A 471,549-nucleotide genomic window follows, 5' to 3' on the forward strand; every position below is an offset into this window, starting at 1 on the left:
AGCCTGAACCCTAGTCTTTCCTGGTTTCAAATTTTGCACATGCATGTTTAAGTGACACCTCTGCATGTGCCTCCACATTGCTCTCCTCATAAAGTAGCCCTGACAATTCACACAATGCATGTGATCTTTGGCTTCCATGGTTTTTTTGGATTGCTGATGAGGTATCAACATTCCCTGACCTTCACGAAGAAAGTCATTGTTATGGGCACGATTCCCTTTATTTCTGAGAAGATCCAGTTGGATTCTTCTCCCTTTGGAGCCAGTTGGAAATTGAATCACATTTGCCACTTCATGGGAATCTTTGTGTTGTGTTATCAAATGGTGTGCAATTTTTCTGTAAGGGTTGGAGCAAAACACACAGAAGCGAGATTTGTTTTAGAGCCTGCCACCATCTGTTTTCCTTTTAAAAGTCATGACCTTCATATCAGAACCACTGGATGAAGCTGGTTGCCGGTGTTCTGAGTCAGATGAGTCGGCACAAGTCATGCGTCTTTGTGTCTGCGGATTAGAGGAAATGGCCAGGTGTAAACTTTTTGATTCATGAGGTTTATCCGTGTCCAGGGTAGAAGAAGGTGTCACATGTCTTTTTTATGTGAAGTTACATGTACTTTCCGTGGGTTGGTCGAAGGCACTTTCCGTCTCTTTGTCCTCTTGTTCTTCCGCTGCTCTGTTACTTCTACCGAGCTGTCACTTGTTTGTTCTCCAGGTTTGGGAACATATTCATCATCAGTATTATCAGAACTCGACAGAGAATCATCCATGGTTTGTTCAATCATTTTCATGTTAAACTGAAAGAGGGAGAGACAGAGAGAGATTACTAACCGTCTTATTGTTTTTCTTATATTAAACTGACATTTTGTAATTTAGCGTAAAATCTTGTTAAAGATTGCATATTCTTGGTGGACTTCATAAAACTTTGTGGACAAATGATTTCAAATTTTCTTTTATTTTTAAGTGTTTGCTGTATCATGTATAGTGACAAGTTGTAATTGCTGATCCAGATTTATTGATGTGTAATTGCTCCGGAAAATAGCCTGTGGGGGTGGCCCGGTAGTCGAGTGGTTAGCACACCGGCTTCACAGTGCAGAGGTCGTCGGTTCGCGTCCCGGTCCGGCCTCCCTGTGTGGAGTTTGCATGTTCTCCGCAGACCCGCGTGGGTTTTCTCCATATATATATATATATATATATATATATATATATATATATATATATATATATATATAGATGTGGCATATATCAAGGTGATGCATAGGACTGAACCCCCTCAGCCAGATAATCGCCAAGACAGGCTATGGATACCGCATCAGAAATGGAGCTACGATCAGTCACCTCCTCTACATGGATGACATAAAGCTGTATGCTGAGAGCGAAAGGGACATAGACTCCCTGATCCACATAACCAGGATCTACAGCAGTGACATCGGAATGTCATTTGGGCTGGAGAAATGTAGTCGGATGGTGACTAAGAGGGGCAAGGTAGTCCACACTGAAGGGGTCTCACTCCCTGAAGGAACAATAGCAGACATTGAAAACAGCTACAAGTACCTCGGTATACCACAGGCCAATGGCAACCTCGAACTAGCAACAAGGAAAGCGGCGACGACCAAATACCTCCAGCGAGTGAGGCAAGTCCTCAGAAGCCAGCTCAATGGCAAGAACAAGCAATAAACAGCTATGCCCTGCCAGTGATCAGATACCCTGCAGGAATAATAAGGTGGCCAAAGGAAGAGATCCAGACCACGGATGTTAAGACCCGAAAACTCCTCACCATGCACGGAGGGTTCCATCCCAAGTCCAGCACCCTGAGACTGTACACAAGCCGTAAGGAAGGAGGCCGGGGACTAGTGAGTGTGAGAGCCACTGTCCAGGATGAAACATCCAAGCTCCATGAATACATCAAAGAGAAGGCTCCAACGGATGATGTACTCAGAGAATGTCTCAGACAATGGGGAACAGAGGATGAGGTGCTGGATGAGGGACAAACATGGGAGGAAAAGCCCCTACACTGGATGTACCACCGAACAATAGCAGAAGTGGCTGATCTCAATAAGTCCTATCAGTGGCTAGAGAGGGCTGGCCTAAAGGACAGCACAGAGGCACTCATCCTGGCTGCCCAAGAGCAGGCCCTGAACACCAGAGCCATAGAGGCAGGGATATACCACACCAGACAAGACCCAAGGTGTAGGTTGTGCAAAGAGGCACCTGAGACAATCCAACACATAACTGCAGGGTGTAAGATGCTGGCAGGGAAAGCCTACATGGAGCGCCATAACCAGGTGGCTGTCATAGACTACCGAAACATCTGTGCAGAGTATGGACTGGAAACCCCAAGGTCAAAATGGGTAACACCTCCCAAGGTGGTGGAGAATGACCGAGCAAAGATCCTGTGGGACTTCCAGATACAGACTGACAAGATGGTAATGGCCAACCAACCAGATATCGTGGTCATAGATAAAGGGGAAAGGAAAGCCGTTGTCGTGGATGTAGCGGTTCCGAGTGATGGAAACATCAGAAAGAAGGAACATGAGAAAATCGAGAAATACCAAGGGCTCAGAGAGGAGCTGGAGAGAGCCTGGAAGGTAAAGGTGACAGTCGTGCCTGTGGTGGTCGGAGCACTCAGGGCAGTGACCCCCAAACTCGACGAGTGGTTGCAACAGATCCCGGGAACAACATCGGATATCTCGGTCCAGAAAAGCGCAGTGCTGGGAACAGCACGGATACTGCGCAGAACCCTCAAGCTTCCTGGCCTCTGGTAGAGGACCCGAGCTGAATATAGGGGACAGTTTATATATATATAAAATCCTTGTCTCACCCACCATGGGTGGTGTCTGTCCCCCATCTTCAGCTCGGGTCCTCTACCAGAGGCCAGGAAGCTTGAGGGTTCTGCGCAGTATCCTGCGCAGTATATATATATATATATATATATATATATATATATATATATATATATATATATATATATATATATATATATATATATATATATATACACAGTAAAGTCTCGTTATATCAATATCGGATATATCGATACTATTTCTATGCACGCACGGAGAAAATTACATGCAAACAGGGTCGGATATATCGATAGTCCCGGTTATATCGATATTTTTTCGGACTCCCTTGAATATCGATATAACGAGACTTTACTGTATATATATATATTTTTTTTAAAACCCACAATGGCTGAAGGAGAGGACAACTCGCTGTCGCATGTACCAGCCTATTCTCAAGTACAAATGAAAAAGATTTGTTTACTTTTATTTTCAACAAATAGTTTGTATATTTATACACACATACATATATAAATAGTGGTTTATTTGCTACACACTTTTGCCAATTGCCATAGAACTGTTGAAACATTGAAATAAACAATTTCAAAAGATCTCTCTGGTGCAAATTTTGAACTTCAGCATGCTCATTCTCATATTAGACATTGTAATAGGAAGACAATTGTTTTGAAGAGATGCTAGTTGGACCATAAGCGATGCAGCCTATCGAAGTGTTGCTTTAATTACTCTTGAAAAGCATTTTCCCTCTCTCACTGTATGTATGATACCGTCCAGTGATTTCATGGTATCCTTTATGATTCTCATAATAATATGAGAGTGAATAAGAATCTAATAGCGATTCAAAACATACCAAGAAATGTTAAATCTAGGTTTTCAAAAAATATTTTTTCCCCATATCTATGATTAATAGAATAAGAATCAGAAAGCCTTTAATAGTCCCACAATGGGGGAATTTGCAATAGATTAAGCACGATAGATTCTTATGATGATACTGACCGGCCTCTGGAGCTCAGGGACACTTGGACTATGACCAACATCACTAGAAGTATGGTCATGGCTGTTGTCATCATTGGAGCTCTTTGTGATTTATCTGAAAAACAAACAAAACAAAATCATCAAATCAACTGCCAATGAAAGAATGTTTGGTTACAGCATAAATGGGTTATTCTTTTGTGACATTTGTGGTTGAGTCTTCTCAAATCTCTCCATCTCAGATCTCATCCAACAACTTTGATCCAGCAAAAACAAAAATTACATTTTGAGATGTTAATCATGTTGTTTCTTTTTATTTATTGATTGTCATCTGTGGCACTTTTGGAAATACTGTTACATGTTTTTTTGCCATAACCCCCAATATTGGTTAATGGCTTGATCTATTTAATGCAGAATCATGAAACACTGGACGTGATGTTATTCTGTCCATTTGTGCCAATGGATGGTCCTCACATGAGATTAGCCTTGATGTTGAGAGTGGTGTGGGAGCTGTGCCTCAGGGATGGGAGGTTGTGAATTTGGGACATCGTAGATGACACACATCGTCTGTAGTGTGCCATCGTCAGTAGTGAGAGAGATATAGAGAGAGATGTAAAGATAGATAGAGAGAGAAAGACAGATAGAGAGATAGAGAGAGAGATCTAGAGATAGAGATCTAGAGATAGAGATAGAGAGATAGAGGTAGAGGTAGAGGTAGAGATAGAGAGATCGAGAGGTAGGTAGAGAGGTAGGTAGAGATAGAGAGAGAGAGAGAGAGAGAGAGAGAGAAATAGAGATAGAGATAAATAGAGATAGAGAGAGAGATAGAGATTTAGAGGTAGAGGTAGAGATAGAGAGAGGTAGAGAGATAGAGAGGGTAGAGGTAGAGATAGAGATAGAGAGAGATAGGGAGATAGATTTAGAGATAGAGATAGAGAAAGAGAGATAGAGATAAAAAGAGAGAGATAGAGTGAGAGATAGAAATAGAGATAGAGATTTAGAGGTAGAGGTAGAGAGATAGATTTAGAGATAGAGAAAGAGAGAGATAGAGAGAGAGAGATAGAGATAGAGAGAGCGAGTTAGAGATAGAGAGAGAGAGATAAACAGATAGAAAGTTTTTTGACCGGTTCCTCAGAACTAAATGGTCACTGTCCTTATTTCTGACAAGAATTCCAATAAATAGCCTTGAAACATTTTCAAATTCTGAGATTACAATTGCTGTCACTTTTATTCCTGTCTGTGGCTGTTTGGATCAATCTGTATATTTTGAACACATGCAAGGATGCATCTGGGAAATTAAAAAAGGGTTGTGTCTGAAAAGGGGGGCAAGATGGTTTAGTTTTTTTTTTTTTGTTTTGTTCTTTTGACTTCAAGACGGCGCGCGAGAGTGGCTGCCTTTCCAGCAGCTCATGTATTTCTTTTTTCTACTTTCATTCCTTTCATTACTTTGCTGCTGTGAAATGTAAATTTCTCCACTGTGAGACTAATAAAGGCAAATCCAATCCAATCCAAAATCTAAAATGGATGGGGCCAGATTTAACTACATTGCCCAAGTATAGAAAACTGATTGGAATAAACCAAAATACATTCATTGGAGCATGATATTTCGATATTGCAAATAAAAAAAACATCATTTGTCTAAAATCTATATTTCTAATATACAAACAATTTTAATTCAAGTTAAATAATTTATTCATACATAAAATAAACAAACTATTTCTATTTTCTAAAGTTACTACACAATAAATGCTGTGCTATTTTGATATGCTACGGTACAGAGATCACAAAGAGAACAGACTTAGCACAATATTTCTCATTAGTGTCTACTTAAATTTCTTTGCTTGGAAGATTTCCAATGTGCTGCAACAGCTCTGACATAATGTCCCTTATCCGCTAAATTCGAATCGTTAACAGCAGTTTGCTGAATTTAATTATGTCAATAATTAGCAAACTTAAACTTGAATAAAGTCTTTCTAAATTTTGCAACAATAAATGAAACATTCACATGAAACATTCACATCATTTTTTTTGTCATTTCAGAGACTGATTTCATGAAGATCAGACCGAGACCAAAAATACATAAAGCAAACATGAAAGTAACAGCTTATGCGGGTGCAGTCATACCAATGAAAGGAAAATGCATTGTGAATGTGACACATAAAGGCCAAGTACATAAGCTATCTTTCATCATAGTTCCAAGGGATGTGCAGGGTCTACTAGGATTGTCGGCATGTGAGAGACTACACCTAGTGAAGAGAGTTTTTGTCGTGGATAGACAAAAAGAGACAGTATATGATCAACTGATGGAGCAGTACAAAGACTTGTTTCAAGGGTTAGGCTGCCTACCAGGAGAACACACAATCAGAGTGGACAAGAGTGTGCCACCAGTGATACATCCATGCAAGAAAGTCCCATTTGCTCTTCAAAAGCAGCTAAAATCAGAATTGGACAACATGGAGAGCAGGCATGTGATAAAGAAAATTGATGAGCCGACTGACTGGGTGAGTTCCCTCGTTGTCGTATAGAAAAAGAACGGAAAACTCAGAATATGCCTGGATCCCAGAGATCTAAACAGAGCCATCAAGAGAGAACACTTCAAGCTACCTACTCGTGAATAGATTATGGCACAGTTTTCGAAGTATTTCAGCAAGCTAGATGCTTCTTCAGGATTTTGGCAAATGAAGCTGGATGAGCCAAGTTCCAAACTATGTACTTTCAACACTCCGTTTGGAAGATACAGATTCCTAAGACTACCTTTTGGAATTGCTTCAGCTCCTGAAGTTTATCACAAAACAATCAACATGATATATGAGCACTTGGAAGGAGTTGATACCTCGATGGATGACATTATCATTTGGGGTGCCACCAGAGCTCAACATGACGAGAGACTGAAAGCTGTGCTAGAAGCAACAAGAAAAGCAAACCTGAAGCTGAATAAAGAGAAATGTCAGCTAGGTGCAACAGAATTGACAGTTGTGGGAGATATCTTAAGCAGTGAAGGTATCAGACCAGACCCACGAAAAGTGTCTGCTATAGAAAACATGCCAAGGCCACAATGCAAAAAAGATGTGCAACGGTTTAATGGGATGATCACTTTCATGGGAAAATTCATACCCAACCTGTCAGAAAAGATGGCCCACTGAGACAACTAACTGAGAAGAAGATAGAATGGCAATGGAATCATGAGCATGAAAAGGCATGGAATGAACTGAGGAAGCTGCTCACAGAGGAACCAGTACTGAAATTCTATGATCCAGAAAAACCAATCAAAATATCATCGGATGCATCACAGAGTGGGCTCGGTGCAGTACTTCTACAAAAACATGAAGACTGGCAACCCGTAGCATATGCATCACGTTCGATGACGGATCCGGAAACACGTTATGCACAGATTGAAAAAGAACTGCTCAGCATTACGTATGCCTGTGAGAGATTTCATCAATTTGTGTCAGGACAAGAAATCAGCGTGGAGACTGATCACAAGCCCTTAATAGCATTGTTTCAAAAGCCACTAAATGACTGTCCACTCCGTATACAGCGAATGATGATCAGGCTGCAACGTTACTCACTGAAGGTTGCATACACCCCTGGAAAACTGATGTATACAGCTGACACGCTATCCAGAGCTGTTGACCCGAAAGAGCACTCGGAGGCTAAACTGGATGAAGAAGTCGAAGCTTACGTACACATGATCACAAGTGCATTGCCAGTTGCAGATGCAAAGATGGAGATTATACAGATGGAAACAAACAAAGATGAGACACTGAAACAATTGAAACAAATCATCAAAAATGGATGGCCCGAAATGAAACAAAATTGTTCACCAGACGCAGCAGAATATTGGAACTACAGGATGGAGTTATCTGTAGTGCACAACATCATATACAAAGGCAGTAAGATTGTCATTCCAAAGACTTTGAGAAGTGAAATGCTCAAAAAGATCCATGAAGGACATCTTGGAATTGAAAAGTGCAAGACAAGAGCACGACAACTGATGTTCTGGCCTAGAATGAATCAAGACATCACAGATCAAGTGTCGAGATGTACAATTTGCCTCAAATATCAAGCAAATCAACTGGCAGAACCACTACACCGACACCAAGCACCAGAAAAACCATACCAGAAGGTGGGTGCTGACCTGTTTTCGTGTCAAGGTAAAGATTATCTTTTGGTCACAGACTACTACTCCTTGTATCCAGAGGTTTGCAGACTGCAAGCAACAACAGCAGAAGCAGTGATAACATGAATGAAGGCCATATTTGCTAGAAACGGGATTGCAAACCAAGTGTGTTCTGATAACGGTCCACAATTCGCCAATGAGAAGTTCAGAAAATTTGCGAAGGAGTGGGACTTTAAACACATAACCTCAAGTCCACATTTTCCACAATCCAAGGCCTTGGTGGAAAGTTCTGTCAAGACTGTGAAAAGTTCTACCATGACAGAGGAACACGGAACCTACCTGAACTACACACCGGTGACCAAGTAGGGTACAAAGACAAAACAGACACATGGTCACAGAAAGGAACTGTTCTGCGTCAGGTCCAACCAAGGTCATACAACATTCAAGAAGAAACCGCCGAGATCTTCTCAAAGAACCAACCATAGCAAGTCAACGAACAGAGACTGTAACAGAGACTGTTGTAACACCTCTAAATCCAGGACATGCTATCCGAAAATCCTCAAGGAAAGTGAAACCACCTGAGAGACTGATTGAAACCATTTAACATGTTTTTCTAAGTGATCATGGTGAAAGAAAATGATGTAAATGTTTCATGTGAATGTTTCATTTATTGTTGCAAAATTTAGAAATACTTTATTCAAGTTTAAGTTTGCTAATTACTGACATAATTAAATTAATTACATTTGTTAAAAGTAAAGAAGGGCGGCCCGGTAGTCGAGTGGTTAGCACACCGGCTTCACAGTGCAGAGGTCGCCGGTTCGCATCCCGGTCCGGCCTCCCTGTGTGGAGTTTGCATGTTCTCCCCGGACCCGCGTGGGTTTTCTCCGGGTCCTCCGGTTTCCTCCCACACTCCAAAAACATGCATGGCAGGCAGATTGACCACTCCAAATTGTCCCTAGGTGTGAGTGTGAGAGTGACTGTTGTATGTCTTTGTGTGCCCTGCGATTGGCTGGCAACCAATTCAGGGTGTCCCCCGCCTCGTGCCCGAAGACAGCTGAGATAGGCTGCAGCAACCCCCGCGACCCTAATGAGGAATAAGCGGTATGGAAAATGAGATGAGAGAAAAATAAAGAATTCAATTAAGAAAGGGAGATGTAATGATATGAGCAAATTGTATTTGCAAATTGTAATGCCTTGCAAATTGTGATGCCTGGCTTTAGATCAAAGGAGCATGCGCGCTGCTGCAAGTCAGTCTGATGAGAGCCTACGAGAGCCACACATGTCAATTGCCTTCTCCCTCCAACCAACACAGCCGTCCTAATAAAGAACCTCAACTCTATCCAGAAGTTGTATCATTTACCGAACCCGCTTACACAAAGCAACACATCCGTTGCTTCTTTAAAAAATGAAAATATGTTTGTCGTTGTATTAAGTTCATCCTGTCTACCTGATATCTAATTTAAAACAGATTCTTTACTTACAGACAGTGTATTGTAGGTGTTCAAAAGGCAGAAGTATACTCTGAAACATGTCAGGTATTTGAACACCTACAATACACTGTCTGTAAGTAAAGAATCTGATTTAAATTAAAATATGTTTGTGTTTAATATCTTTTAGGGTTTTACTCCTGTTCTCTCAATCCATAAGGCAACCATTTATGTCGATGTCATTCGATGTAAATAGTGCAATGTATCATGGGTAAATGATTATTCGATTATATTATCTCAGCAGTTTCCAGCGAATCATGCCGAAAGTTAAAACCTCTCAAGCAAAACGAACAGTTTTCAATTGCTGTTTAACTAAATTTGTTCCCATAGCTATTTTAAAAGAAGTACGTATGTCATATGAGGTGCAGATCACGTAGCAATATGGGCCAATCGTAGTAGACGCACGTCGGTGCTTGCGCAGTGGAGTTACAAAGTTGCTCCAGCGGCTGTCAAAATGCGTAAATGGGGCGGCCCAAATGCATCGCTGCACATGTGTTTTTGCGTTTACAATAGAATCGGGGCTGCAGTATTAGCTGTATGTATCAATATGATTCGATTTTATAAAAATCATCGAGTAATGCTGGCTGCACTGGCCCATGAACCATGGTGAAGGTGGTGACACAAAAATACGATTTATGAGACCATTCTATGTCACCGTAGTTTCATAATTATCTGAACGAAATATGCTGGATGCTCTTGATGCTAGTGTGCCACGTTGTTGGCATAAGGCCGTGACATCGAATGCTACATGCAACGCACGAATTGTACGCCTTGTGTTACTTATCCATATTTTTACCTATAAATATGTTGTGGCGGGCATGTTCATTCCTCTACTGCTACAATGTCTTACTTGCTTAAGCTTGTCCATCGTGTCCGATGTTGACAGTGCAGCTCTACTTCTTCTTGTGGGACCATTTCATGTGACTGTATAGCCCAATCCGTGATCCACACTGCTTGCCACAGGCAGAGTAGGTGAAGGCATTGACTGGGGTTGTGGGTATGGCACTGGCATGATGTCTCCTTTGACGTTTTCTGGTCCATCGGTCACCTCGGTCTTCCTCAAGTTTCTGTATGCCTTGTTGGAGGAGCTGCCGCCAGATGGAGCGTTGAGCTGCAATGTCCTCCAGCTCGGTCGGTCGGCTTCAGGACGCATTTTTTCATGGCAGTCTTCACCTGGTCTTTATAGCGTTTTTGGGGCCTCCTGCCAGGCGACGGCCGCGATGGAGCTGGCCATAAAGCACCTTACGTGGCAAGCGCTCTGGCATCCTGATGACACGGCCTAGCCAGCGAAGTTGGTGCTGGGTGACTGTATCTTCCACACTGGTGCAGTTGGTTTTGCAGAGTTTCTCAGTGTGGGGGACTCTGTCTCTCCCGGATAGCCCAAGGATGCATTGGAGGCACTTGATGGAAGGCCTCAAGCATCCTGAGGTGGCGACTGTACAGGGTCCATGCTTCGCAGCTGTAGAGGAGGGTTGGCACAACAACAGCTCGATAAACTGCAGTCTTGGTGTGGAGTTTGAGATCTTTGTTTTGAAAGACTCTCCTCCTAAGTCTGCCAAAAGATGCTGATGCCTGTTTGATCCGGTTTTGTATCTCTCTGTCGATGCTGCAGTCGTCAGAGAGAAAGCTGCCCCGGTATTTGAAAGAGTCCACTATTGCTAGTGGCTTAATGGAGATGGTGAATGTTGGTGGATGAACTGGAGGAATGGATGCCCACTGACAGATTACCTCAGTCTTTCCACATCGACAGAGAGGCCCAGTGTACCATAGGCATCTGCAGCAGCTGAGAGACTAGCTTGTAGTGCTTCTGGTGTGTGGGCCACAACTGCACAGTCATCTGCATATTGCAGTTCGATGACATCAAGCCGGAAATCTATGGTAACCCCACTGTTCTTCTCGATCCTCTCATGGAGCAACAGTGTCACACACAGGAGGAAGATGTTGAACAGGACTGGTGCGAGGACACATCCCTGGCGTACACCAGTCTGCCACATTAGGGTCGCATACACTCACAGTTTTTTGGTCTGGAATGCCCCTGTGGGGACACTTTAGGAAATGTCATGAAACATCTTTAAAACATGGTTTGAAGTCTCCCAGAGCAATTTGCCCGTGGGGACCTCATTTTAGGTCCCCACTAATTTTAGGTCCCCACGGGTACATGAGTCCCCACCGGGCTGCGTGCATTGTGCACTGCTGTTATGTGCGACCTCCTTCTCCAATATGCCTTTCCAGTATCTTTCAGTTTCCAACCTGCTCTGCTGTTAGAACCCTGCCATTGAGTGTACACTTTCGCAGGTTGTTTTGCGAACAGCCTGTTTATTCTTCTGGCCTCATTCTCTTTAGTGTACCTCTTTAGGCGACTAGACAAGGCCTTGAGCCTTTGTTTGGCTTCAGGTATGGTTATCTGCTTGTACCTCTTGGGTATTGGCCTTTTATTCACACCTCTCTGGGTCTCCGTCAATTGACTCACATCTTTCCGAGCCGCCTTGATCTTAGCCTCCATCCGTCTTTTCCATGGTGGGTATCGAATCTCGTGTTTTTTGGTCTGGAATGCCCCCGTGGGGACACTTTAGGAAATGTCATGAAACGTCTTTAAAACATGGTTTGAAGTCTCTCAGAGCAATTTGCCCGTGGGGACATCATTTTGCTTTCCCTCAGAGCACTTTCCATGTGGGGACCTCATTTTAGGTCCCCACGGGTACACGAGTCCCCACCGGGCTGCGTGCAGTCAGGTTGATGTCCCCACCGCTGTAACAAAGGAGAACAAACACACACATGCGCGTGCGCGCACACACACGCACACACACACACACACACACACACGCGCGCGCGCGCGCGCCCACACACACACATTCGCACAGGCGAACACGCGCGCACACGCGAACACACACGCGCGCGCACACTCACAAACACGCACACACATACGACATTTGAGGTTAACACTATCTGAAACGCTAGATGGCAATGTTTACCATTTATGCTCTTTCGCTCTTTCAACGCCAAAATTTACGCCTTTCTTGTTCACTTTACGGCGTTGCCTTTGCGACGGTTCAAAAAGGCGGAACTGTTCTGACTGCTGGTGGCCGTTTCTCAATAAGTATATATTTGAAATGTCAAATGAGACGTAGCGTCATGTAAATTGACAAGTGAAACATTTGGTGAGTGTCAGACTATCTTTTGTGACGAGTATGAAAGCACGCACTGCGACGCAGTTTTCGCAGCTTTCTTTCAAACTTCAAGCTACTTAGACAGTCTAATGTAGCCTCTCGCTAGCGAAGCGACATGGAAACATGTTATTGGTCAGTGATTTGGTAACTCCATAGATTTTGACGCTCACGTATTCGGACTGTTAGTGCATTTAAAGCAAATAATGTGGCTCCAGCAACGACTGAAGGGGCTACCAGGTTTGCTATCAAGCAGCTGGGCAAGAAGACTTCTCATCGGACTGCTCGTCTTCCTCATTTTCTACTGGTATCTTGGAGCCGAGCGCAGGTGGACGATCTTTAGTGGCTCTGGCGTACCGGGAGGGCTGACCGGACAGTGTCTTCAGGCGGAACTCCATAGATGGAAGTTCCATGTGGACCGTGGGGAGGGTTTATACAGTACACCTCAGGAAAAACTTGACACACCCTTTGTATCAGGTAACGGCCATATCCTCATTGACACTGACTCGAACAAACTCTGGGTGGCGTCGTCTTCACAGCCTTGCTCGGCTCCAGTCCATCAGACTGAATATTCTCCCATTGTGGACATTCATCTCGAAGGGAAGCACGCTGAAGCGAGGGCAGCCATGATGTGGTTCCGAAAAGGATCTGTGTTGTCAGTTCGATGCGCCTCACCCGTGGCCGCGCAGTCCCCTCGGGACTGTGTCACCATCAGAGAGGAGTTTCTCGCTCACAGGAGTCGACACAATGTCTATCTTCAGAGAATCCATGTGAACAACCCGTCTGACAAATTAGCCACCTTTGAGATCTCATATAACGGTGTCAACTCGGGTGGCAAATTCTCCACCAGTCTGGACAAAGTGGAGGACAGAGCGATAATGCTCTCATCAGGCAGAGTGCCTTTAGAGAAGAACCGAATGATGGTGGTGGTGGTCGTCACAAAAAAGATCAACAGATTCCAGGTTTTCCCAAAATCTGAATACACTGAAAATATTCTATCTGTTGTGAGAACTTCGGAACCCATCGAGCTGTCTAAGCTGGAGGAGACATTTGCCAGCCTTCGGGATGGAGCCAAGAAAGAGCTGGCAGAGCTGCTGAGGTCCACTGTGGACGATCTGGTCATAGATCACCAGCAGGCCTGGATGGACCTCTTCATTTCAGGTAGGCCTTTTTTAGCACTTTCTATTGATTTAGTCACATCACAAAGTTTGTACTCTATATTGAAAAGGTGGGCAAGTGGTTGGCACGTCCTCACCATAGTGCATCAGTCCAGGGTTTGAATCTGTGTGCAGTTATCTTGTCTGGTGCTTTTGTCGGTTTTCTACGGCTCCTCCGATTTCCTCCCACATTACAAAAACTTGCACTGTCGGTTTGTTGTTGAGTCAAAATTGTCTTTAGGTGTAATTTTCCTGGCTTTACTCCCTATCTCTATCCCCAATCATTCTGACCTGGTCATGTACACAAATGCCACCTACGTTTCCAGGACGTGATCAGTCACAAAATAATTTCTATAAACTGTACAAAGTATTGTGGTTTATTCCAGAATATACCTTTGACAAATGCCACACTTGGCAAAACTCCCTTTTGTGCTTCCTTGCGTAGGCGTCGAGATGAGAAAGATCACTGACTCGCACACGCCATCCAGCCGCACGGTGAACGCCACCCTCTATTACATCCTGTCCTCCTCTACGGCTCCCTTGTTGGAGCGCAGGCTGAGTGGCGAAGAGCGCGCTCGCCTAGAGTCTAGCCTCAACTACGCCGACCACTGCTTCAGCGGCCATGCCACCATGCATGCCGAAAACCTGTGGCCCGAAAGGGTGAGCAGTACAGCGCAGATAATGCAGCTGGTCACGCTTTGGACTCTGACTCTCCAGAAAAGAGGCTGCAAGGTGCTGGTAGCGGCCGGCGCTCACGGAGCCATGCAGGGCATGGCGCTCAGCTTCGGCGGACTCCAGTTTACCGAGAACCACCTCCAGTTCCAGGCCGACCCAGATGTGCTGCACAACAGCTACGCCCTGAGGGGGATCCACTACAACCAGGACGTCATCAACCTGGCGGTGCTGCTTGACGCCGAGGGCAAGCCTTTCCTCCATGTGTCCGTCAAGCCACAGGGGAAGCCCGTCAAGCTGTACGCGTGCGAGGCCGGCTGCCTCAATGAGCCAGTGGAGTTGACCTCAGAGCTCAAAGGTCATACCTTCCCGGTTATGGTGACCCAGCCCATCACCCCACTGCTTTACATTTCCACCGACCTGCGCCACCTGCAGGACCTGCGCCACACGCTGCACCTCAAGGCCATCCTGGACCACGAGGAGCACATGGCCAACAGGTACCCGGGCCTGCCCTTCATCTTCTGGTTCAGCGTGGCCTCGCTCATTACACTCTTTCACCTTTTCCTCTTCAAGCTCATTTACAATGAGTACTGTGGCCCTGGTGCCAAGCCCCTCTTCAGGAGCAAGGTATAATAGCACAGAACTGCCAGATTAATGATTGCAAATTGATCATTTGTGTATGTGTGTGTGCGTCTAAGTCAGCTTTATTGTCAAATATGCTATTATGCATGACATACAGCACATATGAAATTACTGTCCTCTCAGACCCAGTGTGTGTGTGTGTGCACAGATTTCCCGGTGTTGAGTTCTCATGTGGCACAGTTTCATCACTAGTATGACATATGTTGCATCTGCTCTTTCATCGTTTGATGGCATCATTTGAGTTCAGTTTAAAGGCACTTTGCCAAATGGGTCAACTGTCACAAATGCTTACCTGAAAGTTCATTCCATCACAGCAAAACTTAACCATTCTGGTTAGTAGCAGTTGTGATTTGGAAATGAAAGATGATCTTAGCAGGAGAGTCTTAAATGGGAAAATGTCTCTTTTTCTCCATTCGTTAAAATTAGTATTTTATGAGCAAAAGAAAATAAATGTATAAAGTATATTTAATTGGGTCGTCCATTGTGCGTTCTCACAAGGCCAATCAATGTTTTCTGAATATGCATGTGATGCATTGTGGAAATAATGGTTGATGTAATTGAAGCATGCAAAAAGTTTAAGGAAAAGATGAGGACACTAGTGAACCCCAAAGCTAGCTGGAATCAGTAGTCAAAGCAAACCGATCAGTATCTGCATCAAACTAAATAAATAATCATTCGAGAAAAGGAAGTCCTGGGAGTATTATGGGTATAATGGGGTGAATATTGATGTACCGAAGAAAATCCAAATATGACTCTTTTTAGTTCCCGGCAAGATCCTGAGTAGCAAGTTATCCTTCAAGGGGACGCCACAGCGAATCAGTGTCCTCTTCATCTCATCTCATCTTCAGAGGTTTGATTCGCATGTTTGTTTTGGCCAAGCTTTTACATCGGATGCCCTTTCTTGACACAATCCTCTATTTATTCGGGCTTTGGACAAGGTACAATAAGACACTGGCTTGTGTCTCCTTGCTACAGAACAAGCAAATCTATGAACTTAAAGATGAAGATGCTCAGTAAAAGGCTTCCAAACAAAATGGTCATCAGCACAGAAACATTCAAAAAAGCAAAGCAAAACTATACTCACCATTTCCAGTCAAGATGATCAAACTCACTAAACCTTCATTAATAATTACATCAACAATCCATATGAACAAACAATCCATTTCCACTAGTGTTCAAATGAAAGTGGTTTTAATGGTCTTGAAATAAGGTCTGATGGTGTCCTTGTTTGTTGGCAACAAATAAAAGCCAAAAAAGGGGGAGCATTCATTTTGATGTCATATGTGCAGGTTAATGTTTGTCACTGTCAACTTGTTGCAAGTGAAACACATCCTCAGAATTGCTGAGCGCCTGCTGACACTTTGCCACATGTCTGGATTTCTGTCTTTGCTGTGTGTTGATGTTTTACAAGGAATCATTCAATTAAATTAACAAATGATGTGGTGGCTTGGTTTCTTTCATTTTGGCCTAAAACCACATTGGAAAATGTGCATTACAACAACACAAATTGTCACAAAAATATTTTTTAAAATCGTTTTTTCAATAACATTTCCAAATGTGATTTTTGAATCAATTCAACAAAATGTGATGAATTTAAATCTCTGATTGCCATATGAATATTTACAATGTATTTAATTCCCTCATGATAAATTGGAGCTAATTCCCTAACATTAAAAACATATTTCTGAAATTGTACAACAAAAAAAAATAGGTTTACAGGAATTACATCACTTTGCTATGTTGTGTAAAAGACATGGTGGGTTTTGCCAGTGTTGCAACATCACACTGAAAACGATCAACACAAGCTGTTGCTTCTCTAACAAATGTGTTCCATTTTATGATGAAAACTTGAGAGCAAATATGTAAATAAAAGTGACTAATCTTTTGAACTGCTGTGACATAGAGGATTTCTTGAAAGTAACCACGTATGCAATTACGACACGTGGCATGAAACATTTCAGACTCTGTTGGATTGCTTGCACTAAAGGGTAAAATATAAAATGCGCATGACAGATAAGCTACAAGTCTTTGAGCATGCCAATGTGGGCAGCGATCTTTAGGGCGGGCCCCAGTTTGATGTTCATGGCCCCCATGAGGTGGTCCTCCTTTAGCAGGAGAAGTGCCTGTCCGTCGATCTCTTGTGTACGAAAGCCCTCGGCGATTTCCAGACAGCCTGAAGACAAACGGTTGACTGAGAGGGTGCAGGCGCAGCTTTGCAAACTCCTGCTGAAATGTGCAAGTACCACATCGCTATCCAAACAGGCTTAAAAGCCTTACAAAGTGCCAACTTTTCCTTTTTGGAGGCAAATGAGCATGATTTTACTTGTGCAAAACCTTTTGAAGTGCTATGTAATAAAACATTTGAAGAAATCTGTTTTTTTAATTAATTATTGGTTTCCACAGTATCAGAAGGTTGAATTGATAAATATATAGCAACAGAAAGTAGTCATTTTAGTGTCTTTAGATGCTATTCAAGAAAACATATTTGGAAACTTAAGTTAGTGAGTGAGTGCGATGAAGACAAATTATTAATAGACACTTCTGTTTCCCCCCCAAAAGTATTTTGCACAACTAATGGACAATACAGATGTGAAGAATGGAAAAGCACCCAGCAGGAGTGATTGGAACAAGTGACAGGCCCCACCTGGCAAAGAGCAGATGAAAACATAAACGTCATCCACGTTCCACTGCCCAGGGTCCCGCGGGACATCAATGCCTTGCGCCCGGGGTCCCCAACAGTCTTCTTTATTGCTGGACAAGTCAGAACATTGGCTTGATTCCCCCTGAGCGGGGTGAGTCACATGGCCAGATGACTTCCGAATGCAGGAAGATGTCTGAAAGTAAACAAAAAAAAGCTACTTTCAAAAATCACAATTCTGGAAGTTTTTAACATTAATAAAAGCTTAAGCTGACTTGCGTCGCACCTCGTCTTTCGACTCCAAACTGGTGTTTGGGGGGGTTCATTCAGTCCTTTTTGTTTTTTCGTTTCCTCCAGGGTGGATTTGCGATTTGGGAAGAGGCCCATCCTTTTTGTGCATCCTACATTGTATCTTGGAACAAAAATACTCTGCTTAAAGGACAACCGACGTCCCTTTTTTGTTTTTTAACTGACATCAGAAAAACGTTTTATAGCATCTAAAATACCCAAAACACGCAGTATGATATTTTTAGTCAAATGCAAAACACCAATAAAAATTACTTAAAGTGTCAAAAATCTGCAAAAAATTGAGCTGCGAATTGGGCATTTTCAGAAAGTCCCGCCCCCAGTTCGTGACGTCACGCCAAGACGTCTTGCATTGCTTGTGAATCAAAACATTGGCTTCAGATTCGGAGAATATGCTTTGTTACACATCCAGTTATGAATATGATTCAAATAGTTCTGAAGAGGAGAGCATACATGTTTGCAATCGATTAAAGAATTATATGTGCCATTTTGAGGCAACATCACGTACGGACTCGTCACCAACTCAAAAACAAGACTTCCTGAATATTCAGAGCGAGTCTTAAAACGTAAAATATAGCTATATGCGGTGGAATCTTATTAAAATATGCTCAGTAGAAGTCATTTGAAGCCATTTTACAAATTATGGACACAACTTGTCCGGAGACGTCGGTTGTCCTTTAAGTTTTGACCAATAAATCAAACCTGATTGCTTTGTGTCAAGTAAAGACACGTAAAGTCAACATTTTTTTGACAAGATTGTGTTCAGAGCGCCCTCAACAGTGTAAAAAAATGTTTAATCCTGTATTTGTGGAATATGAACTCCAAAGCAAAATCTATGATGCTTTTCTACCACAATGTAGTGCAGCAGCGACATGTGGTGACAACTATGTAAGTACAGTAGTGTTAAATGACACAGCGATGCATTGATATAATGCGGAAACATTTAATCGAAGCCTGTGTATTCATTCCTGGTGATTTCATGATTGCATCTTGAGTGTTTATCCCGTTCAGGGTTATATAGGGCCGCAGTGTATACCAGCTGACTATGTGGCATACACCCGCCGTTTACGGATTTGTTATTTTGACACCCATTACAACCTTCGACAACGGAAATGCAAGGAAAACATATTTTGCGGAACTTAACTCATTCACTGTCAGATGTGCAAAAATGTGTCCACGGCAGTGCCAGGGTTTTTGTCATTGTCACTCGAATTTCAGGACCCACACAATATTGAGGGTAAAGAACTGTGAGTCGGACAGGCTTCTCTGCAGCACCGGAGCGCCACAAGGGACAGTCCTGGCTCCATTCCTGTTCACCCTCTACACCTTGGACATTGTCGTCAAATGAGTGGTTGGTAGCTTTTAGGTGCATATGTACTGCCGATTTTTTTTCCCAAGATGGCGCAAGAGTAGGCAGCCGTCTGCAAGAGCTCTCATGAGCCTTGCTTTTTTTGTTGTTTTTGTCTTGTTATTGTGTTTTCTTTTGTCACTTTATGTTGTTGTGCGTCGTGTGGAACGGATATGGATTGTTTTTCAGCATTTTTGGCCACAACAATCATCAAGGAGAAGACTGTGCTGAGCGGTTGCGCCTTTTCGGCAGCATGAATATGCCAGTACTGTTTTTGAATGGGAGGAATGTCGGACCCATTTGACTGTCATCGCTGGACAGCTCTGGGGCCATTGTGTTTTTTTGCGCCTGTAATGGGCAGCATCTTCACAGCCCCGCTTTGTTCAGCGGAAAGGCCGGTGTGGTTGGTCAGTCTGCGGTTGGATGGATGCATGGCTTGAGGAGCCCGCGATAAGAAGAAAGGAGCGTCAGCGCAGAGCGCCAATGCGTCTGTGGAACTGTCGCGGCTTGTAATTGAAGCGGATTTATGTAGGACAGGAGATGTGAGACAATGTCTTTTCGTCAATGGATGCTACAGCTTCGTTTTTGCTTTCAACATTTAGCTTGTAGTAGACGTGCAAATTCCACCACGACGTCCCTGATCCACTGCTGAAATGGATGCTTTGATCCTCTCCTCTTTCATCTAGAACTGCTTCATGTCATCACAAAGAGGGTACAGCAAGTCCTGAAGAATGAATGACTCTGTCTTCGTGTTGTCATATTTGTTTGGTGGCGCGTGAACACGCAGCGGCTCCCCTCTCCCGGCAAATTGGTGTTTTTATGTTTATTACGTTTGTTAAAGCAGTGTTTTTCAACCTTTTTTGAACCAGGGCACGTTTTTTTTTCTCGCAGGAAAGAGGCAATCTTTGACGTGATGCCACACGGACGAATATTAAATTACCCTCCCAGTCTTTTCAGCGCGGACACAGGACAATGACATAATATTGGCAGAAAATGATTAATAAATGTTTGTAAAATTTTAAATTTGAAAAAGGGGCATTGGGTAGTTTCTCACGGCACACCTGACAATCTCTCACGGCACACTAGTGTGCTGCGGCACAGTGGTTGAAAATCACTGTGTTAAAGTCATTATAAGTGCCTTGCATGCTGGGTCAGAGAGGACAGTAATTTCATCTGTGCTGTATGTCATGCATATTAGCATATTTGACAATAAAGCTGACTTTGACTTTAACTACAACACCCCAACCTGCCACCTTCAGAAGTTCTCTGATGACTCAGCTATTGTCGGCCTCATTACAGAGGGAGACGATTGGGAGTACAGGGGACTGTCAAAGGACTTTGTGGACTGGTGCCAGCAGAATCACCTCCAGATCAACACTGGGAAAACCAAGGAGCTGGTAGTGGATTTCTGCAGGAAACAATCCTCACCGGCACCGTTGAACAACCAGGGTTGAACACCGTTGAACAACCAGGGTTCGGACATTGAGAGGGTGAGCTCCTACAAGTACCTGGGTGTTACTACAAACACTGATGCCCTAATCAAAAAGGGACAGAGTCGCCTCTTCCTACTCAGGAAACTGAGGTCTTTTGGAGTTCAGGGGTCACTCCTAAAGACTTTCTATGACTCTATGGTGGCTTCAGCCATCCACTATGGAATTGTCTGCTGGTCAGGAAGCATCACTACCCGGGACAGGAAAAAACTGGAGCGCCTTGTCAAGAGGGCCAGTTCTGTCCTGGGCTGCTCGCTGGACTCTCTGGAGGAGGTGGGCAACAAACAGCCGGACGCTAGCTAAACTAAAAGCTATGATGGACAGCCCCTCTCACCCCCTCCTGCCCACCCTGACAGCACTGGGTAGCTCCTTCAGCCAGAGACTATTACACTCGCGCTGCAAGAAGGAGCGGTACCACCGCTCGTTCCTACCGACTGCTTTCAGGCTTTGCAATTCTCAATGATCACATGTGAAAAAAAAAACTGGACACTTGTAAATATGGGTTGATGCAATATATCAATATGCCTTTCTTGATACTTGCACTATGTACATTTTTTTTATGAAACGGTTTTGCACATTTACATTTTCACAGTATACAGTTGACATTTTTATCTTGTTATGCGTAGAATATCTTGTTTTCTATCCTTTCACCCCCCCAACCCCATCCCCTTTCAAATTGATCCTGTGGACTGCAAATTTCTCCATTCTGGGACGAATAAAGGTTTTCTGATTCTGATTCTGATATTGAGTTTGAGGACTACATACCTTTTAGCACATAGTGTCGAACAGAATCTCTTGGACCTTTTAAAGATGTATGCAAAGTCTACCTTGCCACAAAGCTCGCAGGTGAGCATGGGCTCCTGTCGAACTTTTGAATCTGAAGGGATGGGGAGAAAAATCAAACGTCTTTAAATATGTTTATTCATTTACAACTTAAAATACCCATCTGATCCAATCAAATTAATGAATTACCCTTTGGCAGAAATCCATTCATTCTTGATTCTGATGTATCTCTCCTGAGACAATCGACTGAAAAGGAAGGGTGTTCCACCTATGGACACAAAGATAATCCTCATTTCAAAATTGGAAAATGACATCTGTCTTGATCATTAGTCATACTTAGTTTACACTTGTATGTTCTCCCTGTGTTTGCGTGGGTTTTCTCTGGGTAAGCTGGCGTCCGCCCATATTCCAAAAACCTGAATGGCAGGTTAATGGAATGTTCAAAATTGTCTTGAGGTGTGATTAAAAACGCGCATGGCATGCCCAAGATTTTGTGATGATAAACGGATTACTAAATGGATACATGGATGTATATTTTCCCATTTTGTGATATACAGCCTGGTTTTCAAATCCATGGCTATATACAGTCTCGCCTAGTACATGCAGAGAAGGCAAGTAGGGCAGTGCCGCCCTCTGTTGGCTGCTCCTTGCACGTGAAGTGCTAAACCATAACAAAACAAAAACAACCTTATGATTATAGTATTACATTTTTAATTTTAGTTCTTTCAATCATAACGTATATTAGATGAGAAGGTTTCTTCAGCCGTCATCTGTACAAAAGTGAAGGTTTCGGACGTTTCGCCTCCTATCCAAGAGGCTTCGTCAGCGAACTAAAGTCTGACTGGTCGTATCGGCCCCCATTTATATATCCCCAGTCAGACTTTAGTTCGCTGACGAAGCCTCTTGGATAGGAGGCGAAACGTCCGAAACCTTCACTTTTGTACAGATGACGGCTGAAGAAACCTTCTCATCGATGGACCACTCCTGTACGACTGAGAGCTTACACAGACGTAACGTATATTAGCTACATCACTATACCACATCGATCACCACATAACCTTTTCTGATAAAAAATGTTTTGAAAGAAAACTAGCAGATAAATGCTGAATAAATGAATACAAGCGATCCCACTAATATTATTTTACATCATTGAGTATATTATGCCGAGCCCATTTGAAAAATACTTCATGAGTCAATGAATGTGGAAATTAAATAAACCATTACATTTTTAAATATTAACATAATATTTACTTACTTTCTAATATTGACTTGTTTGTCACCTCCAGACATCTTTACTGAGCCCTTCTATTGCAACACTTAATGTGTGTGTGTGTGTGTGTGTGTGTGTGTGTGTGTGTGTGTGTGTGTGTGTGTGCGTGTGTGTGTGTGCGCGCGTGCGTGTGCGTGTGGCCCAAACAGAAACACTCACAGGAAAAGGCTCAGCACCCTCCTGGATAACAAAGCCCTCTATTAAATGGGTCAGGATATGGGATTTGACTATGGCCTGGGCTGGCTTGTTCTCTCCTCTGTGTAGACTACTGGTTGTATTGCCATTCCCAGCGGTCATGACTGGAGCACAGGATGCCCCTCACCTTGACAACACAAAACAGCATCACAAATCTTTAGTCAAACTGAGAGAAAAAAAGATATATCCCCCCCAGATGGAATGTTCAAGATATACAATGATAGATTCTTACAGAATGGATTAAAAAAATTATACACTGATGACACATCACCATCATGAATTGTGCGGTAGGCGTCTTTCTCAGTGGTAGTTTCTGGCATGTGCTGTATGCAGTGACGTGCAGTCAGGGGAGGCAGGTGAGGCAATGCCTCACCTGTCATCATGGCGATATCAAATGAAAAATAAATTCAACCGTTTTATTTATTTAGTGATTTGTACATTAAAGTTATTTTCCATTTAACTTCACTATTTTTTTATTTTTTTCAAAATCGATGAATTTTCACCGTTCAAATACTAAGTAAGTAGAGACGAGGGGTGAAGCAGCAGCCGGCTGAGCCTCACCATGGATTGCACAATGACTATGCTAACTGTGCTGGCTTGCGCTGCAGTGACACGGCATTGCTGTCTTTCTGCATATCCCTATTAAAGTGGTCAAACACTTTTAGTATATGAACTAAATTTCTACAGTTTAGCTGGTGTATATAATACACAGTCACTGTACATAAAACACTGTACTACGGTGTTTATTTTATTTTTATCAAAACTGTGCATAGGTGAGGCACACAGTTCTCCCGCCTCATGACAGGGGACGCTGGTGATTACAGAGACTCTTCTTGCAACTCCTCGGCAGCAGAATAATAGAATTAGTGACAGCAAGCCACAGTAAACAGTTAGCAAGTTAAGTGCACCCATCCAGTCTTTTTTTCGTGTTGCATGGCCTTATTTTCAGAATGGAGAATTACATATCTAAATGGAAAGAATTTTCTAGACTGGACTTTCAATCGAAGCAGGAGATAATAAGGAAAGGAAGACCAACACCGGAGCGAGAAGGTTTGCTTCAGACAACGTGACAGAGGACGGACTGGTACACACGAAAAGGCTGGCTGTGTGGATGTCCAGCAAGAAACTACATTTTCTGCTTTTCCTGTCTTGTCTCTCTCCCTCCTGAGACAGAGACCTTTAAAACTGAAGAAAGATAAGGAAGGCTTCGATGAGAAGGTTTCTTCATCTGTACTTTTTGAAGGTGTCGGACGTTTCGCCTCCTATCCAAGAGGCTTCGTCAGCGAACTAAAGTCTGACTGATTCGGCCCTATTTATATATCCCTAATGTCCGGACATGGCGGCGCCGGACACATCTATGATAGGTCCCTACTCTCAGGTTGGGGGGAGCAGAGGACCACTCCCTGTGGCCCCACTGATTGTTCCTACATTCCTGACTAACGACTGGCCTATTTGCCCCACTCCCACCGGTATCACCTCATCAGCATTACGAATGTTGCCTAACCTGTTTTGCTTAAGCAGGCTATTGTATTAACGATCTAAATTGAACCTCACCCCACCAAACCGGTTTAATGAAGGATTTAGTTGTTTTATGAGAATCGCTTCTTTTACCCCCCTTTCACACCATCTATGTTCTTTCGCTAAGATTTTAACCTCATTGTCGTCAAATGAGTGGTTGCTAGCTTTTAGGTGCAAATGTACTGCCGATTGAGGCCCACTAGTATTATCCCTGCGATGTTGATAAAGGCTTTTTTGAGAATTTGTTGAGTCTCCCCAATGTACTGCTCTTTACAATTTTCATTCGTACAATGTATTTAATAAACTACATTACTTTGTTTTTCATTTGGTAGCCTATCTTTTGGATGCACTAATTTTTGCCTTAACGTGTTTATCGGGTTGAAATAAGTAGAAATTTTGTGTTGCCAAAGGACTCTTTGTAATGTTTCTGAAACTCCTGCAATGTAAGGTACTGCTACTGCTCTCCTTTTTGTATCTTGAGAATTTTTGGTTTCATTCCCTATTCTTTCTTTCTGACATTTGTTGAATGACCACTGAGGGTACCCACAGTTAGTGAGTGCTCTCCTGATATGTCTTGACTCCTTTTCTCTACCTTCAATGCTAGTTGATATTAGTTTAGCCCTATGCTGGAGGGTTCTGATAACTCCTAGTTTGTGTTGTAAAGGGTGGTTAGAGTAAAAAAGTAAGTATTGGTCAGTGTGCGTAGCCTTCCTAAAGACTTCTGTTTTTAGCGCTCCGTCCTCTTTTATAATTACAGTAAAGTCTTGTTATATCGATATCGGATATATCGATAGTCCCGGTTATATCGATATTTTTCGGACTCCCTTGAATATCGATATAACGAGACATTACTATACTTTACAATCCAAGAAGGCTAGTTGGTTTTCTTTAATGTCCTCATGAGTAAATTTAATGTTGATGTCTACAGAGTTGAGATGATCTGTGAAGGATTGAATTTCTTGTTTTTTAATTATCACAAAAGTATCGTCCACATATCTAAACCAGTGTCTAGGTTTTGTCCCCGGGAAGGATGTGAGGGCCTGTTTCTCCATCTCTTCCATGTACAGATTAGCCACTATGGGTGAAACTGGTGAGCCCATAGCACAACTATGAATTGGTTTATAAAATTTCTCCCGAAATTGAAAATATGTAGTATTAAGGCAGATTTTCAATAATTGGCAGATGTGATCCGCTTTAAGTTTGGTTCTTTCATGCAGAGAAACGTCCGCCAGCAGTCACGTCCTCACCACTGAGACTGCTGCTGGGGTTGGGAAAGATGTAGAGACGCCAAAGTTTCCTCAGGTTCCAATATGAGGTCTTTGATCCTCTCTACAAACCCTGTGGTGTTCTCTACGTGATATTCTGTGTTACCAACCAACGGAGCTATGATAGTTTTTAAATATTTGGCTACATTGTATGTAGAGGAGTCAATGCTACAAACAATGGGTCTGAGGGGGAACCCTTCTTTATGTATTTTTGGCAGGCCATAGATACATGGCAGTACCTTACATTGAAGGAGTTTCTGAAAATTTAGGGAGTGGTCCTCTGCTCCCCCCCCCCTGAGAGTATTGGATTGGATTTGCCTTTATTAGTCTCACAGTGGAGAAATTTACATTTCACAGCAGCAAAGTAAGTAAGGAGTAGGGACCTATCATAGCTGTGTCCGGCGCCGCCATACATTAGGGATATATAAATAGGGCCGAGACGACTAGTCAGACTTTAGTTCGCTGACAAAGCCTCTTGGATAGGAGGCGAAACGTCCGACACCTTCAAAAAGTACAGATGACGGCTGAAGAAACCTTCTCATCGATGGACCACTCCTGTACGACTGAGAGTTTACACAGACATAAGGAAGGCTTTTACAAAGAAGTTATCGATGCCTTTCTTCAGAAGGAGCGGCGCATGGACTTTCATTTATAAGTAAAGGTAACACGATAATGTTTTTTATTTATTTTTTTCTATGCTACAGTTTGTATATGTAAAGAATGCTGACATGACATTTTAAACAAAACACATTAACTGTTGCCAATCAAATGGTGAATAAGCTACTTTGTAGAGTTCACATGTTTGTAAATCTTACTGTGATGACTTCAGTGTCTCACCAGCCATGAACCTCACCGCACGTCACTGGCTGTATGTGTGAATGCGCAAGGTGCCATTCGTGGGGAAAGTCAAAGCACCCCAAAAACGCCACGTCGTCTATATGAAATGGAGTTCTATTGCTTAATGCATGGCGTGCCAGTGGTAAATTTGAACCCTCGTGTGGAGTACATCGATCTTTCAATCCACTTATCAGAAATGTCGTGGCCGTGCTGGAGCCTAGCCCAGCTGTCATCAGACAGTAGGCGGAGGGCACCCTGAAATCATTGCCAGCACACATCTGCGTTTACAATCAAACCTTGGGATAATTTAGAGTGCTCCCATAAACTGCCATGCATTTGGAAGTTGGGAGGAAACTGGAGTTCCCGGAGAAAATCCATGCATGGAAAGAACATGCAAACTCCTCACAGGAAGGCCGGAGCCAGAATGGAACCCTGCACCTCTGCGAGGCAGACAATCAATCCTTCTTGTGGAGTCACCCTCTGGAATAGAGATTTATTCTTATCTTTTTTAAAGTCAAGTGAATAAAATCTCACTTGAGGTCAACTATGCCCAAAGGAAGATTTAATTTGCCCCAGCATAGGAAGCGTCAATCCGATAGTCTGGGAGCAGAACCCAAACGAGGTCGAGGGTCGTTTTGACAGTGAGGAAGGAGAGACTGCAATCTTCTTCTTCTTTTCCTTTCGGCTTTTCCCCTCAGGGGTCGCCACAGCGAATCAATGTCCTCCATCTATCCCGGTTTTGTGCATCCTCTTCTCTCACACCAGCGACCTTCATGTCCTCTTTGACCACATCCATAAACCTCCTCTTCGGTCTTCCTCTCGGTCTCCTGCCTGGCAGTTCAAGGCTCAGCATCCTTCTCCCTATACAGTCACTCTCTCTCCTCTGGACATGTCCAAACCATCTCAGTCTGGCCTCTCTGACTTTCTCTCCAAAGCCTTTAATATGAGTTGTCCCTCTAATGTACTCATTCCTGATCCTATCCAACCTGGTCACTCCCAAAGAAAACTTCAACATCTTCAGCTCTGCTACCTCCAGCTCTGCTTCCTGTCTTTTGTTCAGTGGCACTGTCTCCAGTCCAAACATCGTGGCTGGTCTCACCACCGTTTTATACACTTTTCCTTTCATTCTAGCTGAAACCCGTCTATCACACATCACACCTGTCATTTTTCTCCAGCCGCTCCAGCCTGCCTGGACACGCTTCTTCACCTCTTTTCCACACTCTCCATTGCTCTGGACAGTTGACCCCAAGTACTTAAAATCCTCCACTTTCTTTATCGCTTCTCCCTGTAGCATCACTCTTGCACTTGGATCCCTCTCATTCACACACATATATTCCGTCTTGCTGCGACTGATCTTCATTCCTCTCCTTTCCAGGGCATATCTCCACATCTCTAGTTTCTCCGCCACCTGTTCCCTGTTCTCGCTACAGATCACAATGTCATCTGCAAACATCATGGTCCAAGGAGATTCTTGTCTAACATCGTCTGTCAGCCTGTCCATCACCAGAGCAAAAAAGAAGGGGCTCAGAGCTGACCCCTGGTGGAGTCCCACCTCCACCTTGAATTCCTCAGTCACACCGACAGCACACCTCACAACTGTCTTACAGTCGTGATACATGTCTTGTACCGCTCTGACATACTTTTCCGTCACTCCAGACTTCCTCATGCAATGCCACAGCTCTTCTCTGGGCACCCTGTCATCCGCTTTCTCCAGATCTACAAAGACACAATGCAATTCCTTCTGACCTTCTCTATACTTCTCTATCAGCATTCTTAAAGCAAACACTGCATCTGTCGTACTCTTTTTTGGCATGAAGCCATACTGCTGCTCACAAATGTTCACTTCTGCTCTTAGTCTAGCTTCAACTACTCTTTCCCAGAGTTTCATTGTATGGCTCATCAACTTTATTCCTCTGTAATTAGTACAACTCTGCACATCTGCTTTGTTCTTAAAAATGGGCACGAGTACACTTCGTCTCCATTCTTCAGGCATCTGTTCACCATCTAAGATCTTGTTGAATAACCCAGTCAGGAACACCACCGCCACCTCTCCAAGACACTTCCATACCTCGATTGGTAAATCATCAGGCCCGAGTGCCTTTCCCCCCTTCATCCTCTTCAGCGCCCTCCTCACTTCATCCTTGCTAATGCTTGCTACGTCTTGGTCCACAACAGTCACTCTTTGTTCCTTCTCATTTTCCTCATTCATCAATTCTTCAAAGTACTCTTTCCATCTTGCCATCACACTACTGGCACCTGTTAATACATTGCCATCTCTATCCTTAATTACCCGAACCTGCTGCAGGTCCTTACCATCTTTGTCTCTCTGTCTCGCCAGCCTGTCAAGATCAGTCTCACCTTCCTTGCTGTCCAGCCGAGCATACAAGTCATCATAGGCCTCTTGTTTGGCCTTTGCCACCTTTACTTTAACCGTGCGCTGCATCTCCTTATACTGCTGTCTACTCTCGTCCGTCCTCTCAGTGTCCCACTTCTTCTTTGCTAACCTCTTTCTCTGTATACACTCCTGCACCTCCCCATTCCACCACCAAGTCTCCTTATCTACCTTTCTTCCACTCGATACACCAAGTACTTTCCGACCTGTGTCTCTGATTATGTTCGCTGTAGTTTGCCAGTCATCTGGATGGACCTCTTGCCCACCCAGTGCTTGTCTTACCTCCTTCCTAAATGTCATGCAACACTCTTCCTTTTTCAACTTCCACCATTTTGTCCTCACTTCAGCCTTTGGTTTTCTTCATATTCCTCACTGCCAGCGTCATCCGACACACCACCAACCTATGCTGTCTGGCTACACTCTCACCAACCACTACTTTGCAGTCACTGATTTCCTTTAAATGGCGCCGTAGACACAAAATGTAGTCTACCTGTGTACTTCTGCCTCCACTCTTATAGGTCACCCTATGTTCCTGTCTCTTCTGAAAGAAAGTATTCACAATAGCTATTTGCATTCTCTTAGCAAAGTCAACCACCATCTGTCCTTCAGCGTTCCTCATCTGGAGTCCAAACCTGCCCATCACCTCCTCATCATCTTTGTTTCCTGCGCCAACATGTCCATTGAAGTCTCCACCAATTACAACCCTCTCACTTCTCAGGATGTTCTGTATGACGTCATCAAAGTCCAACCAAAATGTCTCCTTCTCCGTCAGCTGACATCCGACCTGTGGGGCATACCCACAAACAACATTGAACATCACGCCTTCAATTTCTAGCTTCAGACTCATCATTCTATCTGATACTCTTTTTACTTCTAAGACATTCCTAACAAACTCCTCTTTTAAGATAACCCCAACTCTATTTCTCTTTCTGTCTTCACCATGATAGAACAACTTAAACCCTGACCCTAAGCTTCTAGCCTTGCTCCCTTTCCACCTGGTCTCCTGGATACACAGTATGTCTACCTTCCTTCTCTGCATCATGTCAACCAGCTCTCTACCTTTACCTGTCATTGTTGCTACATTCAAAGTTCCTACTCTTAGTTCTATACTCTTGGCGTTCCATTTCTCTCTTTTCCCCCGGGCACACCTCCCTCCTCTCCTTCTTCGGCCAACAGTAGTCCATTTTCCACTGGCACCCTGAAGGTCAACAGTACCAATGGCGGCCGTTGTTAACCCGGGCCTCGACCGATCCGGTATGGGATTCATAGGTTTGATTCGCATATTTGTTTTGGCAAAGTTTTTTTTTTACGTCGGATGCCCTTCCTGACACAACCCTCTGTATTTATCCGGGCTTGGGACCGGCACAATAAGACACTGGCTTGTGCCCCCTTGTGGCTCCATTGACGGAGAGACTGCAATATTGTGATATAAATTAATAATCCATCCATTTAAAGAAAGTAAACATAATGGGAAACAAAGGCAAAATGACTGCAATCAGGTACAAACAAAGCTTATTTTTGGAGGGGGGGGTCCTCTTTTTCACTAATTGGCATTTACTGTTGCTCCTTGAGGTGCAGTGTCAATATCCTGCGTGTTGGTGGTGGGCTGGGGTTTTTTGCCCCCCAAATAGGGTTTCGCGCAGGGTTCCATTCAACAGGATCGACATAGTGCATTGAGATTAATATACCAGGTGGTGAACATTGACGAGGTGTGGCCTTAAAGCAGGTGTCTCAAACTCGCAGCCCGCGGGCCAACTGCGGCCCCCGAAAGAATATTTTGCGGCCCACCTTGATATGAATGATTACTATTAGTGCGGCCCGCATGATTGATATGAATGAAACTTGTGTGTGCAGCTGAACGAACCACGGTGGGGTAAAACGCTCTGAAGGGTGGCACATCGGTCAGGCTGTCCAGTGCTTCGCTCACTCATTCATTCATTCCGCCGGGTGCAGGAGAAGCCGCTGTGAAGCCGCCGTGAAGCCGCCGACTCCACTCAGCTCCTATAGTCCTCCACTGCTCTTAGCTCAGAAATGAAGAAAGCGATGTGATTTGATCACAGATTTGCAGACTTCAAGATGCACAAAGCCACATTTAAAATTTTTGCGGACCCATTCTCTTTTGATGTGCAAGATGCCCCTCCTGTGTTCCAAATGGAGGTCTGTGACCTAAAGTGCAACTCTGCACTCAAAGCCAAGTTCAGGGATGTGAATGGAGAAGAAGACAAGCTTGGGCAATTTTTGAGTGAGTTAACCCCCGTCTTCCCTGAACTTTCCCGAATGTTCAAGCGGACCATGTGTCTTTTTGGGACCACATACTTATGTGAGAAGCTCTTCTCCACCTTGAACTTCAAGAAGTCCAAGTACAGGTCCAGACTTACTGATGAGCATCTTCAAGCCCTACTCAGAGTCTCCACTGTCTCCTCACTCAAGCCAAATGTGGCTCGGCTTTGTGAGAAGAACCGCTGCCAGGTCTCTAGCAGCAAGAAGTAGGCAAGAGAAGCCATGTTTAGGACAGTTCATGTTCAATATTTTATTTATGTGAGGAAAGTTAAAGGACAACCGACGTCTCCGGACAAGTTGTGTCCATAATTTGTAAAATCGCTTCAAATGACTTCTAATGAGCGTATTTTACAAAGATTCCACCGCATATGCCACCGCTGAATATTCCGGAAGTCTTGTTTTTGAGTTGATGATGAGTCCTCACATTATGTCACTGAAGGAACGCCCCTGACTGAAAAAAGGACACATTGTAGCAGTCCTTCCATCACGTCAATGCATTTTGCTGTACTTTGTTTGGTCTGAAAACTTCGCGTAGCACCAAAAAGAGGCAGAAGAGGGCGACAAAGCTCCGTGTAAGGAATTAATCAGCCTGTGAAAACAGGCTGATTAATTCCTTACACGGGGCTTTGTCACCATTTTCTGCCTCTTTTGGTGCTACATTTCCTGCCCCCAGATACCTCAAAATGGTACGGACTAAATTATTTAATCGATTGCAAACATGTATGCTTTCCTCTTCAGAACTATTTGAATCATATTCATAACTGGATGAGTAACAAGAATGCATATTCTCTGAATCTGAAGCCATTGTTTTGATTCTCCAGCAACGCAAGATGTCTTGGGGCGACACCACGAACAAGGGGGTGTTTTGCATATGACAAAACATATCATACTGCGTGTTTTAGGTATTTTAGATGCTATAAACCATTTTTCTGGTGTCAGTTAGGAAACAAAAAAGTGATGTTGGTTGTCCTTTAAAGGTTAAAGAACTGTGAATACAGACATTTGAAACTTTATTAAAATAATTAGTTTTCCTGTGGTTTTTTTCAGTCTGTGTCTGCCTTATGATCATTATAATTATTTTATTTATTTATTACTGGTTGATTTATTTTTAAATCATTTTTCCATGTATTCATTTAATTCATTTTTTGTGTGTTAAAAATAACGATTTTGAGAACATTGGAATGTTTTATCTGTGCTTTTCTTGTGGAAATCCTGATGCGGCCCAGCCTCACCCAGACGCTGCCTCCAGCGGCCCCCGGGTAAATTGAGTTGGAGACCCCTGCCTTAAAGCATTACCGGCAAAGCTGGTTGTTGAGGGTGGAAAAAATTAACACCACAATCGCAGTTCAGAGTTTTACAAACCAAAAATATGCTCATGAATAAATTAGTCGTTTCTGTTAGTGCAGCATAAGAATATGTCGTCAGGTGTCTGGAGTCACATGAAGCCACGTTCACACCGTAAAAACTTTTAATCCCGTTTATATTTAGGAGCGAGGAGTGTTTTAGGCATTTTTATGATTTTACCTCAATGTTTCAGAAAGTTAGTAAATAGACAACGATTGGTTCCGATTTACGACACGGGACAGAATTTCGTCGTAAGCAGGGGACACCTCTTGCTCACGCAGTCGTTTATTTTGAATGGAGATTGCCACGAGTTCTGTGAACATCAGAGCACAATAGACCTAGAATCTTGTGATTATCATGTTCTTATGAATGAAGAAAGATGAGCAAGCACTTGACCAAATCTGTGCTTACCAGGGCTTGCAAATTCACGTGCGAGCTCCACAGAGTTAATTGTTACATTTGCACGGCCGTGTCTACCGAGAGGACGCGATAACTGAGGAATAGAAATAACTATTTGTGTCCAAACCCACCTTTGGGCCACTTGAGTAAAGAGGCGCCCTCCGGGTTAAACAATGGTGAGTTTCAGGGAAGAGGACCCCTTTGTTCTGCGTGCGACGTTTCATTCACTCACCGTTCGTCCTCCGCCAACACTTATTCGACTCCAGCTTTTTACACTGCGGCAAAAAAAATAGTTGATCAGTTCTTCGTGTTCATTACCTCGAACTACAACAAAAGTACAACGCAACTCTTCGAACGGCACGCGACAACACTTTTCAATGACTTGTACGTGCGCGTGACTAATACTTGTACAACAGCAAACAACGAAACACTATTTCCGGTTCTATCCTCCATAATAAAGAGTTTTACCAATTTGATCCAACAACCCGAATGCATTTTTTTGCATTAACTGCATATTGATAAAATAATTGTACGATTAATTTGCATATAAACAATATAATACAGTGTTTTAGGAAAACAAGATCATTCTTACAGTCAATGTCAATCAAAACCGTGACTATCACAAAGCAAGCAAATAATTTTCTGTGAGTCTGTTTGTATTTTAGAGGACAAAAAACGGAAGTTAACTATAGGCGCTTACTGTAATTGTACTTCATCGTAGAGTACTATCACTTTACTATTGCTGCTCATGGCAAGTGGTCCATCGTTTGAGAAGACGGTCCTGTGAGCAGCCTGTGCTCGAGAGGAAACTTTGCAGCACAAGTCTCATGTCAACGCTGGAATTAATGAAAAGGGATTGTTTTGCATCAAGGACACTGTCCTCAGCTTCTCTAAAAAGACGATTCATTAAAAAGGGAAGAGTTGCTCCAAGGGGCAACTGCAAAGACGTGAGCACAGACTGTCATTTGTGCAGGTGAGAGCAGATGATCCAGTATACTGTGTATACATATACGTATATACTGTGTTCTATTTGCATAGCTCATTCCAGGAAACCTTTATACCAAATTTAAGTAAACCAACCACTTTTTTTATTTCTGTTGTGAATATAATTCATTTTTTGTCGGAAAATATGTTATTGCTTGATGAAACCACGGCTGAACTTTTTGGCAATAATTCCAAAAGTGGTATTCGATAGAAAAATAATAGTTTGGTGGCAGCAAGATCATGTAAATTAGCCCCATTGTTAGCTCACAGACACATTTTCAGAAATTGGCAGAGAACTAAAGATTTGTTAAATTGTGCAATTTTGTAATTGATGCCATGGGGAGACGCATCTGCCACTGAACTATTGGTATAAAAATGAACACAAAATGTTAGTTTTAAATTATAGGTTCTCTATAGGCCCAAGAATGGCACCGAGAATGACATGTTGTTTACTGTCCGTGATAATTGCAGGTGTGTCCTATTTTCCAACTCCGGCAGTGGTCGGACCGTTCGTCGGATTCTGACAGCTTGCCTTCTGTCTTTCCTGGCACTGCTCGGCTCTGTATCCATTGACCTCAGTTCCAATTTTGCATTGCTCCACTCTACGGAAGCAGCTTACGAAGAGTTGGCTTCGTGCCGGACTGCAACTATCTTGGCGCTAGTCAGTAAGCTTCAACTGATGCGCCATTTGTTAAGCAAAGACGGAGGAAATGAGACATTCAATGCAAGTGTTTCTATGGTTGTCTTGCCCATCTTGGACCTGTGTGGTGAGATCGTGGGCCATAGAGATGGCAATGGGATGCATTGCCACGTTAGGGTGGCTGAATTTTGCCAGGAGATTGAAAGGCCTGTTGATGAATTAATGCACCCGTCACTGGATACAAATACAACAAATGAAAACGATCCCTGGGCTCTGAATGCGTTCATTCGAGGGCTTCTTGATATGTGGGTTACAGAAGAAGAAAGTCTCAGCAAAACCAAACATGACTCCAACTGGGGAGATGTTTTTTCTGCAAGGCTTCTGCTCACCTTCAAAGAACTCAACCACCAGTTACAGGACTTTCCCAATATGGCAGCGTTACCTGCCTTCCAGGACGAGTGGACTTTGGTGTTAAAGTACTTGAACTTGGCTGCACTCATGACAGAACAACTACATGACTGCTGGTTAGAGAACATTGATGGAAGGTTCAACTCAAGCCACTATTTCAAACAAATCTTCAACACAAATCTTTGGGAAATCACAGACTCAAACAAAAAGCTGTCCGGGTCCCACACCGGACTTCAAATGCTGAATGACACCCAGCGGTGCTTGTATGAGCGTGCGGTGCCTGCACTCCGAACGGCATCTCGCTCGGTGTCTTCGGGCCTCAGTATGAAGATCAGCCTTCTGGCAATTGCCTGCCTCATCTACCCGGTGGTCATGTTCTCTTTCAAGCAAATGACTGAGTGGATTCAAAATTATGCACGTAATTTAACAGAGAAGACGGAAGACCTGAGACGTCAAAGGCAGCTGGCCGAAGATCTGCTGCATCAAATGCTGCCCAAATCGGTTGCAAAACAGCTCCGCCGGCATAAACACGTTGAGGCGGAGAGCTATGAGAAGGTTGGTGTGTGAGAAATTCACAAACAAAGACCCAATGAATCCAACTGAACTGTTGATTTTCTCAAGCGTTCTAGCGGGTGGAAACACAATAGGCGTGTTTTTGATCAGGCCTCTTGCTCATGAGTCACTGCAGGGCTCTGAAGCAATCTTATCCGGCCCAATATTCAGGTTTCTGTTTTGATATTTGCTCTTTTGAGCCATCGTATATTTTTTAACCCCTCACGGGACTCAAAAGCAAAACATGAAATATCCAAGCTTGGCCAAAACAAACATGCGGATCAAACCTCTAAAGATGGAGGACACTGATTTGCTGTGGCGACCCCTTGAAGGGAAAAGCCGAAAGGAAAAGAAGAAGAGTCTTGAGAAACTTGTTATTTAGAGCCAAGCAACTTTCAATTAAATTTTCTTTTAAAATCTGGCATATCAGTCAGAAATGCTTGAAGATTTCTAGGTATCCTTTTATTTTGTAATGTAGTCTTTTGTAATACGTTCCAGTCCATACATTCTCTGATTCCTTGGAAACACATTCTGAGCTTTTAATATCGAGGCTGCTGTAAGGACGCTACCATTACATCATCTGCAGACATGCTGAATGAACGTGTCTTTGCTCCCCTTTGTAGCTATTGTTGGCGTAATTACCTATAATTGCTCTGTTCCATATTCATCACAAGATAAAACAAGTTTGATAGGTGAAAATTGCATTTGGCTTATTGAAGAGGTTTGAACAGCTGTACTAAAAGCACTCGGTGCAGCATAGTGTGTGGGGGGGCAGCTCTAATGGTGTGAAATGGATGAAACTTTGGATGCGCATAATTGAAAAGTAGTTATTTAGAAAATGTGCATCAATATATTTTTAAGAGCAAGCCCTGTTGCAAAAACAAACTGAAATTAGGTCATTATTTGAAGCTTCAACAATTAACCAGTGGATTTGAAATGGGAACTCAAAATCTCCACACAAAGCATTTATGTGAAGCAGACATACTGTATGTGGAGAAAAAAAGTAAACTTTGAATTTAATGTTTATTCCTTCTATTCTAGGTGACCATTTTTTTCTCGGACATTGTGGGTTTCACTTCCATCTCAGCTTCCTGCACTCCTTTACAAGTCGTGGAAATGCTCAACAACCTCTACATTTGCTTTGACACACGAATAGACTCCTATGATGTATACAAGGTGATTCAAAATGAGAAAACACACAAACACAAACTTAAGATGGCACACACAAGGAACGGACAAAGTTCGATTTTCTTGAGCCGTCATCTGTACTTCTTTGAAGGTGTCAGCGAACTGAAGTTGTACTGGTAGCTCCAAGCTGATGATGCTTTTCAGATGAGGAGTGAACTGTCCCACACCTTCAAAGAAGTACAGACGACGGCTGAAGAAACGTTTTCATCGATGGACCACTTCTGTACGACTGAGAGCTTACACAGACGATTTGATTCTCTTAGATCACATTGTTTCATTTGAAGTTGTTATTGTTGTAACTATGACTAATGGTGACTGCTGGAAGGGTTGCCCCTGATAGTTATGCAAATACTGCACCTTTTGTCATAATGTACAACCATAGCGTCAGGACACAGAATTAGAACTCCTGTCATATTTAGCACCCTTATAACCTCTTGAAATCTACAAAAAAATGAGTTCTGCCATCTGCGAGAATGCCACCGAAATTGTCTGGTTTGTCTGCTACTGAATTGTTCACATGTACAACTAATTGTTTTGAGACACAACTACAACAGTGAAACATTCTGTGGCGTGTAAAAAAACATGACTAATTTCAACTCAATGTGCCTCATGGGTAATTTTGACCCGAATATCATCTTTGTACCGTTTTGTACAGCTTCATTGGAAATTGGAATGAAAGGAAATTTCAATGTTTCCATAGTTGGGGATAATCTAGCAAAAGTTATAGAATTTAAATTAAAAAATATCATTCATGATGTTTTTTTAAGCATTTTAAGCGCAGTATCGGGTCATTTTGACACGAAGACTACAGGAGGGTTAAATATCTTGATTAAACTAACACGTTTACATTTCATGTACCATATATAGCCTATTTCATTATATATGCACCTCAATTATGCAGTTTTTTTTTTTGGGGGGGGGGCTCGATTTGGTCGAGGATCTTCATCTTTATTGAGTTCATAGAGTTGCTTGTTCTGTAGCCACAAGGGGACAAAAGCCAGTGTCTTATTGTGCCGATCCAAAGCCCGGATAAATACAGAGTTGTGTCAGGAAGGGCATCCGACGTAAAAGATTGGCCAAAACAAACATGCAAATCAAATCTCTGAAGATGGAGGACACTGATTCGCTGTGGCGACCCCGGAAGGGAAAAGCCCAAAGGAAAAGAAGTTATCATTAAAAACATCCTAATTTTTGTTGCTACGTATTGATTTGTGCGCCATTTCACCTAGGTTGAGACAATTGGGGACGCATACATGGTGGTGAGTGGACTACCCGAGAGGAATGGGGACAAACATTCTGACGAGATTGCCAAGATGGCTCTTGATCTGGTTGCAGCAGTCCGACAAGTGTTCATCCCTCACATGCCCAACCAGAGGTTGCAACTCCGAGCTGGAATTCACACAGGTCAAGGCATTTTTGGGGCACAAATTAGCTTGGGGTCATTTTTTTTGGTGTGACTTGTTGTTTTTTTACCCCCAATGTCTTTCTGCTATTGTTTTGTGTCCCGATCAGGTCCATGTGTGGCTGGAATCGTGGGCTACAAGATGCCTCGATATTGCCTGTTTGGGGATACGGTGAATACGGCATCTAGAATGGAGTCCACTAGTTTGCGTATGTTGAGCGATGAACACATGCACCAGTCATTGATGTCTAATGTCAATATTGGAGTGCTGTTACAAATTTGGAAACGCAACACCTTACAATTATACCCGTCGGTGAAGGCCTCAAGAAAAGTATGCCTTTTTCCAAATTGAAAATTACCTCCATGAACACCCTGAAACACAGTTCAGGATAGTGCCAAGTAAAATACAGACCTCCAGCGATGCTGTCAGAGTTTGACAAGAAAAGACTGGACGCACAGGGACGATTGTCTTTATAATCGACAGGAGCAAATTTACATAACACTGAATGACAGCAGTTGTCCCGCTAATCACACTCCCCGTTTATTTGCCCCTCATACAACTTTTATTGTTTACATATGCAAAATACAAGAATCACACTGCCCCTGATATGTTCATACCACTACGCCAGTCCGGCCACACGGTAGTGAGCTGATTAACTTGGCTTTTTCTTTGAACTACCGAAAAATACACTGACATCTCCATTACTGGTGTCCCCAAAACATGATTTGAAATTCCTGACATCCAATGTCGTAACTGATACGATTCCAATCCACTCCTGCAGTTTGTGGTGTTTTCAATTCTTACATTTTTTTCCAGCTCTCTCTTAGTTTCAAGGCTCATTCTTATCCACACAAAGCAGAAATAAATGATGACATATAGCTGCGTGTTACATCCTCAATCATTTTCACGTGACAAAAACTGCAAGTCAAAACTGTTCTGATTATAAGTGATTTTTTGTGCATCATGAATATTTCTATTCATGTGTGTTTTAACAAGTACAGTAAAGTCTCGTTATATCGATATTCACGGGAGTCGGATAAAATATCGATATAACCGGACTATCGATATATCCGATCCTGCGGCATGTAAATTTTCTCCTTGCGTTCATAGAAATAGTATCGTAATAAGCAGTACTATCGATATGACTGATATCGATATAACGAGACTTTACTGGATATCATTTTATACATTGCTACAGCTCAAAAAATCCACACAAGTTCTGCAACCTACTTGGCCCTTACCAAAGACTTTGCTTATGATTTGCAGCTTCGAGGAGAGATTGAAGTCAAGGTGAGCGCAAGGGTCACCAGTCCTTTTTATTTACCTTTACCACAGACTTAATAATAACATACGTAGCATCCAAGTCAATTTCCCTACAGTGAAGTTTACTTTGATTTCCCAATCGTTCAAATTATCATTGCATCTAAAAATCCCTCTGCCTCCTCCTGCCAGGGTAAAGGCAAAATGAACACCTATTGGTTGATTGGCCATAAGAACTACAGTGTCCAAAATGACAGTCTGGTTTGTCACTGGAATCCCAAAATGGCAAGAAAAAAGAAGACTGAGGCAAGCAGTGATGCCTCTGTGGGAAATGTGAGTGGAACTGGTTTCAATATTGAACATTTTACAATACTGCTCATTTACCACCTTTATTTTTTGATGTTACTTTTGCTGATGATGTTTCAAAACACTTCTCACTGTCTTATTTTCAGCAAAAATGCAGCATTTGCCATAATTCAGTACATTCAATGACAATTTCTGAAATATAATTTGGTTTTGTTTATGCCTGCCAGTCATCAGTGACAGTGGAGAGCTTGAGTGAAAATGCCCCCACGCCGGTGCCCAATCCCACGCCACCGCAGCCTCGATCCCATAAGGCCAGCGTGAGTGGTGCGGCAAAGATGGGGCCTTCAGGTAGCAACGGTGCCAACCGCACCTCCATGATTGGTGGACTGCAGGCAGAGGAAGAAGTTTACCTTTTTTAAAACTAAACATAATGCTGGTGTTGTTTTTTTTAATAATAGGGTAGAGGTAATATGATATTTTGTCTCTAATTTCTCATGTCGAATGCTGATGAAAATTTTGTTGAATTTCAATTTATTTCGCTTGTAACTGATTTTTATACACCCATTAATTACCAAATGAGTCCTTCCATATACATATACATATACATATACATATACATATGCACACACGCACGCGCACACACACACACATACATAAATGACAATCTAAGTGGCTAGAACAAACATACTTTATCTTGCATATTTATTGGATTGAATTGGATTTGCCTTTATTAGTCTCGCAATGGAGAAATTTACATTTCACAGCAGCAAAATTATGAAAGAAATGAAAGTAGAAAAGCAAAATGCAGAAGCTGCTGGAAAGGCAGCTACTCTCGCGGCGTCAAAAGAACTTCTTTTCCTTTCGGCTTTTCCCTTCATGGGGTCGCCACAGCAAATCAGTGTCCTCTATCTTTAGAGGTTTGATCCGCATGTTTGTTTTGGCCAAGCTTTTACGTCGGATGCCCTTCCTGACACAACCCTCTGTATTCGGGCTTGGTATGGTAATCGGCACAACAACATTCCAAAAAGCAAAAACTATACTCACCATTTGATGACAATGCTCTGATCTTACTGTGAAATGGCCATCTAAAAACTAAATAACAAATAACATGACAACACAGAGAGACATTCATTCTTAAGCACTTTCTGTACCTTCTTTGTTACATAAAGCAGATCCAGATGAAAGAGGAGAGGATCAAAGCGTCTCTTCACCAGTGGATCGGGGACATCATGGTGGAATGTGCACGTCGACTACAAGCAAAACGTGAAATCAAACACGCAGCTGTAGCATCCATTGACGAAAAGAGATTGTCTCACATCTCCTGTCCCTCATAAATCCGCTTCAATTCCAACCCGTGACAGTTCCATATACGCATCGGAGCTCTGCGCTGACGCTCCTTCCTTCTTACCGAGGAGCCCGCGGTAAGAAGGATCTTTTTATTAATTGAAATACATCAACCTGAAATTTCAAACATTCAAGACATTGTGGTAAGAAAATAAATACAAATTGCTTTCATATGAACAACTGCGTGTAAAACATTCAAGATTGAAATAAAAGTGCTGGACAAAATTGGTGTGTCCAGAAGTTAAGTCGACAAATATTCAAGAAAAAAAAACTCAATATGTTGAAATAAAAGCTATTGTCTCTGTGTTGTATATAAATGTGCCAGAAACAAGTGCACATGACACATATACATAAAAACAATGCATTGTTCCAGCTGCCAAACCTAACCTTTCCTTAGTTTCGGACCTAACCTTACCTGCGTTTTGCGGACATTCTCATTAATTTATCAATGCGGTTTTTCACGAAATATTTAACTCCCTTCCAAGTTCTCCCTTTCAATTCTTCTGGTGAAGCCTTAATGCAGTTCATGCATTCGTCTTTGCCTGGAACCTTGAGAGACCTGATGGAGTCCATCAAGGTTTTCTCCACAGCATGGATTTCTTCTTCTGTCCACTTTTTTACATTCATTTTTACTTCTTCCTTCCCTATATAAAATGAGACAGTAAATTAATATTCCTCCAAAAGTTAAGACACAGGCCATTACTGTCTAAAGTCATCATTGGTCTGTTTTGTAACAGTATTGTAGTTTTTATACATCAAATGATGATTCACAAGCCACTAGATAACAGTTTACCTTCAGAGAACTTCATCAGCTCCGCCCTACCATCCAATGTACCTATTAGTAGTAAACACAGAATAAATATATTGAGTTCTACAAAATCAGGAATATGTACTTTAGTGCTATGTTCACAGTGCAGGTCTGAATGCAATTCAGATTTTTTTTGGGTGGGATCCATTTATTTTGTAAGGGGTTTACATTACATGAAGAAATGCTTATCTATTTACTACTGAGAAAACATGATTTTAAAGATTCCATTCCAATTTCTATACACCCTCGACGTTAACTTGAAGTTGCTCAATACTAAATATCCCATAGAATGTAATGAGGAGGAAGAGAGAGCATTTTTTTGGAGGATAACAATACATTATGGTAATCAAAAACAAAAATAATGTATCATATTTCCCCTACCCATACAGTATATAGACCCTCACCACTGTTGCTTGTCAGATGATAACTCAGTCACAAACCAAGAGAAAACAGTTTACCTTTTGTTTGCTGTGGTGGAACAGGCACCTTCTTGACATGCATCATCTTCCCATCTGACCTACCTGCACAAAAAAACAGGTCTCGTGTTTCTATTTAATTGTATTTTATTTATTGCATTCTATTTGTGATTGTATTTTATTTATTTTTGTACCTATGCTTGTCTTTGACTGTAAAGTGTCCTCGAGAGCTTTGAAAGGCGCTTAAAATGTAATGTATTATTATTATTATTATTATTATTATTATTGTAAATACAAATAAAACACAACATATGTGTACCGTCTGTAATATACCCAACAGCAAACATAACTGGATTTCGGGTGGCTATGTTGCTGTCTCAGCATCAGTGACTGCTTCTCCCTCCTCCCACTCTCCTTGTGCAAGATTAGATTAGATCACATTACATTACATTGCCCTTTATTAGACTCACAGTGGAGAAATTCACAAATATTGTTCTGAATTTAAAATTATTTTCTGTGTCAACATGAATATATACTGATATGTATGACACCAATGGTCTACATTTTTGGGAAGGCATTGAATTAAACATATGTTGACCTAAAAAAATTTAAAGTCATAAACATACTCGATGATTGTGGTGATGATGTTGATGTAGGAGTACATTTTGTCATATCTTTATCGTCCTCATCATCAGTGCCTGACATATCAGTGTCAACAGTTTTTCTGAGGAACAGAGGAAACACAGATAAAACTTCAGCTGGCAGAGAAAAAAATGGGTGCAATTATTTCCAAAAATATGCAGATGTGTTCTTACCATGGGGATCAATGTTGATTTCATCCAAATTCTTGCCCTTAAACTGGGACAGACTTCCCGTTTCCAGAGCGATGAGTACCTTGCTTATTTTTGCAAGCTGCAATGTCCCCTCCGGCAGCCGATAATGATTGATGATGCACTCTGATATCATGGCCTAGGAAGTCTGACAGCTCGCCCATTTCATTGTCTTTTAAATTGAGAACTTTGGACATTGTGGCCATGTGCTTTCTCAATTTTGTGGAAGACAATGCTTCCAGATGTTTTGCCCCACAATTTAGGGCTATCTGACGAATTACATCAGATCCTCTGAAGTGACTGGGAGCTTGTGGTCTTGCAAAAAAGAATGTGTTTTCATCCAGTATCCCACATTCATGACGACTATTGGCAAGCAATGTCATGGATGTCTGCACTTCAGATGTAAGGAGAATGGGAACATTTCGCCCTCGTTTACCTTGTATTTCAATTCTTTGGAAGTGCCGACACAGTTTCCGCTCAAGGTCAGACAAAGCCAGCTCCACATCCGGATGTATCGACGATGTATCTCTCAAAGTAAACGCAGTAAGTGGCATCTTAGAAACTTCCCCTTCTCTTCTCCGGTTGAAAAGGATAATTTCTCAAAGTGTAACTTTTGCAAGTTCTCCCCAATGTTTCCAACTTGTGTCTTCTTTGAGTTTTGTTTGGTACACCTGTCTTTGGACCTCAAGATACTCATGCATCTTTTTCACATCTTCGGTAAAAGGCAGAAGTTGTGGAACATTACATTTTGCCTCACGCAGGTTTCTGAGGGACTTTGAGGACACGCATTCACTCCATCTGGTGTCACAGATTCGTTTGAACACCCGTGCATTATTAATGGCATCGTCATCACCTGAGATTAATCTTTCACATTCAATAATATTTGCAATTTTCCTGAGGTTGTGGCCTAATTTAAGTGCTAAGGATGGTATTTCGAATGCATTTAATTGCTCATTTAAGCCAGCCACCTTCCTCACTGCTTCGATCAAATGAGGGAAATTTACTGGGATGAAGAAATCCACCATGTCATTTAAGCTTTCCATTTTTCTTCCCCTGTCCCACGCATCTTCTGTCTGATGTAGTCGTGTTTTGAGACATCATGCCCATGCTTATTGAAAAGGTGTTCCCCAAATTTCAGAATCAGATTTTCGTTGCGTACAGCATTTGTGATTGCATCTTGATGTTCTTGCATCTTGCATCTTGATGTTGAGTTCGCTGACGAAGCCTCTTGGATAGGAGGCGAAACGTCCGAAACCTTCACTTTTGTACAGATGACGGCTGAAGAAACCTTCTCATCGATGGACCACTCCTGTACGACTGAGAGCTTACACAGACATCTTGATGCATAGCAAGCACCATTTTCCAAAACTGTTCATTTACACAATCTGGAACTGGCTGAGCATATTCACACAAGGCCTGGACCCTAGTCTTTCCTGGTTTCAAATTTTGCACATGCATGTTTAAGTGACACCTCTGCATGTGCCTCCACATTGCTCTCCTCATAAAGTAGCCCTGACAATTCACACAATGCATGTAATCTTTGGCTTCCACGTTTTTTTTTTTATTTTTTTTGGATTGCTGACAAGGTATCAACATTCCTTGACCTTCACGAAGAACGTCATGGGCACGTTATGGGCACGATTCCCTTTATTTCTGAGAAGATCCAGTTGTATTCTTCTCTCTTTGGAGCCAGTTGGAAATTGAAGCACATTTGCCACTTCAGGGGTATCTTTGTGTTGTGTTATCAAATGGCGTGCAATTTTTCTGTAAGGCTTGGAGCAAAACACACAAAGTGAGATTTGTTGTAGAGCCTGCCACCATCTGTTTTCCTTTTAAAAGTCATGACCTTCATATCAGAACCACTGGATGAAGCTGTTTGCTGGTGTTCTGAGTCAGATGAGTCGGCACAGGTCACACGTCTTTGTGTCTGTGGCTTAGAGGAATTGGCCAGTTGTAACCTTTTTGATTCATGAGGTTTATCCGTGTCCAGGGTAGAAGAAGGTGTCACATGTCTTTTTTTTATGTGAAGTTACATTACTTTCCGTGGGTTGGTCGAAGGCACTTTCCGTCTCTTTGTCCTCTTGTTCTTCTGCTGCTCTGTTTCTTCTACCGAGCTGTCACTTGTTTGTTCTCCAGTTTTGGGAACATATTCATCATCAGTGTTGTCAGAACTCGACAGAGAATCGTCCATGGTTTCTTCAATCATTTTCAGGTGAGAGATTACTAACTAAAATCCTGTACATAATTTGCGCCCCCCACTCTTGTGTATATATATATATATATATATATATATATATATATATATATATATATATATATATATATATATATATATATATATATATATATATATATATATATATATATATATATATATATATATATATATATATATATATATATATATTATGTGATATCATGAGAGGCTAGCTCTCAGCGGGACAGGACAAGGAGCGCAATGGGCGACAGGTTTGAATACAAACAAAGGTTTTAATAAAGGGTTTCACGGGGAATTCACAAGCAACAAAGGCAAGAATAGTGTCTCTTTCAATACTGTGATATCATGAGAGGCTGGCTCTCAGCGGGACAGGACAAGAAGTGCAATGGACGACAGGTTTGGATACAAACAAAGGTTTTAATCAAAGGTTTCAGTGGGGATTCACAAGCAACAAAGGTTTGAATAATGTCTCTTCCAATACTTAAATCAAAATAAAGTCTCTTCTGAGGTAAAACTGAAGACGGAGTTCTTTTCCAAGAGTCTCTAGGCCTCACCCCTCTTGACGTCCTCCTCATGTAGCCTAGCCACCTTAGCAAGGTCCAAATCCAGTGTCCTGTCGTGTGGTCCCAACTGGCAATGAGTTCCACGCAGCAATCAACTTCTTCACAGAGCACAGCAATCGAGCTTGTCTTTCCCCAAGCTCCACACTCAGAGGCTCTATGCCTTAAGAGCCTTGCCTGCCAATCCCGCCCTGATCAGCTGCAGGTGTGTGGTTTTAATTGCTGCCTTCCACCAGATGGGGCCAAGACTCTCTCTGGGTGGAGCCATCTTAGGGGGATGTATTTGCCCTCCAGGACACAGCCTCTCGTGACATCACAATACTTAAATCATAATAAAGTCTCTTCTGAGGTGAAACTGAAGACAGAGTTCTTTTCCATGTGGTTCTAGACCTCACCCCTCTTGATGTCCTTCTCAGGTAGCCTAGCCACCTTTAGCAAGGGTCCAAATCCAGTGTTCTGCCGTATGGTCCCAACTGGCAATGAGTTCCACACAGCAATCAGTTTCTCCACAGAGCACAGCAACAGTGCTTGTCTTCCCCGCCCTGCACACTCAGAGGCTTTCAGCATTAAAAGCCTTGCTTGCCAATCAAGCCGTGATCAGCCACAGGTGTGGGGTTTTAATTGCTGCCTTCCACCAGATGGGGCCAAAACTCTCACTGGGTGGAGCCATCTTAGGGGAAAGTACTTGCCCTCCAGGACACAGCCTCTCGTGACATCAAAATATACAGTAAAGTCTCGTTATATCGATATCGGATATATCGATAGTCCCGGTTATATCGATACTATTTCTATGCACGCACGGAGAAAATTACATACAAACAGGGTCGGATATATCGATAGTCCCGTTTATATCGATATTTTTTCGGACTTCACTGAAGGCCTAGGTGTGAAATGCACGGACCGCCACTGATATACAGTAAAGTCTCGTTATATCGATATTCAAGGGAGTCCGAAAAAATATCGATATAACCGGGACTATCGATATATCCGACCCTGTTTGCATGTAATTTTCTCCGTACGTGCATAGAAATAGTATCGATATAACCGGGACTATCGATATATCCGATATCGATATAACGAGACTTTACTGTATATAGTGGTGGGCCGTCAGAGCCCGCAAGGCCTTCTCTGCTGGCCTAACATAATCAGACATCATTGTCATAATTATAATAAAAGTCAATTTCATTAAAAAAGTAAAATATATATATATATAATTATTCTACATACTGTTTTCTTGATGTTATATTATATCCATTTGGTTATGCTCCTTTCAGTGTTGTAGTTTTAGGTCAGAGTTTTTAATTCAATCAGAATTCAGCTAGCTTGTGTCGCCAGGCTGTATGAAATCTGACCGGCGCCTTCAGAATCAACAGTGAGGGCGTCTGTGCGTTATACATGAACACATGTAGTTGATATATAGTTGCGATAGCCAATCAGATCACGAGTTGGCACAGTAAGGCCAGCTAGAGGGCCTCGCGTTGAACATGACATGTACGCGTCCTGTGATTGGATACTCACTTTACCTCAGCCCTCAGCGGAGGCAGCGCTAAGCAAATCAACCAAGCTACAACAGATCAGACCCGGAAACTTTAGCTGAAAAACCAAGTATATCTACTCGCTTTTTTAACCCACAATGGCTGAAGGAGAGGACAACTCGCTGTCGCGTGTAGGCCTATTCTCAAGAACAAATGAAAAATATTTGTTTACTTTTATTTTCAACAAATAGTTCGTTTTGTGAACGTCTTGTTGTTTTTCTTATATTAAACTGACATTTTGTAATTTAGCGTAAAATCTTGTTAAAGATTGCATTTTCTTGGTGGACTTCATAAAACTTTGTGGACAAATGATTTTAAATTTCCTTTTATTTTTAAGTGTTTGCAGTATCACTTATAGTGACAAGTTCTAATTGCTGATGCAGATTTATTGATGTGTAATTGCTCCGGAAAATAGCCTGTGTTGTAGACGATTAAGGTGATGCCACGCCCAGTACTGCGTGCGTGTGCTTTTGTAAATGATATCTCCAGCCGTTGTGTCATAAATTATGGTATTACGAGGGATATTTGTTCAAGTCGGACTAAGTAGGACTTCACTGAAGGCCTAGGTGTGAAATGCACGGACCGCCACTGCATATATATATATACAATATAAATAGCAGTTTATTTGCTACACACTTTTGCGAATTGCTATAGAACTGTTGAAACATTGCAATAAACAATTTCAAAAGATCTCTCTGGTGCAAATTTTGAACTTCAGCATGCCCATTCTCGTATTAGACATTGTAATAGGAAGACAATTGCTTTATAGAGATGCTAGTTGGACCATAAGCGATGCAGCCTATCGAAGTGTTGCTTTAATTACTCTTGAAAAGCATTTTCCCCCTCTCACTGTATGTATGTATGCATGATACCGTCCAGTGATTTCATGGTATCCTTTATTATTCTCATACTAATATGAGAGTGAATAATAATCTAATAGCTATTCAAAACATACCAATAAATATTAAATCCAGGTTTTCAAAAAATATGTTTTCCCCATATCTATGATTAATAGAATCAGAATCAGAAACCCTCTCCCACAATGGGGGAATTTGCAATAGATTAAGCACGATAGATTCTTATGATGAGACTGACCGGCCTCTGGAGCTCAGGGACACTTGCACTATGACCAAAATCACTAGAAGTGTGGTCATGGCTGTTGTCATCATTGGAGCTCTCTTTGTGATTTATCTGAAAAGCAAACAAAAAAAAAACATCAAAGAATGTTTGGTTTCAGCATAAAGTCTCTTCAGATATTATGTGTCACAAAATGCAGGTGGCTGAAGTCTAAGGATTTGACACTGTAACTGAAGTCGCAAGTTTTTTAAAACAGTGTCGATAAAGTTAAGTTTAACTTCATTTCATTTGTGGCAGACTATAGTTCAGCGAATGTTGCATTCAGTCAAATGCGGTCCTTAACCTTGGTTGACATTTGTGGTTGAGTCTTCTCAGATCTCTCCATCTCATAGCTCATCCAACGACTTTGATCCTGCAAAAACAAAAAATACATTTTGAGATGCCAATCATGTTTCTTTTTATTTATTGATTGTCATTTGTGGCACTTTTGGAAATACTGTTGCATGTTTTTTTGCCATTCTTGATCTGCTCTATTCAATGCAAAGTAGACACCACGAACAAGAGGGCGGGACCTTCTGAAACTGGCCACTTCAGGTTTCATTTTCTTGCAGTTTCAGCACACTTTGAGTCATTTTTATTGGTGTTTTGCATTTGACAAAAAATATCATACTGCATGTTTTAGATATTTTAGATGCTATAAAACGTTTTTCTGATGTCAGTTAGGAAACAAAAAAGTGATGTCGGTTGTCCTTTAAAGGGTAAAGTACTGTGAATACAGACATTTGAAACTTTATTAAAATAATTATTTTTCCTGTGGTTTTTTCAGCCTTATGATCATTATAATTATTTTATTTATTTATTTCTTACTGGTTAATTAATTTTTTAATAATTTTCCCATGTATTCATTCAATTGTTAAAAATAAAGATTTTGAGAACATTGGAATGTTTTATCTGTGCTTTTCTTTTGGAAATCCTGATGCGGCCCAGCCTCACCCAGACTCTGCCTCCAGCGGCCCCCGGGTAAATTGAGTTTGAGACCCCTGCCGTAGGGTGTCTGGGCTCTCCCTTAGAGATAAGGTGATTAGCTCGGTGATCCAGGAGGGGCTCAGTGTCGAGCCGCTTCTCCTCCACATCGAGAGGAGCCAGATGAGGTGGCTCGGGCATCTGATTAGGATGCCCCCAGGACGCCTCCCTGGTGAGGTGTTCCGAGCATGCCCCACTGACAGGAGACCCCGGGGACGACTCAGAACATGCTGGAGAGACTTTGTCTCCCATCTGGCATGGGAATGCCTCGGGATCCTCCAGGACGAGCTAGAAGTAGTGGCTGGGGAGAGGAATGTCTGGACTTCCCGACTGAAGCTGCTGCCCCCGCGACCCGACCCCGGATAAGCGGCAGAAGATGGATGGATGGATGGATGGATGGATAAAATAAACTATTTCTATTTTCTTAAGTTACTACACAATATATGCTGTGTTATTTTGATATGCTACGGTACAGAGATGACAAAGAGAACAGACTTAGCACAATATTTCTCATTAGTGTCTACTTAAATTTATTTGCTTGGAAGATTTCCAATGTGCTGCAACAGCTCTGAAATAATGTCTCTTATCCGCTGTCAGAGATATGACAGACAGACACCGTGGACAGAGACTCAGAACCAGAAAGATTGTCCCCACTGCCGGCAGGAGACGCAGTCATCAGATGACATACGTCTGAATTGTGCGCCCCTCTGCCAAGCTATTTATTGAGAGTATATGCAAATTACAGTGATATATTAGTAAAACACAGTTTTCTTGATTATAATGCCACACCTCTGGGCGTTCTGAGCACCAACAGCTGCAAGCAGTAAAACACAAGACATTTTAATTGGTTGTCTTTTCCAAAAACTGATAAGTTTGTAATCTGGCGCTTGTGCAGGATGTTTAAGCCGTAAATAACTTTGGTGGAAAAGGAGTATCTCAAGCCCTAAATTCTGTGCAAGGCCGGACCTTCTAAAATCTTGATGGAGACGACGGTTCACCTTGCCGTGTCTGTTTCACTCAGATTTACTGTGGCCATCTGCGCTTTGACTGTGGGCCCATTGTTTAGTTGGTTAGCAAAGCACGGCACTTTTTAAACATGATAAATTCTTATTCTCCATCATCCGCTAAATTCGAATTGTTAACAGCAGTTTGCTGAAACGAATTGTCACTCCGATGCTTCTTAAAAAAATGAAAATATGTTTGTGTTTAATATCTTTTAGGGTTTTACTCCTGTTCTCTTGCTCCATAATGCAACCTTTTATGTCGATGTCGTTCGATGTAAATACTGCAATGTATCATGGGTAAATGATTATTCGATTATATTATCTCACCAGTTTCCAGCGAATCACAACAAAAGTTAAAACATCTCAAGCAACACGAACAGTTTTCAATTGCTGTTTAACGAAATTTGTTTCTTTAGCTATTTTAAAAGAAGTATGTCATATGAGACGCAGATCACGTAGCAATATGGGCCAATCGTGACAGACGCGCGCCGGTGCTGGCACAGTGGAGTTACAAAGTTGCTCCAGCGGCTGTCAAAATGCGTAAATGAGGCGACCCAAATGCATCGCTGCACATGTGTTTTTGTGTTTACAATAGAATTGGGGCTGCAATATTAGCTGTATGTATCAATTTAATTCAATTTTATAAAAATCATTGAGTAATGCTGGCTGCAATGAGTCATGAATCATGGTGAAGGTGGTGACAACAGTCTCGAAAATATTTATGAGACCAACACTCACATCACTTTGCTGCTGTGAAATGTAAATTTCTCCACTGTGAGACGACTAAAGGCATATCCAATCCAATCCAATATCCAATCCAATCTATGTCACCGTAGTTTCATCATTATATGAATGAATATGCTGGATGCTCTCGATGCTAGTGTGCCACGTTGTTGGCATAAGGCTGTGACATCGAATGCTACATGCAACACACCAATTGTAGGCCTCATGTTACTTATACATATTTTCACATATAAATATGTTGTGGCGGGCATGCTCATTCCTCTAATGCTACAATGTCTTACTTGCATAAGGTTGTCCATCGTGTCCGATGATGACAGTCCAGCTCTACTTCTTGTGGGACCATTTCATGTGACTGTATAGCCCAATCCGTGATCCACACTGCTTGCCACAGGCAGAGCAGGTGAAGGCATTGACTGGGGTTGTGGGTATGGCACTGGCATGATGTCTCCTTTGACATTTCCTGGTCCGTCGGTCACCTCGGTCTTTCTCAAGTTTCTGTATGCCTTGTTGGAGGAGCTGCCGCCAGATGGAGCGTTGAGCTGCAATGTCCTCCAGCTGGGTGGGTCGGGTTCAGGCCGCATTCTTTCATGGCAGTCTTCACCTGGTCTTTATAGCGTTTTTTGGGGCCTCATGCCAGGCGACGGCCGAGATGGAGCTGGCCATAAAGCACCTTACGTGGCAAGCGCTCTTCTGGCATCCTGATCACATGGCCTAGCCAGCGAAGTTGGTGCTGGGTGACGAGCTTCCACACTGGTGCAGTTGGTTTTGTATTTCAGTGTGGGGGACTCTGTCTCTCCAACATAGCCCAAGGATGCATTGTAGGCACTTGATGTGGAAGGCCTCAAGCATCCTGAGGTGGTGACTGTACAGGGTCCATGCTTCGCAGCTGTAGAGGAGGGTTGACACAACAACAGCCCGATAAACTGCAGTCTTGGTGTGGAGTTTGAGATCTTTGTTTTGAAAGACGCTCCTCCTAAGTCTGCCAAAAGATGCTGATGCCTGTTTGATCCGGTTTTGTATCTCTCTGTCGAGGCTGCAGTCGTGAGAGAGAAAGCTTCCCAGGTATTTGAAAGAGTCCACTATTGCTAGTGGCTTATTGGAGATGGTGAATGTTGGTGGATGAACTGGAGGAATGGATGCCCACTGACAGATTACCTCAGTCTTTCCACATTGACAGAGAGGCCCAGTCTACCATAGGCATCCACAGCAGCTGAGCGACGAGGTGTGTGGGCCACATGCACAGTCATCTGCATATTGGAGTTCGATGCCTTGCTCTGATCTTACTTTCGTGACAGTCTGGAGCCTCCTGATGTTGAATAGATTTCCATCAAGCCGGAAATCTATGGTAACCCCACTGTTCTTCTCGATCCTCTCATGGAGCAACAGTGTCACACACAGGAGGAAGATGTTGAACAGGACTGGTGCAAGGACACATCCCTGGCGTACACCAGTCTGCCACATTAGGGTCGCATACACTCACAGTTTTTTGGCCTGGAATGCCCCCGTGGGGACACTTTAGGAAATGTCATGAAACGTCTTTAAAACATGGTTTGAAGTCTCTCAGAGCAATTTGCCCGTGGGGACCTCATTTTAGGTCCCCACTAATTTTAGGTCCCCACGGGTACATGAGTCCCCACCGGGCTGCGTGCAGTTAGGTTGATGTCCCCCGGATTGATGACGAAGATTTCGAAATCTGGAGCATCTGGTGCAAAAAAAATCCTTAATACTACAATGGGTTTTTTTGCGATTAGTCGTCTTATTGTGTTTCAAGTTGTGAAAAATGGAGCAGGGAACTTTTCAGAGTTGTCTGCCCTGGTGTCCGGTAACTTTTTGTCATGAGTTTCAGACACTATATATATATATATATATATATATATATATATATATATATATATACAGTAAAGTCTCGTTATATCGATATTCAAGGGAGTCCGAAAAAATATCGATATAACCGGGATATCGATATATCCGATCCTGCGCCGAACTGCATTAAACAAAAGCCGCCAAAAGAGGGCAGCCAAGCGCCATATAAGAAACGGAGCTGGCCATTAGCTCCCATTTTTGTTCCCCCAATGTTGCCTCAAAATGGCACATATAATTCTTTAATGATTGTAAACATGTATGCTTTAATCTTCAGAACTACAGTGTATTTGAAACATATTCATAACTGGATGTGTAACAAGAAAGCATATTATCCGAATCTGAAGCCGTTGTTTGGATTCACAAGCAATGCAAGACGTCTTGGCGTGAAGTCATTTTTATTTGCATTTGAATAAAAAGTGACATCGGCTGTCCTTTAATACACAGTATGGAATGTTAATAATTTTCAAAATCATCGCCCTTCAGCAGACAAAACAAGAAACATTGTTGCAAAAAACGATTGCATTCATATACAGTACAGTGGGCATGTACATAACACAACAGGGAAACTGCAACGCTTACATCTTACTTTATTATGTATACAATTTAAAAAAGTCATCAATCTTCTGCTTCCCATTTTTACCTTTTAACACAAACACTTCAATCTCGTCTGCTACACACGAGCTAGCGTCTGAAAATGAAAATGGCTCAGCTACACGGGTGCTGGGCACGTAACCAAGTCACCTGACCAAGTCGACCAATGGCGCGACTGATGGCGTGACACGTAACCAAGACCCGTGACCAAGTTGACCAATGGCGCGACCGATGGCGTGTCACGTGACAAAGTCACACGGCCAAGTCGACCAATAGCGCGACCGATGGCGGCTCATGTGACCAAGTCGACCAATAGCGCGACCGATGGCGGCTCATGTGACTAAGTCGACCAATGGCGCGACCGATGGCGGCTCACGTAACAAGACACGTGACCAAGTTGACCAATGGCGCGACGGATATATCGATGTAAACAACAAAAATGGCCGGCGGGGGATGAAAAGGAGCACCGTAATAACCGGATTATCGTAACAACCGGTATCGTACGACCCCGCCATCCACGAGTCTCCATGGGAGCGGAACCTCCCAAGGCGGTTTGGCGGTGAACTCCACCCCCCTTCCGGCAGTTCCTATGGGAGTAAACCCGAACTCAATCCGGACCGGAACCCCTAAGGCGGTCTGGTGGCGAGATCCGCCACCTTTCTGGCAGCTCCTGCGACCATGCTGACCCCAAAATTGTATCAGCCCAGCTGTTCCTTTGGACCAGTCACCATGGTGGAGAGGGGGAGCAAGCTGCATAGGCGACAACCTGCTCTCCATAATATACACCGCCCAGGCACACTGTCCACGGACAGTCATCCATGGTCAGCCATGACCGATGGAGGCCGACGACGACGGATATGTATATATATATATATATATATATATATATAAATCCTCGTATCACCCCCCCCCCATGTGTGGTGTCTGTCCCCCATTTTAGCTCGGGTCCTCTACCAGAGGTCAGGAAGCTCGAGGGTTCTTTGCAATATTCGTGCTCGGCGAGTTTGGGGGTCACTGCCTCGAGTGCTCCGACCGCCACAGGCACGACTGTCACCTTTTACTTCCAGGCTCTCTCATATCGGAGACTCTTTCTTGTATGTCTGCCGGTGTTATGATAACTGGGTTCTGTTTAGGGAGGTTGCTGTGCTCCTGTTTCAGAGTCACCAGCCATTGTGCACTGCTGTTATGTGCGACCTCCTTCTTCAATATGCCTTTCCAGTATCTTTCAGTTTCCAACCTTAGAGGGTCTGCTCTGCTGTTAGAACCCTGCCACTGAGCGTACACTTTCGAGGTTGGGTTGCGAACAGCCTGTTTATTCTTCTGGCCTCATTATCATTCATCATGTTGATGATTCTCATAGCTACAGTCTTTTCTGGATGCAACTGTTCAATAAAAGCCTGCACTTAAAGCTGCATCCATCTCCTCCTCCTCGCCCTCAGATGACAACTCCTGAATGGCTTGCTACTCCGTCTTGCTTCGAGTTCCATGTTCTGTTCAATGGAAACAATTTCGTCCAAAACAACAGAGTCAGGAGGATCAAATCCTTCAAAGTCCCACCCAAGGATGCATACGGGCCACAAATTCTTCCATGCTGCTTTCAAGGATCGAAGAGTAACATCATGCCCAGCCTTTAGTCACGTGAAAGCATCGAATAAATAAAGCATTTGTGTAAAGCTTTTAGGCAAAAGATGGTAGCAATGGTGGACTTACCATATCCGCTTAACCGCTAAATCAGACAAACGCACACCTCGTTCGTGTTTCTCAATGATCTCCTTCTTCTCCTCGACTGTAATTTTGCTTTGTGTCTTCTTTGCTTGAACACGAGCCTGTGGTGGGGTCTTTTTCGGTCCCATAACAGCAAAAGTATCTTTAAAAAACTCCTTGGAGGGGATTGATGTCTCTCTCTCTCTCTCTCTCTCTCTCTCTCTCTCTCTCTCTCTCTCTCTCTCTCTCTCTCTCTCTCTCTCTCTCTCTCTCTCTCTCTCTCTCTCTCTCTCTCTCTCTCTCTCTCTCTCTCTCTCTCTCTCTCTCTCTCTCTCTCTCTCTCTCTCCCCCGATCTCAATCGTCGTGTGCATTCAGAGAAAGGAGGTGTGCAAAGGCAGGCCGGCTGGGGCGCTGTTCGGTCATGTGCTTTGGTGTTCTTTCACCGAAAATTACTCCGCCAGCCATGGTGGGGGGTGTGTAGAGCTTAATCCAATGTTTAATTTTCATAAATTTAACGTTCGTAAACCGAAGATTTCGTAAGGCAAGGTGTACGAACATCAAATTTATGAAAATTAAACCTTGAAATACGCACTACTTTTCGCGATACACACCCACCACAGCTGGCGGAGTGATCTTCGGATCTGGCAGAGTGATCTTCGGATCTTCGGCGGAAACACACGACCGAACAGCGCTCCAGCCGGCGCACCTTTCCACACCCCCTCTCTTTGAATGCACACGTTGATCGCCTCCGAGGAGCTTTTTGCAGATAGTTTTACGATTATGGGACTGAAAAAAAACCCACCACAGGTTCGTGTTCAGCCGAAGACACAAAACAAAATCACCGTCGAAGAGAAGGAGGAGATAATTGAAAAACACGAACGAGGTGTGCGTTTGTGTGATTTAGTGGCCCAGTACGGCTATGCTAAATCAACCATTGCCACCATTCTCCGCAACAGAGAAACCATCAAAGGTGCATCTGTTGCAAAAGCTGTTTCCGTGCTGTCAAAGCAACGGTCTCGGACAATCGAAGAAATTGAAAACCTTCCGTTAATTTGGATTAACGAAAAGCAACGAAACGATATCGCCATGCGGCAACCTGGAAGTTCGGCGCTTATTGAGGATTTTAAAGCCTGCAACGGATGGTTCGAGAACTTCTGAGGGCAAGGAGGAGGAGATGGCTGCAGCATCAAGTGAGCTCATCAAGGCAGTGTTGGCAAAGTGGAATGATGTGCAAGCTTTTATCGAACAGTTTCATCCAGAAAAGACTGTGGCTATGACAATCATCAACATGATGAATGTGATGCCTCAGCTTACAAGACTTTACAAGTCAGAAAGCAACAGCAACCTGTACGACTGAGAGCTTACACAGACGTATTGCTGCCAACTTTGGGAGAGACATCCTTCTGCTGGTACGTAACTTAGAAAAGGCCACCTTTAAATTAGCTGACGCCAGCAGACAAGGGCAGATGCACAGTGCTTCTCAACACATTGGATTATGAAGACAAAATAAATAGGTTAATCAGTGATTCTAACACATATGAGCAACTAAAAAGGGACCCTTCCAATAGATACAAGAAAGAAATGATTGACTGTCTCCAAAAGTTAGAGAAAGGAAAACATATAGACAAACAGATGTATTTTAGATTATACCCGGGAGAGGCCACGCCATGTATCTATGGCCTGCCAAAAATACATAAAGAAGGGTTCCCCCTCAGACCCATTGTTTGTAGCATTGAATCCTCTACATACAATGTAGCCAAATATTTAAAAACTATTTTAGCTCCGTTGGTTGGTAACACAGAATATCACGTAGAGAACACCACAGGGTTTGTAGAGAGGATCAAAGACCTCATATTGGAACCTGAGGAAACTTTGGCATCATACGATGTGACTTCTCTCTTTAGATCTGTCCCAACCCCAGCAGCAGTCTCAGTGGTGAGGACGAGGGTGCTGGCGGATGTTTCTCTGCATGAAAGAACCAAACTTAAACCGGATCACATCTGCCAATTATTAGAAATCTGCCTTAATACTACGTATTTTCAATTTCGGGAAAAAATTTATAAACAAATTCATGGTTGTGCTATGGGCTCACCAGTTTCACCCATAGTGGCTAATCTTTACATGGAAGAGATGGAGAAACAGGCCCTCACATCCTTCCCAGGGACAAAACCTAGACACTGGTTTAGATATGTGGACGATACTTTTGTCATAATTAAGAAACAAGAAATTCAATCCTTCACAGATCACCTCAACTCTGTAGACTTCAACATTAAATTTACTCGTGAGGACATTCAAGAGAACCAACTAGCCTTCTTGGATTGTAAAGTAATTATAAAAGAGGACAGAGCGCTAAAAACAGAAGTCTTTAGGAAGGCTACGCACACTGACCAATACTTACTTTTTGACTCTAACCACCCTTTACAACACAAACTAGGAGTTATCAGAACCCTCCAGCATAGGGCTAAACTAATACCAACTAGCACTGAAGGTAGAGAAAAGGAGTCAAAACATATCAGGAGAGCACTCACTAACTGTGGGTACCCTCAGTGGTCATTCAACAAATGTCAGAAAGAAAGAATAGGGAATGAAACCAAAAATTCTCAAGATACAAAAAGGAGAGGAGTAGCAGTACCGTACATTGCAGGAGTTTCTGAAAAATTACAGAGTCCTTTGGCAACATAAAATTCCTACTTATTTCAAACCGATAAAACAAAACAAAGTAATGTAGTTTATTCCATACATTGTAAGAATGAAAAATGTAAAGAGCAGTACATTGGGGAGACTCAACAAATTCTCAAAAAAAGACTTTATCAACATCGCAGGGATAATACAAGTGGACCTCAATCGGCAGTACATTTGCACCTAAAAGCTAGCAACCACTCATTTGACGACAATGAGGTTAAAATCTTAGCGAAAGAACATAGATGGTTTGAAAGGGGGGTAAAAGAAGCGATTCTTCTAAAACAACAAAATCCTTCATTAAACCGGTCTGGTGGGGTGAGGTTCAATTTGGATCGTTCATACAATAGCCTGCTTAGGCAAAACAGGTTAGGCAACTTTCGTAATGCTGATGAGGGTCGTTATGCTGATGAGGTGATACCGGCGGGAGTGGGGGTAATAGGCCAGTCGTTAGTCAGGAATGTAGGAACAATCAGTGGGGCCACAGGGAGGGGTCCTCTGCCCCCCCCCAACCTGAGAGTAGGGACCTATCATAGCTGTGTCCGGCGCCACCATGTCTGGACATTAGGGATATATAAATAGGGGCGATACGACTAGTCAGACTTTAGTTCGCTGACGAAGCCTCTTGGATAGGAGGCGAAACGTCCGAAACCTTCACATTTGTACAGATGACGGCTGAAGAAACCTTCTCATCGATGGACCACTCCTGTACGACTGAGAGCTTACACAGACGAATGTCTGCTATTGTTCCTTCAGGGAGTGGGACCCCTACAGTGTGGACTACCTTGTCCCTCTTCGTCACCATCCGACTACATTTCTCCAGCCCGAATGATCCCGATGTCACTGCTGTAGATCCCGGTTGTGTGGATCAGGGAGTCTATGTCCCTTTCGCTCTTAGCCTACAGCTTTATGTGCTGCAGAGTCTTACGGCAGGACACGGTGCAGGCGCCGTACCACACGGTGATACAGCTGGTCAGCATGCTCTCGATGGTACCACGGTAGATCACCATCTCGAATGCCATGAAGATTTGACTGTTGTAGCGAATGCCATGACTTTAATTAGTTAATTAGATATTATTTTTATTGTGATTGTTTTATTGATGTGTGATTTTCTTTTATTTTTTCTTTCTTCTTTCTATTCACCTCCACCGATGTTAGATATGTTCGTCAGGGGGCATATGTTGGGATAATTCACTATACGAACATCTTTAAACATCTTTTTGCATCGTTTGTTTATGTTTTGGATTGGATTGGATTTGCCTTTATTAGTCTCGCAGTGGAAAAATGTACATTTCACAGCAGCAAAGTTGGATTTCCTGATACGTCATATCCGGCCTGCCGGATGTTATATGTTACATGATGTCACATCCCATTACGTCACATCCTATTGCGTCGCACCCTGTCCGTCTTATAAATGCTCTCCCAGTTCGTCTTTCTTTCTCTTATCTTTCTGTCACTCCTCGGCCGACCTCACACGATGCCCCTGCTGTCTACAAGATTAAAATAACTTCTTCTGTTCAACACCTGGCTTCCTGCTGATTTCAACATCCCACTTCTAACAACCTGAGAAGTGATGAACCAGGAACGAACAATCACTTTTAACCCATCACCGCCCCAGCTGTCATCTCGCACGTGACAATTTCGGTGGCTTTAGTCACGTGAAAGCATCGACTAAATAACGCCTTTGCGTCAAGCTTTTTGCGAAGGATGGTAGCAATGGTGGACGGGCTCCTTATTTGTAGAATGGTAGTAGAAAGTTACTACTCTCAGGGAAATGACACACAGCGTGGGAGATGTGTCAGGCTGAGATTCACAAGACAGCCGCGGTGCGCACATGTGTCGCCACAAACGCACACCTCGTTCGTGTTTCTCAATGATCTCCTTCTTCTCCTCGACTGTAATTTTGTTTTGTGTCTTCTTTGGCTGGCGGAGGTCGGAAGCGGTGGCCCCGCCCTAGCTGTCAACTCGCACTTGACAATTTCGGTGTCATTAGTCATGTGAAAGCATCGACTAATTAACGCCTTTGTGTAAAGCTTTTAGGCGAAGGATGGTAGCAATGGCAGACTTAGCATACCAGGCTCTTTATTTGTAGAATGGTCGTAGAAAGTTACACTTAGGGAAGTGACACACAGCGTGAGAGATGTGTCAGGCTGAGATTCACATGACAGCCGCGGTGCGCACATGTGATGCCACAAACGCACACCTCGTTTGTGTTTCTCAATGATCTCCTTCTTCTCCTCGACTGTAATTTTGTTTTGTGTCTTCTTCGGCTGGCGGAGGTCGGGAGCGGCGGCCCCGCCCTAGCTGTCAACTCGCACGTGACAATTTCGGTGTCATTAGGCACGTGAAAGCATCGACTAAATAACGCCTTTGTGTAAAGCTTTTAGGCGAAGGATGGTAGCAATGGTGGACTTAGCATACCAGGCTCTTTATTTGTAGAATGGTAGTAGAAAGTTACTCTTACGGAAGTGACACACAGCGTGAGAGATGTGTCAGGCTGAGATTCACATGACAGCCGCGGTGTGCACATGACGCCACAAACGCACACCTCGTTCGTGTTTCTCAATGATCTCCTTCTTCTCCTCGACTGGTATTTTGTTTTGTGTCTTCTTCGGATGAACACGAGCCTGTGGTGGGATCTTTTTCGGTCCCATAACGGCAAAAGTATCGTTGAGGACGATCGACGTGTGCACTCATAGGAAGGGGGTGTGGAAAGGTAGGCCGGCTGGGACGCTCTTAGGTCGTGTGCTTTTGTGTATATATATATATACAGTGAGACCTCAACTTACGAACTTAATTGGTTCCCAGACAGAGTGTGTAAGGCGAAAAGTGTGTATCTCCAAAAAAATTCCCATAGGAAACCATTAAAATGGGAATAATCCGTTCCCGGGTTTTCATAAAATATACTTTGCAACTAAATAAGCCTTAAAACTACACACAACATACCTTATTCTATGTATAATAAACGTGCTATTGTATTAATGAAAGAAATACACTGCATTGTATCATAGTCACTTTATTTACATTTGTGATGGTCATTGATGGCTTGATGGAATGGCGTTGGAGGTCCGAGGTCAAAGGGAATTGCTGTTTGGAAAGACTCACATTCCATAAGGACTGTAATTAAAGAAATAAACTGTGCTATGAAATAAAATATTTTTATTTACCTTTATGATGGTCATTGATGGCTTGATGGAATGGTGTTGGAGGTCGAAGGTCAAAGGGAATTGCTGGTTGGAAAGAGATGCACATTACATGAGGACTATAATTAAAGAAATAAACTGTGCTGTAAAATAACATTTTATTTACCTTTTTGATGGTCGTTGATGGCTTATGGAAGGAGAGTCACCTTCCATAAGGACTGTTGGTAACCTTACCTCTGGTGTGGCTTCTCTTCTTTTTTCTTTGGAGACTCCTCATCATTTTTGCTGATTAAAAACCTCTTAATTGACACCTGTTGATTTCTGACTTGTAAGGTCTTACGAAGCTGAGGCATCACATTATTGTTCATCATGTTGATGATTGTCATAGCCACGGTCTTTTCTGAATGGAACTGTTCGGTAAAAGCCTGCACATCATTCCACTTTGCCAACATTGCCTTTATGAGCTCACTTGATGCTGCAGCCATCTCCTCCTCAAATGTTCTGTTACTGGCTTTAAAATCCTCAATAAGCACCGAACTTCCAGGTTGGCGCATGGCGATATCGGCGTGAATTAGCCGTGCTTCCTCGCATAAAATAGCTTTACACACGCTGTCGCCGGATAGCTGCTTTTCGTTAATTCATATTAACAGAAGTTTTTCAACTTCTTCGATTGCCCGGACCGTCGCTTTGAGAGCACGGAAACACCTTTTGCAACAGATGCACCTTTGATGGCTTTTCTGTTCCGGAGAATGGTAGCAATGGTTGACTTAGCATACCCGTGCTCGGGCACTAAATAACACAAACGCACACCTCGTTCGTGTTTTTCAATTATCTCCTCCTTCTCTTCGACGGTGATTTTGTTTTGTGTCTTCTTCGGCTGAACACAAACCTGTGGTGGGGTTTTTTTCAGTCCCATAATCGTAAAACAATCTGCAAAAAGCTCCTCGGAGGCGATCGACGTGTGCATTCAAAGAGAGGGGGTGAACACGAGCCTGTGGTGTATGAAGAGGAATATATATATACTACTTTCCATATATATATACACTATGTATATATACATATATACACTATGTATATATATATATACACTATGTATATATATATATATATATATATATATATATATATATATATATATATATATATATATATATATATATATATATATATACAGTAAAGTCTCGTTATATCGATATCGAATATATCGATAGTCTCGGCTATATCGATACTATTTCTATGCACGCACGGAGAAAATTACATGCAAACAGGGTCGGATATATCGATAGTCCCGGTTATATCGATATTTTTCGGACTCCCTTGAATATCGATATAACGAGACTTTACTGTATATATATATATATATATATATATATATAGGTGACTCTCCTTCCATAAGCCATCAACGACCATCAAAAAGGTAAATAAAACTTTATTCTACAGCACAGTTTATTTCTTTAATTACAGTCCTCATGTAATGCGCCTCTCTTTCCAAACAGCAATTCCCTTTGACCTTCGACCTCCAACGCCATTCCATCAAGCCATTATTGACCATCACAAATGTAAATGAAGTGCCTTTATGATACAATTCAGTGTATTTCTTTCATTACAATACAATACCACATTTATTATACATAGAATAAGGTATGTTGTGTATAGTTTTAAGGCTTATTTAGTTGAAAAGTATATTTTCATGGAAACCCGGGAACAGATTATTCCCATTTTAGTGGTTTCCAATTTGATTTTTTTTTTTTAGATACACACTATTCGCCTTACAAACTCTGACTTTGTAAGTTCGTAAGTTGAGGTCTCAGTGTATATATATATATACACACACACTATACACTATATATATATATATATATATATATATATAGTGCATAGTGTCATGAGCCAGTTGACAGCGGGGCGGGGCCTCCGTTCCCGCCGCTCGCCAGCTGCTGTCAATTTCCTCCTCATTAACTGTGGACATTTAAACCCGACGCTGGCACTCACCCAGCGTCGGAAGATACTTCGCCTTGTGCCAAGCCAGTACGTGGAACTTGTTACCAGTACATTATTTGCTTCGCCCGAGGAATGATTTTAGCCACGAACGCGTTTGTTGTTTGCACCGCGTCGTAGGTTATTTTGCACCCCCGTGTGCCACTTTATTTTTCTTGGTTAGTGCGGTTGGGTGGATTGCCGCCACTCACCCACTAACATTGTCAGTTGTCATTTGGAGTTTGTTTCACGAGTTTTTACCGGGTCCGCGTATTTTCGGACCCGCGCTTTATGTTCATAAATCCATTGCCGGTACCCACGCCTCTGTCCTGCTTAACGATCCACCGCCAATACCACACGTTCCTGCTCGCCAGCTGCCACTGTCGCCGCCGGAACGTGACATATAGTGTATATATATATATATATATATATATATATATATATAAAATCTCATTTTCCGTACCGCTTATTCCTCATTAGGGTCGCGGGGGTTGCTGGAGCCTATCTCAGCTGTCTTCGGGCACGAGGCGGGGGACACCCTGAATTGGTTGCCAGCCAATCGCAGGGCACGCAAAGACATACAACAGTCACTCTCACACTCACACTCACACCTAGGGACAATTTGGAGTGGTCAATCTGCCTGCCATGCATGTTTTTGGAGTGTGGGAGGAAACCGGAGGACCCGGAGAAAACCCACGCGGGTCCGGGGAGAACATGCAAACCCACACAGGGAGGCCGGACCGGGACACGAACCCGCTACCTCTGCACTGTGAAGCCGGTGTGCTAACCACTCGACTACCGGGGCCCTATATATATATATATATATATATATATATATATATATATATATATATATATATATATATATATATATATATATATATGCTGAGATTATTTTATTTATTATTGATTTTCACATTGTTGAGGCTAAAATGAGGTGAATATCCATCCAAATGAAATACAGACCTCCCCTCGAATAAATGTTTGATTCCCATACCATTCTGATTTTTTTCCTGTTCAGATCATACAATTTAATATTTGATGTGTGTGTGATTCAAAGTTAATTTTTTTCCTGAAATTTAGAAAATGCGTAACAGAGGTTTTTATTTGTAATTTTTAATTGAGAGCACCTCATACAGTTATGGTGTGCTATTTTCATACTGCATACGGTATCATGGATTTGTCTCATTATACATCATTTTATCGACACAGACATTGAAAACAAGACATGGAGGGATACACACAGACACAAATGCACACACACTCACACACACAGTTTTTCAATGTAATATCATATATTAATTTGACTAAACTTCAGTTAATAAAGGGCAAAAGGTTCAAATGCACATCCCACAGAAGATTCAGCCTATCCTGAAAAAAAAAAAACAGAAGAACAGAAATACTTTGTTATGAAGAGCACTACTAAATCATAAAGCACGCAGTCACTCCTTTCTCTGATAGCCTATTTCCGATAACTTGTTTGGTATATTTGTGGGTTACATTTTGCAGGCATGTGGTCGTTAGTTGTGACATCAACTTTACTTACACATTGATTGTCATGTGATTTTTTTTCTTTCTTGAAACTAAGCTCATGTGGTGTTAAGCTTTGTTCTCGATGACCTTTTCAATCTCTGATTTTGCTGCGCTGATTCTACCCAAATCAAAGAAAAAGGTTGGAGAAAAAAGGCTTGTCAGGTTTGACAATTTCATCAGTGATTCGTTTAGAGGAAGTGTTTGGAGTAATACAATTCTCTTCATACAGTAGACACAGGGTGTAGAGTTAATGCAATGTAAATAATGTGTAGAGTAGATGGTGCATTTGTAATAAACTTTAGACATTTATACAATAAACCTTTTTAAATTTTGAATACTGTGTAATGCCAAAGCAATTTTACGGGATAACTTTAATCCCTCAATTTAATTCAAGATAAAACTATAAACAAATGTTGCATGTAATTGTTCCTCGTGCACTAACCTCTTCCAGTGTTGCAGCCCAGACCGCTTGCGTTCCCTATCCGATCCATCCTGGCACCAAAGCAACCCGATGTGCGTTTTCTGGCCGTCACCAGCAGGTCCAGTAGGCGGTTCCTCGCACTCAAAGCCCGGCTCTGGCTTTCAGCCACTGCTTGGGATCGTTCCACTGGGTCAGGTTCCTGGTCCCTGCTCTGCTGCGTGTTCCATCCTCGGTCGGACTGGCCACGTTCTGGTTCTTGGTTCATCGTTGCATAGTCCATTTCAGAGGTGTCCTCTTGAGCTGCTTCGGCCAGAGTCTCCACAAATTGCTCAAGCAAAGACTTTTGCAGGAGGTAGGATGCACACAAGAGAAGACAGTATTTCATGAATGCTTTGAAATAGGTTATTTACTTTAAAGGGTATATGTCAAAACTAAGGCCTGGGGGCCAGATCTGGTCCATGAAAGCAAATCAAGCATGTGAAGTTCCATGACACTTGCTAAAGTCTGAACCAAAATTTCACATTGTCCCACATAAACCACAATCACAGTCATTGTTATTTTATTCTTGACTTCTGATTTTAGAACTACAGGTAGTTATTCACCAATTTGCGAAACAATTTCTTTTGCTTTGCCATTGCCATTTTTTATCTTTAAAAAATGCACAAACTTCCACATAACTCGTCTTCCTCTTTCCAAGTTCTTATGTTTTTTTTTTTTTCTGACAGTCAACATTGCAGCCTACACATACCCATTGAAAGTGTTTCTCAGTCTGACCATCTTCTCTTACCTTGAGCTCGGACAAATTATCATCAGAAGAGGACCTTCCCAAACTGTGACTGCTGACCAGTGTGTACTGACACAGCAGGGGCAGCAGGCCCCACAGGACCACAAGCCTCATGTTATCCTTCAAATACAAGCCACTGCTGGAAACTACTTATATATATACACACACACACACATACACAATTAGTCGGCGGCGTCAATGGCTCCTCCTCTTGCACATCGCCTCAAGTGCATTCTAACACTTCAGCATGATAAGACCAATGTACCTTGAAGTGGTGCTCGGAAGTGACTGCTGTGTGTGAGTCTCTGCGTGAGTCTATGGTATAACGTGTCTGTGTACCATCAGCTTTCCCAGCCAGCTGTAGCATGACCTCAGGAGCCACCTCCAAGCTGTGAGCTCAGACATGGTGTTTAGTCACAGGAATTCCTCACTGGATGCAGACAAAGACCATAGTAGGTTAAAATGGTGACCCTACAAGGCAGTGATTGTACTTGGGAGCAATTACGGTCAGTGTGGTTCATACTCTCACCGCAATCATCTTTGTGTCTTTTCTTTTTTTGGTTGTGTACATTCACGGCGGACATGCAATAAGCAAAGTGAAGACAACAAGTCATAATCTGTTGCCTATGGAAAACGCTATGAGAAATTCTGCAGAATTGACAGTCCACGCTCATTCAACAGTAGCCAAAATGGAACTGTATAGTGCCACTTAGCAGTTTTTTTGACGACGATACTATTGCAGCGTGTTCTACCGGAAACAAATTCCTTGTGTGTTCTACATACTTGGCAATAAAGATGATTCTGATTCATTTTATTCATGATGAATCAGAATCAGAATCCGAATCAGAATACCTTTATTCGTCCCGCAATGGGGAAATTTGCAGTCCACAGCAGCAATTGAAGAGGGATGGGGTTGGGGTGGGAGTGAAAGGATAGAAAACAAGATATTCTAAGCATAACAAAATAAAAATGTCAACTGTATACTGTGCAAATGTAGATGTGCAAAAACCGTTCTATAAACAAGACTGTACATAGTGCAATAAAATGGAATAAGGTGTGAAATGGCCTCACAACAGTGAACACCCCCAACCTTGATCATTTAGAAAACTCGAATGGTCATTGTAAGAAATTATAGTGAGAAATGAGTTTGACTGAAAAAAATGAGGGTTGATTACATCATTATTTCAAAGGAGAATGCCATCATGACCATTTAGAATTATTTTTCTCTGAATTATTTTCTCTGAGACAAAATAATTTGTTCTGCTTTATTTTTTTTCTCAAGCAATAATCACCCATGCTTGATATACAGACATAACATCTGATTGTAATGACACCGTTTAACACATTTGACTTATGTTAAAATTTGAGATGTAAATAACGTTGTTTACATTATATTTTTTGCACTGGTTATGAATTTCCCGACCTCTCAAATCTTTCATAATAGTTCTAATACAACAACAATAATAATAATAATAATAATAATAATAATAATAATAATAATAATAATAATAATAATAATAATAATAATAATAATAATAATAATAATAATAATAATATAATGAATGTCTCTCTGTGTCTTTGTGTTGTCATGTTATTTGTTATTTATTTATTTTTGTTCTTTTGACTTCAAGATGGCGCCGCGAGAGTGGCTGTCTTTCCAGCAGCTCCTGTGTTTTGCTTTTCTACTTTCATTTCTTTCATAACTTTGCTGCTGTGAAATGTAAATTTCTCCACTGCGAGACTAATAAAGGCGAATCCAATCCAATCCAATTCAATCCAATCCAATATGTTATATATTACCAGTAGTTATATTTATGAACTATGTTTCCCCCCTCTGAAATGTCATGACTATACATGACCTTTTTTAAAATTGTAAATTACTTTTGTCGGTCAAATTAAAAAAAACATACAAAAAAGGAATTATCTGAAAAGACAGGTTGACTAGATTAAAAAGAGTTTTTGTTTTTAACCAGAGTGAAAAATACACTTGCTGATAGCGAAAGACCTCTCGAATTCAAATTCACTGTTGACCAGTGGAAGTGGATAATAACCACGCTGACATGAGTCCACAGGTATTCCCCGTTTGAAATGATCACCATATGTTAGCCAACACAATCCAATTTTTGGATTGCAGGAGTGATTCTATTTTAACAAGGTCCTTTGTGAGTTCTCTGAACAATTTTTGGCAGAGAAGAAATGTTTAGGAATCAAAGAATTATACCAATTTCTCTGTTGTCATAAGTCTGATTTGAATCTTGAATCCAGATGGAGCTCTGTGTGTGCTCTCCATGGTTCTGAAAATAACCCCTTTATGGTTTGATTAAAGAAATTAATGGCCACATTCCCAATTATTGCCCAGATTGCACTTTGTGCTTTTTAGTACATCATGGTAATTAAACATGACAAATAGCTTCAAGTGGCAGGGAACTAACAGTTTGTCTAAATGACAATATAATGATATGATCATCTTGTATAGCTGAAATGACCAGAGCATATTTGTTATTTTCTTGTCTTTTGTTTGTTTTTTGTCATAGAGGAAGTTGGTTGAAAATTTTGTTCTGGTTGGTGACAATGTACTTGTTTAAATCATGTGTGATCATACTCGATTCAGCTTCGGTTGTAAACATTTATTGAAACATTCAGAACATGAACTTATTTGACATATATTAAAATAAATAAACATGTAAGGGACAGACAGCTGAATTTAAATATTGGGTATAATAAATATCAAGTGATACTAAATAACATCTGGTAGTGAAATAGCAATTCCACAATGTAACTGATGGTAAGACTTGATCATCATTTGGGATCTGCAAGAGAACACATAGAACACATCTTTACTTTTACCAATGTTTTAGAATCGCATCACAAGATATGATTGGATACATTGTGAACGTACTGTGTTTGCCAACACTGTTGCATCCAAGGTAGCTCATGGACCCTATTCGGTCCATACGGCGACCAAAGCAACCAGAAGATCTTCGGTTGGAGTCACTGCGTATGCTCTTCAGGTTTTTGGCTGAGAGAAACTCCCGGACTGAAGGTTCATCCAAAGCGTCCTGTGGCTGCTGTGCATCGGGCTCTATGGTCAAGTCATCAAAAGTGTTGTCCTTCTCAGTAGAGAACCTCTGTTGCATCTCAGTCTGCTCCGGAAGCGACGCCTTGAATGTGTCAAGGAGCACCTATGACATGCCAAGGAGGTATGTGAGCATTCAATTGATATGGGTTAAAATGTGTTTGAGTTTATGAACATAACAGGAATGACAAGAAATCCTGAACTATGTTAAAATTACAGTATATCACTTCCACATACCTTTAAGATGTTCATGTCACTGGAGGCCAAACTGGTGCTAAGAGGATATGTGCTGAAGAGCTGAAATTTCAAGAGGAGTAAAAGGCCACAGGCAACACGCGAATAAAGTGCCATATTTTTTATTTAACTTCTGGAGAGATGGAATCGTTTGGGGATTCTTTACTGAATAGCTTGTGGATGCTGGAGCCAACAGGACCAAGCTCTGCTCTTTTATACAGTAGCAGTCCATTAGGGCACGCTAGGAATTAGACTTGAATTCCTGACACCTGGTCCTGATAACGCAAGCTGTCGGAAATGGCTCCCTTTAAGGGGTTCTCTCTCAAAAGTGGGCCACCCAGACATTCATATGACATAGTGGCATCCAAACACCGCCAGAAACAGTCTGCCACCTCCCAACAATCCCTAACACGGGACGTTGTGGTCGCAGAGTTACGGGAGGTAGTAAATGACCACACTTGTGTGCGAGAAGGAGAGAGAGAGAGAGAGAGAGAGAGAGAGAGAGAGAGAGAGAGAGAGAGAGAGAGAGAGAGAGAGAGAGAGTAGATGTTGCTAATTTAAGGAGTGTGTATGAGACTGTTGACGGTTGCTTGAACAAGGACAAACTGAGTCCAGACTGACAGTTTGTTAAAAAAAAAAACACACACACACAACCCACTGGTTCCTAGTTTGAATTGCAAAATGTCTTTAGATTCTATCTACGTGGCAAGTTGTGGGAAGGAATTTATATTTGTATTATGAACATTTTTGTAAAGTAACCAAATGGTTGTTGACGTTTGAATCACTCTCTCTCTCTCTCTCTCTATATATATATATATATATATACACACAGTGGAACCTCGGTTTTCGAACGACTCACAGTTCGAACAAATCGGAGTCCGAACAAAAAATTCTAGAAATTCTTGCTTCGTAGTTCGAACAAAAATCGGAGGTCGGACGCCGGTACGCGAGGGTGGGATGCTGAGCGGCGTACGGGTGTAGATCGCTGTCTTCGTGACCAACTGTTGTCGCGTGCGGACGTGCTGCGTTTTGCTCTCACGTTTAATATAGGTGTACGAAGTGTTTTAACCCTTAATCATGGCTCCAAAGATAGTCCGTGCAAGTAGCAAAGCTGCTACAAGTGAAAAAAGAAAAGTAATGCGTACAACTATTGCATTTAAGAAAGAAATAATAGCAAAATATGAAGGAGGTGTGAGAGTGTCTGATCTGGCTAGGGAATACAGCATGGCGAAATCTACGATCCACCGTCCACCTGTGCCTTCTGCTGACCACCAGAAAGGTAAAAAATCCTATTCAGAATTCTTTTCTTTATCATTTTTTATTTTTACACGTTCATGTTAGTGTAATCTTTCGTACGGAAGATGACGATAATGCAAACGTACGATTAGCCTGGGTTACATTTATGTTTATTTGTGTCTTTGCCATTTTGCTTAACATTTTCTGAGATATACATTGCTTTTTATGTGTTGGTCATTTTAATGTGCAATTTCATGCATAAAATAATATCTAAAATTCTAAAAAGATAAACATCCAGAGTGTTGGAACGGATTACAACAATTTACATTGTTTGTAATGGGAAAAATGATTTCGGTGTTCAAACAAATCGCTTTTTGAACAGGGTTCTGGAACGGATTATGGTCAAGAACCGAGGTTCCACTGTATATAAGATGTATGGAGGACGTTCTTGATGGCCTGAGGGACGAATGCTGCTCTCCTTATCTGGATGACGTGCTCTGCTTCTCAAAATCATTTCATGAACATGTAGAGGACCTGAGGAAAGTGCTTAACCGGCTGCGGGAGCATGGCATAAAGCTACGTCCGAATAAATGTGAACTGTTCAGACGACAAGTGAGGTACTTGGGTCGTCTCGTGTCAAGTGATGGTGTCCGTATAGACCCTAAAGACCTGGAAGCCGTTTTGCAGTTAAAAGAGAATGAACCACGCAATGTAGGGGAAGTCAGAGCTCTATTGGGGTTCTTGGGCTACTATAGATCCTTCGTACAGGACTTTGCCAGGATTGCACGGCCGCTGTTTAAACTGGTAGAGGGGGCCACTCAGCCTGACCAGAGGCAAGTTCACAACACCGCTGCACGCCAAAGGAAAGCCACCAAGTTAGGCCAGCTTCCCTCTGGTAACCCTGTTCAGTAGGGCCCCGAACACAGTACTGTGGTCTCCCGCCTGGTAGATGTATTGACTGGTCCACCTATTTTAGCCTACCCAGACTTTAATCTTCCCTTTGTGTTAAATACGGACGCATCCAATGAAGGTCTGGGGGCTGTGCTTTATCAGCAGCAGGGAGATAAACTTCGCGTTGTTGCTTATGGATCCAGAACACTCTCACCTTCAGAGAAAAATTATCATCTCCATTCTGGAAAGCTTGAGTTTCTGGCGTTGAAGTGGGCAATCTGCGACAAATTTCGAGATTATCTCTACTATGCACCCACATTCACTGTGTACACGGACAATAACCCTCTCGCGTACGTTCTAAGCACGGCCAAAGTCAATGCTGCCGGACATCGCTGGGTGGGTGAATTGGCGGATTTCCACTTCACAATAAAGTACAGACCAGGCAAGGCGAATGCTGACGCCGACACACTGTCGCGTTATCCAGTTAAGCTGGAGGGACACACAGAGGAGTACACTGAAACTTTGCCCCCAGACGTGGTTTCCACCATATGGCAGGGGGACAAGGCTGTGGCTGAGGAGGATGTGCCATGGATGGCGGCGTTGCAGCTCACCTCTGATGGTGAGGATTTTTTTCCGGTGACAGTCCCCGTTATCACTCCAGATGATATCAGAGCTGCTCAGGAAGAGGATGCGTCAATCTCTGAGGTAATGACACTGAAGAGGAGGGGATGGAACCCCAATGACAAAGATAAAAGACAAATGGGACCAGAGGCAAGGAGACTAGTACACGAATGGAATAGACTGAAACTGGACAAGGGGATTTTATACAGACAGGCGGGGAAATGGAAATAGCTCGTTCTCCCTAGTAAGCTGAAGTCGACGGTGCTTAAACACTTGCATGATGACATGGGTCATGTTGGAGCTGACAAGGTGATCAACCTTGCAAGGCAGAGGTTCTATTGGCCATTCATGCAGCACGAAATAGAAAACTACGTCATTCGCCAGTGTTCCTGCATTAAACAGAAACGCCCCACCATTCCGGAAAAAGCACCCATGGGCAACATCACGACTAGTGCCCCATTTGAGCTCATTTCGATTGATTATCTCCATCTGGAGCCAAGTAAAGGAGGCTATGAGTATATTCTAGTCCTGGTAGACCACTTTACTCGTTTTGCACAAGCCTACCCGACTAAGAGTAAGTCAGGCAAGGTTGCTGCTGAGAAAATCTTTAGTGATTTTATTCCACGGTTCGCTTATCCAGAGAGACTACATCATGATCAAGGTCGGGAGTTTGAAAACAGTCTCTTCCAGCGGCTTCAACAGTTGTCTGGCATTGCGCATTCCCGAACCACCCCATACCATCCGCAGAGCAACCCTGTAGAACGTCTGAATAGAACATTGTTACAGATGCTACACACTCTCCAAGAAGAAAGGAAAGCTGAGTGGAAAGACTATTTGCCTCATGTAGTTCATGCGTACAACTGTACAAGACATGAGTCCACTGGCTATTCACCGTTCTTTCTCCTCTATGGAAGGTCTCCCCGGTTGCCCATCGACTTAGTTTTTGGTCTGACAGCGGACGAAGAAGTAAAAAGCCGACAGGAATATGCACGTAAGTGGGCCTGTCGAATGCAAGATGCTTACAGAATTACCTCCGAGAACAGTCAAAAGAGCTCTGAAAAAAGGAAGAAATACTATGACTGTGGTGTTAAAGGCATTGCACTCCAGCCAGGGGATCGTGTACTTGTCAGGAACCTATCTGAGAGGGGAGGACCTGGCAAGCTCCGGGCTTACTGGGAGGAAAAAGTCCACAGGGTCACTGAAAGAATGGGAGATGGACCAGTGTACAAGGTTCAGGCAGAAAACGGAGACAAAGCTACCCGTGTGTTGCACCGTAATCTCCTAATGTCTGTCAATGATTTGCCAGTTGAACAGCCAAATAAACAGAAAAAACAGCTAGACAGACAGGCAAAGAAGCAGAAAAAACAGCTAGACAGACAGGCTTATAGCAGGGAAGCAGTTGGCCAGGAGTCTGGATATTCAGATGAAGAGGAGGGATGTTCATACAATCTCCGACGGTTACCTGTGTATACAAGGAAGACAGGCAGTCATCAGGTGTCTCAACCTAAACCGCACAATTTAAGAGCTGTGGCATCAGAATTCCACCCCCAGGCACAAACTACGGAACCAGAGGATGGGCAGCAGCTAGAGGAAGCGTTTCCATTGGCCGTACCAGCATCATTACATGGAGTTGGTGGAATCGGACACCGCGTCACAAAGTGGAATGGAATCGCTGCCACGAAGGTCTACTCGTACTCTAAGACCCAGAGAGATATTTAAGCAATTAAACCCACCCACCTGCAGCTGATCAGGGCTTGATTGGAAAGCAGTGGAGAAGTTGATTGCTGCGTGGAACTCATTGCCAGTTGGGACCACACGACTGGACACTGGATTTGAACCTAGCTAAGGTGGCTAGGCTACATGACGAGGACACCAAGAGGGGTGAGGCCTAGAGACTCTTGTAAAGAACTCCGTCTTCAGTTTTACCTCAGAAGAGACTTTATTTGGATTTAAGTAGCAGAAGAGACTTTATTTGGATTTAAGTATCAGAAGAGACTTTATTTTGATAAGTATTGGAAGAGACACTATTCAAACCTTTGTTGCTTGTGAAATCCCCCTGGAACCCTTGATTAAAACCTTTTGTTTGTATCTAAACCTGTCGTCCATTGCACTTCTTGTCCCGTCCCACTGAGAGCTAGCCTCTCATGATATCACTATATATATATATATATATATATATATATATATTAGCGCTTATTACCAGAATGAATCAGAATCAGAAAGCCTTTAATCGTCCCAACAATGGGGAAATTAATTTACAATTATATGTATGTATGTATGTATGTATGTATGTATGTATGTATGTATGTATGTATGTATGTATGTGTATTTATTTATTCATTTGTTTATTTATTTATTAAAAATGTGTTTATATGTGTATATATTATATTTGTCACGGGTAGTATCATTAGTTTTTGATGTTGTCATAAATCTGTTGGGCCACAATTGAAAACAATGCAAAATTTCCACTGATTAAAAAACATTTTGTATTTTTGTAATTTCATTAACTATTTTGGCATTTATCTATCTATCTATCTATCTATCTATCTATCTATCTATCTATCTATCTATCTATCTATCTATCTATCTATCTATCTATCTATCTATCTATCTATCTATCTATCTATCTATCTATCTATCTATCTCTTTGTATTTTTCTGTTATTTATTTATTTATTTATTTATTCATTTATTTAATTAGTCATTAATTTATTTGCGTATTCATATAGTCATTTATTTGTGCATGCTTTTATTTTTTTACTGAGAATAATTTGGCAAGTGTTTACATGTGCATATTTGGTAATCTGGCGTTAAAAAAATCAAATGTTCCATGCTGCCAAAAATATTTGAACCTGAGACAGACACGGACGGGATCAGGCAGACAGGCACACAAGCCCACTTGTATGCTAAATATTTTTACTGCAATACAATATAATTGAAATTAGGTTAGAACTAAAAATAATAAATAAGAACAGCCTGTTTCCACAACAATTTCATGAAAATATTCAGTGTTGTTTGAAGTACAGTGTCAGTCCCGATGAAATACTTTTCAGAAGGATCATCACATACTCCTGTTGACAGAAGATTGACAGAAGACATCTGAAAAACAGGTTAGTATCAGAAATCCACTTTACATAAAGCCACTTATGTTTCACATTATATACAGTTTGTTTTGGAACCACAGAAGTAATGAAGTTCCTCAACAGGTCAAGTCAAATTTATTTTGGAAGTTTTCGACAACAAAGGTGTCAAAATAATTAATAAGCAAGCTCTGTAGGAGCCTGATACAGTTCGTGATCATTTCGATCAGGTGTGTCAAATGGGTGAAACATCCTCTTTGAGGACCATCGTTTGTGTTCTACAACAAAAGTCACATTGTCAAAAACAAAGTATTGTCTGTCTTCTCACCCTCAACATCCCAATCCACTGAAAGACCCAATGCGGTCCAAGCGGACTCCGAAGCAGCTCCTCATCCCCCCTTTCCGGTACCGACCCCAATTACGCTTGGAGGTCCGGAACAGGTCTTTGAAGAGAAGGGCTAGGACATTTGTTTTAGCCTCCAGTGCTGAGTTGCTGGGGTCGGGGTATTCCCATGGGTGCCCATCTGGAGCTCCGAGCTTTGACTTTTCTGCATTGACCCCTCTCTCTTGCATCCCCTCTGCAGAGTGACGGCCTTGTCATCGATCTCTTCCAAAATCTGTTCCAAACTCTGATGATGAGGGAGATAAATGCAAATATGAAACAAATTTATCCATCCATCATCCATCCATCCATCCATCCATCCATCCATCCATCCATCCATCCATCCATCCATCCATCCATCCATCCATCCATCACGTCAAAGAAGAAGAGGACATACCTGTAAATCAGACATAGGTTTGCCTCGAACATAATAAAGCACTAAAAGGAGATTAAAGCAGCAAAGTGACACAAAGAGGTTCATGTTCTTTTTTTCTCTGCCTGCTGGAGCTCACAACTCAGGCTGCCCTGGTTTTGGTATCGTTCTGAGTCTCGGCATGCGCAGGTGAAGCCTTTATAGCAGACCTGACGACGTCAGCAAGCTTGGAAAATTAATGACGTGCGACTAATGTTCTAAAGAGTGGGAGTACAGGCCAAGTTCAGTTTGAAAAGGAGTGGGCTGGGACAATTCAGTGACATGCAGGCACAAGTCAATGAAAATCAGGATGTCTTTCGATATTTGGAATGCAGCCTTGCATCCACCCCATCATCAGGAGACAGTCATGACCACCACCTGACATGAAATTATATATATATATATATATATATATATATATATATATATATATATATATATATATATATATATATAGTAAAGTCTCGTTACATCGATATTCTCGGGAGTCCGAAAAATATCGATATAACCGGGAATATCGATATATCCGATATCGATATAACGAGACTTTACTGTATATATATATATATATATATATATATATATATATATATATATATGTCTGTGGAAGCTCTCAGTCGTACAGGAGTGGTCCATCGATAAGAAGGTTTCTTCAGCCGTCATCTGTACAATTTTGAAGGTTTCGGACGTTTTGCCTCCTATCCAAGAGGCTTCGTCAGCGAACTAAAGTCTGACTGGTCGTATCGGCCCTATTTATATATCCCTAATGTCCAGGCATGGCGGCGCGGGACACAGCTATGATAGGTAACTACTCTCAGGTTGGGGGTAGCAGAGGACCCCTCCCTGTGGCCCCACTGATTGTTCCTACATTCCTGACTAACGACTGGCCTATTTCCCCCACTCCCACCGGTATCACCTCATCAGCATAACCAATGTTGCCTAACCTGTTTTGCCTAAGCAGGCTATTATATGAACGATCCAAATTGAACCTCACCCCACCGGACCTGTTTAAAGAGGATTTTGTTGTTTTATCAGAATCGTTTCTTTTACCCCCCTTTCAAACCATCTATGTTCTTTCGCTAACATTTTAACCTCATTGTCGTCAAATGAGTGGTTGCTAGCTTTTAGGTGGAAATGTACTGCCGATTGAGGCCCACTTGTATTATCCCTGCGATGTTGATAAAGTCTTTTTTTTGAGAATTTGTTGAGTCTCCCCAATGTACTGCTCTTTACAATTTTCATTCTTACAATGTATGGAATAAACTACATTATTTTGTTTTTCCATTTGGTACCCTATCTTTTGGATGCACTAATTTTTGCCTTAATGTGTTTATCGGTTTGAAATAAGTTGGAATTTTATGTTGCCAAAGGACTCTTTGTAATTTTTCAGAAACTCCTGCAATGTCAGGTACTGCTACTCCTCTCCTTTTTGTATCTTGAGAATTATTGGTTTCATTCCCTTTTCTTTCTTTCTGACATTTGTTAAATGACCACTGAGGGTACCCACAGTTAGTGAGTGCGCTCCTGATATGTTTAGACTCCTTTTCTCTACCTTCAATGCTAGTTGGTATTAATTTTCCCTCGATGCTGGAGGGTTCTGATAACTCCTAGTTTGTGTTGTAAAGGGTGGTTAGAGTCAAAAAGTAAGTATTGGTCAGTGTGTGTAGCCTTCCTAAAGACTTCTGTTTTTCGCGCTATGTCCTCTTTTATAATTACTTTACAATGCAAGAAGGCGAGTTGGTTCTCTTTAATGTCCTCACGATTAAATTTAATGTTGATGTCTACAGAGTTGAGGTGATCTGTGAAGGATTGAATTTCTTGTTTTTTAATTATGACAAAAGTATCGTCCACATATCTAAACCAGTATCTTGGTTTTGTCCCCGGGAAGGATGTGAGGGCCTGTTTCGCCATCTCTTCCATGTAAAGATTAGCCACTATGGGTGAAACTGGTGAGCCCATAGCACAACCATGAATTTGTTTATAAAGTTTCTCCCGAAATTGAAAATACGTAGTATTAAGGCAGATTTCCAATAATTGGCAGATGTGATTCGGTTTAAGTTTGGTTCTTTCATGCAGAGAAACATCCGCCAGCAGTCTCGTCCTCACCACTGAGACTGCTGCTGGGGTTGGGACAGATGTAAAGAGCGAAGTCATGTCGTATGATGCCAAAGTTTCCTCATATATATATATATATATATATATATATATATATATATATATATATATATATATATATATATATATATATATATACACACACACATACATGTTTTATTTTAAGCGCCTGTATACAATTACAAATAGAATACAATAAATAAAATACAATTATAAATAGAAACGAGATAGAGCTACACAGAAAATTAAATTTTAAATAGGTGGGTTTTGAGATGGGATTTGAAGGTGGGAAGAGAATCGATGTTACGAGTGTTCGGAAGTAGTGAGTTCCAGAGTTTGGGGGCAGAGGAGCTGAAAGCTGGATATATATACAGTAAAGTCTCGTTATATCGATATTAAAGGGAGTCCGAAAAAATATCGATATAACCGATCCTGCGCCGAACTGCATTAAACAAAAGCCGCCAAAAGAGGGCAGCCAAGCGCCATATAAGAAACGGAGCTGGCCATTAGCTCCCTTTTTTTTTGGGGTGAGAGATGTTGCCTCAAAATGGCACATATAATTCTTTAATGATTGTAAACATGTATGCTTTAATCTTCAGAACTACAGTGTATTTGAAACATATTCATAACTGGATGTGTAACAAGAAAGCATATTATTCGAATCTGAAGCCATTGTTTGGATTCACAAGCAATGCAAGACGTGTTTGCAATTGATTCAAGGAGTCCTCCCATATCAATTCGAGCCGTCAATGACAGCAATGTAGCACCCAGAAAATGCAGAAGATTGCGCCCAAGCTCCGTTGGAAATGGGCTGATTTGTCAGCTGGGAATTTGTGTCAGCGAATATCAAATAGTTGTCTTGGTGCAACACACAACGATTCACCATGGCGTTATTTATGTGTTTTCCTTCTAATTTCACCATCAACACGGATCAACACGAAGTTTTCAGACCAAACAAAGTACCCAAAATGCATTGTATGTCACTTTCTCGGTCAGGGGGCGGTCCAAGGGGCGGTCCAAACGTGACGTCACATGGGGATCGTCACTCGAAAACAAGACTTCATGAATATTCAGCGCAAGTCTTAAAACGTAAACTATAGCTACATGCTGTGGAATCTTTGTAAAATATGCTCAGTCGAAGTCATTTGAAGTGATTTTATAAATTATGGACATAACTTGTTCAGTATTTCCGGCCCAAACACTCCCTCCAAATGCTCCTGGCCCGGCCCCTCTGTCAAATTTTAGAACACAATGCGGCCCGCGAGTCAAAAAGTTTGCCCACCCCTGCTATAGTAACTAGAGGTGCCAAACATCAGCTGCTGGTTGACAGAACAGTCGCACAAGACTGCAGGTCCCGACATACCAACCTGTGCACAGCTTGGATTGATTACAAGAAAGTATATGACTCGATGCCACACACATGGATCACTGAATGCTTGGAGTTGTATAAGGTCAACAGGACCCTGAGAGCCTTCGTTGCAAACTCGATGAGGATGTGGAAAACCACACTTGAAGCCAATGGCAAGCCACTAACGCAAGTGTCCATCAAATGTGGCATATATCAAGGTGATGCACTCTCCCCACTGCTGTTCTGCATAGGACTGAACCCCCTCAGTCAGATAATCGCCAAGACAGGCTATCTATACCGCCTCAGAAATGGAGTTACGATCAGTCACCTCCTCTACATGGATGACATAAAGCTGTATGCTAAGAGCGAAAGGGACATAGACTCCCTGATCCACACAACCAGGATCTACAGCAGTGACATCGGAATGTCATTCGGGCTGGAGAAATGTAGTCGGATGGTGACTAAGAGGGGCAAGGTAGTCCACACTGAAGGGGTCTCACTCCCTGAAGGAACAATAGCAGACATTGAAAACAGCTACAAGTACCTTGGTATACCACAGGCCAATGGCAACCTCGAACGAGCAACAAAGAATGTTATTTGTTATTTAGTTTTTTGTTTTTTTTTGTTCTTTTGACTTCAAGACGGCGCCGCGAGAGTGGCTGCCTTTCCAGCTGCTCCTGTGTTTTGCTTTTCTACTTTCATTTCTTTCATAACTTTGCTGCTGTGAAATGTAAATTTCTCCACTGTGAGACTATTAAAGGCAAATCCAATCCAAAGAAAGCGGCTACGACCACATACCTCCAGCGGGTGAGGCAAGTCCTCAGAAGCCAGCTCAATGGGAAGAACAAGACCCGGGCAATAAACAGCTATGCCCTGCCAGTGATCAGATGCCCTGCAGGAATAATAAGGTGGCCAAAGGAACAGATTCAGACCACGGATGTTAAGACCCGAAAACTCCTCACCATGCATGGAGGGTTCCATCCCAAGTCCAGCACCCTGAGACTGTACACAAGCCGTAAGGAAGGAGGCTGGGGACTAGTGAGTGTGAGAGCCACTGTCCAGGATGAAACATCCAAGCTCCATGAATACATCAAAGAGAAGGCTCCAACGGATGATGTACTGAGAGAATGTCTCAGACAATGGGGAACAGAGGATGAGGTGCTGGAAGAGGAACAATCATGGGAGGAAAAGCCCCTACCTGTACCACCGAACAATAGCAGAAGTGGCTGATCTCAAGAAGTCCTATCAGTGGCTAGAAAGGGCTTGCCTAAAGGACAGCACAGAGACACTCATCCTGGCTGCTCAAGAGCAGGCCCTGAACACCAGAGCCACCGAGGCATATACCACACCAGACAAGACCCAAGGTGTAGGTTGTGCAAAGAGGTACCTGAGACAATCCAACACATAACTGCAGGGTGTAAGATGCTGGCAGGGAAAGCCTACGCCATAACTAGGTGGCTGGCATAGTCTACCAAAACATCTGTGCGGAGTATGGACTGGAAACCCCAAGGTCAAAATTGGAAACACCTCCCAAGGTGGTAGAGAATGACCGAGCAAAGATCCTATGGGACTTCCAGATACAGACTGACAAGATGGTAATTGCCAACCAACCAGATATCGTGGTCATAGATAAAGGGGAAAGGAAAGCCGTTGTCGTGGATGTAGCGGTCCCGCGTGATGGAAACATCAGAAAGAAGGAACATGAGAAAATCGAGAAATACCAAGGGCTCAGAGAGGAGCTGGAGAGAGCCTGGAATGTAAAGGTGACAGTCGTGCCTGTGGTGGTCGGAGCACTCAGGGCAGTGACCCCCAAACTCGACGAGTGGTTGCAACAGATCCCGGGAACAACATCGGATATCTCGGTCCAGAAAAGCGCAGTGCTGGGAACAGCACGGATACTGCGCAGAACCCTCAAGCTTCCTGGCCTCTGGTAGAGGACCCGGGCTAAAATGGGTGACAGACACCACCCATGAGGGGTGAGACGAGGATTTTTTTTTATAAAACCCACTTCACCCGGAACAACTCAAATAGATCAAAAGTTAGCTAATTGGATAGTCAGCTAGATGGCCCGCTAGATAGCCAGCTAGATATCAAAATAGCTAATAGATAGCAAATACAGTAGATAGCTTGCTAGATAGCAGTTAGATAGCCAGCTAGATACTAGATAGCTATATTTTTTATTACTTTTTCACATTTGCTTTAATAGATTTCTCTGATCATAAATGGCAAACAAAATGTGGCTTGTTGCTTCTTTGAACAACATACCAAATGTTTTGGAACATCTGTGCAAATGATTGTCATATGGGTCTTTGCGTGAAAAAGTATCGATAAGAAGCTAATAGTGTAGTGGTACACTTGCCAATTGTGTGTGGGCAGAGTGGGATCAGTTCCCACTCAGCAACATAAACGAGTCAAGAAAAATGGCAGTATTTAATTTTTCAAGACGGCGGTGCTGATGTAATGATCATGACTGTTGCAGGTATCACGCCTGCTAAGTTTTCATTAATTGTTGTTTTGCAGTTGTTTTGTTGTTTTAAGCACAAATAGAAAATGGCCCGTTTTGTTTCATCAGTGTTCCAAACACTGAAACCACATTATAAATGGGGTAACATAGCCACAAGTTGGCCTAAGAGGTTAATTGGAATATGGCGCATGTGTGACTCTGCACTGATACGCAGTTTTTGCATCCACTCAGGGTAAATGATGAGCGATTAGCTCAGGACCCAGTGAAGCGGAGTTCCCTTGTGGAGGATTACGACTACTAATTAACATTTCCCCAGTTGCTCCCTTGGAGGGCTATTATTCTAAATTGATTCCGACTTTGGGGCAGCGGATAATGGTTCACACGTTCTTTTTATGAAGACAATCAGACTGAGAGTGCCGTAAAATCCATATCAACGAATATAGCCCACCCTACCACAGACATTATTGAAATACCTATTATGCAAAATCTTTCCTCGCTACGACAATAAGAAGTATTGCGAGATTGCATGACGCCAATTTTAAAATCACAGCATCGGCTCTCAGTGTACATTTTAGGAACCTTCATGATTGGAAGCCTTTACTGAACTTTATTGACCAATGTGTATAGTCAACTACAGTATTACATTTCATCAAAAAAAATGCGGATGAGATATGTAAAAAAAAACAAAAAGACATTGGAGAGAAAAAGCATTCCGACCGAGACATTGTTTTACCTATTCACACTGGTGGCTTTCCCTCCCCAGACTGACTGACATTTAAACTTCTTAACAGTCACTAAGTTGACGTTGGCCTCCCATTTTGGTTCCCCTCCGTTAATTAGAGTTTCGGGACCTCTTCATTTAAACACTTGCTGAACTGAGGCGGGGTAGCCTGAAATGAGTGGGACACTATGGGTAAATGTCGGTTATGTCATTACAATGGCTCCTGCCCCCCCCCCCCCAAAATTAATTGCTATTCATTTGTATCAATGGACCACTGCAGTTGATGACAGTTATCCTGTCGACTATGGTGCCCAAACGTTTGGGAGCAGACAGGAAATGGAGATTCTAAACAGGTATTAAAATCAATACCTATTTTTGTCGCAGCCAATTTGGAGCTAACGTCGTCCCACTTAGGACCATTATGACAGTAAAATAGAATACATGTTAAATCATCACATCGTATGTATTATTACTTGTACACACAATGGAATCATGTCATGTTATTTGTTATTGAGTTTTTTTTGTTCTTTTGACTTCAAGACGGCACCGCGAGAGTGGCTGCCTTTCCAGCAGCTTCTGTGTTTTGCTTTTCTACTTTCATTTCTTTCATAACTTTGCTGCTGTGAAATGTAAATTTCTCCACTGCGAGACTAATAAAGGCAAATCCAATCCAATCCAATTCTGGATCAGTAGTTTTGAATTGAAATTTGAATTTGAATTGAATTGGGAATTGTTTATTCATTTTTCGTTTGTTCAATTATTGTTCAAGCTCACAGAAGTTGACACGCGTGATTCGCTTTTGCGGGCCATATAAAATCATGTGGTGGGTCAGATGTGGCCTCCGGGCCTTGAGTTTGACACCTGTGCGCTAGATTAAGCAGGTTCTACCATTCAGAAGCTACTATAGTAAAATATATGGTAGCTTTTGTTGGGCAGACCATGACACAGTACAGTACTGTATTTGGATGCAAATGACAAGCATATCATACCGAAATTACTTCCAATCCTCTTGTTGACAAGACATCACCATTCACTGTTGGTCATATTGGCTGACCCCATTTTGCTGGCGTGTTAAGGATGGCTCGTGCATGTGGAAAATGTCACACATGATAAATGGTGACAAAGGCAGTCACGAAAGCTCATCCACTGTCATCACTGACTCCGAGTTATTCCACAATCTTGAGATTGGGGTGGTCTTCATTTAAAAGTTCCATTATTTTTTTCACAATGCTCAAAAAAAGTTTAAAACTGTTGTTGTTTTACCTTTCTAAATCCAATCCATCAATGCGCAGTAAGAACATGGAATAGGAAGTTACAAAAGAAAGAAGGGGAGGAGCCACTTAAAACACCTTAGGTCAAGTCAACTGCATTTACAGAGCACTTTAAAACAACCCCGTAATGACAAAACATACAACAAACATTAAAACCATCAATTAATGACAATTAAAATCTGAGGCAACATTTTTGTCATTATCGTTGATTATGAGTTTGAGCATACAAATTTAAGAAATTACATCTGCATGAAAGGAATGTAGTTATCTCTTCTTAACCATTGTGGCCTAAACATTTCGTATCATAAATAACATTTTGAAAATAGTATGTCAAGGATGTGATAAAATTAGAAATATATTTTTTTATTGTGATCAATGGACTAGTTTCCAGCGTAAGCACCTGCCTCCATAAATGTGTGTCCATGTGCCTGGTATGAGATACTGTAGTGAATCATGAAATACATCTTGGCCTAATAGGCCAACAACATAAAACAGAGTGGAATACTTTAAACATTAAGAATAAAATTACAATAATAACTATAATGATCACACATAGGTAATATAAGAGCTTCTTCTTCTTTTCCTTTCGGCTTTTCCCTTCAAGGGGTCGCCACAGCAAATCAGTGTCCTCTATCATGAGGTTTGATCCGCATGTTTGTTTTGGCCAAGCTTTTACGTCGAATGCCCTTCCTGACACAACCCTCTGTATTTATCTGGGCACAAGAAGACATATGTCCCTTTGTGGCTACAGCATGTTTAATTTTTTGCTATCATAAATTATTTTGCTCAAAATCAAACATTGCGTTATCAAATGAAATCAGTCAGAAATGTGAAACTGCTTAGAGTTTTACATCTTGCAGTTGGCTGACGTAAATTCTGTGGCATTCATCAGCCCTCTTATCTATTCTTGTCATGAACTGAGCCCATGCTTGTGCCTTACATCATGTTTTACCTCGTGCACTGGAAAGACCAGCATACACGTGACCCTTCCAGTGGCACCTTTACAGAGATAAGGTTATTTTCACACAGCAGGGATGCTTGTTGCATATATTTAGAATTAGCGCATGTTATTTTAAGCGTGCATCACCTAAATAAAAACAAAAAGTGTTGTCATTCTTTATACAGTAAAGTCTCGTTATATCGATATCGGATATATCGATAGTCCCGGTTATATCGATACTATTTCTATGCACGCACGGAGAAAATTACATGCAAACAGGGTCGGATATATCGATAGTCCCGGTTATATCGATATTTTTTCGGACTCCCTTGAATATCGATATAACGAGACTTTACTGTATTTACATTTACAGACATCAAACATTTCTCCTGAGCCACCCAGTTACCTGCAGCATTTTCTTAAACATGTTATATTGAATTTACTTGAACGTCAGTGCACAAATTAAGATGGTGGAGTTGTTCAGGTCTTTAGTTTTCCCAAATACAACCTTCACCCTAATTTGCTGTGTCAAAATAATGAAACTAACCTCGGGTAAAAGTAACACGATTGTTCAAAATCCACAGCTGCACAGCGAGTGAGTTTTGACAACACGTTTTCACATAGGGACAGGTATTTGGGATTTTGGTATCTTTGGCATTTTGAAAGTGTTTACTTTTTCCTTGGATTGTGTTGTAATAAAATTTGTTTGAGGAACTGATGCCTTTGTTTGTGATAAATATGTAAATAACACGGAAATCAGGAACAAAGAGAAAATACTATTTTACAGCACTGTAAAATTGTACTTGCGAATGAATAAAGCAGAGGCTGACAATTCATCTGTTAGACAAACATGACCAGCAGCCCAAACTGTCATTGATGAATCACACTGATATTTTAAATCTAGCTTTTCATAATTAGTTTAATGGATCGCACAATCAATTGGACTCGGTTTCGTTAAATTGTACTTTTATTAGTGTCAATCATCTTCACTAAAACATTGCGTTCATTATCCAAGGTTGTCAGCACTAAGTCTATTAAAAACAAAGTAATGGCTCTTGTCACGGTGTTGGTCTTCAACACGCAGATGTGTGCTATGAAGCATAGCTGAGTTCCACTCGCTGCCATGATGCATTTCTCACTCCTGTAATTCTCCGCTCTCCTCAATTGTCTTTCACTTGTACATAAGATGCAAAAACCTCTTCGTGCGTACAACATACCCAACAATGTTATTTTCTTGTGAAAATGATGCAAGTTTATAGTACATTAAAAATGTTTGCTTTTAAACGTTAATCATATATTTGCATTGATGGTTTTTGAAAACAGTGTAAGAGTGCAATTCTGCTTACGAACAATATAAACACAACGTTTAAAGGACAACCGACATCATTTTTTGTTTCCTAACTGACACCAGAAAAACGTTTTATGGCATCTAAAATACCCAAAACACGGAGGCTGATATTTTAGTCAAATGCAAAACACGAATAAAAATGACTTCGTGTCCAAAATCTGCAAAAAATTGAGCTGCGAATTGGACATTTTCAGAAAGTCCCGTCCCCGGTTCGTGACGTCACGCCAAGACGTCTTGCCTTGCTCAAGAATCAAAACAATGGCTTCAGATTCGGAGAATATGCTTTCTTGTTACGCATCCAGTTATGAATATGATTCAAATAGTTCTGAAGAGGAACGTAAAAATGTTTGCAATCGATTAAAGAAGGTCTTCCGGGTCATTTTGAGGGATCAAGACTGATGTGTATCGTCACAGAAAATGCAGAGGATGGCGCCAGAACTCCAGTGGAAATGGGTTCATTTTTCAGCTTGGAATTTTTGTCAGGAAATATCAAAGAGTTGTCTCGGTGGAACATACAACGATTCACCATTGCGTTATTTATGTGTTTTCCTTCTAATTTCGCCATCAACACGAAGTTTTCAGACTAAACAAAGTACCGCAAAATGCATTGAGGTGATGCAAGGTATGTCCTTTCTCGGTCAGGGGCGTTCCTTCAGTGACGTGAGGACTCGTCACCAACTCAAAAAAAAAAACAATATTCAGAGCGAGTCTTAAAACGTAAAATATAGCTATATACGGTGGAATCTTTGTAAAATACGCTCAGTAGAAGTCATTTGAAGCGATTTTACAAATTATGGACACAACTTGTCCGGAGACGTAGGTTGTCCTTTAAACAACAAAACAGCCCTGTTTTTAAAGCAACGGAGCCATGACTCACTGTGTGTCATTAAAAGCTCTTTAGCAACATCTTCCCTGCAATGTCCCCCTCCAACCCTGCCAACTATATTCAGAAAATTATAGATGTCTTGACCTGGGGCTGCGAAGGTCCCCAACACCCTGTCTGATAATAGAATGGACTTTTTTTAATTGTTCGGTCAGACATTCACACTGGTGGTCGGCTGGATTGAAAGAGTATCAAAAGGTTGCTCACCCAGCAAAGAGGTGTTTGTATAATACACGTTGTGATGTCATGAGAGGCTGGGTCCTGGAGGGCAAATACATTCCCCTAAGATGGCTTCACCCAGAGAGAGTTTTGGCCCCATTTGGTGGAAGGCAGTAATTCATACCCCACACCTGTGGCTGATCACGGCTTGAGTGGCAAGCAAGGCTTTTAAGGCAGAGAGCCTCTGAGTGTGGAGGCAAGCTCCATTGCTGTGCGCTGTGGAGAAACTGATTGCTGCATGGAACTCATCGCCAGTTGGGACCATACGGCAGAACACTGGATTTGGACCCTTGCTAAAGGTGGCTAGGCTACCTGAGAAGGACATCAAGAGGGGTGAGGCCTAGAAACGCATGGAAAAGAACTATGTCTTCAGTTTCACCTCAGAAGAGACTTTATTATGATTTAAGTATTGGAAGAGACACTATTCTTGCCTTTGTTGCTTGTGAATTCCCCCTGAAACCCTTTATTAAAACCTTTATTTGCATTCAAACCTGTCACCCATTGCGCTCCTTGTCCTGTCCCGCTGAGACCTAGCCTCTCATGACATTACAACGTGCACTTACAGTATAAAAAAAATACAATAAAATAAAGCATTCAATCTGATTGTGTTAGTTTGCATGTTTAAATGTTTTTTTTTTCATGATGTGTGTGTAGAGGCCAAGTCACCCTTGTGAAAGACATGTTGAATTTTTATCTAATTAAATAAAAGTTATGCATGTGGGCAAAAAAAGGATAGTGCGGTCATAATTGGTTCATTTTAACACTTTTAATGATGCAATGCTATAAGACAAAGTAAAAGTCGTTTACAAACAGGTAGTTAAGACACAGTAAGAATAAAAAATATTGAACATAATTTACAAGTATGGAATGTGGATGGGAAAAAAATTATATATATGTATATATGTATATATACTATATACACGTATATATACACACATATACACACACACATATATACACACACACACACACACACACACACACACACACACACACACACACATACATATATATATATATATATATATATATAGAGAGAGAGAGAGAGAGAGAGAGAGAGAGAGAGAGAGAGAGAGAGAGAGAGAGAGAGAGAGAGAGAGAGAGAGAGAGAGAGAGAGAGAGAGAGAGAGAGAGAGAGAGAGAGAGATACACACATATACAGATATATATATATATACACACACACATATATATGCACGTACACATATATATGCACATACACATATATATATGCACATACACATATATATGCACAGACATATATACGCATAGACATAGACATATATACATATACATACACACATGAAGGGATGGGTGAAGTCGCATGGGTATGTATATATATATATATATATATATATATATATATGTAACGGAGTTGTGCACTTAGATTATTAAATTATGAAGGAAGTGACCCAACGACGCACAGTGTGGCACCATGTCCCGCCCATAGTTTCCAGAACAATCTGGAGGAGATTTATGGTGAGTCGCAATTTTCTGTTGGTCTCAATTAATATTTTCATGACAATATCTTATTTTGTTTCCCCTTTTATACTGTCTAGTGTTATCTAATTAGTTCCCTTATTCATTTCAAGTCCAGATTACTTTTTGTGTCGTTATTTACTCCACGTTTTGTCGAGTGGAACTTTGAAGCACATTTGCTTCATAGTGCTTTTCAATTGCGCAGTTAATCACAAGACGAAACCCATGCGACTTCACCCATCCCTTCTGCCATACTGTGTTGCAGGTAATAATTGCTTCATTTCATTTTTATTGTACAATATTTAGTTTCTTGTGTCGTGTTTCATTTGCCCGTGAATGTTCGTGGCGGGTTGAACTGTGCGCCCTTGCAAGCGCACCGCGTGTTCTGCCGAGTCTCCGCGTATGATGCGTTCGGGGACATCATGTAAATAACATTGAACTTGTGTTGTATTCTCTTTTTCTAAAGAGAATAACGTAAAGTAAATAACCATTATACGATCACACGTTGTTAATTCTGTTTTGTTATCTACAATGTTTTGCATTTGAGAACAATCTGGAGGAGATTTATGTTAATCACAAGACAAAACCCATGCGACTTCACCCATCCCTTCTGCCATACTGTTTTGCAGAAATAAAATAAATAAAAAGACACATCCACGCGTCTGGTCTCATTAATACGGCAGCATCGTGGAGATGAAGACAGTCACTGTTGTGACACCCGTCACATATATATACATACATACACACACATATATCTATATATATATATATATATATATACCGGCGACCTCTGCACTGTGAAGCCGGTGTGCTAACCACTCGACTACCGGGCCGCCTCTCTCTCTATATATATATATATATATATATATATATATATATACACACACACACACACACACACACACACACACACACACACACACACACACACACACACACTCAGTGGCACCTCGGTTCTTGAACGCCTCACTGTTCGAACACCAATCGGTGTTCGAACGCCAATACGACGCGTGAGTGCGTACGTGAGGGTGGGGTTGTGAGTGGCACACGGGCGTATCGCTCTCTCCGTGACCAACTCTTGTCGCTAGCGGACGTGCTGCGTTTTGCTCTCGCATTTAAACAGGTGTACAAAGAGTTTTACAAAGAGCCCCTAATCATGCCTCCAAAGACAGTAAGTGCTCCTCCAAGTGAAAAAAGAAAACTCTTGCGAACAACTATTGCATTTAAGAAAGAAATACAGTAAAGTCTCGTTATATCGATATCGGATATATCGATAGTCCCGGTTATATCGATACTATTTCTATGCACGCAAAAATTACATGCAAACAGGGTCGGATATATCGATAGTCCCGGTTATATCGATATTTTTTCTGACTCCCTTGAATATCGATATAACGAGACTTTACTGTAATAGCGAAATATGAAGGAGGTGCGTAAGTTTCTGATCTGGTGTCAGAGATATGACAGACAGACACCGTGGACAGAGACTCAGAACCAGAAAGATTGTCCCCACTGCCGGCAGGAGACGCAGTCATCAGATGACATACGTCTGAATTGTGCGCCCCTCTGCCAAGCTATTTATTGAGAGTATATGCAAATTACAATGATATATTAGTAAACATAGTTTTCTTGATTATAATGCCACGCCTCTGGGCGTTCTGAGCACCAACAGCTGCAAGCAGTAAAACATAAAACATTTTAATTGGTTGTCTTTTCCAAAAACTGATAAGTTTGTAATCTGGCGCTTGTGCAGGATGTTTAAGCCGTAAATAACTTTGGTGAAAAAGGAGTATCTAAAGCCCTAAATTCTGTGCAAGGCCGGACCTTCTAGAATCTAGATGGAGACAACAGTTCACCTTGCCGTGTCTGTTTCACTCAGATTTACTGTGGCCATCTGCGCTTTGACTGTAGGCCCATTGTTTAGTTGGTCAGCAAAGCACGCACTTTTAAACATGATAAATTATTATTCTCCATCATCTGGCTAGGGAATATAGCATGGCGAAAAAATAAGGAGGCTGTGAAATCTAGCGATGTGGCCATGGGAGTGAGTGCTATATGCAAGCAAAGGCCACAAGTTTTGGAAGAGGTTGAAAAACTTTTGATGATTTTCATGAATGAAAAACAGTTAGCGGGAGATAGTGTTCGTGAGGAGATGATTTATGCGAAAGCACGAGAAATGTACAGTGATTTGTTAAAGAAAGACTTGTCGCTTATTGTAGAAGGATTTGATTTCAAGGCTAGCAGAGGATGGTTCGAAAAGTTTAAGAGGAGAAGTGGCATCCACAACGTTGTTCGCCATGGGGAGGCATCGAGTTCGGACAAGACTGCATCGGAAAAATTCAAGATGGACTTTGCCAGTTTTGTTGAACAAGAAAATTATCTTCCCCAGCAGATTTTTAACGTTGATGAAACCGGTCTTTTCTGGAAAAAAATGCCACGGAGGACATACATTACACGCGAGGAGAAGTCCATGCCAGGCAACAAGCCAATGAAAGACCGCTTCACGCTTTTACTGTGTGGCAACGCAAGCGGGGATTGTAAAATCAAGCCTCTACTCGTGTATCATTCGGAGAATCCGAGGGCATTTAAGGCCAACAACATCATGAAAAGCAAATTGCCTGTTATGTGGAGGACAAACTCCAAGGCTTGGCTAACGAGGCAATTTTGCACCGAGTGGGTGCATGAAGTTTTTGGCCCGGAAGTAAAAAAATATTTGGAGGAGAAGAATTTGCCACTACGCTGCCTTTTGTTGATGGATAATGCCCCTGCACATCCTCCAGGTTTGGAGGACGAATTGATGGAGGAATTTTATTTTATCAAAATTAAGTTTCTGCCTCCAAATACCACCCCGTTACTTCAACCCATGAACCAGCAAGTTATTGCCAACTTCAAGAAGCTCTACACGAAATATCTCTTCCAAAGGTGCTTTGAAGTCACGAATGACACTGAACTGACCCTGCGCGATTTTTGGAAGCACCATTTCAACATCGTGCACTGCATCAACCTCATCCGTAAAGCATGGGACGGTGTGACCTATCGGACGATGAATTCTGCTTGGAGGAAGTTATGGCCCGAGTGTGTCACCGAGCTTGAGATTGACAACGATGATATGGAGGAACTCCTGGACGAACATCAGGCCGAGCTCACCACAGAAGAACTCCTACACCTTCAGAATGAGCAGAAGAAAAAGGTGGAGGAAGAGATGTCCTCTTTGAAGGAGGAAGGAAGAAAGGATGCCCCAACATCCGAGATTAAAGAAATGTGCAGCAAATGGGCCGAATTACAGAATTTCGTCGAACTCCACCACCCCGATAAAGCTGCAGCCACCAGAATCATCAATGACTTTAACAACACTGTCATGAACCACTTCCGAAAAGTGGTACAAGGAAGGCAGAAGCAAGTGTCGTTCGATCGATATTTTAAGAGAAAAGAACATCCGAGTCATCCGTTGGAAAGAGATTTGAACGTGTGAGCACCCCTGAGACAGAAGAGCTCCCCGAAGTTTTTGTGGAAGGGGACTCTTCTACCAAACAATAAATTTCCTTCCTCCGTCCGCCTGCGCCTTCTGCTGACCACCACAAAGGTAAAAAAATCCTATTCATAATTCTTTTCTTTACAAACGTACGATTAGCCTGGGTTACATTTATGTTTATGTTATTTATGTCTTTGCCATTTTGCTTAACATTTTCTGAGATATACATTGATTTTTATGTGTTGGTCAGCATTTTAATGTGCAATTTCATGCATAAAATAATGTATAAAAGACTGTACTAAAAAGGTAAACATTCAGGGTGTTGGAACGGATTAAAACGATTTACATTATTTGTAATGGGAAAAATTGTTTCGGAGTTTGAACAAATCGGTTCTTGATCAGGGTCCTGGAACAGGGTCCTGGAACGAATTATGGTCGAGAACCGAGGTACCACTGTGTGTGTGTGTGTGTGTGTGTGTGTGTGTGTGTATATATATATATATCAGTGACGTGCAGTCAGTGGAGGCAGTGCCTCACCTGTTATCATGGAAAGCTGTCATGGAAATATCAAATGAAAAAATAAATTACAGTTAGATGTATTTAGTGATTTGTACTTTAAAGTTCTTGTCCATTTAACTTCACCGTTTTAGGATTTTTTTTCAAAATCGCTGAATTTTCACATTTACCGTTCAAATACGAAGTAGAGACGAGCGGTGACGTCATTGATGACGTCAGTGCCTCACCAGCCATGAACCTCACCGCACGTCACTGATATATATATATATATATATATATATATATATATATATATATATATATATATATATTTATATATATAGTATGCACACGCACACACTGTGAAATGAAATTTATCAGATTAAATAGTGATGTAGTGCTGTCGCAGTTTGGCCACAAGAAATTCATGGGTTAAATTGTGTCTTGTGATTATCCCAACAATCTGAAGGGGAAGGAAGATCACAAAAACACCAAGTCAGTGCAAACCAGGCAAAGAGCTAAAACAAAAATAATAACAAACAAGAGGTAATAATGACTTACCTCTCCTAAAGCGTTGACCACCGGTAAATGGCGTAAACCCATTGTTCTGAACAAGTTGAATACCTGCGAGATGCGGGTGTTTGGTGACACTGAATAAGGACACGGGTTCATGTAAGGAGTGACATCCTGTGAAGACAGAGAATATGTCCTGCTTGATTAAATCAAAACCACTAACGTATTTTCCGGTGTATAAGGCGCACCCAAAAGCCTTGATTTTCTTCAAGAAATGACCCTGCACCTTATATGTGAAGTCATATTGAGCGACACAGGTCTCGCAACTACTGACAGCAGCGACCCACTCTAATGGGTTGAAAGTGATCGTTCGTCCCTCTGTCCATGGCTTCTCAGGGTGTTGATGGCAGAGGATGGTGAAATCAGAGAGGTGTTGACCAGAATAAATTAGTTTAATCTTGTAGACAGCATGGCATCGTGGGGTGTCGCCCGAGGAGGGGCAGAAAGGAAAGAAAGTGGAAGGAGGAAGAAGCGTGAAAGACCGCTGGGAGAGATTTTATAAGACAGACATAATAGGATGTGACGTAAACGATGCAAAACAGATGTTTAAAGATGTTCGTATAGCGAATTACCGTAACAGACTCCATTTCCCCTCTGTAGAAGTAGTGTGTAGCCCAGTGACGTGCAGTGAGGTTCCTGGCTGGTGAGGCACTGACGTCATCACAGTCAGATTTACAAACATATGAACTCTACAGAGTAGTTTATTCACCATTTGATTTGCAGCAGTTAACGTGTTTTGTTTAAAATGTAATGTCAGCATTCTTTATGTAAACTATAGCATAGAAAAAATAAAATAAAAAAAACGTTATTATGAATGACGAACATTTGGAAATGTGCTTGAGGTTGGCTGTCAGCAGCTACTGTCCGGACTATGCATCTCTGGCTGATTCAATTCAGTGCTAGTCATCAAAGTAAACTCAGGTAATTACAAAAAAATGTTAATAGTTATTTATTATGTTATGCATATGTAGTTATTATGTGTGTTGTGCAATATTGGCTTATTCAGTTATGCAAGGTACATCAACATACATTGTACATACAAAGAATCCTTAAAACATTTGAAAATAATTATGTTTTGCATTTTTGTCGTGGGTAGATCATTTTGACTTGGTAGTTTGTATAAGTAGCTCGTATGCTGAAAAAGTGTGAGAACCCCTGGTATAGGCACTGTATTTGAACGGTAAATGTGAAAATTCAGCGATTTTGAAAAAAAATCAAAAAATGGTCAAGTTAAATGGAAAAGAACTTTAAAGTAGAAATCACTAAATAAATATAACTGTTTATTTTTTCATTTGATATTTCCATGACAGGTGAGGCCTCACCTGCCTCCCCTGACTGCACGTCATGGTGTAGCCCCAGTAGCCCCTACTGTAGCGCCTTATATTTGGAAACCATATAGATTTCAATATTATATTTGAAAAACTTTTATTATTCATTGAAGGTGTGCATTATAGTCCGGTGCGCCTTATACACCAGGAAATACGGTATTTCAAATTTCAACTTGTGAAGATGGTGTTTGGCTGAATTGGCGATACCACAATCATGCGGGGACTGAGCTGGGTCAGATCCAAGTCGTGAATATCAGGGAAACGCGGATAATCTTCAGTCATTTCTGCATATGTCAACCTGGGCTGTGTGGCGCTCTGAAAGGACACAAGATTTCATTGAAAGAAAGACCACATCATGGTTTAGACAGCTATTTGCGGGACTTTACAGTCTGGTTCAATTTTCACTTGGAGAATCAAACGGATGCATAGAGCCCACAGAAGAAAATGTTTGGTCACCGTTAATCACATACATCATCAATACAGTATAATGGATACATTGCATTTCAAGTCATTTATGAACAATGTTCCCTCTAAACTGCGCACAGGGCGCAATCGCGCAGGGCTTGCACATACTCAGTGATAGGACTATTTTATATAAGCACATTCTAAAACATTCAATGTTTATTATAAACCACTCATTTATGTGTCTAAGTTGTTTTATATATATATATATATATATATATATATATATATATATATATATATATATATATATATATATATATATATATATATATATATATATATCAACCAGAGATTGGGAGGCAAGCCCCAATGAATAATGAGATTGGGAAGCCAGCCCCAATAAATGAAATGCTGAGCGAGGCAGCAAATGACCTGAGAGATACGATCATGGCAAGAATGAAAACTGGGCAACTAAGAAACCGATTACAACGGCTATGTGAAGTACCACCTGAAAGTCTCATGGAAACTGTGAATGCAGCACTGAGAACGATCCCGACCGGAACGATCACGGAAACCAATGAGCTGATATACACCTCAGCATCAGTGATCCTAGACATGCTTGGCTACAAGAGCAACCATGAGAGCCACGAGATTCATTACCCACCATGGAAAAGACGGTTGGAGGCCAAGATCAAGGCGGCTCGGAAAGATGTGAGTCAATTGACGGAGACCCAGAGAGGTGTGAATAAAAGGCCAATACCCAAGAGGTACATGCAGATAACCATACCTGAAGCACTCGAAACTGCCAAACAAAGGCTCCAGGCCTTGGCCAGTCGCCTAAAGAGGTACACGAAAGAGAATGAGGCCAGAAGAATAAACAGGCTGTTCGCAACACAACCTGCGAAAGTGTACGCTCAGTGGCAGGGTTCTAACAGCAGAGCAGACCCTCCAAGGCTGGAAACTGAAAGATACTGGAAAGGCATATGGGAGAAGAAGGTCGCACATAACAGCAGTGCACAATGGCTGGTGACTCTGAAAGAGGAGCACAGCAACCTCCCTGAACAGAACCCAGTTACCATCACAGCGGCAGATATACAAGGAAGAGTCTCAGGTATGAAAAACTGGACGGCACCAGGCCCGGATATGGTCCACACCTACTGGCTAAAGAAACTCACAGCTCTCCACGAGCGCCTAGCAGCACAAATGAACCAGCTGCTGATGGATGGGACTCACCCAGGATGGCTAACCGAAGGGCGAACAATCCTGATCATGAAGGATTCCTCAAAGGGTGCAGTTCCTTCCAACTATTGGCCAATAACCTGTCTCTCCACAACATGGAAGCTCATGTCAGGCATCATTGCGGCTAAGATAAGTGGACACATGGATCAATACATGAGCAAAGCACAGAAAGGCATTAGTAGAGATACTAGAGGTGCCAAACATCAGCTGCTGGTTGACAGAACAGTCGCTCAAGACTGCAGGTCCCGACATACCAACCTGTGCACAGCCTGGATTGATTACAAGAAAGCATATGACTCGATGCCACACACATGGATCAATGAATGCTTGGAGTTGTATAAGGTCAACAGGACCCTGAGAGCCTTCGTTGCAAACTCGATGAGGATGTGGAAAACCACACTTGAAGCCAATGGCAAGCCACTAACGCAAGTGTCCATCAAATGTGGCATATACCAAGGTGATGCACTCTCCCCACTGCTGTTCTGCATAGGACTGAACCCCCTCAGCCAGATAATCGCCAAGACAGGCTATGGATACCGCCTCAGAAATGGAGCTACGATCAGTCACCTCCTCTACATGGATGACATCAAGCTGTATGCTAAGAGCGAAAGGGACATAGACTCCCTGATCCACACAACCAGGATCTACAGCAGTGATATCGGAATGTCATTCGGGCTGGAGAAATGTAGTCGGATGGTGACTAAGAGGGGCAAGGTAGTTCACACTGAAGGGGTCTCACTCCCTGAAGGAACAATAGCAGACATTGAAAACAGCTACAAGTACCTCGGTATACCACAGGCCAATGGCAACCTCGAATTAGCAACAAGGAAAGCGGCTACGACCAAATACCTCCAGCGGGTGAGGCAAGTCCTCAGAAGCCAGCTCAATGGCAAGAACAAGACCCGGGCAATAAACAGCTATGCCCTGCCAGTGATCAGATACCCTGCAGGAATAATAAGGTGGCCAAAGGAAGAGATTCAGACCACGGATGTTAAGACCCGAAAACTCCTCACCATGCACGGAGGGTTCCATCCCAAGTCCAGCACCCTGAGACTGTACACAAGCCGTAAGGAAGGAGGCCGGGGACTAGTGAGTGTGAGAGCCACTGTCCAGGATGAAACATCCAAGCTCCATGAATACATCAAAGAGAAGGCTCCAACGGATGATGTACTCAGAGAATGTCTCAGTCAATGGGGAACAGAGGATGAGGTGCTGGAAGAGGGACAATCATGTGAGGAAAAGCCCCTACACGGGATGTACCACCGAACCATAGCAGAAGTGGCTGATCTCAAGAAGTCCTATCAGTGGCTAGAGAGGGCTGGCCTAAAGGACAGCACAGAGGCACTCATCCTGGCTGCCCAAGAGCAGGCCCTGAACACCAGAGCCATAGAGGCAGGCATATACCACACCAGACAAGACCCAAGGTGTAGGTTGTGCAAAGAGGCACCTGAGACAATCCAACACGTAACTGCAGGGTGTAAGATGCTGGCAGGGAAAGCCTACATGGAGCGCCATAACCAGGTGGCTGGCATAGTCTACCGAAACATCTGTGCGGAGTATGGACTGGAAACCCCAAGGTCAAAATGGGAAACACCTCCCAAGGTGGTGGAGAATGACCGAGCAAAAATCCTGTGGGACTTCCAGATACAGACTGACAAGATGGTAATGGCCAACCAACCAGATATCGTGGTCATAGATAAAGGGGAAAGGAAAGCCGTTGTCGTGGATGTAGCGGTCCCGAGTGATGGAAACATCAGAAAGAAGGAACATGAGAAAATCGAGAAATACCAAGGGCTCAGAGAGGAGCTGGAGAGAGCCTGGAAGGTAAAGGTGACAGTCGCCTGTGGTGGTTGGAGCACTCGGGGCAGTGACCCCCAAACTCGACGAGTGGTTGCAACAGATCCCGGGAACAACATCGGATATCTCGGTCCAGAAAAGCGCAGTGCTGGGAACAGCACGGATACTGCGCAGAACCCTCAAGCTTCCTGGCCTCTGGTAGAGGACCCGAGCTGAAATGGGGACACACACCACCCATGGTGGGTGAGACGAGGATTTTTTTTAATATATATATATATATATATATATATATATATATATATACAGTAGTCTCGTTATATCGATATTCAAGGGAGTTCGAAAAAATATCGATATAACCGGGACTATCGATATATTCGACCCTGTTTGCATGTAATTTTCTCCGTGCGTGCATAGAAATAGTATCGATATAACCGGGACTATCGATATATCCGATATCGATATAACGAGACTTTACTGTATATATATCAGTGGTGGGCCTTCTCTGCTGGCCTAACATAATCAGACATCATTATCATAATTATAATAAAAGTCAATTTCATTAAAAAAGTATTTTTTCTAAATATATAGATAATTATTCTACATACTGTTTTCTTGATGTTATATTATATCCATTTGGTTATGCTCCTTTCAGTGTTGTAGTTTTAGGTCAGAGTTTTTAATCCAATCAGAATTCAGCTAGTTTGTGTCGCCAGGCTGTATGAAATCTGACCGACTCCTTCAGAATCAAAAGTGAGGGTGTCTGTGCGCTGTACAAGAACGGGCACATGTAGTTGATATACAGTTGCGATAGCCAATCAGATCACGAGTTGGCACAGTAAGGCCAGCTAGAGGGCCTCGTGTTGAACATGACGTACGCGTCCTGTGATTGGATACTGACGTTACCTCAGCCCTCAGCGGAGGCAGAGCTATGCAAATCAACCAAGCTGAGAACAGATCAGACCCGGAAAATTTAGCCGAAAAAAACAAGTATATCTACTCGCTTTTTTAACCCACAATGGCTGAAGGAGAGGACAACTCAGATTTGGTAGCAGATATACTCGCAAGGCTATTCTCAAGACGGACCTTTCAGGAGAAGCTAGACCTTGTGAGAGGAGGCCGGCCGACCCCCGAGCGAGCTCACCTGTCCCAGGCGGGGAATGGTTTCAGCACTGGCCTCCATGTCGATAGAAAAGGATTTATTGTTGGAACTGAAACGCACAGACAAACTGCACAACGAAGTCATTGAAGTCTTCTTGAGGAAAGAAAGGAGAATGGATTTTGTATTTAAATAAGTGTTTTGGAGGACAACCGTTTTGGTGAGTGCAAACATTTTTATTTTCTTATTTTTCCACTTTTAACATGTTTTTGAAATGTTATTTCATTCATATTAAATTTATTAAATTTATTTATTTATTTACCATAAATTTTCATTTATGGTAAATAAATGAAATGACAAATCTACAAAAAAAAATGAAAAAAAATCTTGCTCTTCTGCAGTGTGTAAATAATGTGCATTGGCGCAGCTGTGTGATTGTAGTGGAAGTACTCAGAGACTTATGTGATTGTGTCACTGTCGCATGTAGGCCTATTCTCAAGAACAAAAGAAAAAGATTTGTTTACTTTTATTTTCAACAAATAGTTCGTTTTGCGAACGTCTTGTTGTTTTTCTTATATTAAACTGACATTTTGTAATTTAGCGTAAAATCTTGTTAAAGATTGCATATTCTTGGTGGACTTCATAAAACTTTGTGGACAAATGATTTTAAATTTCCTTTTATTTTTAAGTGTTTTCAGTATCACGTATAGTGACAAATTCTAATTGCTGATGCAGATTTATTGATGTGTAATTGCTCCGGAAAATAGCCTGTGTTGTAGACGATTAAGTTGATGCCACGCCCAGTCCTGCGTGCGTGTGCTTTTGTAAATGATATCTCCAGCCGTTGTGTCATAAATTATGGTATTACGAGGGATATTTGTTCAAGTCGGACTAAGAAGGACTTCACTGAAGGCCTAGGTGTGAAATGCACGGACCGCCACTGATATACAGTAAAGTCTCGTTATATCGATATTCAAGGGAGTCCGAAAAAATATCGATATAACCGGGACTATCGATATATCCGACCCTGTTTGCATGTAATTTTCTCCGTGCGTGCATAGAAATAGTATCGATATAACCGGGACTATCGATATATCCGATATCGATATAACGAGACTTTACTGTACTTCACATAGCCGTTGTAATCGGTTTCTTAGTTGCCCAGTTTTCATTCTTGCCATGATCTTATCTCTCAGGTCAGTTGCTGCTTCGCTCAGCATTTCATTCATTGGGGCTGGCTTCCCAATCTCATCATTTATTGGGGCTTGCCTCCCAATCTCTGGTTGAACCTCTTCCTCTGATGTGGCAGGGGCCCTTCACCTCGGAATTTGTGTTGTACCTCATCAATCTCAAGTTGTGATAGCAATTGCCGTTTGTGGATATTGGAACACTGAGCTACTAGTTGTTTCGTGGTCAACCGTGACTGTGGGTTTCGAAGTAATCATTCAGCCCCCATTCTTCGCATGTAACCCCTCTAACTAGGGTTGCTTGAGTAGTAGCATTCCAACAGAGCCATGTTATCGCATCTCGTCCATCTCCGCTTTGTTCCAGTAGCCCATTTTTCATCAAGGTGCTCTGGTTCCCCAGCACCCGAGGCAGACCTTGTTTGGCCGGGCGACGTCGGAGCCGGCATGTCATTCGATTTATTTTCTCTCATCATTGTATGAGGTACGTGGGGGGTGTGTGTGTGTGTGTGTGTGTGTGTGTGTGTGTGTGTATATATATATATATATATATATATATATATATATATATATATATATATATATATATATATATATATATATATATATATATATATATATATATATATATGTGTGTTACAGGCCACAGCGTACGCATCTGATGTTGCTCACAGTGGTCCTCAGTGTGCTCAAGGAGCTTGTGTCTGCTCAAACAAATGAAAAATTAGAGGGAACATTGGTCATGAAGTGTGTTACTGACCGGCTGGTTCTCAGCATAACAGACGCCTCTCATGAGCAGATTGACCAGCTGAGAGCGAAGAATGAGCCCATGGAAGGTGAGCGGTCTAAAACGCTCCTCCATTGTCCACTCCTCACTCGGGGACTGATCTGGGCACAGGTTGGGGTAGGGCATATGCCTGGAAATGAAACATAGTTAAAGCATTAGCATGAAAAGAAAACAAATAAAAACTCAACAAAAACTTTGTGATCATTGAAGATAGGGGTACAATGACTGCTACAGGTTAATTTTAATTCATTCGCTACCAAACGTGCAAAAATGTGTCCACTCCAGTGCCAGGGTTTTTGTCATTTTCAATAGAATTCCAGGATACCATATAATATATATATTGTTGAGTTTTAGGACTACATAAACATTCAATACAGTGTTAGAAATCTTAGACTCTCTCCTGTCAATCGAAAAAAGAATTCCTAAATTATATGGGTCTGGTGTTATTTGAGCTTGAAATAATGGAGGCTGTCCAAAATACAATGCAATACATACATATTGGTTCATATAGCACTTTAACAACAGCTGAAGCTGGAACAAAGCACTCATAAGGAAAAAAGGAAAATGCTGCCCCCTTGTGAAAAAGAAAAAAACATTGCCAGAGGCTTTATCAGCACCCAAGCATGAAAAAACAAAACCAACAAATTCAGGAATGGCGCTCTGACATATTTTTAATTCTCGAATACATTCTTGAATGGCAGTGAATTGACCTTCAAATACAAAATTTGAATTGAGTTCCAACATTTCTGCACGACTTTCTGTTCTCTTAAAAATGTGCTTGAATGGGAGGCGTTTGATTGATGAGTTGACTGAGAGATTTTCAGTTTTAATTAGGATTACTATTTAAACACCTACCATGCTCTTGTTCATATGAGACGAAAACAACACTTAACAACTGAGCAACTTAATTCAAACAGGCTGTACTTGGATGCATGTGCCAATGGAGCTAAGACTGTATCAGTAGGTTAGGAGAGAAATAATAGCTATAAGAGTCACAGAAACCTATAACTTCTGTTTGCTTTAAGCGCCATCTAGAATTTGAATTTCTCTCGGCAGGACGATAAGAGCCTGAAGAAGAAAGTGTCCCATTTGTTTATTGAGATATAAATCTGACCGCCGTTCGCATAGCAGTGTAAGGAACTATTATATTTTCTTTAAAACAGGGGTCTCAAACTCAATTTACCCAGGGGCTGCTGGAGGCCGAGTCTGGGTGAGGCTGGGCCGCATCAGGATTTCCACAAGAAAAGCACAGATAAAACATTCCAATGTTCTCAAAATCTTTATTTTTAACACACAAAAAAATGGATTAAATGAATACATGGAAAAATGATTAAAAAATAAATTAACCAGTAATAAATAAATAAAATAATTATAATGATCATAAGGCTGATACAGACGACAAAAAAAAACACAGGAAAACAAATTATTTTAATAAAGTTTCAAATGTCTGTATTCACAGTTCTTTAACCTTAAAGGACAACCGACATCACTTCTTTGTTTCCTAACTGACATCAGAAAAGTATTTTATAGCATCTACTGCAAAAAAATGAAACTGGAAGTGGCCAGTTTCAGAAGGTCCAGCCCCCTTGTTCTCCGAATCCGAAGCCATTGTTTTGATTCTCCAGCAAGGACGAATCAAAACAATGGCTTCAGATTCGGAGAACAAGGGGGCTGGACCTTCTGAAACTGGCCACTTCCAGTTTCATTTTTTTGCAGTTTCAGCACACTTTGAGTCATTTTTAGTGGTGTTTTGCATTTGACAAAAAATATCATACTGCGTGTTTTAGGTATTTTAGATGCTATAAAATACTTTTCTCCAGCAAGGACGTCTTGCCTTGCTGGAGAATCAAAACAATGGCTTCAGATTCTGAGAATATGCTTTCTTGTTACACATCCAGTTATGAATATGATTCAAATAGTTCTGAAGACGAAAGCATACATATTTGCAATCGATTAAATAATTTATTCCGTGCCATTTTGAGGTATCTGGGGGCGGGAAATATAGCACCAAAAGAGGCAGAAAATGGCGACAAAGCTACGTGTAAGGAATTAATCAGCCCGTTTCCACAGGCTGATTAATTCCTTACAGGGAGCTTTGTCGCCCTCTTCTGCCTCTTTTTGGTGCTACACGAAGTTTTCAGACCAAACAAAGTACAGCAAAATGCATTGACGTTGATGGAAGGACTGCTACAAAGTGTCCTTTTTTCAGTCAGGGGCGTTCCTTCAGTGACGTAACGTGAGGACTCGTCACCATCTAAAAGCAAGACTTCCGGAATATTCAGCGCAAGTCTTAAAACGTAAAATATAGCTATATGCCGTGGAATCTTTGTAAAATACGCTCAGTAGAAGTCATTTGGAAGTGTCTTGGAGAGGTGGCGGTGGTGTTCCTGACCCGGTTATTCAACAAGATCTTAGATGGTGATCAGGTGCCTGAAGAATGGAGACGAAGTGTACTCGTGCCCATTTTTAAGAACAAGGGAGATGTGCAGAGTTGTACTAACTACAGAGGAATAAAGTTGATGAGCCATACAATGAAACACTAGGAAAGAGTAGTTGAAGCTAGACTAAGGGCAGAAGTGAACATTTGTGAGCAGCAGTATGGCTTCATGCCAAAAAAAAAGAGTACGACAGATGCAGTGTTTGCTTTAAGAATTCTGATAGAGAAATACAGAGAAGCTCAGAAGGAATTGCATTGTGTCTTTGTAGATCTGGAGAAAGCGTACGACAGGGTGCCCAGAGAAGAGCTGTGGCATTGCATGAGGAAGTCTGGAGTGACGGAAAAGTATGTCAGAGCGGTGCAAGACATGTATCATGACTGTAAGACAGTTGTGAGGTGTGCTGTCGGTGTGACTGAGGAATTCAAGGTGGAGGTGGGACTCCACCAGGGTTCAGCTCTGAGCCCCTTCTTGTTTGCTATGGTGATGGACAGGCTGACAGACGATGTTAGACAAGTATCTCCTTGGACCATGATATTTGCAGATGACATTGTGATCTGTAGCGAGAACAGGGAACAGGGAACTAGAGATGTGGAGATATGCCCTGGAAAGGAGAGGAATGAAGATCAGTCGCAGCAAGACGGAATATATGTGTGTGAATGAGAGGGATCCAAGTGCAAGAGTGATGCTACAGGGAGAAGAGATAAAGAAGGTGGAGGATTTTAAATACTTGGGGTCAACTGTCCAGAGCAATGGAAAGTGTGGAAAAGAGGTGAAGAAGCGTGTCCAGGCAGGCTAGAGCGGCTGGAGAAAAATGTCAGGTGTGATGTGTGATTGAAGAGTTTCAGCTCGGATGAAAGCAAAAGTGTATAAAACAGTGGTGAGACCAGCCATGATGTTTGGACTGTGTTTGGAGACAGTGGCACTGAAGAAAAGACGGGAAGCAGAGCTGGAGGTAGCAGAGCTGAAGATGTTGAGGTTTTCTTTGGGAGTGACCAGGTTGGATAGGATCTGGAATGAGTACATTAGAGGGACAACTCATATTATAGGCTTTGCAGAGAAAGTTGAAAGCTGGTGTGAGAGAAGAGACAGGACATTGATTCGCTGTGGCGACCCCTGTGGGGAAAAGCCGAAAGGAAAAGAAGAGAAGTCATTTGAAGCGATTTTACAAATTATGGACACAACTTGTCCGGAGACGTCGGTTGTCCTTTAACTTTTTTAACATAAATACAATATTGAACATGAACTGTCCTAAACATGGCTTCTCTTGCCTACTTCTTGCTGATAGACCTGGTAGCGCTTCTTTTCACAAAGCCGAGCCACATTTGGCTTGAGGGAGGAGGCAGTGGAGACTGAGTAGGGCTTGAAGATGCTCATCAGTAAGTCTGAACATGTACTTGGACTTCTTGAAGTTCAAGGTGGAGAAGAGCTTCTCACATAAGTATGTGGTCCCAAAAAGACACATGGTCCGCTTGAACATTCGGGAAAGTTCAGGGAAGCTGGGGGTTAACTCACTCAAAAATTGCCCAAGCTTGTCTGCTTCTCCATTACAACCCTGAACTTGGCTTTGAGTGGAGAGTTGCACTGTAGGTCACAGAGCTTCATTTGGAACACAGGAGGGGCATCTTGCACATCAAAAGAAAATGGGTACGCAAAAATTTTAAATGTGGCTTTGTGCATCTTGATTTTTGCATATCTGTGATCAAATAGTAGCACTTTCTTCATTTCTGAGCTGAGAGCAATGGAGGACTACAGGAGCTGAGTGGAGTCGGCGGCTTCACGGCTTCTCCTTCGCCCAGCTGATGGGAGGAATGAATGAATGAGTGAGCGATCGACCGAAGCACTGGACAGCCTGACCGATGTGCCACCCTTCAGAGCCTTTTACCCCACCGTGGTTCGTTCAGCTCCACACACACAAGTTTCATTCATATCAATCAATGTTAGTGCGGGCCGCACTGTACATTAATCTTTCATATCAAGGCGGGCCGCACAATATTCTTTCGGAGGCCGCGGTTGGCCCGCGGGCCGAGTGTTTGAGACCCCTGCTTTAGATGGAACTCAGGCAGTAAATACAATGAAAATAGCAGGGGCTCTAAAATGGAACCTTGCAGAACATCAAATGACAGGTACTGTGGTAACCTCCTCTCCAACATCTGCTGCAGGAGGTCTTCTCCCTCCTCCGCTGGCTTCACGGCGGCACGCTGCTCGTCACAAATGTTCCTTAACTCGCTGGAGGGGTATGACTTCATGGATTGGCAGCGTCGTCTCTGCTCGCTGGCGCGTGATACCACGCTTGATTTCTACATAGCAAAGAGATGAAGGTCGTTCTTCATTACTGACTGTCTATGATTGTGAAAATGTTGTAAACCACAACTATTATGAAAAGTGCTTGACACACATTCCCCCCCCCTCTCCAATTTCTTGTTGACTTGCCATCACTGTTTAAGAGTTCAACCTGATAAAAAGCTTTGGATGGCATCGTAGGAGTGATTTTTTTTGGGGGGTACACCAGGTACGCAACCTCTGAACAATGGTCGGCCCTCTAACTTAACTCATTCACTGCCAGACGTGCAAAAATCTGTCCACTCCAGTGCCAGGGTTGTCACTCTAATTCCAGGACCCACAGAACATTGAGTTTTAGGGCTACATACACATTCAATGCAGCGTAAGAAACATTAGACTCGCTGCTTCCATCAGAAAAAAGAGGCAATTCCTATACGTATTGTATGGCTCCGGAGTTATATGAGGTGCAAGTGGGGACGGCTCTACAAAAGACAAATATTGCCCTGTCATGGAAGGCCAAAAACATTGCTAGAGGTCTGACCAACGCCAAGCAAGAAAAACCAAAATTCAGGAATGGCGCTCCACGTCACATTTTTCAATTACTGAATAAATTTGGGAATGGAAGTGAATGAGTAAAAAAATATATATATTTTTCATAATGTGTATCCAATAAATTTTAAGGCACCTTAAATCAAAATCGCACCCAGCATTCGGTACTTTTGAAAATATTATAAATCAACCCTATATATTTTAAATCAATCCTGATGTAAAAACGCAACTGTTTTTTTTCACGCCTGTGTAATTAATGCCAACCACACTGTGGAGTATGACAGTTGTTGTGTAATGTGCGAGTGTACGTGCGGTCTTGTGTCTTTTATTTGTCCAGCAATTTTCTACCACCTGTCGTGGCCAAAATTGTCATTTCCCAAGTGCCAAGTCTGTCTGACATGCTTCAAATCTCCGTTCCCTCAGATCTTCATCCTCCCTTCACCTCTATGTGCCCGCTGCCTGTCTCACCACGATGGGATGCAGAGCTTTCAGCCGCTCTGCTCCCAAACTCTGGAATTCACTTCCACCCAACATACGCAATATTGACCCCCCCCCCCCCCCCCCCCCTATTTTCAAATCCCACCTCAAAACCCATCTGTTTAAAATTGCATTTATGGTCTGGTTCAGGGGTGCTCACACTTTTTTCAGCAAGGGAGCTCCTTTTGAAATGACCAAGTCAAAACGATCTACTCATTATATTTATTGAGAAATATAGTGAAGATTATTGCAATTTATGTTGATGTATATCCGCATATGTTGCACAACACAACATAATTATGTCAATTGTTTGCCATTACCTGAGTTCATAACTGGCAGACGAGACAACCACTTGAAAATGTCATCGTGAAAAAAAGTCATCCTCTCATTTCGTATGAAAGTGATACGTTTTTTCCTCTTACTTGGTCCAGCTCTTCCACTTTTTTATACTCTCTTACGTTTAAGGGGAAAACCGAGCGAAAAATTAGGATGTAACTAACGATATCCTTGTTCACTTTGCAACGAAGGGGCGTTGTTTGAGCTCGCAGTGAATCTCTCATGAGATGTCATTTGATTGGTTCTCCGGTGTATCAATCAAATAAAGGGATGGCTGATTGGCTGACGTCGAGTTTTTTTCAAAAGAACTCCACTTGATTTGTTAAGCGTCACTTGCTGACAATGTCACATCACCTTGCGATCTACCAATAGTACCATGGAGATCGAGTCTGTCGATCACGATCGACGTATTGAGCACCCCTGGTCTAGTTTAATCAGCTATTTTATTATGTATCATTTTACTTATGGTTTTATTGTTGTGTGCTTTGTTTTTATTGTAAAGTGTCCTTGGGTGTTCTGAAAGGCGCTTTAAATTAAATGTATTATTATTATGACAGTAAAGTATAGTAGTTGCCCCGTTTTTTTCTCTTTTTCACTTAATCCTTTGGGAGATGTATCTCAGAACTCGTAAATGAAATATTGCCTCACAAAACGGCAAAAGCAAGATCTCACAAATAATAGCCTTAAATAAGACTAGGGTAATTGCTGAAATGGAACAGAAAGTACCTTGAAGTGGATGTTGTTACTGACGAGGATGTTGCCTTTCATGAAGTCCTGCTCGTTTGGGCGATTTTCGGTGACCACGGGGAAGGCATGATAAATTGTGGTGCGCAGGATGCTGACAAGAGACTGGACCCGGGTGTGGGGATACACATAAGTGAGGTTGGGCTCCATTATGTCACGAGCAGTCAACCTGAGATGGAAGACATAACAAACAAACACTTGGGATTCATATTTATGATTTATGACTAATTCTTCTTTGAATGCAAAATTTTAGCATTTATACATCATTCACTTTTACTATGTTGTATTTCATGGTATTGAAATAATATGTGTCCCCTGCGATTGGCCGACAACCGGTTCAGGTTGTCCCCATCTACTACCCTAAGATAATTGTGATAGGCTGCAGCAAACTTCGTTATCTCAATGAGAATAAAGGAGTTTGGAAAATGAATGAATGAATAGTTTGTCTGTGTGATATTAAACTTGGTTTGGTGAGCTGATGTGCAAAGGACAAAGAACACAAAAATCAGGAAAGGTCAAATACGTTTTCACAGCACTGTTATTGATAAAACAGAATACAGTATTGGTAGACACAAAAATATTTCACAGCAGAACCAGAGTAAAGCATTTTATATGATTTTGAACACAATGTACAGTAAAGTCTCGTTATATCGATATCGGATATATCGATAGTCCCGGTTATATCGATACTATTTCTATGCACGCACGGAGAAAATTACATGCAAACAGGGTCGGATATATTGATAGTCCCGGTTATATCGATATTTTTTCGGACTCCCTTGAATATCGATATAACGAGACTTTACTGTACTTGTATGTGTCGTTTTTCAGTTGTGTACTTTTTGATTCTATTGGATTTGATTTAGAAATGACAAAGCAGACTTCCTAATCAAGACATCACAAAAGAGTGGACTGAAGCATAATTGATGCATTTGTTGAGTGTATTTCTAACACCTAGTGAGAAAGTTGCCGATTGAACTTTTAAACAAACAACCGGCCCACCAAATAATGGACGTGTTAGTGAAAACAGAGTTTTACCCAAGTCAACCACACAAATCTCTGAGTTGCACACATCTTACTTGTCCAGCTCAACTTCAGTCTCCCACTCTAGAAGTGGTACGCCTCTCAGCTGGATATGAACGTCATAGATTCCCTTGTTGAACAAATCCCCCGTCCATTTTGCCACCTGGTCATCAGCATGTACAAACGAGGAGAGGAATGAATGTAAATAGAAGATTTATATCAAGAAAAATATGCCGTACCATTAGGGTGATCATAATTGGGAGTCCATATGTAATTTCATTCGTGGATTCAATGAGGATGACAGTAAGGCTGATGGTCATCCTAACAACACCTCCAAGGAATGCAGCAGCTCCAATCAGAGCAAAGGTCCCGGCGTAGATGTCCATTCCCAGTTTCCTGCCATAAATAGAAACAGTGAAAATCAGCGCCAGTGCACTCATTGAAATGAGAATCTGAAAAGGATAATTTGCTCACGGTGGTGTAAATAATGTAGTCTAAAAGGAATAGAATACCAAACAAACAACAAGGCAACAAGGACTTATTTGGTAGTTTCTCAGGATGTGTACATGTTTTGTAAATACAAAGGTAAATAAACACCACACATACACTTTAAGGATGTTGGCAACCAAACGCCCAAATGCTGCCCCGCAGAGCAGTGAAGGGACAAAGAGACCGCTGGGTACTGACACACCATAGGTCCAACAGGCCAACAGGAAGTAAAGCAGGAAGAACACCAACAGAGTCACGGGGCTGAAGGTGCCTGAGTGTCCACAGAGGAAGCAAACAATAATAATAATACATTTCATATCACCTTTCACATGATATCAGATGATTAGACGGCAAAAAAGAAAAAAAATCGCCTGCTCAAAAAATACAATTTTGGTGAGATGACACCAAATATAACTCTCTTTCATTGTTAAATTTCATGCGGTCAAAATGTGACATGCCACAAATATGACGGTAAATTGTGAAGTTGCAGAACACTTCATGTTTAAGCTTTAAACGCTGTAATTCCCTTTGAGTATGTGTTTTATAACATACAGTTGTTTGCTGTTTTATTATTTGTTAATTATTAGTTTTGCTCAGTGGCGGTCCGTGCATTTCACACCTAGGCCTTCAGTGAAGTCCTCCTTAGTCCGACTTGAACAAATATCCCTCGTAATACCATAATTTATGACACAACGGCTGGAGATATCATTTACGAAAGCACACGCATGCAGTACTGGGCGTGGCATCACCTTAATCGTCTACAACACAGGCTATTTTCCGGAGCAATTACACATCAATAAATCTGCATCAGCAATTAGAACTTGTCACTATACGTGATACTGCAAACACTTAAAAATAAAAGGAAATTTAAAATCATTTGTCCACAAAGTTTTATGAAGTCCACCAAGAATATGCAATCTTTAACAAGATTTTACACTAAATTACAAAATGTCAGTTTAATATAAGAAAAACAACAAGACGTTCACAAAACGAACTATTTGTTGAAAATAAAAGTAAACAAATCTTTTTCATTTGTTCTTGGGAATAGGCTTACCTACATGCGACAGCGAGTTGTCCTCTCCTTCAGCCATTGTGGGTTAAAAATGTGAGTAGATATACTTGGTTTTTCTTGTAAAGTTTCCGGGTCTGATCTGTTGTTAGCTTGGTTGATTTGCATAGCGCTGCCTCCGCTGAGGTAAAGTGAGTATCCAATCACAGGACGCGTACGTCATGTTCAACGCGAGGCCCTCTAGCTGGCCTTACTGTGCCAACTCGTGATCTGATTGGCTATCGCAACTGTATATCAACTACATGTGCCCGTTCATGTACAGCGCACAGACGCCCTCACTGTTGATTCTGAAGGCGTCGGTCAGATTTCATACACCCTGGCGACACAAACTAGCTGAATTCTGATTGGATTAAAAACTCTGACCTAAAACTACAACACTGAAAGGAGCATAACCAAATTGATATAATATAACGTCAAGAAAACAGTATGTAGAATAATTATATATATATATTTAGAAAAAAATAATTTTTTAATGAAATTGACTTTTATTATAATTATGATAATGATGTCTGATTATGTTAGGTCAGCAGAGAAGGCCTTGCTGGCCCTGATGGCCCACCACTGGTTTTGCTCCATATAAGTACAGTGAGACCTCAACTTACAAACACCTTATCTTACAAACTTTTCGTCTTACAAACGTCAAATTTATGAAAATTAAACCTTATAATAAGCACTATTTTCATAATACACACCCACCACGGCTGGCGGAGTGATCTTTGGCGGAAGCACACGACCGAACAGCACCAGAGGTTAAGTTACCAACAGTCCTTATGGAAGGTGACTCTCCTTCCATAAGCCATCAACGACCATCAAAAAGGTAAATAAAACTTTATTTTACAGCAGTTTATTTCTTTAATTACAGTCCTCATGTAATGCGCCTCTCTTTCCAAACAGCAATTCCCTTTGATCTTCGACCTCCAACGCCATTCCATCAAGCCATAAATGACCATCACAAATGTAAATAAAGTGACTTTATGATACAATGCAGTGTATTTCTTTCGTTACAATATAATAGCACATTTATACATTTATTATACATAGAATAAGGTATGTTGTGTGTTAAGGCTTATTTAGTTGAAAAGTATATTTTATGGAAACCGGGAACGGATTATTCCCATTTTAATGGTTTCCTATGGGAATTTTTTTTTAGATACACACTTTTGGCCTTACACACTCTGTCTGGAAACCAATTAAGTTCGTAAGTTGAGGTCTCACTGTATGTGAAGGAAAACCGTGATTGAAAAATATGCAATTCCTATTCACTGTTGATAAATGCCACTCTCTGCTGCACCAAAGTGGCAGGTGACGACATTACATCCAGATAGTGAATGAATAACAGACTGTCAACATCCTGTGAACTGCTTGTAATTATTTTAAAATGCTATGCAGCAATGAAATTTACAAAGTCATTATCGTCACATTACTTCACTGATAAAAGTGATATGTCAGACTAATGGTTACTGTAAAAAATAGATATATTAGAGTAACATGACATACAATACAATACATATTGATTTATATAACGCTTTACCAACAGCTCAAGCTGTAAAAAAAAAGCGCTTAGCATGGACAATTATCATATCAGTATCAGGAAATACTGTCTACTGCGTGACTGGCATGACTGAATAAAAGTATGAGTTCATCAGAATTAAAATGATTGTTTTCAACCCTGAGTTTTTTTCAGTCTACATGCGCCCATCTCACCATCCTGGTGGAAAAGTTGGTGGATGGCAGCCTCCTGCGGGTTGAAGAACAATGTGGCCATATCATTATATGTCTTGTTGGAGCAGAAGTACTGGCGGATGGTTGAGTTGATATCCTCGCCTCCAGTAAACTGAAAGAAAATCCCAAATAAGCTCATTTGGTGCCATGAAAACTTTTTTGTGTATTTTCAAACAAAGATCATCATGCACTGACTGCACCCTTCAAATACTGTATATTAATTTTAGAGGTTACGCTACTACTTGCCAGCAAAAAAATTGCAGATTCTTACGGTGTTGTTAGAAGCTGGAGGAGAGTACAAGTCTCGGCATTCACCCAACAATATTGACGCAGCAAAAATTACCACTGTTGTCACCATAGCAACAAGTAAGCTCTCTAAAACCCTGTTAGGACAAAGATGACCACTGTAACACTGTGGTTGAATAGGTAAAGAAATAAAAAGACAGCCTGTAAAAATACGGTGTCCAATGTCGACATGTATTACCTGATAAACTTGGCCTTTGGGTGGATATGTCTCATGCGATACTTGGCTAGGTTCTTGTTCATGCAGTTGAAGAGGGCCCCCAGGAGCCCACCCACGATCCCCATGAAGACAAAGAAGGCCAGATCCACTGCAGTCCATAAGTGGCAGTTTTTATCCCCATCTGAACACTTAAAACAGTGAAAATATTTTACATCACGGTATGACAGTGATAAACACCATGATCATGCTTAATTTATTCCATTTGAAATTTCTGACATATTTCCTGTGTAATGTAAGACACTTTTACGTCACATTGAGACGTTAAATTTGAGATATTTTCGTGGTTGACATTTCTACCTTAAACTCGCCAAAGTTGAGCAGGCCAGGCAGCTGAAAGGAGCCCCATTTATTGAAGTTAATCCCCGAACGGAAAAAATTGAGGGTGAATGTAGCAGACATTGAGCAAAACAGCTGGAACACAAGATTTTAAAAACATATATATTACTACTAATTACCATGTTTTTTTCTGTCAGTATTCAACAACGGCACTATTAATTAGTAGAGTTGTACAAGTTCCTACATTTTACACAGATGGCACTGGTTCAATTTCAAGTCTGAACTCTACAGTGTAATACCCAGCCAGCACCGGCCTTAACCCCAAATGAAACACCTTTTTGGGTTCCATCAGGAATGATGTCTGCTTCAAAAACTGTGCCAGATAAATCATGGGAGTGATTCATTGTTTTGACCCTTGACGGGAAAAGCTGGATATCATAGGAACGGTATATTTTGCTGAGGGGCAGTTGAATGGTCACGCGATTACTAAACCCCACACCAATGAATTTCTTCTTTGGGGGTTTCTCACATTAATAGTCTTTATCCCACCAGGAGGTGCAGATAAAAACGGTATATTTTGCTGAGGGGCAGTTGAATGGTCACGCGATTACTAAACCCCACACCAATGAATTTCTTCTTTTGGGGGTTTCTCACATTAATAGTCTTTATCCCACCAGGAGGTGCAGATAAAACACCACATAGTTTCGATGAGGCGTACATTGATGTGAGAAGCATGCAGAGAAATGTATACAAATAAAGTTTTCTCGATGAGAAGGTTTCTTCAGCCGTCATAATTACAAATTTGAAGGTTTCGGACGTTTCGCCTCCTCGCCAAGAGGCTTCGTCAGCAAACTAAAGTCTGACTGGTCGTATCGGCCCTATTTATATATCCCTAATGTCCAGCCATGGCGGCGCCGGACACAGCTATGATAGGTCCCTACTCTCAGGTTGAAGGGAGCAGAGGACCCCTCCCTGTGGCCCCACAGATTGTTCCTACATTCCTGACTAACGACTGGCCCATTTCCCCCACTCCCACCGGTATCACCTCATCAGCATTACGAATGTTGCCTAACCTGTTTTGCCTAAGCAGGCTATTGTATGAACGATCCAAATTGAACCTCACCCCATTTAATTAAGGATTTTGTTGTTTTATAAGAATCGCTTCTTTTACCCCCCTTTCAAACCATCTATGTTCTTTCGCTAAGATTTTAACCTCATTGTCGTCAAATGAGTGGTTGCTAGCTTTTAGGTGCAAATGTACTGCCGATTGAGGTCCACTTGTATTATCCCTGCGATGTTGATAAAGTCTTTTTTTGAGAATTTGTTGAGTCTCCCCAATGTACTGCTCTTTACAATTTATTTATAAAATAACAAACTTTCGTATGCAGAGGCAGATGATCTACATATTAAAATATCAGCCCTTCTCAGTAGTGCCAAACTACCTCCGTCCAACATAACATTAGAAGAGAGAAAGGCGTTAACTACTCTACAAAAAGACAAAAATATTACTATTTTGCCAGCAGACAAGGGCAGATGCACAGTGCTTCTCAACACATTGCATTATGAAGACAAAATAAATAGGTTAATCAGTGATTCTAACACTTATGAGCAACTAAAAAGGGACCCTTCCAATAGATACAAGAAAGAAATGATAGACTGTCTCCAAAAGTTAGAGAAAGGAAAACATATAGACAAACAGATGTATTTTAGATTATACCCGGGGAGGCCACGCCATGTATCTATGGCTTGCCAAAAATACATAAAGAAGGGTTCCCCCTCAGACCCATTGTTTGTAGCATTGACTCCTCTACATACAATGTAGCCAAATATTTAAAAACTATCTTAGCTCCGTTGGTTGGTAACACAGAATATCACGTAGAGAACACCACAGGGTTTGTAGAGAGGATCAAAGACCTCATATTGGAACCTGAGGAAACTTTGGCATCATACGACGTGACTTCTCTCTTTACATCTGTCCAAACCCCAGCAGCAGTCTCAGTGGTGAAGACGAGACTGCTGCCGGACGTTTCTCTGCATGAAAGAACCAAACTTAAAGCGGATCACATCTGCAAATTATTGGAAATCTGCCTTAATACTACGTATTTTCAATTTCGGGAGAAATTTTATAAACAAATTCATGGTTGTGCTATGGGCTCAGGCAAAACAGTTTAGGCAACATTCGTAATGCTGATGAGGTGATACCGGTGGGAGTGGGGGAAATGGGCCAGTTGTTAGTCAGGAATGTAGGAACAATCAGTGGGGCCACAGGGAGAGGTCCTCTGCTCCCCCCAACCTGAGAGTAGGGACCTATCATAGCTGTGTCCGGCGCCGCCATGGCTGGACATTAGGGATATATAAATAGGGCCGATACGACCAGTCAGACTTTAGTTCGCTGACGAAGCCTCTTGGATAGGAGGCGAAACGTCCGAAACCTTCAAATTTGTACAGATGACGGCTGAAGAAACCTTCTCATCGATGGACCACTCCTGTACGACTGAGAGCTTACACTGAAATAAAGTTTTCTTAAGTGTAGGAACTGGGTGACAGGAATGTGTGAAAGGCAGCAATTTAATATTGTATTTCATAGTTTACAATGGTGACTTCATGAAACTGTTGTTTTTAGTATACCTACTTTCACATGCTTATCTGTGTGTTACATATTACAATTGCAATTCCATCTGAGCTACTTTCTTCTTATCATAGATGCTTTTTGTTACGGGGTCAGTATTGCTGAAACACCGCCCAAAATCTCGTCAGGCTCAGTAGTGGTCGGTAACATACCACTTTCCAAGTGAGGGCCTGGTTCCAAAAAGAGGAGCCCTCCTCCAGGCTGAAGAGGGTCCCTCCAATGGGAGCACCAAAAGCAGCAGCTACTCCAGCAGCTGCACCAGCTGACACAAAGTCTCGCTTATCCCTTAAGGACAAAACGACAGGTCAGTGACAACTACTATGTATTATGATTTCTATGATTTCAAGAATTAAAACATGGTCAGTGAGTGTGATTTTACCTGTCAGACCGGAAGAAGGGAAAATTAAATTTGATTCTCTTAAAAGTGATGCTCTGAAACTGAGAAGCACAACACATCCGATAAGCGCACTCAAATCATAATAGCAGTCATGGGGAGGAAGCAACTACTTACTACATCTGATATGAGAAAATTACTACCATATAGCCAGGAATATAAAATTAATTTAACATGTGCAATGCATTTAGCTTGTAGTAGACGTACAAATTCCACCATGACGTCCCTGATCCACTACTGACACGGATGCTTTGATCCTCTTCTCTTTCAACTAGAACTGCTTCATGTCATCACAAAGAGGGTACAGCAAGTCCTGAAGAATGACTGACTCTGTGTCTTTGTGTTGTCATATTTGTTATTTTTTTCAAAAAATTTTCCCAAGATGGCGGCGCGTGAACCGACAAATTGGCGTTTTCATGTTTATGTTTGTTAAAGTAATTATAAGTGCCTTGCATGCTGGGTCCGAGAGGACAGTAATTTCATCTGTGCTGTATGTCATGCATATTAGCATATTTGACAATAAAGCGGACTTTGACTTTGTTGTAGTTATGTTTTCTGTAGATGTATGTCGCTGAAAGATTTACTTTGTTTCTTACTGATGTCAATATTATCTACACCTATCTATATTATCTACATGTAACGACACCTCTCCTATTACTAGGAACACCAAATATTTAATTTCTAACCATTAAATCGTGGGTGAATTCTTACAAAATAGTTTTTTTACAATAATATTGCTCAGCTCAATCTTACTTAATAAATACAGTGAGACATCAACTTACGAATTTAATTGGTTTCCAGACAGAGTGTGTAAGGCGAAAAGTGTGTATCTAAAAAAAAATTCCCATAGGGAACCATTAAAATGGGAATAATCCGTTCCCGGGTTTCCATAAAATATACTTTTCAACTAAATACGCCTTAAAACTATACACAACCTACCTTATTCTATGTATAATAAATGTGGTATTGTATTGTAATGAAATGCCGCTCGTTCCTACCGACTGCTGTCAGGCTTCACAATTCTCAATGATCACATGTGAAGAAAAAAAAAAAAAGAAACTGGACACTTGTAAATATGGGTTGTTGCAATATATCAAATGCATTTCTTGATTCTGCACTTTGTACAGTTTTTCTTATGGAACGGTTTTGCACATTTACATTTGCACAGTATACAGTTGACACTTTATTTTGTTATGCTTAGAATATCTTGTTTTCTATACTTTCACCCCCACCCCTACCCCATCCCTTTTTCAATTGCTGCTGTGGACTGCAAATTTCCCCATTGTGGGACGAATAAAGGTATTCTGATTCTGATTTATTTACATTTGTGATGGTCATTGATGGGTCTTAATTGACACCTGTTGCTTTCTGACTTGTAAGGTCTTACGAAACCGAGGCATCACATTATCATTCATCATGTTGATGATTCTTATAGCCTTTTCTGAATGGAACTGTTCAATAAAAGCCTGCACATCAACTGTTGAATGGCCTACTTCTGCTTGTCCTCTTGAATGCAAATTAAATTCTCTGTGTTGATGACCTCATTATGGTCAGCAACAAGCTCCTCGATGTCATCTGCATCCACTTCGAGTCCCGTAGGTGCTGGCAGAGATTTTATGACAACAACGCGAGTCCGATGATTCCACGGACGCGGAATAAAACGCGACAAAAGAAGGCGGGCGAATAAAATGGCACACTCGCGTCTAACAATCACCCCGTGCAAAGCAAACCTTTGGAGCACAAGCAAACTTTTGGAGCACAAAACATAGCGATGCACTTCCGTCGTAATCATGTCACTGGTGAGGTGACAGTGACTCGTTGAAATGAAATGAAATTGAAGTGTCGCGAGCGGCAGCCAAGCCCGAGCTGTCAACTCGCACCTGACAATTTAGCGTGACTATTGACACGCTGTTCCGGTGTGTGTGAAAACACTAGCTCTGATTGGCTTACCATGACACATGACTCTACCCTTTAGCCAATCACAATCACTTCTATCGCATCTTGACAGGGGGGTGCGTTCAAGTGTAGCAACACAAAAACGTTGGCAAGTGTTTGTCACCGCTCATTCAGTTAGACAATGCTATCCAAACAGCCTAGAGTCATCAGAAGTTGTGCGCTATTCTCGAACGTGAACGCACCCCAAGTCTTGGATGACAAATAAACAGAGCAGAGTAGACGTGTACGGCTGGTAGTTTCTTCAATTTATTCATAGTAACGCACCATATTTGAACTGAGGCTGAACACGAGCCTGTGGTGTTTATTTTCCGGTCCCATAATAGTAAAATTATCAGCAAAAAGCTCCAAGTAGGCGATCGACGTGTGCATTCAATGAGAAGGGGTATGGAAAGTAGCGCCGGCTGGAGCGCGGTTCGGTCGTGTGCTCCCGCCGAAGATCACTTTCGCCAGATCCGAAGGCCGTGTGCTTGATGGACCAGCCGTGGTGGGTGTGTATTATGAAAATAGTGCTTATTATAAGGCTTAATTTTCATAAATTTGATGTTCGTTTGATGAAAAGTTCGTATTATAAGGCGTTCGTAAGTTGAGGTCTCACTGGACATGATTTTTTTCATATGCATACTGTGGGCGAAACAATCAATTCCATGAGCACCAGTCTATTTCCAGCTGCAAGTAAGATGTGTGGCTACTGTGCAGTATGTACCTGAGGAAGGCCTGCACCCACAATGGCTCCACTGTGTATCATTGGACCTTCTTTGCCCACAAAAAGACCTGAATGGACACAAACATATTCAAATAGAAACTTTGAATCAAACTTGGGGTGACAATCTCAACGAAATAATGTGATAAATTAGGTGTGTGAAATAATAACTGTGCATGTCTACCACGAAAATACACATCAAAAGCCTGGCAACTGAAATACAATGTCTGAAACTAAAAGTGGTTCAATTTTGCGATATCGTCTCTCAAAAGCACTTGGGAAAATGTTACTAATTTTCATCTGTTTCATCACACAAAAATTGGTTTTACTCTAGAGCAGGGGTGGGCAAACTTTTTGACTCGCGGGCCGCATTGGGTTCTAAAATTTGACAGAGGGGCCGGGCCAGGAGCATTTGGAGGGAGTGTTTGGGCCGGAAATACTCCGAACAAGTTATGTCCATAATTTATAAAATCACTTCAAATGACTTCGACTGAGCGTATTTTACAAAGATTCCACAGCATATAGCTATAGTTTACGTTTTAAGACTTGCGCTGAATATTCATGAAGTCTTGTTTTCGAGTTGATGACGATCCCCATATGACGTCACTTTTGGACCGCCCCTGACCGAGAAAGCGACATACAATGCATTTTGGGTACTTTGTTTGGTCTGAAAACTTCGTGTTGATCCGTGTTGATGGCGAAATTAGAAGGAAAACACATAAATAACGCCATGGTGAATCGACAAATCAGCCCATTACCAACGGAGCTTGCGCGCAATCTTCTGTTTTTTTCTGGGTGCTACATTGCTGTCATTGACGGCTTGAATTGATATGGGAGGACTCCTTGAATCAATTGCAAACATTTATGCTTTCCTCTTCAGAACTATTTGAATCATATTCATAACTGGATGAGTAACAAGAAAACATCTTCTCTGAATCTGAAGCCATTGTTTTGATTCTCGAGCAAGGCAAGACGTCTTGGCGTGACGTCACGAACAGAGGGGTGGGACCTTCTGAAACTGACCATTTCCGGATTCATTTTGAAGTCATTTTTATTGGTGTTTTTCATTTAACTAAAAATATCAGCCTGCCTGATTTGGGTATTTTAGATGCTATAAAACGTTTTTCTGATGTCAGTGGGAAACAAAAACAAAAAATGGTGCCGGTTGTCCTTTAAATGTAGTATGTACAAATCTCATAGCACAGTAAGAACACTACAACCCAATTTACTAACTGTCTTTCAAATGTGAAAAATATCCCTGATCAGTTAATAAATTTGTCTCAAGGAATATGGCATTTATATACTATTTCGCAGATACTTGGAGGAGGAAATGGAAATAGAATAAAATAACATATGCACTGTGATTTATTTTAATAAGTTTCCATCGAAGGGGCGAAGTTAAAGAAATCAACATTTATTGAAAGATGGAATCACTTTCAACATTCAAAACATATTATTACACAATGAAATATTCAAGCTCAATAATACCTACTTGTGTTAAATTCCGCCAAATCATAGATGGTTTGTCCTGACCGCGCGCTCAACAAACTACTCACTGACGCTCTCGCCTTCACGCGCAAACAATACACGTGTACCGTCGCCGAGCACACGAACATAGACTACCTGCAGTTGAAATTTGCATACTCGGCACGGCAGCCAATCAGAAGCCTGCTTCTTTCTTCCGAACTTTCGCAAGCGTTATAAAGTCGTGCAATTGCATGTCATTTTCCAAAATAGATGCACAGAACCTCAGCCTAGAAGAAAGATTCAAATCAGCTAACAACATATGTGACGCTACAAAACGTAAATTTACACTAAACCGTGACTGTAAAGTGTACGTGAGACTTATGAAAGGGGCTTAGTGGCTCGTAGGAAGCAATGCAGACGTTGCATTGTGCACCACAATGACAATCGACTACTGCAGCAAACTCTACAGCCATTCGCATTTGCCGTAAATTAAGCAAGGTAGCATTTGTAGTAGGTATATTCTTGATTTAAAAAAAAACTTTATACTTTGTGACAATGTTTTTTAATGTGATTAGTTGTCTCATTGTGCTTCAAGTTGTGAAAAGTAGGGCAGGCAACTTTTCAGTTATCTGCCCTGTTGTTCGCTAGCTTTTTGTCATGAGTTTTAGACACTGTTTGTACTATAATTTGGGCAAATTCGGCGGGCCGGATTAAAAAGCCTAACGGGCCGTATGTGGCCCGCGGGCCGTAGTTTGCCCATGTATGCTCTAGAGTCTAGACCAGGGGTGGGCAAACTTTTTGACTCGCGGACCACATTGGGTTATAAAATTTGACAGAGGGGCCGGGCCAGGAGCATTTGGAGGGAGTGTTTGGGCCGGAAATACTCTGAACAAGTTATGTCCATAATTTATAAAATCACTTCAAATGACTTCGACTGAGCGTATTTTACAAAGATTCCACAGCATATAGCTATAGTTTACGTTTTAAGACTTGCGCTGAATATTCATGAAGTCTTGTTTTCGAGTTGATGACGATCCCCATGTGACGTCACGTTTGGACCGCCCCTGACTGAGAAAGCGACATACAATGCATTTTGGGTACTTTGTTTGGTCTGAAAACTTCGTGTTGATCCGTGTTGATGGTGAAATTACAAAGAAAACACATAAATAACGCGATGGTGAATCGTTGTGTGTTGCACCAAGACAACTATTTGATATTTGCTGACATAAATTCCCAGCTGACAAATCAGCCCATTTCCAACGGAGCTTGGGCGCAATCTTCTGCATTTTCTGGGTGCTACATTGCTGTCATTGACGGCTCGAATTGATATGGGAGGACTCCTTGAATCAATTGCAAACATTTATGCTTTCCTCTTTAGAACTATTTGAATCATATTCATAACTGGATGAGTAACAAGAAAACATCTTCTCCAAATCTGAAGCCATTGTTTTGATTCTCGATCAAAGGCAAGACGTCTTGGCGTGATGTCACGAACAGGGGGGGTGGGACCTTCTGAAACTGACCATTTCCGGATTCATTTGAAGTCATTTTTATTTGTGTTTTTCATTTAACTAAAAATATCAGCCTGCCTGATTTGGGTATTTTAGATGCTATAAAACGTTTTTCTGATGTCAGTGGGAAACAAAAACAAAAAATGGTGCCGGTGCCTTTAAATGTAGTATGTACAAACCTCATAGCACAGTAAGAACACTACAACCCAATTTATTAACTGTCTTTCAAATGTGAAAAATATCCCTGATCAGTTAATAAATTTGTCTCAAGGAATATGGCGTTTACATACTATTTCGCAGATACTTGGAGGAGGAAATGGAAATAGATTAAAATAACATGCACTGTGATTTATCAAGATTGCGTCTGTTTTTAATAAGTTTCCATCGAAGGGGCAAAGTTAAAGAAATCAACATTTATTGAAAAATGGAATCACTTTCAAAATTCAAAACATATTATTACACAACGAAATATTCAAGCTCAATAATACCTACTTGTGTTAAATTCCGCCAAATCATAGATGGTTTGTCCTGACCGCGCGCTCAACAAACTCCTCACTGACGCCCTCGCCTACACGCGCAAACAAAACACGTGTACCGTCGCCGAGCACACACATAGACTACCTGCAGTTGAAATTTGCATTCTCGGCACGGCAGCCAATCAGAAGCCTGCTTCTTTCTTCCGGACTTTCGCAAGCGTTATAAAGTCGTGCAATTGCATGTCATTTTCCAAAATAGATGCACAGAACCTCAGACCAGAAGAAAGATTCAAAAGAAGCTAACAACATATGTGACGCTAAAAAACGTAAATTTACATTAAACCGTGACTGTAAAGTGTACGTGAGACTTATGAAAGGGGCTTAGTGGCTCGCAGGAAGCAATGCAAACGTTGCATTGTGCACCGCAATGACAATCGACTACTGCAGCAAAATGTACAGCCATGCACATTTACCGTAAATTAAGCAAGGTAGCATTTGTAGTAGGTGCATTCTTGATTTAAAAAAAAAACTTTATACTTTGTTACAATGTTTTTTTAATGTGATTAGTTGTCTCTTTGTGCTTCAAGTTGTGAAAAATGGGACAGGCAACGTTTCAGTTATCTGCCCTGTTGTTCGCTAACTTTTTGTCATGAGTTTTAGACACTGTACTATAATTTGGGCAAGTTCGGCGGGCCGGATTAAAAAGCCTAACGGGCCGTATGTGGCCCGCGGGCCGTAGTTTGCCCATGACTGGTCTAGACAGAATGACCCAACACAAAGTATACAGTACATAATTTCTTAAAAAGTTGCATTTTACTTCAGTTTACCAAAGCTAACATGTTTTACACATGTAAAACCAATAAAAAGCAGCAAACTTTTGAACTCTCTTACTTTACCTCCAGCGACACTAAACAGAACCCCAAGAGCTTTGCAGAGAAATGTTTGTAGCCGGACGATCCCAGGGATCTTCACACCGTTCAAATAACTTTTGATTTCAGGAATACCCGAGCCTGCAGCTAAGGGCTGGAAAACAACAGAAATATTCAATTACTATTTAAATTGTCATTTTAGATATTAGGTTGTGGAGGTAAAATTTGACCTATATTTTTTTTTCCTTTGAGTGGCTGTAAATCAGTGTCTATTTTTACATCCAGTTAAAAAATGTACAATGTTTGCCAATAAAACCGCAGTTCAAAACGTTAACATTCAGCAAAAGTATCTCTGTTGCTCGAGTATGCATTCTCACCTCAATGAGCACGAGGACACTGGCAATGAAGATGAAGGTCATGTTGAAAGCCAGGAGCTCCAGCAGAGACAGCGGGAGGCAGCCTTTCTCACTGCACTCCTCTACAGCTGAATGCTTCAAACTCAGGTAGAAGTACGTCTCAAAAGCAAGTTGCAGGATGTGTATTATGCACTACTTTTAACGCCAGTCCTGGCTGAGAGAATGAACATTAGTGATGCAATTTGTGATGATGACTTGAGCATGGGAAAACCATAAAATTTAGGCAAATTACACATAAAAAAAAATTGATACACAAATCACAAATGTAACAAATAGGTATCACATGATACATTCCAATAATGTGATCAAAACGCTTCTGAAAATCTTCAGAAGCTCAGTGAGTGTTGCAATGCCATGGAGGGCTTTCTCAAGGATACAATAACCAACCATAGAAAACTTGAGTTTGGTGAAGAAGCGTACAAAGTAATCCACATACAGACCCAGCTAAAAGAAAAAAGGGAAAACATGTGAGAAATCAGGTGTATTTGGAAAGGCAAACAAGAGATGGAAACACCAGAAGTATTGTACATACCAATCCAACAGATGCTCCAATCGCAAACACCATCACCCATCGCAGTGCTTCATATTTTTTAGCTTTCTGTTGAAATGGAAAGAAAGTACTGTAATTGAAAGAGAAAAGGCAAGGCGGCTTTATTTATATTGAGCATTTCAGACAGAAGGTACCTCAACATAGTGTGATGTCGTGAGAGGCTACCTCTCAGCGGGACAGGACAAGGAGTGCAATGGGCGACAGGTTTGAATGCAAACAAAGGTTTTAATAAAGGCTTTCAGGGGGAATTCACAAGCAACAAAGGCAAGAGCGTCTCTTCCAATACTTAAATCATAATAAAGTCTCTTCTGAGGTGAAACTGAGGACAGAGTTCTTTTCCATGAGTTTCTAGGCCTCACGCCTCTTGATGGCCTCCTCATGTAGCCTAGCCACCTTTAGCAAGGGTCAGAATCCAGTGTCCTGTCGTATGGTCCCAACTGTCAATGAGTTCCACGCAGCAATCGGTTTCTCCAGAGCACAGCAACAGAGCTTGTCTCTCCCGGCCTCCACACTCAGAGGCTCTCTGCCTTAAGAGCCTTGCTTGCCAATCAAGCCGTAATCAGCCACAGGTGTGGGGTTTGGATTGCTGCCTTCTACCACATGGGGCCAAAATTCTCTCTGGGTGAAGCCATCTTTGGGGAATGTATTTGCCCTCCAGGACCTTGCCTCTCGTGACATCACAATAGTTACAAAACATTGTTGAAATGCAAAATATAACATTTAAAGGAAAAAGAAATGAAGACATTCAAAAGGGAGAAGAATTTAAGGTGATTAAAGCAAAGTAGAAAACGAACAAGTAGTTTGCAAAAGCAAACCAGAAATTAACTCATTCACTGCCATTCACAAATTTATTCAGGAATTGAAAATATGAGAGCGTCATTCCTAAATTTGTTTGGGTTTTGGTTTTTCTTACAGCGCTGGCAAGACCTATGGCAATGTTTTTCCCTTCCACAATTGGGCAGCATTTCCTTTTTTTCCACGTTAGCAGTTTGTTCCAGCTTCAGCTGTTGTTAAAGCGCTATTCAAATCTCTGTTCCCTCTCGGTCCCTCAGATCCTCATCGTCCCTTCACCTCTATGTGCCCTCTGCCCCTCTCACCACGATGGGATGCAGAGCTTTCAGCCGCTCTGCTCCCAAACTCTGGAATTCTCTTCCACCCAACGTCCGTAATATTGACTCCCTCCCTATTTTCAAGGCTCACCTCAAAACCCACTTGTTTAAAATTGCTTTCAATGTCTAGCTCTATCTGCTATTTTGTATCATTACATGTATCATTTTACTTATGGTTTTATTGTTATGTGCTTTGTTTTGTTTTTATTGTAAAGTGTCCTTGGGTGTTTTGAAAGGCGCTTGAAATAAAATGTATTATTATTATTATTATTATTATTATTATTATTATTATTATTATTATTATTATTATATAAACCATTATGTATGTATTGCATTGTATTTTGGACAGCCGCCTGCCCTCATTTCAAACTTATATAACTCCAGACCCATATAATTTAGGAATTAACTCTTTTTTTCTGGCGAAAAAAAGAGATTCTAGAGTTTCTTACGCTGCATTGAATGTTTATGTAGTCCTAAAACTCAATATTCTGTGGGTCCTGGAATTCGAGTGACAATGACAAAAACCCTAGCACTGGGGTGGACACAACTTTACACGTCTGGCAATAACTGAGTTAAGTAAAATAGTTTCATTAGAGGAATGGGGGGAAAAATAACAGATTTTAGCTTATTCGATGCTCGACCCGAGTCGACAAACCTCAGAACCTTCCTGGCTTTACTTCAATCAAAATTTCTTCAACATCCCCAAAATGCAGCGATTTATAGACCAGTAGCAGTATTTTAAAATCAATTTTAAAAGTGATTGGAAGCCAGTTTAAGGCCTTCCGGACTGAAGCAATATGTTTTTATCTCATTGTTCGGTTAAGAACCTGAACTAAACATTCAGCATGATGCTCTTGAGGGAGACCAGTTGGAACAATATCACAATAATGAAGTCTACTTGAGATAAAAACAATTGTAAGCTACTCTGTCATCTGGTGGGAGACTGCAACCCTTCAATCTGGATAAGTTTTTACTCAGACAGCATGTTATTATTTCTCCAGTGGAAATGAAAAGAGCATTCGAAAACTGAACATATGAACTCCAACACACATTACTACGCTGTTTTCACCAATAAACAAAACCTCGCTTACCCTGTTGTCCATCCCCTCCAAAATCTCCAAATAGGGTTCACTGACACATCGGTCATAATCCAGGCTCTATTCAATAAAAAGGGTATGCGCTCAAACAGATGATGACATATAAACACAAACAGTACCTTGAACTCGCTGCTTTCATTGTTATTTACCTCATAGTCCTTCCTCGGCAGAATCTCATTTTCTTCATCTCGAATTTCTCCAAGAATAGTCTGAATGAACATCAGAAATAAACGTTCGACAAGTTGAGTGAGTAAAGCAACTATTCGTTTAAGATAAGCATGAACACAAAATCATCAATGTGGCTGCCTGCATTTTCGGCATCCTTCCAATAATGCTGCAGAGTGGGCATGTTCTTTGAACCGTGATAAGTCTAAAGGTGAACAGAAATTATGAAAAAGGATTGGACTTGGCGTGCAACCAAATTACTACATTCACTGAGTCTTATTATAATAACTATTATAATAACTGGAAGGTAACAAGACACTGGCGAAGCACAAAGCTGCAGCAAACAAGGAATTCCACGGCAGTTTTGGGCTCATTTCAAAGGGTACAAGTCGAACATAAAAATTCTAACATACAGCTCCACCGATTTAGCAATTGCAACATCCTACCAATTCTTCTGGCGTACGAGTCTCTTCTTCACCACATAGCCTGAAGCCAATACAGTTACCAAAGCACGCCATCTTCGCTGTTGAGTCATGGCGCATTCAATGCCTGGACGAAAATACTGAAAATATTAACAAGAATGTGTGTTTCAAAGGCCTCGCTGAAAATATTAGCAAGAACGTGTGTTTCAAAGGCCTCGCTGGGTGTATGACCATATAAACAAAGAATTAAACTTATGCATGAACAAATATACATTTTTATGTCAGTAAGAACCTTTATTCAACATGCTGTATCAAGCAAAACAGTAAAAGAATTCGTATCTACTTTTCCAAGGGTCCTAAACAGTCATGAGGTATCACGTGACTTACATCTTCGAAACCGCCCCGGCTTTCAGGACATGTTGGCAATCGGCATGTGCTATTGTGGTGGAACTTCAATTATTTGGAGGACGAAACGTGCCCAAATAAGTTAAATACATAAATGCGACATGAAACAATTGTGATAACATAATATTAATAAAATGAATATCGATGAGAAGGTTTCTTCAGCCGTCATCTGTACAATTTTGAGGGTTTCGGACGTTTCGCCTCCTATCCAAGAGGCTTCGTCAGCGAACTAAAGTCTGACTGGTCGTATCGGCCCTATTTATATATCCCTAATGTCCAGGCATGGCGGCGCCAGACACAGCTATGATAGGTAACTACTCTCAGGTTGGGGGTAGCAGAGGACCCCTCCCTGTGGCCCCACTGATTGTTCCTACATTCCTGACTAATGACTGGCCTATTTCCCCCACTCCCACCGGTATCACCTCATCAGCATAACGAATGTTGCCTAACCTGTTTTGCCTAAGCAGGCTATTATATGAACGATCCAAATTGAACCTCACCCCACCGGACCGGTTTAAAGAGGATTTTGTTGTTTTATCAGAATCGTTTCTTTTACCCCCCTTTCAAACCATCTATGTTCTTTCGCTAACATTTTAACCTCATTGTCGTCAAATGAGTGGTTGCTAGCTTTTAGGTGCAAATGTACTGCCGATTGAGGCCCAGTTGTATTATCCCTGCGATGTTGATAAAGTCTTTTTTTTTGAGAATTTGTTGAGTCTCCCCAATGTACTGCTCTTTACAATTTTCATTCTTACAATGTATGGAATAAACTACATTATTTTGTTTTTCATTTGGTACCCTATCTTTTAGATGCACTAATTTTTGCCTTAACGTGTTTATCGGTTTGAAATAAGTTGGAATTTTATGTTGCCAAAGGACTCTTTGTAATTTTTCAGAAACTCCTGCAATGTAAGGTACTGCTACTGCTTTCCTTTTTGTATCTTGAGAATTATTGGTTTCATTCCCTTTTCTTTCTTTCTGACATTTGTTAAATGACCACTGAGGGTACCCACAGTTAGCGCTCCTGATATGTTTAGACTCCTTTTCTCTACCTTCAATGCTAGTTGGTATTAATTTAACTCTATGCTGGAGGGTTCTGATAACTCCTAGTTTGTGTTGTAAAGGGTGGTTAGAGTCAAAAAGTAAGTATTGGTCAGTGTGTGTAGCCTTCTTAAAGACTTCTGTTTTTCGCGCTCTGTCCTCTTTTATAATTACTTTACAATCCAAGAAGGCGAGTTGGTTCTCTTTAATGTCCTCACGAGTAAATTTAATGTTGATGTCTACAGAGTTGAGGTGATCTGTGAAAGATTGAATTTCTTGTTTTTTAATTATGACAAAAGTATCATCCACATATCTAAACCAGTATCTAGGTTTTGTCCCCGGGAAGATTGTGAGGGCCTGTTTCTCCATCTCTTCCATGTAAAGATTAGCCACTATGGGTGAAACTGGTGAGCCCATAGCACAACCATGAATTTGTTTATAAAATTTCTCCCGAAATTGAAAATACGTAGTATTAAGGCTGATTTCCAATAATTGGCAGATGTGATCCGGTTTAAGTTTGGTTCTTTCATGCAGAGAAACATCCGCCAGCAGTCTCGTCCTCACCACTGAGACTGCTGCTGGGGTTGGGACAGATGTAAAGAGAGAAGTCACATCGTATGATGCCAAAGTTTCCTCAGGTTCTAATATGAGGTCTTTGATCCTCTCTACAAACCCTGTGGTGTTCTCTACGTGATATTCTGTGTTACCAACCAACGGAGCTAAAATAGTTTTTAAATATTTGGCTACATTGTATGTAGAGGAGTCAATGCTACAAACAATGGGTCTGAGGGGGAACCCTTCTTTATGTATTTTTGGCAGGCCATAGATACATGGTGTGGCCTCTCCCGGGTATAATCTAAAATACACCTGTTTGTCTATATGTTTTCCTTTCTCTTACTTTTGGAGACAGGCTATCATTTCTTTCTTGTATCTATTGGAAGGGTCCCTTTTTAGTTGCTCATAAGTGTTAGAATCACTGATTAACCTATTTATTTTGTCTTCATAATCCAATGTGTTGAGAAGCACTGTGCATCTGCCCTTGTCTGCTGGTAAAATAGTAATATTTTTGTCTTTTTGTAGAGTCGTTAACGCCTTTCTCTCTTCTAATGTTATGTTGGACGGAGGAAGTTTGGCATTACTGAGAAGGGCTGATATTTTAATGCGCAGATCATCTGCCTCTGCATATGAAAGTTTGTTATTTTTAATAGCCGATTCAGTAGCTGTGATATAATCTATTGTAGGTATAGTTTTAGGAGTCACTGAGAAATTCTCCCTTGAAATGTGTTCATTCCTAATTTTTCGCATGTTTACCAGTAGTTGAGATTGTTTCAGTAAAAGTAATTTTTGAAATTTATCCTTTTGTCTTTCTTTGGTTTTGCTGTGGTGCCTCATATTTAGTAGTCGGATTTAGTAAATTCACACACTTCCTGATAGATTTTGTGGGTGAGTTTAGTTTGTAATCTCTGATAATAAGTTTCTATTTCTGACTGTTTGTTTTGTCACACTAGCATTTCCTATAGTTAGCGCTTGAATCTACAGTGTTTAATTTAGGGCTATAGCCTTGTTGCGCTAGTCATTCTGGTAGCAGTCTTAGCGTTTTAACAGTAACCAAAATGGTAACTTTATGTAGCGATTGAAAGTACTCATGAGAGAAATGATGCACAGCAGTGTCAATCATTGGTCTGGGAACTCGACAAATGTTTTATTCTGCGCATGCGCTTAAAGAGGCTTCACAATTTCCGGGTATCACATGATCAGCTCGTTTCGCAGGTGATATCAATCATGAAATTTCCTCAATCGTGTCTTTGCCTCACACACACATTGACACACGCACACTCAACAAGCCTTGTAGTCATCAAGTCTAAAAAAACAATAATTGTATTGAAATTATGTTTCCTTCTAGCCACAGTGCTTCTATAAAAAGAGGACTAATACTTTTTAATTTTTAGACCTTCCATGCAAGTTAACACCAGAGACGGAGTACCTATGTATAGTGAGACGAAAAAGGCGTTTGATTCTATTCTAGTCACGAAATGTTAATAATATAACATTGGTGCAGATTAATTTATGGTAACTTGACCTCATCGACACGTTTGACTGTACAGTATGTACTCTCCGACCTTACAAGGAGAACTTGAATGTGGCAGGTTGTCCTCAAGCCTACAGCGTCACCTAACGGACATTGTCTGTCATTGATTGGAATTCGTCAGAGTTTCCCCGCCGTCGCCTATTTTGCCCTCCCACTATTATCGTGGGAATTCTGGAACACCGGCAACACAAAGCAGGGTGACTGGAAAAACAATGTGAGAACCAACTACCTCAATCTAACTTTTGGTTTTATAAAATGCCTGACTTAGTCTGTAGCTGTTGTAGCCTATGTTTTGGGGCGTTATTACGAACGAAGCCACAGCCAGTCAGTATCACGTTGCTAGGTCTGCTCCATCGGGAGCTGCTAACACATTCAAGGAAACTTTAATTGTGTGTCTTTTTGACTACGTTAATGGTGCACTCTTTAATGTGCCCAGCCATGTGACTAAAACGAATGTCCATTGGGTATTTAAGGAGTTTGAAGTTGCTCTTTATTTGTGGAATGGTAGTTGTTAGATCTCCCAGGGAAGTGACACGCAGATGTATCCCAGAGCTTGATCGTGGCGTGGAGTCGAGCAAGTCGTACTGTGAAACTCTGTCCGATGCTGAGCGGGTCTCTGCGAGTCTGCGTGTCTGTCTTGGTCCGAGTCCGAGATGAATCTGATCTTCTGTCCCGCGACGGCTGCGCTTTTATGCTATATTCAAGCGTGGGAGATGTCAGGCTGAGACGCACATCAAAGAGATCAAAGGGTTTGAAAGACATCAAAGCCGGTGCGCACCTGTTACGCTACATGTACATTTAAGAGTAATGGATGGGCGCCCTTTGGTGTTGGAACGCTTGCTTGTGATTCAAAGTGTTGAGTGTGCGTGTGTAAATGCGTGTGTGTGTGGCAAAGACACGATTGGGGAAATTTCATGATTGAGCAGAGTGTTGCAAATATGTAGAATGTTTTAATATTTACAACAATGTATTTCTTGTTTCAATGTTTTTCGTGTTTTTCTTTGTTTGCTGCATGAAATTGTGAACATGTCTGAGTGGGAGTGTTGAGTGTGCGTGTGTCAATGTGTGTGTGAGGCAAAGACACGATTGAGGAAATTTCATGATTGATATTAAAGAGTTTGATGGTTCTCTTTATTTGTAAGTAGGTTCGTTGTCAGATCTCACAGATCACACAGATCTCACAGATCACAGGTGACGCGCAGAGCTTGATCGTGGCGTGGAGTCGAGCAAGTCGTGCCTGTGCGGGTCTTTGCAAGTCTCTTTGAGTCTGTGAGTCCGAGATGAGTTTGATACTCTCTGTCCCACGACAGCTGCTTTTATACCATTTTCAAGCGTGTGATATGCGTCAGGGTGAGATGCACATCAAGGAGATCAAGGAATTGAAAGACATTAAAGCTGCGGCGCGCACCGGTGACGCCACAGGGCTCCCCTCCTGGATCCGAAGTCGGTGAAAACGATGAAGGAAAAACAAATAACAGCGACACGGAGAGGCCAGGCACGATGACGAGGCCAGGCACGATGACGCTCGATCACCGGGCATGGCAGGCGTCGGTGGGGAGGTTGCCGAGGAAGTTTCGGTGGTGCCTGAAGTCGTTGTACGGGAGCACGCGCAACGTGTGCTCTACGACTGCCAGTTGGAGTCGATCAATGGAAACTTTCCTCGCGGCCGTCGAGTCGATTCCGGAAGGTCTTCTCACCGCGGAGTCTTCACCTGGGGTCTGTCCAGTCGGGGAATCGATGAGGGAGTGTGAGGACGAAGGAGCGTGGGGTTGGTCATGCTGCCGGGCACGGACAGGCCGGTCATCGGCGATGGTGGCGTTGATCGCGCTGCCATGGCGCTCTGCAGGACGCTGAGGAAGCACGCTGACGTCGGCGGCCGTGTCGGCCATGAAGCGTCTTCCCGAAGTCCGATCGTGGGCATAAGCGATGTCCGACGATGTCTGATCGTGGACATATACGATGTCCGATTGTGGACATAAACGATGCAGCTAGTTGCAGAGTCGCCAGGCGAATTGGACGGTGTTGGCCATCAGGGTGCGGCAGGTTTCACGGTGGGGTCGGGGCGCCCACGGGTGGTGGCGGCCCATCGGGAGCTCGACTCGAGGGGTCTTGCTGTGAAGATGCCGGCTTCACGGGCGACTGGGAAATCTGGTTCTTTCCATTTGGAGAGTTGATTGGGCTGAGGAGGAGGAAAAAAATCCTCCTGGCTGGCTCGCCAATAAAGAGTTTGATGGTTCTCTTTATTTGTAAGTAGGTTAGTTGTCAGATCTCCCAGGCAGGTGACGCGCAGAGCTTGATCGTGGCGTGGAGTCGAGCAAGTCGTGCCGTGACGTCCGGGCGTGCCTGTGCGGGTCTTTGCTAGTCTCTTTGAGTCTGTGAGTCCGAGATGAGTCTGATACTCTCTGTCCCACGACAGCTGCTTTTATACCATTTTCAAGCGTGTGATATGCATCAGGGTGAGACGCACATCAAGGAGATCAAGGAATTGAAAGACATTAAAGCTGCGGTGTGCACCGGTGACGCTACAATATCACCTGCGAATTGAGCTGATCATGTGATACCCGGAAATTGTGAAGCCTATTTAAGCGCATGCGCAGAATAAAATGTCGAGTTCCCAAACCAATGATTGACACGGTTGTGCATCATTTGTCTCTCGTGAGTTCTTTCAATCGCTACGAAAAGTTACTATTTTGGTTACTGTTAATAAGCTAAGACTGCTGCCAGAATGACTAGCGCAACAAAAACAATGTGTCCCCGTTCGTTAAGCTGCAAAGCAAGGTGCGCTTTTTATTTCCTTTGTTATTGCTTGAGATTCGCAAGACGCTAGCAGGTAATATGTTAAATACTGGAGAGGTATCCGCGTTACGACGAAGTTACGTTCCTACTAGAGTTTCGTGCGTAAATCGCAACAGTGCGCGGAACTCCATACAGTCGATATGTACGAAAAACGATTCTGGACTTTATGTAAAAAATCAGAAATGGGAAAAGCACTTGCACCCTTTACTCGTTGAAATACACATTCTTGTGTAAAACAACATCATTAAAAAGCAAACAAGAGTAGAAAAAACAGTTCAACCAATTTCCTTAAATAAAGGCAAATATCATCCTTGCCAAGTTATGATTGAAACTTGAAATGAAAAAAAACAACATTTACATCGATCCAAATGTCTTCCCTCTTACAAACTTGCAGTGCTCATTTGAGGGCTGTAGCTATTGGTAACGCATGAAAAAATACACTTCTATTGTATTTTGTCAGATTTAATTGAAAATGTTTGAACGTAAGCTGATAGTTTTCAAATAGACATCAAAATAATTTTCCTGAATAAGGCGGTGCTTGGGGAATATCATTTTCTCCTGAATTGTTTTCTCATCTGCATTCCTGGTGTTTGTTTCTCCATGTCGATGCTTTTTCCTATTTTTTTTTTCATATTAAAAGAGTAAGATTTCAATCATTCGCAATCCCAACCACGGTTTACATTTTATGCCATATTATTGGTAACTTCTTTTCTGCTTAGGTGTATAAAAGTAACCAGCTGATTTTGACAGAAAATGAAGGAGAATGTCCAAATATTTTCTCGAGTGGAGTGAGTGAAAGTGAAAAGAAAAGAAAAAAAAAAAGAAAAAGTAGAAAATAAATACTCAAGGAGAATGGAGATGTAGTACCTGCCTACTGTAGTACCTACTTGTGTACAGTTGTAAATATGTAGACCTCTTTACTTACCACCACTGAAAACAGTCACATGACAAACTGTAAGTACAGCAAATTCATTGTGCACCATTCACAACTTGGACTGGTCTGTGTCTATACCACAGGAACTCTGTGCTGTACGTTTTTATTTCCTTAGAGCAATAGGTTGTCATGGTGAACCAAGTTCAGCGAAGCGATGGTTGCTGCCAGTCATGCAAGAGTGACTCCAGTGGAATGGGCACCAGTGGCGGAGAGAGCTCCAAGGAGAGCTCCCGATGTTCCACGCCAGTGCTGGATACAGATCGTTCGGATAGACTACGGGACAAGATGAGGAGGAGGATAGAGTCTGGGGACCACTGGTTCTCTCTGGAATTCTTTCCCCCTCGGACGGCCCCAGGTGCAGTGAATCTCATATCGAGGTATGCGTCAGTTCCTTGTTTTTTATTCATACTGTCTGTGTCGCATTTCCCCTACTGCTACCCAACATCACAACTATGTTACAAAGCAGTGGTGACAACACGTCAGTTGATTGGGTTGGATTAGCCTTTATTAGTATCGCAGTGGCGAAATTTACATTTGACAGCAGCAAAGTGATGAAAGGAAAGGGAGAAGTAGAAAAAACTAAATACAGGACTTGCTGTAAAGGCAGCTACTCTCGCAATATCATCTTTAAGTCAAAACAACAACAAAAAACTAAATAAAAAATAATGACACACACCACAAAAGACACAGAAGTCATTCAATCTTAAAGGACAACCGACGCCTCCCGACAAGTTGTGTCCAAATTTGTAAAATCGCTTCAAATGACTTCGACTGAGCGCATTTTGCAAAGATTCCACCGCACATAGCTATATTTTACGTTTTAAGACTCACGCTGAATATTCCGGAAGTCTTGTTTTTGAGTTGGTGACGAGTCCTCACATCACGTCACTGAAGAAACGCACTAACCGAGAAAGGACACACTGTAGCAGTCCTCATATCACGTCAATGCATTTTGCGGTACTTTGTTTGGTCTGAAAACTTCGTGTTTATGCCGAAATTAGAAGGAAAACACATAAATATGGTGAATTTAAATAAATATGGTGCCTTTCCAGCAGCTCATGTATTTTGTTTTTCTACTTTCATTCCTTTCATCACTTTGCTGCTGTGAAATGTAAATTTCTCCACTGTGAGACTAATAAAGGCATATCCAATCCAATCCAATCCAATCCAATTCTTGTGTGTTGTGACAAAAATGTTGAGCCAATTTCCACACGGAGCTTTGTCGCCATCTTCTGCCTGTTTTGGGTGCGGCATCTCCCCCCCCCCCCATTTGCCTCAAAATGACATGGAATAAATTCTTTAATCGATTGCAAACATGTATGCTTTCCTCTTCAGAACTATTTGAATCATATTCATAATTGGATGAGTAACAAGAAAGCATCTTCTCCGAATCTGAATCCATTGTTTTGATTCTCGAGCAAGGCAAGATGTCTTGAGTGACACCACGAACAAGGGGGCGGGACCTTCTGAAACTGGCCACTTCCGGTTTCAATATTTTGCAGTTCCAGCACACTTTAAGTCATTTTTATTGGTGTTTTGCATTTGACTAAATAATATACTGCGTGTTTTGGGTATTTTAGATGCTATAAAACGTTTTTCTGATGTCAGTTAGGAAACAAAAAAGTGATGTTGGTTGTCCTTTAAGCACTTTTTGCACCCTCTTTGTTGCATGACGCAGTTCTAGATGAAAGAGGAGAGAATCAAAGTTGATCAGGGAAGTCATGGTGAAATGTGTACATCTGCTACAAGCTAAATGTTGAAAGCTGCAGCATCCATTGATGAAAAAATGATCAAAGATGACAGGCTTCTTAGGCAGCGGAATAAAAACGGTGGACAAAGCAAGTCATCTCTTCTCGTTCCTCTGGCCATAAGTCTGATATCAGCATAGCTCTTTTCATATGGAGAAAATGCACTGGTCAATTGAAATACACACCAGTTGAAAAGTTTTTTGTTTACTTTGGAGAATTATGCTATGATTTCAATGATTCTTTGCATCTTTTCAGCTGACAGTTCGATTGACTACATAATTTTAACCCTTCAGATTGCAGTTTGTCTGTACAACGTGCATGTCATTTTAAATATTAACATCAATGAAACATTTTTCCTCGTGTTGCTTATATTCAAGTGCAGTCTTCACCAGCCAAAATTTCTTAAATCAGAACTTAATTACAGCCCATGTGCCATTTTCGGCTCACCCACTATCTCTGACATACCCTTGACAAAGTTTAAATAACATATAAAATCGATCTTATTTTGAAGTATTGACTTGAAAAATGTCATTACGTCTTCAGATTTGACCGTATGGGATCCGGAGGGCCACTCTTCATAGACATAACATGGCATCCCGCTGGCGATCCGGGTTCTGACAAGGAAACATCGTCCATGATGATTGCCAGCACGGCAGTCAACTATTGTGGCCTGGAGAGCATCCTCCACCTAACTTGCTGCAACCAAACCAAAGACAAGATCACTGCCTATCTGGCCAAAGCGAAGCACCTGGGCCTGAAAAACATCATGGCTCTAAGAGGAGGTAACTGACTCATTTCTTTTGTGATTGGACTGGATTTGCCTTTATTAGTCTCACAGTGGAGAAATGTACATTTCACATCAGCAAAGTTATGAAAGGAATCAAAGTAGAAAAACAAAATACAGGAGCTGCTGGAAAGGCAGCCACTCTCGCGGCGCCGTCTTGAAGTCAAAAGAACAAGAAAAACTACATAACAAATAACATGACAACACAAAGTCATTCATTCTTAAGCACTTTCTGTACCCTCTTTGTTACACGAAGCAGTTCCAGATGAAAGAGGAGAGGATCAAAGCATCTCTTCACCAGTGGATCAGGGACATCATGGTGGAATGTGCGCGTCGACTACAAGCTAAATGTGAAATCAAACACGCAGCTGTAGCATCCATTGACGAAAAGAGATTGTCTCATATCTCCTGTCCCACATAAATCCGCTTCAATTCCAAGTCGCGACAGTTCTACATACGCATCGGCGCTCTGCGCTGACGCTCCTTTCTTCTTATCGCGGGCTCCTCAAGCCATGCATTCATCCAGCCGCAGCATGTCCGACAGCACCAACCTTTCCACTGAACAAAGCGGGGCTGTGAAGATGTTGCCCATTACAGGCACAAAAAAGCACAATCGCCCCTTTGGTGTACAGCGATGACAGTCGAATGGCACTGACATTCCTTCCAAAAAACAGCACTGGCATATTATTACTGCCGAAAAGGCGCAACCGCTCAGCACAGTCTCCTCCTTGATGAATGTCGTGGCCAAAAATGCTGAAAAACAATCCGTATCCATTCCGCACGATGCACAACAACACAAGGTGACAAAATAAAACACAAAAACAACAAAAAAAGCAAGGCTCATAGGAGCACTTGCTGACAGCTGCCTACTCGGGCGCCATCTTGGACTCGTGATGTGATTGTGACTCTCAAACGATACATTTTTACCCCTTTGACGGTCCACATACGTGTATATCGACAGACCCAGTGGGGGCAGACTGGGAGGAAGAGGAAGGTTGCTTCAACTATGCCATCGATCTTGTTAAACACGTCCGATCAGAGTTCGATGACTACTTTGACATATGTGTTGCAGGTATGGCCTCATCCAATAAAAGAGTTATAAACAATAGAACTTGTTTCATTCTCACTGATTATTGATGACAATATATTTGTGCCGCAGGTTATCCCACTGGCCACCCCGAGGCAGAAAGCTATGAGGAAGATCTGCGACATCTGAAAGAGAAAGTGGATGCCGGAGCCAACTTTGTAATCACGCAGCTGTTCTTCAGAGCAGAAACGTACCTTAAATTTCTTGATGACTGTCGGGCAGTTGGGGTCATGTGTCCCATCCTTCCTGGGATTTTCCCCATTCAGGTAACAATTGAAATACTGACGGTGATCATTTAAGATGGAACATTTTGGTTATGAAGTGCAATATGATGCAACAGACCTTCTTTGGGGGAGGTGCAACCGTCTCACTAAATTGTCAGTTTTGTCAGTAAAGGGGCTATAATTGGAGTAGGGTGGCACGAAACTGGTCCTACTGGGGCTGTTCAGTTTGCATCATGCTGCGGTGAGTGAGAAAAGTGAGCAAAAACACCCGTATTTTATCAAAAGTTTGTTCCCGCTTTAACCTGCAAGTCATTTTATATTGAATGTTCAGTCACGTGACCGTGGAGTTGAATTGTTTTTGTCTTCAGGGCTATCAGTCTCTGCGTCAGCTTGTCAAGCTGTCAAAACTGGAGGTGCCGGAGGAGATCATGGAAGTCATTGAACCCATCAAAGACAACGATGCAGCCATTCGGAACTACGGAATCCAACTAGCGGTGGAGATGTGCAAAGTGTTACTGCAAAGTGGCAAAGTACCCGGTTTGCATTTCTACACTCTAAATCGAGAAGTCGCCACGATGGAAGTTCTGCGGCAGCTCGGCCTGTGGGTGGAGGACCCAAGGTGGGACAACCCTGTGACTGTCAAGTGTTCTGAACAAAAATAGCAATGTGGCACATTTTGTTTTTATTTTTTATTTAGTTGAACTCAAAGATAAAAACTCAAAGATTCTGAGCACACCAAAGGATTAAAGCTGTGATGGTGCTGTAGGCCACCCACAATTAAAGGCCACTCCAAAACCAATTACATTTTATTTATTCAATCCCAGTACACTTGTTCACTCTTTGAGGACTTATCCATAGAGTACTTTTGACGTATAGCATTTGTTTTTCCACCATAGAAACATTGTGAACAAAATATTTCATTCTAACGCAAGCAGGTGAGGATTTGCAAACTGCCTCACTATGGCGCCAACTAATTCTGAGGTGGACTGTTTTCTCTGTCAGACGGCCTCTTCCTTGGGCGGTGAGTGCGCATCCCAAGCGAAAGGTCGAGGACGTGCGACCCATCTTCTGGGCTTCCAGGCCCAAGAGCTACATCTACAGAACCCAGGAGTGGGATGAGTTCCCAAATGGCCGATGGTAACATATTTCCCCTTTTTTTTTTTATTATTTTTTTATATACAGTATATCCAAGCATAGGGCGGCCCGGTAGTCGAGTGGTTAGCACCCGGGCTTCATAGTGCAGAGGTCGTGAGTTCAAGACCCGGTTCGGCCTCCCTGTGTGGAGTTGGCATGTTCTCCACGGGCCTGCGTGGGTTTTCTCTGGGTCCTCCACTTTTCTCCCACATTCCAAAAACGCAGGCTGATTGAACACTCTAGTTTGTCCTTAGGTGTTGGTGTGAGAGTGACTGGTTGTTTGTCTCTGTCTCAATTGGCTGGCAAACAATTCAGGGTGTCTCCCGCCTAGTGCCCAAATCCCGCTGGGATAGGCTCCAGCACCCCCAACAACCCTAATGAAGATAAAGCGGTCTAGAAAATGGATGGATATTCAAGTATAAGAATAAAATGAATTTGATCTACAGGTATTATTGATTGCTATATAAATTATATGTGTCAGAAAAAAACTATCTTAAAAAAGAAGAAAGATCATGCTCTTGTTTTTCTAGGGGTAACTCCTCATCTCCAGCTTTTGGTGAGTTGAACGATTACTACCTGTTCTATTTGAAGAGCAAGTCATCCAAAGAAGATTTGCTAAAGATGTGGGGAGAGGAGCTGAAGAATGAGGCGAGCGTCTACGAGGTGTTTACGTGCTACATCACAGCTCAGGCCAATCAAAATGGACACAAGGTAGATGGATCCCTTTCGACGCTCTTTTCGTACCTTTATTGTACGTCAATGAGTGTTTAGCTCAAGTAAAGGGGGGGGCAGAAAGAGTAATGCCCTCTACATTTGTCTGTTAAATGAGTGGAACAAACATTTAAACACACTTATGCAACACATATTCCAGAAATCTATATAGTCGAAGAAAACATGCTTCAAGAATGTTGTGGGCCACTCTTAAAGGACAACCGACGTCTCCGGACGAGTTGTTCATTATTTGTAAAATGGCTTCAAATGACTTCTACTGAGCGTATTTTAATAAGATTCCACCGCATATCTATATTTTACGTTTTAAGACTCGCACTGAATATTCAGGAAGTCTTGTTTTTGAGTTGGTGACGAGTCCGTACGTGACGTCACTAAAGGAAAGCCCCTGACCGAAAAAAAGACACATTGTAGCAGTCCTTGCATCATGTCAATGTATTTTGCTGTACTTGTTTGGTCTGAAAACCTCATGTTGCACCCAAAAGCCGCCAGAAGAGGGCGCCAAAGCTCCATGGAAGGAATTTATTAGCCTGTGGAAACGGGCTGATTCATTCCTTACACGGAGCTGTGACACCACACATCAGTCTTGAGCCATTAAAACGACCCAGAAAACGTTCTTTAATCAATTGCAAACATGTATGCTTTCCTCTTCAGAAGTATTTGAATCATATTCATAACTGGATGTGTAACAAGAAAGCATATTCTCCGAATCTGAAGCCATTGTTTTGATTCTCCAGCAATGCAAGACGTCTTGGCGTGATGTCACAAACTGGGGGCGGGACTTTCTAAAAATGCCCAATTCGCAGCTCAATTTTTTGCAGATTTTGGATACTTTTAAGTCATTTTTATTGGTGTTTTGCATTTGAATAAAAATATCATACTGCATGTTTTGGGTATTTTAGATGCTTTAAAATGTTTTTCTGATGTCAGTTAAGACATCAAGTTAACAAAAAAGTGACGTCGGTTGTCCTTTAAGCCACCCCTCCCCTCCTCGAGAGGCCCAATGCCTGCCTTGAGAACTCAAGTGCTAAGCATTCCTCTTTGTCAGGTGATGTGCTTGCCGTGGAATGATGAGCCTCTGGCCCAGGAAACCAACCTACTGAGGGATGAACTGGAGAAAGTAAACAGACGAGGCGTGCTAACTATTAACTCTCAGCCCAACATCAACGGAAAACCCTCCACGGACCCAATAGTGGGCTGGGGCCCTCCCGGAGGCTACGTCTTTCAGAAAGTATTACCACGCTGTTGCTTTGATATGGCATATTAGCACGTTTGCCTCAGTCATTTCTATCCAACAGGCCTATCTGGAGTTCTTCACCTCCAGCGAAAATGTGTCGGCTCTCCTTGAAGTGCTGAAAAAGTATGAACCCCGTGTCAACTACCACATTGTTAACGTGCACGTAAGTTTCAAGTGGAAGCCAAGTATTTCCCGGTTTCTCTGCCAATGCGTAAACATACAGTATATTTTGCACCAAGGGCCATAATCTGACCAACGCTCCCGACATGCAACCTAATGCTGTCACATGGGGGATATTCCCCGGCAGGGAGATTGTTCAGCCCACCATTGTGGACCCGGTCAGCTTTATGTTCTGGAAGGTAAGAAACAGGCTCATGTGTTTGTGAATTCCACCGATGCGTCCCTGTCGCTGAGAACAAACATATCTGGTTATTCCTGCCAGGATGAGGCCTTTGCCTTGTGGATGGAGCAATGGGCCAAACTGTACGAAGACGAGTCACCTTCTCGGATGATCATCAAATACATTCATGATAACTACTTTTTGGTGAATCTTGTGGACAATGACTTCCCGCTGGATAACTGCTTGTGGCTTGTGATCGATGACATGTTTGAACAGCTGGATGCATCTCCACAGTCACCGCTCCATGAACTGTCATCATAGTTTGATGATGTTTGTTTTATTTAATTTTCAATGAAATGATTTTTGAAAACCACTCCTAAACCATTTTGGAACGCTGCTAATAAGAACAAAAAGTTTACTTAACATTTTTTTGTAGTACAGTGTTTCATTTCTTTTGTATTTTTGGGATTTTAGCCAGAAATATGGGAACGAAAAACTTTTTTATTTTCAATGACTGTTACTCCGGCTGTTTGTTTTTAGTTGTTAGTTGTAAAGACTAAACTGTGCCATTGTAGGTCAACACGCATTACATAAGAAGGGTGGGTTTCCTCTTTTCTCCAAATAAATATTTGTGTGTTTATGTTTTAATCTCTATGGACTTTGTAACAGCAGAATAAACACATGAGAGTGGGTGGGGTTTAACTTTAACTGTGGTCCCTACAAGATCAAACCAATTGTACTAGTTTCGCCTTCTGTTGTCAATGCAGTTTGTTTGGAACCCATGCAAATTCATTACTACTGTGGCGGGCACTAGGATCACGTCAGGGTCACCAGTGTAGCCGTTGAGGAATGAGCACACACGACTAAATGTGGAGACGTGTTTATTCCAACGGCTAACAAGTGGATCTAACTCTAAACAGCAAATGCAGTGTAATATATGTAACATGAACCGCCCCCTCCTCTGCACCTGCTGGGTGAGATGCCTGGTCCTAGTGCCCGCCACACTACTAAGATAAACACTCAACCTGGGTGGCCTGACACAGCCATGGAATGGCCTAATTGAATGGTTTTTTTTTCAGTTATTAAGAGGAAAGTGGTGTCGTAACTGGCAAGGATTTATTTTCTGGCATTCAAAACAAAGAACCAAAACAATGAGAGAAAATCACCATTTAATTGCCAAACCGTGCCTAAGTACAGACGCTCCTCACCTTACGAACGAGATACGTCCCAAGTAGTCGTTCGTAAGGTGAATTTGGTTGTAATTTGCTTCAGTGCTATATTTTGTATGGAATGTACATGTTTAAGTGAAACACTGAATGGTGAAATACTTATGCATCGCGTCCTCCTGGAGCTTCAACTGGGAAGAGGAATTTCCTCCCCGCTCACATACTCTACACAGCCAATGATAAACAAGCTCGGCGGATCGGGACTTGAACTCGTTGGCAACACTTAGGCATAGCCGGGCGCTGATTGGTTAGCTTTGGTGTCCGTCGCGTGAACATGCAAGCCTTGAAACGTCTAATGTGTCTGTGTGCGTGAAGCACATACGCAGGCAATCGCAAACGAGCTCGGCCGGGAAAGGGCGCGCAATACAAAATGTAATTTACAGCATCTCCGTCCAAACATTTTTAATATACAGTATCCACAAAAATGTTCGTATGTACTGTTTTGTCGTAACTCGAGTTCGTAAGATGGGGAGCGTCTAATTCCCACGAACTAAGACCAAAGAAGAACTACTTTTCAAGGCTGCTATTTTTATCGAATGGGACTGTCATACGACACGTTTTGTGTGATTAGTGCAACACAGATTATTCTACCTTTTAGCACCAAAACTGGAGAGGACATGTGACCTACCCTGTTTGACACTTTGCGGATGGACTAAAATCGGCTGCTGACAACAAAAGTGAATTGGGATTCAAATATGTGTGAAATGAAGGAATTCCAACACAGCTTTCAAAGGTCAGGATCACCCCCCCTGAGTGTGCTGAACTCTTCTGAGGCAGAGTATTTATCAGCACCGTGACCAGTTGATTGTCGAAAGCCCGCAGAAATCTCATCAAAGGTACGTCCTTTGGTTTCTGGCACCTTAAAGTAGGTGAAGATGAAGAAGCCCACCAGCAGAACAGTGAAGATGATGAAGACATAGGGACCACAGAGTTGCTGAAGGGACAGAAACATACCGTTTATTTTTGAAAAAATACCCAAGGTGCCCGAGTGATCAAGGCTTTTCATGTAGGATGCTGGATAAAAGTTACTTGACAGAAGGTACTGTACAACCTCACCTTAACATATGGAAAGCTCATGCCGATTATAAAATTGGCAGACCAGTTAGAAAAGCCAGCGACGGCGATAGCAGCAGGTCGGGGCCCCTAACTGAAGAGTTCTGCCACAATGAACCACGGGATGGGGCCCAGGCCAATTTCAAAAAAGGCAACAAAGCTTAGGATAGCCACAATGCTCACATAGGACATCCAGCTGTATTGATCCTGTGGGACACAGTCACTTTTAGCGGGAATAGCACGGTTGCTACAATTATTTATAAAAGCACCTGCTTTTGCAAAGATTCCCATGGAGTAGTAAAACACCCAAAAAGGGACATACAGTAAAGTCTCGTTATATCGATATCGGTTATATCGATAGTACCGCTTATTACGATACTATTTCTATGAACGCAAGGAGAAAATTACATGCGCGCAGGGTCGGATATATCGATAGTCCCGGTTATATCGATATTTTTTCGGACTCCCGAGAATATCGATATAACGAGACTTTACTGTATGTTTACATTTAACAGTAAAGGCTTTAGGAATTGACAAAGAAATAAGAGGATGTATAGTAACTTTTTTTGTTCTTTTGACTTCAACATGGCGCCGCGAGAGTGGCTGCTTTTCCAGCAGGTCCTGTTTTAGTTTTTCTACTTATTTCTTTTCCTTCATATTCCTTTCATAACTTTGCTCTCTAAAACTCTCAAGTACACTTTTCAGTCATGGTATAGTCCGAAGCAGGACACAGGTTTCTGATTGGCTGCCGGTGCAAATTGCTAATTTGCATACTCTGCATGATATATATATATATATATATATATATATATATGTGCGGCTCAGTTGATAAGGCATCGGTTTGGCATATGGGAGACGAGGGTTCGAATCCCACCTGGGTCAGAGAAAAAATGAGCACAAAAAAAACATCATCCAGTGTGGGTCCTTGGGCAAGACCCTTCACGCTAATGCCTACCTCATACAATAATGAGAGACAATAAATGGAATGACATACCGGCTCAGACGTCGCCCGGCGTCAGGTGCTGGGGAACCAGAGCACCTTGATGAAAAATGGACTACTGGAACAAAGCGGAGATGGACGAGATGCGATAACATGGCTCTGTTGGAATGCTACTACTCAAGCAACCCTAGTCAGAGGGGTAACATGCGGAGAATGGGGGCTGAATGGTTACTTCGAAACCCACAGTCACGGTTGACTACGAAACAACCAGTAGCTCAGTGTTCCAATATTCACAAACGGCAATTGCTATCACAATTTGAGATTGATGTGGTACAACACAAATTCCGAGGTGAAGGGCCCCAGGCTGCCACATCAGAGGAAGAGGTTCAACCAGAGATTGGGAGGCAAGCCCCAATGAATGATGAGATTGGGAGGTCAGCCCCAATGAATGAAATGCTGAGCGAAGCAGCAACTGACCCGAGAGATAAGATCATGGCAAGAATGAAAACTGGGCAACTAAGAAACCGATTACAACGGCTATGTGAAGTACCACCTGAAAGTCTCATGGAAACTGTGAATGCAGCACTGAGAACGATCCCGACCGGAACGATCACGGAAACCAATGAGCTGATATACACCTCAGCATCAGTGATCCTAGAGATGCTCGGCTACAAGAGCAACCATGAGAGTCACGAGATTCATTACCCACCATGGAAAAGACGGTTGGAGGCTAAGATCAAGGCGGCTCGGAAAGATGTGAGTCAATTGACGGAGATCCAGAGAGGTGTGAATAAAAGGCCAATACTCAAGAGGTACATGCAGAAAACCATACCTGAAGCACTCGAAACTGCCAAACAAAGGCTGCAGGTCTTGTCCAGTCGCCTAAAGAGGTACACGAAAGAGAATGAGGCCAGAAGAATAAACAGGCTGTTCGCAACACAACCTGCGAAAGTGTACGCTCAGTGGCAGGGTTCTAACAGCAGAGCCGATCCTCCAAGGCTGGAAACTGAAAGATACTGGAAAGGCATATGGGAGAAGGAGGTCGCACATAACAGCAGTGCACAATGGCTGGTGACTCTGAAAGAGGAGCACAGCAACCTCCCTGAACAGAACCCAGTTACCATCACAGCGGCAGATATACAAGGAAGAGTCTCAGGTATGAAAAACTGGACGACACCAGGCCCGGATATGGTCCACACCTACTGGCTAAAGAAACTCACAGCTCTCCACGAGCGCCTAGCAGCACAAATGAACTAGTTGCTGATGGATGGGACTCACCCAGGATGGCTAACCGAAGGGCGAACAATCCTGATCATGAAGGATTCCTCAAAGGGTGCAGTTCCTTCTAACTATCGGCCAATAACCTGTCTCTCCACAACATGGAAGCTCATGTCAGGCATCATTGCGGCTAAGATAAGTGGACACATGGATCAATACATGAGCAAAGCACAGAAAGGCATTAGTAGAGATACTAGAGGTGCCAAACATCAGCTGCTGGTTGACAGAACAGTCGCTCAAGACTGCAGGTCCCGACATACCAACCTGTGCACAGCCTGGATTGATTACAAGAAAGCATATGACTCGATGCCACACACATATGGATCACTGAATGCTTGGAGTTGTATAAGGTCAACAGGACCCTGAGAGCCTTCGTTGCAAACTCGATGAGGATGTGGAAAACCACACTTGAAGCCAATGGCAAGCCACTAACGCAAGTGTCCATCAAATGTGGCATATATCAAGGTGATGCACTCTCCCCACTGCTGTTCTGCATAGGATTGAACCCCCTCAGCCAGATAATCGCCAAGACAGGCTATGGATACCGCCTCAGAAATGGAGCTATGATCAGTCACCTCCTCTACATGGATGACATAAAGCTGTATGCTAAGAGCGAAAGGGACATAGACTCCCTGATCCACACAACCAGGATCTACAGCAGTGACATCGGAATGTCATTCGGGCTGGAGAAATGTAGTCGGATGGTGACTAAGAGAGGCAAGGTAGTCCACACTGAACGGGTCTCACTCCCTGAAGGAACAATAGCAGACATTGAAAACAGCTACAAGTACCTCGGTGTACCACAGGCCAATGGCAACCTCGAACTAGCAACAAGGAAAGTGGCGACGACCAAATACCTCCAGCGAGTGAGGCAAGTCCTCAGAAGCCAGCTCAATGGCAAGAACAAGACCCGGGCAATAAACAGCTATGCCCTGCCAGTGATCAGATACCCTGCAGGAATAATAAGGTGGCCAAAGGAAGAGATTCAGACCACGGATGTTAAGACCCGAAAACTCCTCACCCTGCACGGAGGGTTCCATCCCAAGTCCAGCACCCTGAGACTGTACACAAGCCGTAAGGAAGGAGGCCGGGGACTAGTGAGTGTGAGAGCCACTGTCCAGGATGAAACATCCAAGCTCCATGAATACATCAAAGAGAAGGCTCCAACGGATGATGTACTCAGAGAATGTCTCAGACAATGGGGAACAGAGGATGAGGTGATGGAAGAGGGACAATCATGGGAGGAAAAGCCCCTACACGGGATGTACCACAGAACCATAGCAGAAGTGGCTGATCTCAATAAGTCCTATCAGTGGCTAGAGAGGGCTGGCCTAAAGGACAGCACTGAGGCACTCATCCTGGCTGCCCGAGAGCAGGCCCTGAACACCAGAGCCATAGAGGCAGGGATATACCACACCAGACAAGACCCATGGTGTCGGTTGTGCAAAGAGGCACCTGAGACAATCCAACACATAACTGCAGGGTGTAAGATGCTGGCAGGGAAGGCCTACATGGAGGGCCATAACCAGGTGGCTGGCATAGTCTACCGAAACATCTGTGCAGAGTATGGACTGGAAACCCCAATGTCAAAATGGGAAACACCTCCCAAGGTGGTGAATGACCGAGCAAAGATCCTGTGGGACTTCCAGATACAGACCGACAAGATGGTAATGGCCAACCAACCAGATATCGTGGTCATAGATAAAGGGGAAAAGAAAGCCGTTGTCGTGGATGCAGCGGTCCCGAGTGATGGAAACATCAGAAAGAAGGAACATGATAAAATGGAGAAATACCAAGGGCTCAGAGAGGAGCTGGAGAGAGCCTGGAAGGTAAAGGTGACAGTCGTGCCTGTGGTGGTCGGAGCACTCGGGGCAGTGACCCCCAAACTCGACCAGTGGTTGCAACAGATCCCAGGAACAACATCGAATATCTCGGTCCAGAAAAGCGCAGTGCTGGGAACAGCACGGATACTGCGCAGAACCCTCAAGCTTCCTGGCCTCTGGTAGAGGACCCGAGCTAAAATGAGGGACTGACACCACCCATGGTGGGTGAGACGCAGATATATATATATATATATATATATATATATATATATATATATATATATATATATATATATATGTATGTATGTATGTATGTATGTATGTATGTATGTATGTATGTATGTATGTATGTATGTATGTATGTATGTATGTATGTGTGTGTGTGTGTGTGTGTGTGTGTGTGTGTGTGTGTGTGTGTGTGTGTGTTTGTGTTTGTGTAACGGATCTTATTTTGTTTCCCCTTTTGTACTGTCTAGTGCAGGGGTGGGCAAACTTTTTGACTCGCGGGCCGCATTGGGTTCTAAAATTTGACAGAGGGTCCGGGCCAGGACATTTGGAGGGAGTGTTTGGGCCGGAAATACTCTGAACAAGTTATGTCCATAATTTATAAAATCACTTCAAATGACTTCGACTGAGCGTATTTTACAAAGATTCCACAGCATATAGCTATAGTTTACGTTTTAAGACTTGCGCTGAATATTCATGAAGTCTTGTTTTCGAGTTGATGACGATCCCCATTTGACGTCACGTTTGGACCGCCCCTGACAATGCATACAATGCATTTTGGGTACTTTGTTTGATCTGAAAACTTCGTGTTGATCCGTGTTGATGGTGAAATTAGAAGGAAAACACATAAATAACGCCATGGTGAATCGTTGTGTGTTGCACCAAGACAACTATTTGATATTCGCTGACACAAATTCCCAGCTGACAAATCAGCCCATTTCCAACGGAGCTTGGGCGCAATCTTCTGCATTTTCTGGGTGCTACATTGCTGTCATTGACGGCTCGAATTGATATGGGAGGACTCCTTGAATCAATTGCAAACATTTATGCGTTCCTCTTCAGAACTATTTGAATCAAATTCATAACTGGATGAGTAACAAGAAAACATCTTCTCCGAATCTGAAGCCATTGTTTTGATTCTCGATCAAAGACAAGACGTCTTGGCGTGACGTCACGAACAGGGGGGTGGGACCTTCTGAAACTGACCATTTCCGGATTCATTTTGAAGTCATTTTTATTTGTGTTTTTCATTTAACTAAAAATATCAGCATGCCTGATTTGGGTATTTTAGATGCTATAAACGTTTTTCTGATGTCAGTGGGAAACAAAAACAAAAAATGGTGCCGGTTGTCCTTTAAATGTAGTATGTACAAACCTCATAGCACAGTAAGAACACTACAACCCAATTTACTAACTGTCTTTCAAATGTGAAAAATATCCCTGATCAGTTAATAAATTTGTCTCAAGGAATATGGCATTTATATACTATTTCGCAGATACTTGGAGGAGGAAATGGAAATAGATTAAAATAACATATGCACTGTGATTTATTTTCCTGTGATTATAAGTTTCCATCGAAGGGGCGAAGTTAAAGAAATCAACATTTATTGAAAAATGGAATCACTTTCAACATTCAAAACATATTATTACACAACGAAATATTCAAGCTCAATAATACCTACTTATGTTAAATTCCGCCAAATCATAGATGGTTTGTCCTGACCGCGTGCTCAACAAACTCCTCACAGACGCCCTCGCCTTCACGCGCAAACAATACACGTGTACCGTCGCCGAGCACACAAACATCGACTACTTGCAGTTGAAATTTGCATACTCGGCACGGCAGCCAATCAGAAGCCTGCTTCTTTCTTCCGGACTTTTGCAAGCGTTATAAAGTCGTGCAATTGCATGTCATTTTCCAAAATAGATGCACAGAACCAAAGCCCAGAAGAAAGATTCAAAAGAAGCTAACAAGATATGTGACGCTCCAAAACGTAAATTTACATTAAACCGTGACTGTAAAGTGTACGTGAGACTTATGAAAGGGGCTTAGTGGCTCGTAAGGAAGCAATGCAAACGTTGCATTGTGCACTGCAATGACAATAGAGTACTGTAGCAAAATCTACAGCCATGCACATTTACCGTAAATTAAGCAAGGTAGCATTTATAGTAGGTGCGTTCTTGATTTAAAAAAAAACCTTATACTTTGTGACGATGCTTTTTAATGTGATTAGTTGTCTCATTGTGCTTCAAGGGGCAGGCAACTTTTCAGTTATCTGCCCTGTTGTTCGCTAACTTTTTGTCATGAGTTTTAGACACTGTACTATAATTTGGGCAAGTTCGGCGGGCCGGATTAAAAAGCCTAACGGGCCGTAGTTTGCCCATGTCTGGTCTAGTGTTATCTAATTAGTTCCCTTATTCATTTCGAGTTCAGATTTCTTTTTGTGTCATTATTTAATTCACGTTTTGTCGAGTGGAACTTTGAAGCACATTGGCTTCATTAACCGACAAAAGCGTTGCAAGGTGCTGCGGACATGCGATCTTTCTTTGAATCCGTAGAAAATGCATCCGTTTTTTTAGAAACGTTCAACAAGATGGAAGTGTTTATATTAAAATGGGAAGCAGAAGATTGATGACTTCTTTTAAATAGCATACATAATTGCAGTGTTATGTACATGTTGTGATATCATGAGAGGCTAGCTCTCAGCGGGACGGGACAAGAAGTGCAATGGACGACAGGTTTGGATACAAACAAAAGGTTTTAATCAAGGGTTCCAGGGGGAATTCACAAGCAACAAAGGTTTGAATAGTGTCTCTTCCAATACTTATCAAAATAAAGTCTCTTCTGATACTTAAATCCAAATAAAGTCTCTTCTGCTACTTAAATCCAAATAAAGTCTCTTCTGAGGTAAAACTGAAGACGGAGTTCTTTACAAGAGTCTCTAGGCCTCACCCCTCTTGACGTCCTCGTCATGTAGCCTAGCCGCCTTAGCTAGGTTCAAATCCAGTGTCCAGTCGTGTGGTCCCAACTGGCAATGAGTTCCACGCAGCAATCAACTTCTCCACAGAGCACAGCAATCGAGCTTGTCTTTCCCCCAAGCTGCACACTCAGAGGCTCTCTGCCTTAAGAGCCCTGCTTTCCAATCAAGTCCTGATCAGCCGCAGGTGTGTGGGTTTAATTGCTGCCTTCCACCAGGTGGGGCCAAGACTCTCTCTGGGTGGAGCCATCTTAGGGGGATGTATTTGCCCTCCAGGACACAGCCTCTCGTGACATCACACATCCCACCCCTAGAGACCGACGTCCTCGGCGGGGTGAAGGATGCGAAACAGGCCAGGAAGGCCTCCCTTCGGGAGAGGGCATCCGCATTGCCTTGGCGCTTGCCAGCCCTGTGGACAACAGAGAAGTTAAAGGCCTGCAGGCTCAAGAACCATCGGGTTACTCTGCTGTTGGTCTCCTTGTTCCTGGCCATCCACTGGAGAGGAGCATGATCAGAGACCACCGTGAAGCTTCTTCCCAGGAGATAGAAGCGTAATGACTCCAGCGCCCATGTAATGGCAAGGCACTCCTTCTCCACAGTGGAATAATTCTTTTCCCTGGGCAACAGCTTCCTGCTAAGGTACAGGATGGGATGTTCCTCTCCTCCATGTACTTGCGAGAGTACCGCCCCCAGACCAACTTCCGATGCATCCGCTTGCACCATGAAGTCCTTGCTGAAGTCTGGTGCTACCAGGATCGGACTGGAACATAGCGCCTGTTTTAGATTGGCGAAGGCCATTTCGGCCTCTGGGCTCCATTTCACCAATCGGGAGTGTTTTTTGGTCGTCAATTCTGTCATGGGGGCTGCTATAGTAGCAACGTCAGCGATAAAGCGCCTATAGTAGCCAGCCATGCCTAAGAACGACCTCACCTGCTTCTTGGTAAGAGGTTGGGGCCAATCTTGTATGGTCCGTAGTTTTGCTTCTTGAGGCTTCACCAGCCCCCGTCCTATAGTGTAGCCCAGGTCGTTGGTTTCGCCAAATGCCAACCTGCACTTTTTCGGGTTTGCTGTGAGACCTGCTTTTCTGATGGAGTCAATCACAGCTTGCACTCGGGGTAAGTGACTCTCCCAGTCGGGACTCTGTATGATGATATCATCTAAGTATGCTGCTGCGTACCTCTTGTGGGGGGTGAGAATCCGGTCCATTAGGCGCTGAAACGTGGCGGGTGCTCCATGGAGACCAAACGGGAGCCTGGTGTATTGGTAGAGCCCCTCAGGTGTGGCGAAGGCTGTCTTCTCCTTTGATGCCGGGGTCAGGGGCACCTGCCAATAACCCTTTGGAGGTCGAGAGTGGTGATGAAGCGTGCCTGTCCCAGGGAGTCAATAAGGTCATCAACACGAGGCAGCGGGTACGCATCAAATTCAGACACCTCATTCAACTTCCGATAGTCATTGCAGAATCGTATTGACCCGTCTGGCTTGGGAACCAACACGATCGGACTTGCCCAGGCACTTTGGGACTCCTCAATTATTCCAAGTTCCAGCATCTTGTACAAGTCAAGATGGCGCCCCCCTGTGTGGCTGCCTCCACAGCAGGTCTTTCCCTTTCTTGTCTACTTTTTCACTTTTTTACTTTTCCGTTTTTGCTTTGCCTAATTTCGTTCCATAAACCTACGGAGAGGAGATGGGCATCTTTTCTTTTGCTCATCGCCGTTATTTTTTTACTTTTTCATCGCTCCTGTGAACGGGGAATCCACGCGTACGCGGAATCCCATTGTTTACAGTCGAGACCAGCTACTAGCGTGGCGGGCTAATAGCGGACTAGCGGCCGCCGCACCAGACATCCCCGATGAACTGAAGCGGAGGAAACGAGGATGTCGGGCCGGGAAAGATCGCTGCAAAAGAACGAGGAAATACCGACACGTTCTCCCGTCCGTCATCATGGGGAATGTGAGATCGCTCCCGAATAAAATGGACGAGCTGGCGGCGCTAACGCGGCACCAGAGGGAGTACCGGGAAGCCAGCTTGCTACTCGTCACGGAGACATGGCTTTTGGCAATCACTCCGGACGCCCACGCAGAGTTGGAGGGCTTCCAACTCGTACGAGCGGACAGAAATGAAGGCAGCGGTAAGCAGAAAGGAGGGGGGATTGCTGTATTTGTGAATGACAAATGGTGCAACCCTGGGCACATCACGGTGAAGGAAAAACTTTGCACTCGGGACATCGAGCTGCTAGCCGTTAGCCTCCGGCCGCATTACCTGCCACGGGAATTCTCACACGTCATAGCCGTGACGACGTACATTCCCCCTACGGCAAATGGCGGCGCTGCCTCCGATGCCCTCATATCTGTTGTAAACAAGCTGCAAACCCAGTCCCCCAACGCCTTGTTTATCATCTCAGGGGACTTCAATCACATTTCCCTGAAATTCTCCCTCCCAACATTCACACAGTATGTAACTTGTGCCACCAGAGACAATAACATATTGGACCTATTTTATTCAAACGCCAAGGATGCATACAAACCCTCTCCCCTCCGCCCTCTCGGAAGAGCAGACCACAATATGGTTTATCTCCAGCCTGTGTACAAACCCCTTGTCCAGAGGCAACCAGCTGTGACCCGCACGATCAAAAGATGGTCCACAGAAGCTGAAGAAGCTCTGCAGGACTGTTTTGATTCAACCAGGTGGGAGCTCTTTACTGAGATTCATGGGGAAGACATTGACTCACTCACCAACACCATCACAGACTACATTAACTTTTGTGAACAAAACACCGTCCCCACCAGGACTGTGCGGTGTTTTGCCAACAACAAACCATGGATTAATCCCGACATAAAAGTCCTCCTGAAGGAGAAGAAAAGGGCTTTTGTGTCGGGCAACAGAGAGGAACTGAAGGCCGTGCAGATCCAACTGAGGAGGAAGATCAGAGAGGGGAAGAAGGCCTACAGGATGAAAATGGAGGAGCAGCTGCAAGCCAGCAATGTCGCTGGTGTCTGGAAGGGCCTGAAAAACATATCAGGCCACAAAAGCCCAGTGACATTGAACGAAAAAGACAAGGACTGGGCAGTTGAACTCAACCGCTTTTTCAATCGGTTTGACAAGACGCCAGCCGCCCGCGGCCCACCGTCAACTTCACCTGTAGCTGCACCTGCACCAACTCTCACTGTGGCCTTACCCTCCCTGCCCCCTCTCACGACCAGCTTTCCACAACCAACATCTGCCCTCCCAACCGTTGCCACACCCTCAGCCGCCACTCAGCCTCCTGGTTCCTGCCTGTCTGTCACAACTGCGCAGGTGAGGAACCAACTGAGGAGGATGCAGGTGAGGAAGGCAGCAGGTCCGGATGATATCAGTTCCCGACTCCTCAAGACCTGCTCCGACCAGCTGTGTGTCATTGTCCAGCACTTGTTCAACCTGAGCCTGAAGCTGGGCAGAGTTCCACAGCTGTGGAAAACGTCATGCCTGGTCCCAGTGCCCAAGATTGCCAACCCCAAAGAGCTCAACAGCTACAGACCGGTGGCGCTGACGTCTCACCTGATGAAGACGCTGGAGAGACTCGTCCTCGCCCACCTGCGACCGCTGGCAAGCTCATCGCTGGACCGGCTACAGTTTGCCTACCATCCCAGCATCGGTGTGGAGGATGCCATCATCTACCTCCTCCATACGGCGTTGCTGCACCTGGAGAATGCTGGGAGCACGGTGAGGATCACATTCTTCGATTTCTCCAGTGCCTTCAACACCATCCAGCCAAGTCTACTGGGGGACAAGCTGCAGCATGCCGGAGTCGACCATCACCTCACATCCTGGATTACAGATTACCTCACAAACAGGCCACAGTACGTGAGAGTAAAGAACTGTGAGTCGGGCAGGCTTCTCTGCAGCACCGGAGCGCCGCAGGGAACAGTCCTGGCTCCATTCCTCTTCACCCTCTACACCTCGGACTTCAATTACAACACCCCAACCTGCCACCTTCAGAAGTTCTCTGACGACTCAGCTATTGTCGGCCTCATTACAGAGGGAGACGATAGGGAGTACAGGGGACTGACAAAGGACTTTGTGGACTGGTGCCAGCAGAATCACCTCCAGATCAACACCGGGAAAACCAAGGAGCTGGTGGTGGACTTCTGCAGGAAACAATCCTCACCTGCACCATTGAACATCCAGGGTTCGGACATTGAGAGGGTGACCTCCTACAAGTACCTGGGTGTTACTCTCAACAATAAACTGGACTGGACAACAAACACGGATGCCCTCATCAAAAAGGGACAGAGTCGCCTCTTCCTCCTCAGGAAACTGAGGTCTTTTGGAGTTCAGGGGTCACTCCTAAAGACTTTCTATGACTCTGTGGTGGCATCAGCCATCCACTATGGTATTGTCTGCTGGTCAGGCAGCATCACCACCCGGGACAGAAAAAGACTGGAGCGCTTTGTCAAGCGGGCCAGTTCTGTCGTGGGCTGCTCGCTGGACTCTCTAGAGGAGGTGGGCAACAGACGGACGCTAGCTAAACTAAAAGCTATGACGGACAGCCCCTCCCACCCCCTCCTGCCCATCCTGACAGCTCTGGGTAGCTCCTTTAGCCAGAGACTATTACACCCGCGCTGCAAGAAGGAGAGGTACCGCCGCTCGTTCCTACCGACTGCTGTCAGGCTTCACAATTCCCAATGATCACATGTGAAAAAAAAAAACAAAAAAAAAACTGGACACTTGTAAATATGGGTTGTTGCAATATATCTAAATGCATTTCTTGATTCTGCACTATGTACAGTCTTGTTTATAGAACGGTTTTTGCACATCTACATTTGCACAGAAGACAGTTGACAGTTTTATTTTGTTATGCTTAGAATATCTTGTTTTCTATCCTTTCACTCCCACCCCAACCCCATCCATCTTCAATTGCTGCCGTGGACTGCAAATTTCCCCATTGCGGGACGAATAAAGGTATTCTGATTCTGATTCTGATTCATCTTCCATATCTCCTCTTGAATAGCTGCCTTACGGGCCTCCGGCACCCGGTATGGACGTTGGTGGACCGTTTTTCCAGGTGTGGTGCGTATGTCGTGTTGCACCACGTCCGTGTGTCCAGGTATGGAGGAGAAGACGTCTTGGTTACGCTCAACCAATTCGAGGGTCATTTGGCGTTGGTGTGGGGACAAATTTGGACCCGTCTGGACGTCTTCTCTGGCCGGTTCCTTCGCCTCGCTCGGGGGTAGGCAACTAAACAGCGCCTCTCTGGCATGCCATTTCTTTAGGAGGTTAACGTGATAAATCTGCTCAGGTTTCCTCTTACCAGGTTGCCTCACCTTGTAGTTCACCTCCCCCACGCGTTCGATGACCACAAAGGGCCCCTGCCAGGATGCCAGGAACTTGCACTCCACGGTTGGTACCAAGACCAGCACTCGGTCCCCTGGCTTGAACTCTCGAGGCTTGGCAGGTCTATTGTAGGAGGCTTGCTGCTGTCGTTGGGCCACTTCTATGTGTTCTCACACTATGGGGTAAATGGCCTTCATCCTTTCCCGCATGTCCCCCACATGCTCGATGAGGGTACGTTGTCGGCACGGCTGCTCTTCCCAAGCCTCTTTGGCGATATCCAGCAGTCCCCGGGGCCTGTAAGAGTACAACAACTCAAAGGGTGAGAAACCGGTATGTGGTACCTCCCTCACGGCAAACAGCAAGTATGGGAGCAGTTGATCCCAGTTTCGGCCATTTTCTTTGATAACTTTCCTCATCATGGCCTTGAGTGTTTTGTTGAATTGCTCTACCAATCCATCTGTCTGTGGGTGGTAGATGGAGGTTCTCAGCTGCTTGACCTTGAGCAGGGCACACAGGTCCTTCATGACCTTGGACATAAAGGGGGTTCCCTGGTCGGTCAGTATTTCCTTTGGGATCCCTACCCGGCTGGCGAGAGCAAACAGTTCCTTTGCGATCTGCTTTGTGGTAGCCTTTCTGAGGGGGACAGCTTCTGGGAACCGGGTGGCATAATCCATCATTACTAAAATATACTGGTGTCCCCTAACACTTTTTGGTAGGGGTCCGACTATGTCCAGCCCAAGCCTCTGAAAAGGGGTCTCAATGATAGGTAAGGGAATTAGCGGGTTTCTGTATGTGGGCTTGGGCGCCACCTGTTGGCACTCGGGACAAGAACGACAATAGTTCTTGACATCCTTGTGTACCCCTGGCCAGAAGAACCGTTGCAAGATTCTCTCTTTTGTCTTTTCCACCCCTCGGTGTCCCCCTAGCAGGTGGGTGTGTGCCAAGTCCAGTACAGTAGCTCGGTGTGGTTGTGGTACAAGAAGTAGCTCACGTACTTCATCATTTTGCTTCGGAACCTGGTATAATAGCCCCCGATCAACCGCAAAATGGGGGTATGTGGGGCTTGTCCTTTCCCCCAGTACTACCCCCTCTAAAACCTGCACATTCTTCATGGCGTTGGCAAAGGTAGGATCCTGTAATTGGGCTGTACCATACCGGCCTGTTAGAGGAAGCAGCTTCTGGGTCCCTGGGTTCTCATCACCACTGGACGCCGGGAGATTTTCTGGCGCTGGAGTTTCCTCGGCGGTCTCTGGGCCAGACTCCGTCTCCGGTGGTGCATTTGCTGTCCCTAGGAGAGCACAGGCTGGAGAGAGTGAATCAGGGGGGTAGGCTTGAGCATTCACGACAAGCATCTTACCCCTCCCCTTCCGAGGTAGTCGGGCCAGTCTTTCCTGGGTTTCTCTCCACAGTGGGTGAAAGGCCGGGCAGTCGCGTCCAATCAGGAGGGGGACAGGGAGAGAGTCAACCACACCAGCTACCGTGCGGATGATTCCCTTGGTTGTGGTCATGGTGAGTTCCGTAGTGTGGTACTCTCTGGTGTCTCCGTGGACGCAGGATACTGGAAGGGGTTTCTCCGGAGATAACCTGCTTGAATCGACCAGCGTTTGGCGCACCAAAGTGACCAGGCTTCCGGAGTCCAGCAGGGCTTCAACATCCTGTTGATTCACCGTCACTGGACAGGTGGGGGGGTCTTGTTCGTGCGCTTTCACTACCCCCCAGGAGGGAGGCATAGTGAGCAGGGTGGGCACTAGAAGAGTCAGCGGTCGGCATGGACTCTTCCGCTGGTTTTCCACACTGCCATGAGATGTGTCCCGTCTCTCCGCATCTGTGGCATCGTCTGGTTTTGGTGCCACTGGGCGTCCGCCCCTGCCTGGGTGGACTTCTGACCCTACCCGGAGCAATCTTGGCGGGCTTGGGCAACTTTGGGCGGGCCATTTCAGTCCGGGATGGGGGTGTGTTGCCGGTTTCCCTCTTGGTCGTTCGCAGCATCTCCGCTGTGGCCTGGTACTGCTCCACCGCTGCCACTGTTTGACCCGCAGTAGTCAGCGATTGCTGACTGATTATCCTTTTTGCCTCATAGGGCAGGGCTCGTAAGTAGCGATCCACGACAATGGCCTCGACCACCTCATCTGCCGTGCTCCTTTCTGGTTCCAGCCACTTCCGGGCGTTGCGGGCCAATTCGTGCATCTGTGCCCGTGGAGGTTGGTCTGGCTGGAAAGTCCAGGTGTGTAAGTGCTGTGCCATCCCGAACTTGGTGAGCCCATGTCTGCTGAGAATTTCAGCTTTTAAATGGTCGTAGTCTTCTGCTCTGTCTGCGGTCAAGTCCAGGACAGCATTTAGCGATTTAGCAATCCCACCCACTGCTGCTTGGGGCACTTTTCTCGAGTGGCGGTTGCTTCAAACGTATGCAAATACGCCTCAACATCATCCGTCGCCCCCATCTTGGCTAAAAAAATACCCCGCCTTCACCCGGGGTATGTTCTTGGCGGCCATTTGTTTTTGCAAGAGCAATTCCTCTGCCTTCAGTTCATTGGCTCTCCTTTGCTCCTCCAGGAGAGCCAAATTGGCCTGATATTGGGCTTCCTGACTTGCGAGCAGGGTTTTCAAAATGTCTTCCATTTTTGTAATTGAGGGTATTTTCAATTTGGAAAAAACATAACACAAACCATCAATGTCCATGCACTTGCTACCGCTTGTCCAGTGCCCGCATCCTCCACCATATGTGATATCATGAGAGGCTAGCTCTCAGCGGGACGGGACAAGAAGTGCAATGGACGACAGGTTTGGATACAAACAAAAGGTATTAATCAAGGGTTCCAGGGGGAATTCACAACAACAAAGGTTCGAATAGTGTCTCTTCCAATACTTGTCAAAATAAAGTCTCTTCTGATACTTAAATCCAAATAAAGTCTCTTCTGAGGTAAAACTGAAGACGGAGTTCTTTACAAGAGTCTCTAGGCCTCACCCCTCTTGACGTCCTCGTCATGTAGCCTAGCCGCCTTAGCTAGGTTCAAATCCAGTGTCCAGGCGTGTGGTCCCAACTGGCAATGAGTTCCACGCAGCAATCAACTTCTCCACAGAGCACAGCAATCGAGCTTGTCTTTCCCCCAAGCTGCACACTCAGAGGCTCTCTGCCTTAAGAGCCCTGCTTTCCAATCAAGTCCTGATCAGCCGCAGGTGTGTGGGTTTAATTGCTGCCTTCCACCAGGTGGGGCCAAGACTCTCTCTGGGTGGAGCCATCTTAGGGGGATGTATTTGCCCTCCAGGACACAGCCTCTCGTGACATCACAGTGTACTGTATATGAATGCAAGCGTTTTTGCAACAATGTTTGTTGTTATGTCTGCTGAAGCGTGATGATTTTGAAAATGACTGTACATTCTATACTGTGTATTAAAGGACAACCAACATCACTTTTTTTGTATCTTGACTGACATCAGAAAAAGGTTTTATAGCATCTACAATACCCGAAACACGCAGTATGATAAATGCAAAACACCAATAAAAATGACTTCACGTCACGCCAAAACATCTTGCATTGCTGGAGAATCCAAACAATGGCTTCAGATTCGGAGAATATGCTTTGTTGTTACACATCCATTCATGGATATGATTCAAATACAGAAGAGGAAGAGTAAAGCATACATGTTTGCACTCAATTAAAGATTTACTGTACTGTATTCTGTATCCTATGGAGCCTGGGTGCCCTCTATTGGCGGCTTTCGGATGCAACACGGTTCTCAGACAAAACATGCATACATAATGTACAGTAAAATGTAAGCGTTGCAGTTTCCCTGTTGCAGTGTTACCAGTGGTGGGCCGTCAGGGCCAGCAAGGCCTTCTCTGCTGGCCTAACATAATCAGACATCATTGTCATAATTATAATAAAAGTCAATTTCATTAAAAAAGTATTTTTTTCTAAATATATATATAATTATTCTACATACTGTTTTCTTGATGTTATATTATATCCATTTGGTTATTCTCCTTTCAGTGTTGTAGTTTTAGGTCAGAGTTTTTAATCCAATCAGAATTCAGATAGTTTGTGTCGCCAGGGTGTATGAAATCTTACCGACGCCTCGGATATATCGATAGTCCGGTTATATCGACATTTCTTCCGACTCCCGAGAATGTCGATATAACGAGACTTTACTATATATATATATATATATATATATATATATATATATATATATATATATATAGCGGCTGGATAGCTCAGTGGATAAGGCATCGGTTTGGCATATGGGAGACGAGGGTTCGAATCCCACTTGTCGCAGAGAAAATGAGCACAATGACATCATCCAGTGTGGGTCCTTGGGCAAGACCCTTCACCCTTCATGGGTTCCCAACGAATGCTGTCGAGGTGCGGCGCGCAACGTGCGACGGAGGAGGACATGCACTCTTGAGTGCTTCCTTTCATTAGGACTGCTGAACAGCAAATGAGCCCTGAATACATGTGAGCAACTGCAAGATAACATTTAATCGTCTCTGCTTGATCTGTGAACAGATAAAATCTACAATGACTAAGAGAAAAGGCAGGGCTACCGATGCTAACACCAAAGCTAACGTCAGCCCTGTACCCCTTAATGCTGCTACTACAGGATGTGAAAGTGAAAATACTGTTTCTTTGCCTCCTGTATGTCGTCCAAAAGAAAGTCACGCCATGATTGTTGGTAATATGCACGATTACCTGGGGGGGGAACCTACTGCGGCTTCCAATGGGAGTGTGGTGGGAGATTCGTTCCCTCCGCTTCCACTCTCTCCTGCGACTACCTCTACGACAGTTTCCTCCCCGACTTCACCAGCAGCTAAAATAGCTCGCAATATCCGAGGTCCAGTTCCCCAAGACCTCATGGCAATTCTGCTCGCTGAATTTGAGTCTCTGCGGCAACTAATGAACACAAGAGCTGATGCCCTAGAGGCTATGATTAAGATGAACTCAGTGACTATTGCAAAAGTACAAACAGAGAGTAAAGAAAATACGAAACAAATAAATGGCTTGAAAGTTTCTCTGGACCAGATGCACGCAGAGACGGTTGCAATAAAGGATAGATTGGGAAAACTGGAGTCTCACCCACGCAGTTTAAACAAAGACATGATAAACCGCATTTCCAAGTGGGAGACCTATCATCGACGTTGGAATCTTATCCTCCATGGACTGGAAGAAAGCAACCAGCAAAATATTCGCCAGGAGACCATACAAGTGCTTCAGGGTGTGCTGCCTGAGGCCAAGGACAAGATCCCTGGTGTGGTGGACACCATCCATCGCCTCGGCCCGAGACGCCCAGACAGCTCCAGGAGTCGCCCTATAATGATCCAGTTTGCCTTCAGGATCCACAAAGAAGCCATCTGGGCAGCAGCGAAAGCGGGTAACTCCTTCCTCCAGGCTAAAGGTCTTCGGCTATCCCTTGACTTCCCACCAGAGGTACGTGAGAGGAGGCGTCTGTTGTGGCCCCAAGTGGACAAGGCCAGAAAGGAACATAAGCAGGCCCACTTTGTGGGAGGCCGTGCCTTTGTGGATGGGGTTGAGATCTTCCCTCCCTGATATTTAGGAGGTTCTGACTGACTTAACCTCTAAGTATTCTCCAATACCTGTAAATAATTTTTGATTTACCAGGCTGTTAAGCTAATAGTATTAAAATAATAATAAATAAATAATGAATAAAGCAGTTGCTCTCGAAATAGAAATTTAATATTCTACACGTTATGTTACACATCATACATTATGGGCTTATTATGTTTAAATGTACTACTTTTGGTTATTCAGCAGTCCTTAGTCTCTATTTCTTTTTCAATAGAGACTGTGCTTCACCAAATCTTTGGTGTGAACACTTTGTTTTTGAAGTGATCCCGTGGATTGCTGTTTGAGTTTTCTATATTTAGTTCTTATTAAAAAATATTGTAATTTCTTTTATATTTTACTTTTCCTAGCTTAATCTTTCACTTCTTCTATTTTCCTTGTCTATTTTCTACTGTTCTCATCCCTATGTCCCTTTCCCTTCTCTCCTTAAATGCCAGGGGTTTGAGGAACTCCTTGAAACGCAAAGCTGTATTTTTGTTTCTCAGAAAATTTAAGTGTGATTTCTTGTTTTTACAAGAAACTCATAGTACAACAAATGACGTCAGTCTCTGGAAAAGTCAATGGGGAAGAGATTTATGGGGAGCACACAGGTCGGAAAAAGCAGCCGGTGTCACAGTTCTAAAAGAAAATTTCTCTGGGGAAATTATTGGTCATGACAGTGACCCAGAAGGTCACTATATCATACTTATGTTGTCAATCTCTGATAAAAATGTTATCATGATTAATATATATGGGTACAATTCACGCCCTAAAAATATATTATTGTTAGAAGAAATTGATAAAAAAGTCGAGTACTGGTTAAACAAATATCCAACTGCCTATTTAATTTTGGGTGGTGATTTTAATGTAGTTATGAATAACAAACTAGATCGACTTCCACCACCAAGCCAAGCAGTCTCCAATCTATACCTCATCACCTTCATGGAGAAATACAACCTATATGATGTTTTCAGAGAAAAGTTTCCCTCTCTAAAAACATATACTTGGCACTCTAAGGACCTTTCAAAACAGTCTAGACTGGATTACTGGTTGATATCTAAAACAATCGCTGCGGACCTCGTTGAAGTAGACTACCACCCAGCACCACTGTCTGATCATAAAATAATTACGCTTAAGGTAACCTTGACACCAGTTATGAATATTCCTAAGGCTTTATGTTGGAAGCTGAACAATAGTCTGTTAGCCCATGATGAAGTAAAGGAAAATATAAACAGGTTAATAAAATCTCATTGGGACACAGCTCTTCTTCAAAAATCTTTCAGCCTCCAATGGGAACTTCTAAAATACGAAATTGGTAAATATATGAGGAAATATAGCAGCAATTTAGCGAAACACAGAGGAGCGGAAGAGGATGATTTATGTGCTCAAATAATGTCTCTTTCCAGTCAATCAGCAACCCTATCTGAGGATGATCACGCCAAGTTAGCAGACTACCAAAATAAACTTGATGATATATATAGACGAAAAGCAGAGGGCGCATTCATCAGATCCAGGAGGCGTTGGCTGGAAGAAGGGGAAAAATGCTCATCGTACTTTTTTAACTTGGAAAAATCTAAATCTAAAAAGCAAACCATTGACACATTAAAAATTGATAACAAAATTGTTTCAGACTACCACAAAATCTCCTCTTTCTGCTCAAAATTCTATGGTAACCTATATACTTCCAACCATATGCAAGCAGAGCCAGTGTCAATTTTAGAGTCCATTACGTCCAATAAAACTATTAGCATTAATGAGAAAAAACGATGTGATCAACCAATTAATCTAATTGAAGTGCAGGATGCAATTAAGCAGCTCAAGATGAATAAATCTCCTGGAAACGACGGGCTTACTTCAGAATTGTATAAAACCTTCTCTGAACCTTTGGCTCCTTTTCTGCTCAATGTTTTTTCTGAAAGCATCTCAAAAGGCTCCCTCCCCTGTTCACTCTCTCAAGGTCTTATATCTCTCATTCCAAAACCAAAAAAAGACACATCATCTCTTGAAAACTGGCGCCCTATCTGCCTATTAAATACAGACTATAAAATTTTGGCCTCCATTCTTGCAAACCGAATTAGAAAATCCTTACCGCATATAATTAGTGAAACACAGTCAGGCTTCTTGAGTAAAAGACACATTGCCAATAATGTTCGTCTTGTATTGGATATTCTTGATTATCAGGAACTTATTAACCACAATAGTTTTATTTTATTTCTCGATTTTTACAAAGCCTTTGACACCTTGGAACACCGTTTTATTTTTCAATCACTTAATAAGTTTGGTTTTGGAAACTACTTTACTCAGGCTGTTAAGACACTGTACACCAACTGCAACTCCTCAATACTGCTTAAATATGGTACGTCCCCTCGCTTCAACGTCTCCCGTGGCATCCGTCAAGGTTGTCCCATTTCTCCCTATTTATTCTTACTTTCAGCACAAATTTTATCACTGTTGGTCACTGAAAGCGAGGTCCAAGGGATTGAAGTAGCGGGAAGGCAGGTTGTGATTAGCCAGGTGGCAGATGACACCACACTCTTCCTGAAAAATCCTGAGCAAATTCCAAGGGCCATAGCTCTGGTTAAAGAGTTTTCCAAAGCGTCAGGTCTTTCGCTTAATATAAATAAATGTGAGTTGTTAGCTGTGAAATCATGTAAAGAATCTATGCTATACAACATACCTGTTAAAAATCAAGTGACGTACCTAGGTGTTGTCATAGCCAAAGACGACGAAGAGCGTTGTCATTTGAACCTCGATCCAATAATTGATAAAACCAAGAAGCGCTTTAATCACTGGTTACAAAGGGATCTATCACTAAACGGAAGAATACTGCTAGCAAAAAGTGAGGGAATCTCTCGGTTTGTATATCCTACAATGGCTTTAAATGTGGATCCAAGCACATGTAAGACAATGGACAAAATAATGTATAACTTTGTATGGAAAAATAAAACTCATTATATAAGAAACTCAGTCATATCCAGGACGGTAAAGGAGGGAGGCCTAGATTTTTTGGACTTTACTTCTCTAAACTATACGTTTAAGATTAACTGGCTGCGTAATTATCTGTGTAGCCCTGATGCAATCTGGAATTTCATTCCAAAATCCATGTTTTCCCGACTTGGTGGTCTGTCTTTCTTGCTGAAATGTAATTATAAGGTTGAAAAATTGCCTGTTAACCTATCAAAATTTCATAAACAAGTTTTATTAGCCTGGTGCCTAATGTATAACCATTCTTTCTCTCCGCATTCATGTATGATCTGGAATAACTGTCATATTTTGTACAAAAACAAATCACTGTTTTTGTCGAGATGGATTGACTGGGGTATCATTTATGTAAAGCAACTTTTTAACACAAACAATATTTTAATGAACTATGCTGAGTTTCTCAATACGCATCAAATCCCTGTGACCCCTAAGGACTTTGCCATCGTTATGGATGCCATCCCAAGTGGTATCATAAGCCTGTTCAAGGGTCACTCCGCTACTCCCGACAGACCACCGCCAATTCCAGTGACAGAAACTGCCCTGGGGAAACTCTGTTTCTCATCAATTGCTCGAAATCGGAACCGTGCAATTCGACATTTGTTTCAAAAATCCTTTGTGACGGTTCCCTACGTTGTTCATCACTGGAGAACGTATGTCCCAAATATTCCATGGGAAAAGGTTTGGACCCTCCCATATAAATTTTTCATCACCAACAAACAAAGAGAAATAACATACAAACTTTTGCACCGTTGCTATCCTGTTAAACATAAGATACGGTCCTTACAGGATATATCATGTACATTTTGTGAAGCTGAGCCTGAAACTGCAACTCACCTCTTCTGGGCTTGTCCCGAAACTACTCGCTTCTGGAAACACTTTGTCAAATACGTTCAATGTAAAGTCACTTCTCTGTTCATATTTCATTACAAAGACATGCTGTTTGGATATTACAACAAGACCAACGATAAATATTTTATTATTAATTTATTAGTTTTTCTTGCCAAACATCATATTCATAAATCTAAATTTTGTGGGAGGAAACCACTATTTGTAATATTTCAAAATGAAATGAAACTATATCAGAAAACAATTCAACCATCTGCCGACCCAAATGCTATCAAAACACATGATTTGTTGATGAAATATGGCATAGGATGATGTGCTTGCCGAAATCATCTGGTGTCCCCCCCCCTCTCTTTCTTTTGTCAATTTCACTATGTTGTGCAGACTCGATGGAATGTTAAAACCCCTGGCACCCCCCTTCCCCCGCTCTCTCTCTCTTCTATTTTGTTCTTCTCTCCTCTTCTTTCTTCTTGTAAAATGATTATCTGTCAGGAACTTCTATTTCCTGTGCGATCAGGTACTGTCTCATACGCGATTATGTCACCTAATGTATGTTGCCAACTATTTGGAAAATATCAAGTATGCAGAAAGATTTGCTGAGACGCACCTCAGATGTACTTTTAGAAGCTCCACAAGCTATTCAAAGCCAATGGTTTTGTTTACTTTTGTTGTGTTTTGTTTGCAGTGTTGTTTGTTTGTTTCTATTACTTTGTATGTTTGCATGCCATTTGAATTAATAAAAAAAAAAAAAAAAAAAAAAAAAAAAAAAAAAAAAAAAAAAAAAAAAACCCCTTCACGCTAATGCCTACCTCATACAATGATGAGAGACAATAAATGGAATGACATGCCGGCTCAGAAGTCGCCCGGCCAAACAAGGTCTGTGTCAGGTGCTGGGGAACCAGAGCACCCTGATGAAAAATGGGCTACTGGAACAAAGCGGAGATGGACGAGATGCGATAACATGGCTCTGTTGGAATGCTACTACTCAAGCAACCCTAGTCAGAGGGATCACATGCGGAGAATGGGGGCTGAATGGTTACTTCGAAACCCACAGTCACGGTTGACCACGAAACAACTAGTAGCTCAGTGTTCCAATATCCACAAACGGCAATTGCTATCACAACTTTTTTTTTTTTTTTTTTTTTGTTCTTTTGACTTCAAGACGGCGCCGCGAGAGTGGCTGCCTTTCCAGCAGCTCATGTATTTTTGTTTTTCTACTTTCATTCATCACTTTGCTGCTGTGAAATGTAAATTTCTCCACTGTGAGACTAATAAAGGCATATCCAATATCCAATATCCAATATCCAACTTGAGATTGATGAGGTACAACACAAATTCCGAGGTGACGGGCCCCAGGCTGCCACATCAGAGGAAGAGGTTCAACCAGAGATTGGGAGGCAAGCCCCAATGAATGATGAGATTGGGAAGCCAGCCCCAATGAATGAAATGCTGAGCGAGGCAGCAACTGACCTGAGAGATAAGATCATGGCAAGAATGAAAACTGGGCAACGAAGACACCGATTACAACGGCTATGTGAAGTACCACCTGAAAGTCTCATGGAAACTGTGAATGCAGCACTGAGAACGATCCCGACCAGAACGATCACGGAAACCAATGAGCTGATATACACCTCAGCATCAGTGATCCTAGAGATGCTTGGCTACAAGAGCAACCATGAGAGCCACGAGATTCATTACCCACCATGGAAAAGACGGTTGGAGGCCAAGATCAAGGCGGCTCGGAAAGATGTGAGTCAATTGACGGAGATCCAGAGAGGTGTGAATAAAAGGCCAATACCCAAGAGGTACATGCAGATAACCATACCTGAAGCACTCGAAACTGCCAAACAAAGGCTCCAGGCCTTGTCCAGTCGCCTAAAGAGGTACACGAAAGAGAATGAGGCCAGAAGAATAAACAGGCTGTTCGCAACACAACCTGCGAAAGTGTACGCTCAGTGGCAGGGTTCTAACAGCAGAGCAGACCCTCCAAGGCTGGAAACTGAAAGATACTGGAAAGGCATATGGGAGAAGGAGGTCTCACATAACAGCAGTGCACAATGGCTGGTGACTCTGAAAGAGTCACCAGTCACATCACAGCGGCAGATATACAAGGAAGAGTCTCAGGTATGAAAAACTGGACGGCACCAGGCCGGATATGGTCCACACCTACTGGCTAAAGAAACTCACAGCTCTCCACGAGCGCCTAGCAGCACAAATGAACCAGTTGCTGATGGATGGGACTCACCCAGGATGGCTAACCGAAGGGCGAACAATCCTGATCATAAAGGATTCCTCAAAGGGTGCAGTTCCTTCCAACTATCGGCCAATAACCTGTCTCTCCACAACATGGAAGCTCATGTCAGGCATCATTGCGGCTAAGATAAGTGGACACATGGATCAATACATGAGCAAAGCACAGAAAGGCATTAGTAGAGATACTAGAGGTGCCAAACATCAGCTGCTGGTTGACAGAACAGTCGCTCAAGACTGCAGGTCCCGACATACCAACCTGTGCACAGCCTGGATTGATTACAAGAAAGCATATGACTCGATGCCACACACATGGATCACTGAATGCTTGGAGTTGTATAAGGTCAACAGGACCCTGAGAGCCTTCGTTGCAAACTCGATGAGGACGTGGAAAACCACACTTGAAGCAAATGGCAAACCACTAACGCAAGTGTCCATCAAATGTGGCATATACAAAGGTGATGCACTCTCCCCACTGCTGTTCTGCATAGGACTGAACCCCCTCAGCCAGATAATCGCCAAGACAGGCTATGGATACCGCCTCAGAAATGGAGCTACGATCAGTCACCTCCCACTGAAGGGGTCTCACTCCCTGAAGGAACAATAGCAGACATTGAAAACAGCTACAAGTACCTCGGTATACCACAGGCCAATGGCAACCTCGAACTAGCAACAAGGAAAGCGGCTACGACCAAATACCTGCAGCGGGTGAGGCAAGTCCTCAGAAGCCAGCTCAATGGCAAGAACAAGACCCGGGCAATAAACAGCTATGCCCTGCCAGTGATCAGATACCCTGCAGGAATAATAAGGTGGCCAAAGGAAGAGATTCAGACCACGGATGTTAAGACCCGAAAAATCCTCACCATGCACGGAGGTTTCCATCCCAAGTCCAGCACCCTGAGACTGTACACAAGCCGTAAGGAAGGAGGCCGGGGACTAGTGAGTGTGAGAGCCACTGTCCAGGATGAAACATCCAAGCTCCATGAATACATCAAAGAGAAGGCTCCAACGGATGATGTACTCAGAGAATGTCTCAGACAATGGGGAACAGAGGATGAGGTGCTGGAAGACAGACAATCATGGGAGGAAAAGCCCCTACACGGGATGTACCACCGAACCATAACAGAAGTGGCTGATCTCAAGAAGTCCTATCAGTGGCTAGAGAGGGCTGGCCTAAAGGACAGCACAGAGGCACTCATCCTGGCTGCCCAAGAGCAGGCCCTGAACACCAGAGCCATAGAGGCAGGGATATACCACACCAGACAAGACCCAAGGTGTAGATTGTGCAAAGAGGCACCTGAGACAATCCAACACATAACTGCAGGGTGTAAGATGCTGGCAGGGAAAGCCTACATGGAGCGCCATAACCAGGTGGCTGGCATAGTCTACCGAAACATCTGTGCGGACTATGGACTGGAAACCCCAAGGTCAAAATGGGAAACACCTCCCAAGGTGGTGGAGAATGACCGAGCAAAGATCCTGTGGGACTTCCAGATACAGACCGACAAGATGGTAATGGCCAACCAACCAGATATCGTGGTCATAGATAAAGGGGAAAGGAAAGCCGTTGTCGTGGATGTAGCGGTCCTGAGTGATGGAAACATCAGAAAGAAGGAACATGAGAAAATCGAGAAATACCAAGGGCTCAGAGAGGAGCTGGAGAGAGCCTGGAAGGTAAAGGTGACAGTCGTGCCTGTGGTGGTCGGAGCACTCGGGGCAGTGACCCCCAAACTCGACGAGTGGTTGCAACAGATCCCGGGAACAACATCGGATATCTCGGTCCAGAAAAGCGCAGTGCTGGGAACAGCACGGATACTGCGCAGAACCCTCAAGCTTCCTGGCCTCTGGTAGAGGACCCGAGCTGAAATGGTGGACAGACACCACCCATGGTGCGTGAGACGAGGATTTTTTTATATATATATATATATATATATATATATATATATATATATATATATATATATATATATATATATATATATATATATATATATAGAGAGAGAGAGAGAGAGAGAGAGAGAGAGAGAGAGAGAGAGAGAGAGAGAGAGACAGAGAGAGATTAGAGAAGAAGTTATCATATTTAAAAGTTTCATTCTGCTGTATCCTTCGTCAACACTTCTGACACATTGCGATTTGATGTAAGTTACAATGAAAAGGGAAAAAAGGTAGCGCGATGCGTGTTCCGGCCCGCAGATCTCAGGCAGTATTTAGGGGCGCCCCGAATGTATAAAAAGTTGACAACACACTTGTTTCTGCTTTGGACGGACGAAGTGTTGGAATGTGGTCAGTCCTACTCGGACATTCGAAATCAAATTGCCTTCGATTTGAGGTGCCGAAATAAGGTTGATGAATTAATGCTCGTCGATGGCAAACACCAAATCGATATGCGATATAATTTTTCTTATAAAAAGAGAATAAATTTACTCTGAAAGAGATGCTGGCTGAACTAAAACGTTATTAAAATATAAAGATTGGGCAAAGGGCAAATTTAGCATATTATTACCATATGGTTTTAAACAAGACGCGTGCCTGAAGGCAAGAAACTGCCAAAATTATTTTGAAACGGACACGGACCGCATTTTCGCACTAAGAGAAATGCGAGTTGGGTCCAAAAAATATGATGAATAATTAGAAAATATTTTCAGGTATGCGTGAAGGCATGTTATTTGTGTTTTGCTCGTTTAATCTGGAATGTTTTTGTGTACTGATGATTTTTGACTGCCTCGCTTGTGCAACTAATATAGCAAAAAAGAAAAGGTCTATAATTCATCATTGCCTCGGTGGGAAGAAATGTGAGGACGGGATGCTTTGATAAAGCGAAAGTGTAAAAATGATGTTTTGAGGTTTGAATTAACTTGTTGCAGTTGTTTCTCCTCAATCACAGGGCGATAGAGAAGCGGTGTTGACATCTTTTCCGCATATGTTTTGTTTTGAGGCAGTTGTTTCTTCTCGAGTGGTGAGTGCTCAGTGAGTAAATAAAAGGTGAGCTGTGTCAACGATATAATACGTGCATACATCGAGACTGAACGGAATTAGATTAGAAATAAGGAGCTGATGGGTTAAACCTGTAGGCAAGAATACCTGAGCTCACCAAAAATGTGATATAAGGTTTAGCACAATTGTAAACACTGTCGTGAGGGTTGAGGATATTGATTGAATTAAGAAAAGAAGAATTTACACAGCGTTTGTTAACAAAAGACTAAAATCATAATCATCTAATCATAATGGCTGCTACAGCTTCGTGTTTGCTTTCAACATTTAGCTTGTAGTAGACATGCAAATTCCACCATGACGCCCCTGATCCACTGCTGAAATGGATGCTTTGATCCTCTCCTCTTTCATCTAGAACTGCTTCATGTCATCACGAAGAGGGTACAGCAAGTCCTGAAGAATGAATGACTGTGTCTTTGTGTTGTCATATTTGTTATATTTGTTTTTCCCAAGATGGCGGTGTTAGGGTAATTCGCCATACAAACATCTCTAAACATCGCTCTGTAATCTTTGTTTACATTTTGAACTTCCTCGTATGTCATATCCTGCCTTCCTTTACACGATGTCGCATTTTATTACGTCACATCCTGTCGCGTCATTACTATGTGCCACATAAATACTCCTGCAGCCCGTTCGTCTCTCTCTCTCTCCATGCGCTCCCTCCTCCGTCCGCACCACAATGCCCGTGCTCTCCAAATTAAATCAACTTTCTGTTCAAGTCCTGGCTCCCTGATGATTTAACCATCGATCTCCATCAACACCCGTCGAAGCAATGAACCAAGGGCGAACGATAAAAAATAACCCAACATTCTGGTGCCAAGAAACCCGCGCCGGTTGGGTCCGAAGCGCTTGAGGGGTGCGTGATGGAAGCGCCTCTTCATTCTGACCTGACCACACGGTTGAGTTTTCACGGGTGAGTGCCGCTAGCATGCTGCTATGTTGGGTGAACGAATGTGGAATCCTTTGTGGCCAGAAGGATTTCTTTCCGCGTAATCCACGTATCGAGGCTACTAACGCGACTTTATTGGAATATATCGTACGATTATAGCCCATGTTCAAACTATGGGTTCTATTTCTGATGATCGGGCCAAGGCGGGTCCCCAATTGAGTCGGGCCTGGAGGTGTATTAAATATATACGCGACAAATCGATCCTAATATTTATCGAGATGTCTGGTTTACCGCGCCCTGGCTGCCGTACTGTAACACCAGAATAATCCTAATTATAATATTCACAAGGGGTGAATTTTTGGAATTCACTGTGCGCGAGGGCCGTGAGTGAAATTGGGGAATTGAGAGATTTCACTCCGGACGTTTTTTGTTTTAAATAGCTGCAGCTATAATTGTTGTCGACAAGAGACAGAAGCTCTTAGCTTTTGGTGGTCATCTGCTTGTATCCACAAGAGCGACGAGGGACCGTTCCCTCGGCGAGGCCTGCTTGTTGACGCGATATTGTGGATTACCGTAATTTCATTTCATTCAATTAATTCACCAACACTAGCACATGGTCAACAATGCTAGCCATTGCTACGGGGTTTCCTAGGGAGTTTCATTGTCCAGGGGGCAGAGGGTGGTCGGCTGGAGGAGGGGGGCGTTAGGGGGAGCAGTCCTTGTGTGTGTGTTCTTGTCTTCCCTTTTCGTGTTTTGTCTTTCGTCTTTTTGTGCATGCATTGTGTGTTTTTATGTATTGTTGTGTATGTACGCGCGTTGTGTACACTTCGCTGAGGAAAAAAAAGAGGTAATGGGTGGTTTGCCAGCAACTGATGCAGACAGACCCCCCCCCCCCATCCTTCTTTCTCTACCCGTGAGAGAGGGGTAAGGCGTGAATTCACAACCACATTCTGAGATCGGCAAATTGATTCATTCACGAATAAGTTAATAAAGGAAAATAAAATTAATAAAGGGCTGCGTTAACATTCACAAACATGTGTATAAAAGACATTCTTCCTGCCGAATTTGATTCTGCCGCGAGGCCTCTCTTCTCCACAGAACCGAGGCGCCCTTGTCATCACAAGAGGACTCGACCGGGTGCCATGGAGTGGGCTGTCCTGTCTCATTGGGAGACCTGTCCAACCATGCAGCGAGGAGACTTTCGTCTCCGCTCGACGTCCTCATGAATGACATAACACTGTTTCTTTTTCCATAGCTTATTGACGAATGCCGTCGACTTGAAACAAAAAACTGAATTAAATAATTAATTAGACTGAGTGACAGCGGACAAACAAATAGACATAAGCCGAACTACAGTGAATTTGTAAAATTATCAGCGTTGAAATTGTGCCACATTGTTCTCAAGAGCGATTTGAACATTGGTCATTTGCGTTTTGGAGTTATTTATGACTGCTGGGATCTGGCCTGCTGTGTCTCAAAAACTGGGGGATGGTGTTTAAGCAGTGAGACCATTGCATTCCTTAGGATAACAATCATGTATGTTTTTGCTCAAGTTTTTCCTCTATCTATCATGGTTCAATTGAGGAAATAAGGATGTTTATCTCAAATTGAACTGAAATCAGCAAGATAGATGTTGCTAGATTCAATGATAAATGATTATGATTAATTCACTCTTTTGAAGCTACATGCCCTTTTCCATGAAAGACAAATCATTTTGAAATCCTGATTTGGGCAAATGCGAAATGAAATGGAAATGGTATAAAATGACAATCAAAGAGTGACTTTATAAAATTACGAGTTTAGTTTTTTAGTGAGTTATTTACGATGCCTCTTATCAAGGGTTTTTGTCAGCACAGAGCTTCATAGAGGGGTTTAAAAGACCCAGAGAAAATTCTGAGGCCCCACTGTGCTGGCTCGTAAACGACGGTTCAATTGGAAAAAGTAAATAAAATGGTCAGTAAATTGGGCTGAATAACAGGAACATTTATCTTGAATTGGATGGAATTGGCAAGGTAAATGTAACTAAATTTGCTGGTGATTAAGTCCTTACAGAGATTCACCAGTTGATATTGTTGGACATTTCATAGAAGGAAAGTTATAGATTTATTAAGATAATGATTGTGACCTGATCATTACACTGGTTTTGACCTGACAATTGTCATCCCCTGAAATCAAAGAGCAGATGATTTGATTCATAAAAACGATAAATTGAATTTGATCGGATGCACATTTATTAGTTTCTGAGCAGAGAAATTAATTTCAAAAGGAAAAGATGGAGTTGCAAAATTTGATGACTGAACTTTTTTCATTATGCTTTTTGTGCAGATGATGTGTAAAGCAACAATTCGCAAACAGAGCTGGGATGATGGTTGAGAAATTGTTCCATTTGCAGGATGAATTGATGAACTGTGGGGTGCACAAGCCATTTGCATCCACCCATCCTGCGATTTTCATCCGGAGTATCATCCGAACCGAATTTGCATTCTTGGTGATTTTGGAAACAAAGTTTAATCTCTGCTCCAATTGTCATAGGAGACCCAACAAAGGAGAGGCCGCAATGGCTGGTGGGATGCACCTGCAGAACTAGAGTTGGCACACCCACCTGATGATTTGGGATCGATGACAAAGCCCATATTGAGAATAGTTTTGATTTCCAAAAGCATAATGTGTGGCATTTATTGTAATGCATGACAATTTTTATTGCACATATTTCTCATCCAACCATCTAGCGAGCAACGAATTGTTACAATTAGGCTTGATTGAATTGAAAGTATTCAATGTTGGAGATGCAATGGAGGAAATCCAACGTTTATTAAGACAGCATGCAGATGCTAATTTATCTTCTGGCTGCCTTTGCGTACAGTGATGACATTTGTCAGTTCAAAAGTAGTTTATAGTTACGACTAAAAGTGCAGGATAACCTCAAGATTGATTTGATTGTGAATTATTATCATTATTATTATGAATTGGATGCAGTGCACATTGGAGTAATTGACTGCAGTGCACATTAAAGGAATTTCTCGCCGGTAAGAATGAAATTGGCAAATGAGTTGAGTGGGCACCGATGTCAGCCAGAGATTCAGGCGAAATCAGATATATTGTGTAGGGCTTCCACGCTAACCAGCTTCTTTCAGAATTGAGAGAAAGATCCTTCAGAAGGGGGGGGACTCCTGCGGAATCCATGCCAGGGTGGCCGCAGATGAAGCTGGGTTGCGCGAATGGATGTCCTACGCAGAAGCGAAACTGACTGTCAACTGGTGGCCTCCAACTGAATGACAAAAGGCGAGTACGAGATGACCATTTACACAGATCGCCATAATGTTGACGACCATGTCAACTTGTGCAAATTGTAGAAGGCTGTCCTCCACACATACAATTTGGTGACATTTAAATGTCCACCAAAAACACATTTTTGCAGAGATGATTTGCTTGGGTGCCAGCAGAGGAGTAACAGCAGAAGAAGCTGTGCTCAATGTACAAAAATTCCGTGGTACACGCTACATGAATTAGTTCTCATGCAGGTGTTGAGAGACATGCCAAAATTTGGACTCCAAATTTTTGACCAATGATTGACAAGCAGTTTTATGCAAATTCATGTCTGTGTAAGCTCTCAGTCGTACAGGAGTGGTCCATCGATGAGAAGGTTTCTTCAGTCGTCATCTGTACAAATTTGATGGTTTCGGACGTTTCGCCTCCTATCCAAAAGGCTTCGTCAGCGAACTAGGGTCTGACTGGTCGGATTAATGATCTGTGCAATGTCCAAGAGGGATCGTGTTCCGCGCAAACACGTTCCCAATTGGCAAATTGAGACTTTTCATGTCTCAAAAGGGGGGAATGGCAATAGACTAGATCATCATTGCCAAAATTTTCACTTTTGGTGTTGAGTGATGTTAGCTGCAATATCATTCCCACAAGAAAGTGGTGCCCTCCAGAAATGCAGACTCACTAACAACTAACATACACTAACCAACTAAAATCTAACAATAACAATGTCTGCCATTTCTGTGAGAGAATGCATTACAGAGCCTAAACGATGAGACAGATTTTGATAGGGAAAGAAACACCAAGAAAGGGTGCTGTGCAGAATGAAACCATCCCTTCGACATGTGACCTGGCACAAGTCTTCTTTTAGTCTCCACAGGACAGAGATGCGGTATGAAGAAGATGACGTGGGCCACGCCAAAGTGGGATGGACCGGTTGCGGAGCTGCTAGCCGTCTTAGCAGCTACAAGCTTCGTCTGGACTCGCGAGGACACCACACCGTTCGTCAAGAAGATTCCCGATGCACAACTGGAGCCGAAGATCACACACCTTTTCCCATTCACCAGCTCGTCTGTACCACACCCTGGGGCCTGCTTGCGACAAATGCTACAAACAATTTTGTTCCTACTCGTCATCTTGGTGATCACCATCCAGGATCCCATGAAGATTTGACTATTGTAGCTAGAGAATGACATGACTTTGATTTGAGAATGTTTCCATTATGATTTTCTTTTCTGTTCACCTCGACCGATGTTAAAAATGTTCGTCAGGGGGGAGATGTTAGGGTAATTCGCCATACCAACATCTCTAAACATCGCTCTGTAATCTTTGTTTACATTTTGAACTTCCTCGTATGTCATATCCTGCCTTCCTTTACACGATGTCGCATTTTATTACGTCACATCCTGTCGCGTCATTACTATGTGCCGCATAAATACTCCTGCAGCCCGTTCGTCTCTCTCTCTCTCCATGCGCTCCCTCCTCCGTCCGCACCACAATGCCCGTGCTCTCCAAATTAAATCAACTTTCTGTTCAAGTCCTGGCTCCCTGATGATTTAACCATCGATCTCCATCAACACCCGTCGAAGCAATGAACCAAGGGCGAACGATAAAAAATAACCCAACAGGCGGCGCGTGAACACGCAATGGCTCCCCTCTCCCGGCCAATTGGCGTTTTCATGTTTATTATGTTTGTTAAATAAGTGCCTTGCATGCTGGGTCCGAGAGGACAGTAATTTCATCTGTGCTGTATGTCATGCATATTAGCATATTTGACAATAAAGCTGACTTTGACTTTGACTAATCAATGTGTGAGGCACTCCTCATGCAGGCATAAATCACAAGAAGGGGAGGATGACAAACATTCAAGCGCGACAAGCTGTTCACCAAAAAATTGACAACATTGAAAAGGCACAAATTGAAAAGAAGATAAAAATGTTTTAAGAGGTGACAAGATATGTTCTATCAGATATTAAACACACAAGCCGTAGTTATTTCCTTCACATTAAATCAGGAGGTTGTCTTTTATGGCAAAAGAGCAAGATTTGGTTTTCTCTGTGAGTGGTTCCTTATCAGGGCGGCCTGTCACTCTGTTCAAAATTGACGATGCAGCTGTCGAGAGAAGACCACTTCATTGTGGGGTGAAAGTGAAACAAACAGTGTGCATTCCCATGCAGTATGCTAGTTTGAAACTATTTGACTTTGAGATAGGACACTGATGAATGGAACAATTAAAGCTTGACTAATTTGAGTAAATTAATACAATATAAACGTGATTAAAAACATGATCCTTCGTACTGAAACAGATAGAACTGGCTCGGCGATTGATAAAAAGAAAGAAAAAAGTAAGGAAGAATTAATAATGATACCAATTATATTTTCCAACTGGTAACTGCTATGCGACTGTGGGATCAGATTGAGACTTTATAAACTTGATTCAATTATTTAAATTATTGAAATTATGGCAATAGTTAATGTATGGCCACCATACTCGATCTGTAAAGTGCAAAGTGATGTTTGAAAAATGGCAACTCAATTCTATCTCTCCTCCACCTCAAATGGTGCTACCTGACAATTCATTTTTGTGTTTTACTTTATATGCAGCGATCCCGTATCAAGGCCAAGAAGGTGACTGGGAATGTCCAGGCTACAAATCGACTTGTCACATTCTTGAGAAGACAAGATAGGAACGTCATTGTTGCGCCGCACACATTCGGGGAATTTGCGGGAAGCTATGCTCCTCTAATTAAGAAAAACTAACAAACAAAAAAAATCTGACTGTATGTAACTTAATGTGCCCAGGTTCCGGCACGGCTGTCCCATCCCTCTAGCTCAGGGATGCTTCCTACGGGCCACTAAGCCCCTTTCATAAGTCTCACGTACACTTTACAGTCACGGTTTAATGTAAATTTACGTTTTGTAGCGTCACATATGTTGTTAGCTTCTTTTGAATCTTTCTTCTGGGCTGAGGTTCTGTGCATCTATTTTGGAAAATGATATGCAATTGCACGACTTTATAACGCTTGCAAAAGTCCGGAAGAAAGCAGCAGGCTTCTGATTGGCTTCCGTGCCGAGTATGCAAATTTCACTGCAGGTAGCCTATGGCTGTGTGCTCGGCGACGGTACACGTGTATTGTTTGCGTGTGAAGGCGAAGGCGTCAATGAGGAGTTTGTTGAGCGCGGTCAGGACAAACCATCTATGATTTCGTTATGGAATAATATGTTTTGAATGTTGAAAGTGATTCCATTTGTCAATAAATGTTGATTTCTTTAACTTTGCCCCTTCAATGAAAACCTATTAAAAACAGACGCAATCTCTATGAATCACAGTGCATATGTTATTTTAATCTATTTCCATTTTCCTCCTCCAAGTATCTGCGAAATAGTATGTCTGTGTAAGCTCTCAGTCGTACAGGAGTGGTCCATCGATGAGAAGGTTTCTTCAGCCGTCATCTGTACAAAAGTGAAGGTTTCGGACGTTTCGCCTCCTATCCAAGAGGCTTCGTCAGCGAACTAAAGTCTGACTGGTCGTATCGGCCCCATTTATATATCCCTAATGTCCAGACCTGGTGGCACCGGACACAGCTATGATAGGTCCCTACTCTCAGGTTGGGGGGGCAGAGGACCCCTCCCTGTGGCCCCACTGATTGTCCCTACATTCCTGACTAATGACTGGCCTATTACCCCCACTCCCACCGGTATCACCTCATCAGCATAACGACCCTCATCAGCATTACGAAAGTTGCGAAATAGTATGTAAACGCCATATTCCTTGAGACAAATTTATTAACTGATCAAGGATATTTTTCACATTTGAAAGACAGTTAATAAATTGGGTTCTTACTGTGCTATGCTACATTTAAAGGACAACCGGCACCATTTTTTTGTGTTTCCCACTGACATCAGAAAAACGTTTTATAGCATCTAAAATACCCAAAACAGGCAGGCTGATATTTTTAGTTAAATGAAAAACACAAATAAAAATGACTTCAAAATGAATCTGGAAATGGCCAGTTTCAGAAGGTCCCACCCCCTTGTTCGTGACATCACGCCTTGCTCAAGAATCAAAACAATGGCTTCAGATTCGGAGAAGATGTTTTCTTGTTACTCATCCAGTTATGAATATGATTCAAATAGTTCTGAAGAGGAAAGCATAAATGTTTGCAATTGATTCAAGGAGTCCTCCCATATCAATTCGAGCCGTCAATGACAGCAATGTAGCACCCAGAAAATGCAGAAGATTGCGCCCAAGCTCCGTTGGAAATGGGCTGATTTGTCAGCTAGGAATTTGTGTCAGCGAATATCAAATAGTTGTCTTGGTGCAACACACAACGATTCACCATGGCGTTATTTATGCGTTTTCCTTCTAATTTCGCCATCAACACGGATCAACACGAAGTTTTCAGACCAAACAAAGTACCCAAAATGCATTGTGTGTCGCTTTCTCGGTCAGGGGCGGTCCAAACGTGACGTCACATGGGGATCGTCATCAACTCGAAAACAAGACTTCGTGAATATTTAGCGCAAGTCTTAGAACGTAAACTATAGCTGTATGCTGTGGAATCTTTGTAAAATACGCTCAGTCAAAGTCATTTGAAGTGATTTTATAAATTATGGACATAACTTGTCCGGAGGCGTCGGTTGTCTTTTAATGCTTTAGGTTTAGTATTTCCGGCCCAAAGACTCCCTCCAAATGCTCCTGGCCCGGCCCCTCTGTCAAATTTCAGAACCCAATGCGGCCCGCGAGTCAAAAAGTTTGCCCACCCCTGCTCTAGCTCCATTTCGAAATTATGGCCGGCTGGCCGCAAAGGCTGAACTAAGGCGGCATGGCTGTGGGGCGGTAGTATGAGTGCTTGAGGGCGTGTGCGAGGAAATCTCTGAAATCAAGCTGGCTGTTCAAATTGTGGTGACGTGAAAGAAATGGACTATGAATGCACAGCCACTTGCATCCACCCGTTCAGACAAGCTCCACGATGTCCACAGCACTGTCAAGCCGCAAAGCCAAGACATCCCACCTGCTCCCTGGGATAGAAACTCAACTGAAAATGCTTGCTGCTGGCCTCATAGAAATGAACTTGAGAAAGCTGAAACAGATTTGCTGCCACCCGTTCAGCGATCAAGCCACAAAGCCAAGAGACATCCCACCTGCTCCCTGGGATGGAAACTCAACTGAAAATGCTTGCTGCTGGCATCACAGAACTGAACCTGAGAAATCTGAAGCATGATTTGCTGCAGAAATGGACTCTGAATGAACAATCTCTCACAATGCCACTCCACTGTAACCACTGAACACCTGCAACAGTACTGGCTTCGATCTTGATTTCCTCCACATGATCAGACCAACCTTATGATAATCACCCCACTTCACAATGCCTTTAACACATTCAAAAACGAGATTGATTCCTATTCTAATTTGCATAGACCTGCCAGGAAGCTCATTGATTGCGATTGTGGAACCGGACCACACACATTTTTCTCGTACTGAAATTGGTAGTGGACGATATGTTAATTGTTAGAAATGCCTCGTGAGCTGTGTCTCAATAGTATGAAAAGTTGTTTTTCGGAAACATTTTGGAAAAATTGTTAGTTTAAATCCATTTTTCCTGAAGTGAAATTTTGCCTGACAATTTCAGACCTTATACGTTTATATGTGTATGGACATTTCCCATTCACTTATCTTGGTGTGAAGATGGGATTTTTCTCGCTGCATCATAGGAGATTTTATGCTTGGAAGCCACTCTGTGGCCAATTTGACCTTTCTTTATTTTACGATCCCAAATGGAAAGAAAAATTCCAATTCGTGACGGATGGGGCCACCAGATGACCAGAGGGACCAGTCACGCAGCCGATCTAGGGATGTGGAGTCAAGCGATGTGGAACTCGTATCTCAAGGCTTTTGGAGGAGCGATCTGGACTTTCCCTGCGTGCTGGAATCGGATTGCATGCTGATGTACATTTTACCCCAATATTATTGTTCCTTTCCCAAGAAGAAAAAAAAAAGAAAAAAAGGGGGGGGGGGTGAAATGAGAGATGTTTTATGTTGTACTTGTTAGTGAGCTGAGGTTAAGAATGTTATGTCCGATCATTATTACTGTCTAAATACTATAGTTGTTCCAGTCCCATGATGAGAAGTCCACGCTCAACGTCACCAGAATAATAGCAGAATTCCCATTTTTTTAAATGAAAAAAATATGTTTTTTAAAGTATATTGGTTATTATCTAGTGTCTTCAAATGAGTTGAACTGTTTCCAAGTGCCCACCGTGATTTTGGAACTGTCATGACTGAGCGATTTGTTGATCGATAATTTCAGGCGACACTCAGGTCATATAATCAGACTAATGTGGATGGAACTTTGAAATATATGATAAAGAGGTGGGAATTGATAGAGATTAGAGAAGAAGAAGTTATCATATTTAAGTTTAAGTTTCATGCTGTTGTATCCTTCGTCAACACTTCTGACCCAATACACAAGCGTGGCACGGGCAACCTGGGGTCAATCAGATCAACGGACACAGCAATGTAAACGGCCAGCCTCACAGGGGTCATTTACGATCTGGGGAAGTCATTTATCACAGGGGTAATTTAGGACTTCAAACTCCTTTTCATACAGAGATGTTTTTAGCCAGGATACAAACTTATCAGTTCATGCGAAATACAATGTTTTATTGCTTACATCTGTTGTTGCTCAGAACGCCAGAGGCGTGGTATGCTAATCAAGAAAACCGAGTCTATATATATATATATATATATATATATATATATATATATATATATATATATATATGACAGTCAGACACCGTGGACAGAGACTCGGAACCAGAAAGATTGTCCCCACTGCCGGCAGGAGACGCAGTCATCAAATGACATACGTCTGAATTCTGCGCCCCTCTGCCAAGCTATTTATTAAGAATACATGCGAATTTAAGTGATACATTAGTAAAACATAGTTTTCTTGATTAGCATACCACGCCTCTGGGCGTTCGGAGGTGCAGACAGTGTAGGTGTTCAAATACTAGGTATTTGAACACCTTCACTGTTTGTAAGTAAAGAAGCTGCTTAAAATTATATATAGTGATGTCACGAGAGGCTGGGTTCTGGAGGGCAAATACATCCCCCTTTGATGGCTTCACCCAGAGAGAGTTTTGGCCCCATCTGGTGGAAGGCAGCAATTCAAACCCCACACCTGTGGCTGATCATGGCTTGATTGGCAGGCAAGGCTTTTAAGGCGGAGAGCCTCTGAGTGTGCGGGCGGGGAAGACAAGCTCCATTGCTGTGCACTGTGGAGAAACTGATTGCTGTATGGAACTCATCGCCAGTTGGGACCAGATGACAGAACACTGGATTTGGACCCTTGCTAAAGGTGGCTAGGCTACCTGAGAAGGACATCAACAGGGGTGAGGCCTAGAAACCCATGGAAAAGAACTCTGTCTTCAGTTTCACCTCGGAAGAGACTTTATTATGATTTAAGTATTGGAAGAGACACTATTCTTGCCTTTGTTACTTGTGAATTCCCCCTGAAACCCTTTATTAAAACCTTTGTATTCAAACCTGTCGCCCATTGCGCTCCTTGTCCGGTCCCGCTGAGAGCTAGCCTCTCATGACATCACTATATATATATATATATATATATATATATCATGCAGTGACTGCTGTGAAAGGACAGCTGACAACATGGGAAAGTCTGTGTGACAGCTTGGAGAGACAGCTGACAGGAGGGTAATAGACCCCACTGGGGCTGTCATGGGCTAGCTACCCATGGTGGCAGTTACCAACGCTGGTTCAGTTTGTTGGAGATATCCGCTAAATGCTACAGAAAGGATACAGAGAAAGATACCCCTAGAGCACAGGTGTCAAAGTCAAGGCCCGCGGGCCAAATTCGGCCCGCCACATCATTTTTTTCTGCCCGCGAAAGCAAATCAAACTTGTTAAATTCCATGATGATTGCTAAAATCTGAGCCAAAATTTCATATTTTTGGATGTCCACCACAATAAAAGTCATTATTCTTGACTTCAGATTTGAAAACGAGTTATTCATTAATTTGCTGTGTGCTCTATATTGTATATAGTAATAATAAAAAATAATTGTATATATATCTGTATTTGAAGGGATTTAAACATTGATCTACGCATTAAAATATCAGCTCTTCTCAGTAGTGCCAAACTTCCTCCGTCCAACATAACATTAGAAGAGAGAAAGGCGTTAACTACTCTACAAAAAGACAAAAATATTACTATTTTGCCAGCAGACAAGGGCAGATGCACAGTGCTGCTCAACACATTGGATTATGAAGACAAAATAAATAGGTTAATCAGTGATTCTAACACGTATGAGCAACTAAAAAGGGACCCTTCCAATAGATACAAGAAAGAAATGATTGACTGTCTCCAAAAGCTAGAGAAAGGAAAACATATAGATAAACAGATGTATTTTAGATTATACCCGGGAGAGGCCACGCCATGTATCTATGGCCTGCCAAAAATACATAAAGAAGGGTTCCCCCTCCGACCCATTGTTTGTAGCATTGACTCCTCTACATACAATGTAGCCAAATATTTAAAAACTATTTTAGCTCCGTTGGTTGGTAACACAGAATACCACGTAGAGAACACCACAGGGTTTGTAGAGAGGATCAAAGACCTCATATTGGAACCTGAGGAAACTTTGGCATCATACGATGTGACTTCTCTCTTTACATCTGTCCCAACCCCAGCAGCAGTCTCAGTGGTGAGGACGAGGCTGCTGGCGGATGTTTCTCTGCATGAAAGAACCAAACTGAAACCGGATCACATCTGCCAATTATTAGAAATCTGCCTTAATACTACGTATTTTCAATTTCGGGAAAAATTTTATAAACAAATCCATGGTTGTGCTATGGGCTCACCAGTTTCACCCATAGTGGCTAATCTTTACATGGAAGAGATGGAGAAACAGGCCCTCACATCCTTCCCAGGGACAAAACCTAGACACTGGTTTAGATATGTGGACGATACTTTTGTCATAATTAAGAAACAAGAAATTCAATCCTTCACAGATCATCTCAACTCTGTAGACTTCAACATTAAATTTACTCGTGAGGACATTCAAGAGAACCAACTAGCCTTCTTGGATTGTAAAGTAATTATAAAAGAGGACAGAGCGCTAAAAACAGAAGTCTTTAGGAAGGCTACGCACACTGACCAATACTTACTTTTTGACTCCAACCACCCTTTACAACATAAACTAGGAGTTATCAGAACCCTCCAGCATAGGGCTAAACTAATACCAACTAGCACTGAAGGTAGAGAAAAGGAGTCAAAACATATCAGGAGAGCACTCACTAACTGTGGGTACCCTCAGTGGTCATTCAACAAATGTCAGAAAGAAAGAATAGCGAACGAAACCAATAATTCTCAAGATTCTAAAAGGAGAGGAGTAGCAGTACCGTACATTGCAGGAGTTTCTGAAAAATTACAAAGAGTCCTTTGGCAACATAAAATTCCTACTTATTTCAAACCGATAAACACGTTAAGGCAAAAATTAGTGCATCCAAAAGATAGGCTACCAAATGAAAAACAAAGTAATGTAGTTTATTCCATACATTGTAAGAATGAAAATTGTAAAGAGCAGTACATTGGGGAGACTCAACAAATTCTCAAAAAAAGACTTTATCAACATCGCAGGGATAATACTAGTGGGCCTCAATCGGCAGTACATTTGCACCTAAAAGCTACTAACCACTCATTTGACGACAATGAGGTTAAAATCTTAGCGAAAGAACATAGATGGTTTGAAAGGGGGGTAAAAGAGGCGATTCTTATAAAACAACAAAATCCTTCATTAAACCGGTCTGGTGGTGTGAGGTTCAATTTGGATCGTTCATACAATAGCCTGCTCAGGCAAAACAGGTTAGGCAACTTTCGCAATGCTGATGAGGGTCGTTATGCTGATGAGGTGATACCGGGGGGAGTGGGTGTAATAGGCCAATCGTTAGTCAGGAATGTAGGAACAATCAGTGGGGCCACAGGGGGGGGTCCCGCGCCTCCCCCAACCTGAGAGTAGGGACCTATCATAGCTGTGTCCGGCGCCACCAGGTCTGGACATTAGGGATATATAAATGGGGCCGATACGACCAGTCAGACTTTAGTTCGCTGACGAAGCCTCTTGGATAGGAGGCGAAACGTCCGAAACCTTCACTTTTGTACAGATGACGGCTGAAGAAACCTTCTCATCTATTAGTGCCTTGCATGCTGGGTCCGAGAGGACATTAATTTCATCTGTGCTGTATGTCATGCATATTAGCATATTTGACAATAAAGCTGACTATGACTTATATTGCTTTGTTTTGATTCCAGAAAAAAGTCTGTTCAAGGAGCTGTTGTATTTTTTTACTCTTAAAGGACAACCAACACCATTTTTTTGTGTTCTGACATGAGAAAAAACGTTTTAGAGCATCTAAACTACCCAAAACAAAACTACATTTCATCACTTTGCTGCTGTGAAATGTAACTTTCTCCATTGTGAGACTAATAAAGGCAAATCCAATCCAAATCCAAAACATGCAGGCTGATATTTTAGTCAAATGCAAAACACCAATAAAAATGACTTGGCGTGTCCCAAAACTGCTTCAAAATGACCTGGGAAATGGCGAGTTTCATCAGGTGCCGCCCCTTTGTTCGCGACGTCACGCCAGGATACTCCAGACACAAAACAATGGCTTCAGAGAGTTCAGATTGGGAGAAGATGCTTTCTTGTTACTCATCCAATTATGAATATGATTGAAATAGTTCTGAGGAGGAAAGCATAAATGTTTGCAATCGATGAAAGAATTCCTTCTGTGTCAAATCGAGCCGTCTGGACTCCAATGTAGCGTCCCAAAAAATGCACAAGATGGTGCACGAGCTGCATTGGAAATGAGCTGATTTGTCTGCTGAGAATATGTGTCCACTTTTGTGGTGTTACCGCAATTGGGAGTGTCGGTGCGACCTTCGCGTTATTGATTTGTCTTCAAATTTCGCCATCAACACGGATCAACAAACAAAGTACCCAAAATGCATTGTGTGTCGCTTTCTCGGTCAGGGGCGTTCCTGACGTGACGTCACGTCAGGCATCGTCATCAACTTCCTGAATATTCAGCGCAAGTCTTAAAAGGTAAAAGATAGCGATATGCAGTGAAATCTTTGTCAAATGCGCTCAGTAGAAGTGATTTTACAAATGATGGACACGACTTGTCCGGAGGCGTCGCTTGTCCTTTCACTTGACTCCATACTTTTTCCTTTGCTACACGTGTTTTCACGGCATGCCTGGCTTATTTTCCTGTCCCAATAGACTCACAGTAGGTCTGTGTGTTCATTGTTTTGTTTTCTTCCCTTGTCTTAAAACAGGTATCCCAACATATCGTGTGAGCTGCTCACTTCAGATGTGAGCCAAATTAATGACAGATTAGTGGAAGATGAAAAACTGTTGGTGAAATTGTACGGCTTTCTCCAGAACGAGCCGCCTCTTAATCCCCTTCTGGCCAGCTTCTTCTCAAAGGTCTTGTCTATTCTTATAGGACGCAAACCTGAACAGGTGAGCCTTTGGGGAACATTGTGAGATTTGTGTCGTCACAGAGCTTCTGGGCCCAAGCAAATGAGATATTTTTTGTGTTTAGACAGTGGAGTTTCTCCAGAAGAGGGAGGACTTTGTAGACTTGATGATCAAACACATAGGGACCTCAGCCATCATGGACCTGCTTCTCAGATTGCTTACCTGCATTGAACCGCAGCTTTTACGACAGGATGTCCTTAATGTGGGTATTAGGATTACGCTTTGATTGTTCACGTAACTAAAACCAGACTCGTCGTGGTCCGATTCTTGATCATGTTGAATTGATAAGTAAACTCGCTGGTTGAATGGAAAAAATCACTGGGTGATAATTAAGTACCAATATCTATTTAAAACAAGAATGCGTTCAATTCAATGGTTTGATCGAAAGAAAAAAAAAGATAGGAGGCAAACCCGACTTTGACATTGTCATTGTACGTGTTGTATACAGAGGCTCGACTCTGTACACAACTCTCTAGCTTAGGGGTCGGGAACCTTTTTGACGAAGAGAGCCATCAAAGTCAAATATTTAGAAATGTTTTTCAGTGAGAGCCACACACACACACACACACACGCATACACTCACGCACGCGCGGCCACTTTTCAACAAAATGTCATCATGTATTATTTAAAACAACTTTGTGATAGTACTCACCGTGAACATGAATGGTATTCCGTTCCTCGCGATTGGTAAAAATCCAGCCAAACGATCAGAATGAAAGTCAACTTGCCGGGTCCATAGGCGAAGTTACTGCTAGCAAGCCTGCACACGGCTCATTAGCTTCCACACTTGCTATCTGCAATCTACTTCTCGCAGAAGTATATTGATGCTAACGTTAACATGGGGCTTGTTAAAATATCACTGGCATTCGACTGTTTCATCCATGTTAATTGTTTCATTGCAAATTGGAATCCCGAATCCTCTGGTGCGTTCAAGCTGGAGCGTACTCGTCATTTTTTTTGCTCGTCGGGCTCATTTAAAGGGCCGTTTACCTGTTTCAACATGACGGCCAGTATCAGGCAATCAAAATTGTGCTTTCCGCCAACCTAAGCCAAAAAATCTAATGGGTTCCCCAAATTCATAACGGCCCTCGAGAGGAAACCATAACTACAATGTGGCCCGCGGCAAAAAATGACTTTGACACCCCTGCCCTAGAGCCTGCGAGAGCGGGGGCGCAAGATGGCTCAATGACTGACAACACGGCTACCGACCCAGGAACGAACGTGACTATGAGCAAGAACAAGGCACATGAGACAACGGCAGCAGGACACTCACTCAAGGTGTGCGTCTGTGGCTCAAAAGTAACATCAGCTATCGGGTTAAAGATCCACCAAGGGAAAAGACAGTTCTTGGGAAAGCAGAGAGAAGGGCCTCGCATTGACCAATATTTCTTACGAAGTCAGACGTCAAGTAAGTCGAGTGAAGCACAGCGACGGGACGAAAACCAAAGTTCGCCGAGTGTCAACAGCCGTCAATGAGGATCGTAATACACTTACAGAATGAAAGGTGGAAGAGCCCATCCAACCACAGAGACCTCCCTTGGAGAAAAAAATCAAAGGGCACATTCCAAGTGTGAAGTGGCCAAAAGCTATTGAAAAAAGAGAGAGAATTTTAATGATCCTGCATAATACCTGATAAAATATCATTCATAATACTTCAATGATACGTCCAACACACTAGCACATGTGACACGTGGTGCAGCATTCAATCAGATCCAGCAGAGGAAGCTGCACTTTCAGGATTGGCCTTGCAGTGGGGGCTGACTGAACTCTACTTAATCCACCTCCTCATGCCACTATCATATCCATCCATCCATTTTCTATTGCACTCATCTTCACAAAGGTCAAAGGTGAACAGAAGCATATCCCAGCTGACTTTGAGTGACACGTGGTATAATAATAATAATAATAATAATAATAATAATAATAATAATAATAATAATAATAATACACACATTCATTTATAAGCGCCCTTCAAAACTCTAAAGCAGAGGTCCCCAACCCCCGGGTCGCGGACCGGTATCGGTCCGTGGGTCATTTGGTACCGGGCCGCGCAGAAAGAATAAACAATTTCTGTTTTATTTATCTGAGTGCGAACTATGTTTTATTTTGAAAAATGAAAAGTCACAGCTTGCAGCGCAGTTCCGTGACGAGGAATGGGTCACAAAACTCGCTTACTTGTGTGACATATTCAACCTGCTCAATGAACTCAAGCTGTCACTTCAAGGGAAAATGACAACTGTCTTCAAGTTGGCTGATAAAGTAGATGCATTTAAAGCCAAACTGGATTTGTGGGGACGACGCACATTTACAGATATGCGGCAGTGCATCCAAGAGAAATTCTTTGAAATAAAGAAAACAGTGTTGGGGAAAAAATAAACAGTATTGTATCAGCCAAGTATTAAAAGTTAAGTAATATGTGTGCATCAGAGCTTCTGAGAGTGTTTAGGCCAGACTGGATGTAACTGGTGTTCAGTTATTTGGCCTCCATATAGGTCTATGTGTTCACTGACTAATCATTTTTCAATTACAGTAAAGTCTCGTTATATCGATATCGGATATATCGATAGTCCCGGTTATATCGATACTATTTCTATGCACGCACTGAGAAAATTACATGGAAACAGGGTCGGATATATCGATAGTCCCGGTTATATCGATATTTTTTCGGACTCCCTTGAATATCGATATAACGAGACTTTACTGTATTGACACTGTTACTCCATCTCAGGTTTCCTTCAGGATCAAAAATGCACCCTAAAACTGAAATTGTCTTAATTTAGCAGAATGGCACGTACAATGTAAAATGTTTATCCCTCCACTTTGAATTATATTTATCCTGGCTGCTGTTACAGGGAACCTCATATAAATCCCATTAGATGCTTGATGTTCCGTACAGTGATCACATGTGAATATAACGTAAGAGTTGCTGGCCAACTTACAGTGTTGATCCCAGACAGCTGCTGTGAGAGCTGCAGCATCACGGCAACAAGGACAGGTTGGCGATAGACGGACGCGTGCAAGAGCTCAAATATTGTTACTTTTTTCTCCGCCAACATGTGTCGGCTCTCTTCTTCTTTCAAAATGACCCCAGAAATTGTGAGTTTCAGAAGGTCCCACCTCCTTGTTCGTGACGTCACGGCAAGATGCTCTAGAATCAAAACAATGGCTTCAGATTCGGAGAAGATGCTTTCTTGTTACTCATCCAGTTATGAATATGATTCAAATAGTTCTGAAGAGGAAAGCATAAATGTTTGCAATCGATTAAAGAAGTACTTGTGTGTCAATTCGAGGCGTCAGGACTCCAATGTAGCGTCCCAGAAAATGCACAAGATGGTGCCCAAGCTCCGTTGGAAATGGGCTGATTTGTCTGGTGGGAATTTGTGTCAACTAGAATCAAATAGTAGTCCTGGTGCAACACACAACGATTCACCATCACGTTATTTACGTGTGTTTCCTTCTAATTTCGCCATCAACACGGCTCAACACGAAGTTTTCAGACCAACAAAATACCCCAAATGCATTGTGTGTCGATTTCTCGGTCAGGGGCGTTCCAGACATGACGTTAAAGAGTTTGCTGGTTCTCTTTATTTGTAAGTAGGTTCGTTGTCAGATCTCCCAGGCAGGTGACGCGCAGAGCTTGATCGTGGCGTGGAGTCGAGCAAGTCGTGCTGTGAAACTCCGTGCGATGCTGAGCAGGCCTCTGTGAGTGGTGTGTCAGTCCGAGATGAGTCTGATTTTCTCTGTCCCAGCTGGACTGGGAAGTGCACACGTCTGCCGCTCCGGGTTGTTCGGCCACACGAAGACGGTCGATCACCGGACATGGGGGGGCGTTGTTGGTGGGGTGGCCGACGTCGGTGTTCGGGAGCACGGCAACATGGGTTCTACGACTGCCGGTTTGAGTCGGTCGATGGAGACTGATTCTCTCTGTCCCACGACAGCTGCTTTTATACCATTTTCAAGCATGTGATATGCGTCAGGGTGAGACGCACATCAACGAGATCAAGGAATTGAAAGACATTAAAGCGGCGGTGCGCACCGGTGACGCCACAACGTCACCAACTCAAAAACAAGACTTCCTGAATATTCAGCGCGAGTCTTAAAACGTAAAATATAGCTATATGTGATGGAATCTTTGTAAAATACGCTCAGTAGAAGTCATTTGAAGTGATTTTCCAAATTATGGACACAACTTGTCCGGAGGCGTCGGTTGTCCTTTAACTTGCCGTAGTTTTCAGTTTTGGTTTCCAACTCTATCACATTTAAATTCATGATATCCACGTATACCAAACTGCAAATAAATATATAATGTATGATATAATTTTGTGGCGGAGTACTTTGGCAATGGGTCTTACCGTTGTTGGCTTTGCTCTCCTCGTTGCAATTGATGAGGAGGTATCTTGGGCTCTCTGGGCAGAGAGGCAGCAGGGCAGACTGTGAAATGGCTGGCAGCAGAGTGAAGCCCAAAAATATTGGCCAGAGGGAATCGTTCCCCATAATGGATTCGAGCCCTAAAATCTGTATATGATATGAGGGACATTGTTATATCTATGATTATTGTGCTGCCCCCAGTAATTATGTTACGGTGGCGGGCACTAGGACCAGACATCTCACCCAGCAGGTGTACGGGAGGGGGCGGGTTTATATCACATATATTTCACTGCAGTTTCCGTTTTGTCTTTCTTTCTACTTGTTAGCAGTTGGAATAAAGACGTACTCCAATCGACCGTGTGTTCTCATTCCTCAACTGCTACACTGGTGACCCTGACGTTCGAAATGTTCATGGCAGCAGACGAAGAGATATCTTCCACGGCCATGCCGCCACGACCGGCGCCTCAGCTCGCAGCTGCCGCCTACGCCGCGAAGCTGCCCGAGTTTTGGAATAGCGACCCGGCTTCGTGGTTCGAACATGAAGCGCTTTTCCACCTACGAGGCGTCACGACAGATGAGCCGAAATATTATCTGGTCGTGGCGTCTCTCAACGAACAGACGACTCGTCGTGTGCTGCCTCTCTTGCGTGCACCTCCACCGAGCGAAAAATACGCAGCGCTCAAACACCTGCTGCTCCGACGGTTCACGTTATCGGCCTCTGAGAGAGCAGACAGGCTTCTTTCTCTTCCCGGACTCGGCGACGGAACAGCAGTGGACCTGATGGACAACATGTTGTCGCTACTAGGTTCGGATGGCGGCGGATTCCTGTTCCCCCACGTGTTCCTTCGCCAGCTACCGGCCTCTGTGCGCGCCGTGCTAGCCAACTCGACGTGCCTAGCCACCAGCGACCACCGAGGTTTGGCTGAAGAAGCGGATCGGGTCCTTCTGGCGACACGGAGGTTCGCCGTGCAAGGCGTGACGGCCGAACCCCTCGGCGGAGCGGCAGCGAACATCGACCCGACCCTAGTAGCCGGAGTGGTCACGCGGAAGCGACACGAGAAAGCTCTCAGTTTTTTCCACCAGCGGTTTGGCGCCAAGGCCCGACGGTGCACACCACCCTGCACCTACGAGACTCCGAGAAACGCCAGCGCCGGCACCCAATAGCGGCCGTGGGTGCCGGCAACGAAAGCGAGCTGCTTTTTATCACAGACTCCTCGTCAGGTAGACGTTTTCTGGTGGACAGCGGGGCACAAGTAAGCCTGCTGACGCCCACGGCCTCGGACAAGACGGCAGGTGGATGTGGGCCTCCCCTGCGCGCAGCTAACGGCTCACCCACCGCCAGCTTTGGCACCAGGTCGCTAACTGTGTGTTTCCACGAACGAAAATTCGAGTGGGACTTTATTGTGGCCTCGATTACAGTTCCGATAATCGGCGCGGATTTTTTATGCGCTCATGGACTGCTTGTGGACATTGCTAACCGTTGTTTGATCGACGCCATCTCTTTCGCCACTTTCCCATGTGAGGTTGGAGGGCTTGGAGCGTTGACGCACGCAAATTATTTAACGTCAGGTAACGTTTATGAACGCCTGCTGACCGATTATCCGTCGTTAATCACACCCGCCTTTTCCAATGCCGATACAAAACACGGGGTACAACATTTCATTCCCACGGTTGGCCCGCCAGTTTTTGCCCGCGCTCGCCGCAGCCAACAAACCGGGACCACCACGAGCAAACAGACCAACAGCATTACACATATGTGACTCCTGCGGCAGGAACTGCCACTCTCGTATCGGGCTCTTCAGCCATAGGAGGCACCCTACAAGCAAAACAACATAGGACAGTCATCCATGGTCAGCCATGACCGATGGAGGCCGACAGACGGCGTCGCCTCGACGCGGCAAAATTGGCAATGGCGAAAGGGGAGTTCGCGACGATGGAGCGTTTGGGCATCGTGAGGCGTTCCAACAGCCCGTGGGCCTCACCATTACACATGGTGCCCAAAAGTGACGGTTCTTGGCGGCCGTGCGGTGATTTTCGTTGGCTTAATAATGTAACCACACACGACCGTTACCCAATTCCGCACATGCAGGACTTTTCCGCACGTTTGGCCGGAGCCGTGATCTTTTCCAAAGTTGATCTCGTTCGCGGTTATCACCAGGTTCCGGTACGGGCAGACGATGTGCCAAAAACTGCAGTAATAACCCCTTTTGGCCTCTTTGAATTCCTCCGTATGCCTTTTGGCCTGAAGGGGGCGGCACAGACCTTTCAGAGACTGATGGACTCAGTCTTGCGAGGCCTAGATTTTGTGTTCGTCTACCTCGACGACATTCTTGTGGCCAGCCCTTCACCAGAAGAACACCTGTCGCACTTAAGGATGGTTTTCAAGCGTCTTGATGCGCATGGCCTTATCGTCAACCCTGTGAAGTGCCAATTTGGTTTGCCCAAGATCGATTTCTTGGGGCACCGCATTTCTCCACAGGGTGCCATCCCCTTACCCGCCAAAGTGCAGGCTGTGGTGAATTTCCCCCGCCCAGCCACAGTTAAAGCTTTGCAGGAGTTTTTGGGCATGATAAATTTTTACAACCGTTTTCTTCCTCACGCAGCCGACCTCCTACAACCCCTCTACGGCGCCTTGAGAAAAAAGAAGGCTAATGAACCCGTCGAGTGGGCCCCGCAACGAGTGCAGTCCTTTGAACGAGCCAAGGAAGCTCTTGCGGATGCAACTCTTCTGGTCCACCCGATCTCAACCGCACAGGTGGCCTTGACTACCGACGCGTCTGATGTTGCCGTAGGGGCGGTGGTTGAGCAGCTTGTGGAGAACGAATGGCAGCCCCTTGCATTTTTCAGTCGGAAGCTGCAAGATAACGAACGCAAGTATAGTGTTTTCGACAGAGAGTTGTTAGCACTCTATCTTGCAACGCGCCATTTTCGTTTCCTCCTCGAGGGGCGCCGGTTCACCGCCTACGTAGATCATAAACCCCTTACATTCGCCATGTCCAAGGTGACCGAACCGTGGTCGGCCCGACAGCAACGGCATCTAGAGGCTATTTCCGAATTCACAACAGACATTCGGCATGTGGCCGGCAAATGTAACCCTGTGGCCGATTGCCTGTCACGCACGATCGTTTGTCCAGTCCAGCTCGGGGTGGATTTTTCAGAGATGGCCACGGCCCAATCTGAGGATCCGGACATCCACAAACTCAAGGCAGCAGGCACGGCCCTGAAACTGGAGGAGGTGGCAGTGTGTGAAGGGGGTCCCGCTCTCCTCTGCGATGTGTCTACGGGTCGCACTCGTCCCGTGGTTCCGCAGGAGTGGCGTCGGCGAATTTTTGATTCAATTCATTCCCTTTCACACCCTGGCGTCCGGGCGTCAGTCAAACTACTTGGGGCCAAGTTTGTCTGGCCTGGGTTAAGAAAGGATGTCAGGAAGTGGACAGCTGCATGCGTGGCATGTCAGCGCGCCAAAGTCCACAGGCACACCCGGGCGAACCGAGAAACTTTTCCGATTCCGGCCAGGAGATTTGACCACGTCCATGTGGACCTGGTCGGGCCCCTCCCTCCTTCGCAGGGTTGCACACATCTCCTCACTATGGTCGATCGGACCACTAGGTGGCCGGAAGCTGTCCCCCTGTCCTCCACAACCTCGACAGACATTGCCCGCGCATTTCTGTCATCCTAGGTCGCACGTTTCGGCACGCCGTCCGATATCACTTCGGACAGAGGCCCCCAGTTTGTGTCCGAGCTCTGGTCGGCCATGGCGCAGTCCTTGGGTGTGCAGGTACACCGCACTATGGCCTACCACCCACAGGCTAACGGGATGTGGAACGTTTCCACCGGTCACTTAAAGCCGCGCTACGGGCCGCACTATCGGACGGTAACTGGGTTGACCGGCTTCCGTGGGTCATGCTCGGGTTACGTTCAGCTCCTAAAGAAGACCTTAACGCCGCTCCGGCAGAGTCAGAGTCAGCCCGTTTCGTCTTCGTGCGTCATGATGCCCACCGCTCTCCCCTCCGGCCGCCGTATGATGGCCCGTTTAGAGTGCTCGAACACGGGGAAAAGAGTTTTGTGCTCGAGATGGGTGGGAGAAGGGAGGGCATTTCAATAGACAGACTCAAGCCGGCTCACATAATTGCAGGCGAGGACGTTTCGCCGGCCCAGGTCCCACGTCGCGGACGCCCTCCAAAACCTCCAGCCTCTCCGCGGCATGCCAGGGTTGAGTGTCGTTCCCCCACTCAGTTCTCACCCGGATCACCTGCCCGAGCAATTTCACCTTCACCATCGAACGACGGACTGCATAGTCGTTGTGGCAGGCTGGTCAAGCCCCCTGCAAGATTTTCGCCTTGACTGTCCTTCTGGGTGTTCTGGGGGGGGGGGGGGCTGTGTGGCGGGCACTAGGACCAGACATCTCACCCAGCAGGTGTACGGGAGGGGGCGGGTTTATATCACATATATTTCACTGCAGTTTCCGTTTTGTCTTTCTTTCTACTAGTTAGCAGTTCGAATAAAGACGTACTCCAATCGACCGTGTGTTCTCATTCCTCAACTGCTACATTACAATGCATTACATTGCCCCCTAGTGGTGGAATAGTTAAACCCCTCAAAAACGTTGTGGAGTAGCCATTCTGAAATCGAACTGTGGAGAGTTGTGATTACATCCATGTCCATCCTCTTTCTATCGACTTGTTCAGGCACAATCTGTATGTACATTTACACTATTATACATTTTATTGTTTGTTGTGCAAGTTATCTATAATCCTATATCGATATTTCGCCAGTCAAGCATTTCACATGCTTTCCATAGGAGCGTTGAATGTGCTAGAGAATAGGCCTGTTTCGCTCATGCTATTTTATATGTATAATTGGATGCTGTACAACATTTGTATTATTTTTCTGTTTGTATGCAGATTTACAATAAATAATTCCATAAAAATACTAAACGGCGGATTCTCTACGGAAAAAAATATGGTTGGCAAAATTCTGACTTTAATCTCAGAATTCTGACTTTAAAGTCAGAATTATTTTCGTTGCGACTTTAAAGTCAGACTTTGTGACGTTCGTGGAGCTATTCAATTTTGGCCCTGTCAGCGTGTACAGTACGTTAAGTGTAGCTCGGAAGACAGGACATACAGTAATGTCGTCTCCTATCGACGTTTTGCGTGGCCGAGAAGTGTCGGAAGACATCCTTTCTCTTTTGGAGGAGCAGAGGGTGAGTAAACAGTGCGTTCTGTTTGTTTCGTTTAATGGCCGTTGTGTCCATAACCGTGTTAACGTGCTCCGCGGAGCTGATAGCTCCGTTGCTAGTCTGAATACTGTATAATGAATGGATGCACCCGGTTTACATTCGCGAATAAATAGAAAGTACCCATTTAAATTGGTACTATGTCACATAACGTTCTTTTTTAACAACACCACTCCTGATTTCGCACCCCATTGTGTGGAAGACAGTGGCCGGCTGGAGAGTCACTGCAGTTAAAATCATTGTGAACTGAACACACTTGATGAAACCAGTGCGTTGAAGAAAGTACAGTACAGTATGTGCACACGCCCTCTACATTAATATGAATGTATATGAAGTTACTTACGTTTGAACTAACACTATCATAAGCGAAAACATTATTAACCCTTTACTGCCTGAATTATGTTCTAATTAGAAAAAAAAATATGTTCAGTTTTTATGGTCACTGATGGATATAATAACATACTAGTAGCTTCCTTTTTTATTATTTTTCAATAATGTAGAAAATTTGAGCCTAAGAAAATTTGTGCCTAATTTGGCACAATCGCCATGAAAGGCCTATGTTGAAAGGGTGCCTTGTTTTGGAACATATGTCAAGTGCAACTTCAAAGACTAGACTTTTACCCATATGACATCTTTTTATTAAAATAATACAATACATAAAATATTTACATAAAATACATACATAATTTACATAAAATGTTTACATAAAAATACATAGTTCCTTTACAGATAAAGAAAACTAGCTAATAACCATGGAATAATGCAAAGCAGTTCTTGTGATGATTCAAACAAAGATTTACATTGCATTTTTTGCTGTAAATATTAGTTTTCACCGAGCATGTGCCATGCTTGCACCTGTTGCAGTTCTTTGCAACATATGGAACATGAGCTATGTTGTCAAACCGAATACTGTATCATCGGCGGGAAAAGTACCTCAATGTCTTTTAGCTGTGGTTCAGCTGAACAATCGATTGAGCCTCACTGTGCCACAACACCAGATTTTTCTTGTTGCCAAATGTTGGAGTAAGGGGATAGATGTAAACCAATTATCAGAATGCAATCGATGATTGTTTCCTGGTTGGATGTTTTGAGCCAAATGGAGCACAACATTTGAGGTCACTTTCAGATCGGGAACCTTGGAGTCACTGACTGGATCTATCGTTCCTGTATATGGAATGCATACATGTAGCCATCATAACCTGCCAGCACAAACAACTTGAACCCCCAGTTCATTGGTTTATTTGGTAGATACTGCTTGAGTGTAAATCTACCTTGATAGAGTACAATTTGTTCATCAATTGACAAACGCTGTGACTTGGGTAATTCTTCAAACTTTTATCATTGGCCTTACTTTGTGCAAGGGATCATAATTTGGGCTTCCCCGAGTTCCTTGTTTTGTGTTATATGCAAGTTCCTTTTTATAATTTCTAAGCGATCCCTTGACATACAGTACATTCTGCAGCATAATCAGTTAGCACTAACTGATTATGCTGTAGAATGTACTGTATGTCAAGGGATCGCTTAGCTTTCAAGCCCAAAGCATCCGAGTGTTTGGTCATTTTGAGATTGAGAAACAATATATCAATCCCAGCCACTTCTCAAGCTCTTCTTTGGCGAGACACAGGGGCTTATTGAGGTTATTTTGCATTGCATAGAATTTCAACTGTTCAACAATAATATCCATCATTTTTTCATCGAAAATCCTTTGAAAATATTTGACTAGTGATAGAAGTTCATCAATGCAACAGTCACGGCTGTGTCCGATGCCAAAATGTCTTCATCAACATGGTCATCTATTTCATTCTCATCAGGATCTGGAAAGATATACAGTACATGGGTATTTTAGAAAAAACATATGAGCACAGCAACATTCAAAAAAGCAAAAACTATACCAAACTGACCATTTGATCTCAATGCTCTGATCTTACCGTGAAATGGGCATCTCTTTCCTTATCTTACATCACAAACAGAATTTCAGTCCTTTCAGATGCTTTATCTTCAAGTCAAAGTACTGTATTTGAGAATGTGAAATGCACATACGGTAGTGGGGACTATTTTGTCCACTAGGTGGCAACAAAACCTTACATAACACAAGTGGAAATGCAACCTATTACGTTCTTCAAAACAATCATTTCTACATTTTCTGATTACAAATTCTTTCTCTCAGATGATTTTACTTGACATGCCAATCTAATGTCCTCAAGTAGAGTAGAAGTAATTTTGCTGTCTTTGATTTGCCCCAAATAAAATATAGACTTTTAGCTTTTCCTGTATTTTTTTTCACAGAAACTTGTAAGTGTTGTACCTGCTCCTACCGTGTTTCACGGTCTTTTGGAAATAGGAAGTGTTAAATTTGTACCAGACATTATGATGAAAATGTTTTAAGTTTTCTAATTTCTGTTTAGGATATCTCATCTCATCTCATTTTCCGTACCGCTTATTCATCATTAGGGTCGCGGGGGTTGCTGGAGCCTATCTCAGCTGTCTTCGGGCACGAGGCGGGGGACACCCTGAATTGGTTGCCAGCCAATCGCAGGGCACACAAAGACATACAACAGTCACTCCCACACTCACACCTAGGGACAATTTGGAGTAGTCAATCTGCCTGCCATGCATGTTTTTTGGAGTGTGGGAGGAAACCGGAGGACCCGGAGAAAACCCACGCGGGTCCGGGGAGAGCATGCAAACTCCACACAGGGAGGCCGTACCGGGACGCGAACCGGCGAACTCTGCACTGTGAAGCCGGTGTGCTAACCACTCGGCTACCGGGCCGTTTAGGATATAACAAAAAAAAACATATGGACCTCCGTTTCAATAATTGAGAATGCAAAGCTATGAGGTACAGCTATTAGTGTAAAACGCACCATTCACTTACAATTATTCGCATCGGGTACCCAGTCAGGATCAACAATATCATCATGAAAATAGCGTTAGCACGCCGAATGTTCTACATTCGGGACACTATTATATATATAATATTTTTAATATTTCTTGGTTAATAAACAAGTTAGCATTAGTTTATGCATTTCAGTATCAAGGTAAACCTCTTCTGAATAGCTCATAAAATCGTAACAACATATACTTACGTGATATTTGATTCGTGACGAGAAGTAGAAGGAGCTTTGAAGATCCAGGAGCGAACGTTGTGTTGCGCAAGAAGGAGATGATGTCACTGACGCTCTTAAAGGCAAAGCTGCACATAACCTGTGTTAAAGGGACATGTAACTTGTGCTGCATCAGTTCCAATCGAAACTTGAACTGCTACCTTTAATTTTTTCGATCTATAAGCACTTATCTTTAGCGTACCAAATATGACCCAATCGTCTGTAAAGGGTTAAAAAAAACCATATACAACAACCATACTGTCATACAGTCATGTTTTCAAAATGCCCACTGGTGTTTTTGTCAGATTGTAATTATCGTCTTTCTTTTCTTGTGCAGATAAAGTGACTGATGGAGGGTGCAACCCAAACAGTGGCTGAAAATCCAGATTTGGATGACTTGATCAAGCTATGCTTTAGACTTGGATTCAGCAAGAAAGAAATACTTGCAATTATATCGCATAATGCTCAAATTATTTTAAGTGTTCGGACTCTGAAAAGGATATGTAAAAGACTAGGTCTTTTTCGAAGAAAGAACCAGTGAGACCTGCGAGATGTGTTGCCTTTTGTCCAGCACGAGATCCTGACTAGTGGACAGATGCAAGGTTATCGCTGGCGACATCTACATGCCATTCGAAAGGATTTGTTGTGTCACAAGATACAATAAGACAAATTATAAAATTGGCTGACCCTGTAGGCATGGGATTAAGAAGAGCACGGCGCCTAAAACGGCGGCAGTACAATTGTAGAGGGCCAAATGCTCTTTGGCACCTGGATGGCTATGACAAATTGAAACCCGATGGGATTGGCATTGATGGCTGTATTGATGGGTTTAGCCGGTATGTGCTATGGGCGCAAGCCTATACCACTAGTAGTGACACTAAGGTGGTTGCAAAAGAAACAGTTTCACGCGTCAGTGGATGTCCAGAGAGGATCCGTGCTGACAGGGGCACAGAAAACGGTTGTGTCGAACAGATGCAAATGTTTTTGCATCGGAACCTCTCAGACAATTTTGCTCCGGAGAAAAGTTTCCTTTATGGAAGAAGTACAGCCAATCAGCGCATTGAAGGGTGGTGGTCCACCCTTCGCAAACAGTGTACAATTGTGGATTAATTTATTTCAAACTCTTCAGGATGATAGCCACTTTACAGGAGATTTTCTGGATAAAAGTCTGATCCGGTTTTGGTTTCTTAATCTTGTGCAGGTCAGGTCGAATAATGTTCCCTGGATGGCATAGGAGGCCGTGACTTCAGAGGGTGATGGCGGAGAGCAGGCTGAGGAGAACTCCACTGTAAGTACATCCAGCTGCACTGAAGTTTGTGGAGAGGGCTTGCATGGAAAGTCATGTTCCAAAATATGCCTGGTCAATGTGTATCCCAAAGGATACCCTGAACAGAAGAAGAAAATGTATGTGATGCTGGATGACCAGAGTAATTTGTCGCTCGCCAAGTCCGCCTTCTTCGACATGTTTAACGTTCAGGGAATGGTCTCTCCTTATACATTGAAAACATGTTCTGGCATGACAAAAACCAGTGGAAGAAGAGCCACAAACTTCGTCATAGAGGCTATTGATGGTAGAGTATCCATGGTACTGCCAACACTCATTGAGTGCAATCTGATACCTAAAAATAGAGAGAAGATACCAACTCCAGAGGCTGCTACACATCATCGCCATCTCAAAACCATTGCTAACAGGATACCACCGCTTCATGCCTCAGCCGAAATCTTTCTGTTGCTTGGAAGAGATATCATCCGAGTTCACAAGGTTTGCAGTCAGTGTAATGGGCCACACAATGCGCCATATGCTCAACGCCTTGATTTGGGATGGGTAATCATAGGAGACGTCAGCCCCAGGGGAGCCCAGAAACCCACTGTGAACACTTTCAGGACAATGGTTGAGTTAACTACTTTCAGACCCTGTGAGAGCAGCATCTACATTAAGGAGGGGTTCACAGGAGAGCGCCCCAAACAACCTCCTCAAAAGCCAGTCCAACGTGGTCTTCTGTCTCTTCAGCATACTTTGAAGAAGAAACCGGAGATGAAAGATCACTATGTAAAGTTTAAACGGAAAGCAGAGAGCAAGCCTTCCAATCTCTCCTCATCTGAGTCTTCATCAGAGTCCAACCACGCTCGGCCTCAGCAGCGGCCCCGAGGCCAAGCACCAGGCCGGGGCAACAGAGACAGACTGGGATCCGGTCCCCCTCCACGACCTCCTCACCGAGACAGACAACATCGCGACCAGAACCAGGATCAGCCGATCCGCTGTGATCCCATGCCGAACACAGGCCAAAGTCCAGCTATCAGGTGCGGGATGGCAGCCCGCAGTCCCCCCGGGAAAAGAGAACCCTCTCAGGGCCCAACATCCGCACCCCTAACCTGGCGGCAACCAATGGCGTGATGAAGACCACACAGCAGACAACGCGGCCGTTCAACACGTATCCCAGGGCAGAAAGCGACCGAGGGCGCAGCCCCGTCGGGCTGCCAGTTTGTCCCCACAAGTCATCCTCTCAATACGGCCCCTGCGTGCCCCTCCAAGGATCTTCCGGCCACAAGCCCCCCGACGGGCAGCTGCATCCTCACCACACCTCGTCCCATCCTAGCCTGACGCCAGAAGCGGGTCAACACCCACACACGCCTCACCCCAGCGTGTCAGCCCCACGTCTACTGGCCCCTCCGCCCTTCCCCGGCGCCGCCCGATACCCGCTCCCCGCAGAGAGAGCCGCAGAGGGTGTCCCACGAGCAGTTCCGGGCAGCTCTACAGATGGTGGATCCTGGCGACCCACGCACCTATTGGGACGGGACGGGGCCCATGGGCATCGTGTGTATCGCCACCATCAAGACAACGGGAACATTGGTCGCTGTGAAGAAAATAGCATATTGATACTTAGCTTTTGATGATGTTTCTTGTTATTTCTGTTGGTTTGCCATCTCATAGATGCCAGGCGGGGAAAGTGCTGCCCCCAGTAATTACGTTACAATGCATTACAGTGCCCCTTAGTGGTGGAATAGTTAAAACCACTCAAAAAAGTTGTGGAGTAGCCATTCTGAAATCGAACTGTGGAGAGTTGTGATTACATCCATGTCCATCCTCTTTCTATCGACTTGTTCAGGCACAATCTGTAAGTACATTTACACTATTATACATGTTATTGTTTGTTGTGCAAGTTATCTATAATCCTACATCGATATTTCACCAGTTAAGCATTTCACATTCTTTCCATAGGATCGTTGAATGTGCTAGAGAATAGGCCTGTTTCGTTCATGTTATTTTATATGCATAATTGGATGCTGTACAACATTTGTATTCTTTTTCTGTTTGTATGCAGTTTTACAAGAAAGAATTTCATAAAAATACTAAATAGTGGATTCTCATCTTGGTGTTTTTATTGGAAAATTGTTAAACTCACTGTCTACACACCAACCATTTGGTCAGGGCAGAAGAATTATTGTCAATATTATAAAACAGTATTTCCAAATGAAAGGAAAGAAACTGATAGAGTGCTTATGCACATTAGTAAACATATTACATTATTTCATGCTTAGATTAGTAAACATGTTATTTCATGTTTAGCTTAGTACATATTATGTTATTGCATGTTTTTTAGTCTACATGTATTTATGAAGCTTATTAGTTGAATAGTTGTGAAAGCAGAATGTAACAAGTATCAATTTTCAGTCTGATGTCCTCCCAACAAACTTCTCCGTAGCTGATTGGACAACAGGTCGCTGCTGTGTGACTTCCAATACTTGTCCGTAGCTGATTGGACAACAGATCGCTGCTGTGTGACTTCCAATACTTGTCCGTAGCTGTTTGGACAGCAGATCGCTGCTGTGTCTTTTTAAAACTAGGTTGAGCGGGCAGGCTTGTTCTCTTTGTGCTTTTTGTTCTTCTTGTGTTCGTGTGCTCTTGGCTCCTCGCTCCAACGAGAGATGTTCTCCTTTTTGTTTCACTAGAATAAAGTAGCTTTTTGTTCGCCATCTATCATGCTCACTGATATTTCATCACAGAACTTCGTTGAACACCGAACCAGATGAGAAACAAGAATTAGAGCCGATTATAAATTGGTGCACGAAACCCATGCCAGAGAGCCTGTCCGGAGCGTTTGAGGAGTGCTCGCCTGCGTGCCTCAGTTGACTAGAGACGGGGGCTTAGAAAGCTCCCGGCGGCCTCTGCTTGCTAATTTCCCGCAAGAGACGGAGGGACAATCAGTCCTTCTCGGCGATGCCTGCTTTTTGACTGGTGGCTGGGACGAGAGACGAAGAGTTTTTTTTTATCTTCGGTGGAGCTTGCCCGTGTGTTCTCAAGGGAGACAAGAAGATCATCATCTTTTTGGTAGCACCTGCTCGTACTGGCGTGTTGGAGCTCTCCAGCATTCTGGCTGACTACACGGCTGTGTTCGACGAAGTTCGCTAGGTGAGTGACGCGCTAGCAAGTAGCCATTGTTTGAATGTATTGTGGGATCCTTGTATGGCCAGAGGGTATCCTATTCTTGTTAATCCACGTATCTACGGGTTTGTAACACGACTTTTTGGATTATCATCGGTTTCTGACCTGTTTCCGGATCCGTTCCTGGTGATCTGACCATGTTGGGTCTCCATAAAGCCGGACCGAACTGTGCATTGACGTACTAATGCACGCGACCGATCGATGCTAATATCTGGATCGAAAGGTCTGGTTGTCCGCACGCCGACGTAGATTTGCAGTTTTCCAGTGAAAAATTCTTCACAAGGTGGTGATTTCCTGGAATTCAGTTGTGTGGGCTGGTTGATAAATTGGAAAATTGAAAGATTTTTGAATTTTGATCCAGACGTTATGTTATTTTCAAACGCAGCTGCTATTGATACTGGATTCTCTGTGAAACTAATACATTCATTTTGGTTGATTTGTGCTAGAATAGTGAAACACAAGTTTCTTTGTCTCACTAAGATCTTGAACAAAGAAAAGAGTGGGGGCAAGGGATTCATTTGAGCCGTTAGTGTGCGTGTGAGTGCGTTCATTGTGTGCGTATGCATTCATTGTGTATGTGAGCACGTCTCGTGGCTGGAGACTAGACACAGCGGGTGTCTTCTTTGTGTTTGAATTACCACTGTGTGCCTTACTAGAAAATAGTTAACAGGAGCATATTGTTGATGAATTGCGGGATTTGAGAAAATGGGTGCAATTTTTTCAAAGAAAGCTCCAATTCATTGGGATATTGAATTCATGTCTAAAAAGTTCCCAGGATGTGAACTTTACTGAAAGAAGTGGATGTAGCGTGGTGAATTTTCTGGTGCTTTGCAAGTTCAGCCATTGAAAGAGATTATGTTTCGTTTGAAGCTCCAGGAGGCATCTGCGGTTGGCAGACCTCTCCAAAAGATCCGTGATGATATTTTAGCTTGTGATAGATGGCTTGCACAAGCACGGATTAGAGAGCATGAGCGAGAGGTAAAACTGATTAAAAAAGAGGAGAAAGCAATGGTCGCGATGACTTCCAAAGTGAGCTCTGACTATTGCTTCATCTATTGCACGTCCCAATGAAAAGATGGCGCTCGTGGCAGATAGAAAGCAGCCATTGTTTCAAACTGCAGAGCACCCCCATGGGAAGCCTGGGGGAGGGGCTGTGGGCTACCCTGAGCGAACGCCTCAGACCCCCTCCTCCTCCCCCTTTTCCCCCTCTTTCGCTGCTCTCAAGAAGAGAGAGGAAGTCAATTGCTCCACCCCGAGGGGGCGAGTAGCCCCCCCGGTGGTGACTCCAACTCTGACTTGGGCAGACCAGCAGCATGGAGCGCGCATGACCCCCTCTGGGGGGTTATGGCCATTACAACCTGACTTTGCAGCTCAGATTGCTGGTGATGGTGATTGTGTTTCTTCGCGTACAAGGAGCAAAGCAAATTGTTCTGAACAATTGCATTCGCTTGAAGAATTGAATAAAACTAAGATGAATGATGAAAGCGATTGTGAAGCTTTTCCGCTTGTCCGAGTGGCTAACCCTAGTCCTTGAGGCCTGCAAGACCAAACTATTTTGGTTTATCGGCCTTGGTGTGACAGTGACGTAGCTGAAGCGTGCAAAGGATTAGGTGATTTTGTTGAGAATGCGGAAAGTTGGACTGAGAATTTTGAGGAATTGTGTGCTTATCAGTTGAATGGACAAGAAACATTGAAGGTTCTCAGGAGATGTCTGGGGCATCATTGGAATCAGGTGAAAGGGTGCTATACTGGTAAAACTTTGAAGGACAACAGGATCAAACATGACGTATGAGGAGGTGACAGCCCAACGGAAATTGGTGTGTGAGAACATCCGGACATTATGGAAAAAAATCACAAAACTTTGGCATGATTCAACATTGTAGACAGTTTCGTGGAGAAGATGTTAATACCTTCAGGGGATGCCTTGAATGTGTTTTTCGGAACCACTGCCGTATTCCCGAATCTGCTGATGAGGATTCCGTATATGTCAACCAATTTAAGCAAACATTTCTCCAGAATTTGATGCCAGAAATTGGGGATTTCATTCACAAACATCACGTCCAACACCGGACTGGAAGGTTGGTTGATCTCATGGAGTGGGCTATACATGCCCAAGAAGTGGTGAGAAAAAAGTGGGGAAATGGTGTAAGGTCGCCGATGGAACATGTGATGGCATCTACCATGGGTGACCTAATGGAGAACGTGTTGTATCAAGACTGGGTGAAGAGACGGTTGCCGCCCAGTGATCGATGCTACAATTGTGGCAGTGTAGGGCATATTGCTCGTCACTGCAAAAGAAAAAATACACCGCAAAGGAAACATGGGAAACCTTACAGACCTCCATCATATAATACACGATATGGTGAAGGACAAAAAACAAAACATTCAGATTGACGCGCGGAACCCCATTTCAACACTGATGACAACAGTCACAACAGTGGGAAATGGGGGTCAATGAAACCGGTTGAAATCTTGGATTTGACAAATGTATTTGCCTTGACTTTGCCGGAAAACGAAAAACCTTATTATTGGCTAAAAATTGGGAAAAAGGATGTAAAATTTCTTTGCGATAGTGGTGCATGCAGAGCAGTGTTAAGAGATACCATTCCAGGTGTCACTCCGAGTCGACAACAAATTTCTGTGGTATCTGCAGATGGGAAAGTGACATTGTTACCTATTTCTAAACCAATAAAAAATTTAGATGAGGGACTAACTCCATACAAGGTCACTATGGTCTTGAGTGGTGATTGTCCTATAAATTTGTTGGGGAGAGACCTGTTACAACTACAAATAGCCTTAATGCCAACAGAAGAAGGGTACAAACCCAGAAAAGTTAATCTTATGGAGTCCTTCGTAGTTGACGCTATGGGGGACCCAGTAAAGGTTGATTCATTAGAATTATGACTAATGGCCACTCTAGTGGCTGAAGACTTTCCAGACGTCCCTGCCACCCTTTGGTCATTGGGAAAAACAGATGTGGGCTTACTTAAAACAGCAAAACCAGTTGAAGTATTGCCTAAAACGACTTATCGACCCAGACTTAAACAATATCCATTAAAACAGGATGCTATTATTGGCATCACTCCTGAAATATGGGATATGGTGAAGGCTGGTATTTTGATTGAAGACCCAACTTGTGAATGTAATACACCGATATTTCCTATTAAAAAAGGTTAATCTGGAGTTTGGAGAATGGTGGATGATTTGCAACAGATAAATAAATCCATACAATCGCGTGCTCCGTGTGTGCCAGACCCACACACATTATTGAACAGTTTAAAACCTGACAAGCGGCCTGGTAGTCGAGTGGTTAGCACACCGGCTTCACAGTGCAGAGGTCGCCGGTTCGCGTCCCGGTCCAGCCTCCCTGTGTGGAGTTTTCATGTTCTCCCCGGACCCGCGTGGGTTTTCTCCGGGTCCTCCGGTTTCCTCCCACACTCCAAAAACATGCATGGCAGGCAGATTGACCACTCCAAATTGTCCCTAGGTGTGAGTGTGAGAGTGACTGTTGTATGTCTTTGTGTGCCCTGTGATTGGCTGGCAACCAATTCAGGGTGTCTCCCGCCTCGTGCCCGAAGACAGCTGAGATAGGCTCCAGCAACCCCCGCGACCCTAATGAGGAATAAGCGGTATGGAAAATGAGATGAGAGATGAGAGAAAACCTGACAAAAAATGTTTTACAGTAAGTGATTTGAGCAATGCTTTTTTCTCAATTCCGTTGCACAAAAAATCACGTCATTGGTTTGGATTTACGTTTAATGGGAAAAAATATACATATACAAGATTGCCACAAGGGTTTACAGATAGCTCTACAATTTTTTCACAGGGAATGTCTTCGTGTATTGGTGATTTTAAACATCCTGAGACTTCTCAGATTCTTTTGTACGTTGACGACATCTTAATTGCTTCACCGACTGAAGACGAGAACAAGACTGTATCAATAGCTTTGTTCCATTATTTAGTGAATACAGGTAACAAAGCTTCTTTGGATAAGTTACAGTTTTGCCAAAAAGAAGTTGTTTTTCTCGGACATCTTTTGTCAAGAAAGGGAAGAGAATTGACAACTAAAAGAAAACAAGCAAGTTTGCAGGTTCCCCGACCTAAGACGAAAAAACAGATGATGATGTTTTTGGGACTGTGTAATTATTGCAGAACTTGGATTCCGCATTATGCACAAGTCACTCAACCATTATTGACACTTATATACCAAGATGAAATGTCACTGAAAGACTATTCAGTGGACTGAACAGGGCATTACAGCTTTTACAGAATTAAAAAAATTGATAGCCAATACGAGTGTTTTGGCCTTGCCTGACTATGACAAACCTTTTGTTCAAACAGTTGACTGCAAAGACAAATACATGACTTCAGTCTTGTTACAAAAGCATGGACAAAAGCTGAGACCAGTTGCATTTTATTCTAAAAGACTGGATCCAGTGGCTGCAGCTCTTCCAGCGTGTGTTAAAGCAGTGTGTGCCGCAGTGTTGGCAGTTCAGTCGTCAGCTGAACTTGTACTTTTCCATCCCACAACGCTGATGGTACCACACTCGGTTGACTTATTGATTACAGGCACGAAAATGACTTTCTTGTCACCAGCACGACATTTGTCTATCATGACAACTTTGCTGGAACAACCACACATAACCGTTGAGAGGTGCAATAGCATTAACCCAGCGACGCTTGTACCTCTACCTGTTGACGGAGAACCACATTCATGCGTTGACAGAATAAATGAGAACTGCAAACCACGACCAGACTTGAAAGACACACCTTTACCTGACAGCATCCACCTGTACGTTGACGGCTCTGCGTCTAGGTCAGATGCAGGGGCTAACAGGGTAGGCTATGCTATTGTGACCGATGTTGAAATTATTGCTGATGGCTCATTCCCAAACACGTATTCAGCACAAGCAGCAGAAATTGTTGCATTGACTGAAGCGTGTAAATGGGCAGAAGGAAAAACAGTGACGATTTTTACAGACAGCCAATATGCGTTTTCCACACTTCACTGCTTTGCAGCCCAGTGGAACCGCAGAGGAATGACTACATCGAACGGAAAAGCTGTTGAACATGCAGACTTATTGAGAGGCTTATTGAAAGCTATCCTCCTTCCAAAAAGTGTGACTGTATGCAAATGTGCAGCACACACAAGGGCTAAAGACATGATTGGCGTGGGTAACGCTAGAGCAGATGCAGCCGCCAAGAAGGCTGCTCAGACTACTTTTAATCTAGTAAATGAAGAGACACGTGAATTAGTGCCCACACAAGTTTTGAAGGATATGCAAGCGTTAGCTACAAAATCCGAAAAAGATCTGTGGCTGGCCGATGGTGCTAAGCTAGTTGATGAGCTGTATAAAATAGACAATAAACCATGTTTACCAAGAACCATGTTCCCTATGGTGGCTCGATTGAGCCATGGTAGGTCACATGTATCAACAGGAGGGATGGTGTTTATAGCAGGAAAAGTATTCCATTTAAGCAGAGGTTTCAACTCCTATGCAAAAAACTTTTGTCAGAGTTGTTTGATATGCTGTAAACATAATCCACAGGGTAATATGCGACCAAAAAGAGTAAAATTTCCACAGGGGTCACACCCCTTTGAAGTGCTCCACATGGATTTCATTGAACTAAGCACAAGTAGTTCTTATAAATACTGTTTGGTGCTAATTGATTCATTCACCAAATGGGTGGAAATTGTGCCTTCAAAGAAATCCGATGCATTATCTGTTGCAAAAGCATTATGCAAACATATTATTCCGGAACATGGAATACCAAGAATAATTTGGAGTGATAATGGGCCACATTTTGTTAATGACCAAAATTTCCGAACATTTAGGTATTAAATTAAAGAACCACTGTGCATATCATCCACGGAGTGCAGGATTAGTTGAAAGAACGAATGGTACGATAAAAAATCGACTCAGAAAAACGATGGAGACAACAGGCAAGCCATGGCCTGAATGTCTGTTTTTGGTTAAATTATATATATGAGAATAACGCCCACTAATAACGGCTTAACGCCTTTTGAGATCTTGCATGGCAGACCTTTCATCCTCCCATTATGGGACGGTTTGCCCTGGCAAGAGAATGAATCAGATCCAGGCGCTTTGTTGGCAAAATGGTTGTGTGAAATGTTTACAAGACAGGTCCAGTCACCATGTGTACTGCCGCAGTCCTCTTTGTTCCCTCCACAGGAACAGAGGGTGCTGCGCCCCGGAGACGAGGTGCTGATCAAGGCAATCAAGAGAAAGTCCTGGCCTGCACCAAAGTGGGAGGGGCCATTCACCGTGCTGATCACAATGCCAACTGCCATCAAGATCGCCGAAAGAGCCACCTGGGTGCATCAAAGCCATTGCAAGATCGTTCACCAACCAGATCCTGAGCAGGTGGAAGAGAGACGGAGCCAAACTACTCAATAGCTATGGGTTTGGTCCACATCATCTTGCTGTACGGATTCGTGGGGGCAATCCAGATGACACACGATCCCATCACCCTGCGAAATTCCATTTTTACATCCAACGACGGCAGAAAAATGTCCAAACATGGCACATCCTGTAGCCTGCTTTCCACTAGTAGCTGCAGGAATAGTGTCATTTCCTCTTAGCATCCTCGTGAACGAAGCACGACAAAATGGAAGCAATTATCCTCAAGAGTCTTGGTACGCTCGTATCAAGTTAGGGAAGGCTTGGACCACTAGTTGGGATTCCGTTGTGGTCCATTCCAAGCCCAACACAGAATGGGTTCAAAATAGCTGTGCCCAAGAAGCAAAACGAATTGTCGTCAAGATAGCTCGAGGGAACTGGTTAGGAACTGGCACAATGACTGATATCCAACTTGCTATCATAACTCATGATGTTGCAGGATGCATGGACTTGAGACTCTGTCCTGATTTTCGTGAACATCACACTGGTTTTCCCGTAACTATATGCATAATGTAATCTGTGACATCACCAGTCGCAACATCGCCTTTCCAGCATAAACCACATATCAAACTGACAGCCTGGATGGAAACACCTGGCAAAAAAGCCCAAAATTCAGGTGTCATGGACGCATTATATCAACTGTTTGCAGGAGAAAAACATGACTGGAATCCGTTGTTATCAAACAAGTGGTATCATTATGCTACACTAATTGCTAAACAAAATAGGAAAAGTAATTGTTTTTTGTGCTCATATATGCCTCATTCTGTGACACAACAACGCGTGCATTTAAAGATATTTGGAGATAAGATGGCTCGAGCTGCGTATATGTTAATATCTTTGCATAAACCTGATCAACATTTTCCGGTTCTTCGCAATGCTTCAAGAGGAGAGATTGTTCCAAGTTTAGATACCATTTTGGAAACTGAAAATCAGGTTATGACCGAGAGCGGGTTGTGATTACCAGTATGCGGTGCAATGTACGGTACGGGTCAAAACTTAGGTTTTATAGATGAGGATAGATGTTTATATGTGCTACCGTTAAACACTAATGTCACCATTTTACCCGTATCTTCACATCTTTGGTGTTTATGCGGTTGGAAAGTATATTCTTTTATTCCTCAGCGAGCCTACGGTTTGTGCGCACTTGTTACTGTAACTGACAATACTTTCATTGTTACCAGTCGTCCAGCGCACCATCATGTGAAAAGAAGAGTGTCGTTTAAGCCCCATGATTCGATCTGGGGAACTGCTGTTCCAGAACAATTCAAACACCATAGCACGGGTAGTAAGGTAATGTTAGCTCTTTTTCCACAAATTGGAGTGGCTAAAAACATGCTACGAATTGAAACAATTGACTACAGATTTCAAGTGTTTGTAAATGTCAGCTTGGAAGTAGATGAAATGCAAAACACAGAAATTGCAGCAATTAGACAAATGGTGCTGCAAAATAGAATGGTTTTGGACCTTTTGACAGCCCCACAAGGGGGCGTCTGTGCAATGGTGGGTGACACTTGTACGTACATACCCGAAGAGGCGAATTCCATAAACATGACTGAACTACGCAAAGGTTTTGTATCAACAAATGCGTGAAGGGGACCCTGTGTTGTAGCTAGGAATTGTACACCATGGCCAGAGTGTGTTTGCTCCAACCAAAAAAAGAAACGGAGAGCCGAGAAGGAGTTTTCCTCGCAAATGTTTACATTTAAGTACGCACACCAGAAGGTGAAGAACAAAATGTGGAATGGATTGGCGTGTGCTTTGATCAACAAGAATTCCAACTTGTGTGTTGTTCATGTGGGTTAAAATTCTTACAAAGAGCTGAAAAACACTTCACAGTGACTGGGTCAATCGTTGTTTGAGGAATAAGTTATTACCATATTTTCACGACCATAGGGCGCATATAAACGTCTCAGATTTTTTTTGAAAATCTGTGGTGCGCCCTGTAGTGCGTACGTATTAGAGGCCACCATGAGGCGGACGTGGTAGAGAACATGAGGGGGGATGTGTGGGCGTGTTTCCTGTATACAAGAACAGGTATGTGCTTTATGCTGTTTTAACAACTCAGTGTTTATGCTGTTTTAACAACTCAGAAAATGGCAAAGAGACATGGTTTTGAATCTCAGTTTAAATTGAAGGCTTTCCAAGGAGGTCCGTCTTGGTGCTGGCATTTTATGAAACTGCCATTTTTCCATCCGGGCCAGGACTACCGCAGCGCAGCAACGGCCGGCGAATTATTCTGAAAAGCTGGCGAAAAGGCTTCGTTTCCTGTTGTGCTTGGCTGCCATGCTAACGGAGAGAAACTCCGCCGATGGTGATTTTTAAAAGAAAGACTTTGCCTAAAGAGACATTTCCAGCAGGCGTCATTATTAAGGCAAACGAAAAGGGCTGGATGTTACGCCACAGTTTGCCAATGGATTGTGGATGCTTGGGCTAACGTGTCTGCTGGGTGGTTTGAGCTTTTGGAAAAGCACAGACAGTAACTGGCCGTGAGGAAAGCGAACCTGCCACGTTGGTTTAGCGCAACTGTTCTATTCTGAGACAGAGGATGAGGACTTTGATGGGTTTGATTACCGACTGTTACCGGTAATGTGCTTGTTTTTACCCTGCCGACGCCGATTGAGTGATGATTACAAAATGTTCTTACTTTATAATTAATAAATAAAGCACTGCCAAATTCAGTTTTGCTCCCGATCTGTTTTTATAAATACAAACACTTGTATGCCTGTGTGTTGTTCTGAGGCGGACGTACGTATGGCAGTAGAGGATATGTACCGGTATTCAAAACTTGCGTCCTTTCATCCGGTGCGCCCAATGTGTATGTTAAATACAGAAATGGCACACATAAATGAGACTGCGCCTTTTCACACGGTGCGCCCTTTGGTTGTGAAAATACAATATTTACTTGTGCCAAGAGGATGCCGATGACGACGCCCAGCTGATGAAAAGTGCCCATTGCTCCTCGTAGAGACGTGAGGGAGATTTCTTCCACGTATATCGGCACAAAGCCTGTGGACAGGCCGGAATACAGGCCCACTGTGAAGTGTCCAATGATGAGTAATTCCCATGAGGCATCCAGCTTGGAGAAGCCCATGAGCAAAGCAGCAATAAGCGCAAACACGTTGGCCATGAGCATGGAGTTCCGCCTTCAAAAAAAGCAAAAAACAATACCAGTCCAATTGATGGAAATCGGTTCAATATTAACGGGCAGAGGATTCCTACCTGCCGAAGCGGTTGACAAAGAGACCAACTGAGAAGGAACCAAACATTCCCCCTACTGAGAAGATGGCCACTGAGAGAGACCACACAGCTGTTAACATGCTCTGAGAGATGGGCTCGGAAAACCTGCTCCTCCGTCTCATTGTAGAAACTTTCAATGATCTGAACCACATCAAAGAAAGTATAAAACACTTATTTCAGCTTCATTTGTGTGACCTTAACTTGTTATATTTTATGTTATAATTTTAAAATGCTACCGAAGTGCACATATACACGATGGATGATGAAGCCTCCTCGAACTTCCACTAACAACGCAGACGAAAGTTAGCTCATCCCCATCATACAAAGTGAAAGTGAAAGTCAGCTTTATTGTCAAATATGCTAATATGCATGACATACTGCACAGTTGTCCTCTCGGATCCAGCGTGAAAGGCACTTATAATGACTTAACAAACAATAAAACACGAAAACGCCAATTTGCCAGAAGAGAGAGGGGAGCCGCTGCATGTTCACGTGCCGCCATCTTGGGATGCCTTTCAATCAATTACTTGTATCAATTTAACGCAATTGAAGCCAATTTTTATTCATACATGAATTGTGGTATCTTGAAACATTATAAGACATGGGTGTCAAACTCATTTTATGCCATGGGCCACATTTTCACCAGCTCATCCGTACCACACCCTGGGGCCTGCTTGCGACAAATGCTACAAACAATTTTGTTCCTACTCGTCATCCTGGTGATCACCATCCAGGATCCCATGAAGACTATTGTAGCTAGCGAATGACATGACTTTGATTTGAGAATGTTTCCATTGTGATTTTCTTTTTTTTCTTTTTTCCGTTCACCTCGACCGATGTTAAAAATGTTCGTCAGGGGGGAGATGTTGGGGTAATTCCCATACAAACATCTCTAAACATCGCTCCGTAGTCTTTGCTTACATTTTGAACTTCCTCATACGTCATATCCTGCCTTCCTTTACACAATGTCTCATTTTCATTACGTCACATCCTGTCGCGTCATTACTATGCGCCGCATAAATACTCCTGCAGACCGTTCGTCTCTCTCTCTCTCTCTCTCGCCATGCTCGCTCCTCCGTCCACACCGCAATGTCTCCGAGCTCTCCCAATTAAATCAACTTGCTGTTCAAGACCTGGCTCTCTGATGATTTAACCATCGAATTCCATCAACACCCGTCGAAGCAATGAACCAAGGGCGAACGATAAAAATAATCCAACAAGTACAGTGTTTATAATGTACAGTGACTGTACATTATATACACCAGCTAGACTGTAGAAATTTAGTTCATATACTAAACGTGTTTGAACGCTTTAATAGCGATATGCAGAAGGACAGCAATGCGGTCTCACTGCTGAGCAAGCCAGCACAGTTAGCATAGTGATTGCGCAATCCATGTTGAGGCTCAGCCGGCTGCTGCCTCACCGCTCGTCTCTACTTAGTATTTGAACGGTAAATGTGAAAATTCAGCGATTTTGAAAAAAACCCAAAAACGGTGAAGTTAAATGGACAAGAACTTTAAAGTACAAATCACTAAATACATATAACTGTTTCATTTATTTTTTAATTTGATATTTCCATGACATGTTTCCATGATGACAGGTGAGGCACTGCCTCACCTGCCTCCCCTAACTGCACGTCACTGAAAATAAAACATCCTTTTACAAGTCAAAGGTCGGTTTTCGATCATTATCAGTTCCTATTTTAATCAATGTATGTTGTTTATAATTGTGATTGAACAATACAAACATGCCTGCTCACAATAGAACACTAAAGGATTCAGTCACAATGCGTCCGGTGGTACATTCAGGTGCGCTCAGTTTGGCGCTCTATTTGGTTCCAGACCTGTTTTCTCTTGTAAACCTTCCTGTCAAAGAGAGAACGGAATAATGGCAAAAATGTTAGGTAAGAGAAAAATTGATTCAGAATGCAGGGTATTTAACCTGCAGTGGACAAACGATTATTTTTATGTTCAACGCAAAGAAAAGGCTGTTTGTCTCATCTGTCAAAAGGCGGTGGCGGTATTCAAAGAATACAATCTTCGCCGACACTACGAATCCCGTCAGAAAGACAAGTACGATAGCTTGCAAGGCCTAATACGAGCAGACAAACTCTCAAAGCGAAAAGTGGACTACTATCTCAGCAGAATACATTTATACGCCAAGCTCAGCTGAAGAAGGCATCCGTTCGGGCCAGCTTTCGGGTTGCTAAGCTGATAAGCCTTTCACGGACGGAGAGTTTGTTAAGAAATGTATGGATGCTGTCGCGGAGGAGTTGTGTCCCGAGAAGAAAGAGGCATATAATGCCGTAAGTCTGTCGGCGAGTACAATCACCAGACGCGGTGAAGAAATCGGGATGAATGTATATGCCCAGCTGGAGCAGAAGACGAAAGAATTTGACTTTTTTCATTAGCACTGGATGAGAGCACGGACGTGCAAGATACAGCGCAACTGCTCATTTTATTCGTGGAGTTAGCGCAAAGTTTGAGATATGCGAGTAGCTGGCAGCCCTCCAAAGTCTCAAAGGGACTACAACGGGAGAGAATATTTTTGACCAAGTGTACCAAACCATGGAGAAATTGGACCTGAGTTACAGAACTGTGATGGTCTGAAAGACGCATTCAAGACCAACAGTCTCATTGACTTCTATGCCGCCCTCCCAAACGACACATATCCAAACATCAAAAAACACGCAATGAAAATGTCCACAGTTTTTGGCAGCACGTAAGTCTGCGAGAAAAGCTTTTCTCGCATAAAACTGCTGAAATCTCCGATGAGATCAAGATTGAAGAAGAACATTTGCATCAGTGCTTGAGACTGGCTGTAACTAGAATGGAACCTGATATTCAACTCAACTAGGTAAGCTCACTTTTCTGACTTGAATGAGTCATTCTGAGCATAAATAAATATAATCATAATAAAATCTACTGGGATAAAATCCATCTTTACAGCCATACTGGTAGTGAAATGTATTGTGCTGTGTAGGTGCTCTATCACTTAGTTCACTTTCTCAACCTGCTTCCTTTGTGGTTTTCACAGGGAAGTTGATGAGAGAGCTGCAAACAGCGGTGTCTACAAGCCTACTGGAACCTACAAAAGGATTATCAGGAAGTAACACAACAGCTTTAAGAGACTGCTCATATGTGTCAGAGAGATTCTGCTCTGACAACTGAGCTGAACTTTTATCTGTTAAGATTGTACATGGCACAACAGAAAGTTAATGTTCCATGGATTTTTTTCTATGAAGAACTCAGAGTTATTTATTTCATAAATAGTGTTATTTATTTCCTGTTTTTCTATGAAGAACCCAGAGAGGGTTATTTAGTTATTTATTTCATAAATAGTTATTTATTTCCTGATTTTTTTCTGTGAAGAACTCAGAAAAACTTATTTGGTTATTATTTATTTCATTAATAGTGTTATTATTTGTCTCCTGACTTTTTTCTGTAAAGAACCTGGAAAGGGTTATTTGGTTATGTGTGGCTTTCTGGAAAATATTTTTTTTAAGCTCCCCTATGATCGTCACACTTTTTCTGTGACAAACTGACACAGAACAGCCCCCCATCACAGAAGGGAAAAGTTATGTAGCCCTCACAGGAAACGGTTTGGGGACCCCTGATTTAACCAATCAAATTTCAGCCATAATTTGTCACAAGGGTCAGAAATATACCTGGACGCTTTCACAATCAGTTCTGGGGACCCAGTCGCATCAACTGTGTCGATCAAACTGTTGCTCGAACCAATCAAATTTCACGTCGGCAACCCTAGGCCTGCTCAAAGGCGCTGGCAACGTCAGAGTTTGCGCAAATTATGATTGGCTAGTCACTAGCCAATCATAGTTGTACTAATGGCTAGTGAAAAGCGCATACTGGCCAGAGCTAGAACACTGTATCTGTAGGGAGCATTTCTGTGATTTAATAGTGGTTTTGTCAACCCACACTGGCTGATGGAGAAGAAATGAATTTGGTTGCAAATATGTACTGTTAAAGTTTTCAAGACGGACATCATTAAGAAAGGTTGGACCATTTGTTTTTTCTCCGAAGCTGGCAAAAATAGCAAATATTACTGCAATTTTATGGGGTTATCATGAGTCCACATGTACATAATAAAAATTCAAACAATTTAATGACAGTATTTCTTAAGTTTCTTTAAGTCACGAGTTCTTTCCTGGCCAACGACATCCTCTAGTGGACGTGTAGTATATCACACCAGACTCGCAGCTGTACAGTGATTCAGGTGTAGCGCTACTGAAGGCCTAGGAGTCACATGCACGCCCCCTGCCACTGGATTTGATGGTTGCTTTCAAAAAGCCACATAGCTCATGCTTACCTGCTGGATCTTTTACACCCTGAGGGCTCTATTTTTTGTTGACACTAAACGTGTGCTCAGATGTAAAAACTAGTAGGTTGTTTCTAGCACAACAGCCAGTTTGGTGGCTGAAAGTAGACACAATTTTAAGCGTGCTAAAAGCAAGTCGAAGTTGGACCACAGAGGCGCACATCAGAGCAGGGATCAGTGAGTGCCCTGGCGAACTGTACATCATTTGCAAGTGGAAATCTTCTTGCAGTTCCTTATAAATGTACTTTGCACGCAATGGTTTCCTGCATGGAAATTAGCCACGTAGGCCTGTGCATTTTGTTTGCTGAATTAAAAAAAGTGACAAAAGCTGCATCCATTGGCTGGGAAGCAAGTCAGCTGTGTGCTCACCCACAATGGTGCAAAGGCATGTTTCTCACCACATGCATCTGTGAAGATTTAAAAAAAAAAAAAAAAACACTCAGACTCACTTGTGCTCTGCTCAAAAATTAGGACATAGGTCAAGATTGCCCCATATGCACACGACTGGAACACTCTCGCCTAAGATAGTTGCTGGCTGTTAGGCACAGAGCGAGGTGAACAACTATCCAAGAGCCGTCGTAACGAACAGCCCATTTTGTGAAAATATGGAAGCCATTTTTATACAAACAGAAATGACTTGTGTTCTCACTGAAATCGTCTCATGCATGACATAGAAAACATCTCTTATTCAACTGGCCGTGTGTAATAAATTCAGTCGTGTGTGTGCGATTCAGTTGTCTTCTTTGGCTCAAGTGGAATTTACTGCACAACCACTGAGACTCCAACTTTGTCTGTCTGTTTGTTTGTTTTTTTTTTAGTTATCTGTATTTCCATTGGAAACAGCTCCCTGCTGCATGGGCACGGAGTATGACATGTGGTGGCATAAATTGGGAATTGCACACCTGCTTCAATTGCACAGTGTAGCCAAATGGAGATAAAAATCAGGTGGAGTCCTCTTATAAAAACATCTGACATGGTTGAACCGATGGATGGGCCCCTCTTCGTGTCTATATAAATATTGCGATAGAGTGAAGAAGTATTACGAGCATGTGAAAAAAAGTAGAATGTTATCACAGGGTTGTCTCAAATCGTAACATGTCAACGTGTCCCGACATGTATACGCTGATTGAATATGTGTTCATTTTTTTATCGAGCACATCAATTTTTGGAAAAAAAAACCTTTTTTCTTTTTTTACAGTTCATGTACACAACAGGAAAAATTCCACCTTAACCTTTAGTAATAACTTATAGTGACAGATAGGTCTTACTGTTTTGACTTAGAGTCATAATGTCTATTATGTGCTTTTTCCCGTAAAACTCGATGTTGACACTGCTCCGCTTCCTCTTTTGGGATATGCTGCACAGAACTCTAGCACACCGTTATGCATGACATAGGCTAGATTTTAACGGTGTCTGTCTATTTTTCAAGAACCCCCCCCCCTCCCCTCCTCCCAAATAAATCCCAGGGAGAGTCAACTTCAGATGTACACGTGTCCATTGCATTCAATGCAATGAGCACACAAAGTTTACATGAGTGATTTAGGACAAATGTATCATATAAAACAATACAGTATTTATTGAGTTTTGCTACATTAATGTATTTGGGTGTGTGTGTGTTTTAAGATGTTTATTTAAGTGGCATACTAAATCACCATAGTGCCCTTTTCCAAATGCACATGTAAACACACAGACCCACGATGCGTCGAAGGCATACATACATACTGGGAGTGGTCTTAACCTTTACCATCTGTTGTTTCAAAGGACATCGACTCAGGTTGCCTCTCACACTGGTGTGGAAACCCCCGGTTCATATATTTACATGTGTGCATCGATGCAACGCACAGCGAGCGGTTTTCCATCCTGGCTCTCATATGCAGTATGGCTGCTCATCAAGTCCATGCTCTGATGTAATCCTATGAAAGCACATTTTTGTGTATGATGAGGACCATATTAATAATATCTTGACAATTCTCCACTGATAAATCCTTGAACAAAGTCACAGTCAATGTGTTGTCTGTTTTAGGGAAAGGAAGAGGAGTGCCGACACGTGTGACCTCACAAGAAACTTGATCCCATCATTTTCAGCCCCCTTTCTCGCTCCCTGTTACCATATTTGTTCCTCTCTTCCCAACTCTTCGCCAGAGCCACAGTGCGCTTCCATTCAGGGTTCCAAAACACACAGCGTATTACGCCTATTCCCAAAGGGCTGTTGTGTTGGCAAGACTTTGCGACGAAGCGACAGTTTGTGAGGGTCAGACGGACTCGCTTCAGGTGGTAAGTCCATCTTTTTTTTTCCTGAGCTGGACTGACTGCTGCCACGTGGTTTAACTTCTGGAGTAGCTCTTACTCAAATTAAAAAAGACAAAGAGAAAGAGAGGATAGTGCTTTGTTGAAGTCCCTTTAACTTGGACATTTGGAAGCATGTTTTGGTTAGCTGTCTATTTTGTGTGTGGGTGTGTTTGTGTTTTTGTGTGATTTGTCCCTCGAGAGAAATGTACAAATAATCTGTGCAAAGCCTTTCTCTGAGTAGAACACCTTTTCATGTCTGGTAGTGTAGTTGCTTCCATTGCCATATCATCCTTAAATTATGGGATGCTTTTTTTGGAGTTTATTTTTTCTTCTACATTTTTTCCATTTTGCAAGGCTATCTGTTCTTTCTCTATCTTTACTCTTATTTGCATATAAACTGAATTGGATTTTTCACCGGCTTAAATGTCACCGCTCTCGCCTAAGTTTCATGAATACCTGACTGTGTGTGTGTGCGCGTGTATGTGTGTGTGTGTGTGTGCGCGTGTTTGTGTGTATGTTTTTGTCATCTTTAAAACTGACAAACAAACCAAAAAAATGCCAATTCAAACATGACTTTGTTTGACCTTGTGCATGGCATAATTTCGGCAAAAAAAAAAAAAAAATGAATGGCTATTTAACTCATTCACTGCCATTCATGAATTTATTCGGGAATTGAAAGTATGACGAAGAGCACCATTCCCGAATTTATTTGGGTTTTGTTTTCTCGTGCTTGGGTGCTGATAAAGCGCTGACCACGGCCTCTGGCAATTTTTTTTCTTTTCCACAAGGAGGCAGAATTTTCCTTGTTTCCACATCAGCACTTTGTTCCAGCTTCAGCTGTTGTTAAAGCGCGATATAAATCAATATGTATGTATTGCATTGTATTTTGGACAGACGCCCTCATTTCAAGGTCATAATTCCAGACCCATATAAATTAGGAATGGACTCTTTTTTTCTGATGAAAGAACAGTCTAAGGTTTCTAACGCTGTATTGAATGTTTATGTAGTCCGAAAACTCAATATTCTGTGGGTCCGAGAATAATAGGGACAATGACAAAAGCCCTGGTACAGGAGTGGACATATTTTTTCACGTCTGGCAGTGAATGAGTTAATATAGGTTGTGAGTACATTTGGCTTATTAGAAAGGAAAACAAAGCTCTATTTGGTGATGAGTCGCGACAAATAATAGTGTAGTCCAGCACCGACACATGAATGTAGAGAGTGTGCCTGCATAAATCATGGGAGGAAAAAAATAGAAGCAATGAGTCGTTTATGCTGTTATATCATAACAGGAACATTTTGAGCACTTCGAAAACCAAGGATGAGTTAACGTAGGTTAACTACACAGTGGAAAAAAGTACAACTTGTATTTTTGAGTAACTAAAAAGTTAATTAAGTTGGAACTAATTTAAAATTTAAATTTTGGACATTTGTTGCAATCATGTTTGCACAATAAAGGAAGCTATTTGCGGAGTGGTTTTGACTTTTTCATTTAGGTTGAGGGACAACTTGTTCTGTAGACTCATTTCTTTATTGGAAATGCGAGAATGCCTATATTCACATTTGCAATGGTGAAAATATTCGGTTCAATCGCTCAACTTTAAATGTTATTGGAGTTTGCTGCCTTGAAATTTTTAATTTCTCAATTGTTGTTTTTAAACTTGATGTTTTCAAAGGAGGCAGCACATTGGTTCAGCGGTGTGAATTGTCGCAGCACAGTAGGCAGGCATCCGTTTTTATCCTTGGTTGGGGAAAGACGGCAGGGAGGGGAAAGGAAGCTGCTTGACTTTTCTGTTGTGAAAGATACTTCAGAATCCTGGAAATTTGTATACTGCAGGTAAATGTGAGTAATTGTGATGGAGTTCAATATATTTCCTGAAGGTATGTTGCGGGGGAAACTATAAAATAAAAACAGTTCCGAACAAAATATGACTTTTCCAACGGATGTGGTGAGTTTGTCAGATAAGATAATTAATTCTCATTCTTATGGCCTCGTTGAAGGTTAAACACGGAGTATTAATATATATCATCACATCACATTTAAAACATACTGTACAGATCAGTGTGAATCTGTCTTGGCATCATATGATAATGCCAAGAACGTGACCAAAGAGACACCAGAATCTAAATCAATGTAATTTTGGCAATATGATATCCCAGAGGCTTGTTATGTACGATATGTGACTTATAAGATCTCGATATAGCAGAATGGAAATGTATTACATGCTCGACAAGTTTTATTTAGATTTAGATTAGATTTTCCCTGGATGTGCAGGGAGAGCTATATTAAGCACTGTTAATAAGAAAATAATGTCTTTTTCATTTGGCATGTTTGTTTTTCGATGATGGTACATAAGGTACATACCTCAGTAAATGGCACCGTAGACATTTCTGATGTCTATTTGTGTAGGGAAAGAGCCACGTGGCTACTTGTGGGAAAAGTGACGCAGTGATGTTTGAACAGGGAGGTCATTCTCAGCTTTTTGTTTGTCGTTGCAGAAGGCCTCAAAGTGAAAATATCAATTTTTGTGGACAAGAAAGCACGCTGCCAATTTGCCCCTAAAACTAAGAAGAAAGGGTAAATCATGAAAAGGTTTCTTCAGCCGTCATCTGTATTTCTTTGAAGGTGTCGGAGGTTTCGCTTCTCATCCAAGAGGCTTTGTCAGCGAACTAAAATTTTGCTGGTAGCTCTGGCCCCTATATATATATATATATATATATATATATATATATATATATATATATATATATATATATATATATATATATATATATATATATACAGTAAAGTCTCGTTATATCGATATCGGATATATCGATAGTCCTGGTTATATCGATACTATTTCTATGCACGCATGGAGAAAATTGCATGCAAACAGGGTCGGATATATCGATAGTCCCGGTTATATCAATATTTTTTCGGACTCCCTTGAATATCGATATAACGAGACTTTACTATATATATATATATATATATATATATATATATATATATATATATATATATATATATATATATATATATACACCTCTGGACAGTAGGGAAGCAAAACATCCAACACCTTCAAAGAAGTACAGATGACGGCTGAAAAAACCTTTTCATCGATGGACCACTCCTGTACTCCTTGATTTAATTTTCTTAACATATAGTCTACAGTGATCATGTTGAAGGGATGCTCGTTCACTGGATATGTGGGATTCTATTTATCGACGGTAATAGAATAAAATATGTGCCGTAATGTCTAACTATAAGTTAATATAAACAACAAGGCTAGCATTACTGGTGACTCTAGAAAGGGCTGACTCATTTCAAGTCCTTAAGGCAAATGTAGCCGTTACTTTTGTGAATGACGTGATGACCTGAAATGCTCGCTTTGGGATCGAATTGTACACAGTGTACTTTTAGTTTGGCCACACGTTTATTTACACTGGAGCCATTTATGTCTCCACTGGCAAGTGTAGCATGTGCTAGCACATGGTGGAATGTCAGGTTGGGAGTAAATATTGTCAGGGAATGTACAGTTTAGCCCAAAGATGGGCAAACATTTGATTTCTAAAAAAAAAAATCCGGAGTGGGGGTGGGGGAAGGAGGTCTTAAAAAAAACTAAACTAAAAGGTTATGTCATTTAAAAAAAACAACAACATCATTGTCCTTTTAAAATGTCAAATTACATACATTATTCTCAACAACAAAACATTGTTGATGATGATAAAATGAAAACATAGACATTTATCTTGTTATGTGGGGGAGAAAAAAAATGTCAACATCAATGCAAGAAAAATCTTGATGACACAAATGCTGAGTGGACCGGATCCAAGAGGCTCGTGTGTAGCCCGCCCACCGCTGGTCAAGCCCCCCTCTCAAAGGCCAATGAGTGACTGTTGTGATCAATTTGACTTGACCTGATGATGATTTTTACCCTTGCTCCCATGGTGAAACCAAATAGCGATAAGGTACGGGAAGAAACATTTGTTTTGGCTGGATGAGTTCACTCGTGTACTTTGACAATGATGACAGGCCGTACCACCGTTGATAATTTTGCTGCTGCTTTATTTTTCTGATAACGCGCATGTTAGGGCAATTTGCTATACGAACATCATTCAAATCCCTAACAGCGCACAAAGTGTATTTTTTTCATTGCTGATAAATGAAGTTCAAATAGAAGCTATTCATTTTTTCCCGAAATTTATTCCGTGCTCATTTAAAAGTGTGCTAAGCTAATTATGTTTGGATTGGATTTGCCTTCATTAGTCTTGCAGTGGAGAAATTTACATTTCACAGCAGCAAAGTTTGAAGAATAATACAGTGAGACCTCAACTTACAAACACCTCAACTTACAAACTTTTTGTCTTACAAACGTCAAATTTATGAAAATTAAACCTTATAATAAGCACTATTTTCATAATACACACCCACCACGGCTGGCGGAGTGATCTTCGGCGGAAGCACACGACCGAACAGCACCAGAGGTTAAGTTACCAACAGTCCTTATGGAAGGTGACTCTCCTTCCATAAGCCATCAATGACCATCAAAAAGGTAAATAACACTTTATTTTACGGCACAGTTTATTTCTTTAATTACAGTCGTCATGTAATGCGCCTCTTTCCAAACAGCAATTCCCTTTGACCTTCGACCTCCAACGCCAAGTGACTATGATAGAATGCAGTGTATTTCTTTCATTACAATACAATAGCACATTTATTATACATAGAATAAGGTATGTTGTGTGTAGTTTTAAGGCTTATTTAGTTGAAAAGTATATTTTATGGAAACCCGGGAATGGATTATTCCCATTTTAATGGTTTCCTATGGGAATTATTTTTTTTCGCCTTACACACTCTGTCTGGGAACCAATTAAGTTCGTAAGTTGAGGTCTCACTGTAATTGTTAGAAATTCCAAAAATAAAGTCAAACTATCTATTCTATACCAATACAAAATGTTCAGAAGAGAATTTTGAAAAAAAAAAAATCAGACTGAAATATAAAACTCGCTCACTATATATTTGTGATGATGATGATGGTGATTTCAGTCTGTGCATTTTTCAGTCCAGCTACACGAAATTGGAAAAACAGCTGCGATGTGTGATGAATACTGTGACATTATTGCAACATTTAATCTGTGCCTCAAGAAATTATTAAGTACGTAATTTAAATAAATGTTTTTGAAGGATCTTTATTGGATGGCGATGCACATTTAATTGGTGCGCCTGATTGATGAAGGTCAGATAAAGTCCAAAAATTCCTGGTGACTTTATCACACTACTCATCGGAAGAGCTTTGAAATGATCACTCATTGTACCCTGATCGGGGATGTTTTTGAAAGGCTATTCTGAATAAAAGGCACTGCGGTGTAATTGATCCTTTGCGTTGTGCTTTTCAGATTTCACTTGTCATTTCATTTACTTTCCAGATCATCTCATCTAAATATGGAAATGGAGAAACTGTCAAATGGTCATGCTGGAGCTGCTGTGCCGATGGATGAAGAGTAGACTACATTTTTCTTCCTTTTCGTTGACTTGTCGCAAATTACCACCACTCTAATGCATTTATATTGTTCACACTGAAAGACCTATCTTTCACTTCCAGGGTCCCACAAGAGGATCAGCTGTTTCTAGGGCACAAGAGTGGGCCCACAAAGACGCCCCAGTTTACCGATGTGAGTATGAAGAAAAAACAAAATCTTTGAAATCATACATCACTCATACTAGTTCAATCAACAAACTTTTCTGAATAGATATAATTCTGAACGTTTTTTATGGGCATTGGCATGCGAGCAAAAAAATTGAGATATGAGCAACAAGTAGGAAATGGTGAACTCTATTCACTTGACTACAAGCAAGTTGAAACACTATCGGTGGAGCAACACTTGCAGACATAATACAATTGTACTAACAGGAATGTATTTGTCATGTGTTGTGAAGAATAATTATTGCATCGTAAAGATAACATTTTTGGAGGGTTTTGGAGATTCTAAAATGGATTACAGGTATTTTAATAGTCTACAATGGGGAATTTTGCAACCTGGATTTCAATTCATTTGAATGGGCAAAGAGTTGTATCAGATGTATATGACTAAATGCAGTTATGTGCATTAATAAAAGTAGTGTTATTGTAGTGAATTAGTTTTTGTTTGTTTATATTTTTTGTCTTATTAACATTTCAACTTAATTCTCTTTCAGTTTGAGGGTAAAACCTCATTGGGAATGTCTATCTTTAACCTGAGTAACGCCATCATGGGCAGCGGGATTCTGGGTCTTTCGTACGCCATGTCCAACACAGGCATTGTCCTTTTCCTGTGAGTCCGTGTCTCATCATACTCAAAGAACTGTTTATGGAGGGATCTCCTGAGTGTTTTTCTGTCTGGCTTCCTCTTCCCGTTGAACCATCTTTTATGCCAAAGACGTAAAAAGTAGCTTTTGGGAATTACTCAATGAGTGAAATTTATTTGCCAAATGCTTAAAAAAGCCTCAGCAAAGTCTATCGTTATGAACCTGGATTCAAAGGCATTTGTATTTTGAGGCCTGATTGTTCTTTTGTGAGCAACGTATACAATTTGCCTGCAGCATAAACAGCTCAATGGCGCAGCACAATGTTGGCTGTGAAAAGGTTTACTTTTTAAAAGCACTGAACTAATTACTCACAGCAGTAAAAGGGCAACCAATGTCACTTTTTTGTTTTTTAACTGACATCTGAAAAACGTTTTATAGCATCTAAAATACCCAAAACACGCAGTATGATATTTTGATTCAAATGCAAAACACCAATAAAAATGACTTAGTGTCCAAAATCTGCAAAAAATTGAGCGGCGAACTGGGCATTTTCAGAAAGGCCCGCCCTCAGTTCGTGACGTCACGCCAAGACGTCTTGCATTGCTGGAGAATCAAAACAATGGCATCAGATTCGGAGAATATGCTTTCCTGTTACTCATCCATTATGAATATGATTCAAATAGTTCTGAAGAAGAAAGCATACGTTTGCAATCGATTAAAGAATTTATTCCGTGTCATTTTGAGGCATCTGGACTGCAACGTAACGTCCCACAAAAGAGGCAGAAAAATGGCGACCAACTCCTGTGAGGAATGAATCAGCCCGTTTCCACAGGCTGATAAATTCCTTCCATGGAGCTTGGACTCCACTCCCACTGCTGACGGCTTCTGTCGGCAACATAAGGTCTTTTTTATGGTCAGGAGGAGGTCCTTTTCTGACGTCACGTACGGACTCGTCACCAACTCAAAAATAAGACTTCCTGAATGTTCAGCGCGAGTCTTAAAACGTAAAATATAGCTATATGCGGTGGAATCTTATTAAAATACGCCCAGTAGAAGTCATTTGAAGCCATTTTACAAATTATGGACACAACTTGACGTCGGTTGTCCTTTAAATGTGTATTTTAAATGATTTTTTTTATGTTACTCTGCACGTATGACAGGGTCTTGTTGATATGTATCGCGTGTCTGTCCTCCTATTCCGTCCATTTGTTGCTACGGAGTGCTGGAGTCGTGGGTAAGACTTCACAAAATATTTTGAAAACAAATTAAAGTACAAAAGTCTGTTGCTTTTGCTTTCTACCTCTTTTTGAGCTCCTGAGTTTTCGTTTTTTTCCCAAGGTATCCGTGCCTACGAGCACCTGGGCCTGAGAGCATTTGGTCATCCGGGAAAGATCATTGCAGCTCTTGTCATAACGCTACATAACATTGGAGGTCATTTTTCAATCTGAATCAAATGTGAATGTAAATGGTGAAAATGACATGACACCGACGCTATATCGGCCAAGAAATGTTTGTCCTTTTCTGCAGCGATGTCAAGTTACCTGTTCATTGTGAAGTCTGAGTTACCTCTCGTCATCCAAGCTTTTCTTGGCCAAACGACTGGGTCAGAGTAAGTAGTTATGTGCATCGTTAGACTGAAAATGAGTTATACCATGGCCAATTTTTGAGTTCTCAAGTCCATGATCAAACTGGAGAGCATTGAAATCATGATGCATGAAGTACATTGGATATTTATGTAGACGGCCAAAATGCAAATTCTTCCTATTTGCAGAAAGTAAACCCTGCCACAGTTTGTCTTTTGACACCTGTGTTTTTTTTCGGGGGGATTGGACCAAATCCATGAAATATCATCTGCCACAATATATGTGTCCAATAATACAAGTGGCAATACACAACTGTGGTAACATTGTGATAAAGGAGTCTCTCTTTATCTTCCTCACCTAGTGATTGGTTCATGAATGGAAATTACCTGATCATCATAGTCACCGTCTCTATCATCCTTCCTTTGGCCCTCATGAAGCACCTTGGTAAATCCCAATTTTTGTGTTTACTTAAATGATCAATTAAAAAAATACAACCTCTACACAGCCATGTTGAAAATGAATGATGTCACAAACATGTGGATTTACCATCATTACTAGGAGTCCTGATTCAATGCTATTGTTTTGTGCCCATCAGGGTATTTGGGTTACACAAGCGGCTTTTCTCTCTCCTGCATGGTGTTCTTCCTCTTTGCAGTAAGTGATTGCGAAATGAAACATTCCAAATAATGTGACTCAACTGAAAGATACAGTAACTAAATACAATGACACGTCATTTCAGGCACCTGTTCTTAACCTGTAGCCATTTTTTTCCACCATTCGAATAGAAAAGTCATCATTTTGAATTGGAGTTTATATGTATCTTGTGGACAAAAAGCATGCTGATATTCCCTTATTCTGTTACAAAAGGTCATCTATAAGAGATTTCATATTATGTGTCCACTGGAGGTGTTTGGCAACCATTCGGTCAGCACTAAACCCTCAGAGGAGATGTGCACCACCACATTCTTTACCATCAACCAAGAGGTAAGCACGGATTAAATAAGACTATATTTTATATTGACGCGTTGAGATCATCTTGCCATCGGAGCATCCATTACTGCTTAATGTAATATATGAGTCGATTGTATACGTGAGAAATATGGCCGGACGGCTGTTGGTTTCAAATTCTTGTTTCTCTACTGGTTCGGTGTTCAACGAAGTTCTGTGATCAAAATATCAGTGACGACGAGAGATGGTGAACAAAAACTACTTTATTCTAGTGAGACAGAAAAAGCACTTCTCTCGTCTAGGCAGGAGCGAAGTCAGGAGCGCACGAACAAAGATCACAAAGAGAGGTGAAGAGCTCCCGCTCTGACTACTTTTTTGAATGTCCACAGCAGCGATCTGTTGTCCAATCAGCTACGGACAACTCAGTGTTGGAAGAACATAGGCTGAAACTTGATACTCGTTACATCCTGCTTTTCACAATGGTTCGACTGATACTTTATTCCATGTAGTCTAAATTGAGCATGCAATAACATAATATGTACTAAACTAACATGAAATAACGTAATATGTTTACTAATGTGCATAAGCACTCTATCAACGGCTATTTCCCCCATTTTGTTTGCAGACAGCGTATGCTATTCCAATTCTGGCTTTTGCCTTTGTGTGTCACCCTGAAGTTCTTCCCATCTACACGGAACTGAGAAAGTAAGGAACAGCCACAAAAAATATGTATATCTAAAATATTTTAGAACTCATTAGTATTTTCTTACATTTACTCCATCTAGTCCAACCAAGAGAAGAATGCAGAATGTTGGCAATATTTCCATCCTTGGCATGTTTATCATGTACTTCCTCACTGCCACTTTCGGCTATCTAACATTTTACGGTGAGTATAGCACTTCAGTGACCTTCACCAAAAATGTCATCATTTCCACTTTAATATTTGTCTGTTAATTTTTTTGGCACAGAAAACACGGAAGCGGAGCTACTCCATACCTATAGCGAGGTGGATCCTCTTGACACGCTGATTCTCTGCGTGCGATTGGCCGTTCTGGTCGCTGTCACTCTCACTGTCCCTGTGGTTCTCTTTCCTGTAAGAGCACCCGCATCGTTAATTCACAATTTACACCATGCCAGATAACAATTTGTAAAGTCTTGCCGATGAATTCTGAATAATCATCGTAAGAAATGCAGGCTGATATAACAAATAAAACTAGCTGAATGGAGATGTCGGTTGTGTGTGTGCATACCCATCAGATCCGTCGTGCCCTGCAACAGCTTCTGTTTCCTGGGAAGGCTTTCCACTGGGTGCGCCACATCGTCATTGCCCTGTGCCTGCTCTTTGTTGTCAACCTGCTGGTCATCCTCGTGCCCAACATTCGAGACATCTTCGGCATTACGGGTATCGCATTTGACTAACCCGATTGGAATTGCTGTGATATTCATCAAGAAATCATAAATGTCATATACAGTAATCCCTCATTTAAGGCGGGGAGTGACGTTCTGAAAAGAACCATAACAAATAATGTTCTTTACCAAAGATTTATTTTTCAAGCCTTATCAGTCCCTGCAAACAACTCATAGTTTTTAGAAATATTATACAAAAGGTTTCCTCGACATTGTGGAGAAAAAATAGACAAGGTGCACAGCTATAAGGCACGGAGACTGTTGACTTTAGTCTACAGTACCTTAGTCAATCACGATACAGAACACAATGCAAAGTAAAAAAAAAAAAAAACAGAAATGCACGAAAAAACATCAAGGGTGCAACAGCAAGGCTATTGCACAGTGTTACAGTGAGGGATTACCGTACTCCAATTTTATTGTGTCAGAAACGTGATACGATCAGAAAACAAACAGGAATCACCCAATCAATGCAAAAATTGCAACATGAGTATCTGACCTGGATGGATAAAATTAACTTCTGATTGGGAAGTAATTTGTGTTTTGGATTAAAAAAACAAGGCACTTGACAGACAGCAGGTAAAATGGTAGATGCCAAAAAACACTCTGGATTTTCATTTTCACTATCATTTTTCAGGACATATTCAACAGAACAACAAAATCATAAGTAAAGCACATCAACTTACAGAATGATACTTTTTTTGGAGGGGCCTAAACTGTTTTTTGTGTGTGTAATTATGTGTCCAGGGGCAACGACTGCTCCCAGTCTGATTTTCATCCTTCCCGGACTGTTTTACATCCGCATCGTTCCCATTGAGCAAGAACCCATGAACTCCAGACCAAAGATCCAAGTAGGTTTTCGCTTAGGGCTTTTTTCGAAGGACTTTTCCATACTGATGGTTCCTCCGTTTGTTTGTTTTTTCCAGGCCGCATGTTTCGCTGCGCTCGGCTTCATATTTATGATCATGAGTCTTACATTCATTGGAATCGATTGGACAAGCGGGGAAAAACAAAATCTGGGTGGACATTAGAGTGCTTCAAAAGCTCTCTGGAAACAACAGCCTCACTCATTCGACAGTCCTCGACTTTCTGTTGGATGGTTTTAACCATGAGCTCGGAGCACTCCATAATGACACGAGGACACATTGTTCCTCCGTCGTGTCAACAACAGCAAGGTGTCCCCGTAAAGCCACTCAGGACATCAGCTGGTAGTGTCGGCCCGCTTCATGTTGACCAAGGAAGCTACCATATTTGCAACTGCCCAACTGAACAAAATGGCACAAAAATTGTGGAGGATAACGCTAAGGAGAAAAATGATTGTATGCATGCTAAACATTTCTAGAATTGTTGCTTAAAAAATGGAGCAGAAAGAGTAGAACATGAAACAAAACCAAACACTCTGGGATGATGGGTGAGGTCGGGGGAGGGATGGGGGTTTTTGAGGTCATTTGATGTGTTGTACTTTGTTATACTGCAGAGCGGTACTTCACAAACTGCAAAAGAAAGGTTAACCTCAGTCAAAAGACAGTGTTGTATTGCATGGCTATGCTGTGAACCAGTGAATTTGGTAAAATGTAACCACTTATTTTGGTTTTGTAAATTTATTGTGGACATATATAATTCAATAAATATTGTCAAAATGTATGTGATTGTTTCAGAGCGCCCCCCCCCCCTGACATCTTGTACACTTTAAAATAACCCCCTTGCTCATATCACGTAATGATTACGTGATATGACCAAGGGGGTTATTTGATGGTTGAATGATTACGTCGTAATCATTCTACCATCTCTTTCTGGGGGGCCGGATTAAGTGCACTAAATTACGCTAATAGTTGACATTTTCACATTTTTTTTGGTGCAGTAGAGTCAGCCACCGATGAACACATCTGCCTCACAGTTCAAAGATTTGCTATTCCAATGCTTTGACTCTGACATTCCTGTGTGGATTTTGCATGTTCTCTCTGTGCCTCGGTGGGTTTTCCTTAGTGACTCTGGTTTCTGCCCACATTCCAAAAGCCTTCACGTTAAGTTCTTTGTTTGACTATAGAGTGGATATAATGTCCACCCAAGTCTGTTCAAATGCCAACATTTTTGAGGAATGTCAAAAGCAGCAAAAATTGAGACCAAGATAATTAATTTGATAGCTTTTTTCCACGGTTAATGTTTTAGATCACCTGAACAACTCATTTTGAAGATTTTTTTTTGGATGGATTGGACTGGATCACCACACAACTGCCACCATTCAAAAGGCATTCATGTAACCTCAAAAAAAGTTGAGTAGCGCTTCTTGTGTATGCTCCAAAATTATTTTTGGTGATTGGCCATTGTTTTCATTGGACCATGACACATGCATGACTTGTCATGTGTCTTTCTGCTACACAAAGACAATCGGACATGATTGTTATATGTACTTAAAAAAGACTGTCACTGGCGGAAATGTTGCTTTAAGTTAGTGTTGTTGTTTTTTTTTTACACTGACCAATTTCCTTCCCCTACTTTAATCGACTCCAAGTCTTGATAATGTCACTGATGTACAGTACCTGCCATAAGAGGCCCGGTGAAATAGTCTGGTTGAATAATTCCTTTAAAACAATGAGATCACTGTGATGCTGTGGAAGCTCTCTGTAGATTGTGGCTTAAAAGGAACAATGCTTGTCCAAAAATGTCAAGAGAATTTTATTTTGGGTTAGTCAGAGGCACAGGTGTACTATATCCCATCAATGAGTTAGAATGTGGTAAGTTACCTCTAAATATGGTGACGTCCAGTTTTTCAACGTTTTAAAGTTTATACAAGTTTGGAAATATATTCCATCGCTGCATTTGCAGTCGTCTGCTCGCCTCCTATACTATTTTGGGTTTTACTTTTCTACCCCTCCTCCGCTGTCAGAATAGCCATAAAACTGCGCCTGTGGTTTAAGCAGACGTCAAACCAAATCTAAAACTGGCTTCATTTTGAACTACAGAGGAAAACACTTGAACTTTTGTTGACCTGCCACATCAGCAACACCAGACACTCCTTTTTGAGAACAAAATAGCAAATCCCAAAATCTGCCAGTCCTCTTCTAACCTGTTCATCTTTAGTCAGCTAGTTCGCATGGCTCCAGTCCCAGCAGTGAAGCAACCTTAGATTCTGGCTCCAGCACCCTCTCCTGGCCCAACAACCTGTTCTCGGTTTCCACTGTTGGGGCTGAGCGTGAGGTTGGTTGCAAACGAGACTCCAGGCCTATGCTGCAGTCGCCCGAGTAGCTAATTCTGTGCTGCTAAGCTGCAGCTGTCTGAAAGTGAAGTGGCTCAAGCGCCGCCATATGAGTGGAACAAATTGAAGCTTATATCCCACTTGCCTGACCACTTGAACCTGCCCAACAAATATTCTGCCAATGTAACCCTGACAATCTCCTGCAGAAGTTTCTTGTTGGATTAATCTACTTTATGAGGACATGACTGCCTTTTCAAATTGCAAGAGAACTAAAAAAAGTTTCAAGGATGTGTACACATCGACTTTTTTCCCAAATTATGTTGTGCATCATTTAGATCCATCACTGATAATTTTAGATGACCGTACTTCAATTTTAAATTATGCATGTTGAAAGGTGACTTAATGCATTTAAAAACACAAATACAGTTTAGGAAATGTACACTACTGCAGAATCACGTCAACATTTAAAGGTTAGATGAACAACAAGACTATGAGAACTTCTCATGACAAGCAGAGTGTGTTTAGTTTCACCAGCACCTGACATGTTGTGAGTCAATACGGTACTCAGTAAATGGGTCTAAACTACTTAACACTATCGGTAATCTCAATTAGTCGCATGTCACTATTTCGACATATGTGACTGTGATATCCTGCAAGCCCTATTAGTGATGACTCAACCATTTATGATGTTTGAAGCAGAATCATGAGTGATGACTACTGAATGTGTGCGTGTGTGAAAACTGGTAATAAACGTCGAAAACACTATTTTACAGTAGCTACATGTTTTTAATAACAGATGACACATTCAAATACCATTCATTCAAAATTCAGTTCAAATAGAGCTCATTCATGAAATTACAAGGGTGTTGCTGTATTAAAAAATGCAATCAAGTATGTTTTACCCAATTTTTTTAAACAATCATGACAATGTCCCTTAAACCTTTCATTAGCTCATTTAATGTTGTCATTTATCATTATTTTCATCTGAAGTTGTTTCAATGACCAGTGTGTGTTTTGGAAACTGGGGCATGTTATGTCTCAAATGTGAACAACACGAGAAATCAGGCATCAGCATCAATATGACATTAAAAATGCTTGTTTCGGTACTGTGGTACATATACAATCTACGCTTTTGAAGAAAAGCACCTCACAGATACCACAGCAGGCGGGAAGTGTTGATGAACACCAATTCTTTCGGCCTAAGACCGATTTAAGTCACGTTTAGAGTAACAATTGTTCTTTCGATTGGTGATCAGTAGGTAGATCAGAATCAGCCCTCTCTAACCTTGGCAGTAAGTGCAGAATTCTCTTGTCGGATAGCCTTGTAGTCTTCTAGAATCTTCTCCAGATTTGACGCAGTTTTGTTACTATTTTCTGTGTCAATCTGTGGACAAATGAAAAAAATATTAATTGTTAATCACTGATCGAGAGAGAGAGAGAGAGAGAGAGAGAGAGAGAGAGAGAGAGAGAGAGAGAGAGAGAGAGAGAGAGAGAGAGAGAGAGAGAGAGAATGTTTTAAAGTGCTCTATCAATACTGTTGAAATATAGAAAGATGAGTTGAAAATATTTTTTTTACCTGCTCTTCTAGATCTCGTATCTCTCTCAAAATTGTACCAGTATCCTCGATGGTTTGTATCAATTGATTGCAGTTCTACACCAAGAGAGAGGGAAACAGAAAAAATATGATATTGCAAGGGAGAGTGGAAAATGAATTGCGGCCGAAAAAATTGAATATTTGATTGTACTTCATGTAGGGCAGCCAGATACTTGTAGGATTTGCGGACCGACTTGTCTTTTTTGGCATCCTGGAAGTGATGAAAAATAAATATTTTTGCCATTCATGCAAGTTAGCAAAAGAAAATAAAACGTGACTTTACAAAGATAAAATCTTGAAATGTCTCAAACTACATCTAAAATTCCATTCTACACCTGCTAGAAACTTGAGTTTGGCATTTTGCTCCAAGTGATCACAGCAATCAAGAGACGATTACAAACAAAAGCACAGAAAAAGGAACGTGTTTTAAGGACCTTAAAGACAAGCTCATCTGTCACAGCAAAGGTTCTGTCCAGTTTTCCTGTGAGGCTGTTGATCTCTTTTTGTAGTTCTTTCGTGTCAGACAAAATCTGTGATTAGGAAAAAGGATAAAGAGTTGATGAAACGGGTCAAGCATCATTACGTCCTTAAAATTGCCACACAAAAGAGAAAAATCAAAACTTAACCATGAAATACGTCTGTGGAAGCTCTCAGTCGTACAGGAGTGGTCCATCGATGAAAAGGTTTCTTCTTTGAAAGAACGAAGTACAGATGACGGCTGAAGAAACCTTTTCATCGCTTAACCATGAAAGTAACCAAAATGCTCATATTAGGAGCATTGAGTGTCTGGTCAGCATGAAAAGCTACGAGCATCATATCTTTTTAAGTCCACAAACAACTCAAGCGCATGCTAAAAGGACAAACGACGTCTCCGGACAAGTTGTGTTTATAATTTCTAAAATGTCTTCAAATGACTTCTACTGAGCGTATTTTACAAAGATTCCACCGCATATAGCTATATTTTACGTTTTAAGACTCGCGCTGAATATTCCGGAAGTCTTGTTTTTGAGCTGGTGACGAGTCCTCATCTTACGTCACTGAAGGAACGCCCCTGACCGAAAAAAAGGACACATTGTAGCAGTCCTTCCATCACGTCAATGTATTTTGCTGTACTTTGGTCTGAAAACTTTGTGTACGACAAAAAAGAGGCAGAAGAGGGTGACAAAGCTCCATGCAAGGAATTAATCCGCCTGTGGAAACGGGCTGATTAATTCCTTACACGGCTTTGTCGCCATTTTCTGCCTTTTTTGGGTGCGACATTTCCCACCCCTGATGCCTCAAAATGACACGGAATAAATTCTTTAATCGATTGCAAACGTATGCTTTCTTCTTCAGAACTATTTGAATCATATTCATAATGGATGAGTAACAGGAAAGCATATTCTCCGAATCTGATGCCATTGTTTTGATTCTCCAGCAAGGCAAGATGCCTTGGGGTGACATCACGAACAAGGGGGCGGGACCTTCTGAAACGGGCCACTTCCGGGTTCATTTTTTTTTGGGACACTAAGTCATTTTTATTGGTGTTTTGCATTTGACTAAAAATATCAATATGCGTGCTTTGGGTATTTTAGATGTTATAAAACGTTTTTCTGATGTCAGTTAAGAAACAAAAAAGTGAGGTTGTTGTCCTTTAAAGGCACTTGAGAAATTTGCAGATAGCCGATGAGAGCTCTGAATTTAATTTTCCTTTGCTTTTCTTTCAAGGGAAGATGCTGGTCGGCAAGTCTTACCTTGGTGATTTCCTCCTTCTGTTTCTTGATGTTGCTCACAATCTCGAGAATCCTTTGTGTGTAAGATGCTCGAGACACATCCTTGGGAAGACTTTCTAACTCTGTGACCTATAGTGTGAAACGGCAATGCAAATAGAAAACTTGCATTTTCATCACATAATCATAAAATGTGTTGCTTTACTGTATATACTGTAACTCATGCATTTGCAGAAAAAACTGCAGATATTACAAAAAAGCAAAAGTATCTACTCGATAGCAAACCACATATGCCACCTATGCACTCAGAGGGTGTGGAAAAGTTGTCCGGCAGCCATGGTGGCACTGTTCGGCCATGTGGTTTGGTGTTCTTCCGCCGAAAACTAGTCCGCCAGGCATTGTGGCGCTCCGTGTGTTTCCCAAAAACTAGTTTGTATGCCAAGATTATATTCTTGCGAATTTAATGCTCGTAAGGCGAAAAGTTTGTTAGCTAAAGCGTTCATAAACCGAGGTATCACTATATATGGATATTTTTAATACTCAGATTACCAGCTGTTTGTGTATTTCCTCTTTTTTCTTGGCCTCCTCTGTTGATATTCGAATTTTGTCATGTAGACCCTTGATGTCAGACAGCTTTTTCGATGATTCCATCTGTGAAAAATGCTGAAAAATTAACTCTTGCGCATACAATCTTTTTGAATTTAATTATCACCATTATTTTCCTATGCGTACTCACATCTTGATTACTGCAGATTTCTTTAAGTCTACGGTGTTCATCAATGAGTGGCGCCCGATGTTTCTCCCACTTAGAGGCCAGGTTTAACACCCGCTGAGCGCTGGCCTCCACCAGATCCTGCAGTAGAAGGCCATGATTAATTTGAAGCCACTGGAGATTTTGAAGAAAAGAAATTTCACCTAACCTGAAGCTTGACGATGTTGTTCTCACCGTCTGGTAATAGATCAATGGTTTTCTTTTTCAGATGAATCTTTTCTTCCAGCTCATTGTTCTGCCGCTCTCGCTGCTTGAACTCATCCAGTACCTACACAGATAAATACAGATGAGATCTTTTGTCTGAAGGCCTCTTAATGGATTTCACCCTCTGGAACACAGCATCAGAATCTTAAATCCAATAATATCACATTAGAACCAGACTCAAATGACTCAATTATGTGATTTTGATCATGTTCCTCATGCAGTGGCCACGACGCAGAGTAAGCCAGTTAACCATGTTTATTTTTTTTTCTATATGGGAAACCCTGAAAGTGGATGTGACTTACACAGAACGGGTAAAAATCTTCTGAGTTATGTGTCGAAAAGAAACCAGTACAAGGGGCAAATATTATCTTTTGAAAAACGATCAAAATCCTTTAGCAAAATGTTTTGAAGATACAAACACTCATCTTTTTTGTGCCTGTAATGGGCAGCATTTTCAAAGCCCTGCTTGGTTCAGCGGAAAGGTCGGTGCTGTTGGACAATCTGCAGCTGGATGGCTTGAGGAGACCGCGTTGAGAAGAAAGGAGTGTCGATGCGTATGTGGAACTGTCGCGGTTTGGAATTGAAGCGGATTTATGTGGGACAGGAGATGTGAGACAATCTCTTTTCATCAATAAAGGCTACAGCTTCGTGTTTTCTTTCGACATTTAGCTTGTAGCAGACATGCACACTCCACCATGATGTCCCTGATCCACTGAAAAGGACACGTTGATCCTCTCCTCTTTCATGAAGAACTGCTTCAACAACAAAGACGGTAAACAAAGTGCTTAAGATTGAATGACAGCATGTTGTGTCACAATATTTGTTATTTAGATTCTTTGTTGTTGTTTTGACTTCAAGATGGCGCCTCGAGAGTGGCTGCCTTTACAGCAGCTCCTGTATTTTGTTTTTCTACTTCTTCCTTTCCTTTCATCTTACTTTCATCACTTTGCTGCTGAGAAATGTAAATTTGTCCCCTGTGCGAAGGCTAAAAAAACATGAGGCGTGCATTTTCTGTCAATGTCGGTTGGTTGACATCATTACATGATGAACCAATAAATGAAAATTCATTTCAGGGCAGAGAGTCAAGGGGTCGCTGCTACCTGAGCATTAGTGACACTCAGGTGCTTCAGTTCAGTAGTCAGTTGGTCCACATCGCTGCATAGTTGCTGAAACTGTTGCTGCAAAGACACAAGCTCCTCCAGTTGACTGCGGTGGTTAGCATCTGTCCGCCGCACAGGGGATGGCGGTGCTTCCGTCTCCTGACCAAACACGCACAAATAAAGACAGGCGGTGTTGATTAAATCCACACCATTGTTTTCATTCTGCACCGCCAGGCGTACGCACTTGTGTAAAAGTAAACTTCTGGGAGTGAGTGAAGTGAGAGTCCTTCGTCAGGGTGTGAGCAGAAGCAGCAGACCCTCTGAAGGATTGCAGTAGGTCAGACAAATCAGAGGTGGCACCAAGACCGCCAAAGGCACTTTCCGTGGGGGGAAGGGCATCAGAGCGAAACTGCTCCCCGATACGTTTACGCAAGCGAGTCAGTTTTCGGGCTCTGTAGTCCTGTGTGAAAGAAGACAATTGTTGCAGCAAATATGAGCGTGTACAGGAAATATTTATATCAGAACATTTTCATGATGTCCAACAGACTTCTGGAGGAAAAAAAAACATTTTTAGATGGAAATACTTATGCATACACAAATCCATACATGTAATATGACGACATGAGGATAAAAAACACAGCGACTTGAATTTTGAGTCTCTTGCCATTCTTCATGTCAGGCCAGAAGGTGACATCTGATATTCTTTTTGAGAAAGAAATAATAATAATAATAATATATTATTACTATTATTATAGTAATTAATAGTAATAATAATAATAAATAAATAAATAAATAAATAATAATAATAATAATTTTTATTTATAAGTGCCAAAATACTGGCTCTAATTTATATTTGATTTTAAAATGGACATAATGTAAACTAAAACTAGTCTAAACTCAGACTTATGCATTATGCATACTTTATGACAGTGGAATGAATAACGTGTAATGGTTATATGTTATTGGTTAATAATAATAATACATTTCATTTCAAGCGCCTTTCAAAACACCCAAGGACACTTTACAATAATAACAATAAAACAAAGCACATAACAATAAAACCATAAGTAAAATGATACATAATAAAATAGCAGATTGAATTAGACTTTGAAACCAATTTTAAACAAATGGATTTTGAGGTGGGACTTGAAAATAGGGAGGGAGTCAATATTACGGATGTTGGGTGGAAGTGAATTCCAGAGTTTGGGAGCAGAGCGGCTGAAAGCTCTGCATCCCATCGTGGTGAGACGGGCAGAGGGCACATAGAGGTGAAGGGAGGATGAGGATCTGAGGGACCGAGAGGGAACAGAGATTTGAAGCAGGTCAGAAAGATAGGGAGGGGCAAGGTGGATGGCTTTGAATGTAAACAGAAGTATTTTGAATTCGATTAGATGTTTAACAGGTAGCCAGTGAAGTTGCTGGAGGACAGGGGTGATGTGGGGTTTTGGACGAGTTGGAGTTTATGGAGAAATTTCTGATTGATACCGAAGAGAAGTGAGTTACAATAATCGATGCGGGAGGTGACGAGACTGTGGATAAGGATAGCAGCGGAGTGAGGGGTGAGCGAGGGACGGAGACGGTTAATATTACGGAGGTGGAAATAAGCAGACCGAGTTATGTTACGTATATGGGAGTGAAAAGATAGTGAGCTATCGAGGATGACACCCAGGCTCTTGACCTGAGGGGAGGGGGACACGGTTGAACTGTCAATGGTGAGAGAGAAACTGCTAGTTTTGTGGCGGGTGGATTTGGTACCGACAAGGAGAAGTTCAGTTTTTTCACTGTTAAGCTTGAGAAAGTTATGGGAAAGCCAGGATTTAATTTATGAGAGGCAAAGTGAGAGGGATGAAGGTGGAAGAGAGGCATCGGGTTTGCTGGAGAGGTAGAGTTGGGTGTCATCCGCGAAGCAGTGAAAGTGAATGCCAAACTTACGGAAAATATTGCCAAGAGGAAGTAGGTAGATAATAAAGAAAAGTGGCCCCAGGACAGACCCTTGAGGCACACCAGAGGACACAGGAGAGGACCGTGAGGTGAACGAGTTGATAAATGAATGGATAAATTGTCAGCGATCAGAGAGATAGGAATGAAACCAGCGAAGTGGGGTGTGGGTGATGCCGAGGGTGGAAAGTCTGTCGAGCAGGATAGGGTGGGAAATGGTGTCAAAAGCTGAAGTCAGGTCAAGAAGGATGAGGATGGAGAGTGAACCGGCATCGGCTGCCATAAAAAGATCATTTGTGATTTTTATGAGAGCCGATTCAGTACTGTGGCGGGGGTGGAAACCAGACTGGAATTGTTCGTAAAGGTTATTGTGAGTGAGGTGAGAGTGAAGCTGGGACACAACTGTCTTTTAAAGGATGTTGGCGATGAATGGAAGGTGGGAAATAGGACGCAAGTTATTGAAATCGTTTGGATCTGAGCCAGGTTTTTTCAGGATTGTAGTAACAGCTGCGGTTTTGAGTGGGATAGGAACAATTCCAGTTGATAATGAGTGAATAATGGTTGAAATAAATGGGAGAAGAGAGGGTAGGCAGGACTTGATAAGGATAGTAGAGAGGGGGTCGAGTTGACAGGAGGAGTTCTTGGATTTGGTGATAATGTCTGAGATTATAGAGGGATGGGGGAGTTCAAAAGTGGAAAGTAGTTGGGAAGGAGTAGAAAGGCTGGGAGAGGGGGGGGGGCAGAGGACCCGAGGTGCTGATGGATTTTGTTGATCTTTTCACTAAAAAACATAGGCAGAGTGTTGCATGTATCAGAGGAATAAAAGTGTGAGGGGAGAGAGATAGGTGGTTGTATGATTTTGTGATAGAGGGAAAAGAGGACCCGTGAGTTTCCAGGATTAGTGTCAATGAGTCCAGAGTAATATTGCGATTTTGCGCGTGAGATTGAGTCCTTGTAATGGGTGAGGTGAGTTTTGTACATGTCCTGTAAAGTCTTTAGTTATTGTCTTGATGGAGTGGAGATAGGCGGTGAACCAGGGGGCAGACTGGGTAAATTGGACAGACCGGGACTTTACAGGAGCAAGGGCGTTGAGGGTGTTTGTGAGGTCCGCGTTGTACCGGGAGACAAGTTCATCAGGGGATGAGTTGCAGTCCGGAGTCAGGGTCGCAATCATCTCAGCGAGGGTGGCAACGTTGATGTCCTTGATGTTGCGATACGTGTTGACACGGGGTGGTTTGGGGAGAGAGAGGGTGATGGAAACGTTGAATGAATCCAGGAAATGGTCTGTTATAGGAAGTTCATTAGCCGTGCAATTCTTTGGGATAAGGCCAGACATGCAAATGAGTTCCAGGGTGTGGCCTTTTATGTGGGTGGGAAAGTCCGAGAATTGATGCAGACCAAAGCTGTCAAGTGAGGAGGTGAAGTCTTTAGTGAGGGGAAGAGTGGAATTGTCCATGTGGATGTTGAAGTCCCAGAGAATAATTTCATTTGGTGACATGGTGGAGAGGTGTGTGAGGACATCAGAGAATTCTTTTAGAAAGTCACAATGTGGTTTTGGTGCAGAGTATACAGTGGCTATGATAGTGGGCGAGGGTCCAGAAATTTTACATGCAAGGCATTTGAATGATAGGGTTTCCTGGAGTGAAACTTGATGGATTTTCCAGTTCTTGCTGTAAACTATTAACCACCTCTGCGGCCTGAGAGGCGGGGCTTAAAAATGTAAACAAAGCCTGGAGTCGCGTCGTTGAGCTCGGAGAAGTCTCCCGCCATTTGCCAGGTCTCATTTATACAAAAACAGTCAAGCTTACGGTCAATCAGGATGTCTTGGATAAGACACCCCTTTCCCATAAGCAAGCGGACGTTGAGGAGGCCGAAGTTGACGCTGGTGGCGTCCCCACTGCGAGGCGCATTAGCCGACCTAGCCGGTTAGCAGGCTAACAGTTCTGTTTTGCAAAATAACTCAAAGAAAGCCCAACCAAATATTTTGTTCATGATGGATGCTTGGTTTAGGGTCTGTCCTTTTAGAAGTGGCGACAGGATCTTGCACAACTATTTTGCTATATTGGCTTCAGTTATCCTCCTCACCCACACTTTCCGCTGGATTGAAAACATTTTAATTCAAGTAAGCAGTACTCAATCAATTTCTGCCAACTGTAAGTACCCTAGCACCTATTCTTAAAAATATATATATAAAAAAAGGGTTTAAGTCATTCACGAATTCATTCGGGAATTGAAAATATGACGTAGAACACCATTCCCGAATTTCTTCGGGTTTTGCTTTTTCTTGCTTGGGTGCAGATAAAGCGCTGGCCATGGCATCTGGCTGTGTTTTTTTTCTTTTCCACAAGGGGGCAGCATTTCCCTTTTTACATGTTAACGCTTTGTTCCAGCTTCAGCTGTTGTTAAAGCGCTATATAAACCAATATGTATGCATTGTATTTTGTACAGCTGCCCCCTTCCAAGATGAGATAACTCAAGACCCATATAATTTATGAATTAATTATTTTTTCTAACGAAAGAAGAGAGTCTAAGGTTTCTTACACTACATTGAAAATTAATGTTGTCCTAAAACTGAATATTCTGTAGGTCCTGGAATTTGAGTGACAATGATAAAACCCCTGGCACTGGAGTGGACACATTTTGGCACGTCTGGCAGTGAATAAGTTAAATAGAGCATGGGATTTGGAATCATATGTTTCGACATGTTTTGACATACTTCAGTAGCAAGAAAAACTAATGATTTACCTGTGGAGTAAGGCGAGACAGGAGTCCCTGGCTATTCCACTCATTGTACCATTCCTGCGCCGCACTGAGTTCAGCTGTGTGCTGGTCCAGTAAGGACGCTGCCACGGTGGCATTATGGGCAAGCTGAGCAGTCACAGGAGGAAGAAAATCTCGCTGGTAGTCTTTCACCTCTGAAATCATGGAACCCACTTCAATTCAGTTGCAATACTTTCAATAAAACAAAACAAACAACAAAAAATTCCAACAGGAGCACAGGTGAGATATTCAAAATCTATTTCCACGTATGGAGATAGATTCACAATACTCTGACAGTGCATGCAATAAAATTATGAGTAAACACAGGTGTACATTGCATTTTTGGTCCACTACGGTTAGCTCATTGAAATTCCACTTTCAAGAACATGAGAGGCACTCAAATAGATATTGACTATCTTATTTAAAAGTAATCTTCAACCAAACGTCATTTTTAGAGGGAAAACTAAAATTGATGTGTGAAACAAAGTTCGTCAGAAAAAAAAAAAGATTAAACATCAACCAGTCATTATGAACTTCTGCTTACCTTTCAGTGATTTCTTCCCTGGATCTTCAATACAATAAGGTAAACTGAGGGGTTGCTTGTGGAAGCTGTGCATTACACCTAAACTCTACGGGTAGAAAAGCACACGGAGGACAATACAATATATATGATTTCTTTAACATGTGCATAAAAGGCCTTTAAATTGATGACACATTGTCTGAAACCCATCATCGTGGTTAAATAAAGTAGCAAGAATAAGAAAGTGCCCACTGCACTCATTCGCCCTCCTGCCCATATCATAACTGCAAACCTGACAGACAGTAAAGTGCAATTTTACTTAAGTTTAAGAGTTTACTTGTGTTTCACCATGGAGTGATAGCCTGCAGTTTGGAGGGAGCCAAGGCTGTGCCAGCTGGGCTTTAACAGCAGCAGCAATAGCTCTCTGAAGCATGGCAGATTTGCCTGTTGAAAAAAAAAGTCTGAGCCCTTAAAATATCAACAAAGCATTAAAATTACAAGCCATACCAAGAATGTGGACAAGTAGCAAGAATGTGGACACGTAGTCTAATGGCTGTTGTGGTAATACTGTAGCCGTTGAGGAAAGAGCACACACGACTAAATGTGGAGACGTGTTTATTCCAACGGCTAACAAGTGAATCTAACTCAAACAGAAAATGCAGTAAAATATATGTAACATAAACCAACCCCCCTCCCGTGCACCTGCTGGGTGAGATGCCTGGTCCTAGTGCCCGCCACACAGCCCCTCCCCCAGAACACCCAGAAGGAAGGTCAAGATGAAAATTTTGCAGGGGACTTGACCAGCCTGCCACAACGACTACGTACGTACGGTGGTGAAGGTGAACTCATTCGGGCAGGTGATCCGGGTGAGACCTGAGCAGGGGAACAACACTCAACCCTGGCAAGCCCCGGTGAGGCCGGAGGTTTCAGAGGGCGTCCACGACGTGGGACCCGGGCCGGTGAAACATCCTCGCCTGCAACTAAATGAGCCGGTTTGAGTCTGTCTATTGAAATGCCCTCCCTTCGTCCACCCATATCGAGCACAAAACTCTTTTCAACGTGTTCAAGCACCCGAAACGGGCCATCGTACTGCGGCCGGAGGGGAGAGCGGTGGGCATCGTGACGCACAAAGACAAACCGGCTGACCTAAGAGCAGACGGAACGAATATTTTGGGGACGCAGTGGTGAAATGGTGCTGGAGTCAGGGGCTCTCCTGGCAAAAGGGGGAAAGAAGGTGTACCCGAAGCTTCAGGCAGAAATTCACCGGGAACGCGGAGTGGCTGACCGAACACTAACTCTGCCGGAGAGGCGTTAAGGTCTTTTTTTGGGGCCGAACGTAACCCGAGCAGGACCCACGGAAGCCGGTCGACCCAGTTACCGTCCGATAGTGTGGCCCAAAGCGCGGCTTTACGTGACCGGTGGAAACGTTCGCACATCCCGTTAGCCTGCGGGTGGTAGGCCATAGTGCGGTGTACCTGCACACCCAAGGACTGCGCCATGGCTGACCAGAGCTCGGACACAAACTGGGGGCCTCTGTCCGAAGTGATATCGGATGGCGTGCCGAAACGTGTGACCCAGGACGACAGAAAAGCACGGGCAATATCTGCCGAGGTCGTGGAGGACAGGGGGACTGCTTCCGGCCACCTAGTGGTCCGATCGACCTTAGTGAGATGTGTGCAACCCTGGGAAGGTCGAGGTGAAATCTCCTGGCCGGAATCAGAAAAGATTTGCCTGTGTGTGCCTGTGGACTTTGGCGCGCTGACATGCCACGCATGCAGCTGGCCACTTCCTGGCGTCTTTTCGTAACTTGGCCCCAAGTATTTTGACTGTAGCCCGGAAGCCAGGGTGTGAGAGGGAATGAATAGAAACAAAAAAAAAAAAAATCGCCGATGGCACTCCTGCGGAACCACGGGACGTGTGACACCCGTAGACACATCGCAGAGGAGAGCGGAACCCCCTTCACACAGTGCCACCTCCTCAAGCTTCAGGGCCGTGCCTGCTGCCTTGAGTTCGTGGATGTCCGGATTCTAAGATTGGGCGGTGGCCATCTCTGAAAAATCCACCCCGAGCTGGACTGGACACACGATCGTGCGTGACAAGCAATCGGCCAACGGGTTACACTTGACGGCCACGTGCCGAATGGCGTAAATTCTGAAATGGCTGCTAAATGTCGTTGCTGTCGGGCCGACCACGATTCAGTAACTTTCGACATCTCTCTGTGCCTTTGTGTTGTCATATTACAGTAAAGTCTCGTTATATCGATATCGGATATATCGATAGTCCCGGTTATATCGATACTATTTCTATGCACGCACGGAGAAAATTACATGCAAACAGGGTCGGATATATCGATAGTCCCGGTTATATCGATATTTTTTCGGACTCCCTTGAATATCGACATAACGAGACTTTACTGTATTTGTTATTTTTGTTTTTCCCAAGATGGCGGCGCGTGAACACGCAGCGGCTCCCCTCTCCCGGCAGAATGGCGTTTTCATGTTTATTATGTTTGTTAATGTCATAAGTGCCTTGTATGCTGGGTCCGAGGTAATTTCATCTGTGCTGTATGTCATGCATATTAGGCAATTTGACAATAAAGCTGACTTTGACTTGGCGAATGTGAGTGGTTTGTGATCCACATATGTGGTGAACCGGTGCCCCTCGAGAAGGAAAACGAAAATGGCATGTTGCAAGATAGAGTGCTAACAACTCTCTGTCGAAAACACTATACTTGCGTTCGTTATCTTGCAGCTTCCGACTGAAAAATGCAGGGGCTTCCATTCATTTTCCACAAGCTGCCCGACCACAGCCCCTACGGCAACATCAGACGCTTCGGAAATGAATGCCTTTCCAGCGGCTCCTGTGTTTTGCTTTTCTACTTTCATTTCTATCATAACTTTGCTGCTGTGAAATGTAAATTTCTCCACTGCGAGACTAATAAAGGCAAATCCAATCCAATCCAATCCGGTGAAGGGCTGGCAACAAGGATGTCATCGAGATAGACGAATACACAATCGAGGCCTCGCAAGACTGAGTCCATCTGTCTTTGAAAGGTCTGTGCTGCCCCCTTCAAGCCAAAAGACATGCGGAGAAAATCAAAAAAGCCAAATGGGGTTATTACCGCAGTTTTAGGCACACCCTCTGCCCGTACCGGCATGGCACCTGGTGATAACCGCGAACTAAATCAACTTTAGAAAAAAAATCAAGGCGCTGGCCAAACGTACGGAAAAGTCTTGGATGTGCGGAATGGGGTAACGGTCATCTGTGGTTATATTGTTTAGCCGCCGAAAATCACTGCACGGCCGCCAAGAACCGTCACTTTTGGGCACCATGTGTGATGGTGAGGCCCACGGGCTGTTGGAACGCCTCACGTTGCCCAAGCGCTCCATCGTCGCGAACTCCCCTTTCGCCATTGCCAATTTTGCCGCGTCGAGGCGACGAGCGCGGGCTAAATCTGGCGTGCCGTCCGTGGGGATGAAATGCTCTACCCCGTGTTTCGTCTTGGAATTGGAAAAGGTGGGAGTAGTTAACGACAGGAAATCGGTCAGCAGACGTTCGTAAACGTTAGCTGACGTTAAATAATTTGCGTGTGTTAACGCTCCGAGCCCTTGAGCCTCACACAGGAAAGTCGTGAAAGAGATGGCGTCAATCAAACGACGGGTAGCAATGTCCACAAGTAGCCCGTGAGCACATAAAAAAAACTGCGCCGATTATCGGAACTGTGATCGAGGCTACAATAAAGTTCCACTTGAATTCCCGTCCGTGGAAGCGCACAGTCACCGACCTGGAGCCAAACTTGGCGATGGGCGAGCCATTAGCTGCGCACAAGGCATGCCTGCATTCACCTGCCGTCTTGTCCGCGGCGGTCGGCGTCAGCAGGCTTACTTGTGCCCCGCTGTCCACAAGAAAACGTCTTCCTGACGAGGAGTCAATGATGTAAAGCAGCACGCTTTCGTTGCCGGTGCCCACGGCTGCTACTGGGTGCCGGGCGTTGGAGATTCCCGGAGCCTCGTAGGAGCAGAGGGGTACACAGCGTCGAGCCTTGGCGCTGAACAGCTGATGGAAAAAGCAGATGGCTTTCCCGTGCCGCTTCTGCGATCCTACTCCGGCCACGGCGGTCGGATCGATGCTCGACGGCACTTCATCGAGGGGTTCGGCCGTCATGCTTTGCACGGCGAACCGCCGTGTCGCTAGAAGCACTCAATCTGTTTATTCCGTCAAACCACGATAGTAGCCGGTGGCTAGGCACGTCGAGTTAGCTAGCGCGGCGCGCACTGCGGCCGGTAGCTGGTGAAGAAATATGTGGGGGAAAAGGAATCCGCCATCATCCGAATTTAACAGCGACAGCATTTTGTCCATGAGATCCACTGCTGTTCCGTCGCTGAGTCCGGGAAGGGAAAGAAGTCTGTCTGCTCTCTCAGAGGCTGATAGCGTGAACCGCCTGAGCAGCAGTTGTTTGAGCGCGTCGTACTTCCCGCATCGTGGAGGCGTGTGCAGAAGCTGCATCATGCGATGTGTTGTCGGTGGGTCGAGGGATGCCACAACCATGTAATATTTTGGCTCATCTGTCGTGATGCCTCGAAGGTAGAAAAGTGCTTCCACATGCTGGAACCACGAAGCCGGGTCGCTGTGCCAGAACTCGGGCAACTTCACGGCGTAGGCGACAGCTGCGAGTTGGGGCGCCGGTCGTGGCGACATGGCCGTAGAAGACACATCTTTGTCTGTTGCCATGAACATTTCCAACGTCAGGGTCACCAGTGTATCCGTTGAGGAAAGAGCACACACGACTGAATGTGGAGACGTGTTTATTCCAACGGCTAACAAGTGGATCTAACTCAAACAGAAAATACAGTGAAATACAGTGAGACATTGGCTTACAAACTTAATTGGTTCCCAGACAGAGTGTGTAAGGCGAAAAGTGTGTATCCCCAAAAAAAATTCCCATAGGAAACCATTAAAATGAGAATAATCCGCTCCCAGGTATCCATAAAATATAATTTTCAATTAAATAAGCCTTAAAACTACACACAACATACCTTATTCTATGTATAATAAATGTTCTATTGTATTGTAATGAAAGAAATACAATGCACTGTATAATAAAGTCACTTTATTTACATTTGTGATGGTCGTTGATGGCTCTGAGTTGACACCTGTTGCTTTCTGACTGGTAAGATCCTATGAAACTGAGGCATCACATGATCATTCATCATGTTGATGATTCTCATAGCCTTTTCTGGATGGAACTGTTCAATAAAAGCATGCACATCAACTCCTGAATGGCCATCTTCTGCTTGTCCTCTTGAAGGCAAATCAAATCCTCTGTGTTGAGGACCTCATTATGGTCAGCAACAAGCTCCTCGATGTCATCTGCATCCACTTCGAGTCCCGTAGGTGCTGGCAGAGATTTTATTACAATAAGCCTGTCAAGGTAGGCAAAATGAAATGGCACACTCGCGATCCCGGAAAGCAACAAACTTACGCGATCTCGGCTAACAATCACCTCGGGCAAAGCAAATTCTTGGACTTGCCAGCACAAGACACAGCGAGGCGTCGTAATAATGTCACTGGTGAGGTGACAGCGACTCGTTGAAATGTCCCAGTATCGGCGATTGGGGATCAACACGCACACCTCGTTCGTGTTTCTCAATGATCTCCTTCTTCTTCTCGACTGTAATTTTGTTTTGTGTCTTCTTCGGCTGGCGGAGGTCGGCAGCGGCGGCCCCGGCCCAGCTGTCAACTCGCACGTGACAATTTCGGTGTCATTAGTCACGTGAAAGCATCGACTAAATAACACCTTTGTGTCAAGCTTATTGCGAAGGATGGTAGCTATGGTGGACAGTACCGGGCTCTTTATTTGTCGAATGGTCGTCGAAAGTTACTCTCAGGGAAGTGACACACAGCGTGGGAGATGTGTCAGGCTGAGATTCACATGACAGGCGCGGTGCGCACATGTGACGCCACAAGCGCACACCTCGTTCGTGTTTCTCAATGATCTCCTTCTTCTCCTCGACTCTAACTTTGTTTTGTGTCTTCTTCAGCTGTCGGAGGTCGGGAGCGGCGGCCCCGCCCCAGCTGTCAACTCGCACGTGACAATTTCGGTGTCATTAGTCACGTGAAAGCATCGACTAAATAACGCCTTTGTGTAAAGCTTTTAGGCGAAGGATGGTAGCAATGGTGGACGGTACCGGGCTCTTTATTCGTCGAATGGTAGTAGACAGTTACTAGACTGTTATTTTGTTTTGTGTCTTCTTCGGCTGAACACGAGTCTGTGGTGGCATCATTTTCGGTCCCATAACGGCAAAAGTATCGTTGAAGACGATCGACGTGTGCACTCATAGAAAGGGGGTGTGGAAAGGTAGGCCGGCTGGAACGCTGTTCGGTCGTGTCCTTTTGTGTTCTTCCGCCGAAGATTACTACGCCAGCCGTGGTAGGATGTGTATCGCAAAAATAGTGCGTATGCCAAGGTTTAATTTTCATAAACGTAACGTTCGTAAACCGAAAAGTTCGTAAGGCAAGGTGTTCGTAAACAGAGGCCCCATTGTATATGTAACATAAACCCAGCACCCTCCCGTCACCTGCTGGGTGAGATGCCTGGTCCTTGTGCCCGCCACAATACATTCCTAAAATGGAACATACAGTAAAGTCTCGTTATATCGATATCGGATATATCGATAGTCCCGGTTATATCGATACTATTTCTATGCACGCACGGAGAAAATTACATGCAAACAGGGTCGGATATATCGATAGTCCCGGTTATATCGATATTTTTTCGGACTCCCTTGAATATCGATATAACGAGATTTTACTGTATTCTGATTTTTGTTTGTACTGGTATATAGTCAATAGTTAGATCTGCATAGTGTTTGCCCACCCATTACGTGTGGAATTAAACAACCAAGTAAATCTTTAGTGATCTATCTAGTTCTGAAAATTTGCCTGTGAGCGAGCTGTTCCGAACTTCTACCCCACTGTTACATAACAATGGGTGAAATAAACACAATGTTTCTCCACCAATGACTTGGCAGGTAAGCGGCTCTAGCATTTGGCAACATAAGATGGCCGCTGCCGACGTCGCTCTTCCCGACAGGGAGTAAGTGGCATTGTTCGTCCATTCGAATATATTTTGGTGTTCTGTACCTGCTGGCTGATCTGAAGCTTCCGCATTTTCTCTGGGCAGTTTCTCCATAAGAAACATGAGTAGAGAGCGAATCTCTGTCTCACTGCTGTACAAGAAGGTTTGATAACCTATTTCGCCTTTATAACCAATGTCCTGCAAACAAGTTTGATATGTTATTATTCCGTCAGGTGTTCAGCGACAACAGCTTTTTGCCCCCAAAACACACAGCCATACAGCCCCCCCCACACACAAACACACACCAAAAAAACTCTGTCTCTGTTCATTTAAAAAAAAAGAGTTAGTACACAAGTCAATAAGTCATGAGTGCTGGTACCTGACATGCCTGTGCCAGGCTCATCCCCACCCTGAAGCGGGCAGACATGCCAGGCGGGAGGGAGGTTGGCAACGGGCTCCCCAACCCAGGATCGATCACCCGGATGCATCTCACCACCGCCTCCACTATCAGCTCACTGGTGAAGTCTTTGACACTTGCAACCTCCTCACTCAGCTCTCTACAAGCAGAACAAATGTACTGTTTTGGAATGTGTGATTGCGTGATTAATTGCAAGCTAACAGGCATATACCCACATGTTTGATCATGTGATGGCAATTACCCCAGACACAGTCTGACTGATTGAGTGACAAAGTAAAATAAATGTTGTTAATGCTAACAATTGACGAAAACAAATATAAAACCTTATTTTCATGCCATCAATCACCTTTGTATTCTACAACATATTGATGAGAAGGTTTCTTCAGCCGTCATCTGTACAAAAGTGAAGGTTTCGGACGTTTCGCCTCCTATCCAAGAGGCTTCGTCAGCGAACTAAAGTCTGACTGGTCGTATCGGCCCCATTTATATATCCCTAATGTCCAGACATGGTGGCGCCGGACACAGCTATGATAGGTCCCTACTCTCAGGTTGGGGGGCAGAGAGTGCATCCAAAAGATAGGCTACCAAATGAAAAACAAAGTAATGTAGTTTATTCCATACATTGTAAGAATGAAAATTGTAAAGAGCAGTACATTGGGGAGACTCAACAAATTCTCAAAAAAAGACTATCAACATGGCAGGGATAATATAAGTGGACCTCAATCGGCAGTACATTTGCACCTAAAAGCTAGCAACCACTCATTTGACGACAATGAGGTTAAAATCTTAGCGAAAGAACATAGATAGTTTGAAAGGGGGGTAAAAGAAGCGATTCTTATAAAACAACAAAATCCTTCATTAAACCGGTCTGGTGGGGTGAGGTTCAATTTGGATCGTTCATACAATAGCCTGCTTAGGCAAAACAGGTTAGTCAACTTTCGCAATGCTGATGAGGGTCGTTATGCTGATGAGGTGATACCGGGGGGAGTGGGGGTAATAGGCCAGTCGTTAGTCAGGAATGTAGGAACAATCAGTGGGGCCACAGGGAGGGGTCCTCTGCCCCCCCCAACCTGAGAGTAGGGACCTATCATAGCTGTGTCCGGCGCCACCATGTCTGGACATTAGGGATATATAAATGGGGCCGATACGACCAGTCAGACTTTAGTTCGCTGACGAAGCCTCTTGGATAGGAGGCGAAACGTCCGAAACCTTCACTTTTGTACAGATGACGGCTGAAGAAACCTTCTCATCGATGGACCACTCCTGTACGACTGAGAGCTTACACAGACGTTCTACAACATATTATATCTTTGATTAAAAAGCGACGTGTATAAATGCCACGTTTTTTTCCTTTGCATCCTTTGCGATGTCTTGTTTTAACTGTGGAGATGAGATGAATGTTCACCGAGAGGGAATATTTACTGTTCGTAAATCAATATCTGCAATCAACACATAAACGACAGCAAGTACTTACGTGCCGACTTGTTTTAGGGCAACTATCAGGATTTTGTCAACTTCCTCCATGTCGGGTGTTTTAATTTAAGGCGCGGGATTTAAGTACTGCATCAAAAGCGTGCAGCTTGTAGACCAAGCAGTCAATGAGTGAAGTGTGACTTCTCCATGGTGGCCATATAGCAGAAGAGCAAGCCTCAATCGGCTAGCATTTACTACTCGTTCGCAAGCAGAACCTCGCCTCTCGCGTCCATTCTGTTCTCCAAGTGAAAGAAGGCGTATATGTCATACGAAACAAATTTGCTTCTGTCCCAATCTTAAATTAACAGTTTCGTCCGATGTCAAGTTCGATAATTTTGACAAGTGAATGCATTTCTCCGTGGAAAACGATTGAAAATTGTGTTATAATTGAAAAAAAAGAAAATGTCTTTCTGGGAGATGGAGTCTTTCTGACAAAAGGATTATGCAAGCGAGGAGGGGGAAATAACTATATTTCCCAGCATGCATCAACATCTCGGTCTCATGACTCAAGGTTGCATGAAATTATTGAAACACTTTTGAGGGACTATAACAAAAGAAATAACAGAGAATGTAGTTTTGATGAAGGAATTAGCTAAATAGGTTCCTACCCTTTCAACTTTTCAAATTTTGAAGCCGTCCGATGAGAGTTTGGATAAGTACAGCGATATAGAATGTAACCACTAGATGGGAGTAGTACAATGTGAAATTCTTTTATGAACGGAAATCCGAAGAAGACCACCAGAGGAGCCATTCGGCTAACCTGATCATGTTATTGATCATGATGTTGCTGTAGATGTGAGAAGGACATTTTTATCCACGAGCCACGTTGATCCAAAACCGAATTGTAAAGATGGCAGGCGACGAGGAGAGGGGCGTAGTTCGGGTTAAAGTGAAGGTATGTCGGCTAGTTAGTGACAATCCAGAATACTGCTGTTGCTCTATGTAATGTGTGTTTTTGGGCAGTTTACATTTTAATTCTCCATGTACATATTGTGAGACTTCGTCACGTTTAAATGCCCGGAAATCGTTTCAGTTACATGTCAGACACAGAGGTCGTATCTTGTTCAGAATTTTATAACGATCATCATTGTTGAAATCGCCGGCGTGCTTCGATATCATATTATTTTGAGACCTTATTGTATACCCTATTGTGCTTGACAATGTCTGTCCAATGTAACAAAATATAAGGCAGAAATATCTACCCTGCGTCAGGACGAACGTCAAAGCAGTCCGGAATGACGTCACTCGGCACGCACAACAACACGCGCGTTCATCTGCGCTGTGCATCTCTTCTAAACTCAAACGAAGAAGCTGCATCAGTACAGTATACTGTTTTTTTTTTAAAGCATTTAAAAGCATTTTTTTAAGTTCTGGACGTCCATTAAAACACCTTATACTGTCTCTTCCGTTATTATTACGACAAAAATGTCCCAACCCGTATTTTCCCCTCACTGTCATCTCGGCAGCTTTTTTGAAACTTGTTTTTCCACTAGCGATTTATCCTGAGTTTCTTAAACAAAGACACCAATTTGAATTACAAATTAATATTGTCTATCCACGCCAATGTCGTTACAGAATATAATCAACATGAATCGTATCAAAAACCCATTGCTTGCTTTTGTTTATCCTGTAGCCGTTGAGGAAGGAGCACATACGACTTTATGTGGAGACGTGTTTATTCCAACGGCTAACAAGTGGATCTCACTCAAACAGAAAATGCAGTGAAATATATGTAACATAAACCTGTCCCCTCCCGTGCACCTGCTGGGTGAGATGCCTGGTCCTGGTGCCCGTCTATTGAAATGCCCTCCCTTCGCCCACCCATATCAAGCACAAAACTCTTTTCACTGTGTTCGAGCACTCTAAACGGGCCATCGTACGGCGGCCAGAGGGGAGAGCGGTGGGCACAAAGGCAAAACGGGCTGACCGAAGAGCAGACGGAACGAATATTTTGTGGACGCAATGGTGAAATGGTGCTGGAGTAAGGGGCTCTCCTGGCAAAAGGGGGAAAGAAGGTGCACCCGAAGCTTCAGGCAGAAATTAACCAGGAACGCGAAGTGGCTGACCGAGCACTAACTCTGCCGGAGCGGCGTTAAGGTCTTCTTTTGGGGCTGAACGTAACCCAAGCAAGACCCACTAAAGCTGGTCGACCCAGTTAGCGTCCGATAGTGCGGCCCGGTGACCGGTGGAAACGTTCACACATCATCCCGTTAGCCTAAGGGTGGTAGGCCATAGTGCGGTGTACCTGCACACCCAAGGACTGCGCCATGGCTGATCAGAGCTCGGACACAAACTGCGGGCCTCTGTCCGAAGTGATATCGGATGGCGTGCCGAAATGTGCGACCCAGGACGACAGAAATGCGTGGGCGATATCTGCCGAGGTCGTGGAGGACAAGGGGACTGCTTCCGGCCATCTCGTGGTCCGATCGACCATCGTGAGGAGATGTATGCAACCCTGCGAAGGAGGGAGGGGCCCTGTTCGGTTTAAATTCTTGCTTCTTTCCTGGTTCGGTGTTCAAAGAAGTTCAGTGATAAAAATATCAGGAACGACGATAGATGGTGAACAAAAAAACTACTTTATTCTAGTGAGACAGAAAAAGCACACTCTCGTCTAGGTAGGAGCGAAGACATGAGCACACGAACAAAGATAGGAACAAAGAGAGCGAACTCCCGCTCTGACAAGTTTTTGAATGTCCACAGCAGTGATCTGTTGTCCAATCAGCTACGGACAACTCAGTGTTGGGAGGGTCTTAGACTGAAGTTGAAGCCGTTGTCTCTTTGCAACGACTACTGATCTAATAAGCTTGATAATGCTATGTAACTAAATTAAACGTGCAATAATCATAGTGTGTACTAAACTAAACATGAAATAACATAATATGTTTACTGATGTGCATAAAACACTCTATCAGGCCCGACCAGATGCATGTGGTCAAATCTCCTGGCCGGAATTGGAAACGTTTCCAGGTTTTCCCGGGAGTGCCTGTGGACTTTGGCACGCTGACATGCCACGCAAGCAGCTGCCCACTTCCTGACGTCTTTTCGTAACCCGGGCCAGACAAACTTGGCCCCAAGTAGTTTGACTGATGCCCAGAAGACAGGGTGTGAGAGGGAATGAATAGAATAAAAAAATCGCCGACGCCACTCCTGCGGAACCACGGGACGTGTGCGACCCGTAGACACATTGCAGAGGAGAGCGGGACCCCCTTCACACAGTGCCGCCTCCTCAAGTTTCAAGGCCGTGCCTGCTGCCTTGAGTTCGTGGATGTCCGGATCCTCAGATTGGGCGGTGGCCATCTCTGAAAAATCCACCCCGAGCTGGACTGGACACACGATCCCGCGTGACAAGCAATCGGCCACGGGGTTACATTTGCCGGCCACGTGCTGAATGTCTGTTGTGAATTCCGAAATGGTTGCTAAATGCCGTTGCTGTCGGGCCGACCACGGTTCACTCACATTCGACATGGCGAATGTGAGTGGTTTGTGATCCATATATGCGGTGAACCGGCGCCCCTCGAGGAGGAAACGAAAATGGTGTGTTGCAAGATAGAGTGCTAACAACTCTATGTCGAAAACACTATACTTGCGTTCGTTATCTTGCAGCCATTCGTTCTCCACAAGCTGCTCCACCACCGCCCCTACGGCAACATCAGACGCATTGGTAGTCAAGGCTGCTTGTGCGGTTGAGATCGGGTGGACCAGAAGAGATGCACTCGCGAGAGCGTCCCTTGCTCGTTGAAAGGACTGTGCTCGTTGCGGGGCCCACTCGACTGGGTCATTAGCCTTCTTTTTTCTCAAGGCGCCGTAGAGGGGTTGTAGGAGGTCGGCTGCGTCAGGAAGAAACGGTTGTAAAAATTGATTATGCCCACAAACTCCTGCAGAGCCTTAACTGTGGCCGGGCGGGGGTTGGCGATGGGCGAGACGTTAGCTGCGCACAGGGGAGGCCTGCACCCACCTGCCGTCTTGTCCGCAGCGGTGGGCATCAGCAGGCTTACTTGTGCTCCGCTGTCCACAAGAAAACGTCTACCTGACGACGAGTCCGTGATGAAAAGCAGCTCGCTTTCATTGCCGGCGCCCACGGCTGCTACTGGGTGCCGGTGTTGGTAGTTTCCTGGAGCCTCGTGGCGGCAGGGGGGTACGCAGCGTCGCGCCTTGGCGCGAAACCGCTGATGGAAAAAAACAGGTGGTCTGTATTTGTCTGCAATTGGAGCTGATGAAAGCCATTCGAAGATGAAAGCATCCATGTTTTTGCACGTTGTGGGAGAGGAAGCTCTAGAGTTCTACAATAACTTCACATTTGATGCTGAGGATGACAAGATGAAGCTTTCAAAAATAATGGAAAACATTGAAGCTTACTGCATTCCAAAAGGCAATGCGACATTTGAAAGGCACAGATTCTTCACATCTGTACAGACAGTTGGAGAAACTATTGACCAATATGCTAATGAGCTGAGAAACAGTGGATTAACAGAATCACTGATCAAAGACAGAATAGTGTGTGGCATTACAGACAAACTGAGAGAACGGCTACTCAGTGAATCAGATCTGGACCTGGAAAAAGCCTTGGCGCTGTGTAGAGCCGCTAAGACTGTTAAATCACAGGCTAAAGAGCTGCTAAATGAGGCTAGCTGCAATGTGGATGCTGTGGCCAGAAATGCACACAGATTCAACAAATACAAGACTGCTGATATGAAAGCAAGAGTGAGACAACCCAATAAAAATAGGATATTCATACAAAAATGTTGTACTTGTACGGCAAAAATACATAGAGCAAACATGAAAGTAACAGCTTATGCGTGTGCAGTCATACCATTGAAAGGAAAATGCATTGTGAGTGTGACACATAAAGGCCAATTACATAAGCTATCTTTCATCATAGTTCCACGGGATGTGCAGGGTCTACTAGGATTGTCGGCATGTGAGAGACTACACCTAGTGAAGAGAGTTTTTGTCGTGGACAGACAAAAAGAGACAGTATATGATCAACTGATGAAGCAGCACAAAAACTTGTTTCAAGGGTTAGGCTGCCTACCAGGAGAACACACAATCAGAGTGGACAAATGTGTGCCACCAGATAAAACAAAAGCAGCTAAAATCAGAATGGAGAGCAGGCATGTAATAAAGGAAATTGATGAGCCGACTGACTGGGTCAGTTCCCTTGTTGTCAGAGACAAAAAGAATGGAAAACTCAGAATATGCCTGGATTCAAGAGATCTAAACAGAGCCATCAAGAGAGAACACTTCAAGCTACCTACTCGTGAAGAGATTATGGCACAGTTTTCAAACGCAAAGTATTTCAGCAAGCTAGATTCTTCTTCAGGATTTTGGCAAATGAAGCTGGATGAGCCAAGTTCCAAACTATGTACTTTCAACACTCCGTTTGGAAGATACAGATTACTCAGACTACCTTTTGGCGTTGCTTTAGCTCCTGAAGTTTATCACAAAACAATCAACATGATATATGAGCATTTGGAAGGAGTTGATACCTCAATGCATGACATCATCATTTGGGGTGCCACCAGAGCTCAACATGACGAAAGACTGAAAGCTGTGCTAGAAGCAACAAGAAAAGCAAACCTGTAGCTGAATAAAGAGAAATGTCAGCTAGGTGCAACAGAATTGACATTTGTGGGAGATATCCGAAGCAGTGAAGGTATCAGACCAGACCCATGAAAAGTGTCCGCTATAGAAAACATGCCAAGGCCACAATGCAAAAAAGATGTGCAACGGTTTAATGGGATGATCACTTTCATGGGAAAATTCATACCCAACCTGTCAGAAAAGATGAGACAACTAACTGAGAAGAAGATAGAATGGCAATGGAATCATGAGCATGAAAAGGCTGGGAATGAACTGATGAAGCTGCTCACAGAGGAACCAGTACTGAAATTCTATGATCCAGAAAAAACAATCAAAGTATAATCGGATGCATCACAGAGTGGGCTTGGTGCAGTACTTCTACAAAAACATGAGGACTGGCAACCCGTAGCATATGCATCACGTTCGATGAAGGATCCGGAAACACGTTATGCACAGATTGAAAAAGAACTGCTCAGCATCACGTATGCCTGTCAGAGATTTCATCAATTTGTGTCAGGACAAGAAATCAGCGTGGAGACTGATCACAAGCCCTTGATGATGATGATGATGATCAGGCTGCAACGCTACTCATTGGTTGCATACACCCCTGGAAAACTGATATATACAGCTGACACGCTATCCAGAGCTGTTGACCCAAAAGAGCACCTTCCTCTGAACACAAAAGAGCACTCGAAGGCAAGACTGGCTGAAGAAGTTGAAGCTTATGTACACATGATCACAAGTGCATTGCCAGTTGCAGATGCAAAGATGGAGATTATACGGGTGGAAACAAACAACAATGAGACACTGAAACAATTGAAACAAATCGTCAAAAATGGATGGCCCGAAGTGAAACAAAATTGTTCACCAGACGCAGCAGAATATTGGAATTACAGGATGGAGTTATCTGTAGTGCACAACATCATATACAAAGGCAGTAAGATTGTCATTCCAAAGACGTTCAGAAATGAAATGCTCAAAAAGATTCATGAAGGAAAAGAGCATGACAACTGATGTTCTGGCCTAGAATGAATCAAGACATCACAGATCAAGTGTCGAGATGTACAATTTTCCTCAAATATCAAGCAAATCAACCGGCAGAACCACTACACCCACACCAAGCACCAGAAAGACCATACCAGAAGGTGGGTGCTGACCTGTTTTCATGTCAAGGTAAAGATTATCTTTTGGTTACTACTCCCTGTATCCAGAGGTTTGCAGACTGCAAGCTACAACAGCAGAAACAGTGATACCATGCATGAAGGCCACATTTGCTCGAAACGGGATTGCAAACCAAGTGTTTTCTGATAACGGTCCACAATTCGTCAATGAGAAGTTCAGAAAATTTGCGAAGGAGTGGGACTTTAAACACATAACCTCAAGTCCACATTATCCACAAACCAATGGATTGGTGGAAAGTTCTGTCAAGACTGTGAAACGGCTGATGTACAAGGCAAGAGACAGCGGAACGGATGTCTACCAGAGCTTGCTGGTGTATCGCACAACACCGCTCGAGTGTGGTATGTCTCCGGCCCAGCTACTCATGGGACACGTGCTGAGATCCAACTTACCCATCCCGGAAAACCTGATAACGAGAAAGGAAGGGGAGCAAGTGAGGAAGATCAAAGAACAACAGAAACAAACACAGAAGTTCTACCTTGAAAGTGGAACATGGAACCTACCTGAACTACACACCGGTGACCAAGTATGGTACAAAGACAAAACAGACACATCGTCACAGAAAGGAACTGTTCTGCATCAGGTCCAACCAAGGTTATACAACATTCAGACAGAGGAAGGTGCTGTTTTAAGAAGAAGCCGCTCAGATCTTCTCAAAGAACCAACCATAGCAAGTCAACAAACAGAGACTGTAACAGAGACTGTTATAACCCCTCTAAATCCAGGACATGCTATCCGAAAATCCTCAAGGAAAGTGAAACCACCTGAGAGGCCGATTGAAACAATTTAACTTCTAAGTGATTTCTAAATGATCATGTGGTGAAAAAATGATGTGAATGTTTCATGTAAATGTTTCATTTATTGTTGCAAAATTTGACTTTATTCAAGTTTAAATTTGCTAATGACTGACATAATTAAATTCATTACATTTGTGCACCTGCTGGGTGAGATGCCCTGTCCTAGTGCCTGCCACAATCCGTAAAATAAATGAAATGCCTCTTGTGCAACGCAGAATACTTTATTCATCCTTTTATCAACACATTATTTAAACCTACACAGTTCTTGATGTTGTGGTGGGCACTAGGACCAGTCATCTCACCCAGCAGGTGCACGGGAGGGGGCGGGTATATGTTACATATATTTCACTGCATTTTCTGTTTGAGTTAGATCCACTTGTTAGCCGTTGGAATAAACACGTCTCCACATTCATTCGTGTGTGCTCTTTCCTCAACTGCTACACTGGTGACCCCGACTTTGGAAATATTCATGGCAACAGACGAAGATGTGTCTTCTACGGCCATGTCGCCACGACCGGCGCCCCAACTCGCAGCTGTCGCCTACGCTGCGAAGTTGCCTGAGTTCTGGCACAGCGACCCGGCTTCGTGGTTCCAGCATATGGAAGCGCTTTTCCACCTACGAGGCATCACGACAGATGAGGTCGTGGCGTCCCTCGACCATCCGACAACACATCGCATGATGCAGCTTCTGCGCCCGCCTCCACGATGCGGGAAGTACGACGCGCTCAGACAACTGCTGCTCAGGCGGTTCACGCTATCGGCCTCTGAGAGAGCAGACAGACTTCTTTCCCTTCCCGGACTCAGCGACTGAACAGCAGTGGATCTCATGGACAAAATGCTGTCACTGTTAAATTCGGATGATGGCGGTTTCCTTTTCCCCCACATATTCCTTCGCCAGCTACCACCTGCAGTGCGCGCCGTGCTAGCTAACTCTACGTGCCTAGCCACCGGCGACTATCGTGGTTTGGCGGAAGAAGCAGACAGAGTGCTTGTGGCGACACGGCGGTTCGCCGTGCAAAGCGTGACGGCCGAACCCCTCGGTGAAGTGGCATCAAGCATCGATCCGACCGTCGTGGCCGAAGTGGGATCGCAGAAGCGGCGCAGGAAGGCCATCTGCTTTTTCCATCGACGATTTGGCGCCAAGGCTCAATGCTGCGTTACCCCCCTGCTCCGACGAGGCTCCGGGAATCTCCAACACCCAGTAGCAGCCGTGGGCGCCGGCAACGAAAGCGAGCTGCTTTTCATCACGGACTCCTCGTCAGGTAGACGTTTTCTTATGGACAGCGGGGCACAAGTAAGCCTGCTGACGCCCACTGCGGCGGACAAGACGGCAGGTGGATGCGGGCCTGCCTTGTGCGCAGCTAACGGCTCGCCAACTTTGGCTCCAGGTCGGTGACTGTGCGCTTCCACTAACGGGAATTCAAGTGGAATTTTATTGTTGCCTCGATCACAGTTCCGATAATCGTCGCAGATTTTTTATGTGCCCACGGACTACTTGTGGACATTTCTAACCGTCGTTTGACGTAATTTACGAACGTCTGCTGACCGATTTCCCGCCTTTTCCAATTCCGATACATCCCCACGGTCGACCCGCCAGTTTTTGCCCGCGCTCGTCGCCTCGACGCGGCAAAATTGCCAATGGCGAAAGGGGAGTTCGCGCTTGGGCATCGTGAGGCGTTCCAACAGCCCGTGGGCCTCACCATGACACATGGTGCCCAAAAGTGACGGTTCTTGGCGGCCGTGCGCTGATTTTCGTCGGCTAAACAATATGACCACAATATGACCACACATGACAGATCGTGGTTATCACCAGGTGCCGGTACGGGCAGAGGATGTCCCGAAAACTGCGGTAAATAACCTTATTTGGCCTTTTTGAATTTCTCAGCATGCCTTTTGGCCTGAAGGGGGCAACACAGACCTTTCAAAGACTGATGCACTCAGTCTTGCAAGGCCTCGATTTTGTATTCGTCTTTCTAGATGACGTCCTTGTGGCCAGCCCTTCACCGGAGGAACACCTGTCGCACTTAACTAAGGTTTTCAAGTGTCTTGATTCGCACGGCCTTATCGTTAATCCTGTGAAGTGCCAATTCGGTCTGTCCGAGATCGATTTCTTGGGGTACCGCATTTCTCCACAGGGTGCCATGCCCTTCACTGCCAAAGTGCAGGCAGTGGTGGACTTCCCCCGCCCGGCCAGAGTTAAGGCTCTGCAGGAGTTTTTGGGCATGGTTACTTTTTATAACCAGTTCCTACCTCACGCAGCCGACCTCCTTCAACCCCTCTATGGCGCATTGAGAAAAAAGAAGGCTAATGACCCCGTCGAGTGGCCCCCGCAACAAGCACAGTCCTTTCAACGAGCCAAGGAAGCTCTTGCGGGTGCAACTCTTCTGGTCCACCCGATCTAAACCGCACAGGTGGCCTTGACTACCTATGCATCTGATGTTGCCGTAGGGGCTGTGGTCGAGCAGCTTGTGGAAAACGAATGGCATCCCCTTGCATTTTTCAGTCGGAAGCTGCAAGATAACGAACGCAAGTATAGTGTTTTCGACATAGAGTTGTTAGCACTCTATCTTGCGACGCACCATTTTTGTTTCCTCCTCGAGGGGCGCCGGTTCACTGCATATGTGGATCACAAATCACTCACATTCGCCATGTGACTGAACCGTAGTCGGCCCGACAGCAACAGCATTTAGCGGCTGTTTCAGAATTATAACAGACATTCGGCACGTGGCCGATTATTTGTCATGCGTGATCGTGTGTCCCGGGTTACGAAAGGACGTCAGGAAGTGGGCAGCTGCATGCGTGGCATGTCAGCGCGCCAAAGTCCACAGGCACACCCAGGCAAATCTGGAAACCTTTCCGATTCCGGCCAGGAGATTTGACCACGTCCATGTGGATCTGGTCGGGCCCCTCCTTCCTTCGCAGGGTTGCACACATCTCCTCACTATGGTCGATCAGGCCACTAGGTGGCCGGAAGCAGTCCCCCTGTCATCCACGACCTCGGCAGACATTGCCCGCGCATTTCTGTCATCCTGGGTCGCACGTTTTGGCACGCCATCCGACATCACTTCGGACAGAGGCTCCCAGTTTGTGTCCGAGCTCTGGTCAGCCATGGCGCAGTCCTTGTGTGTGCAGGTACACCGCACTATGGCCTACCACCCGCAGGCTAACGGGATGTGCTAACGTTTCCACCCATAACTTAAAGCCGTGCTACGGGCCGCACTATCGGACGGTAACTGGGTCGACCGGCTTCCGTGGGTCCTGCTCGGGTTACGTTCGGCCCCAAAAGAAGACCTTAACGCCGCTCCGGCAGAGTTGGTATTCGGTTAGCCACTCTGCGTTCCTGGTAAATTTCTGCCTGAAGCTTCGGGTACACCTTCTTTCCCCCTTTTGCCAGGAGAGCCCCTGACTCCAGCACCATTTCACCACTGCGTCCCCAAAGTATTCGTTCCGTCTGCTCTTAGGTCAGCCCGGTTTGTTTTTGTGCGTCACGATGCCCACCGCTCTCCCCTCCGGCCGCCGTACGATAGCCCTTTTAGAGTGTTCGAGCCTGGGAGAAGAGGTTTGCGCTCGATATGGGTGGGCGAAGGAGGGCATTTCAATAGACAGACTCAAACCGGCTCATTTAGTTGCAGGCGAGGACGTTTCGCCGGCCCAGGTCCCACGTCGCGGACGCCCTCCGAAACCTCCAGCCTCACCGCGGCATGCCAGGGTTGAGTGTCGTTCCCCCACTCAGGTCTCACCCGGATCACCTGCCCAAATTAGTTCACCTTCACCACCGAACGACGGACTGCGTAGTCGTTGTGGCAGGCTGGTCAAGCCCCATGCAAAATTTTCACCTTGACCTTCCTTCTGGGTGTTCTGGAAGGGCTGTGTGGCGGGCACTAGGACCAGTCATCTCACCCAGAAGGTGCACGGCAGGGGGCGCGTTAATGTTACATATATTTCACTGCATTTTCTGTTTGAGTTAGATCCACTTGTTACCCGTTGGAATAAACACGTCTCCACATTTAGTCGTGTGTGCTCTTTCCTCAACGGCTACAATGTTATGTTTTGTCAAAAAGTACATTTCTGATATGTATGACCGACCTTGCTTTTGTAGTTATGTAGCCCATGATATCCATCCGTACATATACATCCCTGTGATGTTTTGGTTATAAATTTGTAATGCACCCTAATGTATTTCAGAAATATGATGGTGCACTTCCTGTGGAGCTTCGATCCTTTGCCGTTGATCCTCAAATTACATCCTTGGAGGTGCTGCAGCATATTCTAATTAAAGCTTTTGATTTGACTGGGTAACTAAAATGTTTTTGACTTTAAAAGTATCAAGTCAATTTGATTGCAATATGCCAAAATGTTGCTTGTTTTCGAAAACCAGGAGGCGGAATTTTGAGATCAGTTACATGTCTCGAGGTGTTGGCGTTGCAGAGATGTACCTGACTTTAACATCTGATCGGGATTTGGATGTTGCATTTGCCAGTGCAGCCGAACCATATTTACAACTCAAGATGGACATGAAACCATCAGAAGACAGTAAGAACACAAATAACAGTCCTCCACATCATTCCACTCATGCATTTAAAAAAAAATAGATTTACACAAATTACTTCAGTTTGAAATGCTTTCTGAAACTAAGGTCAGAAATGTTTGCTGTTTAAATGTAATACAATCGGGAAAGACTCTCTTGAATCTTTCATGTTTAAAAATGTTGGTAAATGCGAATGCATTAACAATGTGTCACTGTTTGTTTAATTTGAGGTCCTGTGATGGAAGACTGGGATATCATCAGTGCCAAAGATGTGATTGGCTCTGAGCAGCTTCTTTCAGAGAGGACCAGATCCTTGGCAACTGCAGCACTTCCTTTCACCCAGTCTTTAATGTCTCAGGTCCATTTTTAACCAAGACTATCCAAACCTTTAACTTCCACACAGTGCATCTCCGTTGTCATTCGGCTCTCATGAATTTGTGTTTAGGTCGGCCGGACACTGACACGAGTCCAGCAAGCCTTCAGCTGGTCTTATGGGGAAGAGCTCAAACCTTTCAAGCCCCCGTTGAGTGACAGTGAGTTTCACAGTTATCTCAATGGTCTAGGACAGTTGACACGACCAGAGGACCTAAGGCTGCGGATCTACCATGGTGGTGTTGAACCGTCACTGCGCAAGGTGGGGGTTCGTACATCTGCTAAAATATTTAAGTAAAGACTTCCCACTGATCCTTCTTGCAAATAATTAAACATCGCCCCCTGCAAAAAAACAAACAAACAAACAAACAAATACACTAATTGTAGTTAACATTCTGGACTCTGGGGACATTTTTGATTACAGTGAGACCTCAGCCTTCGAACTTAATTGGTTCCCAGACAGAGTGTGTAAGCCAGAAAGTGTGTATCACAAAAAAAAATTCCCAAAGGAAACCATTAAAATGGGAATAATCCGTTCCCAGGTTTCCATAAAATATACTTTTAAACTAAATAAGCCTTAAAACTACACACACCATACCTTATTCTATGTATAATAAATGTGCTATTGTATTGTAATGAAAAAAAAATACACTGCACTGTATAATAATAATAACAATAATAATACATTTAATTTACAAGCGCCTTTCTGAACACTCAAGGACACTTTACAACAAAGACAACACACAAAACAGTAAAATCATGCATAAAGCAATAAATAATAAAACAGCATAATAAATTAGACCATGTAAGCAAGTTTAAAGAGGTGGGTTTTCAGGTGAGATTTGAAAGTAGGAAGGGAGTCAATGTTGCGGATGTTGGGTGGAAGTGAGTTCCAGAGTTTAGGAGCGGAGCGGCTGAAAGCTCTGCACCCCATCGTTGTGAGACGGGCAGAGGGCGTGTAGAGGTGGAGGGAGGAAGAGGATCTGAGGGCCCGAGTAGGAACGGAGATTTGAATTAGGTCAGACAGATAGGGGGGGCAAGGTTATGGATGGCTTTAAATGTAAACAGAAGTATCTTGAATTCAATACGGAGTTTAACAGGGAGCCAGTGGAGCTGTTGGAGGACAGGAGTGATGTGGTGAAATGAGGGGGTTTTTGTGATGATCCGGGCTGAGGAATTTTGGACTAGTTGGAGTTTATGGAGACATTTTTGATTGACCCCGAAAAGAAGTGAATTACAATAATCGATACGGGAGGTGACGAGACTGTGGACGAGGATAGCAGTGGTGTGAGGGGTGAGAGAGGGACGGAGACGATTGATATTGCGGAGGAGAAAATATGCAGACCGGGTTATGTTATTTATGTGGGAGTGAAAAGATAGTGTGCTATCAAGGATGACACCCAGGCTCTTAACCTGAAGGGCGGGGGACACGGTAGAATTGTCAATGGTGAGAGAGAAACTGTTTGCTTTGTGAAGGGTGGATTTTGTACCGACAAGGAGAAGTTCAGTTTTTTCGCTGTTTAGTTTGAGAAAGTTATGAGAAAACCAGGATTTGATTTCTGAGAGGCAAAGTGTAAGGGATGCAGGTGGAAGAGAGGCGTCGGGTTTACTGGAGAGGTAGAGCTGGGTGTCATCCGCGAAGCAGTGAAAATGAATTCCAAATTTGCGGAAGATATCACCAAGGGGAAGAAGGTATATAATAAAGAGAAGGGGCCCCAGGACAGAACCTTGGGGCACACCAGAAGACACAGGGGAGGACCGTGAAGTGAATGAGGTAATTTGGATAAACTGTGAGCGGCCAGTGAGGTAGGAGTGAAATAAATAATAAAGTCACTTTAGTTACATTTGTGATGGTCGTTGATGGCTCTTAATTGACACCTGTTGCTTTCTGACTTGTAATGTCTTAGGAAACTGAGGCGTCACATTATCATTCATCATGTTGATGATTCTCATAGCCTTTTCTGGATGGAACTGTTCAATAAAAGCCTGAACAAATGATATCCTCTGTGTTGAGGACCTCATTATGGTCAGCAACAAGCTCCTCGATGTCATCTGCATCCACTTCGAGTCCAGTAGGTGCTGGCAGAGAATTTATTACAACAAAAGGCGCGAGTCCAATGATTCCACGGACGCGAAATAAAACGCGTCATTAGTCACGTGAAAGCATCGACTAAATAACGCCTTTGTGTAAACTTTACACAAAGGCGTTATTTAGTCGATGTGAGAAACACGAACAAGGTGTTCGTTTGTGGCGTCACATGTGCACACCGCGGCTGTCATGTGAATCTCAGCCTGACACATCTCTCACGCTGTGTGTCACTTCCCTGAGAGTAACATTCTTCATTTCCACCATTGCAACCATCCTTCGCCTAAAAGCTTTACAGTGTTGTGTAAACTTTAGACAAAGGCGTTATTTAGTCGATGCTTTCACGTGACTAATGACGCCGAAATTGTCACGTGCGAGTTGACAGCTGGTGCGGCGCCGCTGCTCGCGACACTTCAGTTTCATTTCATTTCAACGAGTCGCTGAAGACTGTAAAGCTTTTAGGCGAAGGATGGTGGCTGAGATTCACATGACAGCCGCGGTGTGCACATGTGACGCCACAAACGCACACCTCGTTCGTGTTTCTCAATGATCGCGTTCTCCTCGACGGTGATTTTATTTTTTGTGTCTTCTCCGGCTGAACACGAGCCTGTGGTGGGTTTTTTTTTCGGGCCCATAATAGTAAAATTATCTGCAAAAAGCTCCTCGGAGGCGATTGACGTGTGAATTCAGAGAGAGGGGCGTCGAAAGTAGCGCCGGCTGGAGCGCTGTTCGGTCCTGTGCTTCCGTCGAAGATCCGAAGATCACTCCGCCAGTTCCGAAGAACACTCCGCCAGCCGTGGTGGGTGTATATCGCGAAAAGTAGTGCGTATTTCAAGGTTTGATTTTCATAAATTTGACGTTCGTAAGACGAAAAGTTCGTAAGATAAGGTGTTCGTAAGCTGAGGTCTCACTGTAGTTTACATTCACTGCCATTCCCGAATTAATTTGGGAATTGAAAATGTGACGTGGAGCGCCATTCCCAAATTTGTTCGGATTTTGGTTTTTATTGTGGGGCTGGGGAGGGATGCCAATAAAGCACTGGTCAGACCTCTGGCAAGGTTTTTTTCCTCCCACGAGGGGACAGCATTTGCCTTTTTAACAGCCGCCCCATTTCTAGCTCAGATACAGTAACTTCAGAACCATATAACTTAGGAATTAACTCCTTTTTTTCTGATGAATGAAGAGAGTCTAAGATTTCTAACGCTGCATTGAATGTTTATGTAGTCCTAAAATTCAATATTCTGTGGGTCCTGGAATGAAAATGACAAAAACCCTGGCACTGGAGTGGAAACATTTTTGCCATCGTCTTGCAGTGAATTAGTTAATTTTAGTATAAGTCTCCACGGCATTCATGACATGAAAGTGTCAATTTTGGGGGGAAAATTGGATGTTGTGTTGCATTGCAATGCCATTTTTCTTCTGTTGTTTTTAGGTTGTTTGGCGCTACCTCCTTAACGCCTACCCGGATGGACTAAGTGGACAGGAACGAATGGACTATATGAAACGAAAGACGAGAGAGTACGACCAGTTGAAGAAAGAATGGACGGCCCACGTCAGTCAGGAGGATCTTGAGTTCATCCGGGGAAATGTACTCAAAGACGTTTTAAGGACAGACCGTGCCCATCCGTACTACGCAGGCTCAGAAGACAGTCCACATCTGACCGCTCTCACAGACCTGCTTACTACCTTTGCCATCACTCACCCACAGGTGTTTGTTTACATCTTTTTTTGGCTTTTATTGAATGTGTCCATCTCAAACTCTCAAAATAACAATGATACAGTTGCTGTTGGTTTCATGATTTCTCAGTTTTTTTTTTCATTTGAACTAAATACCAAATACTATATATATATATATGTGTGTGTATGTGTATATGTGTATGTGTACGTATATGTATATATCAGAATCAGAATCATCTTTATTGCCAAGTATGTAGAACACACAAGGAATTTGTTTCCGGTAGAACACGCTGCACTAGTATCGTCGTCAAAAAAAAACTGCTAAGTGGCACTATACAGTTCCATTTTGGCTACTGTTGAAAGAGTTCAAAGAGTTCAAAGAGTTAATGGCTTGGGGGAAGAAGCTGTTTAAATATCTGCTGGATTTGGTGCGCATGGATCGGTAGCGCCTGCCTGAGGGGAGTAGCTGGAAAAGGTGGTGTGCAGGGTGTGGAGGGTCCAGTAGGATTTTCCGTGCCCTAGTTTGGATTCTTGCAGTGTGCAAGTCTTCGAGAGTGGGTAGGGCGGTGCCAATGATTTTTTTTCTGCCGTCTTAACTGTCCGTTGAAGTCGGATTTTGTCCATTTTTGTGGCGGCCCCGAACCAAACGGTTATGGAAGAACACAGGATGGATTCGATGACAGCCGTTTAGAAATGTTGCAGCACCTCCTGTGGCAGGCCATGTTTCTTTAGCAGCCTCAGGAAGTACAGTATATATATATATATATATATATATATATATATATATATATATATATATATATATATATATATATATATATATATATATATATATATATATATATATACAGTAAAGTCTCGTTATATCGATATTCAAGGGAGTCCGAAAAAATATCGATATAACCGGGACTATCGATATATCCGACCCTGTTTGCATGTAATTTTCTCCGTGCGTGCATAGAAATAGTATCGATATAACCGGGACTATCGATATATCCGATATCGATATAACGAGACTTTACTGTATATATATATATATATATATATATATATATATATATATATATATATATATATATATATATATATATATATGTGTCCTCGTCTCACCCCTCATGGGTGGTGTCTGTCCCCCATTTTTCTGGACCGAGATGTCCGATGTTGTTCCCGGGATCTGTTGCAACCACTCGTCGAGTTTGGGGGTCACTGCCCCGAGTGCTCCGACCACCACAGGCACGACTGTCACCTTTACCTTCCAGGCTCTCTCCAGCTCCTCTCTGAGCCCTTGGTATTTCTCAATTTTCTCATGTTCCTTCTTTCTGATGTTTCCATCACTCGGGACCGCTACATCCACAACGGCTTTCCTTTCCCCTTTATCTATGAGCACGATATCTGGTTGGTTGGCCATTACCATCTTGTCAGTCTGTATCTGGAAGTCCCACAGGATCTTTGCTCGGTCATTCGCCACCACTTTGGGAGGTGTTTCCCATTTTGACCTTGGGGTTTCCAGTCCATACTCCGCACAGATATTTCGGTAGACTATGCCAGCCACCTGGTTATGGCGCTCCATGTAGGCTTTCCCTGCCAGCATCTTACACCCTGCAGTTATGTGTTGGATTGTCTCAGGTGCCTCTTTGCACAACCTACACCTTGGGTCTTGTCTGCTGTGGTATATCCCTGCCTCAATGGGTCTGGTGTTCAGGGCCTGCTCTTGGGCAGCCAGGATGAGTGCCTCTGTGCTGCCCTTTAGGCCAGCCCTCTCTAGCCACTGATAGGACTTCTTGAGATCAGCCACTTCTGCTATGGTTCGGTGGTACATCCCGTGTAGGGGCTTTTCCTCCCATGATTGTCCCTCATCCAGCACCTCATCCTCTGTTCCCCATTGTCTGAGACATTCTCTGAGTACATCATCCGTTGGAGTCTTCTCTTTGATGTATTCATGGAGCTTGGATGTTTCATCCTGGACAGTGGCTCTCACACTCACTCGTCCCCAGCCTCCTTCCTTACGGCTTGTGTACAGTCTCTGGACTTGGGATGGAACCCTCCGTGCATGGTGAGGCGTTTTCGGGTCTTAACATCCGTGGTCTGAATCTCTTCCTTTGGCCACCTTATTATTCCTGCAGGGTATCTGATCACTGGCAGAGAATAGCTGTTTATTGCCGGGTCTTGTACTTGCCATTGAGCTGGCTTCTGAGGACTTGCCTCACCCGCTGGAGGTATTTGGTCGTAGCCGATTTCCTTGTTGCTAATTCGAGGTTGCCATTGGACCGAGGTACTTGTAGCTGTTTTCAATATCTGCTATTGTTCCTTCAGGGAGTGAGACCCCTTCAGTGTGGACTACCTTGCCCCTCTTAGTCACCATCCGACTACATTTCTCCAGCCCGAATGACATTCCAATATCACTGCTGTAGATGTGTGTGGATCAGGGAGTCTATGTCCCTTTCGCTCTAGCATACAGCTTTATGTCATCCATGTAGAGGAGGTGACTGATCGTAGCTCCATTTCTGAGGCGGTATCCATAGCCTGTCTTGGCGATTATCTGGCTGAGGGGGTTCAGTCCTATGCAGAACAGCAACGGGGAGAGTGCATCACCTTGGTATATGCCACATTTGAATGACACTTGCGTTAGTGGCTTGCCATTGGCTTCAAGTGTGGTTTTCCACATCGTCATCGAGTTTGCAACGAAGGCTCTCATGGTCCTGTTGACCTTATACAACTCCAAGCATTCAGTGATCCATGTGTGTGGCATCGGTCATATGCTTTCTTGTAATCAATCCAGGCTGTGCACAGGTTGGTATGTCGGGACCTGCAGTCTTGTGCGACTGTTCTGTCAACCAGCAGCTGATGTTTGGCACCTCTAGTATCTCTACTAATGCCTTTCTATGCTTTGCTCATGTATTGATCCATGATGTCAGAATCAGAATCATCTTTATTGCCAAGTATGTAGAACACACAAGGAATTTGTTTCCGGTAGAACACGCTGCACTAGTATCGTCGTAAAAAAAAACTGCTAAGTGGCACTATACAGTTCCATTTTGGCTACTGTTGAAAGAGTTCAAAGAGTTAATGGCTTGGAGGAAGAAGCTGTTTAAATGTCTGCTGGATTTGGTGCGCATGGATCGGTAGCGCCTGCCTGAAGGGAGTAGCTGGAAAAGGTGGTGGGCAGGGTGCGGAGGGTCCAGTAGGATTCTCCGCGCCCTAGTTTGGATTCTTGCAGTGTGCAAGTCCTCGAGAGTGGGTAGGGCGGTGCCAATGATTTTTTCCGCCATCCTAACTGTCCGTTGAAGTCGGATTTTGTCCATTTTTGTGGCGGCCCCGAACCAAACGGTGATGGAAGAACACAGGATGGATTCGATGACAGCCGTGTAGAAATGTTGCAGCACCTCCTGTGGCAGGCCATGCTTCTTTAGCAGCCTCAGGAAGTACATTCTCTGTTGGGCCTTTTTCAGGATAGAGTTGGTGTTGACCTCCCACTTCATGTCCTGGGAGACTGTGATTCCCAGGAACTTGAACGTGGCGAGTAGAATGGCTTGCAGTTGAGAGACAGCGATTCCAAACCAGGGCTGCAGTGTGCGTCGAGCATCGTGACATCGGTGCACCATTCTTCGTTGATGTAGAAGCATAGTCCACCGCCTTTGGATTTCCCCGATTGCTCCGTGTCACGGTCGGCCCGAAGGAGACGGAATCCGGGTAGGTGTAGCGCGGAATCCGGGTGGCGGTCACTGAGCCAAGTCTCAGTGAAGCACAGCGCAGCAGAGCGGGCAAACGTTTTATTGGTCTTTGTGAGAAGCAGAAGTTCGTCCATCTTGTTTGGTAGTGAGCGTAGATTAGCGAGGTGGATCGATGGGAGCGGCGTTCGAAATCCACGCTGCCGTATCTTGACGAGCACGCCGGCTCGCTTCCCCCTCCTACGCTGGCGTCTCAAAGCTCCTTACAGAGCTGCTACGCCGCTCGCGAGCAGCCCCGAAAAACCTTGTAGATTTTGGTGTGTCGGTGAAAATAGTCCAAGAGTGGATTCCCCAATGCTCAGTAACTCTTCCCTCGTGTAACTGAGTCGCGTAGGATCGCAAAAAAACAAATGAAAATGACAAAACCAGGAACAATACTAGGGAGCGTGTGACCGAGGCTGCCATCCGCGGCGCCATCTTGGTTCCAACCATGTCCACTTATCTTAGCCGCAATGATGCCTGACATGTTGTGGAGAGACAGGTTATTGGCCGATAGTTGGAAGGAACTGCACCCTTTTAGGAATCCTTCATGATCAGGATTGTTCGCCCTTCGGTTAGCCATCCTGGGTGAGTCCCATCCATCAGCAACTGGTTCATTTGTGCTGCTAGGCGCTCGTGGAGAGCTGTGAGTTTCTTTAGCCAGTAGGTGTGGACCATATCCGGGCCTGGTGCCGTCCAGTTTTTCATACCTGAGACTCTTTCTTGTATATCTGCCGCTGTGATGGTAACTGAGTTCTGTTCAGGGAGGTTGCTCACCAGCCATTGTGCGCTGCTGTTATGTGCGACCTCCTTCTCCCATATGCCTTTCAGTTTCCAGCCTTGGAGGATCTGCTCTGCTGTTAGAACCCTGCCACTGAGCGTACACTTTCGCAGGTTGTGTTGCAAACAGCCTGTTTATTCTTCTAGCCTCATTCTCTTTCGTGTACCTCTTTAGGCGACTGGTCAAGGCCTGGAGCCTTTGTTTGGCAGTTTCGAGTGCTTCAGGTATGGTTATCTGCATGTACCTCTTGGGTATTGGCCTTTTATTGACACCTCTCTGGGTCTCCGTCAATTGACTCACATCTTTCCGAGCCGCCTTGATCTTGGCCTCCAACCGTCTTTTCCATGGTAGGTAATGAATCTCGTGGCTCTCATGGTTGCTCTTGTAGCCAAGCATGTCTAGGATCACTGATGCTGAGGTGTATATCAGCTCATTGGTTTCCGTGATCGTTCCGGTCGGGATCGTTCTCAGTGCTGCATTCACAGTTTCCATGAGACTTTCAGGTGGTACTTCACATAGCCGTTGTAATCGGTGCCTTCGTTGCCCAGTTTTCATTCTTGCCATGATCTTATCTCTCAGGTCATTTGCTGCCTCGCTCAGCATTTCATTTATTGGGGCTGGCTTCCCAATCTCATTATTCATTGGGGCTTGCCTCCCAATCTCTGGTTGAATATATATATATATATATATATATATATATATATATATATATATATATATATATATATATATATATATATATATATATATATATATATATATATATATATATATATATATATATATATATATATATATATATATATATATATATATATATATATGTATGTATATGTATATATTATATATATATGCCTTATCAACTGAGCTATCCAGCCGCTATATATATATATATATATATATATATATATATATATATATATATATATATATATATATATATATTTCGATGAGAAGGTTTCTTCAGCCGTCATCTGTGCAATTTTGAAGGTTTCGGACGTTTCGCCTCCTATCCAAGAGGCTTCGTCAGCGAACTAAAGTCTGACTGGTCGTATCGGCCCCATTTATATATCCCTAATGTCCAGGCATGGCGGCGCCGGACACAGCTATGATAGGTCCCTACTCTCAGGTTGGGGGGAGCAGAGAACCCCTCCCTGTGGCCCCACTGATTGTTTCTACATTCCTGACTAACGACTGGCCTATTTCCCCCACTCCCACCGGTATCACCTCATCAGCATTACGAATGTTGCCTAACCTGTTTTGCCTAAGCAAGCTATTGTATGAACAATTGTATGAACGATCCAAATTGAACCTCACCCCACCAGACCGGTTTAAAGAAGGATTTTTGTTGTTTTATAAGAATCGCTTCTTTTACCCCCCTTTCAAACCAGAGAGTAGGGACCTATCATAGCTGTGTCCGGCGCCGCCATGCCTGGACATTAGGGATACATAAATAGGGCCGATACGACCAGTCAGACTTTAGTTCGCTGACGAAGCGTCTTGGATAGGAGGCGAAACGTCCGAAACCTTCAAAATTGTACAGATGACGGCTGAAGAAACCTTCTCATCGATGGACCACTCCTGTACGACTGAGAGCTTACACAGACATATGTATATATATATGTATGTGTATATATGTATATATATATATGTATGTGTATATATATATATATATATATATATATATATATATATATATATATATGTATATATATATATATATATATATACGGCTGGATAGCTCAGTTGATAAGGCATCGGTTTGGCATATGGGAGACGAGGGTTCCCGCAGAGAAAATGAGCACAATGACATCATCCAGTGTGGGTCCTTGGGCAAGACCCTTCACGCTAATGCCTACCTCATACAATGATGAGAGACAATAAATGGAATGACATGCCGGCTCAGACGTCGCCCGGCCAAACAAGGTCTGCGTCAGGTGCTGGGGAACCAGAGCACCCTGATGAAAAATGGGCTACTGGAACAAAGCGGAGATGGACGAGATGCGATAACATGGCTCTGTTGGAATGCTACTACTCAAGCAACCCTAGTCAGAGGGGTTACATGCGAAGAATGGGGGCTGAATGGTTACTTCGAAACCCACAGTCACGGTTGACCACGAAACAACTAGTAGCTCAGTGTTCCAATATCCACAAACGGCAATTGCTATCACAACTTGAGATTGATGAGGTACAACACAAATTCCGAGGTGACGGGCCCCAGGCTGCCACATCAGGGGAAGAGGTTCAACCAGAGATTGGGAGGCAAGCCCCAATGAATGATGAGATTGGGAAGCCAGCCCCAATGAATGAAATGCTGAGCGAGGCAGCAACTGACCTGAGAGATAAGATCATGGCAAGAATGAAAACTGGGCAACGAAGACACCGATTACAACGGCTATGTGAAGTACCACCTGAAAGTCTCATGGAAACTGTGAATGCAGCACTGAGAACGATCCCGACCGGAACGATCACGGAAACCAATGAGCTGATATACACCTCAGCATCAGTGATCCTAGAGATGCTTGGCTACAAGAGCAACCATGAGAGCCACGAGATTCATTACCCACCATGGAAAAGACGGTTGGAGGCCAAGATCAAGGCGGCTCGGAAAGATGTGAGTCAATTGACGGAGATCCAGAGAGGTGTGAATAAAAGGCCAATACCCAAGAGGTACATGCAGATAACCATACCTGAAGCACTCGAAACTGCCAAACAAAGGCTCCAGGCCTTGTCCAGTCGCCTAAAGAGGTACACGAAAGAGAATGAGGCCAGAAGAATAAACAGGCTGTTCGCAACACAACCTGCGAAAGTGTACGCTCAGTGGCAGGGTTCTAACAGCAGAGCAGACCCTCCAAGGCTGGAAACTGAAAGATACTGGAAAGGCATATGGGAGAAGGAGGTCTCACATAACAGCAGTGCACAATGGCTGGTGACTCTGAAAGAGGAGCACAGCAACCTCCCTGAACAGAACCCAGTTACCATCACAGCAGCAGATATACAAGGAAGAGTCTCAGGCATGAAAAACTGGACGGCACCAGGCCCGGATATGGTCCACACCTACTGGCTAAAGAAACTCACAGCTCTCCACGAGCGCCTAGCAGCACAAATGAACCAGTTGCTGATGGATGGGACTCACCCAGGATGGCTAACCGAAGGGCGAACAATCCTGATCATAAAGGATTCCTCAAAGGGTGCAGTTCCTTCCAACTATCGGCCAATAACCTGTCTCTCCACAACATGGAAGCTCATGTCAGGCATCATTGCGGCTAAGATAAGTGGACACATGGATCAATACATGAGCAAAGCACAGAAAGGCATTAGTAGAGATACTAGAGGTGCCAAACATCAGCTGCTGGTTGACAGAACAGTCGCTCAAGACTGCAGGTCCCGACATACCAACCTGTGCACAGCCTGGATTGATTACAAGAAAGCATATGACTCGATGCCACACACATGGATCACTGAATGCTTGGAGTTGTATAAGGTCAACAGGACCCTGAGAGCCTTCGTTGCAAACTCGATGAGGATGTGGAAAACCACACTTGAAGCAAATGGCAAGCCACTAACGCAAGTGTCCATCAAATGTGGCATATACCAAGGTGATGCACTCTCCCCACTGCTGTTCTGCATAGGACTGAACCCCCTCAGCCAGATAATCGCCAAGACAGGCTATGGATACCGCCTCAGAAATGGAGCTACGATCAGTCACCTCCTCTACATGGATGACATAAAGCTGTATGCTTAGAGCGAAAGGGACATAGACTCCCTGATCCACACAACCAGGATCTACAGCAGTGATATCGGAATGTCATTCGGGCTGGAGAAATGTAGTCGGATGGTGACTAAGAGGGGCAAGGTAGTTCACACTGAAGGGGTCTCACTCCCTGAAGGAACAATAGCAGACATTGAAAACAGCTACAAGTACCTCGGTATACCACAGGCCAATGGCAACCTCGAACTAGCAACAAGGAAAGCGGCTACGACCAAATACCTCCAGCGGGTGAGGCAAGTCCTCAGAAGCCAGCTCAATGGCAAGAACAAGACCCGGGCAATAAACAGCTATGCCCTGCCAGTGATCAGATACCCTGCAGGAATAATAAGGTGGCCAAAGGAAGAGATTCAGACCACGGATGTTAAGACCCGAAAACTCCTCACCATGCACGGAGGGTTCCATCCCAAGTCCAGCACCCTGAGACTGTACACAAGCCGTAAGGAAGGAGGCCGGGGACTAGTGAGTGTGAGAGCCACTGTCCAGGATGAAACATCCAAGCTCCATGAATACATCAAAGAGAAGGCTCCAACGGATGATGTACTCAGAGAATGTCTCAGACAATGGGGAACAGAGGATGAGGTGCTGGAAGACAGACAATCATGGGAGGAAAAGCCCCTACACGGGATGTACCACCGAACCATAACAGAAGTGGCTGATCTCAAGAAGTCCTATCAGTGGCTAGAGAGGGCTGGCCTAAAGGACAGCACAGAGGCACTCATCCTGGCTGCCCAAGAGCAGGCCCTGAACACCAGAGCCATAGAGGCAGGGATATACCACACCAGACAAGACCCAAGGTGTAGGTTGTGCAAAGAGGCACCTGAGACAATCCAACACATAACTGCAGGGTGTAAGATGCTGGCAGGGAAAGCCTACATGGAGCGCCATAACCAGGTGGCTGGCATAGTCTACCGAAACATCTGTGCGGAGTATGGACTGGAAACCCCAAGGTCAAAATGGGAAACACCTCCCAAGGTGGTGGAGAATGACCGAGCAAAGATCCTGTGGGACTTCCAGATACAGACCGACAAGATGGTAATGGCCAACCAACCAGATATCGTGGTCATAGATAAAGGGGAAAGGAAAGCCGTTGTCGTGGATGTAGCGGTCCCGAGTGATGGAAACATCAGAAAGAAGGAACATGAGAAAATCGAGAAATACCAAGGGCTCAGAGAGGAGCTGGAGAGAGCCTGGAAGGTAAAGGTGACAGTCGTGCCTGTGGTGGTCGGAGCACTCGGGGCAGTGACCCCCAAACTCGACGAGTGGTTGCAACAGATCCCGGGAACAACATCGGATATCTCGGTCTAGAAAAGCGCAGTGCTGGGAACAGCACGGATACTGCGCAGAACCCTCAAGCTTCCTGGCCTATGGTAGAGGACCCGAGCTGAAATGGTGGACAGACACCACCCATGGTGGGTGAGACGAGGATTTTTTTTTTTTTTTTTTTTTTTTTATATATATATATATGGTAATTTGATGCAAGAAAATGTTTCCTCAAGGCTAAAATCATGGGTTCGAACTCAAACCATTTTAGGGGAAGGAGCAAATTCCCCTGTTAAATTTGAATGCATGGATCAGATGAATATGAGACTTTTTTTAAGACATTCGAGGGCAGTTTTGTTCAAAACGGAATTACTGTAATTCATAGTTTCCATTTGAACAAAATTGCCTCTTTTTGGTTGTCTCTGTGAATTGTCAATGTGCATTCTGAACTTTGTGTATGGATTGTTTTTCAGATATCTTACTGTCAAGGAATGAGTGACATCGCTTCACCTATACTCGCTGTGATGGATAATGAAGCACATGCCTTCATTTGTTTTTGCGGCATTATGAAACGCTTGGAGGGCAACTTCCGGCCTGATGGACAATTTATGTCCATTAAATTCCAGCATTTAAAATTGCTTCTGCAGTACTCAGATTATGAATTCTACTCATATCTGGTTTCCCGTGGAGCTGACGACCTTTTCTTTTGCTACCGCTGGCTACTTCTGGAGCTCAAGCGAGAGTTTGCTTTTGATGATGCGCTTCGAATGCTCGAGGTGATGTGGAGTTCGCTACCACCAGATCCACCTGAAACTGAAGTGGAGCTGCTCGGACCACCATTAGAGACGGATAAAATAAATTTTGCCGACAAGGACGTTCCCAGCAGGAGTCGCCCCGTGCGTGACTGGCAAATAAAAGAGAAGCAACGTCGACAATATATGCTTCGACCATCAAGGGAAGAAACTAATGTCGATTGGAATGCTGAAAACTGTCAGAAAACCGGACCTGGTTGTGACAGACGCGCGCCACCAGTGGGTGCGGGTCAGGCGCGTTTTGTGACTCCTTCTGTTGAGGAGAGCTTTGGTGAGTTTAAATACTATTCAAACTGCTTTGAGAAGAAAGATACGAAGCAGCAACAGGGGTTGACTGATGCACAGTCATCGTCACGCATTCCCATGCGTCAGTCCACCACAGATACCGAGGAGGATCCCGAAGAACTAACACCGCTCATAAAACGCTACAGCAATGGATTTTCACCAGGATCATCTCCTCCCGTCCCGCCAGTCTTGAACAGTGGCGCTGTATCACATTCAACTTCAGTCTTCCCTTCCAATTGGTCACTTACTACTCCTGACTCTACCCCAACATTTGGTTTTGCGACCAGCGGAAGAGAGGCCTTATCAAGAACTGTCCCAAAAGTCATCACATCTTCTGCACAATTGCTCAGGAGTTCGGGGTTGAACGTAACAAGCCCGGTTGTAAAAACGTGTGCAACAGCTCATGCCCATGCTCAAAATCGCTCTTTTCTCTCGTCACCAATTTTGCCGTTTGGAAGAAGTCCTTCGCAGCCCGGCTCCAGGTCCTCCTCCAATAACCTTCCTTCCCCTAAAGTTGAGAGCAGTATCAAACCGTGTTCTCTGCCCCCTCCCCAAGAGTTTGGAAAAGGCAATCCCTTCATGCTTTTTTTGTGCTTGTCCATCTTGCTGGAACACCGCAACCACATCATCAAAAACAGCCTGGATTACAATGAGCTGGCGATGCACTTTGATCGCCTGGTGCGGCGCCACAACGTGAGCAGTATCCTGAAGCGAGCCAAGGCCTTATTTGCAGACTATTTGCAGAGTGAAGTGTGGGACTCGGAGGAGGGGGACGAGGTTAGCTCAGACTCTCCAATATTAGCCGCTGCTGCTCAGTACTCGCCACCTTTAACCATCCCTGCCCGTTCCATTTATAGCCCCTTATCATCTCCTCAGTCCTCATCTCGGAACTCGACCTACAACCTGACAACAACCATTCCTTCACCAACAGCTAAAGTCTTCCTTTCACAGATGTGATTTGCACAAGTATTCCTTTCTTGACGTTGTCAGTCACTTCTTAGCAAAGTGGCTCAGTAGGGCGTGGACTATTTTAAACAGCCTCCCATTCTGGAATTGGCTGCTGAGGTATCTATATGCCTGATTATACAATCTAGGAATGATGCCAGGAATGATCATAACATGTTATTTGTATTGTCGCCACTGGGACGTACTTCGATAGAGCTTTCTTTTCCTGCATCCTTCAAAGTTTATAATGCATGCATTTTTTGACTGGATAATCTATTTCAAATAACATTACCTCAGCCACTTCATGCACATCATCCATTTTGCTCTCATTATGTGCTGGTATTTCAATTCAAGTAATGTCTGGACACCAAAAGGTATATTCAATAGTCCTCTATTAAAGTAATCTCATTAACCTGAAATAAAACAAAAAAAACAATCCTCCGTGCAGGGAACGACTGCACTTACAATTCCTATTGAGAAATTAAAATCAGGCTAGCTTTTCAGCAAGCTTTTCTGCAATGTTAAATTCTGGACTGTCACATTATCATCATGTTTAACTTCATCTGGCCGTTTTGAAACCCAGTCTCGCTATCATTTATTATTTATATTTTTAGTCTCTTTTTAGGCTTTGATTGTGTTTTCCCAAGTGCCCATGCATATGAATATGCACACAAAATGGCGTCCTTGAGTTTTTGTTTTCTCTCTGGGCTTTACACAGAGATGGCGAAGTCTACAGTGTCATCTTTTTTTTAAAATAAATACATCATAACTATGTTGCCTTTATTAGTTCGCAATGACACATGAATTCCTGTTTTTTAATATGACAGCCTCCAACAAATGAATGAGAGAGGCTTTACAGAAATTGTGCTCCATTTACTTCATTTATTATCACCCCAAGCTAACTGGAATTGTATTTCTAAACGAGTCCCAGTGAATTATGATATCCTGTAATCATACTATTTATAAATAATTGACCGTATGTAATTATACTGTATGGTCCCCCATTTCAAGGGATGAAACAATTTTGCACTTGATTTTTTTTAGATATTTTTTGCTGTTTAGCCAAATTGAACAAAAGAACCACTTTATGTGTCATTGTGTCATGTAAGTTTTTTAGCTGCCTGAGAGGCTGAGAGAAATTTTCGGCTCTCCAAACCATTTCTTTTGCTGTTGTTGCTTCTGTGTGATTAATAGTTTGACACCTCATAGCATCTGGTGCTGCATTTTAGAGAAGTGCCTCACGCTTGGGAGTCGGATACATTCAAGTGTATTTTCATCTGTGCTAAAAATATCTCCTGCTATGATGTAGAAACTGCTGCCTCTTTGGGTCGATTGAATAAACACCACCTGCTATTTTTCGACAGCTTTTCAAGTAACGGGATTGTACATGTCCTCATTAGCCAGGCAAAAATATGTGAATGTTGGGTCAGGTTGCTTATGTGTGACATGATAAGGAAATTACAGGCTCTTAAAATACCATCAAAACACGACTTTTTCCCACTTTTTGCAGGGTTTTGTATTTCATTTTGGTGAACTTCTATCTCTATCTATCTGTCAATGCATATCATGAATCAGAAAGTATGATGTGCTTTTGTATCCTGGGCTTATAATATTGTTGCTTTTTCTCATCAAGTAATGAACACGTTGATTGAGTCAACCCTGTTGAACTTTTTCTTACATATAAAATGGAAATGTCTAATATGTACTCGCGTCAACTCAAGTCCTGTTGATTGTCTGCCAGTCATTTCCCCCCTTGTTTAGTTTTTGGAACTTTGAGCACATGACACTATATGCCAAAACTATGAGCTGTGTTTATACACCTTTGAACTGTTTTGCATTTAAATTATATGCACAATATTAAGGTCAAAGGGGCCTTTTTACAACAAGTGAGCTACTTGAATTAATGTATTTTTCAAAAGTGGACTTTTTTGGTAACATTTCTGTTTATTATTATTTTGAGGCCTTTGTTTTTCTCAATTTGAATGTGTGTGTTTTTTTGGCATTGTTATGATGGTAACATTTGCTCTTGCCTTCCAGTCCTTCCATGTATAATGAGCATATTAAATATTTTAAAGCGTACCTGACTGGACCGTGAACCAGAGAGGTGTGCGTTTATTAAAAAAAACCTCATCTTGTCTCATATGGTGTTATGTCTCATATGGTCGTTTTCTGATAGTGTATTGAATCCCAATTAAACGGATAATTTGTCTTTAATTGTTGTCATTACATAGTACTCACTGTACTTGGCCATGGCTTAACCATGAGCCAGGCTGGGTTTTATAGTATTGATTTGAGCTACATGCCAGAGACCTTTGGTCAGCCTCGAGTGAATGGTGGACAAGCTATTGCATTCAACTGTCGATACTTATACAAGTGAAAACATGAAGGCCTTGGAAACTTAGTGGTTAAAATTTAGGGTGTGTGTTTAAAATATGTGTGCAAATTATATATTTTTTATATTTTTACTTTTGTTCACATTTTACTATTTCCAATGTATTCAGTTATATTTAGATTCAATTATTTAATAAAATATTCGTGACCTTAGGTGGTTGGAAAATGGATGGACAAACCGTAACTCTGTGTAACTGGCGGGTATCTTGTCATTGGTTGCCACGGCAACAAAAATATAATTTATTTACACTTGTTATTCTGTAAAAGTGTTTAATGTTTCTATGCGAAACTTTATGTGTGTTTTCTAAAATTCGTATTCGATACTTTATTTATGTTTTGTCATTGTCACTTCCGCTTCCGTGTCAGGTGTTTTAGATAAAAGCGAATACGACGAGAAAGACGGAACGAGACTAATGCGAGAGTGAGACACAAGCAGAGCAACTGCTAGATAGAGAACGAAAGTCTCGAGAGAGACACAAGCAGAGCAACGAAAGTCTCGAGAGAGAGACTCAAGCAGAGCAACTGCTAGATAGAGAACGACAGTTTCAAGTCTACGTCAACGTTTGTCTACTTTCGGTTAATAAGAAGGTTTCTTCAGCCGTCATCTGTACAAATTTGAAGGTTTCGGACGTTTCGCCTCCTATCCAAGAGGCTTCGTCAGCGAACTAAAGTCTGACTGGTCGTATCGACCCTATTTATATATCCCTAATGTCCAGCCATGGCGGCGCCGGACACAGCTAGGATAGGTCCCTACTCTCAGGTTGGGGGGAGCAGAGGACCACTCCCTGTGGCCCCACTGATTGTTCCTACATTCCTGACTAACGACTGGCCCATTTCCCCCACTCCCACCGGTATGACCTCATCAGCATTATGAATGTTGCCTAACCTGTTTTGCCGAAGCAGGCTATTGTATGAATTATCCAAATTTAACCTCACCCCACCAGACCGGTTTAATGAAGGATTTTGTTTTATAAGAATCGCTTCTTTTACCCCCCTTTCAAACCATCTATGTTCTTTCGCTAAGATTTTAACCTCATTGTCATCAAATGAGTGGTTGCTAGCTTTTAGGTGCAAATGTACTGCCGATTGAGGCCCACTTGTATTATCCCTGCGATGTTGATAAAGTCTTTTTTTTGAGAATTTGTTGAGTCTCCCCAATGTACTGCTCTTTACAATTTTCATTCTTACAATGTATGGAATAAACTACATTACTTTGTTTTTCATTTGGTAGCCTATCTTTTGGATGCACTAATTTTTGCCTTAACGTGTTTATCGGTTTGAAATAAGTAGGAATTTTGTGTTGTCAAAGGACTCTGTAATTTTTCAGAAACTCCTGCAATGTAAGGTACTGCTCCTCCTCTCCTTTTTGTATCTTGAGAATTATTGGTTTCATTCCCTATTGTTTCTTTCTGACATTTGTTGAATGACCACTGAGGGTACCCACAGTTAGTGAGTGCTCGCCTGATATGTTTTGACTCTTTTTCTCTACCTTCAATGCTAGTTGGTATTAGTTTAGCCCTATGCTGGAGGGTTCTGATAACTCCTAATTTGTGTTGTAAAGGGTGGTTAGAGTCAAAAAGTAAGTATTGGTCAGTGTGCGTAGCCTTCCTAAAGACTTCTGTTTTTAGCACTCTGTCCTCTTTTATAATTACTTTACAATCCAAGAAGGCTAGTTGGTTCTCTTTAATGTCCTCACGAGTAAATTTAATGTTGATGTCTACAGAGTTGAGGTGATCTGTGAAGGATTGAATTTATTTAATTATGACAAAAGTATCGTCCACATATCTAAACCAGTGTCTAGGTTTTGTCCCAGGAAGGATGTGAGGGCCTGTTTCTCCATCTCTTCCATGTACAGATTAGCCACTATGGGTGAAACTGGTGAGCCCATAGCACAACCATGAATTTGTTTATAAAATCTTTCCCGAAATTGAAAATACATAGTATTAAGGCAGATTTCCAATAATTTGCAGATGTGATCCGCTTTAAGTTTGGTTCTTTCATGCAGAGAAACGTCCGCCAGCAGACTCGTCCTCACCACTGAGACTGCTGCTGGGGTTGGGACAGATGTAAAGAGAGAAGTCACATCGTATGATGCCAAAGTTTCCTCAGGTTCCAATATGAGGTCTTTGATCCTCTCTACAAACCCTGTGGTGTTCTCTACGTGATATTCTGTGTTACCAACCAACGGAGCTAAGATAGTTTTTAAATATTTGGCTACATTGTATGTAGAGGAGCCAATGCTACAAACAATGGGTCTGAGGGGGAACCCTTCTTTATGTATTTTTGGCAGGCCATAGATACATGGTGTGGCCTCTACCGGGTATAATCTAAAATACAACTGTTTGTCTATATGTTTTCCTTTCTCTAACTTTTGGAGACAGTCTATCATTTCTTTCTTGTATCTATTGGAAGGGTCCCTTTTTAGTTGCTCATAAGTGTTAGAATCACTGATTAACCTATTTATTTTGTCTTCATAATCCAATGTGTTGAGAAGCACTGTGCATCTGCCCTTGCCTGCTGACAAAATAGTAATATTTTTGTCTTTTTGTAGAGTAGTTAACGCCTTTCCCTCTTCTAATGTTATGTTGGACGGAGGTAGTTTAGCACTACTGAGAAGGGCTGATATTTTAATGCGTAGATCATCTGCCTCTGCATACGAAAGTTTGTTATTTTTAATAGCCGATTCAGTAGCTGTGATGTAATCTATTGTAGGTATTGTTTTAGGAGTCACTGAGAAATTTAAACCTTTGGTTAGTACCGCCTTTTCTGTCTCGTTCCGTCTGTCTCGCCGTATTCGCTAAAACACCTGACACGGAAGCGGAAGTGACAATGACAAAACATTATAAATAAAGTATCGAATACGAATTTTAGAAAACACAAAGTTTCGCATAGAATCATTAAACACCTTTACAGAACAAGTCTAAATATATTATATTTTTGTTGTCGTGGCAACCAATGACAAGATACCCGCCAGTTACACTGTGAACACAAATAATCCATTGCCATTGAGGCGACGATTGACTGAACCTAAAATAATTAGTCGCAATGTGCGTGACGTTCCACAAAGTGGCAGTAATAACGCGGCAAAACCCATCGTACGTCAAAGAAGAAATCCCGCCGTTGGCGGAAGCTTTTGTTTCCATTTCCGGGACAATAAACTCGTTCCCAAACTAGGTCAAAATGTTGTACCGGCTCTCGTGGCTTGGGTCAGTTTTTCCACGGTTATGTTATCGACTACCGGTTCGGTGCGTGTCCCAATCGAAGCCGAGTGGCGCTGCCGGTGCGACTGCTGTGACCGAGCTGCATCAGGCTGCACCGAGTGACAGCCATGGTGAGGTCAGCCCGTATGTCAAGGTGAGTTCTTGTAATTTTGCACGCTTACAATAAATGTGATATTGATTCGCGCATACTAAAACTAACAAATGACTCTTCTATTGAGACTAATGATTTTCTCGTCGACGTCTTGTCTTTGTTGTGACTGACACGAACGAGGCGTAGTTAGTGCACATCATTCCTCATTCAATTCGACGTTCACGTTTAATTGTGAATTAAATATGACTTATCGATCCTAACTTCCGCCCTCACAATTTTAAACTGTTCCCCAGTTGCTTCATTAGTAACGCTTTTGTGGCATGGTTTCGAAAGAATTATTTTTGAGAATATTTCTTACCTTTTTCTTGAATGCCCTAGCCTAAAGAGAATAAAAGTAATTTGAGGCGACGTTGTCTGACGCGAACATACTCATTCCACTTGTTTAAAAGTCGTTCATAAGAATCTAATTCTGTTGACTCTTTTCAAGTGTGCACACATAGAGATTCCATTGCATTATGACAGATGGATGCAGCATTTAATAAATACTAATATAATTATAATACGGAATGTGTTGCTTATTATATTCTTTATTGTCGTTGCGTTAACATATTTACATTTTGTAATGAATTTGCTATGCGTAATTTGGCACTTGTGAAACACGGGACCTGATATTTGTACTCTAGGCATAATGTTTTTTGTTTCCCTGCTGCTTCACAGAATCCAGAGTACCATGGCTTCTCAAGCGACCCGGTGGTTGATCAATGGAATATGAGACTGGCATTCTTCTTTGGCATCTCTGTGTGTCTCGTGCTTGGCGGAACGTTCGTTCACTATTTACCAGACCACGGGTAGGACTTTCACAGACTCCAGTTTTATTTCAACCTTGTTCAAATTTTATGTTACAGAAACCCACTATTAAGTTGAGACCTTGTGCTCAACTTAAATAAAGAACAAAAACCTGTGATTTGCTGATCATGTTCAACCAGTATTAAGTTATATACTCGACAACGACAAGATATTTAATGTTAAAACTGATCAGCTTTATTGTTTGGCGCTACTTCCCACTGTACAACTTAAAACACCTTTATGCAAAACGAAAGCTATTCATCAACAACACCCAGAAATGCTGCTGGCTTCTCCGGTCCCAGAGTCATTGAAGGTGGACAAATGGAAAGTGGAAAAATGTTCTGTGGTCTGACAAGTCCACATTTTCTAATTCTTTTTGGAATGTGTGGATATTGTGTCCTCCAGGCCAAGTGGACGCCAGACATGTACACAGTGATTTTCAAGTTTAGCGGTTTGAACTTTCAATATTTTCTCTTTGTAGTGTATTCATTTTAATATCGGTTCAACATGATTTGTACTTTGTTGTATTATTTTGTTTTTTAGTTTTCAAACAAAGTTCCAACTTCTTTGGAATTAGGTTTGGAGTATCAATACTGGTTATCTTAGCATAGGCTGGTCCTCTTAATATTTCACTGGGTATTTCTCCAATGCCTCTTTGTGTGGCAGGATGCGCCAATGGGCCAGAAGGGAAGCTGAACGTGTGATCCTGCAGAGAGAGAAGGACGGTTTGCCTCTGCTAGGAGAAAACTACTATGACCCCAGCAAAATTATTCTGCCCAGTGGTGAAGAGAAATAAAATGTCTAACGATCCGTTTAATGTATTGCAGGAATATTGTATTTCACCGGAATACAATAAAAGCTACGTGTTGGATTCTTTAAATATATGTGGACTCTGACTTGCAAAGAGAATGGTTTAAAAAAAATAGGCATCATGAAGAATGAATCAAACTAAATATAATTCTAAAAAAACGCTGTAACTCAACCGATTGCAGCTCATAAAAACATGATTAAATACTATACACTGAAATCGTTGTGTTATGGGTGTTATGGTGTGCATTCATGGTTCAAACGCAATTATAATATGAGCGAGACATTATCAGTGGTTCCAATGCTTGTAACCTTTGCATTGAAGGGAAAAACACATTTCAGTTTGATACGGTGTTCTTATACTTTTGTGCATATAATACCAACTGTAAAAATATATACACATCGCTATGCAATAACAACAATCTTCGAACGATACAGTCCAAGCAAAAAAGATTGATTACGCGATGGCCTTTGTTATAAAGCGCAAGTGCAGTTGGGGTAAAGCCAGGTTCCTATCCAGTAGGTGGCGGTATGCAGAATAGAGCTGTACTTCAACTAAGAGAAGAGGAAGGCGGAAGTAGTCAACGGCGCCAATTGTGGTTGTCATTTTCTCTTTTAAAAGCGACTTCCAATCACCATCAAATTGGTCACTTCACCTTCTTTCCCCTTTTCCACATCTAAGCTGCCCATTACACACTGCTGTATCATGTCTGAATCGTCGTTGGACGGAGTCAAAGTGCAATTTCCTTTCCCTCCGTATGAGTGTCAGAAGGACTACATGATGAAAGTTATTGATTGTCTAAAAAGGGTGAGTGTTTACATCGGAGAAACAAACGGTGGCCTTTGAATTATATATATATATATACACACGCACCCTCGTTCTGGCCTGTAGTGCCATGTTTGTAATTAAATACAGTAAGCACTATGACGCCATGCATTTTTCAATTTCTCTTTCGTGTCTAATTGCGTGTATTCAATTTTTATTATTGTTTATTTTTTTTGCAAAACTACACACATGTTTTTGCAGGGGGTTAATGGTGTTCTGGAGAGCCCTACAGGCACTGGAAAAACCTTGTGTCTATTATGTGCCACCTTGGCATGGAGGGAGCATTTCAAAGACACAATCACTGCGCATAAAATAGAAAGACTCGATGAGAAAAATCTATCCGTTGACAATTCTCTTGCATCTTGGGGACCGGCTTCAGAAGATGGTTCAACAGCAAGTATGTACATGGCACAATGTTGTTTATTTTGTCATTTGTGTTGAAGACTGAAAAACCACTGAAATGATTCCCTCACCAACTAAATTGTTGACGGGGTTGACACTTGTTGCGCTAAGTGTTTGAAAAAATAATACAGGAATACTCATACACATTAGAACAAAGAGGTGACAATTTCTGATTATTTTTTTTATTATTATGTATTTTTTTCAATAGAAATCTGAGCAATGGAAATACAACAAACCCCTCATGCTAAAAAACATGCTTGCATGCACCTGACATCTAACACATTTTTTTTTAAATTAAAAAGAAAAATTCCCACAACAATACGCCTTTCACAATACACCAAAAACCATTCGCCTTTGCCACAAAAGCCCACACTGGAAAAAAATCACCTAAAACAATCTAACTCTGGCTAAAAAAGTAAATTCACCGGCAACACACAAAAAGATTCATTTTCCCTTTGTTTGATTAAGAGTTTTTGGTGTGCATGATTTGTTTTTATATGGAAATATATTGTATTAGTTTTGTTTTGGTCATTGTTTTACAGCTTCCTACAGTGATGTTCCCAAGATTATCTATGCATCACGGACACACTCTCAACTTAGCCAAGTTGTTAATGAGTTAAAGAATACATCATACAAGTAAGTTGTCTTATTTCAATAACTGTTCGTTTCCAGAATCAATTAGCCCAAAGTTAAATTCTGAAGCGTTAAAAATAAAATACCAATACAGCTCCTGCGCCTTGCACCTTATGAGTGGCTTGATAGAAGCCAGCATTGAATTGCATGCTGATGCCTTTCGGTCTTACCTCTGGCGAGACAATGATTTTGCAACAGATCATACTGTTGGGACTGTGATGCCTAATGCCAGTTTAGTTAAAATAAAATCCAATGTAACATGTAATCCATGTTACTCTCAGGAGAAAGAAGCAAATTCAAAGCCAATTTCTGCATCTCTTCCAGTGACTTTTTTAAAACCTTTTTGGATATAGAAAAATTTATTGTAAATATTCTGAGGGAGCTTGACGAATGGAGAGCGCTTTATGTCTGGTGAACATCATTTCTGTGTTGTACTTTCTAGTGAAAAACAGACATAGTCAATGAGTAGATGAACGAGAACTTCATCCACTGCTGGGAGATACAGCACTGATCCAACAACAATGAGAGTATTTACCTGTATATGAATTAATCTCAAATCATATTAATCTGTGATTCAGACCCAAAATGACCGTGTTGGGGTCAAGAGAACAGTTGTGTATCAATCCAGAAGTGATGCGTCAGGAAAGCAACCATGCCAAGGTAATTTTTTTGTAATGTAATCGAATGCCAAATAAAAGTATTTGATGAGCCATTTTATCAATGTTCTTATCTTTTTACTTCAAGCAATATTCAACATACACAGTAACAAAGCAAGAAGGGAGATTTTTCACCATGAGAAAATATGTTGCCCGTGTGTTTATTTTTCAACCCGGCTTGTTATTATTTTAAGGTCCATATGTGTCGAGCAAAGGTCGCCTCAAGGACATGTCCCTTCTATAACAATGTTGAAGGTAATAGTTTTATACCAGCAGTAGACAACCACAAAATTGCCACTAATGAATGCTTCTAGATAATCAATATCTAGTTTTTTTTGGTACTGTGATTATATGATATGTTCATAATATTGATTAATCTTTTGCATTGTTTTAAGAGAATTCCACTGACAAAAGATTGGTGGAGGAAATTGTGGATGTGGAGGACCTGCTCAAATTTGGGAACAAAAAACGGTGTGTTATGTTGATCTAAACTCAGGCTGAGCGATTTATCTGTTTCATGGAGTCATTAAAATGTATTTTTATGCATGTTTATTTCTCTATTTGTGAATTCCATAGCCTACTGCCAGTGTTTGCGAATGACATGTCGTGTTGCCGATTTAGCAATTTTATCACGATTGCGCAGATTATTTTTCATATGAAAAGCATTCATAGAGTCAGTTTTGGCAAACAGTCCGTTTTGGCAAACATTGCCTCATACTTTGTGCCCATTTTACAAAAAGTAAGTTAACTCTCAATGCTTTGCCATTTGAACAAACACCTGGTCAAATCTTCACTGTCAACATCACAAGACAATGTCAGCGATAGATTAATTTGAGATTTTTTAATGGATTTTTGGCTTCCTAATCTAATTCCTCTTTTTTCTCTTTTTCCTGCAGTTCTTGCCCTTATTTTCTCTCACGTTCTTTAAAACAGCAGGCTGAGATAATATTTATGCCTTACAACTACCTTTTGGATCCCAAGGTAACCAGTAGCATTAATTAGACTGTATCGCGCTGAATACAAATATTTAATAGTATACATCGTAACTGTCAGTGATGTTTGCTCAGAAACTGTGCACAAAGGCTCGAACACAGGAAGATTGTGTTTTATTGACGACAGGGGGTGCCGTTTTCATGAAGCCACTTTGTGTGCTCTTCTTTGAACAACGCCCGCCCCTGCAGTCCTCTGCAAAGCTATTTATTGAGAGTATATGCAAATTTAAGTGATACATGAGTAAAAACAGCCTTCTTGATTTGAATACCACACCCCTGGATGTCCCATGGACACCCCGACAAGTCATCCTTTGGTTCAAGCACCATCATCCCTAAACCAATAGAATGTATACATTTTAATGGGTGGGTGGCCTTTCCATGAACTGATAGATTTGTAACCTGGCTAATGATATCTTTTTGTGCAGGAGTGTAACAAATGCTCCCTTCCGCCCTGGGTTAGATAGATCTCTGACTCAAGGATGACAGTTTAACAGGCTGTTCTGTTCGCCTCTAAACGACCCCAGATTCTCTATGCTCCATTGTGTATACTGGCCTTGTAGTCACACATGTTCGGCCAACTGAGCATACAACAGGATGACACTTTTAAACATGATAACCTCTATTCTGTCTATTCTCTATCAGTAACACATTTGAAATGTTTTGGATTGCTGAAACATTTCTCTCTGTCTTTCCACAGAGCCGCAAAGCTCACAACATCGATTTGGCTGGATCTGTGGTCATCTTTGATGAAGCTCATAATGTCGTAAGACATGACTCATCTCATTTAATTGTATAGCAAAGTCTGGCCGTGTTTTAATAGTGCTGACATTAAACTTCCTACACAGCTTTTTAATGCATGTGCATGACATCTTTCCGTCTATGTGAAGCTCACATAGAGGCTAATTTTAGCAAGACAGCATTATTCATATCAGTCAGTCTCAAATGAGGTTTTCCTGTTGGCAGGAAAGGACGTGTGAAGAGTCAACATCATTTGACTTTACTCCATATGATCTGGCCTCAGCTATTCAAGCGCTTACCAGATTGTTAAGTGACCATGCTCAAGAAGCCAGTTTTGGAGAAACTTCCTCTCATGGTTTGTCATGTAGAACGCCTCAATTCTTGTCAAAATAGTTGTCTGCTGTTGGTTTCCCTCAGCGAATTAAATAATTGTTCAATTGGACTGTTTTGCACTCTTTTTTGTAGTATACCTAAAAGAATAGAACTATGTCTTCAGCCTTTATTTAGACCTGTCCTAAATGTTAGACTTCTCATTTTTTCACTTTCAGGTCTAAAAACAGATGTAAAAGTTGTTGCTAAACTCAAAGGTTTGTGTTCAAATTAATTTATCCCCATTTACTAATTACAATCGATCATGTATTTTTCCAAATAAGAAGGAAAGGATCAAGACCGTTGTTAATGTAATTGACAGAGATTTTCTTGAAACTGGAGGAGGCTATTGATTCGTTTGTGGTTCCCGATGACAGAGGCATAACAAAACCTGGAATGTAAGTGACAACTGTCAGTCAAATTTGTATATATATTTTTTTTGAATGCTTGTGATGTACTTCACAGCTTCATATATGAGCTGTTAGAGAGAGCCCACTTGACATATGACACTAAGGGCGGTGTTTCTGAGACTCTGGAGCAGATCATTGGATACTTAGCAGGACGTGAGTAGGGCTTGTTTGCTTTTCTGTCTACAATTGATAAAATCAGTTACCACATTATTGTTTGTGAATAACCTTTCTGTCATCACCACATTTAAAGGACAACCGACGTCACTTTTTTGTTTCCTAACTGACATCAGAAAAACGTTTTATACCATCTAAAATACCCAAAACACGCAGTATGATATTTTTGGTGAAATGCAAAACACCAATAAAAATGACTTAGTGTCCAAAATCTGCAAAAAATTGAGCGGCGAATTGGGCATTTTCAGAAAGGCCCGCCCTCAGTTCGTGACGTCACGCCAAGACGTCTTGCATTGCTGGAGAATCAAAACAATGGCTTCAGATTCGGAGAATATGCTTTCTTGTTACACATCCAGTTATGAATATGATTCAAATAGAGGAAAGCATACATGTTAGCAATTGATTAAAGAATTTATTCAGTGCCATTTTGAGGCAACATTGGGGGGAATTGTATCACCAAAAAAGAGGCAGAAAATGGCGACCGAGCTCCGTGTGAGGAATTGATCAGCCCGTTTCCACAGGTTGATAAATTCCTAACATGGAGCTTGGTCGCCCTCTTCTGGCTCTTTTTGGTGCAACATGACGTTTTCAGACCAAACAAGTACTGCAAAATATATTGATGTGATGGAAGGACTGCTTCAATGTGTCCTTTTTTCGGTCAGGGGCGTTCCTTCAGTGACGTCACGTACGGACTCGTCACAAACTCAAAAACAAGACTTCGGAATATTCAGCAAGAGTCTTAAAACGTAAAATATAGCTATATGCGGTGGAATCTTTGTAAAATATGCTCAGTAGAAGTCATTTGAAGCCATTTTACAAATTATGGACACAACTTGTCCGGAGACGTCGGTTGTCCTTTAAGTCACATACAAGCACACCCTAAGCCAGTTAGACCCGAACTTCATATTAATGGAAACATTTCTGCCACTGTTGCACATGTTTTGGATGACATGAATTTCACAGAGCCAGGGATATTTCTCAACACGAGCGGGTTGCAGAAACTCTTGGACATAATGCAGGTATGTCAAGTGAACCTGCAAATGAGTTAAATATCTTGGAGAAATATTCCTTTCTTAATCTGGAATACGCAAAGCATTGGTAAGATTATATTTGTCCAAGAGTGCAATAACACTGGAAGCAACTGCTCCTCAATGCAGTGGACAAGCGGCACCAGATGAAATTACTTTTTTCTGCTTCCCTTATAGCTGGTGTTCTCTGGCACTGCATCGTCACGGAAAGACTGGAAATTGAAAATGGAAGCTAATACAGCTCATTTTAAGGTGAGTTACCTGTCACAGTAATACACTTTATTTCCTAAACCATTTTATGATACATATGGAGTACAGAAATTATGTAATTTCAGTCTCAAAACCTTACTTGGAATTTGTGCACTGTTTTTGTTTGTGTTTTGGTCTTCGCTTTCAGCTTTACGTATTGTGAGTTTTAATCGTTCTCCTCCCCTTCCAGGACACCACCACCGCACTACACCACCCCAAAAATAAGACTCATCACTTAACTCATTCACTGCCAGACGTGCAAAGAAATTGTCCACTCCAGTGCCAGGGTTTTTGTCATCGTCACTAGAATTCCTGGACCCACAGAATATTAAGTTTTAGGACTACATATACGTTCAATACAGCGTTAGAAACCTTAGACTCTCTTCTTTAAACAGAAAAAAAGGAGTTCCTAAATTATATGGGTCTGGGGTTATATGAGCCTGAAATGAGGGCGGCTGTCCAAAATGCAATACATACATATTGATTTATATCGCCCTTCAACAACAGCTGAAGCTGGAACAAAGCGCTAACATGGCCCCCTTGTGGAAGGCAAAAAACATTGCCAGAGGTCTGACCAGCCTTCTATCGGCATCCAAGCAAGAAAAAACAAAACTGAACTAATTTGTGAATGGCGCACTACGTCATATTTTCAATTCCCGAATAAATTCGTGAACGAGTTAATAAGATCAATATACTGTACAAATAGCTTTTTGCGAATTTCAACTTTTTGTGTAGAGTAATATCATCTTGTACTGGTTGCAGGTTCACATTCATAAAGACAGCAGCACTCAGAAAAAACAAAAAAATGGCGACCTGTGGGCTTTGTCATCAAAGAAAGAAGGTAGGGCGAATGCTTTCAATGTCAATGGTTAAGCTGCTAAAATGCAAATTCACCATGTTCTACTTATTTATTTATTTTTTGCACCATGTAGCTAATCCGCTGTCAAGACACAACCACTGTTTTGAAAGGACAACCGACGTCACTTTTTTGTTTCCTAACTGACATCAGAAAAACATTTTATAGCATCTAAAATACCCACAACACGCAGTATGATATTTTTATTCAAATGCAAAACACCAATAAAAGTGACTTAAAGTGTCCAAAATCTGCAAAAAAATTGAGCTGCGAATTGGGCATTTTCAGAAAGTCCCGCCCCCAGTTCGTGACGTCACGCCAAGACGTCTTGCATTGCTGGAGAATCAAAACAATGGCTTCAGATTCGGAGAATATGCTTTCTTATTACACATCCAGTTATGAATATGATTCAAACAGTTCTGAAGAGAAAAACATACATGTTTGCAATCGATTAAAGAATTTATTCCGTGCCATTTTGAGGCAACATTGGGGGGAAATGTGTCAGCAAAAAAGAGACAAAAAATGTCGACCAAGCTCCGTGTGAGAAATTGATCAGCCCGTTTCCACAGGCTGATCAATTCCTAACATGGAGCTTGGTCGCCCTCTTCTGGCTCTTTTTGGTGCAACATGACGTTTTCAGACCAAACAAGTACAGTGGTACCTCGGTTCTCGAACGCCTCACAGTTCGAACAAATCGGTGTTCAAACAAAATATTCAAGATATTCTTGCTTCGGCGTTCGAACATCAATCAGTATTCGAACGCCAATACGACGCGTGAGTGCGTACGCGAGGGTGGAGTGCTGAGCGCCGTACGGGTGTATCGCTCTCTCCGTGACCAACTGTTGTCGGTTGCGGACGTGCTGCGTTTTGCTCTAGCGTTTAATATGTAGGTGTCCGAAGAGTTTTAGCCCCTAATCATGCCTCCAAAGAAAGTAAGTGCTGCTAAAAGTGAAAAAAGAAAAGTAGTGCGTACAACTATTGCATTTAAGAAAGAAATAATCGCAAAATATGAAGGAGGTGTGCGAGTGTCTGATCTGGCTAGCGAATACAGCATGGCGAAATCTACGATCAATACGATATTAAAGAATAAGGAGGCTGTGAAATCTAGTGATGTGGCATAGGAGTGAGAGCAAGTGTCATTGGATAGATATTTTAAGAGAAAAGAACATCCTGTAGCCGAGTCATCCGTAGCTGTCACGTTCCGAGCGAGAGTGACGGCAGCTGACTCGTCGGAACCTAGTGGAATGTTTGGGACTCCAAAGCAGGCGGCAGAGATGTATTACCCAAGCAGGATATTTATTCACAAATAAAAGAAAACAGCGAGTAAGAAGGCAGGGGGTGATCCGACCCCAAAGAGGTGGTTTCGGTGTTCGAAAAAATTGCTTTTCGAACAGGGTCCAGGAACGAATTATGGTCGAGAACCGAGGTACCACTGTACAGCAAAATACAGTAAAGTCTCGTTATATCGATATTCTCGGGAGTTAGAAAAAAATGTCGATATAACCGTACTGTCGATATATCCGTCCTGCGCCGAACTGCATTAAAGGTGGGGGGGGGGGGGGGGGGGGGGGGGGGGGCACGTAAACGGGGGATCTTTGATATGGCATGTCATTTTATCATTGGGTTCATGGATTGTGTATCTAACATGCTTTTTCTACAGTAGTGAAGTGAAAAATAAATTTGTGCATAAAATAAAAACGTCTTTACACTTTTTTAATGACTACTGTATTTCCTTTCAAAAAATCAACCAATGCAAAATCCTCATGTTCTATTCACACGAAACCACGAAAAAAACAGTGATTGTTGCAAGCGATAAAGATATCTGAATCCTACACAATTAAATACATGGATGAAAAACCAAAACTGCAACGTTTACATTACTTACGTTGATGAAGTATGTTTGGTCTGAGAACCGTGTTGCGACCAAAAGCCGCCAGAAGAGGGCAACCAAGCGCCATATAAGAAACGGAGGTGGCCATAGGAGCTCGCCATTTTGTGCCTCTTTTTTGGGGGGTGAGAGATGTTCCCCCAATGTTCCCCCTCAAAATGGCACATATCATTCTTTAATCGATTGCAAATGCAAAAATGCCATTTGTTGTCGCCATTGTTGAAGACGGTAGAAAATGTCGTCTGCTACACATGAGCTGGCGTCTGAAAATGAAAATGGCGTCTGCTATACGGGAGCTGGTCACGTAACAAACTCACGTGACCAAGTCACGTGACCAAGTCGACCAATGGCGCGACCGATACAGTGACTACTGTATAGAAACCCCTAAGCAAATATCGATTCACCGTAAGTATTCAACAGCACCGTAAGCAAAATGGCCGGCGGGAGATGAAAAAGAGCACCGTAGTAACCGGATTATCGTAAAAACCACGAATCGTACTAAACGGAATTAATTATACATAAAAAGACTAGAAATGTGCACAGGAATTTAAAATAGTGTCGTAATAAGCAGTATTATCAGTATAAACAATATCAATATAACGAGACTTTACTGTATATTGACGTGATGGAAGGACTGCTACAATGTGTCCTTTTTTCGGTCAGGGGCATTCCTTCAGTGACGTCACGTACAAACTCGTCACTACCTCAAAAACAAGACTTCCGGAATATTCAGCACGAGTCTTAAAACATAAAATATAGCTATATGCGGTGGAATCTTTGTAAAATACGCTCAGTAGAAGTCATTTGAAGCCATTTTACAAATTATGGACACAACTTGTCCGGAGACGTCGGTTGTCCTTTAAGGTTTTTTTTTTTTTACAACAAATACACATTATTTGTGTCTGCGCATTTATATCTTCCAGGAAACATTTTGAGTTATTGGTGTTTCTCTCCGGGCTTCAGCATGCAGGACTTGAAGAATCAAGGTGTACGTTCCATCATTCTGACCAGTGGTACCCTGTCTCCCCTCAGCTCCTTTATGTCAGAGATGAGAATGTATGTTAACTTGTCTCAAAATACATCTATACATTTTATACACACACATCCACATGATTGCCTTTATTAACAGTTTTTTAAACCATTTCTGTTTGCACGTGTTTTTGCAGACCGTTTTCAGTCACTTTGGAAAACAGCCACGTGATTCAGCGGGATCAGATCTTTGTGAGTGTCATTGAGCACGGTCCGGATAAGGTACCGTTGAGTTCAGCGTTTAATAGAAGGTCAGTACGTACGTAGTAAGCCGTAGTCCAGGTGCTGCACAAGACATAATCATGTTCATCGCAACTGTTTGGTTTATTACCTACTGGGTGGCTTAGAAACTTAATGCTGACATGGCTGACTATTTCTTTCTTTTCAAGACTTGATCCTGAAAACTTGTCATCTTTAGGAAACACTGTGGGTATGTACTTTGAATACAGTACTCAATTACCATCACAATGATTATCTTGGGGGGGTAAAAACACCCTCTTTGCCTCAAAATAAGTTTCAACGTTTGCTGTCTCCTCAGTAAACCTGACCCGGATTGTCCCTGATGGGCTACTTTTGTTTTTTCCCTCTTTCTACTTAATGGAAAAAACTTTGGAGTTCTGGAGAGTGAGTGAAGACTAAATGAGCTCAGTCTTTTATTATAGTTGTGTGCTACTTTTCAAGTTTAAATATTTCCGTGATAAAAAAAATTGCATTCATTCTTCCCAGGATCATGGACATGCAAATCGGATTGAGAATATAAAGACAATGTTTATTGAACCGAAAGGGAGGGGACCTTTTGCTGAGGTGAAGTGTTATGATTTCTGTGACCACCCTTTGTTTAAAGCCCAGTATTACTAATACCCGCTTAACTGTTTTCTTCAATGCAGTCTCATACTAAACATGTCGCAAAAATATTCAACAGCTATATCAAAGTTGCTATTGTCTGTTTTAGGCTATTGAACGTTATTACAACAAAGTGAACGACTCCCAATCAAAAGGTGGAATCTTTACCGCAGTGTGTCGTGGAAAGGTGAAGACATTCTATTTCTGGATGACAGTCCTACTTGATGGCGTGTGACATTCTTTATTTTGCCATGGTTATTTACCATAGATTTACAGGTTTTACATATACACCACATTAGTGGGCAGCATTTTCCTCCACTGATGAGGGAATTGACCTGGTTCAGAAATTCAGAAAACCATGAGGGTCTGTGATTTCACAAAAAAATAAAGTACAGCTTTTACCCAGACTCTTAATAGTTACTCCCCCTGCCCCTTTGCCATCAGTAGCTTTCCACATGACAATATCACCGAGCGCACTTTTTCTACTGTATGTTCCAACCACTGGTTGGATTCATCCATGCTTAGGGAGGCCTCACTTAGGGAAACATGCCCTCATTTTAAGTAGAAGAGCTGAATCACAAGTCTCAAGCGCACATGAATACATTTAATAAATTAGAAAATGATCACATGGTTGTTTGATTTTTTTTATTTTTTATTTCTTTATTTTTCTTCAGGCTAGCGAGGGTCTGGATTTTGCAAATACATTTGGTCGTGGAGTTATCATCACTGGACTCCCCTTTCCACCGAAGTTAGACCCTCGTGTTGTTTTAAAGATGCAATTCTTAGATGAGATGAACCGAGGGAAAACACCGGGACCTGGCCAGAAGGTAACATTGAAGCAAGTAGACAGTACTGGATACACGGGCAATGCTAAATTGGAGGGTGTTTTTTTTTAGCATGTGCCATGTCATATTAGGACACTGCACTTGTCTTGTTTTCACATGTTTTTGCGTTTGGGATACGGCTGCATCTTTTGCAGTTACTTACGGGGCAGGAGTGGTACAGAGAGCAAGCTTTCAGAGCTGTCAACCAAGCCATTGGCCGTGTCGTTCGCCACAAGGATGACTATGGAGCCATCTTTCTCTGTGATCAGAGGTCAGATCAGGTGCTTCTCGAATACCGTCATCCAGTGTCTTTACAAACCATGAATATCAATATTAGGAATGTGCCAATCATGCTTTTTTTAATCACCTCAGCGCAAGTCTTTGTTTTTAAACCTTGTCTGAGACATAATCCAATAATGCGTTCAGAAAAAAGAGCCTGCATCAGATTTTTCTGAAATGTAGATATCAGCATTTACATACAGATATGAATATGCATCAATTTATATCTTATATATACAGAAAACATGTTTTTTAAAGCATAGCATTCTGGACCTCTTTTGAAGCCATTAAAAATTGTGACCTTTCAAGTGTTAATAATACCAACCTTGAAATCTTCCCCCCCCCTCACAGATTTAAAGGTAAAGATGTACAATCTCACCTTCCAGCATGGTTGAGGCCTTATGTGCGTTCTTATGACAACTTTGGGAGCATTGTTCGGGATGCCTGCCATTTCTTCAGGGTCGCGCAAAAATTGGTATATCATGGTTTTTGACCCATTCTATTGCTACTATTTTAGTCTGTGTTGTATCGTGATAATAAGGAGACACAGACTATGCGTTATAGTTATCATTTGTGATGATAAATTGTCTATATTTGCTGCTTTGTATACAGTACACATTCATGCATGCATTGTATGACCTGAAAGGACTGATACTTGAAATATTAGTTTTAACACTTCACATAATGATATAACCGTCTCTGAATGAACTCTTGTTTTGTTGAAATGTGGAACCAGAGGCCCTTTTTGGCGAAGAATCCTGCGGCCAATCCGCGAGTGTTTCCTTCAAGCAGCTCTCATGCATCTGATGATACCTCATTCGCATCCTCCCAGAAGCCAGACACTCAGAAGGCCAAAATGCTGGACGTGTACACTTCCACTCTGAAAAGAGCGAGAACTGGTCAGTCTTTGTTTGACCTTATAGGTACTTTGGGCTTCATGACTTCAATAAGTTATTTTTGATAGGAATGTTTTACATTTTTATTTCTCATCCTTTCTCCTGTTAGATGAAAATATGGAATACGCTGGTATTTTAAAACCGTATGAATCTCAGACTCAAAAGAGGAAAATTAAACCGGGCAACCTGCTTGATGCCCTTGAGCGGGTGGAGCACCAAAGAAGCAATGGTGCTTGCGGATTAGAGATGGTAGCTTTCATTCTTTTTATGTTTTATTTGTCTGGAAAGGCTATGATGAAAAATGGTTTCACATTAGATTTATAAAGCATGGAAAAATGATGAACACTATATGCACTCCCCTGCGTATCCTAACAATGGTACTTAAACTTCAGACTAAAGAGCATATTTAGACCTCATCATCACAAATTAGAACATTCATATTGCTTCGTACTATTGTCTTTACTTGCCACATGCGATTGGACAACAACAAAGCTCCTTAACTTCAAATCAGCCATCTACTTGCAACATGTCGGTATCTTCAGAATGGCATTTCCTTATCTTTTTGTGATGATGCAATGTCAGTTTTGTTTCAGAGGAGACTGATATTTCCATTGTGGAACCAAGGAGTATAGTAAATGGATGGACATGTTTATACTTCATTTTAATTTCATTGTTGTGTTCATTGCTTTTCTAGCAAAGCAATTTGTCCACGCTGTCGCTTCAACATGACAAAAGAATGGATGAGATGATGCGTGGAGTCAAACGCACAATAAAATTGATTCAAGAACAGGTACAGATATTTATCATTTCCAGTGAAACAACTATTTGTTTACTTTGTAATTCTTTTTGAAAAAATTTCACTCCCTTTATTATTTTTCCAGAAGCCAAGCTTTTCTGGGTCTGATACCGGAGATGGGAAAATCAACATCGCTCGGTCATTTTTGTTAGAAATGAAATCCTCCCTGAGCCAGGTCAGCTTTGAGCAAATTCGCCAGGCTCTGACCGACTACAAGAAAGACGATAACCTGTACAATCTGCTATCTGGGACGTCTTTATTAACCCTTGACCCTCATACTTACAGACTTTATCGTGGTAAGTCAATGACAGTTCGAACCCCCCCCCCCCCCCCCCCCCCCCCCCGATAAGCGGGGCTCCACAGAAGTTTAATGTTACATGTCATAATGAAGTAGCATATGATTAAAAATCATCAAATGGGTTACAGGTTTATACCCCTTTGTACGACCGCATCACAGAAAGGCATTTGATGAGAAATGCAAGGAGCTGACTGGTCAAGGCTGTGGCTTCAAGCCAGAACACTCGTTGAAAAGTGACGAAAAGAAATCAAGGATGACACATAGTGGTAGGTTAAGATGGTATGGTAGCACTGATGTAATGATTGCCGTTTTTTTCATGTTTTTCAGTCATTCTGTTCGGTTTCTTTTATACTTGTCTTTAGTGATTGCCTTATGTAGAAATTCATTGTTGTACGACTGAAAATTAGAGCAATGACTTTGCAGTGAAAAACTGAACTTGCAGTCCCAGTTCCCTCTACTAAGTCGAAAATAACACATTTTCATGCATCAATATGTGATTACATTTTTATGTGAAATAATCATTTTCCCAGGCACTTTGAAATATTAAAGGTGAAGTTGTGTTGAATAATATAAAAGCCACAACATATGTTTTATTTACTGTTCTTAACTTCTAGTGAGTAGAGAAAATAGACAAATGCAGTTCCTGGTGTGACAACAGTTGAGAAACACTGGTAAGGGTAAAAAAAACATCCTGCCAGTTTAGATGAACACTCGTAATATATTTATGAGCAGGTTGATAATGGCTCTTCAAATCAAAAATAATTGCAAAAAATTGATATGTTTATAATTGAGTTGGACTTTGTTAAATTAATAATTACAAAATAAGTCTCATGAAGCAACTTACCTCAAGTAACACGAGATAGTACATGTTCATCCAAAATCTGAATCCTCTGCTTCATTTTTTCGTTCAACAGATGGACAACGGAGTGAGCCTTCCTCATCCAGTTGCAATTCGACATTGGATATGCAGCTGAATGGAGAGCAACTCAAACAAGACAGAGAGAGAGAAACTATGATGGGTAGGTCATGCCAAGAAAAATTATATATCCAGGCACAGTGTGCAATTCAGGGGTCAGTTTCGACAAGCAACATTCTAAACAACGACATTGTATCAAAGTAGTGGCAGCATGATTCTTTGGCATTTGCTTTTGCTCGAGCTGGAACTTAGCCATTTTACCTAAGGTTGACATTTTAGTGGGGGAAAAAAGCAGTTTCACCAGGAAAAAAAGTGATTTTGGAATCGCAATACATGTACATGAATGTCAAACAACAACATCAAAATGTTTACATATTTACCAGCAGCTCTGAAAAAGAAGAAAATCATGACTACCTTTCTAAATGATGTAAAAGAAGCACTGGGCCCAGATAAATCACTTAAACTCTGTCAAGCTGTTCACGCTTACAAGGAGACAGACAACTATGAAAATATGATCACTACCGTCGTGGCCTTATTAACAGAGAAAGATGAAGACTTTCACCTTTTAATGAGTAAGCACACTCTCATCTCAGTTGAATTTGTCTTTTTTGCTCCCTTCCGATTTACCTATTAATTTTCTGTCTCTGGTCTGAAGGATTCGGTAATGCCATTCGCCCTCACCATAAGAGGCAGTACAAAGAGATGTTGACAGAGTTGATGGGTCAGACTGCTCATGCTGCTCCAGGCGAAACAGACCTGACAATCACAGAGAAAAGCCAATCAAGCACGTGATTTCACTGAAGTTACTTGCATATCATTTGAACAGCCTGTGTGTGTGTGTGTGTGTGTGTGTGTGTGTGTGTGTGTGTGTGTGTGTGTGTGTGTGTGTGTGTGTGTGTGTGTGTGTGTGTGTGTGTGTGTGTGTGTGTGTGTGTGTGTGTGTGTGTGTGTGTGTGTGTATATATATATATAGTAAAGTATCGTTATATCGATATCGGATATATCGATAGTCCCGGTTATATCGATATTTTTTCGGACTCCCTTGGATATCGATATAACGAGACTTTACTGTATATATATATATATATATACACACAGTAAAGTCTCGTTATATCGATATTCTAGGGAGGCGATATATTAAATATCGATATAACCGATATCGATATAACGAGACTTTACTGTGTGTGTATATATATATATATATATATATATATATATATATATATATATATATATATATATATATATATATATATATATTCAGTACAGTGTATGCAATAATGTTAAGATTGTAACATTTTTGTATTTTATTTTTTATTGAAATAAAGTGAGGCAGTTTTGTTTTTTATTCGATTGTCCGAACAGTTGTCACAAAACTTTAAAAAAAACATCATGATAGCCAATACAAATGCATCTTGCAATGAAAAACCGGCTCCACTCACTTAATACCATTAATATAGTGAAACGCGGAAGTGGCAGCGTCATACTACGGGAATTCTATTTTATTTTTTCCCGTGGTTGGAACAGGAAAAAATAGAGGGAAAGAGGCTGCTCTAGATTTAAACCTGCTCTTTCACACTCTTTAACCTCATACCAGTGGTGATGGTTACTTTCTCTACTCGATTTTTTCCTTTTCCAACTGACAGGAAAGATTCCGACAATCCATCACTAGACGAACGCACCAACAGAAATACCCCCACTCCCTTGTTGCACTATGTGATCTCGCGATATTTAGTGACATCATTTTCCATCATGGCAGGCAGTAAGTTGGTACTTGAGGGTACAGTAAGTCTTAAGAGCTTTATTCTAGGTCTCACTGTTGTCATAATACCTTTGATTAGAGCTTGCTTTGGTCACCTTGACTGGGTCTTCGACTACCTAACAGAAACTCCCGGAAAAATAGCAATTTGTCTGCATATTGCTGTTATCAATGGCCTCTTGTTACTAATCTGCAGGGGACCTTTGTACAAGGTAAGCGTAAACGCTAGCTCGCGAACTTTTAAGTTTCTTTCTCGTTTAGGTTTTAGGGTGAATGAAGAATTAAATTAATTACATTCCAACAGGAATGTGTGTTAAGTGCCACAATTTAGATTGAAGTAGCTAGTTGTACAATAGCTGTCCACTTTGTTAATCCTATTAGCTAAATGAGAACGAGACAGCCGTGTCGTCTCAAATCGCAATGACCTAGAAACTTAATTTGTATTCTAATTTGAAGCCCTTCACAAACATTTCGTTGTATGGAGAAAAAATGTAATACGTACATTTAGGTGTTATATGTTTTGTTAAGAGAGCTAGTCACGTAGGTGTCGTTCGAGTCTAGATTTTAAATAGAAAAGTGTTGTTTAAGGAAGTAAGCCCATCTGCCTACTATATTTGGGACGTTATCAGTCTGTAAAACGATTCTTACCCCAAACCTCTTCCGTATGTGTTTGAGGTGTCGTCATCAGATATAAAAATTATACTTTATTGAAATAGTATAAGCTGGTGACTTTAAAAGTGACGATAAACAACAACTATTCAATACTGTATTTCTCATAAGTAACACATTTGTCTTGACAAAAATATTGTTATCCTTTTAATTGTGTCTCCGAATAGAACGTAAAAACTGATGCCTGAGGAACGAGAATTGGTGTATGGAAGATTTTTACCAATGGGACAAAAATAATGGAATGAAATCCAATCTACACTTTACATATAATATTGTGTATTTATCAAGTTTGACAAAATATTATTAATTGGCTGGATGGGTTAGAAATTTAAATTAGTAATATGCATTTCTGTTGATTAATTTGAACCTTTGTTTCGGTTCTAGGTTGCTGTGAGAGCCTGCTTCCTGGGTGTCATTTTTGGGTGTGGTCTGATTATAAGCTGCACCGAAACCACTTGGACACATTTTGGGTGGTGTGTAAATGAATATTACTTGATGTTTGAGGTATTTATGTCATTGCCCTGGAATCCTTATATGTACAGGTAACATCCCAGTTACGACCGGTGCGACATACGACACCCGTACTTACGACCACAACCGTCAGACCCTTTTTTTTTAAATTCTACGGGCACCACAACGTCTTCGCAGCGCAATTTTGGCCAGCATCTCACTGTCGCACAGCAAGTGACCGTGTAATGCTTTTCAATTCACGACGTTGATTTACGACCGCTTTGTCGGCACGGAACCCAGTCGCAACTCGGATGTTACCTGTATATATGTAGAGGGGTTGACTCACTAAGAGTCCCCTGTCACAATGTCAGATGTTTTTTTCGCATTCTATGTGCTACTGTGTATGCTCACAAAGCCCTTTTAAGAAATAAGCACATAATTATTTGGTGATGTAATTTTACACTTTATTGGTAGGCAGGATCAAGTTTGGTTTTCCATTTTATGTGTGATTACAAAATGTATTGGAAGCAAGTTGTCATTCTTAAAGATCCCGTTTTAGATGTTGTGAAATGTTTCCTGGTTAGTGCAAAACATGTTGTACTGTCACCTCTTTGCAGGTATATGTGCTCCCTTGCATTCTTCCATTACTCTGAGTACTTGGTGACAGCCATCATTAATCCTCACAGCCTGTCACTGGACTCATTCCTCCTAAACCACAGTGTGGAGTACACGCTGGCGGCTTTCTCATCATGGGTTGAATTCACTGTGGAGAAGCTAACATTTCCAGGTAAGTGGGCAACATACTTTTTCATGTTTTCATTCAACAAAAACAATAAGCATCAACCAACTTGGAGCACGGAAATTGACGACATTTCATTGGCAGCTTTTTGTCCTTCAAAAGTAAAAGCTGAATTTATGGTTGTGGCTGACCGTAATATAGAATTTTCTCATACATCCCAATAAGCAAATGCTTCAATAGTTGGTCATTTATAATTGGCCACAGTTGGAAAAAAAGTCACAAATGCCGTTTTAACTGTGTGACAAATTTCCTGCTTGACATGCCTCATCTTGTCTTTCAGAGCTGAAGCAACTGAGGTGGTTGAGCTTAATGGGTCTGCTCATGGTGCTATGCGGCGAGGCCCTCCGCAAGGCGGCCATGTTGAGGGCCGGCTCCAACTTCAACCACATTGTCCAGAATGAAAAGGCTTATAGTCACGTACTGGTCACCAGTGGTGTCTACGCGTTTTTTCGACACCCCTCCTATGTGGGTTGGTTCTACTGGAGCATAGGAACACAGGTGTGTGTTTCACTTCTTGATTGTTTTTTACAATTGCAATTACAATACTATTGCAATTTTGGTCCGGTCATGTCAGGTAAAATGTTAGCTAACGTGTTGTGTACGCTACAGGTGGTGCTGTGCAACCCGGTATGCACACTGGGCTACACCATAGCCAGCTGGAGGTTTTTTCGGGAGCGGATTGAAGAAGAAGAGATTTCCCTCATTAATTTCTTTGCAGAAGAATACGTGGAGTACAAGAGGCGGGTCCCCACTGGTCTACCCTTCATCTCAGGCATCCGTATCAACTAGTAGAGCACAACTTTTGACGAATGAACTTGACTGAAAAAGCAGACCAGGCGGTGGTCATGGCGTGTTTGCAACAAATTCTGCGAGCTGACCCGCTGGGTCGCACAGGCCAGCAAGCAAGTGGACTGCTGTTACTTGACCAAATGCTGCAATCCAGTTTGAGAGACCAAAAACCTTTCACCATCTTTGCGCGTATTGTAGTAGCACTTTTTTGCAGTTTTGTTAGCATGCTTTGACCATGATTGCTGTTGAACAGCAAGCGTGTGTCATTCCAGAGTGGATGGTGGCTGTATAAAAGGGAGATGCCCAATATTTGATGGACAGACGTGTATAACTTAGTTGGATGACAAAAAAGGGATGCCATACCAATATCACCGGTTTACACAAGTCGCTTTGCACTGTAATGGCGTTTTGTTTCCACAGAACTGGATCTCATGCTGTGTCTACCTCTGTAGCTGGTTTATCTCACCCACTTTGTATGCTCATTTTTTTGCACGTTACAGAGGCTTGTGTCAGGAAGGGCATCTTACGTAAAAGCTTGGCCAAAACAAACATGCAAATCAAAACTCTCAAGATGGAGGACACTGATTCGCTTTGGCGACCCCTTGAAGGGAAAAGCCGAAAGGAAAAGAAGACACCATTTATACAGTTGTGACATATCCAGCTTCAAAGGGATGTAGGGCTAAAGAGGAAGAATTCGGTTTCCTCTTGTGTGCGTGGCCCTTGTGCTGAGAAAATTTCAATTAAAGCATCAACATAAGATCCAAAGGCAGGGGTCGGGAACCTATGGCTTTTGACGATTGCATATGGCTCGCCGATAAATCTAAATACATATTCTCGCTCTTTTCTTGTTCATTTACTGTTGGGGCTGCAGTTGGCGAAAAGCGCAATTTTGATTGGATGACACTGATCTCGGTTGGCAGAAAGCGCAATTTTGATTGGATGATACTGGCAGTCAGTTGAAACAGGTAAACACCTCTTTAAAGGGCAACCGACGTCACTTTTTTGTTTTTTAACTGACATCAGAAAAACGTTTTATAGCATCTAAAATACCCAAAGCACGCGGTATGATATCTTTAGTCAAATGCAAAACACCAATAAAAATGACTTAAAGGACAACTGACGTCTCCGGACAAGTTGTGTCCATAATTTGTAAAATGGCTTCAAATGACTTCTACTGGGCGTATTTTAATAAGATTCCACCGCATATAGCTATATTTTACGTTTTAAGACTCGCGCTGAACATTCAGAAGTCTTGTTTTTGAGTTGGTGATGAGTACTCACGTGACGTCAGAAAAGGACCGCCTCCTGACCGTAAAAAAGACGCATTGTAGCATCTTTCCATCACGTCAATGTATTTTGTTGTACTGTTTTTTTTAAACAGTGTTACATCCAAAAGCCTCCAGCAGAGGGAGTCCAAGCTCAATTGAAAGAATATATCAGCCTGTGGAAACGGGCTGATTCATTCCTCACAGCTCTGTGGCCATTTTATTGCCTCTTTTTGGGTGAGACATTCCCCCCGCCCGTTTGCCTCAAAATGACACGGAATAAATTCTTTAATTGATTGCAAACATGCATGCTTTCCTCTTCAGAATTATTTGAATCATATTCATAACTGGATGTGTAACAAGAAAGCACATTATCCGAATCTGAAGCCATTGTTTAGATTCACTAGCAATGCAAGACGTCACAAACTGGGGGAGGGACTTTCTGAAAATGCCCAATTCGCAGCTCAATTTTTTGCAGATTTTGGACACTTAAGGTCATTTTTATTGGTGTTTTGCATTTGAATAAAAATATCATACTGAATGTTTTGGGTGCTATAAAACGTTGTTCTGATGTCAGTTAAAAAACAAGTGACGTCGGTTGCCCTTTAAAGTGTCCAAACTTTCCTTCTGTGACCAGGCATCTCACCCAGCATATTACATATATTTCACTGCATTTTCTGTTTGAGTTAGATCCATTTGTTAGCCGTTGGAATAAACACGTCTCCACATTCAGTCGTGTGTGCTACTTCCTCAACGGCTACATTATTACATTTTTTGAGATATCGAGAATAGTTTACCATTTATTTACGAATTTCAATACTGAATCGATGCTATTTCTCTCCCTCTTTCTCACTCTATCTAAACCAGGGGTCTCAAACTCAATTTACCCGGGGGCCGCTGGAGGTAGTCTGGGTGAGGCTGGGCTGCATCAGGATTTCCACAAGAAAAGCACAGATAAAACATTCCAATGTTCTCAAAATCTTTATTTTTAACACACAAAAAGTGAATTAAGTGAATTACATGGAAAAATGATTAAAAATAAATTAACCAGTAATAAATCAATAAAATAAGGCAGATACAGATATAGAAGATTGAAAAAAATACAGGAAAACTAATTTTAATAAAGTTTCAAATGTCTATTCACAGTTCTTTAACCTTTAAAGGACAACCAACATCCCTTTTTTGTTTCCTAATTGACATCAGAAAAACGTTTTATAGCATCTAAAATACCTAATATGATATTTTTTGTCAAATGCAAAACAGCAATAAAAATGACTCAAATTGTGCTGAAACTGCAAAAAAAATGAAACCGGAAGTGTCCAGTTTCAGAAGGTCCTGTCCCCTTGTTCGTGGTGTCACCCCAAGACGTCTTGCCTTGCTGGAGAATCAAAACAATGGCTTCAGATTCTGAGAATATGCTTTCTTGTTACTCATCCAGTTATGAATATGATTCAAATAGTTCTGAAGAGGAAAGCATACATGTTTGTAATCGATTAAATAATTTTGAGGTATCTGGGGGCGGGAATATAGCACCAAAAGAGGCAGAACACCAAAAGAGGCAGAACATGGTGACTAAGCTCCGTGTTAGGAATTAATCAGCCTGTTTTTCACAGAGGCTGATTCCTTACACGGAGCTTTGTCGTCCTCTTCTGCCTCTTTTTGGTGCTACACGAAGTTTTCAGACCAAAGTAAAGAAAAATGCATTGACAGATGGAAGGACTGCTACAATGTGTCCTTTTTTCGGTCAGGGGCGTTCCTTCAGTGACGTAACGTGAGGACTCGTTACCAACTCAAAAACAAGACTTCCGGAATATTCAGCGCGAGTCTTAAAACGTAAAATATAGCTATATGCGGGTGAATCTTTGTAAAATACGCTCAGTCGAAGTCATTTGAAGCAATTTTACAAATTATGGACACAACTTGTCCGGAGACGTCGGTTGTCCTTTAACTTTCTTAACATAAATAAAATATTGAACATGAACTCTCCTAAACATGGCTTCTCTCGCCTACTTCTTGGCCCGTGGGCCGCGAGTCTGAGACCCCTAGTCTAAACACATTTATACTACTAATAATACATTTTATTTATAAGCGGCTGTCAAACTCAAGTACGTACTGATAAAGATTTGAGGGAATACGACATTTTTTAAAGATAAGTGCTTACGACAATGTAATTATTTTATGAATAAATCTGCCTTGCTGCAATTGTGCTCCGTGCACGTTCGTACTTTTAATATGAAATATGAAACTAAACAAATTGGAATCAATGATTCGACGATTGACTTGTTCGTGCCTGTAACGCGTGCGCACTCCCCGCTCGCTCTCTGCGAGATTCTTCGCCATGGCGCCCATTGTAAGTAAAATCTCGTGTCAATAAACTGCTCAAACCGTTGCTTCCCCTGTTGTAAACTGAAAAACGACGATCAACCTGTTGCCTTTGCTGCCTCATGATGTTCGACGTCTCAATAGAAGCTTTGGGGCGGTCTGTTGATTAACTGATAGAAGTGTCTATTTTTTGCGGCCTATCACCAATGTTAGCTTCTGCTTGCTCAGCTCACCACGTTTTTTTTTGTCTCAACTGTCCTGTTTTGGCTTCTAAACATGAGTGGCCGGATTGACTAAAAGCACCCCTTAAACAGTGCCAATGATTGTCATTGATCCTTTTCGGCTACCAAGCGCCCTATTCGTCATTACATGTACTGTCATGTTGTACTGCCGTCGCGATATTCAGCGTACCGAAGGATGCGGAAAAGTTGTAAAACATGACATTTTCATACACGAATGTTTCGAGTAACACGTCATTGATCGGTGGTTCTCAAAGTTGAAAACGGGTACCATATATACACGTTTGGCCCCTTTAAGTACCACGACCATGACTTTTACAATCCAGTAGAACCTCAGTTTTTCAACAGTAACACTTAGTCTAAATGAGTTGTTCGATCTAACCTCACAGGTTCGACGGGCCTCTGTCATGGAGAATAAGACATACCTGAATTAACAGATCATCACTGTCCAATCCGTGCTGCGGGACATTTAGTCGTCAACGTGTGACTGTCGTGGTTACGTCGTAAAATTAAAAAAATAATAATACCACTAAAGTATGAGCTAACGTTAATAATAATTTCTTAAACATTTGCACGAAGTAGTGCCATTATGACTAGGATGAGTATGACTAAAATATTAATGTTCCTACTACTATTAAAGCTACAGTGTGTGCAGTTTAGGGCATGTGTGGTGTACGAATAGACTAAACTCAAAACTGCTGTGCAACTTGAAGCTCTCAAGAGAAGACATCCGTAATTAAGTTGTGTTGTTTTTGTTATTGTTGCAGAAGAAGCAGAACACTGGCAAAGGTGGTAAAAAGAAGAAACAGATCCTCAAGTTCACACTGGACTGCACCCATCCTGTTGAAGACGGCATTATGGACGCCGCCAACTTTGTAAGTCCCTTGTTTATTGGCCGAACAAGAGGGCGGGGGCAAAGGGTTTAAATACAAGTTACGTACAAGTAACATTTCATTTAATCATAATAATGTGACATGTTAGACAATGCGTAGCATGCAAAAACACCATTTATGATTGATCCACTCAAATGTAGCAGATTCAGTATTGAATACTAAATATGTCATTTTCACAGCCAAAAGGCGCAATTGCAATTCTTAAAATGTCTCCTAAATGAACGGGCCGCCAAATAATACCATGCATTTGCACCGATTTCCAAAATCTGTGGATTTGACTTCGATCGGGGCTACGCTCGATCGACTGATGCTTTGCCAACACGCTGCTTATATAGAGGAGAGGTGGACATAACTGAGGATTTAATGGGTTATCAATTGTGCTGAGGACCATGGTAATTGCGTTCTTGAAGATTTGAATCCTTTATTCTGCTGCTCTGCCAGCCTCATTTGGCTTACATTAACAATACAGTTCTTTGCCCCAAGCTAGCTGGGACAGGCTGCTTCAGCACAGCATGGATGGATTTTTATGAACTTTAACACAAAAATAATTTGACATGAACATGTTCTTTTAAAAATTGTTGATATAGGTATTTTAATGCAAGTCTTAATAAGTTATTGTACATATTATCATACAAACATGTTATATTTGCAGGAACAGTTCCTGCAGGAGCGTATCAAGGTTAACGGCAAAGCGGGCAACCTCGGTGGAGGTGTGGTGTCCATCGAGAGGAGCAAGAGTAAGATTACCATCTCCTCAGAGGTGCCCTTCTCCAAAAGGTAAACAAACTTTCATGTTTGTTTCAACCTTGTGATTATGTGGGTCACAATTGTCAGATCCAATCATTACCTTTTACATACCGAGGTGGCTCATTAGCGCAGAGGCTGCTCACATTTTTGCACATGCACAGTATAAGTGACTGTGTTTTTGATGTCTTTCAATAGATATTTAAAGTATCTGACCAAGAAATACCTGAAAAAGAATAATCTTCGCGACTGGTTGCGCGTGGTGGCCAACACCAAGGAGAGCTACGAGCTGCGCTACTTCCAGATCAACCAGGATGAAGAGGAGGAGGAAGATGAAGATTAAATTCAAGCTGATTTTTTATAAAATAAATGGAATGTTTTCAGTCACGTGGCATTTTTCTTGCGACTCGTCTACAACCACACAGCAAATTTCCAACAAGGATCAGTTCAGGCCTTTTTTTAATTGGAATGAAAATGTAACCGGAACAACACACTATTAAAACAACTTTGTGACAGTGCAGCATTAGCCTCAAATAAAAATGAGTGAAAAAAAGTCAGAACATTGACCTTGTGAAAAATAATGAAAGGAATGTAACAGCTGAAAGCATCAAGAACAAACATACAGTACAACTTCCATAACAGGGCCATGGAAAACGTAGGCACTCATATGGAGCATCTGTCCCTGCAGAGGAGAGGTCATGCTGAAGCACCCGTAAATTTGACAAAAGATTTTTCAAATACTGCAACGCACCAGACAATTAAACATGAGAGCGTGTAACAAAAGTGGAAAGGAAGCACGTCTTGGGAAGGAAGAGGCAGAAGTGCTTGACGTAAACAAGGTTTCACTCGACAAGTGACATGGTCTCGATAGTTCGTTGTGATCATAGTGTCCAGATTTTTGGGACTGAGCCCCCATGAAGAGGAGACGTGTGCAAAGTGGGCGCGTCTTCCTGGCCACCTCGGGGTCCTCTTGCTTGACGACGTGTCAGATTGTTCGCGGGTTGTACTCGGGTAACTTTTGCAGTCTCTCCTGCTCAGCCGGCGTGTCCTGCCTGGCGATGATCATGGAGTGAGCGTAACCCATCACCACCTGGGAAAGCAGACAAAAAGCAAACATTTGAGCAATCTCGACACCTGCGTGGGCCTTCTTGAAGCACTAGCATGCATGTTTCTGGGTGTGGGGCTGGAGCAATGCCTTGGGTCGGACGGCTTGCTCGCGTTCATCTGCGTGCGGCCGGACTATCATTAACTTGCAACAATACCCGTGGGAGGCCTGCCCACCCATGAGACACACGTTGCCAGTCATTCAGTGCACCTGTTCGATATAAATGCCATCCAGGGTCTTGACCTCCTGGGGGGTGGTGGAGGATTTTGGTTTGTTGTCTCCATAGCCCTAAACAAATTAAACACGTTTAGTATCAACTGTGGCCCGCAGGGTGAATGTCATACCAGTTCTCCAAAAGTGGGTGAAGGACCCCAGCTGATGGTGCTCTCGTTGGCAGCGATGATGATGCTGCTTTTGCTGTTTCACAACATATCACATACACTTACTTAGGTCCCTTTTCAAACATTGATGGTTTAACACATCAACTACCGAGGACCTACCCGCAGGCCAGGCTGCGGATTTCCCAGCCGCAGAGATCCTGCACGGCTTTGGGGTACATTGTCGACTCCCTGGAAGTGTTGGTGACCCCCCAGAAGAACAGACTCCCTGCAAACATCGTCAAAAATGCCTTCTTTGTTTGTGCCATGTCCGTTTATTGATTCTTTCGGAACTTCATCTTGTTCATCATTCTTGTTTCACATATTGAGATGCTACTACCACAAACTAATAGGAGGAATTCTTAAATATTGTAACATTATTCTGTCCAAAAACATTGTGTTGTAAGTTGTCATCTGTTGCAGTCGTCAAGCATCAAAGAGAAAGCAAAGTGAATCCCAGCACCAAGTCTTACCGCTCTCACTGATGGCGAAAGAGCACTGGTAGCCTGTGTGGATGTGACTGGCTCCTCGACCAGGGAAGTCAAAGAGTTTCACCAGACGAGGAACCAGCTCGTCCTTCTGCTCGGTGTGTCCCAGACGCCCGTAACCGCCAAAGCCCCAGCTGAATACTCGCTTCTGAGAGTCCAACACCAGCTAAACACAAAAAACGGGCTTCAACACCCAAAACAGGACAAGAATATCCATCCGTTGCAACTTCTCACCGTGTGGTTGGCACCACAGGCCACATCCCGGACCACCACGTTGGGTACGGGCGTGACCTGGCCGTCTTTGGACTTCTCAATGAAGATGGCGACGCGGCGCGGGATGAGTTCGCAGTCAAACTCGATGCGCTGCGCACGAGCTATGAACTTGCCATCGCTGTTGTGTCCTGAGGTGAGACCAGAGAAGATTGGGTTGACAATGGAAGCCCCAAAAGTCACATTCAACAGGCAGCGTTTCAACTTCTTTTGAGAGCTCCGAAAGTTAGATGTGTTATTTGAAACATTGCCAGTACATTGTAGAGATTTTAGAATGGCAATCAGCAACAAATAAATTAACGTGATCAAACCTTAAACCAGGGGTGGGCAAACTTTTTGACTCGCATGTGTCCGGACAAGTTATGTCCATAATATGTAAAATCACTTCAAATAACTTCCACTGAGCGTATTTTACAAAGATTCCACAGCATATAGCTATAGTTTACGTTTTAAGACTTGCGCTGAATATTCATGAAGTCTTGTTTTCGAGTTGATGATGATCCCCATGTGACGTCACGTTTGGACTGCCCCTGGCCGAGAAAGCGACACACAATGGATTTTGCGGTACTTTGTTTCGTCTGAAAACTTCGTGTTGATCCGTGTTGATGGTGAAATTAGAAGGAAAACACATAACGCGACGGTGAATCGTTGTGTGTTGCACCAAGACAACTATTTGATATTCACTGACACAAATTCCCAGCTGACAAATCAGCCCATTTCCAAAGAAGCTTAGGCGCCATCTTCTGCATTTTCTGGGTGCTACATTGCTGTCATTGACGGCTCGAATTGATATGGGAGGACTCCTTTAATCAATTGCAGACATTTATGCTTTCGTCTTCAGAACTATTTGAATCATATTCATAACTGCATGAGTAAAGAGAAAGCATCTTCTCCGAATCTGAAGCCATTGTTTTGATTCTCAAGCAAGGCAAGACGTCTTGGCATGACGTCACGAACAAGGGGGTGGGACCTTCTGAAACTGGCCATTTACGGATTCATTTTGAAGTCATTTTTATTGGTGTTTTTCATTTAACTAAAAATATCAGCCTGCCTGTTTTGGGTAATTTAGATGCTATAAAACGTTTTTCTGATGTCATGGGAAGCAACAAAAAAAAATGGTGCCGGTTGTCATTTAAATGTAGTGTGTACAAACCTTATAGCACAGTAAGTACACTACAACTCAATTTATTAACTGTCTTTCAAATGTGAAAAATATCCCTGATCAGTTAATAATTCTGTCTCAAGGAATATGCAAGATATGGCGTTTACATACTATTTCACAGATACTTAGAGGGGGAAATCGAAATAGATTAAAATAACTTATGCACTGTGATTTATCAAGACTGCGTCTGTTTTTAATAAGTTTCCATTGAAGGGGCAAAGTTAAAGAAACCAACATTTATTGAAAAATGGAATCACTTTCAACATTCAAAACATATTACACAACGAAATATTCAAGCTCAATAATACCTATTTGTGTTAAATTCCGCAAAATCATGGATGGTTTGTCCTGACCGCGCTCTACAAACTCTCCATTGACGCCCTCGCCTTCACGTGCAAACAATACACGTGTACCGTCGCCGAGCACACAGACATAGGCTACCTGCAGTTGAAATTTGCATACTCGGCACGGCCTGCTTGTTTCTTCCGGACTTTCGCAAGCGTCTAAGGTTGTGCATTTGCATATCATTTTCCAAAATAGATGCACAGAACCTCAGCCCAGAAGAAAGATTCAAAAGAAGCTAACAACATATGTGACGCTACAAAACGTAAATTTACATTAAACCGTGACTGTAAACTGTACGTGAGACTTATGAAAGGGGCTGAGTTTCTTGTAGCAAGCAATGCAAACGTTGCATTGTGCACCATGATGACAAATGACTACCGCAGCAAAATCTACACTGTAGATTTGTCTTACATTATACTCTTTCATAACTGCCACAGTTTCAGTGCAGATCAAACAGACACACTTCCCCTTGAATTCTTTGACGGAATATTCACTCTCCCACCGTGTCTGAAATTTTCTGCATTCACTTGAAGTGCGGGCCATATTCCATTCTGTTTATAAATTTTCTTGCGGGCCAATTAAACATGGACTGCGGGTCGCAGTTCGCCCGCGGGCCGTCGCTTGGACACCCCTGCCTTAAACATTTCAATTTTGTCAGACCTCATGTGGCTTTGATACGACATGCAACGGAGAAGAAACGTTTTCCGCAAGTTCAAATCAAACAGATGCAATACAATGTCTTCACGTATGCATTTTGGACTTACATTACGTTATCTGGTGGGAGTGTTCCCTGGAGAGACTGTTAGTCCCATGAAGGTAACGCAAAATGGTCTGGCATTTTAAAACAAAGAACTGAGCTCAAGTATCTTACCAAGTTGTCCATACTCGGGGCAGCCAAAAGAATAAAGGTTCCCTTTGCAGTCCACCACCATGCTGAACTCGGCCCCGCACGACACCTTCACCAGTGGCTGTCCGTTGTAGGTAATCTGAGCACTCAAACCACAACAAACTTGAGCGTTTCCTGCTGGGACTGGATGGCATCGTCATTGACGGTTGTCACTTACGGGAGCTGGGCTGAGGACAGCGTCGGTCTGGCTGCCTTGGCCGAGCTGACCCAGCTTGTTTTCACCAAAGGAGTGCGCAATGCCATCCTCTTCGCAAAAGAACAACCAACATAAGCGTACAGAACCACTCAGGCACTTTTACACGATAATTTGAGGTTGAGGAAACCAAAATAACGAGGGGACTGGTCCATATCCAGCACAGGCGAGCTGCCTAAGCATACCTGTAAGTGCCAAGGTGTGATTTCGCCCGCAGGCTGCGGCGACAACCACAACGTCCGCCAAGCCCTCAATCAGCTTGGGAGCATCCAAACGTTTAGTGTCTCCGTGCCCGAGCTGCCCTTTGTCATTGCGGCCTGCCCAAACATTAGCACGTAAAGCGTGTTGTGGAAATCAAACGAGGGAGGTTGAAATGTACAAAAAGAGGGCAAGTCTATTTCTGACTCACCCCAGCTCCATAGTTTGCCCTCAGTGGTAATGAGAAGGCTGTGAGCAGCGCACGAGCCGGAAATCACACAGCTCACCAGGACGCCGTTTAAACAGCCGTAGCGGTGCGGACTCCACAAATTCTGGCCCAGGTTGCGGAAAGCAGCTGGAAGACAAACAAACAAACAAACAAACAAACAAACAACTAAATAAATGTAAAGACTGTGAAGCTCAATTCACCTGACAGGCATTTCGAACAGCTTTTTTTTCTGTGGCTTTATTGCAATGCGCCATATTACAACAAAAGAAGTCAAACAACTTTTGCTTAGTGATTTGCCCACACTGAATTTTTCTGCTTTCATGTTAACATCGCAGAATTCCTTGCTGCAAACACAGAGAAGCTAAGTAAAACTTCCAATGAGTGAAATACAATAAAATTTGAACACGGAGTCAATCTGCTCAACCAACGTTTGTGAACTAATGAGGAACACGTAGAGATGTCGGATTAGACAGAGCTTTTAGTTCAGACCAAGTTATGTGAGCAATCGATATTTGCAAGTACAGTGAAACCTCAATTTACGAACTTAATTGGTTCCCAGACAGTGGCGAAAAGTGTGTATCTCCAAAAAAGATTCCCATAGGAAACCATTAAAATGGGAATAATCCGTTCCCGGGTTTCCATAAAATATACTTTTCAACTAAATAAGCCTTAAAACTACACACAACCTACCTTATCCTATGTGTAATAAATGTGCTATTGTTTTGTAATGAAAGAAATACACTGCACTGTATAATAAAGTCACTTTATTTACATTTGTGATGGTCATTGATGGCTCTTAATTGACACCTGTTGCTTTCTGACTTGTAAGGTCTTACGAAACTGAGGCATCACATTATCATTCATCATGTTGGAAGTTGAAAAAGTGTTGAAAGAGTGTTGCATGACATTTAGGAAGGAGGTAAGACAAGCACTGGGTGGGCAAGAGGTCCTTCCAGATGACTGGCAAACTACAGCGAACATAATCAGACACAGGTCAGAAAGTACTTGGTGTATCGAGTGGAAGAAATGTAGATAAGGAGACTTGGTGGTGGAATGGGGAGGTGCAGGAGTGTATACAGAGAAAGAGGTTAGCAAAGAAGAAGTGGGACACTGAGAGGACGGACGAGAGTAGACAGCAGTACAAGGAGATGCAGCGCACGGTTAAAGTAAAGGCGGCAAAGGCCAAACAAGAGGCCTATGATGACTTGTATGCTTGGCTGGACAGCAAGGAAGGTGAGACTGATCTTTACAGGCTGGCGAGACAGAGAGACAAAGATGGTAAGGACCTGCAGCAGGTTCGGGTGATTAAGGATAGAGATGGCAATGTATTAACAGGTGCCAGTAGTGTGATGGCAAGATGGAAAGAGTACTGGATGGAAAGAGAAGAATTGATGAATGGGGAAAATGAGAAGGAACAAAGAGTAGAAGACGTGACTGTTGTGGACCAAGACGTAGCAAGCATTAGCAAGGATGAAGTGAGGAGGGCGCTGAAGAGGATGACGGGGGGAAAGGCACTCGGGCCTGATGATTTACCAATCGAGGTATGGAAGTGTCTTGGAGAGGTGGCGGTGGTGTTCCTGACTGGGTTATTCAAGAAAATCTAAAGAGTTTGATGGTTCTCTTTATTTGTAAGTAGGTTCGTTGTCAGATCTTCCAGGCAGATGATGCGCAGAGCTTGATCGTGGCGTAGAGTCGAGCAAGTCGTGCTGTGAAACTCCGTGCGATGCTGAGCAGGTCTCTGCGAGCGGTGCGTCTGTCTGGGTCTGAGTCCGAGATGAGTCGGAGATTATTCTGCCCCGTGGTTCGCCCAATCTCTCTGTCCCGCGACAGCTCCTTTTATACAATTTGCAAGCGTGTGCTATGCGTCAGGGTGATACGCACATCAAGGAGATCAAGGAATTGAAAGACATGAAAGTGTTGAAAAGCGCACTTCAAAATCATACACGCGTGTGACGCAACAAATCTTAGATGGTGAACAGATGCCTGAAGAATGGAGACGAAGTGTACTCGTGCCCATTTTTAAGAACAAAGGAGATGTGCAGAGTTGTACTAATTACAGAGGAATAAAGTTGATGAGCCATACAATGAAACTCTGGGAAAGAGTAGTTGAAGCTAGACTAAGAGCAGAAGTGAACATTTGTGAGCAGCAGTATTTCATGCCAAAAAAAGAGTACGGCAGATGCAGTGTTTGCTTTAAGAATGCTGATAGAGAAGTACATAGGTCAGAAGGAATTGCATTGTGTCTTTGTAGATCTGGAGAAAGCGTACGACAGGGTGCCCAGAGAAGAGCTGTGGCATTGCATGAGGAAGTCTGGAGTGACGGAAAAGTATGTCAGAGCGATGCAAGACATGTATCATGACTGTAAGACAGTTGTGAGGTGTGCTGTTGGTATGACTGAGGAATTCAAGGTGGGGGTGGGACTGGGGTCAGCTCTGAGCCCCTTCTTGTTTGCTATGGTGATGGACAGGCTGACAGACGATGTTAGACAATAATCTCCTTGGACCATGATGTTTGCAGATGACATTGTGATCTGTAGCGAGAACGGGGAACAGGTGGCGGAGAAACTAGAGATGTGGAGATATGCCCTGGAAAGGAGAGGAATGAAGATCAGTCGCAGCAAGACAGAATATATGTGTGTGAATGAGAGGGATCCAAGTGCAAGAGTGATGCTACAGGGAGAAGAGATAAAGAAGGTGGAGGATTTTAAATACTTGGGGTCAACTGTCCAGAGCAATGGAGAGTGTGAAAAAGAGGTGAAGAAGCGTGTCCAGGCAGGCTGGAGAAAAATGTCAGGTGTGATGTGTGATAGAAGGGTTTCAGCTAGGATGAAAGGAAAAGTGTATAAAACCGTGGTCAGACCAGCCATGATGTTTGGACTGGAGACGGTGCCGCTGAAGAAATGACAGGAAGCAGAGCTGGAGGTAGCGGAGCCGAAGATGTTGAGGTTTTCTTTGGGAGTGACCAGGTTGGATAGGATGAGGAATGAGTACATTAGAGGGACAACTCATATTAGAGGCTTTGGAGAGAAAGTCAGAGAGGCCAGACTGAGATGGTTTGGACATGTCCAGAGGAGAGAGAGTGACTATATCGGGAGAAGGATGCTGAGCCTTGAACTGCCAGGCAGGAGACCGAGAGGAAGACCCAAGAGGAGGTTTATGGATGTGGTCAAAGAGGACATGAAGGTAGCTGGTGTGAGAGAAGAGGAGGCACAAAACCGGGATAGATGGAGGACATGATTCGCTGTGGCGACCCCTGAGGGGAAAAGCCGAAAGGTAAAGAAGAAGATGTTGATGATTCTCATAGCCTTTTCTGGACGAACCTGTTCAATAAAAGCCTGCACATCAACTGCTGAATGGAGCTTGTCCTCTTGAAGGCAAATCAAATTCTCTGTGTTGATGACCTCATTGTGGTCAGCAACAAGCTCCTCAATGTCATCTGCATTCACTTCGAGTCCCATAGGTGCTGGCAGAGATTTTATTACAACAAAAGGCGCGAGTCCGATGATTCCACGGACGCGGAATGAAACGCAACAAAAGAAGGCGAATTAAATGGCACGCTCGCGATCGGAAACCGAAAAGCAACAAACTTACGCGATCGTGTCTATCAATCACCTCGTGCAAAGCCAACTGTTGGATTTGCCAGCACAAGACACAGCGATTAACTTACGTCGTAATCATGTCACTGGTGAGGTGACAGTAACTCGTTGAAATGAAATGAAATTGAAGTGTCGCGAGCGGCGGCCACGCCCCAGCTGTCAACTCGCACGTGACAATTTAGCGTTGTTTCACACACCCTGTTCCGGGGTGTGTGAAAACACTAGCTCTGATTGGCTTACCATGACACATGACTCTACCCTTTAGCCAATCACAATAACTTCTATCGCATCTTGACAGGGTTCAAGTGTAGCAACACAAAAACATTGGCAATCCCTGCTTATTCAGTTAGACCAGGCATGGGCAAACTACGGCCCGCGGGCCACATACGGCCCGTTAGGCTTTTTAATCCGGCCCGCCGAATTTGCCCAAATTATAGTTCAAACAGTGTCTAAAACTCATGACAAAAAGTTAGCGAACAACAGGGCAGATAACTGAAAAGTTGCCTGTCCCATTTTTCACAACTTGAAGCACAAAGACACAACTAATCACATTAAAAAAAACATTGTAACAAAGTATAAAGTTTTTTTTTTTAAATCAAGAATGCACCTACTACAAATGCTACCTTGCTTAATTTAGGGTAAATGTGCATGGCTGTAGATTTTGCTGCAGTAGTCTATTGTCATTGCGGTGCACAATACAACATTTGCATTGCTTCCTACGAGCCACTAAGCCCCTTTCATAAGTCTCACGTACACTTTACAGTCACGGTTTAATGTAAATTTACGTTTTTTTTAGCGTCACATATGTTGTTAGCTTCTTTTGAATCTTTCTTCTGGTATGAGGTTCTGTGCATCTATTTTGGAAAATGACATGCAATTGCACGACTTTATAACGCTTGCGAAAGTCCGGAAGAAAGAAGCAGGCTTCTGATTGGCTGCCGTGCCGAGTATGCAAATTTCAACTGCAGGTAGGTCGGCGACGGTACACGTGTTTTGTTTGTGCGTGTAGGCGAGGGCGTCAGTGAGGAGTTTGTTGAGCGCTCGGTCAGGACAAACCATCGATGATTTGGCGGAATTTAACACAAGTAGGTATTATTGAGCTTGAAATTTCGTTGTGTAATAATATGTTTTGAATTTCAGAATCAGAATCAGAATCATCTTTATTGCCAAGTATGTAGGACACACAAGGAATTTGTTTCCGGTAGAACACGCTGCACTAGTATCGTTGTCAAAAAAACTGCTAAGTGGCACTATACAGTTCCATTTTGGCTACTGTTGAAAGAGTTCAAAGAGTTAATGGCTTGGGGGAAGAAGCTGTTTAAATGTCTGCTGGATTTGGTGCGCATGGATCGGTAGCGCCTGCCTGAGGGGAGTAGCTGGAAAAGGTGGTGGGCAGGGTGCGGAGGGTCCAGTAGGATTTTCCGCGCCCTAGTTTGGATTCTTGCAGTGTGCAAGTCCTCGAGAGTGGGTAGGGCGGTGCCAATGATTTTTTTCCGCCCTCCTAACTGTCCGTTGAAGTCGGATTTTGTCCATTTTTGTGGCGGCCCCGAACCAAACGGTGATGGAAGAACACAGGATGGATTCGATGACAGCCGTGTAGAAATGTTGCAGCACCTCCTGTGGCAGGCCATGCTTCTTTAGCAGCCTCAGGAAGTACATTCTCTGTTGGGTCTTTTTCAGGATGGAGTTGGTGTTGACCTCCCACTTCATGTCCTGGGAGACTGTGATTCCCAGGAACTTGAAGGTCTCAACGGTTGACACAAGGCAGGTGGATAGTGTGAGGGGTAGCTGTGGTGATGGATGATTCCTGAAGTCCACGATCATCTCAACATGACACTGGTTGGATGAAAGTACTTTCAACGCAGCCAGTGTCGCTTCGGGGGAGTTCTTCCTCACAGACAATCACTCAGAAAGTTGGGTGTGAATACACTGGGATTTTTTGGGGGGGATATTATAATTTTGTGGTTTCTTACATGAATGAAAATCTTAATATGTAGAAAAGGTTATTGTGTATGGAAATATCCCCAATGTGGGACTAATCAAAGTTATTTTCTCACATATGTGTTCTAAACTAAACCAAACCGGACAAGTAATGAATTGATTAATGAAAACGCACATTATTAACATTATTTCAAACAGTAGTATAAGAAATATTGTACCTTGTTGTTTGGGCACCTCTTTTCTTCCAATCAAATCCCAGTTAGTTGCTCCAAATATGACGAGTTGGCCTTTAAGTTTTGGACAATCAAGTTTCTGTGGAGATGAAATGTAAATGGAGTGTCAATCAAGAAGCTGCGTAGTCGTTATTTATATTATTGTTTTTTTATAAGCGCAAATGACTCACAATTTTCTCTTTCACATCATCTGCCACAGTGACAGGTTGCAGAGTGGATTTGACAGAGGGCTTCCCGGGCTTTTTGTTGTTTTCCTGTTCGTAGTCAAACTCGTCGTCACTGCTGAAGTCTCGCTCTTTCCTTTTGCCGCTGGCTTTCTTCTTCAGGGATCCATTTCCCGATACGTCAGTCACCTTCTTGCGTGGCATTTTCAGTCAAAACAGCTGCGAGGCAAAAAAAAAAAGTGAGCAACCTTTCTGTAATTCCGTAATCATAAGCACGGGACAACTGCAAGACTGAGTGTAGTGGTCCTTGGTGTTGGGGAAAAATGATGTACATACAGTGGGGCCTCGGTTTACGAACGCCTTGCCTTATGAACTGTTCGGTTTACGAACGTTAAATTTATGGAAATTAAACCTTGGATTACGCACTACTTTTCGCGATACACACCCCCCATCACGGCTGGCGGAGTAATCTTCCGCGGAACAACACCAAAGCACATGACTGAACAGCGCCCCAGCCGGCCTGCCTTTCCACACCCCCTTTCCCTGAATGCACACTTCGATCCAGAGCGAGCGATTGAGCCAGAGACAGAGAGAGAGAGAGAGAGAGAGAGAGAGAGAGAGAGAGAGAGAGAGAGAGAGAGAGAGAGAGAGAGAGAGAGAGAGAGAGAGAGAGAGAGAGAGAGAGAGAGAGAGAGAGAGAGAGAGAGAGAGAGAGAGAGAGAGGACGGATAGGGATGGAGAGAGAGAGAGAGAGAGAGAGAGAGAGAGCGAGAGAGACACACACGATCACCTCCAAGGAGTTTTTTTACAGATACTTTTGCTTTTTTGGGACCGTAAAAGACACCACAGGCTCGTGTTCAGCCGAAGAAGACATAAAACAAAATTACAGTCGAGTAGAAGAAGGAGCTCATTGAGAAACACAAACGAGGTGTGTGTTTGTCTGATTTAGCCTCTTATCGAGGACTTGCACACTGCAAGAATCCAAACTAGGGGGCAGAAAATCCTACTGGACCCATCGCACCCTGCCCACCACCTTTTACAGCTACTCCCGTCAGGCAGGCGCTACCGATCCATGCGCACCAAATCCAGCAGACATTTAAACAGCTTCTTCCCCCAAGCCATTAACTCTTTGAACAGTAGCCCAAATGGAACTGTATACTGCCTCTTTGCAATTTTTTGATGATGATACTAGTGCAGCGTGTTCGACCGGAAACAAATTCCTTGTGTGTTTTACATACATGGCAATGAAGATGATTCTGATTACTGATACCGCCCAATTTAAAATTGTTCGAGGGCCTATTTGAGCAATTTTATTTTTTTGCTTTGCAACAAATACACAGTCTCGCACGATCTTTCCTCAAATTAGGGGTACTGTATGTTTTATCTCGAAACCTTCATTCACGACATGAATTTTGGTGATCCCCGACAGCCAAAATGAAGTCAGCAGGTTGTAACGCATTTTCAGTTCAGTGTCCGGTGATGAGAAATTCAAATGTTTTCTAATGTTGATCTCTCATACCATAACATTAAGCATAGCATAATAGCACCACAATGTGCATTCAATTGCCCACTCTGCATCCACAGCGGATGAGTCATTCTGGATGGTGCTTCCTATTTTCCCCAGATGTTTTACTTTGCCCTCCTGTAAGGTTAAGATCAAGGGAAGTCATTAGTGTTTGTGAAGCCATTTAAGACATTTTGTGTGATTAAGGGCTGTGAAAAAAATTCATCAGGCAGTACAACTTTTGACAACACAAAGACTGAGTTACATATATCACTGCTAATCATCATAATAAGGACCAGAGACTGAAAATCGTCGCCATTTAAAAGTTTTAGATTATAGCTCCGTTTAAAACTTGTTTTGACGTTTCGCGTGTGCATCGGCCACTGACATGGACATAACGTCAAAAGCAAACTAACTCCTTCCAACTCAGGATTAAACGGTCGAAGACGCAGAACATTTCAACATTATAGCAAACATGAACTTTAAATTTGTAGTGGTTTCTTTCCACCTGCCCAGCAGGTCTTTTAAAAAGCACGCGTGATTAACAAGGCCAATAAAGTCAGCACTGGAATACGTACAATAAAAACAGACGCACGCAAATTAACAAAGCACAAGCGCGTGTTGTCGAGGTTTGCTATAAAGCCGCTAGCTTCCCGAAGCTAAACACCGACGCTCTTTGTTCGCTTGGAGACGGGCTAGCAAGCTAAACGAGCCGCCAATTCGTCAACTTTTATCCAGAGCCTCTCCATAAGACCAAAGTTTGCGCCTCATACAAACTGAACAACTTCACTCCGCTCTCTCGCTGGACTACATATGAATATTTCGGGATAATTAAGCTAACCTTACCTCCGCGTTATGCTAACGCATACTTAATAAAGACATGTACGTAAAACAATACCGCAACAAGGAAAAGAAAACAACTTTACAAACATGTTCAAGGCAATATAGTTTGTCGTGATGGGGTAATACATTAGCTTGGTTTGCTATAAAAGATTACTTGTAATTTTTTTGGAAAATAAATAATGTACCAGCTATTTCCTGATTCAGCAGCTCTCCGTCTGTGTCCGCTTTGATTGATGTGAACAAAAGAAGCTCGAGTCTGCTTCCGCATCACGTGGTCGCTGGCCCACACTCGCCACAACACTACAGGATTGGCATCAGCTTCTGCACGTTCACGCAGGGCTCACCATCCATCCATCCATCCATCCATCCATCCATCCATCCATCCATCCATCCATCCATCCATCCATCCATCCATCCATCCATCCATCCATCCATCCATCCATCCATCCATCCATCCATCCATCCATCCATCCATCCATCCATCCATCAGGGCAAAAGTTCACTGGTAACAGAAGATGCTTAAAAAAAGCAGCCACAAAGTAAAAGTACTGAATCAACTCCTTGTGTGAAAGTACCGGTAATAAAATATGGACTCTGAAATGTACAGGGAAAAAAAAGAGTCACTGTCACTCTACATATAACGGTTCTGTCTTTTTTTTCCAACAAAGCAAGAATATTGAAACAATACTCTACTTATCATCTCAAATCACTCACAAATTTACTGACTTTGTCTGAAAACATAAGCCTGTATAATTGATCACAAAACTGATATACTTGAGAGAATCCATGGCTTGCAGCAACAGTTTTGTTGTAACTTCGAGCATTTCGCTCATTTTCCGATCCGCTTATCCTCACATGGGTCATGGGGGGTGCTGGAGTCTATCCGAGCTGTCTTCTGGCAGTAGGGGGGGGACACCCTGAACCGGTTGGCAGCCAATTGCAGCTGAATTGGATTGATGAAGAAGAAAACAATTGACTGGTGAAATCAGCATTACATTTCAGACAATATTATAGTAAGGCGAACAAAATAAAGTAAATGCGCACACCACAACTCAATAGCATAGGGTGGGCAGTCAAGCTTGCTTGAGAAGTTTCTCGCTTCCAAGATGCCTCATTCATCTGAAAATTCATCAGTAATCTCTGTGAAGTCCCAATATCGATGTTGGGCATTTGATTTCAGCTGGGTTGGAAGAGGGAAACTTCAAAAACAAGCATCTCTGCAGGACCGAAGCTGCCTACCCCCGACCTAGGTTATCCAACTGCATTCAAGACTGACAGAATTGCTGAATGTCAATATTAACTACCACATTGCTGTGCAAATATAAATGGTTTGCATTTAGTGAGGCACGAGAGTTTATGCTTCGCTAACAATATTTTTTCATTCTTGGTGTCAGAGAGGCAACAGCTGTGATATTTTTTTTGCATTTATGCTGCTTTTAAAATACTTTAAAAAATGTGTAAATTCCACCTGAAGTGCCTTTACAGACCCCCATTTGAGATTGACTGAAATAGTGACTCATTTAAAGGCACCAAACTTTTTTTTCCAATTGTTAATCGCACAAACTGTCCCATTATAGAACTGCAAACAACGTGTTAAATCATGGGCATTTTATTTGCATTTGTCCAGATGAATGCATTTTACAAAATCTCCATATATCACAATCTTTCCCTCACACACGCAAACTCACCTGACCAAAATTTCACCTGACTCCAAACTAAAATCTAGAGTTCTGACGCTTTGGAAGTTAGATGCTTGCAGTCATAGTTGCATCAAAGACCACACTGCCGGTTGTCATTGTACAGGGCAGAGAGAAGAGGGAAGGCAGTTGGGGCACATCATCTACTTCAATGTGTCAGTACAGTTACATTTTATATTTTGTCCCTCACACAAAATAATATTTTCCAAAACACGCATACAGTCAAAAGCTTGTTATTGTCACGTCTCTCTATACTGTGCTATTTACATTTTTACCTATTCAAACAATGTGGAAGACCTGCATGATATGTACATTTGTTGTTATATACACAGTCAAGTATAGTAACAAAAAATACACAGATCAAATTAAAACTATGTAATGCACATGTGCACGGTTTCATATCACAGCATGTCAATTAAATACTCCCTTTTCTGGAATTAATGAAACATGATCCATTCATCCTTAATCTCCTGCATTGCTTGACTCCATTAGAGACGGGAATAACCTGGAGCCCATCCCGGCTGATTCTCAACATCAGGGGTAAACCGTGGACTCGTCGCATTATTCTCAGGGCATATTATAATGTTCATTTGAGGGGGCTTCAGAAACGTTTCTGATCCATAGTTGTATTAAGTTCATCCTGTCTTCTTGATATCTAATTTTAAACAGATTCTTTTCTTACAGACAGTGTATTGTAGGTGTTTCAAATACCTGACGAGGCGGAACTATATGCAGAAACATGTCAGGTATTTGAAATACCTACTATACACTGTATGCAAGAAAAAATCTGTTTAAAATTAGTCTTTGATCCATATTTAATCACGACTCAAGCAATAAGCAGGCTTCATTGTTACTGGCAGCTAACATGAGCTGCTGCTCATAGTATAGACTTTTGGCGTAGTTAATCTCTTGGGAGATTTTCAGGGCCAGAGATTCACTCTTCACATGCACCTGTTGATCAAACATACAGAGGATTAGAACACAAATAAGAAGAGGCAGCATAACTTCAAACGTCAAAGTCAGCTTTATTGTCAAATATGCTAATATGCATGACATACAGCACAGACGAAATTACTGTCCTCTCGGACCCAGCATGCAAGGCACTTATAATTACTTAACAAACATTTATTGTGTCATTTTATCATCAGTTGTCACAGTTGTGAACAAAAGCTTTGATTCATGCCTCACAACTACCACCAGGTGGCAGACCAAACAATAAAAAGTGATTCATAATGCAAAATAAGGTGCAAAATAAAATCTAAAAATCACTTAAAAGTGTCCTGTTCCCAGTGTTGTCTTACCATAGGCTTCTGATGGGAAGGGCCAGGGATGGCCACACCACTACTGGTGCTTTCAGCCTTTTTGGTGAGCTGCACATAGACTTTCCCATTATCTTTAGACACCAGACTGTGGTAGAGGTCATCATATTTGATCTCCAGAAAAATAGCTTCTCGGTCCACATGGTCTCCAGGCTTCAAGAAGTAGACCACTTTGGAGGAAATGAGCACACTGTAGCTGTCGATGGGTTCCACTGCGATGAAGCTGACGGCAGTCAAGGGGAAAAAAGGGTGTGAAGAGATGTTATGACAGGCACAAGTCCAGTGAAGACAAGTGACTTACAACTCAGACTGAATGTTGTCTGTCAGGTGGAAGAGCTGCTCCTGGCCATCAGCCTGTAAGGCTGAGTAGCAGGATAGAAGACCCTGGGGACCTTTACAGCAGCGAGGTTTCCTGACACGTAACACACTGAGCCTGCACAACAGGAGACCAAGACGACATGACAAGGGGATCACAAGGGGATTGGACATGTGTCAAAGATGCGGAGGAATGTTATCAGAAAAATAATAACAAAACACGCATGTTTCTGTAGTCCTCATAAGGTTGTGACCTCCAGCGCCTTCCATCAGGAAGATGTGGCACTACATAAATATAATGAAGTGAAGTGAAGGGAGCTTAACACGGTTGAGCGGTTCCACCCACCTGTGGTTACTGAGACTTGCCATGTCTCGGACAGTCTGTGCTGTCTCTGAAGCAAAGTCCAGCGCTCCAGCCACCGGTTTGGTCACAGTGCCAACGAGACCTTTGCCCAGGCCAGAGAAAAAGCCGCTGACTCCACCCTCTGTCTTGACCCCCTCCACAGTTGAAGTTATGATACTTGTCATGCCACCTATGATACCTGAGAGAAAACAAGAAGATACCTTTCTGTCACAGCACTTCAACGCTTCTTAATTACTTCAGCAAAGTAACTCAGCCAATAAAATCCATTAAGAGGCCATTGGTATTTTAATTAAATTTAATGTCATTGAGTGTTTTGGCATGAATTCAGAAACCATTAATAATGATGAATATGCAAAACAGGTAAGTACCATGAGCTAGTCCATGGATGCCCGCAACCAGGTGCTCGCCACTGGTGGCTCCGTGGTATCTTATGTACTCTCGCTCTGTCTGGTGCCGGTTGTCCATGGTTTTCCCAAGCCCATCAGATAAAGTTCCTGCAAACTGAATGATGCATATGGGGCATATGTTACAAGTGTTATTTTGCACAGATTTGTAATTATCAAGGTTTGGTCACTATGTGAGAGACGAATGATTTAACACAGAAGCAGAGATTGACAGCAGTGCGATCGAAAGCTGGATAAAATACAGAGTGGCTGAAAGTAAACCGCTGAGTGAATATGTACCTTGGCGGCAGAGTTGGACACGCCGTGTGTCACGTTTCGTATGAGGCCTCCCACGTTGCCATACTTGATAAGTTCCGATACGCCTTCAGAGACATCATTGAGAAGACCAATTGGATTTCTGAGGAAGTCTACCGAGCCCAGGATCTGAGCTGCCTGGCTGATCAGCTCCTTTAGATACAAATACGCACAAATACACATTATGTTGTGTATTACACCTACCGGCCAAAAAAAGTATGATTACTTGTGCATCTATTGCAATCCCTGTGTTCATTATTATGGTTATAGTTTGAACTCCAGTCTGCACTGCATCGTACAAAGAGCGCAGTGGCTCATATTTTGAACTCAGAATAATTCTCTAGTACCTCTCTGAAATGCTTGATAATGTCATTGATGATGATCTCCTGGGTCTCATAGGGGTGCACCCGAGTGAATGGGTACATGTTGACAACAGCATCCTCAAAGCGAACCAGTGGAAATCCCAAAGTACCTTTCAAAACCTGACACGATAAAAATTAAATTATGATATTATCTGTGCAAAGTGTGTTGATCTTATTCATGTTCAATAGGCCCTGTATAGAACAGACGGCATTTGCTTGAAAATGAGAACAAGTCCAGCTGAGTTAACTACGCTACACAAATTTGTCCGTCATTGATTGTAGCTGTCATAAAAATACCCCTCAAAAGATGGAGTCACCACCCATTTAACAGAACAAAAACAGAAACATCAATTTAGCCTTCTTCAAAAGACATTGTGCAGTCAAAGAAGCTGCTGGACAAATTTTAGAGGATTCAAAAAGATTAATATTACCTTGAGGTCAGCAGGTAGTTTGTGGGAGGTGAGAACGCTGAGCTTGGCTTGAGGCAGACTGATTTTCAGGTTCTCAAAGTAGTAGCGTTTGGGAGGTCCTGCATCCTGATTTGACCTCTCATGAAGGTTTTCATCCAATTTCTCAATTTCTACATCAATTACACAGAGAACCTTCTGAGTTGCTACACACAATACATTTTATTCTAACCTAATTTAAACAGGATGGGGCTGTAGAATATGCACTACTGTTGTGTTTTGGTGAATGAGGAACTTTTGGTTGTACTTTGCCACCATCTCGTGGGATATTACTGCCAAGGAACGAGACTAAAGTGAGTTGAGGAGCTTGACTTAGTGCTTTCCCGCATGCATCAAGAATTATGAACCTAGCGCTATCCTAACCAAGCCTTAATGCATGAACCGATGAAGCCTGTGTTCAGATGAGAAGTGGACGGAACATCTTCTAAAACAACGAGAACAGTCCAGTTGTGCTGGATGATAAGGGGTGGGCTATACAGCCCAGAGCTTCTAATTTTCAATGATTAATGCATTAACATCAATTTTCTAAAGAGACTCATGAAACTTCAAATGTCACCGACCTTCTGTCTGCCCGTAACCAAAAAAGCTGAGCATCTTGAGCAACAACTTCTCTTCAATAATGACAGTGAATCGCCCAGCTGTTAACATGAGGTGCTGCAGACACGAAGTTATGTCATTATTTTTTTTGCCCACAGACGAAAAATATCACATTTTTTAATGCAATGAGACCCGCCAGAGAGTCATAATAATGTGTCTGATACTGACCTTGAAGATATCAGTGAGCATGAGACTGCTCGGAACTTTGACCGAGTTCACCTGCAAGGCCGGAGCACTGTCGCTCACAATGCCATCGGCAGAGATTGGAGTCACACAGAGCATGACTGGCTGTGTGGTTCCGAGAAGCTGGTTGTCCACCTGATAATCAAAAGAATACTGAAATTCAAACACTACAAAATAAAATGCAATTACGTATTTGTGCCCCAATATGAAGAAAATGTGCTGTGTCATGTGACCTGAAACCCGATGTCCAAGATAATGATTAGCCTATCATGACCCGGATGTCGTAATATCTACACAGACACCGGATTTCGGGAGTATTCTGCTGATATTCTGCATGTTTTAATAATAAGTAAGAAGTACAACACAATGATGATGTATTCAGTCAGCATACTTTGGATCTCACCTGTATGTTGTGAACGTTCAATTCCAACAATTCATTGGCAGCGGTACGTGTAAAGTGGACATCTATACCAGACAGCGTGGCAAACACAAGCTCTTCGGGAATCTTGTTGATCAGAGATACGCCAATACCTTCCTCCAAATTCAGTAAAACCTAGAAAGAATGATGACAGGTACATATTAATAATGGTGAGATGTGACAGTATGTAAAAGTGACAGTCCTTCAATCCGAATGGACAGATCACTTTGCCTGACTGACTTCAGATATAAGGCAAACTATTAAAGAATTTCGTCTGTGTAAGCTCTCAGTCGTACAGGAGTGGTCCATCGATGAAAAGGTTTCTTAAGCCGTCATCTGTACTTCTTTGAAGGTGTCGGACGTTTCGCTTCTTATCCAAGAAACTTCGTCATAAACTAAAGTCTTACTGGTAGTTTAGGCCCTATATATAAATATCCCTACTGTCCAGACATGGTGATGCCAGACTCTGCTATGATAGGTCCCTGCTCTCAGGTTGGGGGGGGAGCAAAGGACTAATCTCTGCAGCTCCACTGATTGTTCCGACTAACGACTGGCCTAACTGCCCCACTTCCACCGGTATCACCTCATCAGTATTACTAATCCTATGTTGCCTAAGCAGGCTATTGTATGAACGATCCAAATTGAACTCACCCCACCATATCGGTTTAATGAAGGATTTAGTTGTTTTATGAAAATCGCTTCTTTTACTCGCCTTTCAAACCATCTATGTTCTTTCGCTAAGATTTAAACCTCATTGTCGTCAAATGAGTGGTTGCTAGCTTTTAGGTTTTATTTTCAGATCCTTTTAAATTATGTGGGATTTTTGAAGGGTATAAATATTGGAATATATTGTATCATTTCATAGGAATACATTTTATTTGATCTGGATTATCAAAATCATTTCCAAAAGATTTTAAAATAATCTCACCTTGCATCTATACACTTTGATGTTTTCTAAAATATTGTTTTTACATAGTGGTTCATAAAGGCTATTCTTGCATGGAACTCATACTCCCTAGTGGCATTTCTCTAAATATTTTCATCTATTTCATGTGCCGCACCTTGCATTCTTGTGAATGCACAGTTGGCTGTGTATTTATTTGGATGGTAGATGTAGGATTAGTAATAATCAAATGTAAACAAAACATCCAATACAACAAGACATTTTTTTATGATAAATTATTTTTTGATTTTTTTAAATAAATATTTTTTTAACATCTGTCATTTCCCCTGATCACAATATGATGATATGGGTATTTTAAACAGAGTAAGCCCTTCGAAAAATTTGTTGGGGATGTTTGTCTGTCATTGCTTTTACCTCAAGCTCCTGTTCAGGTTCTTTCTTCTTCAAATCATCTTTGCTCTTGTCTGGCTCAGCACTTGGTGACTTGTGAATGATCCTCCTTTGGTTGAAATCACTGATCTGTTAATAAAGAGAGAAACAAGATGAAACAACATGGTGTGAACAAAAGTCTGCAGTATACTTGTAATTATAGCAAACAGGGAGCTTCTAATGCTCTCCCTGGTTATCAGGGGTTATTGTGGTAATCTTGTATTATCCGTCCATCCATTTTCCATACCACTTAAAGGACAACCGACGCCCCCAGACAAGTTGTGTCCATAATTTGTAAAATAACTTCAAATGACTTCGACTGAGCATATTTTACAAAGATTCCACCGCATATACCTATATTTTACATTTTAAGACCCATGCTGAATATTCAAAAAGTGTTGTTTTTGAGTTGGTGACGATGCCTACCGTGATGTCAAGTCTGGAACGCCCCTGACCGAGAAAGCGACACACAATGCATTTTGGGTACTTTGTTTGGTCTGAAAACTTCATGGTGATCCGTGTTGATGGCAAAATTAGAAGGAAAACACATATACACAAATAACGCGATGGTGAATCGTTGTGTGTTGCACTGATGGAGAAAAATAATTTATCATGTTTAAAAGTGCCGTGCTTTGCTGACCAACTAAACAATGGGCCTACAGTCAAAGCGCAGATGGCCACAGTAAATCTGAGTGAAACAGACACGGCAAGGTGAACTGTCGTCTCCATCTAGATTCTAGAAGGTCCGGCCTTGCACAGAATTTAGGGCTTTAGATACTCCTTTTTCACCAAAGTTATTTACGGCTTAAACATCCTGCACAAGCGCCAGATTACAGAGATGACTTCAAGACGGCGCCGCGAGAGTGGCTGCCTTTCCAGCAGCTCATGTATTTTTTTTCTACTTTCATTCCTTTCATCACTTTGCTGCTGTGAAATGAAAATTTCTCCACTGTGAGACGAATAAAGGCATATCCAATCCAATCCAATTACAAACTTATCAGTTCTTGGAAAACACAACCAATTAAAATGTCTTATGTTTTACTGCTTGCAGCTGTTGGTGCTCAGAACGCCCAGAGGCGTGGCATTATAATCAAGAAAACTATGTTTACTAATATATCACTGTAATTTGCATATACTCTCAATAAATAGCTTGGCAGAGGGGCGCACAATTCAGACGTATGTCATCTGATGACTGCGTCTCCTGCCGGCAGTGGGGACAATCTTTCTGGTTCTGAGTCTCTGTCCACGGTGTCTGTCTGTCATATCTCTGACATTTTTGGGGGCTCGTCCGGGATGGCAACGCGTCTCCTGCGGTGAGCGGTCTACGGCGACTGTCAAGAACCGGTGCACCGGCAAGGCCAACAAGATTTCGAGAGGACCTCCTTTTCTTGGGGGCAGAAGCCAGGCCTGCTCGCCGGGTGAGACGCAAACGCCATCCCAACGAACCTGGGCGGGCTCGGGACCGGAAGGATCGTCTCCAAAAATTGAGGTCAGTCTGATAAACGATAGTACAAGCCTATTTGTTTAGGTCTTGGAAGATTTTGGATAGTACAAGCCTATTTGTTTGGGTCTCGGAAGATAGAGAACGTTCTAAAGGGCCAGTGCGCCATGGAAAAGTACGTACAGAAAGTCAGTCGGATACTGATTTAAGGAAAATGAGAACGTTCTAAAGGGCCATTGCGCCATGGAAAAAACCGTACGGAAAGTCAGTCGGATACTGATTTTAGGACAAGCCTATTTGTTTGGGTCTTGAAGATTGGATAGTACAGCCTTTTGAAGGTCTGGAAGAATGAAAAGCCTCGAAAAAAATTAAGCTAGTTCATGTGGTAGTGAGAGTGCTGAACTGAGCTTAGTTTTTGGGTACACAAGGACTGATCATCCTTGTGGTTGTGTGACTGTGTCTGTGTGCCTGTGTGAGCATGCGGGTCTGTGAGTAAAGCTTGCGAAAAAAAAGAGTCACTGTCACTCTACATATAACGGTTCTGTCTTTTTTTTCCAACAAAGCAAGAATATTGAAACAATACTCTACATATCATCTCAAATCACTCACAAATTTACTGACTTTGTCTGAAAACATAAGCCTGTATAATTGATCACAAAACTGATATACTTGAGAGAATCCATGGCTTGCAGCAACAGTTTTGTTGTAACTTCGAGCATTTCGCTCATTTTCCGATCCGCTTATCCTCACATGGGTCATGGGGGGTGCTGGAGTCTATCCGAGCTGTCTTCTGGCAGTAGGGGGGGACACCCTGAACCGGTTGGCAGCCAATTGCAGCTGAATTGGATTGATGAAGAAGAAAACAATTGACTGGTGAAATCAGCATTACATTTCAGACAATATTATAGTAAGGCGAACAAAATAAAGTAAATGCGCACACCACAACTCAATAGCATAGGGTGGGCAGTCAAGCTTGCTTGAGAAGTTTCTCGCTTCCAAGATGCCTCATTCATCTGAAAATTCATCAGTAATCTCTGTGAAGTCCCAATATCGATGTTGGGCATTTGATTTCAGCTGGGTTGGAAGAGGGAAACTTCAAAAACAAGCATCTCTGCAGGACCGAAGCTGCCTACCCCCGACCTAGGTTATCCAACTGCATTCAAGACTGACAGAATTGCTGAATGTCAATATTAACTACCACATTGCTGTGCAAATATAAATGGTTTGCATTTAGTGAGGCACGAGAGTTTATGCTTCGCTAACAATATTTTTTCATTCTTGGTGTCAGAGAGGCAACAGCTGTGATATTTTTTTTGCATTTATGCTGCTTTTAAAATACTTTAAAAAATGTGTAAATTCCACCTGAAGTGCCTTTACAGACCCCCATTTGAGATTGACTGAAATAGTGACTCATTTAAAGGCACCAAACTTTTTTTTCCAATTGTTAATCGCACAAACTGTCCCATTATAGAACTGCAAACAACGTGTTAAATCATGGGCATTTTATTTGCATTTGTCCAGATGAATGCATTTTACAAAATCTCCATATATCACAATCTTTCCCTCACACACGCAAACTCACCTGACCAAAATTTCACCTGACTCCAAACTAAAATCTAGAGTTCTGACGCTTTGGAAGTTAGATGCTTGCAGTCATAGTTGCATCAAAGACCACACTGCCGGTTGTCATTGTACAGGGCAGAGAGAAGAGGGAAGGCAGTTGGGGCACATCATCTACTTCAATGTGTCAGTACAGTTACATTTTATATTTTGTCCCTCACACAAAATAATATTTTCCAAAACACGCATACAGTCAAAAGCTTGTTATTGTCACGTCTCTCTATACTGTGCTATTTACATTTTTACCTATTCAAACAATGTGGAAGACCTGCATGATATGTACATTTGTTGTTATATACACAGTCAAGTATAGTAACAAAAAATACACAGATCAAATTAAAACTATGTAATGCACATGTGCACGGTTTCATATCACAGCATGTCAATTAAATACTCCCTTTTCTGGAATTAATGAAACATGATCCATTCATCCTTAATCTCCTGCATTGCTTGACTCCATTAGAGACGGGAATAACCTGGAGCCCATCCCGGCTGATTCTCAACATCAGGGGTAAACCGTGGACTCGTCGCATTATTCTCAGGGCATATTATAATGTTCATTTGAGGGGGCTTCAGAAACGTTTCTGATCCATAGTTGTATTAAGTTCATCCTGTCTTCTTGATATCTAATTTTAAACAGATTCTTTTCTTACAGACAGTGTATTGTAGGTGTTTCAAATACCTGACGAGGCGGAACTATATGCAGAAACATGTCAGGTATTTGAAATACCTACTATACACTGTATGCAAGAAAAAATCTGTTTAAAATTAGTCTTTGATCCATATTTAATCACGACTCAAGCAATAAGCAGGCTTCATTGTTACTGGCAGGTAACATGAGCTGCTGCTCATAGTATAGACTTTTGGCGTAGTTGATCTCTTGGGAGATTTTCAGGGCCAGAGATTCACTCTTCACATGCACCTGTTGATCAAACATACAGAGGATTAGAACACAAATAAGAAGAGGCAGCATAACTTCAAACGTCAAAGTCAGCTTTATTGTCAAATATGCTAATATGCATGACATACAGCACAGACGAAATTACTGTCCTCTCGGACCCAGCATGCAAGGCACTTATAATTACTTAACAAACATTTATTGTGTCATTTTATCATCAGTTGTCACAGTTGTGAACAAAAGCTTTGATTCATGCCTCACAACTACCACCAGGTGGCAGACCAAACAATAAAAAGTGATTCATAATGCAAAATAAGGTGCAAAATAAAATCTAAAAATCACTTAAAAGTGTCCTGTTCCCAGTGTTGTCTTACCATAGGCTTCTGATGGGAAGGGCCAGGGATGGCCACACCACTACTGGTGCTTTCAGCCTTTTTGGTGAGCTGCACATAGACTTTCCCATTATCTTTAGACACCAGACTGTGGTAGAGGTCATCATATTTGATCTCCAGAAAAATAGCTTCTCGGTCCACATGGTCTCCAGGCTTCAAGAAGTAGACCACTTTGGAGGAAATGAGCACACTGTAGCTGTCGATGGGTTCCACTGCGATGAAGCTGACGGCAGTCAAGGGGAAAAAAGGGTGTGAAGAGATGTTATGACAGGCACAAGTCCAGTGAAGACAAGTGACTTACAACTCAGACTGAATGTTGTCTGTCAGGTGGAAGAGCTGCTCCTGGCCATCAGCCTGTAAGGCTGAGTAGCAGGATAGAAGACCCTGGGGACCTTTACAGCAGCGAGGTTTCCTGACACGTAACACACTGAGCCTGCACAACAGGAGACCAAGACGACATGACAAGGGGATCACAAGGGGATTGGACATGTGTCAAAGATGCGGAGGAATGTTATCAGAAAAATAATAACAAAACACGCATGTTTCTGTAGTCCTCATAAGGTTGTGACCTCCAGCGCCTTCCAACAGGAAGATGTGGCACTACATAAATATAATGAAGTGAAGTGAAGGGAGCTTAACACGGTTGAGCGGTTCCACCCACCTGTGGTTACTGAGACTTGCCATGTCTCGGACAGTCTGTGCTGTCTCTGAAGCAAAGTCCAGCGCTCCAGCCACCGGTTTGGTCACAGTGCCAACGAGACCTTTGCCCAGGCCAGAGAAAAAGCCGCTGACTCCACCCTCTGTCTTGACCCCCTCCACAGTTGAAGTTATGATACTTGTCATGCCACCTATGATACCTGAGAGAAAACAAGAAGATACCTTTCTGTCACAGCACTTCAACGCTTCTTAATTACTTCAGCAAAGTAACTCAGCCAATAAAATCCATTAAGAGGCCATTTGTATTTTAATTAAATTTAACGTCATTGAGTGTTTTGGCATGAATTCAGAAACCATTAATAATGATGAATATGCAAAACAGGTAAGTACCATGAGCTAGTCCATGGATGCCCGCAACCAGGTGCTCGCCACTGGTGGCTCCGTGGTATCTTATGTACTCTCGCTCTGTCTGGTGCCGGTTGTCCATGGTTTTCCCAAGCCCATCAGATAAAGTTCCTGCAAACTGAATGATGCATATGGGGCATATGTTACAAGTGTTATTTTGCACAGATTTGTAATTATCAAGGTTTGGTCACTATGTGAGAGACGAATGATTTAACACAGAAGCAGAGATTGACAGCAGTGCGATCGAAAGCTGGATAAAATACAGAGTGGCTGAAAGTAAACCGCTGAGTGAATATGTACCTTGGCGGCAGAGTTGGACACGCCGTGTGTCACGTTTCGTATGAGGCCTCCCACGTTGCCATACTTGATAAGTTCCGATACGCCTTCAGAGACATCATTGAGAAGACCAATTGGATTTCCGAGGAAGTCTACCGAGCCCAGGATCTGAGCTGCCTGGCTGATCAGCTCCTTTAGATACAAATACGCACAAATACACATTATGTTGTGTATTACACCTACCGGCCAAAAAAAGTATGATTACTTGTGCATCTATTGCAATCCCTGTGTTCATTATTATGGTGATAGTTTGAACTCCAGTCTGCACTGCATCGTACAAAGAGCGCAGTGGCTCATATTTTGAACTCAGAATAATTCTCTAGTACCTCTCTGAAATGCTTGATAATGTCATTGATGATGATCTCCTGGGTCTCATAGGGGTGCACCCGAGTGAATGGGTACATGTTGACAACAGCATCCTCAAAGCGAACCAGTGGAAATCCCAAAGTACCTTTCAAAACCTGACACGATAAAAATTAAATTATGATATTATCTGTGCAAAGTGTGTTGATCTTATTCATGTTCAATAGGCCCTGTATAGAACAGACGGCATTTGCTTGAAAATGAGAACAAGTCCAGCTGAGTTAACTACGCTACACAAATTTGTCCGTCATTGATTGTAGCTGTCATAAAAATACCCCTCAAAAGATGGAGTCACCACCCATTTAACAGAACAAACACAGAAACATCAATTTAGCCTTCTTCAAAAGACATTGTGCAGTCAAAGAAGCTGCTGGACAAATTTTAGAGGATTCAAAAAGATTAATATTACCTTGAGGTCAGCAGGTAGTTTGTGGGAGGTGAGAACGCTGAGCTTGGCTTGAGGCAGACTGATTTTCAGGTTCTCAAAGTAGTAGCGTTTGGGAGGTCCTGCATCCTGATTTGACCTCTCATGAAGGTTTTCATCCAATTTCTCAATTTCTACATCAATTACACAGAGAACCTTCTGAGTTGCTACACACAATACATTTTATTCTAACCTAATTTAAACAGGATGGGGCTGTAGAATATGCACTACTGTTGTGTTTTGGTGAATGAGGAACTTTTGGTTGTACTTTGCCACCATCTCGTGGGATATTACTGCCAAGGAACGAGACTAAAGTGAGTTGAGGAGCTTGACTTAGTGCTTTCCCGCATGCATCAAGAATTATGAACCTAGCGCTATCCTAACCAAGCCTTAATGCATGAACCGATGAAGCCTGTGTTCAGATGAGAAGTGGACGGAACATCTTCTAAAACAACGAGAACAGTCCAGTTGTGCTGGATGATAAGGGGTGGGCTATACAGCCCAGAGCTTCTAATTTTCAATGATTAATGCATTAACATCAATTTTCTAAAGAGACTCATGAAACTTCAAATGTCACCGACCTTCTGTCTGCCCGTAACCAAAAAAGCTGAGCATCTTGAGCAACAACTTCTCTTCAATAATGACAGTGAATCGCCCAGCTGTTAACATGAGGTGCTGCAGACACGAAGTTATGTCATTATTTTTTTTGCCCACAGACGAAAAATATCAAATTTTTTAATGCAATGAGACCCGCCAGAGAGTCATAATAATGTGTCTGATACTGACCTTGAAGATATCAGTGAGCATGAGACTGCTCGGAACTTTGACCGAGTTCACCTGCAAGGCCGGAGCACTGTCGCTCACAATGCCATCGGCAGAGATTGGAGTCACACAGAGCATGACTGGCTGTGTGGTTCCGAGAAGCTGGTTGTCCACCTGATAATCAAAAGAATACTGAAATTCAAACACTACAAAATAAAATGCAATTACGTATTTGTGCCCCAATATGAAGAAAATGTGCTGTGTCATGTGACCTGAAACCCGATGTCCAAGATAATGATTAGCCTATCATGACCCGGATGTCGTAATATCTACACAGACACCGGATTTCGGGAGTATTCTGCTGATATTCTGCATGTTTTAATAATAAGTAAGAAGTACAACACAATGATGATGTATTCAGTCAGCATACTTTGGATCTCACCTGTATGTTGTGAACGTTCAATTCCAACAATTCATTGGCAGCGGTACGTGTAAAGTGGACATCTATACCAGACAGCGTGGCAAACACAAGCTCTTCGGGAATCTTGTTGATCAGAGATACGCCAATACCTTCCTCCAAATTCAGTAAAACCTAGAAAGAATGATGACAGGTACATATTAATAATGGTGAGATGTGACAGTATGTAAAAGTGACAGTCCTTCAATCCGAATGGACAGATCACTTTGCCTGACTGACTTCAGATATAAGGCAAACTATTAAAGAATTTCGTCTGTGTAAGCTCTCAGTCGTACAGGAGTGGTCCATCGATGAAAAGGTTTCTTAAGCCGTCATCTGTACTTCTTTGAAGGTGTCGGACGTTTCGCTTCTTATCCAAGAAACTTCGTCATAAACTAAAGTCTTACTGGTAGTTTAGGCCCTATATATAAATATCCCTACTGTCCAGACATGGTGATGCCAGACTCTGCTATGATAGGTCCCTGCTCTCAGGTTGGGGGGGGAGCAAAGGACTAATCTCTGCAGCTCCACTGATTGTTCCGACTAACGACTGGCCTAACTGCCCCACTTCCACCGGTATCACCTCATCAGTATTACTAATCCTATGTTGCCTAAGCAGGCTATTGTATGAATGATCCAAATTGAACTCACCCCACCATATCGGTTTAATGAAGGATTTAGTTGTTTTATGAAAATCGCTTCTTTTACTCTCCTTTCAAACCATCTATGTTCTTTCGCTAAGATTTAAACCTCATTGTCGTCAAATGAGTGGTTGCTAGCTTTTAGGTTTTATTTTCAAATCCTTTTAAATTATGTGGGATTTTTGAAGGGTATAAATATTGGAATATATTGTATCATTTCATAGGAATACATTTTATTTGATCTGGATTATCAAAATCATTTCCAAAAGATTTTAAAATAATCTCACCTTGCATCTATACACTTTGATGTTTTCTAAAATATTGTTTTTACATAGTGGTTCATAAAGGCTATTCTTGCATGGAACTCATACTCCCTAGTGGCATTTCTCTAAATATTTTCATCTATTTCATGTGCCGCACCTTGCATTCTTGTGAATGCACAGTTGGCTGTGTATTTATTTGGATGGTAGATGTAGGATTAGTAATAATCAAATGTAAACAAAACATCCAATACAACAAGACAATTTTTTATGATAAATTATTTTTTGATTTTTTTAAATAAATATTTTTTTAACATCTGTCATTTCCCCTGATCACAATATGATGATATGGGTATTTTAAACAGAGTAAGCCCTTCGAAAAATTTGTTGGGGATGTTTGTCTGTCATTGCTTTTACCTCAAGCTCCTGTTCAGGTTCTTTCTTCTTCAAATCATCTTTGCTCTTGTCTGGCTCAGCACTTGGTGACTTGTGAATGATCCTCCTTTGGTTGAAATCACTGATCTGTTAATAAAGAGAGAAACAAGATGAAACAACATGGTGTGAACAAAAGTCTGCAGTATACTTGTAATTATAGCAAACAGGGAGCTTCTAATGCTCTCCCTGGTTATCAGGGGTTATTGTGGTAATCTTGTATTATCCGTCCATCCATTTTCCATACCACTTAAAGGACAACCGACGCCCCCAGACAAGTTGTGTCCATAATTTGTAAAATAACTTCAAATGACTTCGACTGAGCATATTTTACAAAGATTCCACCGCATATACCTATATTTTACGTTTTAAGACCCATGCTGAATATTCAAAAAGTGTTGTTTTTGAGTTGGTGACGATGCCTACCGTGATGTCAAGTCTGGAACGCCCCTGACCGAGAAAGCGACACACAATGCATTTTGGGTACTTTGTTTGGTCTGAAAACTTCATGGTGATCCGTGTTGATGGCAAAATTAGAAGGAAAACACATATACACAAATAACGCGATGGTGAATCGTTGTGTGTTGCACTGATGGAGAAAAATAATTTATCATGTTTAAAAGTGCCGTGCTTTGCTGACCAACTAAACAATGGGCCTACAGTCAAAGCGCAGATGGCCACAGTAAATCTGAGTGAAACAGACACGGCAAGGTGAACTGTCGTCTCCATCTAGATTCTAGAAGGTCCGGCCTTGCACAGAATTTAGGGCTTTAGATACTCCTTTTTCACGGTCTTGGAAGATAGAGAACGTTCTAAAGGGCCAGTGCGCCATGGAAAAGTACGTACAGAAAGTCAGTCGGATACTGATTTAAGGAAAATGAGAACGTTCTAAAGGGCCATTGCGCCATGGAAAAAACCGTACGGAAAGTCAGTCGGATACTGATTTTAGGACAAGCCTATTTGTTTGGGTCTTGAAGATTGGATAGTACAGCCTTTTGAAGGTCTGGAAGAATGAAAAGCCTCGAAAAAAATTAAGCTAGTTCATGTGGTAGTGAGAGTGCTGAACTGAGCTTAGTTTTTGGGTACACAAGGACTGATCATCCTTGTGGTTGTGTGACTGTGTCTGTGTGCCTGTGTGAGCATGCGGGTCTGTGAGTAAAGCTTGCGAGCTTGACTGTGTCTGTCACGCGCGATTGGAATTGCGATAACGTGTCGTAATTCATATAATATACAGTGGGATTCAAACAGCAGACTTTTGTGGATGCAGTATGCAAGTTCTCCTCACCCTTTTGGGGGTTGAAGAAGGAGAAACCACAAATGTAAATTTGAATTGCTGTCCTACTGAACGAACCCAGTTATAGAGTCCGCCCTATGCGGTGAAGAACTGGACCAAATTCATAGAAATAATAAAAAAAAGAGAGAGAGAAGGGGGATGTGGCGAAAAATTGAACGCTAATAATTCGCTCTGCTTCGATAGTATTAATGAAAATTTTATTTGGCGCCGGAACCTAAATATTTTATTTCGAAAAAACACGCCGGAACGAGATTGCGATTTCATGTAAATTACAGTGAAGTCGAGGCACTAAGCGAAAGTCTTCCCGTTTTTTGGAAACGAGTTAAATCAAATTAGTTGCCAGTCTGCCTCGATGAAGAAGAATTTGTAGAAAAAAAAACAATTGGTTGATATAGACGTTGAAGGATCGACACTGTTCAAGTAAATATTTACGACGCTGAAAGAAAAAAAATAGATGGAAGACCACACAAGAAAAAGGTGGAAAAAGGTAGCGCGATGCGTGTTCCGGCCCGCAGATCTCAGGCAGTATTTAGGGGCGCCCCGAAAGGATAAAAAGTTGACAACACACTTGTTTCTGCTTTGGACGGACGAAGTGTTGGAATGTGGTCAGTCCTACTCGGACATTCGAAATCAAACTGCCTTCGATCTGAGGTGCCGAAATAAGGTTGATGAATTAATGCTCGTCGATGGCAAACACCAAATCGATAATGCGATATAATTATGCCTATAAAAAGAGAGTAACTTTACTCTGAAAGAGATGTTGGCGGAACTAAAACGTTATTAAAATATAAAGTTGGGCAAAAAGAACATTTAGCATATTATGGCCGTATGGTTGTAAGCAAAGAGAAGTGCCCGAAGGCAAGAAAACTGCCAAAATTATTTTGAAACGGACACGGACCGCATTTTCGCACAGAGAAAAATGCGAGTTGGGTCCAAAAAAGTCCCAAAGTATTTGGTTTCAGATTTCAGAGGGTAACGTGAGTTAGAATTTTACATTTTACATCAGGAAAGAGAGAGACAAAAATCATATTAGTGATGGATGGCATTCTATTGGAATACGTGTTGTATGGAATTGTGATTGATATTGATACATTTAGAAGGATTATGATGGTTCGAGAAAATATGCTCTAAAATGAAGTAAACAATACGATGAATAATTAGAAATTATTTTTGGGTATGCGGGAAGGCATGTTATTTTGCTCGTTTAATCTGGAATGTTTTGTGTACTGTTGATTTTTGCCTCGCTTGGGCAGCTAATATAGCAAAAAGACAAGGTCTATAATTCATCATCGCCTCAGTGGGAAGAAATGTGAGGACGGTATGCTTTGGTAGAGTGAAAGTTTAAAAACAATGATGTTTTGAGGTTTGAATTAACGTGTTGCATTTTTCCCCTTTCAATTACAGGGGATAGAGAGAAGCGGTGTTGACCACTTTTTCCGCATACGTTTTGTTTTGAGGCAGTTATGAGATAGCATTTGTTCTCGAGTGGTGAGTACTGATGGTTCTGGAAATAAAAGGTGAGCTGTGTCGACGATATAATACGTGCGTACATCTAGACTGAACGAATTAGATTAGAAATAAGGAGTTGATGGGTTAAACCTGTAGGCAAGAATACCTGAGCTCACCAAAAATGTGATATAAGGTTTAGCACAATTGTTAACACTGTTGTGAGGGTTGAGGATATTGATTGGATTAAGAAAAGAAGAATTTACACGACGTTTGTTAACAAAATACTCTAATCAATGTGTGAGGGGCTCCTAATGCAGTCATAAATCACAAGAAGGGGAGGATAACAAACATTCAAGCGCGACAAGCTGTTCACCAAAAATTGACCAAATTGAAAGTGCACAAATTGAAAAAGAAGATAAAAATGTTTTAAGAGGTGACAAGATATGTTCAACCCGATATTAAACATACAAGTATTCAGATGAGAAAACTAAGATGCCGTAGTTATTTCCTTCACATTAAATCAGGAAGTTGTCTTTTATGGCAAAAGAGCAAGATTTGGTTTTCTCTGTGAGTGGTTCCTTATCAGGGCGGCCTGTCACTCTGTTCAAAATTCACGATGCAACTGTCAAGAGTACAAGACTCCCCATTGTGGGGTGAAAGTGAAACGAACAGTGTGCATTCCCATGCAGTATGTTAGTTTGAAACTATCTGACTGAGCTAAGACACTGATGAAGGAAACAATTAAAGCTTGATTAATTTGAGTAAATTAATACAATATAAACGTGATAAAAGCATGATCCTTTGTACTGTAACAGATGGAACTGGCTCGGCGATTGATAAAAAGAAAGAAAAAAGTAAGGAAGAATTAATAATGATACCAATTATATTTTCGAACTGGTAACTGCTACGCGACTGTGGGATCAGATTCAGCCTTTATAAACTTGATTCAATTATTGAAATTATGGAAATAGTTAATGTGTGGCCACCGTACTTGATCTGTAAAGTGCAAAGTGATGTTTGAGAAATGCCAACTCAATTCTATCTCTCCTCCACCTCAGATGGCGCTACCTGACAAATTCATTTTTGAATGTTATTTTATGTGCAGCGATCCCGAATCAAGGCCGAGAAGGTGACTGTGGGAATGTCCAGGCTACAAATCAACTTGTCACATTTTTGAGAAGACAAGATAGAAACGTCTTTGGTTGCGCCGCACACATTCAGGGAATTTGCGGGAAGCTATGCTCCTCTAATTAAGAAAAAATTAACAAACAAAAAAATCTGACCGAATGTAAATTAATGTGTCCAGGTTCCAGCACGGCTGGCCCATCCTTCTAGCACCACTTCGAAATTATGGCCGGCTGGCCGCAAAGGCTTGACCAAGGCGGCATGGCTGTGGGGCGGTAGGATGAGTGCCTGAGGGCGTGTGCGAGGAAATCTCTGAAATCAAGCTGGCTGTTCAAATTGTGGTGACGTGAAAGAAATGGACTCTGAATGCACAGCCACTTGCATCCACCCGTTCAGACAAGCTCCATGATGTCCACAGCACTGTCAAGCCGCAAAGCCAAGACATCCCACCTGCTCCCTGGGATAGAAACTGAACTCCAAATGCCTGCTGCTGGCCTCACAGAAATGAACTTGAGAAAGCTGAAACACATTTGCTGCCACCCGTTCAGCGATCAAGCCACAAAGCCAAGAGACATCCCACCTGCTCCCTGGGATGGAAACTCAACTGAAAGTGCTTGCTGCTGGCATCACAGACCTGAACCTCAGAAAGCTGAAGCATGATTTGCTGCAGAAATGGACTCTGAATGAACAATCTCTCACAATGCAACTCCACTGCAACCACTGAACTCCTGCAACAGTACTGGCTTTGATCCCTTGATTTCCTCCACATGACCCGACCGACCTCATGATAATCACCCCATTTCACAATGCCTTTGACACATTCGAAAACGACATTGATCCCTATTCTAATTTCCAAAGGTGTGTGGAGGATGTGGCAGCTGTGTGGACCTATCAGGAAGCTCATTGGTTGGTAATGTTAATTGTTAGAAATGCCTCGTGAGCTGTGTCTCAATAGTTTGAAAAACTGTTTTTCGCAAACGTTTTGGGAAAAAATTGTTAGTTTTGAATCCATTTTTCCAGAAGTGAAATTTTGACTGACAATTTCAGACATTATACGTTTATACGTGGACATTTCCCATTCACTTATCTTGGTGTGAAGATGGGATATTTCTCACTGCATGATAGGAGATTTTGTTGCTTGGAAGCCACTCTGTGGCCAATTTGACCTTTCTTTATTTTACGATCCCAAATGGAAAGAAAAATTCCAATTTGCATGGTTTTTGGGGGGTTTACATGATACCCTCGTGCAAAGTGACTAATTGGAGGTGCTTTATTTTGGTAGTTTTGTTAAAATGCCTCAACTTCTGTTCTTTTTCAGAAAGGAGTGGGGGGAGAGATCGACAACATTTTGACCGACACCAGCATGCAATTGAACCCAATCGAACAAATATATCTAGCATGCGTCAGATGTGCGGCAGCATTCGGCAAATGGTTTCAAAGAGAAAAAAAATGGCCACATTGTTTTTGTTAGAATGATCCCGATTGTCACAGTGGCTACTTTGTTCGAAGATTTTTACAATGTCAGCGAAGCGAACAGGAAATAAGAATAAAAAGAAAAGATGGTTTATATGCCACACCAAGTGACTCGTAGATTAATGATGATAATATTAATAAATGTAATTTGAAAGCGCTTTTTATTGCACTCATAGATGCTTCACAAGAGCTAAAAATGCTAAATTAAATGTACGCCTGAAGACAAGCATACTTAATTGACGCCAAAATCGATCTAAAAGGAAGCATGAGTAACGAGATTAAAACATGAAAAAAAGCATTATGGAACAATTTAGTTTTTGAGGTTGCGTCCCATGGGCGGGGGCGGCTATCTATCTGAAGGCTGGATGCCCCCCAGTTCTGAGTCTGGCTACAGGGATGTCAAGGAGATTTGTGTTAGAGGATTGGGGCTGCGGGACGGAGTGTTTTGGTGGGGGTCAGGAAAGATCAGATGAGGCCTTGATTGTGGGGATTTTTATGGGGGTGTGTGCAGCAGTGTGTGGAAACAGAGCGGAGAAGGAGAAACTTTTTTTTAAGGTAGAAGAATGCGGTTTTGGTAATTTGGGTGTTGGGTGGAATGGTAGAAAGAGAGGTGCTCATCAATATGAACTCTAAAGTTTCAACAGTTAGAGTGGGGATTGGGTGCAGTTGTTGATGATATTCAAGTAGGATGAACAGTTGTTGATGTTGTGTATGAATTGTTTCCTGATTAGAATATTAGGAGGAGACGGGTTAGCCAAAGAGATGGTAAGGGTTTTTGAAGGTGCTAGAGAAAGCAGTTGATGGGAGATCAACTCCTATGCTGATTCAGGCGATGTAGTTGGAGATTTTTAATGTTTAAGGGGAAAGATAGTTTTTGTTTGTTTTGTTTTTGTTTTTTCCACGTTAACCACCTTCTTGCAGACCGTTTGGGTGAATTCCTGCGTCGGGGGACTGCAGACGGAGTGGCCAGAGACGGAAGGTTTGTATCAACGGTTGGAGACTCCAGACGGGGGAAATGGGGTTCATCAGAAAACCAAGGTAAGATCGAAATACAATACAGTGACTAGAATCTAGGAATTATATGGTGGTGACCTGGAGAGATATTTTAAATGGTTTGAGGCTGTGCCAATTGCGCTACTCAGGCTCGAAGGTCACCGTAAATTCTGCCAGGGGTTCCACGCCTTTTGAGGTGGAACGTGGCCGAGAGCTCCCGGCTCCATGTAAATGCATGGACCCAGGCGCTCCTCAAAGAATGGTTCATTGAGGAGACATACGCTCATTTTGTGTTCTCGTCCATTATTTTCAGGAGCAGACTGGACCATGATATACCAGGCTGCTACCACAGACGCGTCGAGGCTGGTGACGGAAGGGGCCACCAGATGACCAGAGGGACCAGTCACGCAGCCTATGTAGCGGTGTGGAGTCAAGCGATGTGGAACTCGTATCTCACGGCCTTTGGACGGAGGGACCGATCTGGATTTTCCCTGCATGCTAAGATCGGATTGCATGCTGACGTACATTTTATCCCAATATCGTTGTTCTTTTCCCAAGAAAAAAAAAAAGGGGCGGGGATGAAATGAGAGATGTTCCCAAATTTGTTTTTAATGAAAAAGAAAAATATGTTTTTTAGGTATATTGGTTATTATCTGGTGTCTTCAAATTAAGTTGAACTGTTTCCAAATGCCCACCGTGATTTTGAAACTGTCATCAATGAGCAATTTGTTGAACAGTAATTTAAAATGACACTCCAGTCATATAATCAGACTAATGAAAATGCAACTTTGAAATATATAATTAAGAGGTGGGACTGGGGGGGTATATATATACATACATGCTTCCCATTGATTGTTAGGCTATTGCGGGGAATGTCTTCTGTCTTGTATTTTACCTATATACATATATCCCAATAGTATAGACACATATATGCCATTATATTTACTATTTTGTTTTTTTTCCACATTTTTTACACTCCACGATCACTGTCAAGATAATGTTTGCTATCACTTTTAAAAATGATTAAGAGGTGGGAATGATGGAGAAAAATAATTTATCATGTTTAAAAGTGCCGTGCTTTGCTGACCAGCTAAACAATGGGCCTACAGTCAAAGCGCAGATGGCCACAGTAAATCTGAGTGAAACAGACACGGCAAGGTGAACTGTCGTCTCCATCTAGATTCTAGAAGGTCCGGCCTTGCACAGAATTTAGGGCTTTAGATACTCCTTTTTCACCAAAGTTATTTACGGCTTAAACATCCTGCACAAGCGCCAGATTACAAACTTATCAGTTCTTGGAAAAGACAACCAATTAAAATGTCTTATGTTTTACTGCTTGCAGCTGTTGGTGCTCAGAACGCCCAGAGGCGTGGCATTATAATCAAGAAAACTATGTTTACTAATATATTACTGTAATTTGCATATACTCTCAATAAATAGCTTGGAAGAGGGGCGCACAATTCAGACGTATGTCATCTGATGACTGCGTCTCCTGCCGGCAGTGGGGACAATCTTTCTGGTTCTGAGTCTCTGTCCACGGTGTCTGTCTGTCATATCTCTGACATGCACCAAGACTACTATTTGATACTGGCTGACACAAATTCCCAGCAGACAAATCAGCCCATTTCCAATGGAGTTTGGACACCATCTTGTGCATTTTCTGGGATGCTACATTGGAGTCCAGATGCCTTAAAATGACACAGAAGGACTTCTATAATCGATCGCAAACATTTATGTTTTCCTCTTCAGAACTACAGTAAAGTCTCATTATATCGATATCGGTTATATCGATAGTACTGCTTATTACGATACTATTTCTATGAACGCAAGGAGAAAATTTACATGCCGTAGGATCGGATATATCGATAGTCCGATTATATTGATATTTTTTTCAGACTCCCGAGAATATCGATATATATATAACGAGACTTTACTGTATTTGAATGATATTCATAACTGGATGAGGAACAAGAAAGCATCTTCTCCGAATCTGAAGCCATTGTTTTGATTCTCAAGCAAGGCAAGACGTCTTGGTGTGATGTCACGAACAAGGGGGCTGGACCTTCTGAAACTGAAACTTTCTGAGGTCATTTTGAAGTAGTTTTGGGACACTTTAAGTCATTTTTATTTGTGTTTTTCATTTGACTAATGTTTGACTTGGGTATTTTAGATGCTATAAAACGTTTTTCTGATGACAGTTAGGAAACAAAAAAATGGTGTCGTTATCCTTTAATCATATATGAAATTTTGTGGTTCATAAAGTTATACGGGGTCTGGTTCTTACCTGCAGAACACGTGTGGGTCCGTCTGGTAACACTTGAACAGACAATACACCTGAACCAAGCCTCATCTTCTGGTTGATAAACTGCTGTTCAGGACCAGGCTCCAGAAGTCCAGAGTCTGGTCCCAAAACCACCTCTGCTCCATCATACAGGCCTTCAATACCACCCCTTACCTGGAAAAAAAATCACATCACTGACTGGCTTTCACTGTAAACTTTAAAGCAGGAAGTGACTTTTCAGAATCAGAATCATCTTTATTGCTGAGTATGCATAACACACAAAGAATTTGTCTCCGGTTTACCACACTGCACTCGTACGGTATCATCATAAGAAAAATTGAGGCACTATACAGTTATATTTAGGTTACTGTTTAGAGAGTTAATGACTTGGGGGAAGAAACTGTTTAAATGTCTGCTGGATTATTGCGCAGTCAAATCGATGGCACTATCTATTGCAAATCAGTTAGGAAGTGTCTTGAACATATACTATTCATTTGCTAAATTGAACTAAAACGCTCAATAAAAAAATCTTGTATTGAGTTACCCAAAAAAAAGATAGAAAATGGTGTATATCCCCCACCTGTACTACTAGCCGAGGAAGGCCACAGGTTAGCATGCATGAGCTGAAATGCCATGTCTGGGTTGTGCTGCGACGAGAATCTGGTCTTCTTAGCATCAATGGCTCAAAACTGTTTCAGACAGAAAAATAATGAAAGACATGTAACACTACCTTTTAATTTCCCAGAGTTGAAAACTGATCATTGAATGTCTAGCAAATGAAATCTAAAAGCAACTCACATCTCTTTTAGATAATTTGCCATTGGACAAACACAAGAGAAATATTTGTTTGCATTGTGCCCCTACAACCACTTTTGTGACATTACCGATGATTTTGAAACATTTTTGTATGGCAGTTTCCATATAAAGAAAACCATTGGGAAAATAAATAAATAAATAAACAAATAAATAAATGAATGAATGAATGAATGCTAACCTGTTGTCACTGACAGCCGCAAGTCCCGCAATGTCCAAAATCAAAGAGGAGTCCATTGGACGTGGTTGGGTGGGCTTGCTCTGAGGTGGTGAGGAGCCTTCATGACACAGCATGCCAGTACCCGTCATCCTCCACAGCTGGGAGCGCTTGCCAGGTTCCTGCCAATGAATATTTCATTGTCATTTTTGGTAGGAAATGACCCCATGTTATGTTTATAGTTAAGAAAAAAAATGAAACAGAAATCTCTATTTTGCTCAAACGTGAAAAAAATCAAACATGCATCATGCTAATATTAAGTCAGAAAAATATGGACAGAGCTGGATTTGCTAAAATCAGAATCAGGCTTCTTCTTCGTGTTTGCTTTCAACATTTAGCTTGCGGTGGACGTGCACATTCCACCATGACGTCATCATCATCATCATCATCTTTATTGCCATGTAGAACACACAAGGAATTTATTTCCGGTAGAACACGCTGCACCAGTATCATCATCAATTGCAAAGAGGCACTATACAGTTCCATTTGGGCTACAGTTCAAAGAGTTAATGGCTTGGGGAAAAAAGCTGTTTAAATGTCTGCTGGATTTGGTGCGCATTGATCGGTAGCGCCGGCCTCAGGGGAGTAGCTGGAAAAGGTGGTGGGCAGGGTGTGGAGGGTCCACTAGGATTTTCCGCGCCCTAGTTTGGATTCTTGCAAGGTGGAAGTCCTCGAGAGTGGGTAGGGCAAATGATTTTTTCCGCCGTCCTAACTGTCCATTGAAGTTGGATTTTGTCCATTTTTGTGGCGGCCCGGAACCAAACGGTGATGGAAGAACACAGGATGGATTTGATTACAGCCGTGTAGAAATGTTGCAGCACATCCTGTGGCAGGCCATGCTTCTTTAGCAGCCTCAGGAAGTACATTCTCGGTTGGGCCTTTCTCAGGATAGAGTTGGTGTTGACCTCCCACTTCACGTCCTGGGAGACTGTGATTCTTGGAACTTGAAGGTCTCAACGGTTGACACGAGGCAGGTGGATAGTGTGAGGCGTAGCTGTGGTGATGTATGTTTCTCCACTGTCAGACGAATAAAGGCATATCCAATCCAATCCAATCGAAGTCCACAATCATCTCTACTGTCTTGAGCGTGTTCAGCTCTAGGTTGTGACGGCTGCACCAGAGCTCCAGCTGCTCCACTTGTTGTCGGTACGCAGACTCGTCGTCGTCTTTGTTGAGACCGATGACCGTGGTGTCGTCTGCGAACTTTATGAATTTGACAGCTGGGTGCGTTGAGGTGCAGTCATTTGTGTAGAGAGAGAAGAGCAATGGAGAGAGGACGCATCCCTGCGGGGCTCCAGGGCTCGTGGTTCGTGTTGAGGATGATATTTTTCCCAGTCTGACCTGTTGTGTCCGACCTGTCAGGAAGCTGAGGATCCACTGGCTGATCGTAGGGGACACACCAAGCTGGAGAAGTTTGGGGATGAGGAGTTCTGGGATGATGGTACTGAATGCAGAGCTGTAGTCCAAAAACAGGATCCTTGCATAGGTTCCTGTGTTGTCGAGGTGCTCGAGGATGTGGTGCAGTCCGATGTTGACTGCATCTTCCACAGACCTGTTTGCCCGGTAGGCAAACTGAAGAGGATCCAGCAGAGGAGGTGGTTGTTGTTATTGTTATTGTTATTGTTATTATTATTATTATTATTATTATTATTATTATTATTATTATTCCACACATGTACAAAAAATGGAATTTGCCATGAAGACATGTAAATCCCGGTTTGCGTGTAAACTTTTGGCAATCCAGACTTCATACCAATGTTCAAAGCAAGTTTAAAACTATGAAAAAAATGTTTGCGTTATTATTGGGACAACTATGACATTTTTACTGTTAGGGGAATACCCATCATATATAATAACACAAAACAGAAAAAAATACCTTCTTTTTCAAGATGACCCTCTGTGTTTTTGTGTCCACATCAAGAACGAGTTCAGCACAGCTTACCAGATGCTTCTTGCCAACAGGCCTCCTGTCACCACTCCTTTATCAAAGAAAAATAATTAAGTTTTTGTCTTCAACTTTTACGACTAAAAAAATGCTTCTCGTCAGGGATCAGTACTGTGAAAAGGTGTGCGTGGCAGCAATGTAGATGAAATTCTCATAATAGAGCTTGTTGTATTCTCTGAAGAAGTTCATGTCAGCTGTGACCTCTGATGAGCCTGCTCCTTTCACAGTCAGAGTCAGGTATGGTGGCAGCGTTTGCTCATCACAGGCGTAGTCCAGCTCAGAATCTGCTTTGACCTCGGTGTGCAGTTTGATGTCAACTACTCCATGCTGCCAGAATTGAATAGGAACCTGAAGGGATTTTAAGAAACTTAATTTCTTAGTTTGTGATAGAGAATAGACAGAATAGAAGTTATCATATTTAAAAGTTTCAGGATGTTATATGCTTAGTGAACATGTGTGACTAGATACACAATGGAAGCACAGAAAATCTCGGGTCCATCTGAGCTGAACAGACACAGCCTGTTAAACGGTCATACTCATGTAGGAGATCTGGCCTTGGGCGGAATTTAGGACTTGGGAAACTACTTCATATCAAGAGGTTATTAGCCAGGTTACAAATCTATTCAGGGAAAGAAAACTAATTAAAATGTCTACGTTCTGTTGTTTATAGTTGTTTATAGTTGTTGGTGCTTGGGACATCCAGGGGCGTGGTATTCAAATCCAGAAGACTATGTTTTACCCAGTGACGTGCAGTCAGGGGAGGCAGGTGAGGATGCTATGTTAACAATAACTATGTTAACTGTGCTGGCTTGCTCTACAGTGAGACCGAATTGCTGTCCCTCTGCATATCGCTATTACTGTTCAAAAGCTTTTAGTAGATGAACTAAATTTCTACAGTCTAGCTCAGGGGTGGGCAAACTTTTTGACTCGCGGGCCGCATTGGGTTCTAAAATTTGACAGAGGGGCCGGGCCAGGAGCATTTGGATTGGATTGGATTTGCCTTTATTAGTGTCGCAGTAGAGAAATTTACATTTCGCAGCAGCAAAGTTTGGAGGGGGTGTTTGGGCTGGAAATATAAACCTAAAGAATTAAAGGACAACCGACGCCTCCGGACAAGTTATGTCCATAATTTATAAAATCACTTCAAATGACTTTGACTGACCATATTTTACAAAGATTCCACAGCATATAGCTATAGTTTACGTTTTAAGACTTGCGCTGAATATTCATGAAGTCTTGTTTGTGTTTGTGTCATGTGACGTCACGTTTGGACCGCCCCTGACCGAGAAAGCGACACACAATGCATTTTGGGTACTTTGTTTGGTCTGAAAACTTCGTGTTGATCCATGTTGATGGCGAAATTAGAAGGAAAACACATAAATGACGCCATGGTGAATCGTTGTGTGTTGCACCAAGACAACTAAGCCCATTTCCAACAGTACTTGCTCATACATGTTAAATCATGCAAAAGCCATATAACAAAGCAAGAGCTTACTTCAGAGATGTTGTGGATGCGGAAAGGTGGGGGTAGCTGATCACTGTCAGTGAAGGAGATCTGGTAGGTGGCTCCCTTGATAGTGATCTCTGTCCGCAGGAAGAAGCAATTCCCCATGGTGTCCCTTTTAAAGGCAAGATTCAATGAAACCACTTTATTTAGATGCACATATGCACACACGAATTCACTTAAAGTTTGAGCACATTTCAGGTTCAAGCTCAAGTTTCACATCTCACTGGAACATCTGTTACTTTTTGTGAGTCGTGTTATAGGGTGAAATTAGAAAATGTTAAGGATGAGGGGAGCTAACTATTCCTCACCTAATGTTGACGTGGAATGACTTGGGTTTATTGACCTCAAAGCCTCCCGACCAGGTGCATGTTGGGCTGTCCATTAGGCGCACACACAACAGTTGGTCATAGTCATTTCGGGGCCAGTGGAAGACAACGCTGGAGCCCGGCAGAGTGGATATGTAACCCTCTGGGTTGGCTGTACCCTGGGAATAAAATGCATCTATTTCTAAAATAGTTGTACCTTGATTTACAAGTTGAATTTCAACCATGACCAAGCTCATAACTGAATAAACTCTTACAGTATATCAAATAAAGTTTTCCCACTAGTTCTGTGTTAGTGTCATCTCCATGCTCACCGTGACTGTTTACATTTTTCTTTGTGATTTGATTGTTTGTTAAGTACAGTAAATGTCTGAAAGTGCTTTGGTTACTGCCACTTCACATAGGTCTATGTAAGCTCTCAGTCGTACAGGAGTGGTCCATCGATGAAAAGGTTTCTTCAGCCGTCATCTGTACTTCATTGAAGGTGTCGGACGTTTCGCTTCTTATCCAAGATGCTTCTTCAGAGAAAAGTAAGTATTGGTCAGTGTGCGTAGCCTTCCTAAAGACTTCAATTAAATGAGGACAGAGTGCTAAAAACAGAAGTCTTTAGGAAGGCTACGCACACTGACCAATACTTACTTTTGGATTCTAACCACCCTCTACAACACAAACTCTGAGTTATCAGAACCCTCCAGCATAGGGCTAAACTAATACCAACAGGTGTCGAAGGTAGAGAAAAGAAGTCAAAACATATCTGGAGAGCACTCACAAACTGTGGGTACCCTCAGTGGTCGTTCAACAAATGTCAGAAAGAAAGAATAGGGAATGAAACCAAAAAGGAGAGGAGTCCCTTACATTACAGGAGTTTCTGAAAACTACAAAGAGTCCTTTGGCAACACAAATTTCCTACTTATTTCAAACCGAAAAACACTTCAAGGCAAAAATTAGTGCATCCAAAGGATAGGCTGCCAAATGAAAAACAAAGTAATGTAGTTTATTCAATACATTGTAAGAATGAAAATTGTAAAGAGCAGTACATTGGGGAGACGAAACAAATTCTCAAAAAGACTGTATCAACATTGCAGGGATAATATTAGTGGGCCTCAATCGGCAGTACATATGCACCTAAAAGCTAGCAACCACTCATTTGACAACAATGAGGTTAAAATCTTAGCGAAAGAACATGGATGGTTTGAAAGGGGAGTAAAAGAAGCTAAATCCTTCACTAAACCGATATGGTGGTGTGAGGTTCAATTTGGATCGTTCGTTGCTTAGGCAACATAGGATTAGTAATACTGATGAGGTGTTACCGGAGGAAGTGGGGCAATCAGGCCAGTCGTTAGTCAGGACAATAGGAACAATCAGTGGAGCCGCAGCGAGTAGTCCTCTGTTTCCCCCCAACCTGAGAGTAGGGACCTATCATAGCAATGTCCGGCACCGCCATGTCTGGACAGTAGGGATATATATAGGGCCTAATCTACCAGTAAGACTTTAGTTTGCTGACGATGTTTCTTGGATAAGAAGAGAAACGTCCGACACCTTCAAAGAAGTACAGATGACGGCTGAAGAAACCTTTTCATCGATAAAGTAAAATACTAAAAAACGAAATAACAAATAATATGACCAGACCATAATGACTGAAGCATCTCCATTTTCCGGTACCCTTCAGTGCATCATCTTCCAGTGTTCTGCATGTCCATGTTCTCAGCACCGTCCAGCCCTTGATTATATCTTATTGTGACATTGGGATGTAGATAGCTAGCCAGCCAGGTAGCCGGCCAGGTAGCCGGCCAGGTTGAAGAAACCTTTTCATCGACTTCACATAGGGTGAATTTGTATTCAGTAAGCAAAAAGGCAATAAATAAATAAAAAAATAAATAAAACAAGCAGCAGCCATTCACCTTCAAGTCGGAACATTTGTAAGTAAGGGAGATCAAGAAAAAAAAAACAGAAGAACACAGTGAGATGAGGAAATTCGTCACCTTTCCACGAACAAATTCTCGCTGGGCGAAGGCAAGTTTGTGTGAGGAGCTGTTGTCCAGCAAATAGCGGGGGGCAAATGTCACAATGTGAGTATCCCTGTAGCGTCCTTTTCCATTCCGCACACTAATGCCTACATGGAAAAGACAGACAATAAATAAATTAAATCACTGGTCTTTACATGATTCAGGCAACAATATAAAGGCGAAGGCGGAAGTAGTCGCCGAAACATGTCAGGTATTTGAACACCTACAATACACTGTCTGTAAGTAAGGAATCTGCTTAACATTAGGCAACAATATAGTTGTTACAATGCCTTTGCAATATTGGAAACATTTTGTAATGCTAAGTGATGTTGCACTGGTGATACAGGACATTTACTGATTCCAAATTGAATATATTGAAATTAGGAATTACAAATAGACACAAAGTGGGAACACAACAACTTGCCAATGTTGTAGATGAGTCCAGGTCTGTTACCCTGTTGAATAACTTTCACTGCCCTGACTCCACTCCCTCCATCCAGGGTGAAACCTTCGCACCAGCCCGGAACGCCGTCTGGATGGATGCCCTTTCCAACCCGCATCGTACACCTGGTTTTGAGAAGTATAGGGAAAAATTGAATGGGGAACAAAAAACATCAATGACAACAAGTAGATTATAAAAAATGGTAATTGTATGGAATTGACTGTTGATTAAATACATCTTGAACCAACTGTTTTTTTTTTCAAACTACAAACTTTGTCAAAATTACAATTGATCAATTAACTGAATTGAAGAGGCCTTCTGTCCTTCCCTTATTCAGGTAAGTTCAGACACAATTAAAGAATTCTCCATGCATGTTTATTGAGAGAAAAATGCCAATAGGTGTATTCATTCTCCAAAGTGCATTTTGTGCAATAGACCATTTGACTCTATCCTCACACGTATGTCGAAATGATATGACATGACAGTTATTTGGGGATGTGTTTCACAAACTCAACAGCTAGCTATGTTACATTTTAATTTGTTTTTAAAGTACGTAAATTAACATGAAAAATAATGATCAAATTAATTCTTCTTCTTTTCCGTTCGGCTTTTCCCTTTAGGGGTCGCCACAGCGAATCAGTGTCCTCCATTTAAGCCGGTTTTGTGCATCCTTTTCTCTCACACCAGGTACCTTCATGTCCTCTATGACAACATCCATAAACCTCCTCTTCGGTCTTCCTCTCGGTCTCCTGCCTGGCAGTTCAAGATTCAGCATCCTTCTCCCGATATAGTCGGTCTCTCTCCTCTGGACATGTCCAAACCATCTCAGTCTGGCCTCTCTGACTTTCTCTCCAAAGCCTTTAATATGAGTTGTCCCTCTAATGTACTCATTCCTGATCCTATCCAACCTGGTCACTCCCAAAGAAAACTTCAACATCTTCAGCTCTGCTACCTCCAGCTCTGCTTCCTGTCTTTTGTTCAGTGGCACTGTCTCCAGTCCAAACATCGTGGCTGGTCTCACCACCGTTTTATACACTTTTCCTTTCATTCTAGCTGAAACCTGTCTATCACACATCACACCTGTCATTTTTCTCCAGCCGTTCCAGCCTGCCTGGACACGCTTCTTCACCTCTTTTCCATACTATCCATTGCTTTGGACAGTTGAACCCAAGTACTTAAAACCTCCACATTCTTTATCTCTACTCCCTGTAGCATCACTCTTGCACTTGGATCCCTCTCATTCATACACATATATTCCGTCTTGCTGCGACTGATCTTCATTCCTCTCCTTTCCAGGGCATATCTCCACATCTCTAGTTTCTCCGCCACCTGTTCCCTGTTCTCGCTACAGATCACAATGTCATCTGCAAACATCATGGTCCAAGGAGATTCTTGTCTAACATTGTCTGTCAGCCTGTCCATCACCATAGCAAATAAGAAGGGGCTCAGAGCTGACTCCTGGTGGAGTCCCACCCCCACCTTGAATTCCTCCGTCACACCGACAGCACACCTCACAACTGTCTTAAAGTCATGATACATGTCTTGCACCACTCTGACATACTTTTCTGTCACTCCAGACTTCCTCATGCAATACCACAGCTCTTCTCTGGGCACCCAGTCATACGCTTTCTCCTGATCTACAAAGACACAATGCAATTCCTTCTGACCTTCTCTGTACTTCTCTATCAGCATTCCTAAAGCAAACACTGCATCTGTCGTACTCTTTTTTTGGCATTAAGCCATACTGCTGCTCACAAATGTTCACCTCTGCTCTTAGTCTAGCTCCAACTAGTTTCAAAATAGTTTCATTGTATGGCTCATCAACTTTATTCCTCTGTAGTTAGTACAACTCTGCACATCTCCATTGTTTTTAAAAATGGGCACGAATATACTTCGTCTCCATTCTTCAGGCATCTGTTCACCATCTAAGACAGGCATGGGCAAACTACGGCCCGCGGGCCACATACGGCCCGTTAGGCTTTTCAATCCGGCCCGCCGAACTTGCCCAAATTATAGTACAAACAGTGTCTAAAACTCATGACAAAAAGCTAGCGAACAACAGGGCAGATAACTGAAAAGTTGCCTGCCCCATTTTTCCCAACTTGAAGCAAAATGAGACCAATCCCAATAAGAAACATTGTCACAAAGTATAAAGTTTTTTTTAAAATCAAGAATGCACCAACTACAAATGCTAGCTTGCTTAATTTACGTCAAATGCGCATGGCTGTAAATTTTGCTACAGTAGTCGATTGTCATTGTGGTGCACAATGCAACGTTTGCATTGATTCCTACGAGCCACTAAGCCCCTTTCATAAGTCTCACGTACACTTTACAGTCACGGTTTAATGTAAATTTACGTTTTGTAGCGTCACATATGTTGTTAGCTTCTTTTGAATCTTTCTTCTAGTTTGAGGTTCTGTGCATCTATTTTGGAAAATGACATGCAATTGCACGACTTTGTAACGCTTGCGAAAGTCCGAAGAAAGAAGCAGGCTTCTGATTGGCTGCCGAGCCGAGTATGCAAATTTCAACTGCAGGTAGTCTATGTTTGTGTGCTCGGCGACGGTACACGTGTATTGTTTGCGCGTGAAGGCGAGAGCGTCAGTGAGGAGTTTGTTGAGCGCGCGGTCAGGACAAACCATCTATGATTTGGCGGAATTTAACACAAGTAGGTATTATTGAGCTTGAATATTTCGTTGTGTAATAATATGTTTTGAATGTTGAAAGTGATTCCATTTTTCAATAAATGTTGATTTCTTTGCCCCTTCGATGGAAACTTAAAAACAGATGCAATCTTGATAAATCACAGTGCATATGTTATTTTAATCTATTTCCATTTCCTCCTCCAAGTATCTGCGAAATAGTCTGTAAATGCCATATCTTGCATATTCCTTGAGACAAATTTATTAACTGATCAGGGATATTTTTCACATTTGAAAGACAGTTAATAAATTGGGTTGTAGTGTTCTTACTGTGCTTGTACACACTACATTTAAAGGACAACCGGCACCATTTTTTTTTTGTTTCCCACTGACATCAGAAAAACGTTTTATAGCATCTAAAATACCCAAATCAGGCAGGCTGATATTTTTAGTTAAATGAAAAACCAATAAAAATGACTTCAAAATGAATCCGGAAACGGTCAGTTTCAGAAGGTTCCACCCCTCTGTTCGTGACGTCACGCCAAGACGTCTTGCCTTGCTCGAGAATCAAAACAATGGCTTCAGATTCGGAGAAGATGTTTTCTTGTTCTTGTTCTTCTGAAGAGGAAAGCATAAATGTTTGCAATTGATTCTAGGAGTCCTCCCATATCAATTTGAGCCATCAATGACAGCAATGTAGCACCCAGAAAAAGCAGAAGATTGCGCCCAAGCTCCGTTGGAAATGGGCTGATTTGTCAGCTGGGAATTTGTGTCAGCGAATATCAAATAGTTGTCTTGGTGCAACACACAACGATTCACCATGGCGTTATTTATGTGTTTTCCTTCTAATTTCGCCATCAACACGGATTAACACGAAGTTTTCAGACCAAACAAAGTACCCAAAATGCATTGTATGTCGCTTTCTCGGTCAGGGGCGGTCCAAACGTGACGTCACATGGGGATCGTCATCAACTCGAAAACAAGACTTCATATATTCAGCGCAAGTCTTAAAACGTAAACTATAGCTATATGCTGTGGAATCTTTGTAAAATACGCTCAGTCGAAGTCATTTGAAGTGATTTTATAAATTATGGACATAACTTGTTCGGAGTATTTCCGGCCCAAACACTCCCTCCAAATGCTCCTGGCCCGGCCCCTCTGTCAAATTTTAGAACCCAATGCGGCCCGCGAGTCAAAAAGTTTGCCCACCCCTGATCTAAGATCTTGTTGAATAACCCAGTCAGGAACACCACCGCCACCTCTCCAAGACACTACCATACCTCAATTGGTAAATCATCAGGCCCGAGTGCCTTTCCCCCCTTCATCCTCTTCAGCACCCTCCTCACTTCATCCTTGCTAATATTTGCTATGTCTTGGTCCACAACAGTTACAACTTCTACTCTTTGTTCCTTCTCATTTTCCTCATTCATCAATTCTTCAAAGTACTCTTTCCATCTTGCCATCACACTACCAGCACCTGTTAATACATTGCCATCTCTAACCTTAATCACCCGAACTGCTGCAGGTCCTTACCATCTTTGTCTCTCTGTCTCGCCAGCCTGTAAAGACCAGTCTCAACTTCCTTGCTGCCCAGCCTAGGATACAAGTCATCACAGGCCTCTTGTTTGGCCTTTGCCACCTTTACTTTAACTGTCCGTTGCATCTCCTTGTACTGGTGGTCTACTCTCGTCCGTCCTCTCAGTGTCCCACTTCTTCTTTGCTAACCTCTTTCTCTGTAAACACTCCTGCACCTCCCCATTCCACCACCAAGTCTTATCTACCTTTCTTCTACTCGATACACCAAGTACTTTCCGACCTGTCTCTCTGATTATGTTCGCTGTAGTCTGCCAGTCATCTGGAAGGACCTCTTGCCCACCCAGTGCTTGTATTACCTCCTTCCTAAATGTCATGCAACACTCTTCCTTTTTCAACTTCCACCATTTTGTCCTCACTTCTGCCTTTGGTTTCTTCATCTTTCTCACTACCAGCATCATCCTACAGACCACCAACCTATGCTGTCTGGCCACACTCTCACCAACCACTACTTTGCAGTCACAGATTTCCTTCAGATGGCGTCGTTGACACAAAATGTAGTCTACCTGTGTACTTCTGCCTCCACTCTTATAGGTCACCCCGTGTTCCAGTCTCTTCTGAAAGAAAATATTCTCAATAGCCATTTCCATTCTCTTCGCAAAGTCAACCACCATCTGTCCTTCAGTGTTCCTCATCTGGAGTAATGATCAAATTAATTACAGACTAAAAAATGACTTTTTTTGTGCTGAAAGTAAAGTACAAAGGGGCATGGCTCAGAGTTAGAGCAGGTCATCCAGTAATCGAGAAGGTGCACTATTGGAATTCTACTCTGTCTGAGTCCCTGTGTCCTTGGGCAAGACACTTCATTCACCTTGCTTCCAGTGTCATTTACATTGGTGTATGGATTTTTTATTATTCAGTCTACCCCTGAAAAAAGGCTCTTATTCATGTTTAGGGTTTACATCAGGGGTGGGAAAACTTTTTGACTCACGGGCCGCATTGGGTTCTAAAATTTGACAGCATTTGGAGGGAGTGTTTGGGCCGGAAATACTAAACCTAAAGCATTAAAGGACAACCGACGCCTCCGGACAAGTTATGTCCATAATTTGTAAAATCACTTCAAATAACCTCGACTATCTAGCGGATTTTACAAAGATTCCACAGCATATAGCTATAGTTTACGTTTTAAGACTTGCGTTGAATATTCATGAAGTCTTGTTTTCGAGTTGATGACGATCCCCATGTGACGTCACCTTTGGACCGCCCCTGACCGAGAAAGCGACACACAATGCATTTTGCGGTACTTTCTTTAGTCTGAAAACTTCGTGTTGATTGCGAAATTAGAAGGAAAACACATAAATAACGCGATGGTGAATCGTTGTGTGTGTCACGTTTTGCGAGGTGGTGATGGCGAGTGCGGATCCCAAAAAGCAGGCAGGAGGTAGCAGGAGGTTGTTTGACAAATTGTATTAAAATAAAGGTCAGCAGGAACAAAATGTAAAACATCAAAATAATCTGAACTGAAAAAATACAAAGTATCAAAACAAAACCAAGTGTAAAAGTCTGACAAGGTTAAACAAACACATGCACAGCATACAATGCATGCGATTGCAGACAAAGCATGCAACAAACAATGAACCGACACCGGATGATCGTGCCGGGAGTCCTTTTAAGTGTCACTGATTAAAACGACCAGCACCTGCAAGGCTGCAGGCAGGGCTGACGTCGCTACCCGTTGGTCGCCAATCCAAACGTGGCAGTCCGGCACTGATCGGGACGACCAGCACCTGTGCAGGTGCTGACGGGGCCGACAGTGCCACCCGTTGGTCGCCAACCAGATCATGACAGTGTGTTGCACCAAGACAACGATTTGATATTCGCTGACACAAATTCCCAGCTAACAAATCAGCCCATTTCCAATGGAGCTTGGGCGCCATCTTCTGCATTTTCTGGGTGCTACATTGCTGTCATTGACGGCTCGAATTGATATGGGAGGACTCCTTGAATCAATTTCAAACATTTATGCTTTCCTCTTCAGAACTATTTGAATCATATTCATAACTGGATGAGTAACAAGAAAGCATCTTCTCCGAATCTGAAGCCATTGTTTTGAGTCTCGAGCAAGGCAAGACGTCTTGGCGTGACGTCACGAACAAGGGGGTGGGACCTTCTGAAACTGGCCATTTCCGGATTCATTTTGAAGTCATTTTTATTGGTGTTTTTCATTTAACTAAAAATATCAGCCTGCCTGTTTTGGGTATTTTAAATGCTATAAAACGTTTTTCTGATGTCAGTGGGAAACAAAAAAAATGGTGCCGGTTGTCCTTTAAATGTAGTGTGTACAAACCTCATAGCACAGTAAGAATACTACAACCCAATTTATTAACTGATTTATCAAGATTGCGTCTGTTTTTAACAAGTTTCCATCGAAGGGGCAAAGTTAAAGAAATCAACATTTAGTGAAAAATGGAATCACTTTCAACATAGTTACACAACGAAATATTCAAGCTCAATAATACCTACTTGTGTTAAATTCCGCAAAATCATGGATGGTTTGTCCTGACCGCGCGCTCTACAAACTCCACTGACGCCCTCGCCTTCACGCGCAAACAATACACGTGTACCGTCACCGAGCACACAGACATAGGCTACCTGCAGTTGAAATTTGCATACTTGGCACGGCAGCCAATCAGAAGCCTCCTTCTTTCTTCTGGAGTTTCGCAAGCGTTCTAAGGTCATTCATTTGCATATCATTTTCCAAAATAGATGCACAGAACCTCAGCCCAGAAGAAAGATTCAAAAGAAGCTAACAACACATGTGACGCTACAAAACGTAAATTAACATTAAACCGTGACTGTAAACTGTACGTGAGACTTATGAAAGGGGCTTAGTGGCTTGTAGCAAGCAATGCAAACATTGCATTGTGCACCATGATAACAAATGACTACTGCAGCAAAATCTACACTATACATTTGTCGTACATTATAGTCTTTCATAAGTGTCACAGTTTCAATGCAGATCAAACAGACACACTTCCCCTTAAATTCTTTGAAGAAATATTCACTCTCCCACTGTGTCTGAAATTTTCTGCACTCACTTTCTACCTTTCGCTTCTTTGGTTATGCCATGTTTAGTAACGGGTAAATTTCTTCTGGGATTGGCCTTTTTGGTGGAGCAACTGCCTTGATCAACAGTAGCTCCCCCTGGTGTTAAAACTAAGAAGTGCAGGCAAAATTTGAAGTGCGAGCCATATTCCATTCTGTTTATAAAATTTCTTGCGGGCCAATTAAAAATGGACTGTGGCCCACAGTTGGCCCGCGGGCCGTAGTTTGGACACTTCTGGTTTACATGGTAAAACAGGATCTGTTTGCCTAAAGGATTACAATGATAAATAAAATTGTATTGTAATAAAACTTACATTACAGGTTGTTCTTTGTCAGTGTAGCAGAACAGTAATGGACTGAGGCTTCGCGCAAGTTCATGCTCATCAAACTGACCCGCTGCATCCAATTTTCCATTATCTTGTCTGAAAATTAATGGCAAACCTGAAAATGGAAAATGACTTAAGGAACTGTGAAAGTTTGTTGCGGACATGGACTTTTAGAAAATTTATCCTTCTTAACCTGTTTTGTTGATGAGCCAGTAAGGGGCAGAAATTAGGATTTTCAGTGCCCCATGTGCTCGAAGGATGATCCGGATGGTGAGACAAAGAAGACGCTTGTTTGTGTCATACAGCCTCATCCTGACAACATAATTCTGAGTTCCAGGAGGAATGAGCAGCTCTTTGCACACAGGGAAGTTCTCTAAAAGGACACCTGAAATAAAAGCATTAATGAGACAAAATGTTTTATGAATGCTAATGCTAGTGGTGGGCTGCTCTCCGACCTAGCTCCATGTTCTGTGAGGTGTCCACAGCATTAAGCACAGCTTCTTTTCCTGGTTTCAGTGAGCCTTTGATGGGTGTCCCCTTCACGTAGTAGTTGAGGTCACAAGGTAGCAGGTTGGCCAGCACCATGGTGGGCAACAGATAGATTGTATGACCTGGCTGTCGATAGATCTGATTTGTACCAGAGACCCTTTTGGCAGGTTGCTGGTCCGGGTAGTTTTCCTTTTTTATGACCACACAAAACCTTGAGATGTGCGGAGAAATTAGGTGACATAACTACCTGTAATGGAAAATCAAACTAGAGGAAAATATGTGAGTTAACCAAGTTACCTGAAGTTCCGCTTCAAAGTGTCATCAAAGTCTGCAGACTGGCAATCCCTCTTGCTGCTGCTTATCTCCCCGGGCCGCTCCACACTGGTCCAGTGGATTGGAACTTTACAGAAAAATAAGCCCAAGCCTTTGGGCCGCACTTGGAGCCGCCATGATGTCAGGTGGAGTGGAACTGCCAAGGCCTGACCAGGCAAAATTGGAGGCAATACCACCGGTTCTGTAGACACAAATAGACACTTAGTAAAGGGATAAAATGACGATAAAGAAAACTCTTGAGACTGTGTAAAGGCTGAAACTTGACTGTCAGTGGATGAGAAATATGTGTGCCCGGCAGACGGCAGAAGTTTGCACAATCAATTCAGTTCTTTGTAGTTATTTTGACAAGGGTATGGCCAAAAGAGACCTGACCCTTTTGTGCAGCCATCCATCCATCCATACCGCTTATTCTTCATTAGGGGTGCGGGGGGTGCTGGAGCCTATCTCAGCTGTCGTCTGGCACGAGGCGGGGGACACCCTGAATTGGTTGCCAGCCAATCGCAGGGCACACAAAAACGTACAACAGTCACTCTCACACTCACACCTTGGGACAATTTGGAGTGGTCAATCTGCCTGCCTTGCATGTTTTTGGAGTGTGGGCGGAAACCGGAGGACCCGGAGAAAGCCCACGCGGAGAACATGCAAGCTCCACACAGGGAGGCCAGACCGGGATGCGAACCGGCGACCTCTGCACTGTGAAGCCGGTGTGCTAACCACTCGACTACCAGCCCGCCCCTTTTGTGCATATGAATATAAAATATCGCACTGTGTAAATAAATCCTTGCTTTGGTAATAGTTTGCAAACGTGCAATTAAATGTGCCTTCCCCTGCCGTTCTCCACCTGCTGTCAATTCTCTAATCACGGACACGGGGCATTTATACGGTTCGCGATCACCTCGCCAATGCCGGATGATTGATTCAACTCGCCACCGTACCTGGACTCTTCCTTCGATGCACGAGTGTATCCGGTCCGAGGTATTTTCCCTGCGTCCCGTACATTTATGTCATCTTCCGGGATTGTGTAATTTTGCACTCTTGTGTGCCATTTGCTTTTTGGCGTAGTACGCGTGTCGGATCAACCCCTGCCTTCTTACTCGCTGTGTTTTCTTTTATTTGTGAATAAAAATCCTGCTTGGGTAGTATACGTCTCTGCCGCCTGCTTTGTGATCCCAAACATTCCACTATGTTCCGACGAGTCAGCTGCCGTCATGCTCGCTCGGAACGTGACAGCTACTCATGACTCGGCTACAGGATGTTCTTTTCTCTTAAAATATCTATCCAATGACACTTGCTCTCACTCCCACAGCCACATCACTAGATTTTACAGCCTCCTTATTGTTTAATATCGTACTGATCATAGATTTCGCCATGCTGTATTCCCTAGCCAGATCAGACACTCGCACACCTCCTTCATATTTTGCGATTATTTCTTTCTTAAATGCAATAGTTATGGCTGGACATTAGGGATATATGAATAGGGCCGATACGACCAGTCAGACTTTAGTTCGCTGACGAAGCCTCTTGGATAGGAGGCGAAACGTCCGAAACCTTCAAATTTGTACAGATGACGGCTGAAGAAACCTTCTCATCGATGGACCACTCCTGTACGACTGAGAGCTTACACAGACCTATCTATGTTTTGTATTTTCCTGCATGAACTGCCTTTTCTCATACGCCTATCTTACACAACATGTTTCTCTGGAGCACCTGGTCCCAGGGCTGAGGGAGGGGGGAGAAATGACTCATTTCTAGCGAAGACAACCTGGCCACTTGTTTTCGCGTGAGTGGGTCTATAAGATGGGGAGTTTCGTCAATACCGGTGAGAGTCTGCTGTGAACTGTGCACGAGTGTCCAGCGTTCCGGTTTTCCAGATTACTCTACCGGGGTGTTTGCCGGCTCTCCGCCCTCTGTCAACGGTAAGGTTCTGGATCTAAACTGTGATGTTGGAGTCTTTACGTAGGGGCATAAAGGTGACAGTTTGTGTCTAGCGTAATTCCTCATGATGGGAAATATTGTGAACTGCTGTGTATTTTATCATTAAACATATGGGAAATGTTGTGAACTGCTGTGCCTTCTATCATTAAACGTCACTGATATATATACAGTCGTTTGTGGTCATTTCTCTGCTGCGATCTCTCCGAACCTGTAATAAGGCAAATTTTCACAAAACAGGAGTATACACTGAAAATTAATGCAGTAAATCATGAAACACGGAACAACAGTTGCCTACTGTCAGGAGCAGAGGGGCTGTCAAGTCTGATCTCCATGGGAACATCCAGACGATTCTTCAAAATAAGGGCTGAGCGGACAGTTATGACCTTCCTGGCACTTCCCTCCATTGTGATGGAGAAGACCACTCTGACCGGAGGCAGCGCTGAGAACTGAGGGATTTTCATCAATGCACAAACTCAGATGGAGCTTCAAAGGTTTAACAAAAAAAGTGTATGATATGATGTCATTCTAACACTATAGAGTCAGAGCAATGTCAAACTTCTCTTCTTTTCCTTTCGGCTTTTCCCTTCAAGGGGTCGCCACAGCGAATCAGTAACCTCCATCTTCAGAGGTATGATACGCATGTTTGTTTTGGCCCGGCTTTTACGTCGGATGCCCTTCCTGACACAACCCTCTGTATTCATCCGGCCGGGCTTGGGACCGGCACAAGAAGACTTATGTCCCTTTGTGGCTACAGAACAAGCAACACGCTCAGTAAAAGGCTCCCAAACACAAAATGGTCATGAGCACAGCAACAATTAAAAAAGCTAAACTATACTCACCATTTGATGACAATGCTCTGATCTTACCATGATATATTGTGATATCATGAGAGGCTGGCTCTCAGCGGGACAGGACAAGAAGTGCAATGGACGACAGGATTGTGATATCATGAGAGGCTGGCTCTCAGCGGGACAGGACAAGAAGTGCAATGGACGACAGGTTTGGATACAAACAAAGGTTTTAATCAAAGGTTTCAGGGGGGATTCACAAGCAACAAAGGTTTGAATAGTGTCTCTTCCAATACTTAAATCAAAATAAAGTCTCTTCTGAGGTAAAACTGAAGACGGAGTTCTTTTCCAAGAGTCTCTAGGCCTCACCCCTCTTGACGTCCTCCTCATGTAGCCTAGCCACCTTAGCAAGGTCCAAATCCAGTGTCCTGTCGTGTGGTCCCAACTGGCAATGAGTTCCACGCAGCAATCAACTTCTTCACAGAGCACAGCAATCGAGCTTGTCTTTCCCCAAGCTGCACACTCAGAGGCTCTCTGCCTTAAGAGCCTGGCCTGCCAATCCCGCCCTGATCAGCTGCAGGTGTGTGGTTTTAATTGCTGCCTTCCACCAGATGGGGCCAAGACTCTCTCTGGGTGGAGCCATCTTAGGGGGATGTATTTGCCCTCCAGGACACAGCCTCTCGTGACATCACACATCCCCCCCCTCCTTGAGACCGACGTCCTCGGCCGGGTGAAGGATGCGAAACAGGCCAGGGAGGCCTCCCTTCGGGAGAGGGCATCCGCATTGCCTTGGCGCTTGCCAGCCCTGTGGACAACAGAGAAGTTAAAGGCCTGCAGACTCAAGAACCACCTGGTTACTCTGCTGTTGGTCTCCTTGTTCCGGGCCATCCATTGGAGAGGAGCATGATCAGAGACGACTGTGAAACGTCTTCCCAGGAGATAGAAGCGCAATGACTCCAGCGCCCATGTGATGGCAAGGCACTCCTTCTCTACTGTGGAATAGTTCTTTTCACTGGGCAACAGCTTCCTGCTAAGGTACAGGATGGGATGTTCCTCTCCTCCATGTACTTGCGAGAGTAGAGCCCCCAGACCAACTTCTGATGCATCCGCTTGCACCATGAAGTCCTTGCTGAAGTCTGGTGCCACCAGGATCGGACTGGAACACAGTGCCTGTTTTAGATTGGCGAAGGCCATTTCGGCCTCTGGGTTCCATTTCACCAATCTGGAGTGTTTTTTTGGCGTCAATTCTGTCATGGGGGCTGCTATAGTAGCAAAGTCAGCGATAAAGCGTCTATAGTAGCCAGCCATGCCTAAGAACGACCTCACCTGCTTCTTGGTAAGGGGTTGGGGCCAATCTTGTATAGCCCGTTTTGCTTCTTGAGGCTTCACCAGCCCCCGTCCTATAGTGTAGCCCAGGTAGTTGGTTTCGCCAAATGCCAACCTGCACTTTTTCGGGTTTGCTGTGAGACTTGCTTTTCTGAGGGAGTCAATCACAGCTTGCACTCGGGGTAAGTGACTCTCCCAGTCAGGACTCTGTATGACAACATCATCCAAGTCTGCTGCTGCGTACCTCTTGTGTGGGGTGAGAATCCGATCCATTAGGCGCTGAAACGTGGCGGGTGCTCCATGGAGACCAAACGGGAGCCTGGTGTATTGGAAGAGTCCCTCAGGTGTGGCGAAGGCTGTCTTCTCTTTTGATGTCGGGGTCAGGGGCACCTGCCAATATCCCTTTGTGAGGTCGAGAGTGGTGATGAAGCGTGCCTACCCCAGGGAGTCAATAAGATCATCAACACGAGGCATCGGGTACGCATCAAATTCAGACACCTCATTCAACTTCCGATAGTCATTGCAGAATCGTATTGACCCGTCTGGCTTGGGAACCAACATGATCGGACTTGCCCAGGCACTTTGGGACTCCTCAACTACTCCAAGTTCCAGCATCTTCCATATCTCCTCCTGAATAGCTGCCTTACGGGCCTCCGGCACCCGGTATGGACGTTGGTGGACCGTTTTTCCAGGTGTGGTGCGTATCTCGTGTTGCACCACGTCCGTGTGTCCAGGTATGGAGGAGAAGACGTCTTGGTTAAGCTCAACCAATTCGAGGGTCATCTGGCGTTGGTGTGGGGACAAATTTGGACCCATCTGGACGTCTTCTCTGGCCGGTTCCTTCGCCTCGCTGGGGGGTAGGCAACTAAACAGCGCCTCTCTGGCATACCACTTCTTTAGGAGGTTAACGTGATAAATCTGCTCAGGTTTCCTCTTACCAGGTTGCCTCACCTTGTAGTTTACCTCCCCCACGCGTTCGATGACCTCAAAGGGCCCCTGCCAGGATGCCAGGAACTTGCACTCCACGGTTGGCACCAAGACCAGCACTCTGTCCCCTGGCTTGAACTCTCGAGGCTGGGCAGGTCTATTGTAGGAGGCTTCCATGTGTTCTCGCACTATCGGGTAAATGGCCCTCATCCTTTCCCGCATGTCCCCCACATGCTCGATGAGGGTACGTTGTCGGCACGGCTGCTCTTCCCAAGCCTCTTTGGCGATATCCAGCCGTCCCCGGGGTCTGTAAGAGTACAACAACTCAAAGGGTGAGAAACCGGTAGAAGACTGTGGTACCTCCCTCACGGCAAACAGCAAGTACGGGAGCAGTTGATCCCAGTTTCGGCCATTTTCTTTGATAACTTTCCTCATCATGGCCTTGAGTGTCTTGTTGAATCGTTCTACCAATCCATCTGTCTGTGGGTGGTAGATGGAGGTTCTCAGTTGCTTGACTTTGAGCAGGGCACACAGGTCCTTCATGACCTTGGACATAAAGGGGCTTCCCTGGTCGGTCAGTATCTCCTTTAGGATCCCTACCCGGCTGGCGAGAGCAAACAGTTCCTTTGCGATCTGCTTTGTGGTAGCCTTTCTGAGGGGAACAGCTTCTGGGAACCGAGTAGCATAATCCATCATAACCAAAATATACTGGTGTCCCCTAGCACTTTTTGGTAGAGGTCCGACTACGTCCAGCCCAAGCCTCTGAAAAGGGGTCTTAATGATGGGTAAGGGAATGAGCGGGTTTCTGTATGAGGGCTTGGGCGCAACCTGTTGGCACTCGGGGCAAGAACGACAATAGTTCTCCACATCCTTGTGCACCCCTGGCCAGAAGAACCGTTGCAAGATTCTCTTTTTTGTCTTTTCGACCCCTAGGTGTCCCCCTAGCAGGTGTGTGTGTGCCAAGTCCAGTACTGTAGCTCGGTGTGGTTGTGGTACAAGAAGTTGTTCACGTACTTCACCATTTTGCTTCGTCACCTGGTATAATAGCCCCCGATCAACCCCAAAATGGGGGTATGTGGGGCTTGTCCTTTCCCCCAGTACTACACCCTCTAAAACCTGCACATTCTTCATGGCGTTGGCAAGGGTAGGATCCTGTAACTGGCCTGTACCATACCGGCCTGTTAGAGGAGGCAGCTTCTGAGTCCTTGGGTTCTCATCACTACTGGAAGCCGGGAGATTTTCTGGGGCTGGAGTTTCCTCGGCGGTCTCTGGGCCAGACTCCGTCTCCGGTGGTGCATTTGCTGTCCCTAGGAGGGCACAGGCTGGGGAGAGTGAATCAGAGGGGTAGGCTTGGGTATTCACTACACGCGTCTTACCTCTCCCCTTCCTAGGTAGTCGGGCCAGTCTCTCCTGTGTCTCTCTCCACAGGGGGTGAAAGGCCGGGCAATCGCGTCCAATCAGGAGGGGGACAGGGAGAGATTCAACCACACCGGCTACCGTGCGGATGATTTCCTTGGTTGTGGTCATGGTGAGTTCAGTAGTGTGGTACTCTCTGGTGTCTCCGTGGACGCAGGGGACTGGAAGGGTTTTCTCTGGAGACGAACAGGTTGGATCCACCAGCGTTTGGCGCACCAAGGTGACCAGGCTTCCGGAGTCCAGCAGGGCTTCAACATCCTGTTGATTCACCGTCACTGGACAGGTGGGGGGTCTTGTTAGTGAGCTTTCACTACCCCCCAGGAGGGAGGCATCGTGAGCAGGGTGGGCACTGGAAGAGTCAGCGGTCGGCATGGACTCTTCCGTTGGTTTTCCACACTGCCATGAGATGTGTCCCGTCTCTCCGCATCTGTAGCATCGTCTGGTTTCGGTGCCACTGGGCGTCCGCCACTACCTGGGTGGACTTCTGACACTACCTGGAGCAATCTTGGCTGTGTTGGCGGGCTTGGGCAACTTTGGGCGGGCCATTTCAGTCCGGGGTGGGGATGTGTTGCCGGTTTCCCTCTTGGTCGTTCGCAGCATCTCCGCTGTGGCCTGGTACTGCTCCACCGCTGCCACTGTTTGACACGCAGTAGTCAGCGACTGCTGACTGATTATCCTTTTTGCCTCATAGGGCAGGGCTCGTAAGTAGCGATCCACGACAATGGCCTCGACCACCTCAGCTGCCGTGCTCCTTTCCGGTTCCAGCCACTTCCGTGTGATGCGGGCCAATTCGTGCATCTGTGCCCGTGGAGGTTGGTCTGGCTGGAAAGTCCAGGTGTGGAAGCGCTGTGCCATCCCGAACTTGGTGAGCCCATGTCTGCTGAGAATTTCAGCTTTTAAATAGTCATAGTCTTCTGCTCTGTCTGCGGTCAAGTCCAGGACAGCATTCAGCGATTCCCCTGGCAGGAAGGGTGCAAGCAATCCCACCCACTGCTGCTTGGGCCACTTTTCTCGAGTGGCTGTTGCTTCAAATGTATGTAGGTACGCCTCAATATCATCCGTCACCCCCATCTTGGCTAAAAAATCCCCCGCCTTCACCCGGAGCATGTTCTTGGCGGCCATTTGTTTTTGCAAGAGCAATTCCTCTGCCTTCAGTTCATTGGCTCTCCTTTGCTCCTCCAGGAGAGCCAAATTGGCCTGATATTGGGCTTCCTGACTTGCAAGCAGGGTTTTCAAAATGTCCTCTATTTTTTTTTTTTTTGTAATTGAGGATATTTTCAATTTAGAAAAACCATAACACAAACCATCAATGTCCATGCACTTACTAACGCTTGTCCAGTGCCCGTATCCTCCACCATATGTGATATCATGAGAGGCTGGCTCTCAGCGGGACAGGACAAGAAGTGCAATGGACGACAGGTTTGGATACAAACAAAGGTTTTAATCAAAGGTTTCAGGGGGGATTCACAAGCAACAAAGGTTTGAATAGTGTCTCTTCCAATACTTAAATCAAAATAAAGTCTCTTCTGAGGCTAAAACTGAAGACGGAGTTCTTTTCCAAGAGTCTCTAGGCCTCACCCCTCTTGACGTCCTCCTCATGTAGCCTAGCCACCTTAGCAAGGTCCAAATCCAGTGTCCTGTCGTGTGGTCCCAACTGGCAATGAGTTCCACGCAGCAATCAACTTCTTCACAGAGCACAGCAATCAAGCTTGTTTTTCCCCAAGCTGCACACTCAGAGGCTCTCTGCCTTAAGAGCCTTGCCTGCCAATCCCGCCCTGATCAGCTGCAGGTGTGTGGTTTTAATTGCTGCCTTCCACCAGATGGGGCCAAGACTCTCTCTGGGTGGAGCCATCTTAGGGGGATGTATTTGCCCTCCAGGACACAGCCTCTCGTGACATCACAATATACAGTAAAGTCTTGTTATATCGATATCGGATATATCGATAGTCCTGGTTATATCGATACTATTTCTATGCACGCACGGAGAAAATTACATGCAAACAGGGTCGGATATATCGATAGTCCCGGTTATAGCGATATTTTTTCGGACTCCCTTGAATATCGATATAACGAGACTTTACTGTATATATACATACATACACACACACACACACACACACACACACACACACACACACACACACACACACACACGCACACACACACACACATACATATACATATATATATCATCTCATTTTTCGTACCGCGTATTCCTCATTAGGATCGCGGGGGTTGCTGGAGCCTATCTCAGCTGTCTTCGGGCACGAGGCGGGGGACACCCTGAATTGGTTGCCAGCCAATCGCAGGGCACACAAAGACATACAACGTCACTCTCTAATGAGGAATAAGCGTTACGGAAAATGAGATGAGATGATATATATATATATATATATATATATATAGGCGTCATTAGGTGAAAGATAATTGAGTTACTGGTAAATGTTTGAAATCTTAAATATTGTCTACTCAGATACAGATTCTGAATATAATTTATATATTGTTCTTGGAGTTCCTCTGGTTATAAAAAATCACATCAAACTGCACATTCACATAAGAGTAGTACAACCAAGCAGCTGGGGTAATTCACGGCTCAAGAGCAATTAACAACATTGGTCTGCATCAAGAAATAAGATAGAATGACATAAATGTTCTCTAAATCAGTGTTCGCACTAAAGACAACACAGTACCATTCGTTATGTCCCATATAACCTTTTCAGGATTAGCTGATGTTATTCTTTTCTTAGCATTGGTTCAATATGCCTTACAACTGTACAAAATCTAATTTTCCTTAAATAAGTTTTTTTGCACTTACAAAAAAGGTCAATTGACAAATTATAGTTTGATGATCGGTATTTTCTCGGTGACTTAACATGGGACTTACGTAGACGTGCGGATGAATTATGTTAGTCCTGCTGATAGGACTTCCAACCTGTGAAAGTGAAGCAAGTGTTGGGGTCAGGGCAAATGGAATTAATTTAAACATGAGCTGACAAAACTTGATTTTGAGGTCAATGTTTGCTTACAATGTTAGATGCATTGTTCCTGTCTGGAGCCGCATAACGGAAGAAAATTCCAACTTTGTCTACGGACACAGGCTTTACTTGCTCCCACCCACACACTCGGACAAGCAGCTGGTGCAGCTTCAGCTCATGAGTGTGCCTGCATTAGGAAGAAATTACAATTTGTAGGTTTTACAGGAGAGGCACAGACTTACCATGCAGGGCTACTACTGCAGCCTCAAGTTTTCATTAAAATTACATTGGTAACTACTATTTCAGAATCAGAATCATCTTTATTGCCAAGTATGTAGAACACACAAGGAATTTGTTTCCGGTAGAACACGCTGCACTAGTATCGTCGTCAAAAAAACTGCTAAGTGGCACTGTACAGTTCCATTTTGGCTACTGTTGAAAGAGTTCAAAGAGTTAATGGCTTGGGGGAAGAAGCTGTTTAAATGTCTGCTGGATTTGGTGCGCATGGATCGGTAGCGCCTGCCTGAGGGGAGTAGCTGGAAAAGGTGGTGGGCAGGGTGCGGAGGGTCCAGTAGGATTTTCCGCGCCCTAGTTTGGATTCTTGCAGTGTGCAAGTCCTCGAGAGTGGGTAGGGCGGTGCCAATGATTTTTTCCGTCGTCCTAACTGTCCGTTGAAACTATTTGTCTATGCAATACATATATCAGTGACAAACATTGCTCGGAAATATACCTATGGCGAAGTTTCTCTCGAGCTTCAAACTCAAACGGAATCTCCTCCCCGGGAAACACCTCTCGCCACTGACTGACATTCAGGCTATCATCATTGCCTGGACCGTGGATGTCACCAATAGAGTCTGCACTACTGCTGTGAGAAAGTGCCACTCTGAAAGAAACATTTCAAGAAGATGGACGGATGAGTGGTTATTTCATTTTCAGAATTTTTATCCCTTTCCTTCAGGTAAATCAATCGTAATCTTGAAGTAACACACTACACATGGCCATGGGCCTACATGTTAGTCCATTGGCTAAATAATCAAGATATTCTGCAGCAGGTAGCTTTGATTTGGACACATTTGAGTACATTATGACAATCGACTGTATGGGTGCATGGAAATAGGCACCTTGTAGGGGTTGTAGTCAGAGTGGCAAACCACATTGTACATCCTGTATGGTTGCGGAGAGCATATGGCACAAACGGCTGCCTCTTCTTGGAAAGTTTTACTCCCGCTGTAAACAGAAATTGTATAAAAAAAACAAAAGACAAGAACTGCAACGGTACGTGTTGCCACAAGAGATTATCATAAAATTCTGAAATGTACCTTTGGAGTCAGGTTGCTGATCGAAACTGGTCAAGCTGGCAGTGCTCCGAGTTCGAAGGTGGCAGAGGGGAGCACCTGAGAAAATACACGTAAAACAAATCTTATCTTCATCAGGGGTCCGAGTGAACGTGCTGGGTGGGAAAAGGCTGGAATTGTTCCCAGTCAATTTTAGGACAGAGATATATAAGCATTCACACTCATATTCAAAACAATGGACAATTTGGAGCATTCAGTGATGCGAAAAAGCATTTTGGGGTGGGAATGTGATTGGAAAATCCAATTTAAACTCGCAATCTCAGAACTGCGAGGCAAAAATCCTCAACTTTTATTTTCTAATCCACTTAATTCTGTTGCAACTCACTCTGTCCAATGCTTGGTGGGTCAACAGAAGAGCCTATCCAGGACAAGGTGGGTGAAGATTGGCAGCTTTGTTCTTCCTTGTTGCAGTAGTCTGCTATCCAGGAGGTTTTTGTTGTATTGTACTGTTCTGTATCAACCAAACAATAGTTTTTCAACAAACAAACCAACAAATAAATAACACGATTCCGTAACTCAAATGGTATTTTTAAGCAATCAATAGGATGTTAGTTTGACTCACCCAATAGTACAGAGGTGATATTGACATCAAGTCGCTGCTTGGCTTTAACACCCATCTTGAGACGGGGAGGATGTAATCGGCTTGCTTCTTGCTTCTGCCAGGAAAGGATGCAGGGCCAAGGCTCGATAAATGGCTCCCAGCCTATCATACACAAAACACATGAGCCATTCAAATGTAGCATGCTATAATATATACAGAATATACACAGACTCTTTAGTGCAGTGTGCCACAAAGATGTGAAACATGAATGTTGACGACAAGACTTCACAATGCCGTTATAAAATTTGGTCTGAAATTAATTTTATTTCAAATGTTAAAAAAACATCAATCAATAAATAATGATAAATTTTCCAATGTTGTACCTGCCAGTTCTCGGTTGTAGTAGTCTCCTGCGAGACTAAAGCTGGCATTGCCTTCTTGGATGGAACCAATACGCTGCAACACGTTAAGCCCTATAATAACACACAAGTATGCAGGTGACACATTGGACTTGAACCCATAAGGTTCTAGAAATGTCACTATTCCTTTGCCTTACAACCCTGTTTTCATGAAACAAAATTATTTAATAGCGTCGCAAGAGAGCTCGAGCATATCCCATCTGATTTCAGACAGAAACTAATCAATCATAGGGTACTGGCCGAAGACAATTTTTCATCTTCCTTTCATAACTTTGCGGCTATGAAATGTAAATTTCTCCACTGCAAGACTTCTTCTTTTCCTTTCGGCTTTTCCCCTCAGGGGTCGCCACAGCGAATCAATGTCCTCCATCTATCCCGGTTTTGTGCATCCTCTTCTCTCACACCAGCTACCTTCATGTCCTCTTTGACCACATCCATAAACCTCCTCTTCGGTCTTCCTCTCGGTCTCCTGCCAGGCAGGTCAAGGCTCAGGATCATTCTCCCTATATAGTCACTCTCTCTCCTCTGGACATGTCCAAACCATCTCAGTCTGGCCTCTCTGACTTTCTCTCCAACGCCTCTAATATGAGTTGTCCTTCTAATGTACTCATTCCTGATCCTATCCAACCTGGTCACTCCCAAAGAAAACCTCAACATCTTCAGCTCTGCTACCTCCAGCTCTGCTTCCTGTCTTTTCTTCAGTGGCACTGTCTCCAGTCCAAACATCATGGCTGGTCTGACCACGGTTTTATACATTTTCCTTTCATCCGAGCTGAAACCCTTCTGTCACACATCACACCTGACATTTTTCTCCAGCCGCTCCAGCCTGCCTGGACACGCTTCTTCACCTCTTTTCCACACTCTCCATTGCTCTGGACAGTTGACCCAAAGTACAGTAAAGTCTCGTTATATCGATATCGGATATATCGATAGTCCCGGTTATATCGATACTATTTCTATGCAGGCACGGAGAAAATTACATGCAAACAGGGTCGGATATATCGATAGTCCCGGTTATATCGATATTTTTTCGGACTCCCTTGAATATCGATATAACGAGACTTTACTGTACTTAAAATCCTCCACCTTCTTTATCTCTTCCCCCTGTAGCATCACTCTTGCACTTGGATCCCTCTCATTCACACACATATATTCCGTCTTGCTTCGACTGATCTTCATTCCTCTCCTTTACAGGGCATATCTCCACATCTCTAGTTTCTCCGCCACCTGTTCCCTGTTCTCGCTACAGATCACAATGTCATCTGCAAACATCATGGTCCAAGGAGATTCTTGTCTAACATTGTCTGTCAGCCTGTCCATCACCATAGCAAACAAGAAGGGGCTCAGAGCTGACCCCAGTCCCACCCCCACCTTGAATTCCTCAGTCATACCAACAGCACACCTCACAACTGTCTTACAGTCATGATACATGTCTTGCATCGCTCTGACATACTTTTCCGTCACTCCAGACTTCCTCATGCAATGCCACAGCTCTTCTCTGGGCACCCGGTCATACGCTTTCTCTAGATCTACAAAGACACAATGCAATTCCTTCTGACCTTCTCTGTACTTCTCAATCAGCATTCTTAAAGCAAACATTGCACCTGTCGTACTCTTTTTTTTTTTGGCATGAAGCCATACTGCTGCTCACAAATGTTCACTTCTGCTCTTAGTCTAACTTCAACTACTCTTTCCCAGAGTTCCATTGTATGGCTCATCAACTTTATTCGTTACCGTCTTTGTCTCTCTGTCTCGCCAGCCTGTAAAGATCAGTCTCACCTTCCTTGCTGTCCAACCGAGCATACAAGTAATCATAGGCCTCTTGTTTGGCCTTTGCCACCTTTACTTTAACCGTGCGCTGCATCTCCTTGTACTGCTGTCTACTCTCGTCCGTCCTCTCAGTGTCCCACTTCTTTGCTAACCTCTTTCTCTGTATACACTCATGCACCTCCCCATTCCACCACCAAGTCTCCTTATCTACCTTTCTTCCACTCGATACACCAACTACTTTCCGACCTGTGTCTCTGATTATGTTCGCTGTAGTTTGCCAGTCATCTGGAAGGACCTCTTGCCCACCCAGTGCTTGTCTTACCTCCTTCCTAAATGTCATGCAACACTCTTCCTTTTTCAACTTCCACCATTTTGTCCTCACTTCAGCCTTTGGTTTCTTCATCTTCCTCACTGCCAGCATCATCCTACACACCACCAACCCATGCTGTCTGGCTACACTCTCACCAACCACTACTTTGCAGTAATTTCCTTTAGATGGCGCCGTTGACACAAAATGTAGTCTACCTGTGTACTTCTGCCTCCACTATTATAGGTCACCCTATGTTCCTGTCTCTTCTGAAAGAAAGTATTCACAATAGCCATTTTCATTCTCTTAGCAAAGTCAACCACCATCTGTCCTTCAGCGTTCCTCATCTGGAGTCCAAACCTGCCCATCACCTCCTCATCATCTTTGTTTCCTGCACCAACATGTCCATTGAAGTCTCCACCAATTACAACACTCTCACTTCTCGGGATGTTCTGTATGACTTCATCAAAGTCCAACCAAAATTTCTCCTTCTCCGCCAGCTCACATCCTACTTGTGGGGCATACCCACAAACAACATTGAACATCACCACGCCTTCAATTTCTAGTTTCAGACTCATCATTCTGATACTCTTTTTACTTCTAAGACATTCCTAACAAACTCCTCTTTTAAGATAACCCCAACTCCATTTCTCTTTCTGTCTTCACCATGATAGAACAACTTGAACCCTGACCCTAAGCTTCTAGCCTTGCTCCCTTTCCACCTGGTCTCCTGGACACACAGTATGTCTACCTTCCTTCTCTGCATCATGTCAACCAGCTCGCTACCTTTACATGTCATTGTTCCTACATTCAAAGTTCCTACTCTTAGTTCTATACTCTTGGCGTTCCATTTCTCTCTTGTCCTCCGGGCACACCTCCCTCCTCTCCTTCTTCGACCAACAGTAGTCCATTTTCCACTGGCACCCTGAAGGTCAACAGTACCAATGGCGGCCGTTGTTAACCTAGGCCTCGACCGATCCGGTATGGGATTCATAGGTTTGATTTGCATATTTGTTTTGGCAATTTTTTTTTACGTCGGATGCCCTTCCTGACACAACCCTCTGTATTTATCCGGGCTTGGGGCCGACACAATAAGACACTGGCTTGTGCCCCCTTGTGGCTACATTTCTCCACTGCATGACTAATAAAGCTAAATCCAATCTAATCCAATACAATCCAATCTACAACTATTGATGATTTAGTCATAGATAAAACCAATATGGATAATTGATTACAATTCATCGGTTTTGTATCATAAGTAAATCAGACTTACTGGAGAACGTGAGCTCAGCAAGTGGTATGTCACAGTCTAAACAGTCATCTATGAAACAAATGCAGATGCTGTCTGTTTTTACTTCTATACCAGACAAAGTAGCAGTCTGGCTAGAAGAACCAGATACGGTTCTGGAACGTTCTCTGGACTGGCCTGCAATGTTCTCAGCATTCTCCAACAGCCACGTTGTAGCCAGATCCAGGTGACCTTAGAGACACAAAGTAGGTTTAATCAAAACAACACTGGAGCTACAGTAGTGAATGACTCAGAGGTCGGATTCACCTTTGCAAAGGATGAGGGCTTTTTTACAGTCCTCTTTCCTGAACCCAAGATCTTGTAAATGAATCAACTGCCCTTCTGTGGAAAATAAATACTTTTTAAATGTGGCATACTGAAAATTGTTTGGTTGAAACATTTAACCAAATGATTCATTGAGCAAAGCCATCAATAGTTGAGAAATATTATTGGAGTAACTGAAACAAAATGGAGTGAGTGAAACATTCCAGACACAGGCCTTTACATACCGATGTGGGCGAGAGTTTTCTTCTTGTAAGAGTCTTTGGGTGTATCAAGAGGCACAGTGTCACATGGCGATGGATGATTTAGAGAAGGGATGGATTTGGCAATGGCCAAGAACAGCTGTATGTCATTGTAAGATAGACGGATGTCCAAAACAGGAAAATGGATCTGCACGGTCACAGACCAGTATTTATGTTCATAGACAATTAACAGGGCCAAGTCACTGTATTTCATGTAAACACTTTCATCACATTATATTTGATGAAAATAAAGATGAACAGTTAAAAAAAAATAAGGGAAGCTTCAGTAAAAATCTGAACACAGAAAACAATACATCCCACTAAATATCTCCCACTTACTGTATTTATGATCCACAGCTTTTATTAGTACATTTGAAAAATTGATGCTAAATTCCCAACCTCCAGCAAAGGCGGGATGTCTTCCACGCTGAACGCATCAAGTAGACCAGAGCTACTTTGGTAAGTTGGGCTGCCACACAGCTCCACCTGAACATTAACTGGATCAACAATCGACAGTGCTGTCTCCTGTTCACTGCCAAGACGACATGAAAAAACCTGAGAGTGAAGGATTGGCTCAGAATTAAAACTAATAGTAGTTCGAACAACAATCAGAGTTGGAACGCCGGTACGACGCGTGAGTGCTTACGCGAGGGTGGGATGCTGAGCGGCGTACGGATGTATCGCTCGCTTCGTGACCAACTGTTGTCGCTTGCGGACGTGCTGCGTTTTGTTCTCGCGTTTAATATAGGTGTACGAAGAGTTTTAGCCCCTAATCATGCCTCCAAAGAAAGTAAGTGCTGCTACAAGTGAAAAAAGAAAAGTAGTGCGTACAACTATTGCATTTAAGAAAGAAATAATAGCAAAATATGAAGGAGGTGTGCGAGTGTCTGATCTGGCTAGGGCAGGGGTGCTCACACTTTTTTCAGCAAGGGAGCTACTTTTGAAATGACCAAGTCAAAACGATCTACTCATTATATTTATTGAGAAATATAGTGAAGATTATTGCAATTTATGTTGATGTATATCCGCATATGTTGCATAACAACATAATTATGTTAATGGTTTGCCATTACCTGAATTCACTCTGATAACTGGCAGACGAGACAACCGCACTTGAAAATGTCATAGTGAAAAAAGGCCTCCTCTCATTTCGTATGAAAGTGATACGTTTTTCCTTCTTACTCCAGCTCTCCCACTTTTTTATACTCTATCTTACGTTTAAGGGGAAAACCGAGCGAAAAATTAGGATGTAACTAACGATATCCTTGTTCACTTTGCAACGTAGGGGCGTTGTTTGACCTCACAGTGAGTCTCTCAATGAGATGTCATTTGATTGGTTCTGCGGTGTATCAATCAAATAAAGGGATGGCTGATTGGCTGACGTTTAGTTTTTTTTCTTCAAAAGAACTTCACTTGATTTGTTAAGCGTCAGTTGCTGTTAATGTCACATCACCTTGTCTTGCGCTCTACGAATAGTACCATGGAAATTGATTGGTCGATCACGATCGACGTACTGAGATATAAAGAATAAGGAGGCTGTGAAATCTAGTTCTGTGGCTATGGGAGTGAGAGCAAGTGTCATTGGATAAATCAGGGGTGGGCAAACTTTTTGACTCGCGGGCCGCATTGGGTTCTAAAATTTGACAGAGGGGCCGGGCCAGGAGCATTTGGAGGGAGTGTTTGGGCCGGAAATACTAAATCCAAAGCATTAAAGGACAACCGACGCCTCCGTACAAGTTATGTCCATAACTTATAAAATCATTTCAAATGACTTTGACTGAGTGTATTTTACAAAGATTCCACAGCATATAGCTTTAGTTTACGTTCTAAGACTTGAATTGAATATTCATGAAGTCTTGTTTTCGAGTTGATGACGATCCCCATGTGACGTCACGTTTGGACCGCCCCTGACCGAGAAAGCGACACACATTGCATTTTGGGTACTTTGTTTGGTCTGAAAACTTCGTGTTGATCCGTGTTGATGGCGAAATTAGAAGGAAAACACATAAATAACACCATGGTGAATTGTTGTGTGTTGCACCAAGACAACTATTTGATATTCGCTGACACAAATTCCCAGCTGACAAATCAGCCCATTTCCAACGGATCTTGGGCGCAATCTTCTGCATTTTCTCGGTGCTACATTGCTGTCATTGACGACTCGAATTGATATGGGAGGACTCCTTGAATCAATTGCAAACATTTATGCTTTCCTCTTCAGAACTATTTGAATCATATTCATAACTGGATGAGTAACAAGAAAGCATCTTCTCCGAATCTGAAGCCATTGTTTTGAGTCTCGAGCAAGGCAAGACGTCTTGGCGTGACGTCACGAACAAGGGGGTGGGACCTTCTGAAACTGGCCATTTCCGGATTCATTTTGAAGTCATTTTTATTGGTGTTTTTCATTTAACTAAAAATATCAGCCTGCCTGTTTTGGGTATTTTAAATGCTATAAAACGTTTTTCTGATGTCAGTGGGAAACAAAAAAAATGCCGGTTGTCCTTTAAATGTAGTGTGTACAAACCTCATAGCACAATAAGAACACTACAACCCAATTTATTAACTGTCTTTCAAATGTGAAAAATATCCCTTTATCAGTTAATAAATTTGTCTCAAGGAATATGCAAGATATGGCGTTTACATACTATTTCGCAGATACTTGGAGGAGGAAATGGAAATAGATTAAAATAACATATGCACTGTGATTTATCAAGATTGCCCCTTTTTTTTAATAAGTTTCCATCGAAGGGGCAAAGTTAAAGAAATCAACATTTATTGAAAAATTGAATCACTTTCAACATTCAAAACATAGTTACACAACGAAATATTCAAGCTCAATAATACGTAGTTTGCCCATACCTGGGATAGATATTTTAAAGGACAACCGACGTCACTTTTTTGTTTCTTAACTGACATCAGAAAACGTTTTATAGCATCTAAAATACCCAGAACACGCAGTATGATTTTTTTTTATTCAAATGCAAAACACCAATAAAAATGACTTAAAGTGTCCAAAATCTGCAAAAAAAATTGAGCTGCGAATTGGGCATTTTCAGAAAGTCCCGCCCCCAGTTTGTGACGTCACGCCAAGACGTCCTGCATTGCTGAAAAATCAAAACAATGGCCTCAGATTCGTAGAATATGCTTTCTTGTTACACGTCCAGTTATGAATATGATTCAAATAGTTCTGAAGAGGAAAGCATACAAGTTTGCAATCGATTAAATAATTTTTTCGGTGTCATTTTGAGGCAAACGGGCGGGGGGGGGGGGGGGGGGGGGTGTCGCACCCAAAAATGGCGACCAGCTCCCTTCAGGATGTATTTATTTATTTTAATTCAAACGGCATGCAAACATACAAAGTAATAGAAACAAACAAACAACACTGCAAACAAACCACAACAAAAGTAAACAAAACCATTGGTTTTGAATAGCTCGTGGAGCTTCTAGAAGTAAATCAGAGGTGTATCTCAGCAAATCTTTCTGTATACTTTATATTTTGTAAATAGTTGGCAACATACATTAGGTGACATAATCGCATAATAGACAGTAACATACATTAGGTGACATAATCGCGTAAGAGACAGTACCTGATCGCACAGGAAAAAGAGTTCCTGACTGATAATCATTATACAAAAAGGAAAAGGATGAGAGAAGAAAAAAATAGAAGAGAGAGAGAGAGAGGGGGGGGGGGTGCCAGGGGTTTCAACATTTCATTGAGTCTTATCGTTGGTCTTGTTGTATATCCAAACAGCATGTCTTCGTGATGAAATATGAACGGAGAAGTGATTTTACATTTAACATATTTGACAAAGTGTTTCCAGAAGCGAGTAGTTTCGGGACAAGCCCAGAAGAGGTGAGTTGCAGTTTCAGGCTCAGCTTCACAAAATGTACAAGATATATCCTGTAAGGACCGTATCTTATGTTTAATAGGATAGCACCGGTGCAAAAGTTTGTAGGTTATTTCTCTTTGTTTGTTTGTGATGAAAAATTTATATGGGGGGGTCCAAACCTTTTCCCATGGGATATTTGGGACATACGTTCTCCAGTGATGAACAACGTAGGGAACCGTCACAAAAGATTTTTGAAACAAATGTCGAATTGCACGGTTCCGATTTCGAGCAATTGATGAGAAACAGAGTTTCCCCAGGGCAGTTTCTGTCACTGGAATTGGCGGTGGTCTGTCGGGAGTAGCGGAGTGACCCTTGAACAGGCTTATGATACCACTTGGGATGGCATCCATAACGATGGCAAAGTCCTTAGGGGTCACAGGGATTTGATGTGTATTGAGAAACTCAGCATAGATCATTAAATCATTGTTTGTATTAAAAAGTTGCTTTACATAAATGATACCCAAGTCAATCCATCTCGACAAAAACAGTGATTTGTTTTTGTACAAAATATGACAGTTATTCCAGATCATGCATGAATGTGGAGAGAAAGCATGGTTATACATTAGGCACCAGGCTAATAAAACTTGTTTATGGAATTTTGATAGGTTAACAGTCAATTTTTCAACCTTATAATTACATTTCAGCAAGAAAGACAGACCACCAAGTCAGGAAAACATGGATTTTGGAATGAAATTCCAGATTGCATCAGGGCTACACAGATAATTACGCAGCCAGTTAATCTTAAACGTATAGTTTAGAGAAGTAAAGTCCAAAAAATTTAGGCCTCCCTCCTTTAACGTCCTGGATATGACAGAGTTTCTTATATAATGAGTTTTATTTTTCCATACAAAGTTATACATTATTTTGTCCATTGTCTTACATGTGCTTGGATCCACATTTAAAGCCATTGTAGGATATACAAACGGAGAGATTCCCTCACTTTTTGCTAGCAGTATTCTTCCGTTTAATGATAGATCCCTTTGTAACCAGTGATTAAAGCGCTTCTTGGTTTTATCAATTATTGGATAGAGGTTCAGATGGCAACACCCTTCGTCTTCTTTGGCTATGACAACACCTAGGTACGCCACTTGATTTTTTTACAGGTATGTTGTATAGCATAGACTCATTACATGATTTCACAGCTAATAACTCACATTTATTTATATTAAGCGAGAGACTTGACACTTTGGAAAACTCTTTAACCAGAGCTATGGCCTTTGGAATTTGCTTAGAATTTTTCAGGAAGAGTGTGGTATCATCTGCCACCTGGCTAATCACAACCTGCCTGCCCGCTACTTCAATACCTTGGACCTCGCTTTCAGTGACCAACAGTGATAAGATTTGTTCTGAAAGTAAGAATAAATAGGGAGAAATAGGACAACCTTGACGGATGCCACGGGAGACGTTGAAGCGAGGAGGCGTACCATATTTAAGCAGTATTGAGGAGTTGCAGTTGGTGTACAGTGTCTTAAAAGCCTGAGTAAAGTAGTTTCCAAAACCAAACTTATTAAGTGATTGAAAAATAAAATGGTGTTCCAAAGTGTCAAAAGCTTTGTAAAAATCGATAACTAAAATAAAACTATTGTGGTTAATAAGTTCCTGATAATCAAGAATATCCAATACAAGACGAACATCATTGGCAATGTGTCTTTTACTCAAGAAGCCTGACTGTGTTTCACTAATTATATGCAGTAAGGATTTTCTAATTCGGTTTTCAAGGATGGAGGCTAAAACTTTATAGTCTGTATTTAGTAGGCAGATAGGGCGCCAGTTTTCAAGAGATGATGTGTCTTTTTTTGGTTTTGGAATGAGAGATATAAGACCTTGAGAAAGTGAACAGGGGAGGGAGCCTTTTGAGATGCTTTCAGAAAAAAAACATTGAGCAGGAAAGGAGCCAAAGGGTCAGAAAAGGTTTTATACAATTCTGAAGTAAGCCCACCGTTTCCAGGAGATATATTCATCTTGAGCTGCTTATGATGCATCCTGCACTTCAATTAGATTGATTGGTTGATCACATCGTTTTTTTCTCATTAATGCTTGTCATGATGCCAAAAGAAATGTTAAATAATTTTGTGTTTTTTGGATTTTGGATGGGAGAAAGGTACGCATTTCTCCCCATCCAAAACAGTAGAGTTGGGCGACCACTCATTAACTCTGAGAAGGTGATTGCAACCACCTGGGAATGGCCAATTGCCGCTGGGACCCGATTGGCCAGAAGCTCAGGTGAAGCACCTTTAAAGCCAGACCGAGCGAGTCACTTCGAGGAGGAAGAAGAGGGACAAAGGACAACCTGGAGAGCAGTGTTACCTGGGGTCTGCCGAAAACTGATATCAACTTCAAATAAAGAAAACTCACAATACCCTTCCTGCATCTGGCTGAGTGAACTTTTATAAACTTTCCACCTGCTTGCTGTCTCGCCGCACGACAATTGGTGGCAGTGGCGGGATCGTTTCACCCTGCATGAAGAAGGTGGGATCGTTACGCCTTGCTGTAGTGGAAAAGATAAAAGGAAGCCGAGATGGAGAAGGTGGGACGAGGAAGAGGAATTGGTGAAAGAAATCAGAACTTTCATGCAACACTCTAAAGATAGAGAGGGGGTGTTGATTGAACAAATCAACCAATTAAGAAATCAGATGCTCCACAACAAGCAAGAATGGACATTTGATTATCAATCGAGTCAACATTATCCTCAAAAAGCACTGTCACAGAAAGTTATAATCGAATGAAAGGACTTTACAGGAGGTGGATGCGCCCTGATCACCGCAGCAAGGATCAGATTGGAGAAGTCGTCATTCTGGAGCAGTATCTGAGAGTTCTTCAACCTGAGGTCCGCATCTGGGTAAAGGAGCACAAGCCTAAGACTGGAGAAGAAGCAGCGGAGTTGGCTGAGCGCTACGTAGCAGCACACCGGGAGTCGTACAGGAAAAAGGGACCATCTGCAAAGCTGAAATACGAGAGCCCTCAAACCATTCAACATGCAGACTTGGGTAAAGCTGACAATGGGGCTCAGAGACAGTCTGGAAAGTTTCAACCTAGAGGTGACTTTATTTGTTTTAATTGTCAGCAACGTGGCCACAAGGCTTCCGTGTGTCCTGTACGCCAACCCAGAGCCGTAGAATTTTGTTCAGTTCCTAAAGCTGGGCAGGAAAGCTCTCCAAATGGAAATTATTGCAAACATAGACATACAACATCTGTTACGGTAAATGGGAAAGTGGTAAAAGCACTGGCCGACACAGGCAGCAATCAAACATTAGTCAAAGGGAGTTTAGTCAGTAATGACATACTCAATTATGATCAAGTTGTAAATATCCATCCTGTGTTCTTCCATCACCGTTTGGTTTGGGGCCGCCACAAAAATGGACAAAATCCGACTTCAACGGACAGTTAGGACGGCGGAAAAAATCATTGGCACCGCCCTACCCACTCTCGAGGACTTGCACACTGCAAGAATCCAAACTAGGGCGCGGAAAATCCTACTGGACCCTCCGCACCCTGCCCACCACCTTTTCCAGCTACTCCCCTCAGGCAGGCGCTACCGATCCATGCGCACCAAATCCAGCAGACATTTAAACAGCTTCTTCCCCCAAGCCATTAACTCTTTGAACTCTTTCAAAAGTAGCCAAAATGGAACTGTATAGTGCCACTTAGCAGTTTTTTTGACGACGATACTAGTGCAGCGTGTTCTACCGGAAACAAATTCCTTGTGTGTTCTACATACTTGGCAATAAAGATGATTCTGATTCTGATATTACTTGTGTTCATGGTGACAGTCATGATTATCCCACCACCAAAATGACCTTTGCGATTGATGGCCAATCACAATACCCTTCCTGCATCTGGCTGAGTGAACTTTTATCAACTTTCCACCTGCTTGCTGTCTCGCCGCACGACAATGCTAATAGTTTTATTGGACATAATGGATTCTAAAATTGACACTGGCTCTGCTTGCATATGGTTGGAAGTACAGTAAAGTCTCGTTATATCGATATTCAAGGGAGTCCGAAAAAATATCGATATAACCGGGACTATCGATATATCCGACCCTGTTTGCATGTAATTTTCTCCGTGCGTGCATAGAAATAGTATCGATATAACCGGGACTATCGATATATCCGATATCGATATAACGAGACTTTACTGTATATAGGTTACCATAGAATTTTGAGCAGAAAGAGGAGATTTCGTGGTAGTCTGAAACAATTTTGTTATCAATTTTTAATGTGTCAATGGTTTGTTTTTTAGATTTAGATTTTTCCAAGTTAAAGAAGTACGATGACATTTTTCCTCTTCTTCCAGCCAACGCCTCCTGGATCTGATAAATGCACCCTCTGCTTTTCGTCTATATATACCATCAAGTTTATCTTGGTAGTCTGCTAACTTGGCATGATCATCCTCAAATAGGGTTGCTGATTGACTGGAAAGAGAAATCATTTGAGCACATGAATCGTCCTCTTCCGCTCTTCTGTGTTTCACTAAATTGCTGCTATATTTCCTCATGTATTTACCGATTTCGTGTTTTAGAAGTTCCCATTGGAGGCTGAAAGAGTTTTGGAGAAGGGCTGTGTCCCAATGAGACTTTATTAACCTGTTTATATTTTCCTTTACCTCATCATGGGCTAACAAACTATTGTTCAGCTTCCAACATAAAGCCTTAGGAATATTCATAACTGGTGTCAAGGTTACCTTAAGTGTGATTATTTTATGATCAGACAGTGGTGCTGGGTGGTAGTCTACTTCAACGAGGTCCGCAGAGATTGTTTTAGATATCAACCAGTAATCCAGTCTAGATTGTTTTGAAAGGTCCTTAGAGTGCCAAGTATGTTTTTAGAGAGGGAAACCTTTCTCTGATAACATCATATAGGTTGTATTTCTCCATGAAGGTGATGAGGTATAGATTAGAGACTGCTTGACTTGGTGGTGAAAGTCGATCTAGTTTGTTATTCATAACTACATTAAAATCACCACCCAGAATTAAATAGGCAGTTGGATATTTGTTCAACCAGTACTCAACTTTTTTAATCAATTTCTTCTAACAATAATATATTTTTAGGACGTGAATTGTACCCATATATATTAATCATGATAACATTTTTATCAGAGATTGCCAACATAAGTATGATATAGTGACCTTCCGGGTCATCACTGTCATGACCAATAATTTCCCCAGAGAAATTTTCTTTTAGAACTATGACACCGGCTGCTTTTTCCGACCTGTGTGCTCCCCATAGGTCTCTTCCCTATTGACTTTTCCAGAGACTGATGTCATTTGTTGTACTATGAGCTTCTTGCAAAAACAAGAAATCACACTTAAATTTTCTGAGAAACAAAAATACAGCTTTCCGTTTCAAGGTGTTCCTTAAACCCCTGGCATTTAGGGAGAGAAGGGAAAGGGACATAGGGATGAGAACAGTAAGAAATAGACAAGGAAAATAGAATAAGTGAAAAATTAAGCTAGGAAAAGTAAAATATAAAAGAAAATCCTTTTTTTAATAAGAACTAAATATAGAAAACTCAAAAAGCAATCCACGGGATCACTTCAAAAACAAAGTGCTCACGCCAAAGGTTTGGTGAAGCACAGTCTCTATTGAAAAAGAAATAGAGACTAAGGACTGCTGAATAACCAAAAGTAGATTTACATTTAAACATAATAAGCCCATAATGTATGATGCGTATCATAATGTGTAGAATATTCAATTTCCATTTCGAGAGCAACTGCTTTATTATTTATTTATTTAATATATTTTTTAATACTATTAGCTTAACAGCCTGGTAAATCAAAATTATTTACAGGTATTAGAGGATACTTAGAGGTTAAGTCAGTCAGAACCTCCTAAATATCAGGGAGGGAAAATCTCAACCCCATCCAAAAAGGCACGGCCTCCCACAAAATGGGCCTGCTTATGTTCCTTTCTGGCCTTGTCCACTTGGGGCCACAACAGACGCCTCCTCTCACGTACCTCTGGTGGGAAGTCAAGGGACAGCCGAAGACCTTTAGCCTGGAGGAAGGAGTTACCCGCTTTCGCTGCTTCTTTGTGGATCCTGAAGGCAAACTGGATCATTATAGGGTGACTCCAGGAGCTGTCTGGGCGTCTCGAGCTGAGGCGATGGATGGTGTCCACCACACCAGGGATCTTGTCCTTGGCCTCAGGCAGCACAGCCTGAAGTACTTGTATGGTCTCCTGACGGATATTCTGCTGGTTGTTTTCTTCCAATCCATGGAGCATAAGATTCCAACGTCGATGATAGGTCTCCCACTTGGAAATGCGGTTTATCATGTCTTTGTTTAAACTGCGTGGGTGAGACTCCAGTTTTCCCAATCTATCCTTTATTGCAACCGTTTCTGCGTGCATCTGGTCCAGAGAAACTTTCAAGCCATTTATTTGTTTGGTATTTTCTTTACTCTCTGCTTGTACTTTTGTAATAGTCACTGAGTTCATCTTAATCATAACCTCTAGGGCATCAGCTCTTGTGTTCATTAGTTGCCGCAGAGACTCAAATTCAGCGAGCAGAATTGCCATGAGGTCTGGGGGAACTGAAACTCGGATATTGCGAGCTATTTTGGCTGCTGGTGAAGTAGGGGAGGAACCTGTGGTAGAGGCAGCCGCAGGAGAGAGTGGAAGCAGAGGGAACAAATCTCCCACCACATTCTCATTAGAAGCCACAGTAGGTGCACGATTACCTGGGGGGTGACCCCAGGTAATCGTGCATATTAGCAACAATCATGGCGTGACTTTCTTTTGGACGACATACAGGAGGCAATGAAACAGTATTTTCACTTTCACATCCTGTAGTAGCAGCATTAAGGGGTACAGGGCTAACGTTAGCTTTGGTGTTAGCGTCTGTAGCCCTGCCTTGTCTTTTAGTCATTGTAGATCTTATCTGGTCTCAGATCAAGCAGAGACGATTAGACGTTATCTTGCAGTTGCTCACATGTATTCAGGGCTCATTTGGTGTTCAGCAGTCCTAATGAAAGGAGTCAGGAGTGCACGTCCTCCTCCGTCGCACGTCGCACACGCCAGAAACAACACACTTGCGAAGCTTCTGTATAGCAGCCCGTGAGGAATGAATCAACTCGTTTCCACAGTCTGATAAATTCCTTCCATGGAGCTTGGACACCCTCTTCTGGCGGCTTTTGGGTGCAACATCAAGGTTTTCAGACAAACAGTACAGCAAAATACATTGACGCGATGTACTGCTACAATGTGTCTTTTTGTCGGTCGGGGGGGGGGGGGGTCCTTTAGTGACGTCACGTACGGACTCGTCACCAACTCAAAAACAAGACTTTCTGAATATTCAGCGCGAGTCTTAAAATGTAAAATATAGCTATATGCGGTGGAATCTTTGTAAAATACGCTCAGTAGAAGTCATTTGAAGCCATTTTACAAATTATGGACACAACTTGTCCGGAGACGTCCGTTGTCCTTTAAGAGAAAAGAATATCCTGTAGCCGAGTCATCCGTAGCAAAGAGATTTGAACGTGTGAGCCTCCCTCAGACAGAAGAGCCCCCCTGAAGTTTTTATGGAAGGGGACTCTGCTTCCAAACAATAAATTTCCTTCCTCCGTGCACCTGCACCTTCTGCTGACCACCACAAAGGTAAAAAATCCTATTCATATTTGTTTTCTTTACGAACGTACAATTAGCCTTACGTTTATGTTATTTGTGTCTTTGCCATTTTGCTTAACATTTTCTGAGATATACATTGCTTTTTATGTGTTGCTCAGCATTTTAATGTGCAATTTCATGCATAAAATAATGTATAAAATACTGTACTAAAAGGTAAACATTCAGTGTGTTGGAACGGATTAAAACGATTTACATTATTTGTAATGGGAAAAATGGTTTCAGTGTTCGAACAAATCGCTTTTCGAACAGGGTTCGGGAACGGATTATGGTCGAGAACCGAGGTATCACTGGAGTAGGCAAGATATTTTTCTAAAACTAATAAAGAGATCTCTATGCTGGTATGTATTTCCATCAATTTGTACATTACATTCATATTGCTGCAAACTACTTTTTGTAACCTCAAAATGAAGTCAACGCTCTGTTTTCCTATATTTTCTTATATTCTGTAAGTTACATTGGACACTTTTTTTAAATCCAAGAAATAGGGCTTACCTCTATGCCGGCGAGGCTTCCAGAAAAGGGCCGATCCAAGAGCCGAGGTTTGTACGTGAGAACTGTGGTGCCTTTAAGAATGATGGCGTTTGTATCCAGGCAGCTTGAATCCTCAACAATGACAAATTCAGTACCTGATGACAGAGAGAGATTTCTTTTCCCTCCAAGATATTCCTTTTTCTCCATTCTATAATTTTGATATCCATTGTACAGTATGGTGAAATCACTCGGATCACGCATTGGGATAGTGATGAAATACAATTTTAGGCTTCATCTTTCATCTTTCCCCTTCACATTGGATTAGTGGGATTTTTTTCTAATATTTGCATAGTACATGCATGTAAATTTGACGTTTGTCTATATTAACTTTGTTCCCCTCCAACACACACAAATATATTCTGCAACAGCAGATCAAGTACCGTATTTTCCGGTCTATAAGGCGCGCCTCCAATGAATAGTGTATTTTCAAACTTTTTCCACATGCAAGGCGCACCGGACGGACCGGAAGTCGCATCTTCAATGAATGAAACATGTTCCAAATACAATTTATAAATATATCAGAGTTTTCCAAATATGAGGCACACCACATTATAAGGCACTACAGTAGAGGCTTGGGTTACACACGACTTCTTCTACAGGGGGAAATGGAGTCGTGGCTGCTAAGAGTAGTTACGAGACCTGTTGTGGCTCAATATGACTTCATATATAAGGCCTGCCAGCATATGAGGCGCAGGGTCATCTTTTGAAGAAAATCAAGGCTTTTGGGAGTGGCTTATACACCGGAAAATACAGTAGTTAATATTACTGTGTCAATGACTAACCTGTAACATTGACCTTAATCTCAAGGCAGCGATTATTGGTAACGGACACTGTAGACCTCTTGGTGACCACACCACTCTTGACCCTCTTTGGTATGACTGCCTCAGCGATGATGGAATTTGTATTTGCTTCAACGTCAGAATTGGTGTTACTTGGACACTGGAGATTCGCAGCACCTCCTGACATCTTTTTCACTGGCAGCTGCAAGAATTCTTGCACGTGCCAGAGCCAGTCAAAGATGAGAAAGACCCTTAGGTTGTTCAGGACAACGGTGAAACAAGAAGAGTCTTGTGTTGATCTGCAAACACATTGGAGAGCATTATATGTGACACAACAAAAATTTACTTCATGTCGATTTATTTAGGAGAAAATAACGTACCTGTAATGCAGTTCCAGTTGCAGAGACGCCTGGTTTGTGCCAGTTTTAGAAGGCTGGAGAATGCAGTCAAATACATTGGTGCCATCAGCACCACCAGTGCTCTTGTATTGCCCAGTGCACCGTGTGTCATAAGCCAGCAGTGAATGAGAAACGAGATTGACTGATGTGGAGCCATTGGAGAACTTCTCAAAAAGCAGCTTGGACTTCATGAAGTTAAATCTGACACACACACGCACGCGCACACACACGCACGCGCACACACACACACACACACACACACACACACACACACACACACACACACACACACACACACAAACGCACGCACGCACGCACACACAAACTAAAGATGGAATTTGAAAGGAAAAAAAGAGGAAAATGTACAGTTGAGCCCCGCTATTTGAGGGCTAGAAGGACCAAGCCAACTCACAAATAGTGAAAATCAGTGTTTGGTGAACACTTTTTTACTGTATAAAAATGCTGATAAAAATGAGATAAATTTTCAAAAAGACATGAAAGGGAATTAAAACGTAAAAAAATAAATCCATATCAATGCATATCCGCACATGGCAAACAATGAGTTGGCAGGGCTCAACTGAATGGATGCTATACAAGTTAATCAACTCACAACCATATCCAAGGAAATTTTTTGTCCGGTAGTCTGTCCTAAAATGGTCTGAGCTACAAAATTGGAAGTGTAGCATTTTATCTTAAAGAGGTTTCACGTGTGGTGAACTATCAGTGACATGTTCAAGGGCTCTATACCATGGAGAAACACTCATCTGAGGTTACTTGTGCAGAGGCAGTTATTATTCAAATACTGTACTTGATGACCTGAGTGTCATGACTAAAAACATTTCTGATTACGTTTTTTTAGTTCAATTAATGGATTTATGCTTTTGTAACTTTTACTCCACTGTTTCCAGCCAGGTCGGAATTGTAAATGAAAACCTATGTTGTCCATTGCTTTACTTGGATAAATAAATACATTAAATATATTTAGTATTGAAAAAACATTTTTAACAATACAATGAAAAATTATGTCATTCAATATCTTAAAACGAGCAATAGTAGAACTGTAAAAACTAACCTTGCGAGTGAACGCTTGTGCGATTTATTACTGTCCATGAGCTCCAGACTGACATCCATCATATCCACCAGGATTGACAAATTGGTGAAGACATCTCCACTTAACACAGTCTGAGGAGAGACACCTCTATGGTTAATTCCCTCCTTGTCCCATGCACCCATTTTTTCTTCTGTCATTCCACATTTATACAAGATATCCACAATTATGCGGCCCAAAAACAAATACTTATTTGATTTTTTTTAAAGGACAGAAATTCAGTCTCCTGTCTTACATAGGTACTGGGGTCCTGTAGGTTGAAGGGTCGCAAAAATTCTTCAACAGGCTCTCCAAGATTATTCTCCAGCAGCCCTCGAATCAGTTGGTAGTGTTCTGGATCTAGCGAGCACTGGACTGATGACAGGCTGCCGTAGATACTCATATCTGGGACAGCATGGCTGAGTTCACTTAAAAAAGATAATCCAAACACAGGGAGAAATCGGTTACTCTTCTGTATTTGGACAAGCTTTTACAAACTGATTTGCCAAGTAAACCAGGGGCACAAATATCAATGACGGGAACAACCAAAGTGATGCAACACTTGAGCATTATCAGGCTGAAACACATTGTAGCACCAGCAGTTCAGCCCTCCCAAAAATCAGTGATCTTATATTGACAAGGCAATGAAAATTAAAAAATCCGATTTAGCTTTGAAATTTAAAATCTTCTGATACATATTGAAGTGATATTCTTAAAAACTGGACCATTCAATCCATTAAAAATAATTGGGCTTGATTTGATACTTTGGCCATAATCGCTGTTAAAAAAGAAACACTCACATAAAGGTACATATGTAAATGATTGCAACCAATGTTCAAGAATAGTCTTAACATGAATCTTATTATACAAAAAAACTGAGGGAAATTTAGTAGAAATTACCTGTCCAGGTTACGTTCAACTTTAAGTTGGAGGCGACAACATTCTTTCAGGAAGTTTCCTCCCATCCTACGCACACAGTAGGATGGGAAAATAACATCTGAGATGTCAGAGGGAGTACAACCTCTATCACATGTTTGGCACGGCAGATGTTTTGCAGCAAAAATATCCATCTGCTGCAGGTCCAGTACAATGCAATCCAAAAGACACACGTGAGCTTCTGAAGAAAAAAAAACACCAACACTATTGACAGATTTATCATAATGCTCCTATTATGGCAATCAAGACAAAAGTAAATAATTTTTTTTTCCAGACTAACCAGGAGTGCTTACCTGAAGCAGAAGGGACACCACCCGCTGACTGTGCGGCGCCATTAGTCTCGGAGGCAACACAGCTGGCGGAGGTTTGACGCCATGTTTGCCCATAAGACCATGCTTCTGCATTTTCTGCCTGCTCCTGTTTCAAGGGAAAACAACAGTAAAACAATCCTTTACCATGCAAAACGAGTTACAGTATGCGGTTTGCTTATAACTTAGTAAAGCTGGTAAAAAAACTGAACCCATAATTATTTAAATTTAATTCACCTCCATTAATTTTTCAAGATAAACACCAAAAATATTGCAGAAATCATCAAGAAATCATCCTTGTTTTTAAATTTAAATTTTACTTTGCAGTAATCTAGAGAAAAGGATGGCAGAAATACATCATATTTTTTATGTTCTTGCATTGGAAATGTTCTTTCATCTTGTTGAGGATATCATAAACAGATGAATTTAAAACAACAATGATGCTGTTATGACAAACAAAACTACACACCACCCATGTGGAATTGGCTGCACGTGCTGGGAAAACTGTTGACTCAGGTACAGTACTGGAAATAGTGCCCTGTACTTCCTGGAATATAATTGCACTTTTTAACTTAACAAACTTTATAATATTTCAATGATGAAAAGATTTTTTGAACTGAACAAACTTCATTAGTCTCACAACAGCGGATATTTTGCATTCATGACACACACACGCAGGATCAGGATCACAAAGCAAGATGTCAGTGTGAGCAGGTTGCACACAAAAACAGGTCATCGAACAGTTTGGGGTTTGCTGACGGGAAAGTAAACAGCAGTGTATTCAAAAAGTGAAACAAAAGTATGGGAGGTCAGTCTGCAGTTAGAATTGGAGTGAAGCATCAATGCTTGGATCAAATATTTAAGAGTCTGACTCACCAGAGATGGGAAAAAGGCATGTACCATGGTCAGTTTCTCTACCTTGTCTCGAGCGGAGAAAGTGCAATGGGCCACAGCAGGTAAGAAGCTGTTCTGAAGCCTCAGCTGGCCAAAGTTTGCTACAATGACCCTTTTTGAAGTTGAGCTTTCGGGGATGATTAAGACTGGGGCGCCAGCTTCGATATCCAGTAGAACCCTGGATGCCCGTTGAGGGTGGTCCCATATCTGCAAGACATACAAGACACAGGTGAGGCAGAAATTTAGGTGTTTTCGGTGTTTTCACACATATCAAAGTAATCCCATTTTTGATCAAGAGGGGTCGCTGCACATCAAAAGTGATCATTTTAAAATTAATGTGCCTATCAGGGAAATTTCCAAGTATAATTAGCACGGCTCCCTTACAGTCAAATGCTTTGGACTGGAATAATATCTTGGACATTTCTGTTTAGTATTCTCTCCATGCTTAGTTGGGTTTACTATGGCTCCTCTGTTTTCGGCCCATATTGCAAAACATGCCTGCTAAGTTAATGTAAACCTCTCAACCGACCATCGATTTAATTATCAGTGTGAATAGTATTGTCTCCAAGTTTCATGCGACTAACTGACTGCTGACGAGTCCACATCTCACCCAATGTTAGTCGGTATTGGCTACGGCTCACCCATGATCCTGAACAGACGATGTGTGATTATGCTTTTCGTTTGTTATTTTCAAAATTTTCTAGGAGGTAAAATGATTTGCATCCTAACTTGCTTACAGATTCAAAAAAAATACTCAACTAATTTTCAGTGATACAATGGTAGAAAATTGATGCTTTGGTAAATTTATACGCTGTATGTCTCTCCTGAGATTAATTTCTCAATAACATTTACTTACAGCTTGGCCTTCCATCGCAGCTCTTTGCCTGCCAAGCACATCCTGTAACTGTGTGAAGTGTTGGATGAAGGCCACCACCTCGGCCTGGAAGCGCTGAGTGTGGACATATTGAACTGAAGCCATCAGAAGAGAAACCTTGATGTCGTATTCACGCTCAAGGTAGGGATCTGGCACACCATATCTGAAATAAAATACAAAGGTAATCAAAACTGATATCTAAGGACTGTAAATATAATTTGTGCTACTGTGACATACATGTAGCAGTGTTTGAAATAGCGTCTGCCCGGTGGCCCGGGGCGTACAACTTTTACGTCGGGCGTACAACTTTCAAAACGTCTCGGCCCGGATGGGCGACAACTTCGTCGAGAAAAAAAGCTTTTTTTTTTCAAATCAAACGTTTGTTTTATTCAATAACGCAAAAGCCACAAACAAAACGCTACGAGCCACGTGGACTCCACTTTCTCGGCGGCTTTCCAAAGTGTACTTGAAAGTTTCGAAAGCCGCCGAGAAAGTGGAGTCCGCATAGCTTTGAGCAGACAACGCAAACGTTGCATTTTGCACCATGACAACAAACGACAACTGGAGCAAAATCTTCAGCAAGGGATATTTACTACTTAGTCGGTACTTCCTGAATTAAAAAAAATCCGTTATACTTTGCAACAATGTTTTTTTTCTCTCCAGATTAGTCGTCTTATTGTGTTTCAAGTTGTGAAAAATGGGGCAGTCAACTTTATGGCCGGGCCAGCAACTTTTCAGAGTTGTCTGCCCGGGTGTCCACTAACTTTTTGTCATGAGTTTCAGACACTGCATGTACCTGTGAATATTGAATATCAGAGCCTCCTCTCCACATGTGGTGAAACGCTCCCGGTAGAGATCGCCATGTAGGGTCAGATCACTGAGGGACAAACTTCCCAAACTGCCTGTCAATACCAGGTTGCTCTCTAAAATGTAGGCAGTACAACATTAAAGAACCTAATTATAAATCAATCCACAACAGCACGATTGCAAGGGTTTGATTAAATTGGCAATTTTCAAGTTTTTCATACCCAACATTTCCAGATGTGCAGATAATTTGATCACGCTGGCTCTCGCAAGTTCGTTTCCTTCTTTGTTCAATACAACAGACAAGGAATGAACCTACAAAATAAAATATGCACAGTTAAGTCATGCAAGTTGGCCGACAGTGCGAGGCAGTACTCACAAGCCTTACGGGTCAGAAAAAAAACCTCAAGTGTATACTTTTCATCATATTTCGGGGTGGGTTGTGTTAAAAAAATACATGGAAAATGCCAGTTAGGACAGTGACTGTCACTCAAATAATGAAATGGAGAGGAATAAGAGTATTAGTTGACAGTTATTCAGACTTTACCCACCTAATCAGACAACTTGGCTTACACCATATAGAAAGTGCCACCTCCTAATCCTTTGGTTTGGGTCATTTTGATAGAGGATTAATCTAATCGACAATATTTATTCACTTTAGTTCCTCCTTTCGACTCAATTTGTAGAACAGGGTCTTTCTAATTTAAGCGGCTTCTATTGACATACCTTAAGGTCCAATTTGGTGTTGACAAGCCTATTTGGATCTTGTTCGATAACAATTGAGTCGTCCAGAGGATGTGCTGGTACACAATGAGGGGAACTAGGAGGCACGTTCATTGCATGATTATGGGTGGTGGAGCCAATTCCAAAGAAATCCAGGATGACCACCCAGGTCTGCAAAGTGATTAATACATCTAAGCAGTTGAAGTCAATGTTGATGCTTCGTCCGACGCTGCCGTAACGGCTTTTGAACTCTGGGTGGTTCTGGTCCACCAGGAGGACGTTGATGTGGACTAACGACTTGTCAAATTCAGAGGTCGGCTGAGGGGAGGATTGGCGCTGAGTAGGGGAGGGTGGTGGAGTGCTAGGACAGTGTGGGTCGTTCTTAGATTTGCGATGGCTGGCTGAAGGTGTGCCGGCATGCCTTTGGTAGAGTTGGAAGACATTCTGGGCCTCTTCCATGTGGGACGGAAGAGAACGAGGCATATCTGGGTACTGGGCATTAGATGCAGATGGACAGCTGTGGGAGAGGTATTCTTTTGGATTCAAAGTCAAGGGCTTTGGCGCTCCACGGGACACCATAAGATGTTTATGCTCAGGGTTTTGCTCCAAGAGATCCTCCATGAGCACTGAACACAGACTGAGCTGGACTTCGAACAAATGCGGATGCTCTTTTGTGAACACTCCCTCGAGGTCACGGAACTGGAGACTGATTAAGCCTTGCGAGCCCTGGGTGAGGTCAGCACTGAGTTGGACCTGCAGTTCCTCCACATGAACAGTTACTTTCAGCGGAGTATATGCAGGAGGGTGAGGATTTGACTTTTGAGACTGTAGAGGCAAAGGAGAGGAGAGTAATGAGTGTGATAAACTCATGTATGGAGGATCCTTGGCAAATAGTCCTTCGTGGAGGTCGGGAAAGCGGTGAGGTCTGGTGGAGGAAGGAGTTGGTGGCGGGGGTGTTGGCGGTTCACTGGAAGTGACATGTTGCTCCTCGATCAGAAATAAATTATCTAATGTCTGGAGGACCTGTTCGTACACAGCCTTGCACAGGAACACCTACAACCAAAGGGTCAGATATTAATAGAAATAGAACATAACTCAAAAGGGACATTCTTTCTTGTTTTTATTCAATATTTTCAAAAGATTTGAAAACTATGAAAAGTCAGTTCACATTAATTGGAGTATCTATTTTTTTTATGATCCAATGCTATTCACAACCTGATGAGACAATTTGGCTTGATGCATGGACCGTTTGTATGAAATTAATGTTTGATTTCTGTTTTTTTTCTAAAATGAAATCAGCCAGCTTTGTGACAATGAGACATTATTGAGTTGACCATGTTTTGTTATTTCTAAATAACTAAACACCCGTTCACATTGCATGATAATTAACAATGTTGAAATGTAATTTTCAACAGAACATAATACTGCTGATACAGTATATAAAGGTTTAATGATGGTGACAATTAATAACGGAATAAATGACAAATATGACTGAGCATAGTTGGAAGCCAATGACAGGTAGGACTGCGTTAGGGAATGGAAAGTGGTCAAACGTCAAATTAATTTCTTTGAATCAAGTACAGTATATACCTGAACGGGTTTGACAAACTCCCCTTCGACTCTGAGCAATGCTGTGCTCCTGCATGTCTCTTTGGAGGTGAGAAAAGTATATATATCGTCATTGATGGGGGCCTTCTCCAGGTTAAACTGTATGGTGGTGTCTTTTAATATATGGAACGCTGGAGAAGGGAAAAATGCTAGATTAGTTACATTACTAGCAAAATTTTAGCATTAACATTTTTACCTTTTCCTTGGCTGAGGTATTCAAAGAAGTCATGACGTGTGAACTGCGGTTCATCATGACTGATGCCATGAGATGGTGAAACGCGACCATTTTTCCCGCCTCTTTTCATCTTCTTCAAGAGCAAAGGATTCGTGTTAAGTGAGTACAACCGAATATCCTTGATAAGCACCCTGAGTCTTTCCCCATCAGAATGTTGGCCAGTGATAAAATTCTGGATAGTTATACTACCCAAGTGCCCTACCAGCAGTTCAGGGTGTCCAGGTTTACGAGGAATGGACACTACTGGCGATTCAATGTTTATATTTAGGGTCAACTTCACAAAGAATGTGTCTAAGGAGGGTTCGTTTTCCTCCATTGGAATATCCTCTTCATCCTCCAATGGATAAGACCAACTCTGAGTTCGACTTCTTCGCGAGGGAGTCTCAAAGAGTGAAAACATACCGCTGTATTCTGCTGTCTTGGTGGCAAGAACTGTTGACACTTTGGTTGCAGCACTTTTCAACATGGAGCGAAAATTGTCCTCTACCTCATTAGCAGATAGACTCAGCTCCGTCAAGAACTTGGCCGAATGGTTGTAGTGTAAAGATGCCATGTACAGATTTAAAGTGCAGTCCCCTTGGGAATTCTCTAGAAGGTGGAAATTCAAAGCTTCTGAAGGAGAAAGTTCTTTGTCAGCAAGCAAAGTTAGAACTTCATTAGTTGAGGCGTCTTCGACATTCCCGATGCTCACTACAAACTGGCTGCGGCCCCCTTCCTGGGTCAAGTCGACCAACTGAATGGCACCAAGTGACCCATTTATGTCCATTCGAGGGCCTAAGGAAACATTAACCTTTGTGCCAGTGATACTGGCGGTGGCAATCTTCAAACCTTTCTTCTCAGCGCCCAAGACAGTGCCAGTGGACACAGTTCGAAGGAGAAGGAGGTTAAGTCGATGAATCTGTACTGTAAGCTCTTTGTTTTGGTCATACGTTGACTGAAAAGTGCCATTTTCTTCCTCAGGGTAGGCTTGTGTTATAGGTTGCTGCAATGCTGATGTCCAAGTGTCCTTTGGGAAAGATTTTTGAAGGAACTTAAGGAGTTCCACCATGGTTTCAGGGTTGAGAATAATGTCCAAGTTATTGACCTGCATGCTTATCACCTGAAGGGAACTGTCTAGATTCATGGAAGGGCAATCTGTGCTCACAAACTGATACTCAAGTTTAATGAGAGCTTCTTGATCTTTGATAAAGGAACTGAGGGCAGGGATTCTGTCAGGGCGCAAATATGACTCAGTCTGATGACTCTGCTGCTCTGAAGATCTGCTTTCATATGACATTGGGGAAGATGGTTGGCTTTCTTGAAGACTGCCAGTTGGGACATCAAAACTGAGATTTTTATGGGACGACACAAGTAGGTCGAAGTCTGCGCCATAGGTTTGTAGGGTGTCCACAAGAAGAAGACCGTGAACGGTAAGAGAGACCTCTGCATCATAAGGGCGCTTCACAAAATGGCCATTTGTTCCAAATACCTTGAGAACAGATATGTACCGGCCATCGCTCTCTACACCAAGCTGCATATAGTTTATTTTGAATTCGGCCAATAGGAGACGGGATTCCACCAGAACTTCCCTCGTGTGTTGCTCTAAAGTCATGACGCTCTGCGTCAAGTTCTTGGCTGAACCTTGGATCCTCCACGAGCTGTCCTCTCTTTGAAATATTTTCTCATTGCGGAGAACAAGAGGGTCAGGAGGCTTTGACCAGTTAACCTGGCCTTCGTCTGGATTCCCAGCTGTACTGCTTAGCCTAGCCAGACAACTCCTCAAAGCTGTCATCTTTTCAAGGTTGATATGGACTTTCAGATCAGGCAGCTTTCCTGACAACACAGCCCCCGGCAGCTGGGGATCGGACGTGTAACGCAGTCTCTGCTCTAGTTGCAGCAACACATTGAATTTCTCCACAACGTGAGTCGGTCCGACATCGCTTTTTGAAAGGTTTTTCCAATTGTCCTTGTTGCGACCAACCATTATTTGTAGATCCTTAAAGGACAATGAGTATCTTTCATAAAGCTTTCTGTTATAGGCCTTTGCACTTTCAGGTGATGTGAGACTGGGTAGTTCAGGACATTTTAGCCAGTCTTTCAAGGGCATCATGTCAAGCTCAGGTGGAGACTCTGGTGGAGTGCCCAGGGGTGTTTGGTACTCCTCATCACTCAGTTCTTCCCTTTCAGGTTGAGTTGTTTTGCAGTCTTTGGAGTCATCTTCAAAGAACAGATATACAAACATGAAATGATTTAACAATGTAAAACAGAAGAATATTTACACAAACTTAAGGTATGTAACAGTATGATCAAAATGACTGATCTAATTTACCTTGAGAGTTGGTAAGCAAAATTCTGCCTAAATCAACAATAACTAACATTGGATCTCCTGATTGGAAATCATCAGGAAATATGACCTGTGGTGCACAGATGTCCAGCTTCATAGTCCAACGCTTACTGTTTTCCTACACAACATAACAACATTTTAACATTAAAATATTTGCCTTTGGAGTCACGTCCCTTGGCAGTGAATATGACTTACAATAAATTCTCCAACAAGAAGCTGATCGATAGTTTGTCGGATTTCCGCCTTTGTCTGCCTTTTTAACTTGTCATACTGCCTCCTGGCAGCCTGCGCTACTTTTAGTTCCAACTCTGACTGATAGCCAAAACCTAAAGGGATAAAACAGGAATTTCCCCGCAATTCAGTGTGGTTAAAATAACATTGATGTTGTGTTTGCATTACAAAATGCATTTTTTAAAGTACATTTTATGGAATGGTGCTGAGTATTTCAAATCTAAATCCTTTCAATGACACAGTGATTGACATCTACCAGAGACTTACCTGAGGAATGAACTCGTCCTTTATAGAAGAATTCTGTCACTTGTTTGATTGCTTGAGGGTTGTAGATGATATTCAGTGGGCTTGTATTCACTTCCAGTCTTCTTTCAAACTTAGACCTCACGGGGTTACGCTCATAAAGCATTTCAAACACTGGTGATGAAAGGCTCTCTGCACTTGTATTTCCTGAAAAAAGACAAAACGTTGAACTCAAAGTGTAACATAAACTAAACCATGCAACGAAAGAAACTTCAAAAAGTGTTCCAAAACCAAATAGCTGCTAAAATAGAAACACAGTGGGGCCTCTGTTTACGAACACCTTACCTTACGAACTTTTCGCGATACACACCTCCCACCACGGCTGGCGGAGTAATCTTCAGCGGAAGAACACAAAAGCACACAACCGAACAGCACCCCAGCCGGCCGGCCCACCTTTCCACACCCCCTTTCTCTCCTTTCTCTGAATGCAAACGTCGATCCAATGAGTTTTTTACAGATAATTTTGCTGTTATGGGAGCGAAAAAGACAACACCACAGGCTCGTGTTCAGCCGAAAAAGACACAAAACAAGATTACAGTCGAGGAGAAGAAGGACATAATTGAAAAACACGAACGAGGTGTGCGTTTGTGTGATTTAGCGGCCCAGTACGGATATGGTAAGTCAACCATTGCTACCATCCTCCACAACAGAGAAGCCATCAAAGGTGCGTCTGTTGCAAAAGGTGTTTCCGTGCTATCAAAGCAACGGTCTCGCCAATCGAAGAAGTTGAAAAACTTCTGTTAATTTGCATTAACGAAAAGCAGCTATGACAGCGTGACTAAAGCAATTATTTGCGAGAAAGAACGGCTAATTCACTCCGATATCGCCACGCGGCAACCTGGAAGTTCGCCGCTTATTGAGGATTTTAAAGCCAGCAACAGATGATTCGAGAACATTTGAGGGCGAGGAGGAGATGGCTGCAGCATCAAGTGAGCGCATCAAGGCAATGTTGGCAAAGTGGAATGATGTGCAGGCTTTTATCGAACAGTTCCATCCAGAAAAGACTGTGGCTATGAGAATCATCAACATGATGAACGATAATGTGATGCCTCAGTTTCGTAAGATCTTACAAGTCAGAAAGCAACAGGTGTCAATTAAGAGGTTTTTCGTCAGCAAAAATGATAAGGAGTCTCCAAAGAAGCAAAGAAGAGAAGCCACACCAGAGGTTGACTTACCAACAGTCCTAATGGAAGGTGACTCTCCTTCCATAAGACATCAACGACCATTACAAAGGTAAATAAAACTTTATTTTACAGTACAGTTTATTTCTTTAATTATAGTCCTTACGGAATGTGACTCTTCCCAAACAGCAATTCCCTTTGACCTCCGACCTCCAACGCCATTCCATCATGCCATCAATGACCATCACAAAGGTAAATAAAGTGACTTTATTATACAGTGCAGTGTATTTCTTTCATTATAATAGCACATTTATTATACATCGAATAAGGTATGTTGTGTGTAGTTTTAAGGCTTATTTCGTTATATTTTATGGAGACCTGGGAACTGATTATTCTCATTTTAATGGTTTCCTGTGGAAAATTAATTTTTGGGATACACACTTTTCACCTTACACACTCTGTCTGGGAACCAATTAAGTTCGTAAGCCAATGTCTCACTGTACTCACACTGGCACCACACAGGCTATTGAGTTAATTATGATAACCAAATATTAACACTGAATGCTACAAAAGAGAGGGTTTACCTGGATTGGTGCTCGGCTGCCCAGGTGTCTGGTTAACAGCAATGACAACCTTGTCCTGCAATAAATAAAACCACGTAACGCACCAAACAAATACAGTCCATATTCACAGTCACACAGATTGTGTAATCCTCTCTCAGTTATTCTTTTTTTACCATTTTTGGTGACACCAGAACAGGGAAGACTGTGTCATGCGTGGTCAAGTCTCTGAGGAACAAACCACCCAGCATTACAGATAGCAGGGAAGACTCTGAGCGAGGCAAAGACTCCACAACCACCTTCACCTCTGTGAAAGAGTCATGACATTACATAGAAGCACATGTGCTAACTTACGTAAATTTGTGTGTGCATGTTTGCGCACATGAATCTGAATTTCATCTGTGCCGTGTCAAAGTCAGCTTTATTGTCAAATATGCTAATATGTATGACATACAGCACAGATGAAATTACTGTCCTCTCGGACCCAGCATGCAAGGCACTTATAATTACTTTAACAAACATAATAAACATGAAAACGCCAATTTGCCGGGAGAGGGGAGCCGCTGCGCGTTCACGCGCCGCCATCTTGAGAAAAAAATAAAAATAACAAATATGACATCACAAAGACACAGAGTTATTCATTCTTCAGGACTTGCTGTACCCTCTTTGTGATGACATGAAGCAGTTCTAGTTGAAAGAGGAGATGATCAAAGCATCTATGTCAACAGTATGTCATGCATATTAGCATATTTGACAATAAAGCTGACTTTGATAATAATTGGGCTTCATCTAGAAGACCGCAAAAAAAACAAAAAAAAAAAAACGAGAAGATCATCAGAATCCATTTGTTGCTAAAAGACTAAAAAAATCACAACATGAGGACAAGAAGTCCAAAATTTTCAGAGTTCTACAAATTGGCAACATCTACAATCAAGCACTAAGACAATGCGCAAAATGTGGTCACAAGAACATAAAAAAAAAATGAAAATCCACTACAATCAGATATTTAATAAACAGTTAAAGGACAACCAACGTCGCTTTTTTGTTTCCTAACTGACATCAGAAAAACGTTTTATAGCATCTAAAATATCCAAAACGCAGTATATTTTTTTGTCAAATGCAAAAATGCAACACCAATAAAAATGACTTAAAGTGTCTAAAAAGTACTTCAATTTGAAACCGGAAGTGGCCAGTTTCAGAAGGTCCCGCCCCCATGTTCGTGGTGTCACGGCAAGGCGTCTTGCCTTGCTCGAGAATCAAAACAATGGCTTCAGATTCGGAGAATATGCTTTCTTGTTACTCATCCAGTTATGAATATGATTCAAATAGTTCTGAAGAAGAAAGCATACATGTTTGCAATCGATTAAATAATTTAATCCATGTCATTTTGAGGCATCAGGGGTGGGAAATGTCACACCCAAAAAAGGCAGAACATGGCGACAAAGCTGTGTAAGGAATTAATCAGCCCGTTTCCACAGGCTGATTAATTCCTTCCATGGAGCTCTGTCGCCCTCTTCTGCCTCTATGTGGTCCTACACAACGTTTTCAGACAAAAGTACAGCAAAATGCATTGACGTGATGGAAGGACTGCTAAACTGTGTCCTTTTTTCAGTCAGGGGCGTTCCTTCAGTGACGTAACGTACGGACTCGTCACCAACTCAAAAACAAGACTTCCAGAATATTCAGCGCGAGTCTTAGAACGTAAAATAAGCTATATGCGGTGGAATCTTTGTAAAATACGCTCAGTAGAAGTCATTTGAAGACATTTTACAAATTATGGACACAACTTGTCTGGAGACGTCGGTTGTCCTTTAAAGTACCCTAAAGGTCACATCAGGTCAATTCCCACCCGATGGGCCCAATTCCACATCACTTTGTAATTGACTGGTGACGTCTACCTTTCTCTATTGTTAGCACAAAAGCACTGAACAATGAGTGTAGTCATTTGACATCTCCATTTTTCTCTTACCGGAAACCTCCAGCTGGATAACTCCACTTTCATGTACTGTCATGTCTTTAGTGTCCTGATGGAAAAGGGTAATTCCACCTTTCTCCAGTAAAAACTCCAGCCGTGCAAACAGGTAATCACGCCTGGTAAATGTGTTCAGAGTCTGGGAGTCCTCCAACGGATCAAACAAGTCATCCGTTTCTGCTAGAGAAAACAAATAATGTCAGACTTGGCAGTCATGTTCAATTTGCAATTAATTCTAAGAGTGATTACGCACTATATGGATTCATATATCTTATCATCCTATTTTTCATTGGCTGACCACAGTATTTCCTTTATTGGTGGACAAGCGCACATTGACAGGTATGAAAAAGCAAATGCCTAAGTAACGCAAATTGTCTCACCCAGAATATCCCAGGAGGATGGGCTGCCGAGAAGTGTCTCGGGACCTCTATCTGGGTCCAGGGAATCTCTATTCCAGCCACCCCAGCCCGGAAACCAAGACTGCAGATATTGGATCATACCAGAGCTCCCACTCTTAGGGATGGATGTTGTGGGTGAACAAGGCTGGGGGTCACTGCTTGGCTCTCGTAAGGTCTGTGCAAGGAAAAAAGAAACCGTAATTTAAACCATCAGAAGAACAAGTTTAAAAGGATAAGCATTTGAAGGAAAATGTAAGCGCTGTTAACTTTGTGAATTCTTATCATCTCATCGTACCTCAAAAATCTCTTCCTGTTTTCGAAACCAGTCATGGACGATTTCCCGAAGACTCTGTAGCTCTTCCAAGGTTTGCTCCTCTTCTACACGCTCAAGCTCACTCTAAACAACAAAGACACGTATTTGCACCAGGATTAATAACATTTTTTTTCAATTTAAAATGGATTATTTTCTTACAGTGTGTTGTAGGTGTTCAAATACCTGACATGTTTCAGCGTGTACTTCCGCCTTCGTCAGAGTGTCACTGGACACTGACGAAGGCGGAAGTATACGCCGAAACATGTCAGGTATTTGAACACCTACAACACACTGTCTGTAAGAAAATAATCCGTTTTAAATTAGATATCAAGTAGACAGGATGAACTTAATACTTCTTTTCCTTTCGGCTTTTCCCTTCAGGGGTCGCCACAGCGAATCAATGTCCTCCATCTATCGCGGTTTTGTGCATCCTCTTCTCTCACACCAGTTACCTTCATGTCCTCTTGACCACATCCATAAATCTCCTCTTCGGTCTTCCTCTCGGGCTCCTGCCTGGCAGTTCAAGGCTTAGCATCCTTCTCCCGATATAGTCACTCTCTCTTCTCTGGACATGTCCAAACCATCTTAGTCTGGCCTCTCTGACTTTCTCTCCAAAGCCTCTAATATGAGTTGTCCCTCTAATGTACTCATTCCTGATCCTATCCAACCTGGTCACTCCCAAAGAAAACCTCAACATCTTCAGCTCTGCTACCTCCAGCTCTGCTTCCTGTCTTTTCTTCAACCACCACCTTCTTCGCACCACTGTTTTATACACTTTTTCTTTCATCCTAGCTGAAAACCTATCACACATCACACCTGACATTTTTCTCCAGCCGCTTTCCACACTCTCCATTGCTCAGGACAGTTGACCCCAAGTACTTAAAATCCTCCACCTTCTTTATTTCTTCTCCCTGTAGCATCACTCTTACACTTGGATCCCTCTCATTCACACACATGTATTCCGTCTTGCTGCAACTGATCTTCATTCCTCTCCTTTCCAGGGCATATCTCCACATCTCTAGTTTCTCTGCCACCTGTTCCCCGTTCTCGCTACAGATCACAATGTCATCTGCAAACATTATGGTCCAAGGAGATTATTGTCTAACATTGTCTGTCAGCCTGTCCAGCACCATAGCAAATAAGAAGGGGCTTAGAGCTGACCCCTGGTGGAGCCCCACCTCCACCTTGAATTCCTCCATCACACCAACAGCACATCTCACAACTGTCTTACAGTCATGATACATGTCTTGCACAGCTCTGACATACTTTTCTGTCACTCCAGACTTCCTCATGCAATACCACAGCTCTTCTCTGGGCAGCCTGTCATACACTTTCTCCAGATCTACAAAGACACAATGCAATTCCATCTGACCTTCTCTGCACTTCTCTATTAGCATTCTTAAAGCAAACACTGCATATGTCGTACTCTTTTTTGGCATGAAGCAATACTGCTGCTCACAAATGTTCACTTCTGCTCTTCGTCTTGCTTCAACTACTCTTTCCCAGAGTTTCATTGTATGGCTCATCGATGTTATTCCTCTGTAGTTAGTACAACTCTGCACATCTCCTTTGTCTTAAAAATGGGCACGAGTACACTTTGTCTCCATTCTTCAGGCATCTGTTCACCATCTAAGATCTTGTTGAATAACCCAGTCAGGAACACCACCGCCACCTCTCCAAGACATTTCCATACCTCGATTGGGCCCAAGCCCCCCTTTCATCCTCTTCAGCGACCTCCTCACTTCATCATTGCTAATGTTTGCTACGTCTTGGTCCACAAAAGTCACGTCTTCTACTCTTTGTTCCTTCTCATTTTCCTCATTCATCAATTCTTCAAAGTACTCTTTCAATCTTGCCATCACACAATTGGCACCTGTTAATACATTGCCATCTCTATCCTTAATCACCCGAACCTGCTGCAGGTCCTTACCATATTTGTCTCTCTGTCTCGCCAGCCTGTAACGATCAGTCTTGCCTTCCTTGCTGAGCATACAAGTCATCATAGGCCTCTTGTTTGGCCTTTGCCACCTTTACTTTAACCGTGCGCTGCATCTGCTTGTACTGCTGTCTACTCTCGTCCGTCCTCTCAGTGTCCCACTTGTTCTTTGCTAACCTCTTTCTCTGTATACACTCCTGCACCTCCCCATTCCACCACCAAGTCTCCTTATCTACCTTTCTTCCACTCGATACACCAAGTACTTTCCGACCTGTGTCTCTGATTATGTTCGCTGTGTTTGCCAGTCATCTGGCATCTGGTTTGTCTTCACTTCAGCCTTTGGTTTCTTCATCTTCCTCACTGCCATCGTCATCCTACACACCACTAACCTATGCTGTCTGGCTACACTCTCACCAACCTCTTTGCAGTCACTGACTTCCTTTAGATGGCGCCGTTGACACAAAATGTAGTCTACCTGTGTACTTCTCACCATATGTTCCTGTCTCTTCTGAAAGAAAGTATTCACAATAGCCATTTCCATTATTTTAGCAAAGTCAACCACCATCTGTCCTTCAGCGTTCCTAATCTGGAGTCCAAACCTCCTCATCATCTTTGCTTCCTGCACCAACATGTCCATTGAAGTCTCCACCAATTACAACCCTCTCACTTCTCGGGATGTTCTGTATGACTTCATCAAAGTCCAACCAAAATTTCTCATTCTCCGCCAGCTCACATCCTACTTGTGGGGCATACCCACAAACAACATTGAACATCACACCTTCAATTTCTAGCTTCAGACCAATCATTCTATCTGATACTCTTTTTACTTCTAAGGCATTCCTAACAAACTCCGCTTTTAAGATAACCCCAACTCCATTTCTCCTTCTGTCTTCACCATGATAGAACAACTTAAACCCTGACCCTAAGATTCTAGCCTTGCTCCCTTTCCACCTGGTCTCCTGGACACGCAATACGTCTACCTTCCTTCTCTGCATCATGTCAACCAGCTCTCGACCTTTACTTGTCATTGTTCCGACATTCAAAGTTCCTACTCTTAGTTCTATACTCTTGGCGTTCCATTTCTCTCAGCAATAACAAATGCAATAACAAAATCAGCTCTCTAGTCTGTTCTCTTCAGAAGTTACAGTAAATTTGTACACTAACCAACCATTTTAGAGTACTGTCAGTTATACTATAGTACCTCTTCTCGGGGGCTTAGTGGTATTCCTTTGAGTTTTCTGAAGTACAGACTGGTGTACGTCTGGGCATCTCGTGCCCGCTGGAGGGCAAAGGTCCAACTTCCCCTACGTCGCTGTTCCCTGATCTCACTTAGGTTTGCCTCAATGGCAAACAACCACCATTGTCTGCAGCTAGGAGAAAATATTAAATATGTAAACACATTTTAGAATATACAGCATATTTGCCAAGCTGATTTGGTGCAAAGCCTCAGAATTCTGATTCGTACTTCCCGGAAACGGAGCAGTTGGGTCTCCATTTTCTGTAAAGCATTTCCCTTTCCCGGCGGTAGAGTTCTTTGAGGAATGCCATGACCTGTTGGTATTGAACCTAAGAGGACACACGTAAAGCACGGAAATCATTATGGTTTTGATTCAAGTGCATCAAACAAAATCAAATGGTTCTACATTAAAATATATTTATTTTTCGGGGGCGGGGGGGATCATTACATGCCACTCGTAGAAAATAAATTTGTATGAGTAAAGTGTGTGCAGCACATACACCGTGGTCGTGTAATGATGCAGACCTGAGATAAGCGTAGGGACATGGTTTCAAGCTGAATGTGACCTTGAATCCGCGGGGTGTGTCTGAACCTCAGAGGCTCCTTGGAGGCATTTCTTCGGAGCAGTACGGAGGCACATACTGGTTCAAAGATATACTGGTGCTCCCACGTCTTCATACATTGGGTCATAGCCTCCTACACATTCCCAAAACAACAGTGCGTAAAAAAAGTGAATTGTGGAAATGATGATCATTAATACATTCTAATTACAAAACTATAATGCAGTCTTCCACAAAAAAAACTCTCAAAATGTATACACTGAGTACCACATATAAATTGCATCGATCAAGAAGAACAACCGTCTTGACCAACATGAAAACATATGTGCCAAGAAAAAACAACTTACACCTTCTAAAACAACTAGAGTAGTCCAACAGGAATCAATGTATAAAGTAAGTGTAACAAATCATACAGCAGAGTCAGTTTTTAAAAGTGAGTGGTTAATAAATAAATGAAACGATTTTGACAATGTTTTGAGTAAAATTAAGCAAGGAAACAATTTATTTTGAACAGATTCCAGACAGCACGCAGGTGGAAAGATGATAAAAGTCCACTCAGCCAGATCCAGGAAGGATATTTTGCGGTTTCTTTATTTGAAGTTGCAATGGATGTCGGTTTTCGGCAGACCACAGGTAACACTGCTCTCCAGGCTGTTCTTTCTCCCTCTTATTCCTCCTCAGTCTGGTGACGTCCTCAGTCTGGTTTTAAAGGTGGTTCACCTGAGCTTCTGGCCAATCAGGTCCCAGTGGCAATTGGCCATTCCCATGTGGTTGCAATCACCTTCTCAGCGACAATTAGTGCTCGCCAGACACTACCGTTTTGGATGGGGAGAAATGCACACCTTTCTCCCATCCAAAATCCATAAAACACGAAATTATTTAATGCTTCCTTTGGCATCATGACGTCATTCACAGCCTCTCCTCAGAGTTCAAACATTCTGGTCAAATAATCAGCAATAACATTTTTCTTTTGTTTGTCAGGGCAGAGAACCTCATATGTGACAAGTCCTAATCTCCTAGTCACAGTGTATGGGCCCTGCCACTTTGCCAGTAGCTTACTTGGTCCCGCAGGTAACAATATTAACACCTTCTGTCCAGGGTGCCAATCTCTCCCTGATAAATCCTCGCTGGAGATCCTCTTCCAGCTTCTGACGTTCTGCATCTTCCGTTTCTTTCTGGAATTCTGGGTTCAGAAACCATGGGAATGGCATCTTGACTTGGATGAGGACACTGTGGAGGTTGGGCATATGTTAGGTAATCCAAAATGGGAGTTTCTTGTGCTGGAGGAAGGTTTGTTGGCTTGGATGTTCGAGGGTCAGTGTTTTGGGGCTATGGTTTTAGAGGAGGATAATAATGTTGACTCGATCGACTATCAAATGTCCATTCTTGCTTGTTGTGGTGCATCTGATCTCTTAATTGGTCGATCTGTTCAATCAACAACCCCTCTCAATGTTGAGAATATTGCATGGATTTTCTGATTTGCTGCTGTGGACTGCAAATTTCCCCATTGCGGGACAAATAAAGGTATTCTGATTCTGATTCTGATTTCTTTCACCAATTCCTCAGTAAGTTGAGCTCTGGTTGTACTCACTGTGTGAGTCTTAGGCATCATCACTGGTTCCATTTCACTCTGCTCAGTTCCAGCGTTGGCTTGGCAACTGTCAGACACCTCATGGAAAAGAAGAACAGCATCTTCTTGGGGCAACTCAAGCTCCTGGTTTCCTTGATCCTCATCAGTCCAGTTTGGTTGGCCTCTGCTGCACGACTTCTTCCTCATCCCACCTTCTTCATCTTGGCTTCGTCTTATCTTTCTCCACTTCAGCAAGGCGTAACGATCCCACCTTCTTCATGCAGGGCAAAACGATGCCACCACTGCCACCAATTGTTATGCGGCGAGACAGCAAGCAGGTGGAAAGATGATAAAAGTCCACTCAGCCAGATCCAGGAAGGATATTTTGAGATTTCTTTATTTGAATTTGCAATGGATGTCGGTTTTTGGCAGACCACAGGTAACACTGCCCTCCGGGCTGTCCTTTCTCTCTCTTCTTCCTCCTTCGAAGTGACGTCCTCAGTCTGGTTTTAAAGGTGGTTCACCTGAGCTTCTGGTCAATCAGGTCCCAGTGGCAATTGGCCATTCCCATGTGGTTGCAATGACCTTCTCAGAGACAATTAGTGCTCGCCAGACACTACTGTTTTGGATGGGGAGAAATGCACACCTTTCTCCCATCCAAAATCCAGAAAACACGAAATTATTTAATGCTTCTTTTGGCATCGTGACAAATTATTAATGTGAAAACTTCAAAACTATTTTTTTCTGTTTCTGCGTGGTTAAACACAGAATAAGATGAAGAACAAACATAGATCTGGGACCCACAAACAGACACAAGAGGGTGTAAATCGTCTTAGTGAATAAACCCTAATCTCTGGCATGATGCCAACAGCTAACAATGTTTTAACCCATTCAGCACCATAAGATCCTATCAAAGGGAATGTGATTCAAATGAATTCAATGTTTTGTCAAATTGTGTGTTTTAACTGATGACATCTGACCTGGATCTGATTTACCGGGAGTTTTGCCAGCATTTCACATTCTGTATCCCAGTAGATTCTAAAATCTTCAATCTCCAGCTGCTTCTGTCGAAATAGGTTCCAGGCCTATTGAAAGGAAAAACGCACTAGTAATAAAGCCTTTTTTCAATTTGGGACACAATGCCTTTTGTAAAATGGTTATTGTCCAGAAGACAAACAGCAAAACTCATGAGCATTTTATATTTATCTACCTACACAAACCTAGACACTGGTTTAGATATGTGGACGATACTTTTGTCATAATTAAGAAACAAGAAATTCAATCCTTCACAGATCACCTCAACTCTGTAGACTTCAACATTAAATTTACTCGTGAGGACATTCAAGAGAACCAACTAGCCTTCTTGGATTGTAAAGTAATTATAAAAGAGGACAGAGCGCTAAAAACATAAGTCTTCAGGAAGGCTACGCACACTGACCAATACTTACTTTTTGACTCTAACCATCCTTTACAACATAAACTAGGAGTTATCAGAACCCTCCAGCATAGGGCTAAACTAATACCAACTAGCACTGAAGGTAGAGAAAAGGAGTCAAAACATATCAGGAGAGCACTCACTAACTGTGGGTACCCTCAGTGGTCATTCAACAAATGTCAGAAAGAAAGAATAGCGAACGAAACCAATAATTCTCAAGATTCAAAAAGGAGAGGAGTAGCAGTACCGTACATTGCAGGAGTTTCTGAAAAATTACAAAGAGTCCTTTGGCAACATAAAATTCCTACTTATTTCAAACCGATAAACACGTTAAGGCAAAAATTAGTGCATCCAAAAGATAGGCTACCAAATGAAAAACAAAGTAATGTAGTTTATTCCATACATTGTAAGAACGAAAATTGTAAAGAGCAGTACATTGGGGAGACTCAACAAATTCTCAAAAAAAGACTTTATCAACATCGCAGGGATAATACTAGTGGGCCTCAATCGGCAGTACATTTGCACCTAAAAGCTAGCAACCACTCATTTGACGACAATGAGGTTAAAATCTTAGCGAAAGAACATAGATGGTTTGAAAGGGGCGTAAAAGAAGCGATTCTTATAAAACAACAAAATCCTTCATTAAACCGGTCGGGTGGGGTGAGGTTCAATTTGGATCGTTCATACAATAGCCTGCTTAGGCAAAACAGGTTAGGCAACTTTCGCAATGCTGATGAGGGTCGTTATGCTGATGAGGTGATACCGGGGGCAGTGGGGGTAATAGGCCAGTCGTTAGTCAGGAATGTAGGAACAATCAGTGGGGCCACAGGGAGGGGTCCCCCGCCCCCCCAACCTGAGAGTAGGGACCTATCATAGCTGTGTCCGGCGCCACCATGTCTGGACATTAGGGATATATAAATGGGGCCGATACGACCAGTCAGACTTTAGTTCGCTGACGAAGCCTCTTGGATAGGAGGCGAAACGTCCGAAACCTTCACTTTTGTACAGATGACGGCTGAAGAAACCTTCTCATCGATGGACCACTCCTGTACGACTGAGAGCTTACACAGACGTATCTACCTACATTATAATAATGTGCATGTTTGGTTCACTGGAGACTCCTAGTTGTTCATAAATGAGAATTGAGTATGAAAGTTGTTTGTCCTGCAATTGCCAACCAGCTAAATAGCTCTCACTCATCCGCAACACAATTGAGGACAAGAGGTACAGAAAATGCAAGGAAAGATCAATAGCTAGCTTTAAAATCAAAGACTACTTGCCGAATCTTTAGAGGGATTCTGAGCAGAAATATTGTTAACGCAGACTCCAAAGGAGAAGGGCTTCTCCGGATTGCAGGTGTCATCCTCAAATCTCAGGTGCACATCTTGGATGTTCAGCTAAACAAATGAATCAGAAATCAGAAAAGAATTGCCCAATATATATTAGTTAAAGGACAACCGACGTCTCCGGACAAGTTGTGTCCATAATTTGTAAAATGGCTTCAAATGACTTTTACTGAGCGTATTTTAATAAGATTCCACCGCATATAGCTATAGTTTACGTTTTAAGACTCGCGCTGAATATTCAAGAGGTCTTGTTTTTGAGTTGGTGACGAGTCCTGACGTCACGTCACGGAAGGAACGCCCCTGACCGAGAAAGGACACACAATGCATTTTGCGGTACTTTGTTTGGTCTGAAAATTTCGTTTTGATGGCGAAATTAGAAGGAAAACACATAAATAACGTGATGGTGAATCGTTGTGCGTTGCACCAAGACAACTACAGTAAAGTCTCATTATATCGATATTCTCGGGAGTTAGAAAAAATGTCGATATGACCGTACTGTCGATATATCCGTCCGGCGCCGAACTGCATTAATAAAAGCTGCCAAAAGAGGGCATCCAAGCGGCAAACAAGAAACTGAGCTGGCCATGAGCTCGCAATTTTGTGCCTCTTTTTTTGGGGCGAGAGATGTTCCCCGAATGTTGCCTCAAAATGGCACATATAATTCTTTAATCGATTGCAAACATGTATGCTTTCCTCTACAGTGTATTTGGATTGGTTTGGATTGGATTTGCCTTTATTAGTCTCGCAGTGGAGAAATTTACATTTCACAGCAGCAAAGTTATGAAAGGAATGAAAGTAGAAAAACAAAATACATGAGCTGCTGGAAAGGCAGCCACTCTCGCTAAGCCGTCTTGAAGTCAAAAGAACAAAAAAAAACTAACAAATAACATGACAACACAAATACACAGAGAGTCATTCATTCTGAAGCACTTTCTGTACACTCTTCGTTAAACAAAGCAGTTCCACATGAAAGAGGAGAGGATCAAAGCGTCTCGTCACCAGTGGATCAGGGACATCATGGTGGAATGTGCACGTCGACTACAAGCTAAATGTTGAAAGCAAACACGCAGCTGTAGCATCCATTGACGAAGAGATTGTCTCACATCTCCTGTCCCACATAAATCCACTTTAATTCCAAGCCGCGATAGTTCCACATACGCATCGGCGCTCCTTCTTATCGCGGGCTCCTCAAGCCATGTATCCATCCAGCCACAGATTGTCCAACAGCACCGACCTTCCGCTGAACAAAGCGGGGCTGTGAAGATGCTGCCCATTACAGGTGCAAAAAAGCACAATGGCCCCTGTGGTGTCCAGCGATGACAGTCGAATGGCGCCGACATTCCTCCCATTCAAAAACAGTACTGGCATATTCATGATGCCAAAAAGGCGCAACCGCTCAGCACAGTCTCCTCCTTGATGAATGTCGTGGTAAAAAATGCTGAAAAACGATCCGTATCCATTCCACACGACATGTGTGTGTGTGTGTGTGTGTGTGTGTGTGTGTGTGTGTGTGTGTGTGTGTGTGTGTGTGTGTGTGTGTGTGTGTGTGTGTGTGTGTGTGTGTGTGTGTGTTTGTTTGGATTCACAAGCAATGCAAGACGTCTTGGCGTGAAGTTATTTTTATTGTTTTTATCGGTTGTCCTTTAATACACAGTATTTAACATCACGCTTCAGCAGACAAAACAAGAAACATTGTTGCAAAAAACAATTGCATTCATATACAGTACAGTGGGCATGTACATACCACAACAGGGAAATCAATCTTCTTCTGCTTCCCATTTTTACCTTTTAACACAAACACTTCAATCTCGTCTGCTACACACAAGCTAGCGTCTGAAAATGGAAATGGCTCCGCTACACGGGAGCTGGTCACGTAAGAAACTCACGTGACCAAGTCACGTGACCAAGTCGACCAATGGCGAGACCAATGGCGAGGCCGATGGCGCGGCCGATGGCGTGTATCGATATAAATATAGCAAAATGGCCGACGGGAGATGAAAAAGAGCACCGTAGTAACCGGATTATCGTAAAAACCACAAATCGTACTAAACGGAACTAATTACAGTAAAGTCTCGTTATATCGATATTCAAGGGAGTCCGAAAAAATATCGATAAAACCAGGACTATCGATATATCCGACCCTGTTTGCATGTAATTTTCTCCGTGCGTGCATAGAAATAGTATCGATATAACCGGGACTATCGATATATCCGATATCGATATAACGAGACTTTACTGTATACATAAAAAGACTAGAAATGTGCACGGGAAATGAAAATAGTGTCGTAATAAGCAGTATTATCAATATAAACGATATTGATATAACGAGACTTTACTGTATTTGATATTCGTAGACACAAATTCCAAGCAGACAAAGCAACCCATTTCCAATGGAGCTCTGGCGCCATCTTCTGCATTTTCTGGGATGCTACGCATCAGTCTTGATGCCTCAAAATGACCCGGAAGACCTTCTTTAATCGATTGCAAACATTTATGCTTTCCTCTTCAGAACTATTTGAATCATATTCATAACTGGATGCATAACAAGAAAGCATCTTCTCCGAATCTGAAGCCATTGTTTTGATTCTCAAGCAGGGCAAGACGTCTTGGCGTGACGTCAGTGACTGGGGGCAGGACTTTCTGAAAATGCCCAATTCGCAGCTCAATTTTTTGCAGATTTAGCACACTTTAAGTCATTTTTATTGGTGTTTTGCATTTGACTAAAAATATCAGCCTGCGTGCTTTGGGTATTTTAGATGCTATAAAACGTTTTTCTGATGTCAGTCAGGAAAAAAAATGGTGTCGGTTGTCCTTTGCATTCAACACCATCAACATACAGTAAATAGAAGCTGGAAAAATATTAAGCGCTGCAAGACTGGACTAAATCCTCCTAGCACACTGGACTGTTTACGGGCATTCCTCAGGAATGCTATCTCTGTTTACAGCTTTTTGAACACTTTGACTTGAGTCACTATACTTCAATCTCACTTTGTGAAGAAACCGAGAATGTGGTTCTGGTCCGGTGACCACATTGCAGGGCCCAGTAAACAACTTTAGGGGGCGGTCTCTCTGTATAATTTCTGCCGAGGCACCACAGAAAGTATTGGAAGTAGTAGAGTTGTACTATTACCTTTACTTCACTTCTTCATTGTTTGGTGTTTGATTAGTGATTGCCCCCCCCCCTTTTTTTTGGGGGGGGGGGGGGCAATCACTAATCAAACACCGACCTTTTGTGCAGATGAGCTCAATGCCAAAACTCTTGTGGCTCTTTCAATAGGAAAAATAACAAAATGCACGATAGTATATGTAGTATTAGATATCAGGTTGATGATAATATTGTGTCTCATTACTGTACCTCAATGTTTTCCACAATCCTTGTAACCACCGATGCAGTCACAGTGTACCAGTAAGACTCTCCTTTTTGTTCACACTCATTCTGAAGGAAGACATGTAAATAAAATTAATATGTAGTAAATAGTTTTGAAACATTTTCCTCAGGTAAAAAAAGTTTTGGAGAAAAAAATAAAAACAAAAATCACAATCAACCTACTTTGAATTTTTCCTCAAGAGTTTTGAGGAGACATTTCTTGCGCTTCCTCTGCTCCTCTTTCTCCTTCTCATCATCATATTCTCGCAAATGGGCAGGACCAATGATAAGGTTGAGTTGAGACATGGAGATGACCCAAGGGTCACTGTGAGGGCGGTAGAATGGGATCTGAAGTGAAATCTTTCCAATGAAGCCTTAAAACAAGAAGGATCATAGAAAAAAGAAATTACATTCGAGATTTCATTGGTGGCACAGACATCCAACAACCGCTATGTTTGAGGTATTTGTAATACAGTAAAGTCTCGTTATATCGATATCGGATATATCGATAGTCCCGGTTATATCGATACTATTTCTATGCACGCACGGAGAAAATTACATGCAAACAGGGTCCGGATATATCGATAGTCCCGGTTATATCGATATTTTTTCGGACTCCCTTGAATATCGATATAACGAGACTTTACTGTATTCAAATATTTACAGAATTAAACTATTACATCAGCAACCTTTCAAAGTAACCAAAAAGGAAAACACTATGAACCAGACTCACCTGTTTTAACCTCATAGGGCAGGTCAAAGTCTGTAAGGGCATCTTTCCTCAGAGGGAGGTTCTCCAATTCAACTGCACCTAAAGAGTAGGAAGACGGAACATACACATTTTGCTCAGCATTGCCTCATAAAAACCTAAATAAAACATTTCAAACCGATCATCTAAATCAGGGGTACCCACACTTTTTCAGCATGGGAGCTACTTTTGAAATGACCAAGTCAAAATGATCTACCCATTATAATTAAACTCAACTTTAGTTGTATAGTGTCAATTCATGACTATATCACATCTGCTTGTCATGCGATCTACCAATAATACCTTAGAGATCAACTGATAGATCGTGATCTATGTATTGAGCACCCCTAATCTAAATGGAGGACAGCTTTTGTTCATGTGAAAATTATTTTGCAAATTAGATTGTTAAAAAAAAACAGTCGTAGTCATTCATTCGTTTATTTTCTGAACCACTTTATGCTCAGTAGGGTCGCGGAGGGCTGCTGGAACCCATACAAGCTGTCATATTTATTACCTTTAAGTAGTGCTATAGAAAGTTGATCCGTGTTTAAGTTGCTGACATATTTTCCCAAATATGTGTTCAGTACCCAGGCGACCAGTCCTTCCAACATCCTGATGATTCAGGGATGCCCCTCCTACCAAAAATGTGGACTTAGACAAAAGGACAGCTCTCAGGGTTCAGGTGCAAGATGTCTGAAAAACAGCAAGAAAAATATACTACATGATATCTTTGTCAAGTACGATAATGCCCCGGTGATAAAATATTCTATGAGAATAAACAGCTGTAACTACTGAAGCAGATCAAGATACACCACTCACTCAGTGTGAGGTGTAGTTTTTTTGTTCTTTTGCCCAAGACCACAAAGGCAATTAGGGTCACAGCGATTTGTAGTTTTTATGCGAGTGAACCAAATATCTACTGCTTCATCATGTACATTAAGTTAAATCCCTTCATCCAATTACTGAGATAGACAATTTTAACACTTGTGATATTATTCATCTTACAAATGAGTATTTTATATAATTGTTTGGCGTATTCGCCTTCGAGAGAAACATGCAACCTTTACCTATGGTGTGTCTGCATGTGAAACAAACAGGCTTATTGGCTACAAGTCTCTAATGTTGGCAAGATGTCAAGCCCCATCATAACATGTGTCTGCACACAGCTGGCATTGTTTAGAGGCAGATAAATTAATAAGTTAATCAAAACGATGTTTCCAACTCACCTCCAAGGACATGTGTTACTTTCAATCAATCACTCCTTCGCGAGATCCACGATCATGAATGCCACTGTCAAGGAGTTGACAGGTTGTCGCTCGCACACAAGAAAGCACTCGTGACAGAGATTTTGAAATAACACGCGATGAGGATAAATGGGAGTTATACCGGGATATTAAAACAAGAAAACAAACGCACGGAGATTGCGGCCAACTAGTAATCCAAGGTGGCTGTGGAAAGGGCAAGGTTGTAGTCTACACGCCAAAGCTAACCAGCAAGCTAAAACTAGCCCAGGAACATTGTGTCCGCCCTCCAATCAATGAAACATCGGAGAAGCAAAATAAAACACGAAGCTGACAAGTTGTCATGGAAAACACGCCATTCCACACCAATTAAACATAGATCACACTGTTTGAGATTGTGTCGAACAATGTAAACCATTGGACTCTCAATTTGTATTTCCTGTCTCGTGACCAAAACAAACCATTCGTCACGACGGCTTCTTCTATGATGGAGTAATGAAATTATGCGTAGCCGAGTAAGATCGCCCCCGTGTTGCCCAGTGGAATCGATTAGACGGGGTGTTTTCAAGCAGTTTTAAAGGAGTGAGCCTAATTGTAGATTGAATTGGATTGGATTGGATATGCCTTTATTCGTCTCACAGTGGAGAAATTTACATTTCACAGCAGCAAAGTGATGAAAGGAATGACATTCATTCTTCAGGACTTGCTGTACCCTCTTTGTGATGACATGAAGCAGTTCTGGATGAAAGAGGAGAGGATCAAACTCAAATAATATAGGAACAAATGATACACTGTAGCAGTTAAGGAATGAGAACACACGGTCGATTGGAGTACGTCTTTATTCCAACTGCTAACAAGGAGAAAAGTAAACCAAAACCGAAACTGCAGTGAAATATATGTGACATAAACCCGCCCCCTCCCGTACACCTGCTGGGTGAGATGCCCGGTCCCAGTGCCTGCCACACAGCCCCCGCCCAGAACACCCAGAAGGACAGTCAAGGCGAAAATCTTGCAGGGGGCTTGACCAGCCTGCCACAACGACTATGCAGTCCGTCGTTCGGTGGTAAAGGTGAAATTGCTCGGGCAGGTGATCCGGGTGAGAACTGAGTGGGGGAACGACACTCAACCCTGGCATGCCGCGGAGAGGCTGGATGTTTTGGAGGGCGTCCGCGACGTGGGACCTGGGCCGGCGAAACGTCCTCGCCTGCAATTATGTGAGCCGGCTTGAGTCTGTCTATAGAAATGCCCTCCCTTCTCCCACCCATATCGAGCACAAAACTCTTTTCCCCGTGTTCGAGCACTCTAAACGGGCCATCATACGGCGGCCGGAGGGGAGAGCGGTGGGCATCATGACGCACGAAGACGAAACGGGCTGACCTGAGAGCAGACGGAACGAATATTTTGGGGACTCCCCTTTCGCCATTGCCAATTTTGCCGCGTAGAGGCGACGAGCGCGGGCAAAAACTGGCGGGCCAACCGTGGGAATGAAATGTTGTACCCCGTGTTTTGTATCGGCATTGGAAAAGGCGGGTGTGGTTAACGACGGATAATCGGTCAGCGGGCGTTCATAAACGTTACCTGACGTTAAATAATTTGCGTGCGTCAACGCTCCAAGCCCTCCAGCCTCACATGGGAAAGTGGCGAAAGAGATGGCGTCGATCAAACGACGGTTAGCAATGTCCACAAGCAGTCCATGAGCGCATAAAAAATCCGCGCCGATTATCGGAACTGTAATCGAGGCCACAATAAAGTCCCACTCGAATTTTCGTTCGTGGAAACACACAGTTACCGACCTGGTGCCAAAGCTGGCGATGGGCGAGCCGTTAGCTGCGCGCAGTGGAGGCCCACATCCACCTGCCGTCTTGTCCGAGGCCGTGGGCGTCAGCAGGCTTACTTGTGCCCCGCTGTCCACCAGAAAACGTCTACCTGACGAGGAGTCTGTGATAAAAAGCAGCTCGCTTTCGTTGACGGCACCCACGGCCGCTATTGGGTGCCGGCGCTGGCGTTTCCCGGAGCCTCGTAGGTGCAGGGTGGTGTGCAGCGTTGGGCCTTGGCGCCAAACCGCTGGTGGAAAAAACAGAGGGCTTTCTCGTGTCGCTTCCGCGTGACCACTCCGGCTACTAGGGTCGGGTCGATGTTCGCTGCCGCTCCGCCGAGGGGTTCGGCCGTCACGCTTTGCACGGCGAACCTCCGTGTCGCCAGCAGCACCCGGTCCGCTTCTTCAGCCAAACCTCGGTAGTCGCCGGTGGCTAGGCACGTCGAGTTGGCTAGCACGGCGCGCACAGAGGCCGGTAGCTGGCGAAGGAACACGTGGGGGAACAGGAATCCGCCGTCATCCGAACCCAGTAGCGACAACATTTTGTCCATCAGGTCCACTGCTGTTCCGTCGCCGAGTCCGGGAAGAGAAAGAAGCCTGTCTGCTCTCTCAGAGGCCGACAACGTGAACCGTTGGAGCAGCAGGTGTTTGAGCGCTGCGTATTTTTCGCTCGGTGGAGGTGCACGCAAGAGAGGCAGCACAGGACGAGTCGTCTGTTCGTTGAGAGACGCCACGACCAGATAATATTTCGGCTCATCTGTCGTGACGCCTCGTAGGTGGAAAAGCGCTTCCACATGTTGGAACCACGAAGCCGGGTCGCTACTCCAAAACTCGGGCAGCTTCGCGGCGTAGGCGGCAGCTGCGAGCTGAGGCGCCGGTCGTGGCGGCATGGCCGTGGAAGATATCTCTTCGTCTGCTGCCATGAACATTTCGAACGTCGGGGTCACCAGTGTAGCAGTTGAGGAATGAGAACACACGGTCGATTGGAGTACGTCTTTATTCCAACTGCTAACAAGGAGAAAAGTAAACCAAAACCGAAACTGCAGTGAAATATATGTGACATAAACCCGCCCCCTCCCGTACACCTGCTGGGTGAGATGCCCGGTCCCAGTGCCCGCCACAACACTACTAATTTCGCATGCAGTCACTTCAAAATCACCAACGTGTTGATACCCATGGATACTTAAGAACCGGGATTTTTGTTTTAAAAGTAACCCAATAGTTAAGTGGCATTGTGATTTTCTATCAAAAGACAACGTGTATCAAAACGCACGTTACAAAATGACAACCACAAATTAGAAAAAGTGCAAAAAACGTCAAAATTCTCTTTTGGTGTGCTGCGAAATGTGCAAATATCCTACACGTTTACTGTCGGGGCTGCTCTATTACTTGATAGCAGTGCAAGAAGGTCGATCGCCAGATATGGGGGCGTTGTTGGGGGGTGGCGGACATCGATGTTTGGGAGCACGGCAACGTGTGCTCTCCGACTGCCGGTTTTGAGTCGGTCGTTGGAGACTGTCTTCTCGCGGCCGTTGATTGGAATCCGGAACGTCTTCTCACGGCGGGAGAGGACGGGATACGGGCCATTGTAAGGGGGCTGGAGGGGATTGCGCACCCGATCACACCGCAGGAAGGCATGCGTGCACGTTTGGAGTGCGGGATCCATGTGCGTCGGTTGGAACGATGTTTGCGGCGGCCGGGGCCGCTGAGCCAGCGCTAACTGCCGGAGGCGGGTGAGCAGATCATTGACGTCGACAGTCGTAGGGTCGGTCGGGTTGAGTAGCTCACCAGGCAGTCGGAAACTGGCGCTGTATACCAGCTCCGCTGGAGTCAAGTTGATGTCGGGCTTTAGCGTGGAGCGGATGCCCAGCAACACCAGAGGCGAGTTATCCACCTCAGTGTTCGGCATTGTCGGAAGACATCAGGGAGGCCTTCAGTTGGCGATGGAGGCGTTCAACCATGCCGTTCGCAGCTGGGTGGTAGGCGGTCGTCCGGTTTTGTTCACATCCCAGGAACTTGCACAGCTTGTCAAATAGTGCAGACTCGAACTGGGCTGCACGATCGGTGGTGATGGTCTTCGGCGATCCAAAGCGGGCGACCCAGTGTTGGAGGAAGGCACCGGCAACAGATTCGGACCCGCAGTCGGGCAAGAGAAGGCAAATTGTCGGAGCTTTCCAAATCAAGCCTGAATAAGCAAGATGAAGATAATGGACCATGTTGGCCATGGTTGTCTTCTTGCTGCTCTCTCTGGTTATGACTTTCTGCTTCATATGGCAATACAGGATACCAAAGTTGAAGACAGGTAAAGTATATGGTCTAGTTTTGTTCCGGAATTATAGCTGAGTTGTGTAAAATTTTAAATAAACAAGTATAACTACAATTTTGGATACATTCACTGAGTACTGGAAATAATGAGCCCATGTACAATAAAAGAGTTGTTCCTACTGGAAGATGCCTTATCAGGTTTACACTTCAGTTCTTCTCATGACTTCTTGGTGTCTTAATATATTCTGTAAGTAAAAAGTGTCTCCCATTGTTTGAGATGAGGGGACTGATTTTAAAAAGTAATTATTTGTTTAACCACATATGGTTTCGTTGCTGTTTAAGACAACAAGACTCCAATGACATGACAAGTTAAAATTGGTATTTCTCATGTTTGCACAGAAGCTCCAAAAGCATTAGCAGCAGAGGACAAGTGCCCACGTTATCCTGAACCTGTGACCCTTAGAGAAGCTAAGGCCTTTTTTTCTTTATCAATCTAGATGAAATTATTATTTTCTTCACCCCACCAGTTTGATATACTCCTGAGGACAAGTGTTGACAAGACTAAGTTTCCAGCAATATCCACCATTGTGGGTTTGAATGATTTTGTTCTTTGGATTGGCAATTTTGGCCAAAAGAATATTAGTGACTCAACATCACCTCTGAAAATATCACCACCAATGAGTACACAGTGTACAGGTAAGACCACAATTGGGGGGAGGATCTTACGATTGATGGGTTGGTCTGGCCGCCCACAAAGTTCCTCTGTGCCAGGGGTTCAACCATTTAGTTGACTAGCCAACACATCAACTTTAATGCATAACATTGATGTTTAAAGTTTGAAGTACACTAGTTGCAAATAATGAAAATGTTGTCTTTTTTGGTATCTTGTTGACCTATTTGCCGAGAACATTGACATTGCCCCTCAGTTGGCTTTGTCAACAGCAGCGGTCAGCAAACTTTTTGACTCGCGGGCCACAATGGGTTGTAAAATTTGACAGAAGTGCCAGCCGGGCCAGGAGGGAGTGTGTGGGCCGGATATACTAAAGCATTCAATTTAGTGTGTGCAAACCTCATAGCACAGTAAGAACACTGCAAGCCAATTTAGTAACTGTCTTTCAAACGTGAAAAATAGCCCTTTCAGTTCATAAATTTGTCTCAAGGAATATGCAAGATATGGCATTGACATACTATTTCGCGGATACCTGGTATATGGGGCAAGCAACTTTTCAGAGTTGTCTGCCCTGGTGTCCGCTAGCTTTTTGTCATGTGTTTCAAACACTGTTTTTACTATAATTTGGACAAGTTCGGTGGGCCGGATTAAAAGCCTAACTATATATTTTCTGGGCGGCCCGGTAGTCGAGTGGTTAGCACACACAGTGCAGAGGTCGCCGGTTCGCGTCCCGGTCCGGCCTCCCTGTGTGGAGTTTGCATGTTCTCCCCGGACCCGCGTGGGTTTTCTCCAGGTCCTCCGGTTTCCTCCCACACTCCAAAAAACATGCATGGCAGGCAGATTGACCACTCCAAATTGCCCCTAGGTGTGAGTGTGAGAGTGACTGTTGTACGTCTTTGTGTGCCCTGCAATTGGCTGGCAACCAATTCAGGGAGTCCCCCGCCTCGTGCCCGAAGACAGCTGAGATCGGCTCCAGCAACCCCCGCGACCCTAATGAGGAATAAGCGAAACGGAAAATGAGATGAGATGAGATATATTTTCTCTAACCATCATATCATTTGTATGTGGCCCGCGGGCCCTAGTTTGCCCATGTCTGGACTCGACGTACGCACGTATTAGGCATCGTTGACACAGCTCACCTTTCATTTCCAGAACCATCAGTACTCACCACTTGAGAACAAATGCTAGCTCCATGTTTCCTTTAAAACTTAGCTCCTTGCAGACATGTGCATATTTGCAGCATGACATTATCATTCTTCCCCTGTTAGTTTACAACTACCTCAAAACAAAACGCATGCGGAAAAGTGGTCAACACCGCTTCTCTCGATCTCCTCAGGAGGCAGTCAAAAATAAACAGATACAATACACAAAAACATTCCAGATTAAAAGAGCAAAACACAAATAACATGTCCTCCCACAGATCAGAAAAGAATTTCAAATTATTCATCGTACTGTACACTTTACTCAAGAATATACTTTCTCTAACCATCATATCATTTCTTTCATCTTCCTTTCATAACTTTGCTGCTGTGAAATGTGAATTTCTCGAATGTGAAACTAATGAAAGTACAGTAAAGTCTCGTTATATCGATATTCTCGGGAGTTGGAAAAATGTCGATATAACCGGACTATCGATATATCCGATCCTGCGCCGAACTGCATTAACAAAAGCCGCCAAAAGAGGGCAGCCAAGCGCCATATAAGAAACGGAGCTGGCCATGAGCTCCCATTTTGTGCCTCTTTTTTTTGGGGTGAGAGATGTTCCCCCAATGTTGCCTTAAAATGGCACATATAATTCTTTAATGATTGCAAACATGTATGCTTTCATCTTCAGAACTACAGTGTATTTGAATCATATTCATAACTGGATGTGTAACAAGAAAGGATATTATCCGAATCTGAAGCCTTTGTTTGGATTCACAAGCAATGCAAGACGTCTTGGCGTGAAGTCATTTTTATTGGTGTTTTGCATTTGAATAAAAAGTGACATCGGTTGTCTTTTAATACACAGTATAGAATGTTAATAATTTTCAAAATCATCACGCTTCAGCAGACAAAACAAGAAACATTGTTGCAAAAAACACAACAGGGAAAACTGCAATACTTACATCTTACTGTATTGTGTATACAATTTAAAAAAAGTCATCAATCTTCTTCTGCTTCCCATTTTTACCTTTTAACACAAACACTTCAATCTCGTCTGCTACACATGAGCTAGCGTCTGGAAATAAAAATGGCTCTAGTCCACGGGGTCACGTAACAAACTCACGTGACCAAGTCGACCAATGGCGCGACCGATGGCGTGTCACGTAACCAAGACACGTGACCAAGTCGACCAATGGCGCGACCGATGGCGTGTCACGTGACCAAGACACGTGACCAAGTCGACCAATGGCGCGACCGATGTATCGATATAAACAGCAAAATGGCCGGCGGGGGATGAAAACGAGCACCGTAATAACCGGATTATCGTAATAACCGGGTATCGTACTAAATGGTACTAATTATATATAAAAAGACTAGAAATGTGCAAGGGAAATGAAAATAGTATCGTAATAAGCGGTACTATCGATATAACCGATATCGATATAACGAGACTTCACTGTACATAAAAATACAATCCTTCTCCATGTGCCAATATCATATAACAATTCCAATAAAATACCATCCATCAATATTGTTGATAGAGTGTTTTTATACACATCCGTAAACATCCTATGTTATTTCATGTTTAGTTTAGTCTATATGGATGTATGTAGCTTATTAGTTAACTTGTTGCGTATGTAGGGTGTAACTAGAGATGTTCTTCAAGTCTAATGTTCTCCCAACCCCCTCCCGTAGCTGATAGGCTTAGTCGAGACGATGTCATCAACTGCTGTGTGAGTAAAACTAGCTTGAAGGGGCGGGCTTTGCGCTCTTGGCTCCCCGCACCGACTAGAGATGTTCTTCTATTGTTTACGAGAATAAAGTAGTCTTTTCTGTTCACCATCTATGGTTCCCTCTGGTATTTCATCATAAAACTCCGTTGAACTCCGAATCAGAAGAGATACAGGAATTAGATTCCAACATAAATTGGTGCCAGAATTCCGCGCCAACAGTCAGGTCCGGAGTGGTTGGGGGGGTGTCCGCCTGCGTGCTTCTGTTGACGAGAGACAAAGGCTTCCGGCTTTTGGTGGCGTCTGCTTGTGGGTTGCCCACAAGAGACGAAGGTGTCGTTCCTTCGGTGATTCCTGCTTTTTGACTGAAAACGAGAGCCGAAAGTTGCTGCCATTCGGCGTGGTGGAGCTCCTCTTCATCCTGACCTGACCACACGGTTGAGTTCGACGAGTTTTTCAAGGTGGGTGACACGCCAGCACGCAGTCATTTTATTTGAATGTATTGTGGAATTCTTTGTGGCCAGAAGTATTCTATTCACGATTAATCCACGTATCTATGGCGAGTAATCGACTTTTGGTCAGGTCACGGCGGGCCACTTTAATTCGAGCCGATGCGTAAAAAGTTTTTGCGTGTGACTGATTGACGCCATTACGGGTCAAAAGTGTCTGATGCTGCGCGCCGGCTAACGTAGCATAAGACAGGAAGAATTCTAGGAAATAATCTTCACAAGGGGTGAACTCCTGGAATTCACTTTGCGCGAGGACTGGAAAAAAAATTGAAAAATTGGAAGATTTTTTAAATTTTGATCCAGGGGATTATGTGTTCTTTTTTGTTTAAATGCAGCTGAAATTGATCATGGATTCTCCGTGATATTAATACATTCATTTTGACTGATTTGTGCTGAGTGGTGAGCTACAAAAATGTCTTTGTCTGAGAGAAAGATCTTGAACAAAGAGGGTTGGGCGCGGGGCCATTTGAGCCGTTTGTGAGAGTGTGTGCGTATGTGCGTGTGAGTGCGTGCGCGTGTGCGCATGTGTGTATGTGCATTCATTGTGTGTGTATATTAGCGCATCTCTTGGTTAGAGACGTTGACACAGTGGGAGTCTTCTTTGCATTTGAGTTAACACAGCGGGTGTGTGCCTTGCTGGGACTTAAGGCAACAGCAGGAATTGTCAGTGAACTGTGGTGAATTAAAAAAATTGGTGCAATCTTTTTCTAAGAAAACCCCAATCCACCAGGATATGAAATTCATAAAAAAGGAGAAAAGGAGAGAAAACAATATATTCTAAGCATAGTAAAATAAAAATGTGAAAGGATAGAAAAACAAGTTGTTCTAAGCATAGTTAAAAAATGTGAGCAGACTGAGATGTATACTGTAAATGTGCAAAACGGTTTCATAAAAAAATGTACATAGTGCAAGTGCATGGCTCTTAGCAGTAAAAAAAGTCTCTTAGTTTCTGATTGGTCGGCCACCCCTGTATTAGAAGATCATTCATCGACAGAGCGACAGAGATACATTGTTTCTTCCGGGGTCGCCACAGCGAATCAATGTCCTCCATCTAACATCCTCTTGTGCATGGCTCTTTTGATGATTGCATATGGCTCGCCGATAAAACTAAATACAGTGGGGCCTACGAACTTAATTGGTTCCCAGACAGAGTGTGTAAGGCGTAAAGTGTGTATCCCAAAAATTAATTTCCCATAGGAAACCATTAACATGAGAATAATCCGTTCCCAGGTCCCCACAAAACATAATTTTCTACTTTCTAATTTTCTAAGCCTTAAAACTACACAAAACATACATTATTTTATGTATAATACATGTGCTATAGAATTATTATTAAGGAAATAAACTGTACTGTACAATAAAGTCATTTTATTTACCTTTGTGATGGTCGTTAATGGCTTGATGGAATGGACTGTCCGGTTTCCTCAGCATTAAACACTTGATGAGGAACATAGGCTTCTTTCACCATCTTGAGGAATGGTCCCTTGTAGGTGCTTTCTCTGTGATAATTGTATCAATTGTGATCTGTAGCTGGGTTAATACTTTTTGCATCAAGTGTACAGATGACTTGTGCGGGTTATTTGTGGAGCCTGATTGATGGGATATTTCACTATGCTTTTGAACTATCAAAGTTGAAATGGGTCGAAATTTCACTCTTTTATATCCATTTTCTCACCATTTTACTTTTTTGTTTCAAGCTCTGTCCTCTCCCTTTTGTGTGTGTGTGTGTTTTATCTCGCTCTGTCTGCCTGACTCTTTAATGTTTAACCCAGGCATGGGCAAACTACGGCCCGCGGGCCACATACGGCCCGTTAGGCTTTTTAATCCGGCCCGCCGGACCTGCCCAAATTATAGTAAAAACAGCGTCTGAAACTCATGACAAAAAGTCAGCGGACAACAGGGCAGATAACTGAAAAGTTGCCTGCCCCATTTTTCACAACCTGAAGCACAAAGAGACAACTAATCACATTAAAAAACATTGTCACAAAGTATAACGTTTTCTTTTAAATCAAGAATGTACCTACTACAAATGCTACCTTGCATAATTTACGGTAAATGTGCATGGCTAGATTTTGCTGCAGTAGTCGATTGTCATTCTGGTGCACAATGCAATGTTTGCATTGCTTCCTACGAGCCACTCAGCCCCTTTCATGAGTCTCACGTACACTTTACAGTCACGGTTTAATGTAAATTTACGTTTTGTAGCGTCACATATGTTGTTAGCTTCTTTTGAATCTTTCTTCTGGGCTGAGGTTCTGTGCATCTATTTCGGAAAATTATATGCAATTGGACGACTTTATAACGCTTGCGAAAGTCCGGAAGAAAGAAGCAGGCTTCTGATTGGCTGCCGTGCCGAGTATGCAAATTTCACTGCAGGTTGCCTATGTCTGTGTGCTCGGCGACGGTACACGTGTATTGTTTGCGCGTGAAAGCGAGGGCATCAGTGAGGAGTTTGTTGAGCGCGCGGTCAGGACAAACCATCTATGATTTGACGGAATTTAACACAAGTAGGCATTATTGAGCTTGAATATTTCGTTGTGGAATAATATGTTTTGAATGTTGAAAGTGATTCCATTTTTCAATAAATGTTGATTTCTTTAACTTTGCCCCTCCAATGAAAACTTATTAAAAACAGACACAATCTTGATGAATCACAGTGCACATGTTATTTTAATCTATTTCCATTTCCTCCTCCAAGTATCTGCGAAATAGTCTGTAAACGCCATATTCCTTGAGACAAATTTACCTGATCAGGGATATCTTTCACATTTGAAAGACAGTTAATAAATTGGGGTCTTACTGTGCTATGAGGTTTGTACACACTACATTTAAAGGACAACCGGCACCATTTTTTCGTGTTTCCCACTGACATTATAACAACGTTTTATAGCGTCTATAATACCCAAAACAGGCAGGCTGATATTTTTAGTTAAATGAAAAACACCAATAAAAATGACTTCAAAATGAATCCGGAAATGGCCAGTTTCAGAAGGTCCCACCCCTTTGTTCGTGACGTCACGCCATGACGTCTTGCCTTGCTCGAGAATCAAAACAATGGCTTCAGATTCGGAGAAGATGTTTTCTTGTGACTCATCCAGTTATGAATATGATTCAAATAGTTCTGAAGAGGAAAGCATAAATGTTTGCAATTGATTCAAGGAGTCCTCCCATATCAATTCGAGCCGCCAATGACAGCAATGTAGCACCCAGAAAATGCAGAAGATTGCGCCCAAGCTCCGTTGGAAATGGGCTGATTTGTCAGCTGGGAATTTATGTCAGCGAATATCAAATAGTTGTCTTGGTGCAACACACAACGATTCACCATGGCGTTATTTATGTGTTGTGTTTTCCTTCTAATTTCGCCATCAACACGAAGTTTTCAGACCAAACAAAGTACCCAAAATGCATTGTGTGTCGCTTTCTCGGTCAGGGGCGGTCCAAACGTGACGTCACATGGGGATCGTCATCAACTCGAAAACAAGACTTAGTGAATATTCAGTGCAAGTCTTAGAACGTAAACTATAGCTATATGCTGTGGAATCTTTGTAAAATACGCTCAGTCAAAGTCATTTGAAGTGATTTTATAAATTATGGACATAACTTGTCGGAAGGCGTCGGTTGTCCTTTAATGCTTTAGGCTTAGTATTTCCGGCCCAAACACTCCCTCTAAATGCTCCTGGCCCGGCCCCTCTGTCAAATTTTAGAACCCAATGCGGCCCGCAAGTCAAAAAGTTTGCCCACCCCTGGTTTAACCCCTCCCTCCCACACTGCTGGGTTCTTGACCAATTGGATTTGCCTTTATTAGTCTCACAGTGGAGAAATTTACATTTCACAGCAGCAAAGTGATGAAAGGAATGAAAGTAGAAAAAAGAAATACATAAGCTGCTGGAAAGGCAGCCACTCTTGCGGCGCCGTCTTGAAGTCAAAAGAACAAAAAAAACTAAAGAACAAATAACATGACAACACAAAGACACAGAGAGTCATTCATTCTCTAGGACTTGCTGTACCCTCTTTGTGATGACATGAAGCAGTTCTAGATGAAAGAGGAGACGATCAAAACGTCTTTCCACCAGTGGATCACGGACATCATGGTGGAACGTGCACTGACGCTCTTTTCTTCTTAGCGCGGGCTCCTCAAGCCATGCATCCAACCAGCCGCAGACTGTCCAACAGCACCGACCTTTCCGCTGAACAAAGCGGGGCTGGGAAGATGCTGCCCATTCCAGGTGCAGAAAAGCACAATGGCCCCTTTTGTGTCCAGCGATGGCATTCATGTGGCTTTAACCGAAGACGCCATTTTGTTTATTGAAGAACGGCCTCACTCTCTCTCTGTCTGTAACCCCAACCCCCACTGCTGCGTTCTTGACCAATCACGTGGCTTTAACCGACGACTGGGGGCGGGGAATAGAGGACAAAAAAAGGTCCGCTGCCATTTCCTTGTTTGGAGAGCGGGCTCATTCACGAACGACACATCACTCATTGTGGCAGCTCTGTGTGTATCCTGAAAAATATGCCAAGGTAAAATTGTCATAAATGTAACGTTCGTAAACCGAAAAGTTCGTAAGCCAAGGGGTTCGTGAACCGAGGTCCCACTGTACATATTCTCGCTTTTTCACTGTTCATTTCCTGTTGGGGCTGCAGTTGGCGGAAAGAGCAATTTTGATTGGATGTCACTGACCTAGGTTGGCGGAAAGCACAATTTTGATTGGATGATACTGGCCGTCAGTTGAAACAGGTAAACGTCCTTTAAATGAGCCCGCCGAGTAAAAAAAAAATAAAAAATGACGAGTACGCTTCAGCTCGAATGCACCGGAGGTGTCACGTTTTGCGAGGTGGTGATGGCGGGTGCGGATCCCAAAAAGCAGGCAGGAGGGAGCAGGAGGTTGTTTCACAAATTGTATTAAAATAAAGGTCAGCAGGAACAAAATGTAAAACATCAAAATCATCTGAACGGAAAAAATACAAAGTAGCAAAAGAAGACCAAAAGTAAAAGTCCGCCAAGATTAAACAAACGCATACACAATGCATGCAGCAAACAAGCAGCAAACAATGAACCGACACCGGATGGTCGTGCCGGGTGTCCTTTTAAGTGTCAGTGATTATAACGACCAGCACCTGCGAGGCTGTCAGCAGGGCTGACGTCGCTACCCGTTGGTCACCAATCTGATCGGGACGACCAGCACCTATGCAGGTGCAGGCGGCGCCGACAGCGCCCCCCGTTGGTCGCCAACCAGATCATGACAGGAGGATTTGCGCCGCTAATATGCAATGAAACAATAACATCGATGAAACAGTCGAATGTCAGTGATATTTTAACAAGCCCCATGTTAACGTTAGCATCAATATACTTCTGTAGGAAGTATATTGCAGATAGCAAGTGTGGAAGCTAATGAGCCGTGTGCAGGCTAGCTAGCAATAACTTCGCCTCTGGACCCGGTAAGTTGACTTTCATTCCGATCGTTTGGCTGGATTTTTACCAATCATGAGGAACGGAAAACCATTCATGTTAACGGTGAGTCCTGTCACAAAGTTATTTTAAATAATACATTCTGACATTTTGTTGAAAAATGGCAGTGCGTGCGTGTTTGCGTGCGTGTGTGTGTGTGTTTGTGTGCGCGCGCGCTCGCGTGTGTGTGGCTCTCACTGAAAAACATTTCTAAATATTTTACTTTTATGGCTCTCTTAGTCAAAAAGGTTCCCGACCCCTGAGATAGGGGGTTCACAAAAGCTGCAGCCATAACCATTATACTTTGAGTGTACGCTGGCGCGTTGTGCTGCCGCTGCTCTCCGGCAAAACCTTCGATTTTCTGCCACCATCAGAATACATTTTCACACCGATCTCATCCCGTTTTTATTTTTAAACATTCAATCATCTCTACCGTTTGATTGCTATTAGCGATCACTTGTTGCAACATCTTACTTGGCCCATGTCGACTCCAACAATCGACCTGTCATCGACCAGTTGAGCAACGGCTCCATTATACTGCAACAGAGCCTCTCTCGGTCTGCTCCCGGTGGAGGAACTTTCGACAATTGATTCACCACCACTCGGGCATCTCCATCGACCCACGGAAGGACGGCTCAAATATTCAGCGGCCGAGCTCCTTGCTATCCGCTCCCCAGTGGCGGCCCATGCATTTCACACCTAGGCCTTCAGTGAAGTCCTACTTAGTCCAACTTGAACAAATATCCCTCGTAATACCATAATTTATGACACAGCGGCTGGAGATATCATTTACAAAAGCACACACACGCAGTACTGGGCGTGGCATCACCTTAATCGTCTACAACACAGGCTATTTTCCGGAGCAATTACACATCAATAAATCTGCATCAGCAATTAGAAATTGTCACTATACGTGATACTGCAAACACTTAAGAAATAAAAGGACATTTAAAATCATTTGTCCACAAAGTTTTATGAAGTCCACCAAGAATATGCAATCTTTAACAAGATTTTACGCTGAATTACAGAATGTCAGTTTAATATAAGAAAAACAACAAGACGTTCACAAAACGAACTATTTGTTGAAAATAAAAGTAAACAAATCTTTTTCATTTGTTCTTGAGAATAGGCTTACCTACATGCGACAGCGAGTTGTCCTCTCCTTCAGCCATTGTGGGTTAAAAAAGCGAGTAGATATACTTGGTTTTTCCGCTAAAGTTTCCGGGTCTGATCTGTTGTCAGCTTGGTTGATTTGCATAGCGCTGCTGAGGTAAAGTGAGTATCCAATCACAGGACGCGTACGTCATGTTCAACGCGAGGCCCTCTCTGGCCTTACTGTGCCAACTCGTAATCTGATTGGCTATCGCAACTGTATATCAACTACATGCGCACAGACGCCCTCACTGTTGATTCTGAAGGCCTCGGTCAGATTTCATACAGCCTGGCGACACAAACTAGCTGAATTCTGATTGGATTAAAAACTCTGACCTAAAACTACAACACTGAAAGGAGCATAACCAAAGAGCTCCCCGCCGATCCTCCACTTCGCTGACATCGCCCGTCGTCCGCCGCGTAAATACATCCACAGTGGATCTTATGGTCTCGTTGGGGATTCCCCCTCAATGACTCGAAGGACTTCACCTCCCTTCAGTCAGTTCGTGGATCACAGCGCGTTAGCCGGCCTTGCTAGTTTGGCTAAATAATAATAATAATAATAATAAATAATAATAAATGTAAATAATAATAAATGGAATTTACAAGCACATTTCTGAACATCCGGGGACACTTTACAATAAAAACAATACATAAAACAATAAAATCATGAATAGAACAATAAATAATAAAATAGCAGATTAAACTAGACCATGAAAGCAAGTTTAAACAGGTGGGTTTTGAGGTGAGATTTGAAAGTAGGAAGGGAGTCAATGTTACGGATGTTGGGTGGAAGTGAGTTCCAGAGTTTGGGAGCAGAGTGTCTGCACCCCATTGTGGTGAGACCGGCAGAGGGCATACAGAGGTGGAGGGAGGAAGAGGATCTGAAGGCCCGTGAGGGAACGGAGATTTGAAGTAGGTCAGACAGATGGGGGGGGCAAGGTTCTGGATGGCTTTAAATGTAAACAGAAGTATCTTGAAATCAATATGAATGAAGTTTAACAGGGAGCCAGTGGAGCTGCTGGAGGACATGAGTGATGTGGTGAAAGGAGGGGGTTTTAGTGATGATTCTGGCTGAGGAATTTGGGACTAGTTGGAGTTTATGATAGAGAAATTTTTGATTGACCCCGAAAAGAAGTGAGTTACAATAATCGATAAGGGAGGTGACGAGACTGGATAAGTGGTGTGAGGGGTGAGAGAGGGACGGAGACAATTGATATTACAGAGGTGGAACTATGCAGACCGAGTTATTTATATGGGAGTTAAAAGATAGTGTGCTATCGAAGATGACACCCAGGCTCTTGACCTGAAGGGCAGGGGACACGGTAGACTGTCAATGGTGAGAGAGAAACTGTTTGCTTTATGAAAGGTGGATTTAGTACCAAAAAGGAGAAGTTCCGTTTTTTCGCTGTTTAGTTTGAGAAAGTTATGAGAAAACCAGGATTTAATTTCTGATAGGCAAAGTGTAATGGATGCAGGTGGAAGAGAGGTGTCGGGTTCACTGGAGAGGTAGAGTTGGATGTCATCCGCGAAGCAGTGAAAGTGAATGCCAAAATTGCGGAAGATATCACCAAGCGGGAGAAGGTATGTAATAAAGAGAAGGGGCCCCAGAACAGACCCTTGGGGCACACCAGAAGACACAGGAGAGAACCGTGAAGTGAATGAGTTAATTTGGATAAACTGTGAGCGGCCAGTGAGGTAGGAGTGAAATCAACTAAGTGTGTGACTCCTAGAGCAGGTGTCAGAGGAGTGAAAGCGTGGGGGGAGAGATAGGGGGTTGAATTATTTTGTTGTACACGGAAAAGAGAGTCCGCGCATTTCAGGTGTTCGAGTCAATCAGTCCAGAGTAGTATTGTGATTTTGCACAGTTGATAGAGTCCTTGTAATGGGTGAGGTGAGCTGTGTACATGTCCTTGTGAGTTGTGAGGCCGGTCTTCCTGTAGAGTCTTTCCAGTTGCCGAGTTTTCGCCTTAGTGGAGCGGAGATGCACGGTGAACCATGGGGCGGACCAGGTGAATTGGACAGACCGGCCCGAGAGGCGGGGTTTTGAAAGGTAAACAAACCCTGGAAGAGCTGTAATTCTCACAACTGCGACACTACAATGGACTCCCCCGCTGTCATTTTCGGCCGACTAAACATCCGCTCGCTTGCTGGAAAGGGTGAACTAATCCAGGACATCCTTAAAGAACGTAAGCTTGACTTTCTTTGCCTAAACGAAACGTGGCAAGCTTTGTGACTTTTCGCAGCTAAATGACACTACTCCTCTGGAATTTGTTTCTATTCCCAAGCCTCGCCATTCTAACAGTGGAAGTGGCCTAGCTATTTTTTATCGTGACAAATGGAAAGTCCTCCCAGTCTCGCTCAACGAAACGTGTTCATTTGAATGCATTGCATGCCAAATTTATGGTCCAACTCCCACGATTCTCGCCACTATTTACGCCCCCCACCAAAGAACACTGTGACTTTTTAAACGGATTTTCTACGATTCTCACCCATCTGTCCCCTCTCTCACCAAATATAATTATCTGAGAGACTTCAACATACACATGGACAATCCAACTATTCCCCTCACAATTGACTTCACTTCTTCCCTCGATAGTGTGGGCTTCAGCCAATTTGTGGACTTCCCTACTCACACAAAAGGACACACAATTGACCTAATCTGCTGCTCTGGATTGACTCCCTCCAGCTTTACAGCTGTTGAACTCCCAATAACGGACTATTACCTCACTACATATCAGTGATGTGCAGTCAGTGAGGCAGGTGAGGCCGTGGCTCACCTGTCATCACGGAAATATCAAATGAAAAAATAAATTAAACAGTTATATTTATTTAGTGATTTGTACTTTAAAGTTATTTTCCATTTAACTTCACCATGTTTTTTTTTTTCAAAATCGCTGTTTTCACATTTCACATTTCACATTTAGCGTCAAATACTAAGTAGAGACGAGTGGTGAGGCAGCAGCCGGCTGAACCTCACCATGGATTGCAATCACTATGCTAACTGTGCTGGCTTGCTCTGCAGTGAGACCGCATTGCTGTCCCTCTGCATTTCACTATTGAAGTGTTCAAAAGCTTTTAGTATATGATTAATTTCTACACTTTTTCAGTGTAGAAATTTCAATTCGTAGCAATTCTGTGTAAGTTTTTCAATTCGTAGCATGTTTTTAGCCACTCCAATTTGTGGAAAAAGAGCTAACATTACCTTATTACCCGTGCTATGGTGTCAACATCAGTTCCCCAGATCGAATCATGGGGCTTAAACGATACTCTTCTTTTCACATGATGGTGCACTGGGCGGCTGGTAACGATGAAAGTATTGTCAGTTACAGTAACAGGTGCACACAAACCGTAGGCTCGCGGAGGAATAAAAGAATATAAATTCCAACCGCATAACCACCAAAGATGTGAAGATACGGGCAAAACAGTGACATTAGTGTTTAGCGGTAGCACATATAAACATCTATCCTCATCTATAAAACCCAAATTTTGACCTGTATTGTACATTGCAACGCATACTGGTAGTCGCAACCCGCTCTCTGTCATAACCTGATTTTCAGGTTCCAAAACCTGGAATAATCTCTCCTCTCGAAGCATTGCGAAGAACCGGAAAATGTTGATCAGGTCTATGCAAAGATATTAACATATCTGCAGCTCTAGCCATTTTATCTCCGAATACTTTGAATGCACTCGTTGTTGTGTCACAGAATGAGGCATATAAGAGCATACAAAACAATTACTTTTCCTATTTTGCTTAGCAATTAGTGTAGCATAACGATACCACGTGTTTGATAACAACGGATTCCAGTCATGTTTTTGTCCTGCAAACGGTTGATATAACGTGTCCATGACATCTGGACTTTGGGCCGTTTTGTCCGGTGTTTCCACCAAGGCTGACAGTCTGATGTGTGGTTTATGCTGGAAGGGTGATGTCACGACTGGTGATGCCACAGATTACATCATGCATATAGTTACGGGAAAACCAATGTGATGTTCACGAAACTCAGGACAGAGTCTCAGGTCCATGCATCCTGCAACATCGTGGGTTATGATAGCAAGTTGGATATCTGTCATCGTGCCAGTTCCAGTTCCTAACCAGTTCCCCCGAGCTATCTTGAAGACAGTACGTTTTGCTTCTTGGGCACAGCTATCTCGAACCCATTTTGTGTTGGGCTTGGAATGGACCACAACGGAATCCCAACCAGTGGTCCAAGTCTTCCCCAACTCGATACGAGCGTACCAAGAATTTTGAGGATAATCGCTTCCATTTTGTCGTGCTTTGTTCACGAGGACACTAAGGGGAAATGAGACTATTCCTGCAGCCTGTAGTGGAAAGCAGGCTACAGGATGTGCCATGTTTGGGCACTTATCTGACGTCGTTGGATATAACAGTGGAACTACGCAAGCTGACGGAGTGTGGGGCTCCACGTGTGTCATCTGGATTGCCCCCATGAGTCCGTACAGCAAGATGATGTGGACTTGTTACACTCTACATACGCAACAAGTTAACTAATAAGCTTTATACATCCATATAGACTAAACTAAACATGAAATAACATTGCATGTATACGGATGTGTATAAAAACACTCTATCACTGTACTACAGTGTTTATTGTATTTTATTTTGATCAAAACTGTGCATCGGTGAGGCACACAGTTCTCCTGCCTCATGACAGGGAGCGCTCGTGATTAGAGACTCTTCTTGCGAATCCTCGGCTGCAGAATAATAGAATTAGTGACAGCAAGTTCAGTTAGCAAGTTAAGTGCAACCATGAAACCATGAAAAATGACTGTTTTTCGTGTAGTTTGGCCTTATTTTCAGAATGGTGGATTTCATATCTAAATCGAAAGAATTTTCAAAACTGGACTTTCAATCGAAGCAGGAGATAATAAAGGAAGACCAACACTGGACTCACCAACGGTGAGGGATGACTGTAAATCTCCTGGGCAGCTTTTCAGCGTTTTGGCCAAAAAGGATCTCATTGAAACTATTCCTGAAGCGACAAAGTTGCTCGAGCTCGTGCTCACTGTTCCAGCTACGACAGCATCAGTGGCGCGGTCATTCTCAGCGTAAAAGACTGAAAAACATACAGTCGGAACAGGACTGATCAAGGACTTTCTTCACCTTGCAGTGATCTCCATTGAGACAGAGAGACTTGGACTTCATTTATAAGAAAAGGTAACATGATAATAACGTTTTTTAAATTCTTTTTTTCTATGCTACAGTTTGTACACAGCATATAAAGAATGCTGACATGACATTTTAAACAAAATACGTTAACTGTAGCCAATCAAATGGTGAATAAGCTACTCTGTGGAGGTCATATGTTTGTAAATCTGACTGTGATGACATCAGTGCCTCACCAGCCATGAACCTCACCACCACTTTCTCAACCTGCTTCCTTTGTGGTTTTCACAGGGAAGTTGATGAGAGAGAGCTGCAAACAGCTATGTCTACAAGCCTACTGGAATCTACAAAAGGATTACAGTAAAGTCTCGTTATATCGATATCGGATATATCGATAGTCGTTATATCGATACTATTTCTATGCACGCACGGAGAAAATTACATGCAAACAGGGTCGGATATATCGATAGTCCCGGTTATATCGATATTTTTTCGGACTCCCTTGAATATCGATATAACGAGACTTTACTGTATAAGGAAGGAACACAAGAACTTTAAGAGACTGCTCATATGTGTCAGAGCGATTCTGCTCTGACAACGGAGCTGTTAAGACTGTGCATGGCACAACAGAAAGTTAATGTTCCATGGCTTTTTTTCTATTAAGAACTCAGAGAGAGTTATTTAGTTATTATTTATTTCATAAATAGTGTTATTTATTTCCCGTTTTTTCGATGACGAACCGAGAGAGAGTTATCTAGTTATTATTTATTTCATAAATAGTGTTTTTTATTTCCTGATTTTTTTTATGTGAAGAACTCAGAGTGGGTTATTTAGTTATTTCTTATTTCATTAATAGTGTTATTATTTGTTTCCTGACTTTTTTTCTGTAAAGAACCTGGAAAGGGTTATTTGCTTATGTGTGGCTTTCTAGAAAACATTTTTTTTAAGCGCCTTACGATCGTCACACTTTTTCTGTTACAAACTGACACCGGCCCCCCCATCACAGAAGGGAAAAGTTATGTGGCCCTCACAGGAAAAAGTTTGGGGACCCCTGCTCTAGACTCTCGAGTATGACTCGGGGGAACTTGCCACTGTTTCTCTATGACATAAAACAGTGCTATCTATTCAGCTATGAGATCCGCCTTGGACCCCTAACCAAACAGTTCTTTTCTAAGGAACACTATCCTTGAAAGCAGGATAAAGCTGCTTGGAATACGTTTTCCCCTTTTGATCGATTTTGGATTTTTCACCGATCAAGACACTTTTTGGACAACAACTCCCACTGTGGATTATTTTTGTCTTTACTTCAGAATTCAACGAGGATTAAGGGGACTAAGTAAAGATAATATATGGATCGCTAACCTTGTTGGAATACGTGTTCACCGTTTGGAGACAATATTAGCTTTCAAGGGTAGAAACCACACTTGGAGTTGAATATTGGAGTGAAAGAGAAGCAAAGCACAAGAGGTGTGAGCTGAGTAACCGAGGAACTGTAGTACCTCCCTGATCCCTAAAGCGCAACGGGAAGGCTTCGGAAAAGAAACAGTTCCACTCCTACAACAAAGAAAAGCAAAGCGGGCTTCAGAACACGGTAGAGAGAAGCATAGCGGGCTGCAGGAATACGCTACCATGAGCGATAGAGAAGGGGAATTGCATTCATCCCCCCAACCCTCTTAGCAAGGGGCCGCAACGATGTTCCCCTCTCCCCAGTTCTTAAGACCGAAAGATTTGACAATAAGAATAGTACTGTGTGGAGGAAGCCTGAGTGAATGGCCGGAGAAGCTTACGGCGATAGTAGAGATAGACGTTCAGGGCGCTGGCAGATATTGTGCAGAAACGTCCGAAGAAGAAGGATTAATGACAATAATCATAGACCACCCTTACTCTGACTTCACGCGAAGAGAAGCGAGCCACTGGCTCGAATGGTGGATCAACATTACAAAGATACAACGTTGTGGAATTGGTTAGTACCAGCTTAAAATGGGACCCCATTGTTAAAACACTGGCATCGGTGTCTGACATCAGAAGCACTAATGGACGCAGACCTAACGAGAGCCGCCTCAAAGTATAAGGAACATGAGGCGTTATACACGCAAATAAGAGAAATAGTGCGAGAAAACGAGCAGGGAGAGTCTACTCCCAAGGACAGAAATCAGAATGATCTATCCGACATGGACATAACAGCCATGGAGAGCTTAGGAGCCTTAAAATAGGGTAATGGACAAAAAGAGTGGCAGAAAATGCTCCAGCAAATGAGGCTGTTGATCAGATCACAACCTTTGCCAACAGAAACCACTTAAAGATGTAATGTTGGGAATGGCATTATGATATGTCACCACTTATTTGTCACCACTTATTTGTTGTTTAGTGTATTTTTGTTCTTTTGACTTCAAGACGGCGCCGCGAGAGTGGCTGCCTTTCCAGCAGCTCATGTATTTTGTTTTTCTACTTTCATTCCTTTCATAACTTTGCTGCTGTGAAATGTAAATTTCTGCGAGACGAATAAAGGCAAATCCAATCCAAATCCAATCCAATCTTCTGCAGCCCCTGCTCCATCCATATACCACAACATTAAGGAATGGACAGGCTGCAGCTTCCACACCCTGCTACGAACTGCTGAAGACCGAGAGCGCTGGAGATCTCTGACTGCCAGACGTCCATCATGTTTAATGCACGTCTCATCCCATGGCCTTCTAGGCCATGGGATGAGTGAGTGAGTGAGCGCCCTCTCCTGACTTCAGGTTCCAAAACCTGGAATAATCTCTCCTCTCGAAGCATTGCGAAGAACCGGAAAATGTTGATCAGGTCTATGCAAAGATATTAACATATCTGCAGCTCTAGCCATTTTATCTCCGAATACTTTGAATGCACTCGTTGTTGTGTCACAGAATGAGGCATATAAGAGCATACAAAACAATTACTTTTCCTATTTTGCTTAGCAATTAGTAGTCTAATCGAATAACATACAGTAACGGAGGTCTTTTCTAACCCCCTACATATACAAGATTCCGCCTTTTTTTTTTTAGCTGTGAGGATCATATGAACTTTTTATTGCCTTAAAGGCATTTTCAGAGCAAGAGAAACACATTTTATGAACTTAATGTTTACTTAATTGTTTTAATTTTTATGATGAAATTAGTGTGTATATCGGCTGCAGAGTGCTCATCTGACATTTATACAAGTGAAAACATGAAGATTCAGCCTTTTGTTTAGCTGTGAGGATCATATGAACTTTTTATTGCCTTAAACACATTTTCAGAGCAAGAGGATCACGTTTTCTGAACTTAATGTTTTCTTCATGGTTTTATGTTTTATGATGAAATTAGTGTCTATATAGGCTGCAGAGTGCATCTGACACTTATACAAGTGAAAACATGAAGATTCAGCCTTTTATTTAGCTGTGAGGATCATATGAACTTTTTATTGCCTTAAACGCATTTTCAGAGCAAGAGAAACACGTTTTCTGAACTTAAGTTTTAACTTTTTTGATGAAATTAGTGTCTATTTAGGCTGCAGATTGCTCATCTGACACTTATACAAGTGAAAATATGGAGAGTTAGCCTTTTGTTTAGCTGTGAGGATCATATGAACATTTTATTGCCTTAAACGCGTTTTCAGAGCGAAACAAACACGTTTTCTGAACTTAATGTTTTATTCATTGTTTTAACTTTTTTGATGAAATTAGTGCCTATATAGGCTGCAGAGTGCTCATCTGACACTTATACAAGTGAAAACATGAAAATTCAGCCTTTTATTTAGCTGTGAGGATAATATGAACTTTTTATTGCCTTAAACGCATTTTCAGAGCAAGAGAAACACGTTTTATGAACTTAATGTTTTATTCATTGTTTTAACTTTTTTGATGAAATTAGTGTGTATATCGGCTGCAGAGTGCTCATCTGACACTTATACAAGTGAAAACATGAAGATTCAGCGTTTTGTTTAGCTGTGAGGATCATATGAACTTTTTATTGCCTTAAACGCATTTTCAGAGCAGGAGGATCACGTTTTCTGAACTTAATGTTTTCTTCATGGTTTTAAGTTATATGATGAAATTGGTGTCTGTTTATGCTGCAGAGTGCTCATCTGACACGTATACAAGTGAAAACATGGAGAGTTAGCCTTTTGTTTAGCTGTGAGGATCATATAAACTTTTTATTGCCTTAAACGCATTTTCAGAGCAAGAGGATCACGTTTTCTGACCTTAATGTTTTATTCATTGTTTTAACTTTTTAATGAAATTAGTGTCTATATAGGCTGCAGAGTGCTCATCTGACACTTATACAAGTGAAAACATGAAGATTCGGCGTTTTGTTTAGCTGTGAGGATCATATGAACTTTTTATTGCCTTAAACGTATTTTCAGCGAAAGAGAAACACATTTTCTGAACTTAATGTTTTCTTCATGGTTTTAAGTTTTATGATTAAATTAGTGTCTATTTAGGCTGCAGAGTGCTCATCTGACACTTATACAAGTGAAAATATGGAGAGTTCGCCTTTTGTTTAGCTGTGAGGATCATATGAACATTTTATTGCCTTAAACGCGTTTTCAGGGCGAAACAAACACGTTTTCTGAACTTAATGTTTTATTCATTGTTTTAACTTTTTTGATGAAATTAGTGTGTATATCGGCTGCAGAGTGCTCATCTGACACTTATACAAGTGAAAACATGAAGATTCAGCGTTTTGTTTAGCTGTGAGGATCATATGAACTTTTTATTGCCTTAAACGCATTTTCAGAGCAAGACAAACACATTTTCTGAACTTAATGTTTTCTTAATGGTTTCAAGTTTTATGATGAAATTAGTGTCTATATAGGCTGCAGAGTGCTCATCTGACACTTATACAAGTGAAAACATGAAGATTCAGCCTTTTGTTTAGCTGTGAGGATCATATGAACTTTTTATTGCCTTAAACGCATTTTCAGAGCAAGAGAAACACGTTTTCTGAACTTAATGTTTTCTTAATGGTTTCAAGTTTTATGATGAAATTAGTGTCCATATTGGCTGCAGAGTGCTCATACGACACTTATACAAGTGAAAACATGAAGATTCAGCCTTTTGTTTAGCTGTGAGGATCATAAGAACTTTTTATTGCCTTAAACGCATTTTCAGAGGAAGAGAAACACATTTTCTGAATTTAATGTTTTATTCATTGTTTTCACTTTTTTTAATGAAATTAGTGTGTATATAGGCTGCAGTGTGCCTGACACTTATACAAGTGAAAACATGAAGATTCAGCCTTTTGTTTAGCTGTGAGGATCATATGAACTTTTTACTGCCTTAAACGCATTTTCAGAGCAAAGAAACACATTTTCTGAACTTAATGTTTTCTTAATGGTTTCAAGTTTTATGATGAAATTAGTGTCTATATAGGCTGCAGAGTGCTCATTTGACACTTATACAAGTGAAAACATGATGATTCAGCCTTTTGTTTAGCTGTGATGATCATATGAACTTTTTTATTGCCTTAAACGCATTTTCAGAGGAAGAGAAAAACGTTTTCTGAAGTTAATGTTTTATTCATTGTTTTAACTTTTTTTTGGGTGAAATTAGGCTGCAGAGTGCTCATCTGACACTTATACAAGTGAAAACATGAAGATTCAGCCTTTTGTTTAGCTGTGAGGATCATATGAACTTTTTATTGCCTTAAACGCATTTTCAGAGCAAGAGAAACACATTTTCTGAACTTAATGTTTTCTTAATGGTTTCCAGTTTTATGGTGAAATTAGTGCTATATAGGCTGCAGAGTGCTGATCTGAAACTTATACAATTAAAAACATGAAGATTCAGCCTTTTGTTTAGCTGTGATGATCATATGAAATTTTTATTGCCTTAAACGCATTTTCAGAGGAAGAGAAACACGTTTTCTGAACTTAATGTTTTATTCATTGTTTTCACTTTTTTTAATGAAATTATTGTGTATATAGGCTGCAGTGTGCTGATCTGACACTTATACAAGTGAAAACATGATGATTCAGCCTTTTGTTTAGCTGTGATGATCATATGAACTTTTTTATTGCCTTAAACGCATTTTCAGAGGAAGAGAAACACGTTTTCTGAACTTAATGTTTTATTCATTGTTTTAACTTTTTTTTGATGAAATTAGGCTGCAGAGTGCTCATCTGACACTTATACAACTGAAAACATGAAGATTCAGCCTTTTGTTTAGCTGTGAGGATCATATGAACTTTTTATTGCCTTAAACGCATTTTCAGAGCAAGAGAAACACATTTTCTGAACTTAATGTTTTCTTAATGGTTTCAAGTTTTATGGTGAAATTAGTGCTATATAGGCTGCAGAGTGCTGATCTGACACTTATACAATTAAAAACATGAAGATTCAGCCTTTTGTTTAGCTGTGATGATCATATGAAATTTTTATTGCCTTAAACGCATTTTCAGAGCAAGAGAAACACATTTTCTGAATTTAATGTTTTCTTAATGGTTTCAAGTTTTATGATGAAATTAGTGTCTATATGCTGGAGAGTGCTAATCTGACACGTATACAAGTGAAAACAGGAAGATTCAGCCTTTTGTTTAGCTGTGATGATCATTAGAACTTTTTATTGCCTTAAACGCATTTTCAGAGCAAGAGAAACACATTTTCTGAACTTAATGTTTTCTTAATGATTTCAAGTTTTATGATGAAATTAGTGTCTATATAGGCTGCAGAGTGCTCATCTGACATTTATACAAGTGAAAACATGAAGATTCAGCCTTTTGTTTAGCTGTGAGGATCATATGAACTTTTTATTGCCTTAAACACATTTTCAGAGCAAGAGGATCACGTTTTCTGAACTTAATGTTTTCTTCATGGTTTTATGTTTTATGATGAAATTAGTGTCTATATAGGCTGCAGAGTGCTCATCTGACACTTATACAAGTGAAAACATGAAGATTCAGCCTTTTATTTAGCTGTGAGGATCATATGAACTTTTTATTGCCTTAAACGCATTTTCAGAGCAAGAGAAACACGTTTTCTGAACTTAATGTTTTCTTCATGGTTTTAACTTTTTTGATGAAATTAGTGTCTATTTAGGCTGCAGAGTGCTCATCTGACACTTATACAAGTGAAAATATGAAGAGTTAGCCTTTTGTTTAGCTGTGAGGATCATATGAACATTTTATTGCCTTAAACGCGTTTTCAGAGCGAAACAAACACGTTTTCTGAACTTAATGTTTTATTCATTGTTTTAACTTTTTTGATGAAATTAGTGCCTATATAGGCTGCAGAGTGCTCATCTGACACTTATACAAGTGAAAACATGAAAATTCAGCCTTTTATTTAGCTGTGAGGATAATATGAACTTTTTATTGCCTTAAACGCATTTTCAGAGCAAGAGAAACACGTTTTATGAACTTAATGTTTTATTCATTGTTTTAACTTTTTTGATGAAATTAGTGTGTATATCGGCTGCAGAGTGCTCATCTGACACTTATACAAGTGAAAACATGAAGATTCAGCGTTTTGTTTAGCTGTGAGGATCATATGAACTTTTTATTGCCTTAAACGCATTTTCAGAGCAGGAGGATCACGTTTTCTGAACTTAATGTTTTCTTCATGGTTTTAAGTTATATGATGAAATTGGTGTCTGTTTATGCTGCAGAGTGCTCATCTGACACGTATACAAGTGAAAACATGGAGAGTTAGCCTTTTGTTTAGCTGTGAGGATCATATAAACTTTTTATTGCCTTAAACGCATTTTCAGAGCAAGAGGATCACGTTTTCTGACCTTAATGTTTTATTCATTGTTTTAACTTTTTTAATGAAATTAGTGTCTATATAGGCTGCAGAGTGCTCATCTGACACTTATACAAGTGAAAACATGAAGATTCAGCGTTTTGTTTAGCTGTGAGGATCATATGAACTTTTTATTGCCTTAAACGTATTTTCAGCGAAAGAGAAACACATTTTCTGAACTTAATGTTTTCTTCATGGTTTTAAGTTTTATGATTAAATTAGTGTCTATTTAGGCTGCAGAGTGCTCATCTGACACTTATACAAGTGAAAATATGGAGAGTTCGCCTTTTGTTTAGCTGTGAGGATCATATGAACATTTTATTGCCTTAAACGCGTTTTCAGGGCGAAACAAACACGTTTTCTGAACTTAATGTTTTATTCATTGTTTTAACTTTTTTGATGAAATTAGTGTGTATATCGGCTGCAGAGTGCTCATCTGACACTTATACAAGTGAAAACATGAAGATTCAGCGTTTTGTTTAGCTGTGAGGATCATATGAACTTTTTATTGCCTTAAACGCATTTTCAGAGCAAGAGAAACACATTTTCTGAACTTAATGTTTTCTTAATGGTTTCAAGTTTTATGATGAAATTAGTGTCTATATAGGCTGCAGAGTGCTCATCTGACACTTATACAAGTGAAAACATGAAGATTCAGCCTTTTGTTTAGCTGTGAGGATCATATGAACTTTTTATTGCCTTAAACGCGTTTTCAGGGCGAAACAAACACGTTTTCTGAACTTAATGTTTTATTCATTGTTTTAACTTTTTTGATGAAATTAGTGTGTATATCGGCTGCAGAGTGCTCATCTGACACTTATACAAGTGAAAACATGAAGATTCCGCGTTTTGTTTAGCTGTGAGGATCATATGAACTTTTTATTGCCTTAAACGCATTTTCAGAGCAAGAGAAACACATTTTCTGAACTTAATGTTTTCTTAATGGTTTCAAGTTTTATGATGAAATTAGTGTCTATATAGGCTGCAGAGTGCTCATCTGACACTTATACAAGTGAAAACATGAAGATTCAGCCTTTTGTTTAGCTGTGAGGATCATATGAACTTTTTATTGCCTTAAACGCATTTTCAGAGCAAGAGAAACACGTTTTCTGAACTTAATGTTTTCTTAATGGTTTTAAGTTTTATGATGAAATTAGTGTCCATATAGGCTGCAGAGTGCTCATACGACACTTATACAAGTGAAAACATGAAGATTCAGCCTTTTGTTTAGCTGTGAGGATCATAAGAACTTTTTATTGCCTTAAACGCATTTTCAGAGGAAGAGAAACACATTTTCTGAATTTAATGTTTTATTCATTGTTTTCACTTTTTTTAATGAAATTAGTGTGTATATAGGCTGCAGTGTGCCTGACACTTATACAAGTGAAAACATGAAGATTCAGCCTTTTGTTTAGCTGTGAGGATCATATGAACTTTTTACTGCCTTAAACGCATTTTCAGAGCAAAGAAACACATTTTCTGAACTTAATGTTTTCTTAATGGTTTCAAGTTTTATGATGAAATTAGTGTCTATATAGGCTGCAGAGTGCTCATTTGACACTTATACAAGTGAAAACATGATGATTCAGCCTTTTGTTTAGCTGTGATGATCATATGAACTTTTTTATTGCCTTAAACGCATTTTCAGAGGAAGAGAAAAACGTTTTCTGAAGTTAATGTTTTATTCATTGTTTTAACTTTTTTTTGGTGAAAATAGGCTGCAGAGTGCTCATCTGACACTTATACAAGTGAAAACATGAAGATTCAGCCTTTTGTTTAGCTGTGAGGATCATATGAACTTTTTATTGCCTTAAACGCATTTTCAGAGCAAGAGAAACACATTTTCTGAACTTAATGTTTTCTTAATGGTTTCCAGTTTTATGGTGAAATTAGTGCTATATAGGCTGCAGAGTGCTGATCTGAAACTTATACAATTAAAAACATGAAGATTCAGCCTTTTGTTTAGCTGTGATGATCATATGAAATTTTTATTGCCTTAAACGCATTTTCAGAGGAAGAGAAACACGTTTTCTGAACTTAATGTTTTATTCATTGTTTTCACTTTTTTTAATGAAATTATTGTGTATATAGGCTGCAGTGTGCTGATCTGACACTTATACAAGTGAAAACATGATGATTCAGCCTTTTGTTTAGCTGTGATGATCATATGAACTTTTTTATTGCCTTAAACGCATTTTCAGAGGAAGAGAAACACGTTTTCTGAACTTAATGTTTTATTCATTGTTTTAACTTTTTTTGATGAAATTAGGCTGCAGAGTGCTCATCTGACACTTATACAACTGAAAACATGAAGATTCAGCCTTTTGTTTAGCTGTGAGGATCATATGAACTTTTTATTGCCTTAAACGCATTTTCAGAGCAAGAGAAACACATTTTCTGAACTTAATGTTTTCTTAATGGTTTCAAGTTTTATGATGAAATTAGTGTCTATATAGGCTGCAGAGTGCTCATCTGACACTTATACAAGTGAAAACATGAAGATTCAGCCTTTTGTTTAGCTGTGAGGATCATATGAACTTTTTATTGCCTTAAACGCATTTTCAGAGCAAGAGAAACACATTTTCTGAACTTAATGTTTTCTTAATGGTTTTATGTTTTATGATGAAATTAGTGTCTATATAGGCTGCAGAGTGCTCATCTGACACTTATACAAGTGAAAACATGAAGATTCAGCCTTTTATTTAGCTGTGAGGATCATATGAACTTTTTATTGCCTTAAACGCATTTTCAGAGCAAGAGAAACACGTTTTCTGAACTTAATGTTTTCTTCATGGTTTTAACTTTTTTGATGAAATTAGTGTCTATTTAGGCTGCAGAGTGCTCATCTGACACTTATACAAGTGAAAACATGAAGATTCAGCCTTTTGTTTAGCTGTGAGGATCATATGAACTTTTTATTGCCTTAAACGCATTTTCAGAGCAAAAGAAACACGTTTTCTGAACTTAATGTTTTATTCATTGTTTTAACTTTTTTGATGAAATTAGTGTCTATATAGGCTGCAGAGTGCTCATCTGACACTTATACAAGTGAAAACATGAAAATTCAGCCTTTTATTTAGCTGTGAGGATCATATGAACTTTTTATTGCCTTAAACGCATTTTCAGAGCAAGAGAAACACGTTTTCTGAACTTAATGTTTTATTCATTGTTTTAACTTTTTTGATGAAATTAGTTTCTATACAGGCTGCAGAGTGCTCATCTGACACTTATACAAGTGAAAACATGAAGATTCAGCCTTTTGTTTAGCTGTGAGGATCATATGAACTTTTTATTGCCTTAAACGCATTTTTAGAGCAAGAGAATCACGTTTTCTGACCTAAATGTTTTCTTCGTGGTTTTAAGTTTTATGATGAAATTAGTGTCTATTTATGCTGCAGAGTGCTCATCTGACACTTATACAAGTGAAAACATGAAGATTCAGCCTTTTGTTTAGCTGTGAGGATCATATGAACTTTTTATTGCCTTAAACGCATTTTCAGGGCAAGAGGAACACGTTTTCTGAACTTAATGTTTTATTCATTGGTTTAACTTTTTGATGAAAGTAGTTTCTATACAGGCTGCAGAGTGCTCATCTGACACTTATACAAGTGAAAACATGAAGATTCAGCCTTTTGTTTAGCTGTGAGGATCATATGAACTTTTTATTGCCTTAAACGCATTTTCAGGGCAAGAGAAACACGTTTTCTGAACTTAATGTTTTCTTCATGGTTTTAAGTTTTATGATGAAATTAGTCTCTATTTTGGCTGAAGAGTGCTAATCTGACACTTATACAAGTGAAAAGATGAAGATTCAGCCTTTTGTTTAGCTGTGAGGATCATATGAACTTTTTATTGCCTTAATCGCATTTTTAGGGCAAAAGAAACACGTTTTCTGAACTTAATGTTTTATTCATTGTTTTAACTTTTTTGATGAAATTAGTGTGTATATCAGCTGCAGAGTGCTCATCTGACACTTATACAAGTGAAAACATGAAGATTCAGCGTTTTGTTTAGCTGTGAGGATCATATGAACTTTTTATTGCCTTAAACGCATTTTCAGAGCAAGAGAAACACATTTTCTGAACTTAATGTTTTCTTAATGGTTTCAAGTTTTATGATGAAATTAGTGTCTTTATAGGCTGCAGAGTGCTCATCTGACACTTATACAAGTGAAAACATGAAGATTCAGCCTTTTGTTTAGCTGTGAGGATCATATGAACTTTTTATTGCCTTAAACGCATTTTCAGAGCAAAAGAAACACGTTTTCTGAATTTAATGTTTTATTCATTGTTTTCACTTTTTTAATGAAATTAGTGTGTATATAGGCTGCAGTGTGCCTGACACTTATACAAGTGAAAACATGAAGATTCAGCCTTTTGTTTAGCTGTGAGGATCATATGAACTTTTTACTGCCTTAAACGCATTTTCAGAGCAAAGAAACACATTTTCTGAACTTAATGTTTTCTTAATGGTTTCAAGTTTTATGATGAAATTAGTGTCTATATAGGCTGCAGAGTGCTCATTTGACACTTATACAAGTGAAAACATGAAGATTCAGCCTTTTGTTTAGCTGTGAGGATCATATGAACTCTTTGCCTTAAACGCATTTTCAGAGCAAGAGAAACACGTTTTCTGAACTTAATGTTTTATTCATTGTTTTAACTTTTTTTGATGAAATTAGTGTGTATATAGGCTGCAGTGTGCTGATCTAAAACTTATACAAGTGAAAACATGATGATTCAGCCTTTTGTTTAGCTGTGATGATCATATGAACTTTTTTATTGCCTTAAACGCATTTTCAGAGGAAGAGAAACACGTTTTCTGAACTTAATGTTTTATTCATTGTTTTAACTTTTTTTTGGTGAAATTAGGCTGCAGAGTGCTCATCTGACACTTATACAACTGAAAACATGAAGATTCAGCCTTTTGTTTAGCTGTGAGGATCATATGAACTTTTTATTGCCTTAAACGCATTTTCAGAGCAAGAGAAACACATTTTCTGAACTTAATGTTTTCTTAATGGTTTCAAGTTTTATGGTGAAATTAGTGCTATATAGGCTGCAGAGTGCTGATCTGACACTTATACAATTAAAAACATGAAGATTCAGCCTTTTGTTTAGCTGTGATGATCATATGAAATTTTTATTGCCTTAAACGCATTTTCAGAGCAAGAGAAACACATTTTCTGAATTTAATGTTTTCTTAATGGTTTCAAGTTTTATGATGAAATTAGTGTCTATATGCTGGAGAGTGCTAATCTGACACGTATACAAGTGAAAACAGGAAGATTCAGCCTTTTGTTTAGCTGTGATGATCATTAGAACTTTTTATTGCCTTAAACGCATTTTCAGAGCAAGAGAAACACATTTTCTGAACTTAATGTTTTCTTAATGGTTTCAAGTTTTATGATGAAATTAGTGTCCATATAGGCTGCAGAGTGCTCATATGACACTTATACAAGTGAAAACATGAAGATTCAGCCTTTTGTTTAGCTGTGAGGATCATAAGAACTTTTTATTGCCTTAAACGCATTTTCAGAGGAAGAGAAACACATTTTCTGAACTTAATGTTTTCTTAATGGTTTCAAGTTTTATGATGAAATTAGTGTCTATATAGGCTGCAGAGTGCTCATTTGACACTTATACAAGTGAAAACATGAAGATTTAGCCTTTTGTTTAGCTGTGAGGATCATATGAACTCTTTGCCTTAAACGCATTTTCAGAGCAAGAGAAACACGTTTTCTGAACTTAATGTTTTATCATTGTTTTAACTTTTTTTGATGAAATTAGTGTGTATATAGGCTGCAGTGTGCTGATCTAAAACTTATACAAGTGAAAACATGATGATTCAGCCTTTTGTTTAGCTGTGATGATCATATGAACTTTTTTATTGCCTTAAACGCATTTTCAGAGGAAGAGAAACACGTTTTCTGAACTTAATGTTTTATTCATTGTTTTAACTTTTTTTTGGTGAAATTAGGCTGCAGAGTGCTCATCTGACACTTATACAAGTGAAAACATGAAGATTCAGCCTTTTGTTTAGCTGTGAGGATCATATGAACTTTTTATTGCCTTAAACGCATTTTCAGAGCAAGAGAAACACATTTTCTGAACTTAATGTTTTCTTAATGGTTTCAAGTTTTATGGTGAAATTAGTGCTATATAGGCTGCAGAGTGCTGATCTGACACTTATACAATTAAAAACATGAAGATTCAGCCTTTTGTTTAGCTGTGATGATCATATGAAATTTTTATTGCCTTAAACGCATTTTCAGAGCAAGAGAAACACATTTTCTGAATTTAATGTTTTCTTAATGGTTTCAAGTTTTATGATGAAATTAGTGTCTATATGCTGCAGAGTGCTAATCTGACACTTATACAAGTGAAAACATGAAGATTCAGCCTTTTGTTTAGCTGTGATGATCATTAGAACTTTTTATTGCCTTAAACGCATTTTCAGAGCAAGAGAAACACATTTTCTGAACTTAATGTTTTCTTAATGATTTCAAGTTTTATGATGAAATTAGTGTCTATATAGGCTGGAGAGTGCTAATCTGACACGTATACAAGTGAAAACATGAAGATTCAGCCTTTTGTTTAGCTGTGATGATCATTAGAACTTTTTATTGCCTTAAACGCATTTTTAGAGCAAGAGAAACACATTTTCTGAACTTAATGTTTTCTTAATGGTTTCAAGTTTTATGATGAAATTAGTGTCCATATAGGCTGCAGAGTGCTCATATGACACTTATACAAGTGAAAACATGAAGAACTTTTTATTGCCTTAAACGCATTTTCAGAGGAAGAGAAACACGTTTTCTGAACTTAATGTTTTATTCATTGTTTTCACTTTTTTTAATGAAATTAGTGTGTATATAGGCTGCAGTGTGCTGATCTGACACTTATACAAGTGAAAACATGAAGATTCAGCCTTTTGTTTAGCTGTGAGGATCATAAGAACTTTTTATTGCCTTAAACGCATTTTCAGAGGAAGAGAAACACATTTTCTGAATTTAATGTTTTATTCATTGTTTTCACTTTTTTTAATGAAATTAGTGTGTATATAGGCTGCAGTGTGCTGATCTGACACTTATACAAGTGAAAACATGAAGATTCAGCCTTTTGTTTAGCTGTGAGGATCATATGAACTTTTTATTGCCTTAAACGCATTTTCAGAGCAAGAAAACATTTTCTGAACTTAATGATTCAGCCTTTTGTTTGTGCTGCTGCAGAGTGCTCATCTGACACTTATACAAGTGAAAACATGATTCAACTTTCATTGAACTTTTTATTGCCTTAAACGCATTTTCAGAGGAAGAGAAACACACTTTCTGAACTTAATGTTTTCTTAATGGTTTCAAGTTTTATGATGAAATTAGTGTCTATATAGGCTGCAGAGTGCTCATTTGACACTTATACAAGTGAAAACATGAAGATTCAGCCTTTTGTTTAGCTGTGAGGATCATATGAACTTTTTATTGCCTTAAACGCATTTTCAGAGCAAGAGAAACACGTTTTCTGAACTTAATGTTTTATTCATTGTTTTGACTTTTTTTGATGAAATTAGTGTGTATATAGGCTGCAGTGTGCTGATCTGACACTTATACAAGTGAAAACATCAAGATTCAGCCTTTTGTTTAGCTGTGATGATCATATGAACTTTTTATTGCCTTAAACGCATTTTCAGAGGAAGAGAAACACGTTTTCTGAACTTAATGTTTCATTCATTGTTTTAACTTTTTTGATGAAATTAGTGTGTATATAGGCTGCAGAGTGCTCATCTGACACTTATACAAGTGAAAACATGAAGATTCAGCCTTTTGTTTAGCTGTGAGGATCATATGAACTTTTTATTGCCTTAAACGCATTTTCAGAGCAAGAGAAACACATTTTCTGAACTAAATGTTTTCTTAATGGTTTCAAGTTTTATGATGAAATTAGTGTCAATATAGGCTGCAGACTGCTCATTTGACACTTATACAAGTGAAAACATGAAGATTCAGCCTTTTGTTTAGCTGTACTTTTTTTGATGAAATTAGTGTGTATATAGGCTGCAGTGTGCTGATCTAAAACTTATACAAGTGAAAACATGATGATTCAGCCTTTTGTTTAGCTGTGATGATCATATGAACTTTTTTATTGCCTTAAACGCATTTTCAGAGGAAGAGAAACACGTTTTCTGAACTTAATGTTTTATTCATTGTTTTAACTTTTTTTTTGGTGAAATTAGGCTGCAGAGTGCTCATCTGACACTTATACAAGTGAAAACATGAAGATTCAGCCTTTTGTTTAGCTGTGAGGATCATATGAACTTTTTATTGCCTTAAACGCATTTTCAGAGCAAGAGAAACACATTTTCTGAACTAAATGTTTTCTTAATGGTTTCAAGTTTTATGATGAAATTAGTGTCAATATAGGCTGCAGACTGCTCATCTGACACTTATACAAGTGAAAACATGAAGATTCAGCCTTTTGTTTAGCTGTGAGGATCATATGAACTTTTTATTGCCTTAAACGCATTTTCAGAGCAAGAGAAACACATTTTCTGAACTTAATGTTTTCTTAATGGTTTCAAGTTTTATGGTGAAATTAGTGTCTATATAGGCTGCAGAGTGCTGATCTGACACTTATACAATTAAAAACATGAAGATTCAGCCTTTTGTTTAGCTGTGATGATCATTAGAACTTTTCAGAGCAAGAGAAACACATTTTCTGAACTTAATGTTTTCTTAATGGTTTCAAGTTTTATGATGAAATTAGTGTCTATATAGGCTGCAAAGTGCTCATTTGACACTTATACAAGTGAAAACATGAAGATTCAGCCTTTTGTTTAGCTGTGAGGATCATATGAACTCTTTGCCTTAAACGCATTTTCAGAGCAAGAGAAACACGTTTTCTGAACTTAATGTTTTATTCATTGTTTTAACTTTTTTTGATGAAATTAGTGTGTATATAGGCTGCAGTGTGCTGATCTAAAACTTATACAAGTGAAAACATGATGATTCAGCCTTTTGTTTAGCTGTGATGATCATATGAACTTTTTTATTGCCTTAAACGCATTTTCAGAGGAAGAGAAACACGTTTTCTGAACTTAATGTTTTATTCATTGTTTTAATGGTGAAATTTGCAAGTGCTCATCTTTTACAACTGATGAAGATTCAGCCTTTTGTTTAGCTGTGTCTATATAGGCTGGAGAGTGCTAATCTGACACGTATACAAGTGAAAACATGAAGATTCAGCCTTTTGTTTAGCTGTGATGATCATTAGAACTTTTTATTGCCTTAAACGCATTTTCAGAGCAAGAGAAACACATTTTCTGAACTTAATGTTTTCTTAATGGTTTCAAGTTTTATGATGAAATTAGTGTCCATATAGGCTGCAGAGTGCTCATATGACACTTATACAAGTGAAAACATGAAGATTCAGCCTTTTGGTGTGAGGATCATAAGAACTTTTTATTGCCTTAAACGCATTTTCAGAGCAAGAGAAACACATTTTCTGAACTTAATGTTTTCTTAATGATTTCAAGTTTTATGATGAAATTAGTGTCTATATAGGCTGGAGAGTGCTAATCTGACACGTATACAAGTGAAAACATGAAGATTCAGCCTTTTGTTTAGCTGTGATGATCATTAGAACTTTTTATTGCCTTAAACGCATTTTTAGAACAAGAGAAACACATTTTCTGAACTTAATGTTTTCTTAATGGTTTCAAGTTTTATGATGAAATTAGTGTCCATATAGGCTGCAGAGTGCTCATATGACACTTATACAAGTGAAAACATGAAGATTCAGCCTTTTGGTGTGAGGATCATAAGAACTTTTTATTGCCTTAAACGCATTTTGAGAGGAAGAGAAACACGTTTTCTTATCTTAATGTTTTATTCATTGTTTTCACTTTTTTAAATGAAATTAGTGTGTATATAGGCTGCAGTGTGCTGATCTGACACTTATACAAGTGAAAACATGAAGATTCAGCCTTTTGTTTAGCTGTGAGGATCATAAGAACTTTTTATTGCCTTAAACGCATTTTCAGAGGAAGAGAAACACGTTTTCTTAACTTAATGTTTTATTCATTGTTTTCACTTTTTTTAATGAAATTAGTGTGTATATAGACTGCAGTGTGCTGATCTGACACTTATACAAGTGAAAACATGAAGATTCAGCCTTTTGTTTAGCTGTGAGGATCATATGAACTTTTTATGCCTTAAACGCATTTTCAGAGCAAGAGAAACACATTTTCTGAACTTAATGTTTTCTTAATGGTTTCAAGTTTTATGATGAAATTAGTGTCTATATAGGCTGCAGAGTGCTCATTTGACACTTATACAAGTGAAAACATGATGATTCAGCCTTTTGTTTAGCTGTGATGATCATATGAACTTTTTTATTGCCTTAAACGCATTTTCAGAGGAAGAGAAAAACGTTTTCTGAAGTTGATCAATGTTTTATTCATTGTTTTATGTTTTCTTAATGGTTTCAAGTTTTTTTTTTTGGGTGAAATTAGGCTGCAGAGTGCTCATCTGACACTTATACAAGTGAAAACATGAAGATTCAGCCTTTTGTTTAGCTGTGAGGATCATATGAACTTTTTATTGCCTTAAACGCATTTTCAGAGCAAGAGAAACACATTTTCTGAACTTAATGTTTTCTTAATGGTTTCCAGTTTTATGATGAAATTAGTGCTATATAGGCTGCAGAGTGCTGATCTGAAACTTATACAAGTGAAAACATGAAGATTCAGCCTTTTGTTTAGCTGTGATGATCATATGAACTTTTTATTGCCTTAAACGCATTTTCAGAGGAAGAGAAACACGTTTTCTGAACTTAATGTTTTATTCATTGTTTTAACTTTTTTGATGAAATTAGGCTGCAGAGTGCTCATCTGTCACTTATACAAGTGAAAACATGAAGATTCAGCCTTTTGTTTAGCTGTGAGGATCATATGAACTTTTTATTGCCTTAAACGCATTTTCAGAGCAAGAGAAACACATTTTCTGAACTAAATGTTTTCTTAATGGTTTCAAGTTTTATGATGAAATTAGTGTCAATATAGGCTGCAGACTGCTCATCTGACACTTATACAAGTGAAAACATGAAGATTCAGCCTTTTGTTTAGCTGTGAGGATCATATGAAATTTTTATTGCCTTAAACGCATTTTCAGAGCAAGACAAACACGTTTTCTGAACTTAATGTTTTATTCATTGTTTTGACTTTTTTTGATGAAATTAGTGTGTATATAGGCTGCAGTGTGCTGATCTGACACTTATACAAGTGAAAACATCAAGATTCAGCCTTTTGTTTAGCTGTGATGATCATATGAACTTTTTATTGCCTTAAACGCATTTTCAGAGGAAGAGAAACACGTTTTCTGAACTTAATGTTTTATTCATTGTTTTCACTTTTTTAATGAAATTATTGTGTATATAGGCTGCAGAGTGCTCATCTGTCACTTATACAAGTGAAAACATGAAGATTCAGCCTTTTGTTTAGCTGTGAGGATCATATGAACTTTTTATTGCCTTAAACGCATTTTCAGAGCAAGAGAAACACATTTTCTGAACTAAATGTTTTCTTAATGGTTTCAAGTTTTATGATGAAATTAGTGTCCATATAGGCTGCAGAGTGCTCATCTGACACTTATACAAGTGAAAACATGATGATTCAGCCTTTTGTTTAGCTGTGATGATCATATGAACTTTTTTATTGCCTTAAACGCATTTTCAGAGGAAGAGAAACCCGTTTTCTGAACTTAATGTTTTATTCATTGTTTTCAGAGGAAGAGAAACACGTTTTCTGAACTTAATGTTTTAACTTTTTTTGATGAAATTAGGCTGCAGAGTGCTCATCTGACACTTATACAACTGAAAACATGAAGATTCAGCCTTTTGTTTAGCTGTGAGGATCATATGAACTTTTTATTGCCTTAAACGCATTTTCAGAGCAAGAGAAACACATTTTCTGAACTTAATGTTTTCTTAATGGTTTCAAGTTTTATGGTGAAATTAGTGCTATATAGGCTGCAGAGTGCTGATCTGACACTTATACAATTAAAAACATGAAGATTCAGCCTTTTGTTTAGCTGTGATGATCATATGAAATTTTTATTGCCTTAAACGCATTTTCAGAGCAAGAGAAACACATTTTCTGAATTTAATGTTTTCTTAATGGTTTCAAGTTTTATGATGAAATTAGTGTCTATATGCTGGAGAGTGCTAATCTGACACGTATACAAGTGAAAACAGGAAGATTCAGCCTTTTGTTTAGCTGTGATGATCATTAGAACTTTTTATTGCCTTAAACGCATTTTCAGAGCAAGAGAAACACATTTTCTGAACTTAATGTTTTCTTAATGATTTCAAGTTTTATGATGAAATTAGTGTCTATATAGGCTGCAGAGTGCTCATCTGACATTTATAGAAGTGAAAACATGAAGATTCAGCCTTTTGTTTAGCTGTGAGGATCATATGAACTTTTTATTGCCTTAAACACATTTTCAGAGCAAGAGGATCACGTTTTCTGAACTTAATGTTTTCTTCATGGTTTTATGTTTTATGATGAAATTAGTGTCTATATAGGCTGCAGAGTGCTCATCTGACACTTATACAAGTGAAAACATGAAGATTCAGCCTTTTGGTGTGAGGATCATAAGAACCTTTTATTGCCTTAAACGCATTTTCAGAGGAAGAGAAACACGTTTTCTTATCTTAATGTTTTATTCATTGTTTTCACTTTTTTTAATGAAATTAGTGTGTATATAGGCTGCAGTGTGCTGATCTGACACTTATACAAGTGAAAACATGAAGATTCAGCCTTTTGTTTAGCTGTGAGGATCATAAGAACTTTTTATTGCCTTAAACGCATTTTCAGAGGAAGAGAAACACATTTTCTGAATTTAATGTTTTATTCATTGTTTTCACTTTTTTTAATGAAATTAGTGTGTATATAGGCTGCAGTGTGCTGATCTGACACTTATACAAGTGAAAACATGAAGATTCAGCCTTTTGTTTAGCTGTGAGGATCATATGAACTTTTTACTGCCTTAAACGCATTTTCAGAGGAAAGAAACACATTTTCTGAACTTAATGTTTTCTTAATGGTTTCAAGTTTTATGATGAAATTAGTGTCTATAAAGGCTGCAGAGTGCTCATTTGACACTTATACAAGTGAAAACATGAAGATTCAGCCTTTTGTTTAGCTGTGAGGATCATATGAACTCTTTGCCTTAAACGCATTTTCAGAGCAAGAGAAACACGTTTTCTGAACTTAATGTTTTATTCATTGTTTTAACTTTTTTTGATGAAATTAGTGTGTATATAGGCTGCAGTGTGCTGATCTAAAACTTATACAAGTGAAAACATGATGATTCAGCCTTTTGTTTAGCTGTGATGATCATATGAACTTTTTTATTGCCTTAAACGCATTTTCAGAGGAAGAGAAACACGTTTTCTGAACTTAATGTTTTATTCATTGTTTTAACTTTTTTTTTGGTGAAATTAGGCTGCAGAGTGCTCATCTGACACTTATACAACTGAAAACATGAAGAATCAGCCTTTTGTTTAGCTGTGAGGATCATATGAACTTTTTATTGCCTTAAACGCATTTTCAGAGCAAGAGAAACACATTTTCTGAACTTAATGTTTTCTTAATGGTTTCAAGTTTTATGGTGAAATTAGTGCTATATAGGCTGCAGAGTGCTGATCTGACACTTATACAATTAAAAACATGAAGATTCAGCCTTTTGTTTAGCTGTGATGATCATTAGAACTTTTTATTGCCTTAAACGCATTTTCAGAGCAAGAGAAACACATTTTCTGAACTTAATGTTTTCTTAATGATTTCAAGTTTTATGATGAAATTAGTGTCTATATAGGCTGGAGAGTGCTAATCTGACACGTATACAAGTGAAAACATGAAGATTCAGCCTTTTGTTTAGCTGTGATGATCATTAGAACTTTTTATTGCCTTAAACGCATTTTTAGAACAAGAGAAACACATTTTCTGAACTTAATGTTTTCTTAATGGTTTCAAGTTTTATGATGAAATTAGTGTCCATATAGGCTGCAGAGTGCTCATATGACACTTATACAAGTGAAAACATGAAGATTCAGCCTTTTGGTGTGAGGATCATAAGAACTTTTTATTGCCTTAAACGCATTTTCAGAGGAAGAGAAACACGTTTTCTTATCTTAATGTTTTATTCATTGTTTTCACTTTTTTTAATGAAATTAGTGTGTATATAGGCTGCAGTGTGCTGATCTGACACTTATACAAGTGAAAACATGAAGATTCAGCCTTTTGTTTAGCTGTGAGGATCATAAGAACTTTTTATTGCCTTAAACGCATTTTCAGAGGAAGAGAAACACGTTTTCTTAACTTAATGTTTTATTCATTGTTTTCACTTTTTTTAATGAAATTAGTGTGTATATAGACTGCAGTGTGCTGATCTGACACTTATACAAGTGAAAACATGAAGATTCAGCCTTTTGTTTAGCTGTGAGGGTCATATGAACTTTTTATGCCTTAAACGCATTTTCAGAGCAAGAGAAACACATTTTCTGAACTTAATGTTTTCCTAATGGTTTCAAGTTTTATGATGAAATTAGTGTCTATATAGGCTGCAGAGTGCTCATTTGACACTTATACAAGTGAAAACATGATGATTCAGCCTTTTGTTTAGCTGTGATGATCATATGAACTTTTTTATTGCCTTAAACGCATTTTCAGAGGAAGAGAAAAACGTTTTCTGAAGTTAATGTTTTATTCATTGTTTTAACTTTTTTTTGGGTGAAATTAGGCTGCAGAGTGCTCATCTGACACTTATACAAGTGAAAACATGAAGATTCAGCCTTTTGTTTAGCTGTGAGGATCATTTGAACTTTTTATTGCCTTAAACGCATTTTCAGAGCAAGAGAAACACATTTTCTGAACTTAATGTTTTCTTAATGGTTTCCAGTTTTATGGTGAAATTAGTGCTATATAGGCTGCAGAGTGCTGATCTGAAACTTATACAATTAAAAACATGAAGATTCAGCCTTTTGTTTAGCTGTGATGATCATATGAAATTTTTATTGCCTTAAACGCATTTTCAGAGGAAGAGAAACACGTTTTCTGAACTTAATGTTTTATTCATTGTTTTCACTTTTTTTAATGAAATTATTGTGTATATAGGCTGCAGTGTGCTGATCTGACACTTATACAAGTGAAAACATGAAGATTCAGCCTTTTGTTTAGCTGTGAGGATCATATGAACTTTTTATTGCCTTAAACGCATTTTCAGAGCAAGAGAAACACATTTTCTGAACTTAATGTTTTCTTAATGGTTTCAAGTTTTATGATGAAATTAGTGTCTATATAGGCTGGAGAGTGCTAATCTGACACGTATACAAGTGAAAACATGAAGATTCAGCCTTTTGTTTAGCTGTGAGGATCATATGAACTTTTTATTGCCTTAAACGCATTTTCAGAGCAAGAGAAACACGTTTTCTGAACTTAATGTTTTCTTAATGGTTTCAAGTTTTATGATGAAATTAGTGTCCATATTGGCTGCAGAGTGCTCATACGACACTTATACAAGTGAAAACATGAAGATTCAGCCTTTTGGTTAGCTGTGAGGATCATATGAACTTTTTATTGCCTTAAACGCATTTTCAGGGCATGAGAAACACATTTTCTGAACTTAATGTTTTCTTAATGGTTTCAAGTTTTATGATGAAATTAGTGTCCATATAGGCTGCAGAGGGCTCATCTGATACTTATACAAGTGAAAAGATGAAGATTCAGCCTTTTGTTTAGCTGTGAGGATCATAAGAACTTTTTATTGCCTTAAACGCATTTTCAGAGGAAGAGAAACACGTTTTCTGAACTTAATGTTTTATTCATTGTTTTCACTTTTTTAATGAAATTAGTGTGTATATAGGCTGCAGTGTGCTGCTGACACTTATACAAGTGAAAACATGAAGATTCAGCCTTTTGTTTAGCTGTGATGATCATATGAACTTTTTATTGCCTTAAACGCATTTTCAGAGGAAGAGAAACACGTTTTCTGAACTTCATGTTTTATTCATTGTTTTAACTTTTTTGATGAAATTAGGCTGCAGAGTGCTCATCTGACACTTATACAAGTGAAAACATGAAGATTCAGCCTTTTGTTTAGCTGTGAGGATCATGTGAACTTTATATTGCCTTAAACGCAAAAAAAAGTTAAAACAATGAATAAACCATTAAGTTCAGAAAACGTGTTTCTCTTGCTCTGAAAATGCGTTTAAGGCAATAAGAAGTTCATATGATCCTCACAGCTAAACAAAAGGCTGAATCTTCCACATCTCCTTTGTTCTTAAAAATGGGCACAAGTCCACTTCGTCTCCATTCTTCAGGCATATGTTCAATCTAAGATCTTGTTGAATAACCCAGTAAGGAACACCACCGCCACCTCTCCAAGACACTTCCATACCTCGATTGGTAAATCATCAGGCCCGAGTGCCTTTCCCCCCTTCATCCTCTTCAGCGCCCTCCTCACTTCATCCTTGCTAATGCTTGCTACGTCTTGGTCCACAACATTCAAGTCTTCTACTCTTTGTTCCTTCTCATTTTCGTCATTCATCAATTCTTCAAAGTCAGGGTCTGTGCGCTCGTCGGAGATGCACTGCACCGGGTCTGGGAAGGAACTCTGTCCCCACTAACATAAGTGGCCTCAGCTCGCACCTGCCCATTCCCCTCTGTACAAACTACATCCCTCTGCATAGCACTACATAACTGTGACAGACTGGAGAAAGGGTTCTGTTGCCGGTATATCAGTTGTCTGTGCGCTCGTCGTAGATGCACTGCACTGGGTCTGGGAAGGAACTCTGTCCCCACTAACATAAGTGGCCTCAGCTTCAACCTGCCCATTCCCCTCTGTACAACCTACACCACTTTGGATTGCACTACACAACTGTTACACGGTTGGGAAGCCTCTACCTCTACCAGCACACTCATTCAAAGGTGTGCTACTTGTTACTTGTAAGGAGCTCATTCTTAGACTTAACACACAAAAACACGTACATGAAAAAAAAACACACTAATTGAAAAACAGCAGGTAGACAATTAACACACTACATGTATTTTCAAAACGGGGGTCGACACACCGTCCACCGAGTGATGGGACTGCACAGCGTCCTCATTGTGCAGCATCGCGGTCCCGGTCCGAAGTGGAGAGTCATTTGTGATCCGGGTCACGGCACCAATGTGACGGGTGTCACAACAGTGACTGTCTTCATCTCCACGATGCTGCCGTATTAATGAAGACGAGACGCGTGGATGTGTCTTTTTATTTATTTAGAAGTGAGGCAACATACACACGGAAGACTACAGAAAGACTAACAGGCACAATAGACAAGGTTATCGGGCAAGGATGTACAAAATGCTGTCTAATTATGTCACTCATCTGACCAACTACGTCAGGTGACTGGAGTAAGGGATCTGTCGCCGGTGTGTCAGGGTCTGTGCGCTCGTTGGAGATGCACTGCACCGTCTGGGAAGGAACTCTGTCCCCACTAACATAAGTGGCCTCAGCTCGCCCCTGCCCATTCCCCTCTGTACAAACTACATCCCTCTGCATAGCACTACATAACTGTGACAGACTGGAGAAAGGGTTCTGTTGCCGGTATATCAGTTGTCTGTGCGCTCGTCGTAGATGCACTGCACTGGGTCTGGGAAGGAACTCTGTCCCCACTAACATAAGTGGCCTCAGCTTCAACCTGCCCATTCCCCTCAGTACAACCTACACCACTTTGGATTGCACTACACAACTGTTACACGGTTGGGAAGCCTCTACCTCTACCAACACACTCATTCAAAGGTGTGCTACTTGTTACTTGTAAGGAGCTCATTCTTAGACTTAACACACAAAAACACGTACATGAAAAAAAACACACTAATTGCAAAACAGCAGGTAGACAATTAACACACTACATGTATTTTCAAAACGGGGGTCGACACACCGTCCACCGAGTGAGACTGCACAGCGTCCTCATTGTGCAGCATCGCGGTCCCGGTCCGAAGTGGAGAGTCATTTGTGATCCGGGTCACGGCACCAATGTGACGGGTGTCACAACAGTGACTGTCTTCATCTCCACGATGCTGCCGTATTAATGAAGACGAGACGCATGGATGTGTCTTTTTATTTCTTTTATTTCTGCAACACAGTATGGCAGAAGGGATGGGTGAAGTCGCATGGGTTTCGTCTTGTGATTAACCTGAATCTCCTCGAGATTGTTTTCAAATGCAAAACATTGTAGATAACAAAACAGAATTAACAACGTGTGATCGTATAGTGGTTATTTACAGAAAAAGAGAATACAACATAAGTTCACTGTTATTTACAAGATGTCCCTGAACGCATCATGGGCGGAGACTCGGCAGAACACGCCGTGCGCTTGTAATGGCTGGCGCGCAGTTCAACCCGCCACGGACACTCACGGGCAAATGAAACACGACACAAGAAACTAAATATTGTTCAATAAAAACGAAATGAAACAATTATTACCTGCAACACAGTATGGCAGAAGGGATGGGTGAAGTCGCATGGGTTTCGTCTTGTGATTAACTGCGATAGAAAAGCACATGTGCTCCAAAGTTCCACTCGACAAAACGTGAAGTAAATAATGACACAAAAAGTAATCTGGACTCGAAATGAATAAGGGAACTAATTAGATAACACTAGACAGTACAAAAGGGGAAACAAAATAAGATATTGTCATGAAAATGCGCGTTAATCAAGACCAACAGAAAATTGCGACTCACCCTGAATCTCCTCGAGATTGTTCTGGAAACTATGGGCGGGACATAGTGCCACACTGTGCGCCGTTGCGACACTTCCTTCATAATTTAATAATCTAAGTGCACAACTCCGTTACATAGAGACAATATGACAAAACAAAGACACAGAGAGACATTCATTCTTCAGGACTTGCTGTACCCTCTTTGAGATGACATGAAGCAGTTCTGGATGAAAGAGGAGAGGATCAAAGCGTCTTTCCACCAGTGGATCAGGGTCATCATGGTGGAATGTGCACGTCGACTACAAGCTAAATGTTGAAAGCAAACACGCAGCTGTAGCATCCATTGACGAGAATCATGAAACACTGGACGTAATGTTATTCTGTCCATTTGTGCCAATGGATGGTCCCCACATGAGATTAGCCTTGATGTTGAGAGTGGTGTGGGAGCTGTGCCTCAGGGATGGGAGGTTGTGACTTTGGGACATCATAGATGACACACATCGTCTGTCGTGTGCCATCGTCAGTAGTGAGAGAGATATGAGAGAGATGTAAAGATAGATAGAGAGAGAAAGACAGATAGAGAGAGACATAGAGAGAGAGCTACAGAGAGATAGAGAGAGAGAGATCTAGAGATAGAGAT

At 42.3% G+C, this 471,549-nt stretch overlaps 20 protein-coding genes, 1 long non-coding RNA gene and 1 pseudogene across 35 annotated transcripts; 10 read left to right on the top strand and 12 right to left on the bottom strand.

The window, feature by feature from the left end:
* Nucleotides 1-531: 531 nt before the first annotated feature.
* Nucleotides 532-11,366, bottom strand: LOC148903484 (uncharacterized). The gene is made up of 3 exons (XR_016115340.1): nt 10,219-11,366; nt 3,786-3,879; nt 532-788 (listed from the first exon to the last, which is right to left on the bottom strand). It is a non-coding gene; the product is annotated as an uncharacterized LOC148903484 (long non-coding RNA).
* A 1,046-nt stretch (nt 11,367-12,412) lies between these two features.
* Nucleotides 12,413-16,443, top strand: kiaa2013 (KIAA2013 ortholog). The gene is made up of 2 exons (XM_089003555.1): nt 12,413-13,693; nt 14,135-16,443. The coding sequence occupies exons 1-2, from the start codon at nt 12,739-12,741 to the stop codon at nt 14,992-14,994; spliced, it is 1,815 nt and encodes a 604-aa protein (XP_088859681.1). The 5' UTR covers nt 12,413-12,738; the 3' UTR covers nt 14,995-16,443.
* A 156-nt stretch (nt 16,444-16,599) lies between these two features.
* LOC148903486 (polyhomeotic-like protein 2) lies at nt 16,600-35,646 on the bottom strand. The gene is given in 10 exon segments (XM_089003561.1): nt 16,600-17,176; nt 17,648-17,837; nt 17,928-17,962; nt 17,965-18,053; nt 21,551-21,662; nt 21,758-21,836; nt 22,998-23,160; nt 30,910-31,518; nt 33,200-33,343; nt 35,545-35,646. Coding segments are annotated over 7 exon segments (798 nt in total). The 5' UTR covers nt 23,136-23,160; nt 30,910-31,518; nt 33,200-33,343; nt 35,545-35,646; the 3' UTR covers nt 16,600-17,021.
* LOC148903487 (uncharacterized) lies at nt 33,797-41,216 on the top strand. Of its 2 annotated transcripts, none has more exons than XM_089003534.1 (9): nt 33,797-34,041; nt 34,524-35,655; nt 36,694-36,828; nt 38,070-38,244; nt 38,353-38,451; nt 39,442-39,533; nt 39,696-39,836; nt 40,037-40,157; nt 40,979-41,216. In XM_089003534.1, exons 1-9 carry the CDS (start codon nt 33,896-33,898, stop codon nt 41,074-41,076), a joined length of 2,139 nt encoding a protein of 712 aa, XP_088859660.1. In that variant the 5' UTR covers nt 33,797-33,895; the 3' UTR covers nt 41,077-41,216. The 2 variants fall into 2 exon arrangements, with proteins under 2 accessions (XP_088859660.1, XP_088859670.1); XM_089003544.1 differs by having other exon boundaries at nt 40,982-41,216.
* A 23,205-nt stretch (nt 41,217-64,421) lies between these two features.
* nppa (natriuretic peptide A) lies at nt 64,422-66,216 on the bottom strand. 2 transcript variants are annotated; one of them, XM_088999065.1, is made up of 3 exons: nt 66,068-66,216; nt 65,302-65,620; nt 64,422-64,697 (listed from the first exon to the last, which is right to left on the bottom strand). In XM_088999065.1, exons 1-3 carry the CDS (start codon nt 66,176-66,178, stop codon nt 64,693-64,695), a joined length of 435 nt encoding a protein of 144 aa, XP_088855191.1. In that variant the 5' UTR covers nt 66,179-66,216; the 3' UTR covers nt 64,422-64,692. The 2 variants fall into 2 exon arrangements, with proteins under 2 accessions (XP_088855191.1, XP_088855271.1); XM_088999145.1 differs by lacking the exon at nt 64,422-64,697 and having other exon boundaries at nt 65,297-65,620.
* A 2,466-nt stretch (nt 66,217-68,682) lies between these two features.
* On the bottom strand, nt 68,683-69,642 carry nppb (natriuretic peptide B). Its single transcript, XM_088999263.1, has 3 exons — nt 69,378-69,642; nt 68,964-69,246; nt 68,683-68,874 (listed from the first exon to the last, which is right to left on the bottom strand). The coding sequence occupies exons 1-3, from the start codon at nt 69,489-69,491 to the stop codon at nt 68,864-68,866; spliced, it is 408 nt and encodes a 135-aa protein (XP_088855389.1). The 5' UTR covers nt 69,492-69,642; the 3' UTR covers nt 68,683-68,863.
* A 5,335-nt stretch (nt 69,643-74,977) lies between these two features.
* Nucleotides 74,978-76,359, bottom strand: nppal (natriuretic peptide A-like). The gene is given in 3 exon segments (XM_089003580.1): nt 74,978-75,786; nt 75,789-75,830; nt 75,981-76,359. Coding segments are annotated over 3 exon segments (381 nt in total). The 5' UTR covers nt 76,065-76,359; the 3' UTR covers nt 74,978-75,531.
* A 16,700-nt stretch (nt 76,360-93,059) lies between these two features.
* On the bottom strand, nt 93,060-127,000 carry clcn6 (Cl-/H+ antiporter 6). 2 transcript variants are annotated; one of them, XM_089003562.1, is made up of 23 exons: nt 126,871-127,000; nt 126,409-126,468; nt 126,254-126,319; nt 124,036-124,101; nt 123,881-123,947; nt 123,465-123,571; nt 123,115-123,241; nt 118,768-118,835; nt 116,094-116,152; nt 115,867-115,999; nt 113,107-113,220; nt 112,771-112,937; nt 112,558-112,669; nt 112,269-112,398; nt 109,613-109,766; nt 109,246-109,402; nt 109,063-109,169; nt 107,966-108,152; nt 105,734-105,894; nt 101,133-101,289; nt 94,859-94,966; nt 93,312-93,437; nt 93,060-93,213 (listed from the first exon to the last, which is right to left on the bottom strand). In XM_089003562.1, exons 1-23 carry the CDS (start codon nt 126,964-126,966, stop codon nt 93,133-93,135), a joined length of 2,610 nt encoding a protein of 869 aa, XP_088859688.1. In that variant the 5' UTR covers nt 126,967-127,000; the 3' UTR covers nt 93,060-93,132. The 2 variants fall into 2 exon arrangements, with proteins under 2 accessions (XP_088859688.1, XP_088859694.1); XM_089003568.1 differs by lacking the exons at nt 93,060-93,213; nt 93,312-93,437 and having other exon boundaries at nt 94,853-94,966; nt 105,699-105,894.
* Nucleotides 127,001-130,469: 3,469 nt separating this feature from the next.
* Nucleotides 130,470-142,034, top strand: mthfr (methylenetetrahydrofolate reductase (NAD(P)H)). The gene is made up of 12 exons (XM_089003594.1): nt 130,470-130,595; nt 134,227-134,488; nt 136,403-136,641; nt 137,605-137,715; nt 137,803-137,996; nt 138,323-138,573; nt 138,957-139,091; nt 139,619-139,799; nt 140,866-141,048; nt 141,116-141,217; nt 141,294-141,413; nt 141,497-142,034. The coding sequence occupies exons 2-12, from the start codon at nt 134,241-134,243 to the stop codon at nt 141,713-141,715; spliced, it is 1,983 nt and encodes a 660-aa protein (XP_088859720.1). The 5' UTR covers nt 130,470-130,595; nt 134,227-134,240; the 3' UTR covers nt 141,716-142,034.
* A 54,551-nt stretch (nt 142,035-196,585) lies between these two features.
* LOC148903493 (solute carrier family 2, facilitated glucose transporter member 1-like) lies at nt 196,586-219,525 on the bottom strand. Its single transcript, XM_089003649.1, has 5 exons — nt 219,240-219,525; nt 213,149-213,307; nt 212,832-213,072; nt 199,046-199,163; nt 196,586-197,773 (listed from the first exon to the last, which is right to left on the bottom strand). Exons 2-5 carry the CDS (start codon nt 213,286-213,288, stop codon nt 197,679-197,681), a joined length of 594 nt encoding a protein of 197 aa, XP_088859775.1. The 5' UTR covers nt 213,289-213,307; nt 219,240-219,525; the 3' UTR covers nt 196,586-197,678.
* LOC148903494 (uncharacterized) lies at nt 199,346-202,350 on the top strand (annotated as a pseudogene).
* A 106-nt stretch (nt 219,526-219,631) lies between the features above and the next one.
* Nucleotides 219,632-231,640, top strand: LOC148903495 (sodium-coupled neutral amino acid transporter 3-like). Its single transcript, XM_089003636.1, has 16 exons — nt 219,632-219,775; nt 225,203-225,277; nt 225,379-225,448; nt 225,972-226,087; nt 227,222-227,295; nt 227,400-227,492; nt 227,589-227,670; nt 228,006-228,088; nt 228,240-228,298; nt 228,512-228,628; nt 229,218-229,297; nt 229,378-229,478; nt 229,561-229,685; nt 229,850-229,994; nt 230,744-230,847; nt 230,923-231,640. Exons 2-16 carry the CDS (start codon nt 225,219-225,221, stop codon nt 231,025-231,027), a joined length of 1,413 nt encoding a protein of 470 aa, XP_088859762.1. The 5' UTR covers nt 219,632-219,775; nt 225,203-225,218; the 3' UTR covers nt 231,028-231,640.
* An 811-nt stretch (nt 231,641-232,451) lies between these two features.
* ccdc22 (CCC complex scaffolding subunit CCDC22) lies at nt 232,452-253,170 on the bottom strand. 3 transcript variants are annotated; one of them, XM_089003606.1, is made up of 16 exons: nt 252,760-253,170; nt 251,247-251,424; nt 250,933-251,065; nt 244,127-244,233; nt 243,814-243,898; nt 243,255-243,424; nt 238,816-239,031; nt 238,572-238,730; nt 237,416-237,535; nt 237,232-237,348; nt 237,045-237,146; nt 236,520-236,627; nt 235,221-235,316; nt 234,938-234,997; nt 234,769-234,843; nt 232,452-234,576 (listed from the first exon to the last, which is right to left on the bottom strand). In XM_089003606.1, exons 1-16 carry the CDS (start codon nt 252,807-252,809, stop codon nt 234,463-234,465), a joined length of 1,890 nt encoding a protein of 629 aa, XP_088859732.1. In that variant the 5' UTR covers nt 252,810-253,170; the 3' UTR covers nt 232,452-234,462. The 3 variants fall into 3 exon arrangements, with proteins under 3 accessions (XP_088859732.1, XP_088859750.1, XP_088859741.1); XM_089003624.1 differs by lacking the exons at nt 251,247-251,424; nt 252,760-253,170 and adding an exon at nt 244,615-249,212 and having other exon boundaries at nt 250,933-251,068; XM_089003615.1 differs by lacking the exons at nt 251,247-251,424; nt 252,760-253,170 and having other exon boundaries at nt 244,127-249,212; nt 250,933-251,068.
* A 135-nt stretch (nt 253,171-253,305) lies between these two features.
* tbc1d25 (TBC1 domain family, member 25) lies at nt 253,306-284,153 on the top strand. 2 transcript variants are annotated; one of them, XM_089003662.1, is made up of 7 exons: nt 253,306-253,653; nt 264,500-264,609; nt 264,693-264,847; nt 265,073-265,200; nt 265,288-265,476; nt 268,733-269,008; nt 278,971-284,153. In XM_089003662.1, the coding sequence occupies exons 1-7, from the start codon at nt 253,609-253,611 to the stop codon at nt 280,549-280,551; spliced, it is 2,484 nt and encodes an 827-aa protein (XP_088859788.1). In that variant the 5' UTR covers nt 253,306-253,608; the 3' UTR covers nt 280,552-284,153. The 2 variants fall into 2 exon arrangements, with proteins under 2 accessions (XP_088859788.1, XP_088859798.1); XM_089003672.1 differs by having other exon boundaries at nt 264,500-264,568.
* A 1,898-nt stretch (nt 284,154-286,051) lies between these two features.
* ndufb11 (NADH:ubiquinone oxidoreductase subunit B11) lies at nt 286,052-287,968 on the top strand. The gene is made up of 3 exons (XM_088999388.1): nt 286,052-286,284; nt 286,960-287,090; nt 287,755-287,968. The coding sequence occupies exons 1-3, from the start codon at nt 286,111-286,113 to the stop codon at nt 287,882-287,884; spliced, it is 435 nt and encodes a 144-aa protein (XP_088855514.1). The 5' UTR covers nt 286,052-286,110; the 3' UTR covers nt 287,885-287,968.
* A 505-nt stretch (nt 287,969-288,473) lies between these two features.
* On the top strand, nt 288,474-304,054 carry rtel1 (regulator of telomere elongation helicase 1). Of its 6 annotated transcripts, none has more exons than XM_089003695.1 (32): nt 288,474-288,703; nt 288,923-289,118; nt 289,666-289,759; nt 290,335-290,416; nt 290,607-290,667; nt 290,808-290,883; nt 291,309-291,393; nt 292,102-292,167; nt 292,368-292,497; nt 292,691-292,729; nt 292,834-292,909; nt 292,977-293,074; nt 294,059-294,114; nt 294,301-294,375; nt 295,135-295,213; nt 298,040-298,172; nt 298,283-298,396; nt 298,535-298,575; nt 298,684-298,769; nt 298,872-298,949; nt 299,098-299,175; nt 299,663-299,815; nt 299,968-300,083; nt 300,443-300,566; nt 300,828-300,990; nt 301,097-301,236; nt 301,682-301,777; nt 301,869-302,079; nt 302,210-302,347; nt 302,996-303,100; nt 303,381-303,569; nt 303,653-304,054. In XM_089003695.1, the coding sequence occupies exons 1-32, from the start codon at nt 288,602-288,604 to the stop codon at nt 303,787-303,789; spliced, it is 3,417 nt and encodes a 1,138-aa protein (XP_088859821.1). In that variant the 5' UTR covers nt 288,474-288,601; the 3' UTR covers nt 303,790-304,054. The 6 variants fall into 6 exon arrangements, with proteins under 6 accessions (XP_088859821.1, XP_088859830.1, XP_088859848.1 ...); XM_089003704.1 differs by having other exon boundaries at nt 303,384-303,569; XM_089003722.1 differs by lacking the exon at nt 303,381-303,569.
* A 357-nt stretch (nt 304,055-304,411) lies between these two features.
* On the top strand, nt 304,412-308,579 carry icmt (isoprenylcysteine carboxyl methyltransferase). Its single transcript, XM_089003754.1, has 5 exons — nt 304,412-304,968; nt 305,810-305,898; nt 306,493-306,662; nt 306,955-307,172; nt 307,284-308,579. The coding sequence occupies exons 1-5, from the start codon at nt 304,600-304,602 to the stop codon at nt 307,461-307,463; spliced, it is 1,026 nt and encodes a 341-aa protein (XP_088859880.1). The 5' UTR covers nt 304,412-304,599; the 3' UTR covers nt 307,464-308,579.
* Nucleotides 308,580-311,021: 2,442 nt separating this feature from the next.
* Nucleotides 311,022-313,313, top strand: LOC148903501 (large ribosomal subunit protein eL22). Its single transcript, XM_089003779.1, has 4 exons — nt 311,022-311,078; nt 312,057-312,164; nt 312,835-312,959; nt 313,125-313,313. The coding sequence occupies exons 1-4, from the start codon at nt 311,067-311,069 to the stop codon at nt 313,267-313,269; spliced, it is 390 nt and encodes a 129-aa protein (XP_088859905.1). The 5' UTR covers nt 311,022-311,066; the 3' UTR covers nt 313,270-313,313.
* Nucleotides 313,314-313,367: 54 nt separating this feature from the next.
* On the bottom strand, nt 313,368-326,800 carry rcc2 (regulator of chromosome condensation 2). The gene is made up of 13 exons (XM_089003768.1): nt 326,667-326,800; nt 324,141-324,353; nt 323,956-324,049; nt 318,183-318,326; nt 317,959-318,090; nt 317,738-317,826; nt 317,545-317,659; nt 315,131-315,297; nt 314,882-315,062; nt 314,532-314,637; nt 314,376-314,448; nt 314,242-314,319; nt 313,368-314,016 (listed from the first exon to the last, which is right to left on the bottom strand). Exons 2-13 carry the CDS (start codon nt 324,336-324,338, stop codon nt 313,912-313,914), a joined length of 1,482 nt encoding a protein of 493 aa, XP_088859894.1. The 5' UTR covers nt 324,339-324,353; nt 326,667-326,800; the 3' UTR covers nt 313,368-313,911.
* A 1,274-nt stretch (nt 326,801-328,074) lies between these two features.
* LOC148903503 (intermembrane lipid transfer protein VPS13D-like) lies at nt 328,075-337,033 on the bottom strand. The gene is made up of 13 exons (XM_089003816.1): nt 336,345-337,033; nt 334,220-334,324; nt 332,887-333,036; nt 332,469-332,618; nt 332,264-332,357; nt 331,668-331,816; nt 331,222-331,356; nt 330,860-331,027; nt 330,545-330,677; nt 330,159-330,354; nt 329,799-329,930; nt 329,480-329,720; nt 328,075-329,129 (listed from the first exon to the last, which is right to left on the bottom strand). Exons 1-13 carry the CDS (start codon nt 336,432-336,434, stop codon nt 328,998-329,000), a joined length of 1,875 nt encoding a protein of 624 aa, XP_088859942.1. The 5' UTR covers nt 336,435-337,033; the 3' UTR covers nt 328,075-328,997.
* Nucleotides 337,034-337,162: 129 nt separating this feature from the next.
* On the bottom strand, nt 337,163-424,973 carry vps13d (vacuolar protein sorting 13 homolog D). 2 transcript variants are annotated; one of them, XM_089003792.1, is made up of 71 exons: nt 424,531-424,973; nt 423,819-423,997; nt 423,290-423,367; nt 422,740-422,930; nt 422,545-422,625; nt 419,124-419,240; nt 417,389-417,493; nt 414,804-414,974; nt 414,507-414,607; nt 414,243-414,411; nt 411,088-411,189; nt 410,775-410,967; nt 410,392-410,574; nt 408,599-408,729; nt 408,447-408,501; nt 406,706-406,888; nt 406,403-406,533; nt 406,193-406,325; nt 403,846-406,080; nt 403,632-403,780; nt 402,045-403,094; nt 401,543-401,633; nt 401,311-401,437; nt 400,497-400,677; nt 399,665-399,847; nt 399,216-399,293; nt 398,732-398,855; nt 398,403-398,619; nt 397,759-397,930; nt 397,488-397,597; nt 396,398-396,616; nt 396,021-396,316; nt 395,200-395,333; nt 383,589-383,744; nt 383,175-383,337; nt 382,933-383,007; nt 382,651-382,857; nt 379,265-379,354; nt 378,903-379,043; nt 378,666-378,791; nt 378,305-378,379; nt 378,107-378,212; nt 377,716-377,868; nt 377,037-377,172; nt 376,895-376,942; nt 369,849-369,999; nt 367,583-367,799; nt 367,252-367,496; nt 366,990-367,181; nt 366,785-366,911; nt 359,173-359,315; nt 358,725-358,855; nt 356,728-356,903; nt 356,408-356,531; nt 355,025-355,260; nt 354,844-354,946; nt 352,932-353,089; nt 352,518-352,626; nt 351,941-352,111; nt 343,308-343,412; nt 341,975-342,124; nt 341,557-341,706; nt 341,352-341,445; nt 340,756-340,904; nt 340,310-340,444; nt 339,948-340,115; nt 339,633-339,765; nt 339,247-339,442; nt 338,887-339,018; nt 338,568-338,808; nt 337,163-338,217 (listed from the first exon to the last, which is right to left on the bottom strand). In XM_089003792.1, the coding sequence occupies exons 2-71, from the start codon at nt 423,913-423,915 to the stop codon at nt 338,086-338,088; spliced, it is 13,131 nt and encodes a 4,376-aa protein (XP_088859918.1). In that variant the 5' UTR covers nt 423,916-423,997; nt 424,531-424,973; the 3' UTR covers nt 337,163-338,085. The 2 variants fall into 2 exon arrangements, with proteins under 2 accessions (XP_088859918.1, XP_088859927.1); XM_089003801.1 differs by lacking the exon at nt 399,216-399,293.
* A 521-nt stretch (nt 424,974-425,494) lies between these two features.
* On the bottom strand, nt 425,495-439,384 carry LOC148903505 (uncharacterized). Of its 3 annotated transcripts, none has more exons than XM_089003828.1 (2): nt 439,263-439,384; nt 425,495-437,182 (listed from the first exon to the last, which is right to left on the bottom strand). In XM_089003828.1, the coding sequence occupies exon 2, from the start codon at nt 427,288-427,290 to the stop codon at nt 426,529-426,531; it is 762 nt and encodes a 253-aa protein (XP_088859954.1). In that variant the 5' UTR covers nt 427,291-437,182; nt 439,263-439,384; the 3' UTR covers nt 425,495-426,528. The 3 variants fall into 3 exon arrangements, with proteins under 3 accessions (XP_088859954.1, XP_088859963.1, XP_088859971.1); XM_089003837.1 differs by having other exon boundaries at nt 439,267-439,369; XM_089003845.1 differs by lacking the exon at nt 439,263-439,384 and adding an exon at nt 438,602-439,256.
* Between the last annotated feature and the right edge of the window lie 32,165 nt (nt 439,385-471,549).

Source organism: Hippocampus bargibanti, linkage group LG01 (assembly GCF_051943395.1).
Source record: "Hippocampus bargibanti isolate YZ-2025 linkage group LG01, ASM5194339v1, whole genome shotgun sequence".
NCBI lineage: Eukaryota > Metazoa > Chordata > Actinopteri > Syngnathiformes > Syngnathidae > Hippocampus > Hippocampus bargibanti.

Coding starts and splice junctions, on each gene's coding strand:
- kiaa2013 (XM_089003555.1), top strand. CDS start 12,739: ATGTGGCTCCAGCAACGACTGAAGGGGCTACCAGGTTTGCTATCAAGC. Junction 13,694..14,134: donor GATGGACCTCTTCATTTCAG/GTAGGCCTTTTT, acceptor TTCCTTGCGTAG/GCGTCGAGATGAGAAAGATC.
- LOC148903487 (XM_089003534.1), top strand. CDS start 33,896: ATGTCAACGCTGGAATTAATGAAAAGGGATTGTTTTGCATCAAGGACA. Junction 36,829..38,069: donor ACTCCTATGATGTATACAAG/GTGATTCAAAAT, acceptor CATTTCACCTAG/GTTGAGACAATTGGGGACGC. Junction 39,837..40,036: donor GTGATGCCTCTGTGGGAAAT/GTGAGTGGAACT, acceptor TATGCCTGCCAG/TCATCAGTGACAGTGGAGAG.
- nppa (XM_088999065.1), bottom strand. CDS start 66,178: ATGAGGCTTGTGGTCCTGTGGGGCCTGCTGCCCCTGCTGTGTCAGTAC. Junction 65,621..66,067: donor ATAATTTGTCCGAGCTCAAG/GTAAGAGAAGAT, acceptor CTCCTGCAAAAG/TCTTTGCTTGAGCAATTTGT.
- nppb (XM_088999263.1), bottom strand. CDS start 69,491: ATGGCACTTTATTCGCGTGTTGCCTGTGGCCTTTTACTCCTCTTGAAA. Junction 69,247..69,377: donor GTGACATGAACATCTTAAAG/GTATGTGGAAGT, acceptor GGCATGTCATAG/GTGCTCCTTGACACATTCAA.
- clcn6 (XM_089003562.1), bottom strand. CDS start 126,966: ATGCGCCATGACTCAACAGCGAAGATGGCGTGCTTTGGTAACTGTATT. Junction 126,320..126,408: donor TGCCGAGGAAGGACTATGAG/GTAAATAACAAT, acceptor TTTATTGAATAG/AGCCTGGATTATGACCGATG. Junction 118,836..123,114: donor TCTGTTTAGTGTCGCTGGAG/GTAAAGTAAGAG, acceptor GTGTCCATTCAG/GTCTTTTTGTGGGCAAAGAA.
- mthfr (XM_089003594.1), top strand. CDS start 134,241: ATGGTGAACCAAGTTCAGCGAAGCGATGGTTGCTGCCAGTCATGCAAG. Junction 138,574..138,956: donor CTGTGGGTGGAGGACCCAAG/GTGGGACAACCC, acceptor TTTCTCTGTCAG/ACGGCCTCTTCCTTGGGCGG. Junction 141,218..141,293: donor ACCACATTGTTAACGTGCAC/GTAAGTTTCAAG, acceptor TTTTGCACCAAG/GGCCATAATCTGACCAACGC.
- LOC148903493 (XM_089003649.1), bottom strand. CDS start 213,288: ATGAGACGGAGGAGCAGGTTTTCCGAGCCCATCTCTCAGAGCATGTTA. Junction 199,164..212,831: donor TCGGCATCCTCTTGGCACAA/GTAAATATTGTA, acceptor CCTTTAACACAG/GTTATGTGCAGCTTTGCCTT. Junction 197,774..199,045: donor CGTCACGAATCAAATATCAC/GTAAGTATATGT, acceptor ATATCTTTCCAG/ATCCTGATGAGAATGAAATA.
- LOC148903495 (XM_089003636.1), top strand. CDS start 225,219: ATGGAAATGGAGAAACTGTCAAATGGTCATGCTGGAGCTGCTGTGCCG. Junction 227,493..227,588: donor AACGCTACATAACATTGGAG/GTCATTTTTCAA, acceptor CCTTTTCTGCAG/CGATGTCAAGTTACCTGTTC. Junction 228,089..228,239: donor GGCCCTCATGAAGCACCTTG/GTAAATCCCAAT, acceptor TGTGCCCATCAG/GGTATTTGGGTTACACAAGC.
- ccdc22 (XM_089003606.1), bottom strand. CDS start 252,809: ATGGAGGAAGTTGACAAAATCCTGATAGTTGCCCTAAAACAAGTCGGC. Junction 243,899..244,126: donor CACTCCATGGTGAAACACAA/GTAAACTCTTAA, acceptor TTCTACCCGTAG/AGTTTAGGTGTAATGCACAG. Junction 243,425..243,813: donor AGGGAAGAAATCACTGAAAG/GTAAGCAGAAGT, acceptor CCATGATTTCAG/AGGTGAAAGACTACCAGCGA.
- tbc1d25 (XM_089003662.1), top strand. CDS start 253,609: ATGGCAGGCGACGAGGAGAGGGGCGTAGTTCGGGTTAAAGTGAAG. Junction 253,654..264,499: donor TAGTTCGGGTTAAAGTGAAG/GTATGTCGGCTA, acceptor AATGTATTTCAG/AAATATGATGGTGCACTTCC. Junction 269,009..278,970: donor TTGCCATCACTCACCCACAG/GTGTTTGTTTAC, acceptor ATTGTTTTTCAG/ATATCTTACTGTCAAGGAAT.
- ndufb11 (XM_088999388.1), top strand. CDS start 286,111: ATGTTGTACCGGCTCTCGTGGCTTGGGTCAGTTTTTCCACGGTTATGT. Junction 286,285..286,959: donor AGGTCAGCCCGTATGTCAAG/GTGAGTTCTTGT, acceptor GCTGCTTCACAG/AATCCAGAGTACCATGGCTT. Junction 287,091..287,754: donor CACTATTTACCAGACCACGG/GTAGGACTTTCA, acceptor TTTGTGTGGCAG/GATGCGCCAATGGGCCAGAA.
- rtel1 (XM_089003695.1), top strand. CDS start 288,602: ATGTCTGAATCGTCGTTGGACGGAGTCAAAGTGCAATTTCCTTTCCCT. Junction 292,168..292,367: donor TTGATGAAGCTCATAATGTC/GTAAGACATGAC, acceptor TCCTGTTGGCAG/GAAAGGACGTGTGAAGAGTC. Junction 300,567..300,827: donor TCAGGGTCGCGCAAAAATTG/GTATATCATGGT, acceptor ATGTGGAACCAG/AGGCCCTTTTTGGCGAAGAA.
- icmt (XM_089003754.1), top strand. CDS start 304,600: ATGGTTACTTTCTCTACTCGATTTTTTCCTTTTCCAACTGACAGGAAA. Junction 305,899..306,492: donor ACTTGGACACATTTTGGGTG/GTGTGTAAATGA, acceptor ACCTCTTTGCAG/GTATATGTGCTCCCTTGCAT. Junction 307,173..307,283: donor ACTGGAGCATAGGAACACAG/GTGTGTGTTTCA, acceptor TGTACGCTACAG/GTGGTGCTGTGCAACCCGGT.
- LOC148903501 (XM_089003779.1), top strand. Junction 312,165..312,834: donor TTATGGACGCCGCCAACTTT/GTAAGTCCCTTG, acceptor TTATATTTGCAG/GAACAGTTCCTGCAGGAGCG. Junction 312,960..313,124: donor GAGGTGCCCTTCTCCAAAAG/GTAAACAAACTT, acceptor GTCTTTCAATAG/ATATTTAAAGTATCTGACCA.
- rcc2 (XM_089003768.1), bottom strand. CDS start 324,338: ATGCCACGCAAGAAGGTGACTGACGTATCGGGAAATGGATCCCTGAAG. Junction 318,327..323,955: donor AGAGGTGCCCAAACAACAAG/GTACAATATTTC, acceptor TTTGTCTTCCAG/CTGCTTTCCGCAACCTGGGC. Junction 317,660..317,737: donor CTGTCCTCAGCCCAGCTCCC/GTAAGTGACAAC, acceptor TTGAGTGCTCAG/ATTACCTACAACGGACAGCC.
- LOC148903503 (XM_089003816.1), bottom strand. CDS start 336,434: ATGACCCATGTGAGGATAAGCGGATCGGAAAATGAGCGAAATGCTCGA. Junction 331,817..332,263: donor TGGTTACGGGCAGACAGAAG/GTCGGTGACATT, acceptor TAATTGATGTAG/AAATTGAGAAATTGGATGAA. Junction 329,721..329,798: donor GACAACATTCAGTCTGAGTT/GTAAGTCACTTG, acceptor GACTGCCGTCAG/CTTCATCGCAGTGGAACCCA.
- vps13d (XM_089003792.1), bottom strand. CDS start 423,915: ATGTTGGAAGGACTGGTCGCCTGGGTACTGAACACATATTTGGGAAAA. Junction 398,856..399,215: donor CAGCCAATTCCACATGGGTG/GTGTGTAGTTTT, acceptor CCCTTGAAACAG/GAGCAGGCAGAAAATGCAGA. Junction 355,261..356,407: donor GCATCCACAACATCTCTGAA/GTAAGCTCTTGC, acceptor AAATCCCTTCAG/GTTCCTATTCAATTCTGGCA.
- LOC148903505 (XM_089003828.1), bottom strand. CDS start 427,290: ATGTTCATGGCAGCAGACGAAGAGATATCTTCCACGGCCATGCCGCCA.